Raw genomic sequence first — 576716 nt, forward strand, 5'->3', positions numbered from 1 at the left:
GAGGAGAGTTCAGCATGGACGTGCTGTTCCAGGAGTTTTGAGGCGAATGGGAGTAGCGATATGGGGCGATAGCTGGCAGCAGAGGTTGGGTCGAGGGAAGGTTTCTTTAGGATGGGTGTGACTGTTGCATGTTTAAAGGCAGAAGGGAAGGTACCAGTCATTAAAGATAGGTTGAAGAGATGGGTTAAGGCTGAAATTAGGATAGTGGTGAGGTTGGGGAGGAGGTGGGTTGGGATGGGATCACGTGCACAGGTGGTGAGGTGCGCTTTTGAGAGAAGATGTGCAAGCTCTTCTTTGGTGATAGTAGAGAGGACGTTTATGGGGGAGGAGCAGTGGTCTGTTATATGAAGGGGTTGTGGTGGTTGAGCAGAAAAGACTTGTCTGGTTTGGTCGATCTTTTCTTTGAAATATGTGGCAAATTCTTCTGCGGAAATGAGGGAGGTTGGAGGGGGCAGTGGTGGGCGAAGGAGGGAGTTGAAAGTATTGAATAACTGTTTGGGGTTGTGTGTTAAAGAGGATATGAGGTTTCTGAAGTATTCCTGTTTAGCCGAGGTAAGGGCCAAGCGAAATGTGTGAATTGCATTTTTGAATGTGGTGAAGTCTTCCTGGGAGTGCGTTTTCTTCCAGCGCCGCTCTGCGGCCCTAGACACTTGCCGAAGCTTTTTAGTGAGGCTGTTGTGCCAGGGTTGTCTATTGATTTGTCTCACTCTGCCATGCACAAGAGGAGCAACTGAATCAATAGCTGATGTGAGAGTGGCGTTGTAGAAAGTGGTGGCACTGTTCGTGTCGTGCACTGAAGATATGGAGGACAGTGGTAGGATAGAGTCAGAAAGGGTGTGTATGTTGACATGTGCAAGGTTTCTGCGAGGGTGTGATACGTGCTGGGCAGGAGGGGCAGGTGAGGAGGACAGAGCAGAGAAGGTCAATAGATGGTGGTCAGATACACATAGAAATCAAACGTACATATAACAATAAAAAAACAAAAAAAAAAGCGGGCTCCGCTGTATTTTTACCGTCCAGCCGAGGTGAACACACACAGCGGCAGCCCGGTATTCTCTGACTGGGGAGGGCGAGGGCCAGGGTTAATGCCCCCCCCTCACGCAGCCGAGAATATCAGCCCGCAGCTGCCCCGGGACATTATGCGACAGTCGCGGAGTGTCCCCGGCTCTTCCAGATTGCCGTGATGCGGTGGCAATCCAGGTAATAAGGAGTTAAATGGCAGCGGATCGCTGCCACTAAGTCCAGGCTTAATCATGGCAGCGTCTATGAGACAGCTTTCATGATTAACCCGTAAGTGAAATGAATAAACACATACACCGAAAAATCCTTTATTGTAAATAAAAAAGCAAAAAAGCCCCCTCTTTCACCCCTTTATTAACCCACCCAACACACAGCTCCGGCGTAATCCACACAGGTCCCACGACACTTGCAGACTGCTGCAGCCGTGTCTGAAAGATAGTAATCAATGCAGTCTCGTAACGAGCCTGCAGAGGTAATTACAGGTCATTTCTCACGGTCGGTAATGTGAACACACTACCACTCGCGAGAACTGCAGTGTGTCCTCACAGGGACTCTATCTATTGATTGATCTGTCCTCTATGTATTGATTATCTATCCCTCTATCTATCTATCTATCTATCTATCCATTATCTATATATCTATCTATCTATCTATCCATCCATTATCTATCTATCTATCTTAGGCTACTTTCACACTTCCGGTTTGAGCACTGAGGCTCAATCCGGCTGTGAAACCTATGCAACGAAAACACCGCATCCTTTGCATAAGTTTTTACATGCGGCCCGTCCGTTTTTTTCCGATTGTGGCACGCTACTGAACATGCGCAGTGGAAGAAACCGCATGTGGCGGCTGGATGCGGGTTTTGCCGCATCACGCCGCATCCGGCGTCCATAGGCATGCATTGAAAAATGCGCCGCAGCGGCCGGATGCGGCGCGATGTGTTTTTTTTGCCGGAGCAAAAAACGTGCCAGGGAACGTTCCATCCGCATCGGCTAAATCTGCCGCATTCGGCAAAAAACGGACGGAATGCAAGCCCATGCGGCACCAATGCAAGTCAATGCTGGAAAAAACGAAACCGGCAGCAAAAAAAAAACGGTTTTGTTTTTTCAGCAGAGCGCCGGATTGTGCCGCACTGCTACTGTGGCGCCCCTGACCTGGTCAGGCACCACTGAGTACTGCACCCATGCTGGGGACAGTACAATACAGGTAATCCAGATGGCTGACTGGGGTGTGGAACACAGGCGCATAGTGACCAGGTCTCACACATGTACCCATGAGAGGACCCCTGGGGATCCCAGGAGGGGGCAAGCCTTCACCTTCACTGGAATAGTGGAGGGGGTAGAGCCTCCATCTCCTCTCAAGGGGTGTGGTGGAGAGTCTGGTTGCTAGGTGGCGTAGGCAAGAACAGGAGAGGAGGGGCAGTGAGTCAGTTAGAGCAGAACTCCATAGGGCTCAGTGAGGAGCAGACCTGTGGGGCAGATGCTGTCTAACAGCGCCCGCGCAGTGGCTACAGACGGGGGAGAACGGTCAACTAGGAGTGCTGCCTGAAAGCCAGCTTCAGCTAGAGAGTGCAACGGAGTGGGAAGTAAGGAGACTGCTAGAGAGCACCAGGCCCAACCGGGCGGCAGATCCCGAAGCGGGGATAGATTCAACTTTCTTCTGCTAAACCTGCCGGTGTGGGGCTCTTAAAGCCCACACCACAACACTACAAAAGCCGCAGCCACGTAACCGCAAGTTAGGGCCCATAGGTCATAGGAGGCAAGAAGCTGGAGTGGCCTGGTCCGGGGAACAAGCAAACGGCAAACAACAAGGGGAGAGAGGCTTGGAGCATCTTCCCTGGGTGACCCCCATAGGGACTCAAAGTCGGGGTTACCCCAAACCACCAAGGGCTAAGGAAGGCGAGTCAGTAGTCACCCTCATAAAGGCAGCCTGAAGGATACCTGGTTCCTACCTGGTTCATCTCAGCTACGCCCGGGTTACTCACCCTGCCACCTGAAGTGAGTAAAAACCCTGAAAGACATTCTGCCTGTGTGGAGTTATTCTGCGCCTTGTAGTACTACGCATCTACACAGGGCCCTGGGGCTTGCCTCACTCTCAGGAGGCTACTACATCCGACTGCACCCACCATCAGCCCCAGGCGTCCCCTAACCTGCAGTGGCGGTCCCCACTGACCGCAATACTGAGAGTGGCGTCACGATCAAAACAAGAAGATTTCCTACCAGTGACGGAGATCCAGCAACGTGGAGTCCCTGAAGGTAATGCACCGACACTGACACTACACCTGTGGGGCTTCACATCTGGCGTCACGAACAGGATAAGGACTAGACCTGTTCAGACAGGTGACCATGTGCCTGGGCGGTCCGCTTGAAAAATTGGAAGCGCCGCCATATTGCCACCATGAAAAGCGCGCTGAAAAACAACAGCAGCCCGCGCTGGAAGAAGTTACCGCCCACGAAGAGGTGTGGCTACCCAGAGAGCCCCTGCAGAGTCCTGACCCCGCTGATGGAGAGAGTGGAAGCGTCCGGAGACGGCGGAGCAGAAGAGAAGCCAGTAGCGTGCTAGAGGAAATGGAGTCCAGACGTGGATACCCAGAGCCAGGCTCTGCTGCCTGGTGGTGCCGAGAGCTTGCCATCTTCTGCGACCGGCTGGAGGCCGGGATTGTGCGACAGCTTAGGGAAGAACGCACGGAGCTCCTGGAGATGGCTGCGGCGGTGCGGACCTACGAGGAGGGAGCCGCGCGACGCCTGCCAGACCGAGCGGCGACGACTCAGACCCCGATGCTGCCACCGATGGGTGAGTCCAGAGATGCCCCGGCCAGCGCAAATGCCCCGACTCCTGCTGCTACGCCCGTGGTCCCAGAAGAGGCGCCCGGCGCGGCGACGCTGGACCAGGCCGCAGCCACGCTAGAAGCGGCCCGCCAAATTCAGGCCGCCGCAGCCATGCCCCGCCTGGCCCGCAAAGGTCCGACCACCACTGCGATACTGATCCGTGCTGCAGGTGTGACGCTGACCCAGGCTGCCACCCTGCTGAGCCCAGTCCGCCAAGACCCCACCGCAGCAGCGACGCTCGTCCGCGCCGCAAGTGAGATGCTGAACCAGGCCGCAGCCCCGCCAGGCGCGGCCCGCCAAGCTCCGATCGCAGCAGCGACGCCCAGCTCAGCCTGCACAGAGCCCTCTGCAACAGCGACACTGATCCAGGCCGCCGCCATGCCAGGCGCGGCCCGCCAAGACCAGGCCGCCGCCATACAGGGCGCGGCCCGCCAAGAGATTGCATCACTATTTTCCCCGGCCTGCAAGGCCAGAGCAGACACCGCTCCCCAGTCCAGAGAGGTCCCTGCTAGGAAATCCCTGATAGGTGAAGACTCCGCATACTGGCAGCTAAAAGCCGACCTGGAAGCCAAGTTCCCACAGGAGATGGTGGACAGATACATGCTCCCTCCGCACACCCCTAAGGCAACCCCTGCAGCCGCGCCAGAGAGTCCACCGCCTGGGCCAGCTGAAGAAAGCCCATCCCCAGCACTGCCACCAAAGGAGTGCCAAGAAGAACTAAGGGGGAGAGGAGGCCAGGAAGCAGAAGGGCTGACTCCGACGCCAACCGCAGCAGACCCATACCCAGAGCCGGAGATGCTGCCCTATTCTCGCTGGGATGAGGAAGACCTAACCCCATCTGCTGACGAAGATCAACCCAAAGACCTCACCTGGGAGCCCACAGGCATGAACCCAGCCCGCAAGACACGGCGCAGCAGAGCAAAGCATCCTCCAACACCACAGTCTCCAGAGCAGAGAGAGGTCACAGCCAGAGACCTGGAGGAGAAAAGGTGCCTAAGAAGGTCTGAAGCCCAGTCCAGAGGACCCCTTTACAGAGGAATAGTAGAGGACTTCAATTTGAAAAGCGGATACGGCTTCATTGTAGTAAAAGGAATAAAAGAGAGCATATTTGTAAATCGAAGAGATGTTCAAGCCCACCTGCCCAGAGGACATTCAGGCAGAAATTTGAAAGTTGGGGACTTAGTACAGTTCACCATGCATGAAGGCGAAAGAGGATTGTATGCGCTTGATGTAGCATCATGTCCCAGACAAGAAAGACAAGAAAGACAAGAAAGACAAGAAAGACAAGAAAGAAAAGACAGAGATAAAGAACCAGATGTAGAAACAGACGAAGACCAAGAAAGGAAAGATAAAGAACCTACAGATGAAACAACCACAGACAAAGATCCTACAGATGAAACAACCACGGACGACGACGGAGAGCAAGAAAGTCACAGGTGCCGGTGCCCTACATGCCCACGCCCTGGTGAAAATGAGGAGTAAAGAGTAAAGTAAAGTAAAGAAGGAAGTTACTGTTTTGACCAGTTTTGTTTTGCAACGTTCTCAAGTTCAAGTATGTGCCCACAAAAACTATTGTGAGAAAACCATAAACCTTAAGGCTATGAACTTGCTATAGCCACAAACTCTCGCAGTGTAAATAGTTACACCAGTGGCACCACCACCAGGGCCAGCCTGTTTAGGGGCTTGGCTCGTCTGCAACCAGGGGGGCCCGTCCGTAGAAAAGGGCCTTGGCTCACCTGCGACCAGAGAGCACGCCTGTTTATGGGGCCTTGGCTCACCACCACAAAGAGGGTACCTGGTCAGCACCAACTGTGGAGGCCGCCTCTGCATCCTGCCAGAAGAGGCTGAAGGCGCGGATCCACCAGGCCAGGTATACCCTGAAACCACCAGCCCATGAAAGCCGCCTCTACATCCTGCCAGAAGTGGCTGAAGCCGCGGCCAACGGGAGAGGAAGATTGGAGGAAAGGTCTGGGGAAACAGATGGCCCAGACCTGGTTACCAAAAGAAACCGGTGACCTGCCTCCTGAGAGGGTTTTGGGTGGGTTAACGGACTTGTGGGTGGAGGGTGGTGATGTCTGATACCTGGTGCTTTTAAATGTTTTACCATGTTTTAATGTTTTATGCATTTTAAAATGTTGTCTTGCAGCCCGAGGACGTGCTGGTGATAACTAAGGGGGAATGTGGCGCCCCTGACCTGGTCAGGCACCACTGAGTACTGCACCCATGCTGGGGACAGTACAATACAGGTAATCCAGATGGCTGACTGGGGTGTGGAACACAGGCGCATAGTGACCAGGTCTCACACATGTACCCATGAGAGGACCCCTGGGGATCCCAGGAGGGGGCAAGCCTTCACCTTCACTGGAATAGTGGAGGGGGTAGAGCCTCCATCTCCTCTCAAGGGGTGTGGTGGAGAGTCTGGTTGCTAGGTGGCGTAGGCAAGAACAGGAGAGGAGGGGCAGTGAGTCAGTTAGAGCAGAACTCCATAGGGCTCAGTGAGGAGCAGACCTGTGGGGCAGATGCTGTCTAACAGCGCCCGCGCAGTGGCTACAGACGGGGGAGAACGGTCAACTAGGAGTGCTGCCTGAAAGCCAGCTTCAGCTAGAGAGTGCAACGGAGTGGGAAGTAAGGAGACTGCTAGAGAGCACCAGGCCCAACCGGGCGGCAGATCCCGAAGCGGGGATAGATTCAACTTTCTTCTGCTAAACCTGCCGGTGTGGGGCTCTTAAAGCCCACACCACAACACTACAAAAGCCGCAGCCACGTAACCGCAAGTTAGGGCCCATAGGTCATAGGAGGCAAGAAGCTGGAGTGGCCTGGTCCGGGGAACAAGCAAACGGCAAACAACAAGGGGAGAGAGGCTTGGAGCATCTTCCCTGGGTGACCCCCATAGGGACTCAAAGTCGGGGTTACCCCAAACCACCAAGGGCTAAGGAAGGCGAGTCAGTAGTCACCCTCATAAAGGCAGCCTGAAGGATACCTGGTTCCTACCTGGTTCATCTCAGCTACGCCCGGGTTACTCACCCTGCCACCTGAAGTGAGTAAAAACCCTGAAAGACATTCTGCCTGTGTGGAGTTATTCTGCGCCTTGTAGTACTACGCATCTACACAGGGCCCTGGGGCTTGCCTCACTCTCAGGAGGCTACTACATCCGACTGCACCCACCATCAGCCCCAGGCGTCCCCTAACCTGCAGTGGCGGTCCCCACTGACCGCAATACTGAGAGTGGCGTCACGATCAAAACAAGAAGATTTCCTACCAGTGACGGAGATCCAGCAACGTGGAGTCCCTGAAGGTAATGCACCGACACTGACACTACACCTGTGGGGCTTCACACTACAACCGGATGTGTGAAAGTAGTCTTAGGCTACTTTCACACATCAGTTTTATGCATTCAGGCACAATCCTTTTTTTTCCTGATCCAATGGATCCGGCAAAAAAATTTAAAAAACCGTATCCACCGGATCCGTTTTTAAACGGATTCGTTATACCGGATGCGTAAAAAACCGGATCCGTTGAATCCGTTTTGCATCCGTTTTTGCATCCGTTTTTTTGCTGGATCCGTTTTTTCAAAACATTGGAGCATGCTCAGTTTACAAAAACGGATCCGGCAGCCGCATCCGTTTTTTTGCTGCATTACGCCGGATCCGGTGTCCATAGGCTTCCATTGTAAAACACGCCGTATCGTGCCGGATCCGGCGCGATGCGTTTTTTTTTGCCGGGCAAAAAAACGTTACAAGATATGTTGCCTCCGGCTGCCGCTTTAATTAATTTTGCCGCATCTGGAAAGAAACGGATGCAACGCAAAGCGTCCGGTAACAATGTAATTCTATGGGGATAAAATGGATACGGTACCGGATCCGTTTTACCCTTTTTTTACCGGATTGTGCCTGATGGAAAAAACTGATGTGTGAAAGTAGCCTTAGAAGAAAATGACCTTTTTTTTTTTTATTTCCAATGTGCTTTATTGCATTGAATGCATTAAAACACATGTACCAACCCGTGGAAAAACCGCACCAAAACCGCATCAAAAGTGCAACAAAACGCATGCGGATTTCAGTGTGGTTTTTTTAAGTTTTTTTTCCGCGGGTGCGGAACTCTTTCAGAGCCTGCGGAATTTTAAGAAAATTGCATTTTCTAGTGCGCACAGGGCCTTAGATATTCTTCCTGAGGCTGATGATCACAGTGGCACAGTACACACATACTTCACTATACAAAAAGGAATAAAAGTTAAAAAGGAACAAAAAGTTAAAACTATTTTACAGGCCAGTTGTCATCCATCACACCCCATCAAAGCTATCCCTACCTTTCACCTGTGCAAAATGTATTTGCTCTAATAATAATAAAATTTTCAAAAAAGAATGCAATGACATTTAAAAGAGACTTTGTGCCAGAGGCTACAATAGACAATTAGTCCAACAAACATTTGAAAAAATTAAATCTAAACTCAGAGATAGCTTCCTTTATAGAGATAAATCTGATCATTTTTCTTCAGATACCCCAGTTACTTTTTCAACACCATATAGCTTACAGTTTAATCAAATTAAACAGATTGTTCCTAAATATCTCCCCATAGTCAATCAAGATGAGACCCTTTAAAGATTATGTCTAAATTTTCTATCTCCTAGCCTTTTCTGTGAATTCAACCCCGAGTCCAACTGTTTAAAATCTAAGGCTTCTATAAATATTGTTTACACTACATACAGCTAACAGCGGTATTAATAGAGAATGGAATAGCTTTTTTTTCGTTGCAGCATCAAGCAGTGTAAGGCAATTGTCGCGGGCGGGGAGGACGCCGTCGCTGCTGCGCTCTCGCTAATGCTCGGGTCCGGCGCTGCTGCTCGGTGGCTCGAGCGGTGGGCCGGATCCGGGGACTCGAGCGGCGCTCCTCGCCCGTGAGTGAAAGGGGTGGTTGGTTTGGGGGATTTAGTCCGTGACGCCACCCACGGGTCGTGGTGAAGTTAGGCACCACTGCTGCTGATGACGGGGATCCCGGGAGTGATGGTAAGGAGCAGCTGGGATGTTGTTTTACCCCTCCATGGGTAGGGGTCGGTGGTCCCGGGGCCCGATGATGTGACGGGGAGGCAGGGTTGGTGAGGTGCAGGGTTGCAGGGACAGCGCGGCGCGGTGCCGGATGGCACGGGTGTACTCACTCAGCAAGAAAAGTACAAAGTCCTCGGTAAACCGACGGCTCCCGCAGCCAGCTGCAGTGCTTCTCCCTGGACAGGTGATGGCGGCTGTCTTTCCCTGCACCTTGATGTTCTCCTTCTGACTACTATGGATTCCCAACGGTAGTCCGCTCCCCGGTGTATGGGTACCAGAGGAGCCCATTTGCCCGCAGACGCTGGCCCTTGGGTCTCTAGCCTTAGGCGGTAGCTGTATACCCTCACGGTGTGGGCTGTTGCCTTCAATCGGGACTTTTGCTGTTGTGAAACCCCTGGGGTTCCAGTCACATTTGGTTCTGACTATTGTCGGCGGCTCCAAGCCTGGTCGGGGTCCGATGGCCCTGCCTGTGTGTGCTGGCTTCACTTCGCTCCCCAGTCGGTACCGGTGGGCTGTCGCCCGACCCGGTCCTACGGTTCCGCGTTGCTCCACCACTCCTGCAGACGGCCACCACCGTCTGCCAACCTTGCTGTCAGTGCCTGAGCCACAAACCCAGACAACCAAGTGCTCACTCCTCTCACTTCAAACTCCTACACTGTTCTCTGACTATTCTGTCACTTTTCCCGCCTCCAGGCCTGTGAACTCCTTGGTGGGTGGGGCCAACCGCTTAGCTCCGCCCCACCTAGTGTGGACATCAGACACTGGAGGGAGGCAACAAGGATTTTTGTTTGGCTGGTGTCCCTTTCTAATGGGGGTGGGGGGTATTGTAATACACTATACCTTCTCCAGCAGCTCTCCCCACACTGTTTTCAGAGCCGAGTGTCCAGTCACTGGGTCTTATATATATATATCAAAAAGTCTGACCCACACATACAACAGGTGTGAACAGGTGCTAGCTGAAAACACAATATAACTACAAAATACATATAGCTGCACTCTAGAATGCTAAGAATGAATAAGGTATCTCTGCTTTACATTACTGGTATAGGAATATTTGAAAAAAAGAGATACTTAGCTTATGTATTGGCCAATGCATGTGAGAGAGGTCAGTCTTTTTGATATATTTGTGCACAGAGCACACAGCATTTCTGCCAGCACTGCACATAACACACGGTGATTCCTCCAGTAGTGCACACAGCACATAGTGTCTCCCCCAACAGTTAACGCAGCGTCTACCCAGCAATGCACACAGCATCACCGCCAGCAGTGCATACAGCAATCCCCCAGCAGTGTACACAGCATCTCCCCCAGCAGTGTACACAGCATCTCCCCCAGCAGTGTACACAGCATCTCCCCCAGCAGTGTACACAGCATCTCCCCCAGCAGTGTATACAGCATCTCCCCCAGCAGTGTATACAGCATCTCCCCTAGCAGTGTGTACAGCATCTCCCCCAGCAGTGTACACAGCATCTCCCCCAGCAGTACTCAGTGCCTCCCACAGCAGTGCATACAGCATTCCCCCAGCAGTGTACATAGCATCTCCCCCAGCAGTGTATACAGCATCTCCCCCAGCAGTGTATACAGCATCTCCCCAGGCAGTGTGTACAGCATCTCCCCCAGCAGTGTGTAGAGCATCTCCCCCAGCAGTGTACACAGCATCTCCCCCAGCAGTACTCAGTGCCTCCCACAGCAGTGCATACAGCATTCCCCCAGCAGTGTACATAGCATCTCCCCCAGCAGTGTATACAGCATCTCCCCCAGCAGTGCACACAGTATGTACCCCAGCAGTACTCAGTGCCTCCCACAGCAGTGCTTACAGCATCTCACCCAGCAGTGCACATAGCACACAGTGTCTCCTCCAACAGTGCACCTAGCGTCTCCCCCAGCAGAGCATACAGCATGCCCCCAGCAGTGTGGAGAGCACACAGCGTCTCCCCCAGCAGTGCACACAGTAGATGCCCCAGCAGTGCACACAAAACAAATTGTATCTCCCAGAAGTGCACACAGTGTCTACCCCAGCAGTGCCTATAGAACACAGCGTTTCCCCAGCAGTGCACATAGCACCCAGCATCTCCCCCAGAAGTGCACACAGCATTTCCCCAGCAGTGCACCTAGCATCTCCCTAAGCAGTGCACACAGCGTATTTCCCAAGCAGTGCACACAGCATCTCCACCAGCACTTCACACAGCATCTCCCCTAGCACTGCACACAGCATTTTCTCCAGCAGTGCACACAGCGTCTCCCCCAGCAGTGCATGCAGCGTCTCCCCCAGCAGTGCACGCAGCGTCTCCCCCAGCAGTGCACATAGCGTCTCCCCCAGCAGTGCACGCAGCGTCTCCCCCAGCAGTGCATGCAGCGTCTCCCCCAGCAGTGCACACAGCGTCTCCCCCAGCACTGCACACATTTCCCCCAGCACTGCACACATTTCCCCCAGCACTGCACACAACGTTTCCCCCAGCACTGCACACAACGTTTCCCCCAGCACTGCACACGTTTCCCCCAGCACTGCACACAACGTTTCCCCCAGCACTGCACATAGCGTCTCCCCCAGCAGTGCAAACAGCTTCTCCTCCAGCAGTGCACATCGTTTCACCCAGAATTGCTCACAGCGTGTCCCCCAGCACTGCACATAGCGTCTCCCCCAGCAGTGTACACAGCTTCTCCTCCAGCAGTGCACATCGTTTCACCCAGAATTGCACACAGCATGTCCCCCAGCACTGCACACAGCATCTCCCCAAGTGGTGATTACAGTGTCTCCCCCCAGCAGTGCACATAGCACACAATCTCCCCCAGCAGTGCACACAGCGTCTCCCCCAGCAGTGCACACAGCGTCTCCCCCAGCAGTGCACACAGCGTCTCCCCCAGGAGTGCACACAGCGTCTCCCCCAGGAGTGCACACAGCGTCTCCCCCAGGAGTGCACACAGTGTCTCTGTACCATCCCCGTGTCAGCAGCCGGGCTGCTCGGATCCGGATCCGCGGTGGCTCAAGGGGCGTCCGGACCCGGAGGTCTCGCGGCCACTCGAATGGAAAAAGGGGGGTATTTACAGGGACTATTGTATGGAATAGTTTGTGATGCCACCCATGGTGTGTGGTAAGATGGGAGTACCACCGCTGCGGCTGGGAGTACCCGGGGGCGATGGAGTGGGCAGCCAGGTGTTTAACCCCTCCACGGGTAGGGGGAATGCCCCGGGGCTCGGTGATGGTGACAGGGAGATGCCGTTGGAGAGCTATGGGTCACTTGCGTACTCACTCAGTCCAATACCGCTGACACTGACAACTGTAGTAAATCAAAGTTCTGGACACCGCTGCCGCTGAGGGGAAGCACGCCTGGGTCCCGTTGCCGTTGGTGTTGCCTGTTGATCTGTGACCTTTCCCTTGGCACCTTGTTTCTCTCTGGTTGCACCCTGTAGTCTGAAACTAGTCGGGTTCTGCTCCCCACTATGGCTAACTGGGGGAACTTGCTCTCCGGGTTCACGCTTGGAATTTTCTGGACCATATGTGTGCAAAGTCCTATCCCCCTCGTTGCGCTATTACCCCGATTTTGGAGCGGGTGGAGAGCGGATATTGAAGGCTCTGTTCTCATTGGGCAAATTGTCAGGTTGCCTGAAGCTACTCCCTGACCTAGGGTCCACGTACCCCGTCGTACCCTGGTCCCAGCCCGGTGATGGTACAAGGCCGCCGGCTGTCCTCCATGCCAATGCCATGCCCCTTGTCACGATCCCCTGCGACCAGGGGTCCAGCTCCTACCAGACCGAGGCCAACGTCTCCTACCTAGTACTTCAAGGAGCCCAGCTCCTGACCTCCTCTCACTTTCACCTCCAACTTCAACTGACTTACTCTTGACACTCCTGACCTCCCCTTAACCAACCCCCCAAGTGGGCGACCCTATTCCACTCAGGCCATTCACTGGTGTGTCTGGTGGGTGTGGTGCAGAGTGTTCCTAGGATTTCGATTAGCTGGTCTTTGGCAACACCATTTGGTTAGGGACCCGTAATCAAGGAGGAGGTGGATATTGCACAAAAGGGCAGATTGCACAATACCCTGTGACGACCTGATAGGCCAGGGCGTCACATCTCTCCCAGCAGTGCACATATCACATAGTGTCTCCCCCAGCAGTGCACATATCACATAGTGTCTCCCCCAGCAGTGCACATATCACATAGTGTCTCCCCCAGCAGTGCACATATCACATAGTGTCTCCCCCAGCAGTGCACATATCACATAGTGTCTCCCCCAGCAGTGCACATATCACATAGTGTCTCCCCCAGCAGTGCACATGTCACATAGTGTCTCCCCCAGCAGTGCACATGTCACATAGTGTCTCCCCCAGCAGTGCACATGTCACATAGTGTCTCCCCCAGCAGTGCACATGTCACATAGTGTCTCCCCCAGCAGTGCACATATCACATAGTGTCTCCCCCAGCAGTGCACATATCACATAGTGTCTCCCCCAGCAGTGCACATATCACATAGTGTCTCCCCCAGCAGTGCACATATCACATAGTGTCTCCCCCAGCAGTGCACATATCACATAGTGTCTCCCCCAGCAGTGCACATATCACATAGTGTCTCCCCCAGCAGTGCACATATCACATAGTGTCTCCCCCAGCAGTGCACATATCACATAGTGTCTCCCCCAGCAGTGCACATATCACATAGAGTCTCCCCCAGCAGTGCACATATCACATAGTGTCTCCCCCAGCAGTGCACATATCACATAGTGTCTCCCCCAGCAGTGCACATATCACATAGTGTCCCCCCCAGCAGTGCACATATCACATAGTGTCTCCCCCAGCAGTGCACATATCACATAGTGTCTCCCCCAGCAGTGCACATATCACATAGTGTCTCCCCCAGCAGTGCACATATCACATAGTGTCTCCCCCAGCAGTGCACATATCACATAGTGTCTCCTCCAGCAGTGCACATATCACATAGTGTCTCCCCCAGCAGTGCACATATCACATAGTGTCTCCCCCAGCAGTGCACATATCACATAGTGTCTCCCCCAGCAGTGCACATATCACATAGTGTCTCCCCCAGCAGTGCACATATCACATAGAGTCTCCCCCAGCAGTGCACATATCACATAGTGTCTCCCCCAGCAGTGCACATATCACATAGTGTCTCCCCCAGCAGTGCACACAGCGTCTTCCCAAGTAGTTCCCATTGCTCAGGTGCATAATGCATGGATGGAGCTGGTGATATTGCCTTACATACAATGCCGGAGAGAGAGAGCAGCAGGTGATCAGTGCAATCCTGGGCTCAGCCCCGTCGCCAATCAGGCTGTGCCTTGCAGGCTGCACTGGCAGGGCTGTGTGCTCGGAGGTGTCCTGTGCTGGGCTCTGGCAGGGAGTGGGCAGGAGCTGCTGCTGTTGTTCTTGTAACCAGGCACCTAGAATAGAGGAGAGGCGGGGAGACAGGCGGCTCTCAGCATGCACTTTCCCTGCTCGCACAGTGCCATGGCACTGCTACCCCTCCATCATCTCACTGAATAGATTGCGTCGGGGAAGTTGGGACAGAGGAGAGGGTGACAGCGCTGCTCCCTCCGGCTGGAGCCCGGGTATACTGGGGAAGGGTCCTGATGGCGTCTCGACAGCAAAATCGGATTCAGATCTACCTGGAGACCAACAAAATCGGTCCTCTGTTTGAGGTGAGTGATCTATGGGTGATTGTGCCTGTGCGGTGTATGAGCAGACAGCCGGCAGCATCACATGGCACAGCCGTGCCAGCCAGCAGTGTGGGCAGCCGGGGTGTGCTGCTGGCAGAGGGCTGGGATTACTGCTCTGGCCACTGAGCAGGCTGATTACTGTATACACTGTGTGTAGGGTGCAGCTGGCACATGCCACACTGTGCAGAGCTGCTCCTGGCTGGCGGCTGCCCACTGTCAGGTGCAGGAGGGCACAGCTCGGCACAGCTCAGCACAGCTCCGGGGATCTGTGACATGGAGCCTTTGTGTGCAGGAAAATGCTGACTCCAAAGCGTCCTGTTTGTTGCCATAGCGAAGCAAGCGGCGCCCAGGTGAGTGCGGTCTCCGCAGCGCCCCCAGCGGCCGTGTGCGGACCAGACCTGTGCAGGGAGGGAGGGAAGCCCTTCATTATCTACTGTACATTCTCTGTGCAGATGAAGGCAGTGCTCTCTGTTATCTGCCAGATGAAGGCAGTGCTCTCTGTTATCTGCCAGGTGAAGGCAGTGCTCTCTGTTATCTGCCAGGTGAAAACACTATTCTCTGTTATCAGCCAGATGAAAACAGTGCTCTTTGTTATCTGCCAGATGAAGGCAGTGGTCTCTGTTATCTGCCAGATGAAGGCAGTGTCCTCTGTTATCAGCCAGATGAAGGCAGTGCTCTCTGTTATCTGCCAGATGAAGGCAGTGTTCTCTGCTAGATGTAGGCAGTGTTCTCTGTAATCAGCCAGATGAAGGCAGTGCTCTCTGTTATCTGCCAGATGAAGGCAGTGTCCTCTGTTATCAGCCAGATGAAGGCAGTGCTCTCTGTTATCTGCCAGATGAAGGCAGTGTTCTCTGCTAGATGTAGGCAGTGTTCTCTGTAATCAGCCAGATGAAGGCAGTGCTCTCTGTTATCTGCCAGATGAAGGCAGTGTCCTCTGTTATCAGCCAGATGAAGGCAGTGCTCTCTGTTATCTGCCACATGAAGGCAGTGTTCTCTGCTAGATGTAGGCAGTGTTCTCTGTAATCAGCCAGATGAAGGCAGTGCTCTCTGTTATCTGCCAGATGAAGACAGTGTCCTCTGTTATCAGCCAGATGAAGGCAGTGCTCTCTGTTATCTGCCAGATGAAGGCAGTGTTCTCTGCTAGATGTAGGCAGTGTTCTCTGTAATCAGCCAGATGAAGGCAGTGCTCTCTGTTATCTGCCAGATGAAGGTAGTGTCCTCTGTTATCAGCCAGATGAAGGCAGTGCTCTCTGTTATCTGCCAGATGAAGGCAGTGTTCTCTGCTAGATGAAGGCAGTGCTCTCTGTTATCTGCCAGATAAAGGCAGTGTCCTCTGTTATCAGCCAGATGAAGACAGTATTCTCTGTTATCTGACAGATGAAGGCAGTGCTCTCTGTTATCTGCCAGATGAAGGCAGTGTTCTCTGCTAGATGAAGGCAGTGTTCTCTGTTATCAGCCAGATGAAGGCTGTGTCCTCTGTTATCAGCCAGATGAAGGCAGTGCTCTCTGTTATCTGCCAGATGAAGACAGTATTCTCTGTTATCTGACAGATGAAGGCAGTGTTCTCTGCTAGATGAAGGTAGTGTTCTCTGTTATCAGCCAGATGAAGGCTGTGTCCTCTGTTATCTGCCAGATGAAGGCAGTGCTCTCTTATCTGCCAGATTAAGGCAGTGCTCTCTGTTATCTGACAGATGAAAGCAGTGTTCTCTGTTATCTGCCAGATGAAGGCAGTGTTATCTGTGATCTGCCAGATGAAGGCAGTGCTCTCTGTTATCTGCCAGATTAAGGCAGTGCTCTCTGTTATCTGCCAGATGAAGGCAGTGTTTTCTGTTATCTGCCAGGTGAAGGCAGTGTTCTCTGTTATCAGCCACTTTAGATTTCTATTCTCTTACAAACAATATCTTCTTCATATTCATCCTGCATTTCACATCTTCCAGGAAGGATTATTTTCACCTATTTTTTTTCTCCATTTTTCTCTTTTTAATATTTGGGAATATTGTATTCCATAGATCTATTCTGCTATAGATGATTTTTTCTCTTATAGCTGGAGCTGTCGTGTGACGGTAAATTTTTTCTCCAAATACTATAAATTGACTTCCATGTTAAAGATGACAGATTGTCAGAAGTGGAGACGCAGATGAGTCTCCTTATCAGTCCCGTCAGCTTTTTCCAATAGACGATGAAGGTGTGAACGTATTTACATGTGACATATTAGCGGTTCTATTTTTAGGGAGATTTCTTTCCAATCTGCGTTGTACTTCTATACATGCGGAGTCTCCGGCCCTCCCCGCCATGTGCCCCTTCTAACGCCTCACTCACCGCCATTTTTACTTTTTTCTCTTTTGTCATTGATGTTTTGGGGCAGATTTTCATCAGTGTTCGCTCAGTGTGGCCATTTGTACTATCAGTATCATCAGGGTTGCCAAACCGTCCATAAAAAAAAGGCACTTTTTTATGTTGTCAGTAAAAAATAATTAAGGGATCCGTCTTATTTTTTAAACTCTACAGATTATTTTGACAGTAATTATCATCATCTTAAAGGGAACCTGTCACCAGATTTTTCCCTATGCAACTAAACCTACCACCTTCTGCAGCTCCTCGGCTGCATTCTATGAAGGTGCGCCATGAATCTGGCCCCCTTTTCAGACCTCCAAAACAACTTTATAAAATATTACCTTTTTGTATGTAAATGTTTTAGTAGGGCCTAAAGGGCTCATGCACAGCACCGCCCATAATCTCGTGCCTGAGCAAATACATCCCGGGCGCGCGAGGGATAGTTTGTGCACAGGCCCGCGATAGTGGCCTACGATAACGGCGCATGCGCAAGACTTCGGCACAGCGTGGAGGATGATGGGACCGTCGTCAACAATTCAAATCAACACAGGGGACGGCGTACAGCGGCAGGAGGGGGGAACGAAGGAGAAAGAGAGCCCGCCCTTTAGGCCCTACTAAAAAATTTACATATGAAAAGGTAATATTTATAAAGTTGTTTTTGCGGTCTGAAAAGGGGATCAGATACAAGGCGCACCTTCATAGAATGCAGCCGAGGAGCTGCAGAAGGTGGTAGTTTTAGTTGCATAGGGAAAAATCTGGTGACAGGTTCCCTTTAAGGTTTACAGTGACTGCAGCCGGTGTCTCATCAGGACTATGGGCTGTGGACATGGATCACTTATTATCATAATGATTTCTTATGTAATGTGACCTGAAAAAATATTGTCTGTCTGCAACTTTTTGATAAATTGTCAAGAATAAAATAAAAAGTCAAATTGGCAATGCTGAGTTTCATCAGCTTTTCTTGTATTCCCCAAAAAACACCCACGCACATGTGAACAGCCAATGAGTACACGCTGCAAAAAACATGGCCGTCTGAATGAGGCTTGAGTCTAGTTTCAGTGCTTTGTAAAGTTTCTGCCAGTCACATCCACAGAAATACAATGTGACCGGCTGTGTGCGGCTCCATGTGACAGCGGACCAGAGAAGCTGCTCCTTTACATGCAATGGTTTAGAGCGTATATTATTTTTATTTATTTTTTCACACAGACCTGAGGTCCGTGTGGAATATCGCTAGTGTGTACTAAGGTCACGTGCACATATTGAGAATTTGGTGAGTTTTTTTTACCTCAGTATTTGTAGCCAAAACCAGGAGTGGGTGAGAAATACAGCAGTGGTGCCCGTGTTTCTATTACACTTTGCCTCTGATTGTTCCACTCCTGGTTTTGGCTACAAATACTGAGGTAAAAAACTCACCAAATACTTGTGTGCACGTGGCCTAATAGAAACAAGGGCACTGCTTCTGCATTTAATACCCACTCCTGTTTTTTTTACCAATACTGAGGTAAACTCACTGTGTGGACGTGGCCTAGGGCTATGTTTCGATGATGAGTATTTGGTGAGTTTTTTACCTCAGTATTTATAGCCAAAACAAGGAGTGGGTGATAAATACAGCAGTGGTGCCCGTGTTTCTGAAGTGGCCGCAGGTCTGACCGTGGCTGAGTTCCCATAATCTGCGCCAACAAAATTCCCACGCTCAGATTTTATGTAAGGGTACATTTCTTTACTGGTAAACATCTCAATGACACACGCAGCTGGCTTAGCAGCACACATAACCAGGGTTTGCTATCCGGGTCTTTAACTTCAGACGCGCGTCGCAGAACACAAACAAAAGAGCAATGATAAACAAGAATTCTGTCCCTGACTTGCCCTATAGGTTATATTACCAGTCCAAAACACAAGGAGGAAGGGCTCCCACGTAGCAGGCCTGGACTCCGGGTAACCGTCGGCGACTCCAAGGGAGAGAAGTGGAAGATCTTCAGCCCTCTCAACACAGGACTAGCTTACAGTCTCTTGGTACGGAGGAAGGAGACGGTCCGGAGGTCCCTTGAGTCCAGTATCCCGTCTGCAGCAGTTCTGGCAATCCCTCACACTTCAACGATGAGGGCAGTCCGAGGCAGGTCTGTTCAGGTCCAGCTCCAGTAGCTCAGTGTCCTTTTCCCGCACTTTTACTTCCTGTACAACAAGTGCCTGAGGGAGGGGATCAGATTTTACAGCGTCCACCCCTCGAGCAGTTTCAGCACTTGTCCACAAGGTGGCAGCACCATCCTGTGTAATGTCAGTCTCCATGTCCATTTTAATCACAAAACAGTCAGAGCTGCTCGCCTCGTTACATTTCTATTATACTTTTCCTCTGATTGTTTCACTTCTGGTTTTAGCTACAAATACTGAGGTAAAAAACTCCCCAAATACTTTGTGCACGTGGCCTAAAGGCCCAGTCAGACACAACAACTTACCAGCGATCCCGAAAACGATGCGACCTGATAGGGATCGCAGGTAAGTCGCTGGGAGGTTGCAGGTTAGATGTCACACAGTCAGACCTTACCAACGATGCAGGAACAATACAGGTCGCAGTAGCGACCTGTATAACGATCTCAGCCGTTACTGTGACCCTTTCACACAGTGTCAAACACAGCGATGTGTCCTGCCCAGCAGGACATCGCCTTTGAAGAAAATGGCCTGGACCATTCAGCAACGACTAGAGATCTCACAGCAGGGGCCTGATCGCTGGTTGGTGTCACACATAACGAGATCGCTAACGGAAACAGAAACCGTGACTCAGCTGCGATCTCGCTAGCGATCTCGTTATGTGTGACGGTACCTTAAGTCGTCAGCTACCATTGTAACTGTGTGCGACTGCTATGTCAAATGGCCAGAAAATATGATTGTCTGAACTTATCCTATTCCTAAGGGCTCATGCAAACAACAATATTTCCGATCAGAGGGTGATCCGACACAACATTGGATTGCAATCGGACCAATGTTATTCAATGAGGCAGTGCCCCTGTCCGATTTCCGTAGCTCACACGATTTGCTTTCATAAATCCAATGATTTAAGTCTACAACCCCTGGAAAAATTATGGACTCTCCTTTCTTTGAGGATGTTCATTCAGTTGTTTACTTTTGTTTAAAAAAAGCAGATCACAGACATGGCACAAAACTAAAGTCATTTCAAATGGCAACTTTCTGTTCTTTTCTTTAAGAAACACTATAAAAAAATCATGAAAACGTGATGTGCTACGGTTACTTTTCTAAACCAAACGGGGAAAATTATGGAATCACTCAATTATGAGGAAAAAAATATGGAATCATGAAAAACAAACAAACAAAAGAACACTCCAATACATCACTAGTATTTTGTTGCACCACCTCTGCTTTTTATAATAGCTTGCAGTCTCTGAGGCATGAACTTAATGAATGACAAACAGTACTCTTCATCAATCTGGCTCCGACTTTCTCTGATTGCTGTTGCCAGATCAGCTTTGCAGGTTGGAGCCTTGTCATGGACCATTTTCATCAACTTCCACCAAAGATTTTCAATTGAATTGAAATCCAGACTATTTGCAGGCCAGGTCATTGACCTTATGTGTCTTCTTTCAAGGAATGTTTTCACAGTTTTGCTCTATGGCAGGATGCATTATCATCTTGATAAATGATTTCATTATCCCCAAACATCCTTTCAATTGATGGGATAACAAAAGTGTCCAAAATTCCAATGTAACTTGGGCATTTGTTGAAGATGTAATGGCAGCCATCTCCCCAGTGCCTTTACGTGACATGCAGCCCCATATCATCAATGACTGTGGAAATTTACATGTTCTCTTCGGGAAGTCATCTTTTTATTGTTGAGCTTTTCTGTATGTAAATCCCATTTCCTTTAGGCAGTTTCACAGACATTGACTTCAGTTTCCTCCTATTTGTTCCTCATTTGTTTTGTTGTGCATTTCCTGTTTTGGAGACCTATTGCTTTAAGTTTCCTGTCTTGATGCTTTGATGTCTTCCTTGGTCTACCAGTATGTTTGCCTTTAACAACCTTCCCATGTTGTTTGTATTTGGTCCAGATTTTAGACACAGCTGACTGTGAACAACCAACATCTTTTGCAACATTGTGTGATGATTTACCCTCTTTTAAGAGTTTGATAATCCTCTCCTTTGTTTCAATTGACATCTTTCGTGTTGGAGCCATGATTCATGTGAGTCAACTTGGAGCAACAGCTCTCCAAGGTGTGATCACTCTTTTTTAGATGCAGACTAACAAGCAGATCTTATTTGATGCAGGTGTTAGTTTTGGGAATGAAAATTTACAGGGTGATTCCATAATTTTTCCCCCTGTTTGGTCTTGAAAAGTAACAGTTGATGTCTAGTACATTATGATTTCATGATTTTTTTTAGAGTTTCTTAAAGCCAGAAAGTTGACATTTGAAATGACTTTAGTTTTGTGCCATGTCTGTGATCTGCTTTATTTAAACAAAAGAAAACAACTGAATGAACATCCTCAGAGCCAGGTGAGTACATAATTTTTGCCAAGGGTTGTATGAGTATGTGGAAAAAAATCAGACTACATTCATGACATCTGACTGTGGTCTGATTTTCACAGACTAGAAAGAAGAAGTGGCACTTCCTTGTAGGGATATCAAGAGAGATAGGGGTGCTATTCAGGTTCCTAAGCCATACAATGTAATTAAACAAGGCACTCCCGAACTTGAAAGTGATGCACGTTTATTAAATGTGCATGAAAAAAGAAACGTTTTCGGTCCACAACGGACCTTCTTCAGTTGCACATTAGTAGAGTGGACTGGAGGCATAGGATGGTGTGAGGCGCGGTATCCACCGCTGCATGGGGGCCCCGCGCCTCACACCATCCTATGCCTCCAGTCCACTCTACTAATGTGCAACTGAAGAAGGTCCGTTGTGGACCGAAAACGTTTTTTTTTTCATGCACATTTAATAAACTTACATCACTTTCAAGTTCGGGAGTGCTTTGTTTAATTACATGATTTTACAGACTGACAGAATGGATAAGATGGAGAATTTTTTTCTTCTTCACATCCTAGAGAAACTGATTAACCAGGTGTTTCCCTTTAAGCTGCGGGCACCACCAGTGAGCTCTTATATACAGCATTCCAGATTACTGTATATAAGAGCCCAGGCTGCTCTGTACAAGGTAAAAAACACCTTTATAATACTTATTTAGGGGGCGGTGCAGTCTGATGGGTGTCGTTGCTCTCAGTCCAGCCCCTCCTCCATCTTGTGGGATCGCCATCCTCCTGCCCAGCTCATGTGTATGACGTTTCTGGCATCATTCACACAGAGACCTCCTTTGCACTCCTTAGCAGGCACACTATGATCTGCCCGGCTGAGGGCATAGCAAAATACTGTAATGCACAGGCGCGTGGAAACGTCAAAGACCGCCTGCGCATGCGTACTATAGTACAGATTAAACATGTATTTTCTAGTTCAATTTTCCATCTGAGTTTCATTCATTTTTAACTGATGCATCAAGAGTCAATGGATTAATAAAAAAAGTTCAGACAGTCGCCCTGTGTCAGTGAGAAACTAAGGAAAATAACTAGGATAACACCTGAGAAAATATCAGTATTTTTACTAACACAGATGTGTGATTGCAGCCTTTTAGTAGTGGAAGTCATCCTGATAGTCAACTGACAGGCCATACCATACGTGGACTACTGCGATCCCCTTTCATGACACTCGGCTCGTGCTGGCAGTACAGCAGAGCCGAGTGTCATGCGTGTGTCTTTGCAACTGAGGTCCGTTCGTGCGAGCAGACCTCAGCTGCGGGGGGCGGGCCAGCACTCAGGAGGGGAGGGAGCGATTTCTCTCCCTCTCTCCTGCGTAGCCGGCTATTGCCATTCTCACCCTGCACTAGCGGTACACCGGTGTACCGCGAGTGCAGTGCGATTTTTCTCTCGCCCCATTCACTTGAATGGGTGCGAGAGAAAGAGTCTCAGCTTACAATCGCAGCATGCTGCGATTGTTTTCTCAGTCCGATTAGGGCTGAGAAAATAATCGCTCATGTGTGCTGTCACACAGGCTAGAATTGGTCTGAGGGGAATGCGATGTTTTATCGCACTCCACTCGCACTGTTTTTCTCGCCGTGTGGCTTAGGCCTAAAGCTGACCATGCTGAGGATTCGCAAGATGAGGCCCCACTAATTCCTGTACTGCCAAATTCACTATGATTTAAAGGGGTTATGCCAGACTGGAAAAATTGTTGTTTTCTTCTAGATAAAGTGCCACACCTCTCCATAGATTGTGTCTGGTATCACAATTCATCTCCACTGAAATAAATGGGTCTGGGTTGCGATATCACGCAGAAGAAGAAGGCATCCTGTAATCATGTACACATTCTTTCAGGTTCTTACAATGACCACTCAACGATGCTACCCAATCACTGCCCAGTGTAAACCAGTTCAGCAAGCGAACAGTCAGTGATAATTCAGCTCAATGGTATTGTTTTATGCTGAACTATTAAAGCATTCTTGGTTGTTAAGGTACCGTCACACATAACGAGATCGCTAGCGAGAGCAGTAGCGATCCCGTTAGCGATCTTGTTATGTGTGACACCTACCAGCGATCAGGCCCCTGCTGTGAGGTCACCGGTCGTTGCAGAATGGTCCAGGCCATTTTCTTCAAAGGCGATCTCCTGTTGGGCAGGACACATCGCTGTGTTTGACACTGTGTGACAGGGTCCCAGTGACTGCCGAGATCATTATACAGGTCACTACTGCGACCTGTATTGTTCCTGCATCGCTGGTAAGATCTGACTGTGTGACATCTCACCTGCGACCTCCCAGCGACTTACCTGCGATCCCTATCAGGTCGCATCGTTTTCGGGATCGCTGGTAAGTCGTTGTGTGTGACTGGGCCTTTAGTGCCTCTACACAGGAACACAGGGAATGTGCTGATTTCAGGGAAGTGAAGAGTTTCATACAAATGATTGCATGAAACCTTCTCGACAGTTGTAAATGTGCTGATGAATTGCCGATATTGTCATTGGTGTTTGCTATGGGCCATTTATCTGCATAATAGGACCCTACCTGGCAGCTCAACAACCTTCGTGACTCACGCAAGGCTCCAAGCTCTGGCATAGTATTGGAATCTTCCATTGACGATTCTAGGCGTATTTTGTTTCAATTAGTTTTTATTATATATTCCTTCTTCTACTATTACAATGTATGTAATATACAGCATGTTAGAATGCTGTATATAAGAGCCCGGTGGTGGTGGCCGCAGCTTATACGCCAAAAAATTGTGACAGGTTCCCTTTAAAGAGTAACTAAGCTTTCATTTTCTTCCCATAATTGTGCTCAGATTTGAAAGTTATGACAACTTGCAATGCATTTCATTAGGCTATTTTACTTTATTTCTGTAGAAAAATCACATTACAATGACCTTGAAACCCCTGGTTTCCCAAAGTCAAATTGCCTGGCTTCATTGTCTGTGCACTGTTTGTATGTACTTGAAGGTAAGATTCTGGTTATAGAGAGGTCGGCCCCTTAGGTCGCTCCCCAGTGGGTCTTATCATGTGACCCTGTGCTTTGCTGACACCGTATATCTGCTGAATTTGCAGATTGTGACCAATTGTGAAAATATAATGCAAACAATCATTCACAATATCTGACAGTGGACCATTGTCTGCCTATGATGTGATCGGATTGGATTTTCTTTTGGCCAATGTCAACTAAAACTACAAGTGATCAGCTGAATGTGGCCGATCACATGCCACTTTGTGCATGCCCTATGTCTTGGTATTACACGTCCTCCTGGATTTTTCAGTGTATCTTAGCATGCGAGGCCTCATTTAGACATCAGTTTTTCACTTAGGATGCTCTTGTGTCAGGTGTAAAGAGATTTCTATATTTCCTTTTTCTTTTGTCCAGTGAATTGGTAAGACATATTTAATTAGATATTATATATCACTGCAGAAATATTCTCCATCGTTAAATTTTCCTTTGAAGATTAAACTTCCCTTCCCCAACTGCCTTCCCTATTGATTTGGCTTCGGAAAATAATTAGAGTTTGGAATTCTACAAATGAAATCACCAGCGTTTTGGCCGGGACTTACCTCAATCAAACTTCATTAAGTATTTCATTGAGATTCGTTTGCCTTTTGAATATTAATCAGAGATTGTTGGCAGCGCTTACTTGCAGAAAATAAAGTAAATGGGTTCAGGTTAGGTAATGATTATGAATGATACATTTGTTTACTTCGCTGTATTGATACTTGTGCTGTATATTGTATGAATGCAAAACAGGAAAGTCTGGATGTTATATTCTGTGTTTTGTATTGTGATTCTAATATTTATTATTTTATAAAACTGAAAGCAAAGGACGGCAATGTCACTTGGTGCTTACCTTTACCTATTGATTTGCAGTGCTGTCTCTGGCAATTAGATCTTCCCTGAAATTCCTGGCTGCACTGCAAGTTATTAGCGATGGTTGGGTGGTAATCAAGACATTTGCCAGCGCACAGATGGGCGAGTCTAAACTTTGCCAATGAAGACAAGTCAGTTAAATAAAAAAGGAATACTCTTCAACCACGCAACACTTTTATACAATGGGTGTCCAGAAAGCTCACAAGCAAAGTACAAAAGACCTGTCATGCTGTACGAGTTTACATGATATCAATATGGGATTAGGAATATTTCTCCATCTTCGGCTTTAGGAATAAATGTCAATCATGCTTAGCTTGTAGCAGCTCCACGCTGTATTCCAGGTGATTTTCTAAATGCATTTTCTGTAGGAAGGAGAATCTCATGCAAGAGAAACCTCATGCACCCAGTTCCTACTAGTGAATTCATACTGTTATGCTCACGGGGCGACCACAGGATTAGTGGGTCCACTGGGCCAAAGGTACCATTCACTTGCCTGGAGGAGCAAACTGGACCAGTTGCAGAATCTTCACTAAGGCCACTGGAGGTGGCAACAGGTACACACTCTGGTAAGCAGCCGACAGAGGGCAGGCCCAGGTGATCTGCAGTACCTTGGTAGCTGGCACCACGGATACAATATAGTATCTGGTTGTAGCAACAGCAGCAGCTGGTTTCGTGGATTCAACTGGATGGATGAGTTCTAGATAGATGGATACGGTAGGAGCAGACTGGTAATGCACTGAAAAACAGATATGAATCTTCAGCAGAAAACAGCACAATGAAAGCAGGAACACAATGGGACCTGAGAATTAGCAATGTGAGGAACTCTTTGTCCAGGCACCTACCTAAAGGGAAAGATGCCTTAATTTTTTTAAACCTCTCAGCTGACCTGAAAGGCACTTCTGGGTTAGGGTGCACTGGCCCTTTAAGAAAAAGGGTGTGGCTGCACGCACACTCTACGTGCATTCCCAGGAGGCCTGTGTGGAGTATGTTTTCCACGGGAGACAGGAGCATGAACTGAGGATGGGGCAGCCACCGCAGGACGGCTGGGCAGGTGAGAGAACTGACGTCCCTGTTGGGGGAGAGGGGCAGGACAGCGCGGGGACACCAGTATGGGCATTACACTTACTTTATAAAGGGGGTCCTCTCTTGATCTTTATGTCTTGGCTTGAATAGAGAACAGATACAGCTCTACGGAAGACTTGTAAAATAGATAAAAGACGATGTGGTATCTTCAGCCGGCACCTTTTCACTTGCGTTTTGATTTCTTCCATGGTAGATCGTTGCCTTTGACTCGCAGAAGGGCGATGTGGTCCTGTATGAGGGCACCCCTGTCTGGGACATCCAAATGACATAATAGGGTCAAGAGAAGAAGACCCTTTGCTGATTATTTCTAATGTATAGAACCATTTACATGAGTTCACAATTGATATTTATTATAATGAGATTTTACAAAATACTGACATGGTCTTTGATCACTGGATACTGATTTTTAGACTATTTACTGAATAATTTTGGACTCTTTTGGTGATGTTAAACAGAACTGTGTCCTATGGCGATTTTAATTTTGGTTATTATGATTGCCCAAGGTCCGGATATATGGCATAATGTGATTGTGTAATACGGATCTTAGCCGACTCTAAAGTAAAATGATGATTTGTGATCTTTTTCTAAAAAAATCCAAATGAGATACATAGAGCAAATACTACGGAGATATGAATGGCAATGATTCATTCAGTACACACATGATAATATTGCTGGCAATGGAAATGCTCACAAAGATTGTGGAGTTTGCGACCAGCACATAACTCGATCTGCAGCCATTCTGTTTCTCTTCTCTAATTAATTTCTGCGTGTCACCAGCCATGTACTTAAATTGTGGCTCGCTGCCAAAGTCATCCCTGTTGTCAAAATGATGACAGAAGCATTTTAAATAATGCAACCCTCATTTCAGCCCATATTCTCCTCCTCAATGCGAGGAATATTCTGTTATCACATAAAGACTAAATGACTAGTATTTCCAAAAATATCAGGGAGAGGCACTACCTACAGAAGTCTGCACACAGATGTCCCAAATTGATAATATTGAAGACAAGCAGACCTGTGTGTGCGCGCAAACCTGTGTGTGCGCGCAGACCTGTGTGTGCGCGCAGACCTGTGTGTGCGCGCAGACCTGTGTGTGCGCGCAGACCTGTGTGTGCGCGCAGACCTGTGTGTGCGCGCAGACCTCTGTATCGGGCTATTCACAATGCTCATATGTTTGAGGGCTGACTATCACAATCAGCTATCAACCCTCCTGCCATCTTCTTGTTTAGTTTGAAACAATAATATTTTTGTGGTGTCTAGCGCAGGGGGTTCTTTCTAATCTAATATAACTTGTTGTACACTCCTGACAGAATTGTTTTAACCATCCTTTTTTTGCTGCTGACATTAATTATTTTTTTTTTCTCATTGAGATTGCACTTTCTATTTCCCCTTCTCGTGAGGCGCAGGTCGTACTTATTTTCTTTTATGGAAGAGTGGCAAGGAGAAAGCCATTTCTCAAAGATATCCATAAAAGTGTTGTTTAAAGTTTGCCACAAGCCACCTGGGAGACACAGCAAACATTGGGAAGAAGGTGCTCTGGTCAGATGAAACCAAAATCAAACTATTTGGGCACAGTGCCAACGATATGTTTAGTGTAAAAGCAACACAGCTCATCACCCTGAACACACCATCCCCAATGTCAAACATGGTGGTGGTAGCATCATGGTTTGGGCCTGCTTTTCTTCAGCAGAGACAGGGAAGAGGGTTAAAATTGATGGAGAGATGGATGGAGCCAAATACAGGACCATTCTTGAAGAAAACATGTTGGAGTCTGCAAAAGACCTGAGACTGGGAAGGAGATTTGTTTTCCAACAAGACAATGATCCCAAACATAAAGCAAAATCTACAATGGAATGGTTCACAAATAAACGTACCCAGGTGTTAGAATGGCCAAGTCACAGTCCAGATCTGAATCCAATCGAGAATCTGTGGAAAGAGCTGATAACTGCTGTTCACAAACGCTCTCCATCCAACCTCCCTCAGCTCCAGCTATTTGCAAAGGAGACATACCCCAAGCGACTTGCAGTTGTAAAGCAGCAAAAGGTGGTGCTACAAAGTATTAACTTAAAAAGTAAAAAGAATAAATGAAAATTCAGCTCACCGAGTTGCTGGGGTCCGCTGTATGTCTGGATCCGCGCACGGAAGGTTAGGCTGCCAGTCTCATATATAGGATGAAAGAAAATCCAGCGCAGTCCTCAAAGTGCAGTTAAATTTTTTTTCATTTATTTGATAAATCTGTTAAGAATGAAAGGTGTACAAAGCGGTCAGCTGGGAAAGTATAGGGGACATAGAGAGAGAACCCCACAGAACTACGCGTTTTGACACATAGTCTTAATCATGTTCTGAAAAGGAAGGAATGTCGGTTTCCTATAAGTTGTAACACACACCCACCTTAATTCCATGCACATGTCAACATTTGGAAATCCATCACACCAGACGGTCACATCGGTAAGTGCATGAAATGCGGTTTTCAGAAAGGTTGAATGGAAAACAGAAGTGGTGGAAAGTGAGAAAGGAGAAAAAGAAAAAGGAAGAAAAGTCAGAGAAAAAGAAAAGAATGGAAACTGCATATATGAAATAAAGGGAGTGATGAGTTAAGACAAAAGAATACTGTTAATTCTTGGACTATCAGTTCTTGAAAAGTGTCTATTATCATTGGTCGTGATTGAACTGGATAATATGTCTGCTTAGACAACTGAATTTTGTTCAAAAAGTAAAAAAGGGGATGAATAATATTGCACGCCCCACTTTTCAGTTATTTATTTTTTAAAAAAGTTTAAAATAAGTAATAAATTTCGTTCAACTTCACAATTGTGTCCCACTTGTTGTTGATTATCCACCATGACATTAAATTTTTTATCTTTATGTTTGAAGCCTGAAATGTGGGAAAAGGGTGAAAAATTCAAGAGAGCCGAATACTTTTGCAAGGCACTGTATATGTGTTTTGAAATGTTTTGGGCAATGCTTTTTTTTTTCATGTTATAATCTTCTTTGAAAAACAAAATTGGTAATTTTCCAATTTTCATACTGGCCACTGAGTGATTTTCCTAGTTTCATACTTCCATTCCTTTTCTAACGAGTTTACAGCAGTTTCCTTATCAGCAGAGGCAGGATTACAATGACAGGTAACATCTTTTTACACAGCTGATGATAACACAGCATGTACTAATCACAATAGGTGTCACAGCTGACCTGCTCCCTCTCCCTTCACAATAATCTATCCAACAATCTAGTTACATTTTTCAATAAAAAATATCAAACTCTATTCATTGTGGCTCAGTACATGTGTTGTTTCCTAATAACAGGAAGTTAGAGTTTAAAAAAGACTCAGTGGCCAAAATGGAAATTTTAAAATTTCATTTTTTATACAGATTCTGATATGGAAAACAAAACATTGCCAACATTAAAAAAATACATTTAACATAAAAACCTGATAGGTCACATGTCAAAAAATAAAAGGTAGTTTCTGGTAATAGCCTCCCTTTTAAAGAATGTATTTGGGGATTGGCTGAATTTTCCAGGCTTGGATGGAGTGTAAAAAATTCATTCACAAATTGTGACAATGTTTAGTGTGGAGTCAGTACCCTTCAATGCTCAACAAAACATTTTACCGCTGTGACTAGTATGGGGAACGCTTGTTTGTATGCCTGGTTATGTAACCAAAATTTTTATGTGATTATGTGACTGACAGCACAGTCTGAAAGTTATTATTTCGTCACAAGCATGAGGTTTGTTATTACTGGGCGTATTATTGTATTTGATGGAGTAGATGACGTATGGAATCTGTGTAGATTTATATTGTGTAGAGGTTATGTGTGGTTGACAGATTATTTTTAAAGAATTTTAATGCTGGTTAGTTCCAAACTTCTCCTGAAGGACCGCTTCATATACTCTTCCTATTAATTTCTATGGAAAATCCAATTTGCTGTTCATCTGGTGAGTTTCTAGAGAGTTTTTTCCAACAAAGATTTAAAAACTTTACCGATGACAAAAAATTGTAACAATACACATGTCCTCCGCTCAGTGCCTCTTGGACGCAATGAGTGACTGTTTTCTGTTCTATGGAATCTGGTCGTCTTGAACTGTTAGTTTGATGAGTGACAGCTCAGTTATCCAATCTGGAGCTGGGGCGTGCGGAGCTGGTGGTCTGTTGAGTAACAGCTCAGTTATCCAATCTGATACTGGGAGATGCTGGGTTTCTTCATGTTTTCCCTGTTCACTGTGATTGCCCAGCTACTTAGCTGAGCAGTTAGTCCCAGATCAGTTAGGGATTAGGTAATATTAGTTTTTGGTAATTGATTTTCATTGTTGATAGTGAACTTCAAGTGGCAAAATTGTAGTGCAGCCAGTTTGCCGTGTTCTTGCTAATCGTCCTAGTGTTTGTATTGCTACTGTGAAAGTACCTAACGTTTACTGCAGGGGTCTCAAACTCGGCTGGGTGTATGGGCCGCACAGAGGAGAAAAATAATTTGGGGGGCCGCTTTCTTTGCGGGACAAAGTGACATTTTTTTTGGTACCATATATATTTTTTACACACCTTTGGATCACTGATTTTCAACATTTTTCACTTGTTTATTATAAGAAATGTGCACATTCTTTGGTTAAATATAAAAAACAAAAAAAAACAAAACAAAAAAAAACCATTTTGATGGTAAAAAAAAGTCATGTTTTATTTTGTTTTGTTTTTTTACATTTTATCCCTTTCTTGTAACTAATAGTCTTACAATTATCACTATATAGAAATTTTGGCCAACATGTTTTAGTAGTGTTCCCCATCCTATAGTAATGACCCCAGCCTTGTCCCTATTCTATAGTAATGTCCCCATCCTGTAGTAATGGGTGGTGGGGGCAGTGACGGCGGCCTGTGAAAGGGGGCGCTATAATTTACCGATCGCTCTCGGCTTCCACCCACGGACGCTGGAGTGAAGCTGAGGGAGCGGTCTCCAGCCCCAGATCCACAGTGATTGGAGAGACTGGCCTTGTGACCGATCTCTCCGATCAGAGCTGGGGGCGGGTGAAACTGAGGTCACCCAGCTCCAGCCAATGATCAGTGCTACAGCTGCACTGATCAGGGCTGGATTTCAATGTTACAGCCATTTTCAATGGCTGAAACATTACATTGGCTGTGATTGGCTGTGCGGCGTTCGTCAGCCAATCACAGCCTCCGTAGGTCCGGGGAGGAGACACCACCCCTCGTGAGGCTCCCTCCTCCCCGAATCTAAGGTATATTTGTTATTTGCAATGCAAACAGCGATCGTAGCCACTGGGGCTGCGATTTCACCATGACGTACTGGGTATGTCATGGGTCCTTAAGTACCAGGGAGCCATGACGTACCCAGTACGTCATAGGTCGCTAAGGGGTTAATGTGCCGTCCTTCACATACACAAAAAATAAGAAAACACCATTCTTCTCACCTGTCCCGCGTTCCCTCGGCTCCTCACCTCTGCTTCTCGCTGTCTGCAGGCCGGCCGTGCCCTGGTGACTGCCCCTGGCAGCAATTTATGTCAGATGAATGTTTTGCCGGCGCTGCGCGCGCACAGTCCTTGCCTATAAGAGCGCAGCGCCGGCAAAACACTCATCTAACAAAGTGCAGACAGTGGCTGCGGCCCCTGCACCGGCCGCGATAGTGAACAGGGAAACTGGCCTGGGGGCTGCACGAAGCAGCCTGATGGGCCGCATGCGGCCCGCGGGCCTCGTGTTTGAGACCCCTGGTTTACTGCATTTCCCGGCCCAATAAGTTTTTGAGTGTTTGTGGCGCCCCTGACCTGGTCAGGCACCACTGAGTACTGCACCCATGCTGGGGACAGTACAACACAGGTAATCCAGAAGGCTGACCGAGGTGTGACTACACAGGCGCATAGTGATCAGGTCTCACACATGTACCTTTGAGAGGACCCCTGGGGATCCCAGGAGGGGGCAAAGCCTTCACCTCCACTTGAGGAGTGGAGGGGGCGAAGCCTCCATCTCCACTCAAGGGGTGTGGTAGAGAGCCTGGTTGCTAGGTGGCGTAGGCAAGAACAGGAGAGGAGGAGCAGTGAGCCGGTTTAGTGTGCAGTCCAGGGAGAGCAGACGTCAGGAGCAGACCCCTGGGGCTGTGACAGTCTAACAGCGTCCGCGCAGTGACTACCGACGGGGGAGAACGGTCACCTGGTAGTGCTGCCCGAACCCCACACACAGCTAGAGAGAGAGCAGCGTAGTGGAAAGTACGGAGACTGTCAGGGAGTACCAGGCCCAAACGGGCGGCAGATCCCGGTGCGGGGATAGATCCACCTTTCCTTGCTAAACCTGCCGGTGTGGGGCCCTCAAAGCCCACGCCACAACACCCCAAAGGCCGCAGCCACGTAGCCACAGTTAGGGCCCATAGTTCACAGGAGGCAAGCAGCTGGAGTGATCTGGTCCAGGCGACAAGCAAACGGCAAACAAACGAGGGGAGCAGCTACTTCCCTGGGTGACCCCCATAGGGACTGAAAGTCGGGGTTACCACAAACCACAGAAGGGCTAAGGAAGGCGAGTCGGTAGCCACACTCATCAGTCAGCCTGAAGGACACCTGGTTCCAGCCTGGTTCATCCCAGCTACGCCCGGGTTACTCACCCTGCCACCTTCTGTGAGTAAAACCCCTGAAAGACATTCTGCTTGTGTGGAGTTATTCTGCGCCTTGTGGTTCTACACACCTACACAGGGCCCTGGGGCTTGCCTCACTCTCAGGAGGCTATTACAACTGACTGCACCCACCATCAGCCCCAGGCATCCCTTAACCTGCAGTGGCGGTCTCCACTGACCGCAATTCTGAGAGTGGCGTCACGACAATCCTAAAAGAAGGTTTCCTACCTGTGACCAGACAAGATCCAGCTGAGTGGAGTCCCTGAAGGTAATGCACCGACACAACACTGGAGGGGCTTCACATGTTAATATAGCTTGTCTTCTTTTTGTCTCTCCTTGTCTGCTGTACCATACTGGAGACCTGCTAGTCGGTGCGCACTGGCAGCATTACAAATGCACCAAGAGGTTTTTTGACAGAACCTCAAGGACCACATGTATACAAAACTAAAGTCACCTCTACCCACTGATACCTGCAGGATTGGCCGACAGTCTGTGCATGTTCCCTCCTGACTTTACCTTGACATTGGATGTTGGCGGAGATGACGGCTAAGCATTTTGAATTGTAATTTTTTACCCTATCGTTATTTCAGACATAACAACTGCCAGAGGTATCAGACAGCGGCTTTCTTCTCTCTTCCCTTTGAAAAAATGTTGACATTTTGCCCATCCAACGTAGGGGACATGGGAGATAGCCCTTGGTCGAGCAATCGAGTAACAATTATACAATTTGTATGGGGCCATTTGGATTCATGTACACAGGAATTTGTGTATACATTCCTATGCTTTGGTGCTTAGAGTGCTGTTTTGCTAATATTTTTAACACTAAGGTTCAGATACAGCTTTAAAGAAGGCAAATAAGTAATTTTATTATAAAGGTTAATATGAAATACAAACTTAAAGGAAAAATATGATATTGCGTACACTTTTGTATATTGAACATACAAAGGTTAAGTACAGTTAAATATACTTACATCACCAAGGAGCTTTGGACATCATCTGTCTGGAAGTCAGAGAAGCATGACATAGACAGAGACTCCTGGACATCACTGACCGGACGTCTCACGGTGCAGGAAACACGAGCTTCTGTCTGTGCTATACCTCAGCTGATCTTAAAAAGGCTTGAACAATATTACAAGCCTTAAAGTTAATGTGTTGTAGTCTTATTGATCCATGCCCTTTGATGGCCAGTCATTGGGCATAGATGAACCAGAGATACACCACACATCAGACAAGGGGCAATAAACCCACAGCATTCAAGTCTCCCAAGAATACACATCAGGTACTCGAGCTAGGCAAATGGACACACTGTCTATCTGTGTACACAGCAAACACCCAAAACATCAGATTGCTGAACCAAAGTAAATCATAGTTTCAATTTCAATGGATAGCAAACACACAAAACCATCAGATATTTGATTGTAAGTAAATCATAAGGTTTCTGTTACAATGGTATATTGTCTGTCTGTATATTCAAGACAAACACACAGAAATCCTTAAGTATATACAAGATTTTGTAACCATGTACACTTCGTCTGTCTGACTAATCAATATGTTCTAGTTTAACATAATGTATAGACTCAAAAAATAGCCATTTTTATATTTGCAATACATTCCACCCTTGGCTATTTTGAGCCATACATTATTTATACAATGTCCCATACCCTAACGGCATAGTTTTAGCGGATGATACAACAACACAAAGCAATGCATGCACAATAGCAAAAATTACTCCTAATATATATAATGAGGAACTAAGAAAATACACATTCCCACCATCTACCATTATCTTGTGTAATGTAATTAATCTAGTATAAATCCATCTCTACTTGTGATAAATATAGCCACCAAACAAGAGAATCGTCCTATTGCTTTAGCTGCATATGCCGCTACAGTGAGTGTTCCTACAATTATTATAGATAATCCTTGTATCTATGATTTCGTTAACAATTTTACATTTTTTGTATATAATGAAACAGTCATTATATTGTTAATCTCATATTATTTCCTGCCCTCATACGTTTGCATTTTTTATTTGTATGAGAGACACAAATAATAGCAATCTGTTTATGCCCTGTCTTATTCTGTATTTTTAATTGTTGACATCTGCCTATTTTGCTTTAACAAGTCCTCTGATAGATCAGCTCATGTAACCCTTTGAGTCCTTAGGGCAATCATCTCTTCTGTTAGAGAATGTTCCCCAGTGCAGTTCATATAGGCACAATACAGATTGGAGATGAAGTTTTGGGTCACATCTTCTTCTTCTAGGTCTTCATTTATGTAAAGGGGTCAGTAGCGCCTCGATACAAGTTTCTCATATATTGTCATCACTGGTAGTCTTTGTTATACAAAAATGGCTCGTATTCATCAGCTGAGCCAGGTAAACCCATAGATTCTGTTTGGTTTTCAATAAGGCCACATTTTCCATGGTTGGTCTCTCTGTTTTCGGTCTGAAGGTTGCTTGGCTTCTGACGGAAGTAGATCCATGCCCATGGTGGCGCCAATGATGCAACATTTCCAGAGTTTGATCTAAAGGGACAAAAATACACATATTACTCATCTGTCAGTTGGGATGTATTCCCACTTTTCTTGTTTTCATAACTGTCAGCACATTGTCTGCTCCTCGAGCAATGACTTCAGCAGGGTCTGGAGGACCTTTGTCACTCAATTGTTTCACCCAAATGTTTGCACAATCATTGATAGGATGTGAAGATCCAAATCATTTATCTTCTCTGCAGAACTGAAGGAGCCCTCCCTCTATCTACATTTTAGAAATAGACAGTACCATCAATTGATTAACATGTCACTGTCTCCACTATTCATTAGAATTACCTTAATTAATAATCCTGATCTATCCCTTCTCTTATTAACTGAGTTCAGTTGAAGGCCAAATCTGACCTTTGGACCATGAGACCATCATACTGAGATGGCATTTACAAGCCTACTGTGGTCCTGATTGAACATACACATAAAACAAACAACAACCATTAGGTAAATACAATACCCATTCATCACAATGGGATGATTACTTGTTTCATTGTTTTAGCCTGATTGCTCTAATAACATGTAAAACTCTGGTCTCCAGTCTAAAAAGAAAGCACAAACATGATTAGCATATAAGCTCAAATAATGCACAAAACACAATTTTATCCAGTCCATTATCCATATGCTAAAAGATTCACATCTAACTTGACAGCCCAAAAAGTTCACTATTTAACCAACCATATTGGTATATTGTGCTGTATTAATTATCAGCATGGGTATGTAAATATGAGACCAACCAAACAATAGCAAAAATAATTGCCCTTCCAATAGACTGAACACAGGGATCCTCCTGGTTTCCAGTCTCTCCTTTGTGAACATTTGGACGGCTCTGTATTGTTTATGAGCAGGAATGGCTTTTATATTACTTTTCTCTTTACATATCTCTGTACATTCTGTATTGGTGGCAATCTCCTCTGTGGTCTCAATATTACCCTTATCTTTTTCAATCTCCTCTGTGGTCTCAATATTACCGGCAATCTCCTCTATGGTCTCAATATTACCCTTATCTTTTTCAATCTCCTCTGTGGTCTCAATATTACCCTTATAAATTTCAATCTCCTCTGTGGTCTCAATATTACCCTTATCTTTTTCCCCCCATCTATCTTCCATTTCAGATGGAGACATCTTGATGGAAGATGATGATAACCTGTTCTGCTGGGCTTTGATTTCCTGCACCAAACATTTGACTTCAGCGTAAAGATCCAACACCCCCGGTGGTATAGGCTTTGCTGGTGACGATGAGAAAGTGGGCCCTCTTTCTCCCCGTGTCCTGCTTCGCCTGCGCTGTGGAGATTCAGAATCTTTTGCTGCAACCTTTTTATTATGTGAAACCCCTGACTTTTTATTGAGTCTTCTCCTTTGATACAATTTTCTCTTTTGATACAATTTCCACATCTTGTCAGTACTAATCCCATCTATTTTATCCCAGGGAACACCATCCTTTATCAGGGCCATAAACATATCTCTCCTGGTAACACGGGATCTACGATTTGTACTACTTTTGACGTTGTTACACTGTTCTTCAAAATTAAGCTGATCTCTCTGTTTGGGACCCCATTCTCCCAGACCCTCTAACTGTCGGATCGCCTCCAATGTATTGGAGATGGGTTTCCCAGTCTGATTTACCATTAATGCCATCATGACATGTTTATAAGCTGCAGGGGCATTTCTAATGATACAATTTCTAATAGAAACACTTACAACAACTTGCATGTAATTGTCATATGTACTTTCTGAAATAGCATTTTTCATAGCCTCCTCCTTCAATCTCCGAGCACAATCTTTCAATGTAAACCATGGTTTTTCATTAGGCGGCCAGTCCGCCTCAGATGGGTATTTATGCTGCAATGCCATAGCCACAACATCCATCATACTACACACCACATGTGGTCGCTGAACTATCAAGGAACAAAATGCTTCCTTCACTACAGGCTCATGGCTGAGTTGAACAAACTTTGGGCCATCCACAGCATCCAGCTGTACTCCATGAGCCCCCGCCTCCCATAATCTGACTGCCCAAGCTATCAAAGGTTCATTTGACCTTTGTGAAAAACGATCATGAAGCTGACTGCAATCCTCTACCATATTTCTGTTCTGTTTACCTCTAACTGTTTCTACAACTTGTCTATGGTATATTGGATGAACTCTTATTGGGTTAAGATGAGGATCAATTTCCTTCTCCCCACTGACATGTTCATCCTCTTGTTCTGGGTCGGTGACATTTTCAGAATCAGATGAGTTCTGTACGTCACCACTCCACTCATCTGAGTTCCCCTCTGACCCCGCTTTGGCTATGGTCAAAGCTACTTCCTTTCTATTCTCCTTCCCTCTCTTCTTTCTGTATTTATACTGCTCTATACATACAGCAGACTTGTCTGCATCATGCTGATATCCATCACATTTGTCCACTGACAACTTATTCTGACACTGTGCGATAACCAATGCAGTCTGGACCTCACACAACTGTCTCTCTAATTCCTGAACTTTTGTTACCATACGTATCTTTTCCTGATGCTGTTTTCTATATGCAGACAACAGGATCCATCCACGCCTACCAACAGCACCCAATTCTTTACCTCTCTCCACTTTCACTTTCTGCAAGCATTCAACCACATCTACAGGTTCAGCATTTTTCAAACATTTGTCCCATGGTTCACTCAAACCAACACTGTGCGACCACTTGGTTGCCAAAATATCATAGGGACTCTGTTCCCAACCTGGAATCTCAATGCATTCACTCACAACCACTTTTTTCTTAAAAAGAGGCATATTTTTTCGCAATATCACACTAACAAAAATACTCAAAGCCTTCTGCGTATCCTGCCGACTACGCCAAATGTTTTGCTAATATTTTTAACACTAAGGTTCAGATACAGCTTTAAAGAAGGCAAATAAGTAATTTTATTATAAAGGTTAATATGAAATACAAACTTAAAGGAAAAATATGATATTGCGTACACTTTTGTATATTGAACATACAAAGGTTAAGTACAGTTAAATATACTTACATCACCAAGGAGCTTTGGACATCATCTGTCTGGAAGTCAGAGAAGCATGACATAGACAGAGACTCCTGGACATCACTGACCGGACGTCTCACGGTGCAGGAAACACGAGCTTCTGTCTGTGCTATACTTCAGCTGATCTTAAAAAGGCTTGAACAATATTACAAGCCTTAAAGTTAATGTGTTGTAGTCTTATTGATCCATGCCCTTTGATGGCCAGTCATTGGGCATAGATGAACCAGAGATACACCACACATCAGACAAGGGGCAATAAACCCACAGCATTCAAGTCTCCCAAGAATACACATCAGGTACTCGAGCTAGGCAAATGGACACACTGTCTATCTGTGTACACAGCAAACACCCAAAACATCAGATTGCTGAACCAAAGTAAATCATAGTTTCAATTTCAATGGATAGCAAACACACAAAACCATCAGATATTTGATTGTAAGTAAATCATAAGGTTTCTGTTACAATGGTATATTGTCTGTCTGTATATTCAAGACAAACACACAGAAATCCTTAAGTATATACAAGATTTTGTAACCATGTACACTTCGTCTGTCTGACTAATCAATATGTTCTAGTTTAACATAATGTATAGACTCAAAAAATAGCCATTTTTATATTTGCAATACAAGTGCCTACAGGATTTTTTGCCGTTAAATGATGTCTATGATTTTTTTTTTACCTTTCCAGAAATGTATAGTTTTTATACTCTCCAAAAAATTCCGGTGAGGGTCGAAATCGAAACATAGTGACCCTGACTATATCAAGACCTGGTCTCCAGACGTTGACTTTTGTGAGTGATCCTGCACAGAAGAGAACATTTGAATGGGAGTAAGGTTGGAACCCCTGGATCTTGGTATACTGCCTCGATGTGATTTTTGTGGAAACGCTTTGGCTGTCATTAAAATGGTAATGGGGTCTCTGGGTGTCACTACTGTGAGAGGAGCCGGAGTTGAATGTGGCTCACAACTGTGTTTCAGAGCTAAATGTGGCTCTCACAGTCAAAAAGATTGGGAACTTCTGCCATAGATAAACCCCTGAAAGCCTAACTTTTTAAGAAAGCACACAACCTACAAAGACTCTACTGCCATTTTCCTGCCTTATTTGACTTTTACTCTCATCCACTCTCTCCATGGCCCTTACATGCAGGGTCATCTGATTTTTATTGTACCTATATTTTGTCTTACCTTCTGTACCCTTATTTAGTATCCAACCTCATGTCCATCATTATACAAATCCTTAATACACTGCACCTATAAATTTTGTGAACCGTACTGTTCCTCTGTATGAAGTTTCTTTTCTGTGATATATAAAGACAAAATAGACCCTGATTCATCATTCCCTTTAACCCCTTCAGCTCCCGGGCACTTTCCGTTTTTGCGTTTTTGTTTTTTGCTCCCCTTCTTCCAAGAGCCGTAACTTTTTTATTTTTCCGTCAATCTTGGCATATGAGGGCTTGTTTTTTGCGGGACAAGTTGTACTTTTAAATGAAACCATAAGTTTTACCATATGGTGTACTGGAAAACAGCAAAAAAATTCCAAGTGTGGAAAAACGGCAAAAAAGTGTGATGGCACAATAGTTTTTGGGATGTTTTATTCACGGTGTTCACTATATGGTAAAACTGATGTGTGGGTATGATGCCTGAGATCGGTGCGAGTTTGTAGACACCAAACATGTATAGGTTTACTTGCATCTAAGGGGTTAAAAAAAATTCACAAGCTTGTCCAATAAAAGTGGCACACGTTTTGCGCCATTTTCTGAAACCCGTAGCGTTCTCATTTTTTGGGATCTATGGCTCAGTGATGGCTTATTTTTTGCGTCTCAAGCTGACATTTCTAATGATATCATTTTTGCGCAGATGCTATGTTTTGATCGCCTGTTATTGCATTTTGCGTAAAACTTGCGGCGACCAAAAAACGTAATTTTGGCGTTTGGAATTTTTTTGCCACTACGCCATTTACCAATCAGATTAATTGATTTATATTTTGATAGATCAGGCATTTCTGAACGCGGCAATAACAAATATGTGTATATTTATTTATTTTTTAACCCTTTAATTTTCAATGGGGGGAAAGGGGGTTAATTTGAACTTTTAGGTTTTGTTTTTTTTTTTAAACTTTTTTAAATTTTTTTTTTATTTTACTAGTCCCCCTAGGGGGCTATAGCGATCAGCAATCCGATCTTATCTATCTGCTGATCACAGCTATACAGCTGTAAACAGCAGATTCAATCACTTCCTGTTTCCCTCTGCTCCCGGCCGAGGGAAAACGACAGTAAAACTTCATAGCTGCAGGCGTCATCACATGACCCTGTGCTACGATGGCAACCACCGAAAGTCACGTGATCACGCACGTGACTTCCAGTGGGGACGGCGGTAAGTAAAAATCATCGCCGTACGCATATAGATCTCGCTGCCAGACATTGGCAGCGAGATTTAAGGGATTAAATGTTGCGAGTGGAAGCGATTCCACTCGCAACATGCAGGCACACATCTCAGCTGTTGAAAACAGCTGATATGTGTGCTGACCGCCGCCGCCTGCCCGCAGCAGGGGGCGGGGCTTAACGGGACCTGCTCCATGACGGATATATCCGTCCATGGTCGTGAAGGGGTTAAACTTTTTTTGACTATTTTGTGCCTTTTTTTGTTTGCACCCAATTCTTTATTCTATTTGCACCATTTTTTAAGTCTATTTTATACATGTAGCGAGGTGGTAGTCGTGGGCAAGGTCTGCATCTTCTTCATCCCTGTATGTTCCATGAAAGAAGGGATCCTGGCTGGGTGTTGAGACTTTTGTTAAGGAGGCAATATGCCTTTGATATTGGCATTGACTCTGGCTGGCCACGACCAGTTTTTAAAATAAAAAAAAATCTTTTACTAAAAGTAGCAATTTGATGACAACTGTGTAGATACAATGTATGAAATATATGTGTCCTCTATTTCATTAGCACAGAGTTTCTCTAGACACAATCTCTTCACTTCCTCCACTTTACCTGTTCCAGCCTCCATTAGTATTGTCTGTTCCACCACAACCCAGCCTAACGGCACAGTATGAATCTAGGCCATAATATATTACAGAGTTAAGGCCCCGTTGCACGCGTCTATTTTTTGTGCATTCTCATGAGCGATCGCACCCGCCCCCTCGTTTGTGCGTTACGGGCAATTTGTTGCCCGTGTCGCACAAAGTAATTTACCCCCGTCAGACATACTTACCTTCGAAACGACCTCGTTGTGGGCGGCGAACATCCTTTTCCTGAAGGGGGAGGGATGTTCGGCGTCACAGCGACGTCACACAGCGGCCGGCCAATAGAAGCGGAGGGGCGGAGATGAGCGGGACGTGATATCCCGCCCACCTCCTTCCTTCCGCATTGCCGGTGGACGCATGTAAGCTGTAGTTCTTCGGTCCCGAGGTGTCACACATAGCGATGTGTGGTGCCTCGGGAACGATGAACAACCTGCGTCCTCCACAATCAACGATTTTTTAAAAATGAACGACGTGTCAATGATGAACGATAAGGTGAGTATTTTCCATCGTTAACGCTCGTTCGTTGGTGTCACACGCAACTGTAACGCCCCTGTAAATGGGTCATTACAGGGTATTAAATGTTACCCCATTTTTCCCGGGCAGGAGGAAGAAGAGTCCCCACAACACACACTCACATCACACTGGCAGGAAGGAGTTAATAGCTTTTGCAGCATGAAGTTTTGAGTCCATGACTCATCCTGTCTCATTAATGAGCAAGTGGCTGGACACAGGCAGGTCCCCATGACAGCCAAGGGGAGGGGGGCCTGAATAGGAGTGAGTTTAGTGCAGAACACACAGAAAGTTTGTTAGAATGTCAGAGGCTGCAGCAGAGTGCAGACTTACACAGGAGAGCTCCCTGCTGAGGAGATGCCACGAGACAAGGGCTGATAACACCTAGAGGAAGGGAATGGAGCTGAGGACTATGGATCCCTGGAGAAAGTTGGACCCGGTGGCGGTTGGTGTGTGTCCGCTACTGGAAGAGAGACAGACAGAATAGCGACGCGTCCCCAAGATACGTCGCTGTGTGTAACAGGGCCTTTAGTGTAATCTATCAAGAATACGGTGCTATGCAGTAGCACAATATGGCAGCCTGTATGACTACATCTCTGTAATACAGAACCAGAGGAAATCCATGTGCCCAGGAATGATGACATGCCCAAGAATGATTACATGCCCAAGTGGTCTTACTGTGATAGCAGAACCCATTTTAAGGTTAAAAATATTAATTTAAAAATTTTTATCATACTTAATAATCTTAATCTGTTAATTTAAATTAAAAAAGCACTATATGTATGGGAGTTCATTGTGGCTCACTGGGTAACACTGTTGCTTTGCAGCATTGATACTCTGGGTTCAAATCCCATCAAAGACAAAATCTGCAAGGAGTTTGTATGTTCTCCCCTTGTTTGTGAGGGTTTTCTCCAGGTACTCTGGTTTTCTCCCACACTCCATATTAATAGGGAATTTAGATTGTGAGCCTCAATTGAGACAGGGTAAAAAATGCCTCTAAAGAGCAGTGGAAATTATGGGGCTGCAAAAGAAATAAATAAGGAAAGAGATAAATAAGGAAAACTAAACACAAATGTTCTGTATGTGCATTGAAAACATGGGTGCCCAAATGCTTGGACGGATGCCCATATCTTGGGGTTGTTGTCTTTGCCTGCCAGGAATAAAGATGCAAGACAACAATTCATATCAATGTCAACAATTAATAAAATCAGAACAACTTTACTCAAGGTGGGTACTTCACTCCTCAGCTCTACTGTATTTGGCCACCCACCAATCTACAGTCGTTGACTTTTCCCTTGGTGAACTATCTACCCTGCACAGGCGCCATCATTTCACTAAACCCTGGTAATGACACCATGTGTGCAGTGAGCTCCCGATGATGATGCATCAGCCAGTACATTGATCTCACAGCATCCTGAGTAAAGATGAGCAAATCTTTGGAGGTTCGGTTCGTTGGCAACGAACAAACCAAACCTCCACCTGTCTGGAATTGGCCCGAGGAGGTTCGAAATTACTAATTGGCAGTTTGAGTCTCATCCCACATACAGTCGGCCATAAGCAGATTACTTGCGTGGGAGAGTGGGCAGGCTTTTTCAATTTTTTTTGGTTACACACTACATGTGATCACACTGTTGTTACTCCCAGTGTGAGACATTCAAACACTGCAAGCGGCTCGCACATGACTGAGCACCAAGCGTACCTAAGCACAGCATTGCTTGTGTAAGTTAAGTTCGCACCTACAGCATCTGAACCTGAGCTCTGGCTTTTCAAATTGGTGTTATGTTTGAAAACCGAACCTCAGTGTCGCTCATCTCTAGTCTTGAGGTTCTGAGGTGCTCACTGTACATGTGCCTCCTCTTCTGATTAAGTGAACTCGGCAATAACGGCGCCTGCGCAGTGAGCTCCCAATAATATTTTTTGTGCTGGTACATTGATCTCACAGCAACTTCAGGAGCTCACTGTGTAGGAGCCATCCCTTCTGATTAAATGAACATGGCCAATATCGATGCTTGCGCAGGAGAGACTAAGGTCACTAGGGAAAACGGTCAGCGGCGGGTGGACAAGTACACCGGAGCTGAGGAGTGAAGTGCCCACCCTGCTGCACTTGAGAATAAAACTTCAAAAATAGATTTTTCACTAATGGCCCAATGAAATTCTACTAGAAAGTTATGAGTATAAAAAGCATTAAAGGGGATTTACACTTGTACCTTTCATTAGGGATCAAATATGCTGCTGACAGGTCCTCTTTAAGTATGCTAATTTTTGGTTGCTCTTGCCCTATTATACGTTATAGTTAAACCATTTATATGTTACGAGGGGGACCCGGGGAAGCGTGCCAAGATGGGAAATGGACAGCTTCCGCCGGTCAAGGTCCACTGTGCGGTGTAAGGGACCGCTGCTATGGTCAGGAAAGAGTGAGCGGGTTGCTACTAGTGATCGTCTGGAATGTCACAGACGATCTATGTACACCGGTCCGCCCTAACCCGAGAGGGTTGTATGGCTCGGGGCTTCTCGATCGGTGTACCTGTTGCACGGGGACGCACAGAGGTGCCTACGCACGTGTGCCAGCGGGAGTCACAAGATATGGCACGAGGGTAGCACAGAGGTGCCCACGCACGTGTGCTTTCAATAACCAGGTGAGTCCGGTGGAGACTCGAGGAGCTCACCTGGGACAGGGACACGGCCTGTCGAAGGAGATACTGCCAGAGCAGCAAGGCAGGAACACGGCCTGCTGAAGGAGATACTGCCGGAGCAGCAAGGCAGTAACACGGCCTGCTGAAGGAGATACTGCCGGAGCAGCAAGGCAGGAACACGGCCTGCAAACCAGGTGCTGCCTAAGCAGCAAGGGCCAAGCCCACAAAAGACAATAATGCCTGAGCAGTGGCGTGGCAGCACGCTGCCAGACATCCAAACATAGAAGGACGGTCGCGCGCCACCATAATGGCAGGGGGAGCTTTTAAGGAGGTGTAGCTCCACCCAAGGGCGGGCGCGAGATGGACGTGACCCAATCAGGATTCGTGACGTCTTGGCCCGGCCAGTCAGGATTCAGCACACCACCAGCCTCGTTATCGGGCCGTGTGATATCAGTGAGTGAATCAGAAGACGTCACGTGGGGCACATACTCATCTTCCTGCCTCTGGGTCATAAACGCGGGATCCTCGGTTTCACAATGTGCAGAGATAAGGGAAGTCTTGCTGCTTCCCTGAGCATCCATCCTTTGCACACTGCGCAACCTCCCTGACCCTCTGTGATGCTGAGCAGGAGGGCTTGTGGTAGACAAGGGATGGGAGACCACTCCATTCCTTGCAAGGGGAGAACCACTAGGTGTCACCCTTCTGCTGCGTCTCCAAGGAGGCAACTCCTGCAGACTGTGCAATCTCCCAGACCTTTGGTGCCGCTGAGCAGGAGGGCTCGCGGCAGACAAGGAATGAGGGACCACCTCATTCCTTGCAACAGGAGAGCCACGAGGTGTAACACTTATATATCGACATAACTAAGTCACATTTCTGGGGCCAGGTATTTATTTTTTGCTTGTTGTGCTATTATGATGATCTGATGTATGTATTTGTGGTTTTCTTTTGTTTTCTGTATGCGGTCGTGTTTGGGTCTCTGCCCTTACTTTTGAGCATTGCTGATCCCAGATCTCGCACTGCTCAGCGAGGGATGCCGTTTTCTCATGTGGCTCAGCTTCCAGCCGCTATTACCATGTTTATTACTGTGCTTGGCTCTTGCAGTTAATTAAAGTTTTCATCTTGCATGCAGAAATGTCAAATTCACTCTCGCTGGGAATGACTTAAAAATATCCTCACGTTCACATCAGTCAAGACCCCAAAAAACTAAAAGAAGGTTAATTTCTAATATGAATATTTTAATTATGAAATAGTAAAACTACAGACAATGATTGCTATGCTGCTATGTTCTATTCTGGTGTCGTCTTCTTGTTACTATAAGATACTAGCGATCCAAATTAGAGATTCATTTAAAATTTGGCCTTGAGTGTGCTAAGAGGTTAAAAATACTTTTTAAAGGGCTCTGATTTCTTAAAAGAAGTGAAGATTTATACCATCACTGAACCCCTACAGTTTCATGTTCTAACATTTACTCAGTCCCCACTGGTATCTAGTTCCTGATCCTATCCCGAAATGTCCGGAAATACTAGCTTAGCCAATAATTGTCATAGTCATCAAGATGGGTCATGGAATTGAGATTTGTGGGGACCAAGTAAGGAGCATCAGAATGGGAGCTTCACATATACCATATATTCCATGTTGGGTGAGGGTGTAGAGAGCAGGTTCAGAAATGGAGACATGTCCATACAAGGCTGGCTGTATTAGGCCACCTGCACACGTTGCAGTATAATAGTAACACGTCACCACTGCTGTATTCTTTACCCAGTCCTGGTTTTGGCTACAAATAATACAACATCTGTGCATAGACAGATGCAACTTCCCTCAGTGAAAACTGAGGAGTGAAACTGTCCATGTGGCGAGTATCCAATGACAGCACTCTCTTCTGTTTTTAAAAAAGTGATCCATCGGCTCCTATTTTTTTTCGCAAGACTGTTCCATAGACCAGACCAACTTAGACTGAACCAGAGTGGGGTTTAAATTGTTCCACATTGGACTTTATGGAATAAAAACATCAGCAGGTAAGATCTTAGGCTAGGGTCACATGACTGTATTTTCTTCATCTAAGAAAAACAATCCAATTACGCTAATCAGACCCTGATCCAAGTTTCATCAGAATTTGATAAGGGTGGGATACATTTTTATTGGATGCGGAGAAGAATAAAAAATAAAATTCATCATATTTCCCAAACTGTCATTCTGTGGTTATTAGACCCATACATAGACTTTAATGGTCGAGTGCAATCTGATTTACAAAGATAAATCATGCATGCTGCAATGTTTTTCTCCTTTGGCCACTTGGTCCGAGGAAACAATCGGACATGCACACTGCCTCATTGAATAATATTCAAAGCGATCCGATGTTATGTTGGATTACACACGAACCCAAAATATGGTCGTCGGTACGAGCCCTCAGGGGTATAAATGATTAACGTTCTACTCCTGCTCCAATAAGCACTTCTGGCGGCTGTTTAGAGGGCCAATAACACCTCTATTAGGCTGTGTGCGCACGTTGCGTACTGCCGCGACAAATATTCTGCAGCGATTTGGCAGTGCATGTGCGCTTCAAATCGCTGCAGAAACACTGCGTAATGGATGCAATGTGTCTGCAGAATAGATGCCGATTTCATGCGCTCTGGATGCTGCCTCTCCCATAGACAGAGTGGGAGCTGCATCCAAAGCACACAAAATGAGCGAGATGTTGCTTTTTTGAGCGCAGCGATTTGGATCAAAATTTCAGCATGCAAATCGCTGCGCTCTCAAACGCAACGTGCGCATGGATTATGCACAATCTTCATAGATTGTGCTGGGGACGCAGGACGCATGCGTTTACGCTGCAGTGCAATATGCAGCGTAAACGCATGAAATTACGCAATGTACGCACATAGCCGTACAGTTTCCTGGTGTCTTAGGATTTGTTTGCACATTCTGATCAGGTCACGTTTTAGATAAATTGTGATTTGACTGGAAAGCTAAATACATGCTACAAAAAAATGATTCCTATATTCCATGTAGAGGAAGTAAGGAAAGCATGATCTTCTGTACTTGTGTTCCCAATGCCAGCGGAATTAGTGCAATTTGCCAGAAAAGTGATGTTTCCCACAGATTTGAAATAGTCACTTTCTATCCTAGAAAGTGAGAGTAAAGTATTTTTGTAGAAATAGACCAAATAGACCTCATCATTTTGACTGGTGGGAGGTAAAATCATAGTGATAAAACCATTTCTATGCGCTTAGTAAATCTATTTAGCAAGAAACCACTGATGTCCCTTGTTTTATGAATTATAGACAAGTGTTCAATGACCCGGCATCATGGTCAGTGAGCTTGAAAATAGCAAGTTCATATAATCCACACTATTAGATGCTTGATCATCTGAAAACAGTTTATGCTGTGCTGGAAGCTTGCACAATTTAGTAAGTCATACAGCAGGTGAGAGTAAAGTCTTGAGGCCGCTGGCATGCTTTTGGACTGATAAGATGCAGACTTGCCTCCACAGATCTGCAGGCAGAAAATTTGCAGCATATTGCAGTACCATTATTGAGAATGAGGTTTTAGGAACATCATCGATGTGCTGCATAAAGAAATAAAATTCCACAATGGAAATTGTCCTGCATTGTGATTTCAAAACACACAGCATGTCAACTTATTCTGTGGACTTCACTTTGATTCCATTATTCACTATGCACAGGGCTTGTGACCAAATCAGAGAATTTCTGTAATAAAATCCATAAGAACATTTGCATGATTTGGTGTGAATTTTGCCACTGCAGCTTTCTCTGTGGATTTTCAGGCAAACAGACATATAGGTGCATCTCAATAAATTAGAATATCACCAAAAAGTTAATTTATTTCAGTAATTCAATACAAAAAGGGAAACACATATATAGAGTCATTACACACAGAGGCATCTATATCAAGTGTTTATTTCTGTTAATGTTGATGATTATGGCTTACAGCCAAAGAAAACCCCAAATCATTATCTCAGAAAATTAGAATACACTGTGTGCAGAATTATTAGGCACATGAGTATTTTGATCATATGATAATTTTTATACTTGTTGTCCTACTCCAAGCTGTATAGGCTTGAGAGCCAACTACCAATTAAGTAAATTAGGTGATGTGCATCTCTATAATGAGGAGGGGTGCGGTGTAATGACATCAACACCCTATATAAGGTGTGCTTAATTATTAGGCAACTTCCTTTCTTTTGGCAAAATGGGTCAGAAGAGAGATTGAACGGCTCTGATAAGTCCAAAATTGTGAGATGTCTTGCAGAGGGATGCAGCAGTCTTGCCAAACTTTTGAAGCGTGATCACCGAACAATCAAGCGTTTCATGGCAAATAGCCAACAGGGTCGCAAGAAGCGTGTTAGGCAAAAGAGGCGCAAAATAACTGCCCATGAATGAGGAAAATCAAGCCTGAAGCTGCCAGGATGCCATTTACCACCAGTTTGGCCATATTTCAGAGTTGCAACATTACTGGAGTATCAAAAAGCACAAGGTGGGCCATACTCAGGGACATGGCCAAGGTAATGAAGGCTGAAAAACGACCACCTTTGAACAAGAATCAAGACTGGGCCAAGAAATATCTTAAGACTGATTTTTCAAAGGTTTTATGGACTGATGAAATGAGAATGACTCTTGATGGGCCAGATGGATGGGCCAGAGGCTGGATCAGTAAAGGGCAGAGAGCTCCACTCCGACTCAGACGCCAGCAAGGTGGTGGTGGGGTACTGGTATGGGCTGGTATCATCAAAGATGAACTTGTGGGACCTTTTCGGGTTGATGATGGAGTGAAACTCAACTCCCAGACCTACTGCCAGTTTCTGGAAGACAAGCAGTTCTTCTTCAAGCAGTACAGGAAGAAGTTGGTATCGTTAAAGAAAAACATGATTTTCATGCAGGACAATGCTCCATCACATGCATCCAACAACTCCACAGCGTGGCTGGCCAGTAAAGATCTAAAAGATGATAAAATAATGACTTGGCCCACTTGTTCATGTGATCTGAACCCCATAGATAACCTGTGGTCCTTCATAAAATGTGAGATCTACAGGGAGGGAAAACAGTACACCTCTCGGAACAGTGTCTGGGAGGCTGTGGTGGATGCTGCACGCAATGTTGATCGTAAACAGATCAAGCAACTGACAGAATCTATGGATGGTAGGCTGTTGAGTGTCATCATAAAGAAAGGTGGCTATATTGGTCATTCATTTTTTGGGGTTTTGTTTTTGCATGTCAGAAATGTTTATTTCCAAATTTTGTGCAGTTTTATTGATTTACCTGGTGAAAATAAACAAGTGAGATGGGAATATATTTGGTTTTTATTAAGTTGCCTAATAATTCTGCACAGTAATAGTTACCTGCACAAACAGATATCCTCCTAAGATAGCCAAATCTAAAAAAAAAACCACTCCAACTTCCAAAAATATTAAGCTTTGATATTTATGAGTCTTTTGGGTTGATTGAGAACATAGTTGTTGATCAATAATGAAAAAAAATCCTCTAAAATACAACTTGTCTAATAATTCTGCACGAGGTGTATTATATAATACCAAGTGAAAAAATTATTTTAAACTCAGAAATGTTGGCGACTACTGAAAAGTCTGTACAGTAATGCCTGAATACTTGGTCGGGGCTTCTTTTGCATGAATTACTGCATCAATACGGCGTGGCATGGAGGAAATCAGCCTGTGGCACTGCTGAGGTGTTATGGAAGCCTAGGTTACTTTGATAGCAGGTTTCAACTCGTCTGCATTGTTGGCTTTGGTGTCTCTCATAGATTCTCTATGGGGTTTAGGTCAGGCGAGTTTGTTGGCCAATCAAGCACAGTGATAATGTCATTATTAAACCAGGTATTGGTACTTTTGTCAGTGTGGACATGTGCCAAGTCCTACTGAAAAATGAAATTCCCATCTCCTATAAGAATATCGGCAGAGGGAAGCATGAAGTGCTCCAAAATTTCCTGGTAGACGGCTGCGCTGACTTTGGTCTTTATAAACACAGTGGACCTACACCAGCAGATGACTTAGCTCCCCAAACCATCACTGATTGTGGAAACTTGTCACTAGACCTCAAGCAGCTTGCAGTGTGGCCTCTTCACTCTTCCTCCAAACTCTGGAACCTTGATTTACAAATGAAATGCAAAATTTACTTTCATCTGAAAACAACACCTGGGACCATTGCGCAACAGTCCAGTTCTTTTTCTCCTTGACCCAGGTAAGATGCTTCTAGCCTTGTCTATTGGTCATGAGTGGCTTGACACAAGAAATGTGACACTTGTAGCCCATGTCCTGGATACGCCTGTGTGTGGTGGATCTTGAAGCACTGACTCCAGAAGCAGTCCACTCCTTGTGAATCTTCCTCAAATTTTTGAATGGCCTTTTCTTAACAAGCCTATCAAGGCTGCGGTTATCCCGGTTGCTTGTGCACATTTTTCTACCACACTTTTTCCTTCCAATCAAAATCCCATTAATATGCTTGGATACAGCACTTTACGACCAGCCAGCTTCTTTAGCAATGACGTTTTGTGGCTTACCCTCCTTGTGGAGTGTGTCCATGACTGCCTTCTGGACATCTGTCAAGTCAGCAGTCTCCCCCATGATTGTGTAGCCTACTGAACCAGACTAAAGGTCCAGTCACACTAAGCAACTTACCAGCGATCCCAACAACGATAGGGATCGCTGGTAAGTTGCTAGGAGGTTGCTGGTGAGCTGTCACACTGCGACGCTCCAGCGATCCCACCAGCAACCTGACCTGGCAGGGATCGCTGGAGCGTGGCTACACGAGTTGCTGGTGAGCTCACCAGCAACCAGTGACCAGCCCCCAGTCTCCTAGTTACAGCACACATCAGGTTAATTAACCCGATGTGTGCTGCAGCTAAATGTGCACAGAGCAGGGAGCAGCGCACACTGCTTAGTGCTGGCTCCTTGCTCTCCTAGTTACAGCACACATCGGGTTAATTGCCTGATGTGTGCTGCAGCTATCTGTGCACAGAGCAGGAGCCGGCAGCACAGGCAGTGAGAGCGGAGGAGTCTGGTATCAAAGGTAAATATCGGGTAACCAAGGACAGGGCTTCTTGGTTACCCGATGTTTACATTAGTTACCAGCCTCAGCAGAAGCTGGCTCCCTGCTCACTGCACATTAGTTGTTGCTGTCTCGCTGTCACACACAGCGATCTGTGCTTCACAGCAGGACAGCAACAACTAAAAAATGGCCCAGGACATTCAGCAACAACCAACGACCTCACAGCAGGGGCCAGGTTGTTGCTGGATGTCACACACAGCAACATCGCTAGCAACGTCACAAAAGTTGTTCGTTACCAGCGATGTTGCTAGCGATGTTGCTTAGTGTGACGGGGCCTTAAGGGACCATTTTAAACGCTTAGGAAGCTTTTGCAAGTGTTTTGTGGTAATTATTCTAATTTTCTGAGATAATGACTTTTGGGTTTTCATTGGCTGTAAGCCATAATCATCAACATTAACAGAAATAAACACTTGAAATTGATCACTCTGTGTGTAATGACTCTTATATAATAGATGTGTTTCCCTTTTTGTATTGAATTACTGAAATAAATTAACTTTTTGATTAATATTCTAATTTATTGAGATGCACCTGTATTTTAGTAGGCCCTGGAAATCCTGCTTTAAATGTACACTGTTAGGCAGGAGTCACACTTCATATGACTAGCACAAGTGCAATGTGAGAAAATCTCGCATCGCACTCGGCCCCATGTAAGACAATGCTGCAGCTCAGATCTGCGTGTTTTTCTTGAGCCCTAAACGGACTGAGGAAAAAAAATCGCAGCATGCTGCAATTGTCTGCAAGAGCTGTGTCACTCGCACCCATTCAAGTGTATGGGTGTGAGAAAAATATCGGACTGTACCCGGATGTTATCCATGTCTATTGCGATATACGCACAGGCTGACAATGGAGGAGATAGAGAGATTAACCCCTCCTTCTCCTCTGCAGCGCCCGCCCTCTCCTTCGCAGCTGTGACCCAATCGCAAGATCGGGTCACAGTTGCATGACATTCGGCTCACGCTCGCAGCAGAGCCTGAGCTGAGGGTCATTAGCATATAGCATCTGTTGCTCTTTCATGGGATGCCATACGCTAATGTGACTCCAGCCTTATTCCTATAATCTTGGGCATCTGTGATGACAAATGCAATGAATCAAAATTGCAAAGTATTATATTTCAGTATGAAAAATCATTCCAAAGTCCTGACTACTAGGTGACTTCCTCCTGTTTAACTTTCTGTCCACAGCCTGTAGTCAAGTTTAATCCATTTGTAGCACCCCTATGATGGATGCTTCTGTGGCAGGCTTTCAGTTTGGAGTAGACAAAATATTATACAATCTAAGACCTCATGCATGTTGGGAAGCGATGGAATAGCAGTTCTTGCAATCCAAATAGAGAAACCAGCATCCACAAACTTTAATAAAATCCTAATATTATTTGATTACATAGAAAAATGAAAAACAAAGGTCAGGCCTGGTCTACGGGTTTTGTGCAGTAATGTTCTTAATCATTAGTAGACCGGGACCGTCCGGTGTCTATGTTTTTTAATTTTTTTATGGAATCAAATAAAATGAACATTTTATGAAATTTTGCGGATGCTGGTTTTTCTATTTAAGTTACTGTAACCAGGAGCCGGCCTGTTTCCATGCACCTCTTTTCCTTGGAACGTACCAGATGGTTGAATTGGTGAGCTGATGCATGTTTTTATCTTTGTGCTAAATTGCAGTTCCTGCACCTATAGTACAATATTGATGACTAGTGTCGCAGAAACCACATTGTAGTGCAGTTATGGGGTAGACACAAGGAGTCTGTCTGCCGACGCTGGTCAAATGATGGAACAATGCCTTGAAGACAAAAAATACACTGGGACCAGTCTTCGTGTACAAGCTTTTCTTCAGATTGTGAGCCCCAGTGGGTAAATTGATTATATCAATGTGACAGTGCTATAAAAGTGAGTAAAATATATATTCAGTGGCACTACTAAATTCAGGTGGATATGTTGTTCTGCAGCCAGGTAAAAGATATGACACTGCTTTCTGGTAGCAATCTCATTGGAATCGTCTAGGTTTTTTTTTAACTGCCTTATAAATACCAAACTACTAAAACTAGGTATGGGAACAGTAAATCTTGGTGTTCGTACCAAACACTGAGTGTTCAGGTCTCGGACTCGAACACAAAAAAAAAAAGTCTGTGTCTGAATTTGGAGTTCGGGTACTGTTCTTATATTAAAGGAAACCAATCATCAGGATTTTCGTATACAACCTAAATCCAATGATATAGTGACACTATTAGGCAGATTATATACATACCTTTAGTGGTCAGCTCGGATGTATATGTTTTGAAATCCAAGAAAGTAAAGTTAATAAAATCAGCAGCTTCTTGAGTGACAGCAGCTGAGGATCAGATAATATCTGCGGCGAAATTCAGAGTTATCCCCTCCTCCTGTTAGAATTAGCAGAAGTATTATACAATCAATGTAACTTTTCACTTCCAGGACCTGTGGTGAGGTCATACCCATGTGACCAAAAGGGGCGGTTCTGGTTGCACATTGCACCTGACAGGCTCCCTTTAAGCCCTGTCTAATCATAGATTGCATTATTTATGCACTCTCAGGCATGCCCAGACAGCTGGATTACACTAAGTACTGTTGTCATATATCATATCATAAATCATGATATTCCAAATGCAAAAGTCAACAACAGCGATCAAGTTTAGAAATGTTTTACCATTGATTGTTGTTTATAATCACTGTCCGATGATTCACGGACAAGAATCCAACAATAGTCACCCAGCAACGAGGGACTCCACCTTCCCTGGTACGGTTTCTCCATCTGGGATATGTATTGATGAAACTTTTCACCATGTTCATCACTTACATCGCCGAGATTTGTTGGGAAAAGTCCAAGTGTGAATGAAGGAAATGTATTTTAAGGGACATGTTGCACTTCATTGACTTGTAAGCCTGAAGAAGACTTTCAACCGGTTTAGCATAGTCTGGCACCTTGTAGTTGCCTAGAAAGTTGAAAACGACATTCTTGAAGGCCAACCATGTGACATGTTCTGCACCATGAAAAAGACCATCAAAGTTACTATCATTTACTAGCTCTCGGATTTGTGGGCCAATCTAAACACTCTCTTATCTTGGCATCAATGATGCGTGGAAACGTTTATCACAAGAAAAGGCTTCAGTTTGCTTGTTCATTTCTTTGACAAAGTTCTTCATTAATCCCAGTTTGATGTGCAAAGGCAAAAGGAAGATCATGTTTTCATCTACCAATGGTTCGTGTTTACCACTCTTCTGCCCTGAAATCAATTAATTGCATAGTGGCCAGGACTGGCCTGATATAATGTGAATCTTTTGCGCAACTGTCCCATTTGCAAAGGAAACAACAGTACTTAGTGTTTTGCAGCTGTCTTGGCATGCCTGAGAGTGCACAACTAATGCAATGCATAATTAGACAGGGCTTAAGTGCTGTATATTATAATAAAGAGATTCCATGTTATGCATTTCATTGGTTATTGCTACCAAAAATGCACTTCTAAAATAAAAAGTTTAATATAAGTGCCAATTTATTATGCACTATGTACAGTCCTTATCAATATCATCGTAAAATAAAAATATCTCGGAAATGGTACGTGCTACAGAAATTCTGATTACATTTCTGAAATCAATGCCTCAAAATACATAGGGACAACATAGTTTAAAACAGGAAACAGAAAAAAAGTTAAAACTTGTTGACATGCCACTACGAATTTGACAGTATTTAATGCATGCATATACCGTATTTTTCGCTTTATAAGACGCACCTGATTATAAGACGCACCCCCAAATCTGGTGAAGGAAAAGAGATTTTTTTTTTTAATGTTAAATGGGGTCCATCTTATAATGCCAGTGTCCGTCTAACAAATCATATAGGGTATATGTCCCTCATAGCCCCCCATCCTAAAATTAGCCCCCTTAATCTGGATATGGCCCCCTTATATTGAATATAGCCCCCTTGTGATGGCACACGTTCCCCTGTGCTGCCTATGGCCCCCTATGGATTGCATACGTTCCCCTGTGCTGCCTATGGCCCCTTATGGATTGCACACATTCTCCTGTGCTGCCTATAGCCCCCTATGGATTGCATAGGTTCCCCTGTGCTGCCTATGGTCCCCTATGGATTGCATACATTCCCCTGTGCTGCCTATGGCCCACTATGGATTGCATACATTCCCCTGTGCTGCCTATGCCCCCCTATGGATTGCACACGATCCCCTGTGTTAGATATCGCCCCCATGGTGCTGCCCATGGCCCCTATATAGATCGCACAAGTCCCCCTGTGTTAGATATCGCCTCCATGGTGCTGCCCATGGCCCCTATAGATCGCACAAGTCCCACTGTGTTAGATATTGCCCCCAGGCTGCTGCCCATAGTAAAATAAAACACTCTTTCCTTACCTCCTCCAGCACTGATCTCCCTCCTCGTGTCTCCCTCCGTGCTTCTCTTCCTCCACTTCCTGGTTCTTGGTGCCGGTCATGTGATCGGCACAGCAGACTGAGATCTCTGCGTGCCTGATCACAGTGGAAGCAGGAGACCGGGGAGAAACGCTGGAGGAGGTAAGTAAAGCTTTTTTATTTTAGAATGAGCAGCAGCATGGGGGCCATATCTAACATGGGGGGTGCATGTGCCATCACAGGGGCGCGCAGAGACATATAATATGCCCTGCTCCCCCAGCCCATCACTGTGGTGCAGTTTCAGCACCACGGAGATGGACAGCGGCTGTGCATATTATATGAGCGGGAGCAGGAGATCTAACGCTGCTGCCCGCAGCGTCCACCTGCGCTCCAGAGCTGCCCCCACCTCCCCTGGACCCTGCAGTGTATATATATATACCCCCCCCCCGTATATTCGGCTTATAAGACACACACCCTACTTTTCCCCAAAATTTGAGGGAACAAAAGTGCGTCTTATAAAGTGAAAAATACGGTAATTGCATTTTTTCTCAAACATTTTACATGATAGAGCAACTCTGAAGTTATTTCTGAACTCCGCATGGAAATTCCAATAAGATTTACCCAATTTCATGCAGGAAACAAAAATCTTGTTTATCAGTGAAACCAGCCAAGGTAAAGCAAAGAGCTGTGGGATACTATTATCAGGCTGGGAGGGCCAATGGTTATTTCATCCTTCCCAGCCTAAAAAAAAGCAGCCTGTAGTTGCCCCAGAAGTAGTGCATCCATTAGATATGTCAATTCTGGTGCTTTACGCGGCTCTTCCCAATTGCCCTGGTGCAGTCGCAATTGAGGGTAACTCTTTTGGGGATGATGTCAGCTGTGTAATCAGCTGGCATCAAGCCCAGGGGTTAATAATAGACAGGTGATCACCATACATCTCCATTACTAACCCGGTAAGCTTAAAGTTAAAAAACAGACACAGGGGAAAAAAGTTTATTTGAATAAAAACTTCCCCACACTCCCTCATTCACTAATTTACTTAAAATTATTTACCCAGTGAACCCGAACATCCATGGGTCCGCTTATCTCTAATTAAAACAGAACCCCATGACTTTGTTCACAGAACAGCAATTCACAGTCAAGTCGTGCAAGCAAAATCACTTGTGCAATGTTTTTATTACTTTCTGTTACTTAACTATTTTAGAGCTGCAGTTTGGTCTCAAAACAAGACAAAAAAAGCAGCCAAATCAGTTTCATGGGAGTCTTACAACAATAAAGTCTAAGGTTTTTTTTTTTTAATTGTAAGTACATCATGAGTGAGGTGGATCACAGGCTGTATCGTGCATTGGCACAGTTCGATATATTTCTACCAGGGCCCCCAACTATCATGGGTCTTTAATAGCATAGGTCTTTTCATATCAGTCCCCCAGGGCCAGGGTGCGATGGCAGCTTTTGTATTCACTATAGTTGTGCTTTTGGCACGTAATGGCTTACCATGATTTTCATGTCACAAGACCAGAGTCGTTTTTGTAACCCTTATCGGCATGAAATATTCAACTGTGCAGTAATATAACGTACGCTTTGTATGAACTTCCTACCATCACTGCATTTATTCCCATGAATCTCGGATGCGTGTACCTTTACATTCTTATGGAAATAGCCTATTCTGGTATTACAGTGTAAGTGTATTCTGGTAGTGGTGTATTTCTTTTTCAGCATGGGTCTTGAGATTTCTCATCTTGTGTCCGATGTACGCAGTTCGTTAATTGTGAATCTGTTTGTTAGGAATAGTCGTCCTTGCTGATTTCATGCATAACAGCTTCTTTATAAGATGAGAACAGCAAAATCATTTTGCTCAATAACGGTCTAGGCACTTCAATTTATTCCTCTATCTAGTGTATCACATAAGAATTTAAGGAGCACAAAACAAGAGCAGCAGAATTATAGCTATGGTCAGTGTTAGAGACGATGTCTTATGTAGGTCTATAAATCCCGTTATTTCATTATCTCTAGTTATTTAATTGGTCTGCATAAAGAAAACGAGGCACTATAAAATAGAAAAAAGAGTATTTGTAGCTTTTGGCATATCGGAGTTAGAAGTTAGTCAAAAGATGGTGCCGCGGGTCCAGAGCTTGAAAAAGCATGAAAATGCCAAAGTTTGAGTATAATACCAGGGGCAGGGAGCTTAGATTTAAACTGCCATTCCAGCACTGAATTTACCAAGTTTAAAACTAAATATATGAAGTCAGGGCTGAAAATGTTGGCACCCTTGAAATTGTTCCAGAAAATGAACTATTTCTTACAGAAAATTATTACAAATTACACATGACTTATTATTATTATTATTATTTAACTGCCTTCAGCTTGATCGTGAGTCATGGCAATTCGATGGATGAACACTCTGTAGGAAGATCATTCTTGTGCAGCCTAAATAGGTCCACCACAGTCTTCTCTGATGTTTTCTTGATAGTATTATGCCAGTAGGTTGTTCTCTTCACCTTGTTCTTTCTATTCTTCCAACCATGATGTCCTTTTCCTGGGATTGTGCTTTTCATATGATGTGTACAAAGTAGTCAAGTCGTAGCTTGGTGATCCTTGCTTTGAGTGACATGTCTGGCTTGATTTGTTCCAAAATTGATTTGTTTTTCTTGCCATCCATGGTATTAATAACATCCTTCCAAAGCACCAAATTTTAAAGGCATTGATTCTTCTTTTGTCTTGTTTCTTTATTGTCCAGGTTTGCATTCATATCTTACCACAGAAAAGACCAGACTATGTACGAGCCATATCTTCATCACCAGTGAAATGTTTCTTGATTTGAGGACCTTGTACAGTGATTGTTGTTTTGCTCATAGCTATTCTCCTATCCTTTGGTGTTGTTACTGCATCTTGAGTGATCATTAATCCGAGTAAGTTGATCATGGTGACATGGTACTTAACGACACATGATGTACCCAGTACGTCATGGCAAAATCGTGGCCCCGGAGCCCAGGTGAGTGCGATCGGTTCACACAAACCTTAGATTCGGGGAGGAGGTGACATCTGCCTAACCTCAGGAGGGGTAGTGCCTCCTCCCCGGGTCTACGGAGGCTGTGATTGGCTGACGAACACAGCTCAGCCAATCACAGCCACTGTAATGTTTAAGACATTGAAAATGGCTAAAACATTGAAATCCAGCCATGATCAGTGCAGCTATAGCACTGTTCATTGGCTGGAGCTGGGTGATCACTGCTTCACCCGCCCCCAGCTCTGATTGGAGAGACCGGCCTTGTGACTGATCTCTCCAATCACCGTGGATCTGGGGCTGGTGACCACTCCCCTCAGCTTCACTCCGTTCGTGGAAGCTGAGGAGAGCGATCCCTGCAAGTGCCCTGGTACGCCCCTGCCCCCCCAATCGGCCGCCCCTGCCCCCTATCCCATGATCCGCTGCCACCGCCGCTGATCCACCACCGATCTCCTCTATCTTCTGCAGCCCCCTCCATCTGCCACCGCTCTTCCCCATCAGCTGCTGCCCCCCTCAGTGAGCTGCTGCCCGCTCTCTCCCATCCTCATCTACTGTCCCCTCCACCATCTCACCCTCCCCAATCTGCTGCCCGCTCTCTACCAGCTCATCCTCCCCGATCTGCTGCCCGCTCTCTCCCATCTCTCACCCTCCCCGATCTGCTGCCCACTCTCTCCCATCTCTCACTCTCCCTGATCTGCCTCCCACTCTCTCCCATTTCATCCTCCCCGATCTGCGGCCCGCTCTCTCCCATCTCTCACCCTCCCCGATGTGCTGCTCGCTCTCTCCCATCTCTCACCCTCCCGATCTGCTGCCTGCTCTCTCCCATCCTCTTAATCTGCTGAACCTCCCCCACTTCTCACCCTCCCTGATCTGCTGCCCCCTCCACCTCCTCTCACCCTCCCCAATCTGCTGCCCCCTCCACCCTCCCTTATCTGCTGCCCCCTCCACCCCCTCTCACCCTCCCCGATCTGCTGCCCCATCCACCACCTCTCACCCTGATCTGCTGCCCGCCGTCTCCCATCCTCCACTGCTCCTCCAACCACCGCGCCCTCTCCCATCCTCCGCCGCACCCTCTCCCATCCTCCGTCGCACCCTCACCCATCCTCCACCGTGCCCTCTCCCATTCTCTGCCGTGCCCTCTCCCATCCTCCACTGCACCCTCTCCCATTCTCCGCCACGCCCTCTCCCATCCTTTGCCACCCTCTCCCATCCTCTGCCACGCACTCTCCCATCCTTTCGCCGCATCTCCATCTGCCACGCACTCTCCCATCCTCCATCCATCTTTTTTTCCATCCCACCTAGTCCCCCTCCCTTTTTGCAGCACATCCGTGCGTGCGTCCTGATTTTTTTCTATAAACTTAGAAAGAAATACGAATAAACTTAGTTTAGGGCCAGTAAAATTATACTGTAGTGATCGTCAACTACAGTATTTTTTACTGAATATTATAAGGGTCAGCCCAGTACCACACGTGAGAACGATGCACGAGTCTCACATCGCATCATCGAGCACGGTCACTCTCTTCCAGACAAGAGTGTGCGGCTGTGCCAGATGATGCGATGAGAGATTTGTGCATCGCTCACGTGTGGCACTTGCCTTAGTGTCAGTTGCAGGTGCTCATATTATTTTTTTTTATTTTGTTTTTCACTGACGTCCATATTTTTTATTTCACCGAACTAATTTTTTTGTATGGGGAGGTCTAGTTTCCAAAATGGGGTCACATATGGGGGAGCTCCATTGTTTAGGTACCTCAGGGGGGGTCTCCAAACGTAACATAGTGTCCACTAAAAATGCCAACCAATTTTGCTGTGAAATGGTGCTCCTTCTCTTCTGAAACCCGCCGTGCGCCCAATCAATTACTTTCCACCACATGAAGTATCTGTGTACTCAGGAGAAATTGCACAATACGTTTTATGGTGCATTTTTTCCTGCTATCCTTGTGGGAAAAAAAAGCTACCTGATTGAAATAACAATTTTGTGGTAAAAAAAAATATATATTTTCACAGCTGAACATTATAAACTTTTGTGAAGCCTCCAGGGGTTCAAAGTGCCCACTAAACATCTAGATAAATTCCATGAGGGGTCTAGTTTCCAATATGTGGCCACTTGTGGGGGAGCTCCATTGTTTAGGCACCTCTGGGGGTCTCCAAACGCAACATTGCATACGCTAATGATTCCAGACAATTTTACTTTCAAAAAATCAAATGATGCTCCTTCCCTTCCGAGCCTTGCCGTACACCCAAACAATTGATTTCCATCACCTATGAGATATCAGTGTACTCAGGAGAAATTGCACAATTTTATGGTGCATTTTTTCCTGATACCCTTGTGAAAATGCTAAATTTTATGGCTAAAGTTACATTTTTGTGTAAAAAAGTAAAATTTTTATTTTTTCTTTCTACATTGCTTTGGTTGCTATGAAGCTCCTAAAGGGTTAATAAACTTCTTGAATGTGGTTTTGAGCAGAGTGAGGGGTGCAGAGTTTAGAATGGGGTCACTTTTGGGTACCTGTTGCCTAGGTTTCTCAAATCACTCCAAATGTGACATGGTACCTAAAAATTTTTTTGGGTAAAATTTTGTTGGAAAAATGAGAAATTGCTGATGAACTTTGAACCCTTCTAACGAAAAAAAAAATTGTTTCAAAAATTGCACTGGTGTAAAGTAGACACATGGGAAACTTTATTTAGTAACTATTTTGTGTGACATATCTCTCAGATTTAAGTGCATAAAATTTAAAATTTTGAAAATTGCGAAATTTTCAAACTTTTCGCCAAATTTCCGAAAGTTTCACACAAATTAACGCAAAATATATCGGCCTAAATTTACCACTGAAATGAAGTACAATATGTCACGAAGAAACAATGTCAGAATCGCCAGGATCCATTGAAGTGTTCGAGTTATAAGCTCATAAAGTGACACTGGTCAAAATTGCAAAAAATGGCCGGGTCTTTAAGGTGAAAACAGGCTGGGGGCTAAAGGAGTTAATAATTAATCACCGTCCATCTCGGTGTCTCGGTTGTACTTGGCAGTAGTCAATATCTTTATATCTTTATCTTCTTCTTTGAATTGAGAAGGAGTGCCATGTTTGAGCTTTTATCTTGATACTCTGTAATAAGTCCTTCATGCCATTTACGCTTGTTGCTAACAATGTTGTGTCATCTGCGTATTTAAGATTGTTGATGATATGTACAGCAATTTTGATTCCTTCTTTTTTTCGGCATGTCTAGCCTTCCTGAAAATAATTTCTGCACATAAATTGAAGAGAAATGGTGACAAGATGCAGCGTTGTTGGACACCTTGCTCTACCTTGAACCATGTCATGTCACATGTTCCATTCAGACTGTTGCTTCTTGGTTCCCAATGAGACTGATGAGATGGTTTGCAACACCCATATCTTTCACAGTATTCCAAAGTTTCTGGTGATCAACACAGTCAAAGGCTTTGCTGTAGTCGATAAGGCAAAAATAGAGCTCCTTGTTATATTCTTTGTCCTTTTCCATTATCCATCTAATTTTAGCAATTTAGCAATTACATCTCTTGTTCCTCTGCCATTTCCAAATCCTACTTGTTCCTCTTTCAGATCTTTGTCAAATAAGGCTGTAGCTGTCTTTGTAGGATCTTCAGTAGTAGGGTATTTTACTGGCATGAGTTATGAGCGCAGTAGTTCGATAGTTTCCATAGTCGGCAGCTTTTGGTTGGCATTGAGTAAGCTATTTGGTGGACAATTCAACTAGACATTCCTTAAGTGGGCCTAGCTTAGTTGAAACTGTTTTCTTCTATTTCAGCCAAAAACTTGGTTTTATCCAGTTGATGCCAGGCAGCAGAAAATCACTAGAAAAACTTTGCATTTGGACCTGTTAATGCCAGTTACAATTTATCAAACATGTTTGCAATAATTAGGTCTTGAATGTGGTGTCAACACGGCAATCTCATTAGTTCTTTTTGCAGTTTCTGTTGCAGGAGGTCGCACACACAAGCCTTTGCATCAGTGTTACTACTGGTCGTGTCGAATGACATAAACTTCACTTTATCCAAGATCTGCCAATCCTGCGGAACCTCGAATACAGACTTAGGTTGTGCTTCTCTTGTGCTGTAATGTATCTCTCGGGCCGACAATAACTTCTCAGTTCCTACTCCTGACACTAGTACTGCCAGTTGCTCAGCAGTTTCATAGTGGGTCTGGCTTACAAACTTTTTCCCATCACAGTGTACAGTCAGTAGACCACTGCTATTGAAGGAAGCTTTCATAGCATTTGCTGCAGTCTCTTAATGCCAGTAACGAGCCTGCCTGATTTCCTGTTTAACAAGAGACTGTCTGGATCATAGCCAAGTGACTGAGAAGCAGTAGCAAGCAGGTAGGTCACTTTTCAATAACTGGTAATAGCTTTGTCTAGAGCTACACCAACTTCCCAAGTCCCAATGTTGAAAGGTCTTCCTGATTTATGTTTCTTGGGACTAAAATAATGCCATTCGCTCTCATTACTATCATTGTCACACGCAGGGCCAGATTAAGGTTGGTGGGGGCCCCTGGGCAGAAAATCTGGTGGGGGCCCCATAACGTTAACATTTTTAGCCATAACAGTAGAGCACGAACCGTAGCATTTAGATATAAATCCAATGAACATTTATCTTATCCTGTTCTGCCACATTCAGATTTACAGGACTACAATACACACACAGTCCAGGATAAATCACAGCTGTCCACTTACACACAGAAAGTAGAGTTAAGGCTGCTTTACACATTTCGATCTCGTATGCGATCGCACACGCCCTCATCGTATGTGCGGAACAGGCAATTTGTTGCCCGTGTCGCACAAACGATTAACCCCCGTCACACGTACTTACCTTCCAAATGACCTCGCTGTGGGCGGCGAACATCCACTTCCTGAAGTGAAAGGGACGTCACACAGCGGCCGGCCAATAGAAGCGGAGGGGCGGAGATGAGCGGGACGTAAACATCCCGCCCACCTCCTTCCTTCCGCATTGCCGGCGGGACGCAGGTAAGCTGTGTTCATCATTCCCGGGGTGTCACATGGAGCGATGTGTGCTGCCTCAAGAACGATGAACAAAGACGTTCAATTTTTAGAAAATGAACGACGTGTATGCAATCAACGTTTTAACGCACAATCAGGGTCGCACGTAGCTGTCACACACTACAATATCACTAACGATGCCGGATGTGCGTCACTTACGACGTGACCCCGCCGACACATCGTAAGATATATTGTAGCGTGTAAAGCCCGCTTTTGTCACATATTTTTTATTGATCCCAATGTTAAGGCAGCCAGGGCCAGCTCCAGGGTTTTGTGGCCTCCGGGTGAGTCTCAGTGGGCCCCATCCACACACAGACACGCACACACACATACAGGCATGCGTATATACATATTTGAAGACAAATTCAGAAAAATACATATAAACAGACAAATATATGCACAGTTATATACACTGACATACATGCAGACACAGATGCATTAGGGCTCGTGCGCACGTTGCGTAATTACATGCATTTACGCTGCGTATAGCACTGCAGTGTAAATGCATGCGTCCTGTGTCCCCTATACAATCTATGTAGATTGTGCATGATACGTGCACCCATTGCTTTTATGAACGCAGCGATTTGGGTGCTAAAATGTTGACCCAAATCCGTGCGTTCATAAAATGAGCATGTCAATTATTCCGTGCGCTATGGATGCAGCTCCCGCTCTGTCTATGGTGGGGGCAGCAGCCAGAGCGCAGGAAATCGGCTTTTTTTGTACAGAAAAACTGAATCCATTATGCAGTGTTTCTGCAGCGATTTGACGCGCACATGTGCTGTCAAATCGCTGCAGAATATTCAGCAGTTACGGGCGCATGAGCCCTTACAGGTATTAATATGGGAAAGTCGCCAGCAGCCTCACTCACCTCTCCTGCTTGTTTCCGTCCAGCTCCTTCAGGACATGTGGCTGTTTCACGATGGCTGTCACTAACACACATGACTGCACACTGACAGCACTGCTGTATATACATCACAAGAGGGGCTGGGGGCTACAATATATACATTACAGGAGGGGCAGGGGGCATAGACGTTACTGGAGTGGCAAACAGCTCTGGTGGTGTACTCATCACTGCGATGGGTGACATAGCGCTCTGGGGAACCCATATAGTTCTGGGGGGGGCGCACAGACTGCTCTAATTCATATATACACACACAGTACTGCTTCTTACACACACATCTCTGACACACACACACACACACACACACACTACAATGCACCCCCCATCACCCCCTACACACACACACACACACACACACACAATACAATGCACCCCCCATTACCCCTACACACACACGCACACACAATACAATGCACCCCCCATTACCCCTACACACACACACACAATACAATGCACCCCCCATTACCCCTACACACACACACACACACAATACAATGCACCCCCCATTACCCCTACACACACACACACACACACAATACAATGCACCCCCCATTACCCCCCCCCCACACACACACACAATACAATGCACCCCCCATTACCCCTACACACACACACACACACACAATACAACCCCCATTACCCCTACACACTCACACACACAATACACCCCCCATTACCCCTACACACACACACACACACACACACAATACAATGCACCCCCCCATTACCCCTACACACACACACACACACACACACACACACACACACACACACAATACAATGCACCCCCCATTACCCCTACACACACACAATACAATGCACCCCCCATTACCCCTACACACACACAATACAATGCACCCCCCATTACCCCTACACACACACACACAAATACAATGCACCCCCCATTACCCCTACACACACACACAATACAATGCACCCCCCATTACCCCTCCCCACACACAATACAATGCACCCCCCATTACCCCTCCCCACACACAATACAATGCACCCCCCATTACCCCTCCCCCTACACACACACACACACACACACAATACAATGCACCCCCCATTACCCCTCCCCCTACACACACACACAATACAATGCACCCCCATTACTCCTCCCCCCACACACAATACAATGCACCCCCCATTACCCCTCTCCTCACACACAATACAATGCACCCCCCATTACCCCTACACACACACGCACACACAATACAATGCACCCCCCATTACCCCTACACACACACATACAATGCACCCCCCATTACCCCTCTCCTCACACACAATACAATGCACCCCCCATTACCCCTACACACACACACACACACACACAAATACAATGCACCCCCCATTACCCCTACACACACACACACACAAATACAATGCACCCCCCATTACCCCTACACACACACACACACACACACACAATACAATGCACCCCCCATTACCCCTACACACACACACACACAATACAATGCACCCCCCATTACCCCCCCCACACACACACACACACACACACACAATACAATGTACCCCCCATTACCCCTACACACACAATACAATGCAACCCCCATTACCCCTCCCCACACACAATACAATGCACCCCCCATTACCCCTCTCCTCACACACAATACAATGCACCCCCCATTACCCCTACACACACACACACACAAATACAATGCACCCCCCATTACCCCTACACACACACACACACACAAATACAATGCACCCCCCATTACCCCTACACACACACACACACACACAATACAATGCACCCCCCATTACCCCTACACACACACACAATACAATGCACCCCCCATTACCCCCCCCACACACACACACACACACAATACAATGTACCCCCCATTACCCCTACACACACACAATACAATGCAACCCCCATTACCCCTCCCCACACACAATACAATGCACCCCCCATTACCCCTCCCCACACACAATACAATGCACCCCCCATTACCCCTCCCCACACACACACACACAATACAATGCACCCCCATTACCCCTACACACACACACACACACACACACAAACAATACAATGCACCCCCCATTACCCCCCCACACACACACACACACACAATACAATGCACCCCCCATTACCCCTCCCCACACACAATACAATGCACCCCCCATTACCCCTCCCCACACACAATACAATGCACCCCCCATTACCCCTCCCCACACACAATACAATGCACCCCCCATTACCCCTCCCCACACACACACAATACAATACACCCCCCATTACCCCTCCCCCTCCCCCCACACAATACAATACACCCCCCATTACCCCTCCCCCTCCCCCCACACAATACAATACACCCCCCATTACCCCTCCCCCTCCCCCCACACACACACACAATACAATGCACCCCCATTACCCCTCCCCCCCACACACAATACAATGCACCCCCATTACCCCTCCCCCCACACACACATTACCCCTCTCCCCACACACAATACAATGCACCCCCCATTACCCCTCTCCCCACACACAATACAATGCACCCCCCATTACCCCTCTCCCCACACACAATACAATGCACCCCCCATTACCCCTCTCCCCACACACAATACAATGCACCCCCCATTACCCCTCTCCCCACACACAATACAATGCACCCCCCATTACCCCTCTCCCCACACACAATACAATGCACCCCCCATTACCCCTCTCCCCACACACAATACAATGCACCCCCCATTACCCCTCTCCCCACACACAATACAATGCACCCCCCATTACCCCTCTCCCCACACACAATACAATGCACCCCCCATTACCCCTCTCCCCACACACAATACAATGCACCCCCCATTACCCCTCTCCCCACACACAATACAATGCACCCATTACCCCTCTCCCCACACACACACACACACACAATACAATGCACCCCTCATGACCTCTCCCCCCACACACAATATACCCTCCATTACCCCTCCCCCCACACACAATACAGTGCACCCTCCATTACCCCTCCCTCCACACACAATACAATGCACCCTCCATTACCCCTCCCCCCACACACAATACAACCCTCATCACCCCCTACACACACAAATTACACTGCTCCATCCCTACACACTCCTGCCTCCCCCCCTCCCTCGGAATACAGTGCTCCTCCTCTGCCTGTCACAGAGCTGTGTTCCTTCACAAATGTTCACCGTTGTGTCCTCAGCCCCTCCTCACTCATCCCCATTAATTACACCTGTCTCTTCAGCTCCTTCATGGAGCGCTCGCTTCCTCATGTCCCCAGTGTGGCGCCGGCAGCACTGTGATGACGTCAGCAAGGTGCTGATCTCATCACGTTGCTGCACGTCGGGGGCGGGGCCCAGTACCGGTGCGCTGTTCAAATGTATTTACGTCTGAAAGACGCAAATACATTTGAATAGGAACGGAAACAGGAAGCTGCGGTCATTGGTTCTGCTGCGCTCCTCTGCAGTGTACATGCCGGCACACAGCAGAGCCGGCGCACAGCAGAGCCGGCACAGCGCGCTGCCTCCTGCTCCTGCTAGTGTGCCTGGCATGTAAGGAGCGCAGCGGGGACAGCAGACAGCGGCCCACCACACCGTGCCCCTGCTTCTAGGTACGGCCGCAGCACATAGCAGGGAGCATTAGCACACCTCTGACCCCGGAAGTTCAAGCGGCCGCTGGTACTTCCGAGGTCAATCAGCGTCCTGTGCCCGCAGTTTGTTTTTGCGTCTTAAAGACGCAGATGCAAATAAATAGCGGTGCCCCTCCCCCCCCCCCCCCCCGAAAACACAGCTGATTTATTAGACTGTCTTTACGGAGGGGGAGAGGGTGTGAAAAAAAAAATGCTGACAGGTGCCTAGTGCCAAGTATGGTGGGGGCCCCCTTGGAAGCTCTTTTGGTGGGGGCCCCTGGGCTCCAGCCCCGCCTGCCCCGCCTATAATCCGGCCCTGGTCACACGCACTGTTGTCGCTGCAAGTACTAGTGTAAAGCTGAGCGAATGCTGTCGACTGCTGATCTCATTGTTTCTTTTTTTCTTCATTTCCCTGTGTGTAATTCTCTCATAAATCTTCTTTCCTCGACCTTGGCCAGCATTCTAATGGTCCCATGGCTCCATGATGACTTTTTTCTCTTTAAGCAAGCAAGGTGTCACAGTCTTCCTGAAGTTTTATAAGTTTCATGGCATCAGTATAGGGGGGTACCTCTACAAGTGGTACGCGCCGTCTTTAAGAGACAGGATCTCTGCTTCAGTTCTCATGGACTGGCCGGCTTAGTCGGCGCTGTTTGTTTTTCTCTGTGTGTAGCTAGACTCTTGGTTCAGTCTGCTGGAAAAGAGCAGGAAAAGTAGAGGAAGAGATAGTGTGTCGTGGCCGGAGTCAGTTGGTGGAAAAATGTCACAGGACATGTACATGAGAAGACTTGGCTGGTTGCAAAAGGTTGGAGTACTGCGGTGTCGGGAGAATTATGGGACCTCTGCAAGAAACTTGCCGTAACTGGACCGTGAGTGACCCCCTGAGTTCAGAGATGGAAATTCTGAACCTAGTAGATATTCCCCAAGGGCGGCGAAGCCCAATCTGGGAGTCAGAAGAGAGACCAGGCACGCAACCAAAGAAGAGTTCCTTGCCCCGCTTGGAGAAGTGCATGCCAACTCCAATGCCAGGCCCCAAACCCTAGGAGTTTGACCGATTCCCTCTCAGCGGTACCATGAGTTGATACTGTGCCTGCACTCTGTAGGGCATGGAGTAGGCCTTATGAGCCAGAGTGCGGTAGCCACGCAGTCCTATTAGCAGAGGGCAATTAGGTTGTAGCGCAGCATAGTAATTGTATTACTTCATTTGTTCTATACTCATAGTCTTGCGTTTGTGATTGTTCGTGATACATGCGGTTTGCCAGACTCACCTAGTAATCAAAGCTTATAATATCTTATTGTTCTCAGAAATATTCACCTGACTGCTTTTACCAACGTTGTGTGTCATGCCTGTAAATTTAGAAAAACCTTGTTTTCTGTGGCCTCATCTTCTGTTTCATACTCGGACTGCGCACTTCGGTGGTCCACCGGCCGTCGTTACGTCAGCATGAACGACATCAAGCAAATCATTAAGTTTATTAACTAATCCATTCTCTTTGCATTCTTGTGTTTTGGATCACTGTTTAGCATTCTTTTTGAGAATCTTCCATTGACCAAACACTTTTCACCTTACAGATCATGTGATATTGTTACCTTGTGGGGATTCTCACTTTTTCTAAGAACCAAAGTACTTTGTTGGCTGCGACAGTTGCACTGATACATGTTGGCTGCAATTCTGTATAGTGCAAGAAATAAAACCTGGCTAACACTTGCCGATTCGATGGCAGCTTACAACCGGTAATACTGCCTGCTGTGCTTCCAATTGACCACATTCCTCTAGCACTGCATAAAACCACATTTCATTAAAGTTTGATACATTACTGCTAGGGATGAGTGAATCCCTGTGCAGTTGGCTGTGCACCTTCTCCGTTGCCATTTGCAACCTATGGTAATGACTGAAGGAGGGACTAAAGTCACAAAATTTGTTGATTGGCTGCCGTGCAGCCTTTCAATAACCTTTATGTTCAGACTGGAAACTAATGGAGCATGATTCTTGCACTACTCCATTCACTTCCAGTGCTGCCTGGATAGTGGCCGAATGCGGCCAAAGCCGGATAGACATTTGCTCATCCCTAGTTACTGCAAATCACCCTATTATCGCTCAACACTTACAATTTACCATTGTAAATTAAAGTAACTGAATTTTAGGCAAAAATGTAATTAGACAGTAAAAGACACTCAGTGGGAGTGGTGTAGGCTGCTGCATAAATATTTAGAGATTACCTAAAACAGTGAATAATACTGAATGTTGTCTGTAATCTGGCAAGTTTACTTTGAAACAGGAAATATAACCTAATAATAATATTAAATATTCTTTGCAAATTACAAGTAAGTAAATTGGTGAGTTTCCAGGACACTGTTCATGTAGGAATGCTCGGACTTGACACCCATAATGTGATGATCACATTATGGGTGTCAGGTCCAAGCATTCCTACATGAACAGTGTCCTAGAAAGTGGATTACTCATCGTAGGCCAGTTGTATGGCCACCAAGGTCTCCCGATCTGACCCCCTTAGACTTATATTTTTGGGGTCATCCGAAGGCAATTGTCTATGCTGTGAAGATACAAGATGTGCAGCATCTGAAACAATGGATACTGGAAGCCTGTGCTAGCATTTCTTCTGCGGTGTTGCGATCAGTGTGTCAAGAGTGGCAGAAGAAGGTTGCATTGACAATCCAACACAATGGGCAGCACTTTGAACACATTTTATAAGTGGTCATGAAATTGTAAATAACCAATGAATTATAAAGTTACGTTAAAACCAAGCACACCATTGTTTTTCTTGTGAAATTCTCAATAATCTTGATGTGTTTCATGACCCCCCTTCCCATTGGAAAAAATAAAGTTGGATCCAAAATGGCCCACTTCAAAATGGCCGCTATGGTGACCACCCATCTTGAAAAGTTTTCCCCCTCCCAAATACTAATTAGCCACAAACTGAAAGTTGATATCACCAACCATTCCCATTTTATTTGTGTATCCATATAAATAGCCCACCCTGTATGTGTGTATATACAGTGCCTTGCAAAAGTATTCGGCCCCCTTGAATTTTTCAACCTTTTCCCACATTTCAGGCTTCAAACATAAAAATAAAAATGTTAATGTTATGGTGAAGAATCAACAAGTGGGACATAATTGTGAAGTTGAACAACATTTATTGCTTATTTTAAACTTTTTTTAAAAAATAAATAACTGAAAATTGGGGCGTGCAATATTATTCGGCTCATTTACTTTCAGTGCAGCAAACTCACTCCAGAAGTTCATTGAGGATCTCTGAATGATCCAATGTTGTCCTAAATGACTGATGATGGGAAATATAAGCCACCTGTGTGTAATCAAGTCTCCGTATAAATGCATCTGCTCTGTGATAGTCTCAGTGTTCTGTTTAAAGCGCAGATAGCATCATGAAGACTAAGGAACACAACAGGCAGGTCCGTGATACTGTTGTGGAGAAGTTTAAAGCCGGATTTGGTTACAAAAACATTTCCAAAACTTAAACATCCCAAGGAGCACTGTGCAAGCGATCATATTGAAATGGAAGGAGTATCATACCACTGCAAATCTACCAAGACCTGGCCGTCCATCCAAACCTTCATCTCAGACAAGGAGAAGACTGATCAGAGATGCAGCCAAAAGGCCCATGATCACTCTGGATGAACTGCAGCGATCTACAGCTGAGGTGGGAGAGTCTGTCCATGGGACAACAATCAGTCGTACACTGCACAAATCTGGCCTTTATGGAGGAGTGGCAAGGAGGAAGCCATTTCCCATTTCTCAAAGATATCCATAAAAAGTGTTGTTTAAAGTTTGCCACAAGCCACCTGGAAGACACACCAAACATATGGAAGAAGGTGCTCTGGTCAGATGAAACCAAAATTGAACTATTTGGGCACAGTGCCAAACAATATGTTTGGCTAAAAGAAACACAGCTAATCACCCTGAACACACCATCCCCACGATCAAACATGATGGTGGCAGCATCATGGTTCGGGCCTGCTTTTTTTCAGTAGGGACAGGGAAGATGGTTAAAATTGATGGGAAGATGGATGGAGCCAAATGCAGGACCATTCTTGAAGAAAACCTGTTGGAGTCTGCAAAAGACCTGAGACTGGGATGGAGATTTGTCTTTCAACAAGACAATGATCCCAAACATAAAGCAAAATCTACAATGGAATGGTTCACAAATAAACGTATCCAGGTGTTAGAATGGCCAAGTCACAGTCCAGACCTGAATCCAATGAGTTGAAAACTGCTGTTCACAAATGCTCTCCATCCAACCTCACTCAGCTCCAGCTATTTGCAAAGGAAGAATGAGCAAGAATTTCAGTTTCTCGGTGTTCAAAACTAATAGACACATACCCCAAGCGACTTGCAGCTGTAATCGCAGCAAAAGGTGGCGCTACAAAGTATTAACTTAAACGGGACTAATAATATTGCACGCCACAATTTTCAGGGTTTTTTTTTTAAAGTTTAAAATAAGTAATACAGTTCGTTCGACTTCACAATTGTGTCCCACTTGTTGTTGATTCTTCACCATAACATTAACATTTTTATCTTTATGTTTGAAGCCTGAAATGTGGGAAAAGGTTGAAAAATTCAAGGGAGCCGAATACTGTCGCAAGGCACTGTAAATAATAGAAAATTGACACATAAACAAAATATTCTGCATCTTCAAATTTGCAAAAATAATAATGTTTCAAAATACTGAAAATGTTATGCATTTTTATATGTACAGAAGCAGCAAAAGGAAAACTATTTGATACTATAGAAAGAAAAGCCAATTAAACATTTTAATTTTCAGATTTGAATTCAGGAGGTCAAAATCATTTAGAAATTGCTCAATTCATAACTAAACCCGACAACTTTTGAAAATAGAACAGCAGAACAGTGTTACCAAAGGATTTGGGGGCCACAATGTGGTTCCCAGTATCATAAAGCAGGGTTTGTGTCCTACGTCACGGGTTTTCCAGCAGAAAAATGTCTATACACATACTTCAAGAAACCCCCATAAATGGATGGAAACAAAGTGCTGGAGAGCTATGAAGTGGCAGCAATGAGTTTTTTACTATATAGTGTACTGGAAAAGGGCAAAAACATTCCAAGTGCGCACAAATTGCAAAAAAAAGTGCAATTGCATGATTGTTTTAGGGAAATTTTATTCACCGTGTTCACTATATGGTAAAACTGATGTGTCAGTGTGATGTCTCAGGTCAGTACGAGTTTGTAGATACCAAACATGTATAGATTTATTTTAATGTAAGGGGTAAAAAGAAATTCAGACGTTTATCCAGAAAAACTGGTGCACTTTTTGTGCTATTTTTCACGATGTGTAACTTTTTCATTTTTCATGATATGGGGTTCAGTGACAGCTTATTTTTGCATCTCAGCTGCCATTTTTGACTGTACTATTTTAGCGCAGATGCGCTGATCAAAACACAGAATTTTGGCGTTTGGGGTTTCTTGGGTGCTATGCCGTTTACAATTCAGGTTAATTGATTTTATATTTTGATAAATTGGGCATTTCTGAATGCGGCAATACCAAATATGTGTATATTTTACATGTTTTTTATTGTTTAATTTTCAATGGGGCAAATGGGGGGTGATTTGAAGTTTCAGGTTTATTTTTTTTTTTAAATTTTCTTACTTTTTTAAATTTTACTAGTCCCTCTAGGAGACTATAAGGATCAGCAGTCTGATTGAGTGTTCATTTCTGTTGATCAGAGCTGCACAGCTCTGATCAGCAGAAATGCAGCATTCCTGTTAGAACTGGCTCTCTGTCAGCTCTAACAGGAAATACGTCATGATAGTGACAGGAGTCATCACATGACCCGTCGCTACAATGGCAACCATCGGTTCCCCGTGATTGCGTGATGGGGCCTCCGATGGTGGTCGGGAATGGGAAATTTAAATTGTGCTGTCACATTTTGACAGCGCGATATAAGAGGTTAACAGGCGCAGCTGGATGGCAGATCCACCCATGCCTGTTAGCCGCACTTGTCGGCTGTTCAAATAAGCAGACGTGCAGGGACCACCGCAGCAGGTGATTACCCCGACATGAACTAGAACGTGCCAGTATGTCCTCAGTCATAAAGGGGAGGATGCCAACATATTTTTTTTTCCGCAACATTTTTGGAGCTTTGTATGATATGTCCAATTTGCCTTTTTTCTCTGTTTTTTTGTCTTGTTTCAATACACACAAAAGGTAATAAACGTGCATAACAAAATGTATAATTGCAATAATTTGTTTTTAGTTTAGTGATTCCAGATGTTTTCTCCTGATTTCATAAATTGTGACTTTTGGAGCAATTTCACTCCAATAACCCCATAGTGTATTGTCAATTATGCCAAAGTTTGGGCACAATTTTTGCTACATTTGGTGCCAAAAGTAAAGCAGTTCAAAGCAGGAACAAAGCCCTAGGGACTGAATGAAAACCTTAAATTCAAGATTCAGAAGTGTGCTCCAATAATTTTCTCCATAGTGGAAGGAGACGGAAGCAAAGTAAACAAAATCTAAATGTTTGAAGATAAAAAAACAATGGGCCTGTTGATGGCCACAAGTAAATCTCTTAATGTGACCCTATAGATGTCTTTATTAACAGAGAATCTGTGCACCCACAGTCCTTTCATGGTCTGAAAAGCAAGACTGATGGGTATCTATTCCTTTAACATAATATGGTCATCAACTGTAGAGGATATTAGGAAAGTGTCAATAATGAATTACTCTGAATCAATAGGCTGTCGCTCTGACGGGATCATCATTCCAAGACTCGCGCAAACAGGCACTTGGTGTGAACGTAACAAAGTGTGCATCCAATTAATGAAAACAGATAATTTATCTTCTAATAGACAGGTTTACCACACTCTGTTTAACTTTGTATATCACTTTTCTGAAATGAGAGAACACTACCCTACTGGAAACATCAATATTTCATACTTCTCAAGTGCTTTTTTATGCTTCATGTAATATGAATTTAAATTCTGCAGCTTAGGGATCTTTGCAGATGGGATGAAGAGCAGATAAGGAAGGTCTTCTTTTCTCCTTTTTTTAGAGGCCGTAATGATTTTAATTCCCCATTTCTCAGCTTTTAGCTAGTAATTGTGGATTTTCTTCTTTTTTTATTGTAAGTTCTATTATTTATGGCTGTAAAGTGTAACCGTCATTTTAATTATATTTCATAAATCAATAGTAAACATGAAAATAAGCAACTCTGTAATAGATCTTATCATTTAACTTTGCTTCTTTCTCTGGTAGAATAGATCAGTCAGTATAAAAATTTTCAGTTCAGAGATATAATCTGTATTCCGTGAAGACTTTCCCATTACTGAGATAGGAGATGAGAATTGTTACTAGTAATGTGTCGGTCGCAAACAATCCAACACAAAGATCCGTCTCCCTGCTGTGACTGACAGGAGACAGATCCCCAGTAAGAGCCACTAAATTCTCTTAACGACTCTCACTGGGTGCAAAATTTTGGTGTTTGGTGGGCCCGCCCACCTGAACAAAACCCCACCCACTCAGCAATTTAATTGGCCCATTGTGACTGGGCGTGATTTAGCCACGGGTGGGCATGGTTTTGGTGGCGTTAACACTAGCTTAAATATGTATTCAACTGTGGTTAACACATATTTAATAGGGATCCATCCCTCTGCCTCCAGCGCCTCCCCCTGCCTCTAGCTCCTCCCTCTGCCTGTAGTTCCTTCCTCTGTCTCTAGCTCCTCCTCATAGAATCTCATCAGCACCAACTTTCATCTCCTATCTCAGTAATGGGAAAGTCTTCAGTGAATACAGATTTTACCTCAGAATTGAGAATTTTGATAATGACTGATCAATTCTGTCAGAGAAAGAATCAGATTTGTCTGATAAAAAATATTAAAAATTTGTTTATTTTCATGTGTCACTGATTTATGAAATAAAAATTAAAATAACGGTTACTCCTTACACATCTTCTATTATATTCAGCTGCTCGGTGAGTGCCCTCCTCTTCTTTATGCTTTCCACACCTTGGACAGCTGTTGCACCAAGTGGACTGACATGACTCATGTCTCCAATACGAGAAATGTCAATTGAAACAAAACAGAGGATTATCAAACTCTTAAAAGAGGGTAAATCATCACGCAATGTTGCAAAAGATGTTGGTTGTTCACAGTCAGCTGTGTTTAAAATCTGGACCAAATACAAACAAGATGGGAACGTTGTTAAAGGAAAACATACTGGTAGACTAAGGAAGACATCAACGCATCAAGACAGGAAACTTAAAGCAATATGTCTCCAAAACCAAAAATGTGCAACAAAACAAATGAGGAACGAATAGGGAGGAAACTGGAGTCAATGTCTGTGACCGAACTGTAAGAAACCGCCAAAAGGAAATGGGATTTACATACAGAAGAGATAAATATGACTGCCTGAAGAGAACATGTAAATTTCCATAGTCATTGATGATATAGGGCTGCATGTCAGGTAAAGGCACTGGGGAGATGGCTGTCATTACATCTTCAATAAATGCCCAAGTTTACATTGAAATTTTGGACACTTTTATTATCCCATCAATTGAAAGGATGTTTGGGGATGATGAAATCATTATCAAGATGATAATACATCCTGCCATAGAGCAAAAACTGTGAAACCATTCTTTGAAAGAAGACCCATAAGGTCAATAACATGGCCTGCAAATCATCTGGATCTCAATCCAATTGAAAATCTTTCGTGGAAGTTGAAGAAAATGGTTCATAACAAGGCTCCAACCTGCAAAGCTGATCTGGCAACAGCAATCAGAGAAAGTTGGAGCCAGATTGATGAAAAGTACTGTTTGTCATTCATTAAGTCCATGCCTCAGAGACTTCAAGCTGTTATAAAATCCAGAGGTGGTGCAACAAAATACTAGTGATGTAACAAAATACTAGTGATGTATTGGATTTTTTTTTTTGTTGTTTGCTTTTCAGGATTCCATATTTTTTTCCTCATATCTGAGTGATTCCATAATTTTTTCACCCTGTTTGGTTTTGAAAAGTAACTTACTGGCTAGCACATTATGTTTTCATGATTTTCTTTTGTGCTTCTTAAAGCCATAAAGTTGAGATTTGAAATGACTTTAGTTTGGTGCCATGTCTGTGATCTGCTTTTTTTAAACAAAAGTAAATAACTGAATGAACATTCTCAGAGCCAGGTGAATACATAATTTTTGCCAGGGGTTGTATTCGCATGTATTTTGGGCTAAAATAATATTTTGCCATTGTCCTTTATTAAACATTTTACAGCATTTGATTTGCAAGGGTGTTTTTTTATCTGCTCAATGCTGGCTGGAAAATGAGATTAACAATAAGCTGTAAGTGAAATATAATGTACAGCTTTCAGACACACTGATAATTGTGAAATGAACTTCCTAGAATCTCTTCATCCTGACAATCAGGCTGTTTACAATGGCTGCTTATGACCCAATGAATAATCCGAACCCTCGTTTATCGAGGTCGATGGTTTTTTAAGCCAGCTTAAAAATCATTATCCTTGGCAGCACTTGTTTCAGTGTAGACAGGACCTGGGCTGCCAAAAACAGTGCTATATTATGTGCAGAGTGATCGGATGGAAGCGCATGGATGTGAAAATCATGCAGTAGCTGACTGCCGCTCATTCTTTGGCCATGGTCAACACATGTAGGCTCCATAATATTTCTGATGAGAAGATTTGTGTGGAAATTTAGTTTTTTTTATTGAGCTTCTCTGTGCTATTTTATGATCACAGATCACATCAAAGAAAAGATGAACAACTTTAATGAGATCTGTCACGCTGCACTAGGAAAAGCTGAAGTTACAATCGATATAACATCAGAGTGCAGTTAGCAAGTAAGCCACCAGAGGGCAATAGAGTAGTCAGAATACCGGGTCAGCAGCAGGAAATCTTGTCAAAAGCACAGGGATAGACAAATCATGGTCAGGTGATACCCGAGAGTCAGAAGCCAAGAAGTTACAGACACAGCCAAAGGAAAAGATGGAGGTCGGGGTCAGGAACATGGATACAAGTTAGATTCCGGGAAGTCCAAGTACAAACAAAGGTGGTAGACAAACAGGTCAGGACTGAGATAAGACAGACTGGGAAGGATACACAGTAGACATGAGCGGATAGTCAGGCACCGATACAGACGGACGAAGGTACAGGTGGACGAATGGAGGAGGGTACAGGTAAGAACCAGGTAGCAGGGAGGCAGGACAGATTGGGAAACTCACCAGAGCCAGTAATACACGCTACAGAGCATAAACTATCACTGGCACTGAACCAGAGGTGCAGCGCCAAGACATAGTGTCCCGGAACCAGAATGAGGCAGGGAGGAATTAACTCCTGACATGACCAGGCCAGAGCTGAATGAAACCGCAGTGACAGATACCGTCCTGGATGATGACAAAATCATAAATGAACTAAGGAGCTATCTGTAACTGGCATTTATAGAAGTTTGCTGTCTGCTAGGACATAGGTCACCAACAGACTTGATCTGAGTCTGCCAAGCTCTGCTTTGGCCAGCTGACACCCAGAAATATTGCATTCCCAAGGTCTGAGAAAAATATTGCCACTGCCAATTGCTTCATGGCCACTATATGTATTATAAAAGAGAACCCAGAAGAGATGTTAAACTGCTTCTGTCTCCTCCTCAGTGTTACCTGCTATCTTTGATAGCCCAAACAGAAGTTAACCAGCACCTACAAGTTCGCAGGAACGTTACTTCAAAAACCTCAAAGACAACATTGAAAAATAGGGAGTCTGCAAGACCATGGGTGGTTGGGATGGTGATGAAGCAGATCTGGTTAAATCTTCGCTAAATATAAGGGCGACTTTGTACGTTGCGACATCGCAAGCCGATGCTGCGATGTCGCACGCGATAGTCCCCGCCCTCATCGCAGGTACGATATCGTGTGATAGCTGGCGTAGCGAAAATTATCGCTACGCCAGCTTCACATGCACTCACTTGCCCTGCGCCCGTCGCTCTGGCCGGCGACCCGCCTCCTTCCTAAGGGGGCAGGTCGTGCGGCGTCATAGCGACATCACACGGCATGCGGCCAATAGCGGCGGAGGGGCAGAGATGAGCAGGATGTAAACATCCCGCCCACCTCCTTCTTTCCGCATATTCTACGGAAGCCGCAGTGACGCCGGTAGGAGATGTTCCTCGCTCCTGCGACTTCACACACAGCGATGTGTGCTGCCGCAGGAGCGAGGAACAACATCGGACCATCGCGTCAGCGTAATTATGGATTACGCCGACACTGCACCGATGATACGATTACGCCGATTTTGCGCTCGTTAATCGTATCATCTAGGCTTTACACACTACGATGTCGCATGCGATGCCGGATGTGCGTCACTTTCAATTTGACCCCCACTGACATCGCACCTGCGATGTCGTAGTGTGCAAAGCCCGCCTAAGAGTCCAATACAAGAGATAACAACATTTTATATGACCCCCACAATATGCGTACTTAGCCCAAATGATTTAATTGTAGTTGATTCTGTAATGACGAGATCAGGACGTGTTTGGAGCTGGATTACTTTCACTGGACTGCCAAGTAGGTTTTTATGTGGATCCATTCATGATTATGTTTTTTTTTAATGATTTTTAATTTATTTTTTTATTTTTGCTTTCTGTTGACTATTTCGAGGGAGTATTCAAACAACATCAATGAAAAGTTTGAGCCTTTCCAGTTTGATGGTCAACTGCCAGAGATTAAAACAGCCAGATGTTTCCCTTACAGATTCCTACAATCATATAACATAGGTTGAAAAAAGTAGACTTAGGTCCATCAACTTCAACCTTTCTCCACCAGTTAAACATTCTTTATGGCTAGATTATTTATAAACAATAATGCCACTTGTTGTGATAATAGCACTTTCTTATAAGCTGCTATTGTATCAGTCATTACTACCTCTTGTGGTCGGGTGTTCCACAGTATGACAGCTCTAACTGTAAAGAACCATTTCCTGCCGGAATCACCTTTCCTGCACATGTAATGATGCCCTCTGCTCCTTCATAAGGTCTTTGGAAGAAATAAGTCATGAGTAAAGCCCACTTTACACGTTGCAATTAGTTGTACAATCGCATTTGCGATGTGACACGCCCAGGTTGCATACGGGATCTATGAGATTGCACGTAGGTCGTTCATTTGCTGTCACACGAGCGTTAGTAGTCTATGTTAAATTGGTCAATTTTGTGTGCGATCCTTTAGATCATGTGTTCTGTGACGTATGCATTGAGCACCTTTTTTTTTATTTATTTAGTGACTTGCCAAGCGTGTGTAATGTGTAGGGATGCGTTTTTACTATGTCATCTGCCATTCAGCTCTGCTACATGGCCGCTAACAGCAGACACAGACAGCCATGTAGCAGAGCTGAATGGCAGATGACAGCAGACACAGACAGAGCCGCACTGTCAGAATGAACTCGGGTGAACTTCACCCGACTTCATTGTCATGCTGCGGCTCTGTCTGTGTCGCGCCCTGATTAGCGGTCACCAGTGAAGACTCACCGGTGACCGCTAAACTCCTGAGTAACTGAAGTTAGCAGCCCTCTCTCATACTCACCAATCCCCGATCCCCGGCGCTGCACGGCTTTCTCACTGCTCCGGCGGCTTTTACTGTTTTGAAAAAGCCGGCCGCCCATTAAACAATTTCGTATTCCCTGCTTTCCCCGCCCACCAGCGCCTATGATTGGTTACAGTGAGACACGCCCCCACTCTGAGTGACAGGTGTCACACTGCACCCAATCACAGCAGCCGGTGGGCGTGTCTATACTGTGTAGAGAAATAAATAATTAAATAATTAAAAAAAACGGCGTGCGGTTCCCCCCATTTTTAAAACCAGCCAGATAAAGCCATACGGCTGAAGGCTGGTATTCTCAGGATGGGGAGCTCCACGTTATGGGGAGCCCCCCACCCTAACAATATCAGCCAACAGCCGCCCAGAATTGCCGCATACATTATATGCGACAGTTCTGGGACTGTACCCGGCTCTTCCCGATTTGCCCTGGTGCGTTGGCAAATCGGGGTAATAAGGAGTTATTGGCAGCCCATAGCTGCCAATAAGTCCTAGATTAATCATGTCAGGCGTCTATGAGACACCCTCCATGATTAATCTGTAAGTTACAGTAAATAAACACACACACCAGAAAAAATCCTTTATTAGAAATAAAAACACACACATATACCCTGGTTCACCACTTTAATCAGCCCCAAAAAGCCCTCCTTGTCCGGCGTAATCCAGGATGATGCAGCGTCGCTTCCACCGCAGCTGCATGGAGGTGACCGGAGCCGCAGCAGACACAGCCGCTCCGGTCACCTCCACACAGCAAATGAACACAGCCGCGCGATCAGCTGCTGTCACTGAGGTTACCCGCGGCCACCGGTGGATGCAGCGGTGGCCGCGGGTAACCTCAGTGACAGCAGCTGATCGCGCGGCTGTGTTCATTTGCTGTGTGGAGGTGACCGGAGCGGCTGTGTCTGCTGCGGCTCCGGTCACCTCCATGCAGCTGCGGTGGAAGCGACGCTGCATCATCCTGGATTACGCCGGACAAGGAGGGCTTTTTGGGGCTGATTAAAGTGGTGAACCAGGGTATATGTGTGTGTTTTTATTTCTAATAAAGGATTTTTTCTGGTGTGTGTGTTTATTTACTGTAACTTACAGATTAATCATGGAGGGTGTCTCATAGACGCCTGACATGATTAATCTAGGACTTATTGGCAGCTATGGGCTGCCAATAACTCCTTATTACCCCGATTTGCCAACGCACCAGGGCAAATCGGGAAGAGCCGGGTACAGTCCCAGAACTGTCGCATATAATGTATGCGGCAATTCTGGGCGGCTGTTGGCTGATATTGTTAGGGTGGGGGGCTCCCCATAACGTGGAGCTCCCCATCCTGAGAATACCAGCCTTCAGCCGTATGGCTTTATCTGGCTGGTTTTAAAAATGGGGGGAACCGCACGCCGTTTTTTTTAATTATTTAATTATTTATTTCTCTACACAGTATAGACACGCCCACCGGCTGCTGTGATTGGGTGCAGTGTGACACCTGTCACTCAGAGTGGGGGCGTGTCTCACTGTAACCAATCATAGGCGCTGGTGGGCGGGGAAAGCAGGGAATACGAAATTGTTTAATGGGCGGCCGGCTTTTTCAAAACAGTAAAAGCCGCCGGAGCAGTGTGAATGCCGTGCAGCGCCGGGGATCGGGGAACGGTGAGTATGAGAGAGGGGGATAGACTGACATGGACAGAGAGAGAGGGACAGAGATAGTGACGGACTGACAGAGATTAGTGCATGACAGACATTGTGAGGCGCTTCAGAACGCAGCTTTTCAGCTGCGCTCTGAAGCAGACCTTTTTTAAGCTGCGGTGCAGAGCGCACACCTGCGCACATAGCATCAGACAACAAAATCGTATGAGGGATGTCACACGTTACAATTGACTAGGTTCGTGCAACAAAACGCTCAATTCTAGAGAATGATACGATGTGTTTGCGATCAACGGTTTTGCGTTCAATCCTGATCGCATGTAGCTGTCACACGCAGATACCTCACAAACGATGCCGGATGTGCGTCACTTACAACTTGACCCCAACGACGGATTGTGAGATATATTGAAGCGTGTGTAGCGGGCTTTAGTCTGTTGCATTGACCATAAATATTAATACATATAAATGAGATTAACTTTTTTCTAAGCTAAAAAAGCCCAACTTTTCCAACCTCTTTTTCATAGGAGAAGCCTTCCATCACATTTAATAAGTTAGTTGCCTGCCTTTGACCTGACCATTTTAAAATGTGGAGCCCAAACAAGATTCCATATTCTACGTGGGATTTACAAGTGATTTATAGAGTGGTAACAACTTAGAGAAGCACGAACCATTAGATGTTCTGGTTCGGTGGGTCCAGACAGAATTTTTAAAAAATCCAGTTCGGTACTGGACTTGAACCCGAACATGTACACGGACACCGAACCCCATATAAGTCTATGGGGACCCAAATATTGTGCTGTAAAATGGTGATAGAAAGGGCTAGGGGATTAGAGCAGAAGCGTTAAACTTACAGAGTCTGCCGCGTGGCTGAAATACTTCTTCCAAGTCCATTCATTAACCCTCATACATATTTACGGCTTCCTCTGCCCAGCATCTGTGATTGGATGCAGTAAGACCGTGCCCTCAGCCTGTGTGACAATGTCTGTGATTTTTTGGAATCACACATGCTGTCTTTGTATGTATAGTGGTGTAAAATGAATAAATAAATTGGCGTAGGGTCCCCCCATGTTCTGATACCCAACACACTTAAAGCAGACAGCTACAGGCTCCAGTCATATGCTTATCTAGGCTGTGTATGAAAATAAGAAGAACCTTCCTATGCAGCTTTTTTAAAATAATTAAAATAAATAATATTAAAAAACTGGCTTACAGTCCCACTCATTCTTGATACCCAGCCATGATAAAGCCAACAACTGGGAGCTGGTATTCTCAGGCTCGGGAGGCCCATGATGATTGGACCCCCAAACCTAAAAATAGCAGCCTGTAGCTGCCCAGAATTGTCGCATCCATTAGATGTGACAATCCTGGCATTATACCTGGCTCATCCCGATACCTCGATTTGCCACTATACCAGGGCTAATATAAGGGTTTAATGATAGTTCACAGCTGCAAATGGAAGGTGTTTATGAGAATCCCTCATTACTAATCTGAAAGTGAAAAGAAATAAACACAAATGCCAAAAAACTCCTTTATTTGAAATAACATACATAAAAAAGCCACCCTCTTTCTCTAATTTATTAACCCTAAACATCCAGTTCCGACGTAATCCACACGAGGTCCCATAAAGATCCACCTGTGCTATATACTGAAGTCACAGAGTGTGGGCACATTAGAAAACATGACCGCACTTTGTGGCTTCAGGCAGGGACTGATTGAGCCGCAGCTGTGAGCTGTGATGTCAGACAATTTATCTGCAGTCACAGCACAATCACCGCAAGTAAACTGACCTCAGGGGACCTCACCTCAGCGACCTCACCTCAGGTGACCTAAGTTCAATCACCCATCACCAGCAACAACACATCGGGATCACATAGATTTTATATATCTTTTTATTTACCCTAAAATCCTGTCTGCTTTTCCAGCTGCTGCCTGACATTGAGTGCTGCTGCTCAGCTTACTTGTGACCAGAATATTTCCATTTAATGTATGTGCAGCAATAGGATTACTCCATTCTAGGTGCAATACTCTACATTTATCAACATTAAAGCTCATCTGCCAAGTGTTTGCCCATAGAGACAACTTATCCAGATCATTGTACTGTGAAGCTCAGATTTTATTATCCTACATAGTCATTAATAAAAAAAAATGAAAAAGAATTGGCCGAACACAGATCCTTGTTGTCTTAACCAGTGACTTTATCCAATTTAGAGAATGCACCACTTACAACAGCTCTTTGTTTCCTGCCACGTGACCAGTATTTCCCCCATGTGCATGCCTCTTTGAGCTTCATTACAAGGCTTTTGTGTGGTACAGTATCAAATGTTTTTGCAAAGTCCAGATATCTCAAATCATCCACATTGGCCAATAGATTTCCACTTACTTAATCATAGAAACCCAACATGTTGGTGAGACACATGTCTGTGCCAGAAACTTGCACAAAGTCCTGTATGTAAACTATACTTGTAGATATGTTTTTGGTCAGTTCAGTCTCCTTTTTTCATTGTAAGTAGAGTTGAGCGGACTTCTAATAATCCGGGTACCGGCGGATCCGTCGCGGGTTGAAAATGAAGTTTGGATCCGAAAAAAAAAAACAAAACGGATCCGGATCGTGCAGCCGGATTCCCGCGTCCGGGTCGGGCCCGGATCGGACGCTGAAACCGCTCGGATCCGGATTTTTACAGTTCGGGTCCGCTCAACACTAATTGTAAGGTTCAATTTCATGAATTTGTATAGGAAATCTATCCTTTCATAATCACAACTTTTCTTTTCTTCTTTCTATTCATTCAGCTTTGTTTCTAGATGTAGTTCCCTATTTCTTTGTTATTCCTTAAACCTAAAATTTCCCATGACTATTCTGCCTGGCACTGACCAATAAAAGGCTTCCTCTTTAACCCATAAATGGCGTCTGCATGATATTGATTGTGTAAATCATTTGATGCTTTCAACCCTACTCTTCCTAATTATTCTTATTCTTACCCGTACATAATAAGAGGAGTGAACAATGTATGATCACTTGCTTTTTTCAGAAATAATGTAATCTACATTGATGAACATTTGAAGTTTTTTTTGTAGGTGATGCACCATGCCACTAGAACAGTGTTTTACAAAAGATCCAAAGTTTATCAACATTAAACCTTTATTTTGCCCAAAAACGTTATGATTATAATTAGAGAACAACAATGACTGTAGCACAGAGAAAGATTCTAAGAAAATTTTCTGAAGGTAACAACAGTCACCAATCAGTAGGACGTGTACAGGCCTTTGATTTGAATGACTTCAGCACATCTGCAGCCATAGGACATCACTAGTCACTGCACTGGTGTGATTTTGATCCACTCTTCTTCCAGTCTCTTCCACAGTTCTTTGACTATCGTGGGTTTCTTGGCCATAAATTTGTCACCAAAGATTTTCCAGAGGTTTCCTACTGGTTTTAGATCAGGACTCTGGGATGGGGCCATTTCATTATTTCAATGTTTTCTGTTTCAAGGAACTGCTTTACCAAATTTTCTGTGTGACAGAGGGGTATTGTCCTGCATGAATATTGTTGGCTCATTAAGTGATGAACGCAAGTAAGGTTGAAGAAGGTTCTGATACACACTTGCATTTATTCTGCCATTCAGTCTTTTTCCAGTTAGTCGACAAACATAATGTTTCCCATCAGACTAAAATGAACTGTGGACCACTTCTCCTCTAGCCATACAAATGCTCCTCACCAAAGGTGAGTCTAACCTTTTGATTCTTTCTATCAGAGGTTTGGTCACGGCAGAGTGGGCTTTCAGTCCAAATGATCTTAAACGTTGTGACACTGTATGATGAGACAGATCTTTACCCTGTTTAGTGCTGAACTGGTGAGCAATTCCAGCTGCAATGTTGAAGCGATTACCCATGGAGATTCTCCACATTATCCTATCCTCTCATGCATTTCTCTTTCGAGGGCGACCAGCCAGTCAATGCAAACTGGAAAGTTAGACTGCCAGTTAAATAGGGTTTGTCATATAATTAGGGAAATTAGCACCAGATGCCAGGTGAATACAAATAACTTGCAGGTATCTGAAAGTATTTTCTAATTTAGATCAGTGTTCTTTTTCATTTATCTCATTTACATTTTTATTATGTGCTTTACAATAAATTCAATTTATGAAATAAGTTTAAAATACTGCTAGTTTACTCATGTTAGGATATAATCACATAGGACGACACAATGACCTTAACATTTAGGAAATTGTGTGTTGTTCTCTAATTTTGATCTCCAGTGTATATATTTGAAATCTGGGGATTTGCAAAAAAAAGGAAGTCCTGTTACTAGTTATCATAAACCTTCATGATTTTGGTATCTAGCTCTGATATTTAATGCCATTCCACTTGCTCTCAGATCTAATCCATTACATATATTGCTTTTTGGAATTATCTGATGACCATCCAGGCATGTAATAAAATATGGAGCCAATCTCAGACATTTAATCACATATTCAATTACAAGGAAGTATTAATTTGCTGTATCTAAGTGTACCTGTAAGATGTTATGGTAATTAATGGCCATTCCATTCTCTTCAGGACTGATAAACATAAGGGCACATGTATTCAGTCGTGTTTTTTTTAAAGCGCTATCATTTTAATTAGAGTTGGATGGAGTTTTATATCAAGTGGAATCATTTGTGTTAATGAAGTCTAGAACAAAGTCCTCACTCTGAATTATTTACTCTATTAGAAGCTTATGTGTGTTCCTTCCTACGTAGCATGTAGTCCCAACAGCATTGTAATTTTACAGTTTTGGCCACAGTGCACCATACCTGGCAGAGGATGGAAATATATAAGGTGAGCCAAATGGTTATTCTATAACCTATTGATAACCAAGGATCACTCAGCTTTCATTGCAATTTTGGGGTGCATTTAGTACCCCACCTATCATACATTTATTGCCTACCCTGTAGATAGATGTTCAACTTAAGTGGGAAATCCATTTAAGTCTTCTCTGTCTGCTCCTTCAGAATAAAGCAGAACATTTCAGTGCACTGCTTACAACATTTGGCACTCTGTAGTACATTAATTTGACTCTTCCTTGTTCTCCTCTCTTTGCCACAGCACTATATGTTCCAAATTAGAATAGGAATATTTGTAAATGGCAGATAAATATATAGTGTTCAGTGTACATTACAGATAATCTAATTAATGTGATGCAAGTCGAATTAGAACAATTAGTGATTTGATTCACACGAATTCCTGAAAAATACTCTCCGACTTTTTACACTTTGTCGAAGGTGTAATTAGCCACAGAAGGCTTCGCTATAATGCTTTGCAGGTATTACTTCTTCCATGCCGATGGCATATTTCTTGGGTTGACGAAAAACTCCACCTTCCTTAACGCATCAAAAAAAAATTGCCTGAACCTTGTTCCCAGATGGCTTCCCCAATGCTGGCTAAAGATCACGTCATGCAGGTAGGCAGCTGTATTTCTTGTGGGGAGCTAGGACTTCGTACATAGTTGTTTGGAAAGTGGTGGCAGCTCTTTGCAGCCCAATTGGCATCTGGAGATACTGGAAAAACCCATCTGGCGTTGAAAAGGCTGTCTTCTCCTTGGCATTTTTGGAATCTGCCAATACCCTTTCTTGAGGTTCAGGGTTGTAGTGAGTTGACACTAGCCTATCAATGAGCTTGTCGAGAAGGGACTTGGATATGTGTCGGACCTGGAAACCTTGCTCAGTCATTGCAGAACCGCCATTCTCCATCTGGTTTTGGCACCCCGACAATGGGTCTAGACCAGCTACTCTTTGACTCCTCAATCACTTCTAGATCCAACATCCACTTCACCTCCTTCGAGATTACCTTACCTTGAGAATCCAGTGTTGCTTCAAGCTCACTCGGACATGAGTTGGTTCTGTGAGGATTTTTTATGACTGAAGTACAACCTGGCAGTTCTGAGATGAAGCAATTCTCGGTACTGCTGCTTTTGGGCAGGTGACAGTTTCTTGGCCACTTTAAAAACCTCCAAGTTGGCTTTGGACTTAGCCACCAAATACTGGGCTTCCATGGGTTCCCTATCTCACTATGGCTTGATTAGATTGACGTGGTACACTTGGTAGGTCTTCCTTCTTCCTAGTTTGTGGATTTTATAATTAACTTTGCCCAACTTTTCAACTACTTTCTAAGTACCTTGCCACTTGGCCAGAAAAGTGCTTTCTACATGAGTACAAGCACCAGGACACAATTTTCAGCCTGAACTGTCTTACCCTTGCTGACTGATTGTACATCCTCCACTGGCCCTCTTGAGCCTGGAGGAGGTGCTCTCTCATGATGGGCATCACTTCAGCAATTCCTCCTTGCACTTGGTCCACATGCTTGATTACACTTTTGTAGGGTATAGCCTCTACTTCCCATGTCTCTTTCGCTATGTCCAAGAATCCACAGGGGTGTCACGTATGCAACAGCTCAAATAGGGAAAACCCCTTGGAGGCCTGTGGGACTTCTCTGGTAAAGTATAACGGGTATGTTAGTAGACAGTCCCAGTTTTCGCTGACCTTTTCCAAATCCTTCTTTAGCATGGCCTTGAATGTTTTATTAAACCATTTCACAAGTCCATCCATCTGTGGGTGGTATACCAAGGTCCTGATTTGTGTGATCTGCAGGGTATTGCATAATTCCCTCATGACTTCTGGTCATGTGCACTACAAAGCCTAGTGTAAGCATCCTGGCTTCAGAGGGGTCTAAGTGCCCATGACCAGTAGTGCCGGGACTTCTGATCATGTGCACTGAGCCTAAACCCATCATCTGAGGTAGTGACAACGGACACAGGTATGCGCTTCACTGCTGGTGACGCTGGGCACAGCGCATGTTAACATAGCCCTGTGGGTATGCTAACATGCTAAGAGGGCAGACTAGTCAGGGGAAATAACATCCTTGTGACTAGTCCCTGCGCTCATTTACATCCCATAAAGGATCTTTGGAAATACTTTTTCTAAAGATCTCTTTATCTATGCTACTAGATACAGGGACGGTTAGGCAGGGATTAGCAATATGCACTCAGATCTGCTTATGGTTCTGGATGCATATTGTATCTGACAGGTTCCCTTTAATGATCGGTGAAATCTGCCCATCAGAAAACGCAAGAATAGGAAGAATGGGGAAATTTTATCCCTGACAGGGCAATTTTATCTCCATTTTAAAATGAAACTGCAGGTAGGATGTCTGACACAGCTTAATTCATTCTCTTTGGGGCTGCCAGAAAAAGCCAAGTGCAACACGCACAGCCATTTAGATAACGAATGGATCAGTGGTCGAGTCTAACATGCCACTCCAGTGTAATAAGGAGAAAAGTTATACATTCTGCCGATCCTAGGAGTCTGACCAAAACCGATCAGTAAGTTATTATTTATCCTTTGGACATTTTCACACATGTAATATTTGGTCAGTATTTTACATGAGATTTTGCAAGCAAAAATCAGGAGTGGACCTATCAGAGGAAAAGCATAATAGAAACACATGCACCACATCTGTATTTTTCTCCCATTCCTGGTTTTGACAAATACTGATGTAAACTACTGACCAAATACTGAACCTGTGCATGCCGCCTTAGGATAGGTGATTACTTCTATTCACCAGAGACCCTCTTTGGGTGCATATATGAGAAGGGGTAATAGTTGCAGGACAGGAAGGAGTTAAAATGTCCAAATATTTAATCTCTGTTAGAATTAATCTTCTCCTTATTGATATCAGAGAGAACAAGTGACCTCCATTCAAAACACAATCCACTGAACTAATACCAATAACTCCACATACCAGAGAGAAATACCGCCACACCATGACCGGACAACATATTATAACCAAATAGTGATTAAATAATACTTCATACCAGGGACAAAATGCCACACTATGACCAGACAACATATTACCACCACATACTGACCAAATAATACCACATACCTGCGAAAAATACTTCTACTCCATGACCGGACAGCATATTATCACCATATGTTGACCAAAAATAGCACATACAAGGGAGAAATAGTACCACACCATGACCAGACAAAATATTATCATCAATCAATAATACCACCTACCAGGGACACATCCAAGGGACAAATACTACTAGCTCATTGTTCTTTGTGCCTGAAATACTTCTTAATACTTTAGGGGAACCAAACAGAATTCTTGTGGTTTGAGGGGTTGAATAATAAATGACCCTCTGAATAAACTTTTCACAATTTAAAAAAAAAAAAAGAAATAACATTTTTTGCTGCAGTGCATTTCACACTTCCAGGCTGATCTACAGTCCAAATGTCACAATGCCAAGTTAATTCCGAATGTGTAAACCTGCTAAATCTGCAGGGGGTTGAATACTACTTGTAGGCACTGTATATAGTATATAGGTAATATATAAATCACAGGTGACATTATACTCAGAAGCTCTGTATATAGTATATAATATACAGGTAATACAGGGATGACCGGTAACATTATACACATGCGATCTGTATATACCCTTGTTGCCTCCCTCCAAGGTCTGATGTCCACACCAGGTGAGGCGGAGCCAGGTGGTTGGCCCCACCCACCGAGGAGATCACAGGCCTGGAGGCGGGAAAAGTGACAGTTCAGTCTTGGAGGTGAAAGAGAGAGGAGTGAACACTTGGGTGTCTGGGTTGGAGCCCAGACACTAACAGCAAGGTTGGCAGACGGTGGTGGCCATCTGCAGGAGTTAGTGGAACTCCGCAGAGCCGTAAGGACCGGGGTCGGGTGTCGGCCCGCTGGTACCGGACTGGGGAACGGAGTGAAGCTAAGCACACAGGCAGGGCCATCAGACCCCAACCAGGCTTGGAGCCGCCATCAATAGTCAAATCCGAGTGTGACAGGAACCCCGGGGTTTCCTAACAACCAAGCCCCGACTGAAGGCAACCGTCCACCTAGAGAGGATATACAGCCACTGCCACAGGCTAGAGATCCAAGGGCCAGCGCCTGCGGGCAAAACGGGCTCCTACGGCACCTATATGTCGGGGAGCGGACTATCGGTGGGCAACCACAGGAGTCAAGAACATTCTCAAAGGTGCAGGGAAAGACAGCCAGCATCAGCCGTCCGGGGAGAGCACAACAACAACACAGCCGGCTGCAGGACCCATCCATCCGGCCGTTTTGGTTTACCTACGACTCTGTCAGTGATTGTCTGAGTGAGTACACCAGTGCCGTCCGACACCGCGCCGCGCAGTCCCTGCACCCCAGCCATCCGGCCTCACCGTTACACCATCGGGCCCCGGGATCACCAACACCTGCCCACGGAGGGGACAACATCTCAGCTGCACCCTACCATCTCTCCCAGGATCCCCGTTGCCAGCAGCGGTGGTGCCATTATCACCACGACCCGTGGGTGGAATCACGAACAATCTCCCTAACCAAACCACCCCCCTTGCACTCACAGGTGAGGAGCGATGCTCGAGTCCCCGGGTCCGGTCCACCGCTCGAGCCACCAAGCAGCAGCAGCAGAAGCCCCGGACCCGAGCGTGGTGAACGCGTCCCCTCCGCCCGCGACATATATAGTATGCAGTGTACAGGCAATACAGTGATCACCAGTGATACTACACTAAGTACAGAGCTTCTGTGTATAATATCACTGGTGACCACTTCATTACCTGTAACACTATAAATCATATGCAGAGCTTCTGTGTAATACAGTGACTTACCAGTGTTGTCTCCAGTTGCAGTCATTCATCTTCAGTTTTCTATTTCATTTGGCGCTGACCACTATCACTTCTAGACAGGACTCGTTTCTGCACAAAGTATAGCCGATCACTTCTAAATCACATTCCCCACTTTTTACCTGATTTCTGCACTGCACCAGATGAAGAAAAAAAGCAACAGTGCTGACCTACACACTAACAGGACCTCCCTTTTGTTCTCCCCCATGGAAGACAGTATCCTCAAAAGTAAATTATATTGCAGCAGTAATGATGTCCCTAATTTGCCTCTACCATAATTATGTCCCCTACTTGTCACAATAACCTAATTATATTTGTTCCTCATACAATAATTATGTCCCCCATTCTGGCTCCCTTTATTTAATAATGTTCTCTATCATTGGGCTCTATGCTCCCCTATCCTATATCTCTATGTCCTCCGTCCTTGGCCCCCATGTTGCCCCATCCTGGTTCCCTATTTTCTCTATCCTGGGTCCCTATGATCCTCCATTCTAGAGCCCTATGATGTCCTATCTTGGGCCCCTATGTTACCCAAACCTGGGCTCTAATTTCCTCCATTCTGGGCCTCTATGTTGCCCAATCCTGGGCCCCTATTTCCTCCATCATGGGCCCTGATGTTGCCCCATTCTGGGCCCTATTTCTTCCATTCTGCTGCACCCAGCAGGAAAAAAAGATTCTTCTTACCTTCCTGCGCATCCTCTTGCAGCTTCATATATAGCGCAGTCATTAAAATACCCGCCTGACATGTGCTACAGGTTGATGTTAGCTGCCGGCCTCCGATAGGCCTGCGGACATTTTAACTATTGTGGTATCGGTGAGCCCTCTGTACATCCTACTCAGGGATCCACAGAAGACCAGGGGTCCACAGGAGCATCATCTGGTGTCTCGCTGGGCCAGTCGGACTCTGTATTATGTGATAGGGGCCATTTTATTACATTCTTGGAGAACCCCTCCAAGACCAAGCTAAGCCGCCTGCATGTGTAGGGGGATTGAGAAGAATTGTTCTCTCCCAAAGCAAGTTTTGTTCATAAGATTTTTTATGTGTATGACTAACTTAAAGAGAAATATATAACAATTGTGCAGTCCACCATATACAATAGATCTAGTTATATGGGGGGGGCCTCATGACTCTCTAATGACAAATTATATTACTGAAGAGGATTGGGAATTTGGAATTTCAGCTCAAATAGAGACACAGCATTACTATGCTGTGCTCCATACAAAACATATGCATGCCCTCTGAGCTGAGCATACAGTGCCTTGCGAAAGTATTCGGCCCCCTTGAATTTTTCAACCTTTTCCCACATTTCAGGCTTCAAATATAAAGATAAAAATTTGAATGTTATGGTGAAGAATCAACAACAAGTGGGGCACAATTGTGAAGTTGAACAAAATGTATTGCTTATTTTAAACTTTTTTAAAAAATAAATAACTGAAAATTGGGGCGTGCAATATTATTCGGCCCCTTTACTTTCATTGCAGCAAACTCACTCCAGAACTTCATTGAGGATCTCAGAATGATCAAATGTTGTCCTAAATGACTGATTATGATAAATATAAGCCACCTGCGTGTAATCATGTCTCCGTATTAATGCACCAGCTCTGTGATAGTCTCAGTGTTCTGTTTAAAGCACAGAGAGCATCATGAAGACCAAGGAACACAACAGGCAGGTCCGTGATACTGTTGTGGAGAAGTTTAAAGCCGGATTTGGTGACAAAAAAATTTCCACAACTTTAAACATCCCAAGGAGCACTGTGCAAGCGATCATATTGAAATGGAAGGAGTATCATATCACTGCAAATCTACCAAGACCCGGCCGTCCACCCAAACTTTCATGTCAAACAAGGAGAAGACTGATCAGAAATGCAGCCGAGAGGCCCCTGATCACTCTGGATGAACTGCAGAGATCTACAGCTTTGGTAGGAGAGTCTGTCCATACTACAACAATCAGTCGTACACTGCACAGATCTGGCCTTTATAGAAGAGTGGCAAGAAGAAAGCCATTTCTCAAGAATATCCATAAAAAAGTGTTGTTTACGTTTGCCACAAGCCACCTGTGAGACACACTAAACATTTGGAAGAAGGTGCTCTGGTCAGATGAAACCAAAATCGAACTTTTTGGGTACAATGCCAAATTATATGTTTGGCGTAAAAGCAACACCGCTCATCACCCTGTACCCACCATCCCCACTGTCAAACATGGTGGTGGCAGCATCATGGTTTGGGCCTGCTTTCCTTCAGCAGGGACATGGAAGATGGTTAAAATTGATGGGAAGATGGATGGAGCCAAATACAGGAGCATTCTTGAAGAAAACCTGTTGGAGTCTGCAAAAGACCTGAGACTGGGATGGAGATTTCTGTTTCAACAATACAATGATCCATAACATAAAGCAAAATCTACAATAGAATGGTTCACAAATAAACATATCCAGGTGTTAGAATGGCCAAGTCAAAGTCCTGACCTGAATCCAATAGAGAATCTGTGGAAAGAGCTGAAAACTGCTGTTCACAAACGCTCTCCATCCAACCTCACTCAGCTCGAGCTATTTGTAAAGGAAGAATGAGCAAGAATTTCAGTCTCTCGATGTGCAAAACTGATAGACACATACCCCAAGCGACTTGCAGCTGTAATTGCAGCAAACTTAAAGGGGACAAATAATATTGGTCGCCCCAATTTTCAGTTTATTTTTTTTATAAGAGTTTAAAATAAGCAATACATTTCGTTCAGCTTCACAATTGTGTCCCACTTGTTGTTGATTCTTCACCATAACATTAACATTTGTTTTTATCTTTATGTTTGAAGCCTGAAACGTGGGAAAAGGTTGAAAAATTCAAAGGGGCCAAATACTTTCGCAAGGCACTGTACATGTGTATGGGTGGATCATGATGAGAGATAACTGTCAGTCAAATGAACAATAGTCCAACAGATAGCTAAACTACTGTATATGGACACTTAAAGTTTCCTTATAAAATTCAAGTTAAAGTTTCTTACTCTATTATCTCACAGTTGATTCAAAAGTTTTTTCTTTTTAATAATGAAAGTGTTCTGTAAACAGCGCCATTATCATCCCACGCAAGGTTAAAGATGGATTTTTACAAGAAGTAAAGCTTTTGTATCAATATTATTTCTGTTTATGGCGTTCTTGAAAACAATTTTCTTGGGAATCGTCAAATAAAAATTACTTTGTTCAATATGCTGGAAACAATCTACTACTTCCAGGCTCTGGTGTCATTTCAGAACACAGCGTAACATCTACAGGAGTAAATAAAAGTTATTTCTGTTTTTTCTATGTATGAATAAAAGCTTCTTGAGTGCTGCATTTTTGTTACTTTTGCATCCCATTAGTGTTGATTTTTAGGCAGAGCTCATAAAGCTAACCATGCCCACACCACAGCTTTGTATATACATTGTATAGTAACAGTGGAGGGGGTGTGATCGGACCAGGTCTCACTGGAGCTGTAGTTCGGGCAGTGATAATTTACTGGTGATAAAACACTCATTGTATTGAATCAACAGCACACAGCCTAAAAAGTGACACATCCCTGAAATCTGTGTCTCAGCCCCTGCCCCATGCTGTTCTCAGATTACATATTAAAAATCCGCAGTCAGATTCCGTTTACCTTTACTGTCATTCTTCATTTCAAACATTTCACTTGAATGTAATTTGGATACATAATTTTTAACATCTTAAAAATACAGATTGTAACTTTTTTTTTAATTACTTTGTTTCTATCTTCATATTATGTATATACATTTTTATTTTTTTACTATTCTGGTGGCCATGCTATTTGTAGCCATGAATATAAAAACTTTAAGCAATTGTTTTTTTTGTATTATAAGTTTTACAAATTTTTATGTGCCACTTTCCTCACGGTCATGTTTAACTTGAAGGAACAAGGGTTATAAAGCCTTTATACACTTTCACTGTCTCTTTAGATGTTTAATCTATACATGTCTATGCTTTGAAAATTAAATATGCAAAAAAAAACTATCGTGGTTGGTTTCCTCTATCAATAGATATTGACTCCTGAATTTGCTGCCTTCGACAGCAAAATAATGTTTAAAGAGAACCTGTTGGGTCCAATATGCACCCAGAACCACGAGCAGATCTGGGTGCATATTACTAATCCCTGTCTAACCGTCCCTGTATACACTAGCATAGATAAAGAGAGGCGGCCGATCGTGTGCACTAAACTGATGCTGGGTGTAAGCTTCCCGGCTTCAGTGAGGTACAGTGCGCATGACCGGAAGTGCTGAGGACTCCGGGTTATGCCCAGTGCGCATCCATCCTCCACCGGCTGCCATGAACAGTGAGGTATGTGCGGCGTCTCTGAGCAGTCATTAGCATGTTAACCGCTTATCAACCGTGGGCAGTAATATTATGTCCTAGCGGTCATAGTTTTAATCCCTGCTGGCTGCTGCAAGCAGCCTGCAACGATCAGCGCACATCTCCACTGATTTATACAGCTGACATGTGTGCCTGCTAGGCACGAGTGGAATCACTATCTGCCTGTGCCTTTTAATCCCTTAAATGTCACTGTCAATATATAAAATAATAAAATGGCGCAAAACGTACGCCATTTTTTTCGGACAAACATCTGATTTAACAAGACGTAAATGGCACTTCCTCTGTGCAGATGGTAATAAATGTAGGGGTGTGCTTCAGGTTCCAAGGCCTTTTGTCAATAGACGAATACAAGGCACTCCCAAACTTCTGATTTAAACCTATACATGTTTGGTGTCTACGAACTCACACCAACCTCAGGCATCACACTGACACATCGGTTTTACCATATTGGGAACATAGCGCATTAAATATCTAAAAAAACTATTGTGCGCCCCTTTCTCACTATGGAAACGACAAAAACCCTCACCGTGGCCCTGATCCACTCTCGCTTGGACTACTGTAACTCTCTATTAATTGGTCTCCCCCTAACTAGACTCTCTCCTCTACAGTCAATCCTTAATGCAGCAGCCAGGGTCACCTATCTGGCTAACCGCTACTCGGATGCCTCTGCTCTGTGCCAGTCATTGCACTGGCTGCCCATATATCACAGGATCCAATTCAAACTGCTTGTTCTCACCCACAAAGCTCTCCACAGTGCAGCACCCCCCTACATCTCCAACCTCCTCTCTGTCTATCAGTCCACCCGTTCTCTACGCTCTGCAAGCGACTTTCGACTAACATCCACACTAATTCGAACCTCCCACTCCCGGATCCAAGACTTCTTCCGAGCTGCACCAACCCTCTGGAACGCTCTACCCCAAGAAGTTAGGACAAATCACAACTTACTCAGCTTCAGACGCACCCTAAAGACGCATCTTTTTAGGGCAGCCTATCACACTCCCTAATCAGATTCGATTCATATAGTCCCTCTACAACCTCTCACAACATAGCTCCACATCAAACTCCATGGCACCCAAAGGCATCTCAAGGCTCGGGCCCACTGGTCCAGGAAACCATTATCCAGCCCAATTTCCGTGAGATGGTTGGATTGTCATTGTAAATAAGCACTTGAACCTTGCCTCTCCCCCCATCTCATTGTAGATTGTAAGCTCTCACGAGCAGGGTTGTATTTTTTTTTTTTTTTTCCCCTCTAAATATTGTATTTCTATAACTGTTACTTGTTTGTATATGATCCTCCTGAATTGTAAAGCGCTACGGAATATGTTGGCGCTATAGAAATAAAGATTATTATTATTATTATTATTATTATTGTGCAATCGCACTTTTTTTGCAATTTTTCCGCATTTGGAATTTCTTTGTTGCCGTTTTCCAGTGCGCTATATGGTAAAACTATTAGTTCCATGTAAGAGTATAGCTCGTTGCTCAAAAAACGAGCCCTCACATGACCATATTGACTAAAAAATAAAAAAAGTTTCGTCTCTCGGGGAAAGAATGGCAAAAACAAAAATGGAAAGCGCAAAAATCGTCTGTTCGTGAAGGGGTTAATACAGCCACAGGGGCGTGCTACCATTCTATGTGGGACGACTAGCAAGGGAAGCAACGCCCTTGGGACTAGTCCCGGCGCTCATTAGCATACGATAAAAGATCTTTAGAAATACTTTTTCTAAAGATCCCTTTATCTATGCTAGTGTATACAGGGACGGTTAGGCAGGGATTAGCAATATTCAACCATTGCTCGTGCTTCTGGGTGCATATTGCACCTGACAGGTTCACTTTAATAATTAAAATAGGTAGAATATTTTTAGTTTAATGGCATTAGGTGTGATTTTGCATAGAGAAATATACTTTACATTGTCACGCTGTTTAGATTAATGTAATTACATATCTATTATTGGACTTCTAAATCCCTCATACAGCTGCTGATTCTGTTTGCTAGTCTGATGACTAACAAAGCATAATTATCCCATAATGACACTTTTAGCCTGAAAAGTAATTTTTAAGTGACGTCCACTTGATGTCTCCCTTCTGTCTAACTTGCTAGTCACTGCCTGTTGTTAAGTCTAGTCCTTCTCCAGCAGCAGAGACACAGGCATGAAAGCACGGTGCACGGTGGCTCAGTGGTTAGCACTGTTGCGTTGCAGCGCTTGGTTTCTGGGTTCATATCCTGCAGAGGAAGGAGTTTATATGTTCTCCCTGTGCTTATGTGGGTTTCCTCTGGGTTCTTTGGTTTCCTCTAAGATGCCAAAAACATAATGATATGGGATTTTAGATTGTGACAGTGATGATGGCGTCTATAAAGTGCTGTGAAATTAATAGTTCCACATAACTAAGTATAATGAATAATAATAGTAACTTTATGTCTAGGTGTACCGCCCCAGCAGCGGTCGAACCACTCGGATCTGGGTGTCGCTACTCATGGCTCGAGGGTCTCTGGACCCGGGGGCTCAGGGTCAATCTAAAATGTGATGGGGTGATTATTTACAGGGGATTAGATAGTTTGTGACGCCACCCGTGGTGTGCGGTATCGGGGAATACCGCCGCTGCCGTTGGGAGTACCCGGGATGATGGAATGGGGCAGCCAGATGACATTACCTTCCACGGATAGGGAAGGCCCCGTGACTTTGTGCCTGACTGGGTGTGGTGTGATTGGGATTTTTGGATGCTGATGGAGGCAGTGTTGCAGGTTGGGAACCCAGAACCAAGAGAAGTTTAGTCCTGCATTAAGAATAAAGAGCGTGCAGTCCCCTGTGACGCGCTGACTAGTCCAGGGGCATCACATAGGCACATGCAAGAAATTAGACAATGGAAGGAGCATTGGGTGCTGAAAGCTAAGAGTTCCAGTACTAATAGTGCTGGAAAAATGCTTAAGCCCTCTGAAAAAGTTACAGCTCATGAGGACCGAGACAGTCCCTGTACGTACTGTGCTTTCTTCACCAAAAGCAGTTGGTTATAACTTAGCAAGTCCATGCTTTAGGCTATAGTCGCACGGTGCAGAAAGTGTGTTCACAAAAAACTGCACTTTTTGCCAGAAAATGCAACAAAAAGCCCATGTATTGTTCGTGCGTTTTTTTTGCATTTTTTTGTGTGAAAGCAGTGGCTTGAAGAGCTAAAAACGCAGAACAAAAACACACAAAGAATTGGCATGCCGCATTTTTTTTCTGCACCATAAACTGCAAGGAAAAAAAGCAATATGCACTCAGCATGTCTGAATTCTCATAGACTTTACTGGGAGATGGAAAGACATGCAGTTTTGGGCAACAAACAACACCAAAAAATGCAGCATACACACACACACACACACACAGCCTTAATAAAAGGGGTGTTTTAAACGTGGAGACTATGAAATATAAATATCTACATACATGATATAATGAGTTGACACAAAGAAAACATAAATGTATCTTCACTATTCAGTTTGTAGGTTTATTCTTTCGTAGGTTTGCATCCCTACACACAATGTAATCACCCTGAGGAGCACGCTCTGAGGATATGCTGCGTGTGGTTGTATGAGGGGCTGCTGATAAGTCTTTGGCTTTACCCAGAAAGAAACGAGATAGGATGATGAAACTTTACATTTATTCCACATACTCTCACTGATGTCAACACACTTCAGTATTCCACGTTCTGTAAGCCTAGCAAAAAGAAGGATTTTGGTTGTGTCTCAAACCAGGCATCCGTAGCAGCCATGGCATCAGAAATGGTGTGAAATTTGGTACCCTTGAAGTGTTTCTTCAGGTTTGGAAAAAGTTGATAGTCGGAGGGAGCTTGATCTGGTGAATAAGGTGGTGGTCAACCAGCTGGAAGCCCAGCTCTGCCAGTTTTGCCGTGGTCGCTTGTGCAGTGTGAGCGGAGGCGTTGTCTTGCAGGAACAAGATTCCTTTGGACAGCTTGCTGCACCTTTTGGCCATCAGAGCTGACTTCAATTGGTCTAAAAGTTCAATGTAATACCTTGCATTGATGGTGGAACCCTTTTGAAGGCAGTCCACTAGCAGCACGCCCTCCTTATCCCAGAACACAGGCGCCATCACCTTAGTGGCTTATTTTTGCACCCTGAACTTTTTTGGACGAGAACCACTGTGCCTCCACTCTTTTGACTGCTCCTTGTTTTCAGGGTCATACAAATAAATCCAGGTCTCATTCATAGTGACCAGTCGATCCAGGAAGTTCTTATCACTCCGGAAACGCTGACAAATGGACCGGGAAGTTTTCACTCACATGCTTCTCTGATCTGTTGTCAAACATTCGGGGACCCACTTTGCAGATCACTTCCTCATATCCAAATGTTCATTGATAACGACACAAACGTTCACAGGAAATCCCCATGATGTCTGCTATTGCTTTGGCTGAAATTCGTCGATTCTCTGATACAAGGTTGTGCACAGAATCGACGATCTCTGGAACAACAACCACTCTTGGTCGTCCAGGACGTTCCTCCTCATTGGTGCTGAAGTGGCACGTATTAAATTTGGCAACCCAGTTCTTAACTGTGGAATATGAAGGGCATTGATCCCCCAATGTCTGTGACATATCACCATGAATATCTTTCGAGGACTTCACTTGCAGAAAGAAGAATTTTATCACTCCTCTGCTCTCAGTTGCTGTGAATATCGCATTAGACTCCGCCATTTTGCTTTCCCGCGTGCGTAGAACACTGTTGCCATAAGCAACAAACACAAAATTTTGAAAACATATATTAGACACATAAGGCTTTCATGTGATGTAACATTCGTTACCATAGAAACAAAAAAGATCACGAAGCCAAAGACTTATCATCTGATGTAGCCTTGCAACCTGCAGGTGCACTAGTCCGCGGGAGATGTAATACAGGAGGAGCCCAATATGTGCATCGCAGATGAGTCCAACAAAAACAAAGCCAAAAAATATTTGTTGCTTTCTAGTGTCTAAATTGTACAGTATCATATGCGCAACTTAATTAGCCATATTGTAGCACTTTTATGAAGATTATCACTGTGTTTGCAGTTTCCATATGGCATACATTTCATCTATCATGGCCAGTTGAAATGGAAATGTCATAAAACAGGAGCCAAGTAGCCAATGTGTCGAGAATTACTTTTTAAGTTCTTTTATATTAGGACCTATATGAAATCTCATTCATACACTGCAGAGAAAGTTGGACACAACATTTAATGTTGTGTATTTTCAAGGTTTCAATGGCAAAATCCACATCCTCTCATTGCTGCAGAATCACTGTGGGAATTCAGCAGAGAACAAAAATATTTACCAAATATTCCAACGGGGGATGAGGACTGTAGGATTCTGCAGCGCAGCACGACATCTTCAGGTCAACACCAGTCCTCAAGAGCCCCCAACAGTGAATGTTCTCAGGATGTCCTTAGTATTGCACAGGTGGCAATTGAATTACCTGCACAGGGGATGACTCCCACAACTGTGCAATGAAATCCTGAAAACATGCCCTGCTGGTGGCTTTCAGGACTGGAGTTAGGGAACACTGCTCTAGTCTATACAAACAAAGGCCTCTTTCACACGTCCATGTCTCCGGTACGTGTTTGGTCCGTTTCCTCATGTACCGGAGACACGGGCACACAAAGACCCATTAAAATCAATGGGTCTGCGCTCACGTGCGTGTTCTGCCATGGACAGTGTGTTCGTGTGGAGCATACGTGTGCTCCATAGACATGTCCGTTTTTTTCCGGCATCACGGGTGTCACACGGCCCGCATACAGACCACACGGAGGTGATCCGTGTGACACGCACCGAAGAAAACACACGTGTCTGAGAAATTAATAACAAATCTTAACTCACGTTCTCCAGTCCTGCTGTCTCTGCCGCTGCTATCACTTGCGTCCGACCGCCGCTCATTATGCTCATTGAATATTCACTTCACTGCGGCCGGAAGCAGGAGCAGCGGGGAGTCGGCAGGACCGGAGACCAAAGATCAGCACCACGGACAGCGAAGCCAGGGACAGGTGAGCAGAAAGTTCCCGTTCTCCGTGTGTTTTCATGGATAACACTCGGAGAATACACGTGTGCCATAAACACGGCTCACGGGGGGCAAACGCATCTTTGATACCTCCGTGAAAAACATGCATTATTTTCACGGACGTGTGAAAGAGGCCAAAGAAAGGTGTTTAAAAAGTGTGGCATAGCTGTGAAGGACAGGGTTAATCCCAGCTCTAGGTCTTGATTAGGAGTGCACCTGCAGTCTTTTGCTAAAGAACAAGGAAATGGGTTCAGCATGTGCTGGTGAGTCAGTCTGCTGGATATAGCAGAGGGGAGTGTGTAAGCTTATGAGCAACCAGCAAAGACATGCGCTCTAGCTGGCAAAGAGACATGCTATGGTCTGTCTCTGAATGGAGTGACTGGGGAGTCAGCTGAGGAGCTGAGCGGTGTTTGATCCTAGAGAGGAAATGGACCATTTAAAGGGAATCTGTCTGCAGGTTTTTGCTATGTAATCTAAAGACAACACACCACAATGCGTAAAACAGAGAATTCAGGGACACCTGTTTTCTCAAAGTTTCTATTGTTTATTTTCTATTTTTGTTTAAGCAGCAGGACCCTTATCATTGCTCGGACCACAAAGTCATGCGCTCGGCAGTCCGACATGCCCCCTCCTGTGATTGACACCTCATAGTCAATGTACAATCTCTATAGAGAGATTGGTATGGGCAGGATAGCTCTCTCAGCTCTGCTACATGACTAAAGCTAAGACTTTTGATTGTCAGAACGGCTGCACCCAGTAATCTAAGTGATACATCTATAGATTCAGGATCTCTTTGCCTAAATCATGCTGCTTTCAGATGACATAGAAAAAACCTGCTGACAGATTCCCTTTAATGGTGGACTGTTTACCAGAGTGTGGAAGCTGGAGAAATCTCATACTGACCTGTGTATGGGTGGACGTATACGTGCTCGAGTATTGGAAGGGTACCTGCTGGGTTATTGGATGCATACCTGTCATAGTATTAACCTGTTGTATGTACTGTACTGTCCTGCTGTATTTACCCTTGTGCCAAAGCATGGCTGTTTGTGTTATACGCCCTCCGGGGTTTATGGAGCTAATTAACTTTTTCTTTTTGGACTAAAAACATTGCTGGTTTGAACGCTGCCCAATAACTACTGCTTATGCGAGAGAACCCCTACAAAAGACCTTAATGTTCCATGCACTTCTCTGGATGTAATAGTTTTGGTCAGTGCTAAAGGGAATCTGTGATCAGCTTTTTCTTTCCCCACCTGAAAGAAATAGCCCGGACTGCTGCCCCAAAGGGGCTCAAGGGAGGGCAACATGACTAGGAGGGATGCCAGGCCATAGGGTTAATAAGGGGTTAATGGTGAAAGCGAGTTTGAGCGGGAAATCTGGGGGGGAGCTAAGGGACAGTTAGGATTAGGGGTCAGTGTGATTGGTCAGGGGGTGGTGCTGTTGGGGGTCGTATATAGGTCAGGTCAGAAAGTGGGTGGGCATTCCTACCTGGACAGTGACTAGAATCGTTCCCGCCCGCCCTGATGGTGGATTCAACATCGACGAAGAAGAAGAGGAAGATCGTATTTGTCGCAGCGGCGGAAAGGAGGGGGGTGTCTGAAGGTGGGGGTTTGCACAGAGGAGAGAACGGAACCCAGTGCCGGAGCGGGTTACCTCTAGCGGTGCAATTGTTTGGTAAACGGGTCCTTGCTGGGTTGAGTCTCAGCGGGACATGGTGTGGGCAACATCTGGCCTGGGCTCTCGAGTCGGTGTGTTGCGGCTGAGGGTCAGGAGGTGGGCTGATGTTGCAAGGAACAGTTTGGCTAATCTTCAGGTACCCCCCCTCCTTTTTCGGGTGTTCTTCAATGAAGAATTGTATTGTTATATGGCTTGTGTTTTGTTACTAATAAATGGGGCTGCTGTGGCCTTTATATCCAATGTCACGCAGTGTTTTGTGTTTATTTTAGATAAGAACCCTGGTGGGTAGGGGGGTGGTGGGTGCAGGACAAGGCCTTTAGTCAGACATTCCGGAGTCATGCAGCATAATGTAAAGACAGAGACCCTGATTCCAGCAATGTGTCACTTACTGAGCTGCTTGCTGTCATATTGGTAAAATCACTGCTTTACCTGCTGCAAATCTAGCAGTTATCTGAATGTTGAACTCTGTTGTATAACCCTGCCCACACCACTGATTGAGGGGTGTACTCACTATTGTGATATACTGTTGACTTGAAGCACCATTCCAGCACAGAAAAATAATAAAAAAAACCCACTGGAGTGGTGCATTAGGCTATATTCACACATTGCGTTTTGCTGTGGTTTTTTTGCATGTTTCTTTCATGAGTTTTATGTGAATTAATACTGCTTTTTACATTACCAGCAAAAGCCAGGAGAGTTCAGAAATTTCACACACAATTGTGTTTTTTACTGACTAAAATGGAAAGCTGCTGTGTTTTTGAAAGATGTAGTTCAAATTTGGAGAGAAAAGGGTTAATAGACCGCACTGCCGTAGAAAGAAGGATCCATGTAGAAGGAATGATTTTTTGTCTACGCGTTTCAAATCATGTTAGGTGTATGATTTGTTCTGATGAAGAAGCCATAAGACTTTGAAACGCGTAGACAAAATCATTCTTTCTACATGAATCCTCTTTTCTACGGCAGTGCGGTCTATTAACCCTTTTCTCTCCAAATTTGAACTGGCATCTCCACGTGGGTTCCGCTGCAGCCGTATTTACGCCATTACAGTGGTTGTGACTCTCACAACCACACCAGGTGAGTCTATGCTTACGGTACCTTTGCTAAGGGTATGTTCTCACGTTGTGTATTTCCATGCGTTTACGCAGCGCTTTGCACTGCAGCGTAAACACATGCGTTCTGTGTCCCCAGCAAAGTCTATGTAAAGTTGGAAATTCCATCCGCACATTGTGTTTTAAAACGCAGCGGATTGCATGCTGAAATTTGTGGCCGAATCGCTGCGTTCAAAAAAGCAACATGTCACTTATTTTGTGCACTTTGGATGCTGGTCCCGCTCTGTCTGTGGGAGAGAAAGCATCCAGAGCGCATGAATTTTGCATCAATTCGGCAGTCACAATACGTCCATATCGGCTGCGTTTTGAAAAGCACATGTGCTGGCAAATAGCTGCAGAATTTTCAGCATGGCAATACGCAACATGCGCACATAGCCTTAAGGGTGCTTTACACGCTTCAACATTGCTAACGATATATCGTCGGGGTCACGGTGTTTGTGACGCACATCCGGCGTCGTTAACGTCATCGCAGCGTGTGACAGGCAGGAGCGACCTTAAACGATCCTAAAAGTGGTAAAAAATCGTTGGTTTTGGAAAGGTCGTTCTAAAACCAAATATCGTTGTTTGGGCACTAGCGATGTTGTTCGTCGTTCCTGCGGCATCACACATCGCTATGTGTGACACCGCAGGAACGACGAACATCTCCTTACCTGCTTCCACCGGCAATGAGGAAGGAAGGAGGTGGGCGGGATGTAACGTCCCGCTCATCTCCGCCCCTCTGCTTATATTAGTGACGCCGCAGGGACGTCGCTATGACGCCGAACGCACCTCCCCCTTGAGGGTGTGAACATCAGCCCCTGGAGGAAGGCAACAAGGGTTTTGTGTTTTGACTTCGGTGTGCCTGCTGGGAGTGTGGGGTGCGTTGGTGTTGTTCTCTGTGGCCCCTGGCTTGTCCAGGGCGCCACACTGCCATAGCGATAATGTTCGCTACGGCAGCAATCAGCACATGTCGCACGTACGATGGGGGCGAGTGCTATCGCGCTCGACATCGCTAGCAATCGCAAGTGATGTCGCAGCGTGTAAAGCACCCTTTAGTGTTTTAGGATAAGACCCTATTTGTGCTTACTGTCTCTTCCAGCACTTTTAGGCCATGTGCGCACTAGAAAGTGACTTTTTCTTAAGGAAAATCCAGACCCTCTTAAAGAATCCCGTGGTAAAAAAACGCAACGAAATCCGCATGCGGTTTTACAGCGGTTTGCCGCGGATTTGCCGCGGATTTACTGCTAATTTTCCGCAAATTGGTCCCTGCGGATTCTTACCATTATCTATGGCAACAACCACAGGTACCTGCAGAAAAGAAGTGACATGCACATTAATTCCGCAGCAGAAAATCCGCGGGTATAAAACAACACAGTGTGCGCACAGCATTTTTTTAAAACTCATAGGTTTTGCAGGGGAATGACTGCAGTAATGTTAGACACATTTTCTGCAGCAAATCCGCGACAAAATCCGTGGTAAAACTGCAGCGTGCACACATAGCCTTAACAGTGTTTTTGAAAGAAGCAGCATGTCAATTCTTTCAGCATTTTTGCAGCTTTTTTCACCTTGGAAAGCATTGATAGTGCAAAATGGTTGCTGAATTTTTTTGCTGCGTTTTTGCTGCTTTTGTGGTGAATAAAATTAACTTTAGACAAATGACAGACCAAAAAAGCAGCGAAAACACAGTAAGGGCTCATGCGCACGTTGCGTACTCACTTGTATTTATGCTGTGTATTGCACTGCAGTGTAAATGCATGCATCCTGTGTCCCCTGCACAATCTATGTAGATTGTGCATGATATGTGCGCACAATTCTTTTATGAACGCAGCGATTTGGGTGCTAAAATTTTTACCCAAATCCGCGCGTTCATAAAAGCAGCATGTCAATTATTTCTGCGTTCTGGATGCAGCTCCCACTGTCTATGGTGGGGGGCAGCAGCAGCCATAGCGCATGAAATCGGCTTTTTTAACAAAAAAACTGCATTCATTACACAGTGTTTCTGCAGAGATTTGTCGCGCACATGTGCTGTCAAATCGCTGCAGAATATTCTGCAGTTACGTGCGCATGAGCCCTAAAATCTTCTTTTTGGAAGCAGCTTTTTTTTTCTGCCAAGAGAGCAGGTTTTGCTGCCAAAAAAAGCAGCAAAAAAGGCAACTTGCAAAGATAGCCTTAAATGGTCCATTTCTTTCAAAATACCATTTACCTAAAGCAGAATTGTAAAAAAGAAGGTAGCGTGTGACATTCATGCGATGAGTAATGATGTGTGCAGAATTGATGGCCTCCAGCAATTACAGATAGTTACCTCCATGTTCTACACAATTAGGCTGTCGTTATTGTTGATGCGCGCAGTGCATGGCTCTGTCACCTGGGTTTATAATAAAATGATGACACTCTTATACCCTGTCCATCAATATTCTTCACTTCTGCATAGATGCAGATACATTTACAATGCATAATCTATTGTAGTTACGGCTTTAGGGAAACATTATATCAATTGTTGTGCACAAAATTAGTTCTTCAAATAAAATGTCTGCGCAAGAAGATAATATTTAATGTATGAGAAAGCTAGCTCATTTACTGGTACATGAGAATAAAATAATCCTATATAGTTTTATATACAGTGCCTTGCAAAAGTATTCAGCCCCTTTGAATTTTTCAACCTTTTCCCACATTTCAGGCTTCAAACATAAAGATAAAAATTTTAATGTTATGGTGAAGAATCAACAACAAGTGGGACACAATTGTGAAGTTGAACGAAATTTATTGCTTATTTTAAACTTTTATAAAAAATAATAAACTGAAAATTGGGGTGTGCAATATTATTTATCCCCTTTACTTTCAGTGCAGCAAACTCACTCCAGAGTTCATTGATGATCTCTGAATGATCCAATGTTGTCCTAAACGACTGATGATGATAAATATGACACCTGTGTGTAATCAAATATCCGTATAAATGCACCTGCTCTGTGATAGTCTCAGTGTTCTGTTTAAAGCACAGATAGCATCATGAAGACCAAGGAACACAACAGGCAGGTCCGTGATATTGTTGTGGAGAAGTTTAAAGCCGGATTTGGTTACAAAAAGATTTCCACAACTTTTAACATCCCAAGAAGCACTGTGCAAGCGATCATATTGAAATGGAAGGAGTATCATACCACTGCAAATCTACCAAGACCCGGATGTCCCTCAAAAATTTCATCTCAAACATTCTTGGGACATAGCCAGAAAAATCAATTGAAATACTAACACTGTACCACAATATTACCCTGTATTGCACATCTCAAACAAGGAGAAGACTGATCAGAGATGCAGCCAAGAGGCCCATGATCACTGTGGATGAACTGCAGAGATCTACAGCTGAGGTGGGAGAGTATGTCCATAGGACAACAATCAGTCGTACACTGAATAAATCTGGCCCTTATTAAAGAGTGGCAAGAAGAAAGCCATTTCTCAAAGATATCCATAAAAAGTGTGGTTTAAAGTTTGCCACAAGCCACCTGGGACACACACCAAATATGTGGAAGAAGGTGCTCTGGTCAGATGAAATCAAAATTGAACTTTTTGGGCACAATGCGAAACGATATGTTTGGCATAAAAGCAACACAGCTCATCACCCTGAACACACCATCCCCACTGTCAAACATGGTGGTGGCAGCATCATGGTTTGAGCCGGCTTTTCTTCAGCAGTGACAGGGAAGATGGTTAAAATTGATGGGAAGATGGATGGAGCCAAATACAGGACCAATCTTGAAGAAAACCTGTTGGAGTCTGCAAAAGACCTGAGACTGGGACGGAGATTTGTCTTCCAACAAGACAATGATCCCAAACATAAAGAAAAATCTACAATGGAACGGTTCACAAATAAACGTATCCAGGTGTTAGAATGGCCAAGTCAAAGTCCAGACCTGAATCCAATCGAGACTCTGTGGAAAGAGCTGAAATCTGCTGTTCACAAACGGTCTCCATCCATCCTCACTCAGCTCGAGCTATTTCCAAAGGAAGAATAAGCAAGAATTTCAGTCTCTCGATGTGCAAAACTGATAGACACATACCCCAAGCGACTTGCAACTGTAATCGCAGCAAAAGGTGGCGCTACAAAAGTATTAACTTAAAGGGGATGAATAATATTGCATGCCCCAATTTTCAGTTTATTATTTTTTACAAAAGTTTAAAATAAGCAATAAATATCGTTTAACTTCACAATTGTGTCCCACTTGCTGTTGATTCTTCACCATAAAATTTAAATTTTTTATCTTTATGTTTGAAGCCTGAAATGTGGAAAAAAGGTTGAAAAATTCAAAGGGGCCGAATACTTTCGCAAGGCTCTGTATACAGTGGCTGAAATAAGTATTGAACACATCACCAATTTTCTAAGTAAACCTATGCAGATGTGTTCATTTTGAATACTGAGCCGCCACCCCACAGATGTTTGGTGGGTTAGTGAAAGATTGTTCATTAGTATTTTTGCACCTGTTCTGCCCCCGCTTATATCAATGAGGGTCTGCTGCTCCCTGTTGTGCATTTGTGTCTGAGCATGGTATTGGGAGTATGACTGCTCTTTTTCTTCAGTGATGTGTCTAATTGTTTTTTTTTTTGTTATTTTTCAATGACTTGTATAATAATGAGAATGGCAGCGGCAAAAGTATTGAACACGCTTAGTGACATTTATTTTATACTTTGTACAAAAGCCTTTATTGGTGCACTGTTGACAGCTTCTAGACACCTCTTGTAGAAAGAAACTAGTCCCGTGCATTGCTTAGGTGTGATTTTGGTCCATTTTTACCACACAAACACTCCAAATCCTGAAGGTTCTGTGGGCTCCTTCTATGAACTCTGAACTTTAGTTCCTTCCATAAAATTTCTATTGGATTCACTTCAGGTGATTGGCTGGGCCATTCTAGCAGCTTTATTTTCTTTTTCTGAGATCTATTGACTATTCCTTTACTGTGTAGTTGGGATCTTGGTCTTGCTGAAATATCATCCCAATAGATGGCAGCGGATTTTTGTCAAGAATATCTCTGTATATATGTACATTCAGCATTCCCTCAATTATGTGAAGTTTGCCAGTGCCATATCCTGAAAAACTGCCACACACCTTGGTTTTTTCACCTCCAAATTTCACTGTTGGTATGGTGTTTTTGGAGTTATATACAGTACCTTTGGCCTCCAAAATTGGTGTGTATTATAGCATCCAAAGAGTTCAGTTTTAGTCTGATCTGACCAGATCATCGTCAGTGCTCTGCACAACCTCATACTGGAGAATCAACGAATTTCAGCTAAAGCAATAGCAGACATCATGGGGATTGCCGTGTACGTGTTTGTCTCATTATCCAAGAACATTTGGACATGAAGAAGCGATCTGCAAAGTGGGTCCCCAAATGTTTGAGAACAAATTAGAGAAGCATGCAAGTGAAAACTTCCTGGTCCATTTGTCAGCGTTTCCGGACTGATGAGAACTTCCTGGATCACTATGGATGAGATCTGGATTTATTTGTATGACCCTGAAAACAAGGCGCAGTCAAAAGAGTGGAGGCACAGTGGTTCTTCTCGTCCAAAGAAGATCAGGGTGCAAAAATCAGCCATTAAGGTTATGGCGTCTGTGTTCTGGGAAAAGGCGGGCGTGCTGTTAGTGGACTACCTTCAAAAGGGTTCCACCATTATTGCAAGGTATTACATTGAACTTTTGGACCAATTTAAGGCAGCTCTGAAGGCCAAAAGGCGCAACAAACTGTCCAAGGGAATTTTGTTCTTGCAATACAGCACCTCTGCTCATACTGCACAAGTGCCATGGCAAAACTGGCAGAGCTGGGCTTCCAAATGGTTGACCACCCACCTTATTCACCAGATCTAGCTGCCTCCAACTATCTGTTTCCAAACCTGAAGAAACACCTCAAGGGTACCAAATTTCACACCATTTCTGATGCCATGGCTGCTATGGATGCCTGGTTTGAGACACAACTGAAATCCTTCTTTTTGCTAGGCTTACAGAACTTGGAATATCGATGTAAGAAGTGTGTTGACATCAGAGGAGAGTATGTGGAATAAATGTAAAGGTTCATCATGCAATCTCGTTTCTTTCTGGGTAAAGCCAAAGACTTATCAGCAGCCCCTTGTATTCTCCCACTATTTCACAGGATTATCTAAATGTGGTTGAGCAAACTTTAAATGTGCTTGAACGTGATGATTTTTGTTCAGCAATGGAGTCTGTGTGGCGGGAGCGCATACAGGCCATGGAGGTTGAGTGCATTATTTATTGTTTTCTTTGAAGCAATTGTACCTGCTAATTCCAGATCTTTCTATAGCTCACCACAGATGTTTCTTGCCTCTTAATTAACTCTCTTGATTATTCTTTTCACTCCTCTGTCTGAAATCTCGGGGGAGCACCTGTTTGTGGTCAGTTTATGGTGAAAGTATTTGCTTTCCACTTCCGGATCATGGCCCCAACAGAAATCACTGGGACTTTCAGTCATTGAGAAATTGCTTTATACCTAATGTCATCAGTATATTTTGCAACCTTGACCTGTCTGGTGTGTTTCTTGATTTTCATGTTGCTGTTTGATCCTTAATCTTCTCAAACAAACCTCTGACGCCTTCACAGCACAGCTGTAGTTATACTGAGAATAAATTACACACAAGAGGACTTAATTTACTAATTATGTGACCTTGGGAGGTAATTGGTCACTAAGGATTTTAGACGATGGGGCTGAATAAAATGTCTGACATATTCAGATTTATATTTTTAAAATATTTTGCAAACTATATCATTTCCTTTACATTTCACAATTACTTGCTACTTAATGTTGGTATATCATATAAAAACTCAATAAAATACATCAAAGTTTGTGGGTGCGTGTAACGTGTAAGTTAACATTGTATATATACTTTTTTCAAAACATATTATTTACAATTACACAAAATAATTTCTTAGGTTATGTTCATATCATGTTTAGTGTAATGATTGGTTCAGTGGCAGTGTTGCGCAGCACAGCCGTATGACAGTGTCCAGCGCAGGGTCCCGCTGTAATGCAAGTTACAGCAATCTTAACTGTATCGCTACGTGAGATGATTCTGTTCCTCTGGTGGCCGGCACAAGCAGAGGTTACCAGTATGTGCTCATCTAATGGCGAGAGAACTGAGCAGTGGTGGGCAGATACTGGGTACAGAGGAAAGTAACCCTCAGCTCATATTAGAAGATAACAACATAGAAATCTGGTTGAGTGGGCCCCTCGGGCACCATGAGTCCCATCACTTGCCTGAGTTTGCTGATTGTAGACATACCCATTGTCCTTTATATTACATTTTTGTTAACATAAGTAATATATATGTTACCAGCAATGTCTAAAAACAGGCTATACCTAGGCTATAGAATACCTAGGCAATGTATACATTGCCAGAAATGGATCGTCAAAGTGTGAAATACATCAGATGTTCATACATTTCCTAGTCATTCTATAGAATACCTAAATGACAAACAGGCGGAGTGTAGAATACTACAGGGGTGGTCCGTCCAAAAGAAGGTGGACAGAGCAGGCAGCAGCAGATCTGGGAAACTGGCTCAGTTGTCCTTAGCATTAAAATGTCATTCTAGCCTCCCATGCTGCAACAAAGTCAGGAATGACACTTCTGATTCCTTTTTTTTTTTCCCAGTAAAGATATCCTGTTGTTCATTTTGCATTTCTTCTTTCATGTTTTTGACTGTTTGTTACTAAAGACTAATAGTCAGGAATGACACTTCTGTTCCTTTGTGTTTTTCCTAGTAAAGATATCCTGTTGTTCATTTAGGGTTTCTTCTTTCATTAGTTTTTTGACTGTTTGTTACTAAAGACTTTTCCAATCTGGGCATTATATCAGACTTTGCACTGAGCAGTTCTTGTCATTCTTTATAATACCTAGACATTTTATGTAATGCCTAGAAAAAGTATAGAACAATGCAGACATTTCATACCTTGCCTGAAAACGACAGGTATACATTGCCTAGGTCTTCTATAGAATGCCGGGTTTTCATACATTGCCTGCAACATATATATCATACATAATAAAAAAAGAGGCTCATATACATGACAATATGAGAATGACAGTACCCTCACTACAGGAAAATTATTTCTGATTTCTTATAATTGGGCAGAGCATTCACTGGGACACTCAGTCTATCATTCTGGGTGGTTTGTGCCGACCTTGCAGCTTTCACTTGCCCCACCTCACTCACTGGCCTCAGCTATGAGATTTGCATGTACATCTGGTGACCACTGAGGAAAGTGATTGCCTGCAGAAGTATTGTGTCTGATTAAAGGGACCTCATCACTGCAGGACTTGCAGGGACCACCGGAGATGGCAGTGCTGTAGTCTCCATACATTCAGTTAGTGAGTTTTGGTTATTATTTTATAACATTCCACACTTAAAGTCTGGAAAAACCTTGAAGGGTTATTCCGTCTCCAAGATCCTATCCCAATATGTAGTAGGTGTAATAATATTAATATTAAAAAATGCCTCCAATTAGCTAATCAGAAAAAGTATTCTACGTTTCTAGGTCTCTTACCTCATGTTCAGGGCATTGCAGGACATTAGGTATCCATGATTACAATCACGAGGAACTAACTGTGACTACATGCGTGGTCAGAACCATGGATACCTAAGGTGTCAAGCTAGGTACGGGAAAGTACCAAGCAAACGGTGAAAGGGAAGGGAAGGGGAACCCTGCGTCTAGGGAACGGGGAGATGTTGATCCCTGACTAAACCTACTGCTGGTCCCTGGGGTCCTTCACCAATCTAGATATGTTCTGCACCTATGTGCCAAGCAGGATACCTGACCCTAGATATCCCTAGTGCTGGGCCATAAATAGGGAAGGGTGGGATGAGCTCTTCATCAACCCCACTAAGCACTAAAGATGACACAAGGAGGACACACAGGGGAAAAGTGCTTGTACTACTTATTCACAAATGACTCAGGTAGAAGTTCAGCAAAGTTTCAGCAACATTACCACAGATAAGTGCAAGCCATCTGCTTGCATCCAGAGCTAGAATCAACTGAATATCACCAGCACAAGTCCAGAGAAAATGAGAGTATTTAAATCCAAGGGGAAATACAGATAATTAGCAGCTGAAGGGAATAGGAGTTCCACTGGGTCTTAAATAGAAACGGATGGAAACCCAGCAGAGGAGATACCTAGTGCACTGACTACTGACAGCACGAACAAAAGAAAGTTAGGGGTCATTTTGTGCAGCCAAACGCCATGACCTTCTATTGCCAGACTCCACAGGACTGTTTATCACCTGTGACACACCTGTGACATAAGGTCCTGCAATGCACTGAACATGAGGTAACAGACTTATTCAAGCAGGAGAACTATACTACATTTCTAATTGGAGGTATTTCATAATATTATTATCATTATTTGTATACCCACTACATATTAGGATAGGATCTTGGAGATGGGAATACCACTTTAAAGCTCCATACTTAAAGACACAGATCTATTTGACATGGGTTCGTAATATGGTGACCATAGATATGTATAGGCTGATATTCCCTTTCAATGTGACATGAAAATACGCAAAGGCTTTTTTTTTTTTTTCAAGAAAACAAGATATTACCTTTATCATACATTGCTGCTATTTAGGTATACAGTGTTTAACAGGAGCGGCATATGGCTACACACGAGAGGTCTTGGCACAAGGCAATGCACTGTGCATTAGCCCTAAGAGAATATTATTCTTTGCAGCTTATTTCTGGACACAGAAGTATTGAAGGGAATCATGTTCAGTGCTTATTGTTTTATTATGTTCTCTTAGTATCTCTCGTTACACAGTCACCATCATAGTAAACTCATAATCAATATTTGGGATGAAAGAAAAATGAACGCTTACTGCTAATGGTATAAAAGTGCTCTCCATTTACTGCACAATCACCACAATAAATAATATAAAATACCTTTTCAAACAACACTTTTTCTAAATTGCATTAGGTTCAATTAGTTTATAACTGTAATATAAGTTTGTTGTAACATTTGTAACCGCAAGTATTTAATAGATCAAGAGCAAAACATTAGAGGCTTTTTGTTTCCAAGTAAAAACTCCTCCGAGTTACAATTAAATCTCTGATGTTCTTTTACAGGAAATGTTATCAGAAAATGATTATATAAATAAGATTTTGTGTTAAATGTATTTTTTTGATATTTAATCCAAATTAAAATAAAAAATGAGTAACCTTGCTATTTTCCCACTGACACAAGGGCTATGTAAAACTCCTACGTCCTGTTCTTTCAGGGAATGCACATGTACATTAGCAGCCATAGATTGACTCCAACCCTATCTATAATATTGAAGCATCTAATGAGCATGTACAAAAGCCATTGTGAAATTAGGTGGATTGTGATATAAAAAAAATAAAACCTGCCATAATCCTGGCTGTCCTTGAGGGGTTGCCCTGGCTAGTGAGTTGGGGAGCAAGACTCCAGTCTTACTAATATGATGAGGTAACACAGGGAAAGAGATAAGCAAGTTGGAATAAGACAACAAAAGCTATTCCACAACTGTTATAGGAGAAACTTCACCAGAGAGGTCGGCACAGAAGAACTATAACTGGCACCAGAAAGCCAGCACTGTGTTTAAATAACAGAAAGGAGTGGCAATAAGGGCAGCAGCTTAGTTTAAAGGATTCTCTGCAGGGTCAAAAAGGAATACTTTTATCGAAATCCGCTCCACCCATGTTGATTGCTAAGCAGATTCCAATGATGCCATTTGATCAGCTAATTGCTGTGACCTTCTGATCCCAGATACTACAAAGGTCACACACAAGTGACAATTGGGATGTGGAAATATAAAATGTTAGTGGTAAAAATGCATTTTTTTTATCGCTGCAAATTTGTCAGTTAATCAAGGGTAAACCTGAACACCACAATTTATTGCACAATTTCTCCGGAATGCGGTGATGCTTGGCCACACATCAGGGTTGAGAAGGATGGAGTGCTATTTAGTTTTTGGAGCACGGATTTGCGAGAATAATTTTTGGGCGACATTTCCGGTGCCCCCAAGGTCCAGAGCAGCAGAAACCCCCCCAAAGTGACCCCATTGTAGAAGTCACGCGTCTCAGTGTATTCATCTACAGTTACTATATTGTAACATCCATGCCACGCTTTTTTTCTGGAGCATTGCAAACGTTGCGATTCAGACAGAACCTCGCACTGTAATGAGTCAGATGGAGACACTTTGGACTCCTCCAACTTTTTAGATGTGCACACCTCTGTGGTCGTCCTCACATGCACTAAAAGACGTCTAAAATGATGAGACACCCCCGGGAAGAGAGGCCAGATGGTCCCAAAGATGTTTACATCTGCCTCACTATACAGTATATAGTGTGGTTCATCGGGAAGGGGGGGGGGTGTCTGAATTGTGTTTTGAACAAATAGACAACAGTATAAGAATAGGTCTTATTTTTGTTTTGTACAGTTTACCATGCAGTATTAGTGATAAGACTGTTTTATTCTTCAGGTCCGTGCAATTACAGTGATACCAGATTTATATAGTGTTTTTTATCAGTAAAAATGCTTTTTTATAATACTTTTTTCATCACCACATTCTGAGAGTTGTAACTTTTTTATTTTTTGTGAGCACAGCTGTACAAAGGCTTATTTTCTGCATGCCGTGTTGGAAATTTTTTGGGTAGAATTTTGCAGTATATAGCATTTTTTGATTGCATTTTTTTCAGATTTTCCTGATGCAGAATGAACTAAAGCCACCAATTCACTTATTTTTTTATTTTTATTTTGCACAGTTTACTGTGTGGTAAAAGTAGTAAGACCTATTTCTAACGATACCAGATTTATATAGTTTTTTTTACGCTTTGCTTTTACCCACTAAAAACCTATATTTTACAAAAATGTATTTTTTTTTTTACAAATCTGCTATATTAGGGTTTCTTTTTTGTGGGACAAGTTGGTGTTTTCATTCATATTGTATTTTTTTTACATATGACTTTTTGATTTTTTTTTTTTTAATTCAATTTTTTTGTGTGTCAGTACGATGAAAATTGCCATTTTTGCCATTTTTTTCATGTTGTTCACCGTACAGAATAAATAAAATGTTTTATATATCGGGTTGTTCTGGATAGGGTGATACTAATTATGGTATGTGTATTTATTTTGTTTGTTTTAATGCAAACACTGCCTTTTTAGAGGCAAAACAGGTTTTTGTGCGCTGCTTGTTGTTGTGTGTGGAGTTTTTTTTACATATTTTATTTCACTTTTTATACTTTTTCACTTATTTCCACTGTGGGATATGAATATTTCTTACTTTTATCACTGGTCTCATGTTTTGCAGTACTTTGAGTTTGAAAAGAAAGGCGACTGTGTCTTATCTATTGCAACCCTCCTTACTGAGACTCACATGTAAAAAAAAGCCTTTTCTTATTAGACTTCGCCAATATTGAGAATACACAGAGTTGTATTCCCAGTGGCTGCTTGTAATTTTCCCATAAAGGTAATGTGCGTTATGACAGGTTTCCATAAACTTAATTCTGTTAAGTTTAAGTACAATATTCTCCCTTTTTTAAGCTAGTCTAATGTAGAAGATATACTGTATATAGTGATTTGTGCTAAATTTTTATAAAAGGCTACGTCGCTCAGTGCTACAAACAGTGAATACAGTGGTGTCAACACATGCACACATGCTCCACTCACACTTTGGATTTTCATTTTCATGAGGTGAGACCTCTGGTGATAAAATATTTATCATCTACCTTCTGGATGGATAATAAATGATGTTTGTAGGTAGACCCCCTTTAACGAACCAGTTGAGTTACCCCCTTGAGTAAGCTACAAGCGAAACGTACATCGATGCTGTTCTGCATCCCATGATTTGCTTTTACCTGTGTGCATTGCTTTTTATGCTTGCTGGCTGTCCTGTCTATACTTGGGTGTTGCTAGACTCCCTGTTTATTGTGAGTTTTACTATATACTGCCCCTATTGCCTCCCTGTGTCAGTATATATTTAACTCATATTCACTAGTGTGTACTATATATCTGTTTTTTTGTGTCTCATTTTGGAGTTTTATTCCATCTCATGGTTTCATGCTAGTGTGTACCTTTCTCTACTGCATAATGGCTCATCAGTTTACTATACTCTAGGTGTCTTTATACCCCATGCCTCTTGCTGGGTTTTGATATAGTATGTAGTTCCTACTAGTGCATTGGGTAGCACTGTGGCTCAGTGGTTAGCACTGCAGTCCTGCAGCGCTGGGATCCTGGGTTCAAATCCCATCAAGGACAGCATCTGCAATGAGTGTATTTGCATGGGATTCCTTTGGTTTCCTCCCACACTCCAATGACATACTGATAGGAAATGTAGATTGTGAGCTGCAATTGGGACAGTGTTGCCAATGTATGAAAATTGCTTTGGAATTAATGGTGCTATGTAAGTGAGTAATTATAGTGTAGATTAATCATTTGTTCACCGTATATTACTACTATAGATGAGTGGATCGCTTCACACTGGAGCAGCATGAGATTCTTCACCCTCTAAGATCCCATGCTCCACTTATGATTGGCCGGGCTAGCAAGATTTCACCTGTGCGCTGCATTGGTGACACCACACCAGGCCGCCAGTCACACGCCATGTCAGGGATCCCATGAGGCTCACGAAATTCACATAACTCCTGTGCATGGCCATATTGCACTGGCCTGGACTGTGGACCGCAGTTGCGTGGATTGATCTCCTCATCTCCAAATACTATGTAGCCATATAGTTTGTAGCGCATTATTCTCTGGATCTTCTCTCCATGGCATCCAGTTTTTTTCTGTGCTTTTTTATGTGATATTTTGGTATTTGTGCTACATTTCCTACCTTATTATTCATGTGCACTATTTGCATGAGTTTATCAACTTGATATCTGCTTAAAAGTGTACATAGATTACAAGTTATTTTATGTGATCCACAACTTTAATTGCAAGTAATGCTGATGTGGCCTCGGCATCGGCCAGTGATACTTAGCTTGATTATTATTGTTTTTTCATTTACATACTCAAACATATATTGTATCTGTGTCGGCTTTAATCAGAGAATTTATAACTCTCAAGTGCAAGCTGTGGAAAGAGCAGAAATGTTATTCTAGCACGGTCAGCCTCTTCATGGGGTCAATGCTAACACACTTTGAGCTGCGGTAAGGCTTGTTTTGTTGTGTAGGTTTTAAATGCTTTGATAACCTTCACACTATTGAATCTATTCCATCAATTTTCCCTTACGTAATGGCATCTGAAGGCCATCCCAATCTGTTATCTGCATTATGCAGATAATTAAAAAAAATTACTTATTTGTTAGAGAAGAACAGAATATTAGGGCTATATCGTCATGTATAATTATATATCACTCTGCCAATTTTCTTTAAAGGGAACATTTTAAGTCAGATAGTGCTAATAACCTGCAAATATAGCATTAACCTACAGGTTAATAGTATTAGGAAAGTGCCTAGCTGCCTTCCTAAAAATACGTCACCTAGGAAAAAATTACTGTTATTCCTCTTGGGAGCTCAGGAGTCCTGTACGCAGCATTATAAATGTGAAACGCGTGTCGTGTGCACGGGAACACTGCAGATCACCTCCTCTTTGTGGACTTCTGTTATAGGTAATCGTGGACTGTATCCATCTTCTTTGGATTTTCATCATATGTGCCCTTTTGGATTTGACATATTTATATACATTTCAGTATGTGCAGTACTTTAAGACACACTTGTGTCCTTTGTGAACTGTAATTTTATGTGAAAGACGCAATCCTCCTCAGACACATTGTGCCCCCCCCCCCCCCACATTGGCCTTTGGCATTATTTGTCATTATTTATTTTTGTATATGCCCTGGTCATTCACATAAAGATTTGTTATACATTGTTTTCTGCACATTTTGATTCGTTGGATCCATTGTATTCAGTCCATTATTGTTTGCCTTATTTATATAGGGTGTCTGTTAGGTTTTCTCCGGAGCTCAGGTGACAGTTTCAGAGTTCAGCCTGGCCTCTCTGCAGCTGCAATGAACTGAACCGCAATTGCTGGGGAATCAGTCAGCGCTTGCAGTTCAGTCCTGCAAACCCCGAGTTCAGTCCAGGCTGCACTATGGAGCTCAGGTGAGAGCTCCGGAGTTCAATGCAGGTTACCGCAGCCAGGCCTGGTATTACTGGAGGTTCCTCCGCTAACCAGTGCGACACTGCAAGTGTGACTCCAGCCTAAAATGCAGAAATGGAGGCAGCACTGAATCCTGTCCACATGAAAAAAGTGAAGTTTTATTCACCTATCTAAGTGTAATATTTCAGCTTCTTACATGAAGCTTTTGCCAAGCCTCAATTTTTCCTTTATGCACACTCTACAACATTGAAATTGCAACACCAAGAAGGAAAAGTTGTAAAATTTGTAAATCACAGGATTGATAGACATGTGAAGAATATGCAAATGATGTAAAAACAGAAACAACATTTCCAAAACTTCTTAATTTATTCAGTATCGAGTCTTGAGGAGCTTACCAAGGAGAGGTCATCACTTTGAGGCCTGGAAAACCCTTTATATAGATATTGGAAACTAGAGTGTTCTAGAACTAGAAGATCTGCCTGGTTATGGCTCTTTTACACTTGCGTACAGCTTCCGATGTGGGAGCATCAGGAGCGACAGGCTAATGACCCTCTGCTGCGGGTGTCAGCCGAGGGTCATGCAATTGTGATCTGATCTTGAGATGCATTACATCACATCACAGCTACGGAGAGAATGGAGGGAGCACTTTCTCCCATCTCCTCCGTTATCTGTCTCTGCGTGCACCGGTCGGTAGTCGCATAACATGCGAGTGCAGTGCGATTTTCCACACGCGGGAGCCGATACTCGGTGCAAAACGCAGCATGTTGTGATTGCACCGAGAGCCAACTCGTGTGGAGAAACGACGGGACAGAGGAAACTGTCTCATTGATTAACACTGGTGCAAGTGCAATCTGATTTTTTATCGGATCGCACTCGCACGAGGAAATCGCGAGTGTGAAAGTAGCCCTCAATATGTAATCTCTATAAAGGAGCTCAGCAGCCAACTCATCAAAAGTATATTCCAAACACACCAGTCCAAGGGAGAGCAAAAAATGTGTCAAATACATTTCTTTTTATGTTTACTGTGTTAAATATATACTGAATTAATAAATCTAAGTGCATTAATATTAAAACGATATCTTGTTATTTGGTTTTATTCACAGTTATAACAAAGAGCTTAAGCATCACTTTTCATATTCAAAAGAATATACAAGTTAAATGTTAACAAAGCAAATTGAATTAAAGGAACAAACAAAACATTAGCTCTGAAAATTCAAGCAAGACCAAAATATCTAGGATCAGAGGTGTACCATGTTTTTTGGGTAATTGAGCCATACATAGGAGGGTTGGAATGTTTATCCTCAGTGAGCAGTGTTAATGGGGCATAATCCAACCAGGTGATTATTCCTATTGATGAGGAAATTATGTGATCTAGGAGAGACCTTCCTATTGAAAATAAATGTATATGCTGTGAGGTCGCCGGTCGTTGCTGAATGTCCTGCTTCATTTTTTGGACGTTACTCTCCCGCTGTGAAGCACACATCGCTGTGTGTGACAGCGAGAGAGCGACGAACTGAAGCGAGCAGGAAGCAGGGAGACGGCTTCTGGCAGCCTGTGGTAAGCTGTAACCAAGGTAAACATCGGGTAACCAAGCGAAGTGCTTCGCTGGTTACCCGATATTTACCTTGGTTACAAGCGCATATATATGTGGAAAGAGGGGTTGTTTTTAATCTATATGCAACTTTAACAATAATGTGTTGCTAGCTTGCAAAAAAAAAAAAATCGCATTTGGAGGACTCTAACTCCTTCTACACAAACAAGTGTTTTGTGTGCTGTTGAGGCCATTAACATTTAAAGTGCAGGCTGTGATAACCATTGTTCAAACATGTATACTGTAGTTTTTGCCTAGTGCAGTCTCCCATTGCTGTCCAGCTCTTTAGTGAAGGTCTGGATTGGAAGCAATAGACTAGCAAAGTCCATATAGAACTGCTAAAAGCCACCAACATCTCCGTAAGTAGGGGACCTCAAGCAGGTTGATTTAATGTTTGGAAGCGGGCAAGCTCTACCGGGACACATGATGGTGTCCGGACATCCCCATAGGCTATATGCGCATGCTGCACTTTTTTCTGCACACAAACTGCAGCCAAAACTGTAAACAAAACTGCACCTTCTCATAGAGAGCCTGGAAATGTGAAGAAAATGCTTGTAATGTAGGTACGTTTTTTATGCGCTTTTAGTGCGGTTTTGTTAATGGGTTTTTTAAAAGGAGAAAAAAAATATGATAGGATAATTGATAGCTAGCTAGAATAGATGGATAGATAGAAAGAATAGATAGATAGAAAGAAAGAACATATAGAATAAATAATAAGAAAGAACAGATAGAATAGATAAAATGAGATAACAGAATAGATTGATAGAGGGATAGCCAACTTGGACAGCTGCTGTTTTAATTTTTTGGGGGGTAAAAAATTGACATGGAGTCCCCCCCATTTTTCATTTGATTTATTTGAAATAAATAAATAAAATTATGTGGGGTCCTCCCCATTTTTCTAAAACCAGCCAAGGTACAGCAGACAACTGGGGGCTCATATTAATATTGTGCGAAGGGCCATCGCTATTTGGCCCTTTCCAGCCTAACAATAGCAGCCCACAACTGCCCCAGAAGTTGTGCACCCATAAGATATGCCAATTCTGGCGCTGGACCCAGCTATTCCCGATTGCCCTGGTGCGGTGTCAATCGGGGTAATAAGGAGGTAATAGCAGCCCATAGCTGCCACTAAGTCCTAGATTAGTGAAGGCAGTTGTCTATGAGACCCCGCCCCATCACTAATCTGTAAGTGAAAGTAAAATAACACAAACACCCTAAAAATCCTTTATTTGGAATAAAATACAAAAAGTCCCCTCTTTCACTACTTTCTTAACCCCCAAACACCTCTGCAGGTCCGACGTAATCCACACGAGGTCCCACGGCGATTCAGATCTACTACATCCCTGTCCAGTCACAGTGAGCGTCATAGAACATGACTGCCAGCTGTGAGTGCAGACAGAGCCGCACAATCACATTAAACAGATTAGTGGTGAATGGGTGTCTCATAGACGCCTGCCATGACTAATCTAGGACTTAGTGGCAGCTATAGGCTGCCATTAACTCCTTGTTACCTCGATTGCCATCGCACCACGGCAATCGGGATGAGCTGGGTAAAGTTCTGGGACTGTCGCATCTAAGGGATGCGGCAATTCGGGGCGGCTGCTGGCATATATGTTTAGGATGGGGGGCCCCCAATAACGTGGCTTTATCTTGGCAGGTATCAAATTTGGGGGGGAAACACACACCGTTTTTTTTAATTAATTATTTATTTATTTATTTATTGTACTGTACAATCTAGACCTGCCAACTGGCGGCTGTGATTGGTTGCAGTGAGACAGCTGTCACTCAGCATGGTGGTGCGTCTGACTGCAAGCAATTACAGATGGGGGAAGCAGTGAATATGTATGAGTCTAATGAGCGGGTTCAGTGAATATGTAATCAGGCTAATGAATAATAGGGAAGAAGAATGAGAGTCTGTGTGAGCAGTGTGACAGCCGCGTTGCCCGGTGATCGGTGAGTATGAGGCACTTGGAGAGTGAGAGATAAAGACAGACAGAGCGAGAGAGACAGACACTGACACCAACATGCCAAAATCACTCCAGCATTGATTTTGTCATTCTGGAACAAAGTTGGCAAACTGGGTTTTGTTGACAAAATTATGGGTATATCGTATGCAAACAATTAGTAACCATGCGTTTTTCATCCCCTCATTGATTTCTATGGGTAACAAATGTTGACAAAAACGCAAGAAGAATGAACATGCTGCTTCTTTTTTGTTACAAACTTTTGTAAAAAAAACTGCTGACAAATAAACTGCAAGGTGCGCCCAGGACATCTGACTTCTCATAGACTTTGCTGGGAAGTCAAAAGTGAGAAAGTTCTGCCAACAAAACTGCACAAAAAACGCGACACAAAACGCAGGGTGCATATATAGTCATAGGGTGTCAATATATAGTCTTCACTTAGCTTCCATCTTGTTCAGCTGCCTAAAGTGCATTATTATTGAGACAAAGTAATAAAAAAAATTAGAAGATGCAAACAGTAAACAAACTAAATACATTCAATTTCTTTTCTAGCAGTCATTTCTACATTTCTACATTTGTTTCAATAAGTGAATCACAGTTCATCACTTCAAACAATAGTTCATCCATGTATAATCAGAGAGGCAGTTGGTGAGGAAGAAACGAGCAAGAGTAGTAATAGATATTATAAGAATACAATAAATATGGACACGACTGAACAGGAATGTAAATTAATATTACATATTATTAGTACAAGTTAAGCCATTGAATAAGTGCACATATTATACATCGCCGATGGTGAGCTTAGATGCTGAGTTGGAGGAACTGAGGTGATGATGAATGTGTGGAAATATAACATATAGATAGGCAATCCATATCCCTGCAGAATGTGATTGTACGGGAAACTGGAGAGTATCCCCAGTCTGGTGGATGGAAGTGCTGCTGTGCAAGGACAAACTTATTTTCAGGATTTGTCAGGGTCCTAGCATCCCTTTATGAGATGGGAAAACACGTTTATTTATGGAAAAGCCGAAATCTCCAATTTTCCAACATTTCTTTATACATATTTAAAGGGAGTCTGTGAGCATAAAATGACCATTCAAACCAAGCACATGCGCTTAGTGCATCCTTGTTGTGGCCAAATTGTTCAGTTCATCTTAGATTGAAGGGTGCTTTACATGCTGCGACATCACTAACGATATATCGTCGGAGTCACGTCGTTAGTGACGCACATCCGGCGCTGTTAGCGACATCGCAGCGTGTGGCACCAAGGAGCGATGATCAACGAGCGCAAAAATGTGAAAAATCGTTGCTCGTTGACACATTGCTCCTTTCCCAAATATCGTTGCTGCTGCAGGTACGATGTTGTTCGTCATTCCTGCGGCAGCACACATCGCTATGTGTGACACCGCAGGAACAACGAACATCTCCTTACCTGCGTCCACCAGCAATGAGGAAGGAAGGAGGTGGGCGGCATGTTCTGGCCTATCATCTCCGCCCCTCCTCTGCTATTGGACGGCTGCCGTTTGACGTCGCTGTGATGCCGCACGAACCGCCCCCTTAGAAAGGAGGTGGATTGCCGGCCAGAGCGACGTCGCAGGGAAGGTAAGTCTGTGTGACGGGTGTTAGCGATGTGCGCCACGGGCAGTGATTTGCCCATGACGCACAACCGATGGGGGCGGGTACGCTCGCTAGGCGATATCGGTACCGATATCGCAGCGTGTAAAGTACCCTTTAGCCCTACTTGTTTCCTTTCTATCTTCACCCTCCTCCTAGTCTTGTAATGCCAGAGCTCACAATCAAGGAAAAAAGGGACAGAGATAGATGGAAAACAAGTAGGTGAGAAGGTGCACTGAACTGTTTGATTTCGCTAAGAATTTCCGTTAGCACTTGTGCTTTGTTTGAAAAGTCATTTTGTACTCACAGACTCCCTTTAAGTGTGAAATTTCATACTAGTATTATGCCAAAAACTTAACAAAAACTCCTAAAATTCAAATTTTATTAGTATCAAATATTAAAAAAAGGGGGGGGAGGAATATATTCCAACACATAAGTATCAATTGTTTCAAACCTTCAATGAAAAATACATACAATACAAGAGGGAGGGGCAGGGGGGCTAGCCCTTATGTTGCCCTGAACTGACCCCTTCCTTGCCGCGGAGGTTGGCACCCTATAGCCTGCGCAGTTGGCGCCCCCGCTCAACGTCGACTGACCCTTCAGGCCCTGATATGACCCTGTTAGATGTGAAGGTGACAGTACCAGCAAGGATTAAATAATCCAAATGAACCAACAATGAAGTCTAATATAGATGATAAAAATGAGCTAACCAATATGATTAAATTGGAAATATAGCAGGGCACAGTGACCCAAACAAATAACCACTCAGTTAGGCTATGTGCCCACGCTACAGGATTTATCGCGGATTTGACGCGGATTTTGACGCGGATTTAGCGCGGATTTGCCGAAAATCTGCAGCACAGCTACTCCCCAGCCATTTCAATGGCATTTTGGAAATGCTGTGCCCATTGTTACGGTTGCTGCGAGCACTGGAGACTATGTCCAGATTTCTTGCTACTGCACATGTGCGAGCGCTGGAGACTAAGTCCAGATTTCTTGCTACTGCACATGTGCGAGCGCTGGAGACTAAGTCCAGATTTCTTGCTACTGCACATGTGCGAGCGCCGGAGACTAAGTCCAATCTTGGAGCCATTGCACATGTGCGGGTGACATCATCGCTGACACGAGGTCACATGTCTCTGACACCTTCTATGCCGATTGGTCGCTGGTCATGTGCTTGTGACGTCTTGCTCGGTGATAGGCCAGCATGACGTCACTCCTGTCGTTCTGGAAGCGGATTGGCTCTGGTGTCCTCCATCTTGGATGAGGCACAGAGTCTATATAAGACCCTGACACACGCCGCATGGTGCTCAGTCCTCTTGGTTCATGCATATGAGTAGACGCTCTGTGCGCGTTCCTCTAGGCATTCCTCTGTCTATGCTAGGTGAGCGCTACCGGCAGGGTAGCGTTCTTATACCTTACAGCTTCGGCTGCTGTCCGTATCCTTACCTCTTAGGGGAGCGGACATAGGCAGGTGCCTGAGGCACATGGTCTGGCTGGGCCTTGTGATTGTACTCGTAGGTGGACGTTGCCGCTAGGGTAACGTTCCTTATACTGCGTCTGGCAGTTGTTCGTATCCTCGCACACTAGGGGAGCGAACAGAGGTAGGAGCTTTGTGCGGCTTACGCTGCTGTTCGTCTCTTTTGCACCACTAGAAGAGCGGACCTAGGCAGGTGCCATATCTAGTGGTTCGTGTCCTCGCACACTAGTGGAGCGAACGCAGGTAGGAGCTTTGTGCGGCTTACGCTGCTGTTCGTCTCTTTTGCACCACTAGAAGAGCGGACCTAGGTAGGTGCCATTTCGCACACATTGCCTTTGTCTCTGTGATTATTAACAGAGATCATTCCACACACCCTCCAAGTAAGGGAGGAATTGCTTTACTTTCTTATTATATCTTTCTGTGAGTTAACAGAGGTATTGCACTCTGCCATAGTCTGCAGCAAAGTCTTTGCACGGTGGACCCTGACTGTCTGATACTCCTTTCGGTTATTATCAGACAGCCCCCCGTAACATTAGGACTGAGCCAAGGGTCTGGCAGTTATGGCAGAATATCAGCAGTTACACCGTTACATACAAGTACTTGAGTCACGGCTCAAGAGTATAGAGGATAAACCTCAGACCATGGTGACATCTGCACATGATCCTCGACTTGCTCTACCAAACAGATATTCTGGCGATGCCAGATCATGTCGTGGTTTCATTAGTCAATGTCAGATACACCTAGAGGTTAACTCTTCTCGCTTCTCTACGGAGAGGTCCAGAGTAGGCTTTATCATCTCCTTACTTCAGGACAAAGCCTTAGAATGGGCGACTCCCCTATGGGAGCGCTCTGATGTGGTTACTCTGAGACATCAAGACTTTCTTGATGCTCTTAAGGCGGTATTCATGGGTCCGCAGGTTACCCATGATGCGGCCCTGAGACTGTTAGATCTATCTCAGGGTTCGTTATCCACTAGTTCTTATGCCATTGCTTTTAGAACTCTGGTGGCAGAACTAGATTGGCCAGAGAAGGTGTTGATTCCTATCTTCTGGAGAGGGTTGGCTGGCTATGTCAAGGATGCCCTTGCTACTCGTGAAGTCCCTGCTTCTCTGGAGGACTTGATCACAGTAGCAACGAGGATCGATGTACGCCATAAGGAACGTAGACTCGAGGTCTCTTCCTCACGCCCTAAGCATCGGGCTATTCCAGTTGTTGAGGGTCCACTACCATCTTCCTCAGCATCTGAAACATCTCCCACTCCTATGGAGTTAGGTCATACGTTCTCCAGACTACGCAAGTCTGGTCCTCCTATATGTTACGTATGTCGTCAGGCTGGGCACTATGCCAACAAGTGTCCTAGTCGTCAGGGAAACTCCCTGGCCTAGTAACCATTAGAGGGGGGTTACTAGAGACGTCTTCTGCACCCTCTAAGTGTTGTATCCCAGGTCAGCTCTCGTTATCTGAGAATACATGGCCTATTATGGCTTTTGTGGATTCCGGAGCTGACGGGATTTTTGTGTCCTCAGGATTTGTAAAGGGACACAATATTCCCTCTATCATGTTAGAGGCGCCTATTCCTGTCCGTGTTGTTAATGGAACTATGTTGTCTGACTCCATTACATTGAGGACAGTTCCCTTGCGCCTTTCCCTGTCTCAGGGTCACATAGAGGAGATTTCTTTTCTTGTTTTGCCTGAGGGTATAGACGACGTCCTTCTGGGTCTTCCATGGCTTCGGACTCATGCTCCTCACATTGACTGGGAGTCTGACAGCATTATTAGTTGGGGTTCGAAATGTCAGTCCCGATGTCTTCCCTTACCACCTAAGGTTGTTGCAGTTGCATCAACTGATCTCTCTCCCATACCTACACCCTATTTGGATTTCGCTGACGTGTTCTCCAAACAGGGTGCTGAGGTTCTTCCACCCCATAGGCCGTATGACTGTGCCATAGACCTTATCCCAGGTTCGGTTCCACCTAAAGGCAGGGTTTACCCCCTGTCGATACCTGAGTCGGAGGCCATGTCGACCTATATAAGAGAGAGCTTAGAGAAGGGGTTCATTCGTAAGTCTGTCTCTCCCGCGGGAGCTGGGTTTTTCTTTGTTCGGAAGAAAGAGGGTGATTTGCGTCCCTGCATAGATTACAGGGGTCTCAACGCAATCACAATAAAGAACAAATACCCATTACCTTTAATTTCGGAGCTCTTTGACAGACTGAGAGGAGCTCAAGTTTTTACGAAGTTGGATCTGCGGGGTGCGTATAACTTGGTACGAATTCGAAAGGGTGACGAATGGAAGACCGCTTTTAACACCCGAGACGGTCACTATGAATACCTCGTCATGCCTTTTGGGTTATGTAATGCACCCGCAGTATTTCAGGACTTCGTAAATGATGTGTTCAGGGATTTACTGTTATCCTCAGTAGTGGTGTATCTGGACGACATCCTGATTTTTTCTCCTGATCTGGAGACTCATCGTCAGGATGTCGTTCGTGTCCTTTCCCGTTTAAGGGAGCACTCATTGTTTGCTAAACTCGAGAAATGTGTATTCGAGCAGTCCTCATTGCCTTTTTTGGGTTACATTATCTCACAAGAGGGTCTGGCTATGGATCCTGCGAAGCTCTCTGCTGTCCTGCAATGGTCCGAACCTCATTCCTTGAAGGCGGTGCAACGCTTCTTAGGATTTATAAATTATTACAGGCAGTTCATACCCCATTTTTCTACTTTGGTGGCCCCTTTGGTGGCCTTGACTAAGAAAGGTGCTAATCCCAAAGCCTGGTCTACTGAGACATCTCAGGCTTTTGAGGCAGTAAAAAGACACTTTTCAACTGCTCCCGTTCTTCAAAGACCCGATGAGAGTAAGCCCTTCCTCTTAGAGGTTGATGCCTCTTCAGTGTGTGCTGGTGCGGTCTTGTATCAAAAGAACGGTGCAGGTAGAAAAAGGCCGTGTTTCTTCTTTGCTAAAACCTTTTCACCGGCAGAGAGAAACTATACCATTGGGGATAGGGAACTGCTCGCCTTGAGATTAGCCTTGGAGGAGTGGCGTCACTTGCTGGAAGGAGCGAAACATCCTTTCCAGGTCTATACAGACCATAAGAATCTGACGTACTTACAAACCGCTCAGCGTCTGAATCCTCGCCAAGCCCGCTGGTCCTTGTTTTTCTCCCGCTTTCACTTCTCCATCAACTATTTGTCTGGGAGTAAGAATAACAAGGCAGACGCCCTGTCTCGCTCTATGCTTTCTACCCAGGAAGAGAATGACGAACCTCGTCTTATCCTTCCCTCCAGGGTTTTTCATACGCTCTCCCCTGTGACGTTAGACCAAATCCCACCGGGCAAGACATTTGTTCCGCCTGATCGACAGAATGATATACTGTCATGGGCCCACACCTCAAAGGTGGGTGGGCATTTTGGTATTAGGCGGACACGAGAGTTACTGGAGAGGTGGTATTGGTGGCCACACTTAGCCAGCCACGTCAAGAGATATGTCGGTTCCTGCTACTCGTGTGCTCGCAACCGTCCATTACGGCAGAGACCGGCTGGACTCTTGCATCCTTTACCAGTGCCAGATAGACCATGGGAGGTGGTAGGCATGGACTTTGTGGGTGATCTTCCATGTTCACAGGGACATAGATTTGTGTGGGTCATTACGGACCATTTCTCCCGGATGGTTCATCTCGTACCGTTATCGAGAATCCCATCTTCCAGGGCACTAGCCAAACTATTCCTCAAGCATGTGTTTAGGCTTCACGGGATGCCAGATCGTATCATTTGTGATAGAGGCCCGCAATTTACTTCCCGTTTCTGGCGAGATCTTTGTAGCCTTCTGCAAATTGAGTTGAATCTCTCTTCGGCATACCATCCGGAGACTAATGGTTTGGTTGAACGTACCAATCAATCTATGATTATATACCTTCGACACTTTGTTGCTGAGAACCACGATAACTGGTCCTCCCTCCTACCCTGGGCAGAATTTGCCCTTAACAATTCGCTGGCTGAGGCCACTGGGCAGACACCGTTCGTACTCAATAATGGGCAACACCCTAGGGTACCGGTACCGTTTCCCGCTGCTGCACCTTCTCCTCTTGTGGCCGACTGGGCAACTAATGCCAGAGAGGTTTGGGATCGGACTCAAGAGTCGATCCAAGCAGCTAAGGACCGTATGAAGACGGTGTCCGATCGGTTTCGTCGCCCGGCTCCTGTCTTTTCTCCAGGGGACTTTGTGTGGCTCTCTGCAAAACACGTGAGACTTAGAGTGAGCTCTGTCAAATTTGCTCCTCGCTTCCTGGGTCCTTATGAGGTTCTTCGACAGGTAAATCCTGTAGTCTATCAATTGAAGTTACCTGTCCATCTTAGGATTCATGACAAATTCCATGTCTCACTGCTAAAGCCGGCTATTTTACCTCACGCTCGTGAAGTGCACTCTCCTGCCTCTGATTCCTCTCGCTCTAGCTATGAGGTACGAGCCATAGTTGGTTCTAAGATGGTTAGAGGGCGCAGGTTCTTCTTGATAGATTGGGAGGGCTATGGCCCGGAACATCGCTCTTGGGAGCCTGAGGAGGCTGTCCATGCTCCCGACTTAGTTGCCGATTATCTGCGTCGCCGGGAGGGGGGCCCTTGAGGGGGAGGTACTGTTACGGTTGCTGCGAGCACTGGAGACTATGTCCAGATTTCTTGCTACTGCACATGTGCGAGCGCTGGAGACTAAGTCCAGATTTCTTGCTACTGCACATGTGCGAGCGCTGGAGACTAAGTCCAGATTTCTTGCTACTGCACATGTGCGAGCGCCGGAGACTAAGTCCAATCTTGGAGCCATTGCACATGTGCGGGTGACATCATCGCTGACACGAGGTCACATGTCTCTGACACCTTCTATGCCGATTGGTCGCTGGTCATGTGCTTGTGACGTCTTGCTCGGTGATAGGCCAGCATGACGTCACTCCTGTCGTTCTGGAAGCGGATTGGCTCTGGTGTCCTCCATCTTGGATGAGGCACAGAGTCTATATAAGACCCTGACACACGCCGCATGGTGCTCAGTCCTCTTGGTTCATGCATATGAGTAGACGCTCTGTGCGCGTTCCTCTAGGCATTCCTCTGTCTATGCTAGGTGAGCGCTACCGGCAGGGTAGCGTTCTTATACCTTACAGCTTCGGCTGCTGTCCGTATCCTTACCTCTTAGGGGAGCGGACATAGGCAGGTGCCTGAGGCACATGGTCTGGCTGGGCCTTGTGATTGTACTCGTAGGTGGACGTTGCCGCTAGGGTAACGTTCCTTATACTGCGTCTGGCAGTTGTTCGTATCCTCGCACACTAGGGGAGCGAACAGAGGTAGGAGCTTTGTGCGGCTTACGCTGCTGTTCGTCTCTTTTGCACCACTAGAAGAGCGGACCTAGGCAGGTGCCATATCTAGTGGTTCGTGTCCTCGCACACTAGTGGAGCGAACGCAGGTAGGAGCTTTGTGCGGCTTACGCTGCTGTTCGTCTCTTTTGCACCACTAGAAGAGCGGACCTAGGTAGGTGCCATTTCGCACACATTGCCTTTGTCTCTGTGATTATTAACAGAGATCATTCCACACACCCTCCAAGTAAGGGAGGAATTGCTTTACTTTCTTATTATATCTTTCTGTGAGTTAACAGAGGTATTGCACTCTGCCATAGTCTGCAGCAAAGTCTTTGCACGGTGGACCCTGACTGTCTGATACTCCTTTCGGTTATTATCAGACAGCCCCCCGTAACACCCATGCTGCGGATTTTTCCGCTGCGGATTTTGCCGCGGATTTTGATGCGGAACAAACTGCAGCATGTCAATTGTTTGGTGCGGATTTGGTGCGGATTTTCTGTTTTGAATGGGGAAAAAAAATAAAATAAAATCCGCATCAAAATCCGCGGCAAATCCGCGGTAAATCCGCGGTAAATCCGCGGCAAATCCGCGGGTGCGGATTTGCCGCGAAAGTTGCGGATTTTCAGGCAAAAAAATCCGCAGGGACCTTTTACTGTGGACACATAGCCTAAATCTCAAGCGGCTTCTAACGAAAACCACCCGACGCATTTCCCCTCATATATCTGAGGTTCCTCAGGAGTGGGTTACAAGGTTAGTTCAAGGAAAAAAAAGAAACAGATAGTACATTAATAAATGCTGGTGGTCCTATGACACACTGGGGATTAGAAGTTATTTGGGATAATCCAATTCACTCCAAATTGGGCTACCATAAGATATTCTAGAAATCTCAATACCACACTACCAGTGTCCTGGTGTAGCAGGGGTTAATCAAAGATTCTGTTAAGATAAAGTAACCAAGATCTAGGAGAGAACTAAGTAGCCACAATTCAGATAAACAAGGCATCAGCCACTTATCTTAACCCAGTGTTCATTGGTACAGGACATTCATCATGGACTCCCAGATGAGAAACGGCTCCAGAAACCTCAATGCATCCATTATCTGGCTCCTCGTGTCCCAGCCCTTCAGCCCAGATGTGGCCACACAATGAAGGTATGAAAAGGGGCAAAGGAACCGCCCAAAACAGACTGCAGGTTTATAAAGACCTACCGTGATTAATGTCACCTGCGGTCGAATCGGTTAACCCCTCCTTGCCAACCTTCATAGAGCATATGCCCTAACGTACCGCACAACACAGTTACCACTTCCGCATTGTGGCATACTGCGGTCACGTGATCGGGAATTCCCCGATGACGCGACTCCGCGCATGCGCACATCCTGTGTCTCAGTCTGGAGCGCAAACAGGGAAGCGCAGTCATCGGCAACAGCCCACCTCCTTCTGCCATCAGCGTCTCCCTATCTAGCGTGTCTTGAAAGGCAGGAATACTTAAGTGCTGGAGGTTTGTCAGATAACGCAAACCTCTTGGGGTGCAATGTTCTATTAATTTGAGATAAACAAACTGCGAGCGTCAAGATCAAAGGGAGGGGGGAGGGGCCAGGGAGATCTAAGAGTAGGGGGGTAATGGAAACCGTCAATCCCAATAATCATTACAAAAATAACCAAAGATACACCTTAAGATTAGGGAAAATAAACAAAGCCAGATCCTTTGCGGAACAATGGGCATGGCAGGAAACAAGACTATGAAAATCGGGCAATACAGTGGGCCAGAAAAAGAAAGGACACATGCATATAGTTATGAAATGTGAATAAATATACTCAAATATGGAATAAAACATTATGTAAAGAAATATATACCACTTAGGGACGTCTAGAGAAAACAGCCAAAATGTAACTGCTCATTGAGGCCAGATGGACTCACAGTCCGCATTCTGTGAATCCACCGGGCCTCCCTCTGCAGAATTAATCTGTCCCAGTTACCGCCCCTGTCTGGCGGTGGGACTACCTCAATGGCATTAAACGCAAAACAATCCAGGCTACCCCCATGTTCCATCCTCACATGTCTCGAAATCGGTGTATCCCTGGCATTCCTTATGTCCCCAACGTGATCACCTATCCGTTTTTTAAACTCACGTTTGGTTTTTCCTATATATTCCTTCCTGCAATCGCACTTAAAGAGATAGATCACACTGACCGTGGTACAGTTGGCAAACTGTCTATTGTAGTACGTCCTCCCTGTTGTCTCACTAAGGAAATGATCCCCCCGTTTTATATATTTACAGAAGGTACATTTCCCACATCTAAAAGTGCCCACTCTTCTGTTATCAAGCCACGTCGATCCAGAGGGAGAGGAATAATTACTATGGACCAGCCTGTCTCGAATGGTCCTACCTCGTCTGAACGTGATAGACGGGGAGGAGGGGATAGAGCCAGCAATGTCCGGATCAGCCTTAAGTATACCCCAGTACTTGTTGATAATCCTACGTACTTGTTCTGAGTGATCATCAAAATCACCAATGATCCTCATCACTTGATCGGCTCTGTTGTCCCTCGTCTGCAGAGTGGCGCTTCTCGGTGTCGCAATAGCATTATTAAAGGCTGCACTGAGTACCTGATTTGGATAGCCCCTAAATGGAAACCTCTTTTTCAGATCTCTTGCTTGGTGGTAAAAATCTACATCAGTGGAACAATTTCTTCTCATCCGAAGATACTGCCCCCTCGGTATACCTCTCCTCAGGCTCAAGGGATGATGGCTCTGCCAGTGGAGAAAGCTATTTGTTGACGTAGGTTTGCGGAAAGTTCTGGTTTGGAGTTTCCCCTGAACCCCCCTAAAGATAGATACATCCAAGAAATCAATCCTATCTTTTTTGCAGTCCGAGGTAAATCTCAGATCCAAATTGTTCCTGTTCAGGTCATCCACAAACCTATTAAATTCTCCTTCCCCACCTGACCAGAGTACCAGCACATCATCGATGTAACACCCCCAGAATGTTATATGGGGGCTCCACCATGATGTCTCCTCGCCAAAGACGATGGTGTCCTCCCACCAGCCCAGGTAAAGGTTAGCATATGTGGGAGCACATGGGCTCCACATTGCTGTACCCCTGAGCTGGTGGAAGAACCTCCCATCGAACCTAAAGATGTTGTGCTTGAGGATAAAGTCCAAAAGGGCAGTCATAAACTTATTATGTGCAGTAAACTGTGTACCTCGCGTACTGAGGAAATATTCCACCGCAATAATACCCAATTCATGTGGGATACAACTATAGAGGGTCTCAACGTCAATCGAGGCGAGGAGTACATCATCCTCAATCACCACATCCTCCAACTTCAAAAGCAGATCCGAAGTATCGCGCAGAAATGATGGTAGCGCTGTAACAAAGTTTCTCAACACCCTGTCCACATAGATACTACTATTCTGTGTGAAGGAGTCGACCCCCGACACAATTGGACGTCCACGTAGGGGGTCCAGCCCCTTATGCACTTTCGGCAGGGAATAAAAAATCAATATTTGATACTAATAACATTTGAATTTTAGGAGTTTTTGTTAAGTTTTCACTCTCTGTACTTCTACATTATCAGGTCTACATATATATATTATACCAAAAACTTGACACAGTTTTTAGGATATGTCACTGCTATACACAAAAAGGTCCTATGGCGAGATATTGATCAGACAATGTGAATGTAAATAAAACTTGATCAGTTCTCTATGGAATGCAGAAGAAATTCTTATCTCAGAGCTTTTTCTTTCCATTAAAGGCATATCATAGAGCAGCAACTACTGAACTAACTCCATCTGCTAATGAAGTTCTGACCCAGAGAATCAAGTGCCTTTTCCCACAGAGCCGATCGTACACATGGGCCTCCAGAGTAGAGTTGAGCGTGGTTCGAGGTTCTCCAGTTCGCGGCTCGAGTGATTTTGGGGGCTGTTCTAGATCGAACTAGAACTCGAGCTTTTTGCTAAAGCTCGATAGTTCTAGATACAGTTAGGTCCAGAAATATTTGGACAGTGACACAATTTTCGCGAGTTGGGCTCTGCATGCCACCACATTGGATTTGAAATGAAACCTCTACAACAGAATTCAAGTGCAGATTGTAACGTTTAATTTGAAGGTTTGAAGAAAAATATCTGATAGAAATTGTAGGAATTGTACACATTTTTTTACAAACACTCCACATTTTAGGAGGTCAAAAGTAATTGGACAAATAAACCAAACCCAAAAAAAAAATTTTTATTTTCAATATTTTGTTGCGAATCCTTTGGAGGCAATCACTGCCTTAAGTCTGGAACCCATGGACATCACCAAACGCTGGGTTTCCTCCTTCTTAATGCTTTGCCAGGCCTTTACAGCCGCAGCCTTCAGGTCTTGCTTGTTTGTGGGTCTTTCCGTCTTAAGTCTGGATTTGAGCAAGTGAAATGCATGCTCAATTGGGTTAAGATCTGGTGATTGACTTGGCCATTGCAGAATGTTCCACTTTTTTGCACTCATGAACTCCTGGGTAGCTTTGGCTGTATGCTTGGGGTCATTGTCCATCTGTACTATGAAGCGCCGTCCGATCAACTTTGCGGCATTTGGCTGAATCTGGGCTGAAAGTATATCCCGGTACACTTCAGAATTCATCCGGCTACTCTTGTCTGCTGTTATGTCATCAATAAACACAAGTGACCCAGTGCCATTGAAAGCCATGCATGCCCATGCCATCACGTTGCCTCCACCATGTTTTACAGAGGATGTGGTGTGCCTTGGATCATGTGCCGTTCCCTTTCTTCTCCAAACTTTTTTCTTCCCATCATTCTGGTACAGGTTGATCTTGGTCTCATCTGTCCATAGAATACTTTTCCAGAACTGAGCTGGCTTCATGAGGTGTTTTTCAGCAAATTTAACTCTGGCCTGTCTATTTTTGGAATTGATGAATGGTTTGCATCTAGATGTGAACCCTTTGTATTTACTTTCATGGAATCTTCTCTTTACTGTTGACTTAGAGACAGATACACCTACTTCACTGAGAGTGTTCTGGACTTCAGTTGATGTTGTGAACGGGTTCTTCTTCACCAAAGAAAGTATGCGGCGATCATCCACCACTGTTGTCATCCGTGGACGCCCAGGCCTTTTTGAGTTCCCAAGCTCACCAGTCAATTCCTTTTTTCTCAGAATGTAACCGACTGTTGATTTTGCTACTCCAAGCATGTCTGCTATCTCTCTGATGGATTTTTTCTTTTTTTTCAGCCTCAGGATGTTCTGCTTCACCTCAATTGAGAGTTCCTTAGACCGCATGTTGTCTGGTCACAACAACAGCTTCCAAATGCAAAACCACACACCTGTAATCAACCCCAGACCTTTTAACTACTTCATTGATTACAGGTTAACGAGGGAGACGCCTTCAGAGTTAATTGCAGCCCTTAGAGTCCCTTGACCAATTACTTTTGGTCCCTTGAAAAAGAGGAGGCTATGCATTACAGAGCTATGATTCCTAAACCCTTTCTCCGATTTGGATGTGAAAACTCTCATATTGCAGCTGGGAGTGTGCACTTTCAGCCCATATTATATATATAATTGTATTTCTGAACATGTTTTTGTAAACAGCTAAAATAACAAAACTTGTGTCACTGTCCAAATATTTCTGGACCTAACTGTACGTTCGAGAACAGTTCTAGCAGCAAAAAGACAAGCTAATTACTAGCTGGCTTTCCGCTGTAATAGTGTAAGTCACTCTGTGACTCACACTATTATGACATTTCAGCGTATAGTGTGCGGGAACAGCGCATTCAGATCACTGCTGTTTGGATAATGGCGATCGCCATTTATTTATTTTTTTTCCTTGTCTTCCTTCCCTAAGCGCGCGCGTGTAGTGGGGAGGGCCAGCATGTCAGCCAATCCCAGACACACACACAGCTAAGTGGACTTTTAGCCAGAGAAGCAACGGCATGTGTGATTGGATGTCCATGTCACATGTCCCTGCATTATAAAAACGGACATTTTCCTCCAGCATGCCATTATCTGCCTTCTGCGCCTTGGTGTCAGTCACCGCTGGCGTAGCTCCTGTCTCCGATACTGCTGTGTACGCTCTATACACAGCGCTATACAGAATAGGGATATAAGTTTCTTTCAGCCCTTGTAAGGGCTAATACCGGCAGGGTCAGAGCCATAGGTGACAGTCAGGTCCGTGAAAACAGATTTTAACAGCTACACAAGATGACAGCGTCTGTGTAGCTAAGGTCAGGGATTTCCTCGCTGCATCTCCCCATTAGGAGGGATAGAAAGTGAGGTTTCCTTTCCTCTACCCAGACCCACAACCCTGCCACTGTACCCTCCTGCCCTTTGCACACTCAAACTCATTGTTACTAAGCCATTATACTAGCAAACACTGAGGAAACTTAGTGGCATCCTAAAAGTGGCTGTTGGACTTCATTATTGTCCCATTGGTGCAAAGCTATTTGCAGCACCACTGCATTGCACACTCAAACTCATTGTTACTAAGCCATTATACTAGCAAACACTGAGGAAACTTAGTGGCATCCTAAAAGTGGCTGTTGGACTTCATTATTGTCCCACTGGTGCAAAGCTATTTGCAGCACCACTGCATTCACACTCAAACTCATTGTTACTAAGCCATTATACTAGCAAACTATGCTGCCAGTTTAAGGGACGTAGTTACATTGTCAGGGATAATTATTGTTGTTTATTCTGCTGTTAATAAAGCTAGACCACCGCTGAAATCTACACCACCTCTCAATTTTTACTACCACATTTTAAGTGCACAATCTTGTCGCAATCAAAATGAGTGGCAAAATGACAGATGCTGGTGGAAAGGGGAAGAGGCGTGTTGGAAAAGGAAAAAAAGGGTTTGTCCGTGGGGAAGGTGGCAAAGCTCCATTAACATCTGCTGAAGATAGTCCATCTTCCAGCAAAAGTAAGATGTCTACTACTTACCATGGACAATCCGATGTGCTCCCTTTTTTACGGACACGAACAACTGGAACAAAGGTAGATGATGGCCAAAAAAGGAAAATGCTTGAATGGATCTCAAGTGGTCCAACAAGTGCCCTCTCCGCCACCTCAACTACCGCATCCAAAAAACACCAGTCCTCTGAGTTGTCAGCCCAATCACACTTGCTTTCTCCCAGCTCTGAAGTCTCCATCCGCCCTGCACAGTATGGTGGAACTGAGATGGCTGAGTCTGCAGAGCTGTTCAGTCACGCTATAGCCTGGGAATCAGAAGTCTGCTCCCAAGCTACAGTGAGTACAGACCAGGAAATGGTCTGCAGTGATGCCCAGAACCTTTGTGACTCTGATTCAGGCTGTGAGGACCAAGTTTCTGAGCATAATGTTGACCCTTTTTCACAAACTGTAACACCTGTTGTTATAGACAATGAGGAACATACTGATGACGATGAGACGCAGATACCAGATTGGGATGACAACTTAAATATTCGGTCAGGGCAAGAAGAGGCTCGGTCTGAGGGTGAGGGGAGTGCAAACACAACAATTGATGAGGAAGTTCTAGATCCCACCTACTGTCAACCCACAGTCAGGCACTCAAGGAGGTCAACAGAGGCGGTGGAGGAGGATGCAACCGACGACGAAGTTACCTTGCGCCTTCTTGGACAGAGTTGGAGCACTGGTAGCACGTCTACAACTGCATCCTCAGCCACCACTCTGCCTCTGAGCACTAGTCGGGGTGGATCAGCAGGTCGCATGCCCTCTAAGCCTTGCCTAGCCTGGTCCTTTTTGACATAGCAAAATAAGCCCAAATTATGTGATCTGTAAAATTTGTCATGATTCTGTTAGTAGAGGGCAAAACCTCAGCAGTTTGACAACTTCTTCCATGAATCGTCACATGAATAAATATCATATGTCCCAGTGGGAAGCTCACCGTGCTGCAATGCGGCCTAGCGGAGAGAACCATCCACCGCCTGCCCCTTCCAGTGCATCCGTGCGCTCTTCATCTTCTAGGACTGTGGGGACAGCTGTCACACCTGGTTTTCCACGCACAACTTCCACCACTGTAACCGCAACAGGGAGTTTGCTTGCTAGGTCGTCAGTTGGTTTGGAAGGGGAAACAAGTGCGTGTGTACAGCTCTCTCAGACATCGATAGCACCAACGTTGGATGAAGGCAACATCATGTCTACGCCTGCATTTTCCTCACAAACCTGCATTTTTCCAGGGACACCCTACTCAACACCGTCTACACACAGCAGCCAGATCTCTGTCCCTCAGATGTGGACAAATAAAAGGCCATTTCCTGCGACCCATGACAAAGCTAAGAGGTTGACTTTATCCCTCTGTAATCTTTTGGCTATGGAAATGCTGCCTTTCCACCTGGTGAACACACAGGATTTTAGAGACGTTATGTCTGTCGTTGTGCCCCAGTACCAGATGCCCAGTCGCCACTACTTCTCTAAGAAAGGTGTGCCCGCACTACACCAGCATGTCGCACACAACATCACCGCTTCCTTGAGAAACTCTGTGTGTGAACGGGTGCACTTCACCACCGATACTTGGACCAGTAAGCATGAACAGGGACGTTACATGTCGCTCACTGGGCACTGGGTAACTATGGTGATAGATGGTGAAGGGTCTGCTGCACAAGTCTTGCCGTCCCCACGACTTGTGTGTCAATCCTCTGTCTGTCCAAGTTCCGCCACTGCTTCTGCCTCCTCCACCTCATCTGGGTCCTCCACCTCCGTCCCAAGCCTGCCTGGTCAGGCCACCAGCGTTCTCACTGCGCAGAAGGAATCACGCACCCCTCATTACTATGCTGGCAGCAGAGCGCAACGGCATCAGGCGGTCTTTAGCTTGAAATGTCTTGGAAATAAGAGTCACACAGCGGCTGAGTTGTGGGCAGCTCTGGAGACTGAGTTTAATAAATGGTTGTCTCCACTCAACCTGCAGCCTGGTAAGGCCGTGTGCGACAATGCTGCAAACCTGGGTGTGGCCCTTCGCCTGGGCAAGGTGACACACGTGCCTTGTATGGCTCACGTGTTGAACTTTGTTGTCCAGCAATTTTTAACACACTATCCCGGCCTAGATGACCTTCTGAACAGGGCATGAAAACTGTCTGCTCACTTCCGCTGTTCAACCACCGCTGCTGAGCGACTTGCATCGCTCCAGAAGTCTTTCGACACGCTGGAATTCGACTCTCCACATTTTACAGCGACTGTGGCAGCACCGCCGAGCCCTGGTGCAATACGTCATGACGTATAGCCTGGGCCAACGAGATGAAGAGGTGGGGAAGATCACCCTGATGGAGTGGTCTCAAATCAAGGACCTATGCACCCTTCTGCACAGTTTTGACATGGCGACGAATATGTTTAGCGCTGACAATGCCATTAGTAGCATGACAATTCCAGTCATTTACATGCTGGAGCACACGCTAAACACTATTCGGAGTCAGGGGGTGGGACAACAGGAAGGGGAGGAACTACAGGAGGATTCATATGCGCAAGACACAACAACATCACCAAGGTCCAGACGTTCATCATCACCAACGCGGCAGGCATGGGACCATGGGGGACAGGGATCAACAAGGGTGCATGGTAGCAGGCGAAATGTTATGGAAGGGGCAGGAGAACATGAAGAAATGGAGGACGAACTGTCCATGGACATGGAAGACTCAGCGGATGAGGGAGACCTTGGCCAAATTTCAGTTGAAAGAGGTTGGGGGGAGATGTCAGAGGAAGAAAGAACGGTTAGCACCTCTATGCCACAAACACAGCGTGGACTTGGTCCGCATGGCTGCGCAAGACACATGAGTGCCTTCTTGCTGCACTACCTCCAACATGACCCTCGTATTGTCAAAATTAGAAGTGATGATGACTACTGGCTTGCCACACTATTAGATCCCCGGTACAAGTCCAAATTTTGTGACATAATTCCTTCCATAGAAAGGGACGCACATATGCAGGAGTATCAGCAGAAGCTGTTACTCGACCTTAGCTCGGCTTTTCCACCAAACAACCGTGGTGCAGGGAGTGAATCTCCCAATTGTAACTTGACAAACATGGGACGGTCTCGTCATCTTCAACAGTCTACCCGTACCAGTAGCACTGTAACTGGTGCTGGCAACAGCAATTTTATTGAATCTTTTCATAATTTTTTTAGACCCTCCTTTGCAAGGCCAACAGAGACAACAAGTCTGACACATAGTCAACGGCTGGAGAGGATGATACAGGAGTATCTCCAAATGAACATCGATGCCATGACTTTGCAAATGGAGCCTTGCTCATTTTGGGCTTCAAATCTTGAAAAATGGCCAGAGCTCTCCACTTACGCCTTGGAGATTTTGTCGTGTCCAGCTGCCAGCGTTGTCTCTGAACGTGTCTTCAGTGCTGCTGGGTGTGTGCTGACAGATAAGTGCATGCATCTGTCCAGTGACAATGTGGACAGACTAACTTTCATCAAAATGAACAAGTCATGGATCCACAATGAATTTACTACCCCTGTGTCATCCTGGGGAGAGTAAATGCTTGTGGATTTGGAATGTGCTTGATGCAAATCAAAACATCCTGTTTGCAACTAGGTCACAAGTGCTGCCACTGTAGGGGTGAGTGTCTGTGTGGCCCAATTTTTGGAAAAAAGGGAGACTCCGCTTGGAGTAACCCTTGCTTGCTGTGTTTTTTAAAAGGAGCCAAGATGAACAGAGCTGGGATCAGGAAAGACTTAGCTACCTACCCCGGTGTCCTCCTGGGGACGGTTAAGTATGGCGTATTTTTGAATGTGCTTGATGCAAATCTACCTGTGAAGTGTACAACTGGGGCACAAGTGCTGCCACTGAAGGGGTGTCTGTGTGGCCCAATTTTTGTAAAAAAGGGAGACTCTGCTTGGAGTAACTGACGGGGGTGTACAACAGAGCAAAGGATGGACGAGGCCGAGGGACGATCCAACAGGTTTATTCACAAGAACACTGGAACACCACACGATAAGTCCACGTAAAACAGATTCGGGGGCCCTTCCCGACAATCCTCGGACCGGATAACAAAGCAATCGTCCTTACAGTAGTCCAAAGAGTTCCACACAATCCCACGGGCTGCCACACAGGCCTAGCTCCGTCCGTGTCCACAGCCACCCAGGCTGGGAGCTCCTTCTCCTTCCAAGTTTCAGCTCACTCTGAAGTTACAAAAAGGGAAATGCATTGTCTGTGCTCCTTGACCAGCCCACCATGTTCAGGGGGTAGGGGTCACACATCCTATCATCAATGGTTTGGTCCATCACAGGGCTCCCATATGTCTGCCAGCCACAGTAGATGAAGGGATCCCCTGCTGTGCAGAACAATGACTATTCCTTCACTGGCCAATGCAATTACAGACTAGATACACAACTCAGGATAGAAGACGACAGGCTATTTACATAATCACATTAGATGCCAAGACTGCAATTGTATGAGAGAGACACATTGAGACCAGTAGCTCCCCCAAGGAAATACATGAATTACAACTAATACAACCAGGGAAAAGTTACATGACATATTATACAAAATAAATGACAGGGAAATATACATATCATGACATAGTATCACAGCATATACAGTGAGAGGGTAAATTACATCTTCACAGTAACCCTTGCTTGAAGTGTTTTTAAAAAGGAGCCAAGATGAACAAGTCATGGTTCAGCAAAGACTTTGCTACCTACCCCGGTGCCATCCTGGGAACGGTTAAGTATGGCGTATTTTTGAATGTGCTTGATGCAAATCTAGCTGTGAAGTGTACAACTGGGGCACAAGTGCTGCCACTGAAGGGGTGGGTGTGTGTGTGGCCCAATTTTTGGAAAAAAGGGAGAACTCCGCTTGGAGTCACCTTGCGGTGTTTTACATGATTTTAGAAGGGCGTGCCATGCCTATATCTGTGTCTCCTCCTCTTTTTCCTTGTCCTGCTCTTTTGTTTTCGCATGAGTATATGTCCTTGTCACTTTCCCATGTGTTTGTGTTGTGTTGTGAGTTGTTTCTCACCTTTTGGATACCTTTGAGGGTGTTTTCTAGGTGTTTTTATGTGTTTGTGATTGCCTGCCATATTTTCCTATGCGGTTCGAGTGGTTCGTCGAACGTTCGCCGAACTGAACTCGAACGGGACCTCCGTTCGACGAACCGAACTCGAGCTGAACCACGGCCGGTTCGCTCATCTCTACTCCAGTGGTGGCGGTGAATAAATCAGTACGGTCTCTATCATGCTTTTACTCGTTTGGGCTCGTTCAGACCAACAGATGTCTGATGCACAACAAAAATACAACAAAACAATAAAACAAGTAAGGGGGAACACCGGGGACACAATAACAATGGTGGGCACTAGCTCTAGTGAAAGGGTACATGGGATACCTCCTATCCTCACCTGCAGCTGTCCCTGCTCTGCTAGCCAGTCCCTATACAGTCTACTTAACTATCACTGAACAGGAACCTGAGACCCTGACAAAACCCTGTAGTTGCCCTGGCTAGTGCATTGGCAGGTGTGAGACACGAGCTCCACTGCTGCACTAAGATGACACAAAGAAGGTAAGACAAACAGGGGAAAACAGCAACAAAAGGATAAAGTCTGGCTTATAGAACACTCCTTCACAGGTCCTTCCACCAAGGGGGCCAGAATACAAATGGATTTGTATAAACAGGAAAGATTGCTGGGAAACTCAGCTACTTAAACACTAGGGGGCGTGGCTACAGAGCAGCTGCAGCTGACTTGCACTGCTGGAAAAGCTGCTAGCAGCAAAACTGACATTAAATGTTTCAGTACCAAGAGAAACAAAACAACATTTAAATGCAGAGAGTCAGATGGAGATGAGAGGCTCCGGTCCTAAAGCTGTGACTAGTCTCCAAAAACAGGGAGACGGCCATGACAGTCTCCATTCATCTGCACATTACCTCAGATATCGAACGTTCTGATGGGAATCTGATCCATTATATGTACTAAGCATTAATCTCTAAACTGGGATATTGATATCCACAGTATAACGAAGAGATGAATTAATTACTGTTTCATTTATACTTAAAAAATGAGCTGCTTTTAAGCTGCTAAAAAGTCTGCAGCTTCCAAAACACAATTACTTGTCTCTCCATGACCGCTCAATTGTGGTTATGTATAATTTCAGCCGATAATGAAGGTGGATTGCAGAAGTTCACTATAACAAATTCTACATTCCGCCTTGACATTCATGATTAATTGAATGTGTATGCAAATCTGCACACCGCCACCGTTTTGTATGCAGGCTGCACTTTGAAAAGCCTTTTAATGGTCTATTGTTATGTAAGAGTCCCTAATGAGGGTATTTAGTCTACATGTTTGTATGAAGATTTTATTTTTTAATACACATTCATTTAAAGGCCATTTAAAAGATGCTCACTTTCTTAAGCTGATGTTCTGATTAAATAAGGCTACTTTCACACTTGCGTTCAGCACATTCCGTCACTATGGAGAATAGCGCAGTCCGTTAATGCACTGCGCTATTCTCCATAGATTTATATGGACGACGCACTGTAACGCAAGTGTATGCGTTGCATCCGCTGGACGACGCAGCATCGTTATTTTGGCGCTGCGTCAGGCAGATGGAACGCTGCATGTAGCGTTTTTCTGCGCTTGGCGGAGTGTCAAAAAAACGCAACCTGCAGGAATCCGTTTGGCGTCCGTTGTTTTTATAATGGACGCCTATGGTGGCGGATTCCGTTAGAATGCGTCATTTGACGGATTCCATTAACGCATCCGTCTTTACACAACTGCGCATGCCCAGATGTGTAAAGTCAAGGAAAAAAACCTATAACGGATTGCGTTATTTTGTACGATCCGTAGCATCCGTTGTGCCACTATATGCAACGCATCCGTTGCATGCGTCACACAACGCAATGCTACGGATCCCGTCCAACGCAAGTGTGAAATTAGCCTAAGGGTCTTAAAGGGAACCTGAAAGGTCAAAAAAGCGTTCTGACCTACAAGCAGGAGCCTGTGTGAGCTGCTAACCCTTCCTACCCATCCCTGTGTTGTTATATTGTGTAATATGAAAGTAATAAAATAAATGTTATTACTTTCATATGTCCTATGTAAATAGCACAGGTCTCTAGCCCCATGGGCGTCTCATCGTCCCTTGGACGTCTACATGCTTTCCATGGTATTACGCCCCTGTGGGTGTGATACCATGGATTTACATCAGCGACGTCACTTCTGCAGCTTCAGAATCTCTCGTGCGCGCACTTACCATTCTCGTCGCATTCTCATCCTGGCGATTGCTTCTGACGTGCACGGTGCATAACCGGAACCGCAGGCGTCCTCCATCTTCCGACGTGATCGTCGCTACTTTAGAATTTCGCGCGTGCGCGCACTTACCATTCTCGCCGCCTCATGCTGGTGTTTGTCTGTCGGCTTCTGCGCGCACTGCGCATGTTCAGAAGACGGCTGCGGTTCCGGTCATGCACAGTGCGCGTCAAAAGCCAAGAAGCAAGCGCCAGGATGAGAAGGCGACGAGAATAGTACGTGCGCGCACGCGAGATTCTGAAGCTGCAGAACTGACATCGCCGATGTAAATCCATGGTATCACACCCACAGGGGCGTGATACCATGGAAAGCATGTAGACGCCCACAGGGCGATGAGACGCCCAGGGGGCTGGAGACCTATGCTATTTACATAGGAAATATGACCAATGTTACTTTATGAGGTTATAACTCTGGGTGATTATTGCATTGTTTTTTGTGACATATTGTACTTCACGATAGTGGTAAATTTTGGTCAATAGCTGAATTTATGAAAATATTAAAAAATTGACAAAAAATGTGAAACTTTTGCAATTTTCAAACTTTAGATTTTTATGCCCTCAAACCAGAAAGTTATAAAATACAAAATGATTAATAAATAACATTTGCCACATGTCTACTTTACAAAAGCACCTTTTTTTTTGTCAGATGAGTTATACATTTATCAGCAATTTCTCATTTTTCCAACAAAATTTATAAACCCAATTTTTTTTAGGGACCACATCACATTTAAAAGTACTGTGAGGTTCCTATGTGATAAAAAAAATATCCAAAAGTTACACCACCATTTTGAAAATTGCACCCCCCTCACACTGCTCAAAATCAAATTAAAGAAGTTTATTAACCTTTTAGGTGCCTCACGTGAATTAAAGCAATGTGGAAGGAAAAAATGAAAAATGTACTTTTCCCACAAAAATCTTCCTTTAGCCCTAATTGTTTAATTTTCACAAGGGTAACAGGAGAAAATGAACCATATAAATTGTTGAGCAATTTCTACCTTTCCCTGACGGCACACTGAGTGAACCTTGTGGAGGCTAGGACCGAGCCAGACCCTCGGACAGCACATGTGCGACCAATACCAAGTATCGCGGGCCCTAGTTCCATCAAGTTTTCCTCCATCTTTTACACTAGGTCCTGCACCCCCTCCTCCTCCTCATCCATCAACTCTGAATTGTCATCTCGGAGCACGTTGTCAATATCAGTTACAAGCTGGAAGAACTGCAGCACTGCCTGCAGAGGTTGCTATCCACATCAGCTTCATCCCGTTGGTTCAGCGTGGATGAGCTGAAGAGGAGGATGAGAGCAAGGAGATGGAGAGTCATCTAACTGGTGGAACAGAGAAGTCTTACCTGTTGGGAGTCTGGTACACAAAGCCTGACTTTATGTCACTCTGCCTTTCCCATTATATGCATTTTGTCCAACACTGAAAACTGCTGGTTCACCCTTCTCATTCCCGCTACAGGGATAACTTTCCATCTCTTCTTCCTGTGGCAGAGAGGGCTAGTAAAATAGTACAGTACTAGAGCACCCTAGTTCAATAATTAGTACAAAAATTCCCATCTGACAATGCTTTCAACAGAGGTCATGGTTTCTTGAGCAACCAAAGAGGAGAGACAAGGGAGATACACACAGGTCCAAAGGAGGCAAGGGAACACTATCAAAGGCCTGGGACAGAAAACATTTTTGAAAATGTGAAGGAGTACATAGCTGATCGTACCAGAGTCCTCCTTGATTCCTCTGTGCCATACAACTATTTGGTATCCAAGCTGGACACATGACATGAACGGTCTCTCTACGCCTTGGAGGTGCTGGTATTTTGTCAAAGCTGGTTTTTAAAGCCATCGGGGGCATAATAACTGATAGGTGCATCTGTCTGTCAACTGAAATACTGACAGGCTGACTTATGAAAATGAACAAGGCTTGGATTAGCCTAAACTTGTCAACCCTATTGGATGACAGCATCAAAACCTAAAGCCAATCCATTTTTTTTTTTTTCTGGTGTATTCAAATGCACCTTTTCCCACCCCAAAAAAAAATTGTTTACAGTTCATGGTTTCTTCTTTTTCTTGTCCTCCTTCTCCACCATGTCAACAGCGTCATCATACGACCCTCTCCCACAATCATTTGAGAGTCATCAGGCGGCCCTTGCTGAAAATCTTTTGAGGGTCATAAGGATCCTCTCACTCAAATTTTTTTCAGGATCATCAGGTGGCCCTTTCTCCAAATTTTAAGAGGGAAAACAGATGGCGTGCAGTCATAATTTTTAGAGGGTCATCATGTAACATTCGCTGTTTATTTTTCCAGTGTGTATGATGCCCATGTTCATAAATTTTTCAGCATGTGTATGAGACCTACCTCTACCATTCTCTTAAATATATACAGTAGATGTATTTATGGTGCTATACTGTTAGTTTTCAACCACACAATGTTTTGCATTTAGCCAAAAAAAGTCTACTTTGGTCTGTTTAGAGCACCTTCTTCCACTTGAGAGCTGTGTACCCTACATAGCTGTTTGCAAACGGCCAACAGGACTTCTTATTGCTTGCTTTTAAAATGGCTTCCTTCTTGCCACTCTTCAATATAGGCCAGATTTGTGGAGTTGTCCTGTGGACAGATTCTCCCACACGAGCTGTGGATTTCTGCAGCTCCTACAGAATAACCATGGGTCTCTTGGCTGTTATTTTACTTAGTGCTCTTCTTCCTTGGGATGTCAGTTTAGGTGTTTGGCCATGTCATGGTAGGTTGCAATTGTGTCAAACTCTTTCCATTTTTGAATGATGAATTGAACAGTGCTCCATGAGATGTTCAGAGCTTGAGCAAATTTTTTGTAGCCTACCTTTGCTTTACTCTTTTCCACAACTTTATCCTTGATCTGTCTGGTGTGTGCCTTGATTTTCATGATGCTGTTTGATCCTTAATGTCTTCATACAAAACTCTGAGGCTTTTATAAAATTAGGTAACTTCTGGAGGCACTCAGAATTTTATTTGAGTATCAGAATACAGTGTTATGAATAGAAATGCATGTAACAATTTTCAGATTTATATTTTTAAAATATTTAGAAACCATGTATTATTTCCATTCCCAAATATTTAATACTTTGTGTTGATATATCACATAAAATCCCAAATAAAATACATTTTGGTTAGTTGGTATAATGTGAAAAAATGTGAAAACACACAGTGAACGAATGCTTTTTCAAGGCACTGTATATCTGCGCATAGCAATACAATAATCCTGTAAAGAAGAAGAATACAAACTAACTTTTTAGACAGAAAAAAATCCTCCTTTACTCAGCATTAGAGATGGGCGGACCCATGGAAGTACGATTCAGCGGGGTCATCAGGACTTTAGATAAAGTTCTGTTTGGGAGCCGAACGTGACCTGAACCCCAATGGAAGTCACTAATTGGGCAGTTCGGCCATGAATAGATCACTTCCGGGGGTTGGTGGGGTTTTTCCATTTTGTTTTGGGGTGGTACACACTACATCAGATCATACTGATATTATCCCCCAGTGTGAACTGTTAAAATACTGCAAGCGGCTCGCACTGGGCTAAAGCACCGAGTGTACCCGAGCACAGCGATGCTCATGCGAGTGACATCCAAGCACTGAATGCCGGACTCACTCATCTCTACTTAGCATTAGGGCTCTTTTCCACTTGTGTACTTCTTCTGATGTGAGAGCATCAGAAGCGATATGCTAATGACCCTCTGCTGCGGGTGTCAGCCAAGGGTCATGCGACTGTGATGCGATCTTGAGATCAGGTCACAGCTGCAGAGAAGAGAGAGGGATCACTTTCTCACCATCTCCTCCGCTGTCTGTCTCTGCGTGCACCACACTGCAGGCGCATAACATGCTAGTGCAGTGCGATGTTTCACACGCTCCCATAGGCTTGTTTGGGAGTGCATGAGCAGAGACTCGCTGCGAAACGCAGCATGCTGCGATTGCACCTAGAGGACGAATCGTGTGGAGAAATTAAAGGAAAGCGGAAACTGCCTCATTGATTAACACTGGTTCGAGTGGGATCGCAGGTGGAAAAGAGCCCTTAAGGGGGATTTACACGCTACGACATCGCTAATGCGAACTCGTTGGGGTCACGGAATTGGTGACGGACATCCGGCCGCATTAGCGATGCCGTTGCGTGTGACACCGATGAGCGATTTTGCATCGTTGCAAAAACGTGCAAAATCGCTCATCGGTGACATGGGGGTCCATTCTCAAAAATCGTTGCTGCAGCAGTAACGAGGTTGTTCCTCGTTCCTGCGGCAGCACACATCGCTCCGTGTGACGCCGCAGGAGCGAGGAACCTCTCCTTACCTGCCTCCCGGCCGCTATGCGGAAGGAAGGAGGTGGGCGGGATGTTACGTCCCACTCAGCTCCGCCCCTCCACTGCTATTGGGCGGCCGCTCATTGACGTCGCTGTGACGCCGCACGGACCGCCCCCTTAGAAAGGAGGCGGTTCGCCGGTCACAGCGACGTCGCCGGGCAGGTAAGTATGTGTGACGGGTCTGGGCGATGTTGTGCGGCACGGGCAGCGATTTGCCCGTGTCGCGCAACAGATGGGGGCGGGTACCCACACTAGCGATATCGGGACCGATATTGCAGTGTGTAAAGCCCGCTTTAGTGTCCGTGTCTCATAGCTAGAACTCCTGTCTGCCATGCTACTGGTTGTGAGTTTGAATTCAGGGACAGATCACATTTCTAAAAGCTGACCTGAGTTAGCCCCTGTGCAGCTGAATTAGCTGGACATGTGGTATATCTTGCTCTCTAGGTCTGTTGTTCCTTCCAAAATCTATTTAACAGAATCCTTTAAAATTTGCTGTTCAATGAATGTAGCAATATATACAATATTGATCTTGGACTCTATATCTTCTAGTTATGCAATAATATTATTAAACTTGAATAGGACAAATTAATACATTACTGCTTTTAATTGATTTTAAACACAGTCCTTCTTTGCAGTCCAAAGAAATTGAAGCCTAATTATGATTTTTCTTTTACAGTCTAATTTTTATTCTTTTTTTTGCTCCTAGGAATTAATGACTAAGCTGATCACAGAGACACCAGACCAGCCAATTCCATTTTTAATTAATCATCTCCAATCAAAACTGGGAAATGTTGGCCCGCTTCCTAGGACATTTTCTGGATCAGCTGCTCTTTGGGCAGAAAGTGAATCAGGTGAGTTACTAGATGTAATGCTGATAATTAGCACAAATTCCTTGTTTAACTTGATGAATATTCAAGTCTTAAAAAAGCTTCTGAATTCTGTTTTTACTTATGAAAATTGGACTGCAATAACTATAGACATAAGAAATATACGCATTTGAGTGTAGCATCTATAATGACCATATATAAAAGTTAAATAAAAAGAATCTAATGGCAAAATTGCTTTTGTTTCTCTTAACCAATTTCTACTTAACTTCTGCAAAGCAGAAAACAATAAATATATATATATATACTTTTTCACATTTTTTTTACGATACAGCTAGACACCTTGTAACGCTCACAGTTGGTGTTGGTAAGATGGCGAGTGGGAGTGTACTCACTGGACCACATGGGGGAACCGGGTGAGAGGGGCTTGAATAAGTGCCCACCTTTAGGCTATGTGCACACGCTGCGTTTTTTTGACGCTGCGTTTTTGTGCGTTTTTGGCCGCTAAAAACGCACAGAAACGCACCTGCGTCGAAAAAACGCGGCAAAAAACGCACGCGTTTTGCCGCGATTTGGTGCGTTTTTTTGCTGCGTTTTGCTGCGTTTTTGCTCACTGCGTCCTTATGCGTTTTTTATCAGTGAACAAAAAAAAAAAGGTCTGATGTCATTTCCTTCAATGTGTTCTTCATTCTCCACTAGTGTATGCAGAAGAGCAGACAGCTGCAGAACTACAAGGCTCAGCATCCTCGATCCAATAGTGTATGCAGGAGAGCAGACAGCAGCTGTCGAACTACAAGGCTCAGCATCCTCCATCCAATAGTGTATGCAGGAGAGCAGACAGCAGCTGTCGAACTACAAGGCTCAGCATCCTCCTTCCAGGACTGTATGCAGGATTTCTTTGCCCCCCCCCCAAAATAAAAATGACGTGGGCTTCGCCATATTTTTGTATGCTAGCCGGGTACAGCAGGCAGGTACGGGCTGCCCCCAACCCCCAGCTGCCTATTTGTACCCGGCTGGGAACCAAAAATATAGGGAAGCCCTTTTTTTTTAAATTATTTCATGAATTTCATGAAATAATTTAAAAAAAAAATGACATGGGCTTCGCCCCATTTTTGAGTCCAGCCGGGTACAACTAGGCAGCTGGGGATTGGAATCCACAGTGCAGGGTGCCCATGCTTTCTGGGCACCCCCGCTGTGAATTGCAGTCCCGCAGCCACCCCAGAAAATGGCGCTTTCATAGAAGCGCCATCTTCTGGCGCTGTATCCAACTCTTCCGGCTGCCCTGGTGACGGGTGGCTCGCCGGGTAATAATGGGGTTAGGGCTAGCTGTATATTATCGGCTAGCCCTAAGCCCGAAATTCATGGTGTCACGCCAATATTAGACATGGCCACCATGAATTTCTAGTAAAGATAAAAAAAAAACACAACACACAGAAAAATATTTTCATTAGAAATAAAACACAACACAATTAGTGACTCCATCTTTATTGAAATAAACCCCCCTCCGCAGTAATCCTGGGTCAGGGTCCCGCGCCGTCCAATCCGGATCCAATATCATCTGATCGGTTTGCTGGAAGGCAAAGCGATCAGATGATGTGTCAGGATCAAGTGCCTGAATCCCATCACACATCAGCTGATTGTATAAAAGCCGATTATACAATCAGCTGATGCATCGGTGCAAAAAAAAAAAAAATAATAATACTCACTTATGTGCTGATTACCGATTACCGGCAGCTCCTGCAGCGATGGGGCGGGAGTCTGATCCCGTCCGATCGCTGCAGCAGCTGCCGGTAGGATGAAGTCTCCTGACGCATCCGCTGATACCGGACGGGCGCCCGCGTCAGCCCGAGACTCGATCAGCTGATGCGTCAGGTGACTGCATCAGGTGATCCATCGCCAGGTCCTGTAAGCAAGGTCCTGCATCCATCGGAGCTTTCCCGGCCGTCTGCACACAGCCGGAGCGGGGGTGGCGATACCGTGAGAGGAGATGGGAGCGGGCACGGCACCGGGAGGCTGCAGACAGGTGAGTATAACTTTTTTTTTTTTTTCTACTGTTAACTTTTGTTTTCGCAGCCGCTTCCACCTCCTGCCTGTACATGGCACCGCACGGCAGCATACATGCACAGGACGGGAGGTGGAAGCGGTGGTGACGGTACCGGGAGGATTCACGCTTCTGTGTATACTGACAGAAGGAATCCTCTTCCTGTACACGTCACTTTACTACCCACCTCCTGCGTTTATAGCTGCGTTTTTGGTCTTAGAAACGCACCAAAACGCAGCTATTTGCGTTTCTCATTGCGTCTTTCAACATCCCATTGAACTCAATGGATGAAAAGCGCAGTGAAAAACGCGGGAATAATTGACATGCTGCGTTTTTGTGGTCACCACAAAAACGCAGCTGAAAAAAAACGCTGTGTGGGGACAGCAAAAATGAAAACTCATAGACTTTGCTGGGGAAGCAAAGTCATGCAGTTTTGAGGCCAAAAACGCACCCGAAAAACGCGCAAAAACGCCGAGAAAAACGCACCGTGTGCACATAGCCTAAGGCAGACGCCAGGTACCACTCCCAGGGCGGTGACTGGGACTGTGAGAGCTGAGCCCCAGGACAGGAGACAGACACAGGTTCAGGCAGGTTACAGGCAGGGTGATTGAGGCAGATAGGCAGGTGGGTACAGAACAGGAATGGTGGGTATGACAGGGTGGACAGGTATGGGAAGGCGGGCAAAGTTACAGGTGATGGACGTATATAGAAATAATGGGCCCCTATAGCAAAAGTCTGAATGAAGTCCCCCCAATAAAAAACTGCAATAAAATATTAACATAATAAACAGCATACACGTTACTGGGGGCTTGCATTCATGTTACCAGAAATGTTGCTTTCTGGTATGAGCATATTGGCTGAGGCCCCGCCCCTTCTGGTCACATTGGTATGACATCAGCACAGGTCCTGTTAGTCGCAAACTAAAATGATTGTATAATAGAGTTAACATAAGTAACAGGGGGAGGGGATAACTCTAAATACCCCCTCAGATATCAGCTGATCGGCAGCTGCTGTCACTCAACAAGCTTATGATTTTATAAACTTTACTTTCTTGTGTTTCAAAACCTATACATTCTAGCTGACAGCTAAAGGTATGTATAGAATCAGCCTGATAGTGCCAGTATAGTACTAGCTTTAGGTTATATAGGAAAATCTTGGTGATTGGTGCGCTTTAAGAGGCAGAGACTTCTGTCAATCTGCAGCCTTTGCTCTCTCGCTGAAACAAAGCATCATCAGTGACCTCCATTACAGGGGCCAGACTAATCCCTGTTCTACTTAGGATGTATCAGCTGTCAATTCCAACAGATGCTCATTAGAATCTTGTCACTGTGCACTATTCTTCTCAATTCATAAAGAAAGTGCACTCCCTCGCCAGCTTTGGTGCAAAGACGGTTATGGTCTCTGCTTGCTCATTCTTTACTTACCATGTGCACTGATATTCCACTATATTGCCAGCTTGTCACTTCTAATCAGAGCTGGGAAGTGAATGCGCTGCTGTAGCACCCCACGGGGCAGGTGTTTTAGCCTACTCGTTGCCGGGCCGGGGTGCAGATCCTCTGCGTTGTCACGGGGTGGCCTGGCCCGATTTCGTTGCCCTGAGGCGTACAGAAAGGAGGGTGGAGGATGGTAGGAAGGATGTTGGTGGTAGTTGGTGGTGGAGGATGGGGGGGATGACGGGTGACGGTGAGAAAAGTCTATAGATGATTGTGACACCACCTACTGTACGCGGCCAGGTAATAGCCACCGCTGCTGTCGCTGTCCTTTGGGGCAGATGTCACTGCATCTAGAGCGGTCTTGCTTCCCGCAGGTGAAGCTAGGCTCCAAGAATATGATAATGGTAGAATGGAATAATTCATTGGGGGTGCAGGGCTGAGGGCAACGGCAAGCACTGGACAACACAGGTTGGAGCTTCTTTTACCTTTTACTGGTATCTGGTGTAGTCCAGGAGTTAGCGGTCTGGTCAGCCTGAAAGCAGCAGGGAGATTTCTCTCTGCCTGGTACTTGTAAGCCTCCTTCTATGTGCAGGTGTAGGTCGCTGTGGCCTGAAGCCGCACATCATCCCTCTTCTATGTGTATTCCCTCCAAATGCTCTCTAGCAAACTTCAGATGGGCCCAGACATGTACTGGCTTAAGCAGGGGAACACGTCTGGCACTGCAGGATCTGAGTTCCTAGTGGCGAAATATGTTATTGATGGTAGCCTTTGTTATGGTGGTCCCAGCTCTATGCAGGTCATTCACTTGGTCCCACCATATGGTTCTGGGATTTTTTTCTCACCGTTCTTGTGATCATTTTGACCCCACGGAGTGAGATCTTGCGTAGAGCCCCAGATCAAGGGAGATTATCAGTGGTCTTGTATGTCTTCCATTTTCTTATTATTGCTCTCACAGTTGATTTCATCACACCAAGCTGCTTGCCTATTGCAGATTCAGTCTTCCCAGCCTGGTGAAGGGCTACAATTTTGTTTTTGGCGTCTTTCGACAGCTCTTTGGTCTTCACCATAGTGGAGTTTGGAGTGTGACTGTTTTAGGTTGTGGATCTTTTATATTGATAAATTCAAACAGGTGCCATTACTACAGCTAATGAGTGGAGGACAGAGGAACCTCTTTAAGAAGAAGTTACAGGTCTGTGAGAGCCAGAAATCTTGCATGTTTTTAGATGACTAAATACTTATTTTCCATCATAATTTGCAAAAATAATCTTGCCAAATCAGACAAGGGGATTTTCTGGATTTGTTTTCTCTTTTTGTCTCTCATAGTTGTAGTCTACCTATAATGTCAATTACAGGCTTCGCTCATCTTTTTAAGTGGGAGAACTTGCACAATTGCTGGCTGACTAAATATCTTTTTTTCCCCACTGTGTATTATCAAAAATGTTCATACGAGTTCCATTGTAGGCGACATTCCCTGAATGTTAATGTGCTTTTCCTGTCATCTGACCCTAATTTTTGGACCTGGAAAATTAACATGTTATTTCCAAATATTTAGTTTATAAACTATATGAAAAAGGGGGTGTTGCATAACAAAATATATAACCCTTTAAAACACAATTTTATTAATGACTTATTAAAATCCACAACCCTTGTGCAAATATTTAAAAGGGAAAAAGACATAAAGAAAGGGAGGAAAGTAAGATACTCACCCTATCCGATAAACCTCCCTCCTGTCCACTACCTACCGCGGGGGTCGGCACCCTGATGACTACGAAAAATGACGCCCCCACTCGGCGGTGGCTGACCCTATAGAGACCCTGAGTAGACCCTCAATGCAGTGGTGAAAAATAGACAGAGTACAGGGTCATAGGTAGGATACATTCAACCTTAGTGGACAGACAAGCTGGAACAACCGTACATGACCACCAAGATCAGACTACCTCAAATATTACTGGTGACTCTGGGGTAATCCGATACAGTGGATGTATAGCTATATAGCCCCAGGGACCAGGAGTATCAACAATTATTAAGATGCAAACAATAGATACTCAAAAGGCTACTTGATATGCATATTAAATAAGTGCATGAAATAGTGCATAGTGCAATACAATGTGCAAAAATATGAATAAGGTCTGGCTTCAAGTACTAACTGATACGCCCAGTCAGACTGCGCATATAAATCATAAAGTGTCAATTCATATAAAGTGCAAATGCATAACAGTAGTCAACCAGGTAAGGTCATTCAGTTTGAAAAAAAGAGGTAGTCAAACACTTATCGTGTAAGGGGTCATGTGCGTGTCCCAGAAATGCCCCGGATTCGCCTCAACGCGTTTCTCCGGCCACGGATCATCAGGAGGCTTGATGTAAGGTTTGCCAATCGATTTTAGGACAGCATATTGTCAGGATAAAGGGGGAGACCTGATAAACTAAGATCTCCTTATAACTTTAGCCACCAGTGGGCCGCCCCCACCCCCAGCCAATCCACCCACCCCGTCCCCCCACGCCCAGGCACGCCCCCATCCATGTCATCCCACACCCTCATATCATATGATATAAAGATAAAATCCCCAGCCAGATACAATGATCCCATTCCTAATAAACAAGGTATCCGATGAAGAAATAATAGTGCAAACATTATGATGAATTATACTCTAAGTCCCGTTCACGTGATCCATATTCCAGGGTCACGTGTAATGGCAACGTGCACCTCCAGGAACGCCCCCCTGGTGCGCTCCATGACCTGATGCCGCTTGCGTTCCACGGCCGCCTCGCGAGGCGGAAACGGAATCGGCGTCACAGAGCGCAACTGGAAGTGGCATCTCACATGCACGTACGGCCAGATAGATGGAAGGAGACCGGCATCGGATGTGATGTATGACTGGGAACATCCCTCAACTCTTCCCCCACCGTGACGTCACCTATGATTATTATCATCAAGAAAGGCGGTGGATGGGTGTGTCGTAACTCGGATCTCGCGCACATCCCACATAATACTGAGGCGTATGTCCTATACGGCCATGCTCCAAATTGGAGCCAATCAATATGGCCCGGATACCCTCTCTGGGATGTGACTTTATTTTATATGGTCATCATAATAACCCTTCAGAGATACCCAACAGTGGCTATAAGATATATTAAGGGAGCCACCTCCCATCATCATAGTGAATGTGCACTGATTACACAGTGTCAGGACAAATAAGCACACTGGCTCCCATATAGATAAGGGAGTTCCTCTAGAAAGGGGGGGGAAATAAAGGAAATGGGAAGTGAAGACGGGGCACACACAATGGGCGAGAAGGGGGGGGGGGACGGAGGATTGGGAAGAACAGGACAGTCCACTCCTGGTACCAATTTGTATCTATACCACATACAAAAAAGCTTGTGTTATACCATTATTACCTCCCTGTTGCGGGATTCGGACCAACTAGCCTCAGGGGACAAAGACAATAACCCAGGGATTCAGAGAAAGCAGGCATACGAAATCTGCTCATTCAGACCTCCAGGGTGTACAGACTCCATTCTAAAAATCCACTCACATTCTTTTCTTAGAAGGGCCTTATCATGATCACCACCCCTGGGATTATTCTTCACCACCTCCAATACCTGAAACCTTACTTCATGAATGTTACCCCCATGATGAGAGTTCATGTGCCTCCCTAGGGAGGTATCCCGTTGATTTCGTATGTCACCTAGATGTTCCCCCACCCTCCTACGTAGCTCTCTCTTCGTCTTACCCACGTAGTCCAAAGGACATGAACAGGTGGCCACATACACCACTCCCATCATTTTGCAGTTTGCAAAGGACCTTAGGAAGAATTCCTTCCCGTTCCTTGCACTCTTCACGGACTTCGCAGGTCTCATTGAGTAGCAGTATGAACAGTCACCGCACCTAAAGAAACCACATAGACCCCTATCCAACCACGTACCGGGAGGCTTGGGTCTTGTATAACAACTGTGGACCAATCTGTCCCTAAGGGACCTACCCTTCCTGTACGTGATACTCGGCCTCTGTGAAATCATGTGCATCAAGTCAGGGTCCAAGGTAAGAATGTCCCAATGCTTATAAAGCACCCTACGAACCCTATCACTCTGACAGTCAAATGTACCAATCAACCTGGTGATGTCCTGCTCCTCTTTCCTTTTACTACCACAGCCATGCAGAAGTGCCATCCTATCTTGTTTCTCTGCATGGTCTCTGGCACAATGTAGTACCTTAGGGGGGTAACCCCTGTCTGCAAAACGCCTGGTCATGTCCTTGGCTTGAGAGTGATAGGCCTCCATGGTCGAGCAATTCCATCTCAGCCGAAGATATTGGCCTTTGGGGATACCATTCCTTAAAGGGAATGGATGATGACTGTCCCACCTCAGAATGTTATTGGTTGCCATGGGTTTACGATAAGTACTGGTGGAGAGGACGCCGTCTGGTTCTTTTTTGATGATCACATCCAGGAAAGGTAGTTCCTTGGTATCTACCTCAAAAGTGAAATGAAGGTTTAGTTCATTCACATTAAGCAAGTATGAACTACTGGACTTCTTATTACATCATAACTACCTTTCCTGGATGTGGGACCTGGCCTGGTCTCTATCCACAATTGCCTTTTTTGCAACATGGAAGCGGCTATATACAGGTTACAGATATGTGTGCTCCATTATGGTTCTGCTTTTAACTTTATCTAGGAGGCCGCATGGCACATGAAATACGTAATATAGGTTAGGACCCCCCTATTGAGATTTGCCATGACGTTGGCAGGGGTGGCTCAAAGAATTGATCAATTATTTGCTAAAAATCTCATTTTTTTTATTATAGTACAGTTGGAATAAATCTGTGAATTTTCACTTTTTATATGATGCATGCCAATTTCAGATCGTGCTGGCTCCTTTTTCTCTGGTGTAGATGGCACAGTTCTCCTGAATCTGGCATTGAGTTTGTTTTGTTCCTGCTTTTCTCTTTTCCTGACCTATGACCCCTTCTCTTTTGTATGTAAAAATAGTCTTTTTTTACCAAATGGGTGTTGCCCTCAACTTTTCCCTATGAGGTTTTCTTGAGGATCACATGCACTTGACTAATAAGACTGGTTTATATGCTAAAAAGAAGAGGCCATATTTCATAGAGAGGTGAAGGAACAATAGAAATATGCTAGATTCAACAGAACTGTGCCATTTATATGACGTAAAAAATAAATAAATAAATAAATAAATATATATATATATATACACATATATAACAGGTGACAGGTACTGTTTAATGGGATTACAGTTTATAGGGTTGGTGGTACACATACTGTACATAACCCAAACAACTGATCAGATATGGAATACATCTGATTTATTCTTTAATATCAAATATGAAGCCTGATTCATATTTCCCTGATTGGCCCTAGTGTGCGCCTAGATAATCTATTCATACTTATAGACTGTTGGTTGAGTGTTCACTGCCCAATCTCCTACCAAGCTGATAATTTTTTGTGTGTGAATCTACGGGAGGTTTAGAAGACTATTAGACAGTTTCTGGCAGTCAAAACCTTTGGCATAAGTGTGGATAAATGTATTGAGTATAGCCAGCTTCAAGGATCATGTAGTTGGCATTATATCCATCCTTGTAGTACTGATCCATATTCAACCACGTATAGAAGTCTATGGGCCATTCTACAACTTATGTGCCTGCAATTCTAAATATGCCACATTGCCGGAGAGCTTTACTTTTCAAGGACAAATACCATTTTGCAATGAGGCATCATACTATTCACAGTCATTTGGATATCTTTTCTCAACAGTTAGAAGATAGTCTGGGAGGAAACAGATACCACTTTGGGTCCATTCACAACACATATTAGTCTTCCATCGGAGGTATAACTATGTCAATAGGATTTCAAAAAGAATAGATGCCTCTGTATCGACATAAAATGACGGTCACTGCCCCTGAGCATTAAATAAACATTTAGAAAAAGATGCACCAGTGCATACCTGCCTAATGTATGCCAACAGTCCACTATTTTGGCTTCATGAGGCCAAGGCACCGCTATGAATATGTTTCATGTATGAGCCCAGAGCTTTCTGGAAAGTGCCAAAATTGGTGTATCTGAGCCTAATGTTCCCAGTTCTCTGTAGGGAAAAGTTGGCTGAGCCTGAACCCGGTCAGCTGGCTATGTACTGTGCATGGGAGCTCACAAATCTCCTCCCAATAGATTATGTTGGGGAGCATAGGCATCGGGAGGCTGGAAATCAATTGCCCGATCTTTTTATTAATCAGGGAGATATTCCGCTTCCAGATAATTTTATATTGGAGAGCACAGTAATGCTTGGCTGAGCTGGTTGGTCCTGGAAATCAGGAGAGATAGGTGTTCATTGTGCATCTAATGTGTATGGCACACATAAGGAGCATTTACATTGCAAGATAATCATGAAAAAGCATTACAACGCTTGTTTCATGATTATCTTGTAGCACAAAAAGTCTTCAGTCTTGGTTGTGCTTCGTCCTGTGTAAACAAGACCTGCACTGCTGAGAACTATGGCAGCCTATGTGGACTGAGCAATGTAATAAGTGTGCATCATTTACTTTGATCTGCCTGTAAACAGGCATTTTACTGAATATCAATCATTAAAAGTTTACCGATTGCTGGGCGGTCCATGTAAAAGACCCTTTAGGGTTGTTTTACACTCGCTGACAATTGAGAACAAGTGTTACTCATGTCCCGATTATTGGTCTGTCTAAGTAGGATTCTGATGACCCAACGAATGAGCCAAATGATAATTTATAAGTTTCTAAACAGAACATTTTCTGCCAAAAATAATAATATTCTATGTGCACATAATGATCGTGTTATTGATTATTCTGTATGCATGTAAACAGGCTATTAAAAAAACAATCGGCTTACGAGTATCTGATTGACATTCTTCATTTAGCCTCCGCCATCGGCCAGTGTGAATAGACACTTATGGATCAGCTGGATGCAATTTTTAGCTATGTGAGAGCTGTTAGTAACTAAGTGGTGGTGGATTAATGTTTTTTGTTTTAATCTTGGCTGGGGATACATCTGAATATTGTAGTGTAGTCATTATACTTTGTACAACAATTGTTTTATATCGCCAGTAGGAAGCAATGAGGCAATAGTGTGCCAATTTCTCGTGCCTGAATTTATAGATTAATTGTCATAGAAGATTTTACAATCCAGGCGTACTTTAAATGTTCAGTTTAGGAAATCAGTGAAGAGGGAAAACAGAATAAATGACGGTGGTGGTACATGGTCATGGTCAGTTTACGTCTATTCATGCTGCATTGCCGACATCCACTATGCAAATTAAATCTTGTAAATGAAATAACCTGAATGTGCTTACATAGCCGGCTGAATACTTTGGGTTAAGCAATTAGACAAACTGAATTTCTTTACATTAGAAAATGTGGTTTCAACGAAATGTACAGTGTTCCCAGTAATAGGAGTGCATAAATGACCCTTTTTCATGTATATTTAATACAATGCAAAGCCTCTGATCATGAGTGACTCCAACTTACAGGAAATGATCACGTAAGTATTCAGCCCGTGGGTATTGGAATAAAATTATCTTTTAATGTATGTATTAGGCCAGATCCTAATACAGGCTGCATTACAGGATAATGGTCTAACATGGAAAGAAAAAAGGAAGTGGTTTAGTAGAGTTTGACGAGCGTAAGTTATAATACATCAAATTGGGGAAAGATGTAAAATACATGCCTACCTGCCCCGTAAAGGGTATTAAACATACAAAAAAAATCACAAATCTATATCTGTATTTTTAGTCTACATTTCTTTTATCACTGCATCTTCTACAATGCATAAATCAGCTAGCTCTCCATATATCAGCTCTCTCTATATCAGCTCACTCACTATATCAGCTCACTCACTATATCAGCTCACTCACTATATCAGCTCACTCTCTATATCAGCTCACTCTCTATATCAGCTCACTCTCTATATCAGCTCACTCTCTATATCAGCTCACTTTCTATATCAGCACTCTCTATTTCAGCACGCTCTCTCTTTCAGCTCGCACTCTGTACCAGCTTGCTCTCTATATCAGCTCGCTCTCTCTATCAGCTCACTTTCTATATCAGCTTGTTCTCTATATCAGCTCACTCTCTATATTAGCTCACTCACTATATCATTCTAATGCGATATTCACAGCAACTGAGAGCAGAGGAGTGATACAATTCTTGTTTCTGCAAGGAAAGTCCGAGAGGGATATTCATGGTGATATGTTGCAGACATTGGGGGATCAATGCTCTTCATATTTCACAGTTAAGAACTGGGTTGCCAAATTTAAAACAGGCAACTTCAGAACCAATGATGAGAAATGTCCTGGACGACCGAGAGTAGTTGTTCCGGAGATTGTCGATGCTGTGCACAACCTCATACTGGAAAATTGACGAATTTCAGCTGAAGCAAATTCTGAGCAAAGACATCATGGGGATTTCCCATGTACATGTTTGTGTCATTATCCATGAACATTTGGACATGAGGAAGCGATCTGCAAAGTGGGTCCCCAAATGTTTGTCAATAGATCAGAGAACCATGCAAGTGAAAACTTCCCGGTCCATTTGTCAGCGTTTCTGGACTGATAAGTACTTCCTAGATCGACTGATCACTATGACTGAGACCTTGATTTTTTTAATTACCCTGGAAAAAAAGGAGCAGTCAAAAGAGTGGAGGCACAGTGGTTCTCCTCGTCCAAAGAAGTTCAAGGTGCAAAAATCAGCCACTAGGGTGATGGCCTCTGTGTTCTGGTATAAGGAGGGCATGCTGCTAGTGGACTACCTTCAAAAGGGTTCCACCATCAATGCAAGGTATTACATTGAACTTTTAGACCAAGCAGCTCTAAAGGCCAAAAGGCCAGCAAGCTGTCCAAAGGAATCTTTTTCCTGCAAGACAACACCTCCGCTCACACTGCACAAGCAACCACGGCAAAACTGGCAGAACTGGGCTTCTTGCTGGTTGACCACCCACCTTATTCACCAGATCTAGCTCCCTCTGACTATCTTCTGTTTCCAAACATGAAAAAACAACTCAAGGGTACCAAACTTCACACCATTTCTGATGCTATTGCTGCTATGGATGCCTGATTTGAGGCACAACCAAAATCCTTCTTTTTGCTAGGCTTTCGGAACTTGGAATACCAATGTAAGAAGTGTGTTGACATCAGTGGAGAGTATGTGGAATAAATGTAAAGTTTAATCATCCTATCTTGTTTCTTTCTGGGTAAACCAAAGACTTATCAGCAGCCGCTCATATCAGAGATGATGTGAATCAATTTGTAGGACCCGGACCAGTGGCAACATCAATTTGTTATTTGTGGCTACCTAATAGCCTAGAACAAATACAACCTCACTCTGAGCGTTGAGGTATGAGTTGAGAGCATTGAATACAACATTTTTAACTTTATTATATGTTATAGTTAGAAAATAGAGGGACTTGTGGCACATTTTGATCAAATTGTGGGAGCCCATCAGAGAGTGACAAATCAAACTCGTTAGATGGGAACCTCTCTACTGGGTCCATGCTTGCAGTAGAAATAGGATCCAGCAGCTCATACGACATATATATAAATGAATGTACTGGTGGATTAGACTAGAACACAAGTGGATACAGCCACACTCTGAGCACAGTAAGATATCTGAGAACATTGACTATATGAATGTTACTGCTGTGTAGACTATATTTATAAATTTGAAGTACTTAGCGCACATTTTGATCATTTCATAACGGTTGGCTTCATCTTCCTCACTTTGTTTCTACTGACATTAGTGTAGCCGATATGGATGTCTCACCTTGCACTTTATTCCCCTACAGAGTACAAAGGGATTCGGAGGGATTTCAGGAGCTACGATAAACCCTGGCAAGTAAATGCAAAGAAGCCAAAAAAGTCAAAGAGCGATCTTGCTGTTTGCAATATTTCACCACCATCTCCTGAATCGAAATCCTGTAAGTCTAAACTAAACGTAAATTATTGCTGCCGTCCCTGCCGTCTATAATTTACTTTCCACTAACTGTTCTGCTGTTTTATTAGAAGGATCCTGCTGGGATTGATGAAAATGATAGTATTGAATTATTATTTATTATTATTATAGCTCCATTTATTTCATGATGCTTTACAAGTGAAAAGGGGTATACATAATAAGGACAAGTACAATAATCATGAAAAATACAAGGCACAGATTGGTACAGGAGGAGAGAGGACCCTGCCTGCGAGGGCTCACAGTCTACATAGGATGGTTGAGGATACAGTAGGTGAGGACAGAGATGGTTACGCAGTGGTGTACTGGTCTGAGGGTTATGGTAAGTTGTAGGCTTGTTGGAAGAGGTGGGTCTTCAGGTGCCTTTTGAAGCTTTCCACAGTAGGTGAGAGTCTGATATGCTGGGGTAGAGCATTCCAGAGTATGGGAGAAGTGCAAGAGAAATCTTGTATGCGATTGTGGGAAGAGGAGATAAGAGAGGAGTAGAGAAAAAGGTCTTGTGAGGATCTGAGGTTGTGTGCAGGTAAGTACTGGGAGATTAACTCACAGATATATGGAGGAGACGGGCTGTGGATGGCTCTGTATGTCATAGTTAGTGTTTTGAAATGAAGTCTTTGGGAAATGGGAAGCCAGTGAAGGGATTAGCAGTGAGGAGAGGCTGGGGAATAGCAGGGGGACAGGTGGATTAAGCGGGCCGCAGAGTTTAGGATAGATTGGAGGGGTGCAAGAGTGTTGGAAGGGAGGCTACTGAGCAGGAGGTCGCAGTAGCCGAGGCGTGAGATGATGAGGGCATTCAAAAGTGTTTTTGCTGATTCTTGGTTAGGGAAATATATACCATTTCCTGTCATATATGTTATAGCCTACCATGTACAGACACTGGTTTTAAAGATGAAAAGATGTTTTTTTTTTACAATAAGCACATCTGAATGATGGAGGTCTGACCCCTGGGACACTTATTCATGCCCCAAATGCTGGTATACAGAAACATCGCCGATACACGGCAACCTGTGTTATCAGAAAGTAGCATAAATAGGGTAGATATCCAGCAATCTGGTCCAAAATAGGTTAAAAATAAATTCTTTCTTTATTTCATGTTCAAGTTAAAAAAAAAAATTTCCATCATGAATTCATAGGAATAAACGTGAGAGGACGTGTTTCGAACAGAGTTAGTTCTTAGTCTTTCTCTAGTAAATGGACACTGACAGAGTGATTAAAAAGACATGAAACCGGACATGGAATCGGAAAAGACTGCACAGGTTCAAGGTGATTAATTGGAGTAGTTCACTCCCATGGGAAATAAGTGGTCATATCAATACACATACAACATATCTTTCTTTAAATTCATACCCAGAGGGAGTTCTAGTGTCCATTGTAAAAATCCACTTGATTTCCTTGCGACAAAGAATATCTTTAAGATTACCGCCTCTTTTTGGTAGACACACTTTCTCAATTGCATTAACCTGCAGTGAATCCATATTGCCCGCATGCACATTGAGAAAGTGCTGCGATGCTCCAGATAATCCTCTAGTGGTTGCGTTATTTGCATCATATATATGTTCAGACAGCCTCTTTCTCAATGTGCGTGTCGTGATGCCTATATACTGCAGATGACATTTAACGCATGAAATCAAATAAATAACATTGCTAGTACCACAATTAATCATTGAATTTATAAAAAAAAAAATTTCCATTAGAATATGATGTAAAATTATTGGTACTGACCATGTATTTACAAAGCCCACCGGTTTTATGGCCACATTTATAAGATCCCACTGTTTACAGCCAATTGCCCGCAGTACATCCATCTGTTTTTTTCGCAGATTTTTTATTTTTATTTTGGGACATTTTATTTTTATGGTCACTTGGTGAAATTAAAGCCCCCAGTGTTGTGTTTCTCTTTGATACAAATTTAACCCCTACATCAAGGATTTTAAATAGAGTCTCATCTGCTGCCAAAATAGGAAGGTATTTTTTTATTATTCCTACTATTTGATGGTAATTTTTGCTATATCTGGTGGAAAACACTAGGGGAAAAGGCTGTCAGATCCAGAATGGAGATTATTTGTGTTTTTATTTTTATTATTAAATTGGAGATAATCCGAACGTTCCCTCTGGTGAGTTTTGATCTTTGCTCTTTCTAGAATGTTTTTTGAATAGCCCCGTGCTAAAAATCTTTTGTCAACCAACTCAAATTCTTTTTCCAAGGTTTACTGGTTACTGCAACACCTTTTGGCTCTGATATATTCGCCAGTGGGTATATTCTCTATTACATGCCTGGGGTGGCAACTGTTGGCATGCAATAGAGAATTGCCCGCAGACGGTTTGCGATATAATCTGCAATCAACAGACCCCCTATTGCTATTACCTGTGAGGGTCATGTCCAAGAAATTAATTTCACTTTTTTCATGTGAGTGGGTGAAGGATAAATTATAAGGATTATTGGCGATATACAAAAAGAAATCTGTGGCCATATCATCAGTGCCCCGCCAGATCATGAGTATATCGTCAATAAATCTCAGATAGATAACAATATCTGAAAAAAATGGATTTGAAAAATTAAAAATAAATTCCTCCTCCCACCAAAACATGAAAATATTTGCGAGCGAGGGTGAAAACCTAGCGCCCATAGAACAACCTTGTTGCTGCAGATAATAATCGCCCAGGAAAGAAAAATAGTTGTTGTTTAATAGGAAAGTGGTGACTTCAAGAATATAATTTTGTAGGTCAGGGGCATATTCAGAATATCTCTCCATTTGTTTTTTCAAAGCCAATATGGCCAAATAGTGGGGAATAGATGTATATAATGTTTGTACATCACAAGAAATCCAACTACAATCACTCCGCCACTGTATATGGGAGAGAATATTCAGGACATGCTTGCTGTCCTGGATATAGCTTGGGGACGCTTTGACTAAAAACTGCAGGTGATCGTCAAGCCACTCAGAGAGGTGTTCGGTTATAGATCCAATACCTGAGATTATCGGTCTAAATTTGGGTGGAAATGAGTCTTTATGGGACTTAGGTAAAGCATGCAATAAGGGTGTGAGTGGACATGTGGGATAGAAAAATTCTTTCTGTTTGCTTGTAATTAACCCTAAATGGGCCCCCTCATCTAGCAATTTTTCTAGGGATTTTTTTATATCATTGATAGGATCAGATTTCAATTTTCTATAGATATTACTATCATTAAGCATACATAACAATTCTTTTTCATAGAGTCCCACATCAAGAATCACCACCGATCCCCCCTTGTCAGAATTTCTGACAACAATGTTCTCATTGTCCATTAACGATTTCAATGCGTTTTTTTCTTGTTTGTTCAAATTTTGAAGGATAGGTTTATTGTTGTTATATAATTTAGTGAGATCCTTTTCAACCAAATTCTGAAAATCGTCCATCTGAGTACATCTGGATTGGACCGGGTAAAATTTAGGATTTGGGATTTTTTTCACAATAGTGTCATATGGATTTGTAAGTTTGCAGGCTTCATCAGATAATTCTCTTAGATTTTGCAAAGTCATTTGTTCTTGAAAAGAGGACAAAATGGGAATGTCCTGAGTGACAGGTTGAGTCAAATGTTGTTGTTCTTGGTGAAAAAAATGTTTTTTTACTGTAAGCTTACGTATAAATTTATTCACATCCAAGATTGTGTCAAATAAATTGAACTTCGCGTTTGGAACAAAATCGAGCCCTTTTTCTAATAGCCTGATTTCTGGACTGGTAAGGATGCATGCAGACATATTAATGACTGAGGAAAAACCGCATTTCTCTAGATCTTCTTGCCCCTGGTATAATGACCGTGCTGATACTTGCTTGTTCCTGGCGTGTTTACGCCCTGCTCTCCTGTTTTTTTTCGGGAGTTTTTTGGAACAGTAGTATAGTTTTTTGCACCTCCTGTTGAGAGGGGTTCAGAATCTATATCGGAAAAGTCCGTGTTACCATCTGTCGATTCAGGTTCTGTAGATGAAAAGTTTACTTTGTTGGAGTTGTGTTTTTTATTTTTCAAAATCGACTTTGGACCATGTTCATAGAATTTTCGAAAGTGGTGCCAATTGTACACCCTATTGCTTTCATAGTCCTTGGTATCACGTTTAAACTTTCCTTCTTTGAATACGGTAATAGAATCCTCCAACTTCATAAGATTGTCATTAATCTGCTCCTTAAGAGTTCTATATGAGTCCAAACTTGAATATTTTGTCAATGAAGCTTCCATATCGCTGACTTTTTTTTCCAGATCACTGAGTTTAATATCTTCCAGTTCAATAATAAGACGTATTAATTTGGCAGAACATTCAGACAAAATCAGATCCCATTGTATAATAAATTCTGGGTTGAAATCAGTGGTGGGTCTTTTCTTGAGGCGTAGACCCCGAGGTATCATTTGTTTATCCAGGTATGCTTGCAAAGTTTTTTTGTCCCACCAAGTGCGAATACGCGCTGAAAGGATTTTTTCCAAGTCCCACATTAATTTATTCAATTCCACCTGGTCTTCAGTAAGAGTGGCAATGTTACTACATGAAAAAATCCTAGCTGCTTTGTCCAGTCTTCTCTGATCATTTACATTAAAAAATTCATCCATTGGTGATTTATCGTTATTGATCTCCATAATTGCGTTCAATATATAGGTATTCCACAAGTGTCAGGGTGAAAATAATTCACTTTATAGTATAAAAGTCCATTGCGGGCAATTGGCTGTCAACAGTGGGATCTTATAAATGTGGCCATAAAACCTGTGGGCTTTGTAAATACATGGTCAGTACCAATAATTTTACATCATATTCTAATGGAAATTTTTTTTTTATAAATTCAATGATTAATTGTGGTACTAGCAATGTTATTTATTTGATTTCATGCGTTAAATGTCATCTGCAGTATATAGGCATCACGACACGCACATTGAGAAAGAGGCTGTCTGAACATATATATGATGCAAATAACGCAACCACTAGAGGATTATCTGGAGCATCGCAGCACTTTCTCAATGTGCATGCGGGCAATATGGATTCACTGCAGGTTAATGCAATTGAGAAAGTGTGTCTACCAAAAAGAGGCAGTAATCTTAAAGATATTCTTTGTCGCAAGGAAATCAAGTGGATTTTTACAATGGACACTAGAACTCCCTCTGGGTATGAATTTAAAGAAAGATATGTTGTATGTGTATTGATATGACCACTTATTTCCCATGGGAGTGAACTACTCCAATTAATCACCTTGAACCTGTGCAGTCTTTTCCGATTCCATGTCCGGTTTCATGTCTTTTTAATCACTCTGTCAGTGTCCATTTACTAGAGACATACTAAGAACTAACTCTGTTCGAAACGCGTCCTCTCACGTTTATTCCTATGAATTCATGATGGAATTTTTTTTTTTTAACTTGAACATGAAATAAAGAAATAATTTATTTTTAACCTATTTTGGACCAGATTGCTGGATATCTACCCTATTCATGCTGCTGCTGAGGTCTGCGTACCTCTCTCTTTCCGTGCACGGTCTGGATTTGATCTCGGGTACAGGTGAGCGGGGTCACCCCCTTCCTCTGTCTTGGTAGTTATCAGAAAGTAGTATGACGGGTATCCAGTTTCTAGAAGTAAACGGTAAATATTTTTGTTTAGAGAGCTTAAAGACTTGAAGAGGTAAGCCACTTCAGGAAATAACAGCCACAACGATTGTGGAATAGCTCAATATCCATGTCCTTACGAATATACTGCTATATGCACCTTGTTCAGCCACCCGTGCTGTTGACAGATTGATACTATCCATAAGGTGGCAGCTGATGGAGGGATGTTTCACCAGTGAAATACAACGTGCTTCCCACTGCACCTGTACTAGGTGTTGTAGGGATTCAGCTCTGGTAGGCGATGGCAGGGATGCAGTCAAGAGGCACACACCAGTTTACAGTCCAAAAACTTACTTCAGAGCAGAGAAACAAAGGAAAAAGTCCAGTTTGGCATACAGCACCGCAAAAAGTCCAGAACATACCAGTCCATTCAGATATGGGTTTTCTTTTCCTTCAGTACAGACAAACTGCTGTGCTGATCATGTGTACCGCCCCGGGGCTCGGCTTGGGCGGGAAACGTCACGTCACAGGATGGTGACAAGATGGCGGATTCTGCAATTTTTCAACGGGGACTCCGCTGACGATAACTTCAAGGCGCACTTCCACAGGTAAGTGGATGGGTTCAATCCTGTTCGTGACGCCAGAAGAGTCGATGTGTACCACCCCGGGGCTCGGCCGGCTGCAGAGCCGCTCGGATCCGTGCTCATCGGTGGGTGGCTCGAGCTCCTCACGGACCCAGGGGTCACGTCGCTCTGAAAGGGGGTTGGCGCTACACGTAGGGACTTTGGTGGCGAGTTCCACAGCCGGAGCCGCGGTTGTTTGTAGGGGATTTGAGTTCGTGACGCCACCCACGGGTTGTGGTGAATGGATGGACACCACCGCTGCCGTTGACTAGGCTCCCAGGAACGGTGTTGCGCAGCTTAGTGTTGACCCCTCCGTGGGTAGGGGGGATGATGGTCCCGGGGGCCCGAGGGAGGGGCTGAGGCGGGGGAACGGATGCGTGCTGACGTGTCGGTGCGGTGCGGAGCAGTGCGCGGCCTGAAGGCACTGTTGTACTCACTATCACAAAAACGCTGGAGTCTCTGGTAAACCAAACGGGATGGTGAATGGTGCCCGCAGCCGGCTGCAGTTTTCCCCTTATTAGGTTGGTGGTTTCCGCCTTTCTCCTGCACCTCACTTATGTAGAAAACGTTGACTCCTATGCCTGAGCAACGGTAGTCTGCTCCCCGGCTTGGTATGTGCCGGGAGAGCCCTTTTTGTCCGCAGACGCTGGCTCCTCGGGTCTCTATGCCTGGGTGCTGGCGTTACCCTAATGGTTGTGCTGTTGTCTTCAGTCGGGTCTTAGGTGGGATAGGTCCTTAAGTCCAGTCCTCAATCAGTTGATTTGACTCAGCCCGGTTGTTTCTGGGCCTCGTACTGGGTCTGAGTACCCCTCCTGGTGCTCCGCTTTCCAATCGGTTCCCCGGTTCAGTACCGGCGGGCCACCACCCGTCCCCGGTCCCTACGGTTCCACCGGCTGTAATCCCAGCTCTTGCAGGCGGCCACTACCGTCTGCCTCCTTGCCAGAGTTGACTGGGCTCCAACCCAGACACCTGTGTAGACTATGGCAGACCTAGGCACATGTCTGCCCTTGAACTTCGCTGCACTCCACTTAACTGTCAAAGCTAGACTACTCTTGTGTTCCCCACAGGGAACTACACTTTTCTTCCCGCCTCAGGGCCTGTGAACTCCTCGGTGGGCGGAGCCAGCCACCTGGCTCCACCCCCCTGGTGTGAACATCAAACCCGGGGGGAGGGGACAAGGGTTTTTGTAGTTTGGCTTCTGTCACCTTATTAAGAGGGGGGGTGTTTGTGTAAGGGCCTACTTGTGACAACCTGGCTAGTCCAGGGCGTCACACATACACCTGTGCATATCAGGCATTGCCTCAAAACCTGAACTAGCAGAGAAGATTCAGGCCAAGATTAACCTCTTCTCTGCTGTTTACCAGTGCAAAAGGCACATGCTAGTGTGCCGCCCCCGTAGCAGCAGCCGAGCTGCTCGGATCCGGGTTCTCAGTGGCTCGAGGGTCTCCAGACCCGGGGGTCGTGCGGCCACTAAAATGAAGGGGAGTATTTACAGGGGAGATATAGAGTTTGTGACGCCATCCGTGGTGTGTGGTAATTAGGAGTACCACCGCTGCAGTTGGGAGTACCCGGGGATAATGGAACGGGGAAGCAAGGTGTTAGAACCCTCCACGGGTAGGGGGGAATGCCTCGGGACTCGGTGTGTGGGGAATAAGGTCGTGGGATGCAGGGATCACTCTTGTACTCACTCAGTTCATTAAGCAGACACCGACAACCGAGTAAACCAAATCTCTGGACACCTCTTCCGCTGAGGGGAGCTAGTTTGGGTCCCGTCCCCAATGGTGCTGCCTAGTGATCCGTGACCTGCCTCCTGGCACTAAGTTTACTTATGGAAAGTCCTATCCCCCTTGTTGCACTAGTACCCAGATTTTTAGAGGGGTTGGGAATGAATCTTGAAGGCTCCGTTCTACACGGGTAAATTATTGGGTTGCATGCAGCTATTCCTCGACCTAGGGTCCACGTACCCTATCGTGCCTTGGTCCCAGCCCGGTCATGGTACAAATAAGGAATAACGTTTGGAACTCCATTCTATGTCTGAACTGGGTGCAAAAACCTAAAAAAACATCACTATATGGAGATAAGGTATGCACACCAGTGACTATGCAAAGGGAATACATGTAATAGCAGAAACTGCTATGTGAATACTGACATGAAAAATTCAATAGCTATATGTAAGAATGAAATGGGAAAAATGGAACCTGCATTACTGCCATGAATATATGAATAAAGAGAAATTTAGCTACTGAATTGATCAATGCAATAGAGCCCCAACACTACGCCAAAGTATTTCTCTACGTTGAGGTCCCTAGCTTGTGTGTGTCCTCTCATGCAGTTAAAAAACTTACCGTGTATGGGAAGCTGAGACCCAGGCTATATATACGTATCATGTGGATTGGCAATAGGTGTGAGTTGGGTGACACACAAGCTAGGGACCCCAACATAGAGAAATACTTTGGCGTAGTGTTGGGGCTCTATTGCATTGATCAATTCAGTAGCTAAATTTCTCTTTATTCATATATTCATGGCAGTAATGCAGGTTCCATTTTTCCCATTTCATTCTTACATATAGCTATTGAATTTTTCATGTCAGTATTCACACAGCAGTTTCTGCTATTACATGTATTCCCCTTGCATAGTCACTGGTGTGCATACCTTATCTCCATACGGTGATGGTACAAGGCCCGCCGGCTGTCCTGCTCGACAGACCCGAACCCCTTGCCACGATCCCCTGCACTGCGACCGGGGGTCCAGCTCCTTTAGGCCCAGACCATCGTCTGCCACCTAGACAGTCTCCTTATGGGAGTCCCTGCTCCCGACCTCCTCAGAGCTGCTCACAGCTCGAGGGCTACTCTCCAACAACCGCCCTACTCTACTGACTACACTCCTCACCTCCCCTCCCTGACCCCCCAAGTGGGCGACTCTATTCCACTCAAGCCGTCCACTGGTGTGTCTGTGGGTGTGGTGCAGGATGTATCTAGGATTTGATTAGCTGATGTAGGCAACACCATTTGGTTAGGGACCCATAACCAAGAGGGAGGTGGATACTGCACGAGAGGGTAGATTGTGCAATACCCTGTGACGACCTGATAGTCCAGGGGCGTCACACTAGGAGAAATATAGCTCCCATCAACCACTATACCCTTTACTGCGTCACAGTGTCCAATGGTACACGTGTACTGGGTTGATATACTGAGTTTCTGTGAAGGGATGTATTTGTTGTAGTTGGCCACATTACCCTTACGCCATTGTGTTATGTTTTTGGGACATCTGTGAACAGATTGACAGTGTGTTAGGTTGCATTTGCACAAAACGATCACCATTCAATACTAAAAATGCTCATTTCACAACTTTCTTGCACATTAACACTAGAACTACTGAGGTAGTCATTTTGACTACTTTGCACCATGTATTTCTATATAGGTGTCACGAGTCCAGTAGTTCTAGTGTTAAAGAGGCTGCCGATCACCAGATAAATGAGCAAAACTAAAATGTTCATTCATTAGAGGAAATTATCTTCTGTGTAGAGCAAAATGACCATCATTTGACATCATCATTTCTAAAAAGGACTCTGTTGAGAACCATGGCAGCCAATGTGCACTGAGCCATCTACTACAGATCTACTATAGATCTACTACAGATCACTCAGTGCACATTGTTCACTGTTGTCTACTTGTGTCTATAGGCTATTAAACAACCACTAATCGGTAAATGTTTACCAATCGGTGATCGTATAATACCGCCGCGTAAATGGACCCTTATCACTGTCCATGTCAGGGTTGAGAGGAGAGGCACAGCTCCTTTTTGAACTCTGGATTGTGCTATTACTGTTCCTATTATTCTTTTTGGAAATTTGTGCGCGATCTCAACCCCTGCCACATGGAGTCTGGCAAACTGACCAGTGTTAGAGTATTTTGGGATGCACCCAATTGACATTGGGTGCATCCCAAATGGAGAAATGGTAGAGAAATAACCACAGCTTCAAGGAAAGATGTTCCAGAATTGTTATTTTACGAAGAATACAAGCAATTTTATAAAACGGTGAACTGCCGGATCTCCATTAATAGCATAACGTAATTTGACCTTTTCAACCGCTGATAAAATAGTTTTGTAACCTTTGTAGATAATTTCCGTGCGATTTATTATTTGTAAACCTACAGTAGTTACAAACACAGTGCGTACAGCGGTAATTAATGTGGTAGAACAATGGTGTTTCTTAACGTAACCCTATAATAATAGTTTCAATCATGTTGTCATCACTTACTATTTCATGATGTATCCAGGCAGTGGATCATTATTTCTTCTTGGATTGTAGAAACTGATACATGATAGCACTTGACAATTTTAATCTCTTGTATCTTGTGACTGCTCTTCCTTTTAACTCTGGATTGAGCTTGAAATCTGACAACCCAATAAAGGAAACTGTCAGCTTCCCGCGGTATAGATCTGGGCTGTGATTGCTTTGAGGAAACGAGCTTTGCTGCACGGTATTTTTATATAGTGCAAGATATAGTATAAGGACTGATATATCTGTATACTGCTTGTGTCTACAGGGGAATGGCAATAATCATATACTGATCCACTAAAGTAAAGGGCAAAGGATGGGACCTTAAATATTATTATATGACCTAGTGACTAATGGATTTTGACAACAAGAACTGATACAGTGATAGGAGACATAAGCCTAAATGTTGGACAGGGATTAAGGGGCATATCTTATATCAGGGCATATAGCTGTCATAGAGTGGCGTCTTTCATATAAGACCTCCTGTATTAAAACTGAGAGCTCTACTTCTGGAGGAACCAGTCAGTCCTTTTATTACATAATTCGTATCTGCAAGGAAAATGTATTTTTAGCTGTAACTTTCCAGGAACCTAGGGTTTTCTAAAGCTGGACTCCTGTCAATCATCTAATTCGTTATATAAGGCTATATACACATGTCCTGTAGAATGGATCCGTTGGGAAACTGATTTCTGCCGGATCAAATTTTTTAACATCAGAGTCTATGGACAATGGATCCGTTAACAAATAGCTTTTTAGCCATTGATTGTACTTGTATTTGTAACGGATCCATTGCTTTCTTAAATGATCCATTAAAAATGGATGATTAATAACACTGAAGAAAGGAAAAAGGTAGTCTCAGCACCAAAAAATCAGGGAAATTAAAACATCAAAATTTTATTGGACATTTAAAATATCAGAGGGGTCCATAAAGAGAGAGGGCATGCATAAGGAAACCCTACACGTTTCGGACCAAAAATAAAAACCAGTCCTTAATCATAGGTCTATGATTAACATAACCTATGATTAAGGACTGTTTTTTTATTTTTTTTTGTCCGAAACGCGTAGGGTGTCCTTATGCATGTCCTCTCTCTTTATGGACCCCTCTGATATTTTAAATGTCCAATAAAATGTTGATGTTTTAATATTCCTGATTTTTTGGTGCTGGGCTTTTTTGGTGATTTTTGGGTGCTTTTTCCTTTCTTCAGTCGTATGCCAGCTTGGCCTAACTGGAGGACTAAAGGTGCTCGTGAAAGCACCCGCACCTGTCGTTTGTGCGTCACGGGCAAACCGCTGCCCGTGGAGCACAATATCGCTAGGAGCTGTCACACATACTTACCTTTCTAGCAACGTCGCTGTGGCCGGCGAACTGCCTCTTTTCTAAAGGGGCGGTTTGTACGGTGTCACAGCAACATCACAAGGCAGGCGTCCAATTGAAGCGGAGGGGCGGAGAGCAGCCGCAGGAAATTCACGCCCACCTCATTGCCGGAGGACGCAGGTACGGTGTTGTTCGTCGTTCCTGGGGTGTCACTAGTAGCGATGTGTGCTGCCTCAGGAACGACGAACAACCTGCGTCCAGCACCAGCAACGATATTTGGGATTTGAACGACGTGTCAACAATCAACGATAAGGTGAGTATTTTTGATCGTTGGCGGTCGCTCGTACGTTTCACACACAACGACGTCGCTAACGAGGCCGGATGTGTGTCACGAATTCCGTGACCCCAACGACATCTCGTTAGCGATGTCGTTGCATGTAAAGCGGCCTTAAGAACACCTTCAAGTCCTGGAGCACAGTTGCCTACGGTAAGATGAAGTGGTTTTTTTCTTCATTTCCTCTTAATGATAAATAAAAGTCTGTTAAAAAATCCATTATCCATAGACTCCACATGTTAAAAACGGATCCTTCCAACATACGTTATTTAATAATGGACAAAAAAGTTGTGTTTCACAACTTTTTTGCAAACAGATCTCTAATGGAACCATGATAACGGATGACTACAGGACATGTGAACCCAGCCTTACTCAAACTCATGGAGCCTCAATTTAAAATGGAACCAGTGCAAAAACTGAAAGACCAGAATCTGGCTACTCTAACTATTGACACTATGTTCTATGTGCAGTTGCAGGGGAAATATAGCATTACATGGTGGTAATGTGAATGAAAGGCCATCTTTTTAATAGTTTAGATTCTGCAGGTCCACCAGGTCATGAGTTGATCTTACAGAGCAGTTCTCCATTTTGGTAAATAAAGAGAGGCTTGAAGAGTCATTTGAGTTGTCCCAGTCTTCTGACAAATCACGTAGTCCTATGATCCTTTGGATTAGATTCACATCATTACCAGTCAGGAACAGTGGCATCTACCAGAAGTTAGGAGTACTGACTACGGCTTTGTTTTCACACAGCACATGTACGTGTGACGCCCTGACAAAATCAGGGTGTCACAGATGACTGCACCCCTCTTCTGGTGCAGGAGTCCCTCCTCTTTGGTTCTCCATCACAACCCCACATCCAGGTACACAACATCAGCCAGCAAAGCCTAGTCACCCACCATCACAATAGGGACACACCAGTGGGCGGGGCCAAACAGATGGTGACTCCCACCTAGGGGTTTTGAGGTGTGTTGGGAGGGGCGAGTGCAGTTAGAGAGACAGAGAGAAAGTGAGAGGAGTGTGAAGTGACAGGGTGGTCAGGCTTTGGAGCCCCTAGACTACCGGACTACTGACAAACTGACTAGGTGGCAGGCGGCAGACAGGGCCACAGGCGACGGAGATCTGGTCACGGGAAACCTTAAGTGGACCGGGGCAGGGTTGTAGCCCATCAGTATCGACAGTGGGAATCCGGTCCGGAAGCCGACAGGGTACCTGGACCCTAGACGAAGGACAGCTTCATGCACCTTACTAATTGACGAGCCGGGGACAAGATTTTAGGTCTTGTCCCACAGGAGGCCCAGATAGAGCGAGACGGAAGCCCAACAATGGGGATAGGGCTCCACAATTGCCTGCTAAGATCCCACGGGTCAGGTCTCGCAGGCCACAGCTTCCACAGACAAACACACCGGGAGTGGACTTCCCCGTTCCAAGCGGAGTAGTCAAAACTCACAGACACAAACACTAAGTGCAGGAGTAATGGACCCCTGTTTGCTGTACCAGGGTGTAGGACCCGAACAAACCCGCCGGAGGTCACCGGTCACTGGCAATTTGGTTTACCATCTGGACTCTGTGTGAATTTATTCAGGAACTATGAGTACACCAATATCATCCGGTCCAACCCTGCAGATTGCGCTCCGCAGCACCATCCCATCTGTATCAAGGCCCCGGGACAACACCTCCTCTACCCGTGGAGGGGATAACATCCAGCTGCCCCACTCCATCGGTACCGGGCATCAACTCCAGTGGCAGCGGCGGTGTCACAAACAATCACTGCACACCACGGGTGGCATCACTGACAAAACCTCCCCTGTATATTTAAAACCCCCATTTCACTTGCGGGCGACGAACAGGTGCTCAGGCCCGGATCCGGCTTCCCCTCGAGTCACCGCAATGACCCCGGATCCAAGCGTCTCGAGCAGCCCCCCTGCCGCGGTCTGTCCCCCGCCTGCAACATACGGCTTACCATTGGAGCTGCCTTGTAATGATGTATGGAGGCTTATCGGATGTCACTCAAGTTGAAACTACTGATATGAGTAGTATGCGACTTTATATTTTTATTTCTTCTCTTTGTAGCTGCAAGGGACTGTTATGACTAAACTTCAACACTCTCGTGGGGATGGACAAACCAGAAATCCACTGGTCCCAAAACAGGCTAGTTCTTGCCTTAAACTTAACCCTGATTTGTCCCTGTCTGACAGCAGAGGTTGACACCATAAGATCACGTGCAACCCCACTGGTCGACAGCTGACCCTGAGTGTCCTTTATGGCACCCAAAGTTATAAACTAAGTGTTACACGAAAATAGCAATAAACATAAGTGGAGTGCACACGAGCAGAGGGTGAGACACAGGGCTTGAAAAGTGCAAACACAGTTGTACAGGAATGATGGAACACAAGAAACTAAAAAGAATAACAGAATATGTGGAAACCATCTAAACCTAAATAAAACAAAATAGGAGTTAACTGGGAAGGGGATCCACACAAACAAACTGCAGGGAATAGTAGTAGCAATGTCTCACTAAGAAAACCTTAACTAAGGAGCTGAGACTCCAGACAGCCATCCATCCAGAAATATAGCCAGTTCTAAGGCATGTGGGTGGTAAGTATAAATATCCCCTGCCAAAATGAGATTGAGCAAACCAAACAAGTAAGTGCACACATCTGAATAGAAGTGAAACAGGAAAGCAGAGAATAAGAAAGACAAGAGATACTTCAGCAGTTGGACCAAGACAAAACAGGCTGTGTTCCAACCAAGAGGGAATCCGACCAATAATCAGACAGAGTGGAGCCATGACAGGGCCATTTCAGAAATTATCATTCTTAGAAACCCTTTACCATTTGGTATAAAGTTATGATGGCAATTTAGGGGCTGTATATGTGATAACTGGTGGCCATTAGGAATATACTAGATGAATTGTTTCAAGTGTTGCAGATAAGTTTCTCCTCCCTACATCTGTGAGCTAGTCTCCCGGTACTTACCTGCATGTAACCTTCGATCTTCACAAGATCTCCTTCTCTGCTCCCCTCTCATCTCCTCTTCCCACTATCGCATCCAAGATTTCTCCTGTGCCTCCCCCATACTCTGGAATGCTTTGCCACAACATATCAGACTCTCGCCTACCTTGAGAAGCTTCTAAAGGAACCTGAAGACCCACCTCTTCCGACAAGCCTACAACCTGCCGTAACCCTCAGTCTGATATAGCGCCACACAACCAGCTCTACCCTAACCTACTGTATCCTCACCTATACCTTGTAGACTGTGAGCCCTCGCGGGCAGGGACCTCTATCCTCCTGTACCAGTCTGTGCCTTGTATTGTTTAAGCTTATTGTACTTGTCCCTATTATGTATACCCCTTTCACATGTAAAGCGCCATGGAATAAATGGCGCTATAATAATAAATAATAATAAATAATAATAATAAGTTCTGATACTTTTCTTGTCAGGGGTCTTATCCATGTTAATTTAATTACAGTTATTTAGTCTTTTATTTACTCATCTTACTATTTGTACTTCTTTTGCAAATAAGAATATTGCATAGATAACTAGAAGTCACGTGCTATAAAGGGTATAGTCAAAGCGGCCACCATCACTACCATGAATGGTTAAGCTTTGTTATGACCACATTCCTTCTATTCGCTGAAGTTTTCCCAGTTGGCACATGCTGGCAGCTTCCAGGAGATTAATTAGCTGTGCAGTGAAGTGGCTTCTACTGAGATTATCATGTTCCTGGTGATGCAGGTCATTAATATATTTATAATAGAGACCTGTTTGTTGTGTAACTGAATGAGCACACTGATAAGTGTATCGTACAGACTGCCCTGGGTGAACCTGCATTTAGTAATTAGGAAAAAGGCGCAGTCTGAGTTACATGGAGTCGGTCCCGACATTCAGGCTTTAGAACATGGAACCATTTTATTGACTCTTCTCGGTATATTTTGATAAATAGGGTGTATACCTGTGTGGCTATGTATTATATATCAAGGTGAGAGAAAGTCATGAAATAATCTCCCATAGTAGAAGTATTCCTAGGGGAGAATATCTCAGATGTAGTCACATTTAGGCTGAGTTCACATGTCCTGTTATAATCTGTTCTAGAATAATCTAGAATGGATCCTGCAGAGATCCTTTGGCAAAATGATTTCTGCTGGATGTTTTCAACATGGGAGTCTATGGAGAATGGATCCATTAACAGATTGCTATTTATTTGTCTGTCTGTCTCTTTGTCTGTCTGTCTCTGTCTGTCTGTCTCTTTCCCTGTCTGACGTAGTCTGTTTATCCCTTTCTGCCTCTGTGTTTGTCTGTCTCTTTCCCTGTCTGTCTCTTTCCCTGTCTGCCTCTTTCTGTCTGTCTGTCTCTCTGTTTGTCTCTCTCTATCCATCTCTTCACCAACATAATATTACCTCACACATAAGCTTCTTACACTAATAAAGTCCTTTGTTGCCTATAGTAACTAATCAGATCTCCTATTAATGACTTGTAACTCCCAGCTCCATTGATATTAACGTAAGCAGTTTTTTTTGGCGAATAACTAAAGCACGGGGTTAAATTTTCCCCTCAAAACATAGTCTATGACATTCAAATGTGGTGTTTGTGCAAAATTCTGTGATTGCAAATGCGACGATGTGGATTCCTTTAGCAGACATACACACATACACACTTACGCTCAGCTTTATATAATAGATTTGAAACTGATTCTGTAAGAAAAAAACGTAAAAAAAGCAACAAAAAAGAGGAATAAATATCATTACTTACAGCAAAGATGGAACTGCTGTACATTACCTAAGCCAAAAACTACTACTCTAGCAGGATGCAGCTAAGCCCCCACTAGGTGGAGACATCACAGGTGCAGGAGGAGCAAATCACACACACCTCCAAACATGGACGGGGCGATTGCTGGATGGTAAAACTGCACACTGATGGCTTGCATAGAGCGCTGTTCACACATGCAGATACACAGTCACAAACCCGCAGCCTATTAAGTGACGCCCATACTATGAGATCAGGCAGCTTGCCAAGCCGTACTCAAACTGCGCACCATACAGGGACAGGAACTCTAATATGCAAGGCCTAACAGAAGGGGGCCTGGCTGTATACTGTACAAAAAAAATCTTACGTTTTTAGTTAGTGTTATGGCCATAAGACGGAAGCCTACAACCCTCGTCACGGGAACCTCATGCTTGTAGGTCCCTACACTATATATAATATAAAAAAGCAACAAAAAAGAGGAATAAATATCATTACTTACAGTAAGAAAAAAATGGATCAATTACAAATGCAAGAAAAACAGATGACTAAATAGAAATCCGTTAATGGATCCTTTCTCCATGGACTCCAATGTTAAATAAATGGATCCGGCATACACCAGTAATTTAACAGACACGAAAGTTGTGTTTGCAGAACTTTTTTCCCAATGGATCTCTGCAGGATCTGTTCTAATGGATGATTACAGGACATGGGAAATCAGACTTAGTTTGTTGCACAAAAATGAATGCTGGTATTTTTAGAAAACTCTCTAAAAACCCATAATAAAACTGATACAACATTGTAAGACACATCTTTAGATACCTTTTTGTAATGATTCACATTCTCATTTCAGAGTTTGTTATTTAAATGCAAATTCTTTACTCTTTTCAGTGCCCAGATCTATCGAACATCCCAAATGGGACTGGCGGACGAAGCCAGAAAGTCGAGATTTTGATGAGTTAAACCACATCCTTCAAGAAAGCAAAAAACTGGGGAAAGCTTTGGAGAATCTGTCACGGAGTAAGTCTCATACAGATGTATGTTGTGCAAAGTTGGGTAAAATTTGTCAAAGCTGTAGAAACAGACATGGACCGCACATCTAAAATTATAAATTGATCTAGTGCCACAGGGCAAAAATCTATGCAACTGAACATGAGGTTGTTAGTATAACAATCTATCAGACTGTATGAAGCCCACGTCACGGCGAAACGCTCAGTGGGTCCAGCATCGGACTGACTACCGGAGGAATATCCAGTCCTGGCCTTGGTTACCTGCACTGAACTCCGGAGCTCTCACCTGAGCTCCGGAGTATAGCCTAGACTGAACTCGAGGTTTGCAGGACTGAAGCGCTCAATTGATTCCCTGGCGATTGCGGTTCAGTTCATGACAGCTGCAGACAAGCCGGGCTGCAATTCGGAGCTCAGGTGACAGCTCCGGAGTGCAACCCGGCCTGTCTGCAGCTGTCATGAACTGAACTGCAATCACCGGGGAATGAATTACTCGGCGCTCGTGGTTCAGTCCAGGCTGTTCTCCAGAGCTCAAATGAGAGCTCCAGAGTTCAGTGCAGATAACCGCAGCCAGGCCTGGTATTACTGGAGATTTCTCCGGTAGCCAGTCCAATGCTGAGTGGGTCCCTAACTTTTTATAGCCTAAGGGGTACTTTACACGCTTCGACATTGCTACCGGTATATCGTCGGGGCCACGTCGTTAGTGACGCACATCCGGCGCTGGTAGCGACATCGCAGCGTGTAACACTAATGAGCGACGATCAGCGATCACAAAATCGTTTCAAAACGATGATCGTTGACACGTCGTTCATTTCCTTAATATCGCTGTAGCCACCGGTACGATGTTGTTCGACGTTCCTGCGGCATCACACATTGCTATGAGTGACACAGCGGAAGCGACGAACATCTCCTTACTTGCGTCCACCAGCAATGCGGAAGGAAGTAGGTGGGCGGGATGTTACGTCCCGCTCATCTCCGCCCCTCCACTTCTATTGGCCGGCCGCTTAGTGACGCCGCAGTGACGTCGCTATGACGCCGAACGCACCTCCCCCTTGAGGGAGGGATTATTCGGCGATCACAGCGACGTCGCTGACCAGGTATGTGCATGTGACGCTGCTGTAGCGATAATGTTCGCTACGGCAGCGAGCATCAAATGTCGCATGAGCGATGGGGGCGGGTGCTATCGTGCTCGACATCTCTAGCAATCGCTAGAGATGTCGCAGCGTGTAAAGTACCCCTTAGAGGTGCGGTAATCTGTGCCAACGACCGCTGCACCAACAGTGCCCTGGTGGACAGGTGATCTGGTGACTCACAACACCCATGCTGCAGGGTTGAGTCTCCATGACTCAAGGTCCCACCATCACACAGACACAAAACCACAGCAACAATTGCTGATACAAGGAGATGGACAACTCACCTTCCACAAGCTCCCAGACTGTGAACTCAGAGCAAACAGGCAGAACCCCTCTTACAGTCTCCTGCTAATTAAAAACAAAAACAGAATTAATGCTGATATTATAACCCTCCTAACTTCATGATAATGACCTTAAGTTCAATTTCCCTGCATTTGTACAATAAATAGGAAACAGTATATATGAATGCCGCTTTACAATGTATTTATTACCCTTTATATTCATTCTAATGTAACTTGTTTTGTTTTTTTACAAAACGAGAGAGATTTTATACCATGTAACTACATTTTTTAAACTTTTTTTTTTTCACAGGTATTGCAGTTACAGATGAACTGGATCAGGTATTTTTTTTATACTTTTTATGTAGTTATTGTTTCCATTATTTATATGTTTGGAAATGCATGGAAAAGCAAGGGTGTAGCTAAAGGATAATAGGCACTAGAGATCCTCTTAGGGGGGCTTTGCACATTACGACATCGCAAGCCGATGCTGCGATGCCGAGCGCGATAGTCCCCGCCCCCCGTCGCAGCTGCGATATCTTTGTGATAGCTGCCGTAGCGAATATTATCGCTATGGCAGCTTCACATGCACTCACCTGCCGTGCGACGTCGCTGTGGCCGGCAAACCGCCTCCTTATTAAGAAGGCGGGTTGTGCGGCGTCACTTCGACGTCACACGGCAGGCGGCCAATAGGAGCGGAGGGGCGGAGATGAGCGGGATGAAAACATCCCGCCCACCTCTGTCCCTCCACATAGCCGACGGGAGCCGCGGTGACACAGGTAGGAGATGTTCCTTGCTCCTGTGGCTTCACACACAACGATATGTGCTGCCGCAGGAGCGAGGAACAACATCGTACCATCGCGTCAGCGGAATTATGGAATTCGCCGACACTACACCGATGATACGATTACAACGCTTTTGCGATCGTTAATAGTATCATCTAGGATTTACACACTATGATGTCGAGAGCGACGCAGGAAGTGCGTCACTTTCGACATGACCCTACCGACATCGCACCTGCGATGTCGTAGTGTGCAAAGCCCGCCTTACAGTGACCCATCTATGCAGCACAAGCAACCCAGTCAGCATTAGGCTATGTTTACACATGGCATCTTTTTGTCATTGCATCTTGAGTGCATCTTGGGTGCATCAAAAATGCACCAAAAACGCACTGCGTTTTTACCGCTTTTTGCCCATTGGATCGGGCAGTATGTATCAGCTGTCATTATTCCCGGTACTCTAGCGCAGAGAAGGGGCTATATATGGGGCTCTACAACATGAAAAAAAAATGTCTGCAGTGACCTGTAGCCTCAGCCTAATACTTTACCTTTACATATCCCTATAATAAATTATCTTATTTTTTTGCATCTTAGGACACACGAGCATTTAACTCCTCCTCACTTGTGAGACCCTGCGTGATTGGAGAATGGGTGGGACGGGAAGACAATGACATTGATCCTTTAGCTTCAGAAATGATACAGCCTCCTGTACCTAGAACAAAGAATGAACAGCAAGAAGGGGATGAAGGTGGCGGCAGTCCTGCAGGGAGGTGAGCGTCATTGTACAAAGCAAGCGCATAGCTGTCATTTTTATAAGCTATTAAAAGCAATGAACATCACATGCTCCAGTTATTGAGTTTAAAGGGATTGTGCAGGTGTAAAAAAAAAAAAACGAAAAATACATTCTGCTTCAGTGGTCCTCAGCCAGACATTGTTTACACAGCAGCATGAGAGCCATAACACTGGAGTAGAAGGGGAATGGCAAATCTACATAGCAAAACATCTTGGGCTAACAAATTACATCATACATCATCTTACCATAAGGGTATATCTGTAATGGTGGCCTTTTCCTGTTGTCACCTATAAAATACAGAAAGAAGAAGCAGTTATAACTGAGCAATGGTAGAATTAGATAAACAGATCTGAATAACTTGACAAGAAGAGATAAATCACCTGAAAGATGTTTATTCACCGTGGATTGTTTTTTTTTTTTTATCTTACTTGAATTATTTTAATGTCTTGACATAAACTGCATTGAGTGTATGGTGATAAGAGCTTGTACTTAGTGCCAACCCACAATGGCCTCCATTTATATGGGAAATTGTAAGGTAAGAGTAAAAAAAATATAAAATTAGATTATTTAAAAATAAAGAATAATTATAAAAAAGTAATGAAAAATGTAAAAAAAAACCCAAAAAACTTTATAAGTTTAAATCATTCCACCGCTGCAGTAGTACTAGGGAAAAACTGCAACACAAAGGGATAAAGGTTGGCTTCTTTGAATGCTTTAAAACAGCTCCTTCCACCAAGGGAGCCAGTATACAAATGGATATGTGTCTTCAGCAAGAATTGCTGGGTAACACCTCTATTTAAACCTGAAGGGCATGACTACACAGCTACTGCAGCTGAAACACTCAGCTAAGGACTGCTGGAGAAGCTGCTAACAGCAAAACTGACATTAATCCTTTCAGTGCTAAAAGAAAGAAAACCACATTTAAATGTGGATAGCCAGATGGAGATGAGAGCCTCCAGTCCGAAAGCTGTCACTAGTCAATGAAAAAGCATTGGGAAAGGACTTACTTCTTGAGGACAACTTTTTCAAAAATTATGTTATAAAAATTACGTTATGTTGATTTTTATTTCACTTTTTATTTTTCATATCACGATATGCATTAAAAAAAACGAGTAATCTTACAATTTTCACTCTCCCCACTAGGGCTGTTTAGGCTCACACATTCTCTCCTCTCAGAAAGAGTTTTTAGTTGGCTCATCATTATCACAGGCAGAATTATATTGACAAGTAAAACCTCTATACACAGCTCATAACACAGAATCCATCAGTTACAATAGGCAATGTCACAGCTCTCCCTCCTTCACAATAACCTTTACACACACTCATTAGATGCTTCTATGCTAGAGATAGGGCCAGAGTAAGTCTATTGCTCCTTGTAACTAGACTTTCCTTGGTCAAGCTTTGTAAAAGCCACTCTGTTTAGCAGGTCCCAGGGGAACCTAGGCCTTCAGCTTCCCAAAGCGGCACAGGGATCTGGACTTAAGCAGGACCCCATGGGTTACATATCTGTCGCGTCCAGGGATATGGGGTACTCGGTCCTGGGCAGCGTCTATCTTGGAAATGTCATTGTGGTGGCCGTTGCCCGGTTCCGTGCCCTGGGCCCTTTTTGTAATGGGGTTGTATTTACAGGGGATTAGATTAGTGTTCATACGTGACGCCACTTGTGGTGTTGCGGCTATATGGATGGAGCTGCTGCAAAATGTCACTACTGGGGCTGGTGTTAATTGCAGCCTGGGTGGTAGGCCCTCCACAAGCAGGTCCGGACCCCAGAGTATGGGTGATGTGACGGGTGTCGGAAGAAGGCAGTCTACACAGTATATTAGTGCAACTGGTCTTTACTCACTGCTTCTTGGTGGTAACTGGTTACCCGAGACCGGCTGGTTTCACCTCCAGGTCCCCTTCTTTCCTGTGCCAGTGTAGTAATCTGGTACCTTCTTCCCCTGCGTCTGTCTCTGGTTAATGGGTCCCCATGGCGTAGAGCAACTGGGGGTCCCCGTCTGGTGGTTTGTCCCCTTCTGTCCGCCTGATGGTAGCGTGAACCCTGTGAGTTGGAGTCTCTGGTCCTGTCCCCGGTTCTCCCTTTGCTATTGAGTCTTCGGATTCTTAGGGTCAGTGAGGTCCTTGATGGTCCCCTCGCTGTGCAGGTGTTAACAGGCCGCCTCCTTGGAGCTTCTACCTGTCCTAGGATCTTGTACCTCGTCGGTGCGTAGTTCCGGGAGTACTCCACCGTACTCCACTGTCAACTACCGTCCTGGGTACCAGGTTACTGTCGACCCCAAGTCAGTGTGTCTGCTCCTGTCCACCTGCACTCCTCGACTCTCTCAGACCATCTGACTGTCTCTCCTCAGTCCACCCCTCCCACCTGGTCAACTAGTGATCTGGACTGGCTCCACCTCTAGCCTCTGGTCCGACCCTAGCCTTGTACTGTTGTATGGGGGATTGTTGGGGAAAAATGGGATTACCTGGAGTTTTTGTGTGTGACCGGCACTGGTGTTCCGGGGACCTAGGGGGTAGGCCCTGCATCCTGGTGGGGATGCAGAACTTTGGAGCACCCTGATGGCTTTAGGGGCGCTACATATCCAGAGGGGATGATGGCAGAGCTGGAGGAGCAAGCTGGCAGAGAGAAGTGTCTTATGCATGAGGTCAAAGTCAAGGGCAAAATCAAAAGCCAGGAACAAAGTCAGATTGATGCCAAGATCAGTAACAGGAATCAAAGAGGCTGAATTAGAGTATTGTAACAGGAGTATGAACCATGATATGTAAAACTTATAACTGGTAACAATGGCAGGCTGGAGGAGGTTTGCACAGAATGTGTCCCTGACTATGGCTCACAGCAAAGGGCTAATTAGATAAACTGTGTTGTGGATATTAACCCTGTCTAGACAGTGGAACATCTGTGCCAGTTCCTGTCTCCTTGTTTTTGCTTTCAGCCACTGGGCGGCGTCAAATCTTTGTTGCGGCTGATGCATTATTGCTGTAGTCCTCTTTTATTCCTGGGACTTTTGGTGCTGCCAGATTAGGGATATATTGGATTAATTTTTGTTTGGTTTTGGTTACTCCTTTTTGAGAGCCCTGGGCAGACTGTTTGCTATTGAAACCCCTGAACCTTTGACATCCACTGTCAGTTAATAAGTTCTGCTTTCCTGGTCTATAGCCCTAGTCCTTGCTCCTGGTGTGTTTCCTGATTTACCCCATATCCTAACATTGCCTTGTATTTTGACTACCCAGTTGTGTTCTGATTTTGTTTTTGACTTGACCTCTTGGAATTGACCCTGTATGACAACTTCTCTTCCCTCTGGTCTGCTTCTTGTGCCAGCAGCCTATTTGTGAAAGTAATCCAGTGGACCCTATTGAAATTCCAAATTCCTGGGGTTAAAGGGTAAAGGCTGAAATTCCTCTGGAATCTGCCAGACACAGAGGCTCACACTAAAGGGTACTTTACACTCTGCGACATCGCTAATGATTTATCGTCAGGGTCACGGTGTTTGTGATGCACATCCGGCGTCGTTAGCGACATCGCAGCGTGTGACACGTACGAGCGACCTTCAACGATCGCAAAAGTGGTAAAAATCGTTGGTTTTGGAGAGGTCGTTCAAACACCAAATATCGTTGTATGTGCAGTTAACGAGGTTGTTCGTCGTTCCTGCGCCAGCACACATCGCTGTGTGTGACACCGCAGGAACGAGGAACATCTCCTTACCTGCATCCGCCGGCAATGAGGAAGGAAGGAGGTGGGCGGGATGTTACGTCCCGCTCATCACCGCCCCTCCGCATCTATTGGGCGGCCGCTTAGTGATGTCGCTATGGCGCCGAACGAACCGCCCCCTAAGAAAGGAGGCAGTTCGCGGGTCACAGCGACGTCGCTAGGCAGGTAAGTAGTGTGACTGTTCCTAGCGATGAGGTAGCGATTTGCCTGTGACGCACAACCGACGGGGGCGGGTACGCTCGCTAGCGAGATCGCAGCGTGTAAAGTACCCTTTAGACTTACTTCCTTTTTGAGCCTGAGGCTTCTGATAAATGTAACAGACGACACCATGACTTCCAACAGGACTTAACAGATCTGCTCTTGTGTCGCTTCATCTGCATCGAAAGTGCATCACCACCTAGCAACAGAGGTAGTTTTAGCGAGTACAAATATATAAGTACATGAGAAAGATCATGAGGTACGAGTGTAAAAATACCCTAGTGGTCTGTGTGAAAATTGCAAGATTTCTTTTATTTTTAATACAGATTGGGATATAGAAAAAATACATTGTCTAAAATTATTTAAAAAAAAAATAATTTAACACAAAAACCTGATTTAAATAATAGGTCATTTTTTAATGACACATTCCCATTTAAAGGGAATCTGTCAGCAGGTCATCTGAGAGCAGCATAATATAGGCAAAGAGTCCCTGAATCTAATGATGTATCACTTAAATTACTGGCTGCAGATGTCCTGATATAATCTGACGTTTTAAATTTAGTAAAGCAGCAGAGCTGAGCGAGCTGACCCACCCACACCAGGCTCTCAATAGAGATTGTAAATTGATAGTGAGGTGTCAATCACAGGAGGGGGCGTGCCTGTAAACATGGCAAGAGCCACCTAGTCACAGCAATGATAATCATCAAGCGATTAAGCCTTTAGTTTAAATAAACAACAGCAGGGAGACAGATAAGGGTAAGTTCACACTTCCGTTGTTTTGCTTCCGTCAGGACCGTCGTTTTTTAGATGTCACCTAATGCAGTGGATTTGTTATTTCACAGGATTTCATTCATAGAAATCCTGTGAAAAAACTGATCCGTCCCGTCCGTTACATCCACTGTGCATCTGTTTTTTTGACGGTGATCCGTTTGTGTTTGGGACAGCCCAATGGGTGTTGCAAACATGCTGGACATGCTCAGTAAAGCATGACGGAATCCAGCACTGGATTCCGTCGTGTCACAGATTACGGCAGAATCCAGCACCATAGACATCCATTATAACAAATGACGGATGGCGATGGACACCTGCGGAGTCCGTTTTTTTGCCGCTCCAAAAAACGTTACATTCAGTATTGTTCCCGCCTGATGGTCAGTCATTCCACGACTGATCCGTCACGCGGCGGATACAACGCAGCGCCATCAGTCACAATCCTTAGCTAATAGAAGTCTATGGGGAAAAAACAGATTCCTGCAAAATGTTTTGCAGGATACCATAATTCCTCAAGGCAACGGAACCAAAACAACGGAAGTGTGAATTTACCCTAAGAGAAGCACACTTGATTTTTTTTTGTTTTTTTAACCCCTACAGCATGCTGGTTACAACTTTCATAGCAAAAACCTTTTGACAGTTTCCCTTTAGGAGCGATTTTACACTAATGTAAACTATAATGCTGTAATTCATATGGAAATGATTTCTTTTACCCATAGTAGAAGTTTACTATTTTTTTTTTTGAATAGGAAAAATAGTGTATTTTCTCTTCCCATACTTCATCTCCTCATATCCCTGCCCGGCATGTTTACCAGGTTTATGCAGCTAGAGATTCTTTTTAAATTATTGATATCGGTGCCAGGCTCACCTAATTGTGTAGCCGAGGATTGCTGCAACAAAAACAATAAATACGAAAAAACAAGGTGTATCCAACATTTCTTTGAAGAAGAATATTTAATAATATATCCAGAAACAATACAAATAATGGAGTCTGACTTTTATGAAACTAGCTATAGACGAGATTTAAAATGAAACTTCTCCGAACCTTATTAATCCAAGTAGTGGCAAAATACGCAGATAACAAACAGCAAATTACTTCATTTCATGAAATATTCATACAGTAACGCTGTTGTATATAATTCTGAAGAATTGGATATTGAGGCTGCTCTCCTGCGTGTGTATGTAGCCCTGAGCCTAAAGCAAACACGGTTCATTATCCGACTGGATTTATTTCCCCGTAAAGACAAATGACAATATTTTCTACATTGACAGAAATGTGATGTGATAAAAATAAAAAATAAAAAGAAATCTTTATTTTTATATAGCGCTAACATATTCCGCAGCACTTTACATACATCAGGAACACTGTCCCCATTGAGGCTCACAATCTAAATTCCCTATCTGTATGTTTTTTGGAGTGTGGGAGGAAACCGGAGAACCCGGAGGAAACCCACGTAAACACGGGGAGAACATACAAACTCCTTGCAGATGGTGTCCTTGTGGGATTTGAACCCAGGACCCCAGTGCTGCAAGATTGCAGTGCTAACCACTGAGCCACCGTGCCGCCCTGATATGTACAGTAGCGACGTAGAGACAAATTTAATTATTCATATAAAAATATAATTATACACAAGAAAATAATGTAATATACAGTAAACAAGTGGGGAAAATTAATAAGTAGAACATACAAATAAAATATAATTTTACTAGACTTTAAGGATTCTTTATAATTTAATATGACTTTCAATATGTGCAAGGTATTTGTTGCTTTTCTTTACTTTGGGAACAAATGGTTTTTCTTGCTAAATATTTATATATGTCACCAGGTTTCTCAGTGTAACTTATATATGTTGTTAAGTGGATCTCTTAGGGTACCTTCACACTTAGCGATGCAGCAGCGATCCGACCAGCGATCTGACCTGGTCAGGATCGCTGCTGCATCGCTACATGGTCGCTGGTGAGCTGTCAAACAGGCAGATCTCACCAGCGACCAGTGAACAGCCCCCAGCCAGCAGCGACGTGCAAGCGACGCTGCGCTTGCACGGAGCCGCCGTCTGGAAGCTGCGGAGACTGGTAACTAAGGTAAACATCGGGTATGGTTACCCGATGTTTACATTAGTTACCAGTGTGAGCAGGGAGCAGGGAGCCGCGCACACTGAGCGCTGGCTCCTTGCTCTCCTAGCTACAGTACACATCGGGTTAATTAACCCGATGTGTAATGCAGCTACATGTGCAGAGAGCAGGGAGCCGCGCACACTGAGCGCTGGCTCCTTGCTCTCCTAGCTGCTGTACACATCGGGTTAATTAACCCGATGTGTACAGCAGCTACATGTGCAGAGAGCCGGAGCCGGCAGCACAGGCAGCGTGAGAGCTGCAGAGGCTGGTAACTAAGGTAAATATCGGGTAACCACCTTGGTTACCCGATGTTTATCTTGGATACAGCTTACCTCAGCTGTCAGACGCCGGCTCCTGCTCCCTGCTCGCTTCATTTGTCGCTCTCTTGCTGTCACACACAGCGATCTGTGTGTCACAGCAGGAGAGCGGCTTTGAAGAAAACGAACCAGGGCTGTGTGTAACGAGCAGCGATCTCGCAGCAGGGGCCAGATCGCTGCTCAGTGTCACACACAGCGAGATCGCTAATGATGTCACTGCTGCGTCACAAAAAGCGTGACTCAGCAGCGATCTCGGCAGCGAGCTCGCTGTGTGTGAAGCACCCCTTAGACTTGAAGAGGCTGGTGTACTTATTGTGAAAATATGTCAGAATGGCTGTGTGATCCTGATAAAGAATGAGCGCAATCATAGGTACAAATGTAATCAGTATATTCACTCACCCAGACTGACTGAGACAAGGCGGGCAGAGATTGAGTTAAATTATTCAATAAGGAGAAAGTATACCAGCTCCATCAGATTTTGTGTATATATATATCTATATATCTATCTATCTATATATATATATATATATATATATATATATATATATATATATATATATATGTATATATATATATATATATATATATATATATATATATATATATATGTGTATATATATATATATCTATATATGTATATATATATATATATCTATATATATATATATATATATATATATCTATATATCTATATATGTATATATATATATATATATATATATATGTATATATATATATATTGTTAATAATGGATGCCATTTGTATTGGCAAGTCTGTATGTGATCAGTTTTGTATTCCACCAGAAAGTATTTATCCCCATCTACTGATAAATTGGAGGTGACCATTGAAACTAGCAAGTTTGCATACATTTAGATTGGTGATCAAGCTGCAGTTCTGTTTCTGAAAAAAAAACAAAACTAATTCCTATTACTGAAAGGTTGGTCTACAGCCCAAAACTCTTAGCATTCACGACACATGCTGGCAAAATGTCATGGGTGTGCCACACTTGACAGACAAAATTAAAAAAAGAGGAGACAGTTGCACACTGTTGGGTTAAGATATGTGGATCAATGAATATGGGAAAATAGACATGCATTACTGCTAAGAAAAAACATGTAAAAATTGAGATTCTTAGCACACACAGTTGGCCAGATTTTATGTAAGCCCAACAGCCAACAGCAAGGCAGCCTCATTTTTGTTGGGTCCCTATCAAGCTAATGCCTTTCTTTGGGTTAAAAAAACCCTTACAATTTATGTGTGAACAGGAACCAGCAAATGAAGAATTAAAATCACCTGAGGCTGAAGAGCAGGAGTGCTCAATCAGAAGGCATAACCCTGTAATCTAAGAAAAAGACTGATGGCACATCCTACCTTTCTAAAGTAAACAGGTGCAAACTTAATTCTACATAGGTTACTATGTTTCATATTAAGTTTGCACCGGTTCACATTAGAAAGATAGGATGTGCCATCAGGTTTTTCTTAGATTTCACTTGACAGACAGTCCTGTGGTGTCCGGCTGTAGAAGGTCGCAGCATTTGGCTACACAAACTGTTCCCTGACATTCTCTTCTTCTCTGCTTGGGTTAATCCCTTTCCGATTAGGATCTGCGGATTACCTCACCTTTCAGCTCTTAATCTTTGTGTCCTTAAATTCTCTCAGTCCCCTTTAAGCTATGTGCGCACGTGTGCGTAATTCATGCAGTTACGCTGCGCTTTGTAGCGCAGCGTAACTGCATGCATCCTGCGTCCCCTGCACAATCTATGGAGATTGTGCAGGGGCCGTGCGCACGTGGCATATTAGAACGCAGCGATTCGGCTGCTGCCCAAATCGCTGCATTCTAAGAAGTGACATGTCACTTCTTCCATGTGCTTTGCCGGCAGCTCCTGCTCTGTCTATGGCAGGAGCTGCAGGCAGAGCGCATGTTCTCGCCGGCACCATGCGCTTCAGAACGGAGCTTTTCAGCTGCGCTCTGAAGCGCACCTTTTAGGTGCAGTGCAGAGCGCACACGTGCGCACATAGCCTTAGTCTTTCCTGGTGACATTGTTCAAAACCTATACAGGCCTTGGATGCAAGCAGCCTCCTTGTATCCATCTGAAGAAACAATGTTGTTCGTTGCTGTACCTCTCCCTGAGTCATCCCAGAGATACGTTATTCACTCCTCCTGTTTGTGCTCCCAGTATCTTCTTTAGATCTTAGTGGGGTTGACTAAGCGCTCATCCCATCTGTTCCCTACCGAAGGCCCAGTACTAGGGTCAGTCAGGTCAGGTATCCTGCTCAGTGCATAGGTGCAGAGTCTATCTAGAGTGGTCAGAGGAGCCAGCAGAAGGTCTTCTCAGGGGTCACCATCTCCCCCTTCCCTAGAAACAGTGTTTCCCTTCCTTTCCCTGTCACCGTACGAGTGATATTTCCCCAAATCTAGCGTGGCACAAAAGCTTTGATAAGCTGTAATCACATCACAACCGCTGCCTGGCCACACATGCAGCATAAATTACTCATGACAGAGTATCACAAAATCATGAATCATTGAATATATGAATCCAATAGAAAAACTCAACAAGGAGATAGAGCTGTGTAAGCTGACCGCATGGAATAGAAACTCGTGTGCCGTGTGCTACTAATTCATATTGTTTATGAATGTTTAATTCCCTAACATATTTAATAAACACAACCTCTGCATTTTATAAATGAAGTATATTAATAAAGGTTTGAGTGGCTTTATAGTTAACATCAATATTGCAGGTCTATTGGGAATGAAGTATCCTTTGAGTAGAAAGATCTCAACTTCTTGTTATTCTTTTTATTATAAACCTAAATTCCCCAAAGAAATTGAATTTCCATTACAAATTATAGATGAGATCAATATCGGTGACAGAATGCAGATCAAACATTGAAGACTTTGTGTAAAACGCAAGGACTTTTCACAAAAGAGAAACAATAAAAAAGAAATAGATGAGAGGTTACTACTCAAATCCTATGAACACACATTAATGGAAAAAGCTTGGCACAGGGATTAAAGAACTATTACACTTCAAATACACGATCACAGGGAAGAAATAAGAAAGCTTAGACTTTGGCACAGGTATTGTAATTGCTTTAAGGGAACCTGTCAGGTCCAATATGCAGCCTGAACCACGAGCAGTCCTGGGTGCATATTACTAATCCCTGCCTAACCGTCCCTGTATACACTAGCATAGATAAAGAGATCTTTAGAAAATGTATTTCTAAAGATCTTTTACCATATGCTAATGAGCGAAGGGACTCGTCCCCTGGGCGTTAGTTTCCAAGGTAGTTGGCTCCATTAGTATGTTAGTACGCCCCTGTGGGTGTCCTAACATGCTAATGAATGTGCAGCGTCACAGGAAGTATGATCTCACTCACTTCTCTGCCACCATCGCGTCCAACGCTGGATTTAGGCTCAGTGCTCATGACCGCGGAGTTTGGGTCATGTACACTATCAAACTGAAGTAGTGCGCATGACCGACGTCATCCACAGGGATGTACTAACATGCTAATGGAGCCAACTAACCAGGGGAACTAACGACCAGGGGACTAGTCCCCTTGCTCATTAGCATATGATAAACGATCTTTAGAAATACTTTTTCTAGAGATCTCTTTATCTATGCTAGTATATACAGGGACAGTGAGGCAGGGATTAGCAATATGCTCCCAGAACTTCTGCGTTTTTCCAATGCATTGCATGGGTGAAAAACGCAGAAAAACGCAGGAAAAATTGACATGTCAATTTTTTTTTTAAGCTCAAAAACGCAGCTAAAAAAAACCCGCTGTGTGCGAACAGAAAAAATGAAAAGTCATAGACTTTGATGGGGAAGCAAAGTCATGCAGTTTTGAGCCCAAAAACGCACAAAAACGCACCAGAAAAATGCCGCGAAAAACGCGCAGTACGCACATAGCCTTGCAGTATGGGGTTCGCCCATCACAAGCTATTTTTTGATCTGGTAAAACATGTTCCAGCACTGCTCTTATAATGTGCTCTAGTTTATGGTTGGCACATACCATAGCTCCTGGTCTACCACTTCTACTTTCTGAGGTAAAACATTTTGTTGCCTGAAGTTACACAAGTGAGTGTTTCTGCCACATCTTCAGCCCTCTGAACTCATCAGAAATCAAGTCAGTGACATAGGAGCTAAGTTTACATGTTGCTGATTTGATTTTTGATGAGATCACAGGATTGGTGAAGGGCAGAAACACAAGAAAATATGTTACCTCAGAAAAGCATCAGCTGCGAGCCCCTGCTGTTTCATCTGTATACTCACTTATCGGAAGTGACCCATGCTTTCCCACTGGCCAGGAGTTGTGGTGCGTGCAGACCATGAATGGAGCAGATCTGCATGGTCAGAAACAGCCATTACACAGTACATAACAGGAGCACAATATATAAGATTATCTCAGCAAAGGAATATTTTTTCTACCAAATCTAATTGTAGAGCTTAATAGTATTCAAAGATCTAATAATTCAAATGTTCTTTGTTTGTGAGAAAACCCCTTTAAAAGGGAACCTGTCATGTTGTTTATAGATAGTAAACTGCCCCCAATGTGGTTTAAATTCTGCAATGTGCATTACTAACATGGTTTAAAAAAAAAATACATGTATTTATCTTAAAAAAATACTTTATATGTTTAGGTGAATGCAGTAAATACCTTAGATTTTAGTTATAGGGGCGGCACTTTTGCTGGGATTCATCACTCGAGTTCAGGCATGATATTTTTTTTTACCTTAGTCATGCCCCCAGCATTGTAATTGATTGCACCACAGGTCCTTCAACATCACTTCTCTGCTGAGCTCTGCCCATTCACATGCTGATGTCGCGATCATCCTGGTACTTTGCCTCGGCTCATCCTGTTGCCCTGGTAGAGTGGCAAACGAGGTCATATATGTGGTTGATGACACCTGTGAATTGACAGCTGGCATCAAGTCCTGGTATTAGTAATTGGGGGCATCTATCAGACACCCCCATTACTAATCCAGTAGATGTAAATTGAAAAAAAATAATTATTTATAAACACCCCCGACAGCAGCCTTCATTTACCAATTTATTATAAAAAATAAAGTCTTTAAATTCTATGGTAATTCACAAGGGGGTCCCACGACATTCCTCAAAAGCGAACCTCAAAAACATAAAAAGAGAATTAATAAAGAAATAAAGACAAGGGACACCCTCACTCACCAATTTATTCTCCATTTTAATCCAAATCAGGTCCACCGTAATTCATTTAGAGGTCCTACGACATTCTCAAGTTCTCTTTTCCAGCGTATAAAGAATGTTCATAAATCAAACTTCACAGGCTGGGACAGCAGCCACTGCTAGCTCTCACGCTGTACTGTGTGAGAGCTTGTGTCAACAGTGAACTGCGCTGACCTCATGAGGTCACAGAAAGTGGGTCACACAGTAGCATTCGAACCACTAGAGGCTGTGATGAGTGGTTACGTCATGAATTCACCACAGTTCAGTGCCGCAGTTCTTACACTAAGTATTGTGAGAGCCGGTTGCACTGAACTGCAGTGAAGTCATGACGTCACCACTCGTCACAGCTGCAGGCGATTCACACAGTACTGTGTGACCCACTTGCTGTGAACGGAGGTGACCTCACGAGGTTTGCGCAGTTCACTGCTGGCACCGGTCATCCCACTGCATAGCCGGCAGTGGCTGCTGTTCCGCCTATGGGGTTAGTTCTCTAACCGTTCTTCATAGGCTGGAACAGTGAGTCTGTGAACTTCGTGGGACCGCCATATCAATTATGGTGGACCTGATTTGGATTAGGATGGGGAATAAATTGATGAATGAAGGTGTCTCTTGTCTTTATTTCTTTGCTAATTCTCTCTTTATATGTCTTTCAAGTTCATTTTTGAGGAACGGCATGGGACCTCCTTTTGGATTATGATGGAACTTAAAGGCTCTTTAATTTATATAATAAATTGGTGAATGAGTGCTGTTTCGAGAAGGTCTTTTTATAAAAAAAAAAAAAAAAATTCTATTTACATCTACTGGATTAGTAATGGTTGTGTCTGATGGACGCCCACCCATTACTAATACTAGTGCTTGATGCCAGCAGTCAATTCACATGCCACACGGACATCAAACGGAGGGTAGGCGAGGGGAAAAAATGCGCTCGCGTGTCACTCACATCTCACTCCAAGCAATGGAGCCATATTTCACATGCAGATGGTGTTTTTTGTTTATTTAGAAAAAAATGCTGTAAATTCTGTCTGTGAACACACCCAGTTTGTCAGCAGCAGGCACTAAAGGGAACAAGTGTTATCATCCATCTCAATGGAACGTTTGGTTTAGTGCGGCTCAGTATCAGAACTTTGACCCCCAAAAGATGTTGGTGCAAAGTGTACATTAGTGTATGAAGCATCTACCTGCTAAAATGCATAAAAAATGTTCGGAATGTTTCTCAACAAAAACCTTATTACAAATCTACCCAAATAGGTGGTGCATGATTATGATTTCCTCCATTCCCAGATCCTCTTATGGTTTACTTTAAACCATAATGTCCATGAAATTTTTTTAAACTTTGGCTTAATGCCTGAAGGATGTGTGTCTGTTTTCAGAGACTAGAGAATAGGATTGTACTACAACACAGGTAACATGCAGAACGTCATTTAGGTCCTTTTTCAGATTTCCCCACATTGCATATTTATACTTTAAGCAGATGGCAAGTCTTCACACAAATAGCATGATTTTATGAGATTGAGTACGTGAACCCATCTGTTTAGGCCATTTACAAGCTGTAAGAGGGGCCTCTGCTGCTCAGAAGACATTACTAATGTAACTACCGAAGTCTTCTAAGGATGAGAAATTTGTGTGTTATAAATAAGTCTGCCAATAAAGAAATGCATAATATATGAGGTACAACTGGAGTATTAGAAGTCACCAAGGAGGGCCGTGATCAGATAAAAACAAGGCCTATTGCATGTGTACAGGTCACAAAACCCTTCTCACATTTTTTCTAAATTATAACGACTGTATATTTTTTATATAATACATCTCAGCTGCTGCAGGACCTCTTTTTAAAGAATAAGATTGGGACAAGCACAGCATGTATAAAACACAACTCTATTATACCCAAAATCCACATGAAAATTAGTGATGAAATTTGCATGGGTTGCATGCAAATTTTAATGTAGGGTTGGTTGGTTGATTATATCAGGCATTGCTATGGTTATAAGATAGGCAAGAGCTGTAACAGATATGGTGTAGTGCCTATATTTATTCTGTGTATGGTAAGTTTCATTAGGGTGCAGCTACACGGCCTTAAGACTTGTCAGAGGATGCAATCGCAACTCTTGGACTGACCGGCGGCTCTCCAGACCCCCATGTGTATGCATATACCGCATACAGCTATCATGCTCAGGTGAGGAGAGCCACTGGCCAGTCCAAGCATTGTGATGCTATCCTCGGGCAAGTCATACAGCCATGTGAGTGCGCCCTTAAGAGTTTGCTCATGCTGGTGTATACATAGGATAAATGCTATCTGATGTTTTATCTGATAGCACTCGGTCCAATGTTATACAATGGGGCAATGCCTACCAGCGCTTTTTTTCCTCATGTCAATTCAGCATGAGAAAAAAAATCACTTCATGCTGTGATTGGCAGCGTGTATCGGACGGCGCGCACCCATTCAAGTCTATGGGTACATGTGAAACATCGGACTTCACTAAGATTACATCTCAATGCAGTCTGATCTACGCCAAGACAGACAATGGAGAAGATGGAGAAATTAAGTTCTCCATCTCCTCCTTTCCTTTCATACGATTCGATTCGTGCTCCGATTCGAGAGAATCGGAGCACAGTGGATGACACTCGGTTCACACTCGGAGCGGAGTTTGAGCCAAATGTCATCTGTATATTACATCCCATTCTCTCGCATGAGAGAAAATACAAAAATGTGAGCGAATACTAACAATTCTCTACACTTGGATTGTACAATACATAAAGAAGCAGTTGGGGTGGGATTTCTAATTTCAAAATATTGGAAATTGGTAAGAAAATGGCTCCCATGTGAGGCACAGACACAGACACAAGAGAGCCCTTGTGCAAGAACAGTGTATGGGGCCCTTTGTTGTCCAATATTGTAACCATTTATGTGTTTGGGACAAAAGCTGCTTTGGAAGTAGAAATGGGCCCTTTTCCCTTTTAGGCCTCTGCACAGGTTGCACCCCTTGTATGTCCGCCTCTATCCCCACTCGTTGTAGTGCTGCCTAGTATGCACCAGTCTCTACTTCTTGCTGCAACGGTGACGTCCTATCCAAGGCACATGTGACCTATTGGTGGATCTCTGCTGCAGCAGTGATTGACTTTTGTGTGATGGGACGGTATCATTGCAGCAGGGAGCAGACACTGGCAGAGGACTGGGCATTGTTGTTAATGTAAGCAGTGAGGGATTATTTCTAGCAATTTTTTTAAATCACAGACTAGAAACCATTGTCAGCAAAAAAATAGTTTTATGTTTTGTTAATATAAGTAAAATATGCAAAGGAAAGGACATTAGTAAGTGTCAATCAAGCACAGGATGTGCCTTCGCTTTGTAATACATTAGACTATGTGATGGAGTTTGAACTCGGAGTGGCTCCATGGTGTAGGTTACATGGTAACTCAAAGAAGTTGTGAAAACCTCTCACGATCTTGGTTCTGTAATGCACCTATGGTCATCATTCTGGTAATGATATCGATGTACCGGCCACTAATATTATTTACTTTTCTAGTTTGAAGATGGAGCCAAAGAACAAAGGTCTGAAACAACAGCAGCAGCAACATAAGAAGCTGTTGGCAGCCATGCTTTCTCAAGACTCCTTTGACTCCGTACACAGCACCCCTGCGTCTGTCACAGAGGAAGATATTGATAATGAGGATGATGCAATGGAACTGCTAGGTAATTTACAGCCTCACTCATTTATTTATACTGTGCTTAGGTAGAGGAGGGATTGATTCTCTTGTTAAGTGAGTTAAGTCCAGGTTGGGGTCACAGGGAGCAGACTAGTTCCTTCTCTCTGATTTGTGTTGGTGTATATTGCGCTCCCTGTAGACTCTACACTATAACATGTTTTATTTCTAATGCTGTAAATACTATGTAATGTGATGGGTAGCTATAGACTTCAGCCTGGCCTTAGAGTTCTGCATCGTGCCGTCCTACATGCGACATTGCCCGTCACTGCTGATAATGGTAACAGGAGCTTGCACCCAAATCCCAAACATAGTGCCCAAACTTATATAAAATCAGCAGCTAGAGTGGATGACGCGTTCTACATCTTCTACGCTAGCCGACATTGAGGTCCCACGTAGGCACACTACAATACTTTGATCTGCCCTATTCAGAGCAGATCAAAGTGCGCTTGCGCATGACCTCAATGTCGGCTTGTGTGTATGACGTAGAACACGTCATCCACACTAGCTTCAGAAGGAGGACAAAGATAGCCGAAAGAGGAGGCACGGACCCGGAGAACGGAGAAGCCCATCCGACCAGTCTGCTCCACACTGACCGTTAGGTGAGTATTCTAAACATCCGGTGACAGGTTCCCTTTAAGCCTGATGCTCCTGTTGCTTATACTTCTGGTCAGTCTGATACTCCTGGTGCCTATACTTTTGTTCAACCGGATCATCCCAGTGGCTATACTTCTGTTTAGCCTGCTTATCCTGATCTTCCTGGTGCCTATATTTCTGTTCACCCTTGTCTTCCTTTGCCGAGAGCAATTCAGAAAGCACATGGGAGTTCAGCTCAAAAAGAGTCGAGCTAAGTGAAGAGTAACAAGCAGTATCAAACACGCTTGCTCATCACTAGTAGGCACCCTTGAAATTGTACCAGAAAAGGACATATTTGACTCCAAAAATTATTGCAATTACACGTTTTGTTATACGCATGTATATTTCTTTTGTGTCTGGTGGAAAATCACACACACACACACACACACACACACACACACACACATACACATATACACACACACATACACAAACACATACACATATACGCACACATACACACGCACACATACACACACACACATACACACACACACACACACACACACACATACACATATACACACACATACACACACACACACACACACCACACTCCCACAGTGAAAATGGCAAATTGGACATAATTTCACACAAAACTCCAAAAATGGTCTGGACTATATTGCTGGCACTCTCAATTTAATATTTGGTTGCACGCCCTTTGGAATAAATAATTGTAATCAATTGCTTCCTATAACTATCAACAGGCTTCTTACTCCTCTCATGTTAACTGGAATTTTGGACCATTCTTCTTTTGTAAACTGCTCCAGGTCTCTAATACTTGAACCAAAATTATTTATAGTTATAATGAGAATATCCCAAGTAATGTAGCAGGAAAGCCAAGTCATAATACCTGCATAGCACACTCAGATAAACTTATAAAATAGGAGGACAAAACAAGAGTGTAGTGCAAAAATTGATAGATTTTAATACAAAACAACTGCCACAATATAAAAGTCAGCAGCAGACTACACTCAGCATGTGTATAACAACAGTTTGGTGCAATACAGCATATAATGAATGTACAGGGTAAAAATAGCACTCAAGATCTTACTGGATGCAGATCACATTGCCCTCTAGGCAGAGAAGTACTACAAATACATCATCCAAGGATATAAATGTGATAAAATGTAACAATTATAATAGGGGTAGTACAACAGGTGCCAGGAATACATTCATATCAACAGTTATTATAGACCCAAGTAACGCATGATTCTAGCAGCAGAGTAAAACAGATTGTGGGCAGCGTGATTAGCAGCACAGGTTAGGCATACCCATAGTTAACCAGCCGAGTGGAGAGCAGCAGAGAGGTCCCCCTGGACAAGGACCCCGACGTACTTTTCACGATCACCGAGATATTAGATCATTTCATCAGGGGGACAGAGTGGAACGCCATACAGAAGCGCTGTACTTTTAAATGGAGTAACAGGAGCAACCGAGCACCATGTTTAAAAGCACAGCGCTTCTGTATGGCGTTCCACTCTCTCCCCCTGATGAAATGATCTAATAGCTCGGTGATCGTGAAACGTACATCGGGGTCCTTGTCCAGGGGGACCTCTCTGCTGCTCTCCAATCGGCTGGTTAACTATGGGTATGCCTAATCTGTGCTGCTAATCACGCTGCCCACAATCTGTTTTACTCTGCTGCTAGAATCATGCGTTACTTGGGTCTATAATAACTGTTGATATGAATGTATTCCTGGCACCTGTTGTACTACCCCTCTTATAATTGTTACATTTTATCACATTTATATCCTTGGATGATGTATTTATAGTACTTCTCTGCCTAGAGGGCAATGTGATCTGCATCCAGTAAGATCTTGATTGCTATTTTTACCCTGTACATTCATTATATGCTGTATTGCACCAAACTGTTGTTATACACATGCTGAGTGTAGTCTGCTGCTGACTTTTATACTGTGCCAGTTGTTTTGTATTAAAATCTATCAATTTTTGCACTACACTCTTGTTCTGTCCTCCTATTTTACAAAATTATTTATAAGTTGCCAAATGCCAGAATAATAAGAGAGAGAGAAAAATTATGTTTTAAGACATTTTATTTTTTGCAAAGTCAAAAGTTTACATTTAAAAAGAGTACTATGCCTTTAAACAATATGGGACAGCCCATATGATGATGTCATGTCTTTGGAAGTTTCTGATAGGTTTATTGGCAACATCTGAGTTAATTAGAGACAAACGTGTGGATATATTTTAATGCACACCTGAAACACAATGCTTCTTTGTGTAGCATCATGTGAAAGTAAAAAAAAAATCAGCCAAGATCTCAGGAAAAGAATTGTGGACTTGCACAAGTCTGGTTCATCCTTGGGTCCAATTTCCAGATACCTGAAGGTGCCTCGTTTTTCTGTAAAACCAATTATATGCAAGTACAAACAAGATGGGAATGTCCAGTCATCAAACCGTTCTTGAAGGAGTTGGGTTCTATGTACCAGAGATGAATGTGTTTTGATCAGACATGTGCATATAAACCCAAGAACAAAAGCAAAAGACCTTGTGAATATGTTGGCGGAAGCTGGTAAGATTGTGTCAGTATCCACAGTGCAATGAGTACTGTATCAACATGGACTGAAAGGCCACTCTGCCAGGAAGAAGCCATTACTTCAGAAGAAACATAAAAAAAACAGATTAATGTTTGCAAATGCACAAAGAAAAAAAATTGAGAAAAAAATTATTTATTGTTGCATCCACAAAAACATATCACCCCGTTTCGCCCAAATGGCGTTCATCAGAAGCTGAAAATATACAGACAAAAATAACATAATGACTACATGTCCATATACAACCAAATTTTTAATATATTGTGGTAGATGACAAAATTCATTGTTTGGAAAAAAAGGAGATACATAAAATAATAACAATAATCTGAGCCAAAATAGAATATATTCGGAGGAATGTCATATCTGACTCAGTTATACCAAAATCATAGCCTATCACAAAAAAAATTGCAAAAAAAGGAAAGAGAACACAAAAAAGAGGCTATCAATGTACGATGATCAGCCATGATATGAGTCCCAAAGTATAGTCTTAATGTAAAAACAGACAAAATATGGCAATAATATATATTATTAATTTGGTTGTATATTTACTATGTAGTCATTATGTTATTTTTTTCTGTATATTTTCAGCTTCTGATGAAGGTGATTCAGCCGAAACGTTATGATATGTTTTTGTGCATGCAACAATAAATATTTTTTCCCCCAAAATGTTTTTCTTTATTGCTCTGGAGTGACAAGTGCCTTTTAGTTATATACTTATTGGAACTCGTCCCTCACTTGATCACCCATCCACTCCATTCCGGAGTGCCACTTATTCGTTTGATGATACTATTATTATATGGTATGCTCTAGTGCTTATTTTTGGAGTAGGGCTTATATTATAAGCAAACTCCAAAAAGGCTGAAAAATGTATGCTATTGCTTATTTTCGATATAGGTCTTATTTTCAGTGAAATATGGTAGTAGACTGTGCTTTGTATTAGCAGGCGGTGCATATTATTAGCAGGCTGTGCTTTTTTACTAGAAGGCTGTGCTTTTTATTAGTAAGCCATGTGTTGTATTAGCAGGCTGAGCTTTGTATTAATAGGCTGTGCTTTCTATTACGATGTTGTGTGTTGTATTAGTAGGTTGTGCTTTAATTAGTAGCTGTGCTTTGTATTAGTGAATTGTGCTTAACAATTGCAATGGGATTTGGTCGTTCACTTTCACCCATCAACCCCTCCCTACCACACTAACAGGACATAAAATAAATACATGACTGCCTGCGACTTATGGGTAAAATTGCCACAACAGCCATTTTATTAAATATTATACACACAAACTTGGGGCAGCCACAACAATGGTGCCCCCAGTACATTATAAACAATGTAAACATTGCACAAAAATAAACAGATAATAGGTCTGGTCTAGAAGCAAACCTCATATCCTTGCAATACCTCTGGCTACAATGCATTAGCCCAGAGGTCAGATATCAATATCAAATAATACCTCTACCCTTGCAGGACCTACTCCCGCCGTTTTTTTTGGACTGTAACAGAATCCACGATTACCCACTAGTGACTTCCCACCAAAAGAACATTACCAATCAACCAGCCTTCTAAATCAGTCCTATCCCCCTGACACAGACCTGGCTACATGACACTTTATGTGGACTGGTCCCACCAAACTACTAAGGCTTGCTCTATTCCATCCCTCAAACCCAACATCCATAAATTTTTGCCAGTTGCATTGAGAGGAACACCATTCAATGTCAAATAACCCATCAATGATATCTCCAACTTCTGTCTCACCACTATGCCATCATTCATAGCAACAAAACGAGCCACGGTCTTATTAACTTTAATTCTGGCTTTTATCAATCCTCTCTACAGACCTTGCGTACATCCATGTAAGCCGCGCCGTGATGTCCAACCAGATAATGATAATCCCCAGATAGGAAAACCACAACCTCAATAGTTCAAACCTTATATCTTAAATCAACTCCCGAGAAGATCTCGCTCCAATATCATTTCCTCCTACATGTAACACCAGTACATTCGGTGGTCAATCCACCCTGCAATAGTAGGGAGATTCCGGGAAAACTCTCCCCCATGTCATACTGTGAATTCCAAGTTATTTGATCAATTCCAAGGAACCAGCCTGCCAAGTTGTAGGCCATCAGGGCGGACGTCAGCCCACAACACCCCCCATAATACATAAGAGTGCACCTATAATGAAACAAAAGTTACCACATAATACACCCAAAAACCACCATAAATCAAACAACCCTTTAGAAACCCAAACAGTCCTTTAAGAAGCCATCAGATGAGGGCATACATAAGAATGAAAACAGGATAATTCCCAGCTCCCAACACGCCAAACCACTTTCTCCGCCAAACCCCAGTGTGAAGCCTCAGGTGCCACCCTGATACAAAAAGAATGATAACCAAAATCCCCAGGCTTCTCACCTAAATCCAACAAACATTCCTTCAAAACTGGAATAAACTGATATTTCGAAAGAGAACTATCCAAATGTGTCAAGAACGAACCTGGATAACCACACCAGACATCCATAAAGCATTTTACTACCTTAATTGGGCAATCTTCATGCCTGGAATTTACATACAACACCACCAATTGCTTCGACCAAACTGATCTGTTTTTGAATGCTCTAAGAAACATTCCACTCTATCGTCCATCAAACAGCTGAGAGGATTCGTGCTGTCACCGTCTGTTAACCCATGAGAGGTTTTATACTAGAAACCTATATCTCCTCATTCAAGCTCCCCTGATGAGTACAATTTAGGAAACACGTCGGGAGGAGGAGAATCTGGGATAGGACAGCAAGTCCATTCTAAAGGGATCCCGGGCCCAGTTTAAGAGGGGCCGTGGAGAAGCCTATAATGATGACAAGCTGCCCATGTGGAAAAAGGTCACACCAAAGCGGGTGAGATTGTTCCTACTCCACATTCTTAGGGCGGCTTTGCACGTTGCAACATCGCACGTGCGATGTCGGTGAGGTCAAATCGAAAGTGACGCACATCCGGCGTCACTTTCGTCATCGTAGTGTGTAAATCCTAGATGATACGATTAACGAGCGCAAAAGCGTCATTATCGTATCATCGGTGTAAACTCCGACTTTTTCATAATTACGCTGCCGCAACAGGTACGATGTTGTTCCTCGTTCCTGCGGCAGCATACATCGCTGTGTGTGAAGCCGCAGGAGCGAGGAACATCACCTTACCTGCCACCGGCGGCTATACGGAAGGAAGAAGGTGGGCGGGATGTTTACATCCTGCTCATCTCCGCCCCTCCGCTTTGATTGGCCGCCTGCCGTGTGACGTCGCTGTGACGTTTTACAACCCGCCCCCTTAGGAAGGAGGCAAACGCTGGCCACAGCAACGTCGCAGGACGGGTGAGTGCATGTGAAGCTGGCGTAGCGATAATGTTCGCTACGCCAGGAATCACAAAAAAATCGCTGCAGCAACGGGGGCGGGCACTATCGCGTGCGACATCGCAGCATCGGCTTGCGATGTCGCAACGTGCAAAGCCCGGCTTAGACATTGCCATGGTTGAGATTCTTTTGTATGGTTATCTCAGAGCACTGTCAATTCTCATCTGAATCTTGGGTACATGTCTGGTTTTTTTTGGTTCGATACCTGGACATCAGGATAGGTGTCTTGTTTGTCAATGTGCACTAGTTCCCTATAACAAGTAGGGGGCGTTGTTGCACTGTTCTGTAAGCAATGCTATAGTGGAGACAATTATATATAAGCCCTGGGCATTGCTATTTTTGCAGAACCAGTGTGTGCCTGTGTGGTCAGTTGTAACACCTTGATAGTACCATCTGTAACATCTTGATATGTCATGTGGCAGGGTGCACAAATCCCTTTATTTGGTTGAAGGGTGTGGCAGCACTTCAGTCTCTGCAGCAGACATTGTTTTAAAACAAAAAAGCAGAGGTAAGGTACTCCTTCCCTTTTTAGAGAAACTAATAAAAGTTATATTTTAGGTATTTTTGCTGATTTAGTTTTCACTGTACCTCCAAATACCATACCAATGGCTGTATTAAGTAAATTAGAAAGAATTATCATCTCCTCCCCTGGCTGTCTCGTAGATATTCTCGGACCAGATTCGACACCGCCCTCTGGGACTTGTTCATTTGCCGACGTTCTTGGGGAAATAGCACCCTTTTCCCTGCTGGACTCAGGACTCTGGATTTCATCATCAGGTCTAGGGTGGACCACAAGATGAACACAGAGATGCCATCTATGGTCAACCTCTCTTGTCACTGGGCCCCAATCTTCATCCTCGACAAGACGCTTCCTTCTTCCAATTGACCGTCATCGAGAAGCCCTCATGACGGGGACCCCCCACATGTCCCGGCTGGATCCAGAGACCCTCGGAACTCCGCACCCTCCTGCAGTCCATATGTTGACCCAGATAACACTTGTTGACTGTAAGAGTCTAGATGCCAGTTTAGCCCCCTGCTATTACATCACCAAGGGCCACTGTCAAACTAGACTGGAGCATACCAGACTGCAGCCTCCCCTTGTAGGACACTAGGGGGTTTCACTTGCTACTCAAACATTGCTTTTGACCCCTGATTGGCACGTCACTGGGGGCCACTGCAATGCTAGAGAGTAGCCTGGTTGGCTGTACTCTAGGAGAGGGCTGAAACCCCCCATTGCTGGCCGCAGGGCTGTCCCATTTCATCCCCTCAGCACTGGATTAGACCACCCCACAAGCACATCACTCGAGGCCACTGCTTAATCGGAAGTAGGCCGCAGGGCAGGAATGCCCACTTCTGGTAGGCTGTGGCTCCGGCGAGGAGTCCTCCTGAGGAAAGGAGAAGTAGTCGCTCACCCACACCACTCTTTTAGCCCAAGAGGGTCCCAAAGGTGTTCCTAGACCACCTCCTGCTCCTTTTTTCTCAATCCAGCAAGAACCATTCAGGAGGACGAGACCACCAAGTGCATCCTGTGGGGCTGGATGGACTCCATGCTGCTACTGGAGGGAATATGCAAGCCGCATGAAGCTGCGTTGTCATCAGCTTGGCCCCATGAACCGCAGTGACCACCCTCACCATTTCTAACAAAGCCTCAATGTCCGTCATTTTCCCCCTATGGTATCCTGTCATTTTCCCCCTAAGGTGTCTTCGTTCCAGGGAGCAAGCGGTGGTAGCAACCCCTTTCTTGTCCTTTTTAACACAAAATAACCCTACTCTCTCTCTTCCAATCAGATTCCCCACATGTATACTCTACATCTATTTTCAAACTCCTTAATCACTTAGCTTCCACCCTCAAAATTGTCATGAGGCCTGTATACCCTATAGGGTTCCCTGGCCTTTCTTTGTATTAGTAATCTGCACTTTGTATTAGTTGGCTGTGTGATCAGAATGTTGTGCTTTGCATTAGTAGGCTTTGCTTTGCATTAGTAGGCTTTGATTTGTTTTATTAAGATGTTCTTTGTAGCAGTACATTGTGCTTTATATTAGCTGCTGTGCTTTGTATTATTAAGGCTGCTTTCACACATCCTGTTTGAGCAGTGCGGCTCAATCCGGCTGTGCAAACTATGCAACGGATGCGGTGAAAACACCGCATCCTTTGCATAAGTTTTTTAAATGCGGCCCGTCCGGTTTTTGCCGCTTGCGGCATGCTACTGAGCATGCGCAGTGGCAAAAACCTCATGCGGCGGCCGGATGCGTTTTTTGCCGCATCGCGCCGCATCCGGCATCCATAGGGATGCATTGGGAAAACTGCCGCATCGGCCGGATGCGGCGCGATGCGGGTTTTTTTGCCGCACCAAAAAATGTGCCAGGGAACGTTCCATCCGGCCACCGCATCGGCTAAATCTGCCGCATGCGGCAAAAACCGGACGGAACGCAAGGCCATGCGGCACAATGCGGCACTAATTAAAGTCTATGCAGGAAAAACGCAACCGACAGCAAAAAAAAACGGTTGCGATTTTCCTGCAAAGTGCCGGATTGTGCCGCATCGCAAAAAACGGAGGTGTGAAAGCAGCCTAAGATGTCATTTGAATTAGCAGGCTGTACTTTTTATTACTGGGCTGTGTTTTGTATTATTAGGCTTTGACTTGTATTATTAGGCAGTGCTTTGTGTTAGTAAGCTGTGCTTTGTATTAGTAAGCTGTGCTTTGTGTTAGTAAGCTGTGCTTTGTATACATATGTGCTTTCTATTAGTAAGATGTCCTTTGATTATCAGGCTGTGGCTTGTGTTGGTAAGCTTTGCTTTGTATTAGTAGGTTGTACTCTGTATTAGTAAGCTGTGTATTGTATTAGCAGGCTGTGCTTCGTATTAGTAGCTGTGCTTTGTATTAGTAGCTTGATTTGAATTAGCAGACTGTGCCTTGTATTAAAATTTTGTACTTTGCATTAGAAACTATACTTTGTATTAGTAAGTTGTCCTTTGTATTAGCAGTTTATGCATTGTATTCGTAGGCTGTGCTTTCTATTAGTAAGCTGTGCTTTGTATTACGGTAGTAGGCTGTGCTTTTTATTAGTAACTTTGTGTTAGCAGGCTTTGCTTTGTATTAGTAAGTTGTCCTTTGTATTAGCAGTTTGTGCATTGTATTTGCAGTCTCTGTTTTGTATTAGTAGGCTGTGCTTTGTATTAGTAACTGTGCTTTGTGTTGATGTCATCATAGTGTATGTGTGTGATGTCCACTGTTGTGATGATATCAGTATTTGTGTATTTTTTTTAGTTTGTGTACATAGCTTGGCTTTTTGTTACTTTTAAGCAATACACTATCATGGAGTCACGTTGATATCTCTAGATGTTTATTTATGGACCCTTCTTTATTATGTCAAAATTGTTAGTGAGGATTTATGGCTGAGCTGTATTGTAGCGGTGTTACCATATTGTGTGTTTATTTATAGGCAAAGCTCCATTGTGATAATGACAATATAGCGTAGTAGGATTTATAGGCCGAGCTGTGGTGAAATGATGCTGCAACTGAGTGTGTATTGTATTGGGATGATTCCACATTACCTCATTAGGGAGGTGGTAAAAGGGCAAACAAGTACACAGGTAGGGCCACAATTACGCTACATCAGAGGCAGGTAACCTTTTTTCTGCCAAGGTCCATTTGGAAATTTCTTAAATCATTTGTTGACAGCGCATAATTATCAACTTGACATTACCCTGCTATGTTTATGTGACGCCCTGGGCAAGCCAGGGGTCACAGGTCATAACACCACCACACCCTACACCCCAGTTAGGAACACCTAGGCTAACCTAAAATCCTTAGAAAAAAAACCAAGGAGAAAATTGTAGAAAAAATACCCTGACTATAAATAAATAAATTGCAAGTGCTTAATAAACAGGGTACTTAGTATATACATTTTTGCAAAAAGGTAAGAAGCTGTCTCACCTCGTCACGGTGTACCCATCTGAGACAGTCCCTAACCTACTAAAGTTAAAAACATATTCTGTACCTGACTAGTGTCATGTCAAAACTTCAATATGGATGGTAAAGTGGTTAGCTGGGTCCCAGATTAAATACACAGCAAAAAGTGAGAAGCAGGTAATTGTTCAGCCTCAGTATCAGGAGGGCTGCACCCCCAACTTGCATTAAAGCAAGATAACAGACAAAAAAAACAAAAAACTGAGCTGTGACAAATGTTCAATAAACATGCAACATTACAAGCATGTGAATTGCAGCCTCAAGACTAGAAAAAAACCAAGGAGAAAATTGTAGAAAAAATACCCTGACTATAAATAAATAAATTGCAAGTGCTTAATAAACAGGGTACTTAGTATATACATTTTTGCAAAAAGGTAAGAAGCTGTCTCACCTCGTCACGGTGTACCCATCTGAGACAGTCCCTAACCTACTAAAGTTAAAAACATATTCTGTACCTGACTAGTGTCATGTCAAAACTTCAATATGGATGGTAAAGTTGTTAGCTGGGTCCCAGATTAAATACACAGCAAAAAGTGAGAAGCAGGTAATTGTTCAGCCTCAGTATCAGGAGGGCTGCACCCCCAACTTGCATTAAAGCAAGATAACAGACAAAAAAACCAAAAAACTGAGCTGTGACAAATGTTCAATAAACATGCAACATTACAAGCATGTGAATTGCAGCCTCAAGACTAGAAAAAAACCAAGGAGAAAATTGTAGAAAAAATACCCTGACTATAAATAAATAAATTGCAAGTGCTTAATAAACAGGGTACTTAGTATATACATTTTTGCAAAAAGGTAAGAAGCTGTCTCACCTCGTCACGGTGTACCCATCTGAGACAGTCCCTAACCTACTAAAGTTAAAAACATATTCTGTACCTGACTAGTGTCATGTCAAAACTTCAATATGGATGGTAAAGTGGTTAGCTGGGTCCCAGATTAAATACACAGCAAAAAGTGAGAAGCAGGCAATTGTTCAGCCTCAGTATCAGGAGGGCTGCACCCCCAACTTGCATTAAAGCAAGATAACAGACTAAAAAAACAAAAAACTGAGCTGTGACAAATGTTCAATAAACATGCAACATTACAAGCATGTGAATTACAGCCTCAAGACTAGAAAAAAATATTAAGCACTTGCAATTTATTTATTTATAGTCAGGGTATTTTTTCTACAATTTTCTCCTTGGTTTTTTTCTAGTCTTGAGGCTGCAATTCACATGCTTGTAATGTTGCATGTTTATTGAACATTTGTCACAGCTCAGTTTTTTGTTTTTTTTGTCTGTTATCTTGCTTTAATGCAAGTTGGGGGTGCAGCCCTCCTGATACTGAGGCTGAACAATTACCTGCTTCTCACTTTTTGCTGTGTATTTAATCTGGGACCCAGCTAACAACTTTACCATCCATATTGAAGTTTTGACATGACACTAGTCAGGTACAGAATATGTTTTTAACTTTAGTAGGTTAGGGACTGTCTCAGATGGGTACACCGTGACGAGGTGAGACAGCTTCTTACCTTTTTGCAAAAATGTATATACTAAGTACCCTGTTTATTAAGCACTTGCAATTTATTTATTTATAGTCAGGGTATTTTTTCTACAATTTTCTCCTTGGTTTTTTTCTAGTCTTGAGGCTGCAATTCACATGCTTGTAATGTTGCATGTTTATTGAACATTTGTCACAGCTCAGTTTTTTGTTTTTTTTTGTTTTTTTTAACCTAAAATCCTTGTTGCCTTCCTCCAGGGGCTGATGTCCACACCAGGGGGTGGGCCAGGCGGTTGGCTCCGCCCACCGAGGAGTTCACAGCCCTGGAGGCGGGAAAACCAGGCAGTCAAGCTAGGGAGGAGGAAGTAGAAGGAAGTGAAGTGGTAGAGGAGCTTGAGAGAAGAGTAAAAGTGGAAGACTAAGTAAGAGTAGAGACAGTGCAAAGGAACAGTTAAGAAAGCCTGAAGTTGGTCCGGGTGTGTGCCCCGGACTGAGAGACAGCAAGGTCAGCAGACGGCGGTGACTGTCTGCAGGGGTGACTGTTTGGAGGTTGCCGGAAGCACCGCGGACGGGTGGTGGCCCGGCGGTACCGGAGCGGGATACGAAGAACAGTCAGCACCAGTGGCAGGAGCCTTTTGGATCCCGGCAAGGCTAGGAGTCGCCGTGAATTTGCCCAATCCGTTAGTGAAGGGGACCTCTGGGTCTCCCAACAACCAAGTCCCGATTGAAGGCAACAGTCCAACCGTTACAGAGAGACACCGCCACCGCCAGGGCACCAGTTTCTCAGGGCCAGCACCTGCGGGCAAAGTAGGGCTCCTCCGGCCCATATCCGAGCCGGGGAGCGGGTTACCAGTGGGAACCCATCGCAACCATCATCATCTTAGGTGCAGGAAAAGGGACCGTCACCGTCAACTACTGGGGAAAGCAAGTGCAGCCGTCCGTGGGAACTGTCTTTCCAGCCGTGTGTTTTACCGAGAACTGTGTCATCGTCTCAGGCTGAGTGAGTACCACAGTGCCGCAAGGCACAGCGCTGCCCCCGCGTCCCTGCACCCCACCAAGCCCTGCATCACCCACCTCATCACTGGGCCCCGGGACAACTACCCCCTACCCACGGAGGGGAGGAATAACATCTAGCTGCTCCATACCATCACCCCCGGGATCCCCATACAGAGCAGCGGTGGTGTCAACAAATCACCACAACCGTGTGTGGCGTCACGGACAATAAACTATCCCAAAAACCAATCCCCTTTCACTCACGGGCGAGGAGCGCCGCTCGAGTCCCCGGGATCCGGCCCATCGCTCGAGCCACCGAGCAGCAGCAGCAGGCCGCAGCAGCCGCAACGGCAGCCGGACCCGAGCAGTGGGAGAGCGCGGCGTCCCCTCCTCCGCCCGCGACATTTATATAAACAATTATTTAACTCACCATCTATGCGTTTCAGAGTTAATCCAACTCCTTCCTTAGGACTGGTGGAAATGCGTAGACACTAAACCACTTTATTAATTCTTATCCTGTATCCTTTATTGATCAGCAGCACAGATTCACTTCATTATCCTTTGCCATGGACTCATAATTTAATATTGAGCAGAATTAAGTATGCTGATACCCCCCCCTATCTGCTATATGAGCCCACATATAGATCCCGCTATAGAGTGAGTCTATACACCCCCCCTACATACAGTATGAGCCCCCACAGTTCTCCCAATATACAATATGAGTGTGGCGCCCTGGACTAGCCAGGTCGTCACAGGTACTGCAACACACACCCCCCACCCCGAGACAGGCACATCAGCCAGACACAAAATCCTTGTTGCCTCCCTCCAGGGTCTGATGTCCACACCAGGTGAGGCGGAGCCAGGTGGTTGGCCCCGCCTACTGAGGAGTTCACAGGCCTGGAGGCGGGAAAAAGAAGTGAGTGCAGTTAGGGAAGTGAAGGAGAGAGTAGTGAAGTAGAAGTGGAGGAGTAAACTGACCGTGTCCGGGTGTGTGGCCCGGGCACTAAGAGCAAGGTTGGAAGACGGTGGTGGCCGTCTGCAGGAGAGGCAGATCAATGCAGAACCGTAGGACCGGGGACGGGCAGTGGCCCGCCGGTACCGAACCGGGGAGCGAAGTAAAGCCAGCACACACAGGCAGGGCCTACGGACCCCGACCAGGCTTGGAGTCGCCATTAGAGGTCAAATCCGTCAGTGACCGGAACCCCAGGGGTTTCCTAGCAGCCAAGACCCGATTGAAGGCAACCATCCGACCAGTAGAAGGAAATACAGCTACCGCCACAGCTAGAGTTCCAAGGGCCAGAGCCTGCGGGCAAAAGGGCTCCTCCGGCACATATACACGCTGGGGAGCGGGTTACCGGTGGGAATCCATCAGGACCAAACATACACAAAAGTGCAGGGAAAGGCAGCCACCACCAACCGTCCGGGAGAAGCTACAGCAGCCGGCTGCGGGACCCGTCCATCCAGCCGTTTGGTTTACCAGAGACTTTGCGTACATTCGTGGCTGAGTGAATACAACCGTGCCATCCGGCACCGCGCTGCGCAGTCCAGGCGACCCTGCACCTTGCTAACCCTGCCTCCCCGTCATCTCACCGGGCCCCGGGACCACCAACCCCTACCCACGGAGGGGGAAAACAACATCCCAGCTGCTCCCTACCATCGCTCCCGGGATCCCCGTCACCAGCAGCGGTGGTGCCCCAACCTCACCACAACCCGTGGGTGGCGTCACGGACTAAATCCCCAAACCCAAACTACCCCTTTCACTCACTGGCGAGGAGCGCCGCTCGAGTCCCCGGATCTGGCCCACCGCTCGAGCCACCGAGCAGCAGCAGCGCCGGAGCCGAGCGTTAGCGAGCGTAGCGCCCCCCCGCCCACGACATGAGCCCCCACAATCCTCCAATATACAGCATGATGAGCCCCTACACAGCCCCTATATACAGTACGAGCCCCCACATAGTCCCTATATACAGTATGAGCCCTCACATGGCCCTCTATATAAAGTATGAGCCCCCTCACAGCCCCTCTATATACAGCATGAGCCACTACATAGTTATCCTATATACAGTATGAGCCACCTCATAGCCCTCCTGTATACAGCCACACATCACATACACAGAAAAAAACAACACATTCTCACCTCGCTCCCATTCCCCCAGCAATGTGCTGTGTCTGTCATCATGTCTGCTGTTGAAGTCACACACGGGAGTTAGTGGAAGAAGGGATCAGTGACCCTGACAAAGGAGAGCAAGATACTCAGAAATGCATTGGAATATTTGCTGCATGGCAAAAGGGGAAAAAGCCTAAACCACTGAAACTGCACCTGCACCTTAGTGGTTCCTATACAGACTAGGATTCAAATCTGCACAGCATCTTAATGGTTACAGCACAGACCAGAGTATCCCTACCCACACAACTAGAAACATACAATCCTGGCTGGACTACTGCAGCAGGCTGTTTGTAGCCGTGGTCTTCCTAAAAATTGTTGTCTCGAGGTTACCCATATGTCTAATTGTTATAAGGATGTCCAGAAATGAAACTTCCTTCCTGCTTGTGGTATAAGTAAACTTAAGGCCGATGTTATTACTGGCAAGAACAGCCATGAATGACTTCCATTGTTCCTCCGCACCCGTCCAGATGATTAGGACATCATCAATGATCGTAAGCCACATCGATATGTACGAGGTCCATTCAATGGTGCTCTCACTAAATACCAATGTCTCCTCCCACCAGCCCAGGAACATGTTTACGTACGTGGGGGCACACGGACTCCCCATCACAGTGCCCCTGAGCTGGTGGAAGACACGCCCATTGAACAGGAAGTAATTTCTAGACAACACGAACCTCAAAAGTTCCATTACTAACTTATTGTGTTTCCACATATGTGTCCCTCTCATTTTCAGGAAGTGTTCCACGGCCTCACAACCATACTCGTGAGGAATCGAGCTATACAAAGCCTCAACATCCAGGGTTATTAGCAGCACACCATCCTCCAGCTGCACATCCTCAAGCCTCCGGAGGACGTCCATAGTGTCTCGGACATACGACGGCAACGCCAGCACAAATGGTCTTAATACAGTATCAATATATGTACTGATGTTTTGCATTAAGCTGTTGATGCTCGAGACAATTGGACGCCCCCTCAGGGGTGGATAACCCTTGTGCAGCTTTGGGAGACCGTAAAAGGTTGCAATCTGCGAACTCTTAGATTTCATGAAGAGCATCTCTTTTTTGTCTATTATTCTTTCTTCGAATGCCCTTCTCAAGATACACCCCAATTCCAACAGGTATTTATTAGTCGGATCCTCCCTTAGGACCTCATAACCATCCCGATCGTACAGTAGATCCAAGAACAGCTGCCTGTACTGCGACCGGTCCATTATAACCACGTTGCCCCCCTTATCAGAGGGCTTGATTATAATGGACGGGTCACCCTCAAGGGACAACAGAGCATCAAGTGCAATCTTACTCAAATTATTTTTCGTTCTTGTATTTTGAGTAATCTCGTCAAACCACCTTTCTACCAGATGTTCAAAAATATCAATGTGGCTGGTATCAAAGAGAGGTGGTGTTTTTGTACTTTTGGACCTCAAATTGGTAAATGGTCCTTCACCCTCTCCTCCCTGACCTTCTTGCCACAAGCTCTCCAATAAACGTAGATCAGATAGGTCCTCCACCTGTATCTCAAGTTCAGTACATCTATTGTTATCTATTTGCTTATGGTATTTTGCCCACCGTAATTTTCTTGTAAACAAAGCCAGGTCTTTAACCCAGTCAAAGACTTTAAATCTCGTCGTGGGTACAAATGTCAAGCCTCTCAAGAGCAGAGCTTCATCTCCATCAGTCAAAATTCTTTTATACAAGTTGACTACCTGCATTTTATCTATAGTGTACGTATTCAATTCCTTACGATTCATAATAGGGTTCAAGACTTCAACAGTTTTATCTTCACATGGTCGTTTAGGTCTCGCCCCCAACTCCTCCGGACATCTTGGGCTATCAGTTCTTAAAACAGACCCCACTTCTATGTTGTTGATACGTGCCCTGTTATAGCTGGTATCCCCTGATCTAAAAAAGATAGAGACGAGGAGGAAGAGGTAGCCAATGGTTCTGAAGAGGACATATTTTCCGGCCTGTGACATTGTTCCGGGAGATTTTGTCTCTCCTTCACTTTTGATCTCGTGCAGTCGTAAGTCCTCCCCCGACCAAATTCCTGCTGTCTCCCTCTAGATCGGTTTCTACCTTTGCCTCTACCTCTCCCTCTCCTATTAGAGTCTCCTCCCCTTTCACTGTCAGAGGTGTCGTACTCTGTAGATGGAATCTCGTTTTCTCTATGATTTAGATTTTGGGGGTCATACGCTCTATTTTCTCTAAAATCGGCCAAGTCTCTCTGAAACTGATGGTGCTTCCTACCCTTAATATATGAAGTAAACTTATCGATACTATTCTGAAGGAATTTCTCTTTCTTTTCGAATTCTGGATCTGTGGAGAACTTCTTTGTTTGTTCTATGGTATCTCTCAACACCTTTCCACTCTGCTCAAGAATAACGTTCTCTTCCTCCAATAATAAAGCAATAAATCTCAGGGAGCTATCCGTTGCTTCCTCATCCACTTATGTATTAAGGAGGCTGTCCTAACCCTTTTACTTGGCACAATAGATATCCTGAGTCCTCTTGGGACTATTTTATTTTCCAGGTAGTTCTGTAATCCAAGGACTTCCCACGAAGATCTTACGTAGTCCTTATACACAGACATCAATATCTTAAAGGCTGCACTAATTGATATAGCATAAGTCTCTGCTGGGAGGTCTTTTTTTAGAAAAAAAAACGTTTTTCGCCTCCACCAACTACCTTTCCGTTTTAATATTGGCAGATTAAAAACCTGCCATCAGTGCCTTAAGGTCTATTAGAACACTTTTTGATATTATATTAAAATATAGCAGTTTTGACTGAAGTGATAATTGCCAGTCTTACTGCTAATTTAGTATCTGAACCCAGTTATTTATAACTGTGTGGTTCAGATAGGCTTCGAATATAAGTGTGGAATTGGTTATCTGAGTTTTTAAGCATTTATTAATAAAGGTTAAATTTTATACACTGTCCACACAGCCAGTGATTTTTAATATTAGTGGACAGATCAATAGGTTGCTACAGTGACAGAAGATGCCATTTGCCACCAGTTTGGCCATATTTCAGAGCTGCAATGTTACTGGAGTATCAAAAAGCACAAGGTGTGCCATACTCAGGGACATGGCCAAGGTAAGGAAGGCTGAAAAACGACCACCTTTGAACAAGAAACATAAGATAAAACGTCAAGACTGGGCCAAGAAGTATCTTAAGACTGATTTTTCAAAGGTTTTATGGACTGATGAAATGAGAATGACCATTGTTGGGCCAGATGGATGGGCCAGAGGCTGGATCAGTAAAGGGCAGAGAGCTCCACTCCAACTTAGACGCAGCAAGGTGGAGGTGGGTACTGGTATGGGCTGGTATCATCAAAGATGAACTTGTGGGACCTTTTCGGGTTGAGGATGGAGTGAAGCTCAACTCCCAGACCTACTGCTAGTTTCTGGAAGACAACTTCTTCAAGCAGTGGTACAGGAAGAAGTCAAAATCGTTCAAGAAAAACATGATTTTCATGCAGGACAATGCTCCATCACATGCATCCAACTACTCCACAGCGTGGCTGGCCAGTAAAGGTCTAAAAGATGAAAAAATAACGACATGGTCACCTGATCTGAACCCCATAGAGAAATTGTGGTTACTCATAAAATGTGAGATCTACAGAGAGGGAAAACAGTACACCTCTCGGAACAGTGTCTGGGAGGCTGTGGTGGCCTGCTGCACGCAATGTTTATTGTAAACAGATCAAGCAATTGACAGAATTTATGGATGGTATTCTGTTGAGTGTCATCATAAAGAAAGGTGGCTATATTGGTCACTAATTTTTGGGGGTTTTGTTTTTGCATGTCAGAAATGTTTATTTCTAAATTTTGTGCAGTTATATTGGTTTACCTGGTGAAAATAAACAAGTGAGATGGGAATATATTTGGTTTTTATTAAGTTGCCTAATAATTCTGCACAGTAATAGTTACCTGTACGAACAGATATCCTCCTAAGATAGCCAAATCTAAAACAAAAACACTCCAACTTCCAAAAATATTAAGCTTTGACATTTATGAGTCTTTTGGGTTGATTGAGAACATAGTTGTTGATCAATAATGAAAAAAAATCCTCTAAAATACAACTTGCCTAATAATTCTGCACATGATGTACATTCTGTGGAATTATACAGTGGATTACAACCTTTGGAAACCATCACCAACCATAGTACCTTTTGACACTAATTGGTTGTGAACAGATTGGCTAATCTTTGATGATTTATGTGTTTATTTACTTTATGTGCATGACATTATATTTGCCTGTATTGTCATTTTGCGTGAATAGTCTTTTAACTATATACAGTATATAATTTTTGCATCACACTGGTATGAGAATACTATTCAGCTGCAGGTGACATAAATAGATGAATATTGTTAGTAGCCCAAGTGGACAAAGTATATACATACATACGGTATTTTGTTTAGCACATAGACAGCCGTAAGAAATATTATGTACACCATCAGTCAACCAGCAGCCTATTTATATTATATTCATATATATTCACAATATAATACACTTGCGCTGCTGCTAGAATGATCGTGTACAGATTTCTTTCTGCTATTTGGGTGACAAATAAAATACACTACTGCCCCCTTGTGATCACATAGTATATTACAGCACTTACAACTTGCAAAGACTGATTATTTTCTTTCTAGAACAGATAGTTTAGAAACTATACTTAACTCTATAACGTTACTGTCAGTCCAGTTTCTAATTAAATGATAGTGGACATACAAGGGACACTATAAAATACAAATGCTATAATTGTGCAAAAACTGAATTATTTGGAAAAAATAATGTTTTGTCCTGAGATACTGTAAATTATTGTTATTATGACAACTTAAAGGGAATCTGTCAGCAGGTTTTTGTTCCCCCATCTGAGAGCAGCACAATGTGCAGACAGAGACCCTGATTCCAGCAATGTGCCACTTACTGAGCTGTTTGCTGTCATTTTGTTAAAATCAATGTTTTCTCTGCTGCAGATCTAGCAGTTACACAGAGCTCATGAATATGCTGGACTACCTGCAGCACACCAAGTAGTCATCTAATGATAATTTACTGCTGATTTTACAGTGATTTTAAACAACTACACTAAGCAGCCCAGTAAGTGACACATTGCTTTAATCAGGGTCTCTGCCCCTACATTATGCTGCTCTCAGAATAGGAGGCAAAAGTCTGGTGACAGATTCCCTTGAAGAACACATAATAAAGTATTTGTAATACATTACCTATTTTCCTTTTTTTCTATCTCCATTATAACTTATTAGCCCGACCTATCCCAATACTATGTATTTTTATATATACCTTAGTTATGATTTTATAAAAAAAACATAATTAATGTTTGGTATCGCCATTATCATACTGACTTGAAAAATCGTATTGCCGGGTCATTGTTACCAATACAATTGTCAAGGGAGGAATTTGCGTTGAAGACTGCTAATGGAGTCCTCATTTGGGATATCCAGAGACGATGCCATATTAGCTGTGTATCGGTGCCAATATATATATATCAATGTATATAAGACAAAGAACACAGACATGCTCTCTTTTCAGCCAGCATCACCAACTGACTCGTATAATACGATAGATCCAATTATACAGTAAGTAAGCATAAATAACCTTGAAACTAACGAAGGAGTGCGTTCACTCCCCAATTTCTCACATCACACTCCTGCCCTCCCGTACATTCCTTTTGTGTGAACATTACAGATAACACTTCTTACAGCTTCACATTCTGGCTTCATCTTTGGTTAACTCCTTCATGATTATACAGCTTTGAATTATACTATAGGTCTGTGCAATGGCTACATAGACAGACAGATAATTATACAACTACATTTTGATTATTTATATACACAGATATTCTTATTACGTTTAAACAAACATACTACAGCTCAGGTGACCTCCACAGTCCCCCCTTAATAAAATATCTGTGAATATTATTAACCTTATATTTAAAAGTTTTCCCAATTTAGATATATTTTATTATTTGGGACTTTAATTATATCCATATCTGTATATGTGGGCTTTCTATGGGATTGTTGTTTAATATAACACTATAGGCTTTAGCTCCCCCCTTAAATACTTTATTTTTATTTATTAAACATAACTCTATGATTTATAGGGGCTATTAGAATTGGCGTTATTACTCTCATTAGGGCACATTATCCTGATTAAGAAAAAATGAATCTAAACCTTATTTAAAAATTAGCACATAATTAAAAAACAAAAGGACATTTGGAAATTGTCCATGGTTCTTCTTTCCGGATATGAAACAAAAAGAAGGATGCTTAGTCAGTGCTAGTCCACTTAGGGCCACTTTGTGAACCTGGATAATCTGCTCTTGATAAAAAAAACAACAAAACATGATGAGGCTTCATGTGAACAGATTGTGGCACGGACTTGGAAAAACCTTCTGGGATAATGGGTAGAATAGCGGCCGCTTTCTGCTTCGGTTGTGTCGGGTCCATTGGTTTCTGAGATGTGACGTCAACTCGCGTGTCATTACCAGTGCTCAGCAGACTAGGCTGGGGAGACATCAGCCTGATGGGATAGGTTCTTCCAAAACTTTTCCCGAGATGAGAGAATCCATAGCTAGCATTTTATATTAAGGAAAATCACTGAATATATTCATATGAGTTAGTAGGAGACAAAAACATTTGTAAATGGTTAGATTACATTAACCAAACCCCATTTTTGGGTCTATAAAATGGCTGAATTAAGTATTTTAGGTTACTCAATTCGTACCCTCTACAGTCCCCCCTTGACTCACTTCTGCCTTCTCCAAATACTAAGGGTACTGTGTTCCCTTAGGAAAAGAGGAAGAAAGATCTGTTGGGAAATCCTGCCTGACTGAACGTTGAGACATGGGTGGAGAGGGGAAAGGGGTTTCTTCACCGGTTTGAGACCAAGGACCCCTAGGCGAGTCCTCACCCTTCGTAGTTGGACTTTCCCATGTCTCAAGGTTCTCTAAGTCCTCTCTTCAAACTGTTTCGGCAATGATGGTTTGGGACTGTACAGGTTTTTTTGTAAAGGATAAATAAGCAGGACGCTTAGTGCAGCTCCGGTGGATCGACCCTTCTGCAACGCGGGGCATGAATCCATGTTGTCCTGCCATTGAGCTTTATCGAAATTTCTGTGTCCTTTTAGGATTAATCAGTCTCCTGACCGAAAACCATATACTACTAACTCTGATTTAGGATCTGGAATTAGAAAATACACTTGTTTATTTCTCTAATTAGTCAATCATATGAAAATTATACATGCTTTGCGCTAGACCAAAAAAACCCAAAACATTTTACATTGGAACCTGTTTATTGCTAAAGAGAAACACAACACACACTAAAGAGAAATATAACACGCATTGATTTACAACTTATCAGTTTGGGTTTTTTTCATACCACTTGCATTATATGGATTTTCAGCAATGACGTCGTTTTCTGCACTGGAAAGCCTCTGACCAGACCTGGAAAGAAATCTACACAACATGCACAGACTTGCATACAACGTGCTCATGATATACATCTATAATCAGTTTGCAGTCTCTAAGAATGGGTAGAGCAGGTGCAGGCTGTTTCTACGGACTCTTTACAGTTTTTCCTCATTGTTTTAAGAACGTGCTTCACAAGACCGGGTGAGCTTGCCCACCTGGGTACTGAACCCTGGCGTCACCAAAGCACACACTGATATCCAACTGTCACAGATGTTAGTCCATGTTACTTGGGCCATCATTAAGAAGAGATCTCATGGCAGAGAAAGCTTACCGTCCTTCATCCACAGACCTTCCTCAGTCAGCCGGCTCCCTGCGTCTCGCACTCCACTCCTTGTTGGTTCACTTGATCCTGTAGGGATTTAAGAACACAAGGAGTGACAGAAGTCACTGACGTGACCGGTGTCACCGAGGCATGGTCTTTATGCATGGTAAAGGACTCCTCAACTCTAGGCCTGTTCACTACTTCTTGGTCAGCTGCACTTGTGCGAGGACCTCCATCCAATTCCATCAGCTCAGATCTAGACTTTCTTTTTGGCGTACCTAGCTTATTTGACAACAGGAAATATCTACATCCTACATACATTTTGACTATCTTACCTACCTCTGCTCCACCCATCTAGAGAGGCACTTATGTCACTTCCTGCTGTACCGATAGGAAGGGAGAGTGGCCTAAATTTAGACTACCTCATGTTGTGTAACCTGTAGCATATCCAGTGCAGAATCGACCACCATCTGGTTTCATCTATAAAAACAAAGACTAAAAGAAATATAGATTAGATCATTCCTATAACAGACATATATTCCTACATTCATAATAATCCAATAAACATGACATAACTGTTGCAAAAGAAAGGCCAGCTTTAAAGCCTATCCAATATATCTGCTGCTGGAAAAATGTAATAAATATCTACTTCCTCCCTTTTTATATACTACTTTGGCAAAATATATAGATCCATAACAGTAAACAATATGATTAACCAACAAATAAATATCACTTATACGCTACTGGGAAATTTTGAAACCTTACAACAGGGTTCATAGATATTCTGTATCTACAAAAGAAAAGGAGAGTAATTAATATTGGCATTTTGTATGCAAAAATAATACAAAACAAAAACATAACCATAAAAACAAAAAAAAAACAAATTTGTATATTTTAAAAAATATACTCTTTTTCCTGCAAAATTAATTTAATTATTTAAATAGCAGCAGAATACTATTGATAATCTCCTATAAAATTTTGAACTCTAAGGATTAAATAAAATCCACTCCACCAGTCGGAAAAAGCACTTGTTAGTACATAAGAGAGAAAAAGCTTTGTAAATCTGCTGAAACTACCTTTTTTTTTTTTTTTACTTTTCTCTACTTCTTTATTTACTTTTATGTTTTTTCCTGCTCTCTACAACTTGTGACTAGCAGCAGCTTACTGAAAACACTCCCACACATCCCTGCGCTGACTTATGCACCCCCATCTCCTTCAGGATGCGCGATGTTAGAACAGCTGGTGGGAAAAACAGACAAGAAAAAAAACCATGGGCAGAACTTTCACTATAGTAATATATAAAATATATTTCTGTACCGTGTCAGCCAGCAGAAACAAAGGTACTACAGAAACATATATTATAGAAACCTTAACATTGATGGAGTGCATCATTAGAGCGGGTAGCTTGGGACTGGAAATCACTGCAACAAAAACAAGCAGTCCGGGGCTCCCCTCTGTGTCATTAGGGAAGGTTGGGGCAGACTCGTGGGTGCAGCCGGACTGTGGGCAGTATCTTGGGAAATCTCCTGGGACTGATTTAAAGGGATACTGTGATACTCTGGGGAAAAAGCACACCAGGCTTCAGGTAGATCATTACTGGATCTACAGGGAACACCTTTATTAGATTCGGGGTAAGGCTCACTATGTGTCCTAAGGGAAAAAGGGGGATCCAAGGTGAGGGGATTGGTAATTGGGGAGTGTGACGGCAGACTGGCCGGTGAGGGGAGAGACGGCATTGCAGGTATGGGAGAGACCAGGGGTATGGGTGTGGAAAGGGTTAAGGGATGCTGTCTAGTGACTGCAGCATCTGTGAATATCTCCGGGACAGGGGAATAGAATGGGGATCAGGTTGTGGGGCAGCAACAAAACAACCTGTCAGAGGACCCTCAGATCTGTCCTCAGACTCGGGTAACATATAGAAAAACACAACATCTCCTCGCTCATCCTCATATCTTTCTGATAGCAATATCTGCAATACTCTGTTAAACAATTCAGCATCAATCAACAAATAATACTCTGGAAATCTCCAGGGCACGTTACACAGCTGAACTGTCTCCGGCACGTGCCCCTCCCTAAGGAATGTTTACTAAATCCATTCCATGAATCCTCAGCTTTCTTAACCTTGTCTTCTCCGTTCTGAACATTTTTACTATCTTGGTGGTGTTTGGATTACACTAATATATGACTATGCGGTGTAAGCGTTAAAGCCCGGCCGGAACCTAAGGCTACACCTCTATACTAGCTGGCAACTCCTCAGCTATATCTCTCTCAAACCTGGTCACAGATCTTTCTAAAAATTAGCCCACTGATCTTTCAAAAAATTGATCACAGATCTCGCTAAAAATTAGAGCACTGATTTTCCAGAGCTTGGTCAAAAACTAGCCCAAAACTTTAGTCACAGATCTTCCCAAAAAAAAAAAAAATGGGTCACTGATCTTCCAAAGATTGGTCAAAAATTATAGTAATAAGGGTATCCCGTGATATGGAGGAGGGGTACAAAATGTATTCCCTCCGGACTTGATCAGCTGCACCAAAATTAATGTCCTAATTAGAGTTGAGCGCGGTTCGTGGTTCGTGGTTCTCCAGTTCTAGGCTCGAGTGATTTTGGGGCATGTTCTAGATCGAACTAGAACTCGAGCTTTTTGCAAAAGCTCGATAGTTCTAGAAACGTTCGAGAACGGTTCTAGCAGCCAAAAAACAGCTAAATCTTAGCTTGGTTTCTGCTGTAAGTCACTCTGTGAATCAAACTATTATCACATTTCAGTGTATAGTGTGCGTGAACAGCGCCTTCAGATCACTGCTGTTTCTATAATGGCGATCGCCATTTTTTTTTTTTTTTTTCTTGTCTTCCTTCCCTAAGCGCGCGCGTCTTGTGGGGCTGGCCAGCATGTCAGCCAATCACAGACACACACACACCTAAGTGGACTTTGAGGCAGAGAAGCAACGGCATGTGTGATAGGATCTGCATGTCACATGTCCCTGCATTATAAAACCGGACATTTTCTTCACGATCGCCATTATCTGCCTTCTGCGTCTTTGGTGTCAGACATCACTGTCGCAGTTCCGTCCTTTGTCCTATCGCCGATACAGCTGTATGCGCTGCATACACAGCATTAGACAGCTTAGGGAGAGCACATTCTAGCAGTCCTTTTAAGGGCTCGTACCGGCAGGGTCAGAGAGCCATAGGTGACAGGTCCTGCAAACAGCAACAGCGTCTGTGTAGCCCAGGTCAGGGATTTCCTCCCTGCATTTCACCATTAGGAGGGAATAGAAAGGCAGGCTTCCATTCCTCTACCCAGAGCACCACAATCCTGCCACTGTACCCTCTTGTCCTCTGCACACTCCAACTCATTCTAACTAAGCCATTATACTAGCAAACACTCAGTGTACCTAGTGGCATCCTATCTGTGGCTATTGGACTTTGCTATAGTCCCACTAGTGCAAAGACATTTGCAGAGCACATCTGCCTGCATTGCACACTCCAAGTTTTTTAAACTAAGCAATTTTACTAGCAAACACTCAGTGTACCTAGTGGCATCCTATACGTGGCTATTGGACTTTGCTATAGTCCCACTAGTGCAAAGACATTAGCAGAGCACATCTGCCTGCATTGCACACTCCAAGTTTTTTAAACTCAGCCATTATACTAGCAAACACTCTGTACCTAGTGGCATCCTATACGTGGCTATTGGACTTTGCTATAGTCCCACTAGGGCCAAGACATTTGCAGAGCGCATCTGCCTGCGTTGCACACTCCAACAAATTATAACGAAGCCATTATACTAGCAAACACTCAGTGTACCTAGTGGCATCCTATACGTGGCTATTGGACTTTGCTATAGTCCCACTAGTGCCAAGACATTTGCAGAGCACATCTGCCTGCATTGCACACTCCAAGTTTTTTAAACTAAGCAATTTTACTAGCAAACACTCAGTGTACCTAGTGGCATCCTATACGTGGCTATTGGACTTTGCTATAGTCCCACTAGTGCAAAGACATTAGCAGAGCACATCTGCCTGCATTGCACACTCCAAGTTTTTTAAACTCAGCCATTATACTAGCAAACACACAGTGTACCTAGTGGCATCCTATACGTGGCTATTGGACTTTGCTATAGTCCCACTAGTGCCAAGACATTTGCAGAGCGCATCTGCCTGCGTTGCACACTCCAACTAATTATAACGAAGCCATTATACTAGCAAACACTCAGTGTACCTAGTGGCATCCTATACGTGGCTATTGGACTTTGCTATAGTCCCACTAGTGCCAAGACATTTGCAGAGCGCATCTGCCTGCGTTGCACACTACAACAAATTATAATGAAGCCATTATACTAGCAAACACTCAGTGTACCTAGTGGCATCCTATACGTGGCTATTGGACTTTGCTATAGTCCCACTAGTGCCAAGACATTTGCAGAGCGCATCTGCCTGCGTTGCACACTCCAACTAATTATAACGAAGCCATTATACTAGCACACACTCAGTGTACCTAGTGGCATCCTATACGTGGCTATTGGACTTTGCTATAGTCCCACTAGGGCCAAGACATTTGCAGAGCACATCTGCCTGCATTGCACACTCCAAGTTTTTTAAACTAAGCAATTTTACTAGCAAACACTCAGTGTACCTAGTGGCATCCTATACGTGGCTATTGGACTTTGCTATAGTCCCACTAGTGCAAAGACATTAGCAGAGCACATCTGCCTGCATTGCACACTCCAAGTTTTTTAAACTCAGCCATTATACTAGCAAACACACAGTGTACCTAGTGGCATCCTATACGTGGCTATTGGACTTTGCTATAGTCCCACTAGTGCCAAGACATTTGCAGAGCGCATCTGCCTGCGTTGCACACTCCAACTAATTATAACGAAGCCATTATACTAGCAAACACTCAGTGTACCTAGTGGCATCCTATACGTGGCTATTGGACTTTGCTATAGTCCCACTAGTGCCAAGACATTTGCAGAGCGCATCTGCCTGCGTTGCACACTCCAACTAATTATAACGAAGCCATTATACTAGCACACACTCAGTGTACCTAGTGGCATCCTATACGTGGCTATTGGACTTTACTATAGTCCCACTAGTGCCAAGACATTTGCAGAGCGCATCTGCCTGCGTTGCACACTACAACAAATTATAACGAAGCCATTATACTAGCAAACACTCAGTGTACCTAGTGGCATCCTATACGTGGCTATTGGACTTTGCTATAGTCCCACTAGTGCCAAGACATTTGCAGAGCGCATCTGCCTGCGTTGCACACTCCAACTAATTATAACGAAGCCATTATACTAGCACACACTCAGTGTACCTAGTGGCATCCTATACGTGGCTATTGGACTTTGCTATAGTCCCACTAGGGCCAAGACATTTGCAGAGCACATCTGCCTGCATTGCACACTCCAAGTTTTTTAAACTAAGCAATTTTACTAGCAAACACACAGTGTACCTAGTGGCATCCTATACGTGGCTATTGGACTTTGCTATAGTCCCACTAGTGCCAAGACATTTGCAGAGCGCATCTGCCTGCGTTGCACACTCCAACTAATTATAACGAAGCCATTATACTAGCAAACACTCAGTGTACCTAGTGGCATCCTATACGTGGCTATTGGACTTTGCTATAGTCCCACTAGTGCCAAGACATTTGCAGAGCGCATCTGCCTGCGTTGCACACTCCAACTAATTATAACGAAGCCATTATATTAGCACACACTCAGTGTACCTAGTGGCATCCTATACGTGGCTATTGGACTTTACTATAGTCCCACTAGTGCCAAGACATTTGCAGAGCGCATCTGCCTGCGTTGCACACTACAACAAATTATAACGAAGCCATTATACTAGCAAACACTCAGTGTACCTAGTGGCATCCTATACGTGGCTATTGGACTTTGCTATAGTCCCACTAGTGCCAAGACATTTGCAGAGCGCATCTGCCTGCGTTGCACACTCCAACTAATTATAACGAAGCCATTATACTAGCACACACTCAGTGTACCTAGTGGCATCCTATACGTGGCTATTGGACTTTGCTATAGTCCCACTAGGGCCAAGACATTTGCAGAGCACATCTGCCTGCATTGCACACTCCAAGTTTTTTAAACTAAGCAATTTTACTAGCAAACACTCAGTGTACCTAGTGGCATCCTATACGTGGCTATTGGACTTTGCTATAGTCCCACTAGTGCAAAGACATTAGCAGAGCACATCTGCCTGCATTGCACACTCCAAGTTTTTTAAACTCAGCCATTATACTAGCAAACACTCAGTGTACCTAGTGGCATCCTATACGTGGCTATTGGACTTTGCTATAGTCCCACTAGTGCCAAGACATTTGCAGAGCGCATCTGCCTGCGTTGCACACTCCAACAAATTATAACGAAGCCATTATACTAGCAAACACTCAGTGTACCTAGTGGCATCCTATACGTGGCTATTGGACTTTGCTATAGTCCCACTAGTGCCAAGACATTTGCAGAGCGCATCTGCCTGCGTTGCACACTCCAACGAATTATAACTAAGTTACATTGTCAGGGATATTTATTCTTTATTATTCTGCTGTTAATAAAGCTAGACCACCACTGCAATCTTCACCACCTCTCAATTTTTACTACCACATTTTCAGTCCACAATCTTGTCGCAATCAACATGAGTGGCAAAATGACAGATGCTGGTGGAAAGGGGAAGAGGCGTGGTGGAAAAGGCAAAAAATGTTTTGTCAGTGGGGAAGGTGGCAAAGCTCCATTATCATCTGCTGAAGATAGACCATCTACTAGCAAAAGTAAGATGTCTACTACTTATTGTGGACAATCCGATGTGCTCCCTTTTTTACGGACACGAACAAGAGGAACAAAGGTAGATGATGGGCAAAAAAGGAAAATGCTTGAATGGATCTCAAGTGGTCCAACAAGTGCCCTCTCAGCCACTTCAAGTACCGCATCCAAAAAACACCATTCCTCTGAGTTGTCATCCCAATCACACTTGATTTCTCCCAGCTCTGAAGTCTCCATCAGCCCTGCACAGTATGGTGGAACTGAGATGGCTGAGTCTGCAGAGCTGTTCAGTCACACTATAGCCTGGGAATCAGAGGTCTGCTCCCAAGCTACAGTGAGTACAGAACAGGAAATGGTCTGCAGTGATGCCCAGAACCTTTGTGACTCAGATTCAGGCCGTGAGGACCAAGTTTCTGAGCATAATGTTGACCCTTTGTCACAAACTGTAACACCTGTGGTTATAGACAATGAGGAACATACTGATGAAGATGAGACGCAGATACCCGATTGGGATGACAACTTAAATATTCGGTCAGGGCAAGAAGAGGCTCGGTCTGAGGGGGAGGGGAGTGCAAACACAACAATTGATGATGACGTTCTAGATCCCACCTACTGTCAACCCCCAGTCAGGCACTCGAGGAGGTCAACAGAGGCGGTGGAGGAGGATGCAACCGACGACGAAGTTACCTTGCGCCTTCCTGGACAGAGTCGGAGCACTGGTAGCACGTCTACAACTGCATCCTCAGCCACCACTCTGCCTATGAGCATTATTCGGGGTGGATCAACAGGTCGCATGGCCTCTAAGCCTTGCCTAGCCTGGGCCTTTTTTCACATCGAAAAAGATCGCCCAACTCATGTGATATGTAACATTTGTCATGATTCTGTTAGTAGAGGTCAAAACCTCAGCAGTTTGACAACTTCTTCCATGAATCGTCACATGAATAAATATCATAAGTCCCGGTGGGAAGCTCACCGTGCTGCAATGCCGGCTAGCGGAGCGAACCATCCACCGCCCGCCCCTTCCAGTGCATCCGCGCGCTCTTCATCTTCTAGGACTGTGGGGACAGCTGTCACACCTGTTTTTCCACGCAAAACTTCCACCACTGTAACCGCAACAGGCAGTTTGCTTGTAAGGTCGTCAGTTGGTTTGGAAGGGGAAACAAGTGAGTGTGTACAGCTCTCTCAGACATCGATAGCACCAACGTTGGATGAAGGCAACATCATGTCTCCGCCTGCACTTTCCTCACAAACCTGCATTTTTCCAGGGACACCCTACTCAACACCGTCTACACACAGCAGCCAGATCTCTGTCCCTCAGATGTGGTCAAATAAAAGGCCACTTCCTCCGACCCATGACAAAGCTAAGAGGTTGACTCTATCCCTCTGTAAGCTGTTGGCTACCGAAATGCTGCCTTTCCGCCTAGTGGACACACAGGATTTTAGAGACCTTATGTCTGTCGCTGTGCCCCAGTACCAGATGCCTAGTCGCCACTACTTCTCTAAGAAAGGTGTGCCCGCGCTACACCAGCATGTCGCACACAACATCACCGCTTCCTTGAGAAACTCTGTGTGTGAACGGGTGCATTTCACCACCGATACTTGGACCAGTAAGCATGGACAGGGACGTTACATGTCGCTGACTGGGCACTGGGTAACTATGGTGATAGATGGTGAAGGGTCTGCTGCACAAGTCTTGCCGTCCCCACGACTTGTGTGTCAATCCTCTGTCTGTCCAAGTTCCGCCACAGCTTCTGCATCCTCCACCTCATCTGGGTCCTCCACCTCCGCCCCAAGCCTGCCTGGTCAGGCCACCAGCGTTCTCACTGCGCAGAAGGAATCACGCACGCCTCATTACTATGCTGGCAGCCGAGCGCAACGGCATTAGGCGGTCTTTAGCTTGACATGTCTTGGTAATAAGAGTCACACAGCTGAGGAGTTGTGGTCAGCTCTGCGGTCCGAGTTTAATAAATGGTTGTCTCCACTCAACCTGCAGCCTGGTAAGGCCGTGTGCGACAATGCTGCAAACCTGGGTGCGGCCCTTCGCCTGGGCAAGGTGACACACGTACCTTGTATGGCTCACGTGTTGAACCTTGTCGTGCAGCAATTTTTAACACACTATCCCGGCCTAGATGGCCTTCTGAACAGGGCACGAAAACTGTCTGCTCACTTCCGGCGTTCAAGCGCCGCAGCTGAGCGACTTGCATCGCTCCAGAAGTCTTTCGGCCTGCCGGTTCATCGCCTGAAATGCGATGTGGCGACACGCTGGAATTCAACTCTACACATGTTACAGCGACTGTGGCAGCACCGCAGAGCCCTGGTGCAATACGTCATGACGTATAGCCTGGGCCAACGAGATGCAGAGGTGGGGCAGATCACCCTGATGGAGTGGTCTCAGATCAAGGACCTATGCACCCTTCTGCACAGTTTCGACATGGCGACGAATATGTTTAGCTCTGACAATGCCATTATCAGCATGACGATTCCAGTCATTTACATGCTGGAGCACACGCTAAACACTATTCGGAGTCAGGGGGTGGGACAACATGAAGGGGAGGAACTACAGGAGGATTCATATGTGCAAGGGACAACAACATCACCAAGATCCAGACGTTCATCATCACCAACGCAGCAGGCATGGGACCATGGGGAACAGGGATCGACAAGGGCGCATAGTAGCAGGCGAAATGTTGAGCAAGGTGCAGGAGAACATGAAGAAATGGAGGACGAACTGTCCATGGACATGGAAGACTCAGCGGATGAGGGAGACCTTGGTCAAATTTCAGTTGAAAGAGGTTGGGGGGAGATGTCAGAGGAAGAAAGAACGGTTAGCACCTCTATGCCACAAACACAGCGTGGACTTGGTCCGCATGGCTGCGCAAGACACATGAGTGCCTTCTTGTTGCACTACCTCCAACATGACAGTCGTATTGTCAAAATTAGAAGTGATGATGACTACTGGATTGCCACACTATTAGATCCCCGGTACAAGTCCAAATTTTGTGACATAATTCCAGCCATAGAAAGGGACGCACGTATGCAGGAGTATCAGCAGAAGCTGTTACTCGATCTTAGCTTGGCTTTTCCACTAAACAACCGTGCAGGTGCAGGGAGGGAATCTCCCAGTTGTAACTTGACAAACATGGGACGGTCTCGTCATCTTCACCAGTCTACCCGTACCAGTAGGACCGTATCTGGTGCCGGTAACAGCAATTTTATGGAATCTTTTCATAATTTTTTTAGACCCTCTTTTGCAAGGCCACCAGAGACAACAAGTCTGACACATACTCAACGGCTGGAGAGGATGATACAGGAGTATCTCCAAATGAACATCGATGCCATGACTGTGCAACTGGAGCCTTGCTCCTTTTGGGCTTCAAACATAGAAAAATGGCCAGAGCTCTCCAGTTACGCCTTGGAGATTTTGTCGTGTCCAGCTGCCAGCGTTGTCTCTGAACGTGTATTCAGTGCTGCTGGGTGTGTGCTGACAGATAAGCGCACGCGTCTGTCCAGTGACAATGTGGACAGACTGACGTTCATCAAAATGAACAAGTCATGGATCCAGAAGGAATTTACTACCCCTGTGTCATCCTGGGGAGAGTAAATGCTTGTGGATTTGGAATGTGCTTGATGCAAATCAAAACATCCTGTTTGCAACTAGGGCCCAAGTGCTGCCACTGATGGGGTGGGTGTCTGTGTGGCCCAATTTTTGGAAAAAAGGGAGACTCCGCTTGGAGTAACCCTTGCTTGCTGTGTTTTTAAAAGAAGCCAAGATGAACAGAGCTGGGATCAGGAAAGACTTTGCTACCTACCCCGGTGTCATCCTGGGGACGGATAAGAATGGCGTATTTTTGAATGTGCTTGATGCAAATCAAAACATCCTGTTTGCAACTAGGGCCCAAGTGCTGCCACTGATGGGGTGGGTGTCTGTGTGGCCCAATTTTTGGAAAAAAGGGAGACTCCGCTTGGAGTAACCCTTGCTTGCTGTGTTTTTAAAAGAAGCCAAGATGAACAGAGCTGGGATCAGGAAAGACTTTGCTACCTACCCCGGTGTCATCCTGGGGACGGATAAGAATGGCGTATTTTTGAATGTGCTTGATGCAAATCAAAACATCCTGTTTGCAACTAGGGCCCAAGTGCTGCCACTGATGGGGTGGGTGTCTGTGTGGCCCAATTTTTGGAAAAAAAGGGAGACTCCGCTTGGAGTAACCCTTGCTTACATTGTTTTTAAAAGAAGCCAAGATGAACAAGTCATGGATCAGCAAAGACTTTATCTACGTACCCCGGTGTCATCCTGGGGACGGATAAGAATGGCGTATTTTTGAATGTGCTTGATGCAAATCAAAACATCCTGTTTGTAACTAGGGCCCAAGTGCTGCCACTGATGGGGTGGGTGTCTGTGTGGCCCAATTTTTGGAAAAAAGGGAGACTCCGCTTGGAGTAACCCTTGCTTGCTGTGTTTTTAAAAGAAGCCAAGATGAACAGAGCTGGGATCAGGAAAGACTTTGCTACCTACCCCGGTGTCATCCTGGGGACGGATAAGAATGGCGTATTTTTGAATGTGCTTGATGCAAATCTAGCTGTGAAGTGTACAACTGGGGCACAACTGCTGCCACTGAAGGGGTGGGTGTGTGTGGGCCCAATTTTTGGAAAAAAGGGAGACTCCGCTTGGAGTAACCCTTGCTTGCTGTGTTTTTAAAAGAAGCCAAGATGAACAGAGCTGGGATCAGGAAAGACTTTGCTACCTACCCCGGTGTCATCCTGGGGACGGATAAGAATGGCGTATTTTTGAATGTGCTTGATGCAAATCAAAACATCCTGTTTGCAACTAGGGCCCAAGTGCTGCCACTGATGGGGTGGGTGTCTGTGTGGCCCAATTTTTGGAAAAAAAGGGAGACTCCGCTTGGAGTAACCCTTGCTTACATTGTTTTTAAAAGAAGCCAAGATGAACAAGTCATGGATCAGCAAAGACTTTATCTACGTACCCCGGTGTCATCCTGGGGACGGATAAGAATGGCGTATTTTTGAATGTGCTTGATGCAAATCAAAACATCCTGTTTGCAACTAGGGCCCAAGTGCTGCCACTGATGGGGTGGGTGTCTGTGTGGCCCAATTTTTGGAAAAAAGGGAGACTCCGCTTGGAGTAACCCTTGCTTGCTGTGTTTTTAAAAGAAGCCAAGATGAACAGAGCTGGGATCAGGAAAGACTTTGCTACCTACCCCGGTGTCATCCTGGGGACGGATAAGAATGGCGTATTTTTGAATGTGCTTGATGCAAATCTAGCTGTGAAGTGTACAACTGGGGCACAACTGCTGCCACTGAAGGGGTGGGTGTGTGTGGGCCCAATTTTTGGAAAAAAGGGAGACTCCGCTTGGAGTAACCCTTGCTTACATTGTTTTTAAAAGAAGCCAAGATGAACAAGTCATGGATCAGCAAAGACTTTATCTACGTACCCCGGTGTCATCCTGGGGACGGATAAGAATGGCGTATTTTTGAATGTGCTTGATGCAAATCAAAACATCCTGTTTGCAACTAGGGCCCAAGTGCTGCCACTGATGGGGTGGGTGTCTGTGTGGCCCAATTTTTGGAAAAAAGGGAGACTCCGCTTGGAGTAACCCTTGCTTGCTGTGTTTTTAAAAGAAGCCAAGATGAACAGAGCTGGGATCAGGAAAGACTTTGCTACCTACCCCGGTGTCATCCTGGGGACGGATAAGAATGGCGTATTTTTGAATGTGCTTGATGCAAATCTAGCTGTGAAGTGTACAACTGGGGCACAACTGCTGCCACTGAAGGGGTGGGTGTGTGTGGGCCCAATTTTTGGAAAAAAGGGAGACTCCGCTTGGAGTAACCCTTGCTTGCTGTGTTTTTAAAAGAAGCCAAGATGAACAGAGCTGGGATCAGGAAAGACTTTGCTACCTACCCCGGTGTCATCCTGGGGACGGATAAGAATGGCGTATTTTTGAATGTGCTTGATGCAAATCAAAACATCCTGTTTGCAACTAGGGCCCAAGTGCTGCCACTGATGGGGTGGGTGTCTGTGTGGCCCAATTTTTGGAAAAAAAGGGAGACTCCGCTTGGAGTAACCCTTGCTTACATTGTTTTTAAAAGAAGCCAAGATGAACAAGTCATGGATCAGCAAAGACTTTATCTACGTACCCCGGTGTCATCCTGGGGACGGATAAGAATGGCGTATTTTTGAATGTGCTTGATGCAAATCAAAACATCCTGTTTGCAACTAGGGCCCAAGTGCTGCCACTGATGGGGTGGGTGTCTGTGTGGCCCAATTTTTGGAAAAAAGGGAGACTCCGCTTGGAGTAACCCTTGCTTGCTGTGTTTTTAAAAGAAGCCAAGATGAACAGAGCTGGGATCAGGAAAGACTTTGCTACCTACCCCGGTGTCATCCTGGGGACGGATAAGAATGGCGTATTTTTGAATGTGCTTGATGCAAATCAAAACATCCTGTTTGCAACTAGGGCCCAAGTGCTGCCACTGATGGGGTGGGTGTCTGTGTGGCCCAATTTTTGGAAAAAAAGGGAGACTCCGCTTGGAGTAACCCTTGCTTACATTGTTTTTAAAAGAAGCCAAGATGAACAAGTCATGGATCAGCAAAGACTTTATCTACGTACCCCGGTGTCATCCTGGGGACGGATAAGAATGGCGTATTTTTGAATGTGCTTGATGCAAATCAAAACATCCTGTTTGCAACTAGGGCCCAAGTGCTGCCACTGATGGGGTGGGTGTCTGTGTGGCCCAATTTTTGGAAAAAAGGGAGACTCCGCTTGGAGTAACCCTTGCTTGCTGTGTTTTTAAAAGAAGCCAAGATGAACAGAGCTGGGATCAGGAAAGACTTTGCTACCTACCCCGGTGTCATCCTGGGGACGGATAAGAATGGCGTATTTTTGAATGTGCTTGATGCAAATCTAGCTGTGAAGTGTACAACTGGGGCACAACTGCTGCCACTGAAGGGGTGGGTGTGTGTGGGCCCAATTTTTGGAAAAAAGGGAGACTCCGCTTGGAGTAACCCTTGCTTGCTGTGTTTTTAAAAGAAGCCAAGATGAACAGAGCTGGGATCAGGAAAGACTTTGCTACCTACCCCGGTGTCATCCTGGGGACGGATAAGAATGGCGTATTTTTGAATGTGCTTGATGCAAATCAAAACATCCTGTTTGCAACTAGGGCCCAAGTGCTGCCACTGATGGGGTGGGTGTCTGTGTGGCCCAATTTTTGGAAAAAAAGGGAGACTCCGCTTGGAGTAACCCTTGCTTACATTGTTTTTAAAAGAAGCCAAGATGAACAAGTCATGGATCAGCAAAGACTTTATCTACGTACCCCGGTGTCATCCTGGGGACGGATAAGAATGGCGTATTTTTGAATGTGCTTGATGCAAATCAAAACATCCTGTTTGCAACTAGGGCCCAAGTGCTGCCACTGATGGGGTGGGTGTCTGTGTGGCCCAATTTTTGGAAAAAAGGGAGACTCCGCTTGGAGTAACCCTTGCTTGCTGTGTTTTTAAAAGAAGCCAAGATGAACAGAGCTGGGATCAGGAAAGACTTTGCTACCTACCCCGGTGTCATCCTGGGGACGGATAAGAATGGCGTATTTTTGAATGTGCTTGATGCAAATGTAGCTGTGAAGTGTACAACTGGGGCACAAGTGCTGCCACTGAAGGGGTGGGTGTGTGTGTGGCCCAATTTTTGGAAAAAAGGGAGACTCCGCTTGGAGTCACCTTGCGGTGTTTTACATGATTTTAGAAGGGCGTGCCATGCCTATATCTGTGTGTCCTCCTCTTTTTCCTTGTCCAGCTGTTTTGTTTTCGCATGAGTATATGTCCTTGTCACTTTCCAATGTGTTTGAGTTGTTTGTCACCTTTAGGACACCTTTGAGGGTGTTTTCTAGGTGTTTTTCTGTGTTTGTGATTGCCTGCCATTGTTTCCTATGCAGTTCGAGTTCGGTTCGTCGAACGTTCGACGAACCGAACTCGAACGGGAGGTCCGTTCGGCGAACCAACCTCGAGCCGAACCGCGACCGGTTCGCTCATCTCTAGTCCTAATCCCTATCTTCAGCCACGGGAACCCCCTAATAAGGGTATCTCATGATATGGTGGAGGGGTACAAAAGGTATTCCCTCCGGACTTGAGCAACTGTATCAAATTTAATGTCCTAATCCCTATCTTCAGTCACGGCAACCCCCCGCGTCTTTAATTACAGACCGGGTCAGTCTAACTAGCTATATCCAGCCACCACCATCTTTCCTGCCCTAAAACCCGTCCTCTGGATCCCGTGTGACTCTCGATCCACATCTCAGGGCTGGGATCGTGCTCTGAGCTCCAGTGGGCACTACCCCTGAGTCACAATCAGGAACCTTTTAACACCGATACGGACACACAGCCCGTTACTCCCTCCTCTCCAAGAACAACCACAACGGCAGTGAATACACACACCATCCCACCAAAAAACAACATGGCTAGGTTAACAGTTAATTAAGAAAGTTATGGCTCTTTGAAGAATGAGAGGTAAAAACAAATGTGCAAAACAAAAGAATCACACAGTCCTAAAGGGGTTAAAATGCTATATAGGTGGAAATACTAAATCAAGCCAGAAACATGCATTCCTCGCTTTATCCTATCCAAAGCTTCTTGAGGCCGTGTTCCCATGTAGTGTTAATTCTGCATTTGTTTTATGCCGAAAATCTGCTGCTAGTAACAGTCCAAGCAAAGTGCATGTGATTCCATGAGCGCTCCTCCCACTATGCATTTAAAGATGCGGTCTGCAGAAAACTGTTCTGAAGTAAAAACATAAGAAAAATAATGCTGTTTCAAATTTGCAACAAAAGGGAAAAAAATATTGTGTACTTTGATGCAGAGACCTGAAGGAAACATGCAGGAAAAAAATGCAGCATTTAGGGTATGTGCGCACGTTGCTTTTTACCTGCTTTTTACCTGCTTTTTTGCTGCTTTTTCTTCTGCGCTGTTTAATGCCAAAATGGATGTGTTCTTCTATTCAAGCAAAGTCTATGGGAATTTGGGTTTCTTGTTCACACTATGTTGTTCAAAATGCTGCCTTTTTGTGGCAGAACTTTGGTCAAAAACTCAGCTTTGCAGTGCAAAACCCAAATGGCAAAAACAATTGACATGTTGCTTCTTTGAAAAGCTGAGTTTTTGACCAAAGTTCTGCCTCAAAAAGGCAGTATTTTGAACAACATAGTGTGAACAAGAAACCCAAATTCCCATAGACTTTGCTTGAATAGAAGAACACATCCATTTTGGCATTAAACAGCGCAGAAGAAAAAGCAGCAAAAAAGCAGGTAAAAAGCAGGTAAAAAGCAACGTGCGCACATACCCTTAGGCTACGTGTGAACATGGTCTTAAATCATAACCATCGTTTTAATTTTTATTTCATAAATCAATAGTACACATGAAAATAAGCAATTTTGTAGTACATCTTCTCAGACACATTTGCTTCTTTCTCTGCCAGAATTTATCAGTCATTATCAAAATTCTCAATTCTGTATTCATTGAAGACTTTCCCATTACTGAGATGGGTGATGGCAGTTGTTACTGATATCTATTATTTGTAAAAAAATAAATAAATATATAAATCTGGCAGTAAATAGTATATCTGTGTAAAGCGAGGTTCAGTCTATTTTTGTGCCCCCTTTCATGACTTTGTCAGGGGCTCCAGTCTGAATCTCCAAAAAACAAGATTCTGATGTGTCAAGACAAAGAGATTGATTTAAAAAAGGCAACTGAATTCAAAATGGAGTAGGGTGAGAAGCGGCTAACATTATGGGGAGATGATAGCTGGGTATAAGGGCCTCATCTACATCGAGCATTATGTCCCCTGAAGAGTCGTTTAAGATGAAATGCGTCGGGATGCAGAAAGGGTCAACGTAGGGGTCCAGCATTATACATCTAGCTGTGGACTGTCCTTGTTAGGAAGGGAGCTTGGGGTACCAGAGAGATCTTTTATTTTCTCCAGGAGATTTTAGGGACAAATAAACTTGGGGAAAGTCTCTGGACCCAGTATCCTGGTGGAAGACTCTGTACACCCTGACCTTAGAGGACGCAGTGAGATCTTTCCTAGTCCTTATACTGTATTATATACCCTCCCGTGTGTCTGATCACTGTCAGAACTTTGTGGAAAATGTGTATATTTATTTAGATCTATTATGTTGTTTTTGCTGTGTGTTTTTTTTTTTACCTAGGACCACTGTCCAGTGCTTAACAGCAAATATAATTGTATTGTTTTCTGTTTTTTTGTGGGGTTTTTTTTCTCATGTTTTTTGTATGACTATTTGTGGCTGTTGCAGAGGCCCCCATTTATGGGACAGCATAGTGCTGTGAGTGATCTATAGGGCATTATTGATATATGTCGGTCTAACCAGTTTGGGAGCCCTGACAGCTTTTTGAATTTATGTCAGTCCAGGAGAAAAAATATTTTTCTTTTCTCTTTTAAAATATTTATACTTAATAAAGGTTTATATTGTATGATGCTTTACTGAATAACAATTATCTGATTTGGTAGTGCTGTTGCAACAAAAGATACAGTGGCATGAAAAGGTTTGGGCACCCCTAGTCAAAATTACTGTTATTGTGAACAGCTAAGCAAGTTGAAGATGAAATGATCTCTGAAAAGGCATGAAGTTAAGTACTAAAGGGTGCCTTACACACTGCAACATGGCTAGCGATCTCGTTAGCGAAGTGACACGCCAGATAGCAGATAAGATTTGCCGAGATCGCACATAGGTCATTTTTTGTAATGATCTCCTCAAATCGTATGTGCGATCTGGCATGTTACATCGCTAACGAGATCGCTAGCGATGTCGCAGCGTGTAAAGCACCCTTAAGGCTTATTCCTATTTTGCCTGTGTGGAGTTCTGGGTGGAGTTGGATCATTCCCTGCTGGGAATGTCAATGTACCTTGCTCCATATTGTGCTATGTATTTTGTTTTGTCATGCTTGGTACTAATTTCAGTACCTCCACTATATTAGTGTTTTTTTTTGGATCCCAGCAACGCCAGAGTACTGATATAGTGGGGGAGAGTCCATGTGGGCTCAGTATTTTTCCATATCAGGCAGGTTGATTCTTTTTCTAGGGTATTGCACGACTGCAGACAGTGCTCTATTCTGTTCATTCGTATTTAGTTAGTTTGGGCCTCATCTTTGCTGAATCTGTTTTCTACCTGTGTATTGTGTTTTCCTACATCACCGTAATCTTTACATGTGAGGGACTATCTATATCTTTGGGAACTGCTCTCAGGCAGATTTGCCTTTCATTTATTTCTCTCTGTAGAAATAATTAGTTCTCCGGCTGTGTCGAGGCGATTTTTTCTGATCCTCCTCGGTCACTGAATCACAACAGACGCCAGCGCTACACAAAACTGGAATATTTTGGTAATGTTGATCAGTGTTATGTCAGCGGAGGAAGAATGGTTAAGACAGACCTCTGATGAGAGGAAACACAAAATGTACATGTGTATGTGTTTTTGTTTTTATGTTATATTTTAACATTTGATATGGCTAAGTCTTGTACAAGCATTTGAGCCATAAATCAGCCAGAGGGACAGCAGTTTTTTTACACTGAAAAGCACAGACCACAGTGAAGCATGGTGGTGGCCCATTAATGCTCTGGGGCTTATTTGCATTCTCCAGCTATTGAAACCTGCAGCATGTGGAGGTTAAGATGAATTCGATCATGTCCTCTTATGTTAGAAAATTGAAGTTGAGGCATTATTACACCGTCCAACAAGGCAGTGATCTTGACCATACCTCAAAGACGACCCAGCCTTTTTTTCAGAAGAAGACCTACACTACTCACAAAATGTTAGGAATATTTGGCTATCGGGTGAAATTTCAGGATGATCCTAAAATGCCCTCTACCCTTTTCAGGTGAAGTTAATGTGACTTTCTCTAAACTTTTGAATGTTAATTTTCAATTGTACAATGTTTAATTTCTTTTTGCACAACTTACTGTTCTCTAACAAGGAGCTTAATGGCAAAAATTGCCCAATAAATTTTGGGATTCAATTAGAATCGGTATTTAAATAGTGCTCCTCATTATGCTGTTCACGACTTTACATCATGAGACCAAGACAACACCTAACAATTGAACCTCACTATTGCGAGGCTTCAAACAGGATGGTCTCCACTCTCCACCAGATGTGGCTACTGAGCTTAGAGTGTCACAGAGTGTCAGAAGCAGGTTGCAACAGAGATACAGAAAGACTGCAATAATCACAGAAAGGCATAGAAGTGGGTGTCCCTTGGCCACATCCCACACTGATGACTGTTTTTTGTGAACAATGCCCTTTGGAACCGGATGATTAATACCACACAAATCCAGGGACATTTAAAGGAGGGGATAGGCACCCAAGTGTCATGTCAGACCATTCAAAACTGTTTACATTAGCGTGGTTTATGTGCCAGACGATTCGCAAGGTTACCTAACCACACCACCAGGCACAGGCATCATCGTCTTCCTGAGCAGAAATGATGGCTGCCAATGATGTTGGAAATGTCAAGGAGACCACCATGCACGAGCCACTGTTGTCACCAGATAATCCTTTGGTGGTTGTGGTGTTACAGTGTGGGCTGGTGTGACTAATCAATACAGAACTGCCCTATACTTTGTGAATGAAATAGTGACAAGCCCCTACTACTTTAATAACATCATTAATCCAGTCATTGTGCCTCTGCATGAACAACACAGGCATAATTTTATCTTCATGGACGACAATGCTCTATCTCATCGAGGTCACATCATTAGGGAACAGTTGTTGGAGAATGGAGTACCTCAAATGTACTGGCCTTCACTCTCTCCAGAACAGAATCCTATAGAAAACCTATGGGATCAGTTATGTCACCATGTAGAAGCTTGTAACACTGTAACCTAGAACCTCAGTGACCTACAGTTGAAACCAGAAGTTTACATACACTATCTAAAAAGTCACGTACGCATGTTTTTCTCACTATCTGACATGAAATCAGAATAAACATTTCCCGTTTTAGGTCAATTAGAAACCAAAATTATTATATTTGCCAAATGCCAGAATAATGAGAGAGAATGTTTTAAGAAATTTTTATTACTTTCTGCAAACACACAACTTTACATATGACGCTCCCACGGGGGTCTGGGGGATGACTCGTCACCGGTTCGGTGTATAGGGTTTGGGATGTCACAGCGGCCAGACCCGATTCCGTGACCCCGGTCAATGTCAATAAAGATGGAGGGGCTATTTACAGGGGAGAGGATGGAGTTTGTATTTGTGATGCCACCTTTAGTTTGCGGCTAACATAGGAGCCGCCGCTGCGGGAGATGTCCTCTGGGGCAGATAGTAGCACAGCTGGGTTGGTGCAGCTCTCCACAGGCAGAGCTCAGGCCCCAGGGATGTTGGGAGTGGTAGTCTCCTGTTGCTGTGCAGATAAGGCTGGCTGGAAGGATTGGACGACACAGGGGTGCAGTTAAAGTTCTTTACTCACTGAGATGTCACCGCCTTTGGACTGCCGGACTCCGTTGTCATGGGCTCCAGCCGATCCCGGATAGTTCGGAGGTTAGAACCGGTGTTTCTTTATGTGAGTCCTTCCTCCTTGTGCCTTGTTGAGTCCCTGTGACTTGAAGCTACGCTGGGACTCGAGTCCTTAAATGGGCTCCGTTCCTGTCCCGTATAGCAGGCAGCGCGAGTCCGTTACTGGTGCTGCTCTTTTGTCTCGACTCCTGCCTCTATTTGCTGATGTGCCCTGGGCACTTTGTGTGGGCCAGAAGACTTGAAATCCTCTGCCCGACAGATTCTGCTGGCTGGACGTGCAGTGCCCACCAGCCTAGGGCTCCGCACCTTGTTCTGTGCGCTCGGTCCTGAGGGAGCTATGGCGCAGCTCTCCCCTCAGCGACCGTTTTCTCCTATGCCTCACTTGTTCCCTTGTTGCTGACTAACCGTTACTGACTGAATGTCTGTGTGTGCGTGTTGCCTGACTCCCCGTTGTCTAGCTCCACCCCCCCGATACTGAACTAGTGGGTGGGAGGTCTCATACCTTGTAGTGACCATCCAAATGACCCTACCATAACCCAGTCCCGGTGAGAGAGCAACTAACTGTGTGTTTTGGTGGATTGTGGTGGTTTACCGGCAATGACCCCCTCCTTACCTGGGATGAATACCGCACCTCTGTTAGGTGTAGTACCCTTTGGTGACTGAAGCCTCAGGGGCGCAACACATATATTTCATTAGTATTTGGTACCATTGCCCTTAAATTGTATGACTTGGGGCAAACATTTTGGATTTCCTTCACAAGCTTCCCACAATAGTTGGTAGGAATTTGGGACCATTCCTCCTGGCACAACTGGTGTAACTGAGCCATGTTTGTAGGTCGCCTTGCTCGCACCATTCTTTTCAGCTTTGCCTATACATTTTCAATAGGATTGAGATCAGGGTTCAAAACATTGACTTTGTTATCCTTAAACCACTTTGTAACCAATTTGGCAGTATGTTTCGGGTCATTTTTCTTTTTGAAGACCCATTTCCACCTAAGCTTTAAGTTCCTGGCTGATGTCAGGCCCGGACTGACAGGCGGGAGGGGCGGGACTTCTCCCGGTGGGCTGGCCGGTGGAGGGGTGGGGGCAGGGCCGGACTGGGCATAGGGCAATTCTGGCAAATACCAGAGGGGCTGGTCCCTGCAGTGGGCCGCTCGGGTCCCTCTACTCAGTCGGCGCCGCGGTCATAACTCTGTTACTGTCTGACCGCTCTAGCGCGCTATACAGGAGAAGGTGGGCAGTGTTCTCTCCACTTAGATCACACGCTGCAGTGATGTAAGGCATTGCCAGGAGACTGAGAGCACTGTTCTGTGCTCGGCTGGCTCTGTCTGTTCATTACTTCACTGCAGCGTGTGATCTGAGTGGAGAGAAGACCGCCCACCTTCTCTTGTATAGCGCGCGGCTGCTGTGATTTCAATATATCACTGCCAAATTCATCACAATCAACATCCTCTTGTGTAGCGCGACTGCAGTGTTTTCTTTAAGTCCCCCTCCCACCTCTTCATGTCTAGACCAAGTTCACGAGGGACTGGGAGAGAAGCTTTTAAGAGGCGGCAAGGCAAGTATTAGTACTGTACTATTAAGTATTATAATAAAAAAAAAGTAAATAAAAGCACTGTGCCACTCCGGTGGTGAACCATAGCTCCCACAATGCCACTGAAGTTGCTGCACATGTTGGCAGTTAGGGTACATGCAGTGCAGTGTGTTTTTCTTGCGGAAACACTAGTGTTATCTGTGGGAGAATGCAGTGTCAGTCAGGATTTTCACTGTGTTCTCCCACCCAGAACGCTAGCATCTCTGCAAGAATAAATTTACATGCTGCGGCTCTGGATACTGGATAAATCACAGGTCTCAAAAACACATGACCCACAGGCGGTATGCAGCCCTTGGGGCTGCTTCTCCACAGGCATGCAGACCCCTTGACGATTATCAGCAGCAGACTTGTGCAGCTAAACGGGCTTCACATCACCGGTATTCTGCCGCAATACCTGATCTAGCACAAATGCGTTTCACTTCAAAGCATTTCCCATGAACTCACGGTAAGTTCCGGTCACATGCGGTTGTGTATGACGCACGCAACCGCATGTGACAGGAACTTACCGTGAGTTCATGTGAAATGCTTTGAAGTGAAATGCATTTGTGTTGGATCCGGTATTGCAGCAGAATACCGCTGATATGAAGAGGCACGGGTCAAGCTGTTCCTCGTTGCCATCAGCAGGCCCATAATGCGATCCCGGGGTGTCAATGGGTTGCTATGGCAGTGTGGGATCAGATAATGACCCCTGATGCTACCATAATATATTTCCTGTGAGAGTCAACAGAGTGCTGGAGATCGAAGGAGGACAGTATTAGTACTGATCAGAGCGGTGCTGCAGAATCTGGTCAGGAGAAGTGATTAGACTGTACAGTCATAAAATTCCCTATGGAGACTAGTAAAATTAAATAAAAAAAATCAATAAATAAATCACCCCTCCTTTTGCCCTATTGAGAATGAAAAAGAAACAAACACATATTTGGTATCGTCACATACAGAAATGCCCGATCTATCAAAATATAAAATCCATTAAGATGATTGGTAAATGTTGTAGTGAGAAAAAAAAATTCCAAACGCCAAAATTACGATTTTTGCTCATCACAGCATTGAATTAAAATGCAATAACAGGTGATCAAAATGTTGTATCTGCGCAAAAATGGCATAACTAAAAACGTCAGCTCAAAAGCTATGAATCTTGATGTAGATTGTGTTATTAAAAAAGTTGCAGACAAGAGTGAAGTTCTGCAAAAACTTCTCATTCCTTTAAAAAAAAAAAAAAAAAAAAAAATAGTTCTGCAAAGACGTTTTGCAAGAAAAACCTCTTGCACCTACTTGGGGTATATTTGTGATTAGCTGCAAAAGAATTTTGTTTTGTTTCAAGTATAAGTTAGGCATCATTGGTTGAAAAATGTTGTGTTTATCCTGTGATGCATTATAGTTTTTGGCAAGAAAAGTGAAAAAAATGAAAACAAACTCATGTGAATGAACCTAAGGACTTTAATTTTCATTGCACTAAACATTTTTATTTATAACTGTTCTTTACACTGTTGTACTTTTCAAAGTAAAGGGTTTTTTCCCCACAAACAAAGTTGATTTTAATGAATAGATCTTGGAAGAAGAATAATTTCCACAATTGGATGTGTTTATATAAAATGTTCCTGTGCGGAGATACTCTTTTATATATGTGTCTCTGCTGTGTACTGTGTAATGGCTGTGTCTGACCGTACAGAGACATGGTCTGATCATACCACAGCACCTGGGCAGGAGGTAAAACGTTGCTTAAAAATAAGCAGGGAAATAGTTTACCTTAGGCCTGCGCCACACATCCGTGCCTCCGGCACGTGTTTGTCATTTTTTACACGTACCGGCGGCACGGAGACACTTTAACCAATGCTACCCTATTGTAGCAGGCACACACACGTAAAACCACACGGAACGTGTGTCCGTGTGCGTTTGTACGTGTGTGCGATTTTCAAAGCGCTGACATGTCCGGTTTTTCGCCGGCAGCACGGGTGTCACACGGCCCGCACCCGTACCACACGGGTGTAGTGTGGATGCGGTCCCGTGTGACACGCGCCGGAGAAAACACACATGTCAGTTAAAAAAAAAAAAAACATTAACTCACCTTCTCCAGCTCTCCTGTCTCTGCCGCTGCTGCCTCTTGCTGCCGACCGCCGCTCATTATTCTCATTGAATATTCACTTCACAGCCTGGCAGCAGCAGCAGCGGGGAGACGGGAGGGCTGGAGACCGAGGATCAGCACCACGGACAGCAGCGCGGACATCAGGAAGGACCAGGTGAGTATGATAATTACTGATTCTACGTGTGCTATCGCGGATAGCACACGTAGAACACACGTGTCACGCACGTACCAGAGACACGTACTTACCTGCACACAACACGCAGGGAAAATACGTGTCTCTCGGCACGTGCGTGAAATTCACGTGAGTGTGGCAGAGGCCTTACAAAAAGAGTCCCATGCTGTAATGTCTGTATACTTTATTACTTCCTCACCGGCCCAGGAGATGTGGTATGATCAGACCATGTCCCTGTACGGTCACAGTGCCATTATACAGTACATAGCAGGTACGCAAATATAAGATTATCTCAGCACAGGAACATTTTATATAACGTCCAATTTTGGAATTTATTTTTATTCCAAGATCTATTGATTAAATTCAACTTTAAAATGAACATTGTTCGTGGGAAAACTCTTTTAATTTATTACTTTGTAAGGCTAGTTTCACACTTTCGTTGGACGGGATCCGTAGCATTGCGTTGTGTGACGGATGTAACGGATGCGTTGCATATAGTGGGACAACGTAATGCTACGGATCGTACAAAATAACGGAATCCGTTGTAGTTTTTTTTCCTTGTCTTTACACATCTGACCATGCGCAGTTGTGTAAAGACAGCTGCGTTAACGGAATCCGTCAAATGACGCATTCTAACGGAATCCGCCACCATAGGCTTCTATTATAAAAACAACGGACGCCTAATGGATTCCTGCAGATTGCGTTTTTTTTGACACTCCGCCAAGCGCAGAAAAACGTTACATGCTGCGTTCCATCCGCCCGACGCAGCGTCAAAATAACGTTGCTGCGTCGTCCAGCGGATGCAACGCAGACACTTGCGTTACAGTGCTTCGTCAATACAACTCAATGGAGAATAGCGCAGCCCGTTAACGGACTGCGCTATTCTCCATAGTGACGGAATGCGCTGAACGCAAGTGTGAAACTAGCCTTAAATAATAATAAAAAGATGTTATCTGGTGTGGTTTTGATGCATTCAGATGTTATGTTATAGATATGTTATATTTTATTAAATTAACCCACTGTTTAAAGTGATTACCAAGTACTTGATACTGATGGCCTATCTGTAGGATAGATCATCAATATAAGTTCAGTGGGCATTGGACTCATTATATTCATATCCATCAGCTATATGAAGAGTTTGCAGCACTATATGGACAGCACAGCATCCTCTTCATTATCTACGGCAGTGTTCCCCAACTGCAGTTCTCAAAGCCCACCAACAGTGCATATTTCAGAATTTCATTTGCATTGCACAGGATGATTTCAATACCTGTGCAATACTAAGAAAACCCTGAAAACATGTACTGTTGGTGGGCCTTGAGAACTGGAGTTGGGGAACACTGGTCTACGCGACCCAGCTCTGTAGGTAAAATAGCAGCTTCACCACGTCCTGCAACTAAAAGCAATAAATAGGACTGAGCTGTAATACTGGATGCAGCCGTGACTGCATGTTATATAGTCGTTTTACAACCAACAAGTGCACAAATATATTACACATTCACAACACGACAAGTGGGCCTCTGCATCCCCAAATCCCCAGGGCTGAATTTTAGTCCCAGTCCGGCCCTGGTTGATGTCTTGAGATGTTGCTTCAGTATTGCCACATAATCTTCGTTCTTCATGATGCCATCTATTTTGTGAAGTGCAGCACTCCCTCCTGCAGCAAAACAACCCCACAACATGATCATACGAAAAAGGAGAAAAGTTCAGGGCACTGCCCCAACACCAAAAAACTTTCAGAACATCCTATACTGGGCCGAAAAAGGTGCACATGCTCTGCGGTGCCGTTGATGTGAATAAACATATGAACATCAGAGCGATAAAAAAGGAAAAAACATCAGGCACTCACCAGTTGCTGCTTGTGCAAGTTTTGTTGTTTTATTCGTGCAGGTTACAAGTGCATGGAGTGGAGGGGAGGGAGTGGACGCTACACACGTCCAAAGACGACGGCGGCCGTTTCGCACCTGTCTGGTGCTTCAGCTGGTCTGAACTGAGCTGACATCACATCCATTATATCCACATAATACAGGTGGTTGATGTCAGCAGTGATTAAAACGAGTTTAAAATCAAACTGCAGTATTACTACTGAATGGAGTGCAAAATAAGCATGTACAAACATATAAAGACATACAATAATTTCACATATAGCTGGAATCTAGAAAAATTATCCCAAGAATACGCTCAACTCATTTTTATCATTTAGTCCTAATGGACCCAAAGCATTAAACTTCATAATATATTCTGCCTCCTTTCTGAGCAGAAGTTTGTGCGTATCCCCACCTCTGGCTGGAGTTTTAACTAGATCAATGCCTATAAATGACAATACATTGGGGTCAGAATTATGGACTTCTTTTATATGATTGATTAATCTTGTAGCGCCTATTCCGCTAGAGATGGAATTTCTATGCTCTCTAAATCTTATAAACAAATTTCGAATAGTTTTGCCAATATAAAAATATTGACAAGGGCAGAATATTACATACACCACCATTTTGGACCTGCAGGTAATCAGACTTTTGACATAATGTGAATGGCCACCTATTTTAAATGTTCTGCCAACTATATGAAATTGGCAAAAAGAGCAATTGCCGCATCTAAAATTACCTGTAGGGCCAGCATGGTGTAGCCAGGTCATAGGCGGTAAATAGCGTTTTTTAATCAGAATATCTCCAATATTCCTGCACCTCCTGTGTGTCACTAGGGGCTTATTAATGGCCATGTCTCTCAGCTCATCAATCCCTTCGATTATATACCAATTTTTATTTATCACTGATTTTATTGTTCGGTCCATAGGTCCGAATTTAAAATTAAACACAAAACGATCTAGTTGTTTTTTGGGGGGGAGATTGTTACAATTCCTGACAAGAGATCTTTTTTCAAGCTCTATTTTCTCCTCTGCTTGGGCCTGCATGGAGTTAATTAAATTCAGGGGATAACCCCTTTCCAAAAAGCGTTGTTTTAGATCTTTTGTCTGAACTTGCAAAGTATCTGCATTATTGGTGATCCTATTCAGCCTTAAAAACTGGCTGAAAGGAACCGATTTCAGTACATGCTCAGGATGGGCACTTTTATAATGCAATAGTGTGTTCACTGTAGTCGGTTTCCTGTAGAGCTCCCTTGAAATTAACCCTTCATGGGCTGTTAATTTGACATCAAGGAACTCAATACATTTATCTCCGAAAAAATGTGTGAACAACATATTGCAATTATTTTCCGAATTTAAATACGCTACAAAGGAATTAAACTGTTCCCTATCTCCATCCCAAATTATCAGGACATCGTCCACAAATCGCATGTACTTTTTTATATGTTTGATATATGGATTGATGGGACTGTAAATTAAACGATCTTCAAGGTGCGCCAGAAACAAATTCGCAAAAGTACATGCCACCGGAGTCCCCATTGCTACCCCACTATTTTGTTGGTACCAAGTGTGCCCAAATTTGAAAGTATTATGTTTTAAGACCAAATTCAGAGCCTCTTCAATAAAATTAATTAAATGGGCATCTTCACCAAGCTCTCTCAACATATCTGTAATGCTGTCTATTCCAAGGTTCTGTGGAATCCTTGTGAATAGGCTTTCCACATCTAAGGAAGCCCAATTAAATGTTTCTTGCCACTCGAATTGTTCAAGCTGCTCAATCAAATCCCTTGTATCCCTTACAAAAGATGGAATTGTTTTTAGTAATGGATGCAACAGCCAGTCAAGATATGCTGAAAGTGGTTCGGTGAGAGATCCCACTCCCGAGACTATTGGTCTGCCTGGTGGTCTCTGTTCACACTTGTGTACCTTTGGTAGCCAATACCAGTGCGGTTTTGTTGGGAAATCAGGAAAGAGTTTTTCAGCTCTATTTTTTGTTATAAGGCCAGTTGTTATCTGCCTATTCAAAAAACTACGTAATTTTTCTTTAAAAAAAGCACGTCTCAGGAGCACCAGAATCTAGAATACTAAGAACATAAAAATCCTTTTACTGTGATGGCTGAATTAGAAATAATGGAGGTGGTCACACCGACCAGCAGTGGATGTGGAATCCTTGCGGGGAGGGAGAACGCAAGCACGTTTTTTTTTGGAGTGCAATAATAAAATTGACATGGACATTTTAAGCATAAAATCTCTGGAACATAAAATATCCAATCTGGCAGAGAAGGAAATCTCTTTATTTTGGTCGGCTCAGTCACTACGTGCATACAAGGATTGTCAACGGGTGCCCAGAGGACTAAGAGTTATGAAGGCAATATCATTCTATCAGGATGATGCCGATTTCAAACAACTATGGGATAATGTTCTGGCAGAATGTTCATTTAAATTCCTAGATCTCGTGTTACAGAAAAACGAGCAAGAGCATGCTAAAATAACAACTGAACTGATAAGATTAAGAAAAGAACTAGAGATGCGTTTATCACAGGATCAGTGGAACAAATTTCTACAGAACTTAGACAAAAAATTAATACCATATCAAACAATAGTAAAAGAACGCAAAAAAGAGAAGTTTTTGAGAGACAAAGCAGACTATGATTCTGGAACTGTTTTCAGATGGAATAAATATAATGACAGTTTCTCTACCTATAAGAAAGGAAAATCAAGGAAAAAAACTAAAACTAAAACTGCATCAAATAAAAAAGCCGCATGGACAACAGACTCTGATTCCAGCGGTCAGGAGGAACCACCCCCGGGAAAAAGGAGATTAAGTGAAGATAGATCTAATATGAACTTTCCCATTAACCCTTTAGAAGGCGGACAAGGAGAGGCCGGAGGAGAAATAAATGTGCCCCTGATAGGGAAAAGGAAAGCTGTTTCCTGGAGGGACTGACAATCAGTTCGGAGCCTAATAAAAAGAAAAAAGTTTACAACCTGACTAATGAGACACTGGATGATGATATGTTGGCGGTCCTGGAAAAAGGACTAAATTTCTGCATTCCAGAACCATTTAATATGGTGGAATTTGAAGTGGACTTATACAAAGCTTGCAGAAAATTGCATTTAAAAAAACATTTTTTTAACGCAGATAATAAATCGACTCAAAAACAAGCTGATGAAAGGCAATGCAATATAGGTCCCCTTGGTTTTTCTCTGATGGGTTCAGAAATTGGGAAGGTAGCTGAGGACGCTTTGCATCTGTTGAGTATAACGGATGATAAAATTAATGTGGCAAACGTTTCAGCTATAGAGAGCAATCTAGACAATAGCACTAAATTTACTGGAGGTTTAAAATCTACTTTTACCCCGCCTATATCCCCTGGTAATAGTATCGATTTATTTCAGGAAGTAGTATTGAGAGATATAAAAGCGTTAAAATACCCTAATATGAAGAATAATCTGTCTAGTTCAGAAAGAGCAGCACTAGAAAAAATTAAATCCTTCAAGAATGTAACGATACGAAAAGCAGATAAAGGAGGTGCCACTGTGCTTATGACCACCGATTATTATTTAGCAGAATCAAAAAAACATCTAGATAATTGCACAGTTTATCAGAAACTAACTGGTGACCCTACAGGTAAAATTAAAGAAAAATTACGTAGTTTTTTGAATAGGCAGATAACAACTGGCCTTATAACAAAAAATAGAGCTGAAAAACTCTTTCCTGATTTCCCAACAAAACCGCACTGGTATTGGCTACCAAAGGTACACAAGTGTGAACAGAGACCACCAGGCAGACCAATAGTCTCGGGAGTGGGATCTCTCACCGAACCACTTTCAGCATATCTTGACTGGCTGTTGCATCCATTACTAAAAACAATTCCATCTTTTGTAAGGGATACAAGGGATTTGATTGAGCAGCTTGAACAATTCGAGTGGCAAGAAACATTTAATTGGGCTTCCTTAGATGTGGAAAGCCTATTCACAAGGATTCCACAGAACCTTGGAATAGACAGCATTACAGATATGTTGAGAGAGCTTGGTGAAGATGCCCATTTAATTAATTTTATTGAAGAGGCTCTGAATTTGGTCTTAAAACATAATACTTTCAAATTTGGGCACACTTGGTACCAACAAAATAGTGGGGTAGCAATGGGGACTCCGGTGGCATGTACTTTTGCGAATTTGTTTCTGGCGCACCTTGAAGATCGTTTAATTTACAGTCCCATCAATCCATATATCAAACATATAAAAAAGTACATGCGATTTGTGGACGATGTCCTGATAATTTGGGATGGAGATAGGGAACAGTTTAATTCCTTTGTAGCGTATTTAAATTCGGAAAATAATTGCAATATGTTGTTCACACATTTTTTCGGAGATAAATGTATTGAGTTCCTTGATGTCAAATTAACAGCCCATGAAGGGTTAATTTCAAGGGAGCTCTACAGGAAACCGACTACAGTGAACACACTATTGCATTATAAAAGTGCCCATCCTGAGCATGTACTGAAATCGGTTCCTTTCAGCCAGTTTTTAAGGCTGAATAGGATCACCAATAATGCAGATACTTTGCAAGTTCAGACAAAAGATCTAAAACAACGCTTTTTGGAAAGGGGTTATCCCCTGAATTTAATTAACTCCATGCAGGCCCAAGCAGAGGAGAAAATAGAGCTTGAAAAAAGATCTCTTGTCAGGAATTGTAACAATCTCCCCCCCAAAAAACAACTAGATCGTTTTGTGTTTAATTTTAAATTCGGACCTATGGACCGAACAATAAAATCAGTGATAAATAAAAATTGGTATATAATCGAAGGGATTGATGAGCTGAGAGACATGGCCATTAATAAGCCCCTAGTGACACACAGGAGGTGCAGGAATATTGGAGATATTCTGATTAAAAAACGCTATTTACCGCCTATGACCTGGCTACACCATGCTGGCCCTACAGGTAATTTTAGATGCGGCAATTGCTCTTTTTGCCAATTTCATATAGTTGGCAGAACATTTAAAATAGGTGGCCATTCACATTATGTCAAAAGTCTGATTACCTGCAGGTCCAAAATGGTGGTGTATGTAATATTCTGCCCTTGTCAATATTTTTATATTGGCAAAACTATTCGAAATTTGTTTATAAGATTTAGAGAGCATAGAAATTCCATCTCTAGCGGAATAGGCGCTACAAGATTAATCAATCATATAAAAGAAGTCCATAATTCTGACCCCAATGTATTGTCATTTATAGGCATTGATCTAGTTAAAACTCCAGCCAGAGGTGGGGATACGCACAAACTTCTGCTCAGAAAGGAGGCAGAATATATTATGAAGTTTAATGCTTTGGGTCCATTAGGACTAAATGATAAAAATGAGTTGAGCGTATTCTTGGGATAATTTTTCTAGATTCCAGCTATATGTGAAATTATTGTATGTCTTTATATGTTTGTACATGCTTATTTTGCACTCCATTCAGTAGTAATACTGCAGTTTGATTTTAAACTCGTTTTAATCACTGCTGACATCAACCACCTGTATTATGTGGATATAATGGATGTGATGTCAGCTCAGTTCAGACCAGCTGAAGCACCAGACAGGTGCGAAACGGCCGCCGTCGTCTTTGGACGTGTGTAGCGTCCACTCCCTCCCCTCCACTCCATGCACTTGTAACCTGCACGAATAAAACAACAAAACTTGCACAAGCAGCAACTGGTGAGTGCCTGATGTTTTTTCCTTTTTTATCGCTCTGAACCCCACAACATGATGCTGCCATCCCGTGTTTCACAGTTGGGATGGTGTTCTTAACCTTCAAAGCTTCTCCCTCTTTTCTCTAAATGTAATGATGGTCATTATAGCCAAACAGTTCAATTTTAGTTTTATCAGACCATGGGATGTCTCCAAAAATGTTGGTGAAAAATTCTGTGATTTCTGTAGTCATTAAGAGTGGCATTTTGTATTGTAAGCACTTCAGGTTTCCAAATACCTCAAGCAAATAAAAAGAGTACTCTGGCCATAATTCAGGTGGCTTCCTCTTAAAAGCCACCTGCCAGTTTGTTTAATACAAGTTTAAAAGAAATAGTCAGTGGCCAAAGCCGAACCCAACTTTCAAAGGCTCGCTCATCTCTACTCTCTATCTAAAAGAAGAAAGCTAGCTCTCTATTGCCACCTGTTGGAGGCAGACTTCCTTTAAAGCACCACTCCAGCTCTTGGACCAATGTTATTTAATGAGGCAGTGCAGAACTGCAATGTTTTTCTCAACTGTATAAGGCCTGAGGAATAACTGCTGCGAGTGGACTCATAAATCGGATGAGACTCACCTATTCAAGTGTATCTGCACAAGAATAAAGATTGGAAGCCACGAGGACCATCCTAGTGGCATCTGTTTTTTTATGTATGCATCACCATTCCGTAAATCGAAATAAGGAGGACAGCAGAGGCACCCAAAAATATGTCAGAATCTACCCATGTAGGGTAATTTGTACATGTGCCATTCTGAAGCATAGGTTACTGTTCCTGTAAATGATTGTAGAATAATAGCTGCTGAGAATAAACCCATGTCATAAGGATGTCATATGGATGCTAGGTGAGAAAAAAAATCACACACTCGCATTACATGTGGAACACCAAACGGATTTCACTTGTTCCACTCTTCTGGATGAGAATGGGACCGATTTGTTTTTTTATATATGCCAATGGGAGAGAAGCCAGAATAGGAGAGATAGCAGTCCTTACACCTGAAAAATTATGTGCCTCATTTCCTTAAAGTGCATCAATCACCAGGATTTTCCTATATAACCTAAAGCTAGGTATATACTGGCACTATCAGGCTGATTCCGAACATACCTTTACTGATCAGTTAGGATGTATAGATTTTGAAACACTAGCAAGTAAACTTTGTAAAGTGAGCAGCTTTTTGAATGACAGCAGTTGATGATCAGCTGATTTCTGGGGTGGGTATTCATAGTGATTCCCGCTCCCCTGCCTATCCATCCCTGTTATTTATGCTAATTCTGTTATGGAATCGTTTTAGTTTGTGACTAGAAGGACCTGTGCTGATGTCATACTCATGTGACCAAAAGGGGCAGGGCCTCAGCCAACATAGCTGATACCAGGAAGCAACATTATTTTTCTATTGGTTGAAACCCCGCCCCTTCTGGTCACATAGGTATGATATCAGCACAGGTCCTTCTAGACGCAAAGGAAAACGATTCAATAATAGAATTAGCATAAATAACAGGGGGCGGGAACAACAGGCAGGGGGGTGGGAATCACTCCTCCCAGCTATCAGCTGATCGTCAACTGCTGTTCATTTTACAAACTTTACTTGCTTCTGTTAGAAAACCTATACATCCTAACTGACCACTAAAGGTTTGTATAGAATCAGCTTGATAGTGCCAGTATAGCACTGGCTTTAGGTTATATAGAAGAACTCTGCTGATTGATGCGCTTTAATCTCAGACTATAGGCAATGAGTAAACAAGGCATGAGTGAAAATTCCCAATGATCACTATCATTTTGTAAAATTATTTGCCTTTTTTCCTCACATGTTCACATGAAGCCCCTGGACTATTTGGAAATATGTATTGCCCATTAGTTCCATCTAAAGTCCCCTTGAGTTTGTGGTGACCTTTTCTGTGCCATGTCCCCTTTAATATATTTGAAAAATGGACAAAAGCAGGATTCTTGTTTGTGTTGGAGTCTCACACGGCTCATCAAGTTTGATATTGTTTCAAAGTAAAATTGCCCATTTTACAAGCCCCTTAGCACTGGAAATGTTTCACATAAGCTGTAGCTGGCATGGCCCCCTGCTTTCAGAGAATTTCTTGGCTTTTGTGAGATTGGTAGTAAAATTAGTGTCATTGTGTGCTCCTGCCAGGGTTCCTTAATGGATAAAACACGTTTTGGCAGATTTCACTTGGAGCGAAAAAAATAAAAAGACTCTGGGAATTCACCTTTAATCTGATTTTTAGTAAAAGTGTTAATTAAATATATAGAAGATGCTGCATCGGAAAGACGGTTTTATGACATCTTAATGAAAATCATTCAATGGTGAGATGTTTGGCCGGCTACACGGGAGATATATTTACAATGGAGACATTGACTTAGTCCAGGGCTATTGTGTATTCATCAGGCTGTGTGTACTGAGCTGTAGGTAGAGGAATCGAGTGGGGTAAGTGCAGAGTTGCAGCACGGACCCAGAATTTTGGTACAGAGGACCTCATTGGTAAGTGCAGAGTTGCAGCACAGACCCAGGATTTGGGTACAGAGGACCTCATTGGTAAGTGCTGAGTTGCAGCACAGACCCAGGATTTGGGTACAGGGGACCTCATTGGTAAGTGCTGAGTTGCAGCACAGACCCAGGATTTGGGTACAGAGGACCTCATTGGTAAGTGTAGAGTTGCAGCACAGACCCAGGATTTGGGTACAGAGGACCTCATTGGTAAGTGCTGAGTTGCAGCACAGACCCAGGATTTGGGTACAGGGGACCTCATTGGTAAGTGCTAAGTTGCAACACAGACCCAGGATTTGGGTACATAGAACCTCATTGGTAAGTGCAGAGTTGCAGCACAGACCCAGGATTTGGGTACAGGGGACTTCATTGGTAAGTGCTGAGTTGCAGCACAGACCCAGGATTTGGGTACAGGGGACCTCATTGGTAAGTGCTGAGTTGCAGCACAGACCCAGGATTTGGGTACAGGGGACCTCATTGGTAAGTGCTGAGTTGCAGCACAGACCCAGGATTTGGGTACAGTGGACCTCATTGGTAAGTGCTGAGTTGTAGCAAAGACCCAGGATTTGGGTACAGGGGACCTCATTGGTAAGTGCTGAGTTGCAGCACAGACCCAGGATTTGGGTACTGAGAACCTCATTGGTAAGTGCTGAGTTGCAGCACAGACCCAGGATTTGGGTACAGAGGACCTCATTGGTAAGTGCAGAGTTGCAGCACAGACCCAGGATTTGGGTACTGAGAACCTCATTGGTAAGTGCAGAGTTGCAGCACAGACCCAGGATTTGGGCACAGAGGACCTCATTGGTAAGTGCAGAGTTGCAGCACAGACCCAGGATTTGGGTACAGAGGACCTCATTAATAATGTGCAGTCTCGGACTCAGCTCTGTGTTCCAAAGATTGCCAAGATTGGGTCTTAAAGGGACAATGTCTAAATGAAAAGATTTAGGACTCACTCAGATGAGCGTATTAAACATCTTTGTGTTGTCTGGGTTTAAAGCTGATACCATACAGACAGTATAGGGACCAATGCAAGTCAGTTTGGTAATTCACATGAACGTTTTTACACACAGACCAGTGGTCTGCACATGCACCGTTTTGCTCGGTGTTTGGAACAGACTTTCCTATTGTAAGTGCTTAAAAAATGGACCACATACAGGTCACCATGGGATTTCACAGACATTACAAATCTAAAAATAGGAAACTATATTTGACCTTCATTATTTATTAACCCCTTCACGCAGGGCAGCATGTGGCTCAGTGGTTAGCACTGCAGTCTTGAAGCGCTGGGGTCCTTGGTTCAAATCCCAGCAAGGACATCTGCAAGGAGTTTTTATGATCTCCCCGTGTTTGCGTGGGTTTCCTCCGGGTACTCCGGTTTCCTTCCACACTCCAAAGACATACAGATAGGGAATTTAGACAATTTATGTAAAGTGCTATGGAATTAATGGCGCTATATCAGTGAATAAATATTATTACCCCCGAGCAATATTCTATTTTTGATATTTGGTTTTTCTTCCTCTTCTTCCGAGAGCCATAACCTTTTTATTTTTCCATCAATCTTGCCATGTCAGAGCCTGGTTTTTTGCGAGACAAGTTGAACTTTTGAATGATACCATTTATTTTACCATTTAGTGTACTGGAAAACGGGAAGCAAATTTCAAAGGTGGAGAAATAGTGAAAAAAGTGAAATTGCACAATTGTTTTTTTTGTTTTTTTTATTCATCATGCTCACCATATGGTAAAACTGACATGGCATTATGATTCCTCAGGTCGATACAAGTTCTTAGATACTAAACATGTATAGTTTTAGTTTTATCTAAATGTTAAAAAAAATTCTGAATTTTGTCCAAAAAAAAAAAGAATAGCACTTTTGTCGCCATCTTTTGAGACCTGCAGCGACCTGTAGCGTTCTCATTTTTAGGGATCTGGGGCTCAGTGATGGCTTAATTCCTGTGTCTTGAGCTGACATTTTTAATGATACCATTTTTGCCACCCCCGTGACAGCAGCCGATGCTGCTAGGATCCGGATCTACGGTGCGGCTGGAGGGGTTCTCTGGACCCGGGGATTGCGCGGACACTCCGAATAAAAGGGAACGTATTTATACGGGATTGGTTGTAAGATATCTGTGACGCCACCCACGGTGTGTGGTGAGATGTAGCACCACCGCTGCCGTTGCGGGGCTCCCAGGGACGTTGGGCTGGCAGCTGGATGTTAACCCCTCCATGGGTAGGGATGGATGTCCCGGGGCTCAGTGTCTCTATGCTGAGGATAGTGAGTGCAGAGGCCGGCGCACCTGGCCAGGCCGGGGATGTTACTCACGGTCGAATGAAGCACACAAGTCCTGTGGTAAACCAAGGTAATGGTGGCCGGCTGCCGCAGATGGGTGTATCTGATCCCACACCCAGGTTGGTAGTCAAAGTCTCTCTCCTCTGCACTCAGTGTGTTGTACGTAGGACTTCCCGGTGTGAAACGCAGGAGTCCGCACCCGGTCCTTTGGTTGGGAGCTGTACCCGTCTGACGCTGACCCTTGGGATCTACAAGCCCTGGCGGTTGCCCTATCCCTCTCTGTGGGTGGTTGTCTACTTTTCGGGACTTAGTTTGGGACAGGACCTAAAGTCCTGCCCTCAATCGGTTAATTAGCTAGGCCGTTGGTTCCGGTCCTGGCTTTAGGGTCCGAGTACCCTCTCTGTGCACATGGTTTATGGGTCGGTTCTCCGGTGTTGGTACCGGCGGGCTCCAACCCTGCCCCAGTCCACCTCGGATCTCCACAGCCATCTTCCCGTCTCCTGCAGACTCTGGCTACCTAGTTTTCCAGGGCGCTACACATTTGTATACAGATGCGATGTTTTGGTTGCCTGTTATTGCATTTTAATGAAATGTTGCAGCGACCAAAAAACATAATTTTGGGGTTGGGGAATCTTTTTTCGCCGTGTACCTAACAGATTAGTTGATTTTATATTTTTACAGGTTGGGCATTTCTGAACACCTGTATTTGTGTGGGTTTCCTCCAACTACTCCAGTTTCCTCCATACTCTAAAAACATACTGACAGGGAATGTAGATTGTGAGCCCCAATGGGGACAGTGTTGCTGATATAAAAATAAAGATTATTATTATATATCAAACACAAAATAGCAAGTATTTGTGATGTACAAGGCTGTGTGTGCAGTGTATTTTTTGATGCAAATTTGGTGCAGATTTGTCACAAATCTGCATGACTTTCTTTATCCCAACAAAGATAATGAGAATCCTGTAGTGCTTTGCACATTGCTTATTTTTTCCTTGCAGATTTGGTGCAGAAATAATCTGCAGCATGTTAATTGTTGGTGTGTCGTCCCCACGTCAGCAGCCGAGCTGCTCGGATCCGGATCCGCGGTGGCTCGGGGGGCATCCGGACCCGGAGGTCTCGCGGCCACTCAAATAGAAAAAGGGGGGGATATTTACAGGGGGTATTGTATGGAACAGTTCGTGAAGCCACCCGTGGTGTGTGGCAAGATGGAGTACCACTGCTGCGGCTGGGAGTACCCGGTGGCGATGGAGTGGGCAGCCAGGTGTTTAACCCCTCCACGGGTAGGGGGGATGCCCCGGGACTCGGTGATGGTAACAGAGAGGCACCGTTGGGAAGGTAAGGGTCACTTGCGTACACACTCAGTTAAAATAACGCTGACACTGACAACTGTAGTAAACCAAAGTTCTGGACACCGCTGCCGCTGAGGGGGAGCACGCCTAGGTCCCGTTTCCGTTGGTGTTGCCTGTTGATCTGTGACCTTTCCCTTGGCACCTTGTTACTCACTGGTTGGTCCCTGTAGTCTGAAACTAGTCGGCTTCCGCTCCCCAGTATGGCTAACTGGGGGAGCTTGCTCTCAGGGTTCACGCTTGTGATTTCTTTGACCGTATTTGTGGAAGTCCTATCCCTCTCGTTGCGCTAGTACCATGATTTTGGAGCAGGTGGAAAGCGCGGATCTTGAAGGCTCTGTTCTCGTCGGGTAAATTGTCAGCTTGCCTGAAGCTACTCCCTGACCTAGGGTTCACGTAACCCGTCGTGCCCTAGTCCCAGCCCGGTGATAGTAGAAGGCTGACGGCTGTCCTCCATGACAATGCCGTGTCCCTTGTCACGATCCTCTGCGACCAGGGGTCGAGCTCCTACCAGGCCCACACCAACGTCTGCTACCTAGTACTTCCAAGGAGCCCAGCTCCTGACCTCCTCTCACTTTCACTTCCAACACTACAAAGCCTGCTCCTGACACTCCTGACCCCCCTAAACCAACCCCCCAAGTGGGCGATCCTATTCCACTCAGGCCGTCCACTGGTGTGTCTGGTGGGTGTGGTGCAGAGTGTACCTAGGATTTTGATTAGCTGGTCTTTGGCAACACCATTTGGTTAGGGACCCGTAACTAAGGAGGAGGTGGATATTGCACAGAAGGGCAGATTGCACAATACCCTGTGACGACCTGATAGGCAGGGCGTCACATTGGTGCATTTTTTCCTGCATTTTTTTTAGCCCTTCCACCCTATGACTTCATAAAGAAAAATGCATGGCATAATACGCATGCATTTTTTGGTGCGTTTTTCTGCCAGAAGGTGCAGATTTGATGCAGAAAATTCTGCACCAAATAATACTCAACTTGTGCACACATAACCTAGAGGAAATGATTCGTAGTTTTATAAGTATTTAAAAAATATAAATCTGAAACTTGTGACATACATTTGTATTTAGGCCCCTTGATTCAACACTTTTTAGGACCACCTTTCACTGAATTTAAGTCTTTTAGGGTTTGTCTCTATCATCTAGCATGTCTCTACCAGCTTCAGCACATCTAGAGGCTGAAATTTTTGTCCATCCTAAAGCCGGAATAAACACACAATACAGTGGAGTTTGCTATAGGTTCACAATGGGCCCACAGCAAAGTCTAGAAGTGAAGGAAAAGAGAAAAAATCTCCCCTCGGTTGGTTATTTCTTTAGTCCCAGCAGGGCTTCTTTGCCGATCTCTGCTCATCCGGGGCTTCTGTTCTAAGGTTGCTGCCAATTGGAGGCGGTAGCCATTACTTAGGACATAACGCTGGCCGACGATATTGGGGTCTGCTGCCAATTGGAGGCGGTAGCCATTACTTAAGACATAACGCTGGTCAACAAGGCTGGGGTCTGCTGCCAATTGGAGGCGGTAGCCATTACTTAAGACATAACACTGGCCAACAAGGCTGGGGTCTGCTGCCAATCGGAGGCAGTAGCCATTACTTAGGACATAACGCTGGCCAACAAGGCTGGGGTCTGCTGCCAATCGGAGGCGGTAGCCATTACTTAGGACATAACGCTGGGCGACAAGGCTGGGGTCTGCTGCCAATCGGATGCGGTAGCCATTACTTAGGACATAACGCTGGGCGACAAGGCTGGGGTCTGCTGGCACCAGAGAATAAGAGCAAAGTCTGCAGGGAAATCTGAAACAAATCTATACAATTTCTTTAAGATGTGCAGCTCTAAACGTCTGCAGATACTTGCGGATTCGCTGTGTAAAGTATCCACAGCAAATCCACAATGTGTGACCCTTACTTTCCTTCAGAAGCAAAGCTATATAATACAAGTGCACTATGGCTCATGTATCAGTGTTTATATACTTTGGGATTCTCTTGTATGGAAACCGCTTCTCCACAAGGGGGCAGTAGTGCACTTAATAGTGGCGGCTGCCTGATGCCACTGTAATATAGTGTCAATCTCATACATAGAGGTTTCCCCACAATAATGGATGAGCAAATGTAAAAGATTGGTTTCAGTGTAAAGAAATAGAAATGCTCCAGATTTTATCACATTGGTTTGTGCCTTATAGGATTCCCAAAGTTATACAGCGGCCTGTGCCGGAGTCGCTTTATTGTGCTGAGTGTGTGTGGGCTGCATAGAGCTGAAAAGAAATTAGGATGGTTCAATAATCCAATAGTATCAGTGTGCCGCCTCTCGTTTTAATGTGTGCGGTTCAGTGGACAGCAAATAGAATAACAATCGCAATGAATCACACCTATTTTGCCTGTGATCTGTGCTGCACAAAGCAAAACGCCTGCCATTGATCACCCTGCATTGTGCCGGGGAATGTCGGACCATCACAGCACACTAATTGGATTTAAATGTAAAATGATATTGGATGAGCGGACACATTAGGAATACAAACAGGTTCTCTTCTGGGGGTGGGGGGCTGTCAGAAGAAATGGACTTATTTTTTTGGTTTAACCTTTGGAAATAATAAGATTTGTTTATTTTATTTCATTCTTATGTGCTATCTGTTTAATATGTGTGAGCAAGATCATTCTGTAAAAATATCCTAAGGGGAACTATTCCAAAAGATATATTTAGGAAATTGCTATTTATGCAAAATATGAGTTTGTGATCGCTATCTGTTAATGTGTTCGGGACCCAAGGGCTGAGAATTATGATATGTATTATTACATATGTTACTTAGACCCCATTCAGATGTCTATTTCTGATGGCTAAAACACGTACTCGTTACAGTTAATGGGGCTGTTCACATGTCGCAGGCCAAGTGTCCGCAAAAAAAGGGAGATGTCCATTTTTGATCAGTCACAGATCAAACTCATCCAATTAAAATCAATCTTTCCATGTTAAAAAACGGACAGCACACATATGTCATCCGTGAATTATCCGTCACTAGGTGGCGCCTTTGGTAACAGTCTCACTCTACTGTATCTGGAAGCTTCACCCAGCTAGCAGCACTACATGCAATCAGCACACAGAGTATGTGACATAACCGATACAGGGCAGGCCCACCTTCTACAGTGTGACCCCAGCCTTAGGGTGTGTGCCCACGATTAGTGTTTGCAGCGTTTTGGACGCAGCATGTTTCAGCTGTGTCCAAAACGTTGCATTGTACAGTACAAGCATAGTGGACGGGATTTCTAAAAATCCCGTGCCCACTGTGCTTGTTTTTTATGCACAAACACTGACCTGCAGTGCGTGTTTCCAGACTGCAGCATGTCAATTGTTTGCTGTAGAACCACATGCGTCCTCTATAAGGAGAACACAAGCGAGAGACCGCAGCACCCCAAACCCTGATCGTGGGCACAGTCAGCTGCGGTCTCCTGCGTTCTCCTGCGAAGACTCACGGCCCCGCAGGTCAGGACCCACTGCGTCTAGAATGCAGTCCTGATCGTGGGCACATACCCTAAAGGCTGCTTTCCACGCTGCGATCTCACTAGTGAGATCGCTAGCGAGTGTACCTGCCCCCATCGGTTGTGCGTCACGGGGAATCGCTGCCCGTGGCGCACAACATCGCTCAGACCCGTCACAATACTTACCTGCCTAGTGACGTCGCTGTGACTGGCGAACCGCCTTCTTTCTAAGGGGGTGGTTCATTCGGCGTCACAGCGACATCACTAAGCGGGCGCCCAATCGAAGCGGAGGGGCAGAGATGAGCGGGATGAACACCACCTCCTTCCTTCCTCATTGCGGGTGGTCGCAGGTAAGGTGAGGTTCCTCGTTCCTGCGGTGTCACACGTAGCGATGTGTGCTTCCGCAGGAACGACGAACAACCTGCGTCCTGCAATAGCAACGATATTTGGGAATGGAGGAGCGTGTCAACGAGCAACGATAAGGTGAGTATTTTTGGTCGTTAGCGGTCGCTCGTACATTTCACACGAAACGACGTCGTCAACGAGGCCGGATGTGAGTCACAAATTCCGTGACCCCAACGACATCGCGTTAGCGATGTCGTTGTGTGTAAAGCGGCCTTTAGAATATGTGATGATAAGGAAGCAGAACCAGCTGGCCATAATCTAATAAGGGATAATACACATTCTGCTTTTAATGTTAGGAAAATTAGGACCTAGGAATATAGTTCCAGGTCAAAGACTCTTACACAATCTAGAGTCATGTACACATGCTGAGTATTTGATGAGTTTTTTACCTCAGTATTTGTAAGACAAAACCAGCAGTCGTGGTGCCTGAGTTTCTATTAGGCTAAAGTCACACTTGCAATTAACTTGCACGAGTGCAATGCGAGAAAATCTCGCATTGCACTCGGACCAATGTTAATCAATGAGGCAGCTCCCATGTGCTATTTTTTTCTCAGTCCAAATCGGACTGAGAAAAAAATCGCAGCATGCTGCGTTTTGTAGAGTTTCACGTGCGAGTCCCTCCAATGAAAGTGTATGGGTGCGTGAAAAAAACAGATGTCACACGGACGGCACATACACCATCCTCGGGACATGCGTTTTTCAAAATACATTTATTGCATGTTGCAGAAAACACTGGAAGTGAGTGAGATCTGTCGATGTCGGTCAATCTCTCTCTCTGTCAGTCGTTCTCTCTCTCTGTCGGTCTCTGTCTCTGTCAATCTATCCCTCTCCCCCCTCTCTCACACTCACCGATCCCCGATCACCAGCGCGATGCTGCACGGCTGTCACAAAGCTCTGGTGGCTTTTCCTCTTTTGAAAAAGCCGGCCGCTCATTATTTCATCTAGTATTCACTGCTTTCCCCGCCCAGCGGCGCCTATGATTGGTTGCAGTCAGACACGCCCCCACATTGACAGCTGCCTCACTGCAACCAATCATGGCTGCTGGTGGGCGGGTCTATATCGTGCAGTAAGTTAAACAAATAAATAATTTAAAAAAAACGGCGTGCAGTTCCCCCCAATTTTCATACCAGCCAGGGTAAATCCATACGGCAGGAGGCCGGTATTGTCAGGATGGGTAGCCCCACGTTATGGGGAGCCCCCCACCCAAACAATATCAGCCAGCAGCCGCCCAAAATTGCCGCATCCATTAGATGCGACAGTCCCGGGACTGTACCCGGCTCATCCCGATTTTCCCTGGTGCGGTGGCAAACGAGGTAATAAGGAGTTAATGGCAGCAGCCCATAGCTTCCACTAAGTCCTAGGTTAATCATGGTAGGTGTCTCCCTGAGATACCTTCCATGATTAACCTGTAATATAAAGAAAATAAAGACATACACCAAAAAATCCTTTATTTGAATTAAATGACAAAAAAAAACATCGTCTTTCACCACTTTATTAAGGTGGACACCGTGACACAGCATTCCTCCCAACGATTCCGGCAACGACAGAGGCGTATAATTGTCCATAGCATACATCCTGGCGTGTGATTGCCTCGCCCTCTACACGCCCCAACTTCCATACTGTCAGAATCTCCTACGATTTGTGTCCGCCTTATCAACCATGGCTGCCAAATCAGAAAGCAGTTGGGACCACCAATCAGAGCGGAGGAGACGTGGAACATTGCTCGTAACGACATGCCCGCGTCGCTGACGACGGACTCACTAACAATGTTGTTCGTCGTTGGCAGAGTGTCAAACGTAGCAATATGTCTGCTGCGTTCGAAACGACGAACATTATTTTGAAAATGAACGACGTGTCAACGATCAACGATTTTCGCTATTTTTGCGATCGTTCTGAGTTGCTCGTAAGTGTCACACGCAACGACGTCGTGAACTACAACGGAAGTGCGTCACGAAAACCGTAACCCCGATGATATATCGTCAGATAAATCGTAGCATGTAATGGGGCCTTAAAGCTATGTTCGCACGTGTGCGTTTTTCATACCTTTATGCTGCGTATTGCACTGCAGCATAAACGCATGCGTCCTGCGTCCCCAGCACAATCTGTGAAGATTGTGCATAATCCATCTGCACGTTGCATTTGAGAGCGCAGAGGTTTGCATGCTGAAATTTTGATCCAAATCGCTGCTCTCAAAAAAGCAACGTCACTTCTTTCATGCGCTTTGGATGCTGCTCCCACTTTGTCTATGGGAGAGGCAGCATCCAGAGCGCATGAAATCGGCATCTATTCTGCAGACACACTGCATCCATCACGAAGGGTTTCTGCAGCGATTTGAAGTGCACATGCACTGCTAAATCGCTGCAGAATTTACAGCATGAACGTGCCCACATAGCCTAAGGCTATGTTCACACAGTGCAACTCTAGATGCAGCGTTTTTGGCCCCAGAACATGCAGCAAAAACGCATAAAAAAAACGCATGCGTTATTGCAGCGTCTTTTACTGCATTTTGCCCAATGAGTTCTTTAAGTCAAAGTTATTGACTGGAAGGGCTCAAAAACACTGGAAAAACGCAGAAAGAATTGACATGCTGCATCTTCAAAAACGCAGCCAAGATGCAACCAAAAAAAGATGCACAGTGCGGACAGCAAAATAGAAATCTAATAGACTTTGCTGGGAGAAGGAAATGCATTCATTTAGGCTATGTGCGCACGTTGCGTTTTTTTCATGCCTTTCCGCAGCTTTTTGAACTGCAGCGTTTTAATGCAAAAATGCATGCATTTGATTTCCAAGCAAAGTCTATGGGAAATAGGCATATTTTGTGCGCACTATGCATAAAAAAACGCTGCGTTTTTTGTGACAAAAAGTTGTCAAAATCTCTGCGTTTGAAGAAGCAACATGTCAATTGTTTTTACCATTTTGGCTGCATTTTGCTAACATTGAAGTCAATGAGAATTATCAAAACGCATCCTTAAAGAAATTTCTAGCATTTTACATGCTTTTTAGATGCTAAATGCATGCTTTTTTGACAAAATCAAAGCATGCGTTTAAAATCAAAGCATGCGTTTTTGGCATTATAGTGAGGTCAAGAGGTTTCCATTTGCCCTCACATCCATTCATACTTAAAAAAATGAGTAAAACAATACTAGTACTTTACTTGGAACATAATTATTAAATCTCAATAATCATTTTCGGTAAATTATCATTATAGTGTATGATTTAATGGTAATTTTTAAAAAAAAAAATTTCATTTTTTTTCCGACTGTTTGAATGTTCAAACTTTATTTATTTGTGTATTTGTATTGAAAACGCATCTTAACCCCTTAGTGACGGAGCTAATTTTCACCTTAATGACCAGACCAAATTTTGCAATTCTGACCAGTGTCACTTCATGAGGTTATAACTCTGGAACGCTTCAACGGATCCCGGTGATTCTGAGATTGTTTTTTCATCACATATTGGACTTCATGTTAGTACCAAATTTAGGACAATATTTTTTGCGTTTATTTATGAAAAAAATTGAATATTGGCAAAAATTTTGAAAATTTAGCAATTTTCAACTTTTGAATTTTTATACCGTTAAACCAGAGATTTCTGTGACACAAAATAGTTAATAAATAACATTTCCCACATGTCTACTTTACATCAGCACAATTTTTGTTAGGAAGTTAGAGGAGTTCAAAGTTTATCAGCGATTTCTCATTTTTACATCAAAATTTACAAAACCATTTTTTTAGGGACCACATCACATTTGAAGTGACTTCAATAGGCCTAGATGACAGAAAATACCCAAAAGTGACACCATTCTAAAAACTGCACCCCCCAAAGTACTCAAAACCACATTCAAGAAGTTTATTAACCCTTCAGGTGCTTCACATGAACAAAAGCAATGTGGAATGAAAAAAAGCAAAAATTAAATTTTACCTAAAAATGTTGCTCTAACCCAAATTTATTCACTTTTAGAAGAAATAAAACAACAAAATGGACCCCAAAACTTGTTCCCCACTTTCTTATGAGCGCGCCGATACCCCACATGTGGTCAGAAACCTCTGTTTGGACAAATGGGAGGGCTCGGAACAGAAGGAGCAATATTTGAATTTTGGAAAGCAAATTTGGCTGAAATAGATTGCGGGCACCATGTTGCATTTACAGGTCCGCTAAGGTACCTAAACAGAAGAAACCCCTCACAAGTGACACCATTTTGGAAACTAGACCCCTCAAGGCTTCTATCTAGGGGTATAGTGAGCATTTTAGATCCACAGGTACTTCACAGATTTTGTTAACGTTACGTTGTCATATTGAAAATTTTAATAATTTTCTCAAAAATGTTGCTTTAGCATCAATTTTCTCATTTTTCAAGAGGTAATTCCAAAAATTTGACCTCAAGGTTTGTTAACCACTTTTTTATGAGCGGGGTGATACCTCGCATGTGGTCTGAAACCTTTGTTTGGACAAATGGGAGGGCATGGAACGAAAGGAGCAATATTTGAATTTTTGAAAGGAAATTTGGCTGAAAAAGATTGCGGGCACCATGTCACATTTGGAGGACCCATAAGGTATCTAAACAGCAGAAACCCCACACAAGTGACCCCATTTTGGAAACTAGGCCCCTCAAGGAATTTATCTAGATGTTTGGTGAGTACCCTGAACCCCCAGGTGCTTCACAGAATTTTATAACGTTGAGCCATGAAAAAAACAAAATAAAATTTTACCACAAAATTGTTATTTCAACCAGGTAGCTTTTTTTTTTTACAAGAGTAAAAGGAAAAAATTCAGCATAACATTTATTGTGCAATTTCTCCTGAGTTTGGCGATACCTTATATGTGGTGGAAATCAACTGTTTGGGCGCATGGCAGGGCTCGGAAGGGAAGGAGTGCCATTTGACTGCAAAATTGGCTGGAATCAATAGCGGACGCCAGTTTGCATTTGGAGAGCCCCTGAGGTGCCTAAACAGTGGCGGTCCCCCACAAGTGACTCCATTCTGGAAACAAGACACCTCAAGACTTTTATCTAGGTGTATAGTGAGCAGTTTGAATCCACGAGTACTTCACAGAATTTGATAAGCTTAGGTTGCCATATTGAAAATTTTCATTTTTTTCACAAAAATGTTGTTTCAACATCAAATGTCTTACTTTTTCAAGAGACAACAACAAACCGTGGACCCAACAGGTTGTTATCCAATGTCTTATGAGCACAGGGATACCCCACATGTGGCCAAAAACCTCTGTTTGGATAAATGGGAGGGCTTGGAATGGAAGGAGCACCATTTGAATTCTGGAAAAGTTGAAATAAATTGCGGGCACCATGTCACATTTGCAGGGCCCCTTGGGTACCTATACAGCAGAAACCCCCCACAAGTGACCCCATTTTGGAAACTGGATTTTATTCAGGAGTATAGTAAGCATTTTGAATCCACAGGTACTTCACAAAAATGTTGCTGTAGCAACAAATGTCTCACTTTTAGGCTATGTGGCCATGATCCAGCGACACGGCGTCTAATACACAGTGTCAGCCTCCTGCAGAGATGTGAGTGTTGTCCACGGGAGAACGCAGCTGCCCATGCCCACGATTTGGGTTCAGGCCGCTGTGGAGCTCTATGCTACCTGCAGAGAACACTCTTGTCTCCGCAGCATAAATTGACATGCTGAGGCTCGGGAAGCTGCACCACAGGTCAGTGTATGCTGCGGAGAAAAGAAGCACATTGGGCATGGGATTTCTCAAAATCCTTCCACTGTGCTTCTACTGCACAACGCAGCGCTATGGACGCAGGGAAAACACTCTGCGCCCAAAACGCTGCAAATCCCAATTGTGGGCGCACAGCCTAAAATGCTACAATGGATGAATGGATAGATGTCAAACATATATAACGTCCCACCCCCTGCATATTCTAAGCTGGCGCCCTTTAGTTCCTTTCATGTGGCACTAAAGGGTGCCTAGCCTTGTATTTAGCCCCCCAAAAAATTAATAATTAAAATAAACGACGTGGGGTCCCCCCTATTTTTGATAGCCAGCTAGGGTAAAGCAGACAGCTGTAGCCTGCAAACCACAGCTGACAGCTTCACCTTGTCTGGTGATCAATTTGGAGGGCTCCCCAGGCATTTTTTTCAAAAAAAAAACGTGGGGTCCCCCCCAAATTAGATCACCAGCCAAGGTGAAGCGGACAGCTGGAGTCTGGTATTCTCAGGGTGGGAAGAGCCATGGTTATTGGACTCTTCCCAGCCTAAAAATAGCAGGCCGCAGCCACCCCAGAAGTGGTGCAGCCATTAGATGCGCCAAACCTGGCGCTTTGCCCCAGCTCATCTCGCGCCCTGGTGCGGTGGCAGACGGGGTAATATATGGGGTTGATACCAGCTGTAATGTCACCTGGCATCAAGCCCTGGGGTTAGTGATGTCACGGCATCTGAACAGATACCCGACATTACTAACCCAGTCAGTAATAGAAAAAAATAAAGACAAAAAAAAAAAATATTTGAAAAAACACTCCCCGAAACATTCCTCTTTCCCCAATTTATTGAAAATAAACAAATTCCGGTCGCTGTAATCCATTTTGGAGGTCCCACGCCGACTCTGGATCTTCTAGAATATGGGGGGCACGTTCAGGGAACGTATCCCCCATTTTCTGGAAGAGCAAGCTCTCCATGAGCAGTGTGGGTGCTGTAATCTGAGAATACTGCACTCACACTGCCCCGGTCCAACTTAGGGCAGAGTGACCTGCAGTAACCTCATTCCAGAATATAAGGGGCACGCTCACAGAACGTACCCCCCATTTTCTGGAACAGCAGTCTCTCCATGTGAGGAGTGTGGCTGCAGATGACTGCACTCACTCTCCCCCGGTCCACAGTGGAGCAGCCTGTGCAGCAGCGACGTCAGCGTCCCTGCTTGCAGGGATCCAGCTGACAGCCGCTGTCTGCGCATGCGCCGCCAGCATTCAAGAAGGAGGCGGCGTGATCGCGGGACGGATCACCAGCCAGGTAACGTAAGACCGGGGGCGGACGCGGGGGGACGGCGGGAGACCTAGCGGGACCTGGGGACAACTTTCTGTCGCATGTGACGTGTCACATGCGGCAGAAAGAGCAGAATGAATGCGGCCGCGCGCTGTGCGCCGCGCGCCGCCATCTTCCACGCTCCGGAGGGGGGAGGGGGGGTGGCTCTGGAGAACCGGAGGGAGCTCCGGTGACCAGAGGGCTCCGGTGGACTGGAGGAGGGGTCAGGGGGAGGACATTTCCCTCCGATCTGAAATGTTTGATCATTTCAGATCGGAGGGAAATGAATGCAGAGCCGGCGGCGGCAGCAGTTTTCTGTGCGCTTCGGCGCCATTTTGACTGCTCCGGAGGGGGGGGTGGGGGTGGGGAGGGGGACTCTCCGGTACCGGGGGCTTTGGCGGCACTAGGGGTTTAGATTTCTTTCTCATCTGACATGTTTGATCATGTCAAATGAAAAAGAAATCAGTTTTACCGGCCATTTCTTTTTTTTTTATGTGACCGTTGGTATACGGTGTATACCGGCGATCACATTATCGGGGTCCAAAAAAAAACACCCCGATTCATAATCTTGGGGGTCTCAGCTACCCCTGGTAGCTGAAACCCCCGAGATTTTCGGTCACTGGGGGGCGCTACAGGGTTTTTTCGGGCCGCCGCTTTAAAGCGGCGGAACAGAATAAGTACCCTGTTTTGCCGCCACTTTAAGTCGTACGGCCGTCGTTATGAGGTTAATTTAAGCACTAAAAAACCATGTAAAACGCGGTCAAAACGCGGCAAAATCGCTATAAAAACCCATGCGTCTTTCCTGCGTTTGTGGTCAAAACCAAATTTGACAATGACAAATTCTGCCAGAGGATGCGTTCATTTCTGCAAGTAACTGAACGCAACGTGCGCACATAGCCTTAGTGCATCATTGTGACCTCAAAAAGTTTTGATTGTTATGGAAGCAAGTCTTGAAGTAGTACACTGGGGCTGGATTAATATGCAATCAAATCCAGTATTTCATCCTGAGGGTCAAGGTCGATTACCATCCATTTTTCAATTTCTTTCGAGTAAAGAAATTGATCTAACAGACAAATAGTGGTGTGATTGTGGTTCTTTAGATTTTGTTTTTGAATTTACTCTCCTTGACCTGGAAGCCGAGGTGCCATGAATCCGAAATCATTTTTGTGAAGGAATTGGTTCTGGGTGGCTGGGGTATCCTTTCTAGACATTCATTTTGGGATGTATTTTGTTCAAAAAGTTGCTAAGAGTTCTGTCAGAGAATCTGTGGCCATCAAAGATGCTAAAAGCAGGGAGTGAACACACTGCCTCTTATACTTCCCCCATCTCTGCCACCAACGGATACTGTCACCACTGTTGATACTGTCAGGATTTGCCAGCGCACATCTATAATGTCACACTTTTCCCCCCAGTTGGTGTAAGATTAATAAATTATATGATTTTTAAATCTTGAAAAAAAAACCAAAACAAAACACACCAAAAACGCAATAAAAGATGCAGTGTGTGAACATAGCCTATTATTCCTTATTCACCACCACTACCGTGCGGAGCTGCCGCCCCACCACCGTGCTGAGCTGCCGCCCCACCACCGTGCAGAGCTGCCGCCCGACCTACACCCCACCTACTGTCCCCTCCCCAAAATTCTATAGAATGTAAGCCCGCAAGGGCAGGGCCCTCTTCCCTCTGTACTAGTCTGTCTACTGTAACTTGTATATGTATTCTGTATGTAACACCTTCTCATGTACAGCACCATGGAATCAATGGTGCTCTATAAATAAATAATAATAATAATAATAATAATTCACACCAGAGCTTGTGCAAAACTGTTTGGGGATAAGTGTTTGAATAAAATAAAGCACCCTCTTTTTCTTCAAAATTGTGTATGTATGTTTGTATCTGTCCGTGCATGGCATCACGGGGGATGATAGTGGACGTCTCCCATATTATAATCTGGTGTTGTACAACCGTACGTGATCTAATTAACAATAAAGTGACTAGTGTGAGTTACTTATGATGATTCTATTCTTCCACAATGCAGCGTCCTCGCACCTTTTTATTTGAGCCGTACCTTAAGTGCTGGGCTTTTTTGGGAGCTTTAAAAGAGAAGTTGTCACATTTGGCTTCACACCTGCTTTTCTAGCACTTTGTGTATGAGAAGTTCTCACACATTCTAAAATTCTAGCATTAGTAATGAATAAAGGTATTTTCAAGAAAAAAATTCAATTAATTTTCCAAAATGTACAAAAATGATTAGGTGAGAATTGCCGTGATACAGCCTGCTAAGTCATCACTTTAGTGCAATTGTTACAACAAAATGATCAAATGCAATGGTATGACGGCGCAATATTGTGCTTTACAGCAAAATAATTAAGATTTCTTCTACTATATTTATATATTTGTGGGATGAAATATTTGGCTTTTCCAAATGGAAAAAAATGTGGCAATTGGATAAAAAGGACAGGTGTTATGGTGACAACTGGAAATTGGGATAGAAAGTTGTTTATTAGAGAAGACAGAGAGAGGAAGAAAGCATAGCTGGATTTTTCCAATGTTGCAATCTGACCCATTTTTGATTCTGCCAATTTTTATTTTTTTTTATTTTTTATTTTAAGCATATTTTTTTTATAAAATACAAGAGGATAATGTAGGTGACAAACGCTGGACTAATATTTTGTCTGGCAATTATCCTATTTCTCTGACCAATTTGCACTTTTTGATTTTCACACATTTTTTTATTACATTTATTTTCATTTATTACATTTTTATATTTATTTATTTATATTTATTTATTACATTTATATTCATCTATTACATTTTTTTATTACATTTTGTATTACAACATAAAAGTTATTACTTATATGACTGAAAGCCTTAAAAAGGGTTTTTTTAACGAACAACATTCGTTTTAAACTTGATTTTAGTCAATAGATCTTATAATAATAATTTATACAATTTGAAGTGTTTAAAAAAAATGTCCCTGTGCTGAAATAATCTTATATATGTGTCCCTGCTATATACTGTGTAATGGCCATGTCTTACCATACAGGGACATGGTCTGGTCATACCACAGCTCCTGGGCTGGTGAGGAAGTAATAAAGTATACAGACATTACAGGATGGGATCGCAATTATTCTTTCTATGAGGTAAAATATTTTTTCAAAACAGGCAGAGAAATGTTTTACCTCACAGAGGCACAAACAGGCTCTAACCAGAGTAGAAAGAAAAGTGGGAGGGCCGGCTGCACAACTGAGCAACAAGACAAGTACATTAGAGTCTCTAGTTTGAGAAATCGATGCCTCACAGATCCTCAACTTGCAGCTTCAATACAAAGTACCCGTAACACACTAGTGTCAATGTTTACAGTGAAGAGGCGACTCCAGGATGCTGGCCTTCAGGGCTGAGTTTCAAAGAAAAAGCCATATCTAAGACTGGCTAATGAAAGGAAAAGATTAATATGGGCAAAAGAACACAAACATTGGACAGAGGAAGATGGTAAAAATGTGTTATGGACGGACAAATCGAAGTTTGACGTGTTTGGATCACACAGAAGAACATTTGTGAGATGCAGAACAACTGAAAAGATGCTGGAAGAGTGATTGACGCCATCTGTCAAGCATGATGGAGGTAATGTGATGGTCTGGGGTTTCTTTGGGGCTGGTAAAGTGGGAGATTTGCACAAGGTAAAATGGATATTGAATAAGGAAGGCTATCACTCTGTTTTACAATGCCATGCCATACCCTGTGGACAGCACTTGATTGGGGCCAATTTCATCCTACAATAGTACAATGCCCAAAAGCACACCTCCAAATTATGCAGGAACTATTTAGGGAAGAAGCAGGCAGCTGGTATTCTATTTGTAATGGCCTGGCCAGCCCAGTCATCAGATTTCAATCCTATTAAGGTGTTGTGGGAGGAGCTTGACCGTATGGTACACAAAAGTGCACATCAAGCCAATCCAACTTGTGGGAAGGGGAAGCATGGGGTGAAATATCTCCAGATTACCTCAGCAAATTAACAGCTAGAATGCCAAAGGTCTGTAAAGCTGTAATTGCTGCAAAGGAGCATTCTGTGACGAAAGCAAAGTTTGAAGGAGAAAATTATTGTTTCAAGTAAAAATCATTATTTCTAACCTCGTCAATGTCTGGACTATATTTTATATTTATTATGCAACTCATTTTATAAATAAAACATTTTTCATGGAAAAAGCAAAATTGTCTGGGTGACCTCAAACTTTTGAACTGTAGTGTATGTTTTCAAAATTTTGTGTTTGTTGCTTATGGCAACAGTGTTCTACTCCCGCGGGAAAACAAAATGGCAGAGTCTAATGCAATATTCACAGCAACTGAGAGCAGAGGAGTGATAAAATTCTTGTTTCTTCAAGGAACGTCCGCAATGGATATTCATAGTGATATGTCACAGACATTGGGGGATCAATGCCCCAATTCCACAGATAAGAACTTTGTTGCCAAATTTAAAATGGGCCACTTCAGCACCAATGATGAGGAATGTCCTGGATGACCGAGAGTGGTTGTTGTTCTGGAGATCATCGATGCTGTGCACAACCTTGTTCTGGAGAATCGACGAATTTCAGCTAAAGCAATAGCAGACATCTTGGGGATGTCCCGTGAACATGTTTGTGTCATTATCCATGAATATTTGGACATGAGGAAGCTATCTGCAAAGGGGGTCCCAAAATGTTTGACAACATATCAGAGAAGCATGCGAGTGAAAACTTCACGGTCCATTTGTCAGTGTTTCCATATTCATAAGAATTCCCTGGATCGACTGGTCACTATGCATGTGACCTGGAATTATTTGTATGGCCTTGAAAACAAGTAGAAGTCAAAAGAGTGGAAGTAGAGTCGTTCTCTTCATCCAAAGACGTTCAGGGTGCAAAAATCAGCCACTAAGGTGATGGCGTCTGTGTTCTGGGATAAGGAGGGTGAGCTGCTAGTGGACTACCTTCAAAAGGGTTCCACCATCAATGTGAGGAATTACATTTATCTTTTGGACCAATTGAAGGCAACTCTGAAGGCAAAAAGGCGCGGCAAGCTATCCAAAGGAATCTTGTTCATGCAAGACAATGCCTCCGCTCACAAAACACAAGCAACCATGGCAAAACTGGCAGAGCTGGGCTTCCAGCTGGTTGACCACCCATCTTATTCATCAGATCTAGCTCCCTCCAACTATCATCTATTTCTAAACCTGAAGAAACACCTCAAAGTTCAAAATTTCACACCATTTCTGATGCCATGGCTGCTGCGGATACCTAGTTTGATGCATAACCAAAATTCTTCTTTTTACTAGGCTTACAGAACTTGGAATACCAATGTAAGAAGTGTGTTGACATCAGTGGAAAGTGCGTGGAATAAATGTAAAGTTTCACCATCCTATCTTGTTTATTTCTGGGTAAAGCCAAAGACTTATCAGCAGCCCCTTGTATACTGCAAAAAAAAACAAAAAAAACCCCCTGTATCTCCAAATATTGCTTGTGTGAACAGGTGCTAACTGCTAAATCTATATGAAACACAAACAAAAGGATTTGAAACAGACTGCAGATCAGTTTATGCTGAGTAAAAAAGAAGCACAGTAGGCAGGAGATTTCTATAAATCCATCCACTTTGCTAGAACTGGAGAAAGTAAGAACTGTGGAAAAAAAAGCGCAATAGGTTTTTACCCGAGTGATATACGGGGTGAAAAAGAGCAATTGCACTCACCGAATCGAGTTGTGAGAGTCACAACTACTATATACGCATGATGCTCCAGGTCACGGCAGCAGCACCCAGGATGGCTGATAACGGAGAGTAGTAGAATTGGGTTTTTCAAACCGCGCCAATGACCAATATGAACATATGTAAGATTAATGCTACTTTTATTTCATGTTATAACATGAAATAAAAGTAGCATTAATCTTACATACGTTCATATTGGTCATTGGCGCGGTTTGAAAAACCCAATTCTACTACTCTCCGTTACTTTGCTAGAACTGTAAGACGCTGAATTTTTGACGCAGTGAAAATATGCATTGTAAAAAATTCACTAAAATCTCCTTGTAGGAACATCACCTTAAAGTGGTTGTCGAGCTAAAATAAAATAATTTTAGTAAAATGAGCTTTAATAAGTATGTTATATAAATTACTAATAAACATTATGTCTTAAAGGTGCCACCATCCTCAGTTGATAGCTCCAGGTCCAATAGTTCTTCTTCTGGTTTGATCTTAGCACAATAGGGATTCCTGGGTTGGCTTATCATCCCTGTGCGCGGAGTAGTTGGCAGACTACTCGTTCCAGTAGATAAGCCAGCCCCCTTCTTTGTCAGTCGGTGTATAGACAGAAGAGGGGCTGGCTTAGCTTTTGAAGTTACCCAGTCAGCCCACTGACTCCACACACCACTCTGAAAATGTCCTGACACAGAAACTATATCCTCTGTTGGGCAAAACCAGAACAGAACCTACCAGAACTTTAGGAACTGAAACTGAATTTAAAATGAGGGCATCTTTCAAATGTAAAGTATAGTAATAAATTGCATATTTTAGGTAATTTAACTATATATTTTAATTGATCAACCCCTATATGTGTTCTTTTCTAAAGACAAATAAGTTTATTAGTTATTTCCAGCTTTTCTTATTTTTTTTACATTAATTTTACATGCCAAAGTCAAAACACTCTGGCAGCTGAACTTTGTGCTTAGAGTTTTCCATTCTCGGACTTGGATTATCTTTTCTCCTCCTGTCACAAGGGTCTCACCAGTGCAATTTGCATGATCACAACGTACACTACAACTTTTCTCAGCAAACCAGGACCCGTGAACGTGATGGTGTTTTCCGTCGGCCTATGGAAATAAGGAAAAAGCAGAAGTTAATATTTTCCAATCCAACAAAAAAAATCTAGCGCCTGAAAATAAATGCATAAAAATAAAAAAGTGAGGGTTTTTTATGTTTTTTTTTATTTGTTTTTTTTTACATTCCTTTTTGGTGCAAGTGGAAGGTAATGGGATTGTCAGGTCTTAAATAAGTCTCAGGCCCATTCATAATTAAACAGTGTCTGTCAAAAAGCCAGGTCATTTCAATTGATAGAGAAGCATGGGAAACTGGTATTGCCAAAAGATTCCTTGTTCAGTAGTGTTGAGAAGAGGGCACTCACGATGCATGGCGATAGGTTACCAAGGGGACGTGGTTTGGAGACATTCATATAGCTGCGGAGGGCACAGGTCCAGAGGATATCTTATATGCTGTGAAAAGAGGAGCTTACAAGCCCTTTCAGGAGCTTTACAATCCCTTAAAGGACAGTTGTGATTTAGAATGTTTATAGCTATAGAATGTCGAGTTTTGTTTTTTATTTATTTTTGTCAATTAGCGGCCTTTTTCCGATTTAGTCTTTTTACCTATCTAGATTTGTGCCTTTTCTTAGCAGGGCTTATAAACTTAAGAATCTGGCGGTCTTTCAGTCTTCTGACATAGTTGAAGAGGGATTGTGTTAGGAACAACAAATTATCAAGTAATCTATCAAGAGCTGTCCAAATTCTGTGATCCCTATGTATAGTGTGTGCTGAGACAGCAAATACCTTTTGGATTTTCGTAATTGATTTCTACATTTTCAGCTATTGTTTTGCATCTCTTTGAGGGATGGAAAAGTTGCTGTCTTTATACCTGTAGTATTAAAGTCACCAATGAACAGAAATCTGTGCATGGTCACCCGTAAATTGTCAGCAGTTTTTGTCAGTTTTGTTTAGATTATTCAGATACGTTCTTGGGAAAGCCGGATTATATCTAGTATATTGTTATTACAATTTCCATGTCCAACAATTTCCAGAAACTAAGTGACAAAAAGAATAGTTCCATCCATAGGAATTGCTCTGAGCACCCCAATAAAAACTAAGCCACAGTAACAGAGAATGGCCACTAGACCACTTATGGAGATATGGCTTCTTGGCTCTTTATACTATTTACAGATGCAGTCATGACTGAGTTAAAGAAAGCAGATATTACAGAACTGGGGTTTCATGGCTCAGGAAAGTGTATTCTGCACCTAACTTGAGATTAGTTGATGTATTTTGCAATGTTAAAGCAGTTATCCAACCCCTTTGACAACCCCTGGTGAACTACTCGATTCACCCATATAAAATAAGAATAACCTTTGCTCAAATCTGAAGCTGGCGCCACTTCAGCAATGTAGCAATGTTGGCATCGGATCTCCCGAGGCTAGTGTGACATTGGCTGTAGGGCTCACATGACTGGATAAAAGTACAGACTGTTTATATTTTACATGCGGGAATATCATAATTGGCAAAGGATTGTCCAAGGATTTAACTTGTCTTAGTCCACTTACACTGATGAGTAAAAGGGTAACAATGTTTTGAACTTTTGGCTTTCAGGCTTCATATCTCACCATCCACTACAGCTTTGAGTGTTAGGGGCACTTTGAACACTATGACATCGCAGGTGCGATGTCGGTGAGGGAAAATCAAAAGTGACGCACTTCCGGCGTCGCTCTGGACATCATAGTGTGTAAAGCATTTTTGATACGATTAACGAGCACAAAAGCGTCGTAATCATATCATCGGTGTAGCGTCGGTCATTTCCATGAATTGGGAAAGACCGATGTTACGATGTTGTTCCTCGTTCCTGCGACAGCACACATCGCTGTGTGTGAAGCCGCAGGAGCGAGGAACATCTCCAACCTGCGTCCCGGCCAGCTATGCGGAAGGAAGGAGGTGGGTGGGATGTTTACGTCCCGCTCATCTCCACCCCTCTGCTTTTATTGGCCGCCTGCCGTGTGACGTCGCAATGACGCCGCACGACCCGCCCCCTTAGGAAGGAGGCAGTTCGCCGGCCAGAGCAACATCGCAGGGCAGGTGAGTGCATGTGAAGCTGCCGTAGCGATAATGTTCGCTACGGCAGCTATCACCATGATATGACGGGGCGGGGACTATCGCGCTCGGCATCGCAGCATCGGCTGGCGATGTCGTAGTGTGCAAAGTGCCCCTTAGACTACCAGCATTTTCTAGACCATCATTTTCGCTATCTCACACAGTACTTTGACTTGCAACTATTTAGCATATGATTAGTTATACAGATTCTTGTCCTGTCACTTTATTGTTACAGTTTTGCACTTGGTGTTTGAAAAATGTTTTCTTTGTATAGACTATAAATTACAACATGTTCTCACATTCTCCAATAGCTCAGTGTACTATTAGATTGATTCCCAAGTGATAGGTCACTAGTTCAAATTAAATAGCAGCCATGAAGAAGATTTCCCAAGAAGAGAGATACAGCATCCTCCTGCTCATCAGTCTCTTGGCCAAGAAAATTGAAAAATTGCATCACGTGAGTGTCATGACAGTTGGAAGAATTTAAAATGAAGTCCGTCTATCCATTCAAAAGCCAAAAGGTGGACGTCCAGGCAAAATATCGGAGTCAGTAAGTCGGCTAAGTAAGTCGGCCTATCAATTCTGGCTCGACAAACACAGCAGTCGAGGTGGTTTGTATGCTTCGTAATAGTGAGATCAGACGTCCATGCAAGCACAGTACAAAGATTTTTTTTTGGCCCATTCCAGACCCTTTCCTTGGGTCTGGAATGGCCCAAAAAAAGGTTAAGCCTTGACTTCAGTATCATCACAAGAGGCATTGGCTCAAGTTTGCAAAAAAACACAAAAAGTGGACAGTAGAAGATTGGAAACGGGTGATTTGGAGCAATGAGACGAAAGTCAATATACTAGGCGATGGGTACAAAGGGGTCTAGAAGAAACAAAGGAAAAATGGACTAATTGAAAAATTGAAGGACTGGTCAAGTTCGGTGGAGGAAGCCTGATGACATGGGCTTGTTTCACAGCCAAAGGTGTTGGATACTTGACTAGGATTAATGGTTGTCTCATGGTTGACCTTCATGTGATTATCCTACAAGATGAGTTGATTTATACACTTGAGTACTATGGATATGAAAATGACAACATAGTGTTCCAACTAGACAATGACTTAAAGCCTACATCAAGACTGCCGAATAAATTGTTCAATAACAATGAAGTAGAGGTGCTGGATTGGCCCCTACACTCCCCAGATGTCAACCCAATTGAACACTTGTAGGTAGAGTTAAAGAAAAAGCTTTATACATACCAAAGAGAGTCAACCAGTATGGACCAACATTGGGATTGTGTAGAAGAGCCCTAGGATCAGATTTTGGTTAAGACATGCTTGTATCTGATTGAAAGCATGCCCAGAAGGATTCAGGCAGTGTTGAAAGCCAAAGGTGGATTTACCAAATAGTATCAAAATAAAAATGTTACTAGATTTTTATGAGCAAAACAAAAACAATGCAGTGACATGAGAAAAATCTGCATAACTAAATATATGCTAAATAGCTGCAAGTCAAATTTATGTACAAAATAGTCAAGATGATTGTCTATACGTGTTTGAAGGCTAATGGATGTTTAGAAATCCCTTGATTTGAGCAATTAGATGCTCGGATAGGCGCAACTCAAACACCCGAGTGTAATTGAGGTCAAGGGGAACTCGAGCATTTTTCCAAAAAGATTTTACCCCATTGACCTACCTTATACTTGGGTGCTTGAGTCGAACCCATCAGAGCATCCAACTGCTCTTAATGAGTACCGAGCAGCCGAGCATGGTAGTGCTTGCTCATCACTACTCGTCATATGATATTGATAATCTATCCTTAAAGGGATCTGTTAGCAGGTTTTTGCTGTGTAATCTGAAAACCACATGATGTAACGGTTAACACACAGAAATCAACGATACATCTCATATCAAGTTCCTTGGTGTAGATTACTTAAAATGTTTGTTTTAGTATCGGGAGCTTATGATTGCTGTAATTAGCGGGCACTCGTCTGACTCCACCCCTTCTGTGATTAGCAGATCACTGTCTATAGACATTGTATACAGTAAGCCTAGTTTTCTCTAAGCTCTGCTGCATTGCTAAATCTAAAAATTCTGTGTCAGAACCGCTGCACCCAGTAATCTAAGTGATGCATTGTTGGATTCAGGGTCTCTTTGCCTACATCAAGCTGCTCTCAAATGAGGTATCAAATCTAGGTGACAGATTACCTTTAAGATAAGTCATTAATTCGATATCCATGTGGGTCTGACACCAGATATCCCCATCAATCAGCTGTTTTAAGCTCTGACAGAAGCCTGATGTAAACAGTGAATGGAGATGATCTAGCAGCCATTACTCGTTGAACCGAACTGTATGTGACCCCAACCAATCTGATATTGATGACCTATCCCATGAACATATACAATTTAATCACTTTTACTATTGTTATTTAATATTACTTATGTGATGTCTAGAGTTTTTCTATCTCTACCTGAAGCTTGTAAATGACGTGTTTTACATATCTGTAATATAGTGATATAACATTTTAAAACTTAGGATTCATTTGTTACTGAAAATCATTAATGCATTGTTTATATTCCGTGCCTCATATGATGACTGATCTTATAATGCCACATAGGACTTGCAAGGTTTCATTGTGTAATTTAATAGATGGGATTTATGTTTGTTTTTAGTTTTTTATTGGCGCAATGTTTTATGTGATGTTACTAGTTCTAGACCTCTGCATCCAGATTATGCATGAACACAAATAATTAGGAATAGAAATCCAAATGATGACTCATGGAAATTATTACTTGCAGGCTCTAATAAGGCATCATTGTAATGTAATCTTGGTTGTTTATATTCCAGAGGACCTTGATGATCTTCGAATGGAAGGTGTTACCAGTTTTATGCCATCTGGAAGCAAATTTAGCCAAGGTCGTAGCACTTACACCACTGAACCTCAAGCAAAAGTCACTCTAAACATCTGCTCAAGGTGTGCAAGGTAAACATTGTAGATAGCATCTGGCAGAACAGCATTGCTTGTACCATGAAAAACAAATGATTTCACTCTAGTACATTAAGATCTTTTTTCCTTTTTAAGCATTTGTTATAAGTATTTAACATATTCATGGCACTGGTAAAGTTGTTTTTAGATAATGATTTAGAATTCAGTTTTTAAGAGTATAAACAAGAAAAAAAAACGTAATGTAGTAAACCATTTTCAAACAGCTTACACTCTACATATGTGAATCATCTACAGTGGGGAAAAAAGTAGTTAGTCAGCCACCAATTGTGCAAGTTCTCCCACTTAAGAAGATGAGAGAGGTTTGTAATTGACATCATAGGTAGACCACAACTATGAGAGACAAAATGAGAAGACAAATCCAGAAAATCACCGCGTCTGATTTTGCAAGATTTTATTTGGAAATTATGGTGGAAAAATAAATATTTAGTCATCTAAAAACATGCCAGATTTTTGGCTGTCACAGACCTGTAACTTCTTCTTTAAGAGGCTCCTCTGTCCTCCACTCATTACTTGTAGTAATGGCACCTGTTTGAACTTGTTATCAGTATAAAAGACACCTGTCCACAACCTCAAACAGTCACACTCCAAACTTCACTATGGTGAAGACCAAAGAGCTGTCGAAGGACACCAGAAACAAAATTATTTCTCTCCAACAGGCTGGGAAAACTGAATCTGTAATAGGCAAGCAGCTTGGTGTGATGAAATCAACTGTGTACGAAATAATAAGAAAATGGAAGACATACAAGACCATTGATAATCTCCCTTGATCTGGGGCTCCACGCAAGATCTCACCCCATGGGGTCAAAATAATCACAAGAACGGTGAGCAAAAATCCCAGAACCACATGGAGGGACCTAGTGAATGATCTGCATAGAGCTGGGACCACCGTAGCAAAGGCTGCCATCATTAACACACTACACCGCCAGTGACTCAGATCCTGCAGTGCCAGACATGTTCCCCTGCTTAAGCCAGTAGAAATCCGGGCCGATTTGAACTTTGTTAGAGAGCATTCGGATTATCCAGAAGAGTATTGGAAAAATTTCATGTGGTCTGATGAAACCAAAGTAGAACTGTTTGGTAAAAACACAACTCGTCGTGTTTGGAGGAGGCAAAATGCTGAGTTGCATCCAAAGAACACTATACTACTGTGAAGCATGGGGGTAGCAACATCATGCTTTGGGGCTGTTTCTCTGCAAAGGGACCAGAACGACTGATCCGTGTACATGAAAGAATGAATGGGGCCATGTATTGTAAGATTTTGAGTGCAAACCTCCTTCCACCAGCAAGTTTATTGAAGATGAAACGGGGCTAGGTCTTTCACCATGATAATGATCCCAAGCACATTGCCAGGGCAATGAAGGAGTGGCTTCGTAAGAAGCATATGAAGGTCCTGGAGTGGCCTAGCTAGTCTCCAGATCTCAACCCCATTGAAAAACCTTTGGAGGGAGTTGAAAGTCCGTGTTTCCCAATGACAGGCCCAAAACTAGAGGAGATCTGCATGGAGGAATGGGCCAACATACCACCAACAGTGTGTGTGATAACTTTGTGAAGACTTACAGAAAACGTTTGACCTCTGTCATTGCCAACAAAGGATATATAACAAAATATTGAGATGAACTTTTGTTATTGACCAAATACTTATTTTCCATCATAATTTGCAAAAAAAATGTTGCCAAATCAGACAAGGTGATTTTCTGGATTTGATTTCTCATGTTGTCTCTCATAGTTGTGGTCTACCTATGATGTCAATTACAGGCCTCTCTCATCTTTTTAAGTGTGAGAACTTGCACAATTGGTGGCTGACTAAATACTTTTTTTCCCCATTGTATATGTAATGGGGGAAGTGACTAATGTCATCATTTGAATCGATTCTTAAGTGTTATCACCCAGTTTAGTTTCTGAAAGTGTCTTTCCAATCCCTTTTTTCCACAAGGCATGCAGATATTCTGGAGCATATTGAATAGCAACTGTACGAACGTCTACTGTCATAGCAATAAAAAATCTTTCTGTACATCCTACTTACTGTACATCCTTCAGGTCATTCTCTCCTATTGTGCCACATATGAAAATGCTACTGTGCTTGTGTTACGGGGGGACCGGCAGATTAGGACCAGGGGTATATATCCCAATCGCCAGTCTGGGCCCACCGTGCTCCAGATGGTAATGGAGCTGCTGGCACTCTGTGGGTTAGGCGGAGACTATAGAGCTGGATGGCTCTGAGATAACTCTAGGAACCGGTCACGTGTTTAGGGACATGTCAGACCGGACGACAACCCAGTTAGCGTCTCGGTGGAGCGGACGCTACTCCGACCACGTGTGTAGGAACACATCAGGCCGGATGGTAACCAGTTAGCGTTGACCGAGAAGATCGCTGCAACAGCGCCCTGTCGGCCACGTGTGTAAGACACGTCAGGCCGAGCGGTCCTCCGATTAGCATTTCTGGCCACCACCCGACTGGCCACGTGTGTAAAAGACACGTCAGACCAGGTAGTCATACCAGTAGCATTTGACTGGGAAGCCGAGGAGGATAATAGGGTTCACACACCCAATCCAGGAACACCCTGTTAACTTCACAGGGGTTCTGGGGTGCGCTGTCCGTGCGCGTAGAGGGCACAACCGGACAGGTGGCGCAGCAGGTACACTGTCCGTGTGCATAGAGGGCACTCTCGGACAGGTTACGCAACAGGTATTCTGTCCATGTGCATAGGAGGCACAACTGAACAGGTGACGCAGCAGCCGCAGCCCAGTTAACGCCACTGGACTGCTCTAGCACAACAGGAATCGTAGTAAGGAAGCACGGCGCCTGACCCTCATGTGCTGAGCCACGAATCTTGGCGTGACAGGCACCGTTCGCCTAGCCCTACCTACCGCTTCCAACAAGGCTTATGCCACCAAGAACTCTAAATGAAGACTGCGCACCTCCATTTTGTCTCCAGCCCCTTTTATAACCTGGGTCCGCCCCAAACCCAGGGTGGAACCACCAAGGTCCAATAGCAGAGTGCCATGTCATTAGTGACGTCACATGCGACCTATCCGGAACCGCCACGTCATTGATGACCTCATGGCAGCCACGCCCCAAACACTTCACCAGTCATTTTCTGACGACCAATGGTGAGGTGCCAGATCATAGGGGCGGGCCTCTGCGAGCCAGTCCGGAGTTGCCACGTCATCATGACAACTGACACCCTCTGCCCTATCAGGGACTGCCACCTCACGGACATGCTCAGTGAGGTCCTTACCGGACCTAGCCTCTGATGCACTAAGTGCCTGAGCATGCTCAGTAGCCAGAGCAACAGGCTCAGAAAGCAGACTATCAGTTTGAGCATGCTCAGTAGGCACATCCCAGAACTTAGACACAGCACGAAGTCCAAGTACCTGTGCAAAGAGGCTGTTAGGGTTAATTGTGGGAGCATGCTCAGTAACCTGAACTGAGGACTAAAGGGGGCTTTACACGCTACGACATCGCTAATGCGAACTCGTTGGGGTCACGGAATTGGTGACGCACATCCGGCCGCATTAGCGATGCCGTTGCGTGTGACACCGATGAGCGATTTTACATCGTTGCAAAAACGTGCAAAATCACTCATCGGTGACATGGGGGTCCATTCTCAAATATCGTTACTGCAGCAGTAACGAGGTTGTTCCTCGTTCCTGCGGCAGCACACATCGCTCCGTGTGACGCCGCAGGAACGAGGAAGCTCTTCTTACCTGCCTCCCGGCCGCTAAGCAGAAGGAAGGAGGTGGGCGGGATGTTACATCCCGCTCAGCTCCGCCCCTCTGCTGCTATTGGGCGGCCGCTCAGTGACGTCGCTGTGACGCCGCACGGACCGCCCCCTTAGAAAGGAGGCAGTTCGCCGGTCACAATGTTCGCCGGGCAATGTTGTGCGGCACGGGCAGCGATTTGCCCGTGTCGCGCAACAGATGGGGGCGGGTACCCACACTAGCGATATCGGGACCGATATCGCAGTGTGTAAAGCCCGCTTTAGTCTCAGACATAACACAATCAGGCTGAGCATGCTCACTAGGCAAAACACCGGGCTTAGACTCTGGCTGGGGTAAATCGGCGCACACATGCGCACTAGCCACCTCTCCACACTTAGACATGGTGGAAGGAGCAGCCAACTGGACGACCCGAGGCATGGCTAAGAACAGCAGCTGGCGCCTGGGTGCAACAGGAACCGCAGCAGGCTGCTTGCGGCTATGGCGGCGCCGGTTCGTAACAGCTTGGTCCAATAGATCACATTTCATGTTACACTATGTGGATGGCCGGTTGTGTGTGCGTTGCCTACTTAGAGAGGAGAGTCAATATTGGAAGAAGGCTCTGGGCAATATTCTGCTGGAAGACCTTGGATTCTGACATTCATGTGGATGTTACCTTTCCTAAATATTATTGCAGATCGAGTGCAGTCCCTTCATGGCATTGTGTTTCCAAATGGCAGTGGGTTCTTTCACCAGGAGTCCTAGTCCTGACAGTGTATAAGGTCTTTATAAGTGGTTTGAGGATCAAATTTGTTAAAGCTTGTCTACTCCATTGACATATGTTGTTACACATTGTTTATTGCACTTTCTTTCTGTTATAATCTTTACCACTTCCATTAACTGGTTAAAATCATGACACTTTTTGTTTGCCAGGGTATGTATGGCATAGAGATGTGACTTTTTTCTGATTTGTGCCATTTTTCTGTGGACATAGGCAGAAGAGGTCCTCTGAGCAAGAACTATATAAGGACCATTTCATTCCAATAATGTGTCTGTGACCGAAGCAATTTGCTGCATTGGGAGTAGAATTGGGCCCCCTTATGTCTTGGGCCCTTATGTGGCTGCATAAGTGGCACCAATGGTACATCCACCCCTGGTAGTTGGGGATTCATTTAGTTAGTAGGAGGCTTGCAGCACCCTGATCCAAAGGCCCTTGGGCAAACATATCGATGATGCAACCTGAACAGCAGTACATGGGCCTAAGAGGTTAGGGGGCCATATCAACCTGCAAAGTAGGTATAATTGTGCATTTTGATGACCTATTGGACTGCAAAGGCCATATATATTGTTTTTACACAGGGGCTCTCTTCTGTCTGTGTCCACCATTGCGAAGGTCACAATGTGGCTACTAATATGTTCAATAACATCTAAACTCAAAGAGACAATCACACCTGTATCAAACAGGTGAAGGACCAGAATACAATAACACCAATAAACAAAGGGCAGAAACCACCACCATCAATATATTCTTACAACCAAACAAGTCATATATCCATAAAGACTAGAGAGTCACAGTATGATGTTAGATATCACAAAGTATGGGAGGGCAGAGGGAATCTCCAGGTAAGTATCCAATGTAATACAAAGAACAGATTGTTTAGCAAAGTGCTAACCAAGGATAACAAAATATAATGCATAGAATATTAAAGGCACTGCTTACCAATTGCTCCCTTTGTGAATACCACAGATATGCAACACCCATGTGTGTTTCGAATGGGCTTCCATACATAATGCGCGTTGGGGGTGTATATGGGTAGTGTTCACAATGGGTAAGCAATGCCTTTAATATGCTGTGCATCATATTTTGCTATCCTTTATTGGCACTACACTATATAGTCTATTCTTTGTATTACATTGGATACTAACCTGTACAATATCTATCATTAGAGTGCCGCACTCTCCCTGCCCTCCCATACTTTGTGATATCTATCATGGTGCTGTCATCTTCAAGTCTTCACCTTGATCTTTATTTGATCTGTGTATGTATTCATAATTAATAAAATTAGCATTTTTATGATATTGGTGGAAATGTAGCTACATACTGACCTATGCTCCTGCTAATCTTTTTGATCATCTCTAGTTGTATCTAAAATACATAACTCTATATTTTGTTCTGGTCTGATAAAAGATAGAGGGACATTTTGGCCATTCTCAGACTCTACCTAACCCATTATTCTTGGTGTAGAGGATGTAGATGATGATTCTGTACTTAGTCCCCCCCCGCTTTACATGAGGAAGTTGGGTGTCCTACTATCTATTTAAAATTGGGGTGCAGAAGTCTTTATTTACTAATTTATTTCACGCATCTTGTCACGATTTACTGGGTTATATTGATGACCTTTGGCTCATCTGGATTTGCTTTGCATATAGTGCAATGTGATATGTACCAAAAATACATGAGTGCACTCTTTGTACTTTCTCATTGTTTTTGCTCATATGAAGCCAAAGTTATAATGATACGGCCTCTTACTTGTTTATTTTCTATGGTCATCGACATGTACAGTGCTCAGGTTATTTAGGGGTTAACTATGTCAATGATTACAATATAGAATCACTTTTTCATTTCTATGAAAATGGTTGTGCAAAAAAATTATTAGAAAATTACTTGTTCTCAGAAAAGCTGCTTACGGGTCTTATTTTTTTTTTTATCCCATGGCCATAAATGCCGAGTATGGGAATCTCTGCCAAAGTATTATTCTAAAATGCAGCACGCTAATATTGCTGACATCTTTTCCAGCTTTTGTTATTTGTACAGATTATATCAGCTAGTAGATGGGTTATAAAGCCGAACTATAGGGCTGGGTTTAGAGGAATATATAGTGCAAACTGGATAGATAGCACATGGACCCATGTATGTGAATTGGCTAATTCAACTTAGTGTTTCCACATGGGCCAAGTGCTCATGTGAAAAAAAAATAGTAGATTTTTTGAATATGCTATATTCACACCATCCATACTGTATCCATTACTAACCGATCCATTGCAAAGATTATGTAGGAAAATCAAATAGACTTTTTTTTTTTTAATTTGGATGTAAAAAATGGATATCATATGAATCTAAGAAAAATGGACAAATGGAGGACACACTGATGGGATAAATGGACATATAGAAAACCATATAGGAAAAAAAATGTTAATTTTTCATCCACTCACCTGATCCCAGCCTACCTCCACTTGAACCCTGAAAACCCATTTGTGACTGCAATTGTCCAACAATACACTGTGTACAAAATTATAAAGAAAATTAGTATTTTGATCACATGATAATTTTTATACATGTTGTCCTACTCCAAGCTGTATAGGCTTGAGAGCCAACTACCAATTAAGTAAACCAGGTGATGTGCATCTCTGTAATGAGGAGGGGTGGGGTGTAATGACATCAACACACTATATAAGGTGTGCTTAATTTTAGGCAACTTCCTTTCCTTTGGCAAAATGGGTCAGAAGAGAGATTTGACAGGCTCTGAAAAGTCCAAAATTGTGAGATGTCTTGCAGAGGGATGCAGCAGTCTTGAAACTGCAAAACTTTTGATGCGTGATCACCGAACAATCAAGCATTTCATGGCAAATAGCCAACAGGGTCGCAAAAAGCGTGTTGGGAAAAAAAGGCACAAAATAACTGTCCATGAATTGAGGAAAATCAAGCGTGAAGCTGCCAGGATGCCATTTGCCACCAGTTTGGAAATATTTTAGATCTGCAACATTACTGGAGTATCAAAAAGCACAAAGAGTGCCATACTCAGGGACATGGCCAAGGTAAGGAAGGCTGAAAAATGACCACCTTTGAACAAGAAACATAAGATAAAACGTCAAGACTGGGCCAAGAAATATCTTAAGACTGATTTTTCAAAGGTTTTATGGACTGATTAAATGAGAGTGACTCTTGATGGGCCAGATGGATGGGCCAGAGGCTGGATCAGTAAAGGGCAGAGAGCTCTACTCAAACTCAGACGCCAGCAAGGTGGAGGTGGGGTACTGGTATGGGCTGGTATCATCAAAAATTAACTTGTGGAACCTTTTCAGGTTGAGGATGGAGTGAAGCTCAACTCCCAGACCTACTGCCAGTTTCTGGAAGACAACTTCTTCAAGCAGTGGTACAGGAAGAAGTCGGTATCGTTCAAGAAAAACATGATTTTCATGCAGGACAATGCTCCATCACATGCATCCAACAACTCCACAGTGTGGCTTGCAAGTAAAAGTCTAAAAGAAGAAAAAATAATGACATACATTTTTTTGGTTCAATTAATTCTTAAAAACTGAAGACATGTTTTCCATCTAATTGAGTTACCTGTCTTCAATATCTGCTTATGAAAAGTGTCTGATAAATAATAATCCTGAAGTGTCTTTTAAGTATTTTGTGTTGTTCTATTTTTCTATTATTCTTCTGCCACTAAATTGATATATTTTTGCTTTTTGTCAGTTCCCCTTATCATTGTTAAGGCTGGGTTCCTACTCTGTAACTTTGTCTAATGTGTGTGAAGCAATAGCTGATGGACCACCATTGTGCAGAGTTCAATTGCGGTACTCAAGACGAGGTGGCAGAAGCAAGGGTACACATTTAGCTACAAGCAGGAGATGTGTTTATGCAAGTAAACGGGGTTTATGTAACCTGACAACAGTCAAGTTTAACACACTGCAGAATCTAGCTGGAGTTCCCAAACTATACGTTGCCCAAGCTATTACAAATATCAATTCAATAGTACAATTAGGCAAGCACAAAATATTCACAACTGCGCTGCAGTATTATTAGTGGCCTAGTTGGCCTCCACTACTCTGGGCTCTGGCTACTGAGACCTATACTACACCCTATTAAGTGCGCTCTCTAGTAAAGACTGAAGGTACAGTTAAATAGGAACAAATCCACTCCCAGGAGTTTGGGAATGGGATGCTCTTTGGTGCGCACTTTTCCTCCTCCTCCCATCTCCTTACTTCTCCAGGTAGCATCTCTTCTTGAATTCTGATTCACCAACCTACGAGTGCCTCAGTCCGGTACTTGCTCAACTTGTGAGCAGGGCTCTCTCACGGTCCGGCTCATCTCTCGCAGCCGACACTGTACCTTTTCTTAAATTGCCATTTTCAGATAGAACACAGACCATGACTCCTCTCTCTCTCACTCTTTCACACTCTCAGGCGATCCAATTTCTCCTGTTCCAGCCCAAACTCTTCGCCCACTCTTTCTCTCCTTCCTGCACTTTTTGGGGCAGGGTAAGCTCAAGTTTTCAGTTCAGAAAGGGAGAACCGACTGAGCCGGCTAGCCCATAACACACAGAAAACAGAGGAGAACTGCCTCTTAAAGTCATAGAACTTTTAATTGTTTTGTAGGGGCGATACTCCTACATGTGCAGGAAATGACACCCACAAAGAATAATTTATTTGAATGAACACTAGAGATAAACAAACTTGTTTGAAAAAGGTTCGCCAACCTCAAATTCAACACAAGCCTTGGCTCGTTTGGATCAGGATCAGATTCATAAACACTTTTATCAAAAATCTGTGAATTTTGGCTTTGCTTCGTAACTGTTCATGTTTACACTATTTCAAAAACCATCCACTTCCAGCCCCATAACAGCCTTGCCAAGTATTGGCATGGCTGTGATTGGTCAGGGAAATCATTGTAAAAAGAAAAAAGAAAGCAAAATGGTTAAAGGAGGACATACTTACCAGTCTCTGCGTGGCTGTAAGGCTATGTGCCAACGGGAAACGCAGGAGCGCCCAGAAAACCGCAGCACAACTTTGTCTGTTTTAATGCTGCGGTTTTATTGCGGAATGTCCTGCGGATATTGTGTGGGCATTTTGCATTGAGGATACAGTACCATGGCTTCGGCACTGCATCCTCAATGCAGAACAAGTGGTGGAGTAATTGGGGAGTTCATACTTACCTCCATCACGCAGCACTTCACTTTCCGGCCGTGTCTGTCTGCACATTGCAGGAGAAGGTGGGCGGGCCTGAACTAGTTCAGGCTGTCACATGACCGGAGCTCGTGCAGGCCCCGCCCACTTCCTGCTCCTGGCTCCACCGCGCCCCTCCCGGTGTCTTCTATCAAGGCAGGTAAGTATGGGATCGTGTGAAAAAATCTGCAGGAATAATTGACATGCTGCAGATTATTCCGCAGGGAAATCCGCATTATTTCCGCTGCGGAAAAAAACGCAGCATGTGCACAGCAGTTCCAAAATGCCATTAAAATAGCTGAGGACTCGCTGTACTGCGGATTTTTGAAAAATTTCCGCGGAAAAATTGCAGCAAATTCCACAAATTTTCCACAGCGTGGACACATAGCCTAATACTACTTTTGGGTGTGCAGCTTTTTTATTATTATTAAATAAATCATTTAAAAATATGGTGTGCAGTCCCCCCAATTTTGATATCCAGCCATGATGAAGCTGACAGCTGGGGGTACAGCCCTGGTACAGTGGAATCGGGTTAATATAAGAGGTTAATGACAGCTCACAGCTGCCACTAAGCCCTAGATTAGTAATGAGAGGTATCTATGTGTAATACTTATTCTATGTTCTGAGGATTTCGATAGCGGAGGGCAATGACAATCAGAGACGAGTTCCGGGTACAAGATGTTTATAGTATGTAACCACGGTAGATATAGAACAAACACAACAACACAAATACACATACAATACTTTCCAGAATAGACGCGGAGGGGATTCCCGGGGCCACGCACCGGACTCCCCCAGGGAGACCACCAGAGCGAACCCCCTAGACAGGGACTGTCCGGCAATCTACCCCGGAAGGCCTAAATGCGCAGCAGCCGGGATAAGGAGCAAGCGGTAAAGTCAATGAGTGTCCGTACGGGAATGTTTGTCCAGAATGGTTACGAACCCAAAGAGAACCAGGCGGAGTGCTGACCGAAGATGGTAAACGGAATCCGGGCGCAGCCTTGAAGAGCCGGGTACAGTCCAGAGTCAATCGGTAGGTGGTTTTTTAGGGGAATCCAGAGGTAATCAGGAATAAGCAGCAACACAGCAGGAGCACACAGCAGGCAGTATACTCAGGCACTGGACTGGACTTAGAGGCGGCCTTTTAAGCAGCTGGACAGGAAGTAGGGCAACAGAACGGTAACCTCCATGTTAACCGAGGGCAAGGGCAGTCAAAGAGAACTGGAAAACCTGGAAACCTGACATTACTCCCCCCCCCAGAGACGGCCTCAGGACGGATCAGGGCCAGGTTTGTCCGGGAACCGTCGATGAAATTGAGCAATCTTCCGGGGTGCCCGAATGTTACCCACCGGTTCCCAGGAATCGTCCTCGGGGGCGTACCCCTGCCAACGTACCAGATATTGAAGCCGACGACGATGGAGCCGGGAGTCAATAATGTCCTCAACCACGAACTGCTCCTCGCCGTCGACCATCACAGGCGGAGGAGGAGGCACAACACGACCACGAAACGTATTAGGGGAGACAGGTTTGAGGAGAGACACATGAAAGACCGGGTGTACCTTTAGATGGTGCGGTAAGCGTAGCCGACAGGCCACAGGGCTCACGATCCCGGTGATCTTAAACGGACCGATGAATTTTTGTCCCAGCTTCTGCGAAGGAACACCCAATTTCAGGTTTTTGGTGGATAACCATACAGAGTCCCCTACCTTGTACATGGGTGCCGGTTTCCGGTGAGTGTCTGCCGACCTCTTGTAACGCTCCTGGGCCGTAGCCACGGTGTCCTTTAGAACCTCCAGATTTTGTCGTATTTCTGTCAACCTGTCCTCCACCGCTGGCACCGAAACCGCAACCGGTGACCTAGGCAAAATAGTCGGATGGTAACCCAGGTTAGCAAAAAAGGGCGTTACCTTAGTGGAGCTGCTCTGAGTGTTGTTGTAGGAGAACTCCGCCAACGGAAGCATCTTCAACCAATCGTCTTGGAGATGGCTGACGTAACATCGAAGGTATTGTTCCAGGGTTTGATTCGTCCGTTCGGTTTGTCCATTTGTCTGAGGATGGTATGCAGAAGACAGACAGACATCAATCTGGAGTGCCGTACAAAACCCCTTCCAGAATCTAGACGTGAACTGCACACCCCGGTCGGAGATGATCTCGTCTGGTACCCCATGCAATCGGAATACGTTCTGGACAACCAAATCCACTGTCTCTGCGGCTGAGGGAAGACCGGTACACGGAATGAAGTGAGCAGCTTTAGTCAATCGATCCACCACCACTAAAATGGTATTATGCCCGCCTGAGACTGGCAACTCCACAATAAAATCCATGGAGATAGACCCCCAAGGGCGAGATGGCACGGGTAACGGTTGGAGGAGTCCCGTAGGAGCCACACGAGGGACCTTGCACCGGGCACAAACCACACATGAGTGGACATAGTCCTTCACGTCCTTTAAACAGGTAGGCCACCAGAAAAACCGGCTCAGAAATTCCTGCGTCTTCTGTACCCCCCTATGACCGGCCAACACGGAGTCATGAACCAACTTGAGAACCCGAAGTCTTACGGCCTCCGGGACATAAATGCGTCGTTCTCTCAACCACACACCATTCCGAAGAACAAGAGTTACATCATTCGGAGGGGCGGCAAGAAATACATCACCATCATAGGCCAGCTTGATGTCCTTCCACAAGTCCTGGTCCTGGAGTACTCCAACGAAATTGGCATCTGATAACACGGTCTGAGACGGGGTTCCAGGCACGGAGTCCACGGCATGGATTCGGGACAAGGCATCGGCTTTCCCATTACGTGAACCTGGACGGTATGTAACGACAAAATTGAATTGGTTAAGAAATAGACTCCAACGGGCTTGCCGTGGAGATAGGCACCTGGCAGACTTAAGAAATTCCAGATTACGATGATCTGTGAGTACTATCACTTGCTGCGCGGCTCCCTGTAAGTGGTGTCTCCATTCCTTGAAAGCGGCAATAATCGCCAATAATTCCTTATCCGCAATGTCGTAGTTCCTTTCCGCAGGGGACAACCTGCGGGAAAAGAAGGCACACGGATGCAGGAGACTCTTGTCCCCGGTCCTTTGAGAAAGAATGGCCCCTAATGCGTAGTCGGAAGCGTCGACCTCCACGATGAAGGGAAGTGCGGGATTCGGATGCACTAGTATGGGTGCTGAGGTAAAACATCCCTTGAGACGATGGAACGCTTCCTGAGCCTGGGCGGACCATACAAACTTCTGTCCTTTCTTAGTCAACAGAGTGATGGGACGAACAATCTCTGAAAAGTTACGGATAAAGCGTCGGTAAAAGTTGGCAAAACCGACAAAGCGTTGTACCTCTTTGATGTTTCCCGGTTCCGGCCAGTCTAGAATGGCTTGTATCTTGCTAGACTCCATGTTCAGCCCCTGAGGAGAGATGACATAACCTAAGAACTGTATTTGTGAGCAGTGGAACTCACATTTCTCCAGTTTAATGTACAGGTGGTTTTCCCTCAGCCGGGTAAGTACGGTCTTGACGTGCTCCTGGTGTTCCTGGAGAGAATCAGAAAAGATTAGAATATCATCCAGATAGATCACCATGAACTGGTCCATGATATCCCTAAAAATGTCATTAACTAGATGTTGAAATGCCGCAGGAGCGTTACAAAGTCCAAAAGGCATCACTAAATACTCAAAATGTCCGTACCGACATCGAAACGCGGTCTTCCACTCGTCTCCGGGACGTATACGAAGCAGATTATATGCCCCACGGAGGTCCAATTTGGTGAATATCTTTGCCTGTTGGACTCTCTCCAATAGCTCCGGAATCAACGGTAACGGATACCGGTTCCGGATGGTTATTTTATTCAGTTCCCGGTAGTCAATACAGGGTCTCAGAGTCCCCTCCTTCTTTTTCACAAAAAAGATGGGTGCCCCTGCGGGCGAGGTAGACGGGCGAATAAATCCCTTGGCCAGGCTTTCATCGATATACTCCTTTAGGGCTTCTAGCTCAGGTGCCGCCAACGGGTAAACATGACCAAACGGGATTTCTGCCCCTGGGAGTAAGTCTATGGGGCAATCATACGGTCTATGCGGAGGAAGCCGATCGGCCTTTCTTTTGTCGCATATGTCAGCGAAGTCACGATAAACCGGGGGTAAAACGGGTACCTGTACCGTGCCTTCTGCATGTGGTGTTACCGGAACCGGAACAGTTGGACAAATGGCCGGACCACTCTGCGGTGGGAAGGATATCTCCTTAGTTTCCCAATCGATGACCGGATTTGTAGACCGTAGCCACGGAATACCTAAAATAATCGGAAAATGTGGAGAAGAGATCATCATGAAAATAAGAGTCTCCTGCTGACCTGGTTTCATCACGCATTCTAGCGGTACTGTTTCCCGATCCACTGGTCCAGATGTTAACGGAGATCCGTCTACCATCTCCATGGTAACCGGTGAGGATCTTTGCTGAGTCCGGATACCGTGTTTACTGGCAAAAGAAAAGTCCATGAAATTTCCCCCTGCCCCAGAGTCTATCATTGCAGAGGTAGGAATTAGCTGTCCCTCCCAACGGATCTGAATGGGGAGTGAACAATGGGTATATTTCCCTTCTGAGTCCTTCAGTGAGGTAGACATTACAGTCAAGGGAAATACCGCATCCAAGTGTCCACTTGCCTCAGAGATGTCAGACTCTGCGTCCGTGTTGTCACACTCTGCCATGGCTGCCAATACCTTATTTGGGCGATTCGGACGTTTCGGGCAGTCGATTAAGAAATGGTCCGATTGACCGCAGTAGAAACACAAACGCTCACGGAGCCGGTGTTCACGACGTTCGTTGGTCTCTCGCCTTTGCAGAGAGTCCACTTGCATAGGAACGTCCTCGGCCTCCCGTGGCGTCCTGAAAGCAGGTTCTCTGGAAGGAAACGTATTATTATTTATACGGTTTATAGCTGCCCATTTTTCCTGTCTACGTTCCGTCAAACGGGTATCTATGCGCACACAGTGCTGGAGAAACAGGTCAAAATCCCCTGGGGATTCGGAACGTGCTAACTCGTCCTTGATGGTACCGGACAAACCCTTTCTGAAAACGGACAATAATGCATTGTTTCCCCAGTCGGTGTCTACCACTAACCTCCTGAACTCAGTGGCGTATTCAATGACAGAGCGCTTTCCTTGACGTAAGGAAAGGAGAGCAGATTCAGCGGTAGCACGGCGATTCGGATCATCAAACATCTGCGCCATTGCGTTCAGAAAGTCATCTAGGTGATTTAAACGGATGTCCCGATTCTCTATCATAGGATTAGCCCAAGCCAGTGCTCGTGAGGTTAATAACATGATGATACATAACACCTTTGACCGGTCAGAACGATAATAATCAGCATGTACATCGAAAAATAGTATACATTGGTTAATAAATCCACGGAACTGACTACGATCACCATTGAAACGGAATGGAGGTAACCTAGGCATACCGGCAGCTGGTACGGACGTAGTGGGGCCGGCTTCCTGAGCCTCCACTCTGACTTGCAAATCCTGTATAGCCGGACCCAGTACCTGGTGATCATGGCCCAGCTGTGCCTCCACATCTCTAAGCTTAGTCTGCACCACCTCCATCTCCTGCTGCAGGGAGTTAATCATGGAGAACAGCTGATCTACTCGTGTCTCAGTCATTGCCCCAGCGAAATCCTCTTATGGCCTGAGTATAATGTAATACTTATTCTATGTTCTGAGGATTTCGATAGCGGAGGGCAATGACAATCAGAGACGAGTTCCGGGTACAAGATGTTTATAGTATGTAACCACGGTAGATATAGAACAAACACAACAACACAAATACACATACAATACTTTCCAGAATAGACGCGGAGGGGATTCCCGGGGCCACGCACCGGACTCCCCCAGGGAGACCACCAGAGCGAACCCCCTAGACAGGGACTGTCCGGCAATCTACCCCGGAAGGCCTAAATGCGCAGCAGCCGGGATAAGGAGCAAGCGGTAAAGTCAATGAGTGTCCGTACGGGAATGTTTGTCCAGAATGGTTACGAACCCAAAGAGAACCAGGCGGAGTGCTGACCGAAGATGGTAAACGGAATCCGGGCGCAGCCTTGAAGAGCCGGGTACAGTCCAGAGTCAATCGGTAGGTGGTTTTTTAGGGGAATCCAGAGGTAATCAGGAATAAGCAGCAACACAGCAGGAGCACACAGCAGGCAGTATACTCAGGCACTGGACTGGACTTAGAGGCGGCCTTTTAAGCAGCTGGACAGGAAGTAGGGCAACAGAACGGTAACCTCCATGTTAACCGAGGGCAAGGGCAGTCAAAGAGAACTGGAAAACCTGGAAACCTGACACTATGAGACAAACCCTATTACTAATACTGTAAGTGAAAAGAAATAAACATAGACACCAAAATAATCCTTTATGTGTTATAAAATACAAAAAAACCCCACCCTCTTTCTCCAACTTTAAACACCCAGTTCCAACGTAATCCACAATTTTAATTGACTTGGAAACTCCATTTTTCTTTGCTGTTCATGTAATCCACAAGAGGTCCCATGATGATCCCAGCTTTGCTGCATAATGAAGTCACAGCAAGCGAGCACAGAACATGACCACCTGCTGGGGCTGCAGGCAGAGACTGACTGGGCCGCCTCTGTGAGTGGTGACGTCACTGAGTTTATGTGCGGTCACAGCTGGAGGTTCCTATGGTACCACACTCACCTCCGGTAAATTGATTGAACTCAGTGACCTAACTTCAGGTGCATCTTCCTGCACTATATCGATTTCCTTCAGTTGTACGCTCCATGAAGTTTTCTTAGCATAATACAGAAGTAAATTGCCAGTCCTTTTTTCTGTGCAGTAATTTAGCTCCTGTGAAGTTGAATGTTGTGAATACAAACTGCCTCATCAGTGGTCTTTTACGAATTGCCCATATCTGTTGACACAGCCATGTGATGACATCAACTGTTGCTTCAGAAGACTTTATTAGGTATATTGGAATATTGTCACATTCAGGTGCTTTGTTTTATAATAGAAGCTTTATCACAGCAACAACTACTTCTTTTAAGTTGTTCACTATAATTTCCAGTCTGCTACTTCCCCTATCAATGAGTAGGTCTTGTTGAGGTGCTCCATGTATTATTTCCATCTTTCCTTGATCTCTTCTGGCTCAGTTAGTTTGTTCCCATTGGCATCTTTCAATATTCCTACTTTTGGTTGAAACTTTCATCCTATCTCTTTGGTCTTTTCTTATGCCTTTCTGGTCTTGCCGTTCAGATGTCCATTTTCTGTCTCTGTACATATCTTTTGGTAAGAAAGTTTATTATCTGCTCGAATGGCTCTATGTAGTCTTTTACTGATGTTGTCTGCATCCTGCTTGTTACCTTTTGCATTTGCCATTCGTCTTTCTTCAATGATTTTTAGGGTCTCTTCTCTTAATCATGTCTCTGTGTAGCGCTGACTTACTCACTGCATCGGCTGAGTCACGTCCTCCACCTCACTTGTGCTCCTGGTCCCTTCTCCTTTCCCTTGGGCCGGTGCTTGCAGACCATGTCTCCCGGGAGTGTGCTTAGGGCACACACGCTCGCGCACCGGCCTTCCTCTTAAAGGGTCGGTGTGCTATTTCCAGGAAATGCCTCTCAGCCTATGGCTGAGAAGCACTGTGTATTTAAGGAACCCTCCCATTAGGGGAGGTGCCTGTGCAGTGCCTTACTTAGTCAGTATACCAGTCTTTCTAGCTAGTTTTCAGGTTCTGAGCTCCTGTCCTGTTATCCCTGTGTTCATCACGTGTACCTGAGTTTGCCTTCTCATACCTATCTGCCCCTGCTGTGCCCCCCATAACTGCTTGAACCCACCTGCCTGTCTGCTTCAGACATCCACCTGTACCTGCGTGCACCTGTGCCTATAACAGAGTCTATTACCTGTCCTGGGGGTCAGCTGACCCAGTCCTGGTCACTGCCCTGGAAGTGGTACCTGGCATCTGCCTCACGGTAGGCACTCATTTAAGCCCCTCCCACTAAAGGGCAAGCCCGAGTCCCCCTGTGGTCCACTAATTACGCTTGATGCCCTTACACTGACTGTGAGCATTATACTCCATTTATGATTTTTGATGGTGTTCATAATGAACAGTTGATTTGTCATGCAAAAGCCAAGGAATCATACTCCAGCCTCATTTCATACACCAAATCCAAAGTTTCCAACAGTGGTTTCATGTTTGCTGTGGCTCACTTTGGCATTCAAGTCTCTCAATGATAATGAGTAAGTCTTGTTTTGGCGTCTTGTTGATTTCTTCTTGAACTTGATGGTGGGATATTTCATCATCCTCCTCGGTATCCAGTGCTTGTGCATAGAACTGTATAACTGGGAACTGGATTGGCACTCCTCATAGTCTTATTGAGATGACTCTGTCACTGACTGCACTGTACTTTAGGACAGTGACAGACAATTTTCGGTTGAGAATAATAGACAAACTGTTTGTTCTTCAGTTATCATTGCTAGAATAGTAGACCCAATGTTCGTTTGACTGGAAACGTCCAGATTGAGACCATCTTAGTTTAGTAAGTAAGTCGTGTGTTCTCTTCTATGCATTGCAGCTTTGATGATGTAGAGTTTGCCTTGGTTCATGATTTGTACATTCCAAGTTCTGAATTTCATGAAATCTTTGCCGCTTTTGTTCTTTCCTTATGACCAAGCGATATCAGCAACAAGATGTCCTTGTGGCTTTGATCCTGGCGTGTCATGAGACTTGATCATACTCATGTTGACCTCATGATGCTCTTCCCCAGGAGCTTGGATGCCTTCTGACCTAGGAGTGCATCTTCCAGCACTAAATTGAATTCCTTTAGGTGTACTCTACATCAAGTTTTCTTGACATAATACGGAAGTAGATTGCCAAGCCTTTCTTCTGTGCAGTAATGTGGCTCCTGTGAAGGTGCCACTCTGACTCAGAGTTGTATATTGTCAATACAAACTGCCTCATCAAGCAATGTTCTGCTGCTGATGCTGACACTGGGGAGTATGCTTAGTTTAGTACTTCAGTTGAAACCTGTCCACCTGGGGTGCCCCTGATGGCAAAATACATTGCCAACAGCATGGCTTCTACCTCACCTAAATCACATATTTTATCAGTGTTCTGAGCAGGTACGGGGATGGAACAACTACACCACCACAATACCGCTCAGAACTTGCCAACCAGAATCTTTACTAAGAATTACAGTATGAGTCCATTGGCATAAAACAAAATTGTGTCTCTCTATCAATTTCTTCATTACAGACCAACCAAAACTTCCCTATTTTTACAGACTCACGGCAAAGCCTTCTTATATCTGTATCAACCAGTGTGGATGCTAAAGTCAGTAAAGTCACCCGTACACAGGGGTGGACATAAACTTTAGAAAGAAATCCACAAATAAAAGGACCCAGCACTGCTTAAAAGGATAGACTTTATTGCATCAACTAAAAAATGTTACAAAAATGGCATTGGGTTCCTCATTTCAGGGATAAATGTCTCTTAATCATAACCAACATTGGTGACCACTGTGCAGCCGCATGGGGCTCAGTAATTTAATCAGCCCACTGTCATTCTTACTTTACTACTATCTATTAAATAGCACATTAGGGCATAAGCCAATGAAATTTGTAACACAACTACTAAATGGATGATAGAGAGAAATTATTAGGTGCTTTGTAATGAGCTATGGGATAAGAGAAGACCAATATACAGTTTTTTCACAGGGGCCCTTTACTGTCTGCATTTGCCTGTGCATGTACAATTCATGTGATTTGCAATTAACCTGTCATATTTCTCTGTAGAGGACAAAAGTTGCTCAACTTGTTCAAATTGTTGCATAAACTTGATGGAAAAATCAATTGTGGATCTTGTTATGGATTTTGACGTATATCATCCAGAACGTCAGAATGTATTGCATGCAGATTTTGCTTTGTATTTATGCGTATGTAAAATCTATCAAATCTGGTCAAATTACTTACAATTATTAACAACAATGTGATAACAGTTTTGAAATCTCATTCACTTTGCTGCTACAGTAATCTATAAATAATAATAGATCCAAAAAAGGAGGAAAAAAGCAGCAACTCACCGGGTGATGAAGTAAAGTTTTCTTTATTGTGCAACACGGGTTACATGCAGTGCAGGGAGGGGGAGCCGAAGCCTCGGACAAAGGTAAACCGTTTTGTGGTGTGGTGCTTCTACGGGTCCTACGCTTCTAAGAGGACCCGTAGAAGCGCCACACCAGTGCAAAACGGTTTACCATTGTCCGAGGCTTCGGCTTCCCCTCCCTGCACTGCATGTAACCCGTGTTGCACAATAAAGAAGACTTTACTTCATCACCCGGTGAGTTGCTGCTTTTTCCTCCTTCTTTTTTGTATCTGAATTCCGTAATTTTAGTTTTAGTTTAGAGCATGCAGCTCCAGGGCAGGTGTCCCTTGTTCGCAAGTGCAATTGTTTTTCTCAGGCCAATGTGAAGCTGGTTTTTGTACACCAGTGGTGCCCAGTCTTTTTCTCTCCTATTTGAAATCCATATAGATCCTAATATTGATGCTGAGACTTCTGTCATATATATATATACATGACTTATGAATGCCATGCCTCCTCCATAACCGTGTTTCTGTGTTTTAGATTGCAAGGGGATAATCTAGCTCAGGGAGAAGAAGTGGTGCCAAAGGAAGGTTCCTGTCCTGTAAAAGCTGCAGCAAATGCAGGTGGTGAGTACAGATCTTCAACTCTGTGCCTTAAAGGGAATCTGTCAGCAGGTTTTTGCTACCTTATCTGAGAGCAGCAAGATTTAGGCAAAGAGATCCTGAATAGAGTAATGTATCACTTAGATTACTGGCTGCAGCCAGTATTCTGACACCATCTGAAATTTTAGTTTTAGTTATGTAGCAGAGCTGAGAGAGCTGTCCCTGCCCACAGGAGGCTCTCAGTAGAGAGTGTACATTGACAGTGAGGTATCAATCACAGGAGGGGGCATGCCAGACTGCCCTGCATGTCACATTAAAGTCCAAAAAATGATAAGGGTACTGCTGCTTAAATAAACATAACACATAAACTATAGATAGGACTCGGAAAAGAAGGCATCCCTGCATTTTCTGTGTTACCACTTTCAACATGCTAGCTTCAGCTTACATAGCAAAAACCTGCTGACAGATTCCCCTTAAGTAGATTTACATACTTAGAACCAGTTGTAAGCAAAAATGTGGGTTAATTTGCTGCCTCAATTGCTAATATGCATATGCGTCGGTTTCCATCAGCCCCTCTAGATGTGAACTTATGGCTGGGCTTCGTGGGAGAACATTACTTTTATTATATACTGCAATACTGTGGTTTTGAAGTTTATAGAAGAAGTGATCACATGATCGCAGGTCCCTCAAGGGAATGTTAAAATAAAGTAAAAAAATAAAAAAGGTTGAAAAGATATAAAAAAAAGATAGATCATATCATCCATAGATCCTCCTTTATTAATAAATAAAAACATGTTAAGGGTTGCAACGTCTGTACACATCTTATCTATCAAATCAAAAAATAATAAACCATTACATTAAACTTTGTAAAGAGGTAAAAACAAAATTAAAATGCATTTATTTTGTTTGCTGCATCTACCTAAAAAAATGCAGTAAAAAGAAATCAAAATAACATGTGCACCAAAATGGTATTAATAAAAATGTCAGCTCGCCACGCAAAATTTAAGCCCTAATACATCAATGGAAAAATAAAATAACATTAAATATGTTAGAAAATAGCAACACAAACACAATTTTTTATGAATATAAATCAACTTTTTTTTTTTTTACAACTTAAGTAAAAATTAGAGAACAATGAATGATCACTTGATTTTTTCAGAAATAATGTAATTTACATTGATCAACACTTGAAGGTTTTCTTTGTATGGGGTACACCATGCCACTAGGACAGTGTTTTCTAAAAGATCCAAAGATTATCAACATAAAATCTTTATTTTGCCCAAAACGTGATGATCATAATTAGAGAACAACAATGACTGTAGCACAGGGAAAGATTATAAGTACATTTTCTGAAGGTAACAACAGTCACCTATCAGTAAGACGTGTGCATGAGTTTGTTTTGAATGAATTCAGCACATCTGCAGCCACAGGGCATCACTAGTCTCTCACACTGCTCTGGTGGGATTTTGGTCCACTCTTATTCAAGTCTCTTCCACCGTTCTTCTACTGTTGGGGGTTTGTTGGCCATAACTTTGTCACCAAGGATTTTCTGGAGGTTTTCTATTGGGTTTAGATCAGGACTCTGGGCTGGGGCCATTTCATTGTTTCAATGTTTTCTTTTTCAATGAACTGCTTTATCCATTTTGCTGTGTCACAGGGGGCATTGTCCTGCATGAAAATTGCTGGCTGATTGAGTGATGAATCCAAGTAAGGAACCACGTATTTTTTTAAGATGGTTCTGATACACACTTGTATTCACTCTGCCATATAGCTGTATGAGAGGTCTATCTTCGGCTGCAGAAAACATTCTACAAACCATGACACTTCCTCCATCACCTTTCACTGACTTCTTAACACACTTTGGGTTCAGTCTTTCCCCAGTTTGTCGACAAACATAAAGTTTCCCATTAGACCCAAATAAATTAAATTTGCTTTCATCACTAACATGAACTGTGGGCCACTTCTCCTCTGTCCACACAACATGCTCCTCACCAAAGGGGAGTCTAGCCTTTTGATTCTTTCTGCTAATGAGAGGTTTAGTCACTGCATTGTGGGCTTTCAGTCCAAATGCTCATGAACATCGTGACACTGCATGACGAGACAGATCCTTACCCTGTTCAGTGCTGAACTGACGAGCAATTCCAGCTGCAGTGTGGAAACAATTACCAATGGAAATTCTCCACATTATCCAGTTCTCTCTTTCATTTTTCTTTTGAGGGCGACCAGCCTTCTTGGAGGACTTGAAAGAGTTTGTGATGTTGTAAAGATGCAATATTCTTGAAATCACAGACTTGGAATGACCAACTTCTCTTGCTATGGCTGATAGGGTCATCCCTTTGGTTTTCATCTGGACAACCTGCTGCCGAAGGGTTTCAGTCACTTTGGAATGGCATACTATTTTTGCTGTCAGTGCAAACTGGAAAGTTAGGCTTCCAGATAAATAGGGTTTGACAGATAATTAAGGAAATTAGCACCAGGTGCCAGATTAACACCAATAACTCGCAGGGATCTGAAAGTGTTCTCTAATTTAGATCAGTGTTCTTTTTCATTTATCTCATTTACATTTTATTATGTGCTTTACAATAAATTCAATTTATGAAATAAGCTTAAAATACGGCTAGTTTACACATGTTAGGATATAATCACATAGGACGACACAACGATCTTAACATTTAAGAAATTGTGTGCTGTTTTCTCATTTAGATCTTCAGTGTAGATTTGTTATTACGATATTTGTACTGATTTGTTAAATCATGTTGCCAGGTCATTTTTACTACACTAAGAAAAAGAACAAAAAAAGACAATGTAGAAATCACAGTTTTTTGTCATCATTTTACAATGCATGGCATTTTTTCCCCCTGTTTTCCAGTAAATGAGTGGTACTATTTAACCCCTTCACTCCCAGGTAATTTTAAGTTTTTTTGTTTTTGCTTTTTCCTCCCCTTCTTCCAAGAGCCATACATTTTTTATTTTTCCATTAATATAGCCATATGAGGGCTTTTTTTTGTGGGAAGAGTTGTACATTTGAATGACATCATTTATTCTGCCCCATATTGTACTGGAAAACATGAAAAAATTCCAAGTGTGGGGAAATTGCAAAAAAAAATACAATTTCACAATTGTTTTTTATTTATCGTGTTCACTAAATGGTAAAACTGACCTGACATTATGATTCCACAGGTCAATATGAGTTCATAGATACCAAACATGTATAGTTTTACTTTTATCTAAGTGGTGAAAAAAATTCAGAATTTTATAAAAAAAAAATTGCGCTTTTGTTGCCATTTTCTGAGATCTGTAGTGTTCTCTTTTTTCGGGATCTCAGTGAGGGCTTATTTTTTGCCTCTTGAGCTGTCATTTTAATTATACAATAATTTTTTGATAGATGCGTTGTTTGATCGCCTGTTATTGCATTTTAATGCAATGTTGCGGTGACCAAAAAAACTTTATTCTGGCTTTTTGATTTTTTTTTTTCTCGCTACACCATGTACCAATGAGATTAATTAATTTTATATTTTGATAGATCTGAAAGCGGTCACTCCAAATATGTTTTTTTTTCTTTATTATTGTTTTATTTTTACATTTTTTATTGATTTTACTAGTTTCCTATGGGACATTATGCCTACACAGCCCGATCGCTTCACTCTGATCAGGAGAAATGCTGTCCTCCTGTGAGTGCCGGCGCTCTGCCAGCATTCACAGGAAACATATCATGGCAATGACAGGTTTTAGCATCTGACCCCATACTGTCATGGCAATCCATTGGTGCGCTGTGCTTGCGTCATGGGACCGCCGATAGTGTCAAGAAACAGCACGATCTCTACCGGACCACATTAAATTCATCCCTCGTTTGTTACCTGCAGATATCTGTTGATCAGATCAGGAGACATGTGAGGGGAATAATGCGGGCTCGCCGTGTGAGCCAGCATTAAAGGGACAGACATGGCCAAGGACGTATAGATATCCTTGGTCATGACTGGTTAAGACTGCAACTCATCCCACGTAAAAAAAAGTCTTCAAGTCTATGTGAATAGAATTATAAAAAAGGTTACGGCTCTTGGAAGAAGGGGAAGAATAAAAACAAAAGCGCAAAAATGAAAAATTGTCTGAGCAGGAAAAGGTTAAAACTTCTAGTCTAAGTCTAAAGGCCGCTGTACACGCAACGACATCGCTAACGAGATGTTGCTGGGGTCACGGAATTCGTGACGCACATCCGGCCTTGTTATCAACGTCATTGCGTGTGACACATACGAGCGACTGCTAACGATCCAAAATACTCACCACATCGTTGATCGTTGACACGTCATTCATTTTCAAAATGTCGTTGATCTTCTGGGACGCAGGTTGTTTGTCGTTCCTGAGGCATCGCTACGTGTGACACCCCGGGAACGACGAACAACAGCGTACCTGCGTCCTCTGGAAACGGTGGGAGTAACCTTCATGCGGCTACTCTCCGCCCCTCCGCTTCTATTGGTTGCCTGCTGTGTGATGCCACTGTGATGCCTCATGAACCGCCCCCTTATAAAAGAGGTTGTTCGCCGGCCACAGCGCCGTCGTTAGGAAGGTAAGTATGTGTGAAGGGGACTAACGATATTGTTCGCCACGGGCAGCGATTTGCCCATGACGCACAATCGATGGGGGCGGGTTCGATCGCTAGCGACATCGCTAGCAATGTCGCAGCATATAAAGCTCCCTTAAAGGGGGCTTTACACGCTACGTTATCGTTAATGTTTTATTGTCGGGGTCACGTCGTTAGTGATGCACATCCGGCGTCATTAACGATATCGCAGCATGTGACACTTTTGTGCGAACTTAAACGATCGCAAAAGCGGCCAAAATCGTTTGCCGCGGAGAGGTTGTCCTAAAACCAAAAATCGTTTACCTCTCATTAGCGATGTTGTTCCTCATTCCTGCAGCAGCACACATCGCTATGTGTGACACCGCAGAAACGAGGAACATCTCCTTACCTGCCTCCACCGGCTATGCGGAAGGAAGGAGGTGGGCGAGATGTTACATCCCGCTCATCTCCGCCCCTCTGCTTCTATTGGACGCCTGCCGTGTGACGTCGCTGTGACACCGCACGACCCACCCCCTTAGAAAGGAGGCAGATCGCCGGCCAGAGCGACGTCGCAGGGCAGGTATGTGTGACGGGGGTGCGCGATTTTGTGCGCGACGGGCATCGATATGCCCATGTCGCACAAACGATGGGGGCGGGTACGCACGCTAGCGATATCGGCACTGATATCGTAGCGTGTAAAGCCCCCTTAACTGTCATGTCTAAATATTGCACTATTAGGAAATCCTAATGTTATATATAAAATGATGGCATTATTTCCATTGTCTTGCATTCCGCCATTATAGAAATCCATAGAAATGAAAAGTGCACTTAAAATCTGTATAGCACAAAAAATGGAAGGCCTCAAAGAGCAATCTAAATATCCTGTATAGATGTTATTGTTGATAAAATGCAATGAGACAAATTTAAAAAGAAATTGTAAGTTTTAGGCCTTGTGTACATGCTGCTTTTTTTTGCCACGTTTTTGCACGTTGTTTGGGTGCAGTGTTGGTCCCAAAACTGCATGCATTTTCTTCCCCAGCAAAGTCTATGAGATTTCATTTTTGCTGTCCGCACGTTGTAGATTTTTTTTGGCTGCGTCTGTGTGGTGACCACAAAGATGCAGCATGTCAATTCTTTCTGTGTTTTTGAGCCCTTCCAGTCAATAGACTAACTTAAAAAATGCACTGGGGAAAAATGCGGCAAAGACGCAGTAAAATGAGGCAAAAAATGCATGCTGAGAGAGCATTTTTTTGGGACCAAGAACGTGCATCTTTGTGGTCACCACAAAGATGCAGTGTGCGCACATAGCCTTTAAGGGAATCTTTTAGCAGGTTTTTCTTATGTAATCTGAGGATAGCATGAGGTAGGGGCTAAAACATAGAATTCAGTGATGTGTCACATGTCAGGCTGTGTGCTGTTGTTTTCTTAAGCTGAAGGATATATCACCTGGTGATTGCTGCAACTTGCTTCCTCTGCTAAGTCATCTAACTCCGCCCCCTCTTTTAATTAGCAGCTCACTTACTATAGACATTGTACATACAAAGCCTGGTGGGTGGGGTCAGCTTTCTCAGCTTTGCTGCATTGCTAAATCTAAAAAATCTGATTATGTCAGTACCTTTGCACCCAGTAAACTAAGTGATGCATCGTTGGATTCAGGATCTCTTTTCCTACATCATGCTGCTTCCAGATGAGGTAGCAAAAACCTGCTTACAGATTCCCTTAAAGCAATATTTAGCTTTGTTGTTTATAGATTAATGAAGAATTTTCTCCAAATTTCACCAAATGCAGCTCACAGATAGCAAAACTTTCTATGATGGGGGTATGTTGTTTCAATTCTTCTGTGTGTTTCTGCTTGCTTATGATTGGTCAGCTCAATACAAGGAAAAGAAGAAAACTGCACACAGCTGAATATGTTCATGACGTATACAATGTGTGCAGAATTATTAGGCAAATGAGTATTGTGATCACATGATAATTTTTATACATGTCCTACTCCAAGCTGTATAGGCTTGAAAGCCAACTACCAATTAAGTAAATCAGGTGATGTGCATCTCTGTAATGAGGAGGGGTGCGGTGTAATGACATCAATACCCTATATAAGGTGTACTTAATTATTAGGCAACTTCCTTTCCTTTAGCAAAATGGGTCAGAAGAGAGATTTTACGGGCTCTGAAAAGTCCAAAATTGTGAGATGTCTTGCAGAGGGATGCAGCAGTCCTGAACTTGCCAACATTTTGAAGCGTGATCACCGAACAATCAAGCGTTCATGGCAAATAGCCAACAGGGTCGCAAGAAGTGTGTTGGGCAAAAAAGGCGCAAAATAACTGCCCATGAATTAAGGAAAATCAAGTGTGAAGCTGCCAAGATGTCATTTGCCACCAGTTTGGCCATATTTCAGAGCTGCAATGTTACTGGAGTATCAAAAAGCTCAAGGTGTGCCATACTCAGGGACATAGCCAAGGTAAAGAAGGCTGAAAAACGACAACCTTTGAACAAGAAATCTAAGATAAAACATCAAGACTGAGCCAAGAAATATCTTAAGACTGATTTTTCAAAGGTTTTATGGACTGATGAAATGAGAGTGACTCTTGATGGGCCAGATGGATAGGCCAGAGGCTGATCAGTAAAGGGCAGAGAGCTCCACTCCGACTCAGATGCCAGCAATAGTGATGAGCGAGTACTAAAAAGCTCGGGTGCTCGAGGCTCGGGCCGAGCATCCCAAGATACTCGTGTACTCGGCCCGAGCACCGAGCCCAATGTTATCCTATGGGAGACCCGAGTATTTTTGTGAAATGACCCCCGGCAGCATGTAGAAACCCTAAAAATGTCACAAAAGTCTCAGAAGAGTGCTCAAATGACATGGCAACAGCATGGGGAAGACCCCTTGAAGCATTTATCACTCAAAAGTCACAGCTGTGAACAATTTTGTCCGAGTTTTACGCCATTTTTACGGACTCACCAGAAAACCTTCCAAAATGACACCAAAATGAATTTTCATGGCGGAAATGTTAAGGGCACATACCCAATAGTGAGATAGAGCTGGTGTATGTTACTTTTTGAGATTAATACATGAAAGATTTTACGTGAAAACCTTGTGTGGCACTCCGATGTCCAAAACGCACGTTTTGTGCTTTTTACTAACGATGTCGGTCATTTTTTTTTTCATTCTATCTCCCGTCGGTCGGTCTCGCTCTGTCTGTCTCTCTCTGTCTTGTCTGTCCCCCTCTCACAGTCTGTCGGTCAGTCTCCCCCCTCTCTCTTACTTACCGTTCCCCGATCACCGGCGCGGCGCTGCACTGCTGTTCACTAAACTCCAGCGGCTTTTCCTCTTTTGAAAAAGCCGGCCGCTCATTAATCAATCTCGTATTCTCTGCTTTCCTGCTTTTCGGCGCCTATGATTGGTTGCAGTGAGACACGCCCCCACACTGAGTGACAGCTGTCTCACTGCACCCAATCACAGCAGCCGGTGTGTGTGTATACTATGCAGTGAAATAAATAATTAAATAATTAAAAAAAACGCGTGTGGTCCCCCCAATTTTAATACCAGCCAGATAAAGCCATACGGCTGAAGGCTGGTATTCTCAGGATGGGGAGCTCCACGTTATGGGGAGCCCCCCAGCCTAACAATATCAGTCAGCAGCCGCCCAGAATTGCCGCATACATTATATGCAACAGTTCTGGGGCTGTACCCGGCTCTTCCCGATTTACCCTAGTGCGTTGGCAAATCGGGGTAATAAGGAGTTAATGGCAGCCCATAGCTGCCACTAAATCCTAGATTAATCATGTCAGGCGTCTCCCCGAGATTCCTTCCATGATTAATCTGTAAATTACAGTTAAAAAACACACACACCCGAAAAATCCTTTATTAGAAATAAAAAACACTAACAAAGTCCCTCATTACCAATTTATTAACCCCGACAAACCCTCCAAGTCCGGCGTAATCCACGGACCTCCAGCGTCGCGTCCAGCTCTGCTGCATGCAGGTGACAGGAGCAGCAGAATACACCGCCGCTCCGATCACCTCCACGCAGCTAATGAGGTGAGTATAGCGATCAGCTGAGCTGTCACTGAGGCTACCTGGATGCAGCGGTGGCCGCGGGTAACCTCAGTGACAGCTCAGCTGATCGCGCTACTCACCGCTGCTCCGGTCAGCTCCATGCACCAACTGAGGTGAGTATAGCGATCAGCTGCTGTCACTGAGGTTAATCGCGGCACCGCTGGATCCAGCGGTGGCCGGGAGTTACCTGACTGACAGCAGCTGATCGCGCTACTCACCTCAGTTGCTGTGTGAAGCTGATCGAAGCGGCGGTGTATTCTGCAGCTCCTGTCACCTTCATGCAGTGGTACAGGAAGAAGTCGGTATCGTTCAAGGAAAACATGATTTTCATGCAGGACAATGCTCCATCACATGCATTCAACTACTCCACAGCGTGGCTGGCCAGTAAAGATCTAAAAGATGAAAAAATAATGACATGGCCCCCTTGTTCACCTGATCTGAACCCCATAGAGAACCTGTAGTCCCTCATAAAATGTGAGATCTACAGGGAGGGAAAACAGTACACCTCTCGGAACAGTGTCTGGGAGGCTGTGGTGGCTGCTGCATGCAATGTTAATCGAAAACAGATCAAGCAAATGACAGAATCTATGGATGGTAGGCTGTTGAGTGTCATCATAAAGAAAGGTGCCTATATTGGTCACTAATTTTTTGGGGTTTTGTTTTTGCATGTCAGAAATGTTTATTTCTAAATTTTGTGCAGTTATATTGGTTTACCTGGGGAAAATAAATAAGTGAGATGCGAATATATTTGGTTTTTATTAAGTTGCCTAATAATTCTGCACAGTAATAGTTACCTGCACAAACAGATATCCTCCTAAGATAGCCAAATCTAAAAAAAAACCACTCCAATTTCCAAAAATATTGAGGTTTGATATTTATGAGTCTTTTGGGTTGATTGAGAATATAGTTGTTGATCCATACTAAAAAAAGTACTCTAAAAGACAACTTGCCTAATAATTCTGCACACGGTGTATATCATGAATTTTGCTCAACTAGAAATGTACATGCACAGAATGTATGTATGTATGATGCAGTGTGAATAGACCTTAATATTTCCTAGTGAAGTACTGTAAATACTAACTCACGATGGCTCCTTAAAAGATGATCTTTATATCTTAGTTTAATTTTATTCGGCTTGACATTATTATGAAGCATTTATTGTTGTCATAAATGGCTGACATTTTCCAGGATCAGTATGATACAATATTTGTGACTAAACAGAAAGCAGAACCTGCACATCAAACATGTCCTTACCCTTCATCAATGTCTTCAGATTCTGTCTGGAACATCACCTACTGAGATAAAGACGATCAGCCGCCATCTGCACATGGACAGGACACTCATCTTGGGCCGCTATCGGTGGACCCTAGGGAGCTGGTATCTGCAGCTGTAGTAGATCGTCCTGGCACTTGAATGGTCTGCACTTATGAGTAGATATATATATAATTGAAGTAGGTGAAAGCAAAGCAAACACAGTCCGTGTGGATGACATATTACTCAGCTTTATAGATCTCATTCTCTACAGAATTTTATTACTGCTAAAAGGTTCCTGATCCAAAATCCTGTCCTTGCCTCAATGTTTCATGTAATATGGGAACAACATATTGGAATATATTCTACAGTACATAAAAAGATCACATTTGTCTTCTTCATGACATTTTTGGAACTTTTAAGACCGTGAACTTGTGAACCACACACATCCTTTGAAAAAGTGATTTTTTTTTTCATTTGATCTGCAAACCCCTTAGTTTGAATACATTTTTCCAGATTAATTGCAGCCATCTGATGTCCGTTTCATCTTATATAGTGCCAAATATTATGCATTAGACTGTCATACTTAAATGGTACTCCGGGGAGATAAAAAAATGTTGTACTGTCCCTGCCCTGAAGGGGGCATAGCAGGGGTCTGACTGCTGGCTCCATGCACTTCGTACCTTCCTCGTCCCCTGTTCTGGATAGAAGCAAATATCAGGGACTGACAGTATGCCCCTAGAAAACTGGTTCAGTTCCTGCCACTGGTCCAGTCTGCTGACTCTGAAATCCAGGAGATCAAGGTGATTTGCCTAAGAAAAGGCACAGTCTTTGGACCTGGCTGTTTTAGTCAATGCATTTTTTTTTGCTGAAATGCGTCTGGTTGTAGCAAAGGTAAATAAAACATCTGATCCATTATGGCAAATATACTGCAGATGTTTCTTCTGCCTCGGCTGCTTGTTATAGCTCAATCCTGACATAGGAAGGGAAGCTTTGCATCTGGGAAGGGGTATGCTGGTCAGTCATGCAAGTGACAGGTATCCGCTCAGCGAAAGCTCCGCAGAATAGTTGGCACAGCTTACCCTGGTAATAGGCCAATTTAATTCCTTTTCGGAGTCCAGAAAAAATTCCCCCATTTTACTTTTACATCATGGGTGTAATAGAGTGGCTCTCCAATAGTCATTGCTTCCCTTAATGTTAACAATACACCGGTCATCCAACAAGCATTGCAGCATATAGCTTACCATTCTCTCGAGCACGGCAGAGTACCCTATTGGTTCATTTTGATCTCCTTGCTGCAAAGGTTTGTTGTCATGGCCAGCATCATTGTCCTCCTTATTTTCCTTCTCCTCTTCCTCCTCCAAATCCCATAGCATATGACTCGCCCACCCCAGGGCCTTAGGTCACTCGGTGTCGGGTCGGATTAGTTCGGGGTAGTCAGCGGTGGCGGGGCCCGACTCCATGACCCTGGTGGAGTCAGTTAAAATGGCGGTATTGGGGGAGATGGTGAGAATGTTTATATGAATATTCGTGACACCACCTGTGGTAATTTGCAGCTATGGAGCCGCAGCTGCTGGAAGGGACCTCCAGGGCTGATGTTATGGCAGCTGAGGTGTTTCTTGCTCTCCACAGGTAGAGCGGATACCCCGGGGCAACCTTTGGTGCTTGATAAAGTCTATGGTGTTTAATGTTGATGAAGTGGGGGATAAACCAGATGACACGGGGCTTGCAGTCAAGATGGTTTTACTCACTGTTCAGTCACTGCAGTAGACCGGTTACCCACGGAATGCCAGTATCCGCTGTCAGGGGCCGCCGCCGATCCCGGATAGGTCAAGGCCCAGGGTCAGTCCCGGTGTACCCCACTTGTGTGTGTCCTTTTCCGACTGACTTCTTAGCCTTCAACTGTTTTAGCTGGTCTTGGCCTCCACCACAGGGCCTGTACAAAGGGGGCTGACCGTAGTCATATCTTGCCCTCTTCACCGGGGATCTGTGGCGGGAAGTGGCCCTGGGCGCTTGCAACGATCTCCCAGGCCTTCGGTTTTACTTTTGAGGATTTGTCTTTCTTCCCTCTGTCTAGGGACCGTCCCTGAATGCAGCCAGATCCCTCCACCCGATGTTGTCAGGGGAGCAGGTCACGGGACAATTTGCCCTTCCGTGGCCCTGGAATCCTTTCTTCTTTTCTTTCAGTGTCACCTGGGCCTAACTAGACCCCAGGATCTCCACCAGGAACCTCCTTCTGTCTCTGTCTTCTCTATTTGCTGTCCTTTCTTGACAGCCCACCTCCTCACTCCTTCTCTCTTACTGCCTGACAGGCTGACTAGACTGCCCAGACTGACTGACTTTGAACTTCCTAGTTCCCTTTGTCTACTCTCACTTTCTGATTCCTCCCACACACCCACTGACTAGGTCCCACCCACACCATTGGGACCAGAAATGGGACTTACAGCCCCATGAATACATCTATGGCGGTTGCTGCCACTATCCCTGACCCAGTGTATGCCTACCAAATGGTGTGTGCAAGTTTTGTCTGTACACCGGCAGTTGACCCCATTCTCACCCAGGATGGGATACCACACCTCTGGCTGAGGTGCAATATCTCTGTGGCGACGGAAGCCTCAAGGGCGCCACACTCCCCCACAGCAAATCCCAGCACGTCCGCGGGCTGAAACAAAAATACAATGGTGTTAACTGCAAAATTTTTGTATGCTAAAATAACAATAAACTTTTCATCTCTTTATGGGGATGAGGCACTTTTCTTAAACATTGCTAAACATTTTAAACTACTTTGGAGTCTTTGGTGCACTTTATTGTCGAAATGCACAAGTGCTGTGGAGTACTTTCCCACCATAATTCTGGTAGGGGGCACAACTGGTGCAACTATATACAGGGTAGAGTCCTGGCCATGCATAGTCCAGTGGCCCACATGTCCATTAATACTTATAATTTTCCTAAAGAAGAAAAATAAACACAATATATATGTACACTTTGGCTGCAAAAAGTCCAGTGGCCCGGTAAAACATAAACAGTGGGGGGGTAGGGACATCTTCAAAAAGCAAAAGGGGCGGAAGGGTTTTCAAGGGAGGGTGGCTTCTTCAAAAAGAACAAAGGGGAGAGGCTGAAGAAGGGCTATTCACAGGAAATGGCTGTTCATTTAGCAATCTTCGGGCTCATCTTCTGGCAGTACAAATGCCAATGCCAGGATGGTTTGAGTCCCTTGACTGGTGATGCTCATACTAGGGCTGAGAGAAGAGGGGACTGGTGCTGCATCCTCCCTGTGGACGTGCACATCCAGGGCATACCACCCTCGGGTCCCCATTAAGCAGGTGTACTTGACCCGGTTGCCGATTTTGACGTCGCGCCCTGGTTGGCCCTGACGCAGGTGTTCTTCTATGTCCCGGCGGGACACAAAGATGTCCTTGCCCAGTCCAGGCTCGCGGATAAAGCCCCAGCCTCTCTCTAAGTCGAAGTCTATGATTTGGCCCCTCCGGATTGGGCCGTGCTTGCTTCTCTTCGCCTTCCGCATTCTGGCCTTGTCAGCCAGGTTGGCAGCCTCCTTCTTGGCCCGATTTGCCTCCTGGCGCTCTCGTTCCAACCTGAACTGCTCTATTTGCCGCTGGCACACCAGGGTTGTGGCCGCTTCGGTCATATCCGGCCGTAAGGGTACCGCCAGTCCACTCTCGCGGACCGGTGTGGCATCCCAATTTACTCCAGGGGAGACGGCACCGGGCTCCTCGGTGGGAGGGCTACGTAAGGGCCCCAGGAGGAGATCGGGGCTCTGCCGGCCAGCAGTGGTGCTTCCGCTCCCGGGTTCCGCGGCGGCAGCTCATGCCCTGAGGCGTTCTGCGGTGGCATCCGGTTCACCAACCGGGGGACTGGGCAGGAGCGCTGCGGGAGATCCCGGGTTCAACTCAGCGGGGGCAATGTTTCCCTTACCTGGTCCTGTTGCAGCGGCCTGAGATTCCTGGCTCTCTGCTCCACTGGATGCCGCCTGAGGGTTGCCTGCGCACTCGGGTTCAGCGCATTTCCCCGCCTGCCGCTTGGCCTCCTCTACAAGCTTCCGCAACCGGCGGGCCAGCTGCCGCATCTCCATCATTCGATAGTTTATGCCGGGATTGGAATCTTCCTCCCACGCCTTCCCGGGCGTACTGGGTCCTGAGTACTCTGCCATTGTGCTCCTGCAGCCTTCCCGGTTGCCGCTCGTGTCTCCTCTCGAGCGTTCATCCCCAACGCTCGACTGCACCCTTCTCCACTCCAGAGGTGGGGCCAGGGGATAGACCACTCCTTGGCGCCAGGCCGGCACCCAGCCCACTACGGACGGCATCCCTCCGCCCACTATCCAGTACATTCTGGCAGCTTCTTCTTCCTCCAAGCATCAGCATTAACTGCCAGACAGTCAGTTTCTTAGCGCACCATTCTTCAACACTCCCACAGGGCACAGAGGGGCGGAGTTTATCTTCGCGCTCTTTTTTAGGCACGCCCTTCTTCTTCCTGCGCATAGCAGTTTTAATGGCGGCGGCAGTTTTTCCACACAAGTGAAACACAGTCTATTAAACACAGTTCTTTAAGGCGCACGTCACCCGTATTAACGGGTCTTGTTCACATCCTGTTCGTGACGCCAGAAAGGTGACTCGCCCACCCCAGGGCCTTAGGTGACTCGGTGTCTGGCCGGACTAGTTTAGGGTAGTCAGCAGTGGCGGAGCCCGACTCCGTGACCCTGGTGGAGTCAGTCAAAATGGCGGTATTGGGGGAGATGGTGAGAATGTTTATATGAATATTCGTGACGCCATCTGTGGTAATTTGCAGCTATGGAGCCGCAGCTGCTGGAAGGGACCTCTGGGGCTGATGTTATGGCAGCTGAGGTGTTTCTTGCTCTCCACAGGTAGAGCGGATACCCCGGGGCAACCTTTGGTGCTTGATAAAGTCTATGGTGTTTAATGTTCATGAAGTGCGGGATAAACCAGACGACACAGGGCTTGCAGTCAAAATGGTTTTACTCACTGTTCAGTCACTGCAGTAGACCGGTTACCCACGGAATGCCAGGATCCGCTGTCAGGGGTCGCCGCCGATCCCGGATAGGTCAAGGGTCAGTCCCGGTGTACCCCTCCTGTGTGTGTCCTTTTCTGACTGACTTCCTAGCCTTCAACTGTTTTAGCTGGTCTTGGCCTCCACCACAGGGCCTGTACAAAGGGGGCTGACCGCAGTCGTATCTTGCCCTCTTCACCGGGGATCTGTGGCGGCAAGTGGCCCTGGGCGCTTTCAACGATCTCCCAGGCCTTCGGTTTTACTTTTGAGGAATTGTCTTTCTTCCCTCTGTCTAGGGACCGTCCCTGAATGCAGCCAGATCCCTCCACCCGATGTTGTCAGTGGAACAGGTCACAGGATAATTTGCCCTTCCGTGGCCCTGGAATCCTTTCTTCTTTTCTTTCAGTGTCACCTGGGCCTAACTAGACCCCAGGATCTCCACCAGGAACCTCCTTCTGTCTCTATCTTCTCTATCTGCTGTCCTTTCTTGACAGCCCATCTCCTCACTCCTTCTCTCTCACTACCTGACAGGCTGACTAGACTGCCCAGACTGACTGACTTTGAACTTCCTAGTTTCCTTTGTCTACTCTCACTTTCTGACTCCTCCCACACACCCACTGACTAGGCCCCACCCACACCATTGGGACCAGAAATGGGACTTACAGCCCCATGAATACATCTATGGCGGTTGCTGCCACTATCCCTGACCCATTGTATGCCTACCAATTAGTGTGTGCAAGTTTTGTCTGTACACCGGCAGTTGACCCCATTCTCATCCGAGATGGGATACCACACCTCTGGCTGAGGTGCAATATCTCTGTGGCGAAGGAAGCCTCAGGGGCGCCACACATATAACATTGACCCAACAGAAACAGGGTGGCGATAAACAGGTGCATGTTGATGTTCTTTCTCCATCTCCACTTGTTTCCAAGTAATTGCCTTTTCCAGGATAAATATGAGTGGGATGACATTGTTCATTCCACAGTTGACCTTATTGGTAATTTTGTCACCTTTATGATGCACCTTATTAGCTGCCAATGTCGGATATAAGAGTAAACTTATTTCCAGTTTGCCTGCTGCATGATATAGTCCATCACCATATTAGCCTGTTCGTATTGATGTTGCAACATATACAGCGTTAAATTCAAGCAGGTTGCAAAGTCGCAAACCAGGTGAAGCTCCAGGAGATCATTTTGTCTCGTCTAGAAAGGCGTGCTTTGACAAATAAGATCGTTTGAAATTAGCGGACAATTTCCTGCTATAGCCACAACATCATCGAGTGGGTATTTTTCTGCAAGAAGTTTTGGACAATTAATTTCAGGAAATAGACCATGCGTTACTTTGAACAAAGGTTAAGGCAGGTAGAAGGGTGCAATCACTGTTGCTATAGACAGTTCCTACAATATGTTACTATTCACAGGGAGCCAGACAGCGGGCGAGTTGCTGTCTAATAAATAAATGTAAATTGTCAGCCACATGGCTTTTTCTTCTCCAGTTATTAAAGCTGTAAAAACACTTGGCAGTGTTTTACCTTGCATGAGAGAAAAGAATGAGGGCCGTGTATGGAATAAGCAATGTGCTCTGTTCCTATTGGTGATGGGGTCATGTCAGTGGGTTCAAGGCTGCGACTGAACATTGTTAGGCAATAGATAACCCAATGGTGCTTGACAAGAGGCTTTAGCCCTGGCACAGAGACCACATCTATGGACATACAACTTAATGTCCCTATGAGTATTCTGCCACGAAAAAGGACTTAGGGTAACATCTCATAGTGGCAGAAAATTTCTTATGCCCAGCTACAATAAAATCTGCACTTTATTAAAAAGATCTACGCGTAAAGAGAGTGGTACATAAAGTTTACTTATGAGTAAACCATGAGGGCCACTATGTCAGATAGAGGGGGTTATGTCAGATAGAGCATCCTGACTACACTATCTGACATAACCCCCCCAGCGCACCAACCCCCCCTCACTGAACATTTTGACTGGATTTTCAATGGGGCAAAGCTGTGAGACAAAGTGTCAGCATTGAAATTCTTAGATAAAGAGAGATAAGTAATGTCAAAATCAAACCAAGCTAAAAAAGGCTCCACCGAGCCTGTCTGATATTTAAGCACTTAGGAGCATCAATATACAATGGGTTGATCGGTAAAAGCAGTCACCTTATGTTTTGCCCCCTCCATCCAATGTCTCCATTCGTCAAAGGCTCTTTTACCGGCCAGAAGTTCTCAGTCATCTATATCATAATTTGATTCTGTTTGAGTGAACTCGTGGGAGTAAAAATCTCAAGGAGGTAGATACCCACTCTTTTTCTGCAAAACAACAGCTCCCATCCCAATAGAGGACGCGCCTGCCTCAACAATGTAAGGCAAATCAATCTCAGGATGATTGAGTGTTATGCTTGCCGAGGTTTCAGCAAGCAGGAGTAAACCCACTGGGCCGCAGAGGGGACCAGGGTTTTCCAAACGTGAAAGGGCCTTCAATAAGTGACTACCAGGTATTTGCCAGAGCCTGTAATGGTGAGGATGGGCTTGGCTGGCAGTAGATGCCATTTGCCACACCCAGGATAGTGTCCATGACTGTGCAAGCTGACCTCCATGGCAGGGACAGGCTCAAGTACGGACAGGTACAGTCTCTAGTGCACACAAGTGTAGCCGGGATGGCTGAATCAGACAGGACAGCTGGTGCAGGCTCATATGTAGGCTACAGCAGATACAATCAGTCAAGAACTAACTAACTACGTTGCTCCGGGACCTCTAATAGGATGAGGATGCCTTTATTACCTAAGCGCGCATGCCCTAAGTGCACTCCAGGAGGACCTGTACAGCATGCACAAGCCTTAGAAGCAGGAGGCAGCAGGGGAGCACATGGACGGCAGTCGAGAGCAGAGGAGCGCACATTCTGGCCACGGCAGTGAGTATATCAGCATCCCTACAGGGACACCACCACTGCCCTGAGAATAAGAGTTTTAGAGAAAGCAGAGACTGGCAGCATTAGAATGGGAGGCGTTGCAGCAAAATGCAGAGACTGGCAGCATCATATTGGGAGCTGCAGGAGAAAGTAGAGACTGGCGGCATCATATTAGGAGCTGCAGGAGAAAGTAGAGACTGGCGGCATCAAAATGGAAGCTGCAACAAAAAGTAGAGACCAACAGCACCAGAATGGGAGCTGCAGCAAAAGCCAAAGACAGACTGCATCAGAATGGGAGCTGCAGCAAAAACAGAGACTGGCAGCATCAAAACAGGAGCTGCAGCAGAAGGTAGACACTGACAGCATTGGAATGGGAGCTACTGTAGAAAGTAGAGACTGACAATGTCAGAACTAGAGCTGCAACAAAAAGTAGATACTGGCAGTGTCAGAACTGAAGCTGAAACAAAAAGTAGAGACTGGCAGTGTCAGAACTGAAGCTGAAACAAAAAGTAGAGACTGGCAGTGTCAGGACTGAAGCTGAAACAAAAAGTAGAGACTGGCAGTGTCAGGACTGAAGCTGAAACAAAAAGTAGAGACTGGCAGTGTCAGACCTGTGGCTGAAACAAAAAGTAGAGACTGGTGTCCTCAGAATGGGAGATGCTAAAAAATATACAGCTGCACTCTGAAACACTAAGGGATGCAAACATTGAATAAAGGAATTTTGGAACAGCATTACTGTTATTGAAAATAAGTTTTAAAAATAAAATACTTAGCATATAAAATGCCCAGTTTATGAGAGCCCAACAGCCAGCGACAAGGTGTATTTCTTTGTTGGGTCCCTAACCAATATGACATATTTGGTTAGGGATCTAGAAAAGAGGTACACCTTGTTGATGGCTGTTGGGCTTTCATAAACAGGCCATTTTATGCGCTTGGTATCTCGCTTTTAAAACTTATTTTAAAAAGCAGTAATGCAGTTCCAAAATTCTTATATTCAATGTTTGCATGCCTTAGCATTTTTGAGTACAGCTGTATATTTTTTAGCAATACATTGCATTTTCAATTTGCACCTGTTCACATTTGTTTGTTTGAATGTGTTGGTTAGTTTCTTATTTCAAAATGGGAGCTGCACCAGACAGTAGAGACGGGTAGCGTTGGATTGAGAGCTGCAGAAGAATGTAGGGACTGGCGGCATCAGAATGGGGGCTCCAAAAAAAGCAGAGAATGACAACGTTGAAACGGGAGTTTCAGCAAAAAGCAAAGATTGGCAGCGTCTGAACGGGAGCTGCAGCAGAAAGTAGACACTGGCCGCATCAGAATGTAGATACTGGCAACATCAGAACAGGACCTGCAGATGAAAGTGGAGACTTGCAGCATTAAAACGGGAGCTGCAGCAGAAAGCAAAGATTGGTAGCTTCAAAACGGGAGCTGCAGCAGAAAGCAAAGATTGGTAGCTTCAAAACGGGAGTTGCAGCAGAAAGTAGACACTGACAGCGTTGGAATGGCAGAGGATCGGTGACATAAATATTGCTTCTTTTAGTTTTTAAATTAATTTTAAGCACTTTTTAAAATAAATTTACTCAATAGACAACTTCTATAGTTACCAATGACTGTATGTTTTGGATATGTCTTTACTCAGAGCTTGGAATTAGAACCTATGAGTTGTTCATGGTGATAACTGTGTACCCGTAGAAGGTTCTAGTGTAATTCTGGAGGCCTCTGATTTCATACAGAATTGTGCTATCCTCCATCGGATGCTGTATTATAAAGATATTGACTCCTAGGAATATTGATTCAATAGCAAAATATTTATACCGAGGCTCCATAGGAATGGCTATCATCCCTTTAGTACCGAGTCATATGGACAGTGCTTCCATGGCTTTTTGTTGTGTGCTTGAGGGCTTATTCTGAACTCTTCTTGTAAAATCTTCAATTACAGTCAGGTTATCCATTGTATAAAATGTACATACAATAGAACATGCACATCTTGCCCCAAGCATCGGGGGATATTGTCATTTCAAGGGCCAAATAATAGATCAGCTTTTCCTAGCCATTAAATTCAATTACAGTAGGTAAACATGGTGATTATATTACAGGCGTGTTTAGATCTGTGTACCGTAGCGATTAAATAAATGGGATATACTCAGCATTTATTTGTGGATGGAACACAGACTCATCACGAGGGAAAGATGACAAATGATAGGCTGTCATTAAAAATAAGGGCCCCACTTCTGCTACTTTAAATATCTCGCAGGCATCAATTATTATATCACAATATTTGGGCTTACCCACTGGTAATTCTTGGCGCTACAGCCTTTTTGTTTTCATCATGATCAAATAAGATAGGCTGCCTCAATCCATTAAGACATCACTCATCAAAATATACTCCGTGGCAGAAAAGATATAAAACATATTACCCGTGTAATTCGAAACCTGCTCTTAAACCTATTTATATAGTCTTGGCATGAAACATAAAGGTTTACATATTTCAAGAGATTAATTATTCCAAAGTAATTACATGAACATGAAGGTATTTTTTTTGTCTCCTTGGAACAGATTCATTGCCTGGAGCAGAAGCATTAATGGAGGATGATGAAGAATTCGAAAGTGCATCTCAAGTGACAGGACCTGTAAGTAAATGACATTGCTATTGACAAGGATAACATTAGAAATAATGGTGTTGAGAATGGGGATGATACAGACAATTATAATGCTGCCAAGGACTACTAAATAATAGAAAAAAAATGTAGATGCTGTAAAATTATGTTGTAGAATTACAAATGGATGCTAGTATGGTTTTTGAGAGTAAGGCCTAAGACACATGGCATGAAAATCTGAGCAGGTGGAATGCGATAAAACATCGCATTCCACTCGGACCAATATTAGCTTATGTGCTAGCTAACCCATGAGCGATTATTTTTTCAGCCCTAATCGGACCGAGAAAACAATTGCAGCATGCTGCGAGTGTAATGCGATCCTTGTTTCTCTCGCACCCATTCAAGTCTATGAGGCGAGAGAAAAATCGCACTGCACTCACGTAACACCGGTGTACTGCGAGTGCAGAGCGAGAATGGCAATAGCCGGCAACAGAGGAGAGAGGGAGATAAATCCCTCCCTCAATGCAGCACAGGCCCGCCCCTCCTCAGAGCTGGCCTGCCCCTCCTCAGTGCCGGCCCAACCCCCGCAGCTGTGGTCCGATCACATGATTGGACCTCAGTGGCAGTGACACTCGCATGACACTCGGTTCCCGCTGTGCTGCCAGCATGAGCCGAGTGTCATGCGAGAATTGCAGTAGTCCCCCGTGTGGCCCCGGCCTAAGAGAAAGCCAGAGTATCCCCAATTCTGACTGGCAGTTAATCAATTGCCCACTATGGAGCCCAATGATGTCTAAACTGTAGTAATAAACTTATTGTTGTATTTATTAGTGACTGATATAAATGAATTATACAGTTAAAGAACCATTTTTCTATCCTAGAATTCTCAATAAAAGGTGGTGGTTATCATTTGATTGATTCCTTAATGGTATTAGAAATTACCTGTCATTTTATCACCATTTAAATTTGTAATGTTGCATAAATCTGCATTACCTACTATATATACTCGAGTATAAGATGACCCCAGTATAAGTCGAAGCCCCTAATTTTACTACAAAAAACTTTCAAGCCTTATTGACTCGAGTATAAGCCTAGAGTGGCAAATGTAGCAGCTATAGGAAAATTTCAAAAATAAAAATTGATCCTAATAAAGTATAATGTACCCATACTTGTTCTCTTTAGTAATGTGCTCCATCATTGTCCCCCCTTGTAATGATGAGCCCTTTCTTGTGCCCCATAATAATGTGCCCATCGTTTAGTAATATGCCCTGCAGTAATGTGCACATCATTTAGTAATGTCCTCATTCTGGTCCCCTTCTTGTCCCCTATTATGCAGTTGTTTACTCACAAAAAAATTATTCTCACCTGTCCTCCGTTCCTTCGGTGTCCTCTTATCTGTTTCTTGCAGTCCGCAGGCACATAGACCCCCTTCATGATTGCGGGCAGTGCACGGTGCCGCCGCTGCAGGCTGCCATCATAGGATTCGGCGCCGTAAAGCATTCAACTGTAGTAAAGCCAAGACAGCAGCGGCAGCCCCGTGCAGCAGACGCAATCATCAAGGAGTGCTTCTTGTGGCCGCTGGCACAAAGACTCCTGTATGATCACATCCTGTACACGGGGCCGCCGCTGCTGTCAGCGCTTTACTGCAGTTGAATGCTGTGTGGCACAAAGCATTCAACTGAAGTAAAGCCATGGCAGCATACTGCAGCGACGGCTCCATGCACCAGACGAGATCATCGAGGGGTCTATGTGCCTGCGGACTGCAAGACGCAGGTAACAGGACACCGCTACAGGAACAGAGGACAAGTGAGAATAATTTTTATAAGAACCTCACTTCAGTATAAGTTGAGGGGGGAGTTTTCAGCATAGAAAAATGGGCTGAAAAACTCGGCTTATACTCGAGTATACGGTAATTAATATGGAGGAAAAAGGGTGTGAAGTTTAACAAAAAGGTGGAAAAGATATACAAGGGAAGACAAATAGGTACTACCATAATGAATGAATGTATCTGATCTAAAAAAGGAAATTTTTGACTGTCAATAACTGGATCAGCATTCAGAGCAAACATTTTATCCATTTACTGATAGTAAAAGTATTTGGTATCTTTTTCGAAGTAATCAGCTTGGCCTTTTTGATACCATCTTTGGAACCACTGTAACAAACTTCTCGGTTCAGCTGTTATATTGATTAAAGGAAATCTGTCAGCGGATTTTTGACACCTCACTTAAGAGCAGCATGATGTAGGCAAAGAGGTTCTGAATTCAATGATGTATCACTTAGATTACTGGCTGAAGCTGTTGTGACGCAATCAAAGATTTCAGATTTAGCCATATAGCAGAGACCATAAGCTGCCCCTGCCACACCGGGCTTTCAGTGTACATTTCTATAGACAGAAGCTGCTAATCACAGTGGGGGCTAACATTGGAAGTAAAGAAAAGCATACTTTATGATAAGAGATGCAGGGCTGAATTCTCTGATTTAACTCTAGCAGCATGGTTTCTTCAGAATACATACCAAAAACCTCCTGACAGACTCTTTACTAGTTCTTCCTCTTAGTTGCCTCTTCTTAAAACTAAATAACTGTAATTCTTTTAATCTTTCTTCATAAGATCCTTCATATCATTTATCAGTTTTTTTGGCTCTTCTTTGCATTTTTTTTCTAACTGGTGCCCATAACTAAACTGCATATATCAGATGAGGCCACATTAACACTTTGTATAGTGATCCCGTGAGTCCAAGCCGCTTGTATTACATCACAAAATCATGCAGACATTGGAGGCTGCTGATTTCACTTCTAAAAGCTGAAAGATATTCTGCAGGAATTCGGAGAGATTAGCACTGCTGCCTTGAAGCACTGTCTTTACTATTTTACCTGAGCCTCCAGAATTCAGGGGTTGACATTTTTTGGTAAAGGAAGCACTAAAAGTGATTAATGTGGAGTAGAAACTGACAGATGACTGACATACAATTATCTCCATGTAATTATTGGCATCAAGCTCCTTTAAAGGTCCAATATCTTTTGATGTCTGTAAGGGAAATCTGAGCTCAATATACCATTTGATGACAAGTGACCTTGTATAATGTGCTAATCATATCCCAAATAGGGGCCTACACAATGTAATTGGCAGTTACTTTGGATAGTAGCATTTGTCTTGTGCAGGACATGCATTTTACGTACAGAAGACACTTGATTGTGGGAACGGCCACTTATAAGAAAGTGTTCAGTTGAATAGTTCAGCAGGGTGAGCAGGTTAATGCCAGAACAGGAATTGGTGATTAGATCTTTGGGGATTTTCTCATGGCACTTTGTGACCTTCAACAACTCACTTTCCTTCCGTTGTGCCTCCTGCAATTAAACCTTGTAGTAGAACCAACATAAGCAAGTAGAACGTCCATCGCCTTGATGTTATTGTTATACATTATTATAGCTTATTTCTGTAATTATCCAATTAGAAGCGTGCACAATGCATCTGACTACTTGATATATCGCTGCCTTTTGAGTCGGTCTACTCAGATTAGAACCAAATGTTAAGTAATAACCAGCCGGGGGGTTCTTTTATGGACTATTTTGTTTTATATTTTCTCTCCTAGTCGCCTTGAAGGATTTACATTGTAAAGAGCTTTAAAACGTGTTCACTAGAATGTTACAAGGCTCTTTATTTACTTTGTTCCCCCTATCTCGGTTTAGTATTAAATATGCTTAGAAAGAGAAATGAATGAGACACAAGTTTATTCATGCAATGATCAATTTATATTAAATTTTCATTGGCTGTCGTTTCCAGCGACAAAGCTATGGAAATTGCAAAATTGTATTGCTCCTTATATTCTCAAGCTATTAATAGATAAAGTATGTGAAGATTTTAAAATTTAATATCTTATGATGTTGATTTTTTTTTTTTACACAAAAGGTTTTGTACAAATTGCAACTCCAAATGTATTTGTTATTTTTTAGTACTTACGTCAAAAATTAATAATGAGAAAAGAGGTTGTGGTTAATTTTTAGTAATGAAGTATAACATATTTAGGATTGCATTCTAACAAAAACTGCATTGTCTAAACAGGCTAAACAGGTCATAGCTGTATTAAAAATGGCATGAAGCAAATATTTTTATGTTGCATCCACTTTTACATGGCATAAAAAGTTGCAATTTGTGCAAGACGTCACACTAATGGGTAACATTTGACATATTGATCTGTTGCTCTCGTTAACATTCTGAAGAACTTCAATTAATATACGTAAAATTCAATTCAAATTTGCACAAAAAAAATTACATTAACTTATGACTTTTGACATATATCTATGTCACACTATGTACGGGGAAGTAACAAGTGAATGGTGAAAGGGAAGGAAAACCCTGTGTATAGAGAAGGGGGAGATGGTGACCCCTGATCAAGCCTACTACTTGGCCCTGGGTTCCCTCACCACCGTAGATACCACGCATTTATGCGCCGAGCCGGATACCTGACCCTGGCTGACCCTGAAATAGGCCCTAGGTAGGCAGTGGAAGGGATGAGCACTTAGTCAGCTCCACTAAGCTCGTAAGAAGACACAGAGTTCATAAACATTGGGAAAGTAAACAAATAACTTTTCTCCAGATGACTCAGGGAGAGGAACTGCAAACAGCAACAAAGTTTCTCCAGATGAATACAAGCCGACTGCTTGCACTGAAGACTTGTTAACACTAGAAGTCCCAGAGAGGGGAGGGGTCATTTAACATTTCTACCTTTGGAACCCAGAGACTGGTCGAATGACCTGAAGGATTTTAGCTAACATCCCATAATCACCGTCTTTTGTTCTGTAATTAAGGCCATTACTGTCGTACCACAGGAGGTGGTTGTTTTCCATTGAGTTTAGCCATTTAGTTTCTAGTTAGTTCTAATCAGTTTGGACTAAGGGTCATTTGACCCTCTTTCGGGACTTCAGTGGGAGCTTGAAATTTCTGGGACTTCTAGTGTTAAGGGTAATAGACCTATCACTGGCACAGGGTAAGGGGACATGAGGGTATATTAAGACACCAAGGGAAGTGCTGATGAAAAACAGCTGAAAGGGGGAGGAAATCCACTGGGACCTAAAGGGAAAGGGATAAAAGCCAAGCAGAGAAGATACATAGAATGCCAAGTACAACAAACAGGAATAACAGAAGATGAGGGAGCAGTTTACGCAGCCAAACACTGTGACCTTCTATAGCCCGACATCAGAGGAATGTCTGTCACCCGTGACACACCGTGATAATCTAATACTGAGAGTATATTATATATAACACTGGGAAATGTACTATTTGCTTAAAAGTTGCACTGTTGTAATTTGTGCCAAATTTATCATTATTGTTCCTAGAAAAAGTTTTGAAATTATAACAAATAACTGTCATTTTAACAGGGGTGTATAGACTTTTATGTTCAATGTAGGTCAGCATTTACTTATTGCAATAATTATTTTTGATGGTGAATAAAATGAAACCTAATACCTCACATATACAGTATATAAAACAAAAATGGTGGCATTTGAGTTAAAATTTTAATAGACTAAATTCAACACTTCCACTCCATATTTTATAAAAATATTGAAATACTTACTGACAGAGAATGTGAAAATTTTGCAATTTTCTAATTTTTAATTTCTATGCCCTTAAGCCAGATAATTATGTCACACAAAATAATTAATAAATAACATTTCCCACATGTCTACTTTACATTAGCACCATTTTTTAAACTTTTGTTTATTACGAAGTTAGAAGGTTTAAAAGCTTATCAGCAATTTCTCATTTTTCCTACAAAATTTACAAAACCAAATTTTTTAGGGACACAACACATCTAAATTAACTATGAGGGACCTATGTGACACAAAATACTCAAATTGACACCATTTTAAAGTTCCCCCCTCACAAAGTGCTGACAACTATATACAAGAACTTTATCAGCTCTTTAGGTGCTTCACAGGAACTAAAACAAATTAGAAGGAAAAAAAATGAAATTTATTTTTCCCACAAATGTTGCTTTAGCCCAAATTTTTGATTTTTAAAAGGGTAGAAAAGTAGAAAATGAACCATACAATTTGTACAATTTTTCCCGAGTACAGAAATACTCAATATGTGGTGGAAAACTACTGTTTTTGCACACGGCAGGGCTCAGATGTGAAGTAGCACTATTTGAATGCCATGGTTGCCATTTTGTGTTTGCAGAGCTCCTGATGTGCCTAAATAGTGGAAATCCCACAAACGTTACCCCATTTTGGAAACTACAAACGTTAACTATTTTATTTAGAGTGGTGAGCAGCTTTGATCCACAGGTGCTTCACAGAATTTTAAAGCGTTGAGCCATAAAAATTTAAAAATAAGTGCCCGCCCATAATCTAGTGCCCGCGCTTTCCCCTCTGCCTCCAGCGTTCTGCGCAAGCACTGGCCAGATGACCGCACGTCCCCTCTTTCCCATCTTTCCCTGGAGCAGGAAATAGATAGGAGGAGCGGAGCTGGACACCACCGGTTTTGGCCAGTGCTTGCGCAGAACGCTGGCGGCAGAGGGAAAAACGCGGGCACTAGATTATGGGCGGGCACTTGCGATGACAATCAGCGCTGCCCATAATCTCGTTGGGGGACGGCGTAAATCGGCAGGAGGGACAGTAACGGACACCAGAGAGCCTGCCCCCATGGACGATTTAGAAGATTTGCATCCCAAAAGGTACAACTTTATAAAGTATTATATTTGGTCTAAAGGGGGCAAAAACACAACAGGAACCTTGCTAGAATGCAGCCCACGAGCTGCAGAAGGGGAAACTTTTAGGTTTAAAGCAAAATTTTTGATGACAAGTTCCCTTTAACCCCAATTTTTTATATTTACAAGGGTAACAAGAAAAAATAGACAATGAAAATGTTTCTAAAATTTCTCCTGAGTACACAGATACCCTACATGGAAAATTACTGTTTGGGTGCATAGCGTGGCTTGGAAGGGAAGGAGCACCATTAGAATTTTGAAGTGCCATTTTGGCTGGAATAGATTGCAGATGCTATACCACATTTGAAGATCTCCAGACATGCCAAAACAGCAGAAACTCCCACAAATGAACCCATTATGTAAACTATACCTCTAAATGAATTAATCTAGGGGTGTACTGATAAATTTTAACCCTAAGGTGATTCACAGAATTATATAAAATTGGGCTGTGAAAATAAAAAAATACTATTTTTTCCACTAAAATGTTTACTTGGACCCAAAGTAATAATTTTGAAAAAGAGTAATGGGGGAAAACGATCAATACAAATTGTTACACAATTTATCCTGAGTTCGCCAATACCCCATATGTGTTCAAAAACTACTTTTGAGGCAGTTCAAAGTGGGAAACGTTTGCGGGTGCTATGTCACATTGGCGAGGCTTCAGAGATGCCAGAACAGCAGCCAACAAGTGACCCCAATTTACAAACTGCACCTATTAATGAATTCATCTATGGGTGCAGTGAGCAAATTGACACCAAAGGTCTGTCACAAACTGTTATACTATTGGTTGGTGGAGTAAAAATAATTAAATTTTTACCACTGAAATGCTGTTTTAGCCTCAGATTTCCTTTTTTTTAATAGGAGAATAGATAAAAAAAAGGCCCCATAATGTCTTACACAATTTCTCCTGAACATTGCAATATCCCATATGCAACTATATAGTACTGTTTGGCCGCACAACATAGCTCGGGAGGAAAGGAGCGCCATTTGACTTTTGGAGCACAGAAAGTTAGAATAGTTTGTGGACTCCAGTTGCAGAGCCCACAAGTGCCAGAAAAGTAGAAACCCCTTCAAGTGACCACATTTTGGAAATTACACCCATGTGGGAATCTCCAGGTGTAGTGATGATTTTGTCTGTGGAAAAGACCCATGGAGTCAAATGCAGTGAATTTGCAAAATTAAACTTTGCAAATAAGTCCCTGTAGTGCCCAGTACATTGTGCCCAGCTCATGCTCCTGGAAACACGCACCCCTTAAATTAAGCAGGCTCTTCTCACTACAAAAATACCACACATGAGGACATTAACTGTAGTTTAGGCAAATTGTAGTGCTCAGAAGTGAGGGAGTCAGTTGGATTTGGGAGTGCAGATTTTGTTGAATTTCTTTTTAGGGCGAGCTATAGCGTTTTTTCCATAGCATTTGAACTTTGAGTAAATTGGAAGCTCCCTTTATTTCCATTAACAGATGACGGACCTGTGTAAGGACTGTTTTTTTTGTTGGTTGAGTTGAATGCTTTTGGTAGCCACTTGGAGTGCAGAATATTTTGTAAAATGGCATTGGTGGCAGTGCATGCGCAAATTGAGATCTCTGCTCTTCATTTAGACGAGATTTCAATGTATGCATGCGCCACCAACTTTGCCATTTTCCTGAAGGCTGGCAGGAGAACAATGTGCACTAGCGCCGCCCAACGCTAGGATGATGCAGGTTCGAAAGTTAAACCAGAAAGATGATAAAGACACCCGAGGCAGTGGAGGGGCTATGGTAGAGTTCCACACTCCCACTCCAGAGGCCAATTCTGATGCATGAAACTTTAATTACAAGAAAACTTAAAAACAGTTGTTACACACAATCTACAAAACCTGTGTATCAGTGCCGATATGGACTAGTCTGTACTTAAGTTAGCAAAATACTGCCGACAAGTTCTCTTTAAACTAATACTTGTTCAAGTACCTTTTGAATTTATGACAGCATTCTGTCTCTTTTGGTAGCAGAATATCACCATGGACCATATACAGTGCCTACAAGTAGTATTCAACCCCCTGCAGATTTAGCAGGTTTACACATTCGGAATTAACTTGGCATTGTGACATTTGGACTGTAGATCAGCCTGGAAGTGTGAAATGCACTGCAGCAAAAAAGAATGTTATTTTTTTTTTTTTTTTTAAATTGAGAAAAGTTTATTCAGAGGGTCATTTATTATTCAACCCCTCAAACCACCAGAATTCTGTTTGGTTCCCCTAAAGTATTAAGAAGTATTTCAGGCACAAAGAACAATGAGCTTCACATGTTTGGATTAATTATCTCTTTTTCCAGCCTTTTCTGACTAATTAAGACCCTCCCCAAACTTGTGAACAGCACTCATACATGGTCAACATGGGAAAGACAAAGGAGCATTCCAAGGCCATCAGAGACAAGATCGTGGGGGGGTCACAAGGCTGGCAAGGGGTACATAACCCTTTCCAAGGAGTTGGGCCTACCTGTCTCCACTGTTGGGAGCATCATCCGGAAGTGGAAGGCTTATGGAACTACTGTTAGCCTTCCACGGTCTGGACAGCCTTTGAAAATTTCCTCCCGTGCCGAGGCCAGGCTTGTCCGAAGAGTCAAGGCTAACCCAAGGACAACAAGGAAGGAGCTTCGGGAAGATCTCATGGCAGTGGGGACATTGGTTTCAGTCAATACCATAAGTAACGTACTCCACCGCAATGGTCTCCGTTCCAGACGAGCCCGTAAGGTACCTTTACTTTCAAAGCGTCATGTTAAGGCTCGTCTACAGTTTTCTCATGATCACTTGGAGGACTCTGAGACAGACTGGTTCAAGGTTCTCTGGTCTGATGATACCAAGATCGAGATCTTTGGTGCCAACCATACACGTGACGTTTGGAGACTGGATGGCACTGCATACGACCCCAAGAATACCATCCCTACAGTCAAGCATGGTGGTGGCAGCATCATGCTGTGGGGCTGTTTCTCAGCCAAGGGGCCTGGCCATCTGGTCCGCATCCATGGGAAGATGGATAGCACGGCCTACCTGGAGATTTTGGCCAAGAACCTCCGCTCCTCCATCAAGGATCTTAAGATGGGTCATCATTTCATCTTCCAACAAGACAACGACCCAAAGCACACAGCCAAGAAAACCAAGGCCTGGTTCAAGAGGGAAAAAATCAAGGTGTTGCAGTGGCCTAGTCAGTCTCCTGACCTTAACCCAATTGAAAACTTGTGGAAGGAGCTCAAGATTAAAGTCCACATGAGACACCCAAAGAACCTAGATAACTTGGAGAAGATCTGCATGGAGGAGTGGGCCAAGATAACTCCAGAGACCTGTGCCGGCCTCATCAGGTCTTATAAAAGACGATTATTAGCTGTAATTACAAACAAGGTTTATTCCACAAAATATTAAACCTAGGGGTTGAATAATAATTGACCCACACTTTTATGTTGAAAATTTATTAAGATTTAACTGAGCAACATAACTTGTTGGTTTGTAAGATTTATGCATCTGTTAATAAATCCTGCTCTTGTTTGAAGTTTGCAGGCTCTAACTTATTTGCATCTTATCAAACCTGCTAAATCTGCAGGGGGTTGAATACTACTTGTAGGCACTGTAGAATTTGCAATATTTGCCCACTCTTCCTTCCAGTAGCGCTTGAAATCTGTCAGAATATGAGGGAATCTGTTGTGTACAACCCTCTTCAGGTCAAACAATAGATTTTCAATTAGATTTGGGTATGGGATCTAGCTGGAATATTTCACAACTTTTAACTTATTTTGGTGAAGAGATCTCTTGTTGATTTGGAGGTATGCTTATAGTGATTGTCGTACTGAAACCAGAAATTCCTCTTCATCTTCAGCTTTTTAGCAGAGGCCTGAAGGTTTTCTTGTAAAATTGAATGATATTTTGAACCCTTCATTTATTCCCTACACATTCACTAAAGCCCCTCTTCCAGTTGCTGAAAAACAGCCGAGAAACAATGCTGCCTCCACCATACTCTCCACCATGCTATTCTGTGGGTATTGGATTCCTTTAGTGGTGCGCAGTGTAGGCTTTGAGCTAAACCTACCTTTTGGAATTTTGGCCACAGTTCAACCTTGGTCTCTCCAGACCATAACACATTTTCCTTTTGGCAGACTTAATGAAGGTTTTGACAAAACATAGCCATGCTTGAAGGATTTTCTTTGTCAGAAAAAGCATTTGTCTTGCCACCCACCACACAGGCCAGACATATGAAGAATCTGGGAGATTGTTGTCACATTCAGTACACACCTGGTACGTGCCAGAAATTAATGCCGCTCCTTTAATATTGCTGAATTCATCCTGGTAGTCTCCCAGACCAATTTTTGTTTTTTCTTTTCATAAATGTTTGAGGGATGTCGAGGTCTAGTTAATGTCACTGTTAAGCCAAATTTAGGCCACTTTTTGATGATGCCTTCACAGTGATCTATGCTATATCAAATGTGTTAGAAATTGGAGCCTTCTCCTGACAGATTACTGTAAACAATGAAATCCCTTTGCTGTGTTGTAAGCTAATCATGGATAAAGGTTTTTGATGTAAAATGCAACTAAAAAAAGTTTACCTTTACATTATGACACTATCTTTTAGAAACATGGCTTCATCATCATTTTGAAATGGAAAAAAAGCTAGCGCTCTAACACTACATCTGATCCCTGTTCAGTTAGTACCCCTTGGTGTGAACAGGTAATTGAACTAGTACAACTGCTGGAAAGCCAGCATAAAGTCTGTGCAAAAGGCCATGTGTGGAGAACACTTTCCTAGCTTCAAATGAAATACAGTAAACAGATTGGCAGCAATTTTCCAGTTATGAATATTTGGGTTTTGTGACAAGCGTAGGTTCTACAGTTATGGGACACACATTTAAGCATCATTATCATAAAGGGAATGATATGCATGTATTTTACATAACTGTGCAACCTGCACATAAACCCAAAATTAAAATTAGGCAGCTGGATGATGATAGATATGTCATATTTCCTATCTTTGGAAAGCTAAAATCATGAAAGGAAATTTGGCATTAATATCTCCCGCCTGTGACATCCAGGGGCAAAGCTATCCTGAAAGTAGGGGATCCCATAAGATTTGAGACCCGAGCTGCATCACTTTCACCATCCGTCATCTGAGGTGACCAAGGAGAGTTATGGTGGAGTGACTATTCTTTAATAAATAAAGATTTTGAGTTTTCCTCTTTGTTCATCTGGAAGATACAGCTCACAATAGTATTGTTCCATGTTTCAATCTGCGCTCTTCCCTCCAAAAGAATTATCCCATTGCTGTGAACACAGGTCAAATATTTTTCTTTGTTTATCCATTTTATTTTATGTAACTGTATATACTGTAGTATTTTGTCCTCATTGTAATATCTTTTGTATATTTTTATAAACACTGCTTACTTTTCAGATTAAATATATGAAATGCAATAGCTTCGCCCCACGTTCTCTATAAACTGCATCCCTGAAGCCTTGTGAGGTCATACGATAAATGATTGGTGGTGGCAGCTACTTTTCTTTTGGTTATTGCAGAGCTTGGCAGTGACCATACTGAAATACTGTATATATATTCTGTGAGTTACAATTGGGTGTGTATATTCTATACCTTCACTGTGAAAGCGTACAATAATCAGGCTAGTAGCGAAAGCAGCCATTTCCTCATCCATCAATTGTCTGTCAATTGCATATTGTCTTGATGATTGGAGGCAGCGGAGTGCTGTCTATGATAATTGGTGGGAGCGGTGGAATATCTGCGTGATCTTCCTGGCTGTTCGTGACAAGTTGGTGGCAGCGGTCAAATATCTGTATGATCTCCCAGGTTGTTGACATGACAGATAGGATAATTCTGCTAGGATGAGTGAATTTTATATAGCGTTAATATGAATCACTATAAATTATGTCCGCTGTGTACTAACTATTTAACATGAGTTTAAATGTGATTGGGGCTAATTCTAAACACAACCGCAAAAAGGTTGTTCACACTTATAAAACCACATTATTTCAACGTTGTCACGTGAGTATCTCCATGTGTTTATATTTTTTCATTTGAAAAAAATGTTATATTACACTTGTAATGTTATAATTAAGAAGATGTTGTGGCCCTTTATGCTAGTAATGGAAAATACTGGTATACAATTTGCATAGTACAGAACTGCATTCAAGCTCTGTAATGATTTCTTCATTAAATTCCGACTTTGAAGTGACTCCAGGATGACATTTCATCTTGTGTTGCTTTTGCAGTCTGTAGGTTAAGATATAATGCTGCCAGTTGACAAAATGAAATGTGACATTTTAATCTGAGGAATGTAAATGCATGAGGTGCGATATATGAGACTACTTAAGTATCACAGGCCAAGCAAGGGAATACAGAAAGTACAGTTTACAACTTGTACCATTTAAGGGGTTTTCTTTTCTTAAATGAGAAAAATTGGAAAGTGCTTGGAAAAGGAAGCAACTTTCCAAAGTACTTTTTTATTAAAGGAGTTGTCCAGTCTAGAATGAAAAGTCTGCAGTCATTCTGTGTGATGGCAGACTTGTGAATGCTCCCAGCGCACTCACTGTCACTCACAATGGGTACTGGATTCAGGACCGGTACTGGATTTTTAAAAAAAATTAGCAGGGACCCGCCAGTCCTGGTTTTCTGCGGATCTGTCCATCTCAACTTAGGATTTCTGCCAGATCAGAACCTCAATTTGCAGATACGGTGTTTCGGGGTGATTGCACCTTGTCAGTGCAAAGTATGAGATCTGATCTGACTGTATGAGAGGCTAAGATGGGGTTTAAGGGGAAGACTTTTCTCCTTACTGAGACTGAAACACCAATCCAGCATTCCAGTAGTGAGGTGGCTTTAAGCCGTAATGCTCCTCAGTGATAATAACTTTGGAAGGCTTCAACGGATCTCAGTGATTTTGAGTGTTTTTTTCGTATATTTCATGTTAGTCGTAAATTTTGGTTGAAATGATTTGTGTTTATTTCTAAACTTTGAATTTTTATGCCCTTAACCCAACATCCAAGCCCTTAAGGGTGCTTTACACGCTGCAACATCGCTAGCGATCTCGTTAGCGATGTGACACGCCAGATCGCAGATGCGATCTGCCGAGCTCGCACATGTGACCGGCGCTATAAAAACGACCTATGTGTGATCTGGCATGTCACATCGCTAATGAGATCGCTAGTGATGTCGCAGCGTGTAAAGCACCCTTTACTCTCACAGCCATCCCTGGCTATTTAACCCCCTACATGCTGCAATCGATATCGACCACAGCCATTTAGGGGTCTCGCTGAGGGATAGCACTCCATCTTCCCTCCAATCAGTGCCCCCACAAAGTGATCGCAAGGGCCTGATTGTTGCCATGGTGGACATCATGGTCTACAGGTCACCAAGCTATGGAAAGCCTCTGGATCATGCTAGAACTATGATCCCAGAGGTTTTTGTCAGTGCTGCACTGACAGTATAAGGTATTGCAATGCTTGAACATTGCAATGCATTATACCTGAGACCAGAACAATAAAATTAATGTCACATAAAAGGACTAAGTAAAACAAATTGTAAAAATATATAAAAAAAGAAAAATAAAGAACAAAAAACTGAAAAAAAATGATACCAATAAAAAAATACACATATTTGGTATTGTTGCATCCATAGCAACTCGATTTACAAAACTGTCACACTAGTTAACCCCTTCAGTGAACATCATAAAAAATACATACAACTTAGCAAAAGTTAAAACTTTTAGCTGACTAAAAAATTATGATAAAACGCTATAAAAAATCATATGTACATATATATATATATATATATATATATACAGTGCTCCCATTGAATTTTCACAACCTTTTCCCACATTTCAGGCTTCAAACATGAAGATAAATATTTTAATGTTATGGTGAAGAATCAACAATAAGTGGGACACCATTGTGAAGTTGAACGAAATTTATTCATTATTTTAAACTTTTTTAAAAAAATAAATAACTGAAAAGTGGGGCGTGCAATATTATTCATCCCGTTTACTTTCAGTGCATCTCTGAATGATCCAATGTTGTTATAATTGACTGATGAAGATAAATATAATCCACCTGTGTGTAATCAAGTCTCCGTATAAATGCACCTGCTCTGTGATAGTCTCAGGGTTCTGTTTAAAGCGCAGATAGCATCATGAAGACCAAGGAACACAACAGGCAGGTCCGTGACACTGTAGTGGAGAAGTTAAAGCCAGATTTGGTTTCAAAAAGATTTCCAAAACTTTAGACATCCCAAGGAACACTGTGCAAGCGATCATATTGAAATGGAAGACGTATCATACCACTGCAAATCTACCAAGACCCGGCCGTCCATCCAAACTTTCATCTCAAACAAGTAGAAGACTGGAGGAAGGTGCTCTGGTCAGATGAAACCAAAATCGATCTTTTTGGGCACAATGCCAAACGATATGTTTGGCTTAAAAGCAACACAGCTCATCACCCTGTACACACCTTCCCCACTGTCAAACATGGTGGTGGCAGCATCATAGTTTGGGCCTGCTTTTCTTCAGCAGGGACAGGGAAGATGGTTAAGATTGATGGGAAGATGGATGGAGCCAAATACAGGACCATTCTTGAAGAAAACCTGTTGGAGTCTGCAAAAGACCTGAGACTGGGACAGAGATTTGTCTTCCAACAAGACAATGATCCAAAACATAAAGCAAAATCTACAATGGAATGGTTCACAAATAAACGTATCCAGGTGTTAGAATGGCCAAGTCAAAGTCCAGACCTGAATCCAGTCGAGAATCTGTGGAGAGAGCTGAAAACTGCTGTTCACAAACGCTCTCTATCCAAACTCACTCAACTCGAGCTATTTGTAAAGGAAGAATGGGCAAGAATTTCAGTCTCTCGATTTGCAAAACTGATAGAGACATCCCCCAAGCGACTTGAAGCTGTAGTCACAGGAAAAGGTAGCGCTACAAAGTATTAACTTAAAGGGGATGAATAATATTGCACACCCCACTTTTCAGTTTTTTATTTTTTAAAAAAGTTTAAAATAAATTTTGTTCGACTTCACAATTGTGTCCCACTTGTTGTTGATTCTTCACCATAACATTAACATTTTTATCTTTACGTTTGAAGCCTGAAATGTGGGAAAAGGATGAAAAATTCAAGAGAGCGGAAAACTTTTGCAAGGCACTATATATGATACAGCTGAAGACTTTATCTTGTCCTTCAAGAAACAAGCTGCCATATAGCTACGACAGCAAAAAAATAAAAAAAACTATAGCTCTCAGAATACACCAATGCAAAAAAATTTTTTTTCTTATAAAATAGTAATTATGTAAAAGCGGCAAAACATAAAAATAAAACTTAAATGAGTTATCGGTGTTCTCTTACTGACCTGAAGAATAAAACTGTCTTATCCATTTTATGACGCTATTAACGGTGTAAAAAGTCATTCCTGAATTGCTGTTTCTTCTGCCTCACAAAAGCCGAATAGAAAGTGATCAAAAAGTATTGTGTCCCAAAATGGTACCAATAGAAACTCCAACTCATTCCACAAAAAAAAAGCCCTCACATGACTTTGTCAGAAGAAAAATAAAAAAAACTGTAGAAAAATTCGGTGATGCTAAAAATCTTTATTTTGCAAAAAAAAAAGTGTTTTTAGTGTCATAGTAGCCAGACCTAAAATAAACAATATTTTCTGCCACCTAGGCCTCTGAAAGTCACTGCAAATGTGATGTGGTCCTTAAAAGAATGGTTTTGTAAATTTTGTTGGAAAATGAGAAATTGCTGATAAACTTTGAACTCTCTAACTTCCTGACAAAAAAAAATATGTTTCAAAAATTGTGCAGATGTAAAGTAGAGATGTGGGAAATGTTATTTAGTAACGATTTTGTGTGACAGAACTTTCTGGTTTAAAGACATAACATTTTTTCTCCACCTCTGCAACCTTGGTGCTGGTGGCAGTATGATGACGTCAGCAGCGTGCTGACCTTATCACGCTGCTGCGCTTAGAGGAGCGAACTTATGAGCTCTCCTCTGCCCCAGTCCTGGCACTGCATTGTTCAAATGTATTTGCATCTGGAAAATGTGCATACATTAGAATATAAGAAGAAGGGAAAGTTATCTTCAGGTTCCTTTAGGCCACTTGTTATGCAGACTTAGCATGCCGCAGTGTTAAGGACCTTTGGTGATATCATGGACATATGACTTGTGATGTCAGCAAAAGTCTCTTTGCAGTGTTAATCTCAAAAACTGCAGTGATAATATAGAATTTGTATTTTCACAGCAGTTTGTGCTTAAATGCTGGGGACCCATAAGAGGCCTGGGGCCATTTGCAGTTGCCCCTTTTGTCCACCCGAATGTCGACCCTGCATTTTAGGGGATTTATATTTTGTGATAATCAGTATTAATTTTGAAATAATTAAAAGTAGAAAAATAACATAACATAAGATCTGCCTTATCCATCAGCTATGGTGCACTGCTCATATAATGTAGTGTTCCTTGTTCATGTTCAGGTCTTTAATATTTTTTAATTGGGTTTTTAATAGTCCGGCCCTGAGCTCGAAGATACTGGAATATGATGCTTTTTCTATGATCATTGTTTCCTTGATAAAAGTTACAGTTAGATAACGTTGGCAGCACGTCATAGCAAAGCAGCTGCAAGAGCAGGTGGTCATCAGATGACTTTTATTTCGTACCAAGATATTGTGTGTTACCTTAATATGTCAGGGAGTTACTGTTGCATGCTCTGACGCTATCTAAATTGCCAGACTATTTAATTAAACTGCCTCTCCTTTAATTAAGTGACGTAAGTTTAAATGCCAATTAAAATAACTCTTAATTAGTGCTTTTTTTGGCAAACCCCCAGAACACATCCGACTTCATCTTTATTACACTCTAAAGTCTTAAATTGGACAGTAAATATATTTGGAGCATATCTGCCATGCTGACATTTTTCTGACTTAAAAATGCATTGACTTGTAAAGTTGGGTCAGGTATGCATCATGCAAAGAAGTCTATTCAGTGTGACTTAACAAGTTTTAACAAGATTTATATTTTGTGAACGGGAAGTGATAGGTGATGGAAAGTCACGTTAAAAACTTGAGTGTGTATTAATCAGGTTATAATTTTCAAGCTTCACAGTTACACTCGACTGATCAACGACATGCAATCACTGTACAATTATAACAAATAAATTCGATTATGTTATCTTAATTCCATTCCAAATGTCTTTGTTGTTGTACTTATAGCCACAGTAAATAAGTTGCAAGCAAACTAAAGCCCCCGTCACATTTAACGACTTACCAGCGATCCCGAAAACGTTGTGACCTGATAAGGATCGCTGGTAAGTCGCTGGGAGGTCGCTGATGAGTTGTCACATAGTCAGATCTTACCAACGATGCAGTAACGATCAGCGACCTGTATAACGATCTCGGCGGGCGTTGGGACTGTATTACGAGGTCGTTGGTAGGCGTCAAACAGAGCGATGCATCCTGCCCAGCAGGACATTGCCTTTGAACAAAATGGTCAAGAACATTAAGCAACGACTAGCGTTCTCACAGCAGGGCCCTGATCCCTAATAGGTGTCACACATAACGAGATCACTGGCGGGATCGTTGCTGCCTCACAGAAATGGTGACGCAGCAACAATCTCGTTAGCGATCTCGTTGTGTGTGACGGGGCCTTTAGACTCTAAGCAAATCTATCTGTATGAGTGATTCACTAGCTCTAACTCAATTATATTACAAGTCTTCCTTCACCTAATTTACGAACTAGGTAATTATTCTCAGTACCGTACAACTGAGCAGGAAGTGACTGGGATGGGCTGTCTCACTTGGACGTTGGCCTGGAGAAGATGTCTTTCCATCATCTGATCCTCTTCTGATGATATTCAGTGTTCGGTCTTCGTGTTCCTAAGTGATAAGTGATGGAATGGGGTATTTGATCTTCGGATTCCTCGATGGTGGAATGGGGTATTCACTCTTTGGGTTGCTCAGAGGATCATGGGACTTATGCTTTCTTTGGACTCGGTGTAATTCCAGGTTCTTCCACTGAAAACGACATGGTCCTACTCTGTGGTGTGTTCATCCTTTCCCCAGTTTTTATGGCCTTTTATATTTCACAAGTGCTTTACAAATGTCAGCTGACATAGTGCTCAATGTTAAGCCTTTCTTTGCGGAAACATGTTCCTTACTAACTGGTTATGCTTTGTTATGGCTTACCAACAGAGGGTAATCCAAGCCTGCCAATGTAGCAAAGCATGGACTATAGATGTCTTCTACTGGCCACTCTCTTACACACTCATACCATGAGCTGGATGTGCATACATTTACTTTACAGGGTTATTTAACTCACTGAAAAGGACATAAAATGTTATTTTTTGTGAGTAGGCTTTGATTTTAGTATATTGACTTGAAAAACATTGAAGGTTTTTGACGAGGGTTGTGAGCTTGCATATTTTGTCCAAAATATCAAAGATAAATTTTGTCAACTTTTATTGCACATTTTCCATGTATATGCAGGATGCAGCCAAGCACTTTAGTGGTATCTGGGTAAATTGGAGTATCTGACCTTGAATGGTACACTTATATAGTGCTGGGCAGTCCACCTGATCTAATAGTATGGGTGTCACTAATAGGCTGTAAACCAGACATTGTGCATCACACGTACCTGTGTGACTGGTGCCCTATGCAAACCTTATCTGTGTGCATCTATATAACTTAGCAATCACCCCTGTTATAGCTGTTCTGTTTCAAAAGTCAGCTTCTGGGATCACCAGTGAGGTCCTCTGAATTAGGCCTCTTCAGGCCTAATCAATATCGAGCGCTCGGAGAAAAGACCTGCATTCATGTGAGCATGATCAGTTTTCTGTTTATTTAGCCAAGGTACAGATTATTTATACCATTTACAGATCAATGTGATATTGCAAAAAAAGCTTCTAGCTGAAAATTTACAAGTTGATCATATGACCTTTAAGTTTGAGAGAAACAAAAATGTAGAGTCACGCATATGAGATAAGAAGAACATTTAGCAGACAATAATAATCCTTGAGCTTGTTTCTTATTCCGAAGGCTCCATAATGGAACAATAAAATATTTAAAATCAAGAAATATAGAAACTATTAACCCTTCTATATCACCCCAATGAATGGTAGGTCATGAGTGGTTGTTTCATCAGTATGTTGCACTTGTGCTAACCCCACCTTTATTGTGGGGGCCTGCTGCATCCTGGAAGTGAATTGATATTGTCACTTGATGCTGGTAAGATGCTTTTTTTCTTTAAAGGGTTATTCCCAAAATAGTACTTAGAATAGAGGATAACTTACTGATTGTTGAGGGTCCAACAGCTCGGACCACCATGATCTTCAGATCATATTTAACCCCAGTCTCTTCTTTGCCGTATCTCTGGTCCTTCCAACTGTTTCTTTTTATCTGGCTGCAGTAGTGAATTCCTGTATACCCTTTGTAACTGCTGCAGTCAGTCACAATCTTGTGATGCATATCATTGAGTTAGTGATAGCTTCAGTGGTCACACAGGAATGTCCCAGCTGGGATGTACCACGGCAGAAATTAAATGGGTGGGGTACATTTTTAAAACATTTTTTACAGAACATGGAAATACCTTTGAATACTCCTTCCTATAGGATTAGGATAGTTTATCAATGTCAGATCAGTGGAAGTCCGACTCTCGGTGCCCCCTTGTATCAGCTGTTGGCTCCGGTAGCGCCTGGATGTGAACATTGAATAGAGCTGAACAATATAGTGGCAGCTGTGGGCTGACATTAACCCCTTATTATCCTGATTGCCACTGCACTAGGGCAGTTAGTAAGAGCTGGGTAAAGGGCTGGGATTGTTGCATCTAATGGATGCAACAATTTTGGGTGGCTGAAGGCTGCTATTTTTTGCCTGGGGGTCCCAATAAGCATGGGTCTTCCCAGCCTTAAATACCAGCTCCCAGCTGTCAGACTTTATCTTGGAGGGGACCGCACATCATTTTTTAAAATTATTTATTTAAATAACTTTTAAAAGTTGCATGTGGTTCCTCTTATATTGATACACAGCCAGGATAGGCAGATGGCTGGGACTGGAACCTGTAGCTGTATGCTTTATATGTGCTGGTATCAATATATAAGGGAACCACACTGCATTTTTTTTTAATTTGTTTTTTATTTTATACCAATATAATGCGGTCAGAGAGGGTGGTGGCGCGATCTGACTGCAGCTAATCAGACACGCCAGTGGGCGGGGATAGCAGTAAATATGTATGAGGGATAATTACGGTATCAGCCACTAAAAGTAGCCAAATTCCATGTGGCTGATGCGTCCTACGTCATCCGCTTAGAGGCCTCCATTGTGCTCCTGCGCATGCACACTTCTCTCTGCCCTGCTGAGGGCAGAGCAAAGTACTGTAATGCACATGCGCAGGGAAAAGACAAAGACCCCTCTCGCACACGCACAACAATACTTTGATCTGCCCTCAATAGGGCAGAGAGAAATGCGCGTGCACCACAGCCTAATTAAGGCCTCTGTGTGGATGACGTAGGATGCATTATCCACACAGAGCTAACCATAAAAATAAAAAAGTGCGAACTTACCACCTTTCAATAGTATTGATGCTTGGATTAGCCTTTTAGCATGATCTAATCTCCTATGATAATGGTTGTACTTTGTGTCAGAAACGTGTCCGTTTTTTCTACTGTATTGGAATACTTTTTAATGTATCCAAAATAAGGAAGTACTATTTTGACGGTGGACGTTCTATTTATTCTCACTTTTCTTCACCTTCTGATAACCATTTTGAAGATGCATTTGGAAATGATGGGTTACTATGGCATCTGGAGACTCGCTGAAGAACCCGGCAGCTGCCATCTTGGTACTTTGGTGAAACCCAGCATATACATTTTTTATTGCAGTACATATAAAGGATCATATGATCACAGGTTCAAGTCCCCTTAAGGGACTTAAAAAAACAAAATTTGGTTTAAAATGATATAAAACTAAAATTAAAATTACCTGCCTTTTTCCCCTTTAAAAATCTCACATACGGAAGGTATTGTTTTATTGGAGAAGTTTGATGGACAGGTCTGGTCACTGCTCCTCTGCTGCTGGTTAGTCTGTGAGGAGAGCTGCGCTAACAAGATAAACTGGCCAACCTCTGAGAATCAGTCAGTGAGCTCATTCTGACATCTAACAGAAAAGTTTGTAACTCTTTTATCTGTCATTTTCTGAGCTCCTTACAGCTGATTTATAGCCACAGACTACAATAAAATTGAATGTGCAGGAAACAAAATGGTACAAAGTTTGTAATGAAACCCAATAGCAAAAATATTTTTTAGCCCAAATGTATGCATTTAAGTAAATAAAATGTTCCCTAGGATGGTCAAAAAAGGTTACTTCACATTGACTATAGTAGTGATTGTCAGCTCCTTCTACAGATCTGTCAGATTCCTACCAATATAATGTTGTATTGGACCCACAACAATCTGATATTGCATTGGATTCCCACCGATCTGATATTGTGTTGGACCCCACCAATCTGATATTGTGTTGGATCCCCACTGATCTGATATTGTCTTGGAAACCCACCAATCTGATTTGTGTTGGACAATCACCGATCTGATATTGTGTTGAATTGCTACCGATTTTATATTGTGTTGGTGCCCCACTGATCTAATATTATGTTGGACTCCTGCAAAACTGATATTTTGTTTGACGCACAGTGATATGATATTGTGTTTGACCCACACTGATCTAATAGTGTTGGACCCCAGCCATCTGATATTGTGTTTGACCTACATCAGTTTGATATTGTACTGGATTACTATTATTTTTCTTTATTTTAATATTAACTTTTGTATCGCAATAACTTTTGGGGCTTATATAATTATATTAGAGATGTGTTTTTGTATTCTTAATGCACATCTGTTCACATCTAGCTTATGCTATGAAAAAGAACTGTTAAGGGGGCTTTACACGCAACGACATTGCTAACGAGATGTCGTTGGGGGTCACGGAATTCGTGACGCACATCCGGCCTCGTTAGTGACATTGTTGCATGTAACACATACGAGCGACCGCTAACAATGCAAAATACTCACCAAATCGTTGATCGTTGACACGTCGTCCATTTCCCAAATGTTGTTGCAGCTTTTGGACGCAGGTTGTTCATCGCTCCTGAGGCAGCACACATTTCTACGTGTGACACCCCAGGAACGACGAACAACACCTTACTTGCATCCTCCGGCAACGAGGTGGGCCTGTCTTTCATGCGGCTGCTCTCCGCCCCTCCACTTCTATTGGACGCCTGCCGTGTGATGTCGCTGCGACGCCGCATGAACTGCCCGCTTAGAAAAGAGGCTGTTCGCCGGCCACAGCGACGTCGCTTGGAAGGTAAGTCCGTGTGATGGGTATTAGCGATATTGTGCGCCACGGGCAGCGATTTGCCCGTGACGCACAAACGACGAGGGCGGGTGCTTTCAGGAGCGACATCACTAGCGATGTCGCTGCGTGTAAAGCACCCTTATCAGGGTATGTGCCCACGATCAGCACACGCTGCATCCTAGATGCACCATGGCTTCTCCTGCAGGGACGCCAGTGTTCTCAACAGGAAAACAAAGCAGTCTGTGACCACGATCAAGGTTCTGGGTGCTGCAGACTTTTGCTGTGCTCTCCCCACTGAGAACACTCGCACCTCCCCCAGCATAAACTGACAGGCTGCGACTGTGTACTGTACAACGCAGCGTTTTGGATGCAGTGAGAACACGTTGTGTCCAAAATGCTGCTATTCCTGATTGTGACCACTTAGGTCAGAAATGCATTATTTGGCCTGGCTTATTACATGCATTTACCAACCAGTTTAACAGCCTAATGAGTTTGTAATAAGGTAGAACCTCTGTACATGGATGTTGCATATTGATTGATAAGGAAAGGAGAGAGTTCTATGGCGCGCTGTCTACATGCTGAGCAAAGTGTAGACACCTAAACTACTTCTTTTTAGTTAGTTTGTCCAAAATGTCTAAATTGATAAATCGCCATAATTACATTTAAGACTACGTTCCATCATAATCATGGAAATTCATTTAAAAATGTTACAAATCTCACTCAATCATTGAAGCCGAGCACTAAAATCATTTCATGTACTGACACATGGCTGACCTTACAAGTTGGCATATTTGAAGCAACCAAATTAATAAATTGCCCTGACACTGTTTAAATGAGGCCATATGATTGGACACATTTTAATGTTGAGGTGGAACATGCCAGATATAAAATGGAAAGAAACATGAAGCGGCAGGTGTTCATTTGAATCTTAATGCCTATCAAAACTTGAAATAAACTTTGAACATTCAGATTGAAGTGTAGAAATGAATAAAGCAGTGTTGGCATTTGTCACAGTTCGTTAAAGACTCTGCTAAAGGAAACTGCACTATTTAGATAAGGACAGAATTTTCGAAAGCGGACCTGGAACTTAATGCCAGTATTGTAATTTTATGACTTTTGAAACTTGATCTTGTTTTTGGAAATAAATCAGGTTTCTTTTCAGGTGACCTCACTGAATGTGGAAATACTGATGACATGATGACACTTTTCACTGACTCAAAGTAATGCTTAAAATGTTAATAAAAAATAATTAAATTCCAACTTCACTATTTTTAAAATCTTTTTTCTTGTTTGAATCATTTTTTAATTTTGCATAAAATGAAAGTCATAGTGATGTAAAGAAAGACTACACGAACGGTTATGGTTGCTAAAAATTACTAAATGCAAAATGGAGCTAAAATCAGCCATGTGCATGAGGCCTAAGATACAGATTTTATGGAGAAATATCTGTTATCTTACTTGATAAATTTACAATGCTTCTACCTAATATTTAACCCCATGGCATTGTCAATTTATGCATGGGGTGAAAGCTCCTGCACCTAAACCAACATGAGCTGGACGAGTCCCCAATTGTCTGATGCAACTAGGGACAGTGGCGATAAATTGTCTATTACTACTTCTGTCTTCTCTTTTACTGGCCACATAGCCCTCAATGTTGGGGGACTAATATATATATATATATATATATATATATATATAGACACACACACACAGTACAGACCAAAAGTTTGGACACACCTCCTCATTCAAAGAGTTTTCTTTATTTTCATGGCTCTAAAAATTGTAGATTCACATTGAGGGCATCAAAGCTATGAATTAAAACATGTGGAATGAAATACTTGAAAAAGTGTGAAACAACTGAAAATATGTCTTATATTCTAAGTTCTTCAAAGTAGCCACCTTTTGCTTTCATTACTACTTTACGTGCACACTCTTGGCATTCTCTTGATGAGCTTCAAGAGGTAGTCACCGAAAATGGTTTTCCAACAGTCTTGAAGGAGTTCCCAGAGATGCTTAGCACTTGTTGGCCCTTTTGCCTTCACTCTGCGGTCCAGCTCACCCCAAACCATCTTGATTGGGTTCAGGTCTGGTGACTGTGGAGACCAGGTCGTCTGGCGTAGCACCCCATCACTTTCCTTCTTAGTCAAATAGCCCTTACACAGCCTGGAGGTGTGTTTGGGGTCAATGTCCTGTTGAAAAATAAATTATGGTCCAACTAAACGCAAAACGGATGGAATAGCATGCCGCTGCAAGATGCTGTGGTAGCCATGCTGGTTCTGTATGCCTTCAATTTTGAATAAATCCCCAACAGTGTCACCAGCAAAGCACCCCCACACCATCACACCTCCTCTTCCATGCTTCACGGTGGCAACCAGGCATGTAGAGTCCATCCGTTCACCTTTTCTACAAAGACACGATGGTTGGATCCAAAGATCTCAAATTTGGACTCATCAGACCAAAGCACAGATTTCCACTGGTCTAATGTCCATTCCTTGTGTTCTTTAGCCCAAACAAGTCTCTTCTGCTTGTTGCCTGTCCTTAGCTGTGGTTTTCTAGCAGCTATTATACCATGAAGGCCTGCTGCACAAAGTCTCCTCTTAATAGTTGTTCTAGAGATGAGAAGGTGTGTCAAAACGTTTGGTCTGTACTGTATATACAGTTGAAACCAGAAGTTTACATACACAATCTACAAAGAAACATAAGCATGATTTTTTCACTATCTGACATGAAATCAGAATAAACCTTTTCGCAATTTAGGTCAGCTAGGATTACTGAAATTAGTTATATCTGCCAAATGCCAAAACAATGAGAGAGAGAATGTTTTAAGGTATTTTTATTACGTTCTACAAATTCAAATGTTTACACTAACAGTACTATGCCTTTAAACAATATGGGTCAGCCTATATGATGATGTCATGTCTTTGGAAGCTTCTGATAGGTTTATTGGCAACATCTGAGTTGTTAATTAGTCACACCTGTGGATGTATTTTAATGCACACCTGAAACACACTGCTTCTTTGTGTAACATCACGGGAATGTCAAAAGAAATCGGCCAAGATCTCAGGAAGAAAATTGGGGACTTGCAAAAGTCTGGTTAATCCTTGGGTGCAATGTCCAGATACCTAAAGGTGCCTTGTTCTTCAGTAAAAACAATTATACCCAAGTACAAACACGATGTAAATATCCAGCCATCATACCACTCAGGAAGGATATGGGTTCTGTGTACTAGAGATGAATGTGCTTTGGTCAAATGCGTGCATATCAACTAAAGAACAAAAGCAAAAGACCTTGTGAAGATGCTGGCGAAAGCTTTTAAGATTGTGTCATTATCCAAAGTGAAACGAGTACTGTATCAACATGGGCTGAAAGGCCACTGTGCCAGGAAAAAGCCATTACTCCAAAGGAAACCTATAAAAGCTAGATTAATGTTTACGCAGTGACAGGGACAAAGACCTTAATTTTTGAAGACATGTCCTGTGGTCTGACAAAATTAAAATTGAACTGTTCGGCCAATAATGACTATTGTTACGTTTGGAGAAAAAAGGGAGAAGCTTTGAAGCCTAAGAACACCATCCCAACTGTGAAACACAAGGATGGCAGCATCATTTTGTGGGCTTATTTTTCTGCAGGAGGGACTGGCGCACTTCACAAAATAGATGGCATCATGAGGAAAGAAGATAATGTGGCAGTACACAAGCAACATCTCAAGACATCAGCCAGGAATGCAGAAATGGGTCTTCCAAATAGACAATGACCTGAAGCATACTGCCAAACTGGTTACAAGGTGGCTTAAGGATAACAAAGTCAATGTTTTGGAGTGGCCATCACAAAACCCTGATCTAAAGCCTATTGAAAATTTAAGGGCAAATCTGAAAAGGCTGGTGTGAGCAAGGCAACCTACAAACATGGCTCAATTACATTAGTTCTGTCAGGAGGAATGGGCCCAAATTCCTACCAACTATTGTGAGAAGTTTGTGGAAGGATATCCAAAATGCTTGACCCCAGTCATTCTAACTAATACTAATGAAATGTATGTAAACGTTTGACTTTGCAGAAAGTAATAAAGATGCATGAAAACATTCTCTCTCTCATTATTCTGGCATTTGGCAAATTTAAATCATTTTGGTAATCTTAATTGACCTAATTTGGGAAAGGTTTATTCTGATTTCATGTCAGATAGTGAGAAAAACACGCATATGTGTCTTTTTAGATAGTGTATGTAAACTGGGTATATATATACATATATATATATATATATATATATATATATATATATATATATACAGTGAGGAAAATAGGCATTTGATACACGGTCGATTTTGCAATTTTTCCTACCTATAAAGAATGTAGAGATTTGTAATTGTTATCAGAGGTACAGTTCAACAGAATCCCCCCAAAAGTCAAGAAAATCACATTGTATGATTTTTAAATAATTAAATTGCATTTTATTACATAATAAACGTATTTGTTACAATTGAAAAACAGACTTTACATTTGGTACAGAAACCTTTGTTTGCAATTAGAGGTGAGACTTTTCCTCTAGTTCTTGACTAAGTTTGCACACACTGCAGCAGGAATTTTGGCCCACTCCTCCATACAGATCTTCTCCAGGTCTTTTAGGTTTCGGTGCTGTAACTGGGCAACATTGAGTGTCTGCTTCTTCCAAAGATTTTCTATTGGGTTCAGGTCTGGAGACTGGCTAGGCCACTCCAGTACCTTGAAATGCTTCTTAGGGAGGCACTCCTTAGTTGCTCTCACTGTGTATTTCAGGTCTTTGTCATGCTGGAAGACCCAGCCATGACCCATATTCAATACACTTACTGAGGAAAGGAGGCTATTGGCCAAAATCTTGAGATACATGACCCCATCCATCCTTCCTTCAATACGGTGCTGTAGTCTTGTCCCCTTTGCAGAAAAGCACCTCCAAAGTATGAGGTTTCCACCCCCATGCTTCATGGTTGGGACTTTTTTTTGACGTTGTACTCACCCTACTTCTTCTTCCAAACATGGCGAGTGGAATTGATACCAAAAAGTTCTATTTTGGTCTCATCTGACCACATGCCTCCTATGAATCATCAAGATGGTAATTAGCAGACTTCAAATGGGCTTGGACATGTACTGGTGAGAGCAGGAGGACCTTACGTGTCCTGTAGGATTTTGCTGAAAATCAAAGTTTATTGAACAATATGCACGTACACAGCAAAAGAGAGATACATACAGTAAGTAAATGGGATTAGGCATGATACATCTGAGAGTGCATGAAGCTAGCCACAGCAAAAACACTTATTACATCAATGTCAACCACATTATACAAAGTCATCTATCACTCATTAATCCTCGCAAGGATAAACTGAAACCTAAGAAAAGGGGGGAAAAAAAGGTAACATTTTGGAGTTGACCCCTAGAGTATCTAGGGAAGGAAGAAGAATGCCCTGCATGATTTTAATCTATTATGGCATACTGTTTTACTAACAGTAATCTTTGAGACTGTGGTCCCAGTTCAATTCAGGTCATTTAACAGGTCCTCTCATGTACTTCTGGGTTGATACCTGACCTTTCTCAGAATCATCCTTACCCCACAAGGCGGGATCTTGCATGGAGCCCCAGACCGAGTAAGATTGACAGTCATCTTGTGTTGATTCCAATTCAGAATAATTGCACCAACAGTTGTTGCCTTCTCACAAAGCTGCTTGCCTATTGTTCTGTAGCCCATCCCAGCCTTGTACAGGTCTAGAATTTTATCCCTGGTGTCCTTAAACAGCTCTTTGGTCTTGGTTATGGTGGGATTGTTGATGTGTCATTGATTGAGTGTGTGGACAGGTGTCTTTTATACAAATAACAGGTTCAAGCAGGTGCAATTAATACAGCTAATGAGTGCAGAGACTGAGAGCTTTTAAAAAAAAAAAATAACACGTCCGTGAGAGGCAGAATTCTTGTAGGTTTGCAGGTGACCAAATACTAATTTCATGCAATAAAATGTAAATTAATCATTTAAAAATCACACTGAGTTTCTGGATTTTTTTGGGGGATTCTGTCTGTCAAAGTTCAAGTGTACCCACAATAAAAAATACACATCTCTCCATTCTTGTTAGGTGGGAACACTTGGAAAATCGTCAGTGTATGAAATACTCACTTTCCTCACTGTGTGTGTGCGCATATATATATATATATATATATATATATTGTGACGAGGTGAGCCCTGAGGGTATGGGGGACCACGCGTCAGGTAGCGGGATTAAAGCATGTCGGAGCAATTTGTTACTTTAACATCCCATATGGTTTATTAACAGCTCCATTAGCCATACTAGGTCACATAACATAAAGATGCCGTTACTTGGCTTTCTCCTCAAAGACCAATACATAATATAAAGTTCAAACACTGTTGGATTTCCACACAGGTGTCCCTGACCCTTGTCAGTTTTCAGACACCGGTTTCAATCCTGGTTACCTTCCTCTGAGGGTGGCTAGTGTCCTTACCAGGTTCCCCCTGGCTCCAGCCAGGCTTTACACATGGACTTTAAAACCCATACCTTCTCCAGAAGGCCTCCTTAGCAGAGCATCTCCTTAGCAGAGCAAATGTACCGCCCCGGGGGTCGGCCGCTCGGATCCGTGCTCGTCGGTGGGTGGCTCGAGCTCCTCCCGGACCCTGGGGTCACGTCGCTCTGAAGGGATGCTGGTGCTATGTGAGGGGTGGTGTTCGGTGGGGAGGTTCACGGCCGGGGGCCGCGGTTGTTTGGGGGTTACATTCGCCACCCACGGTTTGTGGTCAGTGATTGGGCACCACTGCTGCTGTTGACTAGGCTCCCAGGGATGGTGTTATGCAGCTTGGTGTTGATCCCCTCCGTGGGCAGGGGTTGGTGGCCACAGGGGCCCGATTGGGGCAAGAAGGAGGTGCGTTTGGGATGGTGCGGTGCGCACTGTTGTACTCACTATGACAGATACACCGGAGTCTCTGGTAAACCAAAAGGATAGTGGTCGGTGCCCGCAGCCGGCTGCGCTTTGCCCCTTACTCAGGTTGGTGGTTCCCGCCTTTCTCCTACACCTTTTTAGTAGAATGCTGACTTCCTTCACTTCAGCGACTGGAGTCCGCTTCCCGGCTAGTGGATGTCGGGAAGCCCGTTTGCCCACAGACGCTGGCCCGTGGGATCTCTATGCCTGTGCGGTGGCTTTCTATCCCCCTCGTTGGGTTGTTGCCTTCAGTTCGGACTTGGGTGGGAAAGAACCTAAGGTCCAGACCCCAATCAGTGAATTTGACTTGGTCCAGTGGCTTCTAGGCCTCGTACTGGGTCTGAGTACCTCTCCTGGTGTTCCGGTTTCCGTTCGGTTCTCCGGTTCGGAACCGGCGGGCCACTACCCTGTTCCGGTCCCTGGCGGTTCCACCATCTGCCTCCTGGCCACAGGGTATCTGGGCTCCTACCCAAATCCCTGACAGACGTTACTCCTTTCCAACTACTCTCCTCTCCTAACTAATCTGTGTGTTTTTCCCGCCTCAGGCTATCCGAACTCCTTGGAGGGCGTGGCCAACCTCCTGGCTCCGCTCCCGGGTGTGAACGTCAAGACCTGAGAGGGGTGACTCAGGGTTTTTAGGTTGGCTGCTGATACCTTTTAGGGGTAGGGTGTTTGTGCAAGTGCCTACCTGTGACTACCTGGCTGGTCCAGGGCGTCACACAAACACCCTGCTTCTGCTTTCACCCTCTGCAGCACACACACTGACAGTCTAGAGCCAGTTTCTTCTAGACTGCCATAGACACTCTGCTCCAGGAACAGAAACGCTTCTGCAAAACATACTGGCCATTTATAATGCAGCCGGTTGATGCCTCACAATATATACATATATATATATATATATATATATATATATATATATTGCTAGAATCTATCATAATTTCACAGAACTTGGATTTTTTCCTTCTTTTTGGTACATTATATGATAAAATGAATGGTGTTATTTAAAATTACATCTCGTCCCACAAAACAAACAAACCCTCATATTGGTATTTCAGTGGAAACATAAGAGTTATGACTCTAAACGAAGAAAAGGAAAAAACAAAAAGGATGGCCGAGGTGGCAAAGTGTTTAAATCTATTTATTTATTTTAATTTTATGACACTTAATCAATTTTCCATATCATTGCTTAAATTGCCAAATTCTAAACTCTTTCCATTTTCACATCGTTCACCAAGCCAAATATTGGATTCATCTTTTCTGTTCTGCACAATGAATTCAGCAGTATCATAATCATTTCATCCATGATTACCAATGAGATAACACCTCTAGATAAATATGATCCGCCAGTCACAGTAAATGATGGTCACAGCTCACCTCCTCCCTCCCATCCCTTGATAAGAGCATGCCTGAAGACGTCAGTGAGTCAGAACCAGTCTAGTGCTGCCTATGCCCGCGTGTCTGTTGCACAGAACAGTATGAGAATAGCCTGAAAAAATAAATATAATTATTAAAACTTTTTAAAAATACATCCAACATAAAAACCTAATTGAAAAAAACAGGTTATTTTCTGGTGATATTTCCTGTTTTCTTATCTTTTAAATTCGATTTTGCTTGTCTATTCTGTTAAAAAAAAATCACTCTTGGAATTTTGACTTATAAAACCAAACTAATAAATGTGGACATAAAGCAAGAAAATGGTACTGAGAAAAACTCACTTTCCACTGACTGCGTGTAATAGTTTTTTATATATGTATATACTGTATCTTTAAATTGGTGGTTTGGAGAGAGCACAAAGCATAATGAAATGGTGCTCGAAAGAAACAGAATATAAAATCTGTCATCTGCGTCCCAGCTGCACCAATACAGTCTTCTAATATGGAATCAAAGAGCTCTGTAAATTCTTGAACTTTCTCCTCCGTGATTGGCAGCATTCAGACAATTGGCTGGCACCCATTGTAGAAAATGTCTTTTGTTTATTTGTAAAAACGTAGGCAAGTAGCTCATTAAATCTTGGCGCCAATTAAACAGCTACAGTCATATATGTTCCATGTACATTGTTTTCACTAGCAGTCTCACTTCTTTACACCACCAGGGGTGTTCAAAGCATTTTCCATCATTTCGAGGAGGCTCTGTTCATATTTTAATGCATGGGAAGTGTTTTGGTTGTACTACTTTTATTAGCTGCTTGTCGTCTTTACTGGCGGAATCTCAGAAATCACAACTTTTAGAACATGTTTTGGCAGCTGCAATTTTACTTGCAATATACTTTATTTTTCTTTTACCAGAAGAGAAAATAGAATAAATAATTCACAATGAAAAATGAGTGGGTGAGAATATCGTGGTAAGTGGTTTTATGGAAGACTTTGAAAGAGAGTATTCCCTCACTTAAAGTGCATGTCCACCTTGTAGAGGCTTTCATATAATAATACATTCACAAACAAACAAACTTTTATCTTGGGACGTGAGTAAAATTGGACATCATCATAATTGCTCCTTTGTATCACTCTGTTCAGCGGTGGGAGTTGTCATCAGGGTAATATTCCGGCACAAGGCCGGTTCTCTCAGTATTCCCATGAACACCACCACCAACCACACAAAATGGGCATCACTTATTTATATCAAAGATATATTGTATAAAATGTTGTCATCTTTTTTTGCACATTTTTCCACGTATACGCAGGGTGCAGCCAGATGCTTTCATGTTGGTTGAGTTATTTGGGGTCCCTGTCCTGTGGGGTACAGTTATTTAGTGCTAGGCAGCTGCCTAATTTAATAGTATGGACGTCATCAATAGGCTGTATGCCACACACTGTGTATTAAGGCCCCGTCACATGCAGCGATATCGCTTGCGAGCGTACCCGCCCCCGTCGTTTGTGCGTCATGGGCAAATCGCTGCCCGTGGTACACAATATTGTTCAGAGCCGTCACACGCACTTACCTGCCTAGAGACGTCGCTGTGGCCGGCGAACCGCCTCCTTTCTAAGGGGGCGGTTCATGCAGCATCACAGCTGCGTCACTAAGCGGCCGCCCAATAGAAGCGGAGGGGAGGAGATGAGGGGCCGTAACATCCCGCCCACCTCTTTCCTTCCTCATTGCTGGCGGCCGCAGGTAAGCTGTAGTTCGTCGTTCCCGCGGTGTCACACGTAGCGATGTGTGCTGCCTTGGGAGCGACAAGCAACCTGTGACCTCAACAATCAACGATTTTTTGAAAATGAACGACGTGTCAACGATGGACGATTTGGTGAGTATTTTCCATCGTTAATGGTCGTTCATTGGTGTCACACGCAACGACATCGCTAACGATGCCGGATGTGCGTCAAGGAATCCGTGACCCCGGTGATATATCATTAGATATGTCGCTGCGTGTAACGGGGCCTTTAGTTGTATCTGTGTGACTGGCACCCTATGCAAGCCTTATCTACTGTATGTGCATGTTTAATATTAGCAGCCAGCCACCTCCTCCATGAATTGGTAGGCTGTGAGAGGTAGTTTCACCAGTATTTTGCACCTGTGCTGCCCCCACGTTTATGTTTATCATGGGGGCGGCTGCATCCTCCTATTGTATTGGTAATCAGACCTTATATTGGTAATGTCCCTTTTTTCTGTTATTTTTTTTTTTAATTTATGTCCTTTAGAAGCTGTTGTTGAATTTACTTGCCAGTATTGGGACCCTTTCCGCAGGTTGCGAGCTTGCGCATTTTAGACAAAATATCTACCAATGCCTCATATATTTTATACATTATCTTTTTCTTTTTATTGCTCATTTTTCTATTTGTATGCAGGATGCAAGTAGGCATTTTAGTGTTAGTTGGGTGAATTGGTGTGTCTGTCCTATGGGGTGCACTTATATAGTCCTGGGCAAACCACCTGATCTAATAATATTGGTGGTTGGAGGAAAAGAAGAAAAGGGTTAATCCGCGTGGTCACAAGAAGATCACTGAAGATCAGTGGGGATTAAGATGTTAGATTTTATTGTTTGATATGTTTCGGAGCCATAGACTCCTTCTTCAGGAACAAAATTCAATAATGTACCATTATTGTCATCGATAGGCTGTAAGCCACACACTGTTCACCACACGTACCTGTGTGACTGGTGTCCTATGCATACCTCATCAGTGTGCATATCTAATACTAGCAGCCACCTCCTCCATGAATGGTAGGCTGTGAGTGGTTGTTTCATCACTATTTTGCACCTGTGCTGCTCCAATCTTTATGATGGGGGCCTGCTGTATCCTGTTAGTGCATTAGTAATATGACCTTGTGTTGGTAATGGCTCATTTTTTTCTTATTTTTTTTAAATTTATGTTCTTTGTAAGCTGCATCAGTTAATTAATAAAGTTATTTAAGGCTAGGGTTAGGGTTAGGGATAGGATTATTTTTATAACTTTATGTTGAATTTTAGCAAAAAAATAATAATTAACTTGAAAGCCAAAAGGCAAACTATACCCATATGTGTGTACATTAGGATCTGTATTAATGCAAATATTGTGCTTCAGAATTTTTTTCTTTTGCGTTTATGCTGTGTTTTACAACATAATGTCAGGTCCCATCCTTTTTTTCGGAAATATAATTTTTCTAGTATATGTGGTATTTATATAGCGGTGTTTCTGCAAAATGACCCCGCTATGTAGGCTACATGTGTTCCTACTGGGACCCTATATAACAAGAAAAAACACCATAAAAACAACCTCCACTCAAAAATATTATGTATTGCAAAGTGTGCACAGTACCAACATTCCAAGCTGTACTATTGAAAAAATGAGATTTTTGGCAAAAAATTGCAATTTTTCGAGCCACCCCGCCAACGTCACGGCAAATCTCCTGGGGCAGTCCTAACACTAAAATATTTTTATTTAAAGTGTGCCATGTGGCCTCACATATGCAAAATTAGGACTGCACAGCACGTACCTTGTGCTTTTCAGTCACCGTCTCCATGACTGATTCATGGTTGTGGGCGGGACAGGCCCGAGCACATGCTGCTTAGAATAAATAGCCAGTGGACGGGGTTGGATGGCAAGTGTGAACAGCCACCAACCGCCAAAAATCAGGACAGATGGAAAAATAAACATGAGGTGCACTGCAAGATGAGAACCAACTGGGACCCTATATAACAAGAAAAAACAGCATAAAAACAACCTCCACTCAAAAATATTATGTATTGCAAAGTGTGCACAGTACCAACATTCCAAGCTGTACTATTGAAAAAATGAGATTTTTGGCAAAAAATTGCAATTTTTCGAGCCACCCCGCCAACGTCACGGCAAATCTCCTGGGGCAGTCCTAACACTAATACATGTGTTCCTAGTCTGGAGATGGTCTTCTATGATCATTACAAGTTGTAAAAAACTATAAGAATGTAATAATTTCTATGGTTTGACAGAACAACATATTGAAATTATAATCAAGTCTAGTTTTGAAGAGATCGAACTTGCATCTTTATAAAATACTTGCGGGCTGTGCTCCTATGCTCCAATGACTAATAATTCTATATTCTAGCCTCTGCTGCTGTAGAGAATAGGTTATATACATGTAATACGTACATATATCCTATGGAGTGCGCACCATGCATCTAGAGCATCGGTCCCTAAACCATCTTACCTAGGGAGCCACATTGAAATCTGAGAGATTGCTGCAAGTAACAACCAGACACCCAGAGACTAGAGATGAGCAAATCTGAAGTTCGAGGTTCGGAGTTCAGGTTTGGAAACTGACTTTCAAAAAAACAAACTTTGGGTTTGAAGTTTGAGTGAATTACGAGTGCAAACCACTGAAGCGAGCAGCGCAGTGCTTGGGTATGAGTGATGCTCAGCCCTGTGGTAGCTTCTTGCAGTGTTTGAATGGCTCACACTGGAGGTACAATCAGCATGATTTAATATAGTGTGCATGCAAAAAAACCTCCTAAAACAAAACTGAAAAACCCCACCCACTGTCCCCCAGAAGTGTTTTGCTTACGGCTGGCTGCATGTGAGACATTAACTGCCCAATTACTGACTTCCATTGAGATTGTTTAAGTCAGGGTTACAAACCTAACCTTATCTAAAGTTCGAATTTGCTCTGCGAGCTGAACCTCCAAAGGTTTGCTCATCTCTACCTGAGACCACCATTACCGGTATCATTACAGCCAAAGTTTCCTCACAGAAAACTCACTGAGCATACAGCTAATATATGGCCAATTTACATATACCATACGTGTCAAACTCTGGCCAAATTTGGCTCGGAGTATAAGTATACTTGGACCACGAGAAAATACCCATTGATCCAGTCATATAATCCCACTTCTTGCTCGCTTGTACACATACAGGCAGGAATTTGTGTCTGGTGGCCGCATCACCAGTCATGACGCCTGCAGTAATGTGCTCACCCCCGTACTGTCATCACAAACTGCGCCAATGAATTTGGCTTTTTCAGCTGGTTGTCTCTACCACTGGTTACTATTGGTTGAAGGCTGGTTTGGCTCACGTGTCTTTGTTCTGCCTTTCTACTCTCCACCAATAAAATGTGCTGTTATATTCTTTATTGTGCTGATTTTATTCTTGATTGGTTGGTGACTGATATAAAGGGATCCTTTTGCAGGTGTGGTGCCATCCCACACACTGCAGGAGGTAAGGTCCATTTTGCTATTGTAATCACTTGCAACTATGTTCTTTGTCATCATATTAAACCTCATTGATGGCATGTTTTATTCTCTAAAGTTCCTCAAGGTTTTTTATCCTTTCTTATTACATATTAAAATTAGGCCATTGTGCCATGTGCTTTTTATTTCACTCACATAACCTATTATATTATTCCAATATGCCCCATTTGTGATTGTGTTTTGTTAAAGATTCTATAAAAGTAGCCAAATAAAAGATGGAAAACAGAAACTTTCATGAAAAGTTGGAAGCAGGATATCTGTTCACAAATGTAAGGACGGACCTGTTTGTCTTGTGAGCGGGGCCAACATTAGCTGTAACCAAAGAATATAACATAAGAAGACACTATGAAATAGAAGAGTATAACTAGTACAGTCACTTGGACACATCCATTACACAGGGGAACATTTGTAAGATTTTTTTGGGACAGGAACATTATTTTAAACACATCCAATTTTGGAAATTAAATATTTTATTATATCTTTTCATGGGACAGCACTTAAGATCTGACACTTTGGTACAATGTAAAGTAGTCAGTGTACAGCTTGTATAACAATGTAAATGTTGTACCCTCTAAATAACTCAACATACAGCCATTAATCGCAAAGAATTCTCTAAGGATACAAAAAAAAGAGTTGTTTCTCTATATAAAGATGGCCTAGACTATATGGAGTTGAGTGTATGTGCTCAACTTCATATCCAAAGCTTGTCTATTATTTATTTAACTATTTATAAAAAACAACATGGGATCCTCTTTATTTTTGATAACCAGCCACGATAAAGCAGACCACTGGGGTTGCAGCCTGTAGCTGCTGCTGGTTATCAAACATAGGGCGGGAGCCCACTAATTTTTTTTTTTTAAAGTGGTGTGCCGGCCAATTACAGCCATGCCAACACTTGACATGGCTGTGATGGGGCCAAAAGTGCGGACATGTAAAAAACCTGCTAATTTCTGCTCTGCAACCTTTCAACAAGCTTTATTCAGATGGCAATCGGACGTACAGGTAAAAGTCTGTTTTTGGGTCTGAGACACGAACACTCAGTATTCGGCACGAACCTCGAACTTAACAGTGTGGGGTGGTCATCCCTAGTCCCTGACATATACCTTTCCCTCATTTGGTATTCTATCAAGCACATCCTCCACTCCAGCTTTTAACTAACAGTATCATCCTATTTCCAGCTTACTATACATATTTCTCTCCCCTGTTCCGTACCCACAAGTATATGTGCCGTCCCAATGCCAGCAGCCGGCGCTGCTCGGGCCCAGACCTTCCGGTGGGTAGCTTGAGGGTCTCCGGACCCAGGGCTCTCGCGGTCACGCCGAATAAATGGGGGGAACGTAGATGTACGGGCTAGGCCATAGTAAGTTCGTGACACCACCCACGGTGTGTGCTGAGGTGAGACACCACCGCTGCTGTTATGGGGCACCCGGAGGAGACGTTGTGCAGCAAATTGTTAACCCCTCCGTGGGTAGGGATGGTGGCCCCAGGACCCGGTGGTTCAGTGCAGGGGATGGCGACTGCAGGGGGGGTGTTGGTGTACTCACTGTTGGTAAAACACACACAAGCCTCTGGTAAACCAAGGTGATGGTGGCCGATGCCACGTCAGTTGTGTTCCCCACTCGGCTGGTGGTCTCTATCCTTTTCCTGCACTGCTTTATGTAAGGTGGACTTTCCTAGTGTGAAACTCATATAACAGAGAGTAGTAGAATGAGGGTTTCCAGGCCACGCCAATGACCAGCCGATATTAAAATTGAGATTTTATGTCTCCTTGCCATGTGGTCCTGAAGAAGGAAGGGGTGCCTTCCGAAACACGTAGACCTGTACATTGGAATAAAAGCAACATTAATCTAACATCCTAATATCGGCTGGTCATTGGCGCGGCCTGGAAACCCTCATTCTACTACTCTCTGTTATCTGCCAACCGAGGGACCGCTGCCGTGGCTTGGAATTACCTACATATATGCTGTTATAGGTGTTGTGACTGTCACAACCCCTATAGGTGAGTAATACCATATCTCTCTCTCTCCCATTGCTACTGGGGTAAGACCCTATTGCGCTTCTTTATCTCCACAGTATATATTTTCTAGTGTGAAACTCAGGAGTCCGCCCCCGGCTGGATGTGGCCTAAGGAGCCATGCCCGCAGATGTTGGCCCGTGGGATCTATGGGCCCTGGCGGTGACCTCTTATCCCTAATCGGTGGGCTGCTGTCTTCTATGAGGGACTTTGGGTGGGACAGAACCTCTAGTCCTGGCCTCAATCGGTTAATTAACCAGTTCCGCTTGGTTCCGGTCCTGGCTTCAGGGTCCGAGTACCCCTCTTTTGTGCTACGGTTTCCGGTTCGGTTCCCTGTGTCGGTACCGGCGGGCTACAACCCTGTCCCGGTCCACCTCGGTTCTGCCGAGCCGTCTTCCCATCTCCTGCTGACGGAGACCACCGTCTGCCTCCTAGCCAGTGGCACCAGGGCTCCAACCCTGGTACCGTTCAACTTGGACTTCCTTGCTGGAGCTACCCTTAGCTCCAGCCCACACTCCTCTCCAAACTGAACTTCAGACTGATCTACACCGATCTCCTGCTTTTCCCGCCCTGGGCTGTCTAGACCCCTGGGTGGGCGTGTCCCAACCACCTGGTCACGCCCACTGGTGTGTCCATCTTTCCCTAAGGGGGGGTGACTAGGGTTTCTGGTTGGCTGTGTGTTTCCTAGTGAGGGAACGGTGTAATGCGGGGGCCTAACTGTGACTACCTGGTTTTGGAAGGGCGTCACATATATGCATATCCAGATCTTCTCTTCACTACAGAACTAGTCATAAAAGTCATAATCTGGAGATATTCTCTTTATAGCTGATTGCTAGGTCAAGTGCAAATGAACCAAGCTGGCAGACACCCATGAGTAGAGGTGAGCAAACCTTTGGAGGTTTGGTTTGCAGTGCACATTCAGACCTTAGATAAGATTTGGTTTGTGACCAAGACTTGAACCAAACCTCAATGGAAGTCAGTAATTGAGCAATTTGTGTCCCCAACCACATGCAGCCATCTATTAGCAGAGCACTTCCAGGGGAGGGTGTGTGTGCGCACACATTACATCTGGTCACGCTGATTTTACCCCATATGTGAGCCATTCAAACACTGCATGCGGCTTGCACACGGCTGAGCATCACTTATACCGTAGCTCATCGCTTCTCGCTTGAGTGGTTTGCACCCGTAACTGACTCGAACTTCGAACCCAAACTTTACTTTTTTTCAAAGTTGGTTTCCAAACCCAAACCTCGAACCTCAAATCTCAGGTTCGCTCATGTCTACCCATGAGCCACACATCACGGGCCGGTGAGTCATATGTGGCCTTGCCCTTAAAGACTATTTGAACTGTGCATTTTCTAAATTTAGTACAGTGTATAATCAGAACCTCATAGGTAATGTTAAAGTAGGTTATCTAGTTTGAATAGTACATTTAGCTTCAGATGAATTGTTATAATAAGCTGTTGTGTGTGAAAATGGGGAATGTACGAGTATAAACAGCCTCTTCAGAGGAGGAGAACTTGACTTTTTATAATAATAATTGTATTCATTTATATAGCGCTATTAATTCCATAGCACTTGACATACATTGGCAACACTGTCCCCATTGGGGCTCACAATCTAAATTCCCTATCAGTATGTTTTTGGAGTGTGGGAGGAAACTGGAGGAAACCCATGCAAACACGGGGAGAACATACAAACTCCTTGCAGATGTTGTCCTTAGTGGGACTAGAACCCAGGACCCCAGCGCTGCAAGACTGCAGTGCTAACCACTGAGCCACCGTGTCGCCCAATTTTAGTGCTACCTTTAGGATTTAACAATACGGAGGATCAACCAGAGACTAGTTTCGGCATACAAGCCTTCGTCCTGTCTGAATGCAGACAGGACGAAGGCTTGTATGCCGAAACTAGTCTCTGGTTGATCCTCCGGGATGTCACTGTTACTATGGCTGGATCTTTCAATTTGCTTTAATAAAGACTGCACGTTTTACTTTACCTATACAATCTGGTACTTGGAGACTACCGCTGGATTTGCCTTTTTTCTTTTACACAACGCTAAAAGTCAATATCTTTAAGGAGCCATGGCACATAACTAAGGATAAAAAGCCAAATCAGGCACTCAATTTGCTGATATATATCGTAGTTTATACCCCTCATCAGTTAAAAGCAGGTGGTCTCATTTGGATAGGTGCTTTATTACTCCAACAGGACACTGTCCATAAGGAGAAATGTCCCCCCTTCGATCCTCAATTAACTTCCTCTCATCTAGCCAAGTCAGACCAGCCAAATCTGTCAATTGAAAGTGACCATTTAGGAATGAAAAGAAACACCTCGACAGCACACAACAGTGCCTGAAATAATAGAAAACAATCTGTCAATGCAAACAGTATTATTGCAGAGGGACAGAGCATGTGTGGCTGAGTGAAATGTATTAATTTCACTTGACATAAGGCTATTATTTTAAAACGTTTTTTCTTATACGTGGCTTTTTCCACAATTTTTATTCTGCATGTGGAAACCTTGTGCATTTCTTTGTGAAGATTGTTGCTAAAACAGACAATGCAAAACGGAGAAGGGAATGTGACTTCAAAGCCAGACTGGAGATTACCCAGAAAGTGTGGGAGTAAAAATGTATTATACTGCAGAAAATGTTCAAAATTAGATGTAAGAAATAAGCCAAATGTCAGAGGGTATTTGTGTGTTATAGTGTAATTCTGCATATAAAGTGGAATTTAGGATAATATAATCAGAAAACTGATACAAATGTCAAAAGTATTAACATTCTGGCATAATATGTGAAATCAATACCAATGACATTTACCTTAATGATTTTTTTATTGCTGATCTGCAGGTTTGATCTCTTCCATCTTTTTGTAAATTTTAGGCTATGTGCACATCACATCTGTTAAACTCACGTGAGTTTTTCAAGCAGTAGACACTTTAGGAAACTCTGGTGTTTTTATCATGAAACCTGTTGTTTTTTCAGTAATTTCCTTAGCTCTTTTCATAGTGTTTTAGCCGCCCGCTGCATTTTTTTGGATGGTTTTTCATGGTTTTTGTGAAGTCTTTTTTACTTAGTTGCATAGGTTGAAAAAAGACCTAGGTCCGTCTGGTTCAACCTTTCTCCACCAATTGTATATTTTGTCACTAAATCATTTATAATCAACAATGTTGTGTGTACTGAGGGAATCATCCAGCCCTTTTTTAAAAGTTGTTATAGTGTCTGCCATTACTACCTCTTGTGGTAGGTTATTCCACAATCTGACTGCTCTAACTGTAAGGCCCCTTTCACACGTCAGTGATTCTGGTACGTTTGTGCTTTTTTTTAAACGTACCAGAATCACTGACATACGCAGACCCATTATAATGACTGGGTCTGCTCACACGTCAGTGATTTTTCACTGCACGTGTCTCCGTGCAGCGTACCCGCGTGTGCGTGATTGCTGCACGGAGACATGTCCATTTTTTTCTGGCATCACTGATGTTCCACGGACCACGCAGTGGTGTGGTCCGTGAAACACGTGCCAGAAAAAAACGTTCATTTAAAATAATAAACATTTTAACTCACCCGGCTTCAGCCGCGCTCTCTGCAGCCCGTCCTCCCTGCTGCTTCTAAGCCGGCTGATTACTGTCGCGCATCTTAATAATGCACGACACAGCCGACCCGGAAGCAGCTGCTGCAGGGGTCAGCACCGGCCGGATGCTGCATTGCGGGAGGATTCAGCACCACGGAGAGCGGGAGCGGGCACAGATGAGTTGATTTCTAAGTGCAATCACGGGCCACGGAGAACGGAGCCCGGATTGCACTTAGACAACCCACGTGTGCCGTGATTCACGGCACACGCAGGGACATGTGCGTGTTTTACACGCCAGTGAAAAACGTCTGTGTTTTTCACTGACGTGTGAAACGGGCCTAAAGAACCCTTTCATATTTAGGTGCTGGAATCACCTTTCTTCCACTTGCAGAGAGTGCCCCTGGTCCTTTGTATTGTTTTTGGAAAACATATAAATTAAATCTCTGAGATGTCTTTTTTCTAAGCTAAACAAATCCAACTTTCTCAATCTCTCATGATATGGGAGGCCTTCCATTCCTTACAATAATATAGTTGCCTGCCTTTGAACTGACTCTAACTTCTTAAAATCCTTTTTAAAATGTGAACCCCAAAACTGGATCCCAAATTCCAGATGTGGCCTTACAAGTGATTTATAGAGGGGTAACAATACGTTGGGATCATGGGATCTAATCTCTCTTTTTATAAACCCTAAAATCTTGTTTGCTGTAGCAGCTGCTGCCTGGCATTGAGTGCTGCTGCTCAGCTTATTTGTAATCAGAATACCCAAGTTCTTCTCTTGTTCTGTAGTTCCGAGTTTACTTCCATTTAATGCATACGTAGCTATAGGATTACTCCGTCCTAGGTGCATTGCTTTAAATTTATCAAAATTAAATCTCATTTGCCAAATGTCTGCCCATTACGACATCTTATCCAGATAATTTTGTAATATTTTACATTTAAGGTCGTTTTTTAATATCCTACATAGTTTGGTGTTGTCGGCAAAGACTGACATTTTACTCTCAATCCCATGCACAAGGTCATTAATAAAAAGATTAAAAAGAATCGGTGCTAGCACAGATCCCTGTGGTACCCCACTACTGACTGTAGATCAATTAGAAAACCATTTATGACTACTCTTTTTGTTTCCTATCTTTTAGCCAAATTCTTACCCATCTGCTATTAGTTTCTGCTAGTGCTTGCTTCTAGAGCTTCATTACAAGACTGTTATGTGGAACAGTACCTAAATGCCTTTGCAAAGTCCAAATACCAGATTTGTACTTACCTCTTCATTGAAACCCAACATGTTGGTTAGACACGACTTAAGTTTCATGAATCCATGCTGGTTATCAGTTATTATATTATTCTCTTTAATATATCATTGCATGTCATGTTTTAAAATGCTCTAAAAAATTGAACACCACTGATGTCAGACTTACCGGACGGTAGTTTCCACTATCCACCCTCTAACCTTTCTTAAATATTGGTACCACATCATCCATTCTCCAATCCTGAGGCACCAACCTGTCTACAAGAAAATCTAAGAAGATAATATACAGCGATCTGTGAATTACTGAGCTCAATTTTCTCAATATCCATAGATGAATGTAATCTGGCCTGGGAAATTTGTTAATGTTTAATTTATTCAGATGCAGCTGTATTTCTTCTTGTGTTAAATTAGTTATAGCAGGGGGGACTTTGATTTATACCTTGTTGAATGATCCCTGCAACAGTCAGATCCTTGGTGAACATGGATGAAAAGTGCATGTTTAATATCTCAGCCTTTTCTTTGTACTTTATATCTATCCTGTTATAATATTTTATGGGGCCAATACCATTCTTTTGGCATTGATGTATTTCTAAAAAATGTGGTGGTTTATTTTAATGTTTTTGGCGATTTTTGTTTCAGTAGCTAATTTAGCTAGCTTCATTTCTTTTCTTAATGTCATAATCTGATAATTATTTTTTAGGATGTTTTTTTTTAAAGCAAACCTGGTAGCAAAACACTCCGAGAAGCATAAGGTCATCTTTTGGGTGCATTTTGATCTTTCCCGTTACATTTTATTGCAAAGTATGGAGCCTCTTTTGAGCAGAAAACGCTGGGAAAATGGACATTTCACTTCGTTTAACTGCTTGTGAATTGTTTAAAAGAAATTCAAAAGCCTGAACATTTCAACAGCAAGACGTTTTTCTATAGTTATGCGTATGTTAATTATTTTGAGCCTTTTCTGTTTTCAGGCAGCATCAGAGGAAGAATCCACCTGAAAAATATGTAATGTGCACAAGCCTTACTGAGTTTTCACAGACTAATGCCGACATCACATGGGACGATCTATTGTGCGATCGCACGAGCGATCGTACCCACCGCCATCCTTTGTGCGTTACGGGCAGTCAGTTGCCCGTGGTGCACAAAGTCGGTAACCCCCTGTCACACGTACTTACCTCCCGGACGACCTTGCTGTGGGCAGCGAACATCCTCTTCCTGAAGGGGGAGGGACGTTCGGCGTCACAGCAATGTCACACAGCGGCCGACCAATAGAAGCGGAGGGGCGGAGATGAGCAGGACGTAACATTCCACCCACCTCCTTCCTTCCGCATTGCCGGTTGGACACAGGTAAGCTGTGTTCGTCGTTCTCGGGGTGTCACACGGAGCGATGTGTGCTGCCTCGGGAACGACGAACAACCGGAGCAGAGAAGAAGGACCGATATTTTGAAAATGAATGACGTGTCAACGAGCAACGATAAGGTGAGTATTTTTGCTCGTTCACAGTCGTTCGGAGGTGTCACACGGTACGATATGTCTAACGATGCCAGATGTGTGTCACTAATGACGTGACCCCGACAACATATCGCCCGATATATCGTACCGTGTGACGCCGGCATACGGCCTCGTTCCCACTTGCATATAAATATGGCAAGTGCATTGGGATAAAAAAATGGCATTGCATTCGCACAAATGTTACGCCATGAGGCAGTGTTCATCTGTGAGTTTTCCTCAGCTGAAATCAAGCTCAGGACAAAATAGCTCAGACAGCACACAGAGTAATCATATGCTTTCCGATTTTTATGAACACAGCTCAAAGGATGGTCTATGAGGCTTCTGTTAGTTTCACACTAACAGGTATAATGTATGGCAATGCTTGTGCATTGCAATATAGTCTACCAGTAGAGTAATAAAAGTTAATGTCCCATATAGGAATCTAAATTAAAAAAAAAAAATTGAAAAAATATTAAAAAAAATCAGAAAATAAAGAACAAAAAAAATGGAAGAAATTAATATTCTAACAAAAAAAGTAAACAAAAAAGAATTTCATTTGGTATTGCCACATCCAGAAAAACGTGATCTATAAAACCGTCATATTAGTTAAATACTGTAAACATTTTTTTAAAAAAGTATCAAAACCTGTCTTTTTATCATGCAACTGACAAAAAGGTGGAATAAAGCGCAAACAAAAAGTCATATGTAAATAAAAATAGTATCACTGAAAACATAATCTTAAATAGGATAACTGAAGTGAGCACTAATATATATTATGAGTGCAAGCCAAAAAAATACATACTACATAAGGATAAGGCTGCACATCAAAGTTAGATAATAGTATAATGCTATAAGCATACCGAAAAACATTGAAGCATACAATGAAAAATTCCACTTGCTAACTTGAAAGTGTGAATAATGAAATGCATACCTGAAAACATAATCTTGTCTCACAAAAAAACAAGCTGCCAAACAGCTCCATCAGCAAAAAAATAAAAAAAGCTATAGCTCTAGGCAATGCAAAAATATTGTTTTTCTATAAAATTGTTTTTATGGTGTAAAAGGGGCAAAACATTAAATAAAACTACATAAATGTGATATTGTTGTATTCGTACTGAACCAAAGAATAAAGCTGTCTTATAATTTTTACAGCATTTTGATTGTAGCCTTCAAACTTTGGTGATACAAAAAACCTTCTCGTAAGAAAGCTTTTTTAGTGTGATAGTAGACAAACCTAGATAAAATCATAAATCTGGTATCTCTGTAATTGTACTGACCTTAGAAATAAAGCCACCCTATCACTCATACCTCAAGGTAAATGACGTAAAAAATAATAAAAAGCCAAAGATTGCAGTACGGCACGACTCACATTTTTGCTGTGCTCTACGCTGAGCACTTACATCAAGGTTTACATGTAAATCTCTAAAATATGTGATTCAGACAAATTTCCATTATAATGAGGCAGAGGGAGTCACTTTCAACACCTGTTTGGCCTGTGGTTCGGCGGTGTCCATCTTTTTGCGTGCCTTTTTAGACAAGCACAAAAGTGTGGTCAACAACAGCTTGTGTACCTTTGAAAAGAAGGACACAGCTCAACTGAAGCCAAACGGAGTCTGGATTATCTCTGCTGCATCATTAGTGAATGTATTCGTCAAGGGTTCACCTGAATCATGTATTTCAGCGATGTATATAGAAATCCTAATGTAAGTGTGCAGTATAGAGCACAGGATAAATGTGAATTGATCTGTACCCTAAATTACCACCAATGGAATTCAACTCAACCCACATTAAATTAAGTACCCACTCAGGTCCGTCATCTGTTAATGAAATATAGGGTGCTTCCATATTAGTGGTACCACAAAGTTTCTGGAAAAGCGCTATAGCGCCCCCCCAAAAAAAATCCAGCTAAATCTGCACTATGAAATCCAAATACTTCCTTCATTTTTGAGCACCGCAATGTGCCTAAACCACAGTTAATGGCTACATGTTTGGCATTGTTATCTTGAGGAGAGCCCACCTTATTTACATGCTGCAGGTTTCCAGGGGCCACTACAGGGGACTTTTTTGCAATTTTTAATTCTGCAACATTCACTGCAACATACTCCCCGTAAGTTGTGTAATTTCCAAAATGTAGTCACTTAGGGGGTTTCGGTTGTTCTGGCACTTAGGGGCTCTGTAAATGGTGTCCGCAAATATTAAAGGAAAACCAGTCCTCCAAACAAAAAACGCTCCCAAGCTCTGTTGTGCGGCCAAACAGTATTGTACATTCACACGTGAGGTATTATGTCCTGGAGAAATTGTGTAACACATTATAGGGACTTTTTTTTCTTTTAGCTTTTCCCCTTGTGAAAATTGTAAATCTGGGGCTAAAACAACATTTTAGTGGTAAAAATGTAATTATATTTTTTCATTGCTCAATATTAAAAAATTTTGTGTCACACATGTAGTGTCCATATGCTCACTGCACTGCTACATGAATTTATTCAGCGGTGCATTTTAGAAAATGGTGTCTCTTTTGAGGGATTTCTGCTGTTCTCCTCTGCACCTCAGGGGCTCTGCCAATGTGACATGGGACCTGCAAAGCAATCCAGCAAATTCTAAAGTCCAAAATGGCGCTCCTTCCTTTCTCAGCTTTGCACTGTACCTCAAAACTAGTTGCTAATTATATGGATGATGTTACACTCAGGAGAAATTACACAACAAACTGTGTGACCCATTCCTTTTTATTAGCCCTTATAAAACTTAAAAACTTGTGACTAGAACATAATTTTAGTGAAAAAAATGTAATTACGCTTTCTTCATCACCCAATGGTATAAAATTCTGTGGTGCTGTCAATATGCTCAATGCAACCCTAAATTAATTCATTGAGGGGTGTACTCTGTCAAATGGGATCACGTATCTGGCATGTCAGGAGCTCTGCCAATGTGTCATGGCACCCTCAAACCATTCCAATTTAATCTGAACTCCAATGTGTTGCTCCTTCCATTTTGAAATTTGCATTCTGCCTCAAAAGTAGAAAAGTAGTTTTTGACCACTTATGGGATATTTGCAAACTCAGAAGAAATTGGTTAATAAATTGAATGATCCATTTTCTCAATGTTATACGATTCCGTGTATCACCTTAGGGTTAACATTGATCACTACACCCCTAAATTCCTTGAGAGGTGTAGTTTCTAGAATGGGTTCACTTGTGGGAGTTTCTGTTGTTTTGTCATGTCAGAGGATCTTCAAATATGCCATGGCGTCCACTATCAATTCTAGCCAATTTTGCGCTCTCAAAGTCAAATATCGCTACTTCCTTTCTGAACCCTGCTGTTTCACCAAACAGTAGTTTTCCGCCACTTATGGGGTATCCCTTGGCTCAGGAGAAATTGCCAAACAAATTTAGTTTTTCATTTTCTCAGCTGAATGATATAAAATTCTGTGAATTGCCTGTGGTTGTAAGGTGCTCACCACACATCTAGCTAATTTTCGTGAATGGTATAGTTTCCAAAATGCAATCAATTGTTGGGAGTTTCTACTATTTAGGCACTATTTCTAAGCCCTGCTGTGCACCCAAACACTAGTTTTCCACCTTTTGAGGAATATCATTTTACTCAGTAGAAATTGCACAAGCAGTGTGTTCCGTTTTCTATTGTTTTCCTTGTGAAAATAAAAAAATGGGGGTTATAGCAACATTTTTTTCATATTCATGGTTCAACATTATAAAATTCTGTAAAGCACCTGGAGTTTCAAGGTGCTCACCACACATCTAGATAAATTCCTTCAGGGGTCTAGTTTATAAAATGGAGTGACTTGTGGGGGTTTGCACTAGTTAGACACTTCAGGGGCTATCTATTAAAGACAATTTTGCGCTCCAAATTTCAAATAGTACTCCTATTTATAAATTCAAAGTTCGAAAATTACTAAATTTTCTCATTTTTTGTCAACATTTTTTATATTTTCATAAATGAACACAAATAATATCGACCAAAATTTACCACTAATATGAACAAGAATGTGTCTTGAAAAAATATTGTCAGACTAACTGGGAAATATTGCAGATTTCCAGAGTTATTACCTCTTTAAAGGTACACTGATCAGAATTGTAAAATTTGGTCTGGTCAGGAAGGTGAAAACAGACTCGGGGGGGTGGGTTAAAACTGCAATTTGTCCCACAAAAAAATGCTCTGAAACAGACACGCAGATGGAAAATTAATAAAAAAAAAAGTTATGACTCTCTTCACTTGATAGAAGAGGGGAGGGATGGGGGAATGAAAGAGCAAAAACACAAATTTACCTTGGTGGAGAGAGGTTGAAAGTTGAAATATATTTTGTTTTCCCAGATGCATTGTATGCTACATGGAAAATGATATATGCCATGGAGTGTTTTCAGACAAGTCAGATCTGCAGATATTTAGATTTTAAAGACAGGTAGTTTCTGTGACAGAACCCCTCTAAGTCTTATATTCTTTCCATACACCCTGATAAATAAGATGAATATAATACAAAGTGTTATCTGTTCAGTACTCCCCTACTGTTAGCTAGTGTCCTTCCATGTAGCAGAACCCGCATTTTGTGCAGAATCAGTGCACATAGTCAGCCCATTTTTGTTTTGCAATAGAGTTGCAGGAGACATGATGGCCAGAAGATTATTATTATTATTATTATTATTATTATAGATACATTTATTCCATGGCGCTTTACATGTGAAAGGGGTATACATAGTAGGGACAAGTACAATAATCATAAACAATACAAGGCACAGACAGGTACAGGAGGAGAGCGGTCCCTGCCCACGAGGGCTCACAGTCTATAAAGATGGTAACAACCAATTAAAAAGGGGTCCACCTAATTTCATAGTGGGGTAACGGCTACTAGACAAGTGATTAGATCATTAATGTAAATGACTCATGTCTTGAAGCTACTGCAATGTAAATATACATTTTCCATTATTTACAAACATCTTCACTTTCACCCCACTTCTCTGTATGCCGTAATCTTGAATCTAACTATATGCTATAAACTATCCATTTTTTGTTTTATGTTTTCATGTATCTGTACTGTTTGGTCTAAATGTAGCAGACAGACGGAAAAGATAAACAGAGGTGTGACCAGAGCCTTAGTGGCTGTCCTTTTTGTCTCACACAGCAGCTGATTTTATTCCATGTCATCTATATGACCTACTAAAAAGTATTTTTTTAATTAATTATTTCAATTCCACAACACTTCTCCATTTGCCCATAACATTTAAACTTGCTCTCCCCCGGTTTCAGTTTGCTTAAAGGGAACCTGTCACCAGATTTGGGGCCTATAAGCTGCGGCCACCACCAGGGGGGCTCTTATATACAGCATTCTAACATGCTGTATATTAGAGCCCAGGCCGATGTGTAGAACGTAAAAATAACTTTATAATACTTACCTAAATGGTCGGTGCGATGCAGACCGGTCGGATGGGTGTCTCCTGATCCGGCGCCTCCTCTTTTGGCCATCTTTGTCCTCCTTCTTATGAAGTCTGGGTACATGGCACGTCCTTCGTCATGTACACTAGCCGGCAGGGTGGTCCTGCGCAGGTGCACCTCCAATCAAATGCAGATCAAAGTATTATAGTGCACCTGCTCAGGACCTCAATGCCGACGTGTGTGCATGACATAGGACGCATCATGCACCCAACTTCAGAAGAAGGAGGACAAAGATGTTCGAAAGAGGAGGCTCTGCATCCGGAGAATGCAGACACCCATCCGACCAGTCTGCACCACACCGACCATTTAGGTAAGTATTATAAAGTCATTTTTACGTTCTACACAGCGGCCTGGGCTCTTATATACAGTAGAAATTCAAGAAAAATGGAGTCATATTCCAAAAATACATATAAATTTTATTAGACATAGTTAATATTTCATACATTAAATAATCAGGAACAGGGGAAGGGAAAAGGGGGGGGGAGAAGAATAAAGTGCAAGGGTAGGGCAGCAATCACCACAGATCAAGGTTCATGGCAAGCACTATGTCAAATTTTATTTGCGCATCATGCGCAAATTATGACAGTCGCCCCGCCGGCATAACTGGCTATAAATAGCCTAACACACAGGATCAACGTATGGCCCCCCGAGGAAGCCCGATGCGAAACGCTGCGTCGGGGCCCCCTGGACAGCTCTCACCACTAAGTCATATATGGGTAAGCACAAATAACCTTCTACCTTCTTCTATGTAGGACCACAGCATGGTCTTGATTGTTATAACCGTAATGCTGAATTCTCACCGCTGGAACGGGAGCTAACCCGCAATTTGAAGTAGCTCCTTACATTTTTACAAGTCTTGCTAGCCCTTGAAGGGAATGGGAATATGTTTCCCTATAATGGTATGCAGCACACGCTATGATTGTGAGCACCATGTATATGTGGCACTTTAAATTACATGTGATAATACAGTGAGTGCTCCCAATTGCCTGTGCATCTTGACCATAGTTCCCATGGGCCTTTAATTTACATCACTCCTGCTGGGTTGTCTCCCGTGCCCGCGATTTACACTAGCTGCGGTTTTGTACCCCGTGCGGTTTGCTTAAACGCTGTCGTTCTGTGTGCATGCTGTTGTCCACAATAAAATTTGACATAGTGCTTGCCATGAACCTTGATCTGTGGTGATTGCTGCCCTACCCTTGCACTTTATTCTCCCCCCCCCCCTTTTCCCTTCCCCTGTTCCTGATTATTTAATGTATGAAATATTAACTATGTCTAATAAAATTTATATGTATTTTTGGAATATGACTCAATTTTTCTTGAATTTCTATGGTGTCTGGAGTCTCCATATGTGAGAAATAACATGTGTCAGATATATTTGATTTCTTATATACAGTATGTTAGAATGCTGTATATATAAGAGCCCACTGGTGGTGGCCGCAGCTTATAGTCACCAAATCTGGTGACAGGTTCCCTTTAAGAAAAAGAAAACTGAGCTATGCTCTCCCTCCCTGGGTCCAGCACTGAGTCTCTTCTGCTTCTCCCGATGTCTGTTATTGTTTGAAGCGCTAATGTCATGTAAACAGAGTGTGGCAACTAATCCGCAAGTTTAGTAACTCCTTGCAGTTTGTGCTGTCAATTCGGGTAGCACCACTGAGCTCAGCGACTGGCGGCAGCGCTGTCAACGTGACGTCGGTACTGCAGATATTCACACACATGGTAGCTGCTGACAAGACTTGGCCTTGGACCTGGAGAGAGTGAATAAAGCTGGTTACTTTTTAAAACAGACTTCAACAGGAGACATGAGTTTTCTAAAACCAGAAAACCCTTTTAGAACACATAGAGATATGAAAATTAAGCAATTAATGATGGTAAAGGAAATGCTTTTTTGTGAGTGACCTCCAATGTTGACATGTACATATTAGTCTTATTTTAAAACCTAGGCACTGATAAGTATAGCACACTCAAGATCCAACACTGAATTAATTGATTTATTAGAAATTAAGCAGAAAAATTATATTTGTAAAATGCATGATGGATATTTTCTGACATAGATGTGTTGTAACTTATTCCTGGCTTCCAATGTGTGATAAATCTACAGAGTAGCTGGATGGAAGATTTATTATTGATGCTTTACACAGTTAACATCCTATTCCTGAAAGTGCTCAGGACACCAGACACTTCTAATAGGAAACAACTTGTTTCCAAAAATCTCAGTGTGCAAGGAACATATAATTATTGCTTTCCTATTTCCATTTTCATCTTGTTTGTAAAAGTACATTCTCTCACTTTTTGAACTTCTTTAGCGTCAACCAGTCTGGGACTTGGAGGCCTTGTCTGCCAGAAGTGGGGGCTCATCGAACCAAAAACTCTTGAAAGAAGCTTTAACCGCAAAGGAACTGCAGAGCATGGAAAAGCATCTAGCTGGTATGTGCTGAACACTATTCCTGACTGTGTGAGAGTGGATGGGAGCGTTCACCCAGGTGAAACTGAAGCCGGAGCTCAGTAACTCATCCGGCTGGATTGTATTAGGGCACTGCAATAGATTGAGGAATTGATTATAAAACACCTGCAATTTTCCGAATATTGCAAAATTGTAACGAAAATTACTTTTATGAAACTACCATGTTATAAATTCATGTGTGACTGTTGTTTTATTCTAATAACTCACACTTCACTGTCCTAAATTTTATCTATGCATCTTAAAGGGAATCTGTCAGAAGGTTTTTGCTATGTAAGTTGAAGACAGCATACTGAAAGGGTAAACACAAAGAAAACAGGACTGCCAGTCAGATCTTTTGTTTATTTGCTATGTTTGCTTAAGCAGCAGGACCCTTATCATTACTGGACTACAATGTCATTTTTAAGGCAGTCCGGCAGACCCCTTCCTTCTCACACCTCACTGTCAATGTGCAATCTCTATAGGTGGGTGGTGGCAGCTCTCTCAGCTCTGCTACATGACTAAAGCTAAAAATTCTGATACTGCACCCAGTAATCTAAGTAATACATCGTTTGATTCAAGGTCTCTTTTTCTACTTCATGTGGCTCTTAGATGAGGTAGCAAAAATCTGCTGACAGATTCCCTTTAAGAAAATAGTTCTATCGTTGTCCACCTTTCCTTCATATGACTACATTGCTCCACAATAATAAGATCCTCACTGAAGCTGGGGTTTACCACTATATACATTTCCCATTTTCCACAGCAGATGATAAATTTGTGGTCACTGAAGGCAATAGTGTAACTTAACTTAAAGCTTTTCAGCCCTAATGAAAAATCAGTAAGAGGACATTCAAAAATGACAGATCTTTAATCCCTTACAACAAAATAATGAATTTACATCCTGGAGAAGGGTTCCTCACTTGTTAAGGAGGCTGAGGAGTATCTTCCACATTTGGCAGATACAGGTTATATTATATAGCTGCATTTGTCTTTAACAGCCTTAGCTTGGCCGAGTTCCGTCCATGACTGTTAACCATTTAAATTCCTCTGTCAATCTCTGACCGCAGCACTTAAATAGAATGTGCGCCAGTGCCAGCATGTACCAGATATTATTGATCCTTAGCGATGTAATCCCCTGTCGCTCTCATCTTGATCTTCCCGTGAGCTCCATATGACACTAACATTTTCACTATGCAGTGTATGTGTCTACCCATATCCTGTTCACCGCCATTAACTTGAGAACGGCGGCAGCTATAGGAATAGAAGTGGTGTCTAGGTATAGTAAAGTAGCCATGTGCTACGCAATGAAACCACCTATAGCGCCACCTGGTGGAAAAGAACGGCGTTAGCATTTTTATCTCAAAAACAAAATGAGATAGAGAAAAAAAGTGAACTAAAAAATTGTACGGCATCATCGAATCGACACCTTGCATACAGAAATGCTATGATATGAAACCCATGACCCCCCCAAAACATTGAATGCTGGTCACGCAAATAGCGCTCATTTAACTTTGATGCTCAAAGTGGCCACCGTCAGCTGCAATGCATATTTGGACTCTGGACAGCATACTGTATGTTGTGCAATATGGTAGGGGACACGTTTGCACAAGCATCTGTGATACGTCGTCGTAGGTCCTGCAATGTTGGTGGACACCTGCTGTTTGATATGACCTCACAAAAAGAAGTCCAATGGGTTCAGGTCAGGTGAGCGTGGAGGCCACTCCATGCAGCCACCATACCCAATGACTTGTAGGAAGGTCTCTATGAGGTATTGCTTCACGTCCGCAGCCTTGTGAGTTTTACACATTCTAATCATAGTATTTATGTATGCAAAGCAAGGTGTCGATTCGTATTGAATTGATGATGCCCCACAACTTTGTAACTCACTTTTTTTCTCTATCCCGTTCCGTTTTCGAGATAAAAATGCTAACCTCGTTGTTTTCCACCAGGTGTCACTATAGGTGGTTTCATTGCGTAGCGCATGGCTACTTTACTATACCTAGACACCACTTCTATGCTTATAGCTGCTGCCATTCTCATGTTAATGGCGGTGGACAGGATATGGGTGGATACACTGTATACTGCAATACTGTGGTGCTGTATATAGTATAAGTGATCAAACGATCTCAGGTTGAAGTCCCCTAAGGGGTTTAAAAAATAAAGAAACAAGTTTTTATAAGTATAAAAAATGGAAAAAAAAGATATAAACATTCAAATCACTCCTCTTTTCCCCATTACAAGTAAAGAAACAAAAAAAATATATATTTGGTATTATTACCGTGTTCATATAAGTACGATCTGTTAAAATATTAAATTATTTAACAACATTAAGAAACGCTGTAAAGAGAAAAGTAATCAAAACACCGTAATTGTGTTGTTTTGGAAATTCCACCTCCCTAAAAATATGTAATAATAAGCAATCAAAGCATCATATGTAAACAAAACAGGTATCAATAAAAATGTCAGCTCAGTGATCAAAAAACAATCTCTCACTCAACTCCATCAACAAAAGAATAAAAATGTTATGGATCTTGGTAAATGGCAATACAAAGCAAAAAAAATGTTTTTACCAATTTAATTTTTTTTTTCATTATTTAAATAGAAAAAAAAATGAAAGCATGTTTGGTATTGACATAAATGGACTGATGTGAGCAATCATGTTTGTAGTTCATTACCATACAATGATAGTTAAAAAATAATCCCAAAACCAGAGCAAGATTGCATTTTTTTCGCAATTTCATCACACTTGGAATGTTTTTGCTATGTTTCAGTACATTAAGTGGTAAAATGAATGGTGCTATTCAAACTAAAACTTATCCCACAAAACAACAATCCCTATGTCTATGGAAAAATAAAAAAAATATGGTTCTTGAAAAAAGCCAAGGAAAAACAAAAGTGTAAGAACGATAAATTCCCTGGTCCTTAAAGGGTTAAAGGGTTTTCTCATATGGCACAAAGGAACCTTTTGGGTCCCTCTAGGCTTCAGGATTTGGGTGTGATTGCAACCTCTGCGCCTATTATAATTATGCCCCTAGCTGTAGGTCTGACCTCTGACTGGATTCCAAACTTAGATGCATGTTTTGAGCATCTTATGGCTCGATTCCGGGGCTCAGTCAAGTGACCTCTGATTGTGTGGTTTGTTTCCCTCTTTGTTGGACCACAGCCTGTTTTGTATCGGACCATCTGCTGTTAGTTCTCATGTCTTGTCTTTTCTTTGCCTTTCTGTTTGATTTCTATTTTTGTGTGTTTACTTCCTTGTTTGTTTGTCCTATCTCATCTTGGGAGGTGTTATTTATGTCTACCATCCACATGCCTCCAATGCTGTCTATATTCCAAGGTTATTAGATGTTTGGAGTCCCAACTGCTCAGTTTAGGATAAAAATAACAAAAATACAATATATCCAGATCACCAGTCTCTGCGTCTAGGCTCCACTTGGGTCGGTGCACGGTATTCGTGGTTGGCATTCACAGCTGTCACAAAAGGAGGAGGGGAGGGAAACATATCCAGCACCATGTCTTTAAAAATACTTCATGTTTCAGAGAAGAACTCTTTAATCATAGGCAAATATGATTAAGGAGTTTTTCCCTGAAACATGTAAGGCGCTGTAAGGCACATGGAGAGATTGTTTTGGTCCACATATAGAACATTTTTTTTACTTGGAATTAATAAATTTGAAGTTTTTTTTAAAGACATTGTGCTGGACATGTTTCCCTTCCCTCCTCCTTTCCAATGATTGTGTCAGTTTAGGATAATCTTGCTGAATAATCACTTTTGCTTTTCCCAGCAGTTTGTGTGTATGTTTCCCTCTCCATCATTCTTTCATTCTGTTTCATTTAGGGTTTGGAGGGTTTCCACTTATTCTGTAAGTTTTTTGGGTTTCTTTCATTTACTATCTTCCTTGTATGACTTTGCGAACACGTCTTTAGCCCTGTGTTTCAACTTTGCCTGTGCACACTTTGTTTATGTTTATTGGTGTTTTGTGTTACACTTGGTTTATAGTTTAGCACACATTTAAAGACACTCAGGGTCAGCCGACGTTGAGTGAGGATGACATTGTGCAAACTTAGGGTGCCAACCTCTATGGTCAAGCAGGGACAAAACAGAGTCAGATTTAGGGTCCTCCTATTCTGTATAGGGACCTATGGTTAACTTAATCCCTGATTTCTTTGTCCCCATGTGAGTGAAGGGCTCAATCATAACAGAGCATACTTGTGCATATTGAATTACTTTTGCATTTCTATTTCTAGGAGAGTGATGCAACAGTTATCTCCATGAGTCCCATAAAAGTGAATGGAGGATACTTGGGAACTGCCTGTTACCTGAATAAACATAGTTCTCAAGTCAGAACAAACTCTACATATTATATAAATGAAATTAGCAAATCTCCTTGTAACCATATATACCAATATGCGAGTGGGTGACAAATTGTGGTCACCACCCCGCATACACAAACTCCATATAATGTAATATACAAAACAGTAGAGCAGGAGTTAAATGTGTTTTGACATTTTTATGTCTATGCAACAAGTGATGGCACACACATTAAAAGACAAATGTGATATAAAAACATGTGGAGGGAAAAAACTACACGTGGGACTTCTTGTTTTCCTAGCGAAACGCACATCAGGGGGTGTTGGGGATCTCTTGTTCTTGGGACACCAATACCTGTCATATTGGTATGTATAGGAAACCATAGTGGGATATTTTTCCCTTTGACCTGACTGTCCCTTTATTTGTACCAGGCACTTTAAAATAGAGGATTACTTCGGGATATTGACCCGATATATAACTATTTCCATGTGTGCGTTTATTTTTGAGATACATGAACTTTGCCTAATATCGTTATGCCTGATGTATAACTTTGATTCCTATGAAATCTATTAATCAAATATTTTTGTAACATCTAGGTGCTATATGATTACATGCTACTAACTTTTTCTAACAAAGGTGTCCCGTCACACGTTTTTATATCACTTTTGTCTTTTTAATGTGTGTGCCATCACTTTTTGCATAGAAATAAAAATGTCAAAACACATTTAACTCCTATTATATAAATGGTTGATAAATGTATTTAGTGGGAAAAACCATAAGACTAATTCATATCTAAGCCAACCCTTTAGACCTGTTTGCTTCATAGTGAATGATAATGGCCCCCGGTAATCCAGAAACTCAAATATTAAGACAGGAAATTGAAATCTTTATTGTAGGTCATGTCGCAAATGGGAAGTATTTCAGACAAGGCTCATAGGAATAATGTAATAGGGACCGACCTCCTGAACTAGACTTCAGGAACTCTTTGTCCCTGTAAAGCCTTGTTCTCATCACAATATTTGGTTTATGTGTCCTATGTACTCGCTAAACTTGTCCATAGGGCTTTATTACTCTGTTTGGCTTCCATCTTGTCGGTAAAACCATATACTGTGCTCTGAGCAAACTATATTATTCCATCCGGAGGAGTCCGGTAAACTACATTTTTGGGTGATGGATGCCATTGCATAGAATCAATGACAGGCATATGTTAAACATATCATAAGCTTTTCAGTAGCTTTTTATGCTGTATCCATTAGCCGGAGGACACTAGATCTTATGGGTGACAGATGCCTGTGGCAAATACTTAGCAGTGGCATGCATCAACCGTACATTATAATAACATGTCATGAAATCTTGTGCAACCATAGACTTGAAAAGAAGAGTCTCATCCTCAGCAGGACTACAAACCAAAGCATATATCGAGAGTGAAAAAAATAGTTAGAGGATAATGAAGTAGAAGTGCTGGATTGGCCCCCATAGCCTCCAAACCCCAACCCAATGAAACACTTGTGGGTAGAGTTGAAGAAAACGCGGTATACATACCCAAGTGAGTCATCCAGTATGCACCAACATTGGAAATGTATAGGAGAGACCTCAATTCAGATTTTGGTTGAGACATGCTTGAATCTGATGAAGAGCATGACCAGAAGGATTCAGGAAGTGTTGAAAACCAAAGGTAGATTTACAAAATACTAATAAAATATTAAAAATTTAAATTTAGACTTTTAGGAGCAAAACAAAAACAATGCAGTGACATGACAAGAATCTGCATAACTAATCACATACTAAGTAACTAAAAGCAAATTTATGTATGAGATAGCCAAGATGATTGTCTATAAAATGAAGGTAGTCTCACACTCAAAGATGTAGTGGATGGTGAGATATAAAGCCTGAAAGTCAGAAGCTCGAAACATTGTTACCCTTTTGCTTGTCACTGGAAATCACTTGAATCCATGGACTGATTTTTGAAAGACACACTGTCAGTTCTTCTTCTTCAAAAAATTCCTTGAATACAACATTAAGCCACTGTGTACAGTGTATAGAAAATTAAACACATAATGGCACAGCAACGGCTCTTCAAGTTCAAATGGATGTAACACTTTCCATTAGAACATGAAAAGGCAGTGAATCTTTACCCCGATATTGTGATCCTGAGGAGCCTTCTGTCTAGCAGCACTCATTCTTCCTTGATAGCAGAGATATTGCAGAGGTGAGTACTATTAGGTGTTTGCAGTAGATAAATTAACTCAGTATATGCAGAAGTCAATAGTGACCTCAGCATGAAAGGAAATCACTCCTTCTGCCACTCCACCGGCTTCCTGCAGTGCGATTGTGGAAAACCAATGATTTCTGTGGCAGCAAGAGGCTCTTACAATGGCCTCTGGCTTGGGAAAGATCAATGCTTAATAGATTGTGCAGCCTGTCAGTATAAAAGTGATAGGATGGATAATACATTGTGTAACGGGGTGCCAGGGGTGCCTCGGGGATTGTAGTCGTGGCCCCTGCTGTCGGGCTTACCCCTGGCTCCGCCGTCACTATCGGGACAGGAGATGTCTTGGTGGGGCAGAGTGTGGTGGTGCACATGTTGTCCGACGTACAAACACTCTTCAGGCGTGATTCCGTGAAACCAGAAGGCATTTTATTGTTCACAACTTCTTCACACACACGGCAGTAAAAGATGATGTTACACTTCTTTAGCTGGGGAAAGCCTGTCCTGACGTCTCCTCCAGTGGGGATGTGCCCGGCTACTCTGCTTCACCTGGCTCCCACTTATGGCTACCCACAGCCCGGACCCACACCGGGACTGCTTCGCACTATGAGGTTCCGCCCGCTCCTTTTCTCTCCGGCTTCCCTGTTCTTTCAGCTCCCACACTCTGCCCCTGCGCTGCTTCTTCTCTCCCGTCCCGGACACAACTGCCTTCTAATCTCACACTTTCCTCAACAACACTTCTCCTCCCTCCCCTTGCTTCTGCCGGCTCCTCCTCTCCACTGTGGTGACAGCCGTCCCACCCGGCCACTAGGGGAACCCACTAAAACAATATAATAATAATAAAAACATTTTTATTAATAACAACATTCCGGGTGACTATGCTTCTTTGTAAGGGGTCTGCCCACCCCTTACATACCTCCCCTCTTTAAGCCTGAGCCTCCCGGCAAGGCATGAATCTAAAACTACACATAAAAAGGAAACAACATCATTTCAATGAAACTACAAGCAAGTTCACCTTTGGGCAACCGCAAGGGGCGCACCAGTCCAGCGCCCGGAGTTCCTCCTGGAAGCTCCCGGTCTTAGTCGAGTTTCTGCCTGGAGGCTTTTGCAGCACTCCCGGTCTTAGATGTTAAACGGCAGGAACACAACTCGAAAAACTTCTTCTTCTTAACGACGCGGAGGGAGCCCCTGGCTCAGTCCAGCAGCAGGTTCTCTCCGGGCTCAGCCACTTGAACGGTACGAACAGCAAACTTCTTCCGGTTCAAAACAACGCCGGTGTCTAACAAAAACAGGCCCACCATCTTCCGGTCTTGAAAAGTCATTCCGGATGGTAGGCACGTTGCCATTCGGCTCGTTGGGCCTTCACGTACTCCGACAGGGACTGCCCGGGCAACCGGCGCAGCCTCCGGAAGGGCTCATAATTGGCGGGTTGCTCCGCTGTCTCCGTCTCCGGCTTTGTTTCTTCTACCCCCGACGGGGGTGAGGGGGTCACGGCACGGGACGGCTGGGGGCTGCCCATGACAATTACCGGATGCGTGGTTATGTTTTGGTTAATAGCCAGCACCGCCGGGGTTCCCTTCTCCGGGTCAGCGATCGGTCCGGGCAGGACTTCCGGGGCTACGGCCATGGTGCGTCTCGGGTGGGAGAGCTCGGCTAGTACCGGTCTGTGCTGCGACCGCCGTCGGTACTGGCATTCCTCCCACTCCAGTTCTTGTTGCCATTGAGCAGCCTCTTGCGTAGTAGGCATCCGGGTTACTCCGACTGCAAAGAGGCCTCGGCATCCCACCTCTCGCATAAACCGGACCTTTTCTCCGGGATACAAAGTGTGCAGACATTGCGGCAGGCCTTCGATGTCCAGGTTCACTCTATTACAGAAATAGTGATCGCCGGTTTCCTCATCTTCTATAAAGCCATACCCCTCCTTCTGATTAAATTTTACCACCGTTCCTATGGTACACTGCTGCTCGAACTCCGCACTCCGGGGACCAGCCATCATTTCCCGGGCCACGGTCTCGGCCAGCAGCCTCTCCTGTACCGGGTCCGGTTCTGGGGACGGAGACTTCCATTGAGGCAGGGGTGACGGCTGTACTGGGTCCCAAAAGAAGCCCCAATTGTCCCTCTCTAGCTTCCGGGCGTATGATTCTTCCGGAGCCGGATCTGGAACTTGTGTCGTAGAGCCCACCGCGACTGGCGGGGGTGTCTCCAGGTATGGGTATGGGGTTCCCAGAGGCCGGTTCCCTGATGGCAGCTGAGCGGTGTACGTCGCTCGGACCTCAGTCGTGGTCTCTCTGGTTACCGCGTCCCACGTCGTCACCCAGGTCACTTTTGTGGCTCGTCCCGGTCCTCCGGGTACAGCCGGCAAGTGAGAGGGAAATCCCTCCGCAGACGCAGACGCAATCTGCTTCTGGTGGCGTCGGTCCAGACCAGGCGCGACCACCGTAGCTTGTTGTCCCTCGGGGTTCTCCATTTTGCCTGCAGTACGAGTCACTAGTAAGGGCGTCAGGGTCGGTGGAGAAGCTGGAGGAAGTGGAGGCGGGCTTACTTTTCCCGCTCTTGGGCATACTCCACCCCCAGTCTCACACATCAGGTCGACCCCTCCGCGGCGGTACTTCTTTTTCCTTGGAACACCGCCCATTTCACATATCTTCATCTGTGCCCTGGGACCAGCACCTCACCTCTTTGGGCGGAGTACTCCGAACTTCTTTTTCGGCACCGGCCAGCCCCAGGCTCTTCTTTTGGCGCCAATTTTTCGCGCGCTTTCCATGTCCTTGAAGACGACGGCCATCTTGCCGCCATCTTGTGCCCGGTCCAACGCCTCAGGCACTACTTCTTCTTCCCACCAAGGGATCGGGACTCTTCTCCAATAATCCGGATCCTGTGCCCTAGGCACCACTTGGTCTCCGTCTTCTTGGGTCGGGGCCCCTTGCATGTAATTCGCATCCTGCCGACTACGCCACATGTAACGGGGTGCCAGGGGTGCCTCGGGGATTGTAGTCATGGCCCCTGCTGTCAGGCTTACCCCTGGCTCCGCCGTCACTATCGGGACAGGAGATGTCTTGGTGGGGCAGAGTGTGGTGGTGCACATGTTGTCCGACGTACAAACACTCTTCAGGCGTGATTCCGTGAAACCAGAAGGCATTTTATTGTTCACAACTTCTTCACACACACGGCAGTAAAAGATGATGTTACACTTCTTTATCTGGGGAAAGCCTGTCCTGACGTCTCCTCCAGTGGGGATGTGCCCGGCTACTCTGCTTCACCTGGCTCCCACTTATGGCTACCCACAGCCCGGACCCACACCGGGACTGCTTCGCACTATGAGGTTCCGCCCGCTCCTTTTCTCTCCGGCTTCCCTGTTCTTTCAGCTCCCACACTCTGCCCCTGCGCTGCTTCTTCTCTCCCGTCCCGGACACAACTGCCTTCTAATCTCACACTTTCCTCAACAACACTTCTCCTCCCTCCCCTTGCTTCTGCCGGCTCCTCCTCTCCACTGTGGTGACAGCCGTCCCACCCGGCCACTAGGGGAACCCACTAAAACAATATAATAATAATAAAAACATTTTTATTAATAACAACATTCCGGGTGACTATGCTTCTTTGTAAGGGGTCTGCCCACCCCTTACACATTGCACTACAGAAAGCCTTTAAATATATTAGTGGTGCTGTTAGAAGTAGTGATAGACGAGCATGGTCGCCACTGCTAGACACTCAATTTGGCATTGTGGTGTTGGGGCACACTCAGTTCTTGATCGAGTATCGCGGGTGCTTGATTGCCATGTTTGAGTCCCCATGCCGCATGTTTCATGCTTGTTTTTCAGCCACTAAGCATGCTTGAATTGCCTGCCAGTCCTGTTAATGCAGTAGCCATGTTGGCTACTGGCATTACTATTATTGGACTGCTGCAACATGTATCAGGTCTATATAAGATTTGGTTATGCAACGATCAGCATACTCAACCCCAAAAACAGTATTGGGGTAGCTACTGCAGGAGGGATAGGTTTGAAAAAGAGACATATAGGCAGGGATAACAGCCTTAAAGTCCTTTCTACTGCACCCTAAAACCACAAGTCCCTTGTAAGGGCTACGTTATTATATATTCTCTTCCCTATTAATACCTCTGTTTGCTGCTTTCAGTGTAAAGATGGCTGTTGGAGGAGGGATAGGTTTGGATTAAAGGCATATAGGAATGGAATATAGCCTTACAGTTCTCTTTGCTGCACCCTAAAATCAATAGTCACTTTTTTTAGGGCTACATCTATTCTATTCCCTATTATTAATGCTACCGTGTTTCCCCGATAGTAAGACGTAGTGGGGGTTTTGGGGGGGTCGGCTAATGTAAGACGTACCCCGAAATTAAGACATAGTAAACAGAAAGCGTTATTTATTTTTTATTTTTTTTCTTCTTTACAGTACCGGCCGAGCGCCCAGCTGAGTGCCCTGACATGCCGGCGGCCGAGCGCTCAGCTGAGCGCCCTGACATGCCGGCAGCCGAGCGCTCAGCTGAGCACCCTGACATGCCGGCGGCCGAGCGCTCAGCTGAGAGCCGTCACATGCTGGCGGTCGGGCGTCCAGCCGAGCGCACTGACACGCCGGCGGCCGAGCGTTCAGCCGAGCACCCTGACACGCCGGCGGCCGAGCGCCCAGCTGAGCGCCCTGACATGCCGGCGGCCAAGTGCTCAGCTGAGCGCCCTGACATGCCGGCGGCCGAGCGCCCAGCTGAGCGCCCTGACATGCCGGCGGCCGAACGCCCAGCTGAGCGCCCTGACATGCCGGCAGCCGAGCGCTCAGCTGAGCGCCCTGACATGCCGGCGGCCGAGCACCCAGTTCTTCTTTACAGTACCGGCTGAGCGCCCAGCTGAGCGCCCTGACACGCCGGCGACCGAACGCTCATCTGAGCGCCCTGACATGCCGGCGGCCGAGCGCCCAGCTGAGTGCCCTGACACGCCGGCAGCCGAGCGCTCAGCTGAGTGCCCTGACATGCCGGCGGCCGAGCGCCCAGTTGAGCGCCCTGACATGCCGGTGGCCGAGCGCTCAGCTGAAAGCTGTCACATGCCAGCGGTCGGGCGCTCAGCCGAACGCTCGGCCACCGAGAAATGTTGTAGTAATGTTGTCCGTGGTCCATCAGGACCACGGACAACATACATAAACACGCAGCCTCAGTGCCCTCATGTGCAGCAATTGCGGTAAGTCCCCATACGGTACATTGCATGGAGACTTGCTGCGATTGCTGTGTAAAAAGTATGTAAGACACTGTCTTACTTTCGGGGAAACATGGTATATGCTGCATTTAATGTAAGAATAGCTGCTGAAGGAGGGATAGGTTTGGATAAGATGCATATAGGCAGGGATTAGAGCCTTGCAGTCCTTGTTGCTGCACCCTAAAACCAAAAGTTCCTTGTCAGGAGTACATTTATTCTATTCCCTGTTAATATTGATGTTAGCTTTCAGCGTATTTTGCAGTGCCTCCTTCTAATTTTTGGCAACTCTTGCATATAGTGCATAGGCTTTACTAGTATAGGAGTCCCACTCCTTATTATGGGAAAAAAAATTAAGGCCCTCCTCTACATATTTCATAGGGTGTATTGCACTCCTTCGTTTAATTTATGACAGCCCTTGCACATAATTCATAGGCTTTACTAGTCTAGTAGTCCTACTCCTTAATAATGGGAAAAAATTGTATTCTAAAGCCCTCCTCTACATATTTACTAGGGTGTATTGCAGTCCCCCCTTATAATTTTTGCCAGCCATAGGCTTTACCAGTCTAGGAGTTCCTGTTGTGAATATCATCAGAGATGGTGCTGTTCCCGGGAGTGTTTCTGGACTCCCTCTGGTGGTTAGTGCTGGTAGTGAGTCTGATCCTGCATCTGTTGCTCAGACAAGTGTTGGAGATGATTGCTGTTTCAGGAAGCCTATGGAGTCCAGCCTGGGGGGATATAGGAAGGCAGTCTCTGTCTAACCTTTGCAGGTGATAATTGTTCCTGCTTCATGTGAAGATGTCCTGAATTGTTTCCTCCAGCCTTTAGGTTTTTGCCTTTCCGTTTAGGTTTTTGTTTTGCTTTTTTTTGCAATTTTTGGATTCTCCAGGAATGATTTCTACAGCGGTTTTTCATTCCTTTGCATCAGTTTTGTTCCCATGTCATTCTGAGTCTGCAGCTATGCCCGATAAGTATTTTGTTCTCTTAGTCTGGGCTTGGTTAAAGGCTGAATTTGCACTGAAGAGCGTTTCTGCTTAATCTATGTCTTTTTCTAAATCAGTGTTTGAGAATATTCCTTTGTTTCTTGCAAGTGAATAAGTACTCTTCCTGCACTGTTTTCGGAGGGTGATTAAGTGTTCTTTTTGCATTATTTTTGGAGGTTGATCTATTCCTAGTGTGGCGCCCCAGGACCTGGTCGCCACAACAGCATTGCCCCTCCAAAGGGTTAATGCTGAGCCTGGAGGTAATTGGGGAAATCATTGGCCAGTAGGTACCAACATCCAACGCCGTTTCTCCCTCAGGCCAGCAGAGGGAGCTCTGAACCTAGAGTTCCAGGGAGCATTCCTCAAGCCTGACCTGAGGGAGGAGTTAGTGTTCAGTCTGTTAGGGAAGTTGGAGAGTGAAGATGCAGAGTAGTGCTGTTCTGTGGACTGGGGCCTGGGGCTAGAATAGCTTGGCCCAGTGAAGCAGGATTAGCAGAGAGGCACAGAAGAGACTTAGACATCGGAGTCTGTGGTTGCCAGGGTGTAAAACCCTTCCCTGGTAGCCGAATCTGAAGGGCAGGAGGACTGCAGGTCTCCTGGCCCCCGAAAGCAACCTGAAGGTACATCTGCATCACCAGGGCCCGGTGTGGACTCCAGCAGAGAAGCATCAGAGAGGGCCTGCGCAGCCTACCACACAGGGAGAGGGACATACCACCGGTCCCAGCAGCAAGAGGGCCATTGTTAACTCAGAGTGCAGGGTCCTATGAAAGCAAAGAAAGAACAGGGAGTAGGCCTCATACTCAGCTGTCGTCACGAATATTATAAACTTTAATCACCCCCACTGAAGCCATATTAATTGACCCCACCAGGGCCACGGAGTCGGGCCCCGCCACCACTGACGTCCCCCGGACTAATCCGGCCCAGCATCGGGTGTCCCATAGCCCTGGGGTGGGCGAGTCACTAGCAAGAAAGGAAGTTTTTACTCTCTGGTTGATCAGGAGTTTTGTATTTTTGTATCTCATGTGTTTTTGTAGTTATGATATTTTCTATTATATTTGCATTTGCATGTATTTGCACAAGAGTTCCTGATATAGTGGGAGGAAAGATCGTGTGATCTTTAAGGGAATTTTTTATTATCAGGTGTTGTTATTATTCAGGGTTTTAACTGGCTGCAACCAGCAATATATCCTATACTTTTGCATCTAGCTAGCAGAGCCTCACTTTGCTTATTTCTATATCTACCATCTGTGTGTTGTTTTCTCTATCGCTTTCGTTGGGGGACACAGGACCATGGGTGTATGCTGCTGTGACTAGGAGGCTGACACTAAGTAGACATAAAAAAAGTTAGCTCCTCCCTAGCAGTGTACACCCTGAGCCGGAGGCGGATCTATGCCAGTTTTTTGCTTAGTGTCGTAGGAGGCTGAAGTGGGCCCATATCTCTGTGGGCCAACCTCAGCCTAGGCTATTGCTTTTTTTCCATTTTGTCGTGCTCGGAAGAAGCCCTCTCTGGCCCCGGCCAGCAGAATTACCTTTCTAGGCATGCAGTTCGATACCATCCAAGGACGTGTGTCCCTCCAAAGAGACCTCCAGATCCTCCGTCACTCCAAGCCGGAGAGTCCTCAGTCGGATGGTGGCGGCAATAGAGGCGGTTCCGCTTGCCGCTGTCAAATTCGTCTCCTTCAGCTGACTTGGCCGAACGGATGGACAATTCTCTATTCACTTTTGAATCGCAGAATCCAATTGACTCTGGGAACCCGCCGCTCACTTTTATGGTGGACCAGCGGCCCTCATCGGTCCAGTGAAATGTCTTTCATACCAGTACACTGGCAGGCAGTCACCACCGAGACCAGTCTTCTGTTTGGAGAGCGGTGTTCCGAAACACACGGCTCACAGTCGGTGGTCCTCCCAGGAGAGCCGTCTGCCTATCAATTGTCTTTTAGGGATCAGAGTTTTTTCTCCGAGCCCTACAGATTTTTTTCAGCCCTTCATACAAGAATCGCCATCCAGAATGCAGTCGGTCATCACCGGGGCGGAACAAGGAGCGTCATGGCGATGACATAGGTGAAGAAGATCTTACAGTGGGCATAGCCTCACCACTCCAGATTTTGTCCGCAATCATTTTCCCCGCCGTGGAGAATTGGGCAGCAGACTATATCAGCAAGGTCTGGCGGCAGGCAAATGATCCCTCAACAGAGAGGCTTTCGAATGGATCTGCCTCAGATGAGATATTCCGAATGTGGACCTGATGGCTTTTCGATTCCACAATCAAGTCACAAGAGTCCTCAAGAAACTCAGAGCAGAGGGCATCCCAGTGACTCTCAATACCATGGATTGACCCAGGCAAGCGTTGTTCGCAGAACTCACGCAGCTCATCAGACACCCCAGGGTGGCTTCTAGATCGTCTGAACCTCATGTCGCAAAGTCCTCTTTGCCATCAATATTCTGGGGTTCTCAATTTGACCACATGGCTGTGGAACCATGGCTACTAGCCCAGGCAGGCTTTATCCCACAGGTGTTACTGACCATGGTCAGTACTCAGAAGCCTCCGTCTTCAAATATCTACTACCGCACCGGAAAGGCCTCCTTTCAAGAGTGTGAGGTCAATCGTCAACTCATCTACGCTGGATCTGTCACTCCCAGTGTTACTGGTCTTCCTACACTCAGGCTTACAGGCGGGCCTCTCGCCAGCAACCTTCAAAGGGCAGGTGTCGGCTTTATCTCTCTTTTCCAGAGGAATCTTGCATCTCGGCCGCAAGTCAGGACGTTCATCCAAGGAGTCGTCCATCTGGCACCGCTAGATCGTTCCCTGCTAGAACCATGGGACCTCCAGCTGGCTCTAGGGTCTCGTCAATTAGATCCGTTCGATCCTCAATCTCACGCCTATCCGGGAAGGTGGCTTGGTTGAGGACAGTCACTTCAATCGGAGGAAGGTCTGCTCTGTCAGCCCTCTCATGCGGGTCACTTTTTTCTTGTTTTTTCACCAAGACGAGATTGTTCGGCACCCGTCTCAGGTTTTTTCCTACCGGAAGTAGTATCTGAATGAGGTGATTGTGCTTCCATCCTTCAGTCCAGCCTCCATTCGATCCTTGGAGAGGTCACGGCTTACACCGGATCTAGTGCGAGCTCGGAGGAGTTACGTTTCGAGATCCGCACCCTTCTGCATCTTGGACGGCCTATTCGTCCTGTCTACTGGACCCAGCAGGGCATGCAGGCGTCCAAGGCTACCACGGCGAATTGGATCAGGCCGACCTTTTCAGAGGCCTACAGGATTAGAGTCAGGTTTTCTCCGAGGGGTGTACAAACCTTTCCACCTGTGCAATTGGGGCATCTAGGACAATCAGACGCCAGGCGTCAGCCAAGCAAGTCTACAGAGCCGCCGCGTAGTCAAGCTTTTCTTCCTTTTCCAGGGTTTCCAGGATACAGCAAGGGGCTGTCGCACACGTTTGTTTTTGCACCGAGCATTCATACAGAGTTTTGGATATGTTTTGAATCTGTATGATTACTCCTGTACCCACCCAGGGACTGCTTTTAGACGTCCCATGGTCCTGTGTCCCCCAATGAAAGCCATAGAGAAAGAAGGATTTTTGTGTACTCACTGTAAAATCTCTTTCTCTGAGTCTTCATTGGGGGACACAGCACCCACCCTGTTTGGATATTGGGTTGCTCTTAGTTGCCAGAAGTTTCTGGTTCTTTATGGAAACACGTTCCTCTGTACCCGGCTTATTTATGTTTTTTTAATATATATATATATATATATATATATATTTATATATTTATATACAGTATAGGTTTAGATAAGATACTGTGTGTTTCTTGTTATTACCTTGATTAGTTATGGTTGTTCAGGTTTCTCCTACTACTGCTTGTACACTAAACTGGCATAGATCTGCCTCCGGCTCAGGGTGTACACTGCTAGGGAGGAGCTAACTTTTTTTATGTCTACTTAGTGTCAGCCTCCTAGTCACAGCAGCATACATCCATGGTCCTGTGTCCCCCAATGAAGACTCAGAGAAAGAGATTTTACGGTGAGTACACAAAAATCCTTATTTTTCTTACATCACCGTCATTATATGTTAGAGGCTTTGAATTTCCTTTGGGGCTGCTCTGAGGTAAGTCAGGATTCCTCATTCCATCTTTGAGCTTAGTTAGTTCTGTGGATTTTAATGTGTGTTTAGGATTATTATACATTTGTAGAAGCCATCTTTTTTACTTCAGCTTTTTACAGGAGGTATTATGTTTGCATCAAGAATTTTTTTGAAATTTCATTGAATCAATTCTTCCCTCTACCCATGAAATGTTTCATGTGCCATTACCTGCAACACAACCCCAAGAAATTTTTGATCCACCCCCATGCTTAATGGTTGGCAAGATATTCTGTTCCTGAGATTCTATGCCCTTTTTCTCCACATATACTTTTGATCATTGTAGCCAAAACGTTCTTTTTTAACCTCATCGGTCCACAGGACTTGTTTCTAAAATGCATCAGGCTTGTTTGGATGTTGTTTAGATGTTCTTTGGCATACTTCTGACACTGAATTTTATGGTGAAGGCACAGGAGAGGTTCCATGAAGGCCATATTTGTACAGGTGTGTTACGGTTGCTGTGGCTCTGGAGACTATGTCCGGATTTCTTGCTACTGCACATGTACAAGCGCTGGAGACTAAGTCCTATCTTGGAGCCATTGCACATGTGCGGGTGACATCATCGCTGACACGAGGTCACATGTCTCTGACACCTTCTAAGCTGATTGGCCACTGGTCATGTGCTTGTGACACGTGGCCACATGTCTCTGACACCTTCTATGCCAATTGGTCGCTGGTCATGTGCTTGTGACGCTTTGCTCGGTGATAGGCCAGCGTGACGTCATTGCTGTCATTCTAAAGCGATTATTCCTGGCTCACTGCATAAATTAATATAGTAGGTGCTCAGAAAAATAATAGTAGTCCAAATAGAAAATAGTTCTGGCACACTCAAAGGGTATATGAAAAAAGAGACTCTTGGAATGCTTGAAAGGTTTTATTTGTGCATAAGTCAAAAAATGTTGATAATTCATCCAACGTTTCGACCATTACATTGAAGGTCTTTATCAAGGACAAAGTTTATCTAGTATAATAGAAACATGTGTACAATTAGTGCATAGTAAAAACATATAGTAATGTAGTATCTTAGACAGAAAAATAGCCTGTAATTACAGACCCTCTGAACATATCAAATAGCACATAATAAAACAAGAGTACATATGTGCTCTTCGAATCCATGCATATTCAATATAAAGAAAGCCCATCATAAGAAAACTCATACAAGTAAAGACATAGTTCAATAAATGGAATAGAAAAAGGCAGCAGTGACACGCACCTATATGAACAAATGTGCGGTGTATGTTCTATAGTATGTGGACATCATCATAGGGTCAGGATGGACAAAAATGAAATCCTATACAGGAGATAGAGTCAAATGAGTATTACATACAAAACATACAGATATGCAAATGATATGAGAAAGACATTCTTTTTTTAATACTTCCGCAAAAACTGAACACAATGAAATTTAATATATTCAAATGACTTTCTCTCTAAATACCTTATGCACTGAAGAGGGTAGGTAGGCAAATGGTAGAGACCGTTTTCAATAAAATGAAAGCGTTGTGGATTGTAGGCAATTCCAGATGCAAATAGGTATAAACGTGCATATTAGGGTAATACACAGGATATCGGGGACTACATGTATTGTGACAAATGGGAATTAAAAAAAATTAACATAAAGGAAACAGTCTACCTGGAGAAATGAGTGGTTGTCAAAGGTAGGTGCCCTAGGGATTAGGGAGGAGTATCGTGTTTCCTTCACTGATGGTTATTCAATTGCCTCAGAAGAAAAGGGAATGTTCTGAGCAAAAGAGGCATATATACTTGCATCAAAGTAATATTTTAAAAAAACACATAGAGAGAAGGAGAGGATATACAAAATGATACATGTGTACCAAATGTCACATAATGCGACGGCAAACTACCTGGAATGCAGAAACAGTATGCTGATACTTTACTGAGAAAATTCTCATGAGTACTATGAGCAAAATAAACGAAAATCAGTGGTTACAGACGGGATAAGAAAACCAGTATAAGGTACAGGTGATATGATGGATAAATTATCCATATTACCTTAGTATTATTCAGGAAGAAATATATATATAGAGACTGGATCAAACAAGCCTTATGGGGTTCTATAGGAGACCCTATTTGGAAAGTATATGATAAATGTTATTAGATCATATATAGGAGATATTGGTAGCAGGCTGGTATGAGCACATACCTGTAGGTATTAGAGCCTGGAAGTGGTTGACAAGCCATATGTGGTAAATCTAAATGAAATCAATGAAAGGATGAATGATCTAATCTAATCTATAGCGCCATCAAGCCCTCAGGTAAGAGTTACACATACCCTACGTTGGTGGTATAGGGTATAGGCCCCAGGGAGGTGTGCATCGTGCGGTGGTAGCGTGTTCTTATATACTGGGAGCAGAGTGGCGTCCACCGTCCCACTTCCTGGACGGTGGAACGCAGTGTGAGCCGGTGGAGCGCACGCCGCGCATGCGCAGTACAGTGTTACGCACTGCGCATGCGCGAGAAGCGCAACACGAGCCGGATGAAAGGGGGCGTCACAATGAGCGTGTATGTGTCCATAGAGAGTGAAGGATGACTGGGGATTGACCCGTGGATCGCACGGAGCGCGCGCACGGCGCCAGCTAGTAACACAGTGCACGCGCCGGGCACGGAGCACGGGCCAAGGTGGAAGAAGTTAATGAGGGTGGCATTTAAAGTGTGGGAATGTGTGTGACCCCTGTAGTTAAGGAAAACATGAACTGTTCTGTGGACTGCACGCAGCCAGTGCGCAGTGCCAGGCTATTTGCACAACGCACCAGCCGGGCACAGGGCACAGGTCAGGAAGGTCATACGAGGTGGCATATAGAAAGAGAAAAAGTGTGTGATCCCAGTGAATAGGGAATCACAGAGTACTGGCCTGTGGACTGTATGCAGCGCGCGCGCACAGTGCCAGGCTATTTGCACCACGCACGAGCCGGGCACAGAGCACAGGTCAGAGTGTATAATGACAAGAACAATATGGACAATGATGAAATCACATACTACACAGTGCACATGACCAGAGTATCAGGTGATGGTCCATCAAAGGTGAGCGTGACACGTAGCTGTGGTGATGACCGATGATTGGTGCATGGGTGGTGGAAGATTCAGGTAGAGGGTAGAGCCTGGAAAAAAGAAAATATAATCAGGGGAGGAAAATAAATCTTCCATTATGGACACTGGAATGATGTTATTACTTATCCTTATACTGGGTTTTAACAATTAACAATGGAGATGCCCTCCATCTTGGATGAGGCACAGAGTCTATATAAGACCCTGACGCACGCCGCCCGGCACTCAGTCCTCTTGGTTCATGCATGAGGGTAGACGCCCTGTGCACGTCCCTCTAGGCATCTCTCTGTCTATGTTAGGTGAGCGCTACCGGCAGGGTAGCGTTCTTATACCTTACAGCTTCGGCTGCAGTCCGTATCCTTACCTCTTAGTGGAGCGGACATAGGCAGGTGCCTGAGGCACATGGTCCGGCTGGGCCTTGTGATTCTACTCGTAGGTGGACATTGCCGCTAGGGTAACGTTCCTTATACTGCGTCTGGCAGTTGTTCGTATCCTCGCACACTAGGGGAGCAAACAGAGGTAGGAGCTTTGTCTGGCTTATGCTGCTGTCCGTCTCTTTTGCACCACTAGAAGAGCGGACCTAGGCAGGTGCCATATCTAGTGGTTCGTGTCCTCGCACACTAGTGGAGCGAACGCAGGTAGGAGCTTTGTGCGGCTTACGCTGCTGTCCGTCTCTTTTGCACCACTAGAATAGCGGACCTAGGCAGGTGCCATATCTAGTGGTTCGTGTCCTCGCACACTAGTGGAGCGAACACAGGTAGGAGCTTTGTGCGGCTTATGCTGCTGTCCGTCTCCTGGCACCACTAGAGGAACGGACCTAGGTAGGTGCCATTTCACACTCACTGCTTTTGTCTCTGTGATCTTTAACAGAGACCATTCCACACACCCTCCAAGTAAGGGAGGAATTGCTTTGTTTTCTAGTTGTATTCCTCTGTGAGTTTAACAGAGGTATTGCACTCTGCACTTGTGCTATTATTTTTTACAGTGGCACACTTATATACCCCTTATCCTCTGCCATAGTCTGCAGCAGAGTCTTTGCACGGTGGACCCTGACTGTCTGACATTCCTTTAGGTTTTATTATCAGACAGCCCCCCGTAACATTAGGACTGAGCCAAGGGTCTGGCAGTTATGGCAGAATATCAGCAGTTACACCGTTACATACAAGTACTTGAGTTGCGGCTCAAGAGTATAGAGGATAAACCTCAGACCATGGTGACATTTGCACATGATCCTCGACTTGCTCTGCCAAACAGATATTCTGGTGATGCCAGATCATGTCGTGGTTTCATTAGTCAGTGTCAGATACACCTAGAGGTCAACTCTTCTCGCTTCTCTACAGAGAGGTCCAGAGTAGGCTTTATCATCTCCTTACTTCAGGACAAAGCCTTAGAATGGGCGACTCCCTTATGGGAGTGCTCTGATGTGGTTCCTCTGAGACATCAAGACTTTCTTGATGCTCTTAAAGCGGTATTCATGGGTCCGCAGGTTACCCATGATGCGGCCCTGAGACTCTTAGATCTATCTCAGGGTTCGTTATCCACTAGTTCTTATGCCATTGCTTTTAGAACTCTGGTGGCAGAACTAGATTGGCCAGAGAAGGTGTTGATTCCTATCTTCTGGAGAGGGTTGGCAGGCTATGTCAAGGATGCCCTTGCTACTCGTGAGGTCCCTTCTTCTCTGGAGGACTTGATCACAGTAGCAACGAGGATCGACGTACGCCATAGGGAACGTAGACTCGAGGTCTCTTCCTCACGCCCTAAGCATCGGGCTATTCCAGTTGTTGAGGGTCTACTACCATCTTCCTCAGCATCTGAAACATCTCCCACTCCTATGGAGTTAGGTCATACGTCCTCCAGACTACGCAAGTCTGGTCCTCCTATATGTTACGTATGTCGTCAGGCTGGGCACTATGCCAACAAGTGTTCTAGTCGTCAGGGAAACTCCCAGGCCTAGTAACCATTAGAGGGGGGTTACTAGAGACGTCTTCTGCACCCTCTAAGTGTAGTATCCCAGGTCAGCTCTCATTCTCTGAGAATACATGGCCTATTATGGCTTTTGTGGATTCCGGAGCTGATGGGACTTTTGTGTCCTCAGGATTTGTAAAGGGACACAATATTCCCTCTATCATGTTAGAGGCGCCTATTCCTGTCCGTGTTGTTAATGGGACTATGTTGTCTGACTCCATTACATTGAGGACAGTTCCCTTGCGCCTTTCCCTGCCTCAGGGTCACATAGAGGAGATTTCTTTTCTTGTTTTGCCTGAGGGTATAGACGACGTCCTTCTGGGTCTCCCATGGCTTCGGACTCATGCTCCTCACATTGACTGGGAGTCCGACAGCATTATTAGTTGGGGTTCGACATGTCAGTCCCGATGTCTTCCCTTACCACCTAAGGTCGTTGCGGTTACATCAACTGATCTCTCTCCCATACCTACAACCTATTTGGATTTCGCTGACGTGTTCTCCAAACAGGGTGCTGAGGTTCTTCCACCCCATAGGCCGTATGACTGTGCCATAGACCTTATCCCAGGTTCGGTTCCACCTAAGGGCAGGGTTTACCCCCTGTCGATACCTGAGTCGGAGGCCATGTCGACCTATATAAGAGAGAGTTTAGAGAAGGGGTTCATTCGTAAGTCTGTCTCTCCCGCGGGAGCTGGGTTTTTCTTTGTTCGGAAGAAAGAGGGTGATTTGCGTCCCTGCATAGATTACAGGGGTCGCAACGCAATCACAATAAAGAACAAATACCCGTTACCTTTAATTTCGGAGCTCTTTGACAGACTGAGGGGAGCTCAGGTTTTTACGAAGTTGGATCTGCGGGGTGCGTATAACTTGGTACGAATTCGAGAGGGGGACGAATGGAAGACCGCTTTTAACACCCGAGACGGTCACTATGAATACCTCGTCATGCCTTTTGGTTTATGTAATGCACCCGCAGTATTTCAGGACTTCGTAAACGATGTGTTCAGGGATTTACTGTTATCCTCCGTCATGGTGTATCTGGACGACATCCTGATTTTTTCTCCTGATCTGGAGACTCATCGTCAGGATGTCGTTCGTGTCCTTTCCCGTTTAAGGGAGCACTCTTTGTTTGCTAAACTCGAAAAATGTGTATTCGAGCAGTCATCCTTGCCTTTTTTGGGCTACATTATCTCACAAGAGGGTCTGGCTATGGATCCTGCGAAGCTCTCTGCTGTCCTGGAATGGTCCGAACCAAATTCCTTGAAGGCGGTGCAACGCTTCTTAGGATTCATAAATTATTACAGGCAGTTCATACCCCATTTCTCTACTTTGGTGGCCCCTTTGGTGGCCTTGACTAAGAAAGGTGCTAATCCAAAAGTCTGGTCTACTGAGACATCCCAGGCTTTTGAGGCAGTAAAAAGACACTTTTCAACTGCTCCCATTCTACAAAGACACGATGAGAATAAGCCCTTCCTCTTGGAGGTTGATGTCTCTTCAGTGGGTGCTGGTGCGGTCTTGTATCAAAAGAACGGTGCAGGTAGAAAAAGGCCATGTTTCTTCTTTGCTAAAACCTTTTCACCGGCAGAGAGAAACTATACCATTGGGGATAGGGAACTGCTCGCCCTGAGATTAGCCTTGGAGGAGTGGCGTCACTTGCTGGAAGGAGCGAAACATCCTTTCCAGGTCTATACAGACCATAAGAATCTGATGTACTTACAAACCACTCAGCGTCTGAATCCTCGCCAAGCCCGCTGGTCCTTGTTTTTCTCCCGCTTTCACTTCTCCATCAACTATCTGTCTGGGAGTAAGAATAACAAGGCAGACGCTCTGTCTCGCTCTATGGTTTCTACCCAGGAAGAGATTGACGAACCTCATCTTATCCTTCCCTCAAGGGTTTTTCATACGCTCTCCCCTGTGACCTTAGACCAAATCCCACCGGGCAAGACCTTTGTGCCGCCTGATCGACAGAATGATATACTGTCGTGGGCCCACACCTCAAAGGTGGGTGGGCATTTTGGTATTAGGCGGACACGGGAGTTACTGGAGAGGTGGTATTGGTGGCCACACTTAGCCAGCCATGTCAAGAGATATGTCGGTTCCTGCTACTCGTGTGCTCGCAACCGTCCATTATGGCAGAGACCGGCTGGGCTCTTGCATCCTTTACCAGTGCCAGATAGACCATGGGAGGTGGTAGGCATGGACTTTGTGGGTGATCTTCCGTGTTCACAGGGACATAGATTTGTGTGGGTCATTACGGACCATTTCTCCCGGATGGTTCATCTCGTACCGTTATCGAGAATCCCGTCTTCCAGGGTACTAGTCAAACTATTCCTCAAGCATGTCTTTAGGCTTCACGGGATGCCAGATCGTATCATTTGTGATAGAGACCCGCAATTTGCTTCCCGTTTCTGGCGAGATCTTTGTAGCCTTCTGCAAATTGAGTTGAATCTCTCTTCGGCATACCATCCGGAGACCAATGGTTTGGTTGAGCGTACCAATCAATCCATGATTATATACCTTCGACACTTTGTTGCTGAGAACCACGATAGCTGGTCCTCCCTCCTACCCTGGGCAGAATTTGCCCTTAACAATTCGCTGGCTGAGGCCACTGGGCAGACACCATTCGTACTCAATAATGGGCAACACCCTAGGGTACCGGTACCATTTCCCGCTGCTGCACCTTCTCCTCTTATGGCCGACTGGGCAACTAATGCCAGAGAGGTTTGGGATCGGACTCAAAAGTCGATCCAAGCAGCTAAGGACCGTATGAAGACGGTGTCCGATCGGTTTCGTCGCCCGGCTCCTGTCTTTTCTCCAGGGGATTTTGTGTCTTTTCTCCAGGGGATTCTGCAAAACACGTGAAACTTAGAGTGAGCTCTGTAAAATTTGCTCCTCGCTTCCTGGGTCCTTATGAGGTTCTTCGACAGGTAAATCCTGTAGTCTACCAATTGAAGTTACCCGTCCATCTTAGGATCCATGACAAATTCCATGTTTCACTGCTAAAGCCGGCTATTTTACCTCACGCTCGTGAAGTGCACTCTCCTGCCTCTGATTCCTCTCGCTCTAGCTATGAGGTACAAGCCATAGTTGGTTCTAAGATGGTTAGAGGGTGCAGGTTCTTCTTGATAGATTGGGAGGGCTATGGTCCAGAACATCGCTCTTGGGAGCCTGAGGAGGCTCCCGACTTAGTTGCTGATTACCTGCATCGCCGGGAGAGGGGCCTTGAGGGGGAGGTACTGTTACGGTTGCTGTGGCTCTGGAGACTATGTCCGGATTTCTTGCTACTGCACATGTGCAAGCGCTGGAGACTAAGTCCTATCTTGGAGCCATTGCACATGTGCGGGTGACATCATCGCTGACACGAGGTCACATGTCTCTGACACCTTCTAAGCTGATTGGCCACTGGTCATGTGCTTGTGACACGTGGTCACATGTCTCTGACACCTTCTATGCCGATTGGTCGCTGGTCATGTGCTTGTGACACTTTGCTCGGTGATAGGCCAGCGTGACATCATTGCTGTCATTCTGGCAGCGGATTGGCTCTGGTGCCCTCCATCTTGGATGAGGCACAGAGTCTATATAAGACCCTGACGCACGCCGTTCGGCGCTCAGTCCTCTTGGTCATGCATGAGGGTAGACGCCCTGTGCACGTCCCTCTAGGCATCTCTCTGTCTATGTTAGGTGAGCGCTACCGGCAGGGTAGCGTTCTTATACCTTACAGCTTCGGCTGCAGTCCGTATCCTTACCTCTTAGTGGAGCGGACATAGGCAGGTGCCTGAGGCACATGGTCCGGCTGGGCCTTGTGATTCTACTTGTAGGTGGACGTTGCCGCTAGGGTAACGTTCCTTATACTGCGTCTGGCAGTTGTTCGTATCCTCGCACACTAGGGGAGCGAACAGAGGTAGGAGCTTTGTGCGGCTTATGCTGCTGTCCGTCTCTTTTGCACCACTAGAAGAGCGGACCTAGGCAGGTGCCATATCTAGTGGTTCGTGTCCTCGCACACTAGTGGAGCGAACGCAGGTAGGAGCTTTGTGCGGCTTACGCTGCTGTCCATCTCTTTTGCACCACTAGAAGAGCGGACCTAGGCAGGTGCCATATCTAGTGGTTCGTATCCTCGCACACTAGTGGAGCGAACGCAGGTAGGAGCTTTGTGCGGCTTACGCTGCTGTCCGTCTCCTGGCACCACTAGAGGAACGGACCTAGGTAGGTGCCATTTCACACTCACTGCTTTTGTCTCTGTGATCTTTAACAGAGACCATTCCACACACCCTCCAAGTAAGGGAGGAATTGCTTTGTTTTCTAGTTGTATTCCTCTGTGAGTTTAACAGAGGTATTGCACTCTGCACTTGTGCTATTATTTTTTACAGTGGCACACTTATATAGCCTTTATCCTCTGCCATAGTCTGCAGCAGAGTCTTTGCACGGTGGACCCTGACTGTCTGACATTCCTTTAGGTTTTATTATCAGACAGCCCCCCGTAACATTGTGTCTCTGAACAGTAGAACCTCACACCACAACTTCACAGTCTGCTAAATTTTCCTGAAGGACTTTTGCAGTGAAGTAGGGATCCTGATTTGATTCTCTAACAATCCTATGAGCACCTCTCACAGAAATTTTGCTTGGTCTTCCAGACCGTATCTTCACCTCCAGTGTTTCTGTTAACTGTCATTTCTTCATTATATTTCGAATTGAGGAAATAAGCTTTGTTGGCCTCCACTATTTTAATTTTCAGAGTGCTAGGCAGCTGCTTTGCAGAAGCCATACCTGCTGTTTTTTTGCACAAGGTTACAGGAAGCAGGGTTTTTATAAGCTGTGAAATTTGCATTACCTGTCCTTATCTAATGATGATAACAAGTCATAACCCTAACAGGTTGATTAAGGTCTGAAACCTTGGTCAAAGTTATTTGAACACACAAATCTCCAAGGGTGCCCAAACTTTACATTTTCCTTTTGTAATTTTTAGAATGTAAAAGATGAAAGGTTTTTTTTATAAAATACAAAGGAAATGTGTCATCTTCAGCTTTATGACTTTTAGAGATCATTTCATCTTCAACTTGCTTAACTGTTCACAATAACAGTAATTTTGACCAGAGGTGCCTAAACTTTTGCATACCAATGTATAGTATGTAATGTATTCTAATAACAAGTGCTGATCGCAATAATGGAGGCATATACCTGGGAGAGCTTAGCTTGCTTAAAAAGCTGTTTATGCCACTCTTCTTTACTGGTTACATCAATGTAAAGTTTGTTTATTAGCATTGTAGGATATGTAAATGTAGTCTTGTTCTATTTGGGATTAATAGCTGTATTATTAGCCTTTGGTAAAAGTGGTATGATGAAAATGGAAGAGTTTTGTTAGATATTAACATTAGTTTTATTTTTGCAGGAGAATGCATTGGCCGGTAATACAGAACAGGTTCAGAATTTTCTTAAAACAAAATATAGGGGTTTTCAAGTTTCTTCAACCCTTAGGATACGTGCACACAGCTTTGTATAGATGCCAGTGCACCTGCAGTGTTTTTTTAACACTAGAAGTCCCTGGAATTTCAAGCTCCATAGGGTTCCAATGGTAGAAATGTTAAATGACGCCTCTCTGGGACTTCAAGGGTTAAGGGAAATCCGCATAAAGAAAACACCAGTGGTCATTTTCCCCACCCGGCTTCCTCAATGTGTTTTCAGACATCTTGTGGCAGCTCTGCCGCAATCGTCTTGCCTTATACTTTCAAGTATAGAGAGCAGTCGCCCGAACAGGTCACATATTTTGACCTATTCAGCGTTTCCAAACCTCAGTGATGTTAAAAGACATGACATAATGCGGATATATACACAGCAATGTACTAAATAGTCACTGGATGCAACTGCACTGAGGCCGTCAAAAGTGATAACTGCTGATTTTATCTTTAGATATTTCAAGCCTATAGGCTAAAAAAATTAAAAATGAAAAACCCCTTTTTGATATGTGCCCTCTGAGTCTTTTTACAGAGTTTCCAAAGCAGAAACTTGAGCAATAACTTAAAGTTTTCAAGGGGTTTTGAGATTTGGCTCAAGCATGTAAGACATGAAGTGCTTGGGCTCCCAGATAAACATCCTAAAAGCAACGGATTATTAATGCCCGTGGGCTTCAAACCATTCACCTAAGCAGTGGATCTATTTAACCCCTTCACGACCGCGGGCAGTAAAATTACGTCCTATTTTAATGTGACTTAACGACCAGGGACGTAATTTTACGGCTTAAACTTCATTTGATTGCCGTGGCCATAGCAACGGCTTTCAAATGATGTGCTTGACCCCAGGGGGGGTGGCATCGCCACCCCCCATAGGCGAATAATGTGATTGGCTGTTCAAATCTGAACCGCCAACCACATCGTCCGCACTAATTTCGGCAAAAATAATCCCCGAATTAGTGCGATACTGTGAGATCCTGCTATGATCTATTGTAGCAGCTACAGCAGATCATAGATGGATCTCAAACATGTCGCCCCCAGCCCCTGCAGCACTGATTGGAGCGATCGTGCTATGACGCGCAATCGCTCCAATCAGTGTGCAGTGGGGCGGTGTGATCTGCAGGTGGCCACCATCCCCAGGTCTGTGCTGGTCTGGGGACCCTCCCCGAACATGTCTGCAGCGTGCACTGGCTGGTACTTTTGGTACCACGCCACCGCTGCTGCTGCCGCTGCCACCTCTGATGTCACCGCTCCTGCTCCAATGGTAAGCATTCCGCTCCCTGTGTGCTCTCGCGATGGACCCTGCGTGCTCCCGTGAAGGCCCCTGCGCGTTCCCGTGAAGGCCCCTGCCCGTGCCCCCCGATCTGCCCCCCTACGCCCCGATCTGCCCCCGGCATCCCGATCTGCTCCCCACGCGATCTGCCTGCCTCCTCTGTCATCTCTATTCTGCTTCCAAAGTTCCTTCCTTCTGCCTTTGCTTTTCCGCCCCCTCTGCTCTCCCTCTCTGCCCCCCTTCTCCCCATCCCCCTCTGACCCCCCCCTCCCCATCCCATCCCCCTCTGCCCCTCCCCCCGACGTCCTCTTACCTGCCTTCACGGGTCATCCGAGGTCTTCACTGGCCCGATCACATCTGCCTCCATCGCTGGGTCCTTCTGCTGATCTGTCCAACGTCCTGCCTGCTGCTCGTTTAAAGCTGTCCATCTCACTGCCTTCTTGTTCCTCTGCAGTTCCTTTGGTCAGTGATCCTCTTGGTACTGTGAGTATAACTTTTTTTTTTTTCTTGTATCCTGTCCATTTTTACACCTCATCCGTCCGTGCGTCCCGCCAAGCTGCATCCATGGTCAGTTTTCAGCAGGACTTTTTTTCCCATATCCCAGACGCTTCTTGTATCTCATCTGTCCATGCGTCCCGCCGAGCGCTGATCAGGGATGCACATAACGTATCTGCATCTGTGGTCAGTTTTTGGCGTGACTTTTTTCGTATTCGCGACACTTTTTGTATCGCATCCGTCCATGCATCCCGCCGAGCGCTGATCAGGGATGCACATAACAGATCGGCATCCCTGCTCAATTTTTGGCGTGACTTTTTTCCGTATTAGCGATGCTTTTTGTATCGCATCCGTCCGTGCGTCCCACCGAGTGCTGATCAGGGATGCACATAACGGATCGGCATCCCTGCTCAATTTTTGGCGTGACCTTTTTTTTTCCGTATCCGCAACGCTTTTTGTATCTCATCCGACCGTGCGTCCTGCAGCGGCCGATCAGTGCACCGCGTCTGTGCGTTTGAAAAGTTAAATGGCGTTCCTTCTCTTCTGAGCCCCACCATGTGCCCAAACAATTACTTTCCACCACATATGAGGTATCTACGTACTCAGGAAAAATTGCACAATACGTTTTATGGTGCATTTTTTCCTGATACCGTTGTAAAAAAAAAAAGCTACCTGGTTGATAAAAAAATTTTGTGGTTAAAAAAAAAATAATAATTTTCATGGTTCAACGTTATCAACTTCTGTGGAGCCCCTGGGGGTACAAGGGGCTCACCAAATATCTAGATAAATTCCTTGAGGGGTCTAGTTCCAAAATGGGGTAATTTGTGGGGGAGCTCCACTGTTTAGGCACCATAGGGGGTCTCCAAACGTGACATGGCGTCCGCTAATGATTCCAACCAATTTTGCTGTCAAATGGCGTTCCTTCTCTTCTGAGCCCCGCCATGCGCCCAAACAATTACTTTCCACCACATATGAGGTATCTGCGTACTCAGGAGAAATTGTACAATACGTTTTATGGTGCATTTTTTCCTGATACTCTTGTGGAAAAAAAAGCTACCTGGTTCAAGTGACAGTTTTGTGGTGAAAAAAAAAATTGTATTCATGGCTCAACATTATCAACTTCTGTGGAGCCCCTTGGGGCTCGCTAAACATCTAGATAAACTCCTTGAGGGGTCTAGTTTCCAAAATGGGGTCACTTGTGGGGGAGCTCCACTGTTTAGGCACTATAGGGGGTCTCCAAACGTGACATGGCGTCCTCTAATGATTCCAACCAATTTTGCTGTCAAATGGCGCTCCTTCTCTTCTGAGCCCCGCCATGCGCCCTAACAATTACTTTCCACCACATATGAGGTATCGTCGTACTCAGGAAAAAATGCACTATAAATTTTATGGTGAATTTTTTGCTGATACCCTTGTGAAAAAAAAGCTACCTAGTTGAAGCAACAGTTTTGTGGTAAAAAAAAAAAAAATTCTTTTCACAGCTCAACGTTATAAACTTCTGTGAAGCCCCCAGGTGTTCAAAGTGCTCACCAAACATCTAGAAAAATTATTTGAGGGCTCTAGTTTCCAAAATGGGGTCACTTGTGGGGGAGCTCCATTGTTTAGGCACCTCAGGGGGTCTTCAAACCCAACATGGCGTCCGCTAATGAGTGCAGCTAATTTTGCGTTCAAAAATTCAAATGGCGCTCCTTGCCTTCCGAGCCTTGCCGTGTGTCCAAACATTTGATTTCCACCACATATGAGGTATCTGCGTACTCAGGAGAAAATGCACAATACATTTTATGGTGCATTTTTTCCTGATACCCTTGTGAAAAAAAAGCTACCTAGTTGAAGCAACAGATTTGTGGTAAAAAAAAAAAATGTTCTTTTCACAGCTCAACGTTATAAACTTCTGTGAAGCCCCCAGGTGTTCAAAGTGCTCACCAAACATCTAGAAAAATTATTTGAGGGCTCTAGTTTCCAAAATGGGGTCACTTGTGGGGGAGATCCATTGTTTAGGCACCTCAGGGGGTCTTCAAACCCAACATAGCGTCCGCTAATGAGTGCAGCTAATTTTGCGTTCAAAAATTCAAATGGCGCGCCTTCCCTTCCGAGCTCCTCTGTGCGCCCAAACAATTGATTTTTACCACATATAAGGTATCAGCGTACTCAGGAGAAAATGCACAATAAATTGTTTGGTGCACTTTCTCTTTTCTCCCTTGTGAAAATGAAAATTTTATGGCTAAAGTAACATTTTTGTGTTAAAAAGTAAAATTTTCATTTTTTCCTTCTACATTGCTTTGGTTCCTGTGAAGCACCTAAAGGGTAAATAAACTTCTTGGATGTGGTTTTGAGCAGAGTGAGGGGTGCAGTTTTTAGAATGGGGTCACTTTTGGGTATTTTCTGTCACCTAGGTTTCTCAAAGTCACTTCAAATGTGATGTGGTCCCTAAAAAAAATTTTTTTCTAAATTTTGTTGGAAAAATGAGAAATTGCTGATGACCTTTGACCCCTTCTAACTTCCTAACGAAAAAAAAATTTGTTTCGAAAATTGCGCTGATGTAAAGTAAACAAGTGGGAAAGTTTATTTAGTAACTATTATGTGTGACATATCTCTCAGATTTATGGGCATAAATTTTCAAAGTTTGAAAATTGCGAAATTTTCAAAATTTTCGCAAAATTTCCTAAATTTTCACAAATAAACGCAAAAATTATCGGTTTAAATTTACCACTGACATGAAGTACAATATGTCACGAAAAAACAATCTCAGAATCGCCAGGATCCGTTGAAGCGTTCCAGAGTTATAACCTGTCAAAGTGACACTGGTCAGAATTGCAAAAAATGGCCCGGTCATTAGGGTGTTTTAGTGGCCGGGGGTGAAGGGGTTAAGATCATCAACAGATCAATTTTAATCCATTTAAACAAAAGTTATTGGACTGAAATTACCACAGACGCTGTACCTGAGGTGAAGAACAGGGCCCTCCCTCACAGCTGTGCTGCTGACAGGATGTGGAGATCTAAATGGTGAGAGAAATTTTACTGTGATACTAACTCACCCTCATCTATAACTTCAACATTTACCTCAAATGTTTACATCTTAGTCATCACTGATTTAATTACATCACAAGAAGATAATTAAATATAGACATTAACCTCGTATTTCAGGTCCCACAGCAGCGCTGATAATACACATAACTATTCTGACAGAAAGGACTTGTATCTCACATTAAACCAAATAAAATGTCCCCAATTTACTGGAAATTTTACCCCAATTCCTCACATTAAAAACATCTGTGACAGAAATATTATCTAACACCATTTCTCTCGGGTGCAGTTTCTGTCAGTGTCTGAGTTAATAGTGTGGGACCAGAGGTATATACCTGCATGGAAGGTGCAGCTGCTCCTGCCCTGTATTATTAAAAGACTTCTGTTCCTAAGCTAAAAGCATTCTAAACACCTACAGTCCACCAGTGTCCATATCTATATTTAGGCATCAGTGCTCCATAATTCTGTGACCAGACCTACTGATGTCCCTCTCTGTCTGATCGTCTCTCCTTCTCTGACGCCAGCATCATTCTGCCTATAGTTCTCAATTCAAGAGACGAAAAGGAGGCTCCCTACAATATTACAAGCAATTACATACTGTTGCAAAGATTCGACTTGTGCCCTATTTTAACCTCAACAAAAAGTAGCAAACTTTTGTGAGAACATACCCACACCTTGCAGGATTAATGTGAAAGGGTGCACAAAATAAAATCAACAACTGTTATGTTATAATAAGCTGCATTATACTAGTTGTGCCCTAGCATAGCGGAATACATAAGTAAGATACCCACATATCAGTCTACCTGGTCTTTTCATGGTTACTTATTCTTAACCAGCACCATTATGTACTTAATTGTAGAACACTGGGTAAAACAGACACAGAAAAAGACTTGGGTGTATGGGTGGATGGTAAACTTCACTTTAGTGGACAGTGTCAGGCAGCTGCTGCCAGGGCTAATAAAATAATGGGATGTATTAAAAGAGGTATAAGTGTTCATGAAAAAAATATAGTTCTACCTCTGTACAAGTCACTAGTGCGACCGCACTTAGAATACTGTGTACAATTCTGGTCACCGATATATAAGAAGGACATAGCTGAACTGGAGAGGGTGCAGAGAAGAGCGACCAAGATTATTAGAGGAATGGGTGGGCTGCAATACCAAGACAGGTTATTAAACTTGGGGTTATTTAGTTTGGAAAAACGAAGGCTTAGGGGGGATCTAATCACAATGTATAAATATATGAGGGGACAGTACAGAGACCTTTCCAAAGATCTTTTTACACCTAGGCCTGTGACTGGAACACGGGGGCATCCGCTACGTCTTGAGGAAAGAAGGTTTAATCATAATCACAGACGAGGATTCTTTACTGTACGAGCAGTGAGACTATGGAACTCTCTGCCGCATGATGTTGTAATGAGTGATTCACTACTAACATTTAAGCAGAGCCTGGACGCCTTTCTTGAAAAATTTAATATTACCAGTTATGTATATTAGATTTTATGACAGGGTATTGATCCAGGGAACTAGTCTGATTGCCGGATGTGGAGTCAGGAAGGAAATTTTTTCCCCATTGGAACTTGTTTGCCACATTGGGGTTTTTTTTGCCTTCCTCTGGATCAACATGTTAGGCTACGGGTTGAACTAGATGGACTTAGAGTCTCCCTTCAACCTTAAAAACTATGATACTATGATACTATGATAACATATCAAGCCCTAGTAAAATGAACAAGAACATTTGTACATCCATGAAATAAGAGGGGCTGCACAAGTGAGGCAAAACACAAGAAATTTATAACAATCTGACAAACTCTGTGTTGACAGCACAGAAACTACAGAGTCATGGTGGTTTGTGCCCAGATTAAAACTAATTAAAGGTACCTGATTCCAAACAAAGAATCCCTGGTACTTGAAAGCTCTGTCTGAAGGAGCTTAGTTAGCAACAAACCTTGGTAGTCAGGAGGATCTGAGCGGTTATTCTGACCTACGTGCGATCACTGGACTCGAGTGGCTACGTGGCCCTCACAACTTGCAAAAAGCGTAACTCTCAGTGTACCTATCCTTCTAAGGCTGAGTCTTGACAGATACTTCTAAATTCTACAATTTTACAAATGGCGACTCACAAACAGAAATCAAACATTCCAAATCCAGGAGTGGCTGCATCTGGAATACCAAAACCTGGAAGTAGACAAGGACAACACAAACAAGACATAGGAAAAACACTTGTTCTTCATTCAGTAAAGGATGATTCATTGTCCCAAGAACAAGACCCAACAGGGGAAATTACCATGCTATGGGACCCAGCATCTTCCCGAAATAAGAGAAAAGAAATTGCATCAAAAAAAGATATAGAAGAAGATTCATCTCCAGACTTGAGTCCAAGTCGTCAAAAACAAAAGAGGGACAACAGCAGAATTTCTTGTCAGCCAGATCCTTCCTTTTCAATTGACTGACCAACCCATGGATAAGGATTTTTTCTACAACCTTTTACCGCATTCAAAGATTCGGTGAAGGCTGATATAATTTCTCTGAAGACTGATATAGACAAAAAACTTAACGAGGTTACATCAACTATTGAATCCATGGCATTTAGGGCTGAATATACGGAGGCAGAGGTGGCGAATTTAACAAAATCTACAAAAAACATCACCAAAGACCAGGACAAAATGAAAGCAGAAATTAAATTTCTCAAGACAAAGTTGATGGACTTGGAAGACAGGGATAGTCACAATAATATTAAAATTCGAGGCATCCCAGAATCGATCAAAAATGAGGAGCTGAAAAAATACATCAACGATATTATGAAGTTGGCAATTCCAAGTCTCTCAGAACTAGACCTACTAATAGACCATGCACATCGACTGCCTAAACTGAATTTCTTGAGCCCAGACATCCCCAGAGATGTAATTCTCAAAATACATTTCTACCATACAAAAGAACAACTTATGACTTACCTAAAGAAAAACAAAACATTACCATTACCATATGAGCGATTAAAGAACTTTGCAGACTTGTCACACGAAACTCTGAATCAAAGAAAAGAATTGGGGAAAATTACAGAAATTCTTCGTCTAAAGAAGATAAGCTATAGCTGGGGCTTTCCAACAAAAATTCTTTATCAACATCAAGGGAAAACTAATGTGATACAAAGCATTGAGAATGGCCTTAAGAAGCTAAAAGAACAAAATAATCACATAACTTAACCCAGGAGTTACCGAATAACCTTTTCAATAAGGTACAGCATGTATCCAATTTCATAATCTATAATGGATGTAAATGGGATGGCATAAACTTTCGCTCCAATAGAGATGGTGCTCTTTTACACCGTAATCACCATCCACGGACTATTCATGAAACAGTATACAAGTTATTATAAGTTTATCTGTTGTTTGTTTGTTCTAACCTTCTTTTCCTCTCTAGGTCAAGTATTAGGATCACAAAATTTGCTTGTCTATTCATCAATATTTTAAATATTCAATATCTTTCCCACCTGAGAATTGAAGTAACAGCAGTAAAAATTATAAAATGAATGTTAATTTTATGTCTTTAAATGTTAATGGTCTTAATAGCCCCAATAAGAGATTCATGACTTGGAAGCTAATAAAAGAATCTAGGGTAAATATTGTAGGCATACAGGAAACAAAATTCTCATCTGTCAATACTCCCAAATTTTTCTAATAGAGATTTCCCACACATTTTTAGCCTAAAATATAAAAAAAAACTGCAGGTGTGAGCATTATAATAAAAAACACGGTGACATTTGAAAAATGATCAATTCTGTCAGATGAACATGGTAGATTTATTATATTAGTGTGTAAAATTAATGATAATATCTTTACGATTATTAAATTATATGCACCAAATACGGGTCAATTTACTTTTTTGAATAAACTACTGAAGAGAATTAGAGAATACCAGAAAGGTGAGTTGGTAGTCTTTGGAGACTTCAATGTTGTGCCTAACCGAAAATTGGACTCTTCAACATATACAAGAATGTTTTCACAAAATTTAGATCCATGGTTAGCAAGAGAAGAATTCTTTGATGTGTTTAGGTGCCTTAACTCTTCTTCGATAGAATACACCCATTATTCGGATAGGCATAAATCTTTTGCACGAATCGACCTAGTTATTACAAATTTAACATCTTTAACCAAGTTTAAAAAAATTGCAATAGAACCAAGGTCATGGTCAGATCATTCACCAATCATTTTTAGTTTCAAACTCGGACCACCCATTAGACAAGACAGACTTTGGAGAGCTAATACATATTTATTCCAGCATCCTTTATACAGGGATGAAATAAAAAAAAAACATTACTAATTATTCTACTAAATACTGCATACTATTATATAATACTAATACTGAATTATTATACTAATTCAAGATAATACCACAGAAGAGATCTCAGTGTTCACTGTTTGGAATGCCCAGAAGGCAGTGCTGAGAGGAAAACTCATAGTACTGAATATTAGGCTTAAAAGAAAAAACAAAGACAAAATAATAGCCATCAACAACAAAATTAGAGAATTAGAAATAAAAACACAGGAAAAAACAACTCCAGAAATCCACTCAGACATTTTAAAACAAAGAATAGAATTGAAAACTATGTTATCAGAAGAATTTGATAAAAGTATTCAAAAGGGTCAAAACAAACCACTACCATTCAAATAACAAGCCTTCTAAAGTGTTTGCAACTAAAATTAAACAACAAAGAAACAAAATTAGTATTTTACAAGTTAAAAATAATCTAAACCAAACATGCAAACATCCAAAAGACATAGCAGAAGCCTTTGCCCAATACTACTGAAAATTATACAACCTAAAGAATGACCCTAATTTGTTAGATCCAACGGAGGACCTAATCAATAAGTTCATAGACTCCCTGCAACTCCCTTCACTTTCCAAAACTGACTTGGAGTACTTAAACTTGCCATATACAGAAATGGAGGTTGCAAACACAATTAAGTCATTAACACTAGAACGACTGGACTCGTGACATGTATATAGAAATACATGGTGCAAAGTAGTCAAAATGACTACCTCAGTAGTTCTAGTGTTAAAGCTAGGGAAAGCACCAGGCCCTGATGGGTTTTCAAAATGATTATTATAAAAATGTTGCCCAACTACTTTTGCCTCACCTAACAAAGCTTTCAAACAAAGCAGCTCTGGAAGGCTTGGTTCCCAAGGAAATGCTAGAGGCTACGGATATAGTCCTACCAAAAGGTAAAGGCGACCATGATGATTTAGCAAACTATAGGCCAATATCCCTATTAAACACTGATACAAAAATTCTGACACAATTAATAGCCTCAAGAATTCAGACTTATATCCCTGATCTAGTTTACTTTGATCAGGTTGGTTTCATCAAAGAAAGACACACCTCAGATGCAACCCGTAAAGTAATCAATAGTATGAAACATATAGAAAATAATAAAATTCCCTCAGTAGTTCTTGCTCTGGATGCCGAAAAGGCTTTTGATAGGGTACACTGGGGTTTTTTATTTGCCACTCTAAAGAAATTTGGGTTTAGAGACCAAATACTAAACTGCATCACAGCATTATACACGTCACCATCAGCGAGAATTTATACAAACAATCAACTATCTGACAGTTTTCCCCTCTCAAATGGCACTAGACAAGGGTGTCCCTTGTCTCAGAGTCTATTTGCTTTATTCATAGAGCCACTGGCAGAGAGTATTAGAAGTATTAGACTCAATGAAAAAATTAAAGGGATAAGTCTTAATAAGAGGCAATACAAATCTACATTATTTGCGGATGATATTCTTATCACTATTTCGGACCCACTGAATTCTAACAGAAATTTAATAAAAACCTTAAACAATTTTTCTATGGTCTCCTTGAACAAAGGGAATGAAGCAAAGTCACAAATCTTAGGACTTTGTTTTGATGAAGAATTGCAGGAGATCATGCAAAAAGGAATTCTCATTTAAATGGGAGAAAATACAAGTTTCGTATCTAGGTATCTATCTAACGAAACCTGTCAAGGATATTATTCACACGAATATGACTAACCTATACATAACAATTCAGCAAGATTTTTTGAAAATTAAAAAAACAGAGTTGTCTTGGATGGGGAAAATATTAGCTTTCAAAATGTTTATTTTACCCAAATTCTTATATATAATTAGGTCAATCCCTTTAATCATCCCAAAGAAAACGTTTCAAAAGTTTCAAAAAATTCTAACAGCCTTTGTTTGGAACAACAACAAACCAAGAGTGGCAAAAAATATATTGGTGAAACATAAAAAGAGAGGAGGTTTGGGCCTCCCAAATCTCTTTGCCTATTACCATGCTAGTATACTCAAAATGAGCCAAAGATGGCTGCAGGAAAATGATAGATCTTCATGATTGAAAATCGAAGAGTTCTTGAATAAATACAAATCTCTACAAGCCTTAATTATCTCACATTTAATAGATAAAAAGAAACCTGTTCCCAAAAATGAATTATTAAAAACGACTATTCTATCATGGAAATACTTGTTAAACCTGCTTGATAAGATTCAGGATAAAACGTCTTTAAAATATATACCACTAAAAGTCTTGGAGCTTATTGGACCAGGATTTAACCTGAGGGAGTGGAAAAAACAAGGGATTGGTAATCTTATTGGAATCATAGAAGAGGATATTTTAGCCCCTTTTCAGACAATACAGTCTAAGTGCGGCATTGCACGTTGCGATATTGCACGTGCGATGTCGATGGGGTCAAATCGAAAGTGACGCACATCCGGCGTCGCAGTCGATATCGCAACGTGTAAAACCTTTTTGATACGATGAACGAGCGCAAAAGCGTCGTTATCGTATCATCGCTGCAGCCTCCGACATTTCCATAATGTCATGCAGCAACAGGTACGATGTTGTTCCTCGCTCCTGCGGCAGCACACATCGCTGTGTGTGAAGCCGCAGGAGCGAGGAACTTCACCTTACCTGCCGCCGGCTGCAATGAGGAAGGAAGGAGGTGGGCGGGATGTTTACATCCTGCTCATCTCCGCCCCTCCGCTTCAATTGGCCGCCTGCCGTGTGATGTCACTGTGACGCCGCACAACCCGCCCCCTAAGGAAGGAGGCGGGTCGCCGGCCAGAGGGATGTCGCACGGCAGGTATGTGCGTGTAAAGCTGCCGTAGCAATAATAATCGCTACGGCAGCTTTCACTAGATATCGCACGTGCAACGGGGGCGGGACTATCGCTGCAGCATTGGTAACACATTGTTACCAATGTGGCAACGTGCAAATCCCGCCTAAGTATAAAATCCTCAACTCAGAAATTATAAACTGGGAAAATATTAATCACTATTTAATAAAAGAGAAAATTACTTTTAAACTCCCTATAGACATAACCAACCTCCTAAATAATCCCTCAAGTCTTTTATTCTGGAAAACAAATATAATATATAATAAATTTAATTAGGACATGGGAATTAACAAAGGCACAAACATAATAACAATGGAAAATGAGCTCAATATTATACTTGACCCAAATTCGCTTTGTATCACTCTCCAAGAGACTCATTACAAGGTACTTTCAAGATGGTATCTTACTCCCTATAAATTAAACATAATAAACCCCAATTGTTCATCAGACTGTTGGAGAAATTGCGGCAAGATAGGTAATCTGTCACACATATTTTGGTCCTGTAAGGAACTTGACCTTCTTTGGAGGGACACCAAAAATTTAATTTTAAGACTTACTAAACTAAATATCAGTTTAGCCCCTCAGTTAGTCCTTTTCTCAATAGGTTTGGATCAAGTCCCAGTCAAATTCAGACATATAATTTGCCACATCTTGTTAACAACCAAACTAGCCATCACTTCAAAATGGAAACAAACTCAAGTGCCCTCTATAAATGATATCATAGACAGAGTGTCCTTGCATAACACGTTCGAATATAACTTCGCATTAAGAGGAAAACAAATAGGAAAATATAACACAAGATGGAAACCCTGGACTGATATCTTCACGAGTCCATTGCAATTAAAAAACATCTAGAATGATTGTTCTCCTTTCCCAGGTAATTAAGCATGGGAAAAATGTTTAGTAAAACTTAGTAAATTGTTTTAAAATGTGATCATTATGTAAACTGTTCATTCCTTTCCCCTTACTGTCCTCCCCCCTTTCTTTCCCCCCAAAATCTCTCCCAGGTTTTCCCAATAAAGTTAACTTTCCTAAACCCCCCCCCCCTTAAATGTTGGTTCATAAACTTTGAAAATCAAATAAAAACACTTTATACACAAAGACTGCTTGAAAATTTGTGTGCACTTGGCCTTAGAGGGACCCTGTCAGGTGCAATATGCACCCAGAACCACAAGCAGTTCTGGGTGCATATTAGTAATTCCTGCCTAGCAGTCCCAGAATATAGTAGTATAAATAAACAGATGTTTAGAAAAAGTATTTCTAAAGATCGTTTATTATATGCTAATGAGGCCATGGAGTAGTCGCAAGTGCGTTACTTACCTTGGCTAGTGGCCCACATAGCATGTGAGCATGCCCCTGTGGGCATACTAACATGCTAATGACTGTTCAGAGACTCCGTACATACTTCACTCTTAATGGCGGTCGGCGGAGGATGGATGCACAGTGCTCATGATCCGGAGTACCCGGGACTTCCAATCATGCGCACTAAAATGATGCCAGGTGTAAGATTCCCGGCTTCAGTGAGGTATACTACACATGACCAGAAGTACTGAGGACTCCGGATCATGCCCAGTGTGCATCCATCCTCCGCTGACCGTCATTAAAAGTGAAGTATGTACGGCATCTCTGAGAAGTCGTTAGCATGTTAGTATGCCCACAGGGGTATGCTAACATGCAATGTGGGCTGACTAGCCAAGGGAAGTAACGCCCTTGCGACAAGTCCCTGGCCTCATTAGCATATAATAAACAATCTTTAGAAATACTTTTTCTAAAGATCTATTTATGCTACTATACCCTGGTACAGTTAGGCAGGGATTACTAATATGTACCCAGAACTGCTTGTAACTATGGGTGCATATTGCACCTGACAGGTTCCCTTTAAGCTAAATATTGCCATGCTTTTATTTCACAAGTCCCTATCAGATGTAAAATACTACCCTTTTCTATTTTTTGGGATTACTCTCATGTAGTTTTAGGAAGTTTTTCCTTTTGCAACATGTTATGTACTGTGCAATCTTTTGTGTATTTCCCCTCCCTCTTGTCTCATTGTGCAGGTAAAGCTTTGTGTAAGAGTGCCATATGTTCCATCTGTGTTCAATTTTATTGCACAAGCTTAAAAATTATTCTTGGCCCTTACTGTAGTTTTTCTAACTACTATTGAGAATTTTCCACATGGATCGATTAAAAATACAGATGGCAGTATCAGAATGTATTCCTAGTGACAGAATACATCTGGGAATGGATTTATCACATTGAATACTGTTGGACCGAAATGAAGAAAAAGTAACATTTCAGATGATACAGTAATCGCTATTTTTGGTATTCAACATATGAAAAATTTGACATGAGGATTTGTATACATAAACACATTACAGAATGGAAAATAAGACACTAAAATGGAAAGACTTCTTGATGAGGTATACATAGCTTCATATAATTACCTTAAAAGAAGGAGAAACAAGTGTAACTAGATAGATCTTTAGTATACAAAAACATTGGCAACCAAGTAAAACGCTAAAGCATGAGCATAGCTCTCAGAAACCATAATTAATGTAAAGGATCATTGACCTTTATAGTTATGTTTCAGTTTTATAGATTGTGGAATTGGCATAGATTTCATACAATATGGTCTAACAGACAAAGACAGTCATACTGGCCATTCATGAGAGCCATTATGTACTTTGGAGAGCAAGTAAAGGCCCCAATTAAGATTAGATGGCTGTCGGACGAACAGTGTTTTGGCTGATCATTCATTCGATGGCCATATCAACCAACTTTCTTATACAGGAGCTTTTGTTCTTCTGATTTGTTCTCTATGGAAAAGCTGCTGGTTGACACGTTAGTTGGTAGCAACATGATCGGCAGTCCGAAGTCAGACATACATGACTGACATCTTCCCCAACCATCAGTCGGTCAGAGCCCCTAAGCAATAGACTTTTGTCCGAACCTGGTATGGCCAACATTAGTATTGTGTATTGGAACCTTAAGGAAGACTCGACAAGAGTAACATCTTTGGGGCCAAGAGTTTTACTGATATTTTCTTCTTTTTTAAGATTGTGCAACGCATCTTATTCTTAATCATATTCACTTTGCTACAAATAAAAAGTCTTACCATCTTATCTGGAGAAGGAGACTAGACCAGGCTTCTCCACAGTCAGGTTTATGTTCTCCTTTATCAAACTTTAGGTGGCTTTACACGCTACGAGATCGCTAAAGCGATCTCGTTGGGGTCACGGAATTTGTGACGCACATCCGGCCGCTTTAGCGATGTTGTGTGTGACACCTATGAGCGATTTTGAATCGTCGCAAAGACGTTCAAAATCGCTCATCGGTGACATGCCTCCCTCTTCCCAATTATCGTTGTTGCAGTAACGATGTTGTTTGTCGTTCCTACAGCAGCACACATCGCTATGTGTGACGCCGCTGGAACAACAAATATCCTTACCTGCCTCCACCGGAAAAGGAGGAAGGAAGGAGGTGGGCGGCATGTTCCGGCCGCTCATCTCCCCCCCTCCTTTTCTATTGGGCGGCGGTTCAGTGACGCTTCTGTGATGTCGCTGTGACGCTGAACGAACCGCCCCTTAGAAAGGAGGCGGTTCGCCGGTCACAGCGACGTCGCTGCACAGGTATGTGCGTGTGGCGCTGTCGTAGCAATTATGTTCGCTATGGCAGCGATCACCACATATCGTTACAACGACGGGGGCGGGTGCTATCGCGCTCGACATCGCTAGCAATTGCTAGCGACGTCGTAGCGTGTAAAGCAGCCCTTTGTCTGTTTAAATTAAGTCAATGATCTTAATGAGGCGAACTATTCCCCTGAAGAAATAATATTGTCAAGGAGAAATTCCATAGTTTCGGCAACCTCCTTCATAACAGAGAATGTCTGCTAAAATCTCTGATTAATAGTTACTGAGTGCCGGCAAAGGAATTTAGACAAACAAATATCTGGTTTAAACCCTCTCTCAGTGAGGGTAGGTGCACAAGAGCCGTGGTTTATTTTTTTACAATCTTTTAATAGAGAACAGGAATGGGTTAATCTTTTAGTAAAATTCCTATGTATGCCATTGGCTATATTAAAAAATATGCAAAAAGTCTGTGACGTTTATCTATTTTGGAAATTCCTCTCAGCACCTCCTATTTTCCGACTCCATCTCTGGCAATGTCTCTGGCACGTAACATCTTCAGCCTTGAATTTGCACTTGCGCAGATAGCCAGCCTTTCTTGTCACATCTGCATTCCGTTGCTTTGTGTCAGTCCAGCTGGTGACCTTGAGTATGCATACTTTTCCTGATATGTAGCAGTAATCCGAAAACAAACAGAAATATATATATATCAGATAACAGCTGCAGGCTTTAAAACTCCATCTTGCTCCTCATATACAAAAGAAAACTTTGTTATAGAAAGGTATATAGTGGTTATATAAAAAAAAATAGAGAAACATATATATAAATATATATATATATATATATATATATATATATATATATTGTACTCTCACAGAAGATAAGCATATAGAAAAATATTTTGTGTTCTAACAATATGACCTCGCCAGATAGACCAAGATGGTACGTGAGCCTCACCAAACAGACAAAGCTGATGCCTATGGCTATCCTTTAGTGGTGAAGGTCCATTCTAAAATTAAAATGATTGCTCAATTTAACTTTTATCTGCATTACAATAAGTGCAAAATGGGTCAATGATTTTTGCTCACGTAAAATTTCTGCAGCCCTACAAAGGATTGTGCAGCTTACATTCACAATTGTGAATGCTGCCTCCCCAGCTGCATCTCACAAACATTCGGGGCACTTCACTAAGAAGGCCCATTTCACAGTTTGAGAAGTACTGCGATAGATTACTGTATTCGGGGATGTCCATGGTAGAGGTTGTATGGATAGTCGTATCTGGAAGACATCAGTGATACCCTTTTGAGGTCTGGACTGCATAATAATCTCTGTATGTCTCTTTTTGTCTCAACTCCAATTATTAAGATAAGATGAAAGTACTTCTTATATCATCAGGAACTACTGGATTATTTTAAAGTGAACATGTCACCAGTTTTTTTGTTATAAAGTAAAACTAGCACCTTAAGCAGCACCTGTGCTGCATTCTATAAATGGGCATGTTATCCCCTGACTCACCCTGTACACCTCACAAATCCCTTTTGAAAATCTGCTGCTCTGCTGTATCGTAATCCTTTGGTACGATCCGATGGGCGTCCTTGGTTGTGGCTCTTGTTCCTCCTCTCCACGTTAATTGCCATCCTCTGCTGGTGATTGGCGTGGATGATGCCGCTTGCGCCACCCACATACCCGGGCTAAATTTTGCACCTGTTCAGAGACATTGCCGGCTTGCTCAAGCACACTTTCCTTTGCCCTACTGCGGGCAGTGCCGAATACATAGATGCACATGTGTGGACTGGCGAAGTCTCTGTGCAGGCGCGCGAGTTTGCCCAGTGATGTGGATGACATCTCCTGTGACATCGACATACCTAGGCTAATTCATGTGCCTGTGTAGAGACATTGCCGCTTCACGCATGCACACCTATGTATTCGGCTCTGCCCGCAGTAGGTCAGAGCAAAGTGCATCTGTGCTAGCCTGCAATGTCTCTGCACAGGCTCGAGATATTGGCCAACGTCGTGGATGGCGCAGGTGGCGTAATCCATGTCAATCATTAGCAGAAGGAAAAAAGTTTTGGTACCGTGTTAGCCAGTTGAAAAATGATTGATTGTTCTCAATGAGAGAAACAAAATTATAATCTTATAGTTTTGATAACTTTTAGTTTTAATGGCTAACTAAAACAAAATAAATGATGTTACAAAGCAAGCTTTAGAGACTTCTCAGGTCTTCTTTGAGACCTGAAAAGTCTCGAAAACTTGCTTTGTGACATCATTTTTTTTATTTTCGTTAGCCATTAAAAGGTATCAGAACTACAAGAGTATAATTTTGTTTGTCTTACTGAGAGCAATCGATCATCAACAGAAGGCGGCAATCAGTGCAGAGAGGAGGCACATGAGCCGCAACCAAGGACGCCCATCGAACTGAATCTAAGGATTACCATACAGCATGGGAAATTTTCAAAAGGTATTTGTGGGGTCTACAGGGCGAGTCAGGGGATAACTTGCAACTTTGTAGAATACCGCACAGGTACGGCTTAAGTTTATAACTCAAAAAAATAGTGATAGGTTCCCTTGAAGATGTTCCTACTCCTTCTTCTGCCAGGACACACCATACATAATTTACTCATTATTTACCTGCTTAATGATTAATAATTATGATAAGGTTTCACCGAGGCACACCATGCTCACAGAAGATATTCATAGCATTTTCACATCCCCATCCTTATTACATATCTGTTTGGACTTGTATTAGGTATATGTACAATAAAAGGTCCACTCAAATGTATTTTATTACTGTTTTTTATTTATAAGGTTCTGAAATTATTTTGTCTTGGCGTAAAGTTTTTGAATTCAGAAACTGGGATTTTAGACGTCTACTCGAATTCTCCATTGTTTAAGATAATATGCTGTCAATTACCATATTGGCTATTTTATAGACTTAATTGCTGCACTGCATATTTTTAAGACAATACCACCAGAAAGTTCATGTTTTACCAGACCTCAAAGGTTTATGGCACAGACAACAAATACATGCTTTGTGGGACGAACAAAGTTTAAAAAGTGACAGAAAAGGAAACAGATATAAAAATAGTTATTTCAAACAATTTTCACTGCTTCTATAAATAAAAGTTAATTTTCTTTTGATATTTCAGATATCGAAAAAGACTTGGCACTAATAGCTGAAGTAAGTATGTCACGGAGCCCAGCTAACCAGCAAGGAGTTGGCACAGTTGGAAGTGACCATCAAGGAAGTTATCAAGCTTCAAATGTACAAAACACAAAACCACAAGTGCCAAACCAAGCAACAAAAAATTTACAGCTTCAACTTCAAGGGAACAAGTCACCTCCTTTAAATAACAGCAGAACTCATGGTTCAAATCCACCAAACAGTAGACCGCAGACTCCAAATTCGCAGACAAGTAAACTTCAAACACCTGTGACTCCATTGACCAGACCATCAACTCCGAACAGCTTGTTAAACAGACCCATCACTCCAAGTAATCAGGGAAACAAAGAAGGAATATCTCCGGGACATAGGAGTAGATCTGTAACTGTTAAAAGTCAAGTTGGGTGGACTTCTAGTACACTATCAGGTGGTCCTGTTCAGCTTCCTGCAGACCCTACCGGAATTGCATCTCATCGAAACAGTGTTGCAGAGGTACAACTTTACAATTAAAGAGTTGTCCACTACTTTAACATTGATGGCCTATCCTTAGGATAGATATATCAAAAAGACTGACCTGCACATCCAACAGGTGTGAACAGGTCCTAGCTGAGAACACAATATAACTACAAAATACATACATCTGTGCTCTAGAATGCTAACAATGAATGAGGGAACTCTAATATTGCATTAGTGCTTAGGATAGGTCATCAATATCTGATCAGCCGAGGACTGACACCCGGCACCCCCGCCGATCAGTTATTTTTGGTGCTGGCGACAGCAGGAGGCGGAAATGCTCAGTTCCGACTACCATTCAAATCAATATGAGGTAGATGTGCAATATCCAACAGCGGCCGCTATCAGAAGATGGGGCAGCTCCGGAACTGAACTTCTCCTCTCACAGGCTGCCACCGATTGCATTGAGAACAACTGATTGGCATGGTTGCCAGATATCGGACCCCGGCCCATCAGATATTGATGTTAAAGCAGTGGACAACATTTTTAATGTTGCATGATTGTATATTCTTTTTGTTTCAATTGAATATTGTTTTTTTAGTTAATTTGCCTGCTGTATAACAAACATAATACATACTTAGCTGTCTCTTCTACTGGGTCTTTTATGAGAGCCAGAACGAGGCCAGAATGAGGCTCATAGAGATGCATTGATGAGTGACTTCTGGTGTGCTCCATTAAATACTGGAGTGTGCTGACAGGTCAAATATGGCCGGAGGCCAATGGAGCAGCTTTGCAACATATGTTGTTGTTGGGTCTATCATTGCACCATCACGGAGAGACATGTGCTGCAACATATGCAGCCAATTGACATTTTTGGTGATTGCGCTATAATCTTGTCTCCTGATAAACGCCAATCAACAAGTGGGGGGAAATGCATTGAGGCTTTGATATTTTTTGGTTAAGGACTATGGAGAGCCTGGGCACCACTATATGGCACAGTGAGATCATAGCCAAAGGGTGTTTGCCCTGAATACATCTCAGATAAGTAATCTTTTCTGTATTTTCCCTTGGCATTAAATGATATTGTCCTGCAGCCCTTGTTGAATAGGAAGGGAGATTAGGAACAGCATATGAGGGAAAGCCGCCGAGGAATGGGGGCACAATTTTACTTTTAGGGTGCGTGTAACGTAAGTTATATCTCCATTGGTAGGTAGTGGAAAAAAAGATTAAGGGTAATCTAGAAATTGTTGTCCTCTATCTAACACTATCAACCAATACTTTGATGGTGTATTCTTTTCTTAACAGGATTTATCTATTGAGGCTGTCCCATAGACCTGTGATTTTGTGCTATTTGTTAATGGTGTGGGGTGGTTTGTGATTTTTAATGAATTGTAACAATAAAAGTGTTTTTATAAAAATTAAGGTAGCTTTTGGGTACAAATTGGATTTACTGCCTTATTTTGAATCTGTTTTCAAGTGTTGTTAAGAGTTACTTCGTATACTCAAGTATTATAAGTATGAAAAGGGTTATGTAGTCTTCCAGCAGGACAACGAACCAAAGCATACATCGAGATTGTCAAAGAAATGGTTCAATGACAATGATGTTGACATGCTGGATTGGACCCAACAATCCCTGAACCTCAACTAAATCGAATACTTGTGGGTAGAATTGAAGAAAAAGCTGTATACAGACCCAAATCAGTTGACCAGTATGCAATAACATTGAGAGCATTTTGAGTGCTGGAGCTATTCCTTCATATATATAGTTATTTTTTCTCCAAGCACCTACTTGATAGCAGTTGAGCTGGGCCCTATCCATTTCTCAGATTTCGATAAGGCATGCTTGAATCTGATCAACAACGTGCCCAGAAGTATTCAGTGTTAAAAGTCAAAGGTGGATTTACAAAATACTAACAAAATAAGAAAAATTTAAATTTTGATTTTTAGGAGCAAAAAAATAACAATGCAGTGACATGACACAATCCACATAAATAATCATATGCTAAATTGTTGCAAGTCACATTAATGTGTGAGATCGCCAAGATACAGTAATTGTCTATAAAATTATGGTAGTCTCATGTTCAAAGCTGTAGGGGATGGTGAGATATGGAGCCTGAAAATGAAAGTGCACAACATTGTTACCTTTTTGCTTGTCAGTGTATTCTATTTCAGGCTATCTAAAAAAGAATATTGAAAATGGGTTTAGGAATTGACCCCATCTGCAATTTTGGCAGTATATTTTATTGTAACTTGAGGATCTCATACAGTTTTTTTTTTTTACTTTCCCCTAGACCAGGGATATCAAACTCAAATAAGCAGAGGTCCAAAATTAAAAATTTAGACAACCTAGTCATGGGTCCCACATAGTCTTCCATACAGATTAATGGGTCCAACATAGTCCTCCATACAGAATAATGGGCCCCACATAGACATCCAAACAGAATAATGGTACACATATAGTTCTCCATACAGAATAATGGTGCCCATATAATTCTCCATATAGAATAATGGGCCCCACATAGTCCTCCATACAGAATAATGGGCCCCACATAGTTCTCCATACAGTATAATGGGCCACACATGGTCCTCCATACAGAATAATGGGTTCCACATAGTCCTCTATACAGAATAATGGGCCCCACATAGTCCTCCATACGGAATAATAGACCCCCACATAGTCCTACATACAGAATAATGAGCACAACATAGCCCTCTACATGATATAATGGACCCCACATAGACCTCCAAACAGAATAATGGTACACATATAGTCCTCCATACTGAATAATGGTACACATATAGTCCTCCATACAGAATAATGATAACAATATAGTTCTCCATATAGAATAATGGGCCACACAGTCCTCCATACAGAATAATGGGCCCCACATAGTCCACCATGCAGAATAATAGGCTCCACTTAGTCCCACATAGTCCTCAATACAGAATAATAGACCCTACACAGTCCTCCATACAGAATAATGGGCCCCACATAGTCCACCATGCAGAATAATAGGCCCCACTTAGTCCCACATAGTCCTCCATACAGAATAATGGGTCCCACATAGTCCTGCATACAGAATAATGGGTCCCACATAGCCCTCCATACAGATTAATGGGCCCAAAATAATCCTCCATACAGAATAAATGGTCCCACATAGTCCTTCATACAGAATAATGGACCCCACATAGTCCTCCATACAGAATAATGGATTCCACATAGTCCTCCATACAGAATAGTGGGCCCCTCATATTCCTCCATACAGAATAATAGACCCCACATAGTCCTGCATACAAAATAATGGGCCACACATAGTCCTTCATACAGAATAATGGGCCCCACATAGTCCTCCATGCAGAATAATGGGCCCCACATAGTCCTCCATGCAGAATAATGGGCCACACATAGTCCTTCATGCAGAATAATGGGCCACACATAGTCCTTCATACAGAATAATGGGCCCCACATAGTCCTCCATGCAGAATAATGGGCCCCACATAGTCCTCCATGCAGAATAGTAGACCCCACATAGTCCTCCATACAGAATAATGGGCCCCAAATAGTCCTCCATACAGAATAATGGGCCCCACATAGTCCTCTGTTGTGAATGTCATCTGAGTGGGTGCTGGTGTGGAGCTCCCTCTGGTGGCCAGTAATGGTAATGAAGCTGAGTTTGAATCTGTGATTCAGACAGGTGATGGAATTAATTGGTAATCTAGGAAATCCTATTGCAGATCAGCCTAGTTTATTTAGGAGAGCATTTTGTGCCAGGCGGTCGCCGGTGGTAAATGTCACTGCCTGCTTCTGAAGATGGCTGGGAGTTTTTCCTTCTCTTTTTCCCATTTATTTGGTGCCTGAATCTACAGCAGATAAGTTTTACAGTTTCTGTGCTTAATTGCTGGATTTGCACTTAAGAGTGTTTCTGCATATTCCATTTGATTCTATGTTTAGTTTCCTGTATGTAAAGATCTGTCTCTCTACTTTTGTGAGCAGGGCAGTTCTTCCAGCAAGAAAGGGAGCTTGCTCTTTGTTCATGTTTGCATTATTTGCACTTTAGAAGATTATTTGTTCTGTGGTTTTGTTTCTTCCCATTATATATGCAGTTATTTTTAAAGTATCTAGCACAAGAGTACCTGATATAGTGGGGGAGAGTCCGTGTGGTCTCAGTATTTTTTATTATCAGGAGATTGGGTTTTTTTTGTAGGGTTTTTTGCTGGCCGCAATCAGTTATCTGTCCTGTCCTGTTCTATCTAGTAAGTCGGGCCTCTCCTTTGCTGATCTATATTTTCTATCTGTGTATTGTGTTTTCTTACATCACCGTTGTTGCATGTTGGGGGCTTGCTATTTCTTTGGGGATTGCTCAGAGGTGAGTTAGGATTCCTCATTTCTATCTTTGAGGTGTAGCAAGTTTCTCAAGCAGTGACAAGGTGTTTAGGTGTGTTAGGAACATCCCACTGCTTCTAGTGTTGTCTGATAGATAATGGATTGTGGTCAGCTCAGTTTCCAACTACTCTTGTGGTTTTGTTTTTTCCTGATTAATGGGATTTTTTGTGATCGTCCATGGTTAACAGATCATAAGAGTCCTCCATACAAAAAAATGGGTCCCACATAGTCCTCCATACAGATTAATAGACCCTACATAGTCCGCCATACAGAATGTGCTCCACATAGTGCTCCACATGATATAATTGGCCCCACATATACCTGCAAATAGAATAATGGTACACATATAGTCCTCCATACAAAATAATGGGCCCCACATAGTCCTCCGTACAGAATAATGGTACCCATATAGTTCTCCATACAGAATAATGGGCCACACAGTCCTCCATGCAGAATAATGGGCCCCACATAGTCCTCCATGCAGAATAATGGGTCCCACATAGTTCTCCATGCAGAATAATGGGCCTCACATAGTCCTCCATACAGAATAATGGCACAAAAAGAAGAAAAGGTCTCGCACCATCACACTGTGTCCCGCATTAATGCCGAAAAGGAGGAGGTTAGGTCAGGTTGTTTTACCAATATAGCGCTGGTCATGGGTGCACTTTAAAATACCAGTCAAAGTCTCCTTATATTACCATAGAAAGTAGAGAATCAACGGGTCCACCCGTAGAAGTGCTATTCAGCACGAAACGGCCGTCGTCCTAAGGAGACCCGCATCCAGCTCTCCTCTTGCCTTTTATGTGCACCTCTGGAACCAATAAAATAATCTGTTTTTTTTCTGGAAATCGGATGGTATGTGCCGTTGATTCTCTACTTTCCATGGTAATACAGAATAATGGGCCCCACATAGTCCTCCATACAGAATAATGGGCCCCACATAGTCCTCTGTACAGAATAATGGGTCCCATATAGTCCTCCATGCAGAATAATGGGCCCCACATAGTCCTCCATATACGGTAACAACCGGGAAAGAAAGAAAAATTGACTCAAAAGTCCAAAGAATAGATAGGTTTATTAAATAGTTATTTTGTAAATAATCAGGATAGAGGAAATGATCCACATAAACAAAAAAACAGGGAGTGCCAATCAGTCTGGGACAGCTACATCAACATGATGAACACTTAAATCTACTACATCAATGTAAAAGTTGTTAAAGTAATACAACGGCGCTACTATTGCAGACAAGTTGTTTTAAAGGCCATAGAACGGTTAAGTCTATTTCTAAGTATGCAAAGATAAATAAACCTCCAATAAAGTGCAAGTGCTAATGATCAAATAATGATATCTAATGACTTAGTATAAAGGTCCAGTCACACTAAGCAACTTACCAGCGATCCCAACAACGATAGGGATCGCTGGTAAGTTGCTAGGAGGTTGCTGGTGAGATGTCACACTGAGACGCTCCAGCGATCCCACCAGCAACCTGACCTGGCAGGGATCGCTGGAGCGTCGCTACACGAGTTGCTGGTGAGCTCACCAGCAACCAGTGACCAGCCCCCAGCGCCGCGTGGAAGATGCTGCGCTTGGTAACTAAGGTAAATATCGGGTAACCAACCCGATATTTACCTTGGTTACCAGTGCACGGAGCTACACGTGCAGAGAACAGGGAGCAGCGCACACTGAGCGCTGGCTCCCTGCTCTCCTAGTTACAGCACACATTGGGTTAATTACCCGATGTGTGCTGCAGCTACATGTGCACAGAGCCGGAAGCAGCGCACACTGCTTAGCGCTGGCTCCCTGCTCTCCTAGTTACAGCACACATCGGGTTAATTAACCCGATGTGTCCTGCAGCTACATGTGCACAGAGCAGGGAGCAGCGCACACTGCTTAGCGCTGGCTCCTTGCTCTCCTAGTTGCAGCACACATCGGGTTAATTAACCCGATGTGTACTGCAGCTACATGTGCACAGAGCAGGGAGCAGCACACAATGCTTAGCGCTGGCTCCCTGCTCTCCTAGCTACAGCACACATCGGGTTAATTAACCCGATGTGTCCTGCAGCTACATGTGCACAGAGCAGGAGCCGGCACTGACAGTGAGAGCGGCAGAGGCTGGTAACAAAGGTAAATATCGGGTAACCAAGGACAGGGCTTCTTGGTTACCCGATGTTTACATTGGTTACCAGCCTCCGCAGAAGCCGGCTCCTGCTGCCTGCACATTTAGTTGTTGCTGTCTCGCTGTCACACACAGCGATCTGTGCTTCACAGCGGGACAGCAACAACTAAAAAATGGCCCAGGACATTCAGCAACAACCAACGACCTCACAGCAGGGGCCAGGTTGTTGCTGGATGTCACACACAGCAACATCGCTAGCAACGTCACAAAAGTTGTTCGTTAGCAGCGATGTTGCTAGCGATGTTGCTTAGTGTGACGGGGCCTTAAGGCTGCTGCAATTGTACAAACAGCCAAACAAAGGCGTCCTAGATAGTAGCTTCTATTTCCGGGCACATATGTTTAAATGTCGTACCTGCTACAAGACGTACAGATCTGTCGGGTAACAGGAAATCCTATGGCCATAACAAATTTTTATTACTCCTGATAGGCGACGCTAAAACCTTTAGGCTATGTGCACACGCTGAACATTCAGTACAGAAAATATCTGCACCAAATCCGCACCTTGTAGCAGAAAAACGCACCAAAAAACACATGCGGGTTTGGTGTGGTTTTTGATGCGTTTTTTGCAGGGGTTTTTTTGGGGGGTGCGGTTTTTTTTTGCATGCAATAAGTAAATGAGTGTCCATGAAGCTGGGTTAATTAATAAAAAGTAAAAAAAAAAAAAGCTTTCTTGATGTCATTTCCTATTTTAACTGTTCTCCTGTTTGAATTTCCATAGTCCTGCTTCTAATCACATCACATCCTGTTTAACCCATGCATTTTTTTGCGTTAAAAAGCACAGCAAAACCGCACCAAAAATTCACTGTGGGACCTCACCTGCGGATTTGAAGCATTTTTCATCAAAACATTAAAGTCAAAGGGTGAAAAAACGCTGCAAATCCGGACCAATAATTGACCTTTGGCAGATTTTTTTCTGCATCAAAATCTGCAAGGAAAAAAAACCCTGCAGCATTGGCAAAGCACTTCACAAATCTCAGACTTTATTGCTGTCAGGAGAGGCATGTAGATTTTGAAAAACTGCATAAAAAAATGCATCAAAAACCACAGCGTGTGCACAAGGCCATAATCAAACATTGCACATTTGAGAAAATGATTGACATATTATACATTTTTTTACTTCAAATCTGGAATTAGTGTAAGGGTGGCTAGTGGGGACTGCAGTAGCCATCGTCACAGGGGTTACTAGGCCGGAGCGCAGCGGGACATTAACCCCTCAATCCCCAGTCACCACTACAGTGGACATTTATAAGTCCATTCACCCGCAGAGTCAATAACTTGGATACAGGGGGTTTCTTTCCAAACTTTGCAACTTTACTTGATAACTTCTGTACAGTGTCATCATCATTATCCCGCACCCTTAGGGTGCTGCTTCTGAGCGCAGTGGGGTTCCCTTTGGTCTTCACTATGTCTTATAATTTTCCAGCCAACTGCTCCCCTGGTACCTGGGAATCAGTAAGCTCCACTTGGCCCCTCATCCTCTGCACTGACATTCGCCATCCACGGCAGGCTCACTCTCTGCTCCACCATTGGCTCCCACCCTATTATTGGGGCACACTTACCGTCAACTTGAAACGAGGGGACTCGTTGGAAAAATTCTTCCAAGGTACAGCCGCTACTCCCACCGTCCTGACTACTTCCTCCTCAGCGGGGAATGCAATTATTTTCAGACCTGCTGTGGGTTTGACCCTGAGGGTCAGTACGAATTGATATTTTTGGGCTACTTCTCACTTTCCTGGGGACTCTCCTATCCTCTTCCTCCTGCTTTGCCCTTTTATAACCTGCCATCCTCCCTGCTACAAACCCCTTCCTAACCAGTAGCCCAGGGAAGCAGTCACTACACTAGGCCAGGCTGCCACCTAGTGTCCATACAACCTCTTGCAACGATTTTATCAACCATAAATACATAAATACACATAGTTCTGTCACCTCTGCGGCAGTGGCTGAGCCTGTACCCCCTTACATTACCACTTTGTATTTGCGTAAAATCACCAAAAATACAACAACATTTTTCTTCACGTGTAGACCAGCATTATAGGTTGTTTTTATTTTTACAACATTATTGCGAAGCTGAACTTTTTTAAAACTTTTTTCTACTGTGGTCAGATCTTAGCTAAGACATGAACTGTCTTCACCTGACGGCTGACTCTGCAAGAAAATTTTGGATAATGTTCTTTTTTTACTTTAAATATTTAATTCATAGAATATATATGTAACTATTTTACATACATTATACACAAAAATAGCTTTCTGGGCAAGTTTATAAAAAAAATTAAAAAATAAATAAATAAATATTTCTGGCAGATAATTACATTTTCTTGAAATTCTTAGTTACTGACCTATCAATGAACCAGAACTCACTAATAAACCACAGTCTTATTTCATACTTGAGATACTGTTTATGTCTTTGACCATCCCAAAACACTTAGAAACTGATTGCATTTAGCTATAGGAAGCAGCAACATTTTAAATTTGATTTGCATAAAAATGCCGATATCATGTTAGCTTAAGGTTTGAAATGTGGAATTCCTGGATCGACTCCTCCGCGCCTTCCCGCTGAGATAAAAATAAATGTAATTATTTTTTAAAGCCGATGCCAAGATCTCATTTAAAGATTAGATAGAACACACACATGCAAATGTTTCAAGGCCCTTAAACATGCAAATTGTCGTCTGGCTCAGACTCATGTCCTATTTCATCTCCAACTTTTGGTTGTCTGCCACAAAAATGTCTATGATAGATGAGGTAAATCTTTCTAAAAGCCCCATTAATTGGAAATCATAAAAAGTGTAAACTACAGCATAATTCAGATAATCTATCATTCTTAAATTCAAAATCACTCAAATACATACAGTTGAAACAAAAAAGTTTACATACGCTAGTTAAAAAGACACATCTGCAGGTTTTTCTCACTATCTGACATGAAATCAGAATGAATATTTCCCTTTTTAGGTTCTCGTTAGAAACCAAAATTATTTATATTTGCCAAATGCCAGAATAATAAGAGAGAGAGAGAGAATGAATGCTTTAAGGCATTTTTATTACTTTCTGCAAAGTCAAAAGTTTACATACACTAAAGGCTGCTTTACACGGTACGACCAATTGTGCAATTTCACAATCGATCGTGCCCGCCCCCGTCCTTTTTGCATCACGGGCAAATCGCTGCCCGTGGCGCACAAAGTCGGTAACCCCCGTCACACGTACTTACCTCTCGTGCGACCACGCTGTGGGCGGCGAACGTCCACTTCCTGGAGTCGGAGGGACGTTCGGCGTCACAGCGACGTCACACGGCCGCCGGCCAATGGAAGCGGAGGGGCGGAGATGAGCGGGACGTAAACATCCCGCCCACCTCCTTCTTTCACATAGCCGGCGGCGGCCGCGTGACGCAGGTGAGCTGCTGTTCATAGATCCCGGGGTGTCACACGGAGCGGCGTGTGCTACCCCGGAAACGATGAACAACTAAATTAAACGATATTATGGAACCTAGCGAGCAGTACACGACTCACGATTTGTGAGCGATACTGCGTTGCTAGGAGGTGTCACACAGGCCGGCATCTCCAGCAATGCCGGATGTGCGTCACAAAAACCGTGACCCCGACGATCTATCGCACGATAGATTGTCTGGTGTAAAGCAGCCTTAAGAGTACTATACCTACATTTCATTAGTATTTGGTAACATTGCTTTTAAACTGTTTTACTTGGGTCAAACATGTTGGATTTCCTTCCAGGCGCTTCTCACAATAGTTGGTAGGAATTTGGGCCCATTCCTCCTGACAGAACTGGTGTAACTGAGCCATGTTTGTAGGTCGCCTTTCTGGCACCGGCCTTTTCAGCTTTGCCCATACATTTTCAATAAGATTGAAATCAGGGTTTTGTGATGGCCACTCCAAAACTGTGATTTTTGTTATCCTTAAGCCACTTTGTAACCAGTTTGGCAGTATGCTTTGTGTCATTGTCTATTTGGAAGACCCGTTTCTGCCCAAGCTTTAAGTTCATGGCTGATATCTTGAGATGTTGCTTAAGTATTGACACATAATCCTCTTTCCTCATGATGCCATGTAGTTTGTGACATGCACCAATCCCTCCTGCGGCAAAACAACCCCATAACATTATGCTGTTACCCCCGTGTTAAATAATTGGGATGGTGTTCTTAAACTTTAAAGCTTCTCCATTTTTCCTCTAAATGTAATGATGGTCATTAGAGCCAAACAGTTCACTTTTAGTTGCGTCAGACCACAGGACATGTCTCCAAAAATTAAGTTCTTTGTTTCTGTGTGCATTTGCAAACAGTAATCTGATTGTTATCTTTCTTTTGGAGTAATGACTTTTTCCTGGCAGAGTGGCGGTTGAAACTGTACTCGTTTCACTGTGGATAATGACACAATCTTACCAGCTTCCTCCAGCATCTTCACAAGGTCTTTTGCTTTTTTTCTTGGGTTGATATGTACATGTCTGACCAAAGCACATTCATACATGGTACACAGAACCGATCTCCTTCCTGAGCGGTATGATGGCTGGTCATGCATAATTGTATAGCAGTTGTTTCCATCTATGACTTATTGAAGGTTGGAGTCTAATGTTATATACACAATGTACAAGTTTGCTGGCTTTTTGCTTTGGTGAGAATTAGTTATTTACTTTTTATTTGTACTGAAAAAGTAGCATAGCTCTTTTAGCACTTTTGTAATTTTTCTTTTATATAGGAGGAATCTTATGAACAACTTCAAGGTTCCCGTCAACCATGGACTCTTCCAAGTGACACAGACAGTGAAGGTGTGGAGACAGAAAAAGAAAAGCGTAAGTTTTCCTATATTTCTGTGCATGTCTGATAGACCACTTTTCATGTTCAAGTGAAAAATCTCAGGCTCATTCATCCCAAATTCTGCCATAAAACACGCTTCAAAGAGAAATTCGGGGCATATAACACTATTCATTAGATAATAGCATATGATATACTTTTCTAGATCCATGAGTTTAACCAGTTATATTGGGACTTTCTTGCACAGATGTTGGACTATCGGGAATTACAGAACATTGGATGTAGGACTAATGGAAATTTACTATAGGTAGGTGTAAGACTAATGGAATTTTAATTCTATAGGGAACAGGACAGATCATTTATAATATTCTTGCAGTAGAACAGACTTCAAAAATAAAAAGGGAAAAATTGGCAACTGCACCCAATGTATCATGAATGTGTCTTAGTCTCAGGTCACACATATTTTCCCATCTACCTTAAAGGGAACCAACTATCAGGATTTTCATATATAAAGTAAAGCCAGTGCTATACTAGCACTAAGATGATGAATGTAAGCATTCCTTTTGTTCCGAGATTGGATGTTGTATTTCAGAAATATGTGCAAGTACAAATCCAGCAATGCACTGCTATTTGATTGACAGGTGCAACAGGAAGGGAATATGTGGGTCAAATCTTTGTGTCTATTCGCGCCCCTGTCTGTCTTGGCCGAAATTAACGTTTATGATGGAGACAGGGGGAGGAAAGGCAGGCAGGCAGACAGGGTGGGAATAGATAACAAGAACCGACCCAGATATTCCCTTCCTGTTGCACTTGTCAATCAAATAGCAGTGCATTGCTGGATCTTTACTTGCACATATTTCTGAAATAAAAAAATCCAATTTCTGAACAAAATGTATGCTTAAATTCATCATCCCAGTGCCAGTATAGCACTAGCTTTACTATATGTATGAAAATCCTGATGGTTGGTCCCTTTAAGGGTTTTGTAAGTTTGATTGCAACAATAATCTGGTATACTAAATTTCAGACAAAAGCCTGCTATGCCTCAATTTCAAGGGAATCTGTCATGACAAAATGGTATTCAAACCAAACACAGGTACTTGATGCACCCTAGGCTTTGCATTTATGGCCTTCATTTTTTGGCTCTTGTCAAGCCACAGCTGTCAGTCAAGGAAGAGGAGGATGGGGATAAATAAAAAAAACAAGTAGGTATGAAGGCGCATTGAGTGAAGATGAGTGAACCCGAGGTTCGGTGTTCAGGGTTCGTACCAAAGACAGACTTTAGAAAAAAAAAGCAGAGTTCAGATTAGGAGTTTGAGTGCTTTATGTATGAACACCATTGACTGTGCTCAGGTACGCTTGGTAATCAGCCCGGTATGAGCTGCTTGCAGTGTTTTAACGGCTCGCACTGGGGTTAACAACAGCGTTTTCGGATATAGTGTGCATCAAACAAAAAAAATGGAAAAACCTCACCCACCTACCCTTGGAAGTAATCTGTTTATGGCTGACTATATGTGTGTGGAGACCCGAACTGCCAAATTAGTAACTTCATTTAGGGTTCAAGTCAAGTCTGGGTCCCGAACCGAACTTTATCTAAAGTCCGGATGAAGCCGCCCAACCGAACTTCAAAGGGTCCACTCATCTTTAGTATTGAGCTGTTTGTCAACGTCAAATGTGCATTGAGCGCCTGTTATTTGATCAGTCATTACCTCCTGATAGATCCCATATATTTATAAAGGACCTATCTGGGTTTGGTAGATTCTGTTCATGACAAATCCATCAGAGCAATCCAAGCTAAGTTATGAAAGGCTTAGGTTCTGTTCACACAGCAGACTTCCATATCTAACACCAATGTTGATTAGATAATAAATAGGTGAAAACTATTACAGTTTTTTTGTGTAAATATATATAAATTGAGATGGTGGTTGTCGTATAGTGAAAAGTTCTGATAAATACATTCTGATTGGCATGTAAAGCTCTATAGGTCCTTCACATTTCCATACCGGGTCTGCGTAGAAGGTTCTGCCGTTTGTAAGAATCTTCCTTTGCATCTGCAGAGGAGACAAGGAGATCTGTGAATATTTCTGAAAAATCATCATCTGTACTGAGGTATTAGAGGGGAACATGATTCGGTCCCATTGCAGGTGGCATGTAAATACAGGGAATTACTAGACATCAAATATAATTATTTAGTAATAGGATCCACCTGGAATTAGAATGTGCTTATTGTGGCCAAAGAAATAGTTCAAAGATGCCCGGCCAGGGTTTGTCCAGCCAGCCTTTGCCATGGTTGTGTGACAGCCTGCTGATAAATATGTCACCTGGCATACATTATGGTCTTGTATTTGGAGTTAACATACAACACTCTTTTTGTGATCTTGCATTCTGGGAGCCAGGCCGTCACAATTTATGAGCTCAGAAAAAAATAAACATTAACTAACACCTGTTTTCTGACTCGGCGCGCCATAGAGTTCTGTGGAAATAATACAGACTTCATAATGGGGCCGTTCAATAATAACGGCAAAATCTAAACCTGCATCTAGAAAAATGTCATCATTCTATAAAGTGTATATTTTACATAAGTGCAGTAATGGGATTGCTTATATAATGCTAACAAGATCCATCTTACAAGGCTTAACCTCAGCATCTTATACCATATATCAAAGTTTCTAAATGTTACTGGAATTGCCCGGTCTCGAAGATGTTTGTGAGATAGGCTCTGCAATGAAAAAATATATGATATAGTCTTCCTTTTGTTCAACAAGTGAGACAGCTTCTTCCTTTGTTATGGCCGGTTAAGGAACATTATTTATGGTTTTCCCATTCCAAGGAAGTGTATGAAACTTATGCAAGTGTTAAATATTACAGCATTACATGAAGATTCATAACGTTTTTTTCCTCTAGAACAGAGCTACTCTGGTCCATAAGTTGTGTCCGACAATACACCTTAGGCCCATAAGTGTATTCACATAAATGAGGCTTGGCTACAAAACCATGCAATGTCTATTTGAAAGATCTGTAATTTTTACGGGCAAATAACAGTCCTTTATCTCATGCACATGAAGCGATGAACCGAGAGCCCACCGCAATGGAGAGCAGAGCTGAAGCAACTACCCAGGTCACCACAACTATAACAACCAACAACAATATATTCACCAGCAGTTCAGTGACATGTATCTATAACGTACAACAATCTGTTAATCTGTTCTCTATTGTAACTTATCTCCTCTAAAAAGATTGTGCGGCTAAAGCACTCTAACTACAGAGGCCTAATATAGTTCCTTAACCACCGCACCTGGGTGTCCACTCACGATACTTTCGCAGGACCGGTCCGCTCTGAGGCTTGATGGTACGTTGGTGCACACTTCACTCAATTCACAGGACAGCTGGGCTCATCCAGGCGGCGTCTGCTAACAAGCCGGATACCATCTCTCTCAGGCGAGCATTACCCCGGGCCACCCGTAACTCTCTCAGCTCCTTCTCACAGAGATACAGGAGCTACTCAAACCATTGGCACAGCCACTGCACAGACTCCTTCCTGTGTGCGTCCCTCTGCACGTCCTGGAACTCTCTCCCTTGGTCTGTTAATTCCTGCTTCTCCCTGCATTTGTCTCAGTTGGATATATATAGGAAAAAACCGGGTGTCTCGCCGTGTTTCTTCCTATATATATCCAATTGAATCCTTTTAGGCTGCAGCTGTCTCACCTGTGTACTACGCAATTATAGGAGTTGTGACTGTCACAACCCTTATTGGTGAGTTTACGTATATTCCACTGCTCGTTGTTTTATCTGGTAAGACCCTATTGCGCTACCTTCCAAGGCTTCATTCTCCTGATTTGCATTTGTCTCAGGGCAGACCAAACAAACACAGCAGCAGGGGAGACGCGGGATATTCCATTGTGCTCTGCAGGGGAGCAGTCTTTTAAAGTCACAGTATAGCAAAGTCTTAAAGTCACAGTAAAGCAACATCTTTAGTAGGGGTTGCACTCCCCTACACACCCTTCAACCTTTCTGTTGGAATCATGGTAAGATTACATCAATTGTGAAGCACTTGCACTAGAACATTTGACAGTTCCCATACTGTCAGTTTGGCAAAAAATACCTGGAAAGGAGCCATAGTGCTTGAGGAGCAGCTATCTCTTTTGTTTCTATATGTTATACCCCATTGCAATTGCTGATTGGTAAAGTTCCTGATACCTCTATGGATCAAAGAGAAATCAGCTCTGAAATGTGCTGCTTATGATACTGCAGCATAGATTGTTCAAACAATGCAATATACTGCATAGTCAGTCATCACATGACATCCCGTTTTCATATTTACGGTCACGTGAAAGCTAGTGTCTTTCCCTGCTTCTCTGAATGAAGTAGGAACTGTAGTTTTTTGTGGCAGATTGAGAGAATTAGTAAGAGCAGCTAGATCCATCTCTGATATATATATATATATGTGTATATATATATATATATATATATACATATATACACTGTATGTGTATATATATATATATATACATATATATATATATATATATAAAAAAAAAAATATATATATATATATATATATATATATATAAAATGATATTTCCATGCATTATGTACTCTCCTATAATAAGAAATTAAAGAGGTGTTTGGATAAGAAAAGGGGTGTGGGATATTAGTATATTCTTTTGGCCTCCACAGTTGGGATGAGTAATTGAAAATTTATGTTGAATGGGTATTAGTAATGAAAATCACAAATGACTGGGTTGTCAGGAAGCAGTAAGGTGATAATTATGGGAGACTTCAGCATTCCTAATGTGAATAAGAACGTCAATAAGACTCATTGTGAATTTCTTAATAGGTTTTACTCATTGATAATCTTTGCAGCCGAGTAATCCCATAGATTGATAGATGGTATCAAATTTTTGTGTAGGAGGATTTTGGGTCAACTGATCAGACAGTGGGTGCTATGCAGTTTAGCTTAATGACAACTCAATGGAAGAGACTGCAATTTATATGACAGCACCTCACATCACTTCTCTGGCATTCAAAGCATGGTAATGTCTAATTATAGAGGCAGAAATAAATCCACAAGACAGTTCCACTTTGTTTCGAGACCATCATTATGGTTTAGAGAGATGCATAGAATATCAATTATTTTGGATACAAGAACATTGTGAAAGTCACTTAAGCCTCAGACTTTTACATAGTAGTTAAATAGATTAAATTGAACTTACTGTAAATATTGTGCTGTCATAAAAAAAACTCCTTAGACTAGAAGATTGAATTGACATTAAACGGTGTATGTATGGTACAGTGGGGACATGAGGCAAAAAGGATTTGAAAAGAAAAAACATTGTCACTGAGTCTTTGGTTGTGTGCCCACGTTGCATTTTTATGTGCAGAAAATCTGCACCTAAAAAAGCATGTTTTGTCAGGAAAAAAGCAGCTGAAAAACGCGCATTTCTTATTGTGTTTTTTCACTGTTTTTTCCATACTTCTTTTTGTGTGTTTTATAATCATGGCAATTGCTGCGGTTCAGGCACTGTACCCCTGTGGTTGCTGCCAGGTCTCTGTCTGATGTTACAGCTGGGACCCGGCTCTTACTGCCCGGAGCGGTGCCTACGCCACTCCCTGCAGTTTAACCCCCCTGAATGCTGCGATTAGTGCGATCACTGCATTAAGAAGGCAGAGTAAGAGATCGCTTACCTCTCCCTCATGATTGGGTCCCTGAAATGCGATCACAAGGACCCGAACACTGCCATAGTTACCCTTGGTCATCACTAGAGATGAGCAATGTTCGAAGTGAACTGTTCGCCATTTTCAAATTCAAGTGGTTTTGGGCGGTGTTCGAGTCGTTCGACGAACTCGAACGATTTGCTTCACGTTCGACCGTTCGAGTTACCGTACGATAACGGTTCGATCACCAAAAGCGTGGCTTTTCACAGTAAGGCTATGTGCGCTCGTTGCGTATTTGCATGCGTCCTGCGTCCCCAGCACAGTCCCGCTCTCTCTCCTACTCACCGATCAGCTGCACGGCTGTCACAAAGCTCCGGCGGCTTTTCCTCTTTTGAAAATGGCTGCCGCTCATTATTCAATCTGGTATTCCCTGCTTTCCCCGCCCACCGGCGCCCATGATTGGTTGCAGTCAGACACGCCCCATGCTGAGTGACCGCTATCTCACTGCAACCAATCACAGCCGCCGGCGGGCGTGTCTATATCGTGCAGTAAAATAAATAAATAATAAAAAAAAAAACTGCGGTCCCCCCAATTTTGATACCAGCCAAGATAAAGCCACATGGCTGGAGGCTGGTATTGTCAGGATGGGGAGCGCCACGTTATGGGGAGCCCACCACCCTAACAATATCAGCCAGCAGCCGCCCGGAATTGCCGCATCCATTAGATGTGAGAGTCCCGGGACTCTATCCGGCTCATCCCAAATTCGGGGTGTCGAGGTGTGTGCGGGGATGATGATGGGTGCGGTAGTGTCGGGGTGTTTGCAGGGATGATGATGAGTGCGGTAGTGCCAGGGTGTGTGCGGGGATGATGATGTGTGCGGTGTTGTGTGCGGTGTTGATGAGTGCGGTAGTGTCGGGGTGTGTGCGGGGATGATGATGGAGGCGGTAGTGCCTGCATGTCTCTCTCTCTCTCTTTTCTCTCTCTTTTCTCTCTCTCTCCTCTTTCTCTTCTCTCTCTCCTCTCTTCTCTCTCTTCTCTCTCTCCTCTCTCTCTTCTCTCTCTCTTCTCTCTCCTTTCTCTCTCTCTTCTCTCTCTCTCCTTTCTTCTCTCTCTTCTCTCTCTCCTCTCTCTCCTCTCTATCTCTTCTCTCTATCACTCCTCTCTCTCCTCTCTCTCTCTCTCCTCTATCTCTCCTCTCTCTTCTCTTTCTTCTCTCTCTCACTCCTCTCTCTCTAATCTCTCTCTCCTCTCTCTCTCCTATCTCTCTCTTCTCTCTCCCTCTCCCCTCTCTCTCTCTTCTCTTCTCTCTCCCCTCTCTCTTCTGTCTCTCTCTTCTCTCTCTTCTTTCTCTTCTCTTTCTCTCTCTCCTCTCTTCTCTCTCTCTTCTCTCTCCTCTCTCTCTTCTCTCTCTCAGACCTGGCGATGATCAGCTGATGAGGTCACCTGAGGGAATTAGCTGACACTGTAACTCGAGCGGTGAGGCCGGCTTTTTACTGTCCTGTCGGACAGGAGTCTGCACAGAAGTGTGTAGTTTGGGTTTTTTTTGCACTGATGCATCAGCAGATTGTATAAAAGCCGTTTATACAATCAGCTGATGTGTCATGTGATTCAGGCCCTTGAACCTGACACATTATCTGATCGCTTTGCCTTCCAGCAAACTGATAAGATGATATTGGATCTGGATTGAACAGCGTGGGACCCTTGACCCAGGATTACTACAGAGGGAGGTTCTATATTTCAATAAAGATGGAGTCACTAATTGTATTGTGTTTTATTTCTAATAAAAATATTTTTCTGTGTGTTGTGTTTTTTTTTATCTGTACTAGAAATTCATGGTGGCCATGTCTAATATTGGCATGACACCATGAACTTCGGTCTTAGGGCCAGTTGATAATATACAGCTAGCCCTAACCCCATTATTACCCAGCGAGCCACCCGTCACCAGGGCAGCTGGAAGAGTTGGATACAGTGCCAGAAGATGGCGCTTCTATGAAAGCACCATTTTCTGGGGTGGCTGCGGACTACAATTCGCAGCGGGGGTGCCCAGAAAGCTTGGGCACCCTGCGCTGCGGATTCCAATCCCCAGCTGTCTAGTTGTACCTGGCTGGACACAAAAATTGGGCGAAGCCCACGTTTCATTATTTCATGAAATTCGTGAAATAATTTAAAAAAAAAAGGACTTCCCTATATTTTTGGTTCCCAGCCGGGTACAAAAAGGCAGTTGGGGGTTGGGGGCAGCCCATAGCCGCCTGCTGTACCTGGCTAGCATACAAAATTATGGCGAAGCCTACGTCATTTTTTGGGGGGCAAAAACTCCTGCATACAGTCCTGGATGGAGTATGCTGAGCCTTGTAGATCTGCAGCTGCTGTCTGTCTGTATGGAGGAGAGCAGACATCAGCTGCAGAACTACAAGGCTCAGCATCCTACATCCAGGACTGTATGCTGGAGGGAGAGACAGGGGGAGCAGAACTACAAGGCTCAGCATGCTCTATTCACTAGTGTATGCAGGAGAGCAGACAGCAGCTGCAGAACTACAGGCTCAGCACACTCCATCCAGGACTGTATGCAGGAGTTTTTTGCCCCCCCCGCAAAAAAAATTACGTGGGCTTCGCCATATTTTTGTATGCTAGCCAGGTACAGCAGGCAGGTACGGCTGCCCCCAACCCCCAGCTGCCTATTTGTACCCGGCTGGGAACTAAAAATATAGGGAAGCCCTTTTTTTAATTATTCCATGAATTTCATGAAATAATTAAAAAAAAACAAAAACGACATGGGCTTCGCCCCATTTTTGTGTCCGGCCAGGTACAACTAGGCAGATGGGGATTGGAATCTTCAGCACAGGTTGGCCCGAGCTTTGTGGGCCCCTCTGCTGTAAATTGCAGTCCGCAGCCGCCCGAGAAAATGGCGCTTTCATAGAAGCGACATCTTATGGCGCTGTATCCAACTCTTCAAGCGGCCCTGATGCCGGGTGGCTTGCTGGGTAATAAGGGGTTAATACTAGCTTTGTTTTACTAGGTAGTATTAAGCCAGAGATTCTTAATGTCAGGCAAGTTTGACCCGGGCATTAAGAACCTCCAATCAAGGGTTAAAAAAAAGACACCACACAGAGAAAAAATACTTTAATAGAAATAAATACACAGACACACTTAGAGACTCCATGTTTACTACTCCCTCTCACCTCTCCACGATCCTGCTCTTCTGTCTTCTTTCTCCTTCAACCCATGCAGCTCTGCTACATCAGACAGCACTGCATGGGAGGAAGAACTCTGCTGCTCCTGTGCAGTCTAATCACTCAATGAGTGAGCAGAGGCTGCGAGTTGGTAAGCGGTGACGTCACCGCTGCCACAGTTGCAATAGTAACCTGACAGGCGGGTTACTATAGCAACGGTGATCTCCGATCACCTGATTCCCGGCGCCGCTATTCACCGGCTGTGGCATCCAGTCCCTGCATGTGGGCTGACTCTGTAAAGAGTGCCGACATGCAGGGATGGGGAGCCAACCATGTGCCAGAGCATCTCGCCAGTACACACAGATGCTCAAACGAGCACCGCGTACCGGAGAGATGCACTGACAGGACCTAGTATGATGTCATAGCCATTTGACCAGTCTGTAGCCAATGAGATAATACACACGTGACTGGTCACATGCTATGACGTTACGGAAGGTCCTATCATCAGTGCTGGTTACCGGGAGGGCACAGCGATGATCATAAGGAGAAGTAGCGGGAGACAAAGTCTGCAGGACGCATCGCGAGGACCTGTAAGTATAATGGCAATGTTTATTAACTGTATGTGTATATGTATTATGTGTTTGTATGTGTTTGTGTTTGCCTGCCATTGTTTTCAATGGGGTTTGAAGGCGTTCGTCGAACGTTCGATGAACACACCTGCCATTCAATGAACCGTACCAAACTTGAACACTAGGGGGGTGGCTCATCACTAGTCATCACCATGATGATCCCGGGTTACTGAGCTAGGGAGAGCCTCACACACCATGCTGTATGATGCATGGTGTGTGAGGCAAAGTGCTGGGATATAATCCACTATAGTGATAAAGCACTTCGGGGGATTATAGAAACGAAGAAAAAAAAAACAATTGACATGCTGCTTCTTTGCTCATCAACAAAATCTGCAAGAAAAAAAAGAAGCAGCGTGTGCACAGCAAGTCACGATTCTCATAGACTTTGCTGGGATGCTTTGTCCTTGCTTTTATTGATTAAAAAAATCAAGGAAAATGATCGAAAAACAACGCAAAAAAAAAAAGGCCACATGGGCACAAGGTCAAAGTGGTTGTCCAATGATGGTGAAATTTTCAGCAAGTAGTGACTGCAGTTTGCTGAATCCTACTAGTGTGTACAATTGGAGGATTTAGTGCTATTTGCCGTTTAAACAGTCATAGCATGACCACAATCCCATGATTTGCATAATTGCGGTCACGTGTCAACTAGCTACTCATTTGCTTCTCTTAACATTCTCTCAAGCTGTAGTGCTTGCTAAAAATTTCCTTTAGAAAGTTAAGCACTTTAATAATATGTGAAGATCTTCAATGCCACTGCAATGTTACCATCAGGAAGGTTGGCACAAAGGTCATCTAAAGGGATAGTGAGGGCAAACAAGCACTAGGGCTTTCTGTTCTGGTTGCGATAAGGGTCCCGTTACACATAGCGACGTTCCAGCGATCCCGACAACGATTCGACCTGGTCAGGATTGCTGGTGCGTCGCTACATGGTCGCTAGAGAGCTGTCAAACAGGCAGATCTAAGTAACGACGCAGCAATGATACGGCGATCCTCGGCAGTTGTTGGGACCCTGTCACACAGCAGCTATTCTGACGGGCATTGAAAAGTCAAAGCAAAAACACAGCGATGCAAGTTGCCCAGCGGGACACCAATGATCAAAAAATGAATCAGGACATTCAGGTACGATCGGTGATATCGCAGCGGGGGGGGCGGTTGCTGCTATGTGTCACACATAGCGAGATTGCTAGCGACATCGCTATGTGTGACCAGGGCTTAAGCAAATCACTGCCAGACACCTCTCCCTTGACAACAAACAATTGGGCATATTGAAATTCACCATGCCTCATCAATGCTATGAAATGTAATTCATTAGCATTACATTTTTTAATGTTTTAATGCACTTTTGATTTTTATGATGACCGTAAAGGCTAAGGATAAAAACACTGATGTAGATGAGAAATGCACACTCTGGACATCTCTTTACTAGAATAACTTGACAAAAAAAGAATATAAAAGCCTCTTAGTGTAGTATTATGGATACCACACTATAACAGTGAATACAAACAGTAAAAACAAATCATAACTTTGAGCTCAATGTAGATTATTATCTGCTGGCCTCACATAGCGGATGTTAAAAGGTCTAAAGTTTAAAGATTTGTATGCTTTATACCTGAGGCTGATATGATGAGTGAGTTTTCCTCATATCATTAACCTTCTGATTTTAATAATAACTTTTTAAACAATAAAATTACATTAACCCCTTCAGGCCATATTATGTAAAGTTAAATGTCCCTGCCTTTGATGCGGGCTCACATACCGAGCGCGCATCATTCCCCAAACATGACGGCTCATGTAATCTCTGATGCACTCGCGGCTGTTAAACAGTTAATCCCGATGTCGATCTCTGACAGAGGGATTTAACATGCACCAGCATGGGGGGAGCGTGTCATTCTCCACTCCCGTCGGCGCACTCGCCCAATCATGATTAAGAGCATCATTGTTTGAAACGCGTAGATGGGGACTGACCTGTGTCTGTTTTTAATTTTTCTACGGAATCAAATAAAATGAAGATTTTATGAAAATTTGCAGATGCTGGTTTTTCTATTTGGATATCTGCATACTTATACTAACCTGGGGAATCATAACGCCAGGGAAGTTTTAGCATATAGTGAACATGGTAAATATAAAACCCAAAAACCATAAATGGAATTGCACTTTTTTTAAAAATTTCACAGCACTTGGATTTTTTTTCTTGTTTTCCAGTATAATATATGGTAAGATTAATGATGTCATTCAAAATTATAAATTGTACCGCAAAAAAGAAAACCTCATACAGCTATGTTCACGGAAAAATAAAAAAGTTAGAAGGGGAGGAAAAAACAAGAATGAAAACATGGAAAATGGCTGGGTGGAGAAGGGTTGATTTATATATTGAACAATCCCTGATATAGTTTGAATTAACATATGAAAATAATATTTATTTTTTTCATTTCATTAGTGAAATATCTCAACGAGGTGGAATGTCTTTCTTATTCCTGGAAGGTATAGATTCCAAAAACTTCTCGCATTTCAACATAACAAAGATTTCAGTTTCCGACTAATCCTAAAGGAAATTCACAAATCAGATTAAAATCCTAATGGCTTGCCAAGGAAGTCTTTCAATGAAGTGTTAGAAAAATAAAATATAATGTCATGTTCCCTGTCACTGTCGATTAAGGAATGGTGAATACTTGTGTCAGATCCTCTGCCTTTAAATTGCTCTTTCAATTTCACTTTATGCATTTAAGAAATTCAAGAAAATATTATCAGAGTGGACAGAAGACTAGATATCTATTAGGGATGATCAAATATCACAAATATTTGGCAATATTCAGCTTCGTGAATATCTGACAAATAGGTCGCCGCTATGCGAATATTCGATGCCCAATGTAAGTCTAAGGTAAGCCCGAATAGTTACTATTCGGCAACTATTCGGGTTTCCCATAGACTTACATTGCGCATTGAATATTCGCAAATAGTCGAATAGCAGCGACCTATTTGTCGAATATGGGTGTAGCCGAATATTTGAGGTATTTGATCATCCCTAATATCAATCAATAAAAAAAGGATAGACAGACAGATTGGATGGATGGTGTTTTCATTTTTTAGATTTTTTTTTTCTTTAAATAGATAAAGATCTTTGCAATGTAATATTAATAAAGATTAAGGATTATGGACAATATAACTGTCTCAATCAGAATCCTTCTTTACAGAACTTAGCATACTCTACAATATTCACAAATTCAAGGCATTGGAAATTTGCAGCATGTAATACCACATTTCTCCTGTAGTGGTCGCTGAGCTGTTATCTTTTGTACAGGATACTCGCAGGAGCCCATGGTTAACCATGGTAGTGGGGTGCATGCTGAAAGCCCTTGTAACTACCATCTTGATCCCGCTGTAATCCTCATCCACAGGCTTTGCTTCATATGAGAACCCCAATTTTGCCAGTTGCTCCTTTACTATGGTATTGCTTTATGAAAATTGCATATAAGTGAAATGGCCATGTGATGACTGCTGCAACCTGGAAGCAGAGCTGAATCCTTACAGTGAGCATATTACACGCTGTTAGTTATAAGCATGCTACAGTGCATAATTTTATAATTAAAGGGCTTGTCCAGGTTTGTGATGAAAGTTTGCAGTGATGCTAGATGACTGCAGACTTCTGAGTTGTCACAACACATGCAATGCACACTTTTCTGATTCTCCCGTGCTGACGGCAAGGTCATGTGAGTGCAAGAATATGATTTGCATACTTCCAGCCACATTCCAACCAGACATGTCCAGCCTCACTCAATTCCCTTGTAATGCGTGAGACCAGGTGTCACAGCTGTGTGATGGGATTGGGAGAGTGAGTGGAAGGTGGGGCCCCTGCTGCTTACCTTCAGGCTAGGGAAGTACCCTGGGCTTGCCCTCAACCCAGACTTTTGCTTGAAGGTAGTGACGTCTGAGCCCCCCAGCCTCTCCCTATCTCATGTCCTGGCCCTGATGGTAGTGTCCCCTCCACTCCCACTACCTAAGGGGACAGACTGGGCTGGAGAACCCCCAAAACCCCCACCTATATGAACAACATACGGGGGGGGGTAATAACAACTCTCAAAAAAAGTGGAAACACACAGCAGTGTACAGGTACCGAGAAGGGTAAAGGGAAAGTACCAACACCAGGGTAATACTTCCACACAATAGAGCACCAGACAACAGCAGCAGCAAGCAATGCGTCCAACCACCTCTGAGCCCAGCTCCAGAATGATCCTGAATAACCTGCACCCCCTGTAGGAAGCAGAGGGTTTTTATCCAGACAGGAACTGGGCATCAGCAGGAATAACTGTGCTGACTTGCAGAATCTGCTCCTGCAACAAAATTTGATAGTAACCTCTTGTGTGTCAAAAGAAAAAAAACTTGTTTAATGTGCGTGGCCTTAGCCTGTCAAATGTCTCAAGCAGAGAGGATCGTGACACCAGGCATGTCTAGTTGGTACATAACAGCATGTACGTAAGTCGCATAGGTGTGGTTTTCTGACCTGACACTCTCACTGCCAGCACCATAGAATCCTGACAGCGTGCAGGGTGTGTGCTGTGAGAATTCATCCAAAATTTAAACAACTCCTTTACTGCTCCTAACATGCATAAACACATAGTAACACTTAACTTGTTAGATGGTGCAATACTTTATTAACATAGCCATGTATCATGTAATCTCAAAGTTACAGATTGTTATATGTGTACAAGATCAGACTTAATAACAGCACAGAATACATCACCAGAAACACAGCATCACAACCCTCATCAGTACTGGAATACATGACCAGTACTACCATCAGTACATAGTACATCAATTGTATTGTCCGGTCAGATCTATTTGCATTTGTGTTGCCTGAACCTACAACTCTCAGTATGTCCTGAACAATTATATGAACAACTCCCAATATTTCCTTACCAGTCATCATCAGACTATGGACCATAGAGGAACTGATGAGAATTAGTCAGTATCACATATAAACATTTACATTCAGGTTCCTTATAGATAACTTTGTCTCTGATCGAAGTTGTTCTCTTTCTTTTCCTCATCTTGTCCAGACACCATGATGACTTTCCACATCCACAGCTCGAACTCAGCTTCAGAATTCCATCTTCTTCACCATACTGTGTCCACACTCATCCATTCCCCCTTACTTCCAATATTGTGTCTACATATGTTCCCCCTCTCCCTTCCATACTGTCTGCACCTATCCCCCCTTGCTCCGCATACTGTGTCTGCACCCATCCCCCCTCAGACACCATACTATGTCCTCATAAATCCCAACCTTGCTCGCCATACTGCCCGCACTCTTCCCCTCCATTGCTTTCCAAAATGTGTCTTGAAACCTCCCCCCTCACTCCCTATTCTGTATGAGCACCCATCTTCCCCTCACTCTTCATTCTGTGTCAGAGAATGAGGTATCTTCAGCTCCACTGAAGAACTTACCACCAATGCTGTGTGCACCTTTGCTGCAGTAGCAAGGGACATCAGAAGCGTGACCAGATTACCTGATAATGCTGCTGATGTCGCCCTGACATGGAAGTGACAGTAATCTGGGTTTCAATTGTACTTACATCTGAAAGTCTCGAATACAATTGATCACTGGAAGCCTGCGTGTTGCAACTTCTCTGAGCCGGCTGTTAGCATGACAGCCGGTTCAGAGAATGGCTGACTTCCACTAAGGGGGGGGGGGGTGACAAAATGCACCTCCGTCCGCTGCATTAGAGAGCCCAATGGTGCCCTCCTTCCGGCTGTGCCCAGTGTGAAATGCCCAGCCTGCTTTTTTTCCCCGTATACACCACTTGGTCATAGATTAATGGTAAAAGAAAATAACAGTCACACTAATCATGCGGCTTGCATTAAGGTCAGGACTAGTTCCCTTTAAGTATGGCCTCTAGTTTAGTTGAAAGCAGCATTCCTAGATTGGGATGCTTCCAGCACTAAGGATCATAGTACATAAAGTCTTCTTTTGCATATTCTAATCTGCATTTTCAATCTAATATGCATATACCCAGTGCATTCTGGGAAGAAAGAAGAGTCTCCTTAAGCTGAATGATTGCTGGGATTAGCCGGGTCTCGCTGCTTTGAGGACATCGCAAAACTGCGCACCGTCAGGTTTTGTCTCTCTCATACACTATTAGACTATGTGCCATGGGGAGAGTGTCCTACGGATATATCCGCAGGACATTCCGCAGAAGCTCCCAGAAAACCGCAGCACAACTTTGTCTGTTTCAATGCTGCGGTTTTATTGCGGATTGTCCTGCGGATATGCTGCTGTCATTCTGCATTGATGATACAGTACCATAGCTTCGGCACTGCATCCTCAATGCAGAACAAGTGCTGGAGTGATCGGTGAGTTCATACTTACCTCTATCACGCAGCACTTCCTCTCCGGCCGTGTCTATCTGCACTCTGCAGGAAAAGGTGGGCGGGCCTGAACTAGCTCCGGCTGTCACATGACCGGAGCTTCTGCAGGCCCTGCCCACCTTCTGCTGTCTGCTCCTGGCTGCACTGCGCTCCTCTGCACCGAATGAAGTGACGCCGATGTCTTCAATCAAGGCAGGTAAGTATAGAGATCTCACGGAAAAATCCACAGGAATAATTAACATGCTGCAGAATTTTCCGCAGGGAAATCCGCACTTTTTCCTCTGCGGAATAAAACGCAGCATGGGTACAACACTACCAAAATGCCATAGAAATGGCTGGGGACACACTGTAGTGCAGATTTTTGAAAAATCTGTGGCAATTACGTGAAAAAATTGCGGCAAATTCCGCAAAAATTCCACCGCGTGGGCACATAGTCTTACACTTAAAACACAAGTAAAGTAAAAAAAAAAACAACCCACACAGGAATATTCATTTAAATTTAACAGAGATATGGAAGAAGTGAAAACCCACATGGTGAGCTGCAACACAGGCTACATGTTCACAGATCTACCGGACAAAAAGGACAACTTCACCTGCCACAAATGTGAACTAGTGGCCCTTTTAAAAGAAAAGGTGCAGGGGTTGGAAGAAAGAATGGCGACACTGATGCTAATTAAAGAAGGTGAGGATTTCTTAGACAAAGCAAAAGCAACCCTTCAGGACATAGAGCTATATAAAAGCTTCGGAGCACCTACAGATGCAGAAAAATGGATACACGTGACCAAAAGGAGCCAGCGGATCACCACCCACATATCTGAGGAACTGTTATCAAACCCTCATGCAGAATGATGAAAATGACACAAATGAAGAAGTGACCATTCCAGGAAAAGTAGAAAGAAAAGCCACCCTGAAACACTCAAGAGCGTCAAAAAATACTGTTCCTGGGAAGAAAAGAAGAGTGGTAGTTGTGGACGACTCACTACTAAGAGGCACAGAGGCAGCTGTCTGCAGGCCAGACTTATACACATGAGAAGTATGCTGCCTCCCAGAAGCAAAAAGCAATGACGTGACCGACAGGATACCAAACCTAAGTTCCAAGGACGACTACCCATTCTTAATGATAGATGTAGGCACAAATGACACCACAAAAAATGACCTACCAACTATCTGCAAAGACTTTGAAAATCTGGGGAAGAAAGTGAAGGAACTGGGTGTGCAGTTAGTTTTTTCATCAATCCTCCCAGTTGATGGTCATGGCATCAAGAGATGGAATAGGATCCTAGAAGTGAACAACTGGCTAAGATGGTGGTGCAGACAGCAAGGATTCGGATTTTTGGACCATGGTGTGAATTACCTCTATGATGGACTCCTCGCCAGAGAAGGGTTACACCTCACAAAACCTGGAAAACGCACATTTGCCAGAAGACTTGCCACACTCATCAGGAGGGCTTTAAACTAGAAGAGAAATGGATGGGAAGAAAAATGGCAGACAAGAACATGCAGCTTAAGGAGGAATTAATCAAGGATACGAGATGTGGTAAAGAGGATAGAAGACAGGATACGCAGAAAAAAAATCTAAGAAAAGGGGAGCAACAGAGCACAAACTAAACTGTTTTTACACAAATCCACAAAGCATGGGAAACAAACAAGGAGAACTAGAGCTCCTAATACAGAAGGAAAATTAAGATGTGATCGGCATCACAGAAACCTGATGGAGTGATACACATGATTGGAACATAAAGTTGGAAGGATACAACTTATTCAAAAAGAATAGAACTAACAGAAGACTAGGTGGAGTTGCATTGTATGTCAAAAAAGAACACATCTCCACAGAAATTAAAGTTTCAGAGAATGAGAAACTATTTGAAAATATTTGGTTAAGGATTCATGAAGTAAACAAGGGGAAGGATATGATAATAGGTGTTTATTACAGACCACCTGGTCAATCAGAGGATATGGATGACATTTTTTCACATCAAATGGCAATTTTCTCAAAAAAACATGAAATAGTGATCATGGGAGATTTCAACTACTAAGACATTCATTTGGAAACCCTCACAGGTATGAGCAAAGGCTCTATCCGATTTTTATCCTTCCTTGCAGACAACTTAATCTCCCAGCTGGTAAAAGAAAATACAAGGGGAACAGCCATCTTGGACCTAGTCCTAACAAACAACGAGGAAATGGTTAAGGGATTAAGGGTAGCAGGGACATTGGGACTCAGCAATCATCCGTTCCTTGAATTTGGGGTTGCAAGAGCGGGAACATCTGAGAAGACACAGACTTCAAGGCTTGACTTTAGCAAAGCTGACTTCAGGGGCCTAAAAGCAAAGATTGGTAGAATTCCATGGCACTTAATTCTTAGGCACAAAACTGCTCACGAAGGATGGGAAATCTTCCGGAAGGAACTACTTAATGCACAAGAACTAACAATACATAAAAGGAAGAAAAATGGGAAGTCCTAAAGAAACCAGGATGGAGGGCCAAAAAATGACATTAAAAAAGAAAAAGGAAACATACATCAAGTGGAAGATGGGGGTTATACGTAGGGAAGAATACATGGCAGTTTGCAGACTCTGCAGGACAAGTGTCAAAGGAGCTAACGCTGAACACGGATTGAGACTTGCAAAAGAGGCCAAGAGTAAGGTAAATGGATTTTGGGGTTATGTTAAAAGCAAAAGAAAAGTGAAAGAGACTATAGGAGTCCTGCAGAATCAAAAAGGTGAAATAGTCAACAAGGTGGAACAGCAGGTGGAGATACTAAATTTGTATTTTGTATCTGTCTTCTCCCAAAAAAGTAATGCAATCATCAACAATAATCATGATAGAAGTGATGGTCGGGAGGAGTCCAAGGTAACAATAAACAAAAAATTGATATTAGAACACTTAGCCAAGTTAAAGGAAACCAAGTCCCCAGGTCCAGACGATTTACACCCTAGAGTCCTGAAAGAGATAGCTGAGGAAATAATAGTTACCACTTGCAATAATCTTCAATAAGTCATGAGAAACAGGAGAGGTCCCACTAGATTGGAAAAGGGCAAATGTGGTTCCTACCTACAAAAAGGGGGAAAAGCCTCTGTAACGCCCTGGGCAAGCCAGGGGTCACAGGTCACAACATCACATGCACCCCACATTCCCGGCAGGTACATCTAGGCTAACCTGAAATCCTTGTTGCCTTCCTCCAGGGGCTGATGTCCACACCAGGGGGTGAGCCAGGCGGTTGGCTCCGCCCACCGAGGAGTTCACAGCCCTGGAGGCGGGAAAACCAGGCAGTTGAAGTCAGACTAGGGTCTGAGGAGGAGTTCAAGCTAGGGGAGTGAAGTAGAAGGAAGTGGTAAAGGAGGACAGTAAGAGTGGCGACAGAAAAGGAACAGTTAAGAAAGCCTGAAGTTGGTCCGGGTGTGTGCCCCGGACTGAGACAGCAAGGTCAGCAGACGGCGGTGATAGTCTGCAGGGGGACTGCTTGGAGGTTGCTGGAAGGACCGCGGACGGGTGGTGACCCGGCGGTACCGGAGCAGTATACGAAGAACAGTCAGCACCAGGGCAGGGGCCTTTCGGATCCCGGCAAGGCTAGGAGTCGCCATAATTTGCCAAATCCGTCAGTGAAGGGGACCTCTGTCTCCTAACAACCAAGTCCCGATTGAAGGCAACAGTCCGACCGTTAAGGGGAGACACCGCCACCGCCAAGGCACCAGTTTCCCAGGGCCAGCGCCTGCGGGCAAGAGAGGGGCTCCTCCGGCTCATGTCCAGGTCGGGGAGCGGGTAACCGGTGGGAACCCATCGCTACCAAAAAGACTTTACATAGGTGCAGGGAAGAGACCGTCACCGCTAACTGCAGGGAACATCAGCACCGTAACCGTCCGAGGGACCCGTCCAACCAGCCGATTGTTTACCGAGAACTGTGTCGTGTTTACTGGCTGAGTGAGTACCTCCGTGCCGTGCGGCACAGTGCTGCCCCTGCGCCCCTGCACCTCCACAGGCCCCATACCCGCCTGTCCACCATACCAACCCCATCACTGGGCCCCGGGAGCACCAAACCCCCCTACCCACGGAGGGGCAAATCAACAACTGGCTGCTCCATACCATCACTCCCGGGCTCCCCAGACAGAGCAGCGGTGGTGTCCACTTAATCACCACAACCGTGGGTGGCGTCACGGACAATAAACTATCCCAAGACCCAATCCCCTTTCACTTACGGGCGAGGAGCGCCGCTCGAGTCCCCAGGATCTGGCCCATCGCTCGAGTCACCGAGCAGCAGCAGCAGGCCGCAGCAGCCGCAGCGGCAGCCGGACCCGAGCAGTGGGAGAGCGCGGCGTCCCCTCCTCCGCCCGCGACACCTCCTTTTTCAGGGAATTACAGGCCAGTAAGCTTGACCTCTATTGTAGGAAAAATGTTCGAGCACATTGTCAAAGAAAATTTACTTACCTGGATGGGAAGGCATTAATTAACTAAAGCCAGCCCGGCATTATCATCAATAAATCTTGTCAGACCAACCTGATTTTCTTCTACAACAAAGTCACTGAATGGTTGGACCAGGGGAATGCTGTGGATATAGTATACCTTGACTTCAGTAAGGCATTCGATAAAGTATCACATGACATCCTCATTGAGAAGCTGATCAAGTATGGAATTGACAAAAAATCAGTTAAGCCTGCTTTACACGTTACAATTAAGCATACGATATCGTATGCGATCGTAACTGCCCCCATTGTATGTGCAGCACGTTCAATTTGTTGAACGTGTTGCACAAACGATTATTTGCTGTCACACGTACTTACCCTTCCATACGACCTCGATGTGGGCGGCGAACGTCCACTTCCTGGAATGGAAGGGAAGTTCCGTGTCACATCGACGTCACGCGGCAGCCAGCCAATAGAAGTGGAGGGGTGGAGATTAGCGGGACGTAAACATCCCGCCCACCTCCTTCCTTCCGCATTGCCGGCGGGAGCCGCGGGACGCAGATAAGATCTGTTCATCGTTCCCGGGGTGTCACACACTGCAATGTGTGCTGCCTTGGGAACATTGAACAACCTCACGTTCAATTCTTAGCAATTGAACGACGTGCATGCGATGAACATTTTAACGTTCAATCGCAATCGCACGTAGCTGTCACACATTACTATATAACTTACGATACCGGATGTGCGTCACTTACGACGTGACCCCGCCGACACATCGTAAGATATATTGTAGCGTGTAAAGCCCGCTTTAGATGGATTCAGAACTAGCTTAATGATCGGGCGCAACAAGTAATACTAAATGGATACACATCAACCTGGAGGAAAGTCAAAAGTGGGGTACCGCAAGGCTCTGTCCTGGGGCCAGAGCTGTTGAATATCTATATAAATGATCTGGATAATGGAATTATTGGGAAACTCATAAAATTTGCAGATGATACTAAAGGCCCAGTCACACACAACGACTTACCAGCGATCCCGAAAACGATGCGACCTGATAGGGATCGCTGGTAAGTCGCTGGTAGATCGCAGGTGAGATGTCACACAGTCAGATCTTACCAGCAATGCAGGAACAATACAGGTCGCAGTAGCGACCTGTATAACGATCTCAGCAGTCACTGGGACTCTGTCACAGTGTCAAACACAGCGATGTGTCCTGCCCAGCAGGACATCACCTTTGAAGAAAATGGCCTGGACCATTCTGCAACGACTAGAGATCTCACAGCAGGGGCCTGATCGCTGGTAGATATCACACATAACGAGATCGCTAACGGGATCGCTACTGCGTCACCAAACGGTGACTCAGCTGCGATCTCGCTAGCGATCTCGTTATGTGTGACGGTACCTTAAGATAGGAGGAGTAGCCAACACTAGTGAGGAACTAGAGTGTATTCAAAATGATTTAGACACAATCGAACAATGGGCCGAGGAAAACAGAATGGTTTTTAACAAGGACAAATGCAAAGTCCTACATCTGGGTAAAAGAAATGTAAAAAGCATATATAGTATGGGAGGAATAGAATTAGGTGATAGCACCGGGGAAAAGGACTTCGGCATAATAGTGGATCCCAGATTCAACATGAGCCAACAATGTGGAGCTGAAGCTAAAAAGGCCAACAAAATTCTGGGATGTATCAAGACAAGCATTGAATCTAGATCCAGAGAGGTAATTATTCCTCTAAACTCTGCCCTGATCAGACCCCACCTGGAATACTGTGTACAGTTCTGGGCGCCCTGATTCAAGAAAGACATTGATATACTGGAGCAAGTCCAGGGAAGAGCAACCAAGACAGTTACAGTGACAGTGAGGGCAGTCAGGGAGGGGAACAGGCTACCTAGGGAGGTGGAGAGCTCTTCCTCAATGGAAATCTTCAAGTGGAAACTGGATAAACATATAGCTGGGATGATTTAGGAAAGCCTGCACTCACAGGGGGTTGGACCCGATGACTCTTGATGTCCCTTCCAACTCTATCATTCTATGATTCTATGATCTGCGCTATTTTTAGAGAGATATCATTAAAACGGTATTCTATTCCCCCAATAAATATTATTGTTTATCCAGTTTTCCATAATACTGTCCACAGACATCTGCTTGCTATCATTCAATAGGAGCATGAGCATTCAACATTTACAATTAGAGATGTGTATATTTATTCTAAAGGAATTGAATTCTACTTGAATATGCAAATAAAATATGCATTTTTGAGACTATAGATATTTGTAAACTCACTTTGCATAAAACAAACAAAATGGCTTTCAGCCATTTTGCTGAACCATAGACATCCAGCATTAGTTTTAAAAATGATTAACAAAAATACTCGCCTCAACGTCCAGTACTCAGAGCCCCCTCTTATTTCCCATTATCGCCAACCGCAGCTCCCTGCCTGCTATCTTTAGGCCAGGACTTCCAGCCATAATCAGGCCTCAGAGGTCACTGCACGTTGCAAATTGCTGCATTACTTTCATGCAACACACTGTGAGTATTGGGGCCTGGTTGTAGCTGAAACTGTCAACAGATTGAAGATGCCACATTAGAAAGATTAGGACAGCACTTGTCACCTTCATGCAGCACAGCTGGACGCGACGCTGGAGGTCCGTGGATTACGCTGGACATGGAGGGTTTGTCGGGGTTAATAAATTGGTGATGAGGGACTTTGTTAGTGTTTTTTATTTTTAATAAAGGATTTTTCGGGTGTGTGTTTTTTAACTGTAATTTACAGATTAATCATGGAAGGAATCTCGGGGAGACGCCTGACATGATTAATCTAGGATTTAGTGGCAGCTATGGGCTGCCATTAACTCCTTATTACCCCGATTTGCCAACGCACTAGGGTAAATCGGGAAGAGCCGGGTACAGTCCCAGAACTGTCGCATCTAATGTATGCGGCAATTCTGGGCGGCTGCTGACTGATATTGTTAGGCTGGGGGGCTCCCCATAACGTGGAGCTCCCCATCCTGAGAATACCAGCCTTCAGCCGTATGGCTTTATCTGGCTGGTATTAAAATTGGGGGGACCGCACACCGTTTTTTTTAATTATTTAATTATTTATTTCACTGCACAGTATACACACGCACACACCGGCTGCTGTGTTTGGGTGCAGTGAGACACCTGTCACTCAGCGTGGGGGCGTGTCTCACTGCAACCAATCATAGGCGCCGAAAAGCAGGAAAGCAGGGAATACGAGATTGTTTAATCTCCGGCTTTTTCAAAAGAGGAAAAGCCACCGGAGTTTAGTGAACAGTCGTGCAGCGCCGCGGCAGTGATCGGGGAACGGTAAGTAAGAGAGAGGGGGGAGAATGACCGACAGACTGTGAGAGGGGGACAGACAAGACAGAGAGAGACCGACAGAGCGAGACCGACCGACGGGAGATAGAATGAAAAAAAAAATGACCGACATCGCTAGTAAAAAGCACAAAACGTGCGTTTTGGACATCGGAGTGCCACACAATGTTTTACGTAAAATCTTTCATGTATTAATCTCAAAAAGTAACATACACCAGCTCTATCTCACTATTGGGTATGTGCCCTTAACATTTCCGCCATGAAAATTCATTTTGGTGTCATTTTGGAAGGTTTTCTGGTGAGTCCGTAAAAATGGCGTAAAACGCGGACAAAATTGTTCACAGCTGTGACTTTTGAGTGATAAATGCTTCAAGGGGTCTTCCCCATGCTGTTGCCATGTCATTTGAGCACTCTTCTGAGACTTTTGTGACATTTTTAGGGTTTCTACATGCTGCCGGGGGTCATTTCAGAAAAATACTCGGGTCTCCCATAGGATAACATTGGGCTCGGTGCTCGGGCCGAGTACACGAGTATCTTGGGATGCTCGGCCCGAGCTTCGAGCACCCGAGCTTTTTAGTACTCGCTCATCACTAGTAGTGAGTTGTAAGGTGAGTCTAAGTTTTTTCTTGTCTTATATGTTAAGACCCCAGAGCATAATAAGGAAAGTAAGGGAGTAACTTTGCTGCAAAATAGATTTTCACAGGAAAAAACAATATGGCCAATTCACATTTAGTCAGAACCTCTTATATCTATTCACAATCTGATAATCTGTGCTTGTCAGGTTAGAGTGTATGTCCTAAGAATAAGTCACAAGTATATAGTTTTAAACATCCCGTGTACAAGGGTTTCTCAGTGAAAACAAGTTATTAGCTATCCCAAGATCGGTCATAAAATACTGATTGCTGAGTGTCTGACTGCTGGGACTCGCCCCGACCTGCAGAATTGGGAATTTTTATCTCCGATGGGGATCTTTTTTCACTTGACTGCTGCTCCATTTATGCTCTATGAGGCAGCAGCATTCAGTAGACCCATGGAGAACCAATGGAGTGGGGGTCAACATGTGCACTACTGCTCCATCATAATGGGGATAAAAGTTTCCCATTTTGACAATTGTGACCAGACCCGCACCAATCAACGCATCGCCTATCCTGTAAATAGGTGATAACTTGTTCTCACCAGACAACCCTTTACTATAGTAAATAGGACACTGTCCTACACACAACACAATCATTTCGGAACTGTTAGCAGTAGAGGTTGTGGAAGTTTTTATGTAGACTTGTTACCATATGTACCATATAATTTACAGCTCATCACAAATTCATATAAACATATTTTTATCAAAACTTACAAATATTACCCAAAGTCCGAGTTTAGACGGAGTCCAAGGGTAGTCCCAAGAGCCATGTGTTACAGCTCGAGAGACTGAAGCCGTCACGGCCAGAACAGGACTTTTACAAGTAGTTTCACATGACTCTTCTTTCCTGTGGTTTCACCATCCAAATCACTGTCTTATTTTCCCTTCATGTAAGAAGAATGAGTCCGTGCTTGGCTCTCCTACAGCTCCTTTATGGGAAAGTAAAACCTGCTAAGTAAACATGTCATTTGTTTCAGATACGTAATGTTCCCCCTTCAGTTGTGGTTAGGAATCCTGCAGGACTTTCTTTCCCACACACTTTTCACATGGAAGTGGTTACAGCTACTGTACTTAATATTCTCTAATTTCATAGCAAAGTGTGAAGTGCAGAGTTTGTTTTCACATGTTAATCCCATTACAGACACTGCGTATTTTCTGAAATATGAAAAACACATCAAAATAAAAGAGAGATACTTGCTGTTTTTACAATAGGATGTAGGCGCTAATCCACTGCACAGAAAGCATTTGTACAGGTGGATTAGAGCTAAATCTCTGTTGGCCACTCTGTTGCCCAATGAATTAAAGTCATCATTCATGCTGTAAAATACTTTTTTTGGAGTAAGTGCCACTACAGAGGAAGTTAATGACGCTGTATTAAATAAAACATTTAAAAAATGGCCACGTTTGTCCATGGGCATTATGTGGTATCTGGTAACGTGAGCCAGACTGGAAAAAACGGTAAAGAAAAAACAAATCTGAATGACCACCAGGTAACACTACATTTCCTTTACTGCAACCTCAGCACCAAAAAATGTTTTTCCAGATAGGGCTTACATGGGCAACTTTAACTGTTGCTTGGGTGCACAGTGAGCCAGACTGCTGGTGGTCAACTTGATTACTGTGATGGCTGCCATCGAAACATTGTCTCTAATAAAATAACCCTAAGGCCCATTTCACACGTCAGTGAAAAACACAGACGTTCTTCACTGACGGGTAAAACACGCACAAGTCCCTCCGTGTGCCGTGATTCTCAGCACACGTGGGTTGTCTAAGTGCAATCCAGGCTCCGTTCTCTGTGGTCCTTGATTGCACATAGAGATCAACTCACCTGTGCCCGCTCCCGTTCTCCATGGTGCTGAACGCTCCCGCAGTGCAGCATCTGGCCGGTGCTGACCCCCGCAGCAGCTGCTTCCGGGTCGGCTGTGTCGTGCATTCATGAATATGCATGACAGTAATGAGTCGGCTCAGAAGCAGCAGACAGAACAGGCTGCACAGAGCGCCACTGAAGCCGGGTGAGTAAAAATGATTTTTATTTTATATGCATGCCTTTTTCTGGCACGTGTTTCACGGATCACACCACTGCGTGATCCGTGGGATATCAGTGATGCCAGAAAAAAATGGACATGTCTCCGTGCGGCAATCACTGACACGCGGGTACGCCGCACGGAGACAAGGTCAGTGAAAAATCACTGATGTGTGAGCAGACCCATTGATTAGAATGGGTCTGCGTATGTCAGTGATTCTGGTACGTAGAAAAAAAAGCACAAACGTACCAGAATCACTGACGTGTGAAACAGGCCTAAGGGTAAGGACACACAGCGAGTAAAATGGCCCTAATGGAACGCAAGAAAAACTTGCATTCCACTCAGAACCATGTTACTCTATGGGGCTGTTCCCATCTGCCATTATTTTCTCAGCCCTAATCAGACCGAAAAAACAGTTCAGCATGCTGAAGGTGGAATCTGATCAGTATTCACTTGCACCCACACAAGCCTATGGGTGCGAGGGAAACATCACACTGTGCTCAGATGACACCGGTGTGCAATGCGATAATCACATCAGCTTGCAATGGAAGAGATAGTTATATTAATCCCTTCCTCTCCTCCGCAGCTGTGCTCCGATCGTAGGATGTCATCACAGTATAATGACACTCGACTTACACTCCCAACACAGCCGGAGCCGAGGGGCATTAGCATATCACATCTGATGCACTCGCATCGTATGCCATACGCTTGTGTGGCCCCAACCTAAGGAATTGTCTCAGGACCTACCCAACACATTCTCATGACTATATATGTTTGAAAATAGGAAAATAGCCATTGTCTATCTATTCAATAAGGTCTTATATTAGATGCCATCACCTCTAGATTTCACGTGATGGTTTCAACTCATTATTGTCCTAAGCAGTCATGTACTGTGCATAAATATATCACCACTGAGCAGGGAGGTAACTTGAAGCTTGTGGGCCTTAATGCAAAATCTCCAAAAGAGTCCTTGTCTATCATTGTATGGGTCTCCAATGAACCAAAGAGTCTTTTTTACCTTCCAGATCAGGCTTCAGAGTCTCAGATCAAGTTTGCCAATGAAGTTAATGGCTCTGTGAAAATATTCAGCAGCACTTGGATGCTATCCATGTGGTGTCTGGTTTTCATGAACTATTTATTATGAGAAGGTTGAGAAACCTCCATCGTATTTTTTTTTTCATCCAAGAAAAACTGATGAATTCAGAAAATTTTGATGGTAAAAGCTGACACATTGATCAGATTCTTGTGAAACTCAAACCGCTTTTTACATATGAGAAAATCACTGACGTTTGTGTCCTCACTAATGTAAACATTTTATGTGTTAAAAGGAACAAACTAAAGATTGATGTATTCAGTCAAAATGGTGCATAAAAAATGGGTCTTAAAGAAACAATGCTGTGGACCCTGTTACAATATACAGTGGAACCTTGGTTTACGAGAACAATCCGTTCTGTGAGTGTGCTCGTAAACCAAGTTACTCGTAGAGTAAAGCAAAATTTCCCATAGAAAATAATTGAAACTCAGACAATTCATTCCACAACTTGTAGCAATGTCCCATTTTGGTCCCCTATTGTGCCATTCCACACACGCAAAAACACGCACACGCACATATTATGCTCACCTATCTTTCGTTCCCTCGCCGGCCTCTTTCCTGGTTCTTGTTGTCCGCAGGTATGTGTGTCCGGTATCCATCACGACCGATACAGGAGCTTCCGCTGTCAGCGCTTCAACAGCCGGCGTCATACGCATAAGCCGCTTGCCACTGATTGGCCAGCGTGCTCACGTATCAGAGGCCAGCGGCTTATGCCTTTGATGTCAGCACGCTGGCCAATCAGTGGCAAGCGGCTCATGCGTATGACGTCGGCTGTTGATGCGCTGACAACGGAAACTCCTGCATCGATCGCGATGGATACTGGGCACACATACCTGCTGACTACAAGAACCAGGAAGGAGGCTGGCGAGGGAACGGAAGATAGGTGAGCATAATATGTGTGTGTGTGCGTGTTTGTGTGGACTGCAAGAGAGGGTCAGAGCGCGGTGAAAGTACGGAACCGGAAGTGTGACTATTTGCTCATACAGCAAAGCATTGCTCTTAAACCAAATTACAAATTTACAGCAAGCTTTGCTCATATAGCAAAATACTCGCACACCAAGTTACTCGTAAACTGAGGTTCCACTGTAGTGCTTTTGTTTTGCTTAAAGTGTAACTGTTGTTTTACCTTTTATTTTATAAATCAATAGAACACAAGAAAATAAGCAACTTGTTAATATATTTTATCAGACAAATTGCTACTTTCTCTGCCAGAATTGATGTCATTATCAAAATTCTCAATTCTGAGGTAAAATCTGTATTCAGTGAAGACTTTCCCATTACTGAGATAAAAGATGGCAGCTGTTACTGATGAGATTCTATGATGATTGGGAGGGAGGAGCTAGCAGCAGAGGCAGGAGCTAGAGGCATTTTGAAGAACTAGAGGCAGAGGGAGGAGCTATAGGCATAGTGTGGAGCAATATTTAGAGGGAGGAGCTAGATGGAGAGCTCCGCCCCTCATACCTCCTCTGTCTGTATAGAATCGCCTCAGTAACAACTGCCATATCCTATCTCAGTAATGGGGAACTCTTCACTGAATACAGATTTTACCTTACAATTTTGGCAGAGAGAAAAGCAAATTTGTCTGATAAGATATAAAACAAACTTGCTTATTTTCATTTATACTATTGATTTATGAAATTAAAATTAAAATCACAGTTACCCCTTAAATTCATGTATTTGGTCCTAAAATTATTTTTTAATAGGAATTAATTAAAAAAAATTGCTCCCTTTGGCTTCTATGGGCTCTTTGGCCCAGAATGGACATGTTGGAGTCAGATGTTCCTGAGTCATTAAGAGGCACATGTAGTAAGCCCAAATGTTGTGATTTTTCAAAGCAATTTATGCTTAATTTCTGCCAAAATGGTTTGAAGAATCTGAGCCATAGCCCGTGTCAGTAACACAGACACTATAGAAGATAAACGGTCCAAAATATTTCAGGAAACCCAACTGTATAAATGATTTTTAGCCCCAAATACTTCAATTTAAATAAATAAAATGTCCCTGGATGCTGGATAACATTTCAATGTAAAATCTTGAATCAATGATTGTAATAAAAATAACTTTTTACTGTAATTAATATAACTTTTTTTGTTCTTTTTTAGGATTGTGATGCCACAAGACACCTATGAACCGATGATCAAAATATACTAGGACAGAAGACAATTTTTTTTTCCAATGTATTTGATTGCAATAAATTGCAAGAATGAATATTTTTTTAGAGTGTTTAGTAAAATAATTAATGTCTTAATCATAAGTAAAACTAACTTTCTTATTCAGAACTCTTCATATATGGTGAAACTTTTCGTCTACTGTAACTGGCATATTTCTGCACCTTCCAAATTTATTTCTTACCTTAATGTGTTTTTTTTTCAATGTTATCTTGCAAAAAAATGTCACACTTTAATGTGTATTCTTGAAAACTTTCAGTTCTTCAGATATTTCGGATGCTCTATATTATAACTGAATACTGATTTTTTCAGGGGAGTAATGTATCTTGGCATTTTTTTCGTAGATATGTACAAAATTGTCTATTGCATGTTGCACTTATACTACTTGTACTAATATAATCCACAGGTATTAGGCCTTATCAGAGTGGAAGATTTCCTTGTCAGAGGCTCATCCACCATATTTTTTGCTCATTCATAATAATTGTGAGTGATGGTACTCATCTTGCATTGCCTTTTCAATTCCCAGTGTTGGGTGCAATGAATGTTTTGCCATTTAGCCATATAGTGGACAGTACAGTGGTCCTTGAAAGTTTGGGCACCCTTTCCATGTTTCTGGATAAATTTGACCTAAAATTACATTAGATTTTCACACAAGCCCTAAAGTAGATGAAGACAAGGGAATCAAGCAAATGAGGCAAACATATTAGACCTTGCAATTTTTTTCAGTAAAATGATCCAATATCACATGTCTATGAGTGACAAAAGTATGTGACTCTTTGCTCACCGTATCTACGGTGACCCCCTTGTGGAGTAATGACTTCATATGAAGGTTTACGGTTATTGGCTTGGAAGAATTTGAGCCCATTCTTCCCTTTGAGACAAGTTCAACTCGGTTATGTTGATGGGTTTTCTTCTATCAATTACTTGCATCAGATCCTTTCACAACATTTCTATACGATAAGGTTCAGTACTTTGACTTGGCCATTCCAAAACTTAAACTTTAATGGAGACTGACACACCATTCCAGCATGGCAGTGGTGAGGAGACTTGAAGCTGCAATGCTCCTCTGGGAAATATGCAGATTGTCACTTCAGTGACGAAGTAGACAACCGCTAGTGCCACCTATTGGAGGGAGCAATCCTAAAAGAGTTTGTCTACTTTCTCACTAAAGAGACAATTTCCATATAACCTAGAGGACCATTGTGGCTTAAAGTCTACTCACCACTGGCATGCTGGAATTGTATGTCAGTCTCTGCAAAGAGAATAGCCTACCCTTCAGACCCCGTCTTCGCCTCTCATACAGCCAGATCAGATCTCATACGATAACCATCCTGAAATGCCGTGTCTGCAAATTGAGTTTCTGATCTGTCATAACTCTTGAGTTACATGACAAGGCTCGTTAAAGGGTCACTTTTGACTTTTAGGATTGCTACCTCCAATAGGTGGCACTAGAGTTTGTCTACTTTCTCACTGAAGACACAATTTTCATATTTCTCAGAAGAGCATTGCGGCTTAAAGTCTCCTCACCACTGGCATGCTGGAATTGTGTATCAGCCTCTGCAAGGAGAATAGCTTCCCCTTTAGACTTAGTATAATTCAAAATACATTGTCCAATCAAGGATGGCAAACAGGGCAGGCCCAGATGCAATATAACAGGCCCAATCCATGATACTACCATCACTGTGTTTCACAGATGGTATATGATTTTGTTTTTGCTATACTGTAGTGTTTTTATTTCTCTAAAAATAAGGATACTTATTTAAACCAAAAAGCTCTATTTTGTTCTCATTGGCACACAAAATATTGTTCTAGTAACCTTCTTGGGTTGTCCAGGTGATTTGTAGCACAATGTAGGTAAGCAGCAATGTTCTTTTTGAAAAGCAGTATTTTTTTTCCTTGTAATTCAGCCATGTACACTATTACTGTTCAGTGTCCTCTTTATGGTGAACTTCTGAACATTAACTTTAGCTAGTGTGAGAGACCTTTAGTTGCTTAGTGGTTACCTTGGGTTCCTTTGTGACTTTGCAGACTATTAAATGCCTTGCTCTTGGAGTGATCTTTGTTAGTCAACCAGTTCTGGGGAGAGTAATAATGACCTTGAATTGTCTTCATTTGTACACAGCTGTCTTACTGTGGATTGTTGAGGCACAAGCTCTCTTGAGATATATCTCTAACCTATTCTAGCCTGATAAGCAGCAGCAACTCTTCTTCTAAGGTCTTGAAAATCTCTTTTGTTCATTTCGTTGCCATGAAAAACATCCAAAACATATGGATTTGATGGGTCCCTACTCTTTTTATATAAAAATTTCACCTTAAAATTATCTGCTAATCCTAAAGTTTCACATATTTTTGCCACTTTCAGACATGTGATATTGGATAATGTTCCTCAATAAAAAATGACAGTCTAATATTTTCAACTCCTTTCTTTGATTTGGTTCTCTTCATCTACCTGTAGGACTTGTCTGAAATTCTGATGTCATTTTAGATCAAACTTATAAAGAAATATGGTAAATTCTGAATGATTCACAAATGTTTAAGAACCTCTGTTTATGCACTGTATGTAAATGCCAAAAATAGGAGTCATCTATACTCTACGATACCCACTACCCAATACGACATATTCTCATAGAGTATCTGGTTGTCATAAATTTGGCAAGTTTACAACTGTGTAGGCTTTTCAGGATAACACAAAATACATCCAGAATACTGTACTGTGTGATTAATATCTTAATGTATTTTCATAATGGCAGTGTTTTTTTTTTTTAATAAAAAGCATCCAATCCTCTGCATAGACATGATGCCACATAATATATTTTTAGCTGAAGGAATGTCTATAAATAGGGATTTTGAGCTCTGAAAAATGAACATATAGTAAGAAACTATTGCTGATATAATAAGAAGGTATAATATATATATATATATATATATATATATATATATATATATATATATATTATTGCCTCTCTGTGTTAAATATGACCGGCATCATGCACTGAATCTCATGCATTCACAGTTAGGCATGGGCAGTAAAGTGTACTTTCCCCAGCTTCACCCCTCTACTGCAAATATACCTAACAAAAGGAGTACATTGGGTATGTTTTATGTAACTTTGCCACTATGCTTCTTTCCACAGGTACATATGCAGTACAGAGGTGAAGCGTAGCAAACTGCACATCACTATCAGCACTTAAAATTGATGCATTAAAGAGGTCTGAAATACAAATTAATTTTTATCCTAAATTCCTATCCATTTAATGCCATAATCTAAACTATTTTCTTACATACCGTAGTTAAATTAAAAATTCCTGACGCTTTTTTCTCTCTGCTCTCTCTAACCGCTTTTATTCCTATCTCCTTTTGATGACGCTTCATTTGAGAGCATGCTGGGATACTCAAACAAAGCATCATCGGGGTAGAGGCTGCAGTCACTGGCGCATCGTCTGCCGCCTGTCTAAAACAAAACGTCATCAGTGACCTTCATTTCAAGGGCTGGGCTAGTCCCTGCTTTGTTACTGTGCATTGGACACAATGACAGCACACTCTCTAGCCAGCTCAGATCAGCAGTAATGAGCCAGGAACAAAGCGCACTGTAACCGTCACCTCTGCAAGCGATGTTAGATAGTGTAACTATTGAATATTTTATTAAAGTTTATCAGAAAATAGTTTAGATTACGGCATTAAATAAGTATATATTTATAATGAAAATTAATTTGCATTTCAGACCACCCTTTTAAGTGCTTTAGGCATGATAGAGAACTTAACATGCCACTGCCTTCTGAGGTTGTTTCTCCGCCTAGCACCAGCTTCTTTTACTTGATTGATAGCTCACAGTCTGATATCCTTGCCTGACACCTGATGTCACAAAGATAGATGGCTAAATTGGCTGGTGCTAGGTGGGCAATAACCTGGGGAGGCAAAGATTTGGTGGAGGCTGGGTCATGCCCAGAGTACTTGACGCCTTACTTACATATAGATGTAAATGCTAATTACGCAGAAATGCAGCAACGGATTGAAATGTAAATCCTTCAACACTTTATGTCTTCTAAGACCTGTATGCCCGTAATTTCTAAGACTGGCATCAAAAGGTTTAACACAGTCACGTGTATAAACAATATCACGTCATATAATGACATAGTGAAGGTTTAGAGGCCAAAATAAAACACGACAGCTTTCCTTTAAATTATTTTTTATAAAACTTAATGACAAATAAGTGCAGCGGCATTGGCATCACACTGGTATTAAAGTATACTTTTTGATGCATTTATTTTATAAACTGCATGGTAAAATAAGGCAGGAACCTAAAAGGGGAACTATACTTTTAAATAACTTTTCAGAATAACTTGTCATATTTTACATATGGCATAACACAATTTCTGGGCATTATATAACTTGTATTCTGCATTTTTACAGGTTTTCTGCTCTGCAGGCTCTGTCTCTAATTTGCTATTGACTCTAAGCTAGTGAGTGGAGATTAGCAGCAACAATTTCTTCCATACACTAAATTCAGATAAAGAGGGATCCTGCTTTTCCCTGTGCAGCACAGACACAAAAGCAGCAGAGGCATAGTGGACAAATATACAGCATACTCAGCAGTGTATCTGTGACTCCAGCACTGGGATAAGCACCTTTCTCCTCTTACTTCCTCCTCTCTCCATGATGTATGATAGACTTTCCAACCTAACACCTTACCATGCTGGCAGTCTTTCTTGTCCTAAGCAATATTTATTTGAGCTGCTTTTCACAGTCTATGATGAGTTCAGAAGGCAGGAGGAGAGGAAGTAATGGCTCTTAAGTGGAGAAAGAAGCATATTTCCCTGATAAGTTATATTACAAGTCTTCTTATATTTGCTTGAATTATTGATTTATGCAAAGTCTATTGAAAAGACTGTGACCATTTAGGGTTTTGTCTCTGCATCCTTCTGATCTATTTTTTCATATACCTGATACATGCCATGTCCTATTCCTTAGTAAGTAGTATACCTTTTATACGAGGGGAATTGAGCAGTTGGGAAGCTAAGAATTTTTTTTCATTCCCCGGTTCTCATCAATGTAGATAATGAGGACAAGCGACGGACCCTGACCTCACTGCATCAGTGGAATGCTTTAAGCACCATTATTAGTCATGAGACTCCAGAAAGGTCTTAGTTGTCCTTAATTTTAAGCACTAATTTGTATGTATTGTGGATGAGATATCAATGCAGTGCTGAAGATTGTGCTCTCCTTTGCAGTATGCATGCTTTACAATGTTATATGTATGCTTTGTACATTAAGGTGTATCACTCTAGAATTAGCTTTGCTAACATGTCATACAAAGTATGTAACAGTATCGACCAAAAACGATAGCAGCAAACAACTGCTTTGCTTTATTAAATGCACAACTTGCCTAATGTAGGAATGCAGAAAATATCCTTTAAGTGCAAAATATTGTAACTTTTATGAACTTGCACTAGATTAGATTATTGCAATTTATATTTTTTTTGTGGTTTATTGAAAATAGCGTAATGTATAATATGAAAAAGGATATCACATTTTTGTTTTGTTTCCATGCAATCTATACTGTTACCTCAACCGACACAAGCAAGTGGAGGAATCCTCCTAAATCCAGCTCACCATGTGCACTTGGAAGTCCTTTTAGATGGTGCACGGAAAATCTCCAGCCAAGAGGTTAGCACAAAAATTCAGGAATCTGGCACAGCATCTTCATAAAAAAAAAATTTTATTAATCCATTAAAATCCAATAAAACGGACAAGACGCGTTTCGGGGGACACACTTGTTCACAATCCGTCAGTCCCGGATTGTGAACAAGGGTGTCCTCGAAACGCGTCTTGTCCGTTTGATTACATTTTAATGGATCAATAAAATTCATTTTTTTAAGAAGATGCTGTGCTGGATTCATGAATTTTTGTGTTACCTCAACTGGTATCACCATTAATAAATGACCATATTTTTAGATTCTGATAATTGTCAACGTCATCTAGCCTTTGCAGTTCATCAGTATTTGAACGTTTTGGATGTGAGGCGAGTCATTTAATATATTTAATTTCTTCTCTCCTTATTTTGAGAGACTTAGAAAGAAGTAACCAATCATTTTTGCAAGATAGCACAAAGACATATACAGGGGCTTCCCAACTCTCCCCTAATGACAGATGTTGGAGTAGATAGGGATTGGACAGTTGTATTTCATCTTGCTGATTCTTTTGTTAGATAAGTTTCCATCAGAGGTGTCTTCCAGTTGGCCACCCCATTGACGCAGTATACATGCTCACTCAGACAAGCTGAGCATACATGTGCATTAAGGAAGTTAAAGGGGTTGTCTGCTACTTTGATAACACCTTCTGAATTGCTATATTCCTCCGCTAAAATAACAGAAGCCTGTACTCACCCCCAGTGTTGGCGCAGTTACAGCAATGTCAGCGCCTGGTCTGTTAGGACTCTTTTGACATTGCTATACCATTTGAGCCCTGCAGCCACTCATCAGTCTCTTCACTCTGACTTACTTCGGACATAACTGACACTTGGAGAATAGCAGCAGCTCTCACCTTTCCAGATCTGTTTCATCCAAAGGAAGTGATAATAAAGCAACCACTGATTGGCTGCAGGTCTCACATGGTATAACAACCTCACAAAAGTCCCAGTAGACCATTTGCAGACGTTGCTGGAATATTGACGGCACTCAAGGTGAGTAAAGGCTGTTTTTATTTTATACGGGGGAATACAGTAATTGAGAAGGGGTTGTCTGAGTAGTGAACAAGTCCTTTAAGAGAGAGAGAGAGATGTCAGACAAGCAAACATTTATTTTCTATTCATTTCATGTACTATAGTTAGCAAAGACTATATATCCCCCCCTCCCCCCAGAGGAGAAATTTGAAGGGGAAAAAAATGTAATTAAGCTTGAGGGAAATGTGCATATAGGGTATATGCCCTCACCTGTATTCTAAACAAAGTAGACTCATCATGTAGGTTTGATGTTGGTTCCAATTGCTGGGTTTGCTGCCAGGTTAATCCACAGGAGAAAACTCCGTCAGAGATATCACAGGTGCAATATGGAAAAAGATGATGACCGCAGTTGGCGCTTCCAATGGATCTGGCAAGATAAAATTAAATTTGATAGGTTTCATTCAATGGTTTATTTAAAAAAGTACATGAGTGTGTTAACATAACCAGCACACTCATTAGAGAACATCTATGTGACCTGAAGAAGACATTTTAATAAGCCAAAACATGTTGTTTTTTTACGTGAAGATGGTAATGTTAACACATTCATGTACTTTACTTAAATAAACCATTGAATGGACTCTACTGAATTTAATTGTATCTTGCGGGATCCATCAGGTGCACCAACTGCGGTCTTCATTAGAGATGAGCAAACCCGAGGTTTAGTTTTCAAACTGAACACCAACATTAAAAAAACAGAGTTTGGGTTTGGAGTTCAGATGCTTTACGTGCGAATTCTACTCACCCGAGCATCGCTGTGCTCAGGTGCGCTTGGTGCTCAGCCCTGTGCGAGCCTCTTGCAGTGTTTAAAAACCTGGGGGTAACATCAGTGTGATTGGATGTAGTGTGCAACAAAAAGAAAATTTGAAAAAGCCCCCAGAAGTGATCTTCTTAAGGCTGGCTGTATGTGGGCGCAGACTAAAACTGTTTTCGAACCGGGCTTGGGCCAAGTTCGAACCAGGGAAGGTTCGATTCAATAGCTGCTAGCAAACCGAACCTCCAAAGGTTCACTCATCTCTAGCCTTCATCATCTCTCCTTATGTACTATAGATACAATGTTTGCTGTTACATGATAAAACTATACCACTTACTAACCACCCTAAAAAAAGTATTTAATAAGTCCTATAATTATAGGGTAATTATTCAAAGATTGTATTGGAAACAAAACATAAATACATTTTAGAACAAAATGTTATTTTGGCTACAAGGGTTCATTTGTTGCCTAAAACTGGCAGGGTATCCATTATAGACTCATTATACTGATTTTCAGTCTGTAAATAATAAAAGGTAGGCTGCAGAATATTGCTGCAAGAAAATTGTTCTTTTTTTAAATTCAATGTGTAAGAATATCAGTACTATCTTATGTGAACAAGCTCTTATATTGAAGCTGCTCTGGTGCTCTACTGATCGCTGCTGGTTCAGGCTTTCAGATCCCTGATGATTAATTGCTATTGCCAGGGAGGTCCTAACTGCCAACCACAAATTACATGACCACAATGTGTAAGCCAAAAGGGAGATACTTTTTAGCAATATGTCCAAGTGAGATTTCCTCTCTAGAGCATCCATGTGACATATTATGGCATTTAGAAGTGGTTATTTAAATGATGCAACCCATTTTACTAACTTCCCATAGATTCGGTCTGTTTGCATCTGACAATGGAAAAGGAAGTAGACTTTCACTGCTTTCAGTTTTATAAAAATGCAGATTCTTCACATTCAGTAAAGCATGGCATTTAACAAATTGTGTTGTCACATGAACAAAGCTCATATTAATTAATAGATTTTGAAATAATAAGATCCACAATTGGATCTGTTAAAAAAAAGTGTTTCTGGCTAAGAGAATATTATAAATGTGCTCCTGCTATGTGCTGTGTTCCACCATGTAAAGCTGCTCCAGTTCATTGTTGGCACATAGCAAAGGTCATGTCCAGCAAAGGAAGCACAAGAAAGTATACAGACAATACAGTCATGGCCAAAAGTTTTGAGAATGCTACAAATATTAATTTTTACAAAGTCTACTGCTTAAGTTTTTCTAATGACAATTTGCATGTACTTCCGAATGTCATAAAGAGTGATCAGCTTAACAGCAATTACTTGCAAAGTCAATATTGGCTAAGAAAATGAACTTTAACCCCCAAAACACATTTCAACATCATTGCATTTCTGCCTTAAAAGGAGCAGCTAACATTGTTTTAGTGATTGTTCCATTAACACAGGTGTGGGTGTTGATGAAGACAGGGCTGGCGATCAATCAGTCATGATTAAGTAAGAATAATACCACTGGACACTTTAAAAGGAAGCTGGTGCTTGGTATCATTGTTTCTCTTCAGTTAACCATGGTTATCTCTAAAGAAACACGTGCAGCCATCATTGCTCTGCACAAAAATGACCTAACAGGGAAGAGTATCGCAGCTACAAAGATTGCACCTCAGTCAACAATCTATCGCATCATCAAGAACTTCAAGGAGAGAGCTTCCATTGTTGCCAAAAAGGCTCCAGGGCGCCCAAGAAGGACCAGCAAATGCCAGGACCATATCTTAAAACTGTTTCAGCTGTGGGATCAGACTACCAGCAGTGCCGAGCTAGCTCAGCAATGGCAGCAGGCTGGTGTGAGTGCTTCTGCACACACTGTGAGGCGGAGACTCTTTGAGCAAGGCCTGGTTTCAAGGAGGGCAGCAAAGAAGCCACTTCTCTCCAGAAAAAACATCAGGGACCGACTGATATTCTGCAAAAGGTACAGGGAGTGGACTGCTGAGGACTGGGGTAAAGTCATTTTCTCAGATGAATCCCCTTTTCGATTGTTTGGGACATCTGGAAAACGGCTTATTAGGAGAAGAAGAGGTGAGCGCTACCACCAGTCTTGTCTCATGCCAACTGTTAAGCATCCTGAAATGATTCATGTGTGGGGTTGCTTCTCAGCCAAGAGAATTGGCTCACTCACAGTCTTGCCTAAAAGCACAGTCATGAATAAAGAATGGTACCAGAATGTCCTCCAAGAGCAACTTCTCCCAACTGTCCAAGAGCAGTTTGGCGCCCAACAATGCCTTTTCCAGCATGATGGAGCACCTTGCCATAAAGCAAAGGTGATCACTAAATGGCTCATGGAACAAAACATAGAGATTTTGGGTCCATGGCCTGGAAACTCCCCAGATCTTAATCCCATTGAGAACTTGTGGGCAATCGTCAAGAGACGGGTGGACAAACAAAAACCAACAAATTCTGGCAAAATGCAAGCATTGCTTATGCAAGAATGGACAGCTATCTGTCAGGATTTGGTCCAGAAGTTGATTGAGAGCATGCCAGGGAGAATTGCAGAGGTCCTTAAGAAGAAGGGTCAACACTGCAAATATTGACTTGCTGCATTAACTCATTCTAACTGTCAATATAACCTTTTGGTACTCATAATATGATTACAATTATATTTCTGTATGTGATGTAAACATCAGACAAACACAATTAAAAACCAGAGGGCAACAGATCATGTCAAAATATAATTTTGGTGTCATTCTCAAAACTTTTGGCCATGACTGTACAGCAGGGGCTCACAGCTGCTTTTTCCTCTGAGGTAACACATTTCCATACTGCTTCATATGAGGTAAAGCGGGGTTTACACGCTTCTACATCGCTAGCATCGGCTAGCGATGTCGAGCGCGATAACACCCGACCCCGTCGTACAGCCGATATGTGGTGATTGCTGCCCTAGCGATAATGTTCGCTACGGCAGCGATACCTGCTCTGCGACGTCGCTCTGGCCGGCAAACCGCCTCCTTTCTAAGGGAGCGGGTCGTGCGGCGTCACAGCGACATCACACAGCATCCGTCCAATAGAAGCGGAGGAGCGGAGATGAGCGGGACGTAAACATCCAACCCACCTCCTACCTTCCGCATTGCCGGTGGAGGCAGGTAAGGAGATGTTTGTCGCTCTTGCGGTGTCACACACAGCGATGTGTGCTGCCGCAGGAACGACAAACAACATCGCTAAAAAGCAGAAAATGATTTTTTATTTCAGGACGACCTCTCCGCGGCAAACTATTTTGCCCTCTTTTGCGATCGTTTCAGATCGCTCTTAAGTGTTACACGCCAAATGTGCATCACAAACAACGTGACCCCGATGATAAATCATTAACGATATCGTAGCGTGTAAAGCCCGCTTTAATCTTTATTTTTTTTTTATATAGCGCTAACATATTCCACAGCGCTTTACATACATCAGGAACACTGTCCCCATTGGGGCTCACAATCTAAATTCCCTATTTGTATGTCTTTGGAGTGTGGGAGGAAACCCACGCAAACACGGGGAGAACATACAAACTCCTTGCTGATGTTGTCCTTGGTGGAATTCGAACCCAGGACCCCAGCACTGCAAGGCTATAGTGCTAACCACTGAGCCAACGTGCCGCCCTAAACACAAGTAACACAGGAGAGAGAAACTTGCCCATGTGATAAAACAGGCAAGGACATTTATTACCTCAAAGAAGTATCTGAGAGCCCCTGCTGTGTCTTCTGTATACTCTAACTCTCTTGTATTTCCTTCCTTGGACTGGAGCTATGGTATGCACCAACCATGTTTCTACACAGCAAATAAGTTCATAGCAGGGAACATTTATTAACTTATCCGAGCACACATTCAATTGTCATTTTTATTTCATGATCTATTGATTAAAATGTACTTTGTGACAAACCCTTTTAAAAAGATATTGTACATTGTGCATATTTGATAGGCCTTGCCTTGTATCTTTTTAAGATCACAATTGGTATATCAACATGTAAAGTAAATGTGACACAATGTAAAGTGACAATCCAATCTGTCTTACATTTATGTTGTAAAGCCTCTTGAAGCATTTATCTGTGGAATGGCATAAAAATTCAAACATTTGATATTTAAATTAACCACAACACATCTGTTTTCATGGGTTAAAAGAAAAAAAAACTTGTTAAAAAAATTAAACAATTTTTCAAATATTTTAAAATGTTTTAATTGTTGGAATAAATCATGTAACTCAACCCTCTGTTTGTTGTGGAATGGCAGCAGAGATATTAATAGTGGTAAGGGTATACCACTTGGTTTTGTATATTTGATATGTTTCCCAAATTCGATATGAAAGTTTTTAATAAGACAATTTATGAACATATATAGCCAAATATTAAGTGCAATAATGCAAAATAAGGACAGTTTTTTGCAGAGTGGTGAAGCATGCTTGAGTAGTTTATAGACTAATTAATATTTTCCTCTTTTTATCATTTTGTATGTCTAACCCGAGTTAAACTTTATTAACAATTGTGTCATGATTTCTGTTTATAGCCAAGACATGAAAGCTATGCTGGATTCATTTTTAGATGGGTAGTAGCGCATCTATTAAAGAGATAGTCCACTACACAGCATAGTGGCCACATCGATATAAACCTCACAAAGAAGGCTTTTTTCAAATATTTTGTGTAGTACATTCTGCCTTTGAGCAGCGCTATTGTGGTCCGCTCATCCCCAGGAAGTGACCTCCCCCAGTTTTCATGACCTCTGAGATCCGGTGATGTCATGTCAACTTCCAGTTGACACAACATCACCGAGGCAGCCCCAGTCTTCCTGAGTGACTGGGCTGTGGGCGGAGTTTCACCACTCATCACAGCCCAGCATCACTCCTGCTTGCGCTGCTCTGCAGCGAAGGAGAGAACGCGTGACATGCTGCGCTATGACAAGTGGTGAAACTCCGCCCAAAGCCCAGTCACATAGGAAGACTGAAGCCGCCTTAGTGATGTCGGGTCAACTGGAAGCTGACGTGACATCACCGGATCTCAGAGGTCACGGAGCTCGGGGGTCATGTGATGGTGATAAGCAAACCACAATAGCACCGCTCAGAGGCACAAATGACTAAACAAGGTATTTGAAAAAAGCCTTCTTTCTGAGGTTTACATCGATGTGTGGCCACTATGCTGAGTAGTGAACTATCCCTTTAACTTTTAGGTGATCAAATGGGAGTTTAGTTTTGTTTTGTTTTTGTTTTTTTATTATTGCACTAACAGTGCTGCAGTCTACCCACTTCTTTCTGTTGGACCCATTTCTGCTAATGTAAACAAAGCCTTACACATATTTCTTGGTATTTGCCTTAATTAAATGTTACTTTTTTGTGTTTGTGCTTCTCATTTTTTTATATTAATTCAGGTTTGAAAAATGTACATGAAATGAAATATTACTTGCATGACATTAGCTTTTATCACTGACTTACTCATGGTGTAAATGAAAAATAAATTGAATACAGTTAATTAAAGGGTCATAGTAGAGTTTAATTAAAAGGGTTATCTACCTATAGGGGCATTTGTAAAAGCTGAAAAATGCAAAATTTTGTAATGATACCCAACTGCAAAAATTATTTCTAACTCGAAATATTTGCATACAAGTGAAAAAAAAAATTGTCCCCAAAGCCGGGTAACCAGATTTGAAAATGAAGCCATGAATCCTTTTTAAATGGCAATTTTGAAATGGGCAAGTCTTGTAACTGAATGTAGAAATCAATGTGTAATACATTGTAAGCCTTGTTAAAAAATAAATCAAAACATAAAATGTATGGGAAACACTTATATTTGCAACATTCTGATTTATAGCAAATTTAGTGACTTTGTACTCAGTATTACATTTAAAGACTTTTTTTGTGTGCAATTGTATTGTGAAGCATGATTTGTGCCTACTGTGTTTTTAAACCGATGAATGCTTTTTCATATATTGATTTTATGAAATGAATGTGCTTGATACTGCTACCACAATAAAAAAAATTCTTAATAAAAATATTGGGGTTCTCTGTTTTTTTTTTTTTAAATGTTTCAATTAAACTAATTATATATTGTAAAATACTGAGTTATTATGAATATTTGTTCCATAATAATTCTACATACATTCATAAATTGTATGTATAGAAATCACAGGCCTTAAGGTGGTGTCACACACAGCGACGGCGACAACGACGTCGCTGCTACGTCACCAATTTTCTGTGACGTAGCAGCGACGTCCCGTCGCTGTCGCTGTGTGTGACATCCAGGAATGAGCTGGCCCCTGCTGTGAGGTCGCCGGTCGTTGCTGAATGTCCTGCCTCATTTTTTGCTCGTCGCTCTCCCGCTGTGAAGCACACATCGCTGTGTGTGACAGCGAGAGAGCGACGAACTGAAGCGAGCAGGGAGCAGGGAGCCGGCATCTAGCACCCTGCGGTAAGCTGTAACCACGGTAAACATCGGGTAACCAAGAAGCCCTTTCCTTGGTTCCCCGATATTTACATTAGTTACTAGCACCGCCGCTCTCACGCTGCCAGTGCCGGCTCCCTGCACAAGTAGCTGGAGTACACATCGGGGTAATTAACCCGATGTGTACCCTGGCTAGGAGAGCAGGGAGCCAGCGCTAAGCGTGTGTGTTGGTAACTAAGGTAAATATCGGGTAATGGTTACCCGATATTTGCCTTAGTTACCAAGTGCAGCATGGCTTCCACAGCGACGCGTGTCGTTATGATCGCTGCTGCATCTGCTGTGTTTGACAGCTAAGCAGCGATCATAACAGCGACTTACTAGGTTGCTGTTGCGTCACAGAAAATGGTGACGTAACAGCGACGTCGTTGTCACTGTCGCTATGTGTGAACCCAGCTTTAGCTTGGATGGAGACGTGTGTTTGTGAGGTTGGAGAATTTTATAACTAGCATCTGACATGGTTAAATCAAACCTGGCTGACAACTCAGTACTATATTCAACTTGGTTTCTTAGCAGAAAGTCTGAAATTAGCATTGAATCCCTTCTAAGCATTACTTTAGGTTGAAGGTCAACAAGCCTCAAAGAGTTTCTATACATTCTTTAGGTCAAAGGTCAATTAGCTGGTTTTAGAAACCTGTTCTGCGCAGGACACTGCGTCTGCAGATTTAGGACCACGTGACAATGACTTAATGCATGGGCTAAAACTGAGAATGAGTTATATTGAGTTTTTGAAGGCATTTTAAAGCCATGTAAAGACACAAGTGAGGAAAAGAGGGTGTGGTGAAATGTATTTAAGCTTGACCACACTTCTTAGAGTTTAGAATGCGGACCATTCTCAACCAGATGGAAGACTGCTTGCGATAACATCACAGCTATGTAAGATAATGGACTCCCTCTCTATTCTCTTTTCTCTCTTAACTCAATTCTAACTAAAGCCAAGCATTATTTTCCTGTAATGATTTTTTTAACCTTTATTGAATAAACCCACATATGGTTTGCACCTATATTTCTCTTCAATCATTATATACTGGCTAAGCATAATATACGTCAAATCCTATTTTTAACATATATACAATGCTACGCTTTGGATTTTTTGCATAAATTATTTATAAACTTATTATATTTCAAAAATCTTCTTTTCCGTACGCCAAAAAAACTGGAATGTATTAAAGGGCTTTCAATCTCCTTTCTTATATTCTACAAATGTCCGAAGTGAGCTATAAAAATAATGAATAGCGCATACCACGCTACTTCACTCTACTGCACGGCGGTCCTCACTGGTCTCTTCTGGTCTTGATGGTATCTGTCCTCTGTAGCCAATTTATTACTTTTATAGCCCTTGGACTGTATGTAAATAGAAATTTACCTTTTTTACCTGATTTCTTGTACATAGAGTAATTAGTGATGCGTCAAATATACTTTGCGCTATTTGTTACTCGCATGAATAGTACAGTATTCAAGATATTCAATACTCAACAAGTATTTTGCTCATCGCCTCTTGAGATTAGAGTCTCCTTCCTGCATGTTTGGCTCCTGATTTTCAGCCACATAACAAGGTGGGATTGCTTGCCATTCATGAAAATGCCGTATCCATCTTTGCTCCAGGTATTACTATGATTGGCTGGCCACATCACATCATCGGGACTATATAAAACACCATCTTAGTTGCAATTGATCCAGAAAGAGCATATGGAGACCTGCTGCCGGAGAGAGTGCTCCAGTACCTGCTGCAAAATTAAGCAAACAGCCCTTTTCATGGCTAAATCACAACAGCGCTGTTAAAAAGAACCAATCACCAGGATTTTCGTATATAACCTAAAGCCAGTGCAATACTGGGAAATTCAGGCTGATTCTATACATACCTGCAGTGGTCAGCTCGGATGTTTAGGTTTTGAAACCCAAGAAAGTAAACTTTATAAAATTAGCTGCTTGTTGAGTGACAACAGCAAAGAAGCAGATAATAGCTGTGGGGGGGGTATTCAAAGTTATCCCTTCCTACACAAGGTTTAAAGCCCACCAATCACAAGGATTTTCCTATATAAACTAAAGCCAGTACTATGCTGGGCCATCATGCTGATTTTATACATACCTTTAGTTGTGAGATTGGATGTACAGTATAGGTTTTGAAACACAAGCAAGTTAAGCTTGTAAAATGAACAGTTTTTTCACTGGCAGCAGCTGATAGGTGGGGTAGGTATTCAAAGTGATTCCAGCCCCCTGCCTGTCCGTCCTCCCACTATTTATTATTTATGCTAATTCCATTATAGAAAGTTGTGGCAATAAATCATGGTGGCTAAAAGGACCTGTGCTGTCATACCCATGTGCCCAGAAGGGGCGGGGCCTCAGCCAACAGAAAAATAATGTTCCTTCAGCTATGTTGAGGCTGAGGCTGAGGCTCTGCCCCTTCTGGTCACATCAGCACAGGTCCTTTTAGCCACAATTTAGCCACAATCATTAGTAAAACACTTCTATAATGAAATTAGCAAACATAATAATGGGATGATGCACAGGCAGGGGGGTGGGAATCACTATGAATACCCACCCCAGCTATCAGCTGATCAGCAGCTGCTGTCACTCAAAAAACTGTTCATTTTACAAACTTTACTTGCTTGTGTTTCAAAACCTATACATCCGAGCTGACAACTAAAAGTATGTACAGAATCAGCCTGATAGTGCCAGGATAGCACTGGCTTTAGGTTATATAGGAAAATCCTGGTGATTGGTGCACTTTAAATGTCAGAATGGTAGGAAATGTTTGATCAAAAACATTTGAAAAGGGCCTAATATTTTTTTTATTTTGACAGTAATGGAAGAAAGAAAAATATATATTCCAGCTATGTTGCATGACTAAGGAAAATCTATACCTTGGGTACATTTCTGTATCTACAATTTATTTTTTTACTTGAAGTAGATGGATCATAGCCATCATTTTAGCTTCATGTTGCAAACTTTGCTCCATAATTCAATTGTTCTGCTATGTTTCCGTCACTGATCACATACTATATTAAAAATCCCACTCCCCCCACCCCACCCCTTCTTGCCCCCAAAAAATCAGCTTCCTTTAACTGCTATGGAAGATATACAGTGTGCAGTAAATCAGGCCGATAGTTATGAGCGCTCACATAGACTTCATCCTACCCATCCGCAGCAGATGTTGCTATTTGGAGAGCAGTGAACCAAGGCTTGATTTTTTTTAATTAGGTATAGTGCAATTTCTATGTATTTCTTGGCTTTGCTCGTGGTTTTATACATGCAGACTTGTGTCTCCATGGAATGGTTATAAGGTCTATACCTTTAATGCAGCTCATTTTAATGAATTCTACATGTTCTGTATGTCAGTAAACTCCTTATGGATTTATAAACATGCCAACAATTTTAATGGAAATGATAACAAACACAAATGTTTTTCCTGTAGGGGAGCTTACAAAATATTTCTAAGAAAACTGAGTTTTATATGTCTAGAATACGCTGTCCAAATGTCTAGATTCCAAGTTTTTAACTATGTATTAAGGATGGTAATGATTTATCAATTAAAATGTTTCACAACTTTCAAGCAGAGAATTAAAAATATTCCCCAGATATACAAGTAATTTTTGGTTCTCACGCAGAAGAACTATAAATTTCAAGAATTCATAGAAACCTTGAAGATTGGCAGCCAAAAAGCAGACATGATCCCTTTAATCTGCAGTTATATTTTTTCTTTTTTCATTTTAATCCCAGGAATTTTTAAAACAGCACATTATTCAATAGATATAATTCTGATGAGCCAGGTGTACTTTTAAAAAGCATGCTAGATTGGCTGTATAATCATTTTGGAAGTCTTAACTCAGTCTCTGCCCCCTAATCTTTCTGACAATTCTTCAGCGCCCCTCCTCTACTGCTTCCGATACAATCTCACACCCCCTTGAACAATCTGCTGCATGTCAGGCTGAGGGCAGGGCCGCCATCAGGGCATTACTACTAGTGAGACTGGTGTAGGGGGCCCGGTGAAGAAAGGGGGCCCGGCTGAGCCAGGGACAATTACTTTGCTTTATTAAGCCCCGGGCCAGCCGGGCCCTCCCCCCTCTTCACCGGGCCCCCCCCCTAGTCACAGCCGTAGCAGAGGAACCGGCAGTGTTCTTTTGCCACTATATACACGTGGTTAATCTGCATCGCATGCAAATTAGCCACGTGTGCTGGAGATACCGGGTATGCCACTGCATACCCAGTATCGGGGGGGGGGCACTGCATCTACCCCGGGCGCAACTGTGAGGGGGGCGCTGTCGCGCTGCCTAATGCGGCAGTGTTAAGTCTCCCCGGGGGCTGTGTTTGCCGCCCTGTAGTGGGAGCCGGTTATTCTCTAAGTGCGGCTGCAGATTCTATGTGTGCGCTGACTGCAGCGCGCGGCTCAGACTGCTCAATTGTCTTTGTGTCTGTCAGTCAGACGCGAGGACAATTGATTAATGCTGGCGCTGACTTCAGGGTCAGAGTGACGGCTATCATGTGACCAGGTCAGCTGATCACACTGCTGCTTTGGAAGTCAGGGCCGCAGCGCGGAGGCGGCAGAGGATGCTGAAAAGTGCTCCAGTGGAGCTGAAGGCACGGAAGAGAAACAGTATAGGGTGAGAAGGGGGTATCTATGGAAACAGGTCCCTCTCTCCACTCTACTATCTGTGGACAGAGTATGGTCGGAAGAGAGGATGGGGAGGGAGAAATTTCTTTGGACACAGTATGGGGAGAGAGAGGATAAGGGGTCATGCATGGGGAGAGAGGGTGAGGGGTGGTGCATGAGGGGAGAGAGGATGAGGGGTGGTGCGTGGGGGGAGAGGATAAGGGGTGATGCATGGGGAGACAGAGGATGAGGGGTGATGTATGGGGAGAGAGAGGATGTGGAGCGAACTGGAAAGAAATTTTGAGGACACAGAATAAAGAGTGACAAGTGGGCAGGATGGGCAGTGAGGGGGGAAAGTATATGGACACACAGGAGGTAGTGTGGAGACAGTAAGGGATGAGAAGAATGTGAGGGGGCACAGAATAGAGACTGGGTAGTGGAGGGGTGTGGTATAGAGAAGGGGTGGAATGGGAGGACAGTGTGAGGTCATAGCAAGGAGGGGAAGTGTGATGAGGGCACAGTATAAAGACTGGGCAGTATAAGGGGACACAGTGTAAAGGACAGTGTGAAGAGTAGGCTCAATATAGAAAGAGGAGGGCATGTACCATAAGAGGGACAGTGTGGGTCATATTTTGTGCAGAGAACACAATAAGAGGGGCCATTATTTATTCTGGGGCACAGTGTAGTGCAGATATTTTTAAATAGGTGCACTTCTGGCTACCACCATAGCGTCCACTAATTATTCCAGCCAAATGTTCAGTCAAATGGCACTTTTTCCCTTCCGAGCCCTACTGTTCACCCAAACAGTTGATTTCCACCACACATAAGGTATCAGCATACTCAGGAGAAATTGCACAATAAATTGTATGCTGCTTTTTTTCCTTTTACTCTTGTTAAAAAAAAAGCTATGTGGTTGAAGTAACAATTTTGTGGTAAAAATGTATTTTTTTTATTTTCACAGCTCAACATTATAAACTTCTGTGAAGCACCTGGGGGTTCAGGGTACTCACCAAACATCTAGATAAATTATTTGAGGGGTCTATTTTCCAGAATGGGGTCACTTGTGGGGGACCTCCACTGCTTAGGCACCTCAGGGGCTCTCCAAATGCAACATGGCGTCCGCTATTGATTCCAGCCAATTTTGCAGTCAAATTGCACTCCTTCCCTTCCAAGACCTGCCGTGTGCCCAAACAGTTGATTTCCACCACATCTAAGATATCACTAAACTCAGGAGAAATTGCACAATAAATTTCATGGTGATTTTTTTTCCTGTTACCCTTGTGAAAAAAAAGCTACCTGGTTGAAGTAACAATTTTGTGATAACATTTTATTTTTTTATTTTCATGGCTCAACGTTATAAACTTCTGTGAAGCACCTGGGGGTTCAGGGTACTCACCAAACATCTAGATAAATTCCTTGAGAGGCCTAGTTTCCAATATGGGGTCACTTGTGGTGTTTTTTTGCTGTTTACGTACCTTAGGGGTCCTCCAAATGCGACATGGTGCCCGCAATCTTTTTCAGCCAAATTTCCTTTCCAAAATTCAAATATTGCTCCTTTCGTTCCAAGCCCTCCCTTTTGTCCATACAAAGGTTTCAGACCACATGTGAGGTATCACCACGCTCATAAAAAAGTGGGTAACAAACATTTGGGTCAAAGTTTTGGAATTACCTCTTGAAAAAGTGAGAGAATTGATGCTAAAGTAACATGTTTGAGAAAAAAATTACAATTTTCAATATGACAACGTAACGTTATCAAAATCTGTGAAGTACCTGTGGGTCCAAAATGCTCACTATACCCCTCAATAGAACCTTTAAGGGGTCTAGTTTCAAAAATGGGGTCACTTGAGGGGGGTTCCTGCTGTTTAGGTACCTTAGGGGATCTGTAAATGCAACATGGTGCCCGCAATCTGTTTCAGCCAACTTTGCTTTCCAAAATTCAAATATTGCTCCTTTCGTTCCAAGCTCTCCTATTTACCCAAACAAAGGTTTCTGACCACATGTGGGGTATCGGCGCGCTCATAGGAAAGTGGGTAACAAATTGTGAGGTCCAATTTTTGGTGTCACCTCTTGAAAAAGTAAGAAAATTAGTGCTAAAGCAACATTTTTAGGTAAAATGTTAATTTTTATTTTTTTTCATTCCACATTACTTTAGTTCCTGTGAAGCACCTGAACGGTTAATAAACTTCTTGGATGTGGTTTTGAGTACCTTGAGGGGTGTAGGTTTTAGAATGGTGTCACTTTTGGGTATTTTCTGTCACCTAGGCCTCTCAAAGTCACTTCAAATGGGATGTGGTCCCTAAAAAAAATATTTTGTAACTTTTGTTGAAAAAATGGGAAATTGCTGATGAACTTTGAACCCTTCTAACTTCCTAACCCCAAAACATTTTGTTTCAAAAATTGCGCTGATCTAAAGTAGACAAGTGGGAAATGTTATTTATTAACTATTTTGTGTGCCATAACTCTCTGGTTTATGGGCATAAAAATTAAAAGTTTGCAAATTGCAAAATTTTTAATTTTTTTGTCAAATTTCAGATTTTTTCACAAATAAAATAAAAAAAATCATCCTAAATTTACCTATAACATGAAGCCCAATATGTTACGAAAAAAACAGTCTCAGTATCACCGGGATCCATTGAAGCGTTCCAAAGTTATAGCCTTATAAAGTGACACTGGTCAAAATTGCAAAAAATGGCCTGGGCATTAAGTACAAAACTGGCTTCGTCCTTAAGGGGTTAATATGGTTCTGCTCTTAATGAATTTAGGAGGCCACATGGCACAATGGAAATAATAAATTGAGTAGGACCCCCCTATTGAGATTTGCTGTGAAGTGGGCAGGGGTGGCTCAAAAAATTGATCAATTGTTTGCTAAAAATCTCATTTTGCATTATAGTACAGTTGGAACTGGTGAATTTACACTTTTAATTGTTTGCATGCCATTCTCAAGCAGTGCTGGCTCCCCCCTTTCTGTTACTCTTATTATAATAATAGTCTTTCATAACTCCTGAGCTCCCCATAAGAGTTTTCTGATTGTGTCCCCTTGTTTTTTTGCTTAGATATTTATTAAAACACTTGTCTCCTCAAGCTATAAAAACGTTACTATATGTAAAACTCTCCATCATGTACAATCATGTACCCTCTTTCTCTTTTTTCCTCCTGGATACACAAGTTAAAGGAGTTGTCCTCTTTCAGAAAATATGCATCACCAGCAGTCAGTTCATTCTGAAATAACATAGTACACTTTTCTTACCATTCCTGGTTTCACCCCGGAGTCTCTGGCACTGCTCTTGGAGGATGATATTGGCTGTGGTGCTGATGTTGGCTGCTGCATTGATATTGGCTGTGACACTATTGGCTGCAGCGCTAATATTGACTGCAGTGCTAATATTGGCTGTGGTGCTGATATTGCTAGTGGCGTTAATATTGGCTGTGGTGCTAATATTGGCTGCAGTACTAATATTGACTGTGGCACTGATATTGGCTGCAGTGCTAATGTCGCGGGCGGGGAGGACGCCCCTGCACTGCGCTTGCTAACGCTTGGGTCCGGCGCTGCTCGGTGGCTCGAGCGGTGGGCCGGATCCGGGGACTCGAGTGGCGCTCCTCGCCCGTGAGTGAAAGGGGTGGTTGGTTTGGGGGATTTTAGTCCGTGACGCCACCCACGGGTTGTGGTGAGGTTGGGCACCATCGCTGCTGGTGACGGGGATCCCGGGAGCGATGGTAGGGAGCAGCTGGGATGTTGTTTTCCTGCTCCATGGGTAGGGGTTGGTGGTCCCGGGGCCCGGTGAGGTGACGGGGAGGCAGGGCTGGCAAGGTGCAGGGTCGCCTGGACTGCGCAGCGCGGTGCCGGATGGCATGGTTGTACTCACTCAGCCACAAATGTACGCAAAGTCTCTGGTAAACCAAACGGCTGGATGGACGGGTCCTGCAGCCGGCTGTTGTGGTTTCTCCCGGACGGTTGGTGGTGGCTGCCTTTCTCTGCACCTTTGTGTATTTTCGGTTCCGATGGCTTCCCAACGGTAACCCGCTCCCTAGCGTGTATATGTGCCGGAGGAGCCCTTTTGCCCGCAGGCTCTGGACCTTGGAACTCTATCTGTGGCGGTAGCTGTATTTCCTTGTACTGGTCGGACGGTTGCCTTCCATCGGGTCTTGGATGTTAGGAAACCCCTGGGGTTCCGGTCACTGACGGATTTGACCTCTTAACGGCGACTCCAAGCCTGGTCGGGGTCCGCAGGCCCTGCCGGTGTGTGCTGGCTTCACTTCGCTCCCCGGTTCGGTACCGGCGGACCACCGCCCGACCCCGGTACTACGGTTCCGCGTTGATTTGCCTCTCCTGCAGATGGCCACCACCGTCTGCCAACCTTGCTCTTAGTGCCCGGGCCACACACCCGGACACGGTCAGTTTGCTCCTTCTCACTCCTCTCACTTGTACTTCCCTAACTGATCTGACTTCCTTTTCCCGCCTCCAGGACTGTGAACTCCTCAGTGGGTGGGGCCAACCTCCTGGCTCCACCCCACCTTGTGTGGACATCAGCCCCTGGAGGGAGGCAACAAGGATTTTGTGTCTGGCTGATGTGCCTTTCTCGGGGTGGGGTTGTGTGTTGTAGTACCTGTGACGACCTGGCTAGTCCAGGGCGCCACACTAATATTGGCTGCGGTACTGATATTGGCTGCGTTGCTATTATTGGCTGCAGTGCTAATATTGGTTGTGGTGTTAATAATTGGCTGCAGTGCTAATATTGGCTGCGGCACTGATATTGGCTGCATCGCTATTATTGCCTGAGGCACTGATATTGGTTGTGGTGTTAATATTGGTTGTGGCACTAATATTGGCTGTGGCACTAATATTGGCTGCGGTGCTGATACTGGCTCTGGTGCTATTGTCTACAGTGCTGATACTGGCTGCGGTGCTATTATTGTCTATAGTGCTGATATTGGCTGTGGCACTAAAATTTTCTGCAATGTTGATATTTGCTATGACGCTAATATTGGCTGCGATGTTGATATTGGCTGAGGCGCTGATATCATATCTGACAGCACGGCAGCCAATCAGTGAGCTCGGCGGCTCTAAGGGGGGCATTGCATTTACAAAAGCTGCTAAACTCACTGAATGGCTGCTGCACTGTCAATGGGATGTCAGGGTCACACTGGGACACCAGGAGCAATGCCAGGGACCTGAGGATGGTGAGTGAAGTATGGCTGCTTTATTTTAAAAAGCACTGCAGCTAGGAATGACAATTTTCTAAAAAGAGACAAGCCGTACACCTCTCCTGATGAGTCCGGGCCTGAAACCTTCCACAATTTTTCTAGCCCCTCTGTTGACTCTTCCATTTTATCAATGTGTTTTTGCAAGCAAGATCTTCAGGAGGAAACATATTATCGCCGTGAGCAGGATCTCCGTATTTCTAATTTTTGCACCTCTAGCTACGCAGTCAAACATCCTGCATGTTGTTCTCGTTGTCTGGCCACACTGATGACTCAAAACCAAATAATTTGTTTATTTGTGGTTAGTTAAATTAAAAAGGAATGGAACTTGAATATGCAGAGAATTCCGGAATGTCGGCTTACTGGCAGAAGAATGGTCATTACCGGATCTTCAAAGTTTTATGTTATATGATGGAACATACGGTAAGAACAACAGATGGTCTCAAGGAAGGGCTGCTGGCACACCTTCCTTGTGTATTGTAGGACCTCAATGATCAGTGCTGGAATGAGGAATTCAGTTTTGATTTTCTATGTCATGCACGTTCTCAATTGGTCTTGTACTACTAATAACAATATTATGCTTTGCATGATTGAATAAAGAGAGTTTGGGAATAAAACGGGTTTTCCTTTATATTTTTGCTTTCACAAATGTATTGGGGGACGTGATACTTTTGCACTTATTAGATAGGTATTACAGATTTTTCTCCTGCACTTATTCGACTACACAGCTCTCCTGTTCTCAATATGATTGAGGGTGGAGGAGAAAGGGACCTGACCTGTCCATCAAACTGATCCAAAACTGCACGTTGTGAAGCTTTTTTTCATCTTGTGAAGGTTCATAGACCGGTCTGGTCACATGCCCAAGTACAGGAGGACAGCCCCCCCCCCAAAAAAAAATATAGTACCACAGTCACTTTTACCAAAATAGAGTGACCAGCTCTTTCACCCATAGTCGGAATTAGATACCAACTTATTAAGTTACAGAACCGGGAATAAACGTATTAGTGAACTTCCTATTATCGAAGCATATTATGCAAATAGCCTCTTCAGAAACTTAGAGGACCTGAACTCTAGCGCCACTTATCAGATGCAATGTCTGGTTTGGCTTCTTATCTTAAGTCATGTATCAAGGCTTGTTATGGGGTTGATATAGACTTATAGGATTGCTATATCCAATAGGTAGCACAATGTTAATGTCCTCCTACTCCCTGAAGAGTAGAGATGAGTGGACCGTTGAAAGTTTGGGTTCACCGGGTTCAGCCGGACTTTAGATAAAGTACTCATCCCGGACTTGACCTGAACTTTATCCCGGAGCCTGAACCCCATTGGAAGTCAATGATTGGGGAAGTTTGCCTCTCTGCCTAGATACAGTGACCCATAAACTGAGCATATCCAGGGGAGGGTGGGTTTTTTGGACAGACTACATCCAAAAATGTTTTTACTTCATTGAGAGCCATTCAGAGACTGCAAGAGGCTCACACTGAGCGTACCCGAGCACAGTAATGTTCAATTGAGTAGTTAGCATATGTAGAGCACTCAAATGTAGAGCTCAGAAACTGATTTTGTTTTAAAAGACCATGATCAGTATGAACCCCGAACTTTAAAGTTCTGGTTTGTTTATCTCTACTGAAGAAACACTTTAATTTCCTAGAATAGCATTGCATGGCTTATAAGTCTCTTTATGCCAACCTAGCACTCTCCACAAACATTCCAACTTAGACCCCTAAAGTATGTTATGCATACATAAAAAACATTGTAACCCACCCTACACTTCCTGTTCAAAGATGGAGGTAGAAAGAAATATTCATAAAGTTATCACTTTTGTTGTGCCAGTCATAGGTTAAACACTTAGAAAAAAATACATACATGTACATAAACCATGATGTCCCTAAACGGGGGGGGGATTCAGGAACTGATCTTCCTCTACACTCGGTAGATGCTGGCTGTGTTACGCAGATGGCATCTGTAACACCAGTGGCTGCTATTAAATGTTTTATTACCACTGTCATTCTCTGACTGCAATATTTAAATGGAATGATAGCTAACGTCCAGGTACACCCATCCCACGTTACAAGATCAAGGGGCTCCGAAGGGTTACCATAGCAGCAGGGGACCTGCTCAAGGTAAGGCCCCCATGGCTGCCATCTTGGTACTCCTATGATGTCCAACCACAGAAGTACTGTCAGGTGTGCTGACAGAGGCATTTAAATGCCATGATCAGGCCTGGACTTCTGTTCGGGTGACAAAATCAAAGGGAAACAATTGGTTGCTATGACAGGACATATGAACACCCCCATTCTGTGTATGTGATCTCCTCTGTGAAATCCAGCGCCTTTGGCTTGACATCATAGAAGACAGGAATTTTTATTTTATACAAAAATGCTGTGGTATTGCTGTTTGTAGTAGAAGTAATCAGATGATCGTAGGTTCAATTCCTAAGGGGACTAAAAAGTAAAGTAAAAAGAAAGTTTTTAAAAAAAGTAAAAAAAAAAGAAAAATATATAAAACTTTGACCCCCCCTCTTTTTTTTAGCAGTTAACTGTAAAGATATCTGCAAAAAAAAAATAAAATGTACATATTTGGTATCAATGTGTTCGGAAAGTCAGATCAATGAAAATGTAAAATTAATTAACTTGATATGTGAAAAGTATAAGAGAAAATAAAATCCAGAATTGCGAGTTTTTGGTTGCTAAAACTGCACAAAAAAAAATTGCAATAAGAAGTGATTAAAGCTTTGTATATACCCCGAAATAGTATAGTTAAAAAATCAGATCACTACGCAAAAACAAACCCTCACACAGCTCCATTGACCAAGCAACAAAATTGTTATGAGTTTTGGAATGTGGTGGCGACTCAAGCTAATTTTTTATTTTTTTTTTCGAATTTCTGAATGTTTTCATAAAAATGTTTTTTTTTGTGCAGCGTTTTTCAATTAGAGGAGGCTGATGGACAGGTTTGTCACATGCTCCTCCATTAGCGGACAATTTTAGAACTTGCGCTCTGTGAAAACTGTGAAAAAGGCTATACTAACAAATGCATCAGAAGAAGCTAAAATACTTATATATTTTAGGAAACTGCCACAAATTCTCGTCCCCTACACATTTGTTGAACCACTGGCGGACACAGGCAGAAAAAGGCCCCTGTACAAGAAGAATATATGGGCCCTTCGCAGCCCAAGAACTCAAAAAATAAAATACATGCAAAATTGCACCTTCTTTGCAGGTAGAAATGGCCCTCTTACCTCTTGGGCTCCTCTATGGCTGCACAGGTTGCACTAATGGTATGTCCACCCCTGTGTTGAACTAAAGATAAAGTGGCAAACGCTTTAAATAATTTACAACATTTCTATTTTAGCTATATCATACTAGAGTCAGGGGACATATATTTAGGAAAATCCAATCTAGCAATTTGTTATTAGAACGTTTTAGAATATTATAGTCTACGTAAAATATAAAATTGGGCGAATCTATGTGAAATATTCAGTAAAATCTTGATGGGAACTTTTATGAATTTGACACTATTCAGCCTCAGAAGTGGAGCCAATGTCAACTCCCTTATGATGCAATTTAAGTGGTACTCATTTTTTATGTTCCCGTAGGAAGAAATGATATAGTTAAGGAATCAACCTTTTTTTATGACCATATAGAGACTTGTAAAGTATAAATTTCAATTGCAACATATAAATGTACTGTTGTCTTCAGTATTGCTAATATCTCCCAGATTTAGAACCTTCAGAGGCAATCTGAAAAGTCATGTAAAATAATAATAATTTGTATTTCTTTTAAAGCCAACATATTTCACTGCACTGTGAATACTGGGTGTTAATCGGATTGTCTATGGTGGTATATTCCAAAACATTGGAACAGTACAAGACAAATCCTGGAGACGGGAGGAGGGGTGCGGATTATAGAGGATGTTAGTCTTAGGTCATTAGCGGAACAGAGAGGATGGCTAAGATGAGGGAGGAGAAATACGGTGGTGCAGAACTCTGGAGAGCTTAATGTGTTAGAGTGATAAGTTTAAATTGGACAATAAGGAAAGAAAAAGAAAAAATAAGGACTATATTCATTAAGTCCGAAACGCATCAGTCAGAACTATGATTGTCTGCTCTGTGTGTTTTTTACACTTAAATTTTAAAATGAACTAATACATTTTGGATTTTTCTACATAAAAAAAAAATGGCAGTATTTCTCTGTGGATGCTGGATTCTCTCTTTTCCTTTTTTTACTATATTGGACTATAGAGTGGATGGGCAACCAGTGCAAAGACTGGCACAAGGGGGTGTCATCAGTGTAGTGGTTGGTAGAGTTGAGCGCGGTTCGAGGTTCGAGGTTCTCCAGTTCTAGGCTCGAGTGATTTTGGGGGCTGTTCGAGATCGAACTAGAACTCGAGCTTTTTGCAAAAGCTCGATAGTTCTAGATAAGTTCGAGAACAGTTCTAGCAGCAAAAAGCAGGGCTTTTTACAGCTACAGTGTGCAGGAGCCATCGCTGGCAGCCTGCCAGAAGCTGGTAACCAAGATAAACATCGGGTATCCAACCAAAGCGCTTTGGTTAGTAACCCGATGTTTACCCTAGTTACGTGCAGGAAGCCCACACTTCCCCGCTCAGCTCACTCCGCCCCCTCCTGCCCGAGGCATGTACACACGTACACACACACACACACACACACACACACACACAGACGGTCCCGCTCGGCTTACCTGCGGTCGGCCCGGGGGCAGCAGTCCTTGGCACTGGAAACTGTGCCTGCCGGCCCTTTAAGGCCACTGTGTTCTCCTGCATTGAGCATCATCTGTGGGCGGAGCTACCGCCCGGCGTCCTGCTCGGTCGCACAGATGAAGGAGTCACAGTGCCAGCCAGCGACCCCCAGCACATCGCTTCCCTCCGGCGCTGTGTGGGCCCCATCTGCACCGTGACCTGATCAGTATGTGGGACATCACTCCCTCCCCGCCCCTCCCTGTCCCCCCGTGCGTGTGTGGGCCCCGCAGAGCCGTGTGTGTGACCCCCGGAGCCGCGTGTGTGGGCCCCGCAGAGCAAGGTGTGTGTTTGTATGTATGCATGCAGCAGAGCAGTATGCGTGTCTATATGTATGTATGTATGCAGCAGAGCAGTATGCGTGTCTGTATGTATGTATGTATATATGCAGCAGAGCAGTATGCGTGTCTATATGTATGTATGTATGCAGCAGAGCAGTATGCGTGTCTGTATGTATGTATGTATGTATATATGCAGCAGAGCAGTATGCGTGTCTATATGTATGTATGTATGCAGCAGAGCAGTATGCGTGTCTGTATGTATGTATGTATATATGCAGCAGAGCAGTATGCGTGTATGTATGTATATATGCAGCAGAGCAATATGCGTGTGTCTGTATGTATGCATGTATGTATGCAGCAGAGCAGTATGCGTGTCTGTATGTATGCATGTATATATGCAGCAGAGCAGTATGCGTGTCTGTATGTATGCATGTATGTATGCAGCAGAGCAGTATATGTGTCTGTATGTATGTATATATGCAGCAGATCAGTATGCATGTCTGTATGTATGTATATATGCAGCAGAGCAGTATGCGTGTCTGTATGTATGTATGTATATATGCAGCAGAGCAGTATGCGTGTCTGTATGTATGCATGTATTTATGCAGCAGAGCAGTATGCGTGTCTGTATGTATGCATGTATGTATGCAGCAGAGCAGTATGCGTGTCTGTATGTATGCATGTATGTATGCAGCAGAGCAGTATGCGTGTCTGTATGTATGCATGTATGTATGCAGCAGAGCAGTATGCGTGTCTGTATGTATGCATGCAGAGCAGTATGCGTGTCTGTCTGTCTGTATGTATGTATGTATGTATGTATGCAGAAGAGCAGTATGCGTGTCTGTATGTATGTATGCAGCAGAGCAGTATGCGTGTCTGTCTGTCTGTATGTATGTATGTATGTATGTATGCAGCAGAGCAGTATGCGTGTCTGTATGTATGTATGCAGCAGAGCAGTGTGTGTGTGTGTCTGTATGTATGCATGTATGTATGCAGCAGAGCAGTATGCGTGTCTGTCTGTATGTATGTATGCAGCAGAGCAGTGTGTGTGTGTCTGTATGTATGTATGCAGCAGAGCAGTATGTGTGTGTCTGTCTATATGTATGTATGTAGCAGAGCAGTGTGTGTGTCTGTCTATATGTATGTATGCATGCAGAGCAGTATGTGTGTGTCTGTATGTATGTATGCAGCATAGCAGTGTGTGTCTCTGTATGTATGCATGTATGATGTGTATCTATGTATGTCAGTGTATATGACTGTATAGATTTGTCTGTTTATATGTATTTTTGTGAGTTTGTCTTTAAATATGTATATGTACGTGTATGTATCTGTGTATGTGTGTGTGTCTGCGTGTGTATGGGACCCACTGAGACTCTTCCGCCCGGGGCCCACAAAAACCTGGAGCCGGCCCTGCCTGCGGTGATGAAGTCCTGCCATCCCGACCTCAGCGCTGTCACTGTCCTCCATGGTCGCCGCTTGTCACATCACCTTCTCTCGCTTCCGACCCGAGACTGACTAGCGGTGACGTCACGGGCCTCTCGCGATTCTTGGCTGTGAAGGCGGCGGTCATTGAACTCAGTGACAGGGGCTGTCGGCAGTGCTGGAGATCAGCGCAGGTAATGTACCTCGCTGACAGCAGCACTTGTCATGCCCTGCAGTGACCTGGGCTGACCCATTGATGTTAGCTCAGGTCACTGCATTGCTCTCCCAGCCAATGGGGAACATCCTGCTCTTCATTGACTGGGACAGTGTGGATCGTCATGGCAACCCCTTGGATTACACCAGACCTGGATTTGTTTTTCATTCTAATAAATTGGTTAAAGAGGGAATGTTTTGGGGAGTGTTTTTTCAAATAAAAATGTGTTTGTCGTCTATTTTTTTTATTACTGACTGGGTTGGTGATGTCGGGTATTTGATAGACGCCTGACCTCACCAACCCCAGGGCTTGATGCCAGGTGACATTACACACCTGGTATTAACCCCATATATTACCCCGTTTGCCACCGCACCAGGGCGCGGGATGAGCTGGGGCGAAGCACCAGGATTGGCGCATCTAATGGATGCGCCACTTCTGGGGCGGCTGCGGCCTGCTATTTTTAGGCTGGGGAGAGTCCAATAACCATGGACCTCCCTAGTCTGAGAATATCAGGCCCCAGCTGTCTGCTTTACCTTGGCTGGTGATCCAATTTTGGGGGACCCCTACGTGTTTTTTTTTTTAATTATTTATTTAATTTAAAATAACAGCGTGGGGTGCCCTCAGTTTTGGATTACCAGCCAAGGTGAGGTTGCCAGCTGTGGTCTGCAGGCTGCAGCCGTCTGCTTTACCCTAGCTGGCTACAAAACTAGGGGGAACCCTACGTCATTTTTTTTTTCATTTTTTTGGCTAAATACAAAGCTAAGCACCCCTTAGTGCCACATGAAAGGCAACAAAGGGTGCTCCACTTTTTCTCCACTTTTTCTCCATTTTTTTCTCCACTTTTTCTCCACTTTTTCTACATTTTTTTTCTCCATTTTTCTCCATTTTTTCTCCACTTTTTCTTCACTTTTTCTCCACTTTTTATCCATTTTTTCTCCACTTTTTCTCCACTTTTTCTCCACTTTTTATCCATTTTTTTCTCCATTTTTTCTCCACTTTTTCTCCATTTTTACTCCACTTTTTCTCCACTTTTTCTCCATTTTTTTCTCTACTTTTTCTCCACTTTTTCTCCACTTTTTCTTCACTTTTTCTCCATTTTTTCTCCACTTTTTCTCCACTTTTTCTCCATTTTTTTCTCCACATTTTCTCCACTTTTTCTCCACTTTTTCTCCATTTTTTCCTCCATTTTTTTCTCCACTTTTTCTCCACTTTTTCTCCACTTTTTCTCCATTTTTTTCTCCACTTTTTCTTCACTTATTCTCCACTTTTTCTCCACTTTTTCTCCACTTTTTCTCCACTTTTTATCCATTTTTTTCTCCATTTTTTCTCCACTTTTTCTCCATTTTTACTCCACTTTTTCTCCATTTTTTTCTCTACTTTTTCTCCACTTTTTCTCCACTTTTTCTCCATTTTTTCTCCACTTTTTCTCCACTTTTTCTCCATTTTTTCTCCATTTTTTTCTCCACTTTTTCTACATTTTTTTTTCTCCATTTTTTCTCCACTTTTTCTCCATTTTTACTCCACTTTTTCTCCACTTTTTCTACATTTTTTTCTCCACTTTTTCTCCATTTTTTTCTCTACTTTTTCTCTACTTTTTCTCCACTTTTTCTCCACTTTTTCTCCATTTTTTCTCCACTTTTTCTCCACTTTTTCTCCACTTTTTCTCCACTTTTTCTCCATTTTTTCTCCACTTTTTCTCCACTTTTTCCCCATTTTTTTCTCCACTTTTTCTCCACTTTTTCTACATTTTTTTCTCCACTTTTTCTCCACTTTTTCTCCATTTTTACTCCACTTTTTCTCCACTTTTTCTCCATTTTTTTCTCCACTTTTTCTCCACTTTTTCTCCACTTTTTCTCCACTTTTTCTCCATTTTTTTCTCCACTTTTTCTCCACTTTTTCTCCACTTTTTCTCCATTTTTTTCTCCACTTTTTCTCCACTTTTTCTCCACTTTTTCTCCATTTTTTTCTCCACTTATTCTCCACTTTTTCTCTATTTTTTTCTCCACTTATTCTCCACTTATTCTCCACTTTTTCTCCACTTTTCTCCACTTTTTCTCCACTTTTTCTCCACTTTTTCTCCACTTATTTTCCACTTTTTCTCCACTTATTCTCCAGTTTTTCTCCACTTTTTCTCCACTTTTTCTCCACTTTTTCTCCACTTTTTCTCCACTTATTCTCCACTTTTTCTCCACTTTTTCTCCACTTTTTCTCCACTTTTTCTCCACTTATTTTCCACTTTTTCTCCACTTTTTCTCCACTTTTTCTCCACTTTTTCTCCACTTTTTCTCCACTTATTTTCCACTTTTTCTCCACTTTTTCTCCACTTTTTCTCCACTTTTTCTCCACTTTTTCTCCACTTATTTTCCACTTTTTCTCCACTTTTTCTCCACTTTTTCTCCACTTTTTCTCCACTTATTCTCCACTTATTCTCCACTTATTCTCCACTTTTTCTCCACGTTTTCTCCACTTTTTCTCCACTTTTTCTCCATTTTTTCTTCACTTTTTCTCCATTTTTTTCTCCACTTTTTCTCCATTTTTTTCTACACTTTTTCTCCACTTTTTCCCCATTTTTTTCTCCACTTTTTCTCCACTTTTTCTACATTTTTTTCTCCACTTTTTCTCCACTTTTTCTCCATTTTTACTCCACTTTTTCTCCACTTTTTCTCCATTTTTTTCTCCACTTTTTCTCCACTTTTTCTCCACTTTTTCTCCACTTTTTCTCCATTTTTTTCTCCACTTTTTCTCCACTTTTTCTCCACTTTTTCTCCATTTTTTTCTCCACTTATTCTCCACTTTTTCTCCATTTTTTTCTCCACTTATTCTCCACTTATTCTCCACTTTTTCTCCACTTTTCTCCACTTTTTCTCCACTTTTTCTCCACTTTTTCTCCACTTATTTTCCACTTTTTCTCCACTTTTTCTCCACTTATTCTCCAGTTTTTATCCACTTTTTCTCCACTTTTTCTCCACTTTTTCTCCACTTTTTCTCCACTTATTCTCCACTTTTTCTCCACTTTTTCTCCACTTTTTCTCCACTTATTTTCCACTTTTTCCCCACTTTTTCTCCACTTTTTCTCCACTTTTTCTCCACTTTTTCTCCACTTATTTTCCACTTTTTCTCCACTTTTTCTCCACTTTTTCTCCACTTTTTCTCCACTTATTTTCCACTTTTTCTCCACTTTTTCTCCACTTTTTCTCCACTTATTCTCCACTTATTCACCACTTATTCTCCACTTTTTCTCCACGTTTTCTCCACTTTTTCTCCACTTTTTCTCCATTTTTTCTCCACTTTTTTCTCCACTTTTTCTCCACTTTTTCTCCACTTTTTCTCCATTTTTTCTCCACTTTTTTCTCCACTTTTTCTCCACTTTTTCTCCACTTTTTCTCCACTTTTTCTCCTTTTTTTTCTCCACTTTTTCTCCACTTTTTCTCCACTTATTCTCCACTTTTTCTCCACTTTTTCTACATTTTTTTCTCCATTTTTTCTCCACTTTTTCTCCACTTTTTCTCCACTTTTTCTCCACTTTTTCTCCACTTATTCTCCACTTTTTCTCCACTTATTCTCCACTTTTTCTCCACTTATTGTCCACTTATTCTCCACTTTTTCTCCACTTTTTCTCCATTTTTTTCTCCACTTTTTCTCCACTTTTTCTCCGTTCTTTTTCTATGGTCGGTCTACCCATTAGCTCTGCCATGCATACTGTAGCTCTACACCTACTGCACATGTTACTTTATGATTGACATCTCTTTCGTACCAGAGCTGTCTAAGTCTACTCTGACCCCATATTTGTCATTACTATATTGTCCTTGTACTGTATTATGACATTTGTATCATGTGTTTCATTTCTTGCTGTGTTGCAATTTTTTTGCTGCATCCCAATTGTACCTCTACATTGTTCGAGTTTGTTATTGTTCTCTCACTCTTATGTGATACTGATTATTGTCATTTTTCATGATTACATGCAGATAAGTCCAATCTGACGAAGGCTCAGGCTGAAACGTCATTTGTAACTTGTTTTGGACAAAAACATATATGCTTATGAAAAAAAATTTTTTCTTAATACGGACCAATAAAGAGTGATTTTGCATTACTATCCGTTGTGACTTACTGACTTAGTCTGGGAGATTTAGAGTGCCGAGGTTACTCACTAATTTTATCTATATATTTTATCTATATTTCAAAGGATTGTTGAAAATCCACTTGTGACTTTTAGGATCGCTACTTCCAATAGGTGGCGCTGTGCTAGAGTTTGTCTCCTTTACTGGAGAGACAATTTGAATATTTCCCAGAGGGGCATTGCAGCTATAAGTCCCCTTACCTGGCAGCCAGACTGGCTTGCAAAGTCTCCTTAAGGAGAATAGTGTTCCCCCGTGGTCCCCACATAGCTTTCTCATGAGCCAGATCAGACACCCCCATACTTTGCACTGACGAGGGGCAAGCACCCCGAAACACCGTGTCTGCAAATTGGGATTCTGATCTGGCTTATATATCCTGAGTCATATTTCAAAGGATTGTTGAAAATCCACTTGTGACTTTTAGGATCGCTACTTCCAATAGGTGGCGCTGTGCTAGAGTTTGTCTCCTTTACTGGAGAGACAATTTGAATATTTCCCAGAGGGGCATTGCAGCTATAAGTCCCCTTACCTGGCAGCCAGACTGGCTTGCAAAGTCTCCTTAAGGAGAATAGTGTTCCCCCGTGGTCCCCACATAGCTTTCTCATGAGCCAGATCAGACACCCCCATACTTTGCACTGACGAGGGGCAAGCACCCCGAAACACCGTGTCTGCAAATTGGGATTCTGATCTGGCTTATATATCCTGAGTCATATTTCAAAGGATTGTTGAAAATCCACTTGTGACTTTTAGGATCGCTACTTCCAATAGGTGGCGCTGTGCTAGAGTTTGTCTCCTTTACTGGAGAGACAATTTGAATATTTCCCAGAGGGGCATTGCAGCTATAAGTCCCCTTACCTGGCAGCCAGACTGGCTTGCAAAGTCTCCTTAAGGAGAATAGTGTTCCCCCGTGGTCCCCACATAGCTTTCTCATGAGCCAGATCAGACACCCCCATACTTTGCACTGACGAGGGGCAAGCACCCCGAAACACCGTGTCTGCAAATTGGGATTCTGATCTGGCTTATATATCCTGAGTCATATTTCAAAGGATTGTTGAAAATCCACTTGTGACTTTTAGGATCGCTACTTCCAATAGGTGGCGCTGTGCTAGAGTTTGTCTCCTTTACTGGAGAGACAATTTGAATAATTTTATCTATTATTACCTCTGAGCACCTATATACCAGTGAGCAGAGCTTCCTCTACAGTAGTTCTCCTGATTAGGCATGCCCTTACCTCATGAGCAGGGCATTGCAGCTTTGGTAGCAACCATTACGACATGGACTCTGCTGCTGTGGACCCGGGGAGAGTGAGTGCAGATTCATTGCACCCACACTCCTCACATGAAGGGTCCGCACTCCTAGAAAATGGGGGATACGTTCCCTGAGTGTCTCCCCCCCATATTCTAGACGGTCCAGAGTCGTCGTGGGACCCCTTTATTTTTTTTCTTACAATAAATTGGTGAAAGAGGAAATGTTTTGGGGACTGTTTTTTCAAATAAATTTCTTTTGTCGATTTTTTTTTTTTGTTAGTACTGACAGTTTATGATGTTGGGTATCTAATAGACGCCATGACATCACAAACTGCTGGGCTTGATCTCAGGTGACTTTACAGCTAGTATCAACCCGATTTATTACCCCGTTTGCCACTGCACCAGGGCACGGGATGAGCTGGGGTGAAGCGCCAGGATTGGCGCATCTAGTGGATGCGCCACGTCTGGGGTGCCTGCGGCCTGCTATTTTTAGGCTCTGAAGGCCCAATAACTATGGACCTTCCCACCCTGAGAATACCAGACCACAGCTGTCCGCTTTACCTTGGCTGGTGATCCAATTTGGGGGGGACCCTACTTTTATTGTGTAATTATTAATATTTATAAAATAATTATAAAAAAGAGCCTGAGGGGACCTCCACATTGGATCCCCAACCACGGTAAAGCTGCCAGCTGTGGTTTTCAGGCTACAGCCGTCTGCTTTACCCTAGCTGGCTATCAAAAATGGGGGGACCCAACGTCATTTTTTTTTTTAACCATTTTTTAAATAGAAAAAATTAATGGGCTTCCCTGTATTTTGATTGCCAACCAAGGTAACGGCAGGCAGATGGGGGTGGCAACCCATAGCTGTCTGCTTTATCTGCGCTGAGAATCAAAAATACCGCGGAGCGCTACGTCATTTTTTTAAAGATTTATTTTTACAGCACTGTGATGTCTAGCAATCAAAATACAGGGAAGCCCATTTTATTTTTAGTTATTTAAATAAATAATTAAAAAAAATATATATGGGCTCCCGCTGCATTTTTTGTATTGCTAGCTAAGGGTAATCCAAGCAGCTACTGGCTGCTAACCCCCACTGCTTGGTGTTACCTTCACTGGCAATGGAAAATCCAGGGAAGCATTTTTTATTTTTTTTGCCAAAAAACTACAAAAAAAAGGACGTGAGCTTCGCCATATTTTTGTATGCTAGCCAGGTACAGCAGGCAGCCACGGGCTGCCTCCAACCCCCAGTTGCCTATTTGTACCCGGCTGGGAACCAAAAATATAGGGAAGCCCGTTTTTTTTTAATTATTTCACTTATTTCATGAAATAATTAAAAAACAAATGACGTGGGCTTCGCCCCATTTTTGTGTCCAGCCGGGTACAACTAGGCAGCTGGGGATTGGAATCCGCAGCACAGGTTAGCCCGAGGTTTCTGGGCGCCTCTACTGCGGATTTCAGTCCGCAGCCGCCCCAGAAAATGGCGCTCTCATAGAAGCGCCATCATCTGGTGCTGTATCCAACTCTTCCAACAGCCCTGGAGCCGGGTGGCTTGTTGGGTAATCATGAGTTAATACTGGCTTTGTTTTATTAGTAGCCAGTATTAAGCCAGAGATTCTTAATGTCAGGCACGTTTGACCCGGCCATTAAGAATCTCCAATAAAGGGTTAAAAAAAACACCACACAGAGAAAAAATACTTTAATAGAAATAAATACACAGACACATTAGAGACTCCATCTTTATTACCCCCTGTCAGCCCTCCACGATCCTGCTCTTCTGTCTTCTTTCTTTCTAGTGTAGTAGTAGTGACGATTGTAGTGAGGATGAGATTCACCAGCTCATCACTTGGGGCTGGGGAACCTCCATCCTCACTACAATGCTCACTACAATCCTCACTAGTGTAGTAGTAGTGACGATTGTAGTGAGGATGAGATTCACCAGCTCATCACTTGGGGTTGGGGAACCTCCATCCTCACTACAATGCTCACTACAATTGTGCAGCCTTCACTCCGTGAGTGATCAGTGCTGGCTGTCAGCGGTAACAGCGGTAACGCTGACAGACGCGTTACCATAGCAACGGTGCTCTCGGAGCCGCGGTTAGCGGTGACATCACCGCTAACTGCGTTGCTATGGCAACGGTGATCTCCGTTAATGACCGGCTGTGTCAGCCGGTCCCTAACGGAACGGGGAGTCGACCGTGTGCTAGAGCATGTCGCCGGTACACGGCGATACACATATGTGCACCGTGTACCGGAGAGATGCACTCGCAGGTCCTACATGACGTGTCATAGTCATGTGACCAGTCTGTAGCCAATGAGATAATAGCCACGTGACTGGTCACGTGGCTATTTTGACGTCACGATAGGTCCTGCATCTCTGCTGGCAGTGCCGGTCACCGGGAGGATTCAGCGATCATCGGATGGAATAGCGGCAGGAGACAGAGTGCAGAAGGGATCGTGAGGACCGGTAAGTGTTATGGCAATGTTTATTAACTGTTTGTGTACATTTATCATGCATTTTTATGTGTTTGTGATTGCCTCCCATTCTAGCCTATACGTTCGAGTTCGGTTCGTCGAACGTTCGACGAACCGAACTCGAACGGGACCCCCGTTCGGTGAGCCGACCTCGAGCCGAACCGGGACCGGTTCGCTCATCTCTAGTGGTTGGATAGCAATATGAGCCTGGCTGTCACATTCATGATAACTTGGAGAATAGAGACTTTACTGAGAGGGAGACCAATTAGGAGAGAGTTGCAGTAGTCCTGACGGGAATGAATCAGAGCATCAATAAGAGATTTTGCAAAGTCAAAAGGTAAGAAAAAATTTAGTTCTAGAGATGTTTTTGAGATTCAGGTGACAAGCGAGATATCAGATGTAGGGAGTGAAGGAAAGATCGGAGTCAAATATTAGTATACCGCAATACTCAACATGTGTTCTGGAACACCGACAGACTAAAATAATCTTGCTGCCATCTCAAAAATAACTGGACCTGCTGCAGTCCCTTGACATGTTGTCTCCTCCCCCATTACCTGATAGAATTTAAGCCTGCCAGGATAGGGTCTTCTTCTCTCCCTCTGCATTGGTCTACTAGTTTTTTTACTCTATTTTATGTATGTGTTTTGTATGTGAACTGTTTCATATTTATTGCACCCTTGGAATAAAAGTGCTTTAAATATAAATAATATTAAAAATATATACCATTTGTGGCATATCTGAAATAAGAGAGTGTCCCAGACGCGTCCCGCCCCAGAAGCGGTCGAATCGCTCGGATCCGGACGTTGCTACTCATAGCTCGAGGGTCTTCGGACCCGGGGGCTCGGGGTCACGCCGGAACGTGATGGGGTGTTATTTACAGGGGATTTCGGTAGTTCGTGATGCCAACCGTGGAATGCGGTAACAAGGAGTACCGCCGCTGCCGTTGGGAGTACCCGGGGTGAGGGAGTGGGGAAGCCAGATGGCGTTACCCTCCACGGGTAGGGGAAGGCCCCGGGACTCTGGATGGTGGTTTGGGGTGCAGGGGGAGCGCAGGCTCACTGGTTGCAGGGGTTAATCAGGTACTCACTCAGAAGAAAAGCAGATGCGTAGTAAACCAAGCCTCTGGGTGCCGATGTCCTCTTAGGGAGCTCGTCCGGGTCCTGTCCCCTGCAGCACTGCCTGGTGGTCCATGGCCTGCCTCTGGGCACAGTATTTTTAGAGTGTCTAGGTGGCCCGTCAGCTTGGAGCTTTCCAGGCCCCGCTCCCTACTAAGAGAAGCAGAGGAGCTTGCTCTCAGGAGATCACACTTGGGATTTCAGTGGGCTGCTTTGCTTGGAAAACCCTATCCCCCTCATTGCGCTAGTGCCCCGATCCCTGAGCTTCATGGGAACAGTCCATATAGGCCCTGTCCTCCGCAGGTTAATTTCCGGGTTGCTTGAAGCTTCTCCCCGACCTAGGGTCCATGTATCCCGACATGCCTTCGGTCCCAGCCCGGCTATTGAACTGCGGCTGCTGGCTATCCTCCAAGACTAGCCAAGCACCCAGTCCCAATCTCTCCGACTCCTCTGGGTCCAGACCACCATCTGCGACCTAGTCTGCTTCCCCTTGGGAGCTCCAACTCCCAGCTTCCTCGAGCTCTTCACAGCTCGAGAGCTACCACTCAACTCACTTGTCACCTCCCACCTCCCTGCCTGACCCCTAGGTGGGCGGCCCTATTCCAGCTTAGCAGCCCACTGGTGTGCCTGACAGGGTGTGGTGCGAGGTGTCACTAGGATTTGTAGATGCTGGTGGAGGCAGTACTGCAAGATGGGGACCCAGAACCATGGGGGTTGAGTTCTGCACTGGGAGATGAAAAGCGTGCAGCACCCTGTGACGACCTGACTAGTCCAGGGGCGTCACAAGAGCTCCAACTGGTATCTGCTGAGCAGATTTGTCAAGACTTGAACTCACCAAATCGTATGAATTATATACTGGAAAATTTGATTTGCATCCACAGGGTCATCGTGAGCCTAGTCACATCTAGAGTATGTTTCATAAGGTAGTTGTCACCCCGAGCCTAGTCATGGAAGGTAGTCCAGGCCTAGAAAGAAGATGAAGCTGGCTGCGGCGGTAAGTAGGTGCGCCGAGGACCGTATGGGGGAGAGTCAACAGCATAGATAGTTGAAGAGGTGATTGACAAGGTATTTTTTTTAACCTTTTGACAGCCTTGTTTGGTTTAGCAAACTCGGGGACACCCGTTTATTCAGAGTATTATATAGAATCCGCATTCTGGAGACTTTTTTGTAAAATTCAGGTAGAATTCTGTTCTGTTTCCACTTAAGGGTGATTGAAAGTATGTAGTTAGACAGTGGTGTGAGAAGTCCTACCTTCGTACCCAGTAAGTGAAACAGACTTGATCCGAACTCTCCAGAGTGGATGGATTTAAACGTGCACACCATGAGATGAAACAATGGTGGTTTATTTGATCCATAGGCCAAAGATATGCAGCAGTACAGTGGTCTGAGTAACTGGTACTGCGGTTGTCTTGTAATGATTGCCCCTGGAGACTTACTGGTCAAAAAACATTGGCCTTCCGCAGCCCAAATGAGAGGGTTGTGAGTCTCACACACACTGGCTGAAAACTAAAATGGATGCTAGGAAGTGAGGTCACACGCAGGGCTGTAAATACTCCTACAAGCTGGACTAGAAAAGAAACAGGAGTAACAAGGCCCGACCAGTGGGTGGCAGCAGCAGACAAGCATGTCATACCTTAATTATAACTAGAGTTGAGCGGATCGGTGATAATCCGGGTCCGCCGGATCCGGATTGTGTTGCCGCCGAAGTCTGGATACGATCCGGAATCCGCGGCCATGTAAATGAATGGGGAGTCGGATCCGGGACGAGAGAGAGAAAAAAAAAAATATTCCGGATCCGGATCGTGCACCCCGAATCCCGGGTACTGGTCAGACTCGGATCGGGCGCTCAAACCGTGCGGATCCGGATTTTGCGGATCCGAGTCCGCTCAACACTAATTATAACAGTTGCAATAAGGGAAAACATGAAGGAACAATCCAATTCAATTGAATCAATTCCACTTGAACAAAGTTCCCGGACTCTAATATTTTACCATCCCAGAAGGCCTTAAATTACACAATACTGAATTGTCAAAAAGATCAAAGATAAAAAATATCTTACAGTTTCTGAAAATAAATTTTGCAATATTTATTACTATTAATAATAAAAAAACACAAGTAGTAACCATAAAAAAGAAGAAAGATTTATAACAAGTTTCTATAAAGATCAAACAAACTTTTACTCTAAACAGAAATCCGGACTTGACTGAAGTTTTCTCGGGAATGCGTCATAACAGTCATATATTTTCTTATATGTCAACCTCACTAAGGTTTATCGTTTTTTTTTCCAATGTACAACATAGACTTTGTCTTTTTCCCATATCTGAATAGAGGTGTTGGAAACACAAGCCAGCAGCAACAAGTCTTAATGTTAATCCTCACATGCTATATTAATGCAGAATATTGCCAAGTAAAAGTGTGATAATTGTGGTAAAAATGTTCTGCAGCCTTAAGAAAATATAAGATACATTACATTGAAGCTTTTCTAAGTGTCTGGTGGTGATTCTTCCCTATTCCTGCCCTGCATACAGCCATTGCACTTAATGACTATCTATATTTCCAGGCAGGGAAGGTGAGGGAAACTTTTTTCGTTCCCACACCTCCCTCTATGCAGCTGCAAGACACATATTGAAATTTACAATGTGGAAGAAAGTCACCCGTCCAATTAAAGGTGCATGCTTTTTATCACTGATGTGAAATAATGATCATGCCAAAATGTTTCAAGCTGGTACGGTACGCCGCGCCTCAAGACAAGCAAAGCAATGTACAGTTTCCTATGCATTAATAGCAACACTCATATCATTAAAATTTCCATAAATCCAAGGTAATTGCTGTTTACAATAGACCTTTGCAGTGTTTGCCTGGTGCTAATAATTAAACTCAATTAAATTATTCTTCCCGCAAAATGCACAAAAGGGTCAATTAAGTCCTGTTTTCTTAGAGCTCTAGTAATAAGGAGGACACATAGAAATTCTTAAAGGCAACCTGTCACCAGATTTCTCCCATGTAAACTGCGACCATTACCAGTAAGCTCTTATATACAGGATTCTAGAATACAGTGAGTCCACCCAAATCCTGTCCACCGCCATCAACTTGAGAACAGCGGCAGCTATAGGCATAGAAGTAGTGTCTAGGTATAGTAAAGTAAGTATCCATGCGCTACGCAATGAAACCAGCTATAGCACCACCTGGTGGAAAACAACGGAGTTAGCATTTTTATCTCGAAAATGGAACGAGATAGAGAAAAAAAGTGAATTAAAAAATTGTAGGGCATCAACAATTCAATACGAATCGACAACTTGCATACAGAAATGCTATGATATGAAACCCATGACCCCCCCAAAACATTGAATGCTGGTCACGCATATTTCGCTTATTTAACTTTGATGCTCAAAGTGGCCACCGTCAGCTGCAATGCACATCTGGACTCTGTACTACAGCATACTGTATCTTGCTGCACATTGTGCAATATGGTAGGGGACACGTTTGCACAAGCATCTGTAATACGTCGTCATAGGTCCTGCAATGTACTATACCTAGACATCACTTATATCCCTATAGCTGCTGCTGTTCTCAAGTTAATGGCGGTGGAAAAGATATGGGTGGACACACTGTATAAGTTCCTAAGCCATTCTGTATAACATAAAAAACCTCTTTATTATGGTCACATGCAGGGCGGTCCGGTCCAATGGGTGTCACTGATCTCAGTCCGGCACCTCCTCTATGCTGTGCAGGTGCTGTCCTCCTTCCCTGCTTCATGTGGATGACGTGTCCTACGTCATCCACACAGTGTTCTTCATAGCGCTCCTGCCCATTTGCACTTCTCTCTGCCCTGCTGAGGACAGCGTAAAGTATTGTAATGCACAGGTGCAGGGAAAGGTCAAAGACCACCAGGACATGCACACTACAATACTTTGATCTGCCCTTAGCAGGGCAGAGAGAAGTGTTTGTGCGCAAAAGTGCAATGGAAGACACTTTATTGATGACATAGGATGAACGTGAAACAAGAGGCAAGACAACGATCACAAGAAGATAGGAGGCACCGGATAAAGACCAGAGGAACCCATCAGACCGGACTGCCTCACAGGCGAGTATAATAAAAAGTACTTTTTATGTTATTGAGAACAGCCTGGGCTCTAATATACAGTCTTCTAGAATGCTGTACATAAGAGCTCACTGGTGGTGGCCGCATCTCAGGGGGGACAAATCTGGTGACATGTTCCATTTAACATAAGCCATCAGAAAAACTTTTTCAAAAGCCCCTTTATCTACATTTTAGGATCTTTATCAGTGCTTATGTGGCGCCCTGGACTAGCCAGGTCGTCACAGGTGCTACAACATACACCCCCACCCTGAGACAGGCACATCAGCCAGACACAAAATCCTTGTTGCCTCCCTCCAGGGGCTGATGTCCACACCAGGTGGGGTGGAGCCAGGCGGTTGGCCCCACCCACTGAGGAGTTCACAGTCCTGGAGGTGGGAGAAGGAAGTCAGTTCAGTTAGGGTAGTGCAAGTGAAAGGAGTGAAGTAGTACGGTGTCCGGGTGTGTGGCCCGGGCACTAAGAGCAAGGCTGGCAGACGGTGGTGGCCGTCTGCAGGAGAGGCGAATCAACGCGGAACCGTAGGACCGGGGACGGGCGGTGGCCCGCCGGTACCGAACCGGGGAGCGAAGTGAAGCCAGCACACACAGGCAGGGCCTACGGACCCCGACCAGGCTTGGAGCCGCCATTAGAGGTCAGTGACTGGAACCCCAGGGGTTTCCTAACAGCCAAGACCCAATTGAAGGCAACCGTCCAACCAACAGAAGGAAATACAGCTACCGCCACAGCTAGAGTTCCAAGAGCCAGAGCCTGCGGGCAAAAGGGCTCCTCCGGCACATATATACGCTGGGGAGCGGGTTACCGGTGGGAAGCCATCGAGACTGAACATACACAAAGGTGCAGGGAAAGGCAGCCACCACTAACCATCTGGGAGAAGCCACAGCAGCCGGCTGCGGGACCCGTCCATCCAGCCGTTTGGTTTACCAGAGACATTGGGTACATTTTTGGCTGATTGAGTACAACCGTGCCATCCGGCACCGCGCTGTGCAGTCCAGGCGACCCTGCCCCTGCAACCCTGCACCCATCCAACCCTGCCTCCCCGTCATCTCACCGGGCCCCGGGACCACCAACCCCTACCCACGGAGGGGGTAAACAACATCCCAGCTGCTCCCCACCATCGCTCCCGGGATCCCCGTCACCAGCAGCGGTGGTGCCCATCTTCACAACAGCCCGTGGGTGGCATCACAAACCAAATCCCCAAACCAAACTACCCCCTTTCACTCACGGGCGAGGAGCGCCGCTCGAGTCCCCGGATACGGCCCACCGCTTGAGCCACCGAGCAGCCATCGCATCAGCGCCAGACCCGAGCGTTAGCGAGTGCAGCGCAGCGGCATCCTTTCCAGCCTGCGACACTTATAAACAGTGTGGCGTCACTAACTTAGAAGATTTGGGGGGCTGCAGCCTTATACTTGCCTGTAGCCCCGAATCTCTGGTGAGTGCCACTTTGATCTATATCAGCATCAACACACCGATACAATTAAGTCCTGGCATAATGCAAAAAGCCTCAAGCTATCGGCCCTAGCTCTCTCTCTCTCACAGACCGCAGGCCTTGTGCATTGCACCCGCCAACTGTATTTAAAAATGAGACAAGAAGATGCAGGCTGTGTTGGATGTGGGAATCAGGGTTAGTTTAGTATAAGCTTTATTTTTTTTTATATTATTGTAAAGAGGTGGACTGATTGCGGTTGCGTTCCTTTCCTTGAAGACTGTAATCACATGTGAATTGTGTCCTGTGTCTTTTGTAAATATTTTGTAAATATTGTGCCATGTGAACTGAGGTATTGTAATGTAATGCAATGCAAACTGTGATATGTCTTTTTTCATTGTGAAGGTAATGTGATGTGATGTAATGTGTTGTAGTGTACAATGTACAGTATGTTAATCTGTTATGATGTAAATTGCCTAGCACTTGTATAGGAAGTTTCGAAGTAATATTTAAGTGTGGGGACTAGCTCACAATGGGAGGAGTTAGTAGAAAGGGAAAGTGATGATTTCCTGTTAGTGAAAATCTAGTGAACGATAGATTTAGACAAAGTCTATAGGTCATGAAGGCCGCATAAAGTGGGTGATTTGTGGTTTGGAATGAAAAAAGGAGACTGGAGTCGAAATAGCATCACTGAGACACCAAATGCTAGATAATGCTGAGGCTAGAGAGCAGCCTCCATACGGAACAGTAACAGTTGGAAGGGCCTGTAGGACAGGACCCTAACCATCGTACTAACTGGTGTGTAATTGAAGTTGGCTGTGCCGGGCGAAATCTCACTAAACGTCATAGAGCGTAATGCTCTTCTCCAGTACTACTGGCTACCCCGTAACCCTCTTCCTGTATGAAGAGACAATAGATTGAATATGAAATCGTCTTGTAGCACTAAGCTCTACTCTGGCCATGGTAACGGAACCTTTGACACCCGCCTCTAGGAGGAGACTGGACATGGACTTACCAGAAGGGAAGGGTACCAACACAATTTGGACTGTAGCATTGGGCTCGGTTACGATGGGACTCACAGGACCAGTAAGACTGGAAGCCACTCAGTCAGAACTGAGACTGTGTTTGAGTATGCCTTGTACAATTGAAATGTGTTGAAAAATATCGCTCCTGCTATCTGGTGTTTAAAGTTGCTGCTGAAGATAAACTGTTAAGTAAAGTTCTGATGTTTATAATGATTTGGTGGTCTCCCTGCTAGTCATCATGTGGTCCTACCCAGCCAATGTCAGTGGCAACTTGTGACCTGCACAGGTTCAAAGCCCACATGACACAAGTCCATACACCCAATCTACATTATATTTAAACACACTCCAGACATTTTTAGTTCTAAAGGAAACACTTAGGAAACCTTATTAGTTTTAATTGGGGGCATTACTAGTTTTGACTGAGGCACTCAGGGGGCACAAGTAGTTCTTAAGGGGGGACTCTGGGCATTATTACTTTTTAAGGGCTCATGTAGGGGCATTGATACTTTAAGGGGCCATTCAGGAACATTGTGACTTAATGGGGGCACTTGGGACAATAAAACCTTCAAAGGAACACATAGGATAGTATTACTTGACAGGGACAAAAAAAGGGACCTTATTACTTTCTAGGTAACACAGTAGGGGCATTTATCACTTGCTATGGGGCACTAGTATTTTTAAAGTCTTGCGCTTTTTGGCACACTGCTGTGTAGCAATTTTTTTGGGGGGAGGGGAATAAATATAGTAATGACACAATTTATGAAGTATGGAGGTAACTGTTCAATACCGCAGGTGGGGACAATGCTGGATATGTGAAAAGTCATATATGTCGTCTTTCTTATATACTTTGCAGATGAGTTGAGACTAGAAGTTATCATCATTGCAGTCTTGGTCAGATGGAAAAGAGTATGGAAGTGAATGATCCCAATTAGAAAGAACATCACATACAGTCCCTATACTGTGTATAACTGTACAGTCATCATTTATATAGTTGGCCAGAACAGTATCCAACCTTATATATACACAGTATGGAGGTAATCAATCATGTTAGTAGTAACTCAGTCATGATGTAATGATAGGTGGTATTGCTGGTAGTATTGATCATTTTTAGTGTGTGTTGTTCTGCAGAAGTAAGGTAATTAGTATCTACTTACACTATGTGTAATGGATGTGGTCATCGTGTAGTCATATTTTATGAGCCCTGTATAGTAGTAAATTTGGTCATATTGTTTTTATTATTCTGTGTTTTCTTCTGAGGAAGTATAATATTTATTCAATATATAATGGTAATGTTAGTGGTCATCGGGCGATAGGATTTGGTCTTTGTACAGTGGTAATTTTGATAGTATCGGTCTGTGTATAATCTCTTTTAGTTTGTAGGTGATATTTAGTCTTGATATACCAGCAACAGTGACATATGATAACTATATATGTATAGAATGGGGAGACATCTATAATATCCTGCAATAACAGCAACTTAAGCCCGCTTTACACGCTACAATATATCTTACGATGTGTCGGCGGGGTCGCGTCATAAGTGACGCACATTTGGCATCGTAAGGTACATTGTAGTGTGTAACAGCTACGTGCGATTGCGAATGAACGAAAAAACGTTCATCGCACGCACGTCGTTCATTCCTCATGAATTGAACGTCAGGTTGTTCATCGTACCCGGGGTAGCACACATCGCAGTGTGTGACACCCCGGGAACGATGAACAGATCATACCTGCATCCTGCGGCTCCCGGCCAGCAATGCGGAAGGAAGGAGGTGGGCGGGATGTTTACGTCCCGCTCATCTCCGCCTCTCCGCTTCTATTTTCAGGCTGCCGCGTGACGTCGATGTGACGCCGAACGTCCCTCCCACTCCAGGAAGTGGACGTTCGCCGCCCACATCGAGGTCGTATGGACGCCGCGTAAGTACGTGTGACGGGGATTAATCGTTTGTGCGGCACATTCAACAAAATTGAACGTGCCGCACATATGATGGGGGCGGTTACAATCGCATACGATATCGTATGCAGAATCGTAACATGTAAAGCAGGCTATAAGCCCGCTTTACATGCTACAATATATCTTACGATGTGTCGGCGGGGTCACGCCGTAAGTGACGCACATTTGGCATCGTAAGGTACATTGTAGTGTGTGACAGGTACGTGCGATTGCGATTGAACGTTAAAACATTCATCGCATACACGTCGTTGAATCCTGACGAATTGCATGTCGGGTTGTTCAATGTTCCCGAGGCAGCACACATCGCAGTGTGTGACACCCCGGGAACATTGAACAGGTCTTACCTGCCTCCCGCAGCTCCAGCCGGCAATGTGGAACGAAAGAGGTGGGCGGGATGTTTACGTCCCGCTCATCTCCGCCCCTCCGCTTCTATTGGCCGGCTGCCTCATGACGTCGATGTGACGCCGAATGTCCTTCCCACTCCAGGAAGTGGACGTTCGCCGCCCACATCGAGGTCATATTGACGGGTAAGTACGTGTGACGGGGGTTAATCGCTTGTGCGGCACGTTCAACAAATTGAACGTGCCACACATACGATGGGGGCATTGCAAATTGCATACGATATCGTATGCAAAATTGCAACGTGTAAAGCAGGCTATAAGAGACTTTTTCTGTTCTTCACTCACTGCAAACAAGGAGGGCAGTACTAAACCTCTCAGTACTAATTTGGCCTCTTTGTCCCGTTCAATTTGTGGTTTTACTCTTTTGCGATTTGAGGCAAATTTATTTGACGCAAATTAAATATTTTGGAAAATTTCTGCAAACCTGGTGAACTGAAATTTCAAAACACCATCTCTACATAGCATCTAATGTTGCTGATCTTTTATTAGGATAAGTCATCAATATTACATATTTGGGGGTCTAAGACTTGAACACCCATTAAAAGGTACGGTTATACTGTTCTCGGCAATGGCTACTACACATTAAATGTTTACGTTCGGACTGCCAGAGCTAAGAACCACTGGTTAGTGGGGATGCTAGGTTTCGGATACCCATCAATTTGATGTTGATGACCAATTCCATGGATAAATCATCAATATTAGAAACCTGGACAAACCCTTTAAGGAATATGCACACTGCAGTGCATGGAGGCTGAATGGCTTCTAAATAAAATTTCTACAAGAGCATTCATTTATACATGGCATCTGATGAAATATACACCCATATCCTGTCCACTGCCATTAACTTGAGAACGGCGGCAGCTATAGGCATAGAAGTGGTGTCTAGGTATAGTAATGTAGCCATGCGCTTTGCAATTAAACCACCTATAGCGCCACCTGGTGGAAAAAAACGGAGTTAGCATTTTTATCTCGAAAACGGTACGAGATAGAGAAAAAAAGTGAATTACAAAGTTGTAGGGCATCATCAATTCAATACAAATCGACACCTTGCATACAGAAATGTTTTGATATGAAACCCATGACCCCCCCAAAACATTGAATGCTGGTCACACATATGGCGCGTATTTAACGTTGATGCTCAAAGTGGCCACCGTCAACTAGAGGAACACTCTTCCTTTCCTTGAATCCTATTTTGTTTCATGTTATGATTTAAACTGAGAAATAAATCTTGTTCTCCCTCATTCTCCTCCCCCTCACTGTCCTGTATGAAGCAGCAAATGTCTGCAGCAGAAGCCTCTCCCCTCTGCCCTGTCTGCAATAGGAGAACATTACTAAACCTCAATCCCTCGAGCAAGAAAATGGTGTCCACTTTTCCACCAGTTGATAAAGGAATGGGTGAGAAGGAAATTAATTAAATCCTAAATGCTTTGCAATGTTCCTTTTTTTAATCAGAAAATGCTGCAGACAAACACATAGCAAGAACAAGTATATTTCTTGTTCAATGTATTTTTTCCTTGTAGAGTTAGGGTTCTCCTAATAGTAAATGTACATTAACATTTAATATTTCAGTTCCTATCTGGAATAATTAGTTTAGAATAACAATGATTTATAAAATTCCGACAAACTTAAGTGCAGCTTGTGACTATTGAAGTCCATTGAGCGCAGATACACAAAAATCTCTCAACTGGAGGGATAATGCTGGATATACAGTATATAAGGGAGTGATGAAGAAAAAACGCATCCAGCCAACATCACATCTCACATCATCTACAGGTGAATGCTGCCATCAGCTGGTTGGAAAGGACAGACAAGAACTAATGAGTGGAGTGTGTGTTTCCTCACGTTTCCTCATGGGAATAATATAGAAGAGATGCTGATTCAATAATTCTAAAAGCCCGGGACAGTCAAGAAGGTGAGCAGTTGGTGCCAAGAGTCGGAAGGGAGTGGTTCTGTGAGCAGCGACTGGCTTACAGCCACCACTGCTACAGAAGTAACTCAAAGACCGAATACCGAAAACTAACTACAGAATGAACCTGAAAACTGAATATTGAATACCGATTACAGAAGTAACCTAAAGACCAAATACCGAACACCGACTACAGAAGGAATCTGAAGACTGAATACTGAACACTGACTACAGAAGGAACCTGAAGACCAAATACCGAACACCGACTACAGAAGGAATCTGAAGACTGAATACTGAACACTGACTACAGAAGGAACCTGAATACTGAATACCGACTACAGAAGGAACCTGAAGACCGAATATCAAACTCGACTACAGAAGTCACCCAAAGACCAAGTACTGAACACCAACTACAGAAGGAACCTGAAGACCAAATACAAAACTGAACTAGAGGAGTAATACGAAGACCTAATACCAAACACCATGTGCCCCTGACAGGGAGATTGAGACCAAGACAACATTGACAATACCTATTGTTTACTACAATAATTAATAGAATGTAAAATGTATTGTATCTGTATTTGTATAGTTGAATCACTTACTGTGAAATAACCTTTTTCAAATAATCACCAACTGTGCTGTGCTCTAAATGATTATTCCAGGCACTGTCTTTTTGTTTGTGTAAAAAATGACTCCCTGTTGTTATGTTGCACCGAGTTGACCTTTTTTGTGCTGTTGCATCCTCGCAACCTGCTTACATAAACATGAATATCAATTCCATCCAGTGCCAAGCTCTGCCAGGTATATATGGAATTACAATGTCTATTTGAAAAATGGATCTTCACCCCCTTATACTCTTTAATTAGTATATTTTTGGTAGTCATACAGTATATATTTTTTATTTATTTAGTGGATAACATTACTTTTAAGGCTAGTTTCAGGGGAGCATAATCATACTCCTGCATGTGTATTATGACTACAACTACAGCCCTGATTGTGTGTCTAATGACCTAAACTAAAAGCTTCGTAAAGATCTGTAAAGCTGTCAGTTTGGGTCATTAGATTCATGGTCAGCCATTAGTTATGGCTAGAAAACAAGAGCACAAATGTACCAGTAATATAGTATATTTGGCCTTATGTTGCGTTCTGCTGGGCTGCAGACAGGAATAATCTGTCCAGGTGCAGAAATTTAAGGGATTGAAATTTATATCCACATTCAATTACAGTAGTTGAACTTCCTTTAAAGTTCCACAGGGATAGTGCAGCCTTATGGTGTGACAGGTGTTTTCCTCTCCGGCTTCCTGTTGGGTCCGTTCCATTCATTGGATTATTGTTCTGTAGAGATCTCTAAACTTAGAGTAAAGTTTATGTGTTAATGGTAACACTGGAAATATAGGATTTGATTTTTTATCACATTTATATAGAATATTCTAACTATATTGAGAATCGTGAGCATGAATTATATGACTAACTAGATCTATGTAATATATTACATTTGTAGGTCCTAAAATGATCTTGTTGCCCTCAGTGCAGTATTGTAGAGGCTCCCCTTAAAGTACCTGTCCTCCCACCCCCCAACGTTGTTTTCCCAGATTGCCCCAAATATCAGACACAAACCATTTTGTGGATTAGATTGTCCAAATCGGCCTTTATTATAACAAACAGAACAGATAATAAATAATGGGTTAGGGAGTTTCCTTGAGCTCCAAAGCAAGTGGAAACAAATATATATATATATATATATATATATATATATATATATATATATATGAACAACAACAAGGCAGAGTCCAGCAATAACGTGAGCAATCCAGGATGCTGTTAAAAAATGTTTTCCTTCTTTTTATTCATAAATTCATTAAAATATAATGGTACAAGCAATTCAGAACAGCATTATCGCAGGAAAATAGCGCAGATAGGACTACGCGTTTCAGCGGTAAAATCCGCCTTCTTCACGGTCCAGAATCTGATCTGCTTTCCAAACATAGAACCTTATATACATCTCACTCCCATCAGGGTAATTACAAACATGTGTGAGAGATTTAAAAACATAAGCTAGATAAGCAAATCAAACATGTAAGCTATCCGCATATTGATCAATATACAGCATGCATAAGAGTTATAGGAAAAGGATTCAACATTTTGGAGAAAAATACAATCAGAAAATCCAATAACCTGACCATAAAATTATTTTTTAAGTGATACAAAAGCATAACACAGTAGTAATAGCCAGCAACATATAATGCAACAATGTATCAATAGTGCATAATGATATCCATACGATTGTTAAAGCCCTGTGGCATGCGGGTCCCCAGCTCAAATATCCACCTACTCTCTCTTGCAAGCACTTTTTTATGAAAATCTCCCCCTCTCAATGTTTTTTTTTTTTTCAGACTGGTGGCAAAAAACACCAAAAAAGGAACTTCCAGCAAGAAGGTGCCTTGCCAAAAAACGATCTTGCAAGAGGGGAGGAAGGAAACATAAGTCCAAAAGTCTATCATATGATGTTCCGCAAGCGCCGTTAACAGAGATTCCTGTATTTAATCTTTCTAGTTATATTTTGACAGATTCACAAATTGGACTTTTGTCTAAAGGACTAGGTTTCTCTCCAGTCAAAAAATTCAATTTATTTGACACTATTGTTGATATCAATAGATTTGCACGCAATTTGACCCTTAAAGTTCATTATAATGAGGATAATATTCATGTGTATAATGATTTATCATCTACCAGTGTATCATTGGATAATAATTGTATTCATTTTAGTGAACAGGTAGCGGTCTCCAATCTAAGACAACTAGAGGGGGAGACAGAGCTGGAGCATAGGGTGAATTTAAATGACAGGTTTCAGACTCGTAATCCTATATTTTACTCAGTAAAATCGAGACCTCCTTTCCTTGATTTTTTTCAAGAAACAATTGAAAGTGAGTTGGTGTCTCTTTACAACCGGGTAGAACATCAAGAGGTTAAATTCAATCTGAGTACTTCTGAACATAGGGCAATTAATGAGCTGAGAGAAAACAGCGATCTCCTTATTGTCCAGGCGGACAAGGGGGGCGCTGTTGTAGCTCTCAATGCTGGTTTATACAGGAAGGTGAACTTGTTGGATCTGGAAAATAGTAGCACCTATGTTGAATTGCCATCAAATCCAACTAATTCATTTAATTCTGAATTATTACATCTGTTACAGGAGGGGATCAGTATGGGTGCTATCTCAGATAGAATTAAGAAGTTTATCTTTTGTGAAACACCGATTGTCCCAATATACCACTCATTCCCCAAAGTTCATAAAGAGGTATTTCCTCCCCCCTCTCAGACCTATTGTGTCTGGGATAGGGTCATTCAGTGAGAAACTAGGGGAGTGGGTGGATTTTTATCTTCAACCCCTAGTGCCATTAACACCAAGTCACCTTAAAGATTCCAAAAGTATGATACAGATTATGGAAAAATTTCACTGGCAATCTGATTATATGTGGCTATCTTGCGATGTGGTGGGGTTATATCCCTCTATCCCCCATCACATCGCGATACGATGTATCACATATTATTTGTCCAGATACAGTAATTACGAGGATTCCATCCAGAAGTTTATTGTCTCTTCAATTCAGTTTCTTTTAAGTCACAATTATTTTTCGTTTGATGAGAGATACTTCCTCCAGACACAAGGCGTGAGCATGGGCGCTAAGTTTTCACCTTCCCTAGCTAACCTGGTTATGTCCGTGTGGGAGGAAAATTATATTTTTAACATTGATAACCCATACAAGGATAATATTGTTTGGCTGGGTAGATTTATTGATGATCTGATATTTGTCTGGAGGGGTAGTCTCTCGTCTGCAAAAGGTTTTTTTTCTTATTTGGATTTGAATGATTTCAATCTAAAATTTACGAGTAGTGGTCATGAGGTATCAACAAACTTCTTGGACTTAAAATTGACCGCAGATTTGGATAGCAATAAGGTCTTGATATCTCCCTATAAAAAATCTACTGCATGCAATAGTATTTTAATGGCGTCCTCTAGTCATCCCAAACATGTCATTCAGAATATTCCTGTGGGGGAGCTTATTAGACTAAAAAGGAATACCACATCTAGTGATAGATTGGAGGAAGAAATTGAAATAACTTGTAACAATTTAAAAAAAAGGGGTCTTTGGAGAGAGCCAAAAAAAAAATAGCAGGCATTGATAGGGTTAAGCTGTTGGATTCTACTAAGAAAAAAAGACAGTTTGACTCCAAAAAATCTGGGGTAGTTTTTAGCACCAACTATAGTCCTCAGTTTAATTCTATTGTCAAAATTATCAGAAAATATCTTCCGTTATTATCTCAGAATGATATTTTGAAAAACATTGTGGAAAATAATGATATTGCCTTTGTGGCAAAAAGAGCCCCAACCTTAGCTACATTATTATCACCTAGCATGTTCAAAGATCCAGACAAAATCTCCCCTAGCAACTGGTTAAAAACAATAGGATTTTTTAAATGCGGTGCTAATATTTGTAAGTGCTGCGACTTTGCTAATAAGTCTAAACTATTTACATCTATTTTCAATGGAAAACAGTTTAATGTTCGTTCTTTTATAAACTGTAATACAGAGAATGTAGTTTATCTAATTAATTGCAATATATGCCGCATGCAATATGTAGGTTGCACGATGAACCCCCTTAAAACCAGAATCCGCAAACATCTTTCAGATGCTAGCAATTTGCCAATGGTTGGTGCATCAGTAGTATCCCGACATTTTTCAAAAAAACACAATGGGGATTTACGCGGTTTTTCTTTTATGGGCATAGAGCATGTAAAAAAAACATTGAGAGGGGGAGATTTTCATAAAAAAGTGCTTGCAAGAGAGAGTAGGTGGATATTTGAGCTGGGGACACGCATGCCACAGGGCTTTAACAATCGTATGGATATCATTATGCACTATTGATACATTGTTGCATTATATGTTGCTGGCTATTACTACTGTGTTATGCTTTTGTATCACTTAAAAAATAATTTTATGGTCAGGTTATTGGATTTTCTGATTGTATTTTTCTCCAAAATGCTGAATCTTTTCCTTATAACTCTTATGCATGTTGTATATTGATTAATATGCGGATAGCTTACATGTTTGATTTGCTTTTCTAGCTTATGTTTTTAAATCTCTCACACATGTTTGTAATTACCCTGATGGGAGTGAGATGTATATAAGGTTCTATGTTTGGAAAGCAGATCAGATTCTGGATCGTGAAGAAGGCGGATTTTACCGCTGAAACGCGTAGTCCTATCTGCGCTATTTTCCTGCGATAATGCTGTTCTGAATTGCTTGGACCATTATATTTTAATGAATTTATGAATAAAAAGAAGGAAAACATTTTTTAACAGCATCCTGGATTGCTCACGTTATTGCTGGACTCTGCCTTGTTGTTGTTCACATTTGTATGGATGGACTCCTACGTCCTGATCCGGGCACAACGGTGTTAACCAGGTGATTCACAGGAGTGAGCTGGTCTACATTGTTGGACATATATATATATATATATATATTCTGTATATATGTATATATACATACTTGGGGCCTATAGGTTAATACCTATAGAATTTAAAATGCACCCCGTCACTACACCTCCCCTCGCAAGACTACAAATCCCTATGTTCCCCCCCATTCCTAGCTCCCCACTGCACTGCTCACTTTTATCCTCGTTTTGTTGATCTTTTCTACTGATTGAGCAGTCCGCCAAATTTTTCAGGGCACAATATCTTCAAGGTTGGATACAGTATCCAAAAGTGCAATAAATTGTGACAAATCACCCTAATTACCTTCCTGCAGGGCTAAATGCTCAAATAGTTTCCACCAACAACACAAACACTTCCGAGTAGAGATGAGCGAACCAGTCGTGGTTCAGCTCGAGTTCGGTTTGGCGAACCACTCGAACCGCATAGGAAACAATGGGAGGCAATCACAAACACATAAAAACACCTAGAAAACACCCTCAAAGGTGTCCAAAAGGTGACAAACAACTCACAACACAACACAAACACATGGGAAAGTGACAAGGACATATACTCATGCGAAAACAAAAGAGCTGGACAAGGAAAAAGAGAAGGAGACACAGATATAGGCATGGCACGCCCTTCTAAAATCATCTAAAAAACCGCAAGGGTTACTCCAAGCGGAGTCTCCCTTTTTTTCCAAAAATTGGGCTACACAGACACCCACCCCTTCAGTGGCAGCACTTGTGCCCCAGTTGTACACTTCACAGGTAGATTTGCATCAAGCACATTCAAAATTATGCCATCCTTAACTGTCCCCAGGATGACCCCGAGGTAGGTAGCAAAGTCTTTGCTGAACCATGATCTGTTCATCTTGGATCATTTTTAGAAACACTCCAAGCAAGGATTACTCCAAGCGGAGTCTCCCTTTTTTCCAAAAATTGGGCCCCACACACACCCACCCATTCAGTGGCAGCACTTGTGCCCCAGTTATACACTTCACAGCTAGATTTGCATCAAGCACATTAAAAAATACGCCATAATTAACCGTCCCCAGGATGAGACCGGGGTAGGTAGCAAAGTCTTTCCTGATCCCAGCTCTGTTCATCTTGGCTTCTTTTAAAAACAATGTAAGCAAGGGTTACTCCAAGCGGAGTCTCCCTTTTTTCCAAAAATTGGGCCACACAGACACCCACCCCTTCAGTGGCAGCACTTGTGCCCCAGTTGTACACTTCACAGGTAGATTTGCATCAAGCACATTCAAAAATATGCCATCCTTAACTGCCCCAGGATGACACCGGGGTAGGTAGCAAAGTCTTTTCTGAACCATTACATGCTCATCTTGGCTTCTTTTTAAAAACACAGCAAGCAAGGGTTACTCCAAGCGGAGTCTCCCTTTTTTCCAAAAATTGGGCCATACAGACACCCACCCCATCAGTGGCAGCACTTGTGCCCTAGTTGTACACTTCACAGGTAGATTTGCATCAACAACATTCAAAATTACGCCATCCTTAAGCCTTCCCAGGATGACCCCGGGGTAGGTAGCAAAGTCTTTGCTAAACCATGACTTGTTCATCTTGGCTCCTTTTTAAAAACACAGCAAGGGTTACTCCAAGCGGAGTCTCCCTTTTTTCCAAAAATTGGGCCACACAGGCACTCACCCCTTCAGTGGCAGCACTTGTGCCCCAGTTGTACACTTTACAGGTAGATTTGCATCAAGCACATTCAAAATTACGCCATCCTTAACCGTCCCCAGGATGACACCGGGGTAGGTAGCAAAGTCTTTGCTGATCCCAGATCTGTTCATCTTGGATCATTTTTAGAAACACTGCAAGCAAGGGTTACTCCAAGCGGAGTCTCCCTTTTTTCCAAAAATTGGGCCACACAGACACCCACCACATCAGTGGCAGCACTTGTGCCCCAGTTGTACACTTCACAGGTAGATTTGCATCAAGCACATTCAAAATACACAAGCATTTACTGTCCCCAGGATGACACAGGGGTAGTAAATTCCTTGTGGATCCATGACTTGTTCATTTTGATGAACGTTAGTCTGTCCACATTGTCACTGGACAGACGCTTGCGCTTATCTGTCAGCACACACCCAGCAGCACTGAAGACACGTTCAGAGACAACGCTGGCAGCTGGACACGACAAGATCTCCAAGGCGTAAGTGGAGAGCTCTGGCCATTTTTCAAGATTTGAAGCCCAAAATGTGCAAGGCTCCAGTTGCAAAGTCATGGCATCGATGTTCATTTGGAGATACTCCTGTATCATCCTCTCCAGCCGTTGACTATGTTTCAGACTTGTAGTCTCTGGTCGCCTTGCAAAGGATGGTCTAAAAAAAAGTATGAAAAGATTCAATAAAATTGCTGTTACTAGCACCAGATACGGTGCTGCTGGTACGGTTAGTCTGTTGAAGATGACGAGACCGTCCCATGTTTGTCGAGTTACAACTGGGAGATTCACTCCGTGCACCACGGGTGTTTTGTGGAAAAGCCGAGCTAAGATCGAGTAACAGCTTTTGCTGATACTCCTGCATACGTGCGTCCCTTTCTATGGCTGGAATTATGTCACAAAATTTGGACTTGTACCGGGGATCTAATAGTGTGGCAAGCCAGTACTCATCATCACTTCTAATTTTGACAATACGAGGGTCATGTTGGAGGTAGTGCAGCAAGAAGGCGCTCATGTGTCTGGCGCAGCCATGCGGACCAAGTCCACGCTGTGTTTGTGGCATAGAAGTGCTAACCGTTCTTCCTTCCTCTGACATCTCCACCCAACCTCTTTCAACTGAAATTTGACCAAGGTCTCCCTCATCCACTGAGTCTTCCATGTCCATGGACAGTTCATCCTCCATTTCTTCATGTTCTCCTGGATCTTCCTCAACATTTCGCCTGCTACCATGCGCCCTTGTTGATCCCTGTCCCCCATGGTCCCATGCCTGCTGCCTTGGTGATGATGAACGTCTGGACCTTGGGGATGTTGTTGTCCCTTGCGCATATGACTCCTCCTGTACTTCCTCCACTTCCTGTCGTCCCATCCCATGACTCCGAATAGTGTTTAGCGTGTGCTCCAGCATGTAAATGACTGGAATTGTCATGTTGATAATGGCATTGTCAGCGCTAAACATATTCGTCGCCATGTCGAAACTGTGCAGAAGGGTGCATAGGTCCTTGATCTGAGACCACTCCATCAGGGTGATCTTCCCCACCTCTGCATCTCTTTGGCCCAGGCTATACGTCATGACGTATTGCACCAGGGCTCAGCAGTGCTGCCACAGTCGCTGTAACATGTGGAGAGTCGAATTCCAGCGTTTCGGCACATCGCATTTCAGGCGATGAACCGGCAGGCCGAAAGACTTCTGGAGCGATGCAAGTCGCTCAGCTGCGGCGTTTGAATGGCAGAAGTGAGCAGACAGTTTTCGTGCCCTGTTTAGAAGGCCATCTAGGCCGGGATAGTGTGTTAAAAATTGCTGGACAACAAGGTTCAACACGTGAGCCATACAAGGCACGTGTGTCACCTTGCCCAGGCGAATCTTACCCAGGTTTGCAGCATTGTCGCACACGGCCTTACCAGGCTGCAGGTTGAGTGGAGACAACCATTTACCAAACTCAGTTTCCAGAGCTGCCCACAACTCAGTCACTGTGTGACTCTTAGTTCCAAGACATTTCAAGACAAAGACCGCCTGATGCCGTTGTGCTCTGCTGCCAGCATAGTAATGAGGGGTGCATGATTCCTTCTGCGCAGTTGCAACGCTGGTGGCATGACCAGGCAGGCTTGGGGCGGAGGTGGAGGACCCAGATGAGGTTGAGGAGGCAGAAGCAGTGGAGGAACGTGGACAGATAGAGGATTGACACACAAGTCGTGGGGATGGCAAGACTTGTGCAGCAGACCCTTCACCATCTATCACCATAGTTACCCAGTGCCCAGTCAGCGACATGTAACGTCCCTGTCCATGCTTACTGGTCCAAGTATCTGTGGTGAAATGCACACGTTCACACACAGAGTTTCTCAAGGAAGCGGTGATTTTGTGTGCGATATGCTGGTGTAGCGCAGGCACACCTTTCTTAGAGAAGTAGTGGTGACTGGGCATCTGGTACTGGGGCACAGCGACAGACATAAGGTCTCTAAAATCCTGTGTGTCCAACAGGCGGAAAGGCAGCATTTCGGTAGCCAAGAGCTTACAGAGGGATAGCAGACCCTTCTCCATCTCGCACCATAGTTACCCAGTGCCCAGTCAGTGACATGTAACGCCCCTGTCCATGCTTACTGGTCCAAGTATTGGTGGTGAAATGCACCCTGTCACACACAGAGTTTCTCAAGGAAGCGGTGATGTTGTGTGCGACATGCTGGTGTAGCGCAGGCACACCTTTCTTGGAGAAGTAGTGGCATGGGCATCTGGTACTGGGGCACTGCGACCTACATAAGGTCTCGAAAATCCTCTGTGTCCACCAGGCGGAAAGGCAGAATTTCTGTAGCCAACAGCTTGCAGAGGGTGAAAGTCAACCTCTTAGCTTTGTCATGGGTCGCAGGAAATGGCCTTTTATTTGTCCACATCTGAGGGACAGAGATCTGGCTGCTGTGTGTAGACGGTGTTGAGTAGGATGTCCCTGGAAAAATGCAGGTTTGTAAGGAAAGTGCAGGCGTAGACATGATGTTGCCTTCATCCAACGTTGGTGCTGTCGATGTCTGAGAGAGCTGTACACACGCACTTGTTTCCCCTTCCAAACCAACTGACGACCTACCAAGCAAACTGCCTGTTGCGGTTACAGTGGTTGAAGGTGTGCGTGGAATACCAGGTGTGACAACTGTCCCCACAGTCCTAGAAGATGAAGAGCGCGCGAATGCACTGGAAGGGGCAGGCGGTGGATGGTCCGCTCCGCTAGGCCGCATTGCAGCACGGTGAGCTTCCCACTGGGACATATGATATTTATTCATGTGACAATTCATGGAAGAAGTTGTCAAACTGCTGAGGTTTTGCCCTCTACTAACAGAATCACGACAAATTTTACAGATCACATGATTTGGGCGATCTTTTGCTATGTCAAAAAAGGACCAGGCTAGGCAAGGCTTAGAGGGCATGCGACTTGCTGAGCCCCCCCGACTAGTGCTCAGAGGCAGAGTGGTGGCTGAGGATGCAGTTGTACACATGCTACCAGTACTCCTCTTCTGTCCAGGAAGGAGCAAGGTAACTTCGTCATCAGTAGCATCCTCCTCCACCGCCTCTGTTGACCTCCTCGAGTGCCTGACTGTGGGTTGACAGTAGGTGGGATCTAGAAGTTCCTCATCAATTGTTGTGTTTGCACTCCCCTCACCCTCAGACCGAGCCTCTTCCTGCCCTGAATGAATATTTAAGTTGTCATCCCAATCTGGTATCTGCGTCTCATCGTCATCAGTATGTTCCTCATTGTCTATTACAACAGGTGTTTCAGTTTGTGAATAAGGCTCAACATTATGCTCATGAACTTGGTCATCACGGCCTGAATCTGAGTCACAAAGGTTCTGGGCATCACTGCAGACCATTTCCTGGTCTGTACTCACTGTAGCTTGGGAGCAGACCTCTGATTCCCAGGCTATAGTGTGACTGAACAGCTCTGCAGACTCAGCCATCTCTGTTCCACCATACTGTGCAGGGCGGATGGAGACTTGGGAGCTGGGAGAAAGCAAGTGTGATTGGGATGACAACTCAGAGGACTGGTGTTTTTTGGATGCGGTAGTTGAGGTGGAAGAGAGGGCACTTGTTGGACCACTTGAGATCCATTCAAGCATTTTTTTTTTGGGCAACATCTACCTTTGTTGCAGTTGTTTCTGTTCAGCACATCCGATTGTCCACGGAAAGTAGTAGACATCTTACTTTTGCTGGAAGATGGGCTATCTTCAGCAGATGTTAATGGAGCTTTGCCACCTTTCCCACGGACACAAACTTTTTTTCCTTTTCCAACATGCCTGTTCCCCTTTCCACCAGTATCTGTCATTTTGCCACTCATTTTTCTAGCGACAAGAATGTCCACTTAAAATGTGGTAGTAAAAATTGAGAGGTAGTGTAGATTGCAGCGGTGGTCTACCTTTATTGACAGCAGAATAAACAATAACTATCCCGGACAATGAAACTATGGCCCTTAAAATGGCAGCACAGTTTGCTAGTATAATGGCTTAGTAAAAATGAGTTTGAGTGTGCAATGCAGAGGTGCTGCAAATAGATTTGCACCAGTGGGACACTAATGGAAGTCCAACAGCCACTTTTAGGATGCCACTAAGTTTCCTCAGTGTTTGCTAGTATAATGGCTTAGTAACAATGAGCTTGAGTGTGCAATGCAGAGGTGCTGCAAATAGATTTGCACTAGTGGGACACTAAATGGAAGTCCAACAGCCACTTTTAGGATGCCACTAAGATTCCTCAGTGTTTGCTAGTATAATGGCTTAGTAACAATGAGCTTGAGTGTGCAATGCAGAGGTGCTGCAAATAGATTTGCACCAGTGGGACACTATTGGAAGTCCAACTGCCACTTTTAGGATGCCACTAAGTTTCCTCAGTGTTTGCTAGTATAATGGTCAGTGTAGATGAAAGGAAGCCTCACTTTCTATCCCTCCTAATGGTGAAATGCAGCAAGGAACTCCCTGACCTTAGCTATACAGACGCTCTTATCTGTAGCTATTAATACCTCTTTCCACGGACCTGACTGTCACCTATGGCTCTGAGCCTGCTGTAATTAGCCCTTACAAGGGCTGAAAGAAACTTCTATCCCTATTCTGTATAGCGCTGTGTGTAGAGCGTACACAGCAGTATCGGAGACAGGAGCTGCGTCAGCGGTGACTGACACCCAGACGCAGAAGGCAGATAATGGCGTCCAGATGGGCAGATGCCCATTTTTATAATGCAGGGACATGTGACATGGACATCCTATCACACATGCCGTTGCTTCTCTGGCTAAAAGTCCACTTAGCTGTGTGTGTCTGGGATTGGCTGACATGCTGGCCCGCCCCACTACACGTGCGCTTAGGGAGGGAAGGAAGAACAGAAAAAAAAAAAAATGGCGAGCCATTATCCCAGCAGCAGTGATCTGAACGCGCTGTTCCCGCAGACTATACACTGAAATTTCATAATAGTGTGAGTCACAGAGTGACTTACACTATTACAGCGGAAAGCCAGCTAGTAATTAGAACCGTACTCGAACGTATCTAGAACTATCGAGCTTTAGCAAAAAGCTCGAGTTCTAGTTCGATCTAGAACAGCCCAAAAAATCACTCGAACCGCAAACTGGAGAGCCACGAACCGCGCTCAACTCTACTTCCGAGGAATGATCCAGCCTTGCAAAATGATGGAAATCTGGCAACACGTGTCGCCAGCTCATACCTCGTACCCCATGCCACCTGATTACCACATTGTTCCTAGAAAAAACAAATTGATATTTGTTTTTTCGAACATTGGCCTTCAATTCTCCTCAATAAATGAACAAATGCCTGCAGAGAAAAGGAAGGAGCAGACTGGTGGGGTGAGTTGGAAGCAGCAAATGAAACAATGCATCTATACAATTTCCGACACCGCTTTCTTTTTTTTTTTTTAATAACCAACCTGGTACATATCATAGCAAATAAGGGCGCAAATAGACTTTATATCACCTACATTCCCACCTGGCTATCTTTTGAATCATTTCAGCAGGGAGCCCCTGCATCTTTGGCTCCGTTGCAGCCCCAATTCTAAATAAATGAGGTTAAAACCTGTCTGCATCTAACCCCAAAGCTCTCAAGTATTTTTTCAAAACCGTCGAAAACTGACCCTGAGTATGAAATCTAGTGACCTGACTTCCCGGAGTTCACACTGGGGGCGCCCCCTGCTCTCAGTGTACTTAGTTGATCCCGCTGCCACATTGCCAGACTGCTTTGCCGCCATGCCCTGCAATCCGACAGTCCAGAAATCCAGCAGTCAGGTCACCGGAGTTCACACTTGCTGGCGGATTGTCAGACTGCTGGATTGAAGGAAATGCAGCACAGCAGTCCAGCAGTGCTACAGTGGTCTCAACTAAGTTCACTGAGGGCTGAGGGGAAGCCTCGCAGTGTGAACTCCAGTGACCTGACTGCTGGATTGCTGGACTGCTGTGCTATGTACCACAAACCAGCAATCCAGCAGCAAGTTCACCACCAGTCACACTGGGAACGGCTTTGACCTCTGGTGAATCATACTGACAGGTCAGTTTTGTAGTCAACATGGTAAATAAAAAACACATAAAACGATTTTGGAATTGCACTTTTTCTGCAATTTCACAGCACTTGTATATTTTATCCCATTTTATAGTACACTATATGGTAAAATGAATGGTGTAATTCAAAAATACAACTCATCACGCAAAAAACAATCCCTCATGCGGTTATATTGATCTAAGAATAAAAAAATGATGAGTTCAGAGATTGATTGCAGTGGTCATGGTCCTACACAACCATCACCACAACAACCACCACGCCTGAGATACACAAATAATTTCCATTCACATTAAGTTCTATACTGATAGTATATCATGGGCGTACCCAGCGAGGGGCACGGGAGGGCAGCTGCCCCACCCCCACCCCCCTAGAAGCAGGGGCACGCACCTATTATGACCTGTCTCTGTCAGGTAGCGGGTGCGTCAGGCAGCGCGGGTGGTGAGGAGAGGACAGGGCAGCATGGTGCATCGGCACCCATCACCCACTAGTACCGCAGGGCAGGCTGAACGCTGCTGTGTCGCCCTGGGCAAGCCAGGGGACACAGATAACAACACCACTACACCCCACACTCCAGGTAGGCATACCTGCTAACCAGAAATCCTTGTTGCCTCCCTCCAGGAGTCTGTGATGCACACCAGGGGGTGGGCCAGGCGGTTGGCTCCGCCCACCAAGGAGCTCAGGACTCTGGAGGCAGGAAGTAAACCAGGCAGTTAGCCCCGGGCAGGGGAAGAGTGAAGTCCAGTGAAGGGCTAGAGGAAACAACCAGAAGTGAAAGTGAAGGAAAGGAAAGTGGAAAAGGAGGAAAGCAAGAAGTGGTGACAGAGCAGAGAGAAGGAGAAGCCTGAGAGCCCAGCTGTGTGTAGGGCTAGAACAGCAAGGTCAGCGACGGCGGTGACTGTCCGGAGTGGGACAGTTCGGAAGTTCCTGGAAGGACCCCGTTGGCTGTGTGCCCGGTGGTCTGGAGCAGTGTTCCGAAGGACAGTCAGCACCAGGGCAGGGGCCTCTCGGACCCCGGCAAGGCTAGGAGTCGCCCAATTTGCCGAATCCGTCAGTGACGGGGACGCAGATCCCCCAACAACAAAGTCCCGATTGACGGCAACAGCCCGACCATTAACGGGGAGACACCGCCACCGCCAAGGCACCAGTTTCCCCAGGGCCAGCGCCTGCGGGCAAAGTGTAGAGCTCCTCCGGCCCAGATTGCAGTCGGGGAGCGGGTAACCGGAGGGAATCCACCGATACCACCAGACCACACAGGTGCAAGGAAGAGAGAAGTCACCGTCACCTACCGGGAGTGCAGGTGCAGCCGTCTGTGGGACCGTCCTACCAGCCGTTGGTTTACCATACAAGCTGTGTCCGTGTCAGGCTGAGTGAGTACCATAGTGCCGCAAGGCACAGCGCTGCCCCCGCGTTCCTGCGCCCTCCAGGCCCTACACCTTGCATCTCTTCACCGGGCCCCGGGGTCACCAACCCCTACCCACGGAGGGGCAACACAACACCTGGCTGCTCCCATCACCATCCCCGGGACCCCCACACTGAGCAGCGGTGGTGCCATCACCACAACCGTGGGTGGCGTCACGAACTATAATCCCAACAAACACCCCATTTTCACTCACGGGCGAGGAGTGTCGCTCGAGACACCCCGGGATCCGGCCCGCAGCTCGAGCCACCAGGAGCAACTGCCGGACCCGAGCAGAAGGGGTGAGCGCGGTGTGCTGACACCCTCCTCCCCGCCCGCGACAACTTGGCGTCACGAACAGGATCTTACCGCTCTGCCGTCAGGTAGAGGTGCGCCTTGTTACCGCCGGAGGTATCCGGCAGAAAAATTTCAGAAGTCGCCATCTTTGGCGCGAAAAGTTCCCGCTCGAGCGTCTTCTCGAGCAGTAGAGGCGCGAAGGCCAAAACCCCGCCCCGAGAGAGGAGGGGCCGGAAAGAGCTAAGGGGGACGCGATGGCGGCTGGCGGCATGTAGTCGCCGCTATAAAAGCAGGGACGCCAGGACTCTGCAAACATCCCGTTCCTGGAAGCAAACAGCAAAGACACCATGTGGATGCCGTCCCGAAACACCGTGGCCCCCGCACCGGGAACCGCAGCGTGGGTGGAGATCCGGACCGCGCAGCTCCATCTAAGGCTGCAGGTCAAAATGCAGCTCCTCCTGGAGGAGTGGGAGACCGACATGGCGGACGTTTTGGCAGCCGTGCGGAGACGCGAGGAGGAAGCGGAGGAAGGGAGGCTGAGTGACCCACGCCCCTATGTCCCGGAGGGACCGGTCGCTGCGGCTGAGGGACCCGGTCCAAGCCCTCTCCCCCCGTTGCCTCCTTCGCCACCCGTCTCGGAGGCCGTGACCCCGCCACTAGGCCCGCTGCCACCGCAACCGGTAGCGATACCCAGCCCGTCCGCCCCGGCGGACCGACCTGTAGCCGGAGCCCGAAGCAAACCGGAGGCATTGCCATGGAAGGCCCCGAAGATTGCGCCAGAGACAGTCCCCGAGCAGTTCCCCGAGCCGGAGCCGATGACCCGCTCCGAGCCGAAGGCCCAACTGCGGAAAGCCCCTGTGCCCATCCCCCACACCTCGGCTGAGGTGGCGCCGGGTTGTTGCTGCAAGGCAGCGCCCAAGGCCATGACACCACGGGATACGCCACCCACCTTCCTGACAGTGGGTAACGTGCTGAATGTCCCGCGGGGCTCAACCCGTGCGCCGGAGCCATACTGGGACAGGGAGCCGACCAAGCTGGGCCTGGAGATCGCGGAGAGGGAGCGTAGGAAAGCCGAGCTGGTGGCCCGAGTCATACGGGAAAAGGAGAACCTGCGGCAAGCGACCTTCTGTGTCCGGGGCCCGTTCTACGAGGGGCAGGTGAGGCGATTCGATATCCGCCGGGGCTACGGGTTCCTATACGAACCGGGCCTGGAGGCCGAGGTATTTGTAGCCCGGCGGGATGTGCATGCTCACCTGCCCGAAGAGCATCCTGGCCGCAATCGTATCCCGGGAGACATGGTGCGGTACACTCGGCACTGCGGAGAGAGGGGGTGGTTTGCCCTGGATGTAAAGTTGAGGGGCAGCCCGGAGGGCAAGATGAGCTCTGCACCCCCTCCCTCGGATGAAGCAGCAGCAGGACCGGAGTAGGGCAATGGAGGCCCGCAGCACCGTCCCCGTAGGGACCAGCGCTTTGTTTGTTTGAAAGTTTGTTGAAAGTTTTGAAAAATGAAAAACACTGATTGAACCGAGTTTTCACCTGATTGTCAGCTGTGATTAGCAACCGGCAGGAGCCGGCACCGTTGTCCCCGTGGGGACCGTTAAAAGTTTAAAAATGCATGGGAACTAGCTATGGACAAGCCCGTGAACTCTGCAGGGCAACCACAAACGTTAGTGGCTTGTAAATATGTTGGGTACCGTTGCCGTTTCCGCAATGCCGCCTCCGGAGAGGCAGGTTGGAGGGAGGGCCCTGAGCAGAGCAGGCCAGGGCCCAGCCACCAAAGGGACCGGTGGCTACCCTCGGGAGGGAAGGACAGATCCCGCTCGGGTGACTTGTGCTGGACTGTGGGTCAAGGGGTGCTGCCTGGGTTTTAGGGGCAGCATCAGGGCCAGGTTGCTTGGGTGGGAGAGAGCGGAAACCGTGACCGTACACCGTTGAAACGTTAAAAGTAAAATGTGCCTCCCGTCTTGGGAAGAGTTCTTAAAAATGTTATGCTTATGTTTTGTTTAACCCTGTTATCCCCTTTTTACAGAAAAATAAAACCGGTGTAGGACGGCAGCCCGCGGACGGTCTGCATTTTGCTAAGGGGGAATGTGTCGCCCTGGGCAAGCCAGGGGACACAGATAACAACACCACTACACCCCACACTCCAGGTAGGCATACCTGCTAACCAGAAATCCTTGTTGCCTCCCTCCAGGAGTCTGTGATGCACACCAGGGGGTGGGCCAGGCGGTTGGCTCCGCCCACCAAGGAGCTCAGGACTCTGGAGGCAGGAAGTAAACCAGGCAGTTAGCCCCGGGCAGGGGAAGAGTGAAGTCCAGTGAAGGGCTAGAGGAAACAACCAGAAGTGAAAGTGAAGGAAAGGAAAGTGGAAAAGGAGGAAAGCAAGAAGTGGTGACAGAGCAGAGAGAAGGAGAAGCCTGAGAGCCCAGCTGTGTGTAGGGCTAGAACAGCAAGGTCAGCGACGGCGGTGACTGTCCGGAGTGGGACAGTTCGGAAGTTCCTGGAAGGACCCCGTTGGCTGTGTGCCCGGTGGTCTGGAGCAGTGTTCCGAAGGACAGTCAGCACCAGGGCAGGGGCCTCTCGGACCCCGGCAAGGCTAGGAGTCACCCAATTTGCCGAATCCGTCAGTGACGGGGACGCAGATCCCCCAACAACAAAGTCCCGATTGACGGCAACAGCCCGACCATTAACGGGGAGACACCGCCACCGCCAAGGCACCAGTTTCCCCAGGGCCAGCGCCTGCGGGCAAAGTGTAGAGCTCCTCCGGCCCAGATTGCAGTCGGGGAGCGGGTAACCGGAGGGAATCCACCGATACCACCAGACCACACAGGTGCAAGGAAGAGAGAAGTCACCGTCACCTACCGGGAGTGCAGGTGCAGCCGTCTGTGGGACCGTCCTACCAGCCGTTGGTTTACCGTACAAGCTGTGTCCGTGTCAGGCTGAGTGAGTACCATAGTGCCGCAAGGCACAGCGCTGCCCCCGCGTCCCTGCGCCCTCCAGGCCCTACACCTTGCATCTCTTCACCGGGCCCCGGGATCACCAACCCCTACCCACGGAGGGGCAACACAACACCTGGCTGCTCCCATCACCATCCCCGGGACCCCCACACTGAGCAGCGGTGGTGCCATCACCACAACCGTGGGTGGCGTCACGAACTATAATCCCAACAAACACCCCCTTTTCACTCACGGGCGAGGAGTGTCGCTCGAGACACCCCGGGATCCGGCCCGCAGCTCGAGCCACCAGGAGCAACTGCCGGACCCGAGCAGAAGGGGTGAGCGCGGTGTGCTGACACCCTCCTCCCCGCCCGCGACACTGCTCCCGCAGCCGCTCCTAGTAGGAGCTGTAAAATCCCGTCCTCAGTGCCTGCTGGCCGCTCTGCACTGCAAATCAGCACACCGGGGACTGGACTGGAGTGATGACATTGACATCATCACTCTGCGCCCCATTGTGTCGAGTCCTGCAGTGCAGAGTGGCCGGCACAGTCACAAGCTGGGGAGACTGCTGGGAGACTGAGCTGCTGCCACAAGTAAAAAAAAAATGTAAATATTAAATCAGACAGTCTGGGGGTCTGGGAAGCTGTTGTATATGATGGGGGGGCCTTATATGAGATACAGCCCCCTATAGGGCTCCTATCATGTGAGCCCTATGGAGGGACTGTATGTGAGATGGGAGCCCTATGGGGGGTTGTATACAGTATGTGTTTGTGGGGGTCTCTAGGACCCGGAAGCACAATGTGATGGGTGACGTTGCCCGGTCACATGGTGCTGTTTAAGGTCCTGCTCCAGATCCTGTGCTGCATAAATGCAGAAATACGCAGCATGTGAATGCACCTTTTTCTTTAAAACAACTAATCTTTCGAATTTATTCCAGTTGTAATTTATTATTAGTTTGTCTTCTTATTTACATTTAGAAGGCATCGAGGCTGCCTAAATGGATATAAGAAACTGGTTCCAAAAAGGTAAGTTAAGTAATTTCTGTAGGAAATGAAATTGAGAGGAAGCAACCCAGCCTAGAGACATTTAACCATAAATCCCATGTTTTCCAATAGGTCTATAATAGTGATCACTAATGAGCGAGTGTAATCATTACTATTCGCTATTCGCATTATTCGTTATTCGGCCAGTAAATAGTTACAATTTTCGTTTCATTCACCTTTTCCGTTCTAATATTTTACAACCTGAATGACCATGGCTTCCTCCCCCCCCCAGTTTTGATTTTGGGTATGCCCATGTAGTATACAACAGTTATACAAAGACTGACCAATATATGCACTGTTCACAAGAAAGTAAGGGGTTTAAGGGGGTTAAACCAATCAATGAAGGGCCTCTGAATTTAATAAAGCATACGGGCCCCAAACTTTAGAAAGTTTTAGATGTTAACATAAAATGTACGACCACAAGACAAAATAAAAAGACGAGAAATTAAGCACACTGTTACCTAAAACATCAGGGAAGTTCCAAAAATATGATATACAAAATATATAGGAATACTGCACTAAGAAGATATTGGAAGGAATATTCTCATATGTTTCACTGTTCACTATTCCAAGGCCACAAATAAAATGCAGCTCTATGTTAGCGCACAATTTTTCCTGCATAGACAATGTTAAATATCAGACAACTGTAGATAGTAAAAGTTTAAGGTACAAGAGAACAAATTTAGGTTGGAATCACATAACTTGTTTGTAAACCCAAAAATTGGAGTGAATACAAAAATGAGAAGTATCTCTCACAAACTGTCTATTGGAATAATCAAAAAGCAGTTTGGGGTAGGTAAGACTGTAAGAGGGTGACCTATGGTCAGTGCTTTCTTGCAAACACCATGCATTGCATTATAAATGTGTATGTGTAAAGATTGTAAATATTAATGTAATAGAGTCAGAGTTATGAAGGTTCTAGGATGTTTTCTAAGGTAATGTTGCCACTTATTGGTGGGTTATTGTATTACGAGTACTTGGTAGGATGATTAATAGTTAATGTGGGTGGAGACAGAGCAGAGGCAGCAGCCATCTTAGAGAGTCAATTAGTGTGAAGACAGAGTGAAGAGAGGATGTAGGAACCTGGCCTACCAGGCCAGGCGGGCCCGCTTCCAGTGGGCTGGACACAGAAAATCCTGGGTGTGAAGACTACTGGAGGTACGGAGTCTAAAGGCCGCTTTACACGCTACGACATCGCTCAAGCTTTGTGACGCACATCCGGCCGCTTTAGCGATGTCGTTGCATGTGACACCTATGAGCGATTTTGAATCGTAGCAAAAACATTCAAAATCGCTAATCGGTGACATGCCCCCCTATTCACAATTATCGTTGCTGCTGCGTGTACGATGTAGTTCGTCGTTCCTGCAGCAACACACATCACTGAGTGTGACACCACAGGAACGAGGAACCTCACCTTACCTGCGGCCGCCGGCAATGCGGAAGGAAGGAGGTGGGCGGGATGTTACATCCCGCTCATCTCCGCCCCTTTGCTTCTATTGGGTGCCCGCTTAGTGATGACGCTGTGACGCCGAACGAACCACCCCCTTAGAAAGGAGGCGGTTCGCCGGTCACAGCAACGTCGCTAGGCAGGTAAGTAGTGTGACGGGTCTGAGCGATGTTGTGCCCCACGGGCAGCGATTTGCCCGTGTCGCACAACCGATGTGAGCGGGTACGCACGCTAGCGATATCGGTAACGATATCACAGCATGTAAAGCGGCCTTTAGGCTCAGGGTTTGTGTTAGAATAGCACCCAAAAGTCCCTTCTCTGCAGGGGAAGTGAGCCCAGGAGTCACCGGGTGGGAAGAACAAGGGGTCCGAAGCAGGAGAGAGAGAGTCTCTGCCAGGAAGTCCTCAGGCAGTAAGCAGGAGTAGTCCATGTGTAAAGCAGGAACAATATGAATGTACACCGTACCAAGAACAATGTTACTGAAATATGTTATGCCTCACATACTGTGAAGATATATGTTGAAACAAAAATGCTAAGTTCTAGTTGATGACAAGTGTCTGGTGTCCATAGAATTCTGTGTGACGTGTACTGAAAACTGAGAAGTGGGACCCAGCTGCTTCTGGCAGTCTAGAAGTGGCCCAGAAGATCGGGACAGCAGGGGTCTCTGGCCCACAAGTGAGTACAATGCTCCACATGTTCCCTAAAATGACCCCTTTCACTGTGGAGGTGGCCGGGGTGTGGACTGACACTGTAGGGCTGCACAGTAGTCGTGATTCATCCCTGCCTGCGAATACAACTGCCCTGTGCCACCCCTACAATATCAGGCACAATGCAAGCTGGTAAGTAAGGGAAAAAAGTTCCAGCTCCTACAGTGCTGGTAGAATACTGATGAGAGGAAACTACATGTTCAAAAAGAGTGAAGCTATAGTTATAGAAGTTATAGTCAAGTTATAAAAAAATTGTTTAAAAGAACAGAGAGTCCTCAGTGGTTGATACCTTTTAATGGCTAACTGAAAAGATGGTAATAATTGCAAGCTTTCGAGACTACTCAGGTCTCTTCATCAGACCTGAGTAGTCTCGAAAGCTTGCAATTATTACCATCTTTTCAGTTAGCCATTAAAAGGTATCAACCACTGAGGACTCTCTGTTCTTTTAAACAATTTTTTTATCTCTACTGGCTAACACGGTACAAAGATATATTTTACTTGTAGTCAAGTTATAGTCAAGTTATAGATCATGAGAACCAGGGCAATTCCTGGAAATATAAGATAGATACTGTATGTGCACAAAGGAATTTTATCTTGTTGTGTGGTTCACAGAGTGGGCAAGGGTCTCCTGACGGAAACTCAAGTTCGGATCAGGAGACCGCAGCCAGGCCGTGCAACTCGCAGTCTGTACTCGGATGTTTGAATCCGGCTGAATAGATGTAACACTTTTGTGATAATGTAAATTTATACTTTTAACTCCAGAAAACTCCTGTACAAAGCCAAGAAATGGGTGAATTTTTATCAGGATATTGATTTTGTTCCAAAAGAAGTCTTTCAAGGAAAAGCCATTGTCTGCAGTCTCTATATATTAATTAATTGAACCTTTCCCCTGACAAGACCCAAAGATCTAGAATTTGTCAGGAAATCTTTCTACCAATCTAGTTGTAATTATGGGTCTTTTATTTCTTTACATGTTACTGATACAGAGACGATATTGAGAGTGAATAGACCACAGTGAGTTTCCTTTCTGAGCTCGGCGCTCTGATCTTACAGTATAATAAAGACAGCTAAGCCCAAGACTACGCGGTTTAACTTTTCATTCAGCCTGTGATGATATATTAATTATAATCAAAGCATACTTCTGAAATAGGATTTAATTGTGCTTGTGATCTGGCACCCGAACAAGAAACTTTCCCTGTAATACCACTTTATTAGGGATTAGTGGAAGTTCAGAGCTGCATACTTTAGGTCATATTTAAGGGCGGAAACTATTTTATAAAAACATTTTTTGGCCTTTATAAAATTTACATATCTGGCATAGATTTACTGGCTCTTTCTTCAGGTGGTTACTGCATTTTAGAAAATCTCCTTCTCTTGCTCTCAGATACAGGGCGTTTAGCTTTGAAAGAAACTGCTTGGCAAATTATTTAGGAAACCAAAGTTTATTGTGTATTTTTCCCTAATTCACAAGGTGTTAGTGCATTTACTGTCTAAAAGTGTGTGTTATTTGGCAGCGTCTTATACCCTTCATGACATTATTAATGTCCAGAGGAAGCCTGCTTCACTACTTATTTAATTATTATTTAACGGCCTTCAGCTCGATTTTGAGCCATGGCGACTTGATGGATGTGCATCAGAGCGTTTGCTCTGTAGGAAGATCGATCTTGTGCAGCCAAGATAGGTCCACCTCCACTGTTATCTTGATAGTATCAAGCCATTGGGTTGCTGGTCTTCCTCTTCGCTTTGTTTCTTATATTTTTCCAACCATTATGTCGTTCTCCAGTGATTGCTCTATTTGTATGATGTGTATAAAATAGGCAAGTCGAGCTTCGTGATCTTTGCTTCGAGTGACATGTTTGGTTTGATTTGTTCCAGTATTGATTTGTTTGTTCTTCTTGCCAACCATGCTATTGATAATATCCATCTCCAGCACCAGATTTCGAAGATGCTGATTCTTCATCTTTCTTGTTTCTTCTTCATTCAGATTTCACATCAAAAGCCAGAAAAGACCAGACTATGTACAAGCCGTGTCTTTGTTGCCAGTTAAATGTCCCTCGATTTGAAGACATGACTTCGTTGTTGATTTGCCCATAGCTATTCTCCTATTGACTTCTGGTGCCGTCTCTGCATCTTGAGTGATCATTGATCCGAGTCCTTTAGAACTTCCAGTTTGTCGTCCATATTAAATGTGTCCCGGTCATAACTGGCAATAGTTAATATATTTATCTTCTTTCTATTGAGTAGGAGTCCCATGTTCGAGCTTTCCATCTTAATAAGTCCTTCTTTCCATCTATGTTTTTTGTTATCAATGTTGTATCATTTGCGTATTTAAGGTTTTTGATAATTCGTCCAGCAATTTTTGGCAATTTTTAGCAATTACATCTTTTGTTCCTATGCCTTTTCTGAATCCTGCTTGTTTCTCTAGCAGCTCTTTGTCAAAGTAACACTGTAGCTATGTAGGGTCTAACCACTGAGCAAACATACTGCCCACAGTAGTATTTTTCCGGCATGAGGAATGAGCGCAATGCATGCTTCACTACATTTAACAGCATTCTGCTATATTGATATATCCGTTAGATTTATTAATTCACTCAATACATTTAATGCAAAAATACAGACCTTCTTCCAGGAGCTTATAGACAGAGGTTAGGATAGTTACCACAAAATTGTTTGTTGCATGATAAACAACGTGACATTCAATGTTTCAAAACCTTGGTAGAACATATGACTATTAGGATAGGGCCCCACTTTGCGTTCTCCTACTTGCAGTTCTGAACGCACGTTTTGGGTTTAATTGATTTGACCAAAGTTGCCTTTTCAGAAATTTAGCTCTGAAAACGCATGCGTAGTTACCGCATTTTAGATGCGTTTTCTGCGCTTTTTACCTGCTTTTCCACCTGCGTTTTGATAGATGCGTTTTAAACATCTAGACACTGATAAATAAAGTTTAAATAGTCAAACTCAATGAAAAATTTGGAAAAAAGAAACAAATCTATATTTTTGTGAAAAATAATGGAAATAAATTGTTTTAATGAAATTATAGCGGTAATATGATATTTAATGGAAAAATAGCAATAATTTTGTAAATTTCTAATTTTTAATTGTCGGACTATGTGTGTGTGTAAAGGGACATATGAAATCATTATTTTGATGTTCAAAAAGCATGCGTTTTGATAGTCCAAAACGCATGTTATCTGCACTGAAAAAGCAGGTAAAACGCTGGAATTTGCAGGAATCTTGGTTTTTGCCATTTCTCATTGACTTCAATGTTAGCAAAACGCACCCAAAATGGCAAAAACAATTGACATGTTGCTTCTTTGAACGCATGGTTTTTGCCACAAATTATGCAAATTAAATGCAGCGTTTTGAAATGCAAAGTGTGGTCAGAAATTTCACATTTTCCATAGGATAACATGGAAAAACAAAACGCAAGCCATTTAGCCATAAAACGCTGCAGCTCAAAGCGCTGCAGAAACACAGGTTAAAAACGCAAAGTGGGGCCCTAGCCTTAGACAGAGCTGGATTATGGGAAGGACATAAAGGATATTAACATGTACCTATCTCAACTCAAGGGCCGGCTTTGCCTCCTATGGCCACTGCCGTTTGCTATGTTCAACACCGGCCTTCAAAAGTTGTTTTGTGTACCTCACTGACATCATCATCTAAATCTTTTTAAGGTTTTCTGTGGAAAAGAAAGTGCACATAGGGTCTTACCAGGTATGAGATTTTACAAAAAAGGTGCCAAAAGGCACACTCACCTGCTGAAGTTGTGACAGGCACAACTCCTTGAAGCACATATATCAAAAGTGGTCAGCAGCAGCCCTGAAAAAAATGGTGAACAATAAGGATAAAAAAAGAATCAGGTCCAATGCTGCGCTAGAAACCACTTGAATCCAAGGATGTGTATTAAAAACCTTTCCTTTATTTCTGCAGGTCAACGCGTTTCAAAGACATATCCGTCTTCTTCATCAGGACACAAGAAACAATACAGGAAAAAACACAAAAAAACAGTATTTTATACACGCTTGAGAAGTGCCACGTTTGTGTTTTTTTCTCAACATTATGAACATTTTTGTAGCATGAATTTTTGTAATTCTTAATTAGTGTAGATACACTGCACTGACATTCACTTCATGAACTCACTTCACCTCTGCATGAGCACACACAGCCCTCATACGAACACAAGGCGCTTTCTCCTTTCTCACAGCGGTGAAACCTAGTTCACCTCGCAATAGCACTCCAGTGATTTTTCATAATAATTACAGCTCTCATGTTTACGCTTTCCCCCTCAACATTATAAATATTTTTCTGTAACATACATTTTTGTAATTTTATTCATTTATTTAAATGATCCAAACCCGTTTTTCAATTATCATAAATTCCTTTCAGATATATATGCATTTGAATTCAACATTATAAATAAATGTAAACATTTAAATATACATATATAAAAAAAAAATTCCATTCCACATGGCTTAATGTTTCACTCATTGTTCATAACCTTTTTGGCATATTTTTCACGTTCTCTTTCCACACCGCATCTCTTATAGAGCGGTGGTTTGATATGACCTGCTCCTGAGCATGCCTGTTAAACACAGAGCGATTGGAGTTCTATTACATTTCTTCACACCTTCCCACCCCTCTCCCTCCTTTTTTCTGGAATACTCACAATTTTTGGAATTCTTTAAATAACACACATCACAGAATTTTTTTTTCTTTTAGAGATCATTTATTTTCACAAAATCATTTATTTTAACAAAATGAATGCGGCTGTAGAAATCTTCCATTCCTTCACATTTTTTTCTCTTCTTCCCCCTTTTTTTCACATTTTCCATGTGGCTCTGAGTCATGGGACTGATGACTCACATTTGCAAACGTGGCACTTCTCAAGCGTGTATAAAATACTGCTTTTTTGTGTTTTTTCCTGTATTGTATCTTGTGTCCTGATGAAGAAGACGGATATGTCTTTGAAACAGCTGCCACTCTGCCACTCAGGGTGGGTGCACATCTAAATGCAACCAATTACACATGCCGGTGGGTGGCAAAGCAGTGAATATTTAATGTAATTGTTGGCTTCCCATGGGAAAGTGATGCGCCCACTGGGGCCGTGGGGGATTCACTCGTTACCGGGCTGCGGTTCCTCTGATCTTTAGGGATGTCATGGTGGCAGGGCCGATTCCGTGACCCTGGTGGTGGTCATTAATAAACATGGGGGACGGTGAAGGTAGTAGTTATAGTTTGTCGTGACGCCACCTGTGGTACTCGGCCAGAGATAGCCAACGCTGCGTGATGGGACCCCTGGGGCAGACAGTGACGCAGCTTAGTTGGTATAGCTCTCCACAGGTAGAGCTGGCTGGACCCCAGGGACGATGAGGGTAATAGTCTGTGATGGCGGGGATGCAGAGGTCGGGCGCAGGCGAATAACGAAGTGACACCGTAATGCAGTCTCAAAGTTTTTACACATTGTAGCAGGTTCCAAGGTAACACGACTAGTCAGTGACCGCCTTTGGAGTGCTGGGTTCACTGTGATGGGTTCCAGTTGATCCCGGATAGTTCGGAGGTCAAGACCAGTGCACCCGCCTTATGTGCCTTCCCTGGTCGTCTTCCTGTGCTGACTTCTCACCCTCCTGTCCTGCGCCTATTCACACAGTGCCGTGGGCCAGTGTCAATGGACCCTACGGGGTGGCTTGAAGCTTTGTCTCCTGGCTCTATATGGTCACTCCTCCGTGTGTGGAGTTGGCTTTGGTACTAGCTGTAATCTTAGCCTCTGGTTTTACTAGATGAGCACGCTGGTTCTTCTCCTCTAGCCTAGGGACGGGATCCCCATTTGCGGCCAGGTCCCTCCACTCCAATATGTCGTATGTTGGAATGAGATCCCCAGAGGTATGGTGCACTCCCCGTGAGTTCTAGGACCCCGTCTCTCTTGTGCCTGGGCCGAGCTGCACCAACTCCAGACCACAGGTCTACACTTCTCCTCTGCTCCTTCTCGACTCTCCCATTACAGACTCTTCCCACTCGCTAGACTCCAACCCCAATCCCGGATGGATTAGGGGGAGGTAGGAACCATCACCAGTGGTGGCTATACATAGCTTTAATGGAACCAAGCCCTAACCCTGACCTGGTGGGGAGCTGCTAACTATGGGTGTTGTGTGTTTGTGTGTGAACCGGTGGATGACCTCTTCCTTACCCAGGGATGGGATACCACATGTCTGGCTGAGGTGCAGTACCTCTGTGGCGACTGAAGACTCAGGGGCAGCACAAAAGCATGACCTGGAAGCTGCTTGCCACATGATGGATCTTCAGTGAGTACATCGCGCACGCTCCTACTCCCCTATCTCCTTCTACCAACATTTTTAATCTCCGGATTCTGGTTCCCATAGACTTATATGGGTACCAGATTCCGGACCGGATCAGAGTTTTTAAAAAAATTTAGCAGGGACCTGCCGTTCCCGATTTTCTGCGAGTCCACCCAGGTCTATACACAAGTAGTGACTGAGTATTAAGTCAGTGATGTGTTCAGTTACATTTTGTTTTGGTTTTTACCACCATCCAGCTTCTTCTGTTGCTATAATCTCATCAGACTTTTGTGGTTTCTATAATCTGCTTCTACTGGTCTGCAAACCAGCTGATTAACTTGTCGTTTGTTGTAAGCATTACAAACTACTTCTTAGAGACTGTTCACATTATATGCAGTCATCTTTGCAAAATCCTGTCATTTCTACAACTTGCTTCTACTGCTCTACAATCCATCTGATTAAAGCCCGCTATACACTACAATATATCTTACGATGTGTCGGCGGGGTCACGTCGTAAGTGATGAACATTCGGCATCGTAAGGTACATTGTAGTGTGTAACAGCTACATGCGATTGCGAATGAACGGTAAAACGTTCATCGCACGCACGTCATTCATTCCTCATGAATTGAACGTCAGGTTGTTCATCGTACCCGGGGTAGCACACATCGCAGTGTGTGACACCACGGGAACGATGAACAGATCTTACCTGCGTCCTGCGGCTCCCGGCCAGCAATGCGGAAGGAAGGAGGTGGGCGGGATGTTTACGTCCCACTCATCTCCGCTTCTATTGACCGGCTGCCACGTGACGTCGATGTGACGCCAAATGTCCTTCCCACTCCAGGAAGTGGACGTTTGCCACCCACATCGAGGTCGTATGGATGGGTAAGTACATGTGACGGGGGTTAATTGTATGTGCGGCACATTCAACAAATTGAACGTGCCGCACATACAACATCGTATGCTTGATCGTAGAGTGTAAAGCAGGCTTAAGCCATCATTTCCTAGCTTCTGCTTAACCCACTGTCTGCTACTTAGTGCTGAATCTATCGTCTGCTGTAAGCATTACAAATTGCTATCTAGAAGCCATTCATATTACAGCGGTCTTCTTCTTAGGTTTGTAAAGCCTGCATCTACACTCCTAGGTTTTTGGCTTCCATTAGTGTGTCCTGCTCCACCACTGTACCTGCATTCAAGCACATTGTCCAGGTCTCATATGTGCCACGTACCTCAAACAAAACCAGCCCTCTCTGTCATGGCCTTCATTTCGCGTATTCACCCTGACCTGCAACTTTGTGAATCCACTTCACCAGGTGAGCCCAACTGGCAGGTGCCCAAAACCTCTTATTAAAATGAGGAACAGTTTAAAACCAAGCAGGGTAAATAGTTCATGGATCTATGTGTCATGATTAAGGGCACAAGCTGCCCAAAACGTGTAGACTCATGGACTATCTACCCTGTTTGTTTTGAAACTGTCCCTCATTTTAATAGTTTGGAATAAAACTTATATGATGTTTTAATGAATCTCCATTGGCGGATGCTGATCTACCTTTTCTCTACTTGGACTTACCTGCTTCAGGAGCCTGTCTGTTGTCTCCAAGCACCGCACCTTATTTGAATATTCCCTGCTTCGGTGAGCTGTTGTTTTCTCTTCATATGCCCCCAAACCTCTGGCATCTTGCCCAGTATGCTTTTTTAAAAAAACAGTTTGTTTCCCGCCCAGCTCTGGGTCTCCTCAGAAATATGGGAGTGGCTTCATGGCTAACCTATTCAGGCAAGAAAAAGTCAAGGCATGTTCATATATCTGTGAATATTTTGACGTCTAAGGTAATCACTGGCTCAGCTAGTTCCATAACTCCCGTATGAGGGCATTGGTGTCCTCATATCATATGTGTGACCACTCTAAATAGTAATGTGGTCTGAGTTCTAGAGGTGAGTTTTGAGTTCTTTACCAAGTTTTGAAGTAATGTCAGAAGTTCGTGACCTTTTTTAGTTTTCAAACCACTTTCAAATATTCAGACTATACTAAGGAACACTGAATATAACTGTTTAATAAGGGTTTTAACCTATCAATACTGCCAATTATGTGGTTTGACCATGTTGACAAGTTTTATTAGTGCTAAGAAATACCCAGTGCTAAGCATGGGTCATTGCTATTTTTCCTCCAGGAAAAACAATCTGTAAAGCTGGAAGAAGTATCTACTTGGACTTTGAGTATCCAATTTTAACCTTTCTCCAAACCGAGCTTCAGTATATGCCACATAACTACGTAAAGAGAATAAGTGATACATGCTTCATCATTCCGAAACTGTGAGCTGGAACCCTAAATATCACTAGAATAGGCGATCCCAGTTCCTATTCTTCACTATCAGAATGTCTAGGGTAGAGAGGGGTGTGGTGTGGGGGAATTGTACAGAGCAAGCAAGAAAGGTAAAGGAACAGATCTGTTATAATAATAAAACATACCATAATAATAATTTTTATTTATATAGCCCCAACTTATTCCGTAGCACTTTACAATTTAAAGGGGATGTATATAGACAATCTCAGACATTATGGAATAGCACATTTCAACAGATACCAAGAGGAGTGGGGGCCCTGTTCACAAGCTACAATCTATGAACTGTTAACCCCTTAATGACTGCAGGCAGTAAAATTACGTCTTAGTGTTAAGCCCACCCGGCTGCCGCGAGCAGCTTTAGGGGATCCACACACATGTCAGCTAATTTGTACAGCTGAAGTGTTCCTAGCAGGCACGAGCAGATCCGTGATCTGCCTGTACCTGTTAACCACTTAAATGGCACTGTCAAAATGTGACAGTGTCATTATAATCGCAGTCGCCGTTAAAGTTCACTCACTGCCAGAAGCCAGAAGTTACATGACGTGATCACATGGATCCGATGGTTGTCATGGTAGCACAGGGTCATATGAGAGCTGTGTGAGATAGGAGATGACCATATCTGGTGTTCACAGCTGTGTAGCTATGATCAGCAGATATGGAAGAGCGATCAGGCTGCTGATCCTTATAGTCCCCTAGGGGAACTTGTATAATAAAGTTTTTCAAAATTAAAAAAACCCCTAAATATTCAAATCACCCCTCTTTCACCCCATTGAAAATTAAAAGGTTAAAAAACAACAAATAAACACACATTTGGTATCACCGTGTTCAGAAATGACCTATCTATCAAAATATAAAATCAATTGATTTGATCGGTAAACGGCGTAGCGGCAAAAAAATACCAAACGTCAAACTTACGTTTTTTGGTCACTGCAAATTTTGCACAAAATGAAATAATGGGCGATCAAAATGTAACATCTGTGCAAAAATAATACCATTAGAAACATCAGCTCGAGACGCAAAAAATAAGCCATCATTGAGCCTCAGATCCCGGAAAATGAGAACGCTACAGGTCACGGAAAATGGTGTAAAACGTTGGCCACTTTTTTGGATAAACTTCTGATTTTTTTAACCCCTTAGATAAAAGTAAACCAGTACATGTTTGGTGTAAACGAACTCCTACCAACTTGCGGCATCACACCAACACATCCATTTTACTATAAATGAACACAGTGAATAAAATATCTCAAAAACAATCATGCAATTGCAAATTTTTTCAATTTTTCCGCATTTGGAATTTTTTTTACCATTTTCCAGTACACTATATGGTAAAACTAATAGTTTCATTTGAAAGTAAAACTCTTCGTGTAAAAAACAAGCCCTTATATGGGTATATTGACGGGAAAATAAAGAAAATAAAAAAATTAGAGCTCTTGAAAGAAGAATGGCGAAAAAAAAACGGAAACAGCAAAGTCGGCCATTCATGAAGGGGTTAAAAGATCACACTGTTATTCAGGTTACAGAATACTCATATACACATTACTAATAAAATATTTGGATATATTTGGCTGAAAGTTTCTAAAAATAAAGGGTCTATTTCCAAAGGTAAAAAGTTACTGTTGTCAGCTATAGATACATGTAAGGATATCCCATTTTTAATATAAGATGATACAGTAGATCGCCACATTTCCAGTAAATGCTGCCGACACATTTCTGACACCTCACCAGGAAAAGAAGATTTTAGACTCTGGGGTAGGTGAGAAAATTTTATTATGTGTTTCAAGCTCGGAATGAGCCATTTTTCATATATAAACTACACTAAATAAACACATTTTATAACGGTTGTATTCTGAGCCTGAAATGTGTAATATGTGTTATAGTGAGGCGCGAACATGATCGGCACTGCTCGTTACTCAACCGAGCATTGGGTGCTCTTGTATTTTCATAGCTCAGCTGAGTATCACGGTTATGCGGCTATTTCGTCTGTCAAACAACAATGTTCTGCCTCCGCATTCAATTTGCCTTTGTCATTTAGTTGCTGTAAACTGATGCTTCATTTACAGGGTTCTACCCTGGCTCCTAGAGTTAAGGCCCTGTCACACACACAGATAAATCTGCGGCAGATCTGTGGTTGCAGTGAAATTGTGGACAATCAGTGCCAGGTTTGTGGCTGTGTACAAATGGAACAATATGTCCATGATTTCACTGCAACCACAGATCTGCCAAAGATTTATCTCTGTGTGTGACGGGGCCTTTACACTTTGGATCCCTCTTGTGACTTAGGCTAAGTTCACACATCCTGTGTTTTGCATCAGTCACAATCCGTCGCCTTGGGGAATTACGGTATCCTGCAAAATATTTTGCAGGAATCCTGTATTTCCCCATAGACTTCTATTAGCGACGGATTGCGACTGATGACCCTGCGTTGCATCCGCTGCGTCGCGGTCCGTCGTTTTTGACTGACCGCCGAGCGGGGAGCAACGCAGAATGTAACGTTTTTCGGGCCGTCAAAATTAACGCGCCGCGCAGGAATCCGTCGCCATCCGTCAAGCTTGTAATGCATGTCTATGGTGCTGGATTCCGTCGTAATCCGTCTTACAACGGAATCCAGTGCAGGATTCCGTCATGCTCTACTGAGCATGCCCAGCATGCTTGGCACGCCCACTGGGCTGTCCCAAACACAGACGGATCATGACTGATCCGTCAAAAAACGGACGCACAGCGGATGTAACGGACGCAACTGATCCGTTTTTTCACAGGATTCCTGTGAAAGGAATCCTGTGAAAAACACATCAGTTGCATCAGTTGACATCTTGAAAATGACTGATCCGTTGCTGACGGACCTGACGGATTGAAAACACAGGATGTGTGAACTTAGCCTTAGTAGCACAGCTCTGTAATAAATGTTTCTTTCTCCTACTCCTTGCAATGCATTTTGGGAGAAGGCCTCATTTCCTGCAGGCTCATAAGCAAAGCCAGTCTCCATTTTACATCCCCTTGTGTAAGCATCGCTGGTAAGGACTTTCGCTGTGCTTAGTTCGCTGCCTCTCTAAGTTAGGATTAAGCTGTTTGTAATCCATATGTATATTGTGCAGGCATCTGCATCTGTTATGCATAAATGTACCCTGTTATATTTGCATGTACTGATTTGTACACATATCTGTTGTTCCAGCTTCACCATCAATCAGTCAATCTGAATATATTTACCTACGTTTAATAAATGCACAGACTTCAAGCAACAGTCTAAGGGCGGCTTTGCACACTACGACATCGCAGGTGCGATGTCGGTGGGGTCAAATCGAAAGTGACGCACATCCGGCGTCACTTGCGATGTCGTAGTGTGTAAATCCTAGATGATACGATGAACGAGCGCAAAAGCGTCGTTATCGTATCATCGCTGCAGCCTCCGACATTTCCATAATGCCGGTGCAGCGACAGGTGCGATGTTGTTCCTCGCTCCTGCGGCAGCACACATCGCTGTGTGTGAAGCCGCAGGAGCGAGGAACTTCACCTTACCTGCCGCCGGCTGCAATGAGAAGGACGGAGGTGGGCGGGATGTTTACATCCTGCTCATCTCCGCCCCTCCACTTCAATTGGCCGCCTGCCGTGTGACGTCACTGTGACGCCGCACGACCCGCCCCCCTAAGGAAGGAGGCGGGTCGCCGGCCAGAGGGACGTCGCACGGCAGGTATGTGCGTGTGAAACTGCCGTAGCGATAATAATCGCTACGGCAGCTTTCACTAGATATTGCACGTGCGACGGGGGCGGGACTATCGCTGCAGCATCGGTAACACATTATTACCGATGTCGCAGCGTGCAAAGCCCGCCTAAGGCTATGTGCCCACGGGGACAGTGTCCTGCGGATATATCCGCAAGACATTCCGCAGGTGCTCCCAGGAAACAGCACCACAACTTTTGTCTGTTTCCATGCTGCGGAATGTCGTGCGGATATGGTGCGGGCATTCTGCATTGAGGATACAGTACCATGGCTTCGGCACTGCATCCTCAATGCAGAACAAGTGCTGCAGTGATCGGGGGAGTTCATACTTACCTCCATCATGCAGCACCTCGCTTTCCGGCAGCCAAGTCACTCAGCGTTTTCAGGAGAAGGTGGGCGGGCCTGAACTAGCTCCGGCTGTCACATGACCGGAGCTCGTGCAGGCTCCGCCCACCTCTTCCTTCCTGTACTTGGATTCACCGCACTCCTGTACACCGGACGGAGAAAGTGACTCCGGTGAGGCAGGTAAGTATATGGGACCCTGCGGAGAAATCCGCAACAATAATTGACGTGCTGCAGATTTTTCCACACGGAAATCCGCACGATTTCCGCTGCGGAAAAATCTGCAGCATGGGCACAGCATTTCCCAAATGCCATAGAAATGGCAGAGGAGTAGCTGTGCTGCAGATTTCTGGAAAATCTGCTGCTTTTCCGCGAGAAATCCGCGGCAAAATCCGCGCATTTTCCGCAGCGTGGGCACATAGCCTAATTATTGAACTACGGTGAATAAGGTTTATCTGCCTGTCAAACTGCATACGCTCAGGCTAAATGTAGGGAGGACAGAACAAACAATGCAGAGGCTTTCTTCACTGCATGATGTGTGCCGGCATCCCAGGGAAAGCCATTAAATGACTCTTTCCATGGGGATAACATAATGCTCTCAGATGAAGGGTGACCCAAAAAAACCCTCCGATTTCCATCCCGCCAGAAATACTCTGTTTATGGCTGGCTGTATGTGGGCGGAGACCTGAATAGGCTAATCGTTGACTTTCCATAATGCTCGAGCGTTTGACCATATCGAATAGAGTAACAAACATTCAAGCATTATAGTGCTCGCCCATCACTAGTAATAAAACTACTTCTCAACTACCCCAGAATCTGGATTCTTCCTCTCCTGCAACAGCGCAGTCACTCTAGCACTGTTCCTCCATTTTATTGTGTATATTATGCAGAAGATGGCTGCAGCCAATCACTTTCTACTGCAGTGACATGTCGCTCACCACTGTAGCCACTGATTGAATTTAGATGCCACATGATATCTGACGAAAGGAAGTTCTGAGAACAGTAAGGGACCAAGAGGAGCAGTAAGGCATCAGTAGGTGAGGATGCCACCTTTTTTTCTATCATGTTGAACTATTTTTTAAAATAAAAAAAGATAGACAACCCCTTGAACAGTTGACACATGGAGATTTCTTTCTGTATTTTCACGTAGAACATCCACAGCATATGGTACTACAGTAGTACCAAAGTGAAAAAGAATTTACTAAATTGCATGTACACATTTCAGACACAAATCTGCAGTGGAAATTGACCTGCTGTGCAGATTTCAGATATTGATACAGTGTCATATGCAAATTTTTTGGAGGATTTTTTATGAAGATTTGTCACATATCTGCAGCAAAATCAGCAGATGAAAATTGGTATACATGAATGCACTTATAAAAATGGACTACTTTGATTAATTCTTAAATATTTTTAAATATAAATGTGGAAAATAGTACAGTTTGACAAAAGCCTACACTGTATAGGGTATATTCAGGGTGTCAGAAAATTCAACTTGTTCTATGCATATTTTACATGAGTTAACAATAATTTACCATAGCTGTATAGAAAGACATGGATCACACATCCAAAACATACATAGATCAGCTAAGAAAAATGTAAAAAACTAAACATGAGGTTCTTAGTTTAAGATTCTGAAGCCCACTGCCACGTCACGACGAACATCTCAGTGAGTTTTTAGCTTAATAGGTGCAGTACCACGTGTCAACCGCTGTCACAGCAACTGTCCATCAGCCAGCAGGGCAGGTTACCTGGTAACCACAGCACCCATGCTACGAGGCTGAGCAACAATGGCCGACACATAGCCCCAACACCAAGTTAAAGGAGCTAAAAAGCTCACCATCCCCTTATTCTCAGGCTGTGAACTGACCTAAAATTGAAATAACCCTTCTTGCAGTGTCCTGCTAATTAAAAATGCTGAGGCAAAATGGTAGGCATGCTGGGCCAAGTAAAAAACAAACAATTACCTCATAGAGGCCTTAGCCATAAGTATGTTTTGGAATTTCTGCAATTCTAATTGTGCGTAATTCTATGGGTCTTTTTTTTACCCATCATATATTATGGGATTGTCAATGCCCTGAGACATTAACTATCAAGTTACTACCTATTGTCTACCTCATTGGCACCAGATTTTCTTTGGACATTTACTCAGTGTTTCAATTTAACACGGCCTTATAGAGCAGTTCAGGGCAAGGCGTTGACGAGCAGAGAGACCATTATCGATTATCAGTTAGGGTACCAGTATTATTGTTTTGGGCACTATTGTAGGGGTGTTTAGCTCCCTTTGATGCTATCTGGCATTGGATTTGGCCCTTTGTATCTGTAGGTAACTTCTTCCTTAGTCCTAATTTGTTTGGGATTTTTATACACTTTGTCTTATTTGTCCGATTCTTGAGGTTTTTTTAATATACAGTATATGTAATAAACATGTGTTTTAAGAGTGTTTACAGGTTAGTCCCGGTCCAAGTAAAACAAAAAAAGGAGAGATCAGACAATGTAATATACCATATCTGTAGAGAACGACAAGGACCAAACATGCAAAACTTATGCGGGCTTTACACGTTACGACCTATCGTGCGAATGCACGAGCGATCGTACCCACCCTCGTCGTTTGTGCGTCACGGGAAAATCGCTGCCCGTGTGGCACAAAGTCGTTAAACCGCCGTCACGCGTACTTACCTGCTGAGCGACCTCGCTGTGGGTGGCGAACATCCTCTTCCTGAAGGGGGAGGGACGTTCGGCGTCACAGCGACGTCACACAGTCGCCGGCTAATAGAAGCGGAGGGGCGGAGATGAGTGGGATGTAAACATCCCGCCCACCTCCTTCCTTCCGTATAGGTGGCGGGTGCCGCGGGACGCAGGTAAGCTGTGTTCATCGTCCCCGAGGTGTCACACGGAGCAATGTGTGCTACCCCGGGTACGATGAACAACCGGCACCATGTTAGATAAACAATTTTTTAAAACTCAGAGACGAGTACACGACTCACGATTTGCGAGCGATTCTGCGTCGCTCGGAGGTGTCACACGAGATGATGTCGTGAACGATGCTGGATGTGCGTCACGAAAACCGTGACCCCGACGATGCAACGCACGATAGCTCGTCTAGTGTAAAGCCCGCATGAGACATTGATCTATTGTAGCTATGTGAAAAAATAAAAAAACAAAACATGACATTATTAGTTAACATTCTTGACCAGACTGTATGAAGCCCACTACCACCACTTACCCCAGAAAATCAGACTCTCTCCTACCATGGAAAACGTCAAGAGGAACCTGAAGACCCATTTCTTCCTACAAGTCTACAACCTACAATACACCATATACAGTAAACCACTGCGCAACCAGCTCTGTCCTCAACTATTGTACCCTCACCCATCCCCTGTAGACCGTGAGCCCTCGTGGACAGGGTCCTCTCTCCTCCTATACAGTCTGTTTTATAATGTTAATGACTGTTGTTTTTGGTTTTATGAACACTCTTTTCACTTGTAAAGCGCCATGGAATAAATGGCGCTACAATAATAAATAATAATAATAATACCATGTCACGAAGAACCTCTCAGTGGGTCCTTAGACGTAAAAGTGTGGAGTCGTACGCCAACCTCCACCACAGAAATAGTGCACCAGTAAATATTCTCCAGTAAACCTCGCATCTCTGAAGTTACAAGAAATGTTTGGAGTAAAGTCAAAGTAACGCTGTTAATTGGCTATAAAATGAAGCACGGTAGGTGGCAAATTATCACTTAGGTAATGCAACCTCACGCTGGCTGCTTGCTTGACTACATTCATTACACACAACTTTTCGTCTTGGGCTTTACTATAAAGGTGGTAGTACTTGTCCTTGTCATGATTCAGTGATAATATTGTTCTAACTCGTTAGCGGTACAGACTCCCCATCCCCTGTAAGTCTCTATTGTCATTTTATGGACACTTGTATTTAGCAGTCTGTTAGTATTCTTCTACAATGTTATTTTGTACCCTGTACTGGACATACATGGATGATTTTAATTTATTTTTACATAATTTCCACATTTTTTTGGAAGAGGCAAGTTACTTTTTGCTGTCATTTTATGATGTTTTAATGAATATTCTCTTGCGAATTGTGCACTTCTGGTGGAATTTGTGTATTTGAACAAATAATGTCCCAAGCATTTAAGTGCAGATATATTTTGATAGGTGTTGGCTCACATAACCTTCTCCCTTTGTGGAATCAACTTAAAATATATAAATTAAATCAAGGTGAAAAACGTAAGTGTACAGCTATTTTACTCAGGCCAAGTAAAGTTCAGCTGAAATCATATGCAGTGATGTGCCTGAGCTTTTGATTAATTAAACATGAAAATAAACTTGGTTTCTTTCGAACACTGAAATTTTTATAACACTTTATTTGCCTTAAGGCAACTCCAAGAGCGAGCGCAGGAATGTTGATGATGAGAGATATATGGAAATTGTGCGTTTCTGACCTTCACTATTACTATGCAGAACTCTATAGGAGGCTTTACACGCTGCGATATCGTTAATGAATTATTGTCGGGGTCACGGTGTTTGTGACGCATATCCGGCGACATTAACGATATTGCAGTGTGTGACAAGTACGAGCGACCTTAAACGATCGCAAAAGCGGTCAAAATCGTTTCCCGCGGAGAGGTCGTCCTGAAACTAAAAATCGTTCTCTGCTTATTAGCGATGTTGTTCGTCGTTCCTGCGGCACCACACATCGCTGTATGTGACACCACAGGAGCGACGAACATCTCCTTAGCTGCCTCCACCGACAATGCGGAAGGAAGGAGGTGGGCGGGATGTTACGTCCCACTCATCTCCGCCCCTCCGCTTCTATTGGACGGCTACCGTGTGACATCACTATGACGCTGCACGAAACGCCCCCCTTAGGAAGGAGGCGGTTCCCTGGCCAGAGCGACGTCGCAGGGCAGGTAAGTGCGTCTGACAGGGGTAAGCGAGGTTGTGCGGCACGGGCAGCGATTTGCCCGTGTCACACAACCGATGGGGGCGGGTACGATCGCTTGCGTTATGTTCAGAACCAAGCACATCAATTTTGTTCTATATGTATTGAAAGTTGATCATAAAGGGGTTGTTCCCTATTAGGACAACCCTTTATGATTGCACATACTTTGCCCAGACAAAATATAAAAACCTATACTCACCTCCACAGCTGGTGCAGTTCCAGCGGGGCTGGTGCTTATGAATATTCATTGCTTCACTTGCCCACTATCTGTGCAAGCATCTGTGATTGGTTGCAGTCAGATTGCCGGCATCTGTGATTGGTTGCTCTCACACTAGGTGTCTGAGTCTACAAAGTGGAGCATAACATTAAAAAAAATATTGGAAAAAATGGCAGACAGCTAGGGGCTGGTATTTTCCGGTTGGGGAGGCCATGTACAGCCCCCAGCTGTTTGGTTTATCTTGGCTTGGAATCAACATTGGGAGGGCTGAGCACCTTTTTGGAAAAAAAAACCCCTATATTTTTAACTAATTACAAAAAAAAAGCTGCATGGGGTTACTCAAATTTTGATAGACAGCTAAGATAATGCACACAGCCAAGATCTGCAGCCTCCAGCTGTCTGCTTTATCTGTGCTGGGTATCAAAACATGGGGGACCCAATGCCATTTTTTCCAATTATTTATTTATTTTTACACTCAACTCTAGAGACCCAGACAGCTAGTGTGAGGGCAAATAATCACAGATGGCGGCAGCAGTCAGTCATTGATGAGAGATATATGGAAATTGTGCATTTCTGACCTTCACTATTTTTTTTATTAATCAACCTATGCAGAACTATATGTTCAGAACCAAGCACATCATGTTTGATGTATGCGTTTTGTTGTGGACTCATCAGGGAAGCTGCACTGGATCAGAGCACAAAAAACACCTCCTATCCTATTACTGGCGTCTACCTCTGTATAGGAGGTGTTTTTGTGCTTTTATCCGTTGCAGCTCCCCTGATGAGTCCACAATGAAATGCGTAGGGAGACTGGAGCACACCATCTGCTGTTCGATATTTGAGGGGTTTGGTGTAGCTATGCACAATAGCTCCCCCTTGAAGATCCAGCAGCGATCAGGACATCCACATTGGTTTATGATGAGATAACGGTGAGATCGTTCTGTTATTTATGCCTTATTGCTAAGGGTGTTAAAGTCTGCAGTGGCACTTTTTGCTTGTTAGAGTCTTCAGTGGCACTCTTTGCTTTCCAGAGAGGTTATCAACTATTTGGTGTCAACTAGTCCTAATAGTTGGCTCTTACGTTTCATACTGATATTGGTTATCTAACTCTCAGGCCAAAGTCCTTTGCCTGACCATATTGGTGTGATTATTGTTCATATATGTTTGTTCATTCCCTAAAGAAATTTTAATGCCTTATTTCAATAAAGACTCCTCTAAACTCCCTCGTTCACCAATTTATTAATTTAAAAGAAATCCAGGAAGTTCCGATGTAATCCAATGGAGTAATGTCCCACGATATCCATCGATTCTTATGGAGATTCATTCTGAGAACATTCTTAGAACAAGGCTCCATAGGTCACTGCGGGTCAGCAGCAGGACCAGGATTTATCACGTTCGTGGGTCATTACTCCAATGAATTATGTAGGAAATTCTAGAATTTCTTTTGAATTAATAAATTGGTGAATGTGGGAGTGTTAATGGGTCTCTATTCACTAATTACATTACTTTAGAACTTCGATGATTTTTTAAAATTAATAAATTGGTGAATGAGGGAGTGTGGGGAAGTGTTTATTCAAATAAACTTTTTTTCCTTTGTGTGTGTGTTTTTAACTCAATACTTATCAGGTTAGTAATGGGGATGTCTGATAGACACCTGTCTATTACCAACTTAAATTAACCAGAAATGTATTACTCTTATTGCCACCACACGAGAGGAATTGGGAAGTGCCAAGCAAATCACCAAAATGAACGTATCTAATAGATATACCACCTCTGGGGCGGCAGTAGGCTGCTATGTTTAGTTTAAAAAGAGCTAAATAACTATGAACCTTCCCACCATGAAATACCAGCCCCGAGCTGTCTTTTTTTGTTTGGTTATCAAAAATATGTTTTTTTTGTTTATTCAAACAATTTAAAAGAATAGTGTGGGGTCTTCTCTGTTTCTGATATTCAGCCAAGGTAAAGCAGATATCTGAGGGAACCAAGGTAAAACAGATAGCTGAGGGTTGCAGCCTGCAGCTGTCTGCTTTACCTGTACTGGTTTTCAAAAATAGGCAGGAGCCCACGCCATTTTTGTTATAATTTATTCCTCATCCACATGTGTTTGCAGGACAGTTGTCTCCATTTTTTTTTCCTTTTACAGCCCCAAAGTCCTTAGTATGACCATTTTACAGCACAGAAGTTTGGGTCCCTATAAACGTATATAGGGTTTGAGGTCTGGAGTCACGTCCTGGTCCTGAACCGAACTTTCAGCTAAAGTTTGGCCAAATCCATTGAACCCTAACTTACATAGGTCTGCTTAACTCTACTTTTAACATGTTAATAAATGATAGACTACAACACAACTGTGGTGTATTTTACCTAACATTTACTTTATATTTAACTTACTTCCTAATTTCATACTTTAATTTTAATTAGCAATGATGAAAATGTAAAATTTTAGGTATATTGCCTTTCAATAGATTATCCTTGCTAGATGGGGATTTACAGATAGTTTATCTGTGTAATCCTCTGATTTCTGGTCTGCTCATTGAAGCTTATGAATATTCACTGCTTTCCCCGCCTATCTTTTGTGCAAGTGTCTGTGATTGGTGCAGTCAGACTGCAGGCATCTGTGATTGATTGTCCTCACACTAGCTGTCTGGGTCCCTAATAAATAATTGAAAAAATGGCATATGGTCCCCTGTATTTTGATACCCAGTGCAGATAAAGCAGACAGGTAGAGGCTGCAGCCCCAAGCTGTGTGTATTATCTTTGCTGTGTATCAAAATGCACACTGTTTAGAATGAGACAGATCTTCCTGAAGCAGTGGCAGATCTAGGTTTTCATGCACCCAGGGCAAGAATTCAGTTTGACAACCCCACACCCCTTCAAGGGGTTTGAGTATTTGTGCCGCCCTTGCAGCGGTCAAACCGCTCAGATCCAGGGTCGCTGCTGTGGCTCGGGGGTCTCCGGACCCGGCCACTCAAACGTAAAAAGGGGGACTATTTACAGGGGATAAAAGTTTGTGACGCCACCCGTGGTTCGCGGTAAGGGAGTACCGCCGCTGCCGATACGAGTACCCAGGGGAGATGAAGTGGTGCAGCCAGATGACGTTCCCTCCATGGGTAGGGGATGCCCCGGGACACTGGATGATGGTGGAGCGGGGGTTCGCAGGGCTAGTTGGAAGCAGGGGAGGACCATGTACTCACTCAAGCAGCATTGGTGATGGTGCGACCGCAAAGCAGATTCTGACAGCAAGGTGAACCAAGTCTCTGGGTGCCGCTGCCCTCTTGGGGGAGTTCCTCTAGGTATCTGTGCCCTGTAGTACTGCCGGGTGACCCGAAGCCTGCCTCCTTGCACAAATTTTAAAGTGTCCTGGTGGCCCTTTGGCGTAAAGATGTCCGGGTCCCGCTCCCTCTTTTTTGGTAGTGAAGCTGTGCTCTCAAGGGCTCACGCTTGGTATTTCTGTGGGCTGCATGGGTTGGACAGCCCTATCACCCTCGTTGCACTAGTGCCCCTGAACTCTGAGCTTCTTGGGGACAGTCCATAAAGTCACTATCCTCCACAGGTTAATTGCCGGGTTGCCTGAAGCTACTCCCTGACCTAGGGTCCTGTACCCTGCCATGCTTTCGGTCCTGGACCGGTTATTAGACTCAGATGCCTCCCGTCCTCCAAGACCAGGTCTAGGCACCCAGCCTCAATACCCTGCGACCGGGTTTCCAACTCCTCCAGGCCCAGACCACTGTCTGTGACCCACCCTGCCACAAACATGGAGCCACACACTCCCCAGCTCCTCACTTCTCGAAGGCTAACTCTTCACTGACTTAATTTCCTCCCACCAGTCTGCCTGACCCCTAGGTGGGCGGCCCTATTCCAGCTCAGCAGCCCACTGGTGTGCCTGACAGGGTGTGGTTGGGATTTTGTATGCTGATGGAGGCAGTACCACAGGTTGGGAACCCAGAACCATGAGGGGTTGAATACTGCACCAAGAATAGGAAGTGCAGTACCCTGTCACGCCCTGAATAGTCCAGGGGCGTCACATATTCATCATGACTGTTCATTCATATGTGATTTGCTTACTTACAGTTACGTGTCAACAATTTGCTCCTACGAATTCTTTCAATGTTCAGTGAAAACTGAGAGAACAATGAAGAAAAGCTATCTGTCATGTGACCATAAGGATAAAAATTGAATGAGTGGCCATATGATGACTGTTGGAACCATGGAACCAGCAAGCAGAGCTGAATCATGACAGTGAGTAGCTTGTTAGGATTGAGCTTGCTACAGTGCTTAATTTCATAATTAACTCCGTCACCCATAGATTATTTTCCATTTTTGCACTTTCGTTTTTTTCTCCCCTTCTTCCAAGTGCCATAATTTTTCCACCAATATAGCTATGTGAGGGCTTCTTTTTTGTGTGACGTTTTGTAGTGTTAAATGAAATTATATATGTTACCATGACCAGTGTACTCGAAAATGGGAAAAAAATTCAAAGTGCAGTGAAATTGTAAAAAAGCGCAATTCCACAAATGTTTTTTTTTCCATTTTCAAATACTGACCTGGCAGTATGATTCTCCAGATCAGTTTGTGTACATAGATACTAAACGTGTAGTTTTCTGTCAATTTAAGTAGTGCCAAAAAATTCAGAAAGTTGCAAAAATAAAAAAAATAGCTTTTGACGCCATTTTTCGAGATCCATAACATTTCCACTTTTTGGGATCTGGAGCTGTGTGATGGCTTATTTTTTGCCCCTTAAGGTGATATTTTTACTGATACCATTTTTGATAAGATGCAATGTTTTGATCTCCTCTTATTGCATTTTATGCCATGCTGCAACATTTTGAACATTTTTATGCTACGCTGTTGACTTATCGGATTTATTTTAGATTATAGATCGGATTTTTCTGAAGCCAGTAATATCAAATATGTGTATTTTTTTATTTTTTTTAATTGTTTTATTTTCAATGGGGCAAAAAGGGGGTGATTTGAATTTTTTTTTAATACTTTTTTTTATTGTTTTCACTATTCCCTTAGGTGATTTAAAGCTGCAATCATCAATTGCTTGTGGTATACAAAACAATGCATCAGTACTGTTCTGTACAGCAGAAATCATGATGTCCAATGAATGCGGGCTCACAAACGGTGTTCACAGGAACTTTATTATGACAGACATGAGCTGACCTTTGGCTGTTATGAAAACCTATTTTCGTCCCACTATCACGTCACTGGGCTGCCAATGGGAGTGGGGAATGACGTGCTCTCCACCAGTGCATTTAAATTCCGCTGTCAGATATTGACAGCGGGATTTAATGGTTAACAGTCGCTGGCAGATCTGGGATCCATCCCTGCTTGTTGGAGGTATATGTCGCCTAGTCAGATCAGATGACATGTGTGAGAAAAGATGCAAGCTTGGCGTTCAAGCCCATAATATAGAATCATAGAATGGTAGAGTTGGAAGGGACCTCAAGGGCCATCGGGTCCAACTCCCTGCGAATGCAAGTTTTCTTAAATCATCCTAGCTATATGTTTATCCAAGGCAGAGAGATGACCTAGACGTACCAGTAAGTCCTAGGTCGGTAAGCGGTTAAAGAGCTTGACCAGGTTTGGGATGAAAGTCTGCAGTCATTCTTGGGGACTACAGGTTTTTGAATTTTCACAGCGCACACTGTATATGTTTAAGATTTTCCCATGCTGGCTGTGATTTGCATACTTCTGGCCACATTCCAACTAGACTTGTCTGGCCTTGCTCAATTCACTTGTGTTGTACATTACCAGTATAGCAGACAGTATACAGTACATCATCAGAACCAACAACAGTACAGAACCACCAGCAGAGCAGAAATACATCATAGATATATTAGTTTTTGTGATATATTTCTTTACTATCATCAGTACATGAATACATCACCAAGATTACCATCAGTTCATGAATACATCATCAGGACAACCATTTGTTCATGAATTCACCACCATAACCACAATCAGTACATGGCACATCGATTGTAATGTCAGGTCAGACGCATATACATTTGTATTGCGTTAACCAACAACTCCCAGTATGTCTTTATATACTGTGTCTGCACCCATGCCCCATCACTCCTCATATTGTTTTCTTATACATCCCCTTCAATCCCCATACTGTTTCTCCAAATCCTCCCTGCTCCCTATACTGTGTCTGCACCCATACTCCTCTCGCTCCCCATACTGTGTCCTCAAATTTCCCCCTGCCCCCTTGCTCCACATGCTGTGTCCTCAAATTTCTCTGCCCCCTCACTCACCATGCTGTGTCCCCACCTAACCCCCCCCCCCATTTGGCTTCCCATTGCACCCTATTTACAATAAATCTTTGGTGTCTTCACCTTCATTGGAGCACTTACCATACCAAACTAGTTCGGGCCACTGCGGCATCAAAGAATTACGTCAGCAGATGACCTGATCACGTTGGTAATGTCAACATGACCCAGAAGTGTCAGCAGTTAGTGCTTCAATTGTTCTCATGTCTGAAAGATGCAAGTACAGTTGATTGCTAGGATTCAGCTGTCAGCTTGTCAGCCGACTCAGGGAACTGCCAACTTCCACTCGATGGTGCCCCCTGCTGGCTGCACCACTAGCAAGAAGCCCACGTTTATCTCCTCTTAGATATGTAAAGGCTAACCTGTTACATAGAGGTATGTGCAGAGACTAAACCATATTTTGTAATAGTTATTTCTCAATGTATTGAGTATAGGTTTCTTATACGAAACAACAAAAAAAGGCATTACTCATCTTTAGTAAACTGCTAAAATATATTTACGTACTCTCTTTATAGACATATGTAGTTTAGGAAAGCAATGCAAAATACTACCATGCTTGATGTGAACTTGTGCATTAAACAGTTAATACTTCACAAAGCATTTCATCTCGTATAGAGCTTTTGAATTACTGCAGGTTTATATACTTGGAGATCATCCAAAATTTGAGATGGTTCATGCGTCTCTCAGCTGTGTTCCATGGTTGTCATTAGTTTAATGGTCCCTTCTGTTTTTTTTCTGAGTATCTCTCAAATATAGTTACTGCGGCATTGATAGAACATTCAGTACATGAATTTAGGAAGGCAATTAAACTCTTTTATCTTTATACTAAAGGCCAAATGAAAAAGAATTTCCTTACATCAATAAACAGCTGTATTCTGTCAGCTTTAAGGCTATGGCTCACATGATTTCACTGTAGTTTCCAATGCATACGAGTAATTCTCTATTAACCAGAGTCAATGGTCTGCATAACGTGGTAAAGATAAGTATTTTGAGATCTCACTTTGGGATAATTTGTAATTATACCGTAAAAAGGAAAACATAGCAATGACTGTAGATCTGTACTTGTACAAAGGGCATTACATGGTTTATGAGTCAGAAAATGTCTCAAGGCTGAAATCCTATGGATAGTGAACGGATGATACTGCTGTGCTTATTTACACATGCACATCTATGCAGAAGCGTCTCCAGACTACAATGTGTTCATGACTTCTGTAGAACCATATGTATGAGTATGCCTGACTACATAAATTCATCCATGTCCTTCAGATACAGGTGTTGTCAAACATCCTAAATAAAAAAAATGCCCAAAATGGTGAAAAATAATATAACAAGTGATATTTTCCCTTCCAAATCCTAAGTTCCTCTATTCTGATGGTTCATGGGCCCTTGCTACTTCCATCTCCAACCACTCTTTAACCTCTTTTTCTTTGGATATCGTTCCTTCCCCATTCCCGTTCCAAACACAGGCTTTACAAAACAACCAGTGTTCCAGTTTGGGTGCTTCATGTATGCTAATAAGGCAAGCGAGCGTCGCAGTGCTTGGGTACGCTCAGTGCTCTGCCCAGTGCGAGCCGCTTGTAGTGATTGAATGGCTCACAGTGGGGGTAAAAATAAATATAGTATGTACAAAAGAAAAAAAACAACCCCCCTTCCACTCAAAGTGTTGTATTTATGGCTGGCTGTATGTGGGCAAAGACCCAAACTGCCCAATTAGTGACTTCTAATGAGGTTCAGGTCAAGTCTGGGTCCCAAACAGAACTTTATCTAGTCTGTCCGAACCTGCAGAACCCAAACTTCATCGGGTCTGCTCATCTCTAGTCATAGCCACACAACAAAAAAAACATCTTTTGTCCCATCTCACTCTGCCAATTACAGACTTGCCTTTATGCTCTACTTTATCTCTAAACTCCAGTAAAGCATAGTCTACTCTCTCCTGATCTGCTATATTTCTGATACCTCTCTCCTTAACCCTTTACAATTTGGTTTCCACACTCTACAAAAATTGAACTTATTACTCTTATTAGGGCTCATGCCCACGAAACTGCATAATATTCTGCAGCGATTTGACAGCACATGTGCGCTTCAAATCGCTGCAGAAACACTGCAGTATTTTTGTTAAAAAAAGCCGAATTCATGCGCTATGGCTGCTGCCCCCACCATAGACAGAGTGGGAGCTGCATCCAGAACGCACAAATAATTGACATGCTGCTTTTATGAACGCACGGATTTGGGTCAAAATTTTAGCACCCAAATCGCTGCATTCATAAAAGCAACATGCGCACGTATCATGCACAATATTCATAGATTGTTCAGGGGACGCAGGACGCATGCATTTACTCTGCAGTGCAATACGCAGCATAAATGCATGCAAATACGCAATGTGCGCATGAGCCCTTAGACACAGATCAGTATTCCTTGGCAACTGGGTCTGAGCCCTGTGAACCTGCTCCCTATGCCAGCATCCATGGCTCCTCTTTTAATGATCCAGGCTGGTGCAATGATGATGTTGCGCCAGTAAGGCAAATCAATAGAGGACCCAGGGATTCCACTGTTATCCAAATCTAATCTTTCATCGGTATTTCCCAAATAGGTGCACTTTGCAGGTGCGATGTCGGTGGGGTCAAATCGAAAGTGACGCACATCCGGCGTCGCTCTCGACATCGTAGTGTGTAAATCCTTTATGATACGATTAATGAGCGCAAAAGTATCGTAATCGTATCATTGGTGTAGCGTCGGTCATTTCCATTAATTGGGAAATACCGATGTTACGATGTTGTTCCTCGTTCCTGCAGCAGCACACATCGCTGTGTGTGAAGCCGCAGGAGCAAGGAACATCTCCTACCTGCGTCCTGCTGCTCACGGCGGCTATGCAGAAGGAAGGAGGTGGGCGGGATGTTTACTTTCCACTCATCTCCGCCCCTCTGCTTCTATTGGCCGCCTGCCGTGTGACGTCGCTATGACGCCGCACGACCCGCCCCCTTAATAAGGAGGCGGTTCACCGGCCAGAGCGACGTTGCTGGCAGGTGAGTGCATGTGAAGCTGCCGTAGCGATAATGTTCACTACGGCAGCTATCACCATGATATCGCTGCTGCGACGGGGGCGGGGACTATCGCGCACGGCATCTCAGCATCGGCTTGCGATGTCGTAGTGTGCAAAGTGCCCCTTAATGGAAATGACCGACGCTACACAGTTGATACGATTACGATGCTTTTGCGCTCGTTAATCGTATCATAAAGGATTTACACACTACGATGTCGAGAGCAACGCCGGATGTGCGTCACTTTCGATTTGACCCCACCGACATCGCACCTCCAATGTCGTAGTGTGCAAAGTGCCCCTTAGGCTCCTGGACAGATGTACAGGCTGCACCAATGATATATCTATTGTCCACCCCTGAAATGCATTATAATGAGTTCTGTAGGGGTTTTTTTTTACCTCTTTTAGATCATGTTTTTAGGCTGCTGGCATTGGGTCCAAAACACAGCATGTTCTAGGAGTCTAGGTAAAAAGACACATCTGATTAAAAAAGTCACAAAATGCTTGAAAATAAGCACTAAACAAAGATACTACATAAAGACCATGTTGTTGTTTCTGTAAAAAGGCAAACTCCTTGGACAAACTATTCAGACCCTGTTTATACATATACATATTTTTTCCACAATTTGTGCTCCAGAATGTTTGCTGAATTGCTATATAGATTTTTTCAGTAATTTTTCCTGATCTACAATAAAGCTTTTACAGGGGAAAAAAACGCCAAAAATACCATTTTGGCCAATACATAAGCTCAGAATCTCTTTTTGTCAATATTTCCAAAGCAGTAATGCAATGCTTATGTCTTTTTACTCATTTTTCACATTAGTTATGTATTTTTTTTTCTTTCTCTACTATTCTTATACCAGTAATGCAATGCCAATGTATCCTGATATTACTGAGTGCCACTGGATATGCTTTTGTAGTTATTTTGTTTTTCCGGTTGGCGCCTGTTCATACAGTATTTGTGGAAGCTGCTGGTCAGTTTTCTGGTATAGTTTAAAAATTGAAGACAGTGATTTTTTTTTTTTAAAAAAATGTTCAGAATAGGTTACAAAGGGAAGCTTGCCATTCTCCATTTTCCTATTGTGATGCTGTTGGTCTAATTTTCCTGTTGCAGCTATGATGTCTGGTCACATGGAGTAGCTGTATTGGATCACTACTATGGCCAGTGATTGAGGCTGGGATTGGGCTGCAGAAGTCATATGTACCGGTTCAGAGAAATAATTTCTGCATCATAACGTGGAGATTGGACCAGCCACTGGTCATGAGTGTATCGCATCCAGCTGAGACCTCTTTGGTATCTAGGATTGGAAGGTCATGGCAATTAATGGATCATAGGTCCACTTTAAATTGAGTAGAGCAGATTTATTTTCATTTGGTGCTGAAGGAGTTAAGAGTTACTTTTTGATCCTGCAGAGATTCCATATAGCTCTGATCTCAACTGCTGCACCTTGCTGCTACTCCATTTCATTATATAAACTCCCTCCTTAGTAACCCAGTTATAGTTCTTCTATGCTGACCTCCCAGGAGAAGTTGTCCTTTTGGAAGCTGTGAAGTGCTATTTGTTCTTTTATTCCCATTTATGTATCTCTCTCACAATGTTGTCTTATTGTAGTAGTAAGACTAGTGTCATGTTGACCAGCTCACTAGCCAAGGCTAGCCCAGGGTCAGCAAGGGCTTAGGCACATGATCGAGTAGGGGGAAAGGACCCGTCTATGGCTAGGGAGAGCAGGGTTCAGTCTCATGTGAGTGTTTAAGGGTCATGCCTACACGCTTTCCCTATCACCAGGGCCCCCTTAATACTTTTTTTCCTGGTTTCTTCTCTTTGTTTTCTCTACACACCAGGTGTGTCTTTGCTCTGTCATTAAAGCACCAGACTAGGAAACCTGGAAGATGGTTTGAGATGTAAATTAATACCAGAGAACTAGAACTGACACCACAAATGTAACTGGTGCTATGCCTTAGTTAATATAGTCAAATGCAAATGTTACCAAACAGGGCAAACTTTTAAACGAAAAGGGCTGTCCAGTCTAAATCCACAAGTCTTTCCCTATGTGACTGCAGACTTGTGAATCCTCACATTGCATGCACTGTGAGGATTTGCTGGTGTCAGAGCTAGGAACATCTGTCATGTGACTGAATATGCGACATGCAGACTCCTGGCCAGAATTCGACTAGATATAAGTGTTTTGATCAAGGCCACACCCAGTTATTTGGAGTCTGGACTGAAGTTTGCATATTGCATATGGGCGGTCATATGACCGTCATTCCTGGCTCTGGCACCGGAAAATCCTCATAGTGCACAGTGTGCGCAATGTGAGAATTCACAAGTCTGCAGTCACATAGGGTGATACTTGGGGATTTAGACCACACAACCCAGTTAAACTCATTTTGTGGAGTCATTATATATAAAAATCTGTTATCCTGAATAGAATATGCAAATTGATAGACTAATTATCCACTGGCAAGTGATTAAATGTGCCCACATGTGTTTAGAACAAAATATTTCTATTCCTGTTTCTAATTATTTTGCTAATGTTTTTGGCTGAAGCAGAAAAATACTTTTCAGAAACATTTCTCCTCTTGACTCATATTATTCTGAATATCTCTAACTTTAAATATAGCTTTATACTTTAGCTAGGGATCTTGGCATGCTGTTTTCTATTTATGGATATTCAAATGATGTGATTTATTTATTTCTAGCCCAATATAGATATATTACTGTTTTGCTATAGTCGTCTGGATGTTATTTGGTTGTTTACATAATTTTATATATTTTGGCTGCAATCACAATTGCTATCTGTGTGAAGTCATTTTTTGGCTGCAGTGTAAAACATTAGACAAGTATTAACTATCCCCAGGGGGTTTATGCAGAGCGTAGAGCCATACCGCAGCACATGGAGCACTATAGTGCCGTATGTGACAGAGCACTCAGCAACAAGGTACTGAACCTTTGATAATACTGGTGTCTTTTGTTTTAGGGCAGTTGAAGCCCCAGGGCTGTGTGCGACTGTACCTTTGATCCCTTTGACATAAGGCGCTTCTATATGGCGCCATTATAGAGATGTTCTCACCTAAAAGTAATTTGGCTTTCAATAACGCACGCCATGATTTTTTTCGGACTCCATATGGAATATCATGAGAGTAGTTTACCCATGGAGTTTAGAACAAAAACTTAAGGAGTAGGAGCTCTAAGTGTAGTGTCTGTTAACAACAACTGATGTACCGCCCCCGTGCCAGTGTCCGAGCCATTTGGATCCAGAGCCGCGGTGGCTCGAGGGGTCTCCGGACCAGGGGGTTCGTGCAGACACTCGAGTTTAAAGAAGGGGGTATATACATGGGAGTTAAGAGTTCATGACGCCACCCACGGTGCATGTTAATGTATGGTACCACTGCTGCTGTTGGTAGAAGGGGGAGCCCGGGTGGCGGTGTTGTAGCAGCCGGATGTGTTAACCCCTCCGTGGGTAGGGAATTTGCGCCCCGGGGCCTGGTGGTGTAGTTGATGAGTGGGGTGCTGTTGGGGATAGGAAGCGGGGCTTTTCAGTGTACTCACTCAGTCCAGGAATAACAACACCGACAGCTTTTAAACCAGAATTCTGAGCACCACTGCAGCTTGTAGGGAGCACGCTGGGGTCCGTGCCCTTGGTGTTGCTGTTGGTCTGTGGCCCTTTCCTTGGCACCTCTTTTTAATTGTTGGACCCTAAAGTATAAAACTGTTCGGGTCCCGCTCACCCGTATGGCTAACGATGTGAGCTTGCTCTCAGGGTTCACGTGTAGGATTTCTTTGGACTGTATTGGTAAAGTCCTATCCCATTGGTGCGCTAGTACCCCAATTTTGGAGCGGGTTGGGGATGACACTTGAAGTCTTCGCCCCCGGCGGGTAAATTACTGGAACGCGTGAAGCTACTTCCCTGCCTAGGATCCACGTACCCAGTCGTGCCCTGGCGCCTGCCCGGAGATGGCTCAAAACCGCCGGCTGCCCTCCTCGGCAGTCCGTGCCCCTTGACACGATCCCCTGTGACTGGGGTTCCAGCTACTACCTGGCCCAGACCAACGTCTGCCACCTAGCACTCAGGAGACCAGCTTCACCTGTGACCTCTACTCTTGAGAGTCACTTGACTTCTCTCACTATTGTTTTTCCTTCTCCTGTCACCCTTTCACTTTTCCAACCAACCCCCCATCTGGGCGGCCCTATTCCCTTCAGGCCCCCCAATGGTGTGTCTGGTGGGATCAGTGTAAAGTGTTTCTTTTATTTTGACTGGCCAAGCTGTTAGCAACACCAAAGGACCGGGACCCGTAACCAAGGAGGGTGGATACTGTGCAGAAGGGCAGATTGCACAATGCCCTGTGACGACCTGATAGGCCAGGGAGTCACATTCCCCCTTGGTTAAACGTAGCTCGTCCGTGAGCTACAGGACACCAGAGGTTTATTTTTGTTTTGCTTTAACTGTAAAAGGGAAAATATAACAGGTTAACACAATTTTATTAACAGGTTCCATCCCACACAGGTGTAACGCCTGCCTGGATCAACAGACTCAGATGGGATGTAATGGACAGGCTAGAGGGAAGCCACTCACCAAGCAGGACCCCCAGAACCCTGAAACCCTTTAACCCCTATACAGGGATTTGGAATTACACAGGGCCCTGGAGATCACTACCTGTGGATGGCTGCAGTCCGATGAGAGTAGTCGTCAGGCAGGGTCAAACCAGGAATAGCAGAACAGGGACAGAATCGGCAGGAAGGGACATAATCAGAAAACGTAGCAGAGGTCAAATCCGGATCGGGCAGCGAGGTACAAAAACAGCAGGCAGAAGGGTAGTCAGAAAACACGTAGAAGTCAGCACACAGGAATCACAAAACAGAATAGGGCGGACCAGGAGCCAGGAAATCAGAACTATCTCTGGCAGAGGTCAGCAGATAGGAGGGGAACTAAGAAGGGTGTGGTGTCTTCCCATTGGCTGTAGCTGAACGCTGGCAGCTTCAGCTGGAAGACACACGCCACCCACAGTCAGCCAGTGGTACTGCAGATCCCAAGATAATGCAGCCCAGTGGATGATCGGAGCCTGTGCCCACCGGTGCCGCTGGCATCGACTCCTCTCCCTTCACCAGCACTATCCACAGCAGGAATATGGAGTTGCCTAGCGATCAGAGCAGAAGTCGCTGGAGCGGACTCCGGTGGTGACGTAACAACAGGGGAGGCAATTCACTTAAACATTACTAAAATTATCAAGAGTTCGTCGCCCCACGGTGGGACGCTACCGGTTTCTATGGTAACGGAGGCTCAACCTACTCCATTGCAACACCAAAGGACCAGGACCCGTAACCAAGGAGGGTGGATACTGTGCAGAAGGGCAGATTGCATAATACCCTGTGACGACCTGATAGGCCAGGGTGTAACACTGACAGTGTATGATATTTTTATTTCTATAGTGCCAACATATAGTGCATCACTTTACAATTCAGAGGGGATATGTTCAGGCAAAGTACGACATTAATGAGGAACACAATTTAACAGATACCAAGAGGACTGAGGGCTGTGCTGGGAAGCTTGCAATCTATGACGATATAGAGAAGCACAAAAGGTAAGTGTGCCGCCCCCGTGCCAGCAGCCACCGCTGCTCGGATCCAGACACACTGTGTGTGTCTGTGGCTCGAGGGATCCTCTGGACCCGGGGGTCATGTGGACACGCCGATTAAAAGGGGGGACGTAGATGTACGAGCTTGGCCGTATTAAGTTTGTGACGCCCCCCACGGTGTGTGGTTGTGTGGTGAAGTGGGACACCACCGCTGCTGTTGTGGGGCACCCGGGGGAGATGTAGTGGCAGCTGGATGTTAACCCCTCCGTGGGTAGGGATGGTTATCCCAGGACCCAGTGTCTTTGTGCAGGGTATAGCGATTTTACCACAATCTGTGACGGATCTGTCGCATCAGTCACAAAACGAATTATGACTGATGCAAAAAAACTGAAGTGTGAAAGGTGACTTAGATTACTGGGTGCAGCTGTTCTGACGCAATCACAATTTTTAGCTTTAGTCATGTAGCAGAGCTGAGAGAACTGTTCCCACCCACACCAGGCTCTCTGTAGAGATTTTACATTGACAGGGAGGTGGCAATCAGAGGTGGAGGCGTGATGGACAGCCGAGTGAGTGACTTTGTAGTCCTGCAATGACAATGGTCTAGCTGCTTAAAAAGACTTAGCAAATAAATAACAGGTCAGACAGTGACAAGGCAGGCATCCCTGAAACTTCTGTATTAACCCTTGCAGCATTCTGGCTTCAGCTTACATAGCAAAAACCTGCTGACAGATTTCCTTTAAGGAAGTGAGACCAGAAAATAATGTGTGGGGCAATTCAGTGTTATGAACCGCATGCCCACTGACTGCCATGCTCCCTTTTTGAGATTAAGGTGTTAATGCTATCCCATGTAACTTCCTCTTCCTTTACTATGTGGCATCCAATCAGCCTTTTCTCTCCTCCTACTTCCCCCTTTATAATTATTGGAGCTTCCACTTCTTGCCTCTCCTCCTTCTTGGGACCCGGATATATAGCTCTCCATTAAAGCAAGTTTTGCTAATAAATACGAGAGGGTGATTTTTTTTTTATTACATGGGACTTTTGGTCAACCTGATGGGGTCTCATCAGTCAGGTAAGGAGATTAGCCAGCCTAAAAAAAATATATTTTTAGAACACACTTAAAAGTATGGACATTGGGAATTAACCAGATTGTCATATTATAGAGGATGTAAATCTTAGGTTATCAGTAGAGATGAGCCATCCCCCTGGCGTTCGAGTTCGGTTTGGTTCGTCGAATGGAGGCTCCGTTCGACGAACCGTTCGACGAACCACTCGAACCCCATTGAAAACAATGGCGGGCAAACACAAACACATAAAAGCACATAGAAAACACCTTCTAAGGTGTCCAAAAGGTGATAAACAACTCCTAAGACACCACAAACATGAGAAAGTGACAAGGAGTCAAGGACAAAAGAGCTGGATGAGTAAAAAGAGGAGAAGACTCAGATATAGGCATGTCATGCCCTTCTAAAATAATGTAAAACACAGCAAAGGGACTTCAAGCAGAGTCTCCCTTTTTTCCAAAAATTGGGCCACACACACCCCTTCAGTGGCATCACTTGTGCCCCAGTTGGAAACTGGATGTGTTGATTTGCATCAAGCACATTTAAAAATACGCCAGCCTTAACTGTCCCCAGGATGACACCGGGGTAGGTAGCAAAGTCCTTCTGAACCATGACTTGTTCATCTTGGCTCATTTGTAAAAACACAGCAAGGGGACTCCAAGCAGAGTCTCCCTTTTTTTCCAAAAATTGGGCCACACACACCACTTCAGTGGGACCACTTTTGCCCAGTTGCAAACTGGATGTGTTGATTTGCATCAAGCACATTCAAAAATATGCCAGCCTTAACTGTCCCCAGGATGACACCGGGGTAGCAAAGTCCTTGCTGAACCATGACTTGTTCATCATGGCTCATTGTTAGAAACACAGCAAGGGGATTTCAAGCAGAGTATCCCTTTTTTCCAAAAATTGGGCCACACACACCACTTCAGTGGCATCAGTTGTCCCCCAGTTGCAATTTTGACAGGTTGATTTGCATCAAGCACATTCCAAAATACACCAGCCTTTACTCTCCCCAGGATGACACAGGGGTAGTAAAGTCCTTGCGGATCCATGACTTGCTCATTTTGATGAACGTTAGTCTGTCCACATTGTCACTGGACAGACGCGTGCGCTTATCTGTCAGCACACACCCAGCAGCACTGAAGACATGTTCCGAGACAACGCTGGCTGCGGGACACGACAAGATCTCCAAGGCGTAAGTGGTGAGCTCTGGCCATTTTTCAAGATTTAAAGCCCAAAATGAGCAAGGCTCCAGTTGCAAAGTCATGACATCGATGTTCATTTGGAAATACTCCTGTATCATCCTCTCCAGCCGTTGACTATGTGTCAGACTTCTTGTCTCTTATGGCCTTACATTGGATGGTCTAAAAAAATTATGAAACGATTCCATGAAATTGCTGTTACCAGTACCAGATACGGTGTTGCTGGTACGGTTTGACTGATAATGACAAGACAGTCCCTTGTTTGGCAAGTTACAACTGGGAGATTCACTCTGTGCACCACTGGTGTTTGGTGGAAAAACCAAGCTAAGATTGCGTAACAGCTTCTGCTGATACTCATGCATACATGCGTCCCTTTCTATGGCTGGAATTATTTTGCCAAATTTGGACTTGTACCGGGGATCTAAGAGTGTGGCAACCCAGTAGTCATCATTACTTCTAATTCGGACAATCCGAGGGTCATGTTGTAGGTAGTGCAGCAAGAAGGCGCTCATGTGTCTTGCGCATGTCTGCGGACCAAGTCCTTGCTGTGTTTGTGGCAGTGAGGTGATAACCATGCTTCCTTCCTCTGACATCTCCCCCCAACCTCGAACAACCGAAATTTGACCAAGGTCTCCCTCATCTGCTGAGTCTTCCATGCCCATCGCCAGTTCGTCCTCCATTTCTTCCTGGTCTCCTGTACCTTCCTCAACAGTTTGGCTGCCTCCATGCGCCCTTGTTAATCCCTCTCCCCCACCATCCCATGCCTGCCGCCTTGGTGATGCAGAACGTCTGGACCTTGCAGATCCTGATAGCCCTTCCGCATATGAATCCTCCTGTACTTCCTCCCCTTTCTGTTGTCCCACCCCCTAACTCCGAATAGTGTTTAGAGTGTGCTCCAGCATGTAAATGACTGGAATTATCATGCTGATAATGGCATTGTCAGCGCTAAACATATTCGTTGCCATGTCGAAACTGTGCAGAAGGGTGCATAGGTCCTTGATCTGAGACCACTCCAGCAGCGTGATCTGCCCCACCTCTGCATCTCGTTAGCCCAGTCTATACATCATATATCAGGGCTCGGCGGTGCTGCCACAGTCGCTGCAACATGTGGAGAGTCGAATTCCAGCATGTCGGCAGATCACATTTCAGGCGATGAACTGGCAGGCCGAAAGACTTCTGGAGCGATGCAAGCTGGTCAGCTGCGCCAGTTGAACGGCAGAAGTGAGCAGAGAGTGACCGTGCCCTGTGCAGAAGACCATCTAGTCCAGGATAGTGGGTTAAAAATTGCTGGACAACAAGGTTCAACACGTGAGCCATACAAGGCACGTGTGTCACCTTGCCCCGGCGTAGGGCCGCACCCAGGTTTGCAGCATTGTCGCACATGGCCTTCCCTGGCTGCAGGTTGAGTAGAGACAACCATTTACTAAACTCGCTCTCTAGAGCTGACCAAAACTCCTCAGCTGTGTGACTCTTATTTCCCAGACATTTCAAGGTAAAGACCACCTGATGCCATTGAGCTCTGCTGCCAGCATAGTAAGGAGGTGTGCGGGATTCCTTGTGCGCAGTTAAAACGTGGGTGGCCTGACCAGACAGGCTTGGGACGGAGGTGGAGGACCCAGACGAGGTTGAGAAGGCAGAAGCAGTGGAGGAACTTCCACATACAGAGGATTGACGCACAAGTCGTGGGGACGGCAAGACTTGTACAGCAGACCCTTCTCCATCTCACACCATAGTTACCCAGTGCCCAGTCAGTGATATGTAACGCCCCTGTGCATGCTTACTGGTCCAAGTATTGGTCGTGAAATGCACCCTGTCACACACAGAGTTTCTCAAGGAAGCGGTGATGTTGTGTGCGACATGCTGGTGTAGCACAGGCACACCTTTCTTGGAGAAGTAGTGGCAGGGGCATCTGGTACTGGGGCACTGCGACCTACATAAGGTCTCGAAAATCCTCTGTGTCCACCAGGCGGAAAGGCAGAATTTCTGTAGCCAACAGCTTGCAGAGGGTGAAAGTCAACCTCTTAGCTTTGTCATGACTCGCAGGAAATGGCCTTTTATTTGTCCACATCTGGGGGTCTGAGATCTGGCTGCTGTGCGGAGACGGTGTGGAGTAGTGTGTCCCTGGAAAACTGCTGGTCTGTGAGGAAAGTGCAGGCGGAGACATGATATTGCCTTCATCCAAAGTTGGTGCTCTCGATGTCTGAGAGAGCTCTACAACAGCACCTGTTTGCCCTCCCAAAACAACTGATGATGACCTGCCAAGCAAACTGCCTGTTGTGGTTAAAGAGGTGGAAGGTCTGCATAGAAAAACATGTGTGACAGCTGTCTCCACAGTCATAGAGGATGAAGAGCGCGCGGATGAAGTTGAAGGGGCAGACGGTGGTTGGCCCGCTCCGCTAGGCCGCATTGTAGCACAGTGAGCTTCCCACTGGGACTTATGCTTGTTATTCATGTGATGGTTCATGGACGAAGTGGTCAAACTAGTGAGTTTTTAACCTCTACTTACAGATTAGCGACAAAGCCTACAGATCACATGAGTTGGGTGATCCTTTGCGATGTCAAAAAAGGACCAGGCAATGCAACTATTAGAGCCCATGCGACCTGCAGAGCCACCCCGACTTGTGCTGAGAGGCAGAGTTGTGGCTGAGGATGCAGTTGTTGACGTTCTTCCAGTACTCCGTCTTTGTCTAGGAAGGCACAAGCTAACCTAGTCGTCAGTCTCATCCTCCTCCACCGCCTCTGCTGACTTCCTCGAGTGCCTGACTGTTGGTTGACAGTAAGTGGGATCTAGAACGTCATCATCAACCGTTGTGTTTGCACTCTCCTCGCCCTCAGACCTAACCTCTTCCTGCCCTGACTGAATAGTTAAGTTGTCATTCCAATTAGGTATCTGAGTCTCATTGTCATCAGTATGTTCCTCATTGTCTCCACCAAGAGGTGTTACAGTTTGTGAATGAGGGTCTACATTATACTCAGAAACTTGGTCATCAGGACCTGAATCAGAGTCACAAAGCTTCTGGGCATCACTGCAGACCATTTCCTGGTCTGTACTCACTGTAGTTTGGGAGCAGACCTCTGATTCCCAGGCTATAGTGTGACTGAACAGCTCTGCAGACTCACCCATCTCTGTTACACCATACTCTGCAGGGCGGTGGAGACTTGAGAGCTGGGAGAAAGCAAG

General features: G+C 43.7%; 1 protein-coding gene across 4 annotated transcripts; it reads left to right on the forward strand.

The window, feature by feature from the left end:
- Nucleotides 1–14112: 14112 nt before the first annotated feature.
- On the forward strand, nucleotides 14113–472584 carry C6H8orf34 (chromosome 6 C8orf34 homolog). 4 transcript variants are annotated; one of them, XM_075353192.1, is made up of 15 exons: nucleotides 14113–14545; nucleotides 152069–152213; nucleotides 165479–165610; nucleotides 183387–183515; nucleotides 185227–185255; nucleotides 186287–186462; nucleotides 202318–202484; nucleotides 285871–285997; nucleotides 306293–306378; nucleotides 326708–326781; nucleotides 379456–379576; nucleotides 425610–426115; nucleotides 437337–437430; nucleotides 437640–437699; nucleotides 466800–472584. In XM_075353192.1, the coding sequence occupies exons 1-14, from the start codon at nucleotides 14477–14479 to the stop codon at nucleotides 437675–437677; spliced, it is 1893 nt and encodes a 630-aa protein (XP_075209307.1). In that variant the 5' UTR covers nucleotides 14113–14476; the 3' UTR covers nucleotides 437678–437699; nucleotides 466800–472584. The 4 variants fall into 4 exon arrangements, with proteins under 4 accessions (XP_075209307.1, XP_075209306.1, XP_075209310.1 ...); XM_075353191.1 differs by having other exon boundaries at nucleotides 14114–14545; nucleotides 285871–286006; XM_075353194.1 differs by lacking the exon at nucleotides 14113–14545 and adding an exon at nucleotides 14829–14913 and having other exon boundaries at nucleotides 285871–286006.
- The last annotated feature ends 104132 nt before the right edge of the window (nucleotides 472585–576716 follow it).

The sequence above is a fragment of the Anomaloglossus baeobatrachus genome, chromosome 6 (assembly GCF_048569485.1).
Source record: "Anomaloglossus baeobatrachus isolate aAnoBae1 chromosome 6, aAnoBae1.hap1, whole genome shotgun sequence".
Taxonomy (NCBI): Eukaryota; Metazoa; Chordata; class Amphibia; order Anura; family Aromobatidae; genus Anomaloglossus; species Anomaloglossus baeobatrachus.

Bases quoted from the DNA above. Each gene is read 5' to 3' on its own strand.
- C6H8orf34 (XM_075353191.1), top strand. From the start codon at position 14,477: ATGGCGTCTCGACAGCAAAATCGGATTCAGATCTACCTGGAGACCAAC. The intron at 183,516-185,226 runs GTAAGTCTCATA...TTTTTTTCACAG, and splicing joins TTTGGAGAATCTGTCACGGA to GTATTGCAGTTACAGATGAA. The intron at 286,007-306,292 runs GTAAACATTGTA...TCTGTGTTTTAG, and splicing joins ATCTGCTCAAGGTGTGCAAG to ATTGCAAGGGGATAATCTAG.